The 576,716-nt window shown below is 38.6% G+C and overlaps 22 protein-coding genes and 4 long non-coding RNA genes across 49 annotated transcripts; 14 read left to right on the top strand and 12 right to left on the bottom strand.

Annotated features, from left to right (window-relative positions):
• Positions 1-53,730: 53,730 nt before the first annotated feature.
• LOC122965393 lies at positions 53,731-57,412 on the bottom strand. The gene is made up of 2 exons (XR_006398219.1): positions 57,323-57,412; positions 53,731-54,400 (listed from the first exon to the last, which is right to left on the bottom strand). It is a non-coding gene; the product is annotated as an uncharacterized LOC122965393 (long non-coding RNA).
• A 66,234-nt stretch (positions 57,413-123,646) lies between these two features.
• On the top strand, positions 123,647-129,577 carry katnbl1 (katanin p80 subunit B-like 1). The gene is made up of 10 exons (XM_044329895.1): positions 123,647-123,826; positions 124,428-124,543; positions 124,689-124,726; positions 124,934-125,204; positions 125,373-125,488; positions 125,580-125,630; positions 126,168-126,257; positions 126,518-126,622; positions 127,970-128,063; positions 128,960-129,577. The coding sequence occupies exons 2-10, from the start codon at positions 124,439-124,441 to the stop codon at positions 128,990-128,992; spliced, it is 903 nt and encodes a 300-aa protein (XP_044185830.1). The 5' UTR covers positions 123,647-123,826; positions 124,428-124,438; the 3' UTR covers positions 128,993-129,577.
• A 724-nt stretch (positions 129,578-130,301) lies between these two features.
• emc7b (ER membrane protein complex subunit 7b) lies at positions 130,302-134,468 on the top strand. Its single transcript, XM_044329831.1, has 5 exons — positions 130,302-130,711; positions 132,710-132,829; positions 132,942-133,080; positions 133,194-133,274; positions 133,573-134,468. Exons 1-5 carry the CDS (start codon positions 130,479-130,481, stop codon positions 133,720-133,722), a joined length of 723 nt encoding a protein of 240 aa, XP_044185766.1. The 5' UTR covers positions 130,302-130,478; the 3' UTR covers positions 133,723-134,468.
• Positions 134,469-137,451: 2,983 nt separating this feature from the next.
• Positions 137,452-155,598, bottom strand: chrm5b (cholinergic receptor, muscarinic 5b). Its single transcript, XM_044377113.1, has 2 exons — positions 154,709-155,598; positions 137,452-139,383 (listed from the first exon to the last, which is right to left on the bottom strand). The coding sequence occupies exon 2, from the start codon at positions 139,316-139,318 to the stop codon at positions 137,783-137,785; it is 1,536 nt and encodes a 511-aa protein (XP_044233048.1). The 5' UTR covers positions 139,319-139,383; positions 154,709-155,598; the 3' UTR covers positions 137,452-137,782.
• aven (apoptosis, caspase activation inhibitor) lies at positions 140,239-177,323 on the top strand. The gene is made up of 6 exons (XM_044377114.1): positions 140,239-140,477; positions 143,302-143,473; positions 172,852-172,922; positions 173,861-173,956; positions 175,010-175,304; positions 175,488-177,323. The coding sequence occupies exons 1-6, from the start codon at positions 140,283-140,285 to the stop codon at positions 175,631-175,633; spliced, it is 975 nt and encodes a 324-aa protein (XP_044233049.1). The 5' UTR covers positions 140,239-140,282; the 3' UTR covers positions 175,634-177,323.
• ryr3 (ryanodine receptor 3) lies at positions 177,230-297,996 on the bottom strand. Of its 7 annotated transcripts, XM_044377105.1 has the most exons (108): positions 297,774-297,996; positions 280,319-280,438; positions 272,536-272,640; positions 269,919-269,939; positions 266,197-266,211; positions 265,695-265,769; positions 265,207-265,285; positions 264,645-264,757; positions 262,564-262,663; positions 262,125-262,218; positions 261,361-261,435; positions 259,275-259,431; positions 257,221-257,385; positions 255,718-255,839; positions 255,376-255,556; positions 254,753-254,888; positions 252,195-252,290; positions 251,974-252,092; positions 250,527-250,660; positions 249,505-249,746; positions 248,261-248,453; positions 247,479-247,695; positions 246,521-246,625; positions 244,579-244,682; positions 243,991-244,074; positions 243,652-243,811; positions 243,095-243,239; positions 242,259-242,464; positions 241,615-241,789; positions 240,772-240,980; positions 240,150-240,313; positions 239,947-239,995; positions 239,673-239,833; positions 238,445-238,607; positions 237,289-237,375; positions 236,444-236,670; positions 235,438-235,650; positions 233,933-234,542; positions 233,191-233,391; positions 230,428-230,530; positions 230,025-230,159; positions 222,984-223,257; positions 222,636-222,750; positions 220,617-220,749; positions 218,204-218,307; positions 217,068-217,203; positions 216,198-216,381; positions 214,879-214,981; positions 214,253-214,373; positions 213,646-213,815; positions 212,001-212,221; positions 211,047-211,137; positions 210,641-210,781; positions 209,837-210,000; positions 209,532-209,610; positions 209,316-209,405; positions 208,898-209,041; positions 208,065-208,127; positions 207,414-207,489; positions 207,121-207,244; positions 206,691-206,806; positions 206,505-206,572; positions 206,273-206,394; positions 205,994-206,043; positions 205,849-205,909; positions 205,492-205,730; positions 205,270-205,351; positions 204,414-204,544; positions 204,182-204,300; positions 203,272-203,470; positions 202,572-202,666; positions 202,102-202,247; positions 201,766-201,853; positions 201,543-201,635; positions 199,520-199,687; positions 198,899-198,958; positions 198,569-198,703; positions 197,945-198,057; positions 196,684-196,780; positions 195,490-195,602; positions 195,091-195,142; positions 194,928-194,987; positions 194,733-194,832; positions 193,966-194,045; positions 192,560-192,636; positions 192,407-192,480; positions 191,372-191,386; positions 190,426-190,506; positions 190,221-190,309; positions 189,960-190,088; positions 189,742-189,846; positions 189,147-189,228; positions 187,644-188,929; positions 187,454-187,506; positions 187,204-187,366; positions 186,962-187,048; positions 185,895-186,095; positions 185,640-185,770; positions 185,085-185,127; positions 184,723-184,850; positions 184,171-184,231; positions 183,765-183,911; positions 181,805-181,939; positions 180,336-180,492; positions 180,049-180,113; positions 179,367-179,467; positions 179,207-179,258; positions 177,230-178,290 (listed from the first exon to the last, which is right to left on the bottom strand). In XM_044377105.1, exons 1-108 carry the CDS (start codon positions 297,819-297,821, stop codon positions 178,195-178,197), a joined length of 14,586 nt encoding a protein of 4,861 aa, XP_044233040.1. In that variant the 5' UTR covers positions 297,822-297,996; the 3' UTR covers positions 177,230-178,194. The 7 variants fall into 7 exon arrangements, with proteins under 7 accessions (XP_044233040.1, XP_044233043.1, XP_044233042.1 ...); XM_044377108.1 differs by lacking the exon at positions 191,372-191,386; XM_044377107.1 differs by lacking the exon at positions 266,197-266,211.
• A 2,612-nt stretch (positions 297,997-300,608) lies between these two features.
• On the top strand, positions 300,609-334,248 carry fmn1 (formin 1). Its single transcript, XM_044329524.1, has 19 exons — positions 300,609-300,795; positions 301,490-303,458; positions 307,250-307,428; positions 313,983-314,091; positions 316,501-316,562; positions 316,882-317,723; positions 319,540-319,681; positions 320,492-320,579; positions 322,459-322,520; positions 322,622-322,710; positions 322,836-322,965; positions 323,277-323,423; positions 324,609-324,668; positions 324,972-325,092; positions 330,204-330,296; positions 331,740-331,791; positions 332,101-332,250; positions 332,908-332,989; positions 333,864-334,248. The coding sequence occupies exons 2-19, from the start codon at positions 301,607-301,609 to the stop codon at positions 333,906-333,908; spliced, it is 4,305 nt and encodes a 1,434-aa protein (XP_044185459.1). The 5' UTR covers positions 300,609-300,795; positions 301,490-301,606; the 3' UTR covers positions 333,909-334,248.
• Positions 334,249-334,348: 100 nt separating this feature from the next.
• Positions 334,349-335,808, bottom strand: grem1a (gremlin 1a, DAN family BMP antagonist). Its single transcript, XM_044329530.1, has 2 exons — positions 335,677-335,808; positions 334,349-335,541 (listed from the first exon to the last, which is right to left on the bottom strand). The coding sequence occupies exon 2, from the start codon at positions 335,531-335,533 to the stop codon at positions 334,994-334,996; it is 540 nt and encodes a 179-aa protein (XP_044185465.1). The 5' UTR covers positions 335,534-335,541; positions 335,677-335,808; the 3' UTR covers positions 334,349-334,993.
• A 104-nt stretch (positions 335,809-335,912) lies between these two features.
• Positions 335,913-342,344, bottom strand: LOC122965434 (neuroendocrine protein 7B2). The gene is made up of 6 exons (XM_044329529.1): positions 341,373-342,344; positions 340,765-340,990; positions 339,918-340,067; positions 339,622-339,734; positions 337,847-337,900; positions 335,913-337,588 (listed from the first exon to the last, which is right to left on the bottom strand). The coding sequence occupies exons 2-6, from the start codon at positions 340,988-340,990 to the stop codon at positions 337,460-337,462; spliced, it is 672 nt and encodes a 223-aa protein (XP_044185464.1). The 5' UTR covers positions 341,373-342,344; the 3' UTR covers positions 335,913-337,459.
• An 87-nt stretch (positions 342,345-342,431) lies between these two features.
• LOC122965433 (rho GTPase-activating protein 11A-like) lies at positions 342,432-346,190 on the bottom strand. Of its 3 annotated transcripts, none has more exons than XM_044329526.1 (8): positions 345,925-346,190; positions 345,752-345,848; positions 345,302-345,558; positions 343,983-344,161; positions 343,782-343,883; positions 343,512-343,685; positions 343,331-343,421; positions 342,432-342,695 (listed from the first exon to the last, which is right to left on the bottom strand). In XM_044329526.1, the coding sequence occupies exons 1-8, from the start codon at positions 346,098-346,100 to the stop codon at positions 342,575-342,577; spliced, it is 1,197 nt and encodes a 398-aa protein (XP_044185461.1). In that variant the 5' UTR covers positions 346,101-346,190; the 3' UTR covers positions 342,432-342,574. The 3 variants fall into 3 exon arrangements, with proteins under 3 accessions (XP_044185461.1, XP_044185462.1, XP_044185463.1); XM_044329527.1 differs by having other exon boundaries at positions 343,331-343,418; XM_044329528.1 differs by having other exon boundaries at positions 343,983-344,134.
• Positions 346,191-347,496: 1,306 nt separating this feature from the next.
• actc1a (actin alpha cardiac muscle 1a) lies at positions 347,497-352,423 on the bottom strand. The gene is made up of 8 exons (XM_044376967.1): positions 352,321-352,423; positions 350,153-350,306; positions 349,904-350,032; positions 349,589-349,784; positions 349,340-349,501; positions 348,828-349,019; positions 347,902-348,083; positions 347,497-347,785 (listed from the first exon to the last, which is right to left on the bottom strand). The coding sequence occupies exons 2-8, from the start codon at positions 350,279-350,281 to the stop codon at positions 347,642-347,644; spliced, it is 1,134 nt and encodes a 377-aa protein (XP_044232902.1). The 5' UTR covers positions 350,282-350,306; positions 352,321-352,423; the 3' UTR covers positions 347,497-347,641.
• LOC122999757 lies at positions 350,280-351,864 on the top strand. Its single transcript, XR_006407818.1, has 2 exons — positions 350,280-350,389; positions 350,632-351,864. It is a non-coding gene; the product is annotated as an uncharacterized LOC122999757 (long non-coding RNA).
• A 6,632-nt stretch (positions 352,424-359,055) lies between the features above and the next one.
• LOC122965809 (adenylate kinase 7-like) lies at positions 359,056-366,573 on the top strand. 2 transcript variants are annotated; one of them, XM_044330032.1, is made up of 18 exons: positions 359,056-359,328; positions 359,413-359,562; positions 359,908-360,022; positions 360,766-360,860; positions 360,937-361,047; positions 361,209-361,292; positions 361,373-361,461; positions 361,550-361,640; positions 361,828-361,905; positions 362,288-362,437; positions 362,652-362,780; positions 362,983-363,088; positions 363,407-363,535; positions 363,622-363,687; positions 363,819-364,016; positions 364,584-364,801; positions 365,731-365,886; positions 365,995-366,573. In XM_044330032.1, exons 1-18 carry the CDS (start codon positions 359,245-359,247, stop codon positions 366,028-366,030), a joined length of 2,085 nt encoding a protein of 694 aa, XP_044185967.1. In that variant the 5' UTR covers positions 359,056-359,244; the 3' UTR covers positions 366,031-366,573. The 2 variants fall into 2 exon arrangements, with proteins under 2 accessions (XP_044185967.1, XP_044185966.1); XM_044330031.1 differs by having other exon boundaries at positions 365,728-365,886.
• A 3,627-nt stretch (positions 366,574-370,200) lies between these two features.
• LOC122965366 lies at positions 370,201-377,539 on the bottom strand. The gene is made up of 5 exons (XR_006398211.1): positions 376,781-377,539; positions 375,223-375,291; positions 375,070-375,105; positions 374,789-374,890; positions 370,201-371,543 (listed from the first exon to the last, which is right to left on the bottom strand). It is a non-coding gene; the product is annotated as an uncharacterized LOC122965366 (long non-coding RNA).
• A 12,938-nt stretch (positions 377,540-390,477) lies between these two features.
• On the bottom strand, positions 390,478-415,535 carry scara3 (scavenger receptor class A, member 3). Its single transcript, XM_044329405.1, has 12 exons — positions 415,066-415,535; positions 401,091-401,126; positions 400,537-400,581; positions 399,448-399,567; positions 396,536-396,616; positions 395,491-395,609; positions 394,931-395,175; positions 393,958-394,177; positions 393,528-393,616; positions 392,673-392,865; positions 391,975-392,152; positions 390,478-391,885 (listed from the first exon to the last, which is right to left on the bottom strand). Exons 1-12 carry the CDS (start codon positions 415,070-415,072, stop codon positions 391,398-391,400), a joined length of 1,821 nt encoding a protein of 606 aa, XP_044185340.1. The 5' UTR covers positions 415,073-415,535; the 3' UTR covers positions 390,478-391,397.
• A 9,560-nt stretch (positions 415,536-425,095) lies between these two features.
• On the top strand, positions 425,096-438,508 carry clu (clusterin). The gene is made up of 10 exons (XM_044329623.1): positions 425,096-425,224; positions 429,902-430,060; positions 430,491-430,639; positions 431,914-432,084; positions 432,276-432,446; positions 432,820-433,033; positions 433,424-433,564; positions 435,799-436,025; positions 436,898-437,085; positions 437,818-438,508. Exons 2-10 carry the CDS (start codon positions 429,946-429,948, stop codon positions 437,828-437,830), a joined length of 1,389 nt encoding a protein of 462 aa, XP_044185558.1. The 5' UTR covers positions 425,096-425,224; positions 429,902-429,945; the 3' UTR covers positions 437,831-438,508.
• Positions 438,509-451,707: 13,199 nt separating this feature from the next.
• Positions 451,708-472,904, bottom strand: reps1 (RALBP1 associated Eps domain containing 1). Of its 5 annotated transcripts, none has more exons than XM_044329677.1 (19): positions 472,157-472,903; positions 468,359-468,482; positions 463,276-463,505; positions 462,392-462,557; positions 461,692-461,822; positions 460,513-460,675; positions 460,351-460,414; positions 459,375-459,529; positions 457,874-457,995; positions 457,318-457,398; positions 455,873-455,960; positions 455,137-455,238; positions 454,539-454,599; positions 453,692-453,890; positions 453,304-453,498; positions 452,664-452,753; positions 452,346-452,500; positions 452,147-452,252; positions 451,708-452,054 (listed from the first exon to the last, which is right to left on the bottom strand). In XM_044329677.1, exons 1-19 carry the CDS (start codon positions 472,307-472,309, stop codon positions 451,986-451,988), a joined length of 2,454 nt encoding a protein of 817 aa, XP_044185612.1. In that variant the 5' UTR covers positions 472,310-472,903; the 3' UTR covers positions 451,708-451,985. The 5 variants fall into 5 exon arrangements, with proteins under 5 accessions (XP_044185612.1, XP_044185613.1, XP_044185615.1 ...); XM_044329678.1 differs by having other exon boundaries at positions 462,392-462,554; XM_044329680.1 differs by lacking the exon at positions 457,318-457,398.
• Positions 472,905-477,077: 4,173 nt separating this feature from the next.
• Positions 477,078-483,518, top strand: abracl (ABRA C-terminal like). The gene is made up of 3 exons (XM_044329559.1): positions 477,078-477,186; positions 478,757-478,819; positions 480,304-483,518. Exons 2-3 carry the CDS (start codon positions 478,759-478,761, stop codon positions 480,486-480,488), a joined length of 246 nt encoding a protein of 81 aa, XP_044185494.1. The 5' UTR covers positions 477,078-477,186; positions 478,757-478,758; the 3' UTR covers positions 480,489-483,518.
• A 3,420-nt stretch (positions 483,519-486,938) lies between these two features.
• Positions 486,939-498,627, top strand: heca (hdc homolog, cell cycle regulator). The gene is made up of 5 exons (XM_044377400.1): positions 486,939-487,331; positions 490,340-491,387; positions 493,351-493,517; positions 497,273-497,427; positions 497,605-498,627. The coding sequence occupies exons 1-5, from the start codon at positions 487,193-487,195 to the stop codon at positions 497,767-497,769; spliced, it is 1,674 nt and encodes a 557-aa protein (XP_044233335.1). The 5' UTR covers positions 486,939-487,192; the 3' UTR covers positions 497,770-498,627.
• A 209-nt stretch (positions 498,628-498,836) lies between these two features.
• mtif3 (mitochondrial translational initiation factor 3) lies at positions 498,837-503,736 on the bottom strand. Of its 2 annotated transcripts, none has more exons than XM_044377402.1 (4): positions 503,649-503,736; positions 501,429-501,891; positions 500,901-501,052; positions 498,837-499,717 (listed from the first exon to the last, which is right to left on the bottom strand). In XM_044377402.1, exons 2-4 carry the CDS (start codon positions 501,886-501,888, stop codon positions 499,466-499,468), a joined length of 864 nt encoding a protein of 287 aa, XP_044233337.1. In that variant the 5' UTR covers positions 501,889-501,891; positions 503,649-503,736; the 3' UTR covers positions 498,837-499,465. The 2 variants fall into 2 exon arrangements, with proteins under 2 accessions (XP_044233337.1, XP_044233336.1); XM_044377401.1 differs by lacking the exon at positions 503,649-503,736 and adding an exon at positions 503,130-503,267.
• A 9,714-nt stretch (positions 503,737-513,450) lies between these two features.
• Positions 513,451-521,902, top strand: LOC122965623 (adhesion G-protein coupled receptor G2-like). Its single transcript, XM_044329779.1, has 10 exons — positions 513,451-514,052; positions 514,533-514,667; positions 514,750-514,860; positions 514,962-514,998; positions 516,387-516,487; positions 516,684-516,805; positions 520,106-520,374; positions 520,488-520,581; positions 520,696-520,979; positions 521,295-521,902. Exons 1-10 carry the CDS (start codon positions 514,047-514,049, stop codon positions 521,450-521,452), a joined length of 1,317 nt encoding a protein of 438 aa, XP_044185714.1. The 5' UTR covers positions 513,451-514,046; the 3' UTR covers positions 521,453-521,902.
• A 2,820-nt stretch (positions 521,903-524,722) lies between these two features.
• LOC122999763 lies at positions 524,723-526,312 on the top strand. The gene is made up of 4 exons (XR_006407820.1): positions 524,723-524,798; positions 525,898-525,939; positions 526,027-526,176; positions 526,281-526,312. It is a non-coding gene; the product is annotated as an uncharacterized LOC122999763 (long non-coding RNA).
• A 1,763-nt stretch (positions 526,313-528,075) lies between these two features.
• On the top strand, positions 528,076-533,793 carry LOC122999761 (adhesion G-protein coupled receptor G2-like). The gene is made up of 10 exons (XM_044376979.1): positions 528,076-528,254; positions 528,644-528,778; positions 528,861-528,971; positions 529,072-529,108; positions 530,496-530,596; positions 530,793-530,914; positions 532,300-532,568; positions 532,682-532,775; positions 532,890-533,173; positions 533,489-533,793. Exons 1-10 carry the CDS (start codon positions 528,099-528,101, stop codon positions 533,644-533,646), a joined length of 1,467 nt encoding a protein of 488 aa, XP_044232914.1. The 5' UTR covers positions 528,076-528,098; the 3' UTR covers positions 533,647-533,793.
• A 5,421-nt stretch (positions 533,794-539,214) lies between these two features.
• LOC122965622 (adhesion G-protein coupled receptor G2-like) lies at positions 539,215-547,998 on the top strand. The gene is made up of 12 exons (XM_044329778.1): positions 539,215-539,218; positions 539,311-539,476; positions 541,110-541,272; positions 541,748-541,882; positions 541,965-542,075; positions 542,177-542,213; positions 543,268-543,368; positions 543,565-543,686; positions 546,153-546,421; positions 546,535-546,628; positions 546,743-547,026; positions 547,342-547,998. Exons 1-12 carry the CDS (start codon positions 539,215-539,217, stop codon positions 547,497-547,499), a joined length of 1,644 nt encoding a protein of 547 aa, XP_044185713.1. The 3' UTR covers positions 547,500-547,998.
• knstrn (kinetochore localized astrin (SPAG5) binding protein) lies at positions 547,999-550,638 on the bottom strand. Of its 4 annotated transcripts, none has more exons than XM_044376980.1 (9): positions 550,455-550,638; positions 550,041-550,106; positions 549,849-549,945; positions 549,393-549,422; positions 549,208-549,307; positions 548,944-549,058; positions 548,786-548,847; positions 548,384-548,458; positions 547,999-548,250 (listed from the first exon to the last, which is right to left on the bottom strand). In XM_044376980.1, exons 2-9 carry the CDS (start codon positions 550,069-550,071, stop codon positions 548,122-548,124), a joined length of 639 nt encoding a protein of 212 aa, XP_044232915.1. In that variant the 5' UTR covers positions 550,072-550,106; positions 550,455-550,638; the 3' UTR covers positions 547,999-548,121. The 4 variants fall into 4 exon arrangements, with proteins under 4 accessions (XP_044232915.1, XP_044232916.1, XP_044232918.1 ...); XM_044376981.1 differs by having other exon boundaries at positions 550,526-550,638; XM_044376983.1 differs by having other exon boundaries at positions 550,050-550,106; positions 550,526-550,635.
• A 118-nt stretch (positions 550,639-550,756) lies between these two features.
• Positions 550,757-568,677, top strand: knl1 (kinetochore scaffold 1). 7 transcript variants are annotated; one of them, XM_044376976.1, is made up of 37 exons: positions 550,757-550,920; positions 552,103-552,137; positions 552,330-552,366; positions 552,471-552,530; positions 552,706-552,788; positions 552,879-552,934; positions 553,023-553,044; positions 553,154-553,197; positions 553,302-553,354; positions 553,531-554,437; positions 554,654-554,672; positions 554,813-554,856; positions 554,965-555,020; positions 555,318-555,996; positions 556,213-556,231; positions 556,372-556,415; positions 556,522-556,577; positions 557,098-557,596; positions 558,172-558,224; positions 559,126-559,333; positions 559,460-561,321; positions 562,376-562,505; positions 562,612-562,670; positions 562,767-562,865; positions 562,958-563,067; positions 563,300-563,390; positions 563,964-564,080; positions 564,183-564,270; positions 564,478-564,540; positions 564,626-564,665; positions 564,831-564,935; positions 565,309-565,409; positions 565,649-565,714; positions 566,785-566,894; positions 567,092-567,213; positions 567,678-567,803; positions 568,030-568,677. In XM_044376976.1, exons 2-37 carry the CDS (start codon positions 552,109-552,111, stop codon positions 568,124-568,126), a joined length of 6,354 nt encoding a protein of 2,117 aa, XP_044232911.1. In that variant the 5' UTR covers positions 550,757-550,920; positions 552,103-552,108; the 3' UTR covers positions 568,127-568,677. The 7 variants fall into 7 exon arrangements, with proteins under 7 accessions (XP_044232911.1, XP_044232908.1, XP_044232909.1 ...); XM_044376973.1 differs by having other exon boundaries at positions 553,026-553,044; positions 559,126-561,321; XM_044376974.1 differs by having other exon boundaries at positions 554,657-554,672; positions 559,126-561,321.
• The last annotated feature ends 8,039 nt before the right edge of the window (positions 568,678-576,716 follow it).

Here is a 576,716-nt window from a genome sequence, read left to right as displayed (position 1 = left end):
ACTGAAGGCTGAAACGTTCCCTACTTCAAGTACTATCTGAGTTCCTGTAATCTGTGTCATTTTTATGTTTCTCCATGGCAATATCAAAATAAACAGACCATAATCTAGCCGCAAGGAGAAACAATAGAGCTGGAATAGCTTGACCTTGCAGTGATACAAAGTAAGACTGAGTTGAAATAGAGGCTGTACTGCAAGCAGTGTGTCGGTCACACATTTCTCACAAGGCGCTCTAAAGGACATGAAAACATTTAAAGTTTTGATAAGCTTGTAAATTATAGACCAGAAATTCACCCAAAATCAGAGAGTTATTAACATAAACCTTCTCAGAAATGAGTAGTGGCTCCAAAGAAAATGAAACAGGCGTTTTCCCTGAAATACATTTTATGATGGAATTTCTTGATTGAATTCCACTTTCTTTTCTATGTAGTTGCAAGTTATTTTAAGAGGTTTCAGACCAATTACTCTTAAATTTAGGGGAAATTTCTATCTTGTAAGTTTTAAGTTTTCAATCAATGAAGTCACGCAATTCTTGTTTTCAGGCTATGTCACATAAAGCTACAAATAGCATTTGATTTACACTTTACGAGAAGTTTCTTGGTGGAGCACTGGATTTACAAGCATTACATGCGGTGTGTTTTCTGTAGCAACTCCCTTTCTCAGCAACTGTGCTCCTTCAGATGAAGTAACACTGAACTTTGACAAGGATGATCCTGTTAGAAACTCACATCTTTTATCATGTACTTTTGATAACATGTTTTAGGATGTACCAACACGTGATAAAAGTAACAAGATGACCTCAAGATGAGGTTGGTAGTGTCCTAATTCAGATTTCAGACAGTCTTTTGATCAATGTAAACAGACATTTTTAAACAGACATGGTTCTAATTTTGATCCAGTCAGTTATTAAGGATACATGGTCCAAAATATTAGGCATCAAGTGTCAAGTGGTTTAAATGCATCACCACAGAATCCCTCGTCTGATTGTTTGCATGTCATTTCCTTGTCTCTTCACATTTCTTGTCTCTCTACTGGGCTGTCTAATAAAGCCCAAAATGCCAAAATTATAACTTAATTGATCAGTGATGCTATGGTGATAAATAAATCTCACCAAAGACTGAGGCAGAAGTAGGATGGAGAAAGCAGCATAAAACACAGATTTGTTGTATCAAAACCACAATGCAACTGTGTTGTGTGAGAAAAATATGTTTAAACGGATGCGATGCCTGTCGTCATCTATGTGTCTTTCTGTTTGTCAAAGACTCGCAACACTGTAAAATGCTTCCTTAAAAGTATCCTTCTTTATCACATTCAGAAGGAGTACAGTGTCTCAAGCCCAGATTTACCTGACAAAGAGCCAATCTGGGCTCGAAATCTGTTCCTTCTGAATGTAATAAAGATGACTATTTTTAAGGGAGCATTTTACAGTGTTGTGAATCTGCACACTGATTTGTGTCTTGTCAACATGTTTGTCAGTTTTTATTGGTGATGTGGAATATGGGCTTTTTCAGACAAGCTAGTTTTTTATTTTCTAATAATTCTTTTTATAAACGCATTATTTATAGACTCCCTTTTACTCATAATTTTACACTCCTGGCACATTTTTATCTTTTTTTAAAGAACACTTTGGTTTATTTTTGAAAAGTGTTTTATAAATAAAGTTGTCATTCTTGTTTTATTTTGTATCCCTATTGAATAGATATGTGCGAGCCTCATCAAAAAGACACATTTCTATCGCATGACAATAAAGTTTAAAATAGACAGTTGGGAAATGGGAAACATGATCAAGTCTGTTTTGCCTTAGTCAGTGCAGTGATTTACACAAAATACTATACCACACATAAATCTCTAAATATACACTTGACCTCTATAAATAATACCCCAAGTCAATCTGAGGGCCAACTGTTATTTTCATGTCTAAATTGCAGTGTTCTGAGGTGTGGGTTCATTTCTGTTGTCAGTAACAGTGTTTTGCTTGTAAAGCAGAGAGAGCAAACATCAGGGATCATGACCTTTGCTTACACCTAAATTAAACCTAAATTAACCTTCTTCCACTCCAATCCTACTTTAAGCCAGAAAAATGTCATTTGATTTGTTTATGCAGGCCCTGATCGAGAAGATAGCAAATATTAATACTTCGTGGTTAACAGTGTCTTGTTTTTCATCAGCACCTATGGAGGGTTTTGGCTCATAGTGAGCGATGATTGGATTTCCACCTTGAAGACCTCTTTACACAATGAATTCTTATTTGGCATTCACATTGGTGTATTATTGGTACAAGTGTTCCCTCAGGAAAACACTTTCATTACAAGGGCCATGCTCTGCTTATTAAAAGTCCACACCAGTGAAAGATTTTCCAGCTTTCTGTTTGGTTTTGAGGCATCTATGAAGTTCTGTGAATGAACAGAAAGAAAGAAAAGGTGAATGAACAAAATGAACAAATGTTGTCCTCATTGTATAAGCGTAGTTACTTTTAAGAGGCAAATGTCTTTTGTAATGCTAAACCCAAAATCTAGAAGACACTTGGCACTGTATGCAACACAAAGTCCAAGAGGAAAATTTAACCAGCTCACCTAATCATCAAAAAGCCAAAAGTTGTTCAGCTTCATATGCTAATATTTGGTTGATCTGCATTGCGTGTAGGCCCTAAATTATGTTGCTGTTATTGTTGATTTTTAATGATGATCCAGGCAAAGTTATTTTGAATTTGTTACACTTTTAAAGTCCTTGAGATTGTCATTATTTCAGACCCTATTTTACCACTATTTTAGTTTATTTTCAGTAATTATATTATAGTTTTCATTCTTCCTGGTGGATTCCGCCATTCCCATGCAAGAGAATAAAAGTTATTGTTGGTAATTTTATCTAACTGATTGAACATTCCCTGTTTACTAATACCTCTCTACAGCCTCATCAGAGCTGGGTGAAGCTCCAGATGAAGCAAACCAGACATTTCCTGCTGGTGATTCAAATTAAAATCGATCAAATGGTGAACCACAGGGTGGCCTTTATTGTGAAGCAACCACAGGAAGTGCATTACATTTGTCACCAAGTGTAGCACTGATGGTCACAGCCTATTAAAAATGCGTTTTTGGCGTTTCAAGTATTACAAGGGAATAATGGAAGCGTGCACCACATGAGCACAGCCCCAAAGAAAACAACTCCTTATTTTTACTTACTTTCAAGCAGATGTATTATGTATGTGCATATGTATGTAATTTTACTTTTGATTTACATAATCACAAATACAAATAAACAAATGAGCTCCTTTAACTCTACTATGCTGCTGAAACAATGGATTGTTTGGCTGCTCTGTAAACAGATACAGGAGTTCCATTTCTTCTGTTACATGTTGACAGTAGACTCAATGCATGTTTTCTATCCTTAGTGGTCGACACATGCATGATTACAAGTATAACCCTATAACCTGCACTAGTCATTGGTGTCACCAAACCAGAACTGAAATCTTAAAAACTCCCTCTGGACATGTTTTTAGTGTATAAAATACTCTACTTTGATTAAGAATGTGTGTCTGATATGGTTTTTCCACAAAAAAGTTCAATTATCTTGTTAAAATCCTTAAAGTTTTCCTGCTTGACACGAGATGTCTCTTACTTCACTGTAAAGTAGTCTACCTTCCCCAGTGTTTGTGCACTGGAGGCTTCAAGTTTTCACATCACACTTGTGTAAGTTGCATACTGGGCTGTGATCGGCTCCAAATTAGCTGTGATGGCACAAATCATGCTTGTAGGCCCACCTCTTAAAATCAGATTTCCAGTGAGCACAGACAAACTTTGCACTTTCAGCAGATGATTGTGAAAACAGCCTTCTAGAGTCAAACTCTGCACATACATCATTCTGCACAGTGAAGCTCAAACATCCAACTGAACATTGAACAAGAAGAAAAACATATTTTTGGGTGGAGGGGGATTTTAAGAATTGAAACTTTAAGGTAATTTGCCATTTAAAAGGATTTTGAATTCAACCTCATTCAGGCTTTGTTTTTCCAATTTTCTCTTCCTTACAATTTTTTCCTTCTCATCAATGGACTGCTCACCCAGCAGGAGCTGGTCAGGGCCACGAGACAACAACACAATATGGGTTCAATTTCTCTGTGTCTCTTCCTTTATTGGACCATCTAAAGAAAAACTAAAACATTGTCCTCTGCCCAAGTCCAACATCTTGAATCAGCATCTCTATTGCACTACTGTAGTTGGCTTAGAAGAGCACACATGAGCAATACCTTTACTGATAGATACCTTGTTGCATAACCAACACACATGTGCCCCAGCTGTTCAGCTTGTTTTTAAGGGTGATATGGAGTCTTCCTCTGGCATCTCTAGTTTGTACCTCTTTACCATTCAGTACATGATGTTTTTATTGAGACACCTGGGTATACCAAAAGGCTCTTGTTCATGTGAACCATATATATCCAATACATTCTATTAGTTACGGCAAGATGATTCTAAGCAATTTATTGGTAATATGTTGCAGATTGTGCTGCATTTCTGGCAGAAAACTTTCCAAATATGCAAACGAGCATGAACTTGCTCATAAAATCTGACCTTAGCATTAGCCCACTCTGCCATAAAATTTGTTTTCACATGGATATGATTCCAAAAGTCAAGCCGTTGTGCAATAAACTCAGTTCAAATTAATTGAGTGAGGATGCCATCAGCAAAGTCCAAAGAGTCATAATGCCTTTGAATCTCTTCAGCATCAAATAGCATCAAAGAAAGAATCTGCCTAAAGAAGTGAAAAATTCCCAAAGCAATCCTGAGGTTTTGCACATGCTGTTTTACCAGGATCCTTTGGATTGCGAGGAGCTCTCAGACTTTGAACAAGTTTCATAGCTGATGGCTGCACTGATATCAAGCAGGAAACTGAAACAGAGGGTCAGTAAATCTCTGATTATGACTGTAGGCATGGCAACAATCAAAGGAGAATTTTGTTGTCTATGACTTTTATCAGCCTCTAGTGGTGAACAGTGGGAATTCTATGATTTCTCTTAAAAGGAAAAGCACAAGTGTTACTAATAACAAGAACAATAGTTCTACTCTGTTCAAGTGTCACATTAAGCCATGACAGTGTGACTGTGAGCCAGCATGCACAATACCAGGACCCTGAAATTGAAACAGCTAAATGGAATTCAGTCATTCATTCGTTTTATTATTTCCACGTGTGATTTTCCTGAGATATGCAAAAATGTCTTCAGTGAAAAAGGCCTTTTAGAACTTCTCTTTCCTTCAGTCAGTGGCTCTTTTCAGCAAGTGACCTCATAACACAAAGCAATGTCTACAGTACATGTGACCTATCATCACTATGAGTTGTGATCAGGTCAACCAAAGAGTGAATTTAGCAACAATGGTTCTGTGTTTTGTTCACAACTGCAGCCATGAAATGTTTGAATTCACTAACACTCAGCAGCTGAGGCTCATGGGTATTGTCCATGACTACTAAGAAACCAAGTTGAAATTATTGAAACTGGTGGCTGTAACATAAACCTGTAGGGTCATTACATTATTCAGGAACTTCCGTGTTTCAATGTTGAGTAACATTGAGGATAACATTAAAAGTTAGGTTTTAAATAAGAATTCATAACTCTCTTCCTCTCAACACTGTTTATTAATTATTATGGCAAGATAGTTTGCCATAATAATTGTGTCAAGCTATCTTTGCCAAGTTTTTTTTTCAAATAAAGAGATGAAGCAGTGGAGGTTTGGGATTGAAGAATGCCTTGTAATCCCAAATTTTAAAGGTTTTTGATTTAAAAAAAAAAAGCTGGGAATTTTGTCAGAAATGTGTTTTAGTCATCAACAACACAACAATATGAATCTCTATCACAACTTTATTGTGGCCAGTTTCTGCTATTGAACAGAAAAATCTTACTATATCAACACTTGTTATATGTCTTTTTCACATCGTGTCAAAATACCTTGATACAAATGAACTGAAATATATCTTTGAGAGGCATTTTCTAAACTGTGAGTAGTTTTGTGCCAGTGGGGTTTGTACATTACTGTAACCAGAGAAGTCATGCTAAGACACTGAACCCTTATGATTCACTTTAATGCCTGCAGTCCTGTTATTGTACGTGCAGGTAAGCCTGTTTCTCTCCACTCTGCCATTTACACCCCAGGTGAATAAGCCCCACAGGTATGCAGTGTTTGTCACAGTGATGGAGCATGTAAAGACTCAATTTTGAGAAATATGCCTACGTTGAATGATTTGCACATAACTGGACTTCTGAAGCATGCTGGGTATAATTTACTGTGTGTTTAGGTGTGTGTATGGACCATGCAATAGACACTTCTCTGCACAGTGCAAAGAAAATATTTGGGAAACTCCAGTGGTATTTTCACTGGCAAAGGGATTACATAAAATGAAAAGCCATTTGTGTTACTGTGGTCAGAAAACAGGCAGAAAAAAATGCAGGAAAATAGAGAGAAAGAATGAAATTCAGAGAGCATGTGGCTCACATGTGTCTCCCAGCTTCAGCCTCTATGGATTTGCATACAGAGCGGCACATGAAAGACGCAGCAGCGCAGACAAACAATGGACAGATGACTCATTAGATGCGTAAGGTTGCTGTCAGAAAAAGTCAGAGCAGAAATCAAATGCCAAATTGAACACCCCATTGGTGTTTACTGGAAGGGAGCAGGAATGCAAAGAATGTCTGCTGTCTGAGTTTGTCCCTGAATGAAAAGTGCTCATAAAATGCATCCCAGGCAACCTTTGAAGCAGTTCTTATTTCAGGGGACGGATGCTGGGAATCCCCATCTTTCTGTATACATTTACAGATTAAATGAGAAAAAATATCCATTGCATGTATGAAGTGCAACACACACTTAGAGTATGTTCAGACATTTGCAGCTGAAATGCATAGCAGACCGCATGTCAAAGCACCATTTAAAATTTCGGAAATTAACACACTGCTGTCCCTTACGAAGCGAAGCTGCTTCCACGAACTTTATCAGACCACCACTTTTGTTCTAGACTAAAATTTCTCAACAACTATTGAATAGATTGTTGTGAAATTTGTGAAAAACATTTTTGGTCCCAAACAATTTTTTGGTAATCCCCTGAATTTTCATTTGGCACCACCAGGTCAAAGTATTTTCTTATCCAGTGAAATATTCATCATCATTTACTGGATGGATTGGCAAAAAAATTTTGTGCAAACATTCATGGTTCCCAGGCAAAGTATCCTAATCTGGCATTTTATCTAGAACCACCATGAAGTTGACATTTGTGTTTTTGAATAAACTAGAGTAACATATTGCAAAAGGATAAAGTAATAGGAGGGTTCGTATTGAGAAGCCACTCAATGTCAAAAGTAATCAGTCAAAATTGTGGAAAGAGCGTATTGCAACTTGCAGAATAAGCATGCAGCAATCCTCCCTGTAATATTGGTCAGGATGCTTTGTCTGCAGGGGATGGGATGTCTCTCAAGCCGTTAAATTGAGCTCATATGAAGCTGAACTCAATGAACCTCCGTAAAATACCTGTTGCTAAGAGCATATAATGGTGACACATCATCTTTACTTAAAGACTCTGTGCTGTCCTTCCTTCCAACATGAGTTGGCCTCATTCACCTCCTTTCTTTTGGAGTTTAGAAAGTTTAGAGTTTAGAAATGGGCATGCCTGGTTTCAATAAAAAGATGCCCTGAAAACCGTCACAGTTATGGTTGGAAGAAGGAAACAGCCAAGAGATGCTGATGTGAGCAGAGCCTCAAACTTAAACCAGTGTCTAAATGTTTTAAGTCTGTCTGGCTTGGCTTTATTTCCCCCCATAGTTTCTCTCGTCCAATAAACTCTTAAAGGGTAGATTTTTACCTCCTCTGCCACACAGGAAGTGATGTACTTTATGTTTCCCGCAGCAGTAGCAGTGGTTTGAAATAAACAGGACAAGTAGTGCAATTAACATAAGCGTTGGCAGCCACAATTGCTGAACAAAGAAATGAGCTCCAGCTACAGAAAGTCACACTTCATCAACAAAAACAATCCAAGGAAGAAGACGTCGCAGCGCTGGACTGTTTGACCAAAAGAATGTGTAGCTTTGTTTTGGGGTAGAGGAACTAATTGTGTCCAAGCAGAATGTGTTTCAGAGCATTTGTCTCTGGCTTTGACTTCCAGCACAGATGGAGTGAGAGTAAATTGACATTGAATTTAACTTTAAAACAGAGTGCACTTGTCATTTAGTACCGTGCTGATTAAAAGTGACTAATAGAGTACACAGGTGTCATTTAAATATGTTCCTTGTTTTAATTGGGTGTGATCCCTATAACATTCCTTTTTTTAAGGCATGTTCCATGCAGCCTGCCCATACAAGTGGTCACGTTGCAAGCCTTGTGACTAAACATTTTGCTTGCACATTGAAGCATATTTTGCCCAGTTAATTTAGCAGGAGTTGAAAAACAAATAGCTTTGCACCCACTTTATTTAAATGACTCATGTTGGTTTTCAGGCTCCTCATATATTGGGAATCGCATTAAATCCAGAGAAGGTTAACTAAAGATGCCCTCACAGTTGCTAAACTAATTTCCATGCTAACGGCTAATCATTAATTAAAATGGAAACGATAGAAATAAAGTGGAATAGTAAGGAAAAGAGAAGAAGTGAGAGACAGAGAGAAATAAAATTGTGAATGGAGGAGTGAGTTTATTGTTGATGACTCCTGTTTGTGGTATGCGTGACTACTGTGAGCAGAGCCTGGCAGACAGGATCAGAGATCAGTGGCCATCCTAAGACCAGAGCTTCAGTTCTGATATTACCTGCTGGGAATGACTCTCTTGCTCGTTTCCGGGGGAATTCAGAAGATTCCCAAACTGATAAAGAAGAGAGGAGGAATTTAAATGATATGTTGTTACTGTATGCATTAGTGAATCCATCAATCCAATTTGGTGGTTTTCATGAAGTATTATCAGCAACTGCTCATTCATTCATAGCTCTATACCATTTGTAGCTGTAGCTGATATTTCTATCAAATTTGTTGCATAAGATATTTGCATATTTTTTCCATCCTAAAATTCTGAATACATTCCTGAATACATCCTAATTTGAGATAAATTAATCGCACCTACTATTTAAGACATCAGAACGCTGTAATAAATGTAAAAATGTAATCCACCTTTCATTTTCACTTCCACAACAAACCAGATGAAAAGCAACATGTCCACACAATGCAGCAACCTCCACTAGCTCTTTAATGTTTTCTTTTTTTTTTTTTTTTTTACTTATTACATTTTGTACTCCAATATATCTGCAGCCTCCATTACATAGTAAAAGTAATGACAGTCTGACAGAAAAGACTTCACATCAAAACCTGATCATTTTTAGGACCCAATCATTCACTAGAGAGTCAGGATTTCTACATTTGAGGGTGAAAACGCATGACGAGACTGATGTTTGTTAGAATAATAATAGGCCATCTCTCCAGCTGAATGGAGAGATGGCCAGCTATAGATATGAAAGAGAAGGTGAAAATCTATGTTTACAATTTTAACTTTAAACTTTAAAGACAACTCTGTCTGGTTAGTTATTGAAAGGGAACCAGCCAATGCTGAAGGGTCAGAAATAAACAGAAGTGACCTGATGGACAAAGAAATGTGAAGGTCCACTTGATACCTTTGCATGCTTGCAACTACAGATGGCACTGGAAAAATATCATATTTTAAGAGAAATCCTGTAAATTTGAAAACTGAGCATGTGTAATGACAAATCCGACTCAGTGATGTCTGTACCTGCCCTTAAACCTGCAGCCTCTAATAAGATCTGGATTATCCTTGTTTGAGGTCTTCTGTTACCAAAACATAAAAATAAAAACAATGTCTGTTATGCATGAAGATCAGCAGAAATAAAGACTTGATACACCAGACCGCCACCAACTGAACAAATCTATTAGCATCAGATTCTAGAGGCTGAACTGCACCTCTCCACCATGTTTTCTTAAACTCAGTTTGGTACTGAGGCCTTATTTAATTTGGCTAGTTTAGGGTTTCAAATTTGTCTTGCATTTTTCTTTAATTTTTCTTGCTCATTCTTTCGTTGACTTCCAATATGTTGGGGATGATTGGCTTACTGAAACCATATCTGCTCCAAACTGTCTCCAAGTCTCAGATCAGACAAGTCTACAACTACAACTCACACTGGAGCAACATAATGTCAACTACATTCAGTGCTGTGGCCGTTGCTGTCTTTCAGACTCTCACCACTAATGATAGTGGAGGATCCCACTTTTATAATTGTGTTTGCATTAAAATTACGGCTTGCGTGCCGCTACAGCATTGGATCATCTGTTCTAACTCGCTCCAGGGAGCAGTGGGAAACCACAAGCTCTGGGGGAAATGTTATACGCAAACATATCAATTTGGGATTAAATATAAATATTTGGATACGCCTTTTCCTTTTATTTTTTACTTAATTTTTGTGTGGGATATATCATTTTCCATTTAGGTCGTCACTCACAGATTACCAGCTGCAGTGTATGTTTAAACTCATTTTGGTTGCATTGTTTGGAGTGTTGTACCACAGCATGGCACAGTTGTTTCCATGAACAAGAGTTGAACATATTTCTTTGTATAGTACTGCCTATAGACTCTGTGACCAGCCATATCACAAAAACATCACATCAAAACTCAGTGTGTCTGCGAATAGCATCTCACTGTACAGACAGTTTAATACTTAAGATATAGAGAATTTAAAGCCCATATGGTACATGTACTGTATGTATAGTAGTATCATTTTTTGCTGTATTAATTAACTTTGCATGATACTGTAAATGAGAGCACAGGCTCAAAACCCACAAATCCAACAGTTTATATCAAAAGATAACTCTAATCTGTGTTTTCTATGTCTGTGAGGATAGCAATGATGGCTGGTTACTATTTTTGTCCAGACTAAGGTATATCAACAAATTTTGGATGCATTGCCATGAAATTTAGTGCAGATATTCATGGTTCCCAGATGATGAATACTAATGACTTTACTGACCCTTTAACCTTTCCTCAAGTGCCACTAGCAGGTTGACAGTTTTGGTTTAGATTGAAATGTCTCAACAACTACAAGACAGATTGCCATGAAATTCGGCACAGACATGCATGCCGATCTACTGATGTTTCATCTCGTGCTCCCATCATGGAAAAATACAAATTTGTCTGATAATTCATCTGGTCTCGATAAAATACCTGCAAAAATAATGACATTCCCACCTCTCTCTGCCATACTTTGTGTTTAGTGCTAATTAGCAAATGTTAGCATGCTACCATGCTAAAATGATGAACATGGTAAATATAGCACCTGCTAAACATCAGCATATTAACATCGTCATTGTGAGATGTTACCATGCTAATGTTAGCATCTAGCTCAAAGCACTGATGTGCTAGCATAGCTGTAAAGTTTTAGTCTTGTTTACTTATTTTATTAGAATAAATATAAGCATATATAACTTATTTATTATTAGTCTTGTCTACTAACTGTCTCACAGCCACGCTCCCCCTCCCCTCTCTCCCTCCTTCCCCTCAGCCCCTCCCCGTCCCCCTCTCAGCCCCTTGCCCACTTATTTTTTAGCATTTTTCAAACTTATGCACTGGGTGGAGTTTGACTGAGACCTGGGGCTGCAGTTACACTTTAAAAGCATGTAAAACACAAATTTGCTTAGCGGTGTACAATGAAGGGACATTATTTTTGCTTAACGACTTACCTCCAATGACCAAAATGTAGGTAGACATATCAAATGTATAGTGAACTATCAATCAAATACGCTTTTCTTTTGTAGCCCGACATGGTTTGCATTTTACATCAAATTATCACTTAGTGCAGCTTTAACTCCACAGGCCACACACAGTCAACAGCAGAGTTTCAGTTTAAACATCTTTCCTTCTCTCTGCATCTCCTTCTCCTCTGTTCTGTTTCATGTAATTTTACTCTTTCTCACTCGCTCACTCTCTACCCATCCCTCTCTCTGTCATTAGTTCTTGCAGAACTGGCAGTGTGTGAGACTGTTTCTCAGTAGATCAAAGAGGTAGTCACCCAGTCAGAGGAAACATTGTTAATGTGCCTGATACCGTGCCGTGAGCCTATTTGCAGCATGTTCTCAATAACAGGAAGTCAGGAGAAATGAGTTCTCCCATAATTACATCGGGCTTGTTTTTCCCTTCCTCCCTATATAGTATTCTGGGGGTAAACTAGCACTGACATCAAAGGCTGGAATGTTGAATCTTGATCTTATATCAGAGGGGGCTTCCAGAGCACAGCAGCACTAGTTTAATAAACCCTAATACCACTTCATATCCACTCAATATGGAGTCTGCTTATGGACAAGAGGACGGGGTTGGACTGCACAACTGGGTTGGACTGATGGTTAGCTGTGGGAATGCTAAGAAAATGTGGGACAAAAAATAACCTACAAATTTGTATTAACAAGGGTGCCACTGATATGGGCCTTTGAAGTTGATACCAATAGTTTAGTCTGAAGTCAGTCTAGCGTTTTGCAGGTTTCCCATCGGCAGTGTAGTTTGTAATAAACACCCTTCACTATTGTTGTATATACGCCCACACACTGATGATGTTTTGATACAGATTACGAGTTGACCTGCATTGACATGTCTGGATACTCCACTTTATTGTTATTGCGAGTTACTCTTTCAAAGTGATATTTCGGTTTAGTCTGTGATATTTCTTTTTAAATTTGATACACTGATGTGTATGCTTTGGTGTGTCTGTTTTTACCATGCTGCAAGCCAAATATGCCATAGGGCAACAACAAAGGTTAGGTTTCCATCCAAAGTCAGTGGAAATTTTGACCACATTTCCAGAATACCAGCATAAGAAACTTCCAATGAATGCGCATTCCCATCCACTGCAGTTTTGTGACTATTTGGAGTTGCTTCATCAAGATAAACAGGTGGTGATGCTATTTTTCCAGTCAGTCCAGTCATTTCAGAAGAAGTGGGAACAATAAGATAATGTAATTAATTTAATACCATTAGTACCAGATGAGTAGAAAGCAACACACACACACCACTTGTCTCTCTTGTGGTGCAGGGAATCAATTCCCCTTAAGATCCAGTTCCAAAGAAAAAAATCAATTCGTGCACACACTTATAACCTCTGTATTGTTTTATTAAAAAAAGTCAACCTTTCGGTCACAAGGACTTTTCTCAAGACATATCAATCACAAAGTAACACAGTGCTTAAATACAGCCCATAATTGCATAGCAGTCCACAGTGGTGTTGCAGGTGTGTCCATGATGAAATATAACTGCTTATTCATTCAAGATTCCCTCAACTGTCAAAACATACAATATCTAGTCCTACACATTCAAAATCCTTTTGATATTACTAAAAAGCAAAACATTTTTTTCAAGTTAGTGGTATATATAAGACACAGCCCAGGTCTACAGTTCTTTGTACAGTTCATCAACTTGTGGGTCACAAGTTAGGATATGTTTGATTTGCTGTGCCCTGTTTGAGTATCCAAGGACACATGCTATGGAAGACTTAGAGAGACTTTTTCCACTCTTGAGTCTCCAAATACTTTATTCAGTGCTGTGTTTAGCTGTTCATCAACATATCCTGTATCTTTAAATCTCATCTTCATAATATCCACTTGTTGTTCTAAAGACTCTGGTGTGCTACAGATCCTTTGCAGTTTGTGACTAATGGGGATGGCATCCTTAATATATTGTGAATGGTAACTGTGTTCTCAGAAGATTATTACAATCTGTAGGTTTTTGAGATCTGTAATGAGCTTGTCTTGTTTGAATTGACTTGTTTCTTTGGAAAAGTACCAGTCAAACCTTACATTGAAACATTGGAAAATAACATTGAAAGCATGATGGAAACATGACATGTATTAATATGAGGACCGTTACATCATCATCACTCCACACAGATCTGATGTTTTCATCTGCCATTGTTTTTCACCTCTTTAGTAGAGCGGAAATATAAGTGGAAGTTTAAGTCACATGCTCCATGTACATCAAGATTTAATCACTAAATCTGTTCCAATTGCTCTAAGTATCATTTGACTTGTGTCAAAAATGACATTTTTTACGCTACACAACTTTCCTAGGGTATGTTGTAAACTTCACTGCCAACAAGACCAGCTTTAGCAGCTAAGAGCACAAACTTCATTAATATTTCAGTTCCCTACAATACAGTCTTATTGGTGTAGTTTTGGCCATTGGCATAACAATGTACACACAGACAACATGCAGAGAGAGTAAACATCATTGCTCCACTGAAAACATCTTTACCATGGAAACCAACAGGGCCAAGGATTACACTTGCTGAACCTTTGCTTCAGCTGTGAATTGTGTATATGGCATCAAGGAATGTTGGGATAAAAGTTAATGTTCTGGACAAACAAATGAAAAGAGCTGTTGTCGAGTGATCACCATCTGATGGTGAGTTAGATCAGACTTAATAAGAGGCTGCCAGACCCAAATGTGTTAATCTCTCTTTCTTAAGCTTCTGTTTTCACCTCTGAGCGAACCTGTGTTCAGAGGGACGTTGGGGACATTACATCTGAATGGACCGTGTTCAAAACTTCCATCATGGAAAAGCTGCAAGGATCTGTGGCCAGAGGGTGGTCATGGCTTGTCATGGCAGAAACCCAAGAACCTGGTGGTTGGACCATGCTGGAGAAAGAGTCTTCCAAAATCTAGTTGGAAGAGTGAGTCCAGGCTGAGCACAGAGGCACTGGCGGGCCAGAGAGTCTACACCTGTGGCACTTGCTGAGGTAAAAGCCTTGTGCTGGAGAAATTTAAAGAGACTGTGAAGGATGACATGAGGAATGTTGTCCAGGTGATTCTCAGCAGGGGCAGGCAAACACTGACCTCATCTGCAGATGTTGTTGGACTGTGGAAAGAGAATTTTGATGAGCTCCTAAATTTGACATACAGGAAACACAACTGAAATATCTTAGATATGAGATATGAGCACATGTCCAGGGCAGAGCTCACTGTGATTGTTAGAAACTTCCTACTATGTGGCAAGGCACTGAAGGAGGATGACATTCATCTTGATATAACAAAGGCTTTTGATCAAGGTTGGGCTCCAATAGCCGGTTCCAATTTGGATCTGGTTCATGATTTGTCTAGCTTAGCCAATAACAAACATCTTACTAAACCTTTTTATTGAATCTATTAGAAAAGAAAAATATACAAAACACTCAGGGAACAGTCTTTTCATTTTTAACCAGCCCTCACAATCACTTCATCAGTTACAGTTTCAAATGTGGCAGATTACATCAGCTGAAGCTAATTAACGATGATTATGCAGTGGCTAAGATTACACTTTTGGATGTCGTTTTGGATTCAGATTTGGTAAGCGGATTTAATGCCAGTATTGAATAAAATACTGTTGAATCCCAACCCTATTTGGGATGTTGTCAATCACATGTTTCTGCAGTGTTGAATGTTTTTTGGGGAGAATGGCCTTGGATTTGCAGACATAGGAAATTATTTAATGAAAAAAACAACATGAGACTGTAGTTGTTGAAAGATCCGCCTTCCTGTGAATGTACTAAAAAGATTTCATCAGGAGGAGTGTTGCAGATTTAGTCATAGAAAAAAAGACCCAGCTTGTCACCCTCTTGCACATAATGAGTTCCTGACATGCCGCCTACATTTCTCGAGAAGCGAGTTCTTTGATTGAATCTTGACTATTTTCTCTCAGTAGCAAAGAAAGAATAGCTTGTTGTTGTTAGAGGGAGATCATGGTAGATGGTTGGGTGTACAAAGGGGGTGACTTCAACAAGGGCAATTTGCATCAGCACTCTTCTCTTTTATCCATGACAGTGATGTTTTCCTAGCTTTAGGCATAACCACGATCTTTCCATAACTGTAATCATGTAGTTTTATCAGTTAACTAAATCTTTCTTTTTTTGGACCGGTAATGTGTATCATATTGAAAAGTACAGACAAATAACTCCCTCTTGACACATACACTCATACAGACATCTTCCATAAGGTCCCAGCAAGAATTTAACAGATAATGACATGCAGGGAGAGATAATGTTCAAAGTCATAAAAGTTTACTGATTACAGCACAGAAATAATTCATATTAAAACGGCTTTGGAGACAGTCTTGAACTCAATGACCGTATGAACTTTTTGCCGCTTTTCATCTTGCAGACCATTGTTTCTACACTCATTTAGTGTCAGCATGTTTGTTGAAGTACTGGACACCTGGACAATGTGAATTGTGAAATACTGAATACCAGTGACTAGCTGGAAGCATGGTTTTCACTCTTGGAATACAAAAGATTCAGTGGAAAATAGAGACATTGAATATGAGCAGCAGAGGATCACAGATGTTGTACTAGCTGTGAGCTGTTTTTCCCATCGGTTTCCAAACAAAGTTAAATGCAGCATTAACATACAGAAACATACTCAGACAGTCAGAAGGGCCTTTCAGACTATTGTTGTTCCAAATTTGCAGAATACACAAACACACACATGTCAACATCAGCTTAATATCAGAGGTGAAATCCCCTGTGATTGTGGCTGTTGACTGTCTATGCTGCATCTGCTCTCCATTATGCATGTGTTTCCCCTCTCTAATACTTTGATTACATAATGCAGGATAAGCGGCTCATTAGGACTGTGATTACCAGTCTTTGAGTGGGCATCTTGTGCTGCCCTGCCGAATCGGGTAGACAATTCAGACAGATCACTAATACCCTTTTTACACAAAAATTAGCGTGGATATGAAGGTTTTTTAAATGCAGGTAAACCCGCTAAAAATAGGTGATTGCCTTTGTTTTTTTCTGATCTTGACATTACGGCTAGCAGCTAGTTATCATGGCTAGCATCGTTAGCATAGCCGTGCTGTGCTGTGTGTGGCCCATGGACTATATAAAAATAAGGTGTAGCCGTGGTGTTTCCGGTTTAACAGCATCCTGCTGGGCAGATGACAGGTGTGTTTACGGTTTGTGGGCTCTGAAAGACATCACAGCGTGGATATAAAGTCAATCAATGGATGAGACCATATGTTTATGCATGGTCTCTCTGTAATGACAAAGTAATTCGTACTTTGTTCTTACAAAATAAAATCAGCATGAAAATTGGTTTAAACTGATCTGCTCCTTTTAGTATTTCTTCATAAAAATCAGTTAAAAAAAACACATACACATAATAATGGTGTGTGAATGTGCATCTGTGTATTTATTGTATGTAAACAACCTGTCCATTTGCCTGCCTGTGTATGCCATATATGTGCCTGTGCATGTACATGTGTGTTTGCATGTTTGTGTGTGTGTGTGTGTGTGTGTGTGTGTGTGTGTGTGTGTGTGTGTTTGCAGCTTACTGTAGTAGAGGGTTATTGGGAGCTACTGGAGGAAACTATTTACAGCTGCCACAGGCCTGACAAGTGCTACAGGGTACAGTACTCAACACTACAGCATCTGTGTGTGGAGACAGATCAGTCTCGTCTGTCTTAGGCTGTGAGGAGTTTGTCTCAAGGGTGCACTTGGTGTGTCGGTTCTTGTAGAGAAGAGGGGAGATGACAGACTAATCACTGCCTCTTCACCTCCTGACCTTCTAAAGGTCTTAGAAGCTCTGCTGATAGCTCTGTGTGTCAAGATGCTTGTACTTGTGCTGAAGAGTGTGAAGATAAGGTAAATCCCAAAAATCCAAATGCCAACTATAAGATAGTAGAGGTGCAACACTGACCTAAAATCAAGTGTCTGTGTAGTGCAGGTGTGTGTGGGAGGGAATCCAGCTGAGTTTAGTTTTTGGTTTCATATTAAGGCCTAATCCTACCTAAAAGGTAAAAAACACAAACCAGTGTTTTAGTTATATTTAGCCAAGACAAAACATCTTGTAGTCATACTTCAGTGCCTTTTGAAAGTATTTAATAACTTGACTTCTCCATATTTTTTGGTGTTACAGCCTGAATCCAAGATAGGTCAAACTGAACCTTCCTGTCAACAGATTATAGTATCTGCAGGCTTCCTCACATGTAGCATATAGCCCCAACAACTTCCACAAAGAAGACAGGGCAGCATGTGTCTTGTCTGGGAGGCAAAACTCAGGGCAAAATGCAGCAGGAATGACAAAAATCTCATCTTGAGGCAACCCTGTCATCTATGAATTATGGTTATATACTGTACAACTAATCTGCAATAGCCACCCTCAGCCATCCTTCCATAAATGACTCTGAATATTTACATTTCCTCATTAAGTTGTCAGCCCTGACAGCAGCAGATCACACTGGACACCCACAGTAGGTCCAGTGTAAGATGTATTTCCTCTGGACATGACATAACAAACTCCATCCACTTATCCTTACCTTGCTCAGGTTTCATGGACGGCCCAATTAAAGCAAAAACAGCAACAATGGCAACTCATCTTACTGACTGCATACTAATGGACTGCATCATAGTAAGAGGTGTTTTCTAACAGTCTATCTGCCCTTATGTAAGTAGGGGCAGCCAAACATTAGCATATGCAGTCCAACACAACACCACCACTAACTATGACAGCTGTTTTTAACTCATTTTAATCAAGTCCATGTTAAGTCTTCAAGGTCTATTTTATATTCTGGGGCTCTACTGGAATATCTTTGCATGATTTACAGTACAAAAAGCTCCTTATTTAACTCTGCAGCCCCTCAGTTCTGCAGCCCCTCAGTTCAGCCTCTGACTGAAACAGGATGTTTTAGCTCCTGTCTCTTTAAGGCCCCCCTCCTGAAGAGCCCACTCTGTTCTGATTGGTTAGCTTCTGGAGGCTGCGTAAACAAACAGTAGTAGTTGGATTATGGCTCTTTTTCTCGTTCTTTCACTTGAAAAATAAACTTCTCAAATACATCCGAACATGTTCACGCTCGAATCTGATCCTAGATAAAAGTCGAAGTTAATGAATAAACCTGTTAATTTCATAATATCATAATATTCAAGATGTGTTGCTATGCAAGGCCTGCCAGGTGCTGTCTTAATTGTTTTTGCATGATTCTGAGATTTTACCAGGTCAAAACTTGAGGCTTGTGGACTTGAATGTTTTTGCTTTCAAGTCTTAAGTAACTGTCAAGTCAAGTATAACTCGCAAATTTTGATGTGTCATACTACATTAGATTGCATTTTTTAATGTAAATTGTACATACAGTGCTCCTGAACCACTCTGGTTTCCATGTGTTAGTCATAATATAACTCATGTTCTCTAGTTGCTGATAATACATTGGAAAAATCCTTAATATGTTTGTTTTCAGTGTCTTATGGAGTTAAAGTCACAGTAACAGAAGCCCTGGAATAAGATCAGAGCTTTGATAATACATTTATTTTTACTCCCACGCTTTTGATCCTGCTAAGAGTTTTATGTAAGAACACAGTTTACCTTTGATTCAACTTTAATATTGTCATCAGAGGGATTCTAATACTTTAAACCTGTGATTAAACACATTCACAAGTCGCAAAGGTGACATTGCTTCTCTTTGAAATCATTCACGCCTCTGTGCTTCATTAAAGCACTTAATGGCCTGTCCAAGCATTGAACTGGGAGAGGGACAGGGTGGAGAATGGACCTGTTGTGCCGCTGACCTGCATGGGAGAGAGAACAGACAGAAATAAAAGAAGGCAAAAAGAAGCGAGAAGAGTGATGGCTGGTGAGAAGATCCACGGAGCTCTCTTTCTCTCAAATATGAGAATAGGGATTAGAAAGTGAATAGCGATTACCTCCATGTTGACCTGCCAGCCACTGTAATCAAGGACAGTGTGAGTGATGCCATGATTAGCCAAAAGGAAGAGGCCAGTGACAGTAATCCTTGGGAAAATGTGGATCACAATGACAGGTTGTGCTTAGAGACGACAGCAGAGGCTCCATTGCTTTTCAGAGGAGAGGAAAAAACAGAGGAGATGTTTGAGAGGAGAGGAGATAGAGAGAACTTCCTTTTTCTTTCAACACCCTAAAACTTTTTTTGGGATCTTCAAAAGAAATCATGAGGTCCTGTCAGCCAATTGAGAGTAAAAAGAGAGAGAGAAGGAAAAAAAACTCAAGTAACAAAACTCACAAAGGTCACTTCGTTAGAAATTGCATAATGAAATACCTCCGTATAATATTATCTAAATGGGATCAGGCAATGCAGCTGCTAATTCCTCTGACCACCCACATAATACAATAAATTACTATTGTCGTAATGCCAAGCCAACCACCTGCCCCTACTGCTCTGCTCTGTCTCCATCACAGCCTTTCTGTACACAAGATGGAGATGAATACTTCCAAAACATAATCTGTTACACATCTGAACTGCTCATATTATACAGTATAATGTCAAAATCATTCACTTTCGGACTCAAGCACAACATATTCCTGTCAGCACCATGATTTTAAAGCTGCAATAATCAACACGTTTATACTAACAATGGGTCTAATGACTATTTGTAATATGAAAGGGCTCACTTATAGTGAGAATTATCTCAAAAGTGTAATACCCGTCAGCATTACAGCCCATTGTTTTGGTTTTACAGCCTGAGCTTTACTGTTTTGGTTCACTGATTACCACTCAAATCAACTTTGTTTCCAGCAAGTAGCTCTTTATCAGAAGTTAGCAAATAGCTGGTGAACATAGTGGAGCATTTAGCAGCTAAACAGTTAGATACTTGCCTCAGGAGCTGGTGGAGACAAAACAGAGCTAAAAGGAGAGTCAATATTGGATTTATATCTGCAGGATCGCCAGAAACATGACTCCAAATGAACGCTAATGATGATCTGTGTCTGCTCAGTGAGTAAATAGGTGATAATATGTCAACTGTTTTGCTCACTTTCAGGAAGAACCATAAAACTAGCTGAAAAATGCACCTTACCTTTCAAAGCCAGGTCCTCTGAGTGGTAAGCATAAATGTGCACCACTGTATCCCTGCTGGTACAACTGTATTTTCTTTTATAGGCTATAGCAACATATTAAAATATGTCTTTTAGAAATATTGAAAGAAAGATTCTTTAACTAAATAACATAACCACTAACTTTCAAATTAGTTCAGTTAGTAAATTTACTAGTGAGTTGAGAGTTTAGCTTAATTAGTTGAGTTGAATACGCTAGCTAGTTCTCTGTGAGTAGACCTAGTGTTTAGTTTAGCCATGGACTGGCATCGATGAGTGCTGCTCCAGCTGTGTCAAGTCATTAGATTATTTTTAATAAACAACAAAAAGCAGCAGAGATCATCGTCTGTACATCCTATCCTGACTATGTCCTGATAACTGTTTAGAAAACAGTTATATATCTCTGGAAACTCACAAATGGCAAGGATCAGTCTCTCGTCCATTGATTTGCACTGCAATTAAACTCTGGCAGCAAGCGGGTGTGTGTGTGAGATGAGCCCGCGCCTCCCTACTTGCCTGCTTGCTTCTCGCTGAAAATTAATCACTTAAGCACGTCAATCACTCCCTGTCTGAAAAGACCATTACTCTTCCATAAAGGTGGAAAGTAGCGAGTGTTCGGTTGAGAGAGAAGGAGAGAGAGTGTGTGTGTACAGTTTTGACTATTTGTCAGTGAATAAATGCTACAACTCCTCAAGACCAAGCCAAGTTCCCATGTCTTGCTTGCCACCTGCTGACTAAAGGAGGTGAGCCCCAAAATTAGCAACAATGGTTTAGCCTAACCTGACCATGCTCATTTAGGGTGGACTGATCTTTAAGCTGGACCAGCTATTCTCAACGGAGAACTATCTGGCTGCTGAGTCTCTGGCTGCTGAGTTTTACAACCCCCCCCCACCCCCCAGCAGATGTCTAGCTATTGATAGTCTTATGATTTACCGAACAACCTACCCAACTGGATTCACTGTAGTGGCTCCAACAAAGCTGATTCGTCAAAAGCTGAAGACCCCGCCCCTCCTTCTTACAAAGCAATTTACAAAATACAAAGAATTGTAACATGTGCAATACACAGTAAATATGTCAAAAGTATGCATGCGTGCGCACTCACTCCCACGCGAGTGTTTTTGCTTTACAGGACATGAATACAGGCTTGCAGGTCTGTAATTGTTGCACAAACTTGCAAAGCAGATTTTGCAGGCAGACACTGAAATGTTCAGCCTGCAAGTATGCAAGCTTGCAGCACAGAATTCACAGTTTCAAACATAAATGTACAAGTTTACAAAACTAAGGTTACAGAAACAAAACCCTGTTTTCAAGTACACCTTTTTGAGTGATATAATATTCCATACTTTTAGTAGTAAACAGGGTCAAACAGAGTGGAATTTGCAGGCCATATACCCAAAACAAAGAGCTAAATCAGGCTAAAACCTTGACAGAGCTTAAGAGGTGGGTGATAATTCCCTGTGGAGTTTTCATGTCAAATACTGAGCAGAAAAACAGTCCATAGGCAGGGATCCTTGGCTTGAAAAGAAACCTTGACAGGCAGTGAACTTTGTCACAAAATGCTGTGGCAGCAGGGGCACTGTTGCATAACCGTTAGTGTTTAAAGAATTAGAGTCTTTGTGGGGGGTCAAGTTATCAATTAACAAACCCACATTGATACCCACCCACACACTCATTCAAAATCCCTCTACACCTCTCACTCTGGTGGCAGTACAGGTCTGCTGGCTCCCCTGTTGTTCAGGGACTTTGACAGGAAGATTATAAGGGACCAGCTTTTATGCTTGATGTCCACTGGGTTACACAAAGAACACGGCTTTATCCATTTAAACTGACTAAAGAGGGTCATTGTTCTCCTGTAATCCACCTTCAAGATAAAATCATAAGCAAGTAGAGAGAAAGAGATATTTTGTGTTTTCTCAAAATCCCCAGACATGTAATAATTCTGCAAATTTACTGTCTCAGATCCATCATATTATTTTTTATTTTTCAGACGTTATGCAGCTGGAAAGACATTTCAAACCAAACTAAATGTCTTCAGCATCCTGGAAGTCTGTGGCAATACAGCTATAATCATATATCATGAAGCTGGAAGGGATGAGATTGGACCAGACGTCCAGATTCCTGCGATGAATGAAGAAGAAAGAAAAAGAGTAACAGAGCTACAGAGAGATGGAGTGATGTGTTTTATGTGTGTGCGTGTGTCCATGTTTTCTGTGGTTGCTCAGCCATTTCCTTCTCTGTTATTACGGCCATTAGCCCACCACAGAAGCCACATATTGAAAGGAAGACCCCTCAGTTTACAGAAGAGTTTGACAGAATACAAACATTTGTTGTTTAATTGTTGTTTTGTGACATCATGGTGTGTGGTGGTGAGATTTAGTCTGGAGAGGCCATTAAATTTTGAGCCAAAGAAAGAATGTAACCATTTAGACATTTGTCAACAATGGGATTCTTGTATGTGCTTACAAAGAACTTGAATTCTCTACATTTTCCCAGATGGCTAAGTTATCTGTGAGCTTCATCACCACCTCAAAGGCAAAAAAAACAAGAAACAGCTTCACTCTCATACATGATTGTGTGGCCCTGGATAACTGAAAGAGAAATAGCAATGATACTGTATAAAAAGGCCAAAAAGGATCCTGAGCAGATCAGTTTGGGTCTTTTTTTAGGTGCAGTAAAGCAATGTCTAGATTGCATGAATTTTTCAAAGTAGAAAACACTAAATTTCTGATAATAAGATGAAACAATATCTGCACACACAGCTCCCAGTAATTAATACACAGATCATTTCAGATAGACCTCATCAACTCCTTTAAGCCTTTACTTAGTAACACTGCCTCTGGTTTTCCTCTCTATATTTAGAAACTAATATAATCTCATGCTTTTTCTAATATTTATTAAATTACTAATACTAGTTTGTTCATCTTAAGATATAAGAGCATCAATGCCTGTAAAGCATTTATTTCCTGTATCAACTCTACACTACTTTAGATGTTGAAAATACAATTTCCTAAGGCCCACTCTTATTAATAGCCTTTTTTATAGTTATTGTTTTATTTCCACTATTTTTATTGATTCTTATTCTTTTGAGTTCGGTGATTAGATTTACTGCACTGTTACGCCGCCCTGAGTTTCATTTTATTGGGTATAAAACACTGGAGCTCCGCATGTGTTGATGTATTACGTGATTGGCTTGTGAACCTCTTTTATATAAATGCACTCTAGATTTAGTTAGAGTAGATAACCCAGAGAGAGCCTGACTAAGTTCAACTTTGTCATACAGGCCCCAGTGTTTTAACAACTCGGATGAGGCGGTGCCCTCGCAGCACCTGATCGTGTACCACATTGCTTGCATGCTTCAAGGATCCCAGGTGCTAGCTTACATAAGACAAAGCCACTGACACAACCCTCTCACCAAACCCAGTTATGCCTGGAATGGACTTTTAATTAACTTGTACTCTGTTTTTATCTCAGTTCCTCTGCCTCTCCGTATCTGTCACTGTCTCAAATGTATGACACATGGAGGGTCGTCAGGTGAAGAACTTTTTTTTCCTTTGAGGTTTTCCTCGTCAGCCTAATGCACTGAATGAGTTAATGGACCGCACAGACGTTTTTAGAGTTCACTGGTTACTCAGCACACTGAACGCTAAAATATGCACTGGATGCAGTTATCTGCTGGATATGGACAAATGGTCTAAAAGTTGCAAGGACTTTAAAGGCCTTGATTTTCATACTAGGAGTGATGGGATCCTACATGAAGACACAATTTTCTGCCAAAGTTAGAACAGTTTTGGTAATTTGATGTTGAGGTTTCTGTTTATGTTTTTGTCTGTGCTATACTCATTGGGATGAAGTGGGTGGAGCTCAGTCATAAGGTGTTAAGGTGCACCAATCAAGATTTAGTGTTTGGTCACTGTCAATCAAATGTGATCAAACTAACTTTTGGGGGTGTTACATTCTTAAAAAATAATACTAAGGATTGTATTAACTTTAATTCTTGCTTATTTAGTCATGACTATTTAATGTTACAGAGAAATACTTAATTTACTGGAGATTTCAAGACAGGTTTTCAGGAGCTTTAAACATCCATAAAGCTACATTTTGATACAGTGAAGCACACGTGTATGTATTGAATGGTGTAAGGGTTGATAAAATTGCTGAGAAGTAACCATTAATTCAGCTTTTAGCTACTTGAGTCTAATGGTTTCGTGTGGATGTTCATGTTGCTCTGTGTTGGTGTTGTTGGTGTTATCAGTGCTGTTTCTGTGAGTTTGTTTTGTAGTCTTGGTGTGTAGTTTTAATGTGTGCAGTTACTAGCTACTCAATCCTGCTGTTTTACTGCAAAACATTATGAAGGTCATCTTCTAGTCCACATATGAAAGCTGAGAAATGCTTCACCTGCACTCATGAAAACAAACTGAGCGCACTGAAGTAACCATAAACTTTAACATCTTCTCATTCCAAAGCAACATAAATAGCCTAAGTAGGTAAGAGTAGTTAAGTATAACAGTTTTTCTCCTTCTCCTTCTCTCTGTCAGGCTACAGGCTGTGTTTTGAAGACACAGGTCATGCAAATCAGTGTTTTTGTGAGACAGTTTTATCTCTGAGAGTGTCCTCTGGGCATCTTTACCTCTACCTCCTGCCTGAGTGCGCCTCTCTCCACAGTTTCTTTGTTTTCAAGCACACATAACATTAACTTTGTTCACTGTGGTGGGTCCCAAAGCAGAGGAAAGCTTTCTTTACTCTCAAATGTATACATTCACAGTCGCTGGGGAATGGTGCTGATTAAATGCAACTTCAAAGCCATGTTTGGCTAGGCTAGCTAGCAGTGGCTAGTTTAGCAAGTCGTTTGCTTGCTGTTTTGAATATAACTGATGTTGTGAAACTCAGAACAGAAGCCCATACTGGCCAGCTGTGTGTTTATTTTTCTAGTTCCACTTAGAGGAAGTGTCAGTGGTGGGTTACAGTGCTGGATTTAAACACATGTTATCTCACTTTTGTCTGATTTATTACATTTGAAGATATTCCTCCCATCTATTTTCCCCCACCTGACAGGCCAAATTACATAATATACAAAACAGCAGAAGAACTGTGACCCCTTGCATGAAGAGTTGTTTCGTTTCCCTGAATCGCGTCAATTCCAGTGGAAATATCCACACATCAGAAGAATTTCTTAGCAAAAAAATGTGGATTGACTCTTCCAGAAAGGGACTGCGGTGGACAAAGGTGGGTTTTGTGTGATGAAAATGGTCCATAAAGGCCCATTGAGGAGCAGAGGAGGGAAATAAATGTGAGCTGATTGAAGAAGGCATGTTGTGACGGGACGGAGGATGTGTTTGGAACAGGCGCTCAGCTGTGAGATGGCCGTATGAACGTGTTTGCCATCCCAAGAGACCTGTGACAGGAGACGTAGTTATGCGAAAAATCTGTGGATAAATATGTGAGGGTGTGTCTGTGTCTGCACCATGGGTGTTCGTGTGTATCGCTCCAACAAAACAACTCATTAAATAGACTGATCAATAATGTGACGTGTCTAGAGGGAGTTTTATCTGAGTCAGAAATAAAATTACTGGTTTGAACGCAAGCTGACTTCTTGCCTCTGAGCGAGCCACTCAACAGTTCACAGTTAAGTATTTTTAAATGAATGAAGTTCAGTTTCTTCAAAACCTGCCACAGAAAGATCTTAACGACGCAATCCATATTTTTATGTAAGCACAGAAATGTAAAGAATGTTAATACACATAACTGAAGAGTTAATTTACAGATCAAAAAATCAATATTTTGTCATTTCTCAGTTGATTAAATATTGCTCAAAGCCTGTTTTTCTGATATTTTTTATAAATATTACAGATGTAGTCAAGTGGTTAACCATCAGCATCTTTTATAATTGTCTTAAGACCTGTCAATCAATTTGAGAACGACACCAAGTTTGGTAGTGATGGTGAAGAGTTTTTTTCCCATGATTTTGAATACTTAAGTAAATATAACTACTACAAATAGTGTATATAGTATGTAGTAGTATATAACTACCAATATCTAATGGTGATAATACTACAATATTATTTTTGTCTTAATCGCTCACCCAGATTTCTACTATAACATTATTATCTAGATTGCTATCAGCTCTTATCTTTGTCCTTATCCTTCAAAAATGTGTGAGTGAGAAGGAGTAAAATCCTCTCTGCCGCAGGAAGTGGTTATGAGATCTAGTTTAAAGAAGCAGTGTTGCATGTTTTCCATCAGAAAGTGTCTACATATACTATTAACTACATACACACACACACACTGCAGACACTCAAACAGACATAAAAATATGTTCTCTGATTGCAGACTGATAGAAGTATATATCCTGTCAGCCTGAGGCACGGTTCACCACAGACCAAACAGTTCAACGCCTCAGCAGGATCCCTCCATTCAGAAGAATCAGTAGCAGGAAATCAAGCGCTTTCCAGCTGTTTTATTAGCCATGTGAGAGTATCTGTCATCCCCCTGCTCCTGCTCTCTGATGAGAAATAAGAGACGTTGAGGCGAGCGGCTGCCCTCCATCATCTCAGAGGGCTTCAGCCAAACTATACACTCCAGAACAGAAATCTGACCGAGTCCAACAACACTGGCAGGAAATTAATGACATTCCCAAGAGTAAGTGGCTGCCTTTTACTCAGATTGAAATGTATTCAGTTAGCCTCCTCCCTCGTTCAGTCCTTGAATGAGAAATATTGTTTTACATTTATTTCACAATTTAATTCAACGTTCTATGATGTCTCCTGATAAAGACGAATGGCTGCAAAAATCGTTTTTGAATGTGTGCTCATATGTCAGTATTAATGATATGGCAAGAGGTGATAATGCATCCACCAACCAGCTAACCAGCACTCTACAATGCACTAATGATGAATGGTGGTTATAATGTTCTAAATCTGATGCAGCTCAGCCGTCAGAGGAGAGGAGAAAACCATGACCACGGTTGAGGTCAAGGGGGCCGAGGCATGCAGAGAGCCAGCAGACAGAGCATGACCTTCTTGGCGGGAAGGGAAAACTTTTGACAAGAGACACAACTTGAAGATGAAGATGGATCGCACCAGGAATAGCACAGACATTGTTCCAAAAGGTCAATACATGATATGCGTTCAAAAGGCTATTTGTCTTCATCTGCAAAACAGTTTAGTGTTACATTTTTGTAGTTGCTCAAGTTTCCCAGTGTGAACCTATAAGCAGCTAGATGCATGTCTTCTAATCACAACTTACTTAAAGGGGACATGTCATGCTTTTTGTGATTTTCTGTTATTCTTATACTGTTGTGATGTCGGATGTCAATGTTAAACACGGTCAAAGTTCCAAAACCCTGGTGTGAACGTATGTACATATGCACCCTGCAGGTCAAATGCCAGGGCTTCAGCTTTGTTTGATACCTCTACTTTCAAATGACGTCAGATTGTTTGCACATGCCCACAAAGGCCGTCCATTCCCTAGCCTTTGTCGCTAAGGTTGTTCCATGGGTTGTTCATGTTTTCCACTCATGTCTTGGCTAAAATAAAAATTTGTGGCTCTATTACTACACCACACTGTTTCCTCCTTTCCCAACAGACAGTGTAATTTCAACTGTTACTATAAGACTTTTTCATGAAAACTGATGACTGAAACAACTGATGCTAATTCTGCAGATTTTCTGACAACTCTAAAGCACTGGCTATATATATCTATTTATATTTTGTCATTATATTTTATATGTCTTTTTATATATATTTATTTACTCTTTTTCTGTAATGGAGCCTCCCAGCCAAACGATTTCACATGACTGAAGTTGTATAACCGTGGTGACAATAACATCTTGAAACTTGAATCTTGAATCTTAATTCATTTAATGGGTGGTTCTCCTTGTACTTATTCCATTTGTCCCAAAGGAGTAATGTGGCAGAAAACATGCTAGACTGACTGGCAATACAAAGAACCTCAACCAAACCAGAAGTACTTAATTTGAAAATCTCTGCTTAGTTTTATTGAAACAAACATAGACAAGTACAGATTCTGTAAAGTCCTGCAAGGTGTGCAGTTACAGTCCTATTATAAGTATGACCACGTTATTCAAAACACATTGTCAAGTAGAACATAGATCATTTATCGCTATGCTACAGTAGGTTTGCTGTCTTTCAGTATCATATCGAGGCTGCCCGTTAGCCAAAATGTTTCGCTATCATTGCCCAAACTTAATAAACTCCACAACTGCTAAGCAAAGGCTCTTTTGTTTTCAGCATTGTTCTAACTAAAATATTCACCGTTCAAATCGTTTCTGTCTTGCATAGATTAGACAGTGCAGTATATGACTCATGATCTTTGCAGCAGTAATGAAAAACATTCTATTCCACTCAGCAAAGTCGTTAGATATGAAGTTTTCCCTGTGGCTGCCTTAATGTGGTAATAATCTGTTGAATTTAATGTTACGTGTTTCATCTGTGCAGATTACTGTAAGAAAACCTACCTGGACTGTTCAGGTGCATACTGGAAATTTAATTTCATGCAAACTAAACACCCCTAAACACCATGAAAGACCGCACAGACTTTCTTGCTCACGCTATCTGCTTTGCCTCACATTTACTGTAATTGAAAGCACTTAGCTGTTATAACCTCCTGTGATTCTCCGGCGGGTTGCACCAACACAGAGTGCAAATATTTCTAGCCACATTAGAATTCTTTCCCCCACCATACTTGTAACTCTTTCATCCTCCTTTTAACAATGGCTTTTTTAAACACAGCAAGAGAACATACTGTTTGGCTGAGGTTTTGAGGTTTTGCATGCAACACACATCGTGATTCATGGTGTCAAAAACAAAAAGATGATTAAAACATTTTCCCCAAAATAAACATCTGTTGACCAGACAAGTGTTGCAAGTTTCACTTATCACTTATCTGGATTGTGAGGTTAAAGTGCTGCAGCTTCAGGAAAGGTAGAGGTATATTGTGCAACAGTGTCTTTGGCCTAAATGGCAGTTCTGGTGGCTTAATAAAGTTTAAGGCCTCTAGGGTTGGTGTTTGTGTGTGTCGGAGTAAATAGACCAGAGAGGAAAGCAGTCCAGCAAGCTATCCAGCTGTTGGAGCATTTAAATAAACCACCTGTAACTTTACTGCACTATAAATGTATTCATAGTCCTTCATTTCACACCATAATGCACTTTACTGAAGCACTCACCTCTGCTGCTACTGTAGAAGAAATCCATGGCATCTTATAAAAGCCTTTATTACAGCCAGTTTGCTCTTACGTAATAGTCCAGCAGTGAAAATGACCCTGTTCACAGCTAGCCACGCATTAGCCTCAGATGCCCTGGCTTATTGGTACGATGTTCAGGCCATAGGAGCAGGGTTAAGTTAGTCTAGATCATATCTGTGAATGAGGTCTCGGAAGCACTGAGGAGCAGCATATTTCAGTGGCAGGCCCAGTGTAGATAAAGATAATAACACCAGGCGAAGAACAAATCACAGCAGCCCCCAGTTAGGCTGCAGACGAGGAAATGTGATGGAATGTGTGCTTTTCAACACTCCCAGTGTGATTCCATCAAAACCATAACAGCTACCAGTGTTAGAGCCGTTATGAGCAGTGTTTGCTCTCTCTTTCCAAGTACAGGGCATCATTTAAAAAAAAAAATCTGATGGTTAATTTAGGTTAGAGGATAATGGACACTGTAAAAGAAAGACGAAGGAATGAAAAGACTTTCAAGAATCCTCATGAACACTATGAGATAGGTGCTGGAGTGAATACTGGCAGCTGCTAAAACACATTTTTAATCAAATGTGCAGTTAAAAATAGAAGAAATCTGTTAAGCTTCAAATCTGTCAGCTTTCACTTTTCTATCTGCTGTACTGCAGCTGGTCTTGCTTTCACTTCTGAGGGATTTACACTCAGTAGCAGAAGAATTTTTACAATCGTGCCAAGTTGAAGTTAGTGATTTTATTATATGTTTGAGCAAAATGGAATGCAACAGAAAACTACAGAATGACAGAAATGACAAAATTTATGAAGTATTTGGTGAAATCATAAAACATGTAATGGCAGTCACTGAGCAGCTCCAATTTCAGGTGTGTGAAAGTATTCAGACAGTTCAATAGCTTTCCTGTGAATCCATCTTTTAGCACTAAATTTGGTTTAGTTGTGGATCTAGAGAGAGAGCGAGAGAGAGAATGAAGTATCACACATTTGATAATCCACTTTAATCCTTAAATTTCAATAAAACAATAATCAGGTGAACATGTGAACATTGAAACAGGTTTTGCTCACTGTAATCGTTCCTACTGTTATACATGACTGACCATTAGAAGATCTCCTCCAAATGTGCTTACAATGTAACTGATGGGGACAAAATCTATAATCCTCGTTTTGAGCAAAAATGTGTTTAAAAAGTTTATCTGAAGATAATATGAGGTTGTCTGAGTCAGTCAAATAAACATTATATCTTCCACAGTTACTGTCTGGTAAAAAAAAATTGTGTTTCGATGGACAGTGTTTTCCTGTTCAGCTGCAGTGGAAGTGTAGTAACCAAAAGAGGGAATAAGGCACTAAAAAGACTAATTTGGATTGCTTAAGCTTGGCTTCAAATAAACTTTTAAAATATATTTTCGCATAGAAGGAGGGCTGCAGATTTCGACCCCCATCACTTACATTGAAAGTTCACCATGAAGGGTTCTCTTAATGGCCAGTATGAACAGGAGGAATGATTACTGCAAGAGAAACTTGTGTCAATGTTTGTTTGGGCACCTGACTGTTGTTTTGAGACAGACTTGAAAAATTGTGAACCTCTTTTTTAACATTAATGTTCCATTGCCACGCCACATTTGTACCAAAGCAGTGTTGGATCAGGGTGTCTCGCAAGACATCATTATTTAAATGCAAAACAAAGAAAGTTTAATCTGGTCAGAACTTGGTGTATTTACAGCAGGTTGTAATTTAGATGTGTGACCAAAATGAAGAATGACTGACAAAAATGAAATGTCAGCATCAATAGTATGGTATGATCATTTGTCTTTTACAAATAAAGCAAAAACATCATAAGTGTCCAGTGTAGCAAGGTATGAGCCAGTACTGCTTGTACAGACTGAGTCTCCAAAAGGTTAGCTTTAACTTTCAGTGACCTGATGAGTTTTCCAACGCTCTACTTTCATGGGCATTAAAGTTAGAGTGGCCTCTTGTGTTTTCCAAGTATGTTTGGGTTGTACCGTGTGTACCCACTTAAACTTTGTTACGTAAACTCTGTTTCATAAACTGGCAGAAGGTTCCTTGTAGGAAGCCTTTTTTCTGTAAATTAATCATCACATTTATTTTTCACTCTCAGAGTTTCCATAGGAGTTGCAGCTATATATTAGTCATATAATAATTGTTATCATTACACCATGAAGCAACACAATTAGTAGGGAGGTGCTGTTTGCCCTTCATACTATTCTGTAGATAACTGTCACAAATCAAACGATAACTTTCTATAGCTGCAGAATGCCAGCTTTTGTGAGAATAGATTAAAAACAACTTAAAACAACTTAAAAAACAACTTGTGTAACTGTTTATATTATATCATCCTCCTGATGTAACCATGATCCCTGAGTTGCTGTGTTTCAACTTGTGTAAATTCTGGCTTGTTTTGATCCTACAGTGGTTGATGTGCCATCTTATAACATCATTAAATCCCTTCTTTCATATCTGTTGACATGCTACAAGTTATTTCTAAACTGAGCTGCTAACTGCCTGAATCCTGATGTTGAAGAATCGACTTATGTTTTCGTTCATAACGTAAACAGGGCCCCATTGTCTAAAACCCTCTCCAGAAGAAAGATTGATTTGTCCAACATCTATAAGGAATGATCCAATGCCAGGTGAAACAACTCAGCCAACTCATCCATTAAATGCAGTGTATTTCATTTAATCCTCTGCCAGTAATTCAAAGGGTTTGCAGTGTTGCATAAATCAAATGATTTAAACAAAGGTATAAAGTGTCCACACGCTACCGTATGCACATATATGCACATTGGTGATAATCTCACACAAAAAACAAACTGTTTAGCTAAAAACATCTTCATTCATTTGTGGTAAGGAGGTGATTGTTATGGAATCTGTTGCAGTGTGCAGATATTACATAACGAGGAACGGGTTGAGGTTTGGTGGACACACTTCTGAAATGAACCAGATGCCGGCTCATTTAGTTCAGGAACACACTGGATTCATTTAGTACCAAGGAGGTTCCACATATCCTGTCTACAGGCACTGTATTTGTGTGGTTTACATCTCTGCAGAGCGCCAAAGAGATTTTGCAAATCTACCAACTGAGTGCACTTTGTAGTGTGGCTTTCTGTGATTATCTAGCTATGAAGTGTTTTGGAATCAATAAAAATGTTTCCAGCCTTGATGATAATTTCCCTCTCCTGCAATAAATCAAGCACAAACAACATACAGTATGTATAGATAAATAGTGTAAAGACTCTCCTTCTGTTGTATCATAAACCCCAAATAATAATTAATAGATAAAAGCATCACATTTTCTGGTGTGATGGTGTAAAAGGCTACAATGTGGTAGGTTGTGTCTTGTTTATCTGAAAAGGAAAGGTAGAAAATCACTGCAGGTTGTTTCCTAGCAGCCTGTGGTGCACATGCAGGACAGGCAGCCCATGAGGAGAGTTTAATTGCAGGTATAAACAGAAGTCAGCTGATGGTGATGGCTAACACATGGAGAAACTCTCTGAGTAATGTGGATGAAGGCCTCTGTAATGGCCTCTGGTGTATTTTTAAATGATATACTGTTTGACAAATGGTGTCTAACTTTACTGTCACAATATTAGCTCCCAGATCCGATTGTCAGGTTGAACTTTAAATGCAGTACATACAGTAGATACAGTTAGTGCATCACAGTATTATAATGAGACATACCAAAGCTAACCGCAAGGGTAATACTACAATCTAATTCTCTGTAAATCCCGCTCCTCCTTCACGATCCATGCCTAGTCTGGCAAAAATCCAGTTTCAGACTCAAAGCTTTCAAATCTTTTCCCTTTGGGCAGAATGTCATCTGTTTCAATCTGCTGCAGGACCAACATCAATGATGACCATAAATCTACCAAGCTTCCCTTAGTTCTGTTCTCTTCCCTTTTTTAAAGTCATATCTCTGTAAAGCTTCTTGCTCCGAGACAGGCTCACATATAATGTGACTTTCCCTCCCACTGAGAGGCCCTGTGCTTTGGGCTCTTGGGAATGGGGAGCAGATGCTGGAGGGAACATCAGGTACTGGACAACCTGAGGGCGGGGGGAGAGGATGTCTCTCCACAGCCCTCAGACAGACAACACTTCCTCAAGTCCGCAGCCTGTCTACTTCCTTCTGTTGAGTGACATACATTTGTGTCCGTCATTATTGTGTAAACAGCATATTAACAACAATGGAAATGACTGTGAAATTTAAAGTGGTCATTACAGTGACGATCCCACAGAGAGTTATAATCCAACTATGGGACATTTTTTGTTACATCTTCTCCTGCTGTTTCCTCTAACACTCCCTCCACATCCAATTCTGTATCTTAATTGTTGTTACTCCCTCAGTGGCTCAGTCCCTCTTCTCCCTGTGTGTTTGAGTGTGTATCTGTGATTGTCTGAGTGGAGACAGGTGCGCCGGAGTCAGAGCAGAGCCTCACCAGCTGCACCTAATCCTGCAATCAACCCCGCCTATATATTTTCAGCTCTGCTACATCAGCTCTGCCAGATTGTAGCCTCTGTTCAGTCAGTACTATGCTTTTTGAGCATTGTGCTAGTTGACTGTTGCCTTGCACCCAGTCTGAACCTGTTTCTATCCCTGAAGTTCCGTCTGCTCTGCCCTCCGGCCTCTGTCTCCTGGACCTCGTCTTGTCTGCTCTGTTCTCCTAACCTGGACCCACCTAGCTCCACGCTTCATATTCTGGATCTCCACCTGGCTCCGCTGTGATACTCCCTGGACCTCACTTGGCAAACTTACAGTCCTGAAAATAAAACTGTTTTACCTCAGTCCTGTCTCCAGCCCATCTGTGTTCACACTTGGATTCACCTGTTTAGTTTCCACATGACAATTTTAGCTACTTTTAGCTCACTTTTTGGTTTTACCGGCCACAGATTTACTATAGGTGGTAAAAACTCATTGGTCTCATCAGCCCCGTTTCACGCCACAGCAGGCTGACAGGAAATGTGGGGAGAGGAACACGCAACAAGGTTATGTAACCTGAGACATTGCAGTCACACGGTATGACCACCTGGACACCCAGCTCAGTCACTAATAAAGCCGCCAAGATGCTACATTGCATTGCACAAATTTTCCAAAAAGAGTTTCTGTATCGCTGTAGGTAGAATATCCTCTCTTGTTAAGTAGGCTAAAAGAAGAATGCTTATGTTATTTGAAGTTGCTGAACTTTGACGAGTCATGGTTATCATTTTTTAAAATAATTTTCACCGCCTAGTCTTCAAAAATGATACTCTACAAACAACATGTAGCAGTGGGAGAGTCCTCGTAAGTTACTTCAGGTAACATCATCCATGTTTGTACTGTACACGAACCCAGTCTGATATGAGGCAGCTCACCTCCTGTGCATGAGTTGTATTTGGATGCAGCACAGGTGGATGAAGAGTTTGCGTTTTAGGTGTTGGAGCTTTCTGTAATTAAGTGAGCTGGTCAGACCTTTTTTTGTGTTGTTGCCAGACGGAGTTTGCAGAGTTTCTTCTGCTCAAAGCAGCTATCCAAATATTTGTATGGCAAAGTGTTTTTCAAACATTTGAGATTAGATACACTTAAATCTGTTGCTCGTCTGCAGTTTTTCCTGCCTTGAACGCCAAGATGTTACACAATTGCTTTCCCGCTGAAACTGACACACTTGAAAGGTTCACTAAAATATTCCATTAAAACAGCAAGGTATCTGCATCACCACACACACACACGGTATGACTACATGCAGTGCAATGAGTCCATTTAAACACTGATTGGAAGAAAAACAGATAAATCTTGTTTTATTTTTCAGTGTTTTCCATGGCTTGCTGTTTGCTGAGGCACTATGATAAGCCACTGGGGTTTCAGTGACTGTGTGATCTGAACCCAGAGAAAAGAGAGAAGCGAGGTCATTATCAAACCCGCCAAACTGCCAAAAGGCAAATTCATTCACCATCCAGCCTCTGTGGCTTAGTCAAACCAAAAAAACATGTCTAAAGCAAACCAAAGGACAGTGTGAGGTCTCATCCTTTATATATTTAAAGTAGGTAATCTTATCTTTCAGTATGTGTTATACAAGGATGTGATCTGGTATTACACTTCCTCAAAGGGCAGCTGTTTTACTAGCAGGGAGATGAGAGGTGAATTACATCACTCTGATTCTTATACAATTTAAGAGTTGGCACCAATTTACAAGCTAGTAAATTAGCAGATTAGATAAACTGAAGGAACATGTGCAATATCACTCAAGATAAACCTGGACAAGAGCAAATTGACCTTTTGTTAATCAGAATAGAAGAGTAAGAATAGAAGAAAAATAGTTGCGTATTATATAATCAATTCCAAGAACTATTGAAGAGAAGAGAAGATAGGCTTTATTGATCCCATGTGGAAAAAAATAAGTGTAACAGCAGGAGGAAGTACAAGTTCAGATGCATAGTGTAGATAAGTAACTTTAAACAAGATTAAAAGTCAGCAGCCATACTAGCAGCTGTTTAAGACTGTACTAAACACTCTAAAAGCTAACATGCTGATGTTCAGCCAGTATAATAATTGCCATGTTCACCATCTTACTTTAGGGCGTTAGTATGCTAACATTTGTTAATAAGCACCAAACAGAAATTACAGCTGAGACTGGTGGTATTATTGATTTTGCAGGTATTTGATCCTAAACCAAAGTGCTGGACAAAGTGAAATTTTGACCTTATGGTGTCACCAGATGAGAAGTCAGGGGATCACCATCCTCTTGGTATCATGAAAATCGAAATTCCAGCATGGATAAAAACTAAAATACAAATTATGAGCATCTACTATTCAGAAAATGAAACATAAAACACTCTGCACTCTGGGTAAAGTGTCTTGTGTCTGCAATAGCACTAGTGTTAGCAGCATAAAATATAGTTATTAGACTTTTTCCTATTTCAAGCTCTGTTTTGTCATGATATTCTTAGCAAATGGGGAATTGTGACAACTTGGATTATCCCAATATGTCCCACATTCAAAGTACAGCTGAGGTAACCAGTTTGAAGGAGCCAATAGGAGCCATTGAAAATAATTGATTAAACAGCTGCAGCCGTGTTTAAAAAACATCTTGTCATTGCCTAAGTGTGATATTCTTTGGAAATGTTGTGAAGATGTACAAACTTGGAAATGTTCAAATTTTTTACTCATTTACTTCAGCACTTGAGCCCCATCCTGTTTTTCTAATCTGGTTAGACAGCTGAATGGAGACATTCAAGCCCAAACTGTTTGAGAGTATGTGACTGACTGCTCAGACCTTCCCCTTCATAGCTTGAACTTTAAGAGGCCAAGGGTCAGTATTCGTTGGGTTGAAGCTGAAATCCAATTATCATAAATTCTACAATAATACCTCATTTTTGTGTGTTTTCTGACATAAATCATAAGACTTCCTCCAGGCAGGCACAGAAGCTAAAACTAAATCATGCATTATAATAGGGTGTCATTTTCTTAGTTACTTTTGTATTTCAGTAGTATAAAGCAGTTTTTGACAGCATGATGATGGCTGTAGTGTGCCAAGGTAATATGATGCTGGGTGGCCCACACCCTCTGCTGTCCCATGGTAGCTCATTAGTGATCATTTTCCAATGACTGTCTGCACATTTGATAATGTCACTACACTGGCTGTTTTAATGAAACAAAGCAGTGAGCCAAAGAGTGACATGATACAAGGAAAAGCCAGAGTGACTTTCTCCTTAGGGGGCTGTAAAACCTGGCAGTTTGCCCTCTGTGCACACACATACACACAGAAAACATGCATATTTTTTAATGTGAGGAAATTTTGACAATTTTCTCTTCTAACTAGACTTGAAAGACTATAACTATAACTCCTATTCCATCTTCTCTTTCAGTCCTAACTATTTTTCTCTGGGAAAATACTGAAGCTCAGCTAAGGCGGTCAAGGCAGATGGCCGCCCACCTAGAGCCCGGTTCTGCTCGAGGCTTCTTCCCATTAAAGGGGAGTTTTTCCTTGTTGCTGTCGCCAAGTGCTTGCTCGTGTGGGAATGTTGGGTCTCTGTAAATTAAAGAGTACAATCTAGACCTGCTCTATGTGAAAAGTGCCCTGAGATAACTTCTGCGTTATATAAATAAAATTTATGTGACTAGTTTTAGTTTACATTGGGAAGTGAGGGTGTCCAATGACTCACAAGTTTCGTAATAAAATGTGTGTTTTTGTGTCTGTATGCAAGTATAGTGTGTTTATGTGTGTGATAGGATCTCCTCAAACTGAGCACTGTAGGGGCAGCCAGACATGGCCATTGACAGAAGAAGAGTTTGCCTCCAAATATTAATGAAGTGTTACGTCAGAATTCCCATGCAGGTTGAGACCTCACAAAACCCTGGTGCTCCTTTAGAAACTCAAAATAACCATTGACTGCATTCCTGTCTCCCTCCTGAGACCCACAAGCTAGACATAACAGCGTTGTGACTGTGTATTGAAAGTAAAACACCTTATCAGCACTGTGTGTGTGTGTGTGTGTGTGTGTGTGTGTGTGTGTGTGTGTGTGTGTGTGTGTGTGTGTGTTTGTGTGTGTGACCTTGGACATGCATGCTTTGTATGCCTGTGGCATAAATATTAACATTGCTGAGTACTCATTTTGAAAGAAAAGTTCTTAGGCCTAATTATTACTCAGTCAATGTTTGGTTGAAATAAACATACAGAAAAGATTGTGCATCTGATGACATTTAAGCTTCATTTTTTGTGTTTAGATGTGATTGAATTTTTGCTGCAACACCGGACATTTTATGTAACAAGAAGACCACTAAAGCATATTTTTGCTGTCATCTCAAGTTATGTAAGTATAATATCCCAAAGGGGAAATCCCATTCTGATTATGTGGGAATTTTTATAGGCTTTAAAATCTCCTGCCTAGTTTCACAACTTGCAGAACTCTGTCAACAAAATGTGTAAACACAGCAGCAAATCCACCAGTGTCAGCAGTCCAAGGTATCAAAGATACACTCCCTGGTTTTGTTTTAGGGCTACAGTAATTGCACTCCAAAATCCCCAAATTCTTTGGAAGGCATCAAAGTTCAGGCAGTGAGTTTATTCACACTCTGACCAAATGCACCTATAAAATGAGAAATAACAACTATAGTTCTTGTAAATTCATAAACTACTAAAGATCTTGGATGTGGTTCTAATGTGCATTGAATATTGAGCATTGCCTGTATGAGCAGCGCTAATTCAAAATTGGCTAATAAGTAGTTATAATAAATAAAATGTGCTAATTGATTAGAGCTGTTTAAGGTGAAAGCAGCATTCCAGGAAGAGTTGCAAAACAGTAAAGTAAGTGGCAAAGTGAATACAATTTATCTTTTCTTTCTTTTTTTTCTTTTTTTTTTTACCCTCATTTGGGTTATGTATCACAAGGAAAACAGACATTTCAAGTCAAATTGCCAGGACTGAGTACAGTAAATGAAATACAGATTTTCTAACATCAACATAAACTGTATTGCTCAAATATTTTCAAAACACTGTAAAAATATCAGCACTTCAATTGCCGATGTTTTTACTGCAAGCAGACATGTTAATATGAGATCATTATAATTACTGTACGGTTGAGTGTGGACATCAAGTCACATGACTGCAATACTTGAGACAATCTTTCAATCAGTTTTTTCTACTGACACTCAAATGCCTATTTAGATGTTTAGTTTAGGTACTGTAAGCAGTTATTTTGGTGTCCACCCAAATTTAGTGCAATTTTTATCTGAATTTCCAGAATATTCACTAAATCTGTGTTCGTTGTACTTTGTCACATTTTGCTTTTATCGATACACCACCAGTTTTCCACCTCAGCTAGGCGTAAAAACTTTTTCTGATATTTCCAAATTTTTTCAAATTTTTGCCGTTTCCTCTCAGGATTTTTTTTATGCTTAAATTGAAAATGCAAAGAAAAACAAGTGGGTGGAAACAAACCTTGTAACTGGGTGGTGTGACCTTAAACTGACACAATACAAAAATGCTTGGAAAAAAGTCGGACCAAAATCAAAACAACTGTAGGTGGGATGCATGTTTAAATTCCTCAAGACCTTGTCACTGTGGTAGGTTGGTATCCAAAATACAGCAAAACAGATCTTTTTATTTCATACTTTATAGAGTCATCTTGGCTGTCAGCATATCATTATGTGTTACTGCTCTGAACTAATCAAAACATTGCATTGACAAAATGAGCAAAAAAATATATCATTAGTCAGGAAGATAAAACAGCTACAAAGCGTCTGAAATTCCATGTGTGTGCTCAGTTAGTCACAGAGTAGAAATTACGGCTTGTCTGATCATGTCCATTCACAGCTTTGCTGTCTCTAAGATGATGTACAACATAACAAACATGTCCTTAGAATCGTTTTCCCAAAAATCATTAGCAGACTTTCTCTGTCTTTGCTTGTCTCGGGTTTCCTCCTGATTTAGGCATTTCTGAAGCGTGTCAAACTATGATGTTCGCTTTTGGAGACTAGAGAAGCATCTGCGCCTCCGGGGTTAGCATATTTCTCACGTTTAATATCTTCCCCAGCATCTGCAAGATAAAAGGCCATAATGAGGGGTGAAGCAGCTGGGAGATAATCTCTTACACCATCTCTTCGCACGCTGTTTATCGCTCAAGGCATCAAAACTTGCCTGTCAAAGAACATACTGTACAAATTAGCATGCAAACACTCACCTAGTCAGGCATTTTGTGTAATTACTACCGTTACTTAGCAACTTTGTTCATTACATTAGTGCCTCCGAAGGGCATCAAAAGACTTTTATTCCCTCTGTATTAAGCCTAGGGATGTTTTATCAGGTTTTCTCACATGAAATTGCTTATGGTGTCAGGTCTGCTTCTATGTCTGTGCTTTTCCCAATGTGTAAAAAATGAAAAGCTTTTCTTTTCTCTTGGCATAATGATTGCTACTTTGATTATAGTAGTAGTAGTATCATTTTCACAATTTCTTGGCCACTTGGGGGCAGTGGACAAAGCTGTAAACACAATATTAACATTGTTGATGGCAAACACGTTGCCTATTTATACATGCAGCAGACACGGAACAACATTAGCATTCATTTGGAGTCTTGTGTCTGCCCACCTAGTGCATGTAAGTCCAATATTCACTCTCCTTTTAGCTCTGTTTCCCAGGAAAAATATCTGGCTCTTTAGCTGCTAAATGCTAACTTTGTTTGTGCTGGGCACGTAGCATACAGAGGGTTTATTAGAGCTTTTTTACTGAAAAAACTACCTGCCCATGCAGTGGTAAAAGTAAAGTTGCTGGCCATAAAACCAAAAACAGTGAGCTTTAAATGTCAAAAAACTTATTTATCCTATACTGGCCCTTTTTGCAGACCCTCAGTTCAACCTCTGTCTGAAACAGGCCATTTTAGCTCCTGTCTCCTTAAGGCCCCCCTCCCAAGGAGCCCACTCAGTTATGATTGGTTAGCTTCCAGACGCTATGCAAACAAACAGTAGTAGCAGGATTTCACTTTTCTTCTCTTTTCTGTTTTCTTTACTGAAAATGGAAATTTCTCAAATACATCCGTACATGTTCAACCCAAAATCTGATCTGAAATATGCAAGTGGACAACGTGAACAACCCATGGAACAACCTTAGCAACAAAGATTAAGGAACAGATGGCCATTTGTGGGCATGCGCAAACAGTGTGATGTCATCCCAAGGCACTGGTCGGCTTCTAAGTCAAGTCACCATTTACCGCTCTGTGTGACAGTTGAGTCAGACTGCATTATGGTTACAGGCCACCTTTGCTCAAGCAGTCAGCTAATCACATAGAAGGTGCTGTTCCATCTTGTGCTTACATCCTGAACAAGCTTGTGCTCAGGTGGGCCCATTTGTTGCTGTTTTTGTCTCAGCTTGTTTCAGGCTATCTCATTTTTTTTTAAATGTTCCACAAGACATCTTGCAGCCCCAACAGCTTTTTCAGTACTTGAGCGCTTCAATGCAGAATTGATCGCCAGTTGCGAGGTGTGGCCAGTGCAACTACCCATGCTTTTTCTTCAGAGTTTTTGCCCCGGCCACAATATTGGCACCATTGTCATGCACAATGGCGATAATTTTGCTAGGAGGAATTTCAACCTGGCTGCTACCTCCTCCAACCTCTCTGCAATGTTGGATGCCGTAGTCTGTTCTCCAGTGGCATGGTGGTAAGGCAGATTGACTTCATCTTCCAATCGTCTCCAATATAATTAGAGTAATTTTGCTGTTAGTGGCTTTTATGGCACTCCTCCCTCCGTGGAATGTCTCCTTGTACTTCCCCTCCATCACTTTGGTGAAATGGTTCTAGGATGTGAATCATTTTTCTGAATCCTTCATCTTCCACTATTTATAGTGGCCTAATGTTGGTTACCAGCATATTCAGGATACCATCAGTCACAACAGCTGCTTGCTGTGGTGCATGGGGCATTTTTCCTCAGAACATAGTGGCTCATGTTGAGTTATTTCTTTCTGAAGTGAGAGAAACAGTATAATGGGTATGCATAGTAGCACAATTTTGCATGTAATTTAATACATGTTTTGTTGTATTAGTTAATAATTGCTGATGTAAAAGGCAAGTACAGACAAGGCTACTACAATAAAAAAAATGAAAATAAATGGACATCGGGGATGCAGCCATGCACTGAGAATAAAAGGGAAATGTAACTAATACATAGTTGATCAGATAGTGATCTATCTGATCAACAATGTTTCTGTCGTGAAGAAATAAAGGTACACTTTAGACTGTTTCTGACTAACTGCATGAAATATTCCAAAAACTCCATAAACTCCAGTGTCTCTCTGACCTAATTCCAGCTAATTAGCTAACACTTTAAAATAGCTTCATCAGGGGCCAGCCCCCAGTAGCCAGTGCGAGCTGACCCAGCCTAGATCTGTTAGTTACTTAGCTTAGCAGTTAGTGATGACTTCTCTCTCTCTCCCTCTCAGTTTAATTATATTGAACATTTGTTACATTTTGAAGAAAATTATATGGAGATAATTATTGTTATTATTACTGTAACATTTTACATCCCAGCCCTAAAATCCAGTAAATATTTCCAGTAAATTCAACCTGCAAACACCTACGCCATGGGTGTCCAGTTATACTATCCAGTTAAAAAAACAATCCACACCTTCCAGCTAATTAGATTTGAGTATTTTCAGTAGCTATGGTATAGTCTAGAATTCTTGGGAAGAAAATGTAAACAACTTGAAGAACATTTTCCTCACCTGCTGTTACTAAAATAATCAAAAAAATAAAAAAAATCAACCCTATCTCTGCTGTGATACTAAGTTGTAAAAACTAAAATCTGTCTGCATCTGTCTAAAGTCTGTCTGGCTACAATAGTTGCACTTCACAGATGATAAAAAGTCTAAGACAAGTTTTTCCCATAAGTCATGCTGATGGTTATAGTTGTGTCATCTGAAGATTGATTGATTCTACGTCAAGAGTACGATTCTTAGAAGTTAAAGAAGCTGTTCTGCCTTGGATCACTTTTATCATTAGAATGTCCTTGGCATTCTTCAGACGTTTCCAGCATCTCATGGCGAGGTCCGTGAATGAGCAGTTTTGAAAGCATGCCAACCGAAGATGGAAAATACTCTTGCACAATGTCTTGTTTTTACTTGACCCTTAAAAAAATTTTAAAAAAAGAATGTTCTGGTAACAAACAAATGAGCCAAAACACAGATGTCATGATCCTCCTCCGTGTTTTGAGTTATTGTTTTGAGCCTAAACTACACGTGCACACATCATGTAGCTTTATTTTATGATTAGCAGTAAAAAAAGACAACAGCGGAGACAGAACAGCTGTTCCTCTCAGCAGACTTTTTTTGCTGCCCACTGTCTAGAAAGCCTGATATAATGCCTGATACAATGTGGTTCACGTGTGGATCTTTTACATTACATTTGGATTTTTTAGAGTTCTCATATTCTGATCTGTTTCACAGTTTGAATAGTTTCAGGGATTATCCGCCTTTGTGACTGTTTCTCTGAGAATGCTTGAGTTTATGCCTCAACGCCTGTGAGACTGATACTCATGGGAATAGCAGAGGATCTTCAGCAGATGAAAAGCGTCATGCCCCTGAGGCGATGCTCAGACTGTCTGGCTCTGTCTTTGTCCCTCTGACTCACTGTCAACACTGTCATCACTGTCATCAAGCCTTTCCTGATCTACTGTACCACTCCAACCTTCTGTCTGGTGCCGTGCACAGCTAAGCCTTACTTGGGTCCAACTACATCAGGGTTGTCACCACTGACCAAAGTGAAATACATTGGAATCTAGCCGATGTCTTCCAGTTAACAGTCCTCCAGTCTTCCAGTTAACAGTCCTTGAACCAATAAACAAACAATATGATTGAGAGTTTTGCAGATGTAGCCAGAACTTTACTCTTAAACTGAAACATGATACAGAATATTCTGAAGTTTATATTCTTTGATGCATCAGTTTTCAAACCCGTGCCTGGATAATCCACAGGAAACATGAAGTTTAGACAGTGTAAAATCTTGGATGTCACAGTTCATGGAAACCTAAGTGAAATCTTGACTTTTCCCTAAAGTTTTCCATGAAGATGCAGTCCTTATCCATCATCTCATTGTAATGTTCTGAAGTGGAACTAACTGCTGACGGCTGAAGCAGCAGTGGAAAAGCAGTGATGCTGCTGCAGAAGTACTGTCTCATTTCTGGTTACAATTAAGTGATTTATAATCTGGCTGCTGCTTTGCTGGGTGTCTGGGTTTCTTCTTCCTTTCCTCTCACTCTGTCCTTTGCCGACCACTATGAAGTGGATGAGAGTAGATCTGTGTTGCCAGTTCACACGGACTTGTTTGTCAAGTGTTTATTAAAGTGTGTCTTCCAAATGGATACGCTGGTGCACTGTACTCTGAAAAATGCATATCCTGGTCGGCACAAGAAATGAAGTCAGTCTGGGCATGGAAGAGAAGAGCGTGTGACAACAGAAGAAGATGGAGGATGAAGAAAACACAGTCTCTTTCCTCCTCCAGTTGAAGAGGATCAATTTCAAGTGTACCGTTTCCTCTGACTTTTAATGTCAGAACTTTTTTCAGTTCAGTTATTTGCAAATGCAAATCTAATAACAGTGAAGAAAAAATCCACTCGCCACTTTTTGTTTTCCCATTCCTGCATTTGAATTATTCTAAAGTCTTGGTGGTATTTGTTGATTAGACAGATCAAATGTGAAAGACTTTGTGTTTCAGATGCTCAGTCACAAACTTCCAACATTCATCTACTGTTTGGAAGAGAGACAAGAGAGAGACCTCTTCATAAAAATGCAGGAATGTTGGTTGGATGTAGACAAGCCAAGATGGATTCATGGTAGAGGCAAGCAGTGCTGCTCGCAACAGTGTCTTTTTGATAGTGCCACACGGTTGGCACCAAAATTGGAAATTTTCTAATTCTACACATAGTGGCTTTAAGAAGATCTAAATTTGGATTTCTGGGTATTTTTTGTTATAAGTGAATTGAAGACCATTTACAGTGTAGGACACACAAGTTTAGTTTTACCTAATTTTGATAATGACAAATAAACATCCACAAGTTTGTTGGGTAAAAAAGCTTTTGGAAAACAAGGCTGATTTTTACCAGCAAATACATGACACAGTTGTTTCATTTCTGCACAAGGTACAACCTGTCAATCACCGTCTTACACCAAAAGTGTTTGAGGTCAGCACAAGAAAAGGGGGGCACATAGGTGATCTGTTATCTCAGATGCACATGGCTTCCATGCATTTTTATCCATAGGCCACAGTTCAGCTGTTTAGTTGAGACGGAAGCACTCTTCCTTGATCATGGCCAGAGTTCAAAGTACTTAGAGAGTGATAAGATGTACTTGTTCACTATCAGATGCAGCCTAATTGCTCTGAGGTTATTATTGTGTCTGAAGGGTAACAGCTTGGTCAAGGCATACCAATGCTGATTTACCCAAGCAGCTTTGCCCCTGATATTTGGTCAGTAGATTTTGTCCCAGGACTGTGATGACGTTAAACAGCATGATGATGGGATATAAATTTAGCCTAAGGTCCTCAAAGTACAATTTTAATAACTGTGTGTCATAAAAAAATGGCTAAATCTCACGCTCTTTTACCATATTTTTGTTTCTATCAGTGCTCAAACTTATGGATGTTCTGTCATCCCTGGGAAAGTAAAAATAGCTCCCAGGACAAAACGATACGGTCTGGGACAATTCTGGGACAGTAGAGAAAATGTCGTAGCAAATTTCAAAATAAGTGTTATTTGGATAAACTGACCACATATGGGAATCTTAATGGTTAATTTCTCACCTGAAAAAATGTCAAAACTTAATAAAGTGACATATTAACAGCAAAAATACAACAGCTTTTAGCATGGCGCAATTTAATCTCCACAATTGATGTCATCACTGCAGGTGTTACATCATATTTGGTGACCCATCACATTCTGTGACCTGCCCTGATATTCATCTCAGTCTTCATGCCTAAACCAACCTAACCAACACCGTAGGTCACACAATCTAATGGGTCACCAAATATAGTGTATCATGTGTTGGTGCAAATGCATTCTGGGATATGCAGTTAGCTCCCGATGTAGTAAAAAGCCTGGAATTAAAAAAATGCTGAAATGGCTGAAAAACACTGGCGGTAAAGCAAGAAAGCCCCCCCCAAAGAAAGCCACAGAGACAGTCCAAACCGTGAAGACGTGATGGTATCATCCTCCCACATCTCCCAGTCGCATCTGCATTGTCTATCCAACTCTCCAGCTTAGCTAGAGTGCTGGCATTAAATGCTAGCTAGCTATTGAAATGTGGTTTTGATGCCTTCCTTAGCTATATAAAATGCAGCCCACCCAAAGTGTCATATTGTTATAATAATTCTTATTATTATGTTTAATAATGACATACAATATAGGGAACAGGAGAATGTCAAAGAAGAAGTGCAATTGATTTCAGCGATTCTCTCCAACAGCTTTAGAACAGCTGTTACGCGTGACCATTACGCACAGCTGCACATTTAAAAAAGTGCAATAACCTAATTTAAAGATTAAGTAAACTGTCATTGGGGTGACAAAGTTAGAACTTCAAATTTGGGACAATGGTTTTTAAGTCTGGGACAGTTGAAAGTAGAATTCAGGACAGTTGCAGGACACTGGGGAAAAAAAGCTCATTTTGAGCCCTGGTTTCCATGATTGTAATATTTTTCTTTCGGATGTCTAAATCCACGTTGGCCTGGTTCTGTCAATTGAGATTAAAATCTGATGGAAAACGATTCCCAAGGAAGTGAAGATGCTGTTCCTCAAAACTGGGTGAAATTCCCTTTAGCAGTCTAAAGTGTTGTTACATAATGGGTCTAATGTATCACAGGAGCTGGAGAAAATCACTGTATTACTGCCCAGATTGGACAAGTATGCCTTTGATCCAGGGAGGCTGCCTCTGAGAAAAATAGAGGCTTCAGGCATAGTCAGCACTTTAACCGATCCGCCTACTATTATAAAACACTTGAGACTTCCTCAGCAGAGATATCTACTTACCTTTTCATTATTGTCTCTAAGTTATTCATTTTATAATACGGTATTTGACGGTAGTTTCAAAATCAAAATACTATTGAATATTTTATTACATAACAAGATTAAAACTGTGAGGTGACTCAGCAAGAGCTGTGTAATATTAATCCAAAGCAGTCTACTTTTGTTCTAAAGGGATTTAGCCTTTGTGATGTATGGAACCATAAATTATTTCTTGACCTGAAAATCTACAGGATGTGGACCATATGAGACCCTTTTTATACCTTGATTGAGGCTGTTGTTTGTGGTGTGACAGTTTGTGCTGGTGGTCTGTTTGATCCTTAAAGATCATTAAAACCACTTTGGCATCATTCAAACAGACATTATGCTTTATTTTCAATCATATATGTAACATTACAATCTCAGATGGGTCAAATAATGAGGTTAACGTATGTATTTTTTCTGTTTTCAGCCCAATCTGATATTGGCTCTTGATGGATTTCTTTATATGGTCATCTGCTCCACACACAGCATGCAAGTCCACTGCTCTGTTCCGTTAACCTTATGGCATTTTTTCATTGTTTTGGGGGTAGTCATGCCAAGCCATGACTTGAGTCAGGCTGGCACACTGTGAGTGTTTTTCCATTACACAGCAGGGCAAAGTAACATAAGTTCACCTGTTGGAGGTGTGCTGGTCGTCTTTAGCTCTTCATCACACATCATCATCACTGTGGCTGTTTCTGTTTGTACTATTCCTTCCTGCATTATTTCTAACTGATCCGCTGAAGGAAGAGCTCCAAATATCCTCATGTTGATGTGTCGACCAGTTTTTAGCAACACTAGTGAAGCTCTGCTAATTCAGTGAGGAACACGTTTCATTTCCTCTAAATTCTTCACAATAAATGTCTCCCATTATATACACTATAATTTAAAAGCTTTTGATATGATGCTTTAAAGCAGGAAATTTCATGTTTTCATCAGCAGTAACTTAACATGACTGATACAGCTGCCCCTCACTAGGCTTTCTGAAGCTGGCTGATCAGAACAGAATGGGCTCATCGGGAGGGGGGTCTTAAAGAGACAGGAGCTAAAACTGCCTGTTAGAGACAGAGGTCAAACTGAGGGGCTGCATAAAGAGCCAGTATAAGACAAATAAGGAGTTTTTTAAACTGTGAATCATGCAAAGCTACTCCAGTGGAGTCCCAGAATAAAAATATAAAGCTGGAAATGAGCATAATAGGTCCCCTTTAAAATCTTAGCATTAACTTGCTCAGAGAGCCTGTACCACAACTGCACACAAGATTATCAACAGTGAATCTTCACACCATCCCAGTTTGAGAATGGGGCATATTTAACAAGCATTTCTACATTTCTGCCCAAGAAATATGCATGACAAACATAGGAATAAAGCCTACATGCACTTATTGTGCACTTGGTTTAGTTTCATCCACCTGAATTTGCATCCATCCGCATGTGGTGGCATTGGCTCCAGAGCTGAATCACATAACAGCATGAAGGCTCAGTGTTGTTTATCTGACCCTATCACCAGACAAGAACATTGATTTTGGACAATTCTGCAAAACCCTGGATTGCGTTGTTTCACAATATTTTCTTCAATGCCAATGTTTTTCATATTCTTTCTACTATATCTGTGAATGGCAACTACAGCAAGGTTAACGTTAGAGAAATATTGTAGTCATGGCGAATAAACTAGGGTTAGGGTTAAACAACTAAAACACAGATTTTTCAGCCACTTGAGGGCAGCAGAAACAAGTTGTGAACGCAACACTGACAAAACCTCACCATTTAAGTTTATTATGGCGACCATGTTAGCAAACAGTTACTTATTTACACATCCTGCAGGTATGAAACAACATTATCATTAATTTGGAGTCATGTTTCTGTCCACCTGAAGAATGTTAGTCCAATATTCACTCTCCTTTAGCTCTTTAGCTGCTAAATGCTACACTATATTCACCAGCTAGTCCCTAACTGTGTCTGTTTGCCATTTGATTCTCGGCAGGTGGTGTACAGTGGGTTTTTTAGAGCTTTTTCACTGAAACAGTTGCCTGCTATGGCCGAAAGCAACACTATGAGAGCACTGATAGTGAACCAAAACAGTAAAGGTGAAGAAGCCAGACAACTAAACAATTAGCTGAAACTCACTATAAAGCTCTGTAAAGCCAAGGGTAGCTGCAGACTCAGGTAATAACTAATTTGATGCATCATTATTATAAAAACATTGATTGTAGTTGCTTTATAGAAACATCATTACAAACTCTTGTCTCCTGCATGAAAGTAAAATATGCTACACACCCATCCACAACCCTTATTTTCCACCTCACTACAGGAAAGGTATAGTACTTTGTACATTGGCACTGAATGTTGGCATTGGACGTAGCTTGTGAGGGGATGTTTGTCACTGGTGGGCGACTGGAACACAAAAATACCAGTTGGTTCCCAGTCGCTTAGTTTCCCAGCAAACTCACCTGCGTACTAAACTTCTGCCTCTTTAGTTTTGGATTTCCCCACCAGCTGACTCAAACATGGCTCATGTTATAAAAGGGAAGTAATCCATAGATCTCTCTGCTTATACATGCTGGGAAGTCAGTTTTAATGATGAAAAGCCAGTCTCTACTTTAATAACAGGCTGAGCTGTTGTGGTACTCCTTAGCCTTCCCTAACCGAAGGAAGGAAGAAGTAAACTTGATGCAGCTGTTCTGGACAGGTCTCCCTCGTAAATGAGATTTGGAATCTCAATGAAATCTTACTGGGTTATGTAAAGATAATTTAAACAAGAATGATATATCTGGGTATAGATATACAAAGAAATTTATGCATCAATTAAAAAAAAAATCCATCTTGGTTGTGTTTCATACTATTTATATTCCATTTTTCTATTTTAATTTTGTCTTTGCATTTAGATAACCTATGCTTTGTTTAATCTTTGTTTTGATAATCTTTATTTTTTGTAATGTGTAATATGTTTTTGCAAGCTGCATGTTATGTTGCCTGTTATTGTTTAATGATAGTATGAAACCAAACCAAACAATAGTCACTACATATGTTTTCTTACTGCCCCGTGGCATAAACTGATCATAGCCCTGGATGGTCTGTGTGTGTGAACTTCAAATTGGCTCAAATTGCCATCATTCTTTCCACAACCACATGACTCCAAAATGTCAGGGTCACCACACTCTAAGATGGGAGCCAGGGCAAACCAAAGCGTCCATCTCCCAAAGCGTGCTATGCAAGTGGAAACATGACCATCATTTTGTGTTCAGTTATTGTCAGGACAGCCAGAGCCAACAGCTAACATCTGTGAAAACCATGACACAGAGGGTCAGGACTGCCAGCCAGTAGATAGTGGGCTTCTTTTATACATTATTAATCCCCCTTTGGCAGGAAGGTCAGAGGTCACAATCTGATACTGTAGAGGGAGCCAGCAACCCTGGAGCTGCTGTTTTGCTTAAGGTTGCTTAATCAGAACAGATACAATTGCTTGAATGTAATTTATTTTTACACAGACCAGGAAAGCTATTCTTTTACAGAGGTGACTCCTAATTATATCTCTTAATCAGATGGATTAAAAAATGGTCTGTTCTGATTATATTTACAGCTGTGTTTATTAATTTCTCAAAATGTCAAGAATATTGCAGAAACTGTTTTTAGACAGTTTCATAAGCAATAGTTTATATATATATATGTATAATAAGCTGGGTCTTATTTTGTATTTTGGTAGTTTTAGCCATCAATCCTATCAGTAAAAATATTGCCGTGTTTCCAGATCTCAGCCATTAACTTGGTGAGTGCAATCGTATCAAAACAAAGGCCATACCTACCAAGAGCAAGACCCAAATTTTAACTGTACTATTTTTTAATAATGCTTGTAAGAGCGCCCTGGTAGCCGAATGGTCGCATAATAATAATGCTGGTATCACTTTTTGTGTTCAGTCAAATAGTTTTTAAGTACTGTACTTGTAGCGCTGAATTTATGATTATAATGCATACATACTTTGTACAATTTGATCACCTGTATGATTGTATTCTCCTGCTAGACTCAGGTATAGACAGGCATATTTAGCACTGGAGCATATTCACTTGGGGAAGGTTATTAAATCTTTTGTTAATTTTCACCCTGAACAGTCACAATTAGTCATAATTCTATTTGTCTCAAGAAAGAGTTTCTCCTTAGTTCTGTCCAGTTTTAATCATGTTGTCTAAAGCTAATATTTGAGGCTGAAGAAGTAACCAATGTCTTTCTCTAAAGAGGAAACCAAAGGGACAGATTTGCAACTTTTTGATGGATTTGTCCTTCTTGGAAGCCTTTTTTTCAGCACTCGCACTCCAAATCACCCACTTATATTACTCACTCCTGTCTCTGACCAGACAAGGGCATATGTAGCAATGCAGGGCAGCACACTGGCCCCCTCTTATTTTCATTTTGCTTTACAGAAAAAGCATATGGTGGACATGTTACATAATTTTTTCCATACGGAAACTTATTTCTGGCAAATTTGCAGATCATCAGGTTTTCAAAGAAAATCCACTTCCCACTGTGTTGAAAGGTTGAACAGCTTTAATGTGATTTTCCTCTCTAAAGTTCTGGTCCATTTGCTCCTAATTCAATGGTTTCTAGCACCTCCTGTTCCCACTCTATGCACTGCTCATACTGTTTATGATATATGATAAAAGTCACTTTTCTCTGGACTCTGGATAAACCCCAGCAGAACAGAGCCTGGAATTATTGTTTAAAGAATAAAATTGCTTGTTTAACTCTTAGAATGCGAAAACAAATTGCCAAAGTTGTACCTGGGTTGAATTTTTAAGATGTTTTGTCAAATGGAATTAAGCTGTACTAAAATAGATTTATATGTTTATTGTTACAATGCCAATGCTGTAAATACCCCAAGGATGACATGACTGTCTGTTGAAAGTACTTCATTGCGTCCATTATTAGGTACCAAGAAGTTAGTTGTATTCATTGGGGATTTATTTACATTTTATTGAACAAAAGTACAGCTGTTGTGTACAGATGTTCTTTCACGGATGTCATAAACGTTCTTAGGAAAAAGGAACAATCTTATTTTAGTTTGAGACTCACATACCATGTGTTATTTAGCCTTTGTTTTCCAAAAGTGTTTGTTGTTTGAGCAGATCCCACGCAATGTGCTTGCACATCTGGCTCTTGTGTGTGCCACTGTTCTGCTGCCTGTTGGCGATGGTTGCATGACTGGAGCTTTTGCTCTTTGGGTTTGTGCTTTATGACCAAACCAGTATGCTTTGTAGCTCTGCCATTATAGTGTTATGACGTGATAATGACATGGTTAAATATTTTGAGTTTGGGGTTAATGACTGTAATTATGTCCTGATTTCATAAATCTGACACGCAACTTGATGCTAAGCTTGTTGAGTAATCAGTTTACTGTACATTATATTATACACAAATATTATATAAGTTGGGGATGATGACAAAAAATACCTTAAAAGCAAAGATATAAATATATGCTGCTCCAGGGTGTCATCCCAACATGAATTACCAATTTAAGACAACAACCAATTAAACAAAGGAACATTCAAATTACCATTTCACTTCATGAAATATTGATGGATGACTGGGCCCTTGGTACCACTGCAGGGCTCGAGACTTACGGTGTCCCATCGTCCCTGGGACAGTAGAAAATGTATTCGGGACGAACAGAGATCCTCCCCAGGATGCCTCTGGGACGAAAGGCATTTTATATATTTATTTATTTATTTATTTTAAACTATCCCTTTAGCAAATAACAAACTGAACCAAGTGCTGACTACAACGGAGCACATCCTCTCATGATGTCACTCTAGCTACTATCACTGGTTGGCTACTCAGAGCGAGACCTGAAATGTTCCCACAGTACTGGTCCATCTACTGTTTCCCCTCAGTCACAAACGGCTTGCTGGCAGGACCTCACAAATATATTGCCCTGGATAAACAAAACACAGTGCTTTCCTGGCTGTGTGTGAGTATATTGGCTAAAGCATAGACGATTTCAATATATTATTGTGATATTTTTTTGTTATAATCTAAGCCTTAAACACTTATCAAACATAGCTTGTACATGGACAGTAGTGATGCGTGCTGTTGGGCAGATTGCAGTTAATCCGCGGATCAGTCAGGTCATAAAAATTAACATTCTGTTTAATAGGGGATGGGTCAGTGGTGAAATAATACATCATTAATAAGGAAAATATTAATTACATTCTCTAAAATTTGAACATAGTAGAGCTTTATTTTTCGTAAGGCACGAATTACTGACACAACTAAGCAAACTAACAGCAGGGAATACCAAGAAATATACAGACACTAATAACAATTTTATCTGTAATCATACAAGAGAGATTGCTGGAAAAATCGGTGCACTCAACATGCTACAATCTTTCCAGACTGCATGGGTAAGCGGGAGCAGAAATGGGACCAAAGCAGGCAGCATACATTGTAGGCTACATAAATACAAAACTCTATTGCAAAGGCAGTTAGTTCACCATGGAAACATTTACAATTACTGAAAGCAGCATCTATAATCTTTAAAGTAAATCGTTAAAGAAAACACTTATACATCAACAGGGGTGGATTTAGTGATTTGGAGCCTCAGACAAACTCTGTCTTGCTTTACAAAGTAAAGAAACAAGAAATGGTTTACATTCACTTTGGGATGGTCAAAATTGTTTTTCAGGACGGTTCCGGGACAGTGGTGAAAAAAGTTCGTCTGGAGCCCTGCGTAACAGTGCTTCCTCTCTTCCGCAGCCATTTCTTTGTGTCATCATTCTCCATCTGGTAGATTCCCTCTTCCGAAAAACAGCCTCAGGTAAAATGGCTCCCAGCTTATGTGCCAGACAAGGATGCCTTGGATTACAGACAGCTGCTGCGTGAATGTCTGATCTGGACCGAGCAGAGGTAGGAGGAGGAGGAACACAAAGGACATATAAAGTAACAGCATAAATCCCCTTTTGTAAGAGACATATTTGGCTCAAGATCAAATGTGAATGAAACGCTTTTTTAAAAGCTTTCAGATTTATAGCATAGAAATTTTGCAGCGGTCAAATGTTAATGTTAGGCATAATCTGATCATTTATCTTATTATGTGAACATACTGTACAGTATGTTTTTAACTGTTATAAACAATGGATCAAATGATAAAAGGGGTCTTTTGTAACAATACGTGAGAGAATTACCACCTGGAGTCCTGCACAGCTCTTTGGAGCTTTTGAGCCTCTTTTAGCTCATTGTTTTGGTTTTACAGACAGCAAATTCTGCATTCATTGACCTTGATTCCAACAGCAGCAAGCAATTTTTTGTAGCAAAAAAAGATCTAATAAACTCACTGTACACTAGCTGCCCAGCCCAAACAGCAAAGTTAGTGACTAGCTAGCACAGATAGCAAGCTAAAGAGTCATATTGTCCTCAGCTACTGGTGGAGACCAGTGGAGTTAAAAGAAAGAGAGAATAATGGACCTAGAATTATCAAGTGGACAAATACAACTCAAGATGGAGGCTAATGACAATGCTTGTTAATAACACTTTCGCCATATTAATGTTATAAATCTGTTACTAACTGTATTTTTTAGGTTGTTGCTGCATTTTTCTGCTCCAAAGTGGCCAAAAAATATCAATAATGCACCTTAATGCACTGTACTTCATTATATGGCCAATTTGACACAACTTTAAGATGACTTTTGTACAAATGCTCCAGTCACATTTGATCAAACTTCCAAAATTTCATTGCAGTTCTTCAGTTGGCTTCCCTTCCTTTTCTACCAAGAATAAACTAATACATTTTTCTTTACCTCAGTGAGAACACAGTCTTCATTACTGTTTTTATAAACCAGGCGAACACATTTATTTCCCCATGCTGAGATAATTGGCTGTGGGTTTGCTGTACAGAGCTCAAAGCAGGAAACAGCCACTCTGCTGCCTACAGCTGACAGAGTTGGGTTTGTTTGGCGGTGAAGTGGGTGGCCTGAGCAGGTCGCCATGGAGCTGTGCGGATGAGAGCACAGCCAAGCAATACGGGCAGGAGATAAGAGTGTATGTCCAGACAAACAGTGTGCATGAGGTCACACAGAGTTGTTAAATGTGCTATGCACAACATTTTTGAGCACATTATAGGTTATCAATGTGTGGCTGTGTATGTCAACCAGGTGAGCAGAGCAGGAAGAGTAGAGTACTTTAAACTACACTTCCTCATGCAACATTGGCTTGAAAGGACTGCAAGTTACAGCAGTTACAATGGATTCCAATGGCAACTCAAGATAATAAAAACTATACATAGATAAATAAATCAAATCCATAGAAACCCCTCAAACCACTGCTGCCTCATAGTCCACTTCTCTGCTGTTTATCCAGTGGAGGTGTGGAAATTCCTCAATTCTAAGATGTATCGTGATGCAGACATGGATAACTCTGAATCAATTCACAAATGTCAAAAACCAATTTTCTAAATGTTAGTTAATAACGTGGTGTTGACAGAAGGACAAAAGCAGAACTGAACTGCGGGGGCAGTGCAGCACCTGGACAGTTTACAGCACGCACATGTTACACACTAGAGTTATCTTGCAGTTCATCTTCAAAAAAGGCAGTGGTTGCAAGCATTATTTGATTTAATGACTAAATAATTACCTTTGTGAGATGAACCTGAAGTATATTGTGAACTTTCTACGCAGAGACTAATGTTAGTGGAGTGGAGAAGCAAACTCCAGCAGTAACAAACAAGACCAGCTGACCAACACACACCGCAGCACTTTAACAACTAAAATCAACTCCGGGGCGAAGAAAACAACTTGGTGTGCACTCTACAGTAAAACCAAAGCCCAAGTAATGGAGTCACTAGTCACTAGTTAGTTGAGTAGCCATTACATGTGTGTTTTTGTAATGTTTATGTACTGAGGTGGGTCACACAGATATTGGTATTGAAAAGATTGAGAGATTTCAGAACGAGCATGTTTGAAAGAGAGACAATTTAGACTGAGCTGAACAGCTACTTACGTGTCCACCAGCAGACAGTGGGAGTGATCCCGTCAACTTTCCTCAGGTCCGCTGTTTAGCAAAAAAATACATTTGCATCCCAGCCACCAGTGCAGCCTCTGAAAGGCTGTTTAGCATAGAAGACAATATTGTGACCTGCCAACCTGCCAAAGGTCAGCACTGAAGCCTGCTTCAGTGAATATGCTTGTGTTCCTGACAAACAAACTGAGACTGTGATGTTTGTATGTGCAAAGCCAGCTGGATAGCTACTTTCTGCCTCTAAATGGCAGCATTTTCAGGCAACATTAGGTTTTGCATATTCTACCTCATTTGAAGTCAATCTGTTTTGTATCACTGTTGATATTTACAATTTACATGTTTTTTTGTACCCACTTACTTATATTTATGCACTGAAGATTAAAGGGGGATTTTTTTGTATTTGGCAACTGTTAAGATGTTTACCTCAGATTTGTGGTTGATTTTATTTTATTGTACTATTTATATTTTATACAGAATCTCAATCTCAGTCTGATTGTTGTTTACAAACTAAAGAACTGAGAGATCATTTTTGTTTAGTTTTTACTGAATATTTGAAGGCAAACTGTTATGTTTATGCTGACATATAAAGTTACAACACTTCTTTTGTTGCAAATTTATGTTCTTGAAATTAATAATAAAATATTTTTCAGTATTTTGTCATATCTTCATAATATCATTATCACAGAAATACCCTGAAATTTTGTGGTATTATTTATCACCTACCCCTATCAGCAACTGTCGAAAAGAAATGAAACAAGTGCTGTTTCATGCGTCTCCGGCCCAAAACGTGGCTCCACTTACTGTCAGAAGAATTTCCTCTCTTCACAAGGGGGACCGGTCGTTTCACTCACAGGGGATGGAGGAGGCCGCCTGACTGCTGCTACCAAAACAGTTTTCCTCAGCCAGAGAAGAGACAGATCAAAGACACAAGAGCAGACTTCCCTCCTGCTTTCTGAGTAAATGCAGGGAGCTCTATCTTTATGAAGGGATGATTAGATTGTGCAGGACTCTGTCATCTGAGTAAACACAAGTTACTATAGTGACCTATAGGGAATCTTCACCACCACAGACCAAGTATTTTTGTAAGACTGGAGCTGTTTTTCAGATGGTTTGAGAATAGGAGTCAAGCAGGTGTTTATACTCAACAGTTAACCTTTTGTTGATGACAAGACAATCTTACTGGTGAGCAGGGCTTTAGCTATCTCTGCTTGAAGAAAAGCAGGATCGAGCTTTGGCAAGTTTCAACCACCTTGACATTGTCTGGCCACAACATCAAGCACATTCACTGCATTAACTTCACACTCTGGGGATGTTTCCTTTATTTGTGTGTGTGTTTATGTGAATCAGAAGTCTATCTCAGTCAGTTTCCTTCATGGTTGAATTGTTTGGTCCGGTTTCTATGACTTAGTTTAATGTGTGTGAATCATTTGTATGTGTATGTTTTTGTGTGGGTGTGTGAATTTCTCATGAGATCTGAGAACATGATTCATTCATTAATAGGAAAAGCCGTTAACCAGATAGAATCTTATCATTTTTGTCAAGGTCGCTTTTGTTTTTCTTCCTGACACTTTATTACAACAATCAATATTTCACTGCTGCCACAATGTAATTAACACAAAATACAGTTGCACTTAAAAGTCAAAACCATCAAAGGCAGGCAAAACATTCAGACCCATGTGTGGAATCCTCAGTCATTGTCCACCCTTTATCTTCTGACAGTATGAGTAGACACTTGACATGTGTGCATGTGCTTGTGCATGTTTCAGTGTAACACAACATAAACAGGAAATGTTGGTTTCCTGCCATATGGAGATGATTGGTTATCCCTCACAAGCTGACAAGGACGGGCGCTGATCTCATTACAACTTGGGAGGGGCGAGGCGGGGCGAGGGGGGCAAAACTAGGAGGAGCGGCTGAGATTGTCACTAACATGAGAATAGTTGGTGAATCTTAAACATCAGTCCACCTTAAGTGAGCCTGGTCAGGTTGTCACTATCTTCAAGGCTACATAATGTGTTGCTGTCTTTTTTGTCATTAATAGTAGCTTAAAATATATGTTAATTAATCACTTTTAGGCCATCACTTTACATATTTACCTATTTTACAGAGCCGTTGGTGCAGTATTTGCTGTTTACTCTCCAGCAGCAGCTCAGTCCATTTGTGTTAGGGTTTAGCAGTCACCAGCCACTAGACTCACTCACTGAAAGACACAACTCACATGCTACAGAGATGGAATCTGGGAAATATAGTCCATTAGCAAGCAAAGGTATCAGGATGAAGTAAACCCAATTTCTCAAATTCCCACTTAGTTTAGTTTATGCAACAGTTCAGACTACTGAGCAGGATACATAGAGGGGACATAAGCAAAACCTTCAAAAACTGTTGTGTTCATGTGTGAATTATTCAAAAAGTGGAGTCGGCTTCTATTAAATATATATTTTCAATCACATAATTTATTTGGAAATAATTTATTGGGGGGACGACTTAATGTTTTTCAGAGGTTAAAGGGGACTCGCCCCATTAAACACGGATAGCTCCCATGGCTGAACAAAGAAAAAAGTTTAAATCTAGAAAAAGTCAAACATCATCAACAGAAACTCCAAGGAAAGAAGCAACAGTTCCAAACACACTGTTTGGTTGAAGCGATGCAGCTGAAGTACAGAAACACAACAGCAGTGAACACTTGAGATTTCTATCTAACTTGAAACCGCAGCGCTGAAGATTACCACTTTAAAGTTGCTGTAATCAGTGTTTCTATATTACCAGTGCGTCAAAATACTACAAGTAATGTGAAAGCAGTTGTAGAGTAAAGAATAAAAACACAACTCAGCAGTTCCCCTCAGCTCTACTGAGTGTTTCAATATCTTTTAGCTCTTTGGTTTGGTATATGACTGCAACTTTACTGTTCTGGTTCACTGACAGCTCTCATCAACCTTGTTCCCAGTCACAGCTGGGAGCTGTTTTCAGCAAAAAAAACAACGAAAAAAAACAAGCTCTAATAAATTGTCGGTACGCCACCTGTCCAACACCAAACAACAAATTTAGTGAATAGCTGGTGAACATAGTGGAACATTTAGCAGCTAATGGGACAAAAACAAAACTAAAAGGAGAGTGACGATTGGAATTGAGTGAATGCTAATGTTGCTCTTTATCTGCTGGATGAGTAAATAAACAATGGTTTGCGAACACTCACCATAACAACTTATAAGGTGATAATATGTCAGTGTTGTGTTTAAAGCATGTTACGTTGTCGAGTTTGAACAGCATGCTCCTAAAACTTTCCTACAGCATCATCAATTAAGTAGTAGTGATTGTGCATGTATACAAAAGACTATTTGGGCAATAGTAATCCAAAGTATTAAGGTATCAATAGTCTAATACTATGTGTGAGTAATAATAAACTTTATTTATTCATATATAGCACATTTCATACAAAAATGCAGCTCAAAGTGCAGTCTTTATTAAAAAGAGTAGTTTGTAATTAGGATGAATTTAGAAAGACTCATGTTTTGTTGAAGGTTTTTCCTCCTTAAACTGTAAAAACACACCAATTGACGTCACTTCTTTCTCTGAACTTGTTGGTGTTGGAGCTTTCCAGTTATTGTAATCATTTCATTAATTTGATAACCATTAACACCTCTGCCAACTGTAAAATTAGTTTTCCCTGCTTTTATCAGAACAAGCTCATCTGTAGCTTCCTTGTAGGATGACATTGGCATTTATTTCAGCTGTATGTGCAGATTTTGTGTGGAAATGGGCTGTAATAGCTCTGTAGTAGTAATTATAGGATCTGGAGAAAACATGGCATTTTTTAATTTTCTATGTGGTTCTGAATACTAATACAATTGTGTTTTTTAAACTGTGGCTAAGTAATTTAAATTGTAGTTATTCAAAAGTATAAGCCAATAAGATCTTTTTCCAATAATTCTCATCTTATTGCATGACATTTAAATGTCATTTTATTTGAGTCGTGCTGAAATGGAAATTAATTCCTCTTTCATTATGTGTGTTTTCCTTCCATTTGCTTTATCCAAAAGATATTAGGAGACGCAGTCTGTGAAGCCAAGATTTTTCATTAGGTCTCCAACTTTGTGGACGCCATTATCACGCACGGATGCTGTGAAATTCCACTTGAAGATTGTTATTAACCCAGATGTGATACATGTGAGGTCAATCAGGTATAAGACAGAGACAGAGATTGAATGAGGTTCGCCTTTTGGCCCTCATCTTACTTTCTGAACACAATTTGTGTTTGTGTATCTGTGTGTCGGAACGAGCACAGTAGCTCCAAACACAGAAGTTGTTTCTTCTACTGAGTCCTCTGTGTATTTCCTGGAATGTTTGGCTGGCTCAGCTCAAGACAGACAACATCCCCTGGACAGAATGATGTCACTGATTAGTCTGTTAATCAGTGTTCAGCCTATCTGATCCTCCTGTGTGGTTTTCTAAGGCCAAAGCGTTCATATCCACTGGTGGAAGAAGTATTCAGATCCTTTACTTAAGTAAAAGTACCAATACAGATATGTAAAAATACGCCATTAGAAGTAAAAGTCCTGCATGAAAAATCCTACTTAATTAAAAGTACAGATATGTAAAAATACGCCATTAGAAGTAAAAGTCCTGCATGAAAAATCCTACTTAATTAAAAGTACATAAGTATTAGCAGCAAAATGTATTTAAAGTTTTAATGTAAAAGTAGTGGTTTGTAGCTGTTGCAGCTGCTGGAGTTGGAACTAGTTTGAACTACTTTATATACATTTAGTTAATTTAGTCCAGTGGTTCCCAACCTAGGGGTCAGGCCCCTCCAAAGGGTCACCAGATAAATCATGAGATGATTAATGGGAGAGAAAAGAAGAAAAAACATAGTTCTGATACACAAATCTATTTTCAGTTTTTGGACTTTTGCTCTAATCTTTGATTTTTGGTGAAATATTGGATCATTTGAACATTTATTGAAATGAAACTTGTTCATATCACAGATTGGAGAGTTTTTGTTATTGAGACTTTTATTGGAGTCGGAGCTGTTCTGATGTGGAAGCCCACAGCTAAAACAGAAGTGCTGAAAGAAGTTTAGGTTTGAGTGTAAATATCAGTTGGAGAATAAAAACCTGTTCAAGTGTCAATTGAGATTTAATAGGTGAAAGCAGTTAAAGACTTCTGAATTTTCATTTTAACAGTATGTAAGTTAATGGGACACAACTATGTTAAAATCAGAGAAGGCCTTAGAAGAGCATAAAACTGAAACTGCAATTACAGGAAAAACTCTGGAAGGTATGAAAAAGATGAAGTAATGCGATAATGAACAAAGGGCTGATTAGAATTCAAATAGTTTTCATTGAAATTAAATAACAAAAAACAAATCACGTGTGAAGTCACCCACAGGAAAGTGTCATTAATATGTTAAATTACTGTATTTTTGACCTCTTGTTAATGGCCATTGTCAAGTGCAGGGAAGAGGACTCAACACAGGGAGACATCTGGGTGTGTGCAGAAAACATTAACGGGAACATCGTCAAAGGATGAAGAGAATATGAGGCCCAAGGAACCGTAGAGTCTAAATGAGGGTTTTTTGGACCAACCTGTAAAATGTGCCTAGTGTGTTGAATGCATTGGAGCAGACTGTAAGTCAATTGCATTTATTATATGCTCATTTGCAGAATCAGCAAATCTGAGCTCCTCTATTACACTAAAGCGTACTGACATTGTTCCACTTACATTACATATAAAATGTTGTGATGTATATAACAGCCAGACATCTGGTTTACATAGACCCACATCTTTTCGTGAACGGACAATTCAACTGCAGGTAGAGGGATCATTATGCAGACATTAAACTTTATGATTTTATATATGAAATACTTTGAATAGTGGTTCATTGTATGGATGACCTATACCCTACTAATAGTGTAAGTGAAAGGATTTAGGTTAAGTATTACAGTGGTTCCCAACCTTTTTGGCTTGTGACCCCTGAAAATAAAGCTGCGTCTACTTGCATCCCCTCCTCACAAGTTGCACATGTCATGGTTGTGACATGTGTATTTCTTTAGTGGACTTAATGGGTACAGCTAAAAAAAAAAAAAAAACATTAGAAGTCAGAAGAACGAAAGGAATTTATGTAACAGATACGATTAAGAATCCCACAGCCCCTCAAATTTATCTTGTGACCCCCTCAGGGTGTCTCAACCCCCAGTTTGACAACTGCATTTTTCGACTTGTCAGGAAGCTCTCTATCTTGTGGGAATCCCCCCCCGATAGTCTACACTTGTTGACACAAGCACTGGCAAAAAGAAAAACTTCCAAGACTTTACTTCATTCTGTTTACCAGAAAAAGCAACAAAACTACAGTTAGTTTAAAATCCAGGGGAAGAAAATGTTCTTGCCACTTCTTGGCCTTTGGAACATGAATCACTATGTCATACTAAAACCACATGCAGACTACGTGACTTTTGCCCGTCCCAAACACATTTATGAGATCAAATCAGCACAAGATCCTGTCTAGACCTTGCTGTTCCAAGACACGTGTCGACCTTGTCCCGAGCTGTTGCTACAACACTTTTCAAACATGTTTGACTTAATCATAGCCCAAAACAAGATGGAGGATGGTTGGATGGTTGGAGAACCCATTCCTGGCATACTGCAAGTCTGCGGTTGGCATGACAGAAGATTGGAATTACACAAAAGTTTAGATGATACATTTTTTTTGTAATTAACATTGAATCAAATGTCCTCCTGTAATGTGAAAGTATTGCTAGCACCGCTGATCCAACTGAGAATCAACACCGCACTCTGGTGTATAACCATGGGCAACGGCTGATGTCCAGATTAAAATGGCATCGTAATGAGTCTGAGATGAGAGGTAACCAAAGATATCCAATGAAAATGCAACAGGAATCTTCGGGGAAGGAGGCAGCCACATGAACTCAGTGACTTTTCACGTTAAATTCACAATTATTTGCACCAAGGGCCGGTTTGCAAAAACTCCTTTCATGTAGTTTGCAAATAGTGGCAGCCATGACTGTCACTCACAAATTGTAGATACATTTGCATGTCCAGCTGCTCTGGCATGTTCACGCATGGATCCCAAGTATGGTGTTTGGTGTGATTACTGAAACATATCAAAAAGGGGAATGATCTCTCTTGCAAATCTCAGCTTGCATGTTGCAAAGTTGGTGAAATGGGCCTTTGGATCTTTCCAACAGGAATATTGATGATCTTGTTATTATTACACTTCATCTGAGATTAAAAAAAAACACGCTTGGGGAAAGTCTAATTCTTTGTAGTAGTAAACAAAATTTAGGACCATACTTTACCTTGGCAGTCAGAGTCCAGTCTCACTGACCTGTGAGTACCCACAGCCAGCCGCTAATCAGCCGCTGCCAACCCAGCTCTCAGCAGCTACCACTGCCAGTACATCAGCAGCGATGGGAAGCGAGCTTTCCACCACGTTCTGTCTAAACACTTTCAGATGAGAAAGTCCCTGATGTAGGCAAGCTCTAGTAAACACCAATTAGGCTGCATTCATGAGCGTTTTCCGTCTGCCCGAGCACACCACTCTGATGAGTTTAATTCCTTTATTTTTTTGGCTTTTTTATGTTTTATTTTTTCCCACCAACAGTGAGTTTACTGAGTTTCTCTGTTGACCCCATGTGAAATAAAGCTTTTTTTTTTTGGCATGAATTTGTACTCTGTCAGGATAGGAATGATAAAAGAATAAATATTCTTTTTGAGTCTTGAGAAAGTACATCTTGTGTCTCTTGAGTTTTTTTTTTAACAAAGTCAATAAATATAAACTGTGATAGATTATAAGGGAGGAAGCATGGTAAGACGCTTTGACAGATGATTTGTGTGTGTTGTGACTCAGCATGACACTCAGAGCCTAACAATGTATACAAATTGTTGGTTTTGTAAGATAATTTTGTATGTCAGACATTAGTGCCGACATAATAATTAATAATTATACCAATCATCACTGAGGGGAGATTGGGGTAGTCTCACGTCAAAACAAAAACAGTTTGTTCCAAAACAACATGGGGAGTGTGGAAAGCAGCAGCTAGGATTGCTGCCAGAGGGAACAATGGTCCCATTGTGTTTCTGGTTTAGCTTGCTATCCTCAATGTTCCTTTGGTCACCTCCTGTAGCTCCTGTTTGTGAGCATTCCTGACATACTGCTAGTCTGCACTTGTCATGACAGAAGATTGGGATTACACAAGATTTTTTTGCAGGTCTCAATTGCTTTAATTCACTTTTATGGCATGGTTTTGATCCACGTGGTTGACTGCTGTCGGCTCTAACCAAGCCCACCATATCTAACCATAGCACAGCAATAGTGAAGTTAAGAAGTGGCTTGGTGAAGAAGTCAAAGATCTTGAAAGCTGAAACTGTGATACTGAGTTTGAGGATCAGTCAGGACTTGAGGCTGGAAAGTACTGGAAAAGGTGACTGACTGAGATTCTCATGTTGCTCTGTTTGTGCTGAATGTGTAAGTGGTTTTAGTTGACAGGCCATAACCATACCATATATATTTTTTTAAGTGTATCCATATGCCATATGTGTGTTGGATGAGTTAAAGGTAATCAGAAGGTATCAGTGAGGTGATGCCTTCATAGAGCAAGTACACTGTAAGAGACTTGGACTCATTGGATGTGAGTCTGAAGAAAACAGCCTGTGCCTTCTGCATCTGACGGCTCTGCAAAAAAAAAAGTAGTGCCCCATGCCTTTAAATATTTGTGGTCAGGAAGGAAGCTCATCATATCTGAAGGGGACAATATTAAAAGACTGATATCCATATGTAATTCATAGAAAAATATCAGCCTGAAAGCATATCCGTCTAGAAGCAGACACGCTCGTAGCGCAGCATCTGTCTCAGTCAGCTGTGACATAAATGATGACTTCCTTTCAGAGCATCGCCTGCCTGTTTGTTTGATGACACTGACACCGCTCTCATTCCTCAGCACAGCTAACTGCATGTTTGGAAATCCCTACTGCCCATATAAGGGCAGAGCCAGTTGACAAAAAGGAGCTGTCCATTTTCCCAGGAAGGTCACTCAGCCAAGACAACATTTACCCTAGAGGACCTTGATTAAACTCGCTGTTGTGGTCGAAAGAATGACTGTGCTGTTTTGTTAACACTCTTGTATTGCAGATTCATACAGTCTTACAGTGCTTGTATTGTATTTAGAAGGAGTTTGGAGAGAAATGAAGAGACAGCAAAGCAAGTTACAGTATATAGTCTCTTTTTACATCATCTTTACTCTCTTTCTCTTTATTTCTTTCCATCAGTCATTCATCATGTCATACAGCATGAGGTTGATTGAACGGTATAGTTAGTAGATTCATTTTCATAAGTTCATTTTTAAGTCAGGCATAAAGAACACACCTGTTAATGACGTTTATAGTTAATGAATTCTGTTATATTTGACAATTAAAGCAAATATACAGTTAAATGTTCATAATCATGTATCAGGTATTTTTTCTCACTTCCATCCATTCAGCAAGGAGGATACCTCTTTAGTGCTGGCCAAAAATGCCTATTCTTTTCTGAGTTCAATAGATACCTGTGCTGTGCTGGTATGTGCTGTATCTGTGTACTTTAAATCCGACACTAACCAAAGCCCTCACCTTCTCCAGCCTATTCTGCTTATTTTATGTTACCAAACTAACTGCCATTGATCAAAATGGAAGCATTACAATGTTAAATAGTGCACTTGAGTACTGTGTGAAACCATTTAGTTGTGAGGCAATGCAGGTTACTTGTGAATGACTGATATATTTTCCCTTCAGGGCTTATCGTAGCTCTATGCACTTGCTGAGACCATTCAGTACTAAAAACCTGTATAATAGACAGATGTGTGAATCAGTGTGTGTGTGTGAATATGATGCAAATTGTAAAGAATTTTCTCCATTAAAGTAGAAAAGTACAGTTCATTATAGACAACTTTGGCGCTCACAATTTACACTTGGTGTTGAAGGTCAGTGCACATGCAGGAAGAAGTGACCATGTAACAAAGTGGAAAGTAAGGGTGCAGATATCAGGGTGGTGGATGGATATGTAGAGCTTCTGACTTTCATTACCAGAGACCAGAGTTTGTGCCCCATCACACATCTGCCATTAATGTTCCCTTTTTTTTAACCATAACCATGATCTTTACCAAACCTTAATCAAGTGCTTTAGTTGTGTAACCTTAACCCCAAAGTTTCACTAACCTTAGCCATAATGTAGTTGCCATGCACAGATGTTGTAGAAAGCAATACATTTTAAATCATTGTCATTGAATGTAATCTGGGGTTTTTCAAAATCGTCCAATATTAGCGTTCTTTCTGGCAATTGGGTTGTCTTTTCTTTGTGTGTTGTGAAAGGTGAAAACTCAATAAATTTAGACTGTCTCAAACTATTCTACTCGGAGTAGAACTGACTTAAGCAGTGACTGCCTCTGCCCTTGTTTTTCTCACCACCCTGTGATGATTGTCTGCTTCAGACCTTTTACCTTCAACTTTCAGTCAATAGTCTAGTCCAAACTTTCAGCCAGGCAGCCCCTCTACAGTTTAACTGTCAGTCCATAAACCATTCACAGCCAATTTCTGTGTAACACAAACCCCAATGTATTTACAGTTTGTGTTTTGCATGCCAAATTGGACGCATACTGTACATACAGTATGAACAGTAAGTCCAAACTCAGTAGGAATCAAACTGAAACTACCAGTAATGTAAACATTCTGTACAGCTGAATTTAATGACAATTTGTAAATGTGTTTATTCACATCAATCACAGAAAGGCTTCTTCCCTGGAAAGCCATAAAATGTTTGAGTGACTTAATACACAAGCACTCTCTCAGGTCAGTGGGTTTCTATTGACAACATGTGCCAAAGCACAATCAAGGTAAAGTTTAACAAAAATGAGAAACCCATGGTCACAGGTAAACCCCACACAGCGTTTATTTCACTGTTTCAGCAGGGGTTCACATTCCCGACAGCTGACTCAGACACAAAAACTGATGGCATACAGCATGTCATATTTGCAACACATCCTCATTATTAAACAGTAGTATAGGTCTAAAATTCAGCTGGCAAAAAATGGCCGATAGTTATGTTTACACCACCTAGTGGCTGTAGTTATGCACTCCAGAACCACCCATAGGACTGTAATATGTCGCTTTCCAAAACTGTTAAAAATCATTATTAAAAAATAATTGTTTTATGGTGTGACAATGGTGTGGTTAAGGTCTGGTTAGGTTTAGGCACAAAAAACACTTGGTAAGGGTAGGGAAAGATAATGGATTGGGTTAAAATGATCCCTTGAAACATGGCTTATACTCCATTAAAGTCACGCAACCTTTGTCCTCATGGCAACAGTAAACATCACAACATCTAGCCATCCACCAAACCCACCTCCTCCTAATAAGGCAAAATCATCTTTTCAAGTCACCTTACATCAACATCATTTTGAATTTTGACTGAATTTTAGACCTATACTGTCATTTTTCTTGTGAGGACAGGCTGCATATTTGGCATGAGCAGTATTTTCCCTGAGAGGCAGCAGTCAAACAATACTACCTCAAGCATGTAACCAGCCTAATTCCTGGGAAATGATTACACTGATGGCTGTCTGGAACTGTCCTCATATCATTTTACACTGATTAATTGTTGTTTGTGTCCTTGGATGTCTGTAAGCCAAAATATTCATACAACAGATATCATCAAAATATGCCCACTTACATGCTTGGTTGAGGGCACGAATGCAGCCAAATGCAAAATGAATCTACGCAAATGAAAGTCAGTTTCATAAGTCCAGATAATTGCTTTACTGATTCTATTTTCTTGTAATATTCAGATGGTTGGACTGAGATCAAGGACCAAATACAAACAAATTCACTGTTTCCCTTCCTGGAAAAGCTAATCCATATTTTTCTGGGAGGAAGCACTCCATCCTTTTGTTGTCACATCAAATCCAGAGGAATCAATGAACCTTGAACCTTTCACTAAAAATATACAAATGTATCAATAAGGAGAGATCAATTGGAAGTGTCTAAAGGCATTTATTGAGGTTATAGTTCCTGAAAAATAATGTTGCTGATTTAGAAATATCTGAACATGACAACACATTGTTATCCATCAGAGAAAGAATAATACACCAAAAAGCAATAATAGTACAGGACTGCAGGTCTCTTTTCTTTTTTGTAGTTTGAATTAAAGTTTTTTGTTTTAGAGCATGAACAACATGTATGGTCTCTGCCTGAGCTCCTTAACAAAGCCATATGATACGCTTTACTCTCCAGGTTGCTCCCAAACCGTACATGTACTGTTGGTAAAATGTGCATGATTTACAGTCTCCCTGTGGCTATCAGTAGCCTCGTCTCTGGCTGCCCGGAGGTCCATCTACTGCAGGTACATTCCAGGAATCGGGAGTCTATATGAGCTCCATGTTGGTTTTTATTAGCAGTAAAGCCTTTAACAGTCCTCTCCGACAGAACTCTGCTTTAGCAGATCCCCAACTCTATTTAAACCAGGAAATATAATGGTGGACTGACTGACAGTGGGGATATGCTGTATGATTTTGATGATGCTGTTATGGATATCGTTGAGGTTAAAGAGTAAATGTGTCTGGTTGGGTATAATGGGACATGTGGTAGCACATGTCCCATTATACGGACTGCCAGGAAAACATATAATACATGCCCTTTGAGATTGAATGATGCTCAGGAGCTAATGTCATCTTCAGTTAGTGGCCTACTTTTGTGCGATGCCAGTGAGTTTACAAGAAATGCTCATATAAAACTTATTAAAAAAGCGGTTTTTAGGTGCCATGGGCATCAGTTACACCATGTGAGAAACTGCCAGGCCATTTTATTTGATGAATACCACAAAGAACCACCAAACTTGCCGAGTTTGATGCCAACCTAATGACTTAGTGGCAACTTTTTAGAGCATTTTATTGGTATGATTTCTCTGGCCAAGCTGGATTTCGCTCCATACCTCACATCACTAGTTTCTGGCGTTCCATAGAGAAGTGCACCTCACCCCTGCTTCTTCTCATTTATAAATCAAGGTCAGTATTTTTGGTCATAAAGGGACACATTATGATGTTTGAACTTGCCTATTTGGCCCCACCCGGCCCCGCACTGACAGTCTTTTTCCTCTACCAGGGCAGGGTCACCTACAGTGCCTCCCGTGTTCTCACCACTTTGAAGCACTACTTTGATGAGGAATGGTGTTTTCCGTGTGTTAAACATTTCAAAGCCAGGGTGGTGAGGGCGATCAAAGCGAGTGTGGGCACATGACTCCCACTCCCTCCTATCTCTCAGCATCGTAAACCTGAGAGGAAGATGTTTTGGTCAGACACTTAAGACCTTTCTTCCTCCTTGTTTTCCAGTGGCTGTGGCCTGATCCAATGTTGATGAGACAGTGATGATGACACCTACTCGCCCTGCTGCTGTCTTTTGATAGTAAAGTCAAGGGCTTTCCTGAGGAATCTGCCAAGGCAAGGCTCTCTATCCTCGTCTTTGAACAAACACCAGGTTCCCATTAGGAAGACTTGGGGGGAAACGACTTGGGGGGGATGAGCCCTTAACTTTATGAGGCCCACTTCTCATCCTATTGTTTTAAGATGAAGACAAAGAGTAGCGGGGTATAATTTAGGAGATGCAGAGACAGAACAGATGCATGGAAATCCTCAAGCCTAAAGATGTTTGAACCCTGACATGTGGGGGAAAGGAAGAATTTATTACTCAGAGAGATATACAGGGAAGATCTCAGCCGAGTGGCTATTACAGTTGAGTGCACACTTAATAAATTCTTCATGGAGATAAAGTATTTGTGTCACCAAAGTTCCTGCATTTATCTCAATCTACACATCTAAAAAGATTATCTAGAAATGTGTGAAAGCTATACTTGGAGCAAAGGATTGTATGACTCATTTTGATCTGCCATTTACCAACACAGGCCCCTGCATGTTTTACTATGAAAGTTTCTTCCATAACCTTAAGGTATTATTAATTGTTCTTTTTTTTTGGCCACTTGGTGGCAGCAGACAAAGCTATAAACACAACATATTATCACTATAAAGTCAGTATGGCAAACCTGTTAGCAAATAGTTGCCGATTTAGGCTGCATTCAGACCGAAAACAGTGTTAAAACAATGTAAGGGATTGCATTTTTTTTAAGGTACCTGTGAGACAGTTAAATATAATGCAGGAAGTCCAGCTGGAGCTACAGATGAATGCATTTAAAGGCTTAACAGATGCCAAAACAACACACAGTGGTCTGTAATACTCACAGACAGGATTTTACAACTCTGTTGCTAATGCTGATCTGAATTCTGCCTTGCACATCTAGCAGACACAGATCATCATTAGCAGTCATTTGGAGTCATGTTTGCGGCCACCCGATGAATGTAAGTCAAATTATTCACTCTTCCTGAGCACAGTTTTGGTCTCTCTGCAAACACCTGAGTTAAATAATTGTTCTTGTGTTTCAAATACATGGACCAGATGTGACCATCAAACAGCCCAGGGGGGGTCTGACACTGTGTAGTTCCTAGAGCACCTCCTCTTTTTACATTCTTCATATGGGATGGAAATAAAGTAACATTGGTTCAGCACATTGATCAGAGGTCCGTAGATGTAAAACAGGAAGTCCTCCACAACAAGTCTCCTCCTGCTTATGGTTTGACTTTGAAAGGATGTCAGTATCCAGGGTTTAATTAACATCATCGGCGTTGGCCACAACATGTGTCCTGTCCAGAGCAGTAATGACATCATACTGCTTAAAGCCATCTTCAACTTCAATCTGATCTTGGGGCTTGAAATGCTCCACTATGTTCACCAGCTAGTCACAAACTTTGTCTCTCTGCTGTTTGATGCTGAGCAAGTAGTGTACAGTTTTAAAGTTTTTTCACTGAAAACACCGCCTGCTGTGGATGGAAACAAAACAGTTAGGTTGGCGGCAGTAAAACCAAAACAATGAGCTGAAAGACGTTAAAATACTCCATAGAGCTGGAACTGCAGAGATGAGTGATGATTCTCTGTGGGTTTGTCATCATGAGTGACCCCCTTTCACATAATTATTTAATCCACCGCTAAAACGCATTGATTAGCACAGCTTTAAGTCTTTTAATGGCTTAGCTGTGTTGTCATTTTAATTATGAAATCACACTGGATTACATGTTAGACTTATAGGCACCAATGAGCTTTTGTGTACAGCTGTATGCCAAATCAGATTATCTCATAAATAAGTTGCAATTTCCAATCATGAATCCATTTGCAGCTTTTAAGTAAGCTACACATTCACAGTTGTGTGCCTTTTCCCAAATGCATTCATCCTTAGAAGCCCTATAAACTTCACAACTGTGTTCAGCTTTCACGTGTCACCTTTGACCCTGCAGGCGAGATGAAAATGAGAGAAAGTCTGACGAACTCTGTATCTTCCATCCACAAATCCCTCAAGGACGGGCAGAAAATGTTCCCCAAGAAAAAAAAAGCCTTTAGGACAACCAAACTCTCCTCACACAAAAACACTTTTGAGTGTGAGAGTGAAAACAACTGGTGAAGAAGGCTTAGGATTGTCAGCCTGGCTGCATATGATAGAGGTTATCCACTGTTCCTCCCACAGCAATAATTACCATCAATAAGAAATTGATGAATAGACTCCAGATGTTGAATTAAACATTCCCAGCCTTCCCTTTGTATTTGATTCTCATGCAACAACCTCTTGTTGTCATCCCCATTCACCGTCTCCTCCCCACAGAGACTGTGGTGCTCCTGGTTAGTCATAACAGAAGATCAGATGATGCTGTGTTACTGAATAACACGTGAAATCTCAAATTTAATTTAAAATTAGATGCTGTGAAATTGAAATTAGATGCTATGGCGAAATCAACACATCAACCTTTTGCTACCCTGCTATTCGTGTAGAGCAGTATTTACTGTCATGATGTGTCATTTCCTGTGTCTTTGTCCATGACAGCTGACCCTCATCTGTGACTGTAATGAGAAAAAGCACATTTAGATGTGAACTGTCTGATCCCAACTGAACTAAATAGCTCAAAACTTGAACTTGAGGTGTTGTTTTGACTTTTAGCTAAACATCACGAAGTCAAAGTCACTTAAATCAGTGGCTCTCAACATGAGGGGCTGGACCCTGGATCACAAGATAAATCTGAGAGATAGTAATAACAAGATAGGAAAGGGGGATGGGGGGGGGGGATTTCTTCTACCCCTTTTATTCTGAATATGCTTTCATTACATTGTGAAATACTGAAATATTTTACCCCTCCAGGCCTCCAAAAACTATTCAAGTGAAACAATCGGAGAAGGAAACAACATTTTTTTTCGGTTGAACTGCTCTTAACTAAAATATGCAACCCGTGATGAGGGGTTGCATATTTATTAGTCTAGAGCTGCAACTAACAAATATTTTCACCATAGTTAATCTGCCAGTTATTTTCTAAATTAATCATTTGGTCTCAACAATCAGGACACTTTGAAAATGTACATCACAAAAGCTTTAAAAGGTAACACACTATTTTTTTTTCTTTCCCAATACTGATTACAATACCTCAACAACTGGTATCTGCACACAAATTTTTTATGGAAAGTAACACAAAGCCAGGGATTGCTGTCACACAAAAATTTGAGCCCTCTGAGACTGAATGAATTCAACTAGCAGGAAAAATACAGAATTTTATAATGATATTGATGTAAGAGCTATATTTAATCTGGTTCTGATAACGTCATGGCTGGTACCCAATTCACTTCATCAAGTCAGTATCGGTTGGTATCCAGTGGATCGGTTCAGTGCATCCCTACCTAAAGCACAAGGTGGTTTCTTATGTCTTCATCTTGTCCAACCAACAGACCAAAACCCAAGATTTTCAGTTTATTATCACACAAGACAATGGAACAGGAAAGTGTTCTGAATATTTTGCCCCCCTCATGTATGTAAATGGATTGGACAAAGTATTAGGAACACCATTCAATGTAATGCACTCCAGTAAACCACCACCACGCACTAGGACTTCAATAATAAACATAAAGTCGAATTATCACCTTTCTGACAATGTCAACAAAAACTTAAAATGTATAAGTTTTGTAAATGTAGAATTAAAGCCTAAAAAAAGTTGGGTACCACTGACTGACAGTCATAGATTTATATTTACAGGAGACCATAAATGAAATATGATGCTTTACAGTGAGCTTGATACTTGATGTATCTTCTTTGCTGACTCATTCACCTACAGTACACCAATCCAGACAGTATATGTACACTTCTATTACGCTGAATCACCTGAATAAAAGTCTAAAATGTGGCTTGTTTTTATTTAGCATCCTGCCGATAAGGACAGAACTATCATTGTAAAAGGTTAAAACCTGCTTTGCAATCTTGCCTGGAAATAGATGTTTACTTAAAACAGTTGCAGAAGGTTAGCAAAATACCTTCCATGAGCTGCAAATAGAGGGGCATCTGACTGGGGACTCTACTGAGTCTGTGAGAGTGAATTTAACTTCCCAACTTTAGGTCTGTGTAGGACAGAAATGATATAGTGTGTGATTGAGGTTACTGCTGAATAACATCTTACAGACTTCTCACTTGAGTCTTACAGTAGATCCTATTGAATAATGAGGCATACAGACACATACCTGTGTACACTGATTAACTCGACAAGCAAAATTTGTTTTTTAATTTTAGATGACTTCAGTGAAATGAAATCCTCCAGAAATGAATAAATCAACCCCTTTATCTGGCCCTGAAGGGATACAGAGATTGTCCTGTTGTATGTATACACGGGGTAATCCACAAGGAGCCATGTGGTTATTGAAAAGTAATGCATGACATGGACGCCAAGAGCAGGTTTACCTCTTATGAGTTAATTATGTTATATAATCACAAAGGAACTGAGTGGATTACCAGGCATATACAAGGGCCACTTGCAAGAAATCAAACCATACTGCACATTTTATTCATATTTTGAAGCAATTTGTTCTTTATAGCTGTATAGTTTCATTACAAAAGTGTCAGTCTTCATTTGCTTAATCCCAGTCATCTGCTATCTTTCAACATACTGTAGTGTAGGGAGCTACCTATGACACATAGATAATTTTGGCATCTTTTCACGTCATTCACCAGATAAGTAGACCAGTGGACTTTGTTCAAGTGCTTGTTCAGGAAACCTAAGCAGAAAGGCATGGGGGGCAAGGTGGGGTTTTGGGTTTGTTCTTTTAGTAAATTATTGCCATTTTTGGGAAAAGGGCAAAAAGAGAGAACAAAATGAGGAAAGAAATTTAACAGGACCAGAAACAGAGAAAATAGAAAGAGTTTAGACAGATTTTCAAGGGGTAAGTTACGCTTGAATGTGTGAAGAAAGTTGTACACACATTGAAGCAGCCACTCGGCTTGTGTTGGACTAATCAGTGATGTTCAGACCTACAAACTCTGGCTCAATGGTTCCTGAGCTGTCAGAATGCAGGAACTTTTATTGCACCAAGAACTATTGCCGATGAACCAAATTTAGACGCTGACTCCCCTAGTCAAAATGCAGTTGAAGTTCATGAAATGGTTCCTGGACCCCTAGAAAAGTTCCTCCCCTCACATGGATAAATGGAGGAGCTTTGAGTTTGTTCTTCCCCTCATATTACAGCCTATACTGTCACTTTATGGAAAAAAGGAAGGAAACAGTGAGTGAGAAGGGGGAGCTAGAAGTCAGAATGAGATGAAGAAAGACAACGAAACAATGGCTCCAAAAAGAGAGCGATGAAGGCTAAGAGAGAGTAGAAGCCACTGTATTTCCTATTTTATAAGAGAGCTGTCAGTTTGGCCTTTAGTTGGGTTGTCTTAGCCAGAAAAGCATGTTTGACTTTACACTGAGTATCTCTAGAGCTAATAAATCAATCATACTCTTTCAGCTCTTGTTATGATACATCACCGCTGTTTCCTTCTCCAGGTACAGGGAGTGTGCAGCTTTTCTGTTACAGCAAACCAAACTAAACACAACCTCCCTGTATTCAGGTTTCTTTGGCATCGACAGCTTCGACTCGGCGCCCACATCCAGCAGCAGTTCCTGTATGCTCTGCCAGCAGCAAGAGACATGTATTCGTAGGTACTGTAGGTCTGGACCTCCGACTCAGGCCTGAAAACCCCTCTGTGTCAGACTCACCTTACCTCCCCCCTCCAGAACTGGATCAGAACCGCTCTGTGGAGCCCTCAGGGCACAGTCTGCGACATACCTGTGGGAGGTCTTCCTGGGTGTTGGATCGGTGCTGCAAAAGTAATGGACAAATTGAATTTCCATATGGATATGTGAGGTTTGACTTGCTTCCTGCGAATGGCCTCCCTGAAGTTCTCTTTCACTGTGGTAAACAAGTCTCCCGGTACAAACAGATCCATTCAACAAGACATATTAGTCCTCCTGTCTCCTCCCGTTATCATCCCCTGATACTCCAAACACGTTGGCTCGCTCTCATCTGAAAGCAGTTCTCTTTTTGCCGTTTTCTTTGGCTGAGATGTAGTTAACTGTTTCTCTCGTCCTGTCGTTCTCTGTTCATTTCCTGCCTCCCACAGAGGTCCTTTTTTCCAGGAATAGCAGTCATTTTTTTGGCTACTGTTTTATATTTATGTCTTGCCACTGTAAAGGCAGTGGCCAGCTTTGCAGATAACTGATGTGGTCTGTATTCACTGCTGGGGCATGCTGAAGCTATTGACTTGAGTATTTTTCCTGTCGGGAAAATCGATAAAAGATGAGAGGCAACCATTTGATCCGGTGGCCTGAAAAAGAGCAAGTCACATGTTGTGACACGTTTATTGTAATGTGTGTGTGTTTTTGATTATAAGCAATTCAATTCAGTGTGGGTGATTTGCAAAATTAAAAGAAAAACACACAACTGTATGCATGACCGTATGGTTTAATGTCAGAGAATGAGTTTAATCATTGAAAAGTTTCTCTCATCAATATAAATTATGTTATTATATTATAGACATTTATGAACCGCATCACATGGGTTATAGATGAGTCTTTGTAACTGTCAAAGGCCTGGTTATGGCATTAGCTTTGACATCCTTTGACATTTGACTTTGCTCCTACTATGTTCAGGGAAATCTTGTAGTCTAAAACCAAGCATGTAGACAAGATAAGAGGTAGGATCAGAATTGAATCTAATTAACTATGTATTAGTGTTAATTAGATTCAATGGTGTTTACTGTGCATGAGCCATCTGGTTAGTGATGTTTAAGGATAAGGCTGGCAATATTCTATATTTTTCTTTCTGTTACAAATCCCAAGAATGAAAAGACCAAAACCATCAATGTGTTAGTCTGTCTTTCACCTTTTTCTAACTCCCTGGCCATGGCATTCAGCCCCCAGCCATGAGCTGCTATGAAAGACATAAAAACTGTTCAGAAATGTATGATTTCATTTTAAAGAAAGGTTAAGGATGGTTTTATAAAACAGCTGGGCACTGTTGTTTTTAGAGAATATGACTCAAACAAGGTTAAGTAGTACATTTGTTTTAGATTTTATTTAAAACTATTTTAAACCGCAGATTAATAAACATTTTATGCTCTAGTGCAGAGGTTTTCAAACTGAAAGGCATGCCTTCTTGGGGAGGTGCACGGGGTTTGAAGGGGAGGGGGGCAGGGGGGGGGGGACATGAGACTTCTTCAAGTCATAACTCAGTCAAACACACATACACTCACTGTGCACTTTATTAGGAACACCTGTGCAATTTTCAGTTTTTGTTGACATTGTCAGAAAGGTGATAATTCTACTTTATGTTTACTACAGCCCAGTATCACAGCAGTTCATGAAACAGTAACAAAATTTAATCTATAGATTTGTGTACATGGACACAAATTTTCCATTTTTTTCATGACACTCAGAATGACTTTCAACGGTGACAAATTTCCATATTCAGAAGTGGCGGGTTGGGTGGATAGATAGATCCTAACTTGCAAAAAGTGGACTTAGTGGACTTTGCTGCAGAAGACCACTGTTCGCTTCCTGTTTCCAATCACATTTCAAGTGATCATTTAAACCCAAACCATGATTTTTCCCTAACCCTAACGAAGTGGTATTTGTGCCTAAACCTAACCAGACCTTAACCACACCATTGTCACACCATAAAACATAATTATTTCTTAACAGTGATTTAAATGTGATGGAGACACCAAAGATACTTCTAATTGAAAAACAGTCTGAAAGTTGTGCTGAGTGTCACTTTTCAGTATAATTTCTGACTAAGTCAACAAAAACTAAAAATGTATAAGCCTCATAAAAGTTTATGTGATGATTTACTCAGGGGATATTATGATACACATATTTTTAGATTCAGCGTGACTCACACTGCACAGCGATAAATCCACATAGAAATTACAGAAAAAAGACACTAACTCCCAAACTCCTGAGAATATTCCTCAGTATCAAGTAATCCAGTGATATTTGCCTGTACATCCACTGGTACATTGCAAACAGGAACACATGATGGCTAATTCGCCATACTTTTAATGGTGCCAATTTGTCAAAATGTAAACAAATATAGGCTAAAAATTATTTGTTGTTTGTGTTTGGCTTTTCATGGGATTTGTTGACAACATGAAAAATATGGAAATGTGTCAGTCTTATCCTTTAAATGTGCAGGGCTTCAGATTTTCAGTCACTTTCTTGTTACCTCAGTGCAACGTTTTACCTTGTGAAGCAGCTCGATTCGCCAGATCATGACATCACCAGATGATACGAGAATCCATCTTGTCAGGCTTCAAGTTATGCACTTGTGTCAATTAGCGTTGCGAATCCTGCTGACTGGTAAGGTAAGACAGTGATAGACAGTGATAGACAGATGGTTCATCCAATCACCTGCCAAGTATTTTTTGAAAGTGCCTGCCCTTTCCCAAACAGTTTCCATGGGCAACTTCTCAGATGGTTCTGTGTAACAAACCATCTGGCGCATCAGGTTATACAATTTTAGCCATCAAGGAAAATTATTTCAGTGTTCGAATTTCAAAAGACTAAACTTAGAATTTCTACATGGAGAAAAGGAGGATATTGTCAATTTCCTTCATTATTTACTCTACATCGTAGTTGTGAATATATCATTCTAATTTCTTTCCGCACCATTTGTCCTGGAATTTCCCCATCTCTGCTAAAAATGGAGCACCAAAACTGTAGATCCAAAATGTTGGACAGAGCTTTCAGTCACGAGCGTCAACCTCCGGTGGGAGTTATTGTTCCAAAACAGAAGAAAGCCTGGAAAGTCCATTTCGAAAACCAGAAATCTCTTGACCTGGTAAAGTACTTGTTGAGTCATTGATATTGATCAACAATCCTATTAACCATCCACGGAAATAATATGGTCGTTTTGAGTTACAGTGCAGTGAAACTTATTTTCCCTTCAAATAAAGTATGATTGTGGGTGGTATGACTATCATCATATTCAAGTTAAGTCTTTAGAAGATCTGTGTGTATAAATAGCTATTAAAACAGCAGTAATTAGTAGTATCTTAATTTCCAAACATTTAGGAAATGTATGTGTTTTAGACCTTTTATTCTAGCATGTTTTCTATTAATCTACAAAGTGAGGAGGATTTACAACTAAGACAATGCGGACCGAACAACTGAAAAATGACTCATGCAAGTGCGACTTTGCCAGATCAATTAAATAAAAATCATTTCATACTTGGCTTTTGAAGCTGCTTTGACGAAGATGCATTCATCTCCTGAGGTTGATTCTGGGAGGAGAGGGAGATTAGTCTTCTGTGATAAATGACCTTCTGGCAGACAAGAGTCTTCACTCGGCCAGCAGACTGTTATCCTCTTTTTTAGTCTAAGAGACAGACTTGACGTTACATCAGCATGAATACAAGCCTTGAGACACTAGCAGTTAACAGTTGATGCAGAAATATAAAATTGTCAGCAACTCTGAGAGACTGATGATATTCCAAAAAACAAGTTGGTGTATTTACATGGTAACAACTCCAGTAACATCTTGTATTGATGCTTTACAGGACAGCAGGTGTGCATCTGTACAGCATTTGTTCTTTGAGCTAAATGTTAATATTCTGATGTTTAGCAAGTAATGTTTGCCATCTTAGTTTCGCTTTTTAGCATGCAAACGTGTTTCTTATCACAAAACATGAAGTACAGCTGAGGCTGCATTAGTTTTGCAGGTATATGGTTATAAACCAAACTATTATGCAATCACCAAAGTTATTACAATTCAAGCTGTGAGGAACATAAATGTTTGCCAAATTTCATGGCAATACATTCAATAGTTACTGACACATTTCACTCAAAATCACAAATGTCAACCTCATAGTAATGTGAGAAGAAAAGCTTAAAAAGGAGGTTTGCACACCCAAATCAGTGAGATTGTTCTTTTTATGTTGCTTTATCCATCAAACTTGAGCAACTTGTTTATTTATTTTTGCTTTTTTGCTTGAACCTTGACTTTGGTTTCCCATACCCCAGTCTCCCTTTCTATTTTGGTTGAGCACAACTTTTTTACTTCTACAGTGCAAGAAAAAAAGTCAGGAGTCACCAAAGTGATTAGGTTTCATCCTTTGGGCAACACAAATGTCTGTGCAAAATGTTGTTCCAATCCCAGGATATTTCCCAGGATAAGTTAAAACTTTGACCCACTGTTGGCATTAGAGGAAAAGTCAGAGGATCAGCAAAGTCAGACTAGACTAGACTTCATCCTCTGGAGACCATGAATGTCTGGACAATATTTCATGGGAATCCATCCAACAGTTGTTGAGATATTTCAGAGTAGTGGACTGACAGACCGACTGACAAATCCACATTGCCAACCCTGGAGCCCAGCTGTTAATGAAGCTAAAAATGTGGTCATTTACTTATTAAACAAATTCACCTCTTGAACTGACTGTTGTCCATCAGTGAGCAGCACCTGGGCCTGTACATACAGTAGACGCCCCTGTGCCCTGCAGCGAGGGGAATACAGGTCCACTGTGGTGGGATGTTGACCCCAGTCTCCTCCACCTACTTCCCCTGATGGACAGTATGTCTCCTCTGCAGGTGTGCATCAGCCTCATAAAGAGATGTCTGTGCGTCATGTTTGCCCTCTGCCCGTTTCATCATTAAGGTATCGGGATGAGAAAATAAGCGCTGTGGGGGAAAAGCGGCCGGTCTTCTAGGTTTACCAATTTATGAAGCAGCTTTCATGAGCGAGGGGGCCCCCGCTGCAGTTCCTGCCGAACACACGGCTGTCTGTTTGCAAAGGGAGCGCTCGCGGTCTGCCTATCCTGGCTTGTTGCCCCATGTCTGTGTACTCCCCCCTTGCAACCCCTTATACATACCACTAACTGCACATTCGCTCTTTTTTTGTCTCTCACGCCTCCCCACAGCTCTACAATCCCTTTAATTCTCTCTCATTTCCAATCTCTCATCTGCCTTAACCCTCAGCTGGAATGTTTTCACAAAGAGGGAAAATAAACCACCATATACCAACGCCCGGCACTCAAATCTACTCTACTACATGTCTTCTATTTAGAGGGTGATCCTGTGCATTAGGGATGAAGAGCAGAGGTGAGGAAGAGCCCACAGCAGCCCACATGCAATTGTAAACTTAGCCGCCTTGTAAATGTTTACCTGGACTTCCAGTGTCATACTTTCCTTGGGTGTTACTGTTCCTCTCTCTGCGCCCGCAGAATGGTGCCTTTGTGAGTGAGAGTTGAGCGCTCTGTCCACCTTCCTGGCCCCTCAGCTAGTCTTTCAAGCAAATGCTTCATCATATCCAAGCACGAGAGGAATGGTTCTTACCTAGGCCCCCAAAAATCCACGTGACTATCATCACCCCGTTCTTATTTTGTCTGAACCCTTAGGAAACGGCTTTTTAAATCATACTAATCCACCCCTTCCTTGCACGATGTTTTCATGTGTTAAATTAGGTGGAAGTGCATTTCAATTGCATTTACCTGCTGGGGCCACTCAGTGTAGATTTGCTTTGGCACCCACTGAGCTGGGTGTTTCTTTTTACAGCACCAGCTTTCATATGTTACATAATGAAATGACAGATGAAGTGAGTGAAAGTATACTCAGAAATGGAAAAAGGATTTGTCATTGCCAAAATAATTTCCACATCGTATCCATTGAGTTGAAGTCACAAATGGTTCCACAAGGTTTTTAGTATTTTTGTCACAAGTCTTTGGCTGCACGACTCTCTGTGGTTCACTTTGGATCCATTCTCATCTCTGTTCTTCTTCCAGGTTCTTGGAATGGCCTATGAAAATGTAAAAGGTCAACGTAAATTTAGCAATATTTTCGTTTTACATCTAGGTTCACCATCTAATCAAAACTTAAACGATTCTGTAAACGTAGACGTATCTGTAAAGATGCTCTGTGGGGAGAGAGCTTTAGTGGTTTACCGTTTGTGTTATGTGGATATATTACTAATCTGCACAGAAAACAGGGAAGATTCAGTGCAAACATTGCACAGCCATCAAAAGGCAAGATTTTCACATGAAATAACAACAAGAATATGCAGCCCTGTCTCCTATAATTTAAGTTCATATACTACTAATTTGTTTTGCCTGTTATGTTTTATGGGAAATGTTATTGCTACCAGGATTATATTTGGTGGGAAAGTTTTTTCTAGGAAACAAAGTGCTTCATTCTTGTACCACATAGAAGTCAGAGGGAGGTGGTCGTTCAAAGCATATGACTTTGAAAATGGAGAATAGGGTTTGTATCATATGTGGTGTGTGGTTAGGTTTAGGCTACAAAAGCACTTTGGTCAAACTTTGTGGTTGTGATTGTGGTTTTGGTTAAACCTTAATAAATGTGTTAAGTCACTGTTGACTTTTTCAACATCAAATTAAGACAATAATCTTTTCCTAACCTTAACCAATTTCTGTGAGTGCCTAAACATAACCATGAAAAAACATTAGTCATGCTCCAGTTGCTGTTAATATTATATTGTAAGAGTGGTTGTTGTAGGTAAAACAAATTAAATATGTCAAAAAAAACATTTTGCAGATACATTCTGTAAGAACAATGTGCAACTTGGCTGACATTCATTAAAAACATTTCCTCATTATGTTCATAAAAATGAGCCTAAACTTAACATAAAATTTCTCAGGGAAAAGTGTAAACTGTGCACCCAAACCTGAGTTGTTTGGGTCTATACTGCAGAAGTCTGCATTTACAGTATTCCTTCTCATACTGACAACTGTTTTGATGTACCAGACTGTGCAAAAGTTTTAGGCACTTTAGATGTTTAGATTCTTATCCATACTGCAATACCATCAGGATGACATGACAACAACCCCAAACATACAACCAGAGTCATAAAGGACTATCATCATCTATGAGAAGAACAAAGAGTCTTGCAACATATGGCATGGCCCCCACAGAGACCTGATCATGGAGTCAGTCTGGTATTACACATGAAGAGACAGAAGCAAATGAGATGCTTAAATCCATAGAGGAATTGTTGCAAGTTCTCCAAGATGCTTGTAAGTGCTTTGAAAACCTGTGTGCAGGTGTACCGACTAGAACTGGTGCTGTTTTAAAGGTAAAGCATGCTCACACTAAATATTGATTTCATTTGGGTCTCTTCTCTTTACCGAACTTTGAAGTTAACCTATAATAAAAACTATTCATGGCGCTATTTTTTAAAGCATCTCCACTTTACTTTAAGTGCCTAAACCTTAAAGTTTTTGCTTGTAAAAAAAAAAAAAGACAATTCTAATCATTCATCTCAGTATCCTTGTGTCAAATCCCTCATAGGCATCAAAAAGTATACTGCCCATGACCAATAAGGGTTGGTGGGAGGGTGCATGGTATTCTTTCTTTGTTTTCTCTACCACAGACACCTCTCCATGTCCTGCAATTGCTGTTCTGACTTTGTCATGTTGTTTGCAGAAAATTCAATAAAAAGATTTGGAAAAAAAGCACAGTGCTACAGGTTGGTTTTTTTTATCGGTAGTTTGATTAATATTGAAAATATTTATTTGTTGGTTTATGGCAATTGTGATATCCTGAAACTCAGCATTACATAACAAGGAGAACCAATATACAGGAGCCACCTCTGCAGGTGGGAGTGTGTGATTTGTTAAAGTTGCAGAGACCCTCTGATAGTCATCAGACTCTGATGCTCTGCCCGGAAGCCTCAGCTCTATCTTCAGGGGCACAAAATGTCCCCCAGGCCAGGGCCAACCTGGGTGAGTTTACCTTGCAGTAGTCCTACAGACCCAGGGCCCATCAGATAAGGTGTCCCAGGACATTCCTGAGTGTTGGGCCCCCTCCTCCAGGGCCCATACAGGGATTCCTCCGGAGCGCTGGGGAAACAGCTCCCACTGGAATGCTGGGATTTGATTGATCCATCAGAGGATCAGGCTAAACCTACAGAGGGTGATCTGGACTCTAGTCCAGCTAGTCCTCCTCTGCACACTGGAAGAATGTAAGCTAATATTGTGAGAGATTAATTGTTCTGTGTTGTCAGCACTATCACACTTAAGAGTGCTTTGTATTCTTTCCAGTGAGGGAAATTTGTTGGACATGATCTGATTCTTTTGAACTTTGACAAACTTAGAGCAGCATTTGTTGAGAGCTCTTGTTGGAAAATTTCCTGTAACTGGTGGAAATCTTAAAGTTTCATCCATTATTGAAAGGACACACACACCAGTGGTGCATGACCCATGACATAACACCCATGCCTGTTGTTTTTTTATGTAAGCCCTCTCATCAGTGTGTCAAGATGTGCATTAAAGATCTGTCTATTTATACATATCTGTGACATTTTATTCACCAAAAGTTGTTTGGATTTCTCTATTTAAGTCTTTCCTTACAGCCCAGATTCCCCTCTGTCCTCCAACAGGCTTATTTGGAAGCTATTTACATAACCTCGGCATTATTAATGACCACCTATTCAATCAGAATACGACTAATGAATAATGCAAGTTCCCTTAAATTGCATCTTTACCTGGAGTAATGGCTGCATCTGACTTAAGTTAGTATGTAGCAGCCTATGAACCAGAGTCTGATCCAGAATGGGAAGGAGAAGAACCTGCTGTTGCAGAGTTCATGTCTAAGTTTCCTAATAAAGTAAAAAGTAATTTTTTCAAACATAGCTGAAGGTCACTAGCTTAGCTTTAGCACAGATATATTCCTTTAGCTGAGTAACAGAAAGAAATTATGTTTATGAATGCGCTTATTTTAAAACTTCTTAAATCCAAAGATTTAAGATGAAAAAGTTGAAAATCCGACAACAAAAGTTACTTACACACACACAGCGCAGCGCTGGGCAGTGGTGGGCTCATGCTAAAGCTTCCTAGCATATTTGATTTGACTTTTTGTGTGATGTACTAACGGTATCTGCCTCAACACTGCTAGCTCTTGAGCCATGAATTTCAAAACATCAAATAACCTTAAAAGACGGAGGAGATAGAATCAAGTAATTTTACAGCACAGGGGGGCCCACCATCACCTTAATCCATTCCAAAGATACTTTTCCTTGTTTTCCACAATACCACCTCTTTGTCATATGGCTCCAAAAAACATTACATTCCATTACTTAACGTTAACCATTAACAATTACTTAAATCATATTGTTGAATTATCAAGGAAACTTTTGTTTTTGCGTTGAGAAATATTGAGGACATTACATCATTAAACGTGGATTGACAGTGGGGAAAATCCTTCCAGGCAGCGGGTCCTCCCAACCTGGGTTCTCCAACGGGACTGATGCTCAAAGGATCTCCCAGCACCGCAGGAGGGTAAACAGTGGAGTCAATGGACAGGCGGAGCAGTTGCTCTGGGCGTCTAAAATTGCCGCAAGTGGGTTTACACTGGAGTTAGCTGAAAGCCTGGTGCATCTCTATACAGACGCTAAAGGGTACCTTGTGCATCTGTATGAGACGCCGAAGGGCTTGACAAAGTGTCAGTATTTGACGACCTGGGAATGAGAACAGGTTGTCTTTAAAGTGGGTCTGATGTGTGCTACACGTGGTGTATATTACCCGTAAGAGCTGTCTCCATTTGCCAGAAATCACCCGTCAATCATTTTCTGTGCCCAGTACTTGATGTCATCTCTGTAGCACATAGCATTTGTTCTTTGTTCATGGTTCATGGCATTTGTTCTTTCGCTCATGGTAATTACTCAGTTCTTCTTCTCCTTATTTCCCTTATGGTTAATCCAAATAATCCATTCTTGCTGCTGCTGGATATGAAAACACAGCATCTTCAGCCCACCAGTTTTGGGCTACAGCCTAGAGAAGTTCTGTCTTATGTGAGAGTCTGTGTCTCTGTGGTGGTGGTGGAAGCCAAATCAATAACTTAACTCACTGTCAAACTTGAACAAGTATAATTTTCCTCAAGATAATATAAATATCTCTACATGCAAAACATCTAGAGGACATATTTTTTTGCTTTGTGCATAGCTTCTCCTTTGAAACTTTCTTTCTACCATTGTCTTCATTGTATGCACTTTTTCACCTTGCCTTCTCTAGCAATGTTGTTTACAATCTGACCAATAGTAAACTTTACTTTTGGCGGACCAGTCACATTGTAAAATAAACCTGAGCTTGACCAGAGAGTGATGTTGTGCAGCGTGTGTGTGTGCTCAACTCTGTCTCCTAAAAATTCCCTTTATATATACTTTTTTTTTCCTTTCAGGAGGAAAATCTAACGTTTCCTGACAGGTTTTTTTTGTTTTTGTTTTTTCATTAAAGAAAATGTTATTGTACAGCAGAGAAATCAAAGTCATGCCACAAATCAACTGAAATACCTTTATGCAGATATGTTCAGTAAGAACATTTTGCACTTGTCCTGATATGATTAAACATTTCTTATTATATTGATAAAAAAGGATTCCAGGTGGCATTTTCTGTTGCAAATAGTTGGTATATAAAAATCAATTTTAGGAGAAAGGATTGGTGTGCTATTAAAGCTCTGATTCACCTAAAAGCCCACAGAGTGGGCCAGTGAAAACTGGCTGCCACTAGTCAGTAAATACATCAAGCAAACAAGACAAGATTTATATAATTTATAAAGTAATAAAACCTCTCCATTCTGACATGTTTGCTGGATTCTTCTGTGTTTTTTGATTAACTGCCACTTATATGTACATCTCTGCTACGCCAGGACATTTGACCACCAGACAGTTTGAAAGTTTAAAACAACAAATATTAAAGTGTCCATGTCCGCCATGACCTTATAGTACAGTATATCAATTTCTGGTTCAAAAAATATTATGTTAGTTATCAGATGCAACACATTCCATTATAAAAACACCATTCGGACCTTTTCACTGATCGTCCTGTTACAGGGGCACACTCGGATGTCTGTATAGTGGCAGGACTCTTCCTCTGTCTGGATCAACGGGTTCACACCATGTCTGCTGTCTGGCCTCTCCCTCTCCCATGAGCCCAAGAGTTTACAGTCTGCATAAGAGTATCTTTGTGATAGCTGGATTCGTGGAACAGACTGATACTGTACTCCACTGGAGCTCCTGCAGCCCCAGTTCTGTCTACCACCAACTCTCTATCTGTTTCTTCCTTTTCTCTTCTTCTTTTTTGCATTCTCTCTGTTTCTATCTTTATTTTCTCCTCTTGTTTTCCCTTCTGTCTTTTCTTTCCTGTTTTGCGCTGCAGAAAGAAGAGAGAGGGCCTTTAGAGCTCAAACTCTCCAGTCAGATTATTTGAAAAGGTGAGGGTACTGAAAAAAATATTTCATCTCAGCACCAATGTGTCCGTCAACGGTTACAAATCCAAAGTAAGATGATGGGAATGCAAATGGGTGTTTTTTTTCCATCACATTTACTGGAAAATCCATAATTACTGTATCAAAGTGGGTGAATGTAAATATTAGTGCTACCAAAAGCGGTAACATCCACCTCCCATCCCCTCCACAAATTGTCCCCTGCATGTCAGCGACGCCACAAATGCCGGGAGGCTCTTTCTCTTTCTTTGTCCAGCACATGCCATGGGTAAAACAAGTGGGCACACATGTCCAAATAGATTCCAGGCTGTTACTTCACCCAGCATTGAAAATTAGCTTCAGCTGTGCTGTTTTTAGAGATGTGTCATTTGTGAACTTCTTTTCTTTTGCAAATGATAGAAATATGAGGGTAACTGATTGTGATGAGCGCTGAAAGTAGCTTAATGGTTATTTTCAATATCAACTAAGTCTATCAATAATAGTTAAAAATAGTAAAAAAAAAATGCCAATCGCATGTTCAAACTGTTTTTTTTCTGTTTGGTCTAATACCCCAAAATATTCAGTTTACAATAATATAAAAGAGAGAATATCAGCAAATATTTAAAAGGCTTGAACCAGCAAATATTTTGTATTTAATTTGGTTTTTAATTGCTCGACAATAACTTTAAATTGCTTGATGATTAATTTTCTGATCAATTAATTGTTCCAACAGTAATTATTGTGATGCTGGATAATATCTGGCAAAGTGGATGAGATCTGAAGGGCACACGCAGTATTTGCGGATGTGTGACCATAAAAAAACAAATTAATAAATAAATCAGGGCAGTCAGAGCTGCTGGGAACAATTCCAGAAAGGACTAATGCGTCATGAAACAGCATGAAACAGATTCAAGGTAAAAATGAGTCAGTTGTGAAAAAACTCTAAATACCAGCATGCTCTTACACCCAGGTTTTGAAACATATCAAACCAAAGTCACCAAACATGAGTACATATGTGGTTTGAGTTGTTGGAATAACCTCAAAAATTCAGTGCGCAAATAAACATGCTTTACTTGTTACTTCAGAATTAATGCATCTCTATGTGGGGCTTTCAATCGAATTGCTCAACAGATGTTAATCCCAAATTCCAGTTTATGCCTGCGTCAACAATAATAGTACTGCCTTCCAGCAAATCAGCCAAGAGTCAAAAACAGACTGCTTTGTTACCCAGTGAACAACATTCAGGAACTTCCAGCTGTTGAAGTTCTTAGGAGTCTTATTTTTGGGCTCCAGCTGGTAGAAATCCTGTAACCTGTCTGAGGTGGTTTTCTGTAGACATGAATGTCATTCTTTGTATGTGATGATTAGCATACTTGCATTAGACTGCATTTTGTTCAGTGGGAGGCTATTTAAAGTCAAAGGAAGTGGCATTGTTTCTTTTTTTAAAAAAGCAGTAAACACAGATGCTTGTGATATTTCTAATAAGCCTCGCACTAACGTGAAACAGCCCAGTTCTGTGTGGTGAAACCACATGGTATGAGATGTAAAATTCAGATCGGCAACGTCTCACCACAAATGAACTTCACCTTGGAATTTATACCATGCTGCAAGCACTTTGTCTGTTTGTCTGTATGCCCACATTTACAGCAAAATATTTGTAGCTTATTTTAAACTGAGTCATGCTCCAAATGGGCAGCAACATATGTGTGTTTGACTTTTGCAAAATAATGAAACCAATAATGTAAGAACTAAATGTCTTTTTGTTTTTGTCTGGAAGAGTAAAGAATTTAACACACTTTACTCACAACTGTTTCAAATAACTGTTCGCTGAGTCCCCTTTAGTTATTCTTGCAATGCCTGTCATGCCTTTTCTGTTCTCGCACGACATACTGTATATGCAGTTTCCAGTAACAGTGACAGAGTCACGCTAGATTGTCACAAGCAGATTTTATCAGCTGTCGCTAGCTAGTTAACATTAGCCCTATGAATTGTGGAAAATGCTAAATGACTCATCAACCATAACAACCTCCCAGTCAGGGTTGGTAGAGTAAATAGCAGGAGCTAATAATGTTACCCTACAGTCTGATATAGTAGTAGCATCAGGACTGGCTTCCACACAAATGGGGAAATACCACACAAGAAGATTTTTTATTGTGAAGTTTTTCTTTAATGTAACATGTAATGTGTAACATGATATGCTAACTGGAAGTAACGCTGGTTTAGCCAGACATGCTAACATCTGCAGTTTACCTTTGAGCAGTAAAACACAGTTTAATCCATTCCTTACACTTTTGAGCATGTATATTTATTCTGACGTCATTCAATATGGCAGCATCCACAGAAGTTTAGAATGGTGTCAAGATTGTTAACACAGGCTATATTAGTGAATAACATACACTATCAGGAATGTGACGATTATGGTACTTGATAGGATAATTGTGTGAAATATTTTGACTAAATTGATGTAAGATATTGTGTGACAACCTTATCTGTTGTTTATCCTCCTCTGTTTCTTTTATCTATCCAGTTAATCTATGCTGATATTTGCAGATGCTCATATACTGCCTGCCAGAGTTTCCTGCAGTCAGCCATGTTCATTGTTAGCATTTAACGTTGTGAGATGTGGAATGCTCCGAGTTCAAAGGTTGGAAATATCCCAGTTGAAAATTCCTTGCATGGAAGATGTCACTTTCTGTGAATAATTCAAGTCAGAAACAACACCTGACATCGTTTGTGAAAATTCATTGATTTAGATTTTACATAAAAATGCCTTTATTCCCCTATTATTGTGTTTGAACATGCAGCTGTTCTCCAGCAGTGACACCATTGCCTCTCGCACACAAGATGCCAATTATAGCGCAAGAATTGTGTGTCTTTAGGTACCAGTCATATCATGTCTGAAAAAAAACATAATGTACATTTATGTATGGAAGACCAATGTCTTAATGACAAAAAGCAATTGCTTTAACAATGTTGCGTATTCCATCACTTAAAAGGGCTTATTTAACTGCAGCAGGTCTCCATCTGACAAATTTCAATTTCCCAACATAACTGTAGCTGTCATGGCTGATAAATCAACCCCTAATCTAAATGAGACAATAATATGGCAGCACCTACTCTAGTGTCCTGTTGTAAAGGACAAATTGATCTGGTTCTTGTTTAGAGCCGCAGTTAAAATCTCTCACGTTTACTTCACACATAAAACAAGGCAGAGGACGGAGGGAGCGTGATCTACTGTGTCTCCAAGTTCAGAGACTGAGAAAGTGCCAAAAACACACAAGTTGCCAAAATACTTGTACTATGTCATCATAATCGCCAATGTCCATTCATTTGTTGGAGGCTTGAATATTACTTTTAACAGACGTTGATATAATTATATAAAGAGCAAATCCCTTCACAGTATCCAACAGGGAAATGTGAAGTTAGTCATGCATTGCAAGCAATTACTTTGATGGAAGAGTTTCCACATTAATGCAAATGATACAGAATAGGACTGGATAGTGTAAAATGAATACAGAGACCCTTTTATGTAGAACTGCAGGATGTCTCTGTGGATGGCTGCAAAAGGAGAATACATATATTTAACTCACCACCTGGAATCGGGAACAGTAAAAATTCAATCTAGAAATCAACTGGTTTATAAGAGAAGACAGAGCTCAGCTTTCTCCTTGTGCCAAACATCCGTCTTTGCCAGTGACGTCTGGCCCTCGTGCATCAACAGCAGCTTTGTAAGGAAGCCGTGCAGTAGAATCGGCCCTTTGATTTGGACTATTTGCTGTGCAGTGGCCTGTACGTTGCAGGTAGGTGTTCCAGAATACATCAGCGCTCAGCGGTGTGACGTGGGATACTGTAGGACCTCACGAGCTGCCTGTGAAAGGTCAAAGTGCTTGCGAACAAACTAAGTAATTGTCAAACAGCAGCAGCTGCTCGCAGTGCGACACGCCAGCATCAGCTGAGGCCAAGTCTCAGAGGGGGTCAGATAACTTAAGTTCCTTCTGGTATGTGTGTGAAAGCCAAGTGAGCCTCCCTTTTATTGAGAAGTTTGGGTTTGACGTGTCGCAGGCCGCTGTCCTGGCCACCGAGCTGCTACAACTGAAACCTTGCAGTTGACATTAACCTTCACTTAAAGATTTTGACCTGCTGAGCCTCTTTCCCTGTGAAATCATCAGCCAAGTGCTGTCAGACGGCTAATGAGTGTTAGATAATACAGGTTATGGCCTCTTACATGATGTAATCTCTCACACCGTATTAATCAATTAATACGGGGGTATGATTGAGCATTTATCATTTTAGCTGGTGTTAACAGGAACCACAACATTACCCACAGAAGCAAAATCACATGAAGGCCAATTATCTAATGGGATAATTGTGTTTATATGCTTGTGCTCCAGTTTGTGAAGCTTGTTAATTACTTTGGGCGTCTTTACTGCGTGCTACTGCGTAATTGTTTTAACGTTAAAAGGTGTTTCATGTCTACAAGATCCAAATTGAGACTGGTAGTGTTTTCAAAGTAATGGGTGAAAGGCTTGTTATTGTGTGTGTGTTTGTGTGTGTGTGTGTGTGTGTGTGTGACGTAAAGAGTGAGACTGACAGAAAACGAGCGAGGCTGACAGCCACTAATAAAATGTGAAGTGTTTACCAGATTTGGTCAGTGTTTTTGAGGGCCAAGGTGTTTATAGGCTGGTAACCAGTCATCACAGGTTACCTTTATGTACTCAACTGTTGACATTTTTACATTTCAACACATAAAGACGGAAGCAACTAATGTTTAAGAGACACCCTACTGTATGTATCATATATGTGACTGCATTGTTTTTTGGTGTTGCCTCACATAACTGTGTGCTGGTATGAAATTGCATTTTATAGTATGATCTAAAACCTATCATTATGCTTCTGAGGACTTTTTGTTTATACTAAGGCCATGTTCAAAGAGACAACAGCATTGCGTGGAAAAATGCAACCCCTCATTCATTTCAATAAAACTGTTGGCACGGTGGATGTACCGAAACAGATGGCTCATGGCAAAAAAATGCAAGGTCATTCAATAAAAGAGTCAAAGCTGGTTCAACTTTCACCAGAATGCAGTGCTAAGTTGTCAGGCAATGCACTACATCGGCCAATAAAACACTTTAAATTGCACAATTTTGTTAGATTACTTTGTTACGTAAACAGGATATTTCTACTGTTTACGTGACGATCGTTGTGAAAGAAATGAAAGAAAGAAAAGAAATCATTTGCAGTTCCATCTGCTTGTTTTTATTGTTTATTGTTTGCATTTTCAAATTTGTGCATGAAAAAAACCTCGGTGGAAACGCAGAAAATCAAAAAAAATCCTGAAATATCACAAAAAAGATTTTACACTTGGATAAGGTGGAATGAGGTGTGCCCTCGGCACCTGGCCCCCGCCTTCCGACTGGAAAATTAGTGCCGCCAGCTGTTTATCTTGACAACCCAACTCCAAATATTTGTATAATGTTGGTGGATGGAAATACCCATTAATTTAAATTTTCTTTCACCGACTGTTTGGAAATTGGGTTAAAATTTGTGCTACATCTGGATGGAAACCTAGATATTTTCTTACCATATTATAAACTGCTGTACAGTGTTTGGACTGCTGCTAAGCCTTCAAAATGATGAATTTATTACTCCAAACAACCATCCTGGATCATATTTAATTGTCTCACTGGTATTTAAGGCACTTGAGGCACTAATCCTACATGATTAATGGACAATCGAATGAATAAAATGTGCAACAGAAGTATAATTTCACTTCACAGAATATTTTAGGACTCTGTGACCAAAGATGAATCTCCATCATACCCAAGGTGGGTCGTGCTGATTGGCCAAAATCCACAAAGGTCAAAATCAGCCAAGTTTATTGGCAAACTGCTATATCAGTCTAACCCAAAGATGTTCCTAGGACAAAATGAATTTATTTTTGTTGCAATCAGTGAAATTCAATCAGTCTTTTACCTCTTCAGCCACAATGAAGAGAGCCATTTCACTTGATTTGAGTTAGGTCAGTAAACAAGCAATGTGCTCGTTCACTTGTGGTGTGGCACCAGTTCCTCACATCCACTTCCTGCAGACGGCGTGAACAGCATATAAATTCGATTCTGTACTTGTGAGGCCTTCTGTCTTCAGATCTGGGTCAGCAACACAGTTACTGAGGTTCATATCACTTGTATTTACTAAATGGTACAGTGCCAGGGCACATACAGACATACACACACACACATTAAAACACTAACCCACAGTCCCCCCCTCCATCCTCTGCTCGGGCCAGTGTGAAGTCTGGATTACCAGGTCTGTAAGTCTGGTTCTGGAGCCCAGAAACAGAGAAAGACATGGGGTCAAAGCTTTACCTGCCAAACGTTAGCTGCCAGTATTTGTGCATCTTATTATCACAGCAAAGACGAAGCATATAGTGAATGATGGCAGCATTTATGCCCTCTCTGCTTCATGCAGACACACTCAGTGACTCGTTCATTCACTCGCTTGCACCCTGCAACTGTTTGGCAAGCGTCCCTCTGCCCACTGACAACCACAGGCCTGTCTCGCAGCTCACCCCAGCAGCCCTCTCCTCCTCCTCCCTCCAAATGTGTTGACTTTACCCACTTCGATTGGAAAGGAGGAAAAGAGAGCAGTGGGCCAGGGAGCCTCCAGAGAGACGGACACAACCCAGCTAAAGGCCTCAGTGAGGCAGCCTGAAGGCTGGCCTCTGTTCCCTGAACCTTCACCTGGACAGAAGAGGCACTGAGGGGACGGTGGACAAAACAGAAGAGATTCGATTTAATGGAAAATTTTTCATTTACATGCTATACATGCTATAAACACTGTTGCTGCTACAATTGAGCAGTTTTTTATGTACTTTTTTGAGTATATTCTATGTGATTCAGAAGTGTAACCCTGAATTTTTGATGGATCAGTCTGAGCTGTGGATAATAAGCATGTTACAGTTTATCTTGTCATAAATCTTCTTTAATAAAACACAGCCAACTTCTCTCTCTCAGGGTTCACCATGGATGTATTAGAGGAACTGGATACCGGACTCAAAGATGGCATCTATTCAATCGAAGGAAAATTGCTCACCTGACATATAAGCCAAAAGAGTTTTCTAGCTTCCAGGTTTGCTTCTGCATTGTGTAGCCCACTGAATATGCACAGTTCTCGCTCGTCCCATTGACTTTACATTGACAATCCATGGGATTCACACATCAGATCTGTTAGACTGTCCCCCTGTAAAACTGTCCCCAGTAAAAACAGCAGCTAGGAACAAAAATTATACCAGGCAAGTGGGAGAAGCTACTTAAATGTTACATGTAAACAATAATAACAGTTAAAATGCTGTAAGTGATAATCAAAGGAAAACTACTGGATTCCTAATAATAATAAAGCATGATTGCACTGACTCAACCAGCTCTGTGGAAACGTGGGTCTTTTTGTCAAGTAAGACAAGCGCATAGACTATTTTTCCTTTAGGGATCAAAAATATATATAAATAAAGAGTATATGAAGATTATAAACAGTAAACAAACTTTCCTACAAACTTCACAGTATTTTGAAAGATGGTATAATGAGTAACTAATGTAACTTTAAACAATAGTTTGTTCAGATTTATTCAACTGTGTTTTTAAAAATTCCCTGCATCCAGTGTTTGAGTCTTCATGTTTGTTTTTCTACTTCTTCTCAGAGGCCTCCAAGCTGACCACCTCCAAAGTCTGTTTTCAGAGCTCAGGGGGGGTTGAGCGCACATGTGACATATACACACTAACACACAGTGGAGGGGTCTGTTTTTTGGAGGTGTAAATTAGATGAGTGAAGCGAGGGGGTCTTTGGTGCGTCTGTATGTTTGGGAACAGCTGGGTTTTCTTTTTGTTATTCCACATTATTCAGCAGCTTACTGCACCCGGGTGTAAGGCTGTGTCCTCCGAGGTTTTATCATGAACATAAACAGTGTGAATGCGTGTGAATACGGCCCGCACACCCACTTAACACAGCTCATACACACACACAACACTGTGCTGAGTGTGGTACTCTGTCAGCCAAGGCTGTTTACAACAAATCTGCACAGTTGTATGTTACATTTTATACAGTCGTGAGAACTGTGGCACCTTTCTATACTGAGGTATTTTTCTGTAAGTCATCTGTATATTTTGCTTTCAAATTTGGCAAACGGAGGCAAAAAAAAACATTCTCTGGTGGTCAATTAATGCGTCTAAGATCAAGTTCAAATGAAACACAAAAAAATCAAGAATTATTTAGCATATTCTCATCAACTTTCCCACCTCAGACAAAATTGTGATATCAACTTTTCTTTTTACCAGTTGTGCATTCAGAGTTTTGTATGTGCGCAGGACAAAAACTTACATGCCAGCAACAAAAATGCAACAATACTAAAAACTGACCATGTAATGTCCTTTGTGGAGCTCCTATTACTCTTGCAAAATACAAAACAGAGTCCCCAAGAATTTACAGCAGTGGCCCTTGATAACTATGTTATGTTAAGTGTCTTTTGACTGCTCATTGTCTCACACAGTGTTTAAGCAAAGGGAGGACTTTTCAGTGGCCAGGGAGAATGTCTGCTGATGACAGCGCCCCAGGGAACAGGGACCTGGGATGGCCAGACATACTGTTATCAGTCAGTCTCCGCTGCACGGACGAGGCCGTCTTCAACCACACAGGAAATCTGTCAACACTCAGAGAGGAGACGAAAGCTGAAGCAGGGGGAGGGGAAGATAAAACAGTAATAAAACAGTGAAAGGAGCTGAGAGAAGAATCAAGAATTAATGTGTTGTAAAAAGTCATTTTATATACATTAAAATGAAAACTCTGCACGTGTTCACTCATGCTTCTGTATTTTGTATATACATTAAAATAATGTGCATACTGTCCACAGGGAGGAAGGTATGACAGGCCAGTATTCCTCCTTCTCCCTGAGCACAGCGCTGCTCTGTCCGAAGCCAAACCCTAAAACCGCAGCCTCATTAAAAGTTACATAACAGCTCAACAGATGCTCACTGTGACAGTCCTTTTACCTTGTTCTGCTTCTCTAATAGATACTGATGGATGTCTCTGGATCGGTTGGATCATATAATTCCCTCATGATCAAGCACGTGGGGAATTCGCCTAAACTCAGTGCGTCACCTAAATCTTCACATTTTTGAACACTCTTGAGCTCTGCAGCTCTGAATTCCTATGGGCTACAATATCATTATATGCCACAGAATAATTATCAGATGGCATGCCAAAAGATATTTAATACTGAGCAGCTGAGGTGTGTCCTGTCCTACCTGCCACATTGAGGAAAGTGAGCATTTTAAGCATCAAGCAGTAGCTGCAGATTAAATCCCACTTTGCCACTAAAACAACATACGGTGGCAGGTGAGATGAGATGGTGCGAGTTCACTTGGTTTCAGGTTTGCACACCTGCAGAAGTGGCCTAGTAAGCATATGCTGATGCACCATCAGTTAAAGCCTGTGTAAATATAAAGCAAAAGTTAAAGTTGGAGGTTGTTCATAGATACAACCTTTAATTATTTTGTCAGATCAAAGCCAAAATATATTTAAAACTTTCTGCAGCAGTTTTATAAAACAGCGACCACCATAAAAGTGTAGTTAATTGTGTAGTGTAAATGTAGTGAAAATCAGTAGGGGAAGCTGCTGTTCCTCTAAAGGCCACTAAATGGCTCTGAGAAAAATCATATGGCTCTGAAGTCAAGAGAAAAACGTCCACTTTGGAATAATTAAGTTCTTTCTGCAAGGAGATATTAAGACATTAAGGGGTGTACAGTTTGAGGTTTATTTGCCTGATTGACAGATGCCTTGTTTAAAAGGTGTTTAAAGTGAAAAAAAAAAACACAACACAATTCGGTGGCCCAAATCTGAGAAAATAAACACAGAAATGTATTTATGACAATAGCACTACTGCTCTCAATAGCAGGTGAAGTTTGTAGATTACATCTACTCCTCATACTTTTTAAACCTTTAAAAGGGTAAAACCCTGACAATCAACAGTTCAGTGCTGCCACAGTTTGCAACAATCTACTGTGTGCTCCAGTCAGTGTTGTAATATACCCTGTAACTACCAGTGGCAGCACTGAGAAGAAATTCTGCAGCATCATTGATTTCACACAAAACGTTTTTTCATCTGATAAGTGGCTAAGAAGATTCCCCCCAGTGAGTGAGTTCATATTAAATATTTTCCTGTAATGGAGTGTCCTGGTAGCTGGATGGTGACTGCACATGCCACATAACCACAATGTCCCTGGTCCGAATCCAGCCAGGAAAGCCTTGTTGCATCTCATGTCCATATCTCTATCCCTGTTTCCTGTCTGCCGCTTCACCCATGACTCACAAAGAAAAAAAAATCCTGTAAATGAGTTTTATGAAGGACGGAGTCACTGAAATGTTCAGCTCCCCTCTGATAGCAAGGACAGTGATTCACTTTATGATAGTCAACTCAAGTTTATTTATACAGCCCAAAATCACAAATCATTAATTTTCCTCAAAGGACTTTGCAATCAGTTCAACAAACAACACTGAAACCCTAACCCTGAAATCCTAGGTTCAGACTCCACAATAACAGTCTTGTATTAGGGATGTCTATTGCTCAAATTTAGACACTCTGGCTCCACAATTGTGGTGTACAATAAAATAGAAAGCTAGAATAAAAATCTGATAGAAGAATCTCCAGAAACACCCATTTTTATAAAGTCTCTGGATTTAATATCTGTCATAAAAACATGGATCAATACTTTCATGTTGTTTGGGAGGACACTGAACTTGCACATTGTCAACCCAGTGAGTTAGACCTCTTCTTTAAGGCGTCTATCAGTTGCTCACTGTGGTAGCCTGAAAGCCAGCATGAGCATCCGTTGTAACATGTGTGTCCATGTGAGCATGCATGTGCTTCTCTGCACTAAGCACAGGTGAATAATGTTCATTCTTGGAGGGATATAAGTGTGTTTGCCAGAGTAAGAAAGGTAGATTTGACCACAAGGTCACCAGACGGCCCTTTTCTCTGAGGAGACCAAGTTCAGCCTGAAAAAAGAAATATGCAGAGGCCCAAGCCCCCCTGTTTCTGTAGCCCCAGAGCATATCTGGTGGTAAGGGGGATGGTGAGGGGTATGTGAGGGAGTATCGGACCATAGCTGGCTGAGCAGTCTAGACAGAGAGGGGCATTGTATGAGGTCCTCTGAGTGGACTCACACAAACCATCCGACACCTTCCTGCTCCCCCTCATACTGTACCTCAATGTCTGGCTTCTCGTCATTACACAAGATAACATTAATTCAATATTAAATAAACGTGGAAATGAAGCCTCGTTTGAAGTATTTCACCGTCTTCCGTCTCCGTTTTCCTTCAAATTCAAGAACCATCTCTTTGACAAACCTTCCTCATATCCTGTCTTTAACTTTACCCCTCAGTTCTCCTTATATCCACTTCACTGTGAGTCTGTCTGTATCCCTTAACTCACTGTTCTCCTCCATTTAAATAAACAGCAACTTCCCCAGACTGCTGACCTGACTGGGCGACACTTGCACCCATTTGTTCATTTCCATCAGGGAGCCATCATTGAATTTGGACAGTTAAACTTTGATCCTTGGAAATTCAATATTGAGAATTTGTGCAGCCCTTTACAGCACTTGGGCTTGGACAGAGAGTCTTGCCTGCAGATTTTATATACAGAAGCTCCACTGCCAGATGATGCAAGATGGCGACCACAGGCCGGTGACAAAACCGTCTGGCTGATCCCATCAGAGTTGCATCACGTTGCCTGGCAATCTGCGGACCAGCTCCTGATGCTCAGGGAATCAAAGAGGCGCTATTTAAAATCACATTGCAAAGCTCTGAGCTGTGAGTTTGGCTTTCCTGGTATTAGTCATTTAATTCGACCAATATTGAAATTATCACATGGACTTGGCCATCACTGTTTGTTTTCCACAAAACAGCTGTTAGTTGAAAACCCACCATCACTTGTGTCTGGACGTCTGGGTATAAAAATCCAAAACAAAAATTCAATAGAAAATAGCTTCCGCAGAAATCATACACATCTGCCCAGAGTTATTTTAAAACATTTTTCCTTTCATTTTGATGCTAATAACAAATATTTTCCAACCTGCCAACTGTGCTTCTGGCAGACATGATTGACATGTTGTTTATCATTGTGTAATTGATGTTGGTACGAGGAACTGTGAGTGACCTTCTCAAAGACTTTTTTCATCTAATCAATTTGCTTTTCACTTTCTCACACATATTGCTCTTATTTTGCTCAATTTTATTACCTAGTTTGCCAAAAAGAGCTTTTTGTAATAGAAGAAAAAAAAGCAAAAATGATCAAAACCACATTCGATCTTCAAGGCGGCAGTCTTGGAGACAGATGAGGTTTAGACGGGTCTCAGTTGGATGTCTTTAGTTCGGCCCGGGGTAACTTAGAGTATGAATGATAATTATTGCAGTGAGGTTGCAAAATCAATAAGTGAGAAATTCCATCAAGAATCCAAGAACAATTTTCAACCCAACATCTGAAATCACTGTGCAAATAAGAGGAGTTATAAAAGCAAAATGGCATAGTTTTAATAATCAACAAAAATACACCAATTTAACATCTAATTGAGCTTATATAACACACCATGAAAGCAGTGAGTATTCATAGAGCTACTGATCTGCAGTATATTTGTCCTTTTTGGGCGTTTCTGTCAAGTCCAAACTGTAAACATTGTGGCCTGACCACCGTGACTCAGGCTGGACAGTCACTGCTCACATTTCCTCATGAGCTGTGAACATCTTCTGTAAACACTGGATGGAAATATTTTTCCACAATATTCTCTATCTCAGTTTGTTCTGCCTGTTTCAGGGCGGGGAGCTGATGGACTGAAACAAGCTGTAGGATTCAGGAAGGAGGAATGCTGAGGCCTTCCCACTGCTCTCTCTGATGCCTTCTCATTTGCATAAGACAATATTTAAATTATAAATATCAAATGAAGCATATGAATGATGCATGCTTATTCAGCATAAATGGCCTTTTTTAAGTGGCAGTTACTTTATTGAGTACTTGGCTTTAGGAAGTCCCTTTAATTAATTCAGTTTAGTAAGAGGGTTATGTAATGTGTGGTCACAAGAGGTGGCAAAGAAAAATAACTGCAAGTGTGCGTCATATTTGAATAAGAACATTACTGCTGTCAAATAACAAGAAAAATATGGATCCCGAATGCTGCTTCTCATGAAAATGGTACAAAAATAACATCACAGCCTTTACGGAACAAGGAAACTAACTGGAATTAAAGTTGAGACATTCATTCTGGATGGATGAGGAAGTTTGAGATTTTTTTTTCGAGTGGGATCCTGGAAGCCTGAGCAGATGATATGACAGAATTTGTCATCTTCTGAGTGTTTCTGTAGATGAATGCTTACCTTCAACCAAAGTCTTTTTTCCCAATTTAATCCTTGTGTTACAAAGATGTGTTAAAGACAGTCAACACTGACTTCAATTCATGTCACAGTCACTGGCCTCCAAAGATGTTTGTTGTTGAGAGGTTTTGGTCTGTTAGTATTATGTTTTATCAAAATAATACCTTGATATTAATGTCTCTTTATACATTCATTTATGGTGTCCATTGCACCATGAAAACAGGCTGATATTATGCAACAAGAAGTACATTCTTTGAGGCTATTTGACTCTTCAGTGGTAAACTTGTGGCACTTTAAGGTACATATTTGTTTTTAGCTTATGGTTTTCTTCATAATTATTTTTGGTATTTTGCATATGTTAATATGTTTATCTTATCTGACTCCTGAATTGGCACTTGAAGGTATATTACTCTCTTGTTCTTTACTTACATTTTTTTGGTTTTGGAAATTTGCGTATTTATATAATGTATGTTTTATTTATGTAATGGTTTTATTATTAGGTGAATGTTGTCCTGTTTGTCTTGTACTATGAGCTCACCACAGCAAGTTCCTGACCTTTGTTTTAAAGGACCAGTGTGTAGGATTTAGTGGCATCTAGCAGTGAGGTTGCAGATTGCAACCAAATGAATACACCTCCCCTTCCAAGCATGTAGGAAAACCTATGGTGGTCGCTAAACTTGCAAAAATGTGAAAGGCTAGAGTCAGTGTTTGGTTTGTCCATTCTTGGCTACTATAGAAAGATAGCAGCGCAAAATGGCGGCCTCCGTGGAAGAGGACCCACTCCCTATGTAGATATAATGGGCTCATTCTAAGGTAACAAAAACACAGTGAATCTTATTTTCAGGTAATTATACACTAATTAAAACATATTTATGAATATTAATCCGTTCCACTAGATGCCACTAAATTCTACACACTGCACCTTTAATGGCAAAAAGGTCAACTGTACTCAACTCAAAAAGCAACATGTGACTGCGCAATTACCTGTAGACAGGGCTTTTCACGCTGAAACTTTTCTGAGAAATAAATAAATAATGATACTGTAATTATAATGATTTGAGCCCAGCTAAAACTGGATTTTTGAGGCAGATAACAATATCGACATTTGAGAATTTAGAAATCTCATGACAATATATGTCACCCCTTTATTCCTTTTTGAACACAAACTCATACAACAGTTTCATAAGGATCTTGTTAAGTGTGTCATTAAAAAAAAATGTGACAAAGTTATATACTTGTCAGTGCACACTGGTGGACAAACAAAGTAATGGCAACACAAGTTACCTCAAACATATCTTTGTCATTTCTGTGCTGTAATTTCTTGCTAGTTATCAGCCAACATATACACTGATAGTGCCACTGTGTATCCATGATAAGCTAATAGTGACTAATAATACATCTGTCAACTTGGCAGCAATAAAAAAATACATCTACTGATAGCAACACTCAAGTCTTGTTTGTCTCTTCCTAAACTTGCATGGTCAACACCAACAAAACAACTTAATTTCAGTACATGCTTTTTCAACTTTATGAATGAATGCAATCACTGGAGAGTCACGCAAATCACCAAACAAGATTGTTTACATAGGAAAACCCCCCTAAAAAACATCATGCCTGTGTGATCACCCAGGAGCTTTAAGTGACTCTTTGATGAGCCAGTTGTGCAACCTTTGCCGACGCAGGTTGAATCGCTGATGGAAGGTAAACAGTGAAAGCTGGCAAATAAGCGCGGCTTTGAGTTGATTCAGGCACAGACAGAAAAGATTAGACCTGCAGACATAAAGAGATGAGAGAAGATGTCTTCTCAAAAGGCCTCTTCAGTAGCACAGGGGCCCGCACTCCTTCATGTGCACCATATGAGGATCAGTCAATGTTTGGCTGAGAGGGGACCATGCTACTTTTAAACAAAGTCACCCGCAATGTTGCATCGGTGGGTTTTTAGTACAGATGGTAATTCTGTATGAAGGGGAAACCCTTATAAAAACAATCTTAGTCTTCAGAACAACTTCAGGTTCTTCTTTGTCAGCAACACAATTTAAAGATGTTTTTTGGTTTGGAGAAACACAGTAAGCCTCTGACAGATGGTGAAGTGAAAGAGGGTGTGTGCAGGTTTAAAAGAAACATCGCAAAAGTATAAATATATAATGAAATAGGTTTGGAGAGTTTGAAGTGATGCATGTTTTAAACATCAAAATATTGGCAGAGAAGAATTTTGTCTATTTTCCTGTCTCTGCTGGATTTCATCTTGTAATTGTGATACATTATCATGACAAAACCATCCATGTCTGTAGTTTCCAATAAGCCTGATAATCAGACCGATATATCATTTCTTCTCACTTCATCCATTTTAACTGATATTGTGTTCATGTCAGCTGCTTTCTTGTTGTTAGGGGGGGGCGGGTGGAGGGAGCTGTTTTGTTTTGCTTTTTCCAAATCAGTAGCAAGTGAGTTATCTGTCCAGCTTCATTTTCAGTCGACACAGAAGTAGCAGTAGCAGCTAGGAGCAGTTAACCTAACTTTTGTCACATTAATCTAATAAATATGTCAATCTGTAAATCAACTTATAACAACTTGTGCAGCTGCACTGATCTCATACATACTTGTCGACATTTTTCTGGCGCTATTTTTCATGATTGTGGCTGCGTAGCTAGGAAGCTATGTAGGAGTATGACGTTCCTATTCGCGCGTTGTAACCTCTGATCGGTCGACTGTTTCTCCAACGGGCAGAAATGACAATCAACGGGCACAACACCAGATCTATTTCAAGTTTTAGATGTGGGCAGCAATTCACATCACTAGTTTTTGTGAGAAGCAACACTTTCTCGTCTCTTTAAGCTGCAAACCTTGTGGCTCCATCCACCACCCTCACATACCCAGCATCACGTGGCCCCCGGACTGTCACCGTCGTCAGTTACATCATGTTTAATCATCAAAAAGGTCGACCTTTCATCGACTCCTGGTCATGAGTTGATAACATGTACAGTATAGGCCACATTCCTTTGGGCCTTACCTGGGTAATGTGATCCCCCTGGCTCCTCAGATCCCAGCTCCATGAATGTCACTGATTAAGTCATGTGTGTTTTCGACCCGTACACCAGGGAGTAACATGAGATCTGCCTCGCTGATTAGCGCCACGATAACTAACTCCCAGTATTTTAAGAGCTTATCAGCAGAACACTGGTCTTTATCACTGGGAAAGTAATTATTAGGCTGCTGTTATTATGCAGTTTGTCAGACTTAGCATCTATGAGTGACAACTGTGGTCTTGTATGTGCATGTACATGTGTTTGTCTTTGCACATGTGCAAGGATGTGGCATTTGGCAGCTGCAACAATAAGGAACTGTCGCTATGCACAATCATACTGTCAGTCAATCTTTTGCTAGTTAAAGAAAATTTTTGATTGTTGTAGTTAAGGAATGGGCTCACAAGGATACATGATTACACAAGGAGGAATTTGGAGGCCAGTAAACAAGTTCAAGAGCTTGTTTACTGCTGACTGGGGGATACAGGTGTAACATTGCTGGAATGGATCCATCTGTGGTCTAACATTTTCCCCCTAATTAAAATGTCATAGATGGCATATTTTCACATCCATCACAAGTTCCAGGAAAACTCAAGATTTAATGAAACAACAAATTACTGATCAAGTAAGATTAGATTTCCCAATGAAATGAATTCCAAAATTCTTCCCACAAACCACAAAGCATTCCACCAGGCGGCAAAACATTTGCAACCACTCACATTTAACGTGTGCATCATTTAATTGCAGGCTGTAAACCACAGAGCGGGAACTGTAACCTTTCAACAAGCCCACGTCCGGACGTCCATTCCACTCATGCTTGGGATTGCTCTGTAATTCACAGCATAAATGGACAGAACCTAACAGGGAGAACGGGGGGTCCAGAGGGCAGGAATTTGCTGGTGTTTAAGTCTCATGACCTGAGATACTCTTGCAATAATAACAGAGAGAAAGGCTTAGTGACTAATCAGGGCCAGCAGGAATGTAGGACAGCAAGAGTGTCAGGAGAGGGTGAAAGTGTGAGCGGGCTGCTCCGATATTAGAAGTGAGATGGAGGCAGCGATAGATAATAAAGATAATAGTGGAGATAATGTATCGTTCTTTCAGAAAATGTCTTCATCATCTAAAGCTCTAAAGTGGTGCTGTGTGTTTTGACTGTTAAATCAATTTCAGGTATTACAACCATATTTTTATTAATAAATTAAGGATTTTTAATGGGTTTTTTGATGGTGGGGCATATCTTAATTTTATTATGCTCCACTATATTTTTTCTGGCTGTAGTCCATGTTTTGTTGTGCCATTTTTTTTGCGATAACCCTCTACACACACACACACACACACACACACACATGCGGGTCTGTTTTCCTCCTCGGGTTTCTGGTGCTGTGAGATTAACTTCTGCTACAGTTCAAAGAGTCGGATGTTTGTTATTCTATACTTGATCACCAACAGCGTGAAAACATGTCCCAGTAACTGAAACATGACAGAGTCTTTAGCCATCAGGACTGTGTGCGGGTCTTTCTATTGGGAAATTAACTTTTTGAAGCAATAGAGGCTTTGATTTTTGTGATTTTTTTGCCGTACAACTTCCCATTATCCACAGTCATTTCCTGTAGTTCCTGTAATTTTGCCAAAGCATCAACTTTGTATCAATGCACATTTGCATTTTGGAACATAAAACAACAAACTTAACAGACTACCCAGTCCAGTACTAGGCATGATGGGAAATGAGGGCCATCGCTACATTATGAATAGGTGAAAACAGAAAAGAAACAATGTGAATGCATCAGGAATTGGCCCTCATTTCCCATCATGATTTACGAGTGACCACAGCTGTATTTTCCTACTGTGTTTTTTAGTCCCTGTCCCCTGTGTTGTATATCAGTAAAGGTTTGACATCGCTGAGAGCTGCTTCCTGTCTCTCATTCTGTGCTGCTCACCACAATAATCTAATGTAAGTAACAAATGCTTATTTGAAAATGTAACTAGGTAATTGATTGCTTGCAAAACTAACGTTACATTACCCGTTACAACAAAAAAATAATCTAGCCCCAACACTGGTTACCAGTGTGAATTTTTTTTACATTATCTGTTGACGTTGGGGCTGTCTGTTGTTTTATTTTCTATTTTAACATGAAAAAATTTGTGAACAAAGCAAAAAATGTCATAAGCATGCACATATATTAATCTCTAAAATAACTTTTCCCCCAAATAGCCGCATTTATAAGCCCCACAGCTGCAAACGCACCTGCCTGTGTAAAAGCTTCTCTTTGTTTTGGGTCTTTGCAGGACCAAAAGCATGACAGCACATAATGGATGCCAAACATAATACCAACTAATGGACAAAATATGCCACGTAGCCTGTTTTCACTGACTTAAAAGTACGTCTGCTGAATCAGGAATAGTCTTTACATTGCTAACAATGACTTACAGCAGTGGTTACACATTTTTTCCTTGTGGACCCTTGATATGAGGCAAAGAAGAGCTAAAATTAAACATTACATCGCAAGATTGGAGATTAGAGATTAGAGACAAAATTTGAGAGGAAAGTCCGAAAATAAACATAATTTTATGTAGCATAATTGTACTTTTTCTTATTTCCTATCCGAGTAATTGTCTTGTGACCGCAAGATTCATCTTACGACCTCTTCTGGGATCCAGACCTCCAGGTTGGAAACCACTAGCTTCGAATAAAAGAGAGATTTCTAGTTTTGTTTTACTCATTGTATCAACTTGAAATTCTGCATATCCATTTAGCATACATTGAATGACTGTTTTTATTGATTCATTTTTGCTGTTTCTATATTGAAATTTGGCACTATTAAAAACCTCCAGTATTTTCCACCAAACACAGTTTAGGTGAAATAGAAAGGGGCTTTTTCTATTTTTTTTTTTAACTAAGTCTATGTGAAAGTGTAAGCATCAATCATACAGTTGTGCTTACTATGACACACAAGTGCACTAGAGTTGTCTATCTGCCAACATCACATAATTGTGCTGTCTGTGTCCTCATCAGGTCAATCCAGCAGAAACTTAACAATCTGCTTGAAAAGGATCAACACTTGTAGGAACAGCCAGGTGCTTTCACTTCTTTAGCCTCTTTGTCTCTCAGCTGACCTTTCCACTCCGTAGGATGGGACTTCGGCATGCTGCGGAGAACGTGATCGCCGAGTGTTTTTTTTCTTCTCCACATGGCCATGTGTTGATGTGCAGAGTGTTATTCCAGCAGCACAGAGAGCCTGCGGGCGGCTTTCTCACATCTGCTCAGCATGTTGCTGTGTGTTTGGTGCCAGTAAGAGGCTGGGCTGTCCTCTGACAGAGTGAGGCACAGAGTGGTGACAGTGCACAGAGACGCATCGGTATAATGTGCTGGCGACCTGGTCAGCTGGAGAGGACACAGTCTCAGCCCACACATGCTTAAATGCTTTTCATCTACACACTCACACGGCTGGACACGCCATCCAACAGAAGTAAAGATACAGTCTGTTCCTGATATTTCTGTGTGGTTCATTGGCAGAGCTATTTAGTTCTGCATGGGAAGTTGTAGCATGCTCGGATAGTTTGCAAACACAAATGTATTCGCTGAGTGTGCCTCCTCTGCCCTCAGCTGTATACTCCCTATCTCTGCCTTTTAGTTCAAATTGTACTCAGATATTTTTTGGTTAAGTGGTCCGTGATTCATGCTCACTCCAGGTTTGTCCAATTATTCCTCATTGAGAATGGAAGGGTGAGTGAGAGAGCAGTGGAAATCTTGTTATAGTCCAGCTGTGGCGTGTGGTGCAGCGGATAGAGAGCACAGCAGTGAGGAGGAGGAAGCACGATGGAGGAAACGTTTGTGGGTCGTCAACCATCAAACCACTTTGGAGCCTTATGCCACACAGACAACATGCAGGTTTGATTTTGGTGCAAGGGGCTGAATTTTGTGAAAATGTGTTATTTTCAGGTATTAGAGTATATAAAGGGACAGGTCCCCAGAAACACCAAAAAAACTGCCTGGACTTTTGTCTTTTCATTGAGTTTGTTGCTTCTCAAAATGTTTTCTGTTTGATATCTTTGTAAATGGAATATATTTGGGTTTTAGACTGTTGATTGGAGAAAAAAAAGACATTTTAAGCCATCACCTTGGACTCCAGGAAGTTGTGATAGGCATTTTCAGTATCTTTTAAATCAAATGATTAACTGATCACTCAAGATTCACCTCAAGATTACCTGTTACTAAATTTGCTTGAGGAGTTGTACAAATCTACTTCTTTCCTAGCCTTACAGGGCCCTTACTCATCATTCACTCTACCATACTCTACTTTTAAACGAAGTATGGTGCAGAGGGAAAATTGCGAGCTCCAAAACAAGCTGAGGGACATACAGCGCTATCTTCTTAGTAAGTTTTTATGGCTGACATGTTAGCAAACACATCCAGCAGACATGGAGTAATGTTTTTTTCTTTTTGTTTTGTTTGTAAAGCATTCAACTCAGACAGATAGGTGAACTGTGAGGGTTCTATGAGTTTTACTCAATATCAGGAGATACTGTTGGGTGTGAGGAGTGAGGTTTGTGATGTCAGGCTGCTAATTTACTTATACATTTTTAATGCTTTGGGGACATGAGAAGTAAAGCAACTGTTGTTGAGAGAAGTAATTTCTCTTGATTTGGATGCATTTATCTCTAGTTTTATAGATTAAACAAAGACATAACACAAGGTATTGAAGGTAGGAGACATTTCTTAGGATATTCCCCAGATCCCCAAACATCTTCTGGCTCCTTTGCAGTAGGGTAATCTGATTAGGAATTCTAGAATAGTATACGTATGATACACACATGTGTTTTTCTTGTGTTGTGAAGTGATCCATCAAGTTGAAGAGTTGACAGACTGGTTGCTGACTCGGAGGGCAGTATATCAACCCTCCCTGGCTCTAGTTTGGACATCAGTGTTTTAAATATCAATGTAGTTTGAGACTAAACTCAGCCAAAGAGATTAGCACCTGAACATGCAGATGGTAGCTCCCTTCAGAGACCTGATGGAGCTGTCAGGCAAGGCACGTACCACTCATGGGGAGGTATCCAGAAAATAGCCCAAATGGAAACTTTCTCCAACTGACTTCTGGTGTTTTGTAAGGGAAACACGCACACACACACACACTCAGACCACATGGGGAGGAGTGTAGTGTTTCATGGAGGTGATACCTCTGACGGTACCAGGCTCTGCTTAAAATGTCTCAAGTTATTCAAACATGAATCTTCTTTATTGCTTTTACATTCTGCCCCTCACAGAAAATCAATCAGCTGTAAATGAGAATCATGTAGAACATAAGCAGTTCATATAGTTTTCTGTTTAGTTATAATGTTTAAACACACATATGAGCACACATAGATAGAAAATACAGGCTTTTTCTTTCTTTTTTTGTCATTGGATTTCCATTTTTAGATGCTTGTGGGTTTGGTTTTTTGTGCAGACATTGTGGTCAAATGGCTGTGACTTTACAGTACGTTAATGTCTTTACTTCCTTACGGGGACAGAAACATGTTTTTTTGGGGGGGGGCGGGGGGGGGTGTTTGTATTTCTTTTTAAACGACTCCATGAAAGAGCAATTGGATTTTGTTCAAGTTTACAGATTAAAGCTTTGTTTTGTATAGTTGTAAACTGTTGGATCGTTGGTTAGACGAAACGAGAAATTTGAAGTTGTCACCTTGGGTTCTGAAAAATTTGGCAATATCCACAATATATGTAACCATTTGTCACTGCTAAAGTTTTATTGACTAAACAATTAATTGATGAATTAAAAAAATAATGAATATATTGAATGAATAGATAATGAAAATAATTGTTAGTTGCATTGTCAGTTTGCTTTGCAAATGCGAAGAATCATGTATTGTTTAAATATTTAAATGATCACTTGAGGAACTACTTGGAAAATTAAATCTTACATTTTGAGAGTAAGAACTAGTCTATAGGTTATTAGAGGATAACATAAATGTTGTGAAATATAACTGCAAAATGGCACAAAAACAGGCAAACTGCAGGAATCTGACACTGCACCCTCCTCTTGTGCACAGGACCACCTTATTATTGTATTTTTTAATTCTGACTATGTGTAATTTAGTGTAATTTTTCCATTTTCCAAGACTCTTCCCACCCATTTGCATCTTCATACAGTTGTGTGTGCAGGGTTGTATGCATGCATGCAGTCATTTTAAAATTAAAGACTGTTTAGTGTAGTCAGTGGTGCAAATCACTCTTTCTGGAATATTGACTTGACAACTAACCTCCTGTATGGGGCCACTCTCCTTTTGGCCCGTAGGTTAGGGTGTTGGGATCCTGGGGTTACCAAAACAGGCAGCTGACAGGGAGCAATGAGGGAGGGGGTTAAGATGGAAATTGCACTGGTCTTGTCAGTCGCTACAGAGCCTAAGGCAGCAAGTTCATCCTTGATGAAAACAAGTTGCTTCTCCAAACAACCTCCTTGTGTGGGTAGAGGTGTATAGTTGAATGCCTTTAGAGACCACCATATCCCCTCGCCCAGCTCAAGCCATGCCACTGTTCAAAACAAGTGTCCGAACTGTAGGGTCAACCTGCATTCCAAATAGACCTGCCCTTTCCAGATATTTCTGTCTGAGAGGTATGGCACATAGATGCATTTAATTCCAGTCAATTTCGTGCTCTGTGCTATTAAAAACCACAGTAGAGAACATTTCCGAAGACCTCAAGCCAAAACATACATCCAACAGATTCAATCTATAAATCTTTGGCTGGAAAATATAAATAAAAGGAGATCCTCAGTGCAGCCATATAATCCATACATGCAAAGAAATGTGGTTTGCAGCTTTCAGTGTAAGAGCACTTTATCATCATTTGGTTTGTGCACATGCCGTGAAGGTACACAAGCGTATTATTACTGGCCAAGCCTGTGTTTTATATCCTGAATTCAAATGGTTAGGCAAGTGCTCAAAATGAGATGTGTTATCATAGAATAATAAGCACATACTGTGAAAGAGTGGAAGGGGGCTCCTTAAAATACGGAAGTAAGATGCTTGAATGACAGTCCAGGGTCAAAGGTCAAATGTGAACAGAGCAGCTGAGATTTAGGGTTACTATGTGAACATGCTTGTGATGGTCTGAGGAGGTTTGGCTTTGAGTTATCACTTGTGTCGTGTTTTGATGTTGTGCTGTGGTGTAATTGAATTACTGAAAACTTTGCCCTTCGTCCTGGTAGTAAATGATAATGAAAGACATCCTACAGAATATGTCACACATTTCTGGTTAACGACTTCTCATGCTTTAGAATTCTTAGAAGTACAAATGCAGCCATCATAAAAGTCACACATTTTAAATGCATTCTGCACTATTGTTCTGCCCCCAAATCATGTGTCTAACTTTGATTCTTCATTTGACTATAAGTCAAGATGTCCTACCTTCACTAGGACAACTAAAATCAAACAGCCTTTTATGAGTTGAGCACATGTTCTCAATCCCCAGTTTATGACATGATGTCAAAGCAACAATAAACAAAATAAAACAACATAATTTTTACACAATTGTACACATTCAAAGCCCCTTCACTATTGTCCACCCACACAGGTGTTTTCACTTATTTTGCCCAATTACATCTCTTCTCAAGACTGTGAGGACATGTACAGACAATGCTTGATTGACATCTGTAACACTCTCATGTTTGTTTTGCCACACCTGTTAGGACAGGACAACAACTTAGCCTTTATCATTGAGTGATAAATGGGGATAGCTTCGCTCCATTTCACTTTGGCACAAGAAACGGCACATGCCCCTTATGGCTCAAATTAACGGTTATGTAAGCAAAATATCCCATGAATGTCAACAACATGGCAAGCAAGGAAGACTAGTAAACAGTTACATGGTTTAACACTGAATTCAAATAGAAAAGGTATTGTACTGTCTTTGGCAACACTTGCAATTTGCCAAAGGAATATACAGTATTTAAACCTGCATTCATTGATTTTTTGAGCCACTTGGGGGCAATTCATCTGGTAAACACAACTTATTTCGGTTGTTACCCTCATTCACTCTTATTTTAGCTCTGTGTTGGTCTCATTCAACTCCTTAGAGGAACATCTGCTTCTTTAGCTGCTAAATGCGTCACCATGTGTCACCAGCTAATTATTAACTTTGTCAGCTGTTTGGTGCTGAACACATAGTGTACAATGGATTTATCAGAGTGTATTCACTGAAAACAGCCAGCTGCTGGAAATTACACTGATGAAAGCAGTGAAACTGGTAAAAAAACACTAAAGTTGTGGGCCACGAAACCAAAACAATGAGCTGAAAGACACTATAAAGCTCCTACATTTGTAGTTCACTTTTATGCTATGTTAACACCTCTTGTTGGTGTTAGCTTGAGCCACAATACCTGCTGATGTTTGATATCAGCAAATAAAGATTCAACGTGATACTTGCCACCATATGTGCCACCTGTTCTCCATTTAAGCAGGTTTCCATGCCTTTATCTATTCTTATTAGTAGAGCGTTGAACCTGGCCTTTAAAAACACTTCATTTTCAGCATGACATTCTTTCAAATTACACCTCCACTGTACATAGTAGTCACTCTATAATTTACAATAGTTTGTGTCTGATGCCAAATGACAAAAAAAACAAAACGCTTCTCTGTGTCCATGTTTCTCCTACTCAGGTACATCAAAAAGTCTGATAGAGATGCATTCCCACAAAGAGCACACTATAAGACCAAGTAGATGTTAGGTGCTCCTCTTCCATATTCAAACAGGTAGGTTTATAGATCTTAGAAAAGACATGTTGAAACCTCATAAAGAAATTAAGGGCCTACAGGAGAGAAAAACCACATCACCTCTTCCCTGCCATGTCTTGTGAAGCAGTGAGCTTCTTCTTTCACTCTGTGCACTGTGTGACTTTCTTTGCGTAAGCTTTGAGGCTTCTTGGGGATAGAGACTTTGGCAGCCCTGTGACTGTGTAAAAATCTTTGTGAGACCATCCAAGGTGGACTGAACGGCTGGATCCCACAAGTGCTGGCAGCAAGACTCTCTGTCTAGACACCCAGCCAGATGTCCAGCAGCTACAGACAAACATTGCCATCTAGTGTAGAAATGAGGTCACAGGAGTTCATACATTCAGCATCTGTTTGCTGTAAAGGACCAAGGAGATGTGTATGTCCCAACTCAGTACAACAAAAGGGATCTGCCACTCATCCAAACATACCTCCCCAGTGATGTAGAGCTCAAATAAATCAGCACCTTGGCCTGCAACTGCAAACAAACTTGGCAGAAAACAGAACCAGACAGGCTGGATGGCATGTCATTCTTACAGCATGACATAAACATTCGACCTGTGCTTTGTGGCCTCCTGTCAATGTTTTGAAGCTCAGACACTTGATGCATGTGTTTGGTTTCTGTAGAATGACTGTGGTTGGTAGAAACCTACAGCACACCAATAATATAAATCTGTCAGATTGCTTTCAACAAACAAGTGCAAAATCGGTTGGTTGACCAACAAATAAATTGGTGACAATCCCTAATTTTATGAAGATTTGAGGCCATTAAAGTGTGCCAACTTTTTCTTTCACTAGCAATATCTCTTCTTTGCCGCAAGGGAGCAAAACTGTGCACAGAGAATGGAATAATACTCAAAAGAAAATAGTTGCTGCTCAAAATGTGTGATAAATATCTGAACATGGTGAAGTCTAAACAACTTCAACCAAGTGATTTCCTGAAGTCCTTGAATTTTTGACATCGTATGGAAACATTCCCACAGTCAGCCATACAGCTGATGTGTGTTAGACATCATTACCTCGATAAAATTACATCAGCATGTCTTCTGCTGCCTCATGAGAGGAGGTACAATATAGATCAAAAGGATCTGTAGAAGATAATGTAAATTGAGAAATTCAGCAACTCGGTCCTGTCCTGGGTATCTGTTCCTGAATCATATGACAGGAATGCTGAAATCGCTGCCACCTTTTCCTTCCTGAGATCTTTGCCATCCCTTTGATTTATTTGGTTTGCGTTCTTTGGACAAGGACTGCAATTCCTTCATCGTGGCAGAGAGCCGCCCTGAGAACAGAGATGCTGTGTGTGAAGCACCTCTCAAAACAGTCTTACATAATGTCAACACAATTACGGACATTAAGCTTTGATGGTTCCGAGTAAATTCAAGGGCAGCAGGCCAAAGCTTTTTTTTTTTTGCTGCTTGGTCTGGAGGCTTTTATGGAGGGCTGGAGGGACACAGGAAAAGGCAAATTAGGGAGTAAGGTTGATTGGTTTTAGCAAGTTCAGTAGCGTGTCCTCTCAATCTCTTGATAAGAGAAAGTAGCAGATTAGTTAGCTTGTTTGTTGTCGGCCCAAGGGAAGGAGCTCTGTGCTTCAACTTGTTAATGGCTTCTACTGTTTCACACTTTGTAAAGTGCTTTATCTTGATGTTAGATTGTCAGAGATCTGGCTGTTTAGGCAAAACTTTACCCAACAGGAAACTGAAAGTAGTGAATCAACAGCCCTAATGACTGATGAGTTATGATAATTTGTCATTTTGATAAGAGTGTTGAATAAATTTATGAGACTAGATTCTACAGTCACACAAGTAACTCTGTTAGATTATACTTACAGACAGCAGTCCTTTGAGTTAAATGCTATAGTCAGCTAACTTGCTGCATGTTGTCTGCTTAAGAGTTAGCAAGAGCTCTTGAAAGAGCAACTTACTGAATTGATTATCATGCCAAACCCCCTGAAAGTTGGAGTGTCCAATAAACTGGATAGGCTCCATTTTGTTCTTTAGCTTGTAGAAAAACTGGGCAGAGGTTATGATGTAGATGCATCTCCCGCGAGCTCCTACAAGGTTAACTTTACAACTTAATATAAATCTGTCAAAACAACAGTGAGAGTTTAATTCTGATGCTATCAAGTCTCGTAAACATCATATAGCAAGGTGGGACTGCTTCAAGACTGTAAAGGCGGCTTCAAGTACTAGACACCAATCGGTGAAATGACATGCTGCCTCCTCAGGCACAGCATCAGCAGCAGTGACCAAGAGCCCAGACGAGCCCGAGGCCTCAGATAGTGACAAGATGCTAACTTAGAAGATGCTTTCCCAGCCTCTTGACTCATTCCAGGACAATATTTATGCAAAAATTGGGGCAGCAATTTGGGACCTACAGGCTGATATTAAACTGGACATCGACTCTGTGAGAAGTGAGTTAACAACATCGGTCACAAGCCTGCAGGCCTTGCTAACTTCACATGATACCCGACTGAAGGAGCAAGAGAAAGCTGCTGATTTCACTGGCGACTGTGTCAACCAGCTCCTCACCACCATAGGCCAACTTCAAGGTGGGGTGAGGGACCTGCAGGCCAAACGTGAGGACCTTGAGGGTTGCTCCAGGGGGGATAATTTGCGACTGACTGGGGTTGAGGAAGGGACAGAGAGCGGACAGCCCATACAGTTTGTCTTTCAACCTCTGAAAGAGGTCCCAAACCTAAATGAAGCCCCCCTCCTGGACAGAGCCCATAGATCTCCACGAGCAAATCCGAAACCTGAAGAGCCCCCACGTGTGTTCATTATGCAGGTGCACTATACTCATAAGAGGGATGAGATACTACACAAGTCCAATCAGAGCTCCCTAATATATAGAGGGAAGAACCTCCACATCTGCCCTGATTATACTGTTGCTGTGATAAGGAAGAGGCCAGTGTTTGGGGACATGAAGAAGTGACTGAAATCCATTGATGGGGCCAAATTTGGCCTGCAGTTCCCAGCTACACTACATGGGAGGGAGGAACATTCTTTCAAGGACACAGCACTGGCACTGGACTTCATCAACCATGAAATGCGTAGTACCAGCTCTAGCAACTGACACTATTTTTTTTCTCTAATTGGTGTGATTGGTTAGGTAGCCCTTTTGCTACCGAGATAAGTTAAACATGTACGGTGGGATACGCCAGCTGCTGGATATATGAGAATAAGCTTGTAGCAAAACTGACTGAATAACACAGGTTCATTGATGTGTCACCGAAAACAACCGAAAAAACTTAGCTTTGAAAATTGTCAATTCATGCTTACAAGTCATGCTGCATTGTAGCAATGAGCACGTCATACTATGAAAGTCTTAGCGTTTAGTTATTATGAAGGGAATTTTCCTGCACCTCATAGAAATTAGGGCTTAAATTTTTAACACTCACAACACTCACAGATGCTAACAAGCACTCTGTTTTTTATCTGGATGAAACCTTGTCGTATACTGTAAATCCTTCCCTGCTAATGTAAATCTCATAATACTCTTACTGACTTTGTGGGTGGCTGCTTTTGTCCGGGAGAGTCAGAGTTAGCGGACTATGTTTTAGAAAAATGGATGTTTACGAAAAGGCCAAGGTGAGATTGTGTCTGCTCAGATTCCTTTTGTGAGCTTATATAGTAAATTTCAACTTATCAAACACACAATATGCTGTAAAATTGAAATCAAAAACAAACAAACAAAAAAAACCCACTGTATGCTGAGTCACTTAAAAGTCTCATATCAGCTTTGTCCTTCTGACACTATGGATTGTGGCTGCAGTTCAATATTTATTGTCATATCATTATTTAGAACATGGGAAGATATAAAGTATAGACATTCCATTTTAAGTGGGTTATGAAGTATGACCAATGCTGTGAATGTGCATTTGAGAATTTACATGTGGTTTATGGATGTAGGACCCTTTATTTTTATTCTCAGAAATACAGAAGGAATGCTTAATTTAACTTGCTGAGGGTTAAATTGAAATTGCATTACTTAGTTACAATGACTTAATCTGCCTCAATGTTAAGATAAAACATCTGTATGCTCATTTGTATCAAAGCAAAATGATGGACTCTGTGACAGCTAACATGTGTTTAAGCAGACCTTGCTGCTATATGTTACAAAACCACCACTGTGAGGTAAACAAGGGGTGGAAACAATATTATGAACACCTGTACATGTAATATAATTCAAGAAAGTAGCCCTTGTTTCTAACTATAACTATAACATTTTCTCACATTTCTCAACCCCATCTCTACACCCAGCACCCAGGGCTTTTAAAAGTGAACATTTACTAACACTTTTAACTGCTCAGTCAATTGTTTTTAAGTAAAGTTTGGGTCACTTTACTAACTTATTCGCTATAATGGTTAGGTACTGTACATGCTCACAGAAAATGTCAAGACAAGCACAATAAAGCTCAATACAAATAAGAAACACTGTGACATTCTCTGTTTTTTAAGCAAATACATTGCTTAAAGTCCCCCTCCACTCAAAAATGTGTTTTTCTTCTTGTTCTTACAGTTTGATGTTTGAGCTGCATTGTACAGAATGATGTATCTGCAGAGTTTGACATCAGAAGGCTGTTTTCACATTCTTCTCTCTCTGTGCTCATTGATAATCTGATTTGAAGAGGTGGGCCTGTAAGCATGTGACATCACAACTAGTTTGGAAGCCAATCGTGATCCAATATTCTATTTACATAAGTGTGATGGGGAAATTGAAACCTCCAGTGCACAAACACTGAGAATGGACTTTACAGTGAAGTTGGAGACATCTTGTGTCCAGCAGTTAAACTTCTGACATGAAATAGTTACATATTCATAGATTGTGGAATTTTAATGAGGGAGAAGGAGTAGATGCCATCTTAAGGATTTTAACATGGTAATTATACTTTTTTCTGGAAAACCATATCAGACATGCATTATTGTTAACAGTATTTTTGTATGTTTTAATATTCTGGAGGGGATCTTTAAACTTTGTCGAAACAACACATTTTGTTTTGTTCTGCATATCTTAAGGGTGTCAAATTTCTATTTTTTTTTGTTATGCTATATCGTCCACCACTTTGGTCCAGACTGAAATATCTCAACAACTATCAGATGGATTGCCTTGAAATCTGGTTCAGACATTCATGTCCACCTCAGAATAAAATCTACTTTTATGATCCCCTGACTTTTTTTGTAGTGCCACCATCAGGCCAAAAATGTAATTTGACCAACAATTTAGGTTATAATCAAATGTACGTCTGACTAGTAAATGTTAGCATGCTAGCAGACCAAACTAAGGTGAACATGGTAAATATTATACCTGTTAAAGGGCTGGTATTGTGGAAAACAAAAAAAATATCATTGGGATGGATTAGGGTGATGGTGGGTCCTCCTGTGCTGTAAAATTACTCAGTTCTATCTCCTCTGTCTTTTTAAGTTATTTGAAATTTTGAAATTCATGGCTCAAGAGCAAGCAGTGTTGAGGTGGAGCCTGTTACTACCTCACACCAGAAAGTCAAATCAAATATGCAGGAAGCTTCAGCATGAGCTGTGAAAAGTGCCCTGAGATCATTTCTCTTGTGATTTGGTGCTATATAAATAAAATTGAATTGAATTGAATTAAATACCGCAAATGGACAATAATGAGCCATACTTATAATAAACAACCACCACACTTATGGGTGATTTAATGTTGCAGCAAAATCAACATGACAAAGTCAAGCACACAATTTCACCTAATCAATTATTAATTTAGTCATTTCAACAATGTGTGAATAAGAGAACATCACCAAGAAACTTGAGGTAACCATTAAAGCTTTTTAAATTTATAACATCATAGCACAAATATACAGTATATTTCTTTTAGGTGTTCCATTCATGAAAACAGAGTAAGGCAACGGGCAAATTAGGTCAAATAGCCTTTAAACAATAAACGGTCACATGGCAAAACAAAAATAAAGAAAAATCAATTTACAACTAAAAATGAGTTTTACACACAATGAACATTTGAGAGTAGGCTAAATCATCTTTCTTTGAACATGTGATTATATGTGTCCCTAAAATACACTCTGAGCAGACATCCAGCACCTTACCTGTGCATTTTCCACAGACAGTTTCCCTGCATTTCAGGCACTTGGCGAAGGTTTTCTCGCAGGTCATTCTCCTCTGCTCTTTTTATAATTTAATTATGACTTGACATAGTTGTAAGATCACACACTCCAACAAATGCTGCTGCCTAGCAACTTTGAATGTGTGAACATAAATCGCACGGAAATAAATGCATTTCATCTACAGGTAAATTTTACCTGGTGACAGTTATAGGTATAAATGCCTGTGATTCATCTTCACTATTTTTAACAATAGGGGACACTGCACAACATTAATTTTGGAAAAGTCAAAGACTGGGGGACATGCATATTTTTTAAAACATAGTAACATACAATTGAAAAACCGTCATGGGTAAATTTTACCCCATGGCAGTTCTAGTGTTAATATTGCTGATTTTATGTAAATAGCTTCCAAAGCAGCCTGTTAGAGGACAGAGGGGGATCTGGGCTGTAAGGAAATCTGGATTTAGAGAAATCTAAACAACTTTTGGTGAATAAAATGTCACAGATATGTTTAAAGTAGACTCAGTATTTATAAAAATTGGTCAAAAAAGGCATAATACCAGATCTTTAAACATTGACATGTTAGCATGCTAAAGTTAGTGTTTAACGTAAAATACAAGCTTCACAGAGCTGCTAGCATGGCTCTCATTCTTATTCATCTGTATTTTACCTTGACTGCTGTGGAGTAAACCTGGTCTGTATAACAACATCAAAACTATTTTTGCTACGACAGTTTGAATTCTGAAATATACGCACAGCCACATCAAATGTTAGCCTCTGGTGAAAGAGGTATTCAGATCCTTTACATAAGTAAAAGTAGAAATACTGTAGACTAAAAATACTCCATTACAAGTAAAAGTGCTGAATTCCAAATATTTAAGTAAAAGTATGGAAGTATTACCAGAAAAATGTATTTAAAATATCAAAAGTACTCATTCTGCAGACTGGCTTCTTTAAGGGTGTTATATTATTATAGTATATTGTATTGTTTGTTTTTATTACCAACAAACACATGAAAGATCATTTTTCTGTTGTAGTTCATCAACATGGAGCCAATTTTAGACACTTTGGGTAGATTACTAGAAATACTGTACTGCATCATATTAATTACAAGTGTATCTTATGTTTTATAATGATAATAGTCATCATAATAATATATTTATCTATATAGCACCAGTCACACACTAATGTAGCTCAAAGTGCATAACACATTTTAAAAAGAGAAGAGCAGACAGTTGAAACAACAGTTAGATTATTTAAATATATTATCTTATGTAAAATCTTGATCTGAAAAGTAACTAATAACCATAAGTGACAAATAAATGTAGTGGAGTAAAAAGTAGCCTGCAATATTTCCCTCTGAAAAAAGTGGAGTAGAAGTACTTCAAATGTACTTACTCACTTAATAAACTTAGTAGTATTCCACCACTGCCTCTGATTCCAGACTTATTCTTTAAGAATTCTTCTTTCTGGATTTTGTTGAATGTTACAGCAGTGTTGTTTTGTCAAGCCACATCATATGATGGTGGCTAAAATGTGATTTAAATTCTTTAGACTACTGCTGCACAACAACATTTACCAAGATTTACCAAAATCTAATTATACTTCCATCAAACTGACTGGAAGAATTTTGTTTGGATGTTGTTCATACATACCGACAGCACAGTTTGAATTTCTCATACTTTGGTTTATTTTCATTTGTATCTCCAAGAATTGGTATGTTTGGGTTGGTACGTACAGCTGCACTCTGATTCTTGGATTTGCTAAAACAGAAACAGCCACCGGGCATTTTCATTTCTGTGGCTGTCTGGGGAAAGAGTCAGCCATGATTTTGTACAAGGTAATTACAGTTAACTTCCAAAATAAAGGAAACAGCAACATTAAGGGTGTTGGACCACTATGATCTACCTCAATGTGACTTGGCATGGAGTGTTTTGCTTGTAATTGTGGAACATGGTGTTTCCATGGCCACTGTTTACATTTTCATCCCTATCAATGACCATACTGAGAAGATTCCACCTCCGACAGGATAGAAATGCTTCAGGTGATGAAGGCAATCACTCAGAATTGCTTTGTATTTTTTGGCATTTACATTGCCCGCTAAGGGTATCTAAAATGTGCCAGGAAATTTTCCTCCTTCATAACATAACAGAGCAGCCAGAATCACTCACTTACACTTGTGAAATGAATGATGTTGTGAAAAGGAAGTGCAGGATCAAGAGTGCACAACTGCCTTCTGTGGTGACAGACAACATTCACTCAATAAAGACCTTCATATAATATATCATATAAGATAAAATGGCTTGTAGTAAAGGTAGTTTTTTGATGATGGTCATGCAAAGAAAGAAAGAGCTTTCACAGTAGACTTCCACCATTTTAATGTAATATTCAAATACTACGGATCTTCATCAAGTCTTTGTTTTTTTGTTTTTTTTTTTCCATTTTTTCCATTTATCACCTTACACAAAATGTGTGACCATGAGGACTGGTTCCAAAACCTTCATCAGATTAAGAAAAATCTTTCCTGCTGTGGTATTTATGTGCTGTATGTACCACATGCTCATGCTTCAGTGTACAAATTGTAGCAGATTTACATTTGCAGAAATCCATTTTCTCACTCTGTTTGTGGTTGAGTGAGATTGTCTTTGAGCAGGTGTGTCACATATATTTCCAAAGCAAAATACTGCTGACAGAAAACTATTTTTTTGTTTGTGCTCAAACAAATTCATAAGGCCTAAACTGCCAATATCCGTCCATAATTTATACACTGCTCAAGGCCCTGCGGTGAAGAGAATTTGATGACTGTAAAACTCAGTGACTTAGAGGTCAATTCATGAATTATTCAGTTCCAAGCGAAACAAAAATAAATTCACATTCAAAAAGCAAACTCAATTGAAAGCAAAATGGATTTTATTCATTTGGTTATTTCCTTTTTCAATAACATGTACTGTACATGTCAGCTTTTTGTTGCATGCTGTCATGCACAATTATTCTGTAGCGAAACCATACCTGACTCATAGGGAAAGTATTGTCATACCCTGTTAAAACAGGTTTAACCTAATAAGCAATCCTGACACTCTTCAGGTGTTTAAATACTGAACTCTACCACAATTAACTGCAAAATATGCCAAAGATCCCTACTTTTTTTTAGATGATAAAATGACCAGTGGACTCGAGAGGTGAACTGCATGTCTCTTCTGTGACTTTGTTTCTGTTGCAAGGAAAGCAAGAACTGAAGAAAAGGTTTTTTAAAAAACAGACCACATCGGAGATGCAAGGGGCTAAAACAAGAAAACATTCTGTTTTTTCGGCTGCATGTTAATTCAGTTGTGTAACTTGTTTGCTCCTGTTTCCTATTCTAGGGAACATTGCTTCGGGATCGGATTATTTGACTGTGAAACACAAAAAAGTAGATGATCTGTATGGAAAAGTCCTGTCAAAGGCAGAAATTCACGTTGTCTCACTTACTGGTGTTTTATTTCATATTCATTTCATGCAACATTTTGGTTTTAACAACCTTCATCAGGTGTCATCAGAAAACGAGACAGCGTGCAGGAGTTTTTCACTTTCTCACATTCAGGTGTACAAAAGTATAGTTTTTAATTGTTTTGACAGCAGCCGCCTCTTCTCAAAGGTTTTCAGAGAGGAAAAGCAAGATGGCTGGTTGCATCATTTTGATTGATTTACAAACTTGACAACTTTTGTCCAATGGGTCACTGTGGATTCAGATCAAACAAAAAATATTGCTCTGAATTATATGTTACATCTTGCTTATTTAGAAACCAAAAATCTTTAATTTCCCAGTTAAGAACTGGTATTCTTCCTCTGGCTAATAAGGCTGGCAGATTCAAAACAATTCAGAAGGAAAATTATTTGTGTGATTGGGAGAAGTGAAAAGTAAGTCCTATTTTCTTCTGTATTGTACGTACTATGATGACTTAAGAGTGTCAGTTTTTCATGAAATGGCTCAGTTCAGATCAGTAGTTTATCGATTGTTGATGTACAGATGATCAAAAGTGGGACTATTTGGGGGTTTTTTGGTTTGTCTTTAGGTCTGCTGACTTTGAATATTTTTTAACTTTAAACATGTGAAAAATAAAGCAGATAGTCTATTTAATTCATCTTAATTTTGATTTCTTCAATAGCGAAACTTGGGTCTTTAGTTTTGGACTCTTTGTGGTGTCATTTGAAAACATATGCACTGATTCTGCACCTGGTTTGTATTCATTTATGATATTACGTAAGGCCATGGAAGCTGGACTTAGTTGTGCATGACACAATGAAAAAATCACATCATTCATTTATCATGTCAAACCAAACAAACAGCAATTGCAGATATCCACTGTTACACAAGGCCATTTGAAAGGAATGAATAATTGCTTTGGACACTGACAGCAGGATCCAGCGTATATAAACATCTCAGTGTCACTCTTTGTCACACTGTCTTCTCTTCTTCTCTTTCACATGGTGTCTTTGTTTCTTGTTAAGGCTGGCAGCTTTCACACATTAAAATACTAATGAATACACACAGCACAGGGTGGGCGACTGGGTTGTTACTGTAACTCAATAGTTAAAGGATGGGTTCACAATTTTTAAAGTCTGTCTTAACACAACAGTCAGGTGCCCATATGAACATTGAAACAGGTTTTTCTTGTCATAATTATCCCTCCTATTCATACTCGCCATTAGATGAACTGGCTCTGAGAGCATTTCTGATAAATACAGCAGTGTGTTGGTCCTTCAGCAGCAAATGTTAGGCGAGCCTCAAAGTCTTCTTTGACAAACACATGGACTTTGAGCTGCATGTAAAGAAAGTGGTCCAATCCTGTTTCTTTCAACTAAGAAACATTTTCAAAATCAAGATCTGGCAAAAATCATCAATGTTTTTGTGTCCTCCTGTCTTGATTATTGCCTTGCACTGTTCACCACCCTGGGTTGCTCTTCTGTGTCTCAGCTCCATTTGGTCAAAAATGCAGCCTCTAGACTTTTAACCAAGACACGACATAGGTCATATGGGCACCTGACTGTTGTTTTAAGACACACTTGAAAAATTGTGAACCTTTCCTTTAACTCAATAGCTAAAGTCGCAGCACACCTGCGTTACACACTACAGCACACTGGGTGGCGCCACAGTGCACTAATGTGTGTCTTATGTGACTTAATGTCCAGCAGTCGTCGCCAAAACTCCGGTTTTCTTTGCCAAAATCAATCCCACAATCCCCACACACCGGCGGTGTATTCATTTGAATGGTCAAAACTCAGAGACGCTAGCAAACCTGCAGACAGTAGTTGTTATTGAGTTCAACCAGTTTTTCACATTTGGGATTTTACACACCCGGGGAGACTTCAAGACGTCTGACAGAATGGATCGGTTAGTATTTAACTTATTGCTTAAATCGTTAAAATGATTTCTGAAGCACCATTTATCAAGCCATATGTTCCTTGAGTTATAAGGCTAGCTAGCCTGTTAGCTCGCACTAGCGGCCCAGCTGGTCAATGTCTACGTCTCCGTGTATACGTGATAGTCGAGCTGTAAGCTAACAGCTACAGATGGCTAACCGTGGCTTTTAAGTTAGCTCGCAAAATGAGCTAGCTCACTTAGCTGAAGGACGTAACAAAATGCAGTGTTGTACTCCAACCATCTGTTGCCTTATTGGTAGCATGTTAGAAAACATGCTAACGCAACTTAAATCAGCAGATAGTGACAGTTATGGCATTATGTTGCAGCTCAGCTAGCTAACGTTAATGCTTGTATCGCAGCAGCCAACGCCTTTGACACTAAGAAAAACAACATATTTATCTCATTTGATTGTTCAGTCTTTGAGAATCACACTGCAGGTTGTGCTCTGTAGCTACATAGCAAGACGTTATTAGGCCACGAAAAGTAATTCTGACTAATTGTCCTTGCTGAAAGCTGAGCTATGAGATTACTAACTTACCAACTTTTCCCCCCACAATTGTTTGTCCAACAGTGTCCTTTATTATGGCAGCTGGTAAGCAATGGGAAGCCTGTAAGGTCAACCAGAATAAAACCAATGGCCTTCTGCGATCTTGCCTGCATCTTTCTGCTGAAAAGAACATGAAGCAGGTACGGAGAACAAATATCATGGCTTATTGTGTAAACAGTTGTCCAGTTTGTCTCTTAAATCCTGATGACTGTGAAGTGACAGTGCAGTGCTGTTGTAGTAGTAGAGCATGTAGTGGTGGCCTCATCCCCTATCCTTTTGTTTTAGGTGGATATTATAAATAAGGAAGAATTAGATAAAGAAAGGTGAGTGTCTGATCCACATCTGTGGGATTCATCTAATCATGATCACTCACTCACTGTCTGTGTCCCACAGATAATCTCTTTCAGTCACTGGACCATTTAAGGCACCTTTCCATAACCATTATCACCATGTCAGCGGCTTTGAATTTAATGGTTTGCCAAGCTAACTCAGCTTTGCGTTTGGACTATGTCGACTTTTCCTCCTCACAGATTTCAAGTGCACAGTCCAGGCAAAGCGAAGCGATTGTCATCTTGCAAGAGGAAGGGTTTCCCATTGGTGGAGGTGGGCTTGAAGCTGCACCGCAAAACATCAGATGTAGGCCGTGCCCGTGACCCCGGCATGGCCAACAAAGAAAATGAGCTGACGTGCTCCGATGATGTGCGGGGCATTCACTACAATGACAACTGCGGGCTCCCTGTGAACTCTGCAGAGGCCTCCAAGATGGCAGGGGCCAGCTCCAAGTACAGCGACTTTACTGAAGTAAGAGACAGAGCAGAGCTGTAGGGTATATTTAAAAAAAAAAAAAAAAAAAGTGCACCTTAATTCTCCTTCTCTGTGTAATGTCAAAGCTTTTGATTCTTTCATGGTTTTGATAAAATTTGCCGCACTGTTGCTGACACTGAATTCCCTCTTTGTCTTTTTGTGTAGCTATCAAAGGACCATGAAGCTATGACTCACGTCCTTTTTGGAAGGAATCTTCGACTAAAAGTAGCCCAAACACTATGGCGAAGAAATGCCAGTGAATTAGTGGCCTATCTAATAAGGTAAAACACCGACCACTTACACTTCCTTATGGTGAATTTTGTCCACTCTTTGAGCACAGGATAATACCTCATCATGTTTTTGGTTTCCCAGAATTCAAGACACAGGGGTGCTGCTTGACTGCTTACCTGTCTTAACAAACAAGTAAGTCTCACCTGGGCGTTACATGATTTCTCCCTTTTGAATGGTTTAGCTTCAACCGTAATGGTTTGACTGCACAATACTGCAGATCTATATTCAATTAAATAATGTAGTGTAATCTAAATTATGTTTTGTGGCACTGCTTTCATGTAAATGTAGGCCATATGAAATGCAACACAATTTACCAAAGAGGAAAATCCCAGTGTCCTTTATTGCCTCTTTCTTCTTTTTTATGTCCACCTTAAAGTATTTAGACATTATGTGATATATAAAAAGCAAAAAAAAGACTTTGAATTTGAGGAACAGACTAAATTGTTATACATACACAGGTGTTAGTCAGGGTATGATTTACAGGAAGCATTACATTTCTGTAACTCTTAAACAGCTTGTTTTAATGTTTTTGAAGGTCGGTATCTAACAACAATCACAGCAAGTGTGAGGCTGTACTCAACTATTTGAACTCACTTTGCTATCTGCATTTCTCTGTCAGCCCATATTACTAATAACAAGCTTTCTTTCTTTTTTCTTTGTCTGTCTCAGTCTCCAAACTGAAGCACCATGTTTATCACTTGGATGCTGCGTTGACCTCATGCCCCAAGTGAAAGTGATTCTTGCCAGTAAATATGAAGAGTAAGTGTCACTGAGTATCTGCCAAATACTGACAAATCAAAGGCAAGTAGATTTGCTGTTTTTTAGTCTCAAAGTTGAATCTTCACTCAACCAAGAGACTTCAGCCAGTCTGATCAACTAATGAACTGAACTGAAACCTCACTGAAAGACTAAAACAGCAAAGTCATTTGCCTTTATGAGTTGTAGATAGAGAGAATCTTCATAGACATCTTTGACATAATAGTTTTACTAACTGGTCTGATTAATCTGTCTTTTTCTAGACACATAATGGTGGGTTTACACTGGGTTCAATCCATCATCAGGAAATGGTGGCCAGAACTTTCAAAGAATGAGAAAAGACTGCGGGACAGTTGTTCAGAAGACAGGTGGGCACTGCATTTAAATACATTTGTAAACAAAATTCTGACAATGACTTAAAGGGGACATATCATGCTTTTTGTGATTTTTTGTTATTTAAATACTGTTACGATGTGAGATATCTATGTTAAACATAGTCAAAGTCCCAGTGAAAATATGTAAAATGCGCCCTGCAAATGAAAAGCTCGGACCTCGGCCTGCTCTGAACGTTTAGTTTGCAAAGTCACCTTTACTTCCTCCTCATGATGACATCAGATCATTTGTGCACGGCCACAAATGGCCATCTGTTGGTAGCCTTTGTTGTCCACTCACATATTTCAGATCAGATTCAGGCTCAAACATGCACAGATGTATTTGAGAAGTTTCCATTTCGAGTAAAAAGAGAAAAAAAGAAATGATTACTACTACTATTGTTTGGTTCTTTTTTAAACTGTAATTATGCAAAGATATTCCAGTAGAGCCCCAGAGTGTAAATATAAACTTGGAAATATGCATGATACTTCCCTTTTAACTGTAACATCTACTTGACTGGAAATGCTGCTGGTCAGTACAATTGAAAACTAAAAACTGTCCTTTTTTAAAGCCTCATTCTGTGATGCACTCTGTCCTTCTGTTTGTGTTTCTTATGGATGGGAAATGACCTACTGATACAACTATAGTGTTTTTATGGTGTAAAACATATTTTGAGAAATATTATGACATTTTTTTGGTTATTTATGCTTCCTGTACTTTCTACTAATACTGAACTACACCATAAAAACATACCTGACTGGTATGTTTAAAGAGTCAGTATTCATGGGGTCAAGCCAGATACATTTACATGTTGATTTCACTACTGCAACCTGACTTTTCTCATGACATGTAGTGTACTAACAGCTGTAGTAAGAATCTTTTTTTAAATAGTAAATTACAAAATGGCACAAAAGCTTTGTTTCTCCTGGTTTGCAGTGGCTGGTAATTGTACCCACTTGTGCTTGCTTGTAAACAAAGGAGATGAATGTTGTTGTTTTTTTAGCATAATTGTACCCACTTTAAAACCTTTGTCTGCCATAAATGTGGACTAGAATATTAAATCTCATAATGTGTATAAAAAGATGTTGCATAAAGAATTGTGATAAGTAAAGAAGGAGAGATCATTCCTAACTCAAAGATGTGTGTCAGGTGTAGTAATTTAATGTAAAGGTTTTGAGTTTATGAGTCCAGCTTTAGAAGATATTTGTTAAAAGATCATCATATACATTCCTGAAGGCAGTTGTGATTCATTTGTATCAGGAGAGTAGGGGTGGAAGAGAGAGTGGGTTGGGGGTTCCATGTGCACACATGCTGTTATGGTAATGCTTGTATGTGCATTGCAGGAATATTGAAGTCATGAAGCAGCGGCTGAAGGACTTGTGGAAGGATGGAGCCAGGTTGTGTTTGGTTCCAGGATCTACGGGAGAACTGGCAAAGGTGAGAAGATGCCATTATTGCAGTAGTTATTAGGAATTTTATAATGATAGTAAAGCTGAAAAGATGTTGGTGTAGATTGTTATAGAAGTCTAGAAGAGTTGCAAATGATTGATGACAAAATGTAATTTTAATTGCCATGTATCAAAATTTAAATATAGAGGAAACATGATAATCTCTTTGTTCAGATGCTCAGTGTCAACTTTAGATGCAAGTCTAAGTTACTTGTTTGATGGTCTTGTGAAATGAAAAATGCATGTTATGTATAATTTCTCTTATCCAAAAGAAACAGAATTAAAACAACTGCAATAATTCAGTTAATTCATAAATAAAAAAGTTAATTCATTACCTCCATGAAAAAGTTTCTAAAAGAACACTTTGTCTAGTAGCGTTAACAGACTGCACACGCTTTCTGCTGTCTTTTCCGACCTCTTGTTGATTTTGGGAGGACACAGCCAACCACTCCCATCCTAAAAAAAAAAAACCTCCGCAAGCTAAATGGCATTAGCAGTTGTAACATGGGTTGCAAGTCTGTATTGTGGTTGTGGTTCATTTGTTTTCCGTCTTCACATCCTGTTTCATGCATCAAACCATGAGACAAAAATTATGATCTCAGGGCCATTCATGAGACCTGTTAAAGGAAACAATTTTACTAATTTAACGTTTCAAATAATAGTTGCAGAAAGCAAAATTTACACTTTTTTATAGTTGGTATGTACAGAGTAATCCTGTGTCTTGTGCTGTGTGTAATGGAAAAAAACATTGAATTTAAGTGCAGAAACATCTCGGGACTGTGATTTATTCATTGTGTTTATGTAAAACTGAATTTATTTTAATGCATGCAGGATGTTTCACTAGCTGGTGAAGAAAACTAACGCGATGTTCCCTTCATGTTGCAGGCCATCGAGGCTTATCTCTCACAGCTGCCCTGACAGTTGTCAATGTAGCACTCTGAGGATGTGACCACTACTGCCGGATCATGGCTGTGTTGTGAACTGATAATGATGCCAGAGAAATGGACTGGTTCATTCTGCCCCTCAAACTCAAACCTCTTAACTGGGACTGAATGTGACACTTCAGACTCCTTAGTTAAAGCTGGAGACACTTAAGAAGGGGCCAGGAGAGCTTTTCTGCAAAAAAAAAAAACAAAAACAAAAAAACACAGCAAATGACTGCTTCACATTGAAGTGGACCGTCTTGTGAAGGGGCACATAGCTGACCTCCATGAGACTGGATGTACGTCGCTCTATGAAGTGCCAAGCTCTTTGTCTCTCACTACACCACTCTTTGCCATGGAATGCAAATGCACTTGTGGATGTAATGAATGCTCCGCTGTTTTGATGTTTTATCCTGGGTTCTTTGGAATCAGGAACTTGAATCTGCAGCAGTCTTAAGTTATTAGAGCTCCTCTTGTTTTCATTTTTGCCTCCTTATATGACATTTGACTGTATAATGTAAAATGTAAAAACAAGTGATTCTTTTAATCTTCTTTTAAATAAATTTGATAAAAATCTAAATTCTTTTATGTTCTTATTGTGTTGTTCATACATAGAAAGAAACATGTAAACAGTAAACATGATTTATTGTCACAGTGTTGGCTAGTATATTGTAGCAAAGAAAAGCCTAATTAATTTATTAAGGGGAGATTAAAATGGTTTAAATAAATTAGATTATGGCACTTATTACTTAAAATGTTTTGTCAATGATACATACATAACATAACTGTATTTAGGTAATGGCTATTCCCCAGTGAACTTGTTCACTAAGTCTTCCAAGGCGGTCAAACAGGTTTTTTGGGTTAACTTGTTTGTAGTCTGTATTTTTTTTTTTTTTTTTTTTGTCAAAACTTTATTAATTAATTAATTTTAATACAAGTACTAAATAGTGTAAATGGAGGGCGCACACACAAGTCTTAGGAAATGACGAGAACAGGAAAGCAGTAGAAAAATAATAATAAAAGCCGCATTTAATTATATTGTACATTGTTTTTATGTAATCTTAGTTGATCAAACACGTGAAATTTTGAAGGAAACAAGCAAACAATCCCAAAACGGCGATTTCGTAATAGAAAACATGTCCAACTGGTTCATTTAGAATAATATTAATGTTGGGTCTTTACATTCAAATTATAGTATGGCATCTTTAACAGACAGCTTCAAAATGTATTTATAATGCTGTAAACAACGCCAAAGTTTTTGTTTTGTTTTGAAAGAGAAAAGACAAATTCATTTAAAGAGGAAGTAAAACAACCGAAGTGTCATTGTCGGTTTGTACAATAAAGTTTCGGTCTTTTGGCGTGACGTCATTTCTCCGCTGAGACAGCTGAGTCTTCCGCTGCTTCTCCAAACTGCTCTTGGATACATGTCGACGCACATATAGTTAGACTAGATTTTAAGTTAAATAACAAAGGCAGGCGACATGTTGCACAGGGAAAAGCTGCCGCTGTTGTGGGTTTTCATGCAGGCTGTGCTCGTCGTGGTGCGGTGTTTCACCGACATGGACACGGGGCCTGGCGCAGGAGTATCCACACAGACCAACGGAGATCGCTTCAAAATCGAGGGGAGAGCGATAGTCCCGGGTGTGAAAACACAAGACTGGGTTTCCTCAGCTCGGGTCTTAGTGGAAGGAGAAGAATATGTGGGCTTTTTGAGGTGAGAAACATCCACAGTTATACTGTTTACCCGGGCTAACTAGCATTAGCATAGCCAGCTAAGCTAAACGTTTGCCTGAGCTGCTATTGCTAGCAGCTGGCAGGTCCTGACTCTTTTTAGTAATTAACAGCTTAACAATCGTGGATGTAACTAACTTCTGCCAACTGAGATAACAACACCGCTATTTCATTATTACTGACCTGTCACTTAATTTAACCGTTAATTTCCTTTAAGGCTCGTTAGGTAACGTCAGCTGAGCCGGTTATCATAACAAACCTTAGCCATAACAAGCCAATCTGTTGTTGCTGTCATAACAACAGATAAGTCACAGATTTCCTACAAAACAAATAAACAAGAATTTACATTTTATCAGTTTCATACTACTCTTACTGCAATGGGAAGAAGTAAAAATACCAATATATCAATGTAGCTAATAATACTCCATTACAGATAAAAGTCCTGCATGAAAAATCCTACATAGGTAAAAGAACATAAGTATTATCAGCTTGATGTAGTTCAAGTATTGCAGTAAAAGTAGTGGTTTGGTCCCTCTGACTGATATATTATTATATATGACATGGTAGATTATTAATATTGAAGCATCAGTGTTAGAGCAGCATGTTACTGTTGTAGCTGCTGGAGGTGGAGCTAGTTTGAGCTATTTTATATACAGTTAGCTAGTTTAGTCCAGTGGTTCCCAACCTAGGGGTTGGGCCCCTCTAAAGGGTCACCATATAAATCTGAGGGGTCATGAGATGATTAATGGGAGAGGAAAGAAGAAAAGACAATGTTCCGATACACAAATCTGTTTTTCAGTTTTTGGACTTTTTCTCTAATCTTTGATTTTTGGTGAAATATTGGATCATTTGAACATTTATTGAAATGAAACCATGTGAGAAGTTTAGAGGGAAAAATCACTATTTGGTGGAGCTGTTAACAACTCATAGACATCTGAAATGTGACCCGACTACACACTGCTTTTTGTAAGACGTCAAAAGCCAAAAAGGTTGGAAACCACTGGTTTCATCTTTAACAATGTGTTGTATTTTAAAAGCTTGTTATATTATCAATTGTGTCAAATCTTCATCTGAAAAGTAACTAAAGCTGTCAAATAAATGTGGTGGAGTAGAAAGTACAATATTTCCCTCTGAAATGTATAAAGTAGCGTTAAATAGAAATTCTCAAGTGGAGTACAAGTACCTCAAAATTTTATTTAAGTACAGTACATGAGTAAATGTACTTAGATGCTTTCCACCACTGCCCTTATGATATGTGGGATGATGTATTTATTCAGATCAAATTTAACATTATTATGAACTGTTCTCCTCACTAAATACCCCTTCAGTCCACACAGTCACTCATGCACACATCCGTAGCACACATAATTTACATAATGCACAGTAGTGAACCTAGTCTGACTCACCAGATGTAGACTGTGGGTATAAGCCTGTCACTGGCCAACAATTTCAGTCGCCATTCTCCTCCCCTTCCGCTATCTCCATGTTACTGTTTTCAAAATCCTCATCCCCATCCCAACCAACAGTCCACAACCCAAAGATATTCTGTTTACTATCATAGAAGACTAAAGAAACTAGAAAATATTCACATTTAAGAAGCTGGAATCAGAGAATTTGGACTTTTTTCCTTTAAAAAAAAAAAAAAAAAAATTGTTGGCAGTGAATCCATTAATCGACTAATCCTTGCAGCTCTACATGTTTCATATGGTAAGCTGTTAAAAGCATTATAGATTTCTGGGAAAACAATGAGGTCTTTATTTCATTGTAGCAGTTTGACAGAAGTTGATGGAGATTGCCTTTTTAAGAAAAAATCTGTATGAAAATAACCTAACCTCTTTTCTCAGCCAAGACCTTATCTCAGCCCTAACAAAGGTCAATAAGTTGATTTGTTAAGCCTCTATAAGTACAGACAGGTGTGGCAGTAAAATATATATTTTTTTAACCTTCACTAATTTTATTGTGTTACAATCTCTTGTTCCAGAACTGATGGCAGTTTTGCTGTAAATGACGTCCCTTCAGGATCTTACGTTGTGGAAATCGTTACCCCGACTTTTAGATTCGAACCAGTGCGTGTTGATATCACATCCAAGGGGAAAATGAGGTAAGATCTTACTGTTGGCAACCATATGTAAATAATGTGGCATGTCACATGAATCATCCTGCTACGTTCATCAATGTAAGTTAAGCTTAAGTAACCATGTGTCATTTTATAGAGCGCGTCTTGTGAACTACATCAAGACTTCAGAAGTAATCCGCCAGCCGTATCCTCTCCAAATCAGAGCTAGCGGCCCTCACAGCTACTTCATGAAGAGGGAAACCTGGGGCTGGACAGACTTCCTTATGAATCCAATGGTAAAAAAAAAATAAATAAGTAGCTGAGTGCACACCACACAGATGCTTTTGTTAAGATTAGTCTTGTGCTTCTGGCTCTGTTGTTTAATTTATTGTCTTTGTTGCTCCTGCAGGTTATGATGATGGTTCTGCCCCTGCTGATCATTGTTCTGCTGCCCAAGGTGGTCAACACCAATGACCCAGAGATGAGAAAGGTAAAAAAAAAAAAAATCCATAAGAGCGTGGGGTATAAATGAAGTGTCATGTGATGTCTCTGAATTGTAGATGATTCATTCTGATCAGTTTAATACAGGATTTAACATTTGGCACTTAATATATATCAGTAGTCAAAGGAATACTTGTATTAAATCCATGATATGTGAGCATATCATAACTGTGAGAGATGTGTGTGAAATCCATTTTGTGATGGATTTTTAAAAACGGTGAGGATGATCGGTCTGTCCTTAGCCTTCAGTTCATGACAGCTTTTTGTATTTACTGCCATCTTCACAGGAAATGGAGCAGTCCATGAACATGCTGAACCCCAACCCTGAACTTCCAGACGTCTCCGAGCTCATGACCAAACTCTTCTCTGGCTCTAAGGGCTCCAGCAAGGCAGGCAGCAGCAGCAAGGGCACCAGGCCAGCTGCCAAGCGGAGGTAGTACTGTAAACACCTCCTTAATCTGCATAAAGAAGCACCAGTTATGCCATGGAAGCAAGATTTTTAAGTGTCATTTTTTTTTTTTTCTTCTGGGTCTATTGTACAGTTTTCTTTATTAACAGATGTTCTGAGTGCATCTTGATTCCTTATATACTATTGGAAACCAAGCAAAAATAATTTTTTTTTTTTTTTTTCATACTGCACTGATAGAAAACTTAAAAACTCTGCAAACGCTGTTTTTCTTCATTTGCTCTTCTACTTCACTCTTTTCTGTGCTAACCCTCCGGTGTGCATTTCCACTGCTGCTAATTCCACTACCTGAAAGATAACATATATACATATTCAGAGTTTTTGTTTTTGCGATTTCAGTAATACGACTGTGAATGAAGATAAATTGAATTTTAAGACTTATAAATTCTTATTTAAAAATCATAGATAAATAAATTGCAATGGTATATAACAACTGTGTTTTTATTTCAAACTGTCTTATTTGTTTGAAAGTGAGCACATGGCCTTCTCGTTTTTTTGAATTACTGTGTGGTGTACTGCATGGCCAGAATTCACATACTGTACATATGTGCCTAAGGTGTATATATTGATATGGTAATGTCTGGCGGTTCAAAGAATGAAAGAGCTGTGTGGTTACTTTCAGGATCTCTAGAAAGTGTAACTGGCTTTACTTTAAATAAAGCGGGCAGTAAAGTCCTTATTAAAGTCAATAATAAAATGTGTTTGTGGTAAATGTCATCAGTTGATCATAAATCATCTCATCATCTCATAGTTGCTGACAGGACTGATTGAATGAATAATTGTTCAGTAATTTTGTGTTTGACAAAACAATTCTAACCCATGGTCCACATACTGGCTTTTTAAGAGCTTTCAGCAAAAGTCATCGGCTGATGAAGACTGTGTGATATGATTGAAGCTCTAGGAAAAGCTAGTAAGTGCACCTTGAGTTTGGATTGTTTTGTCAAACAATTGTTTCTAACATAAGGAATGAAATTTGATGCTTTAAAGGGGACATATGATGCATATTCTCAGGTCTGTATTTATATTCTGGGCCTCTATTGGAATATTATTGCATGATTTATAGTTTACAAAGCTCCTTATTTATCTTATACTGACCCTTAATGCAGCCCCTCAGTTCAGCCTCTGGCTGAAACAAAAATCACAAAAGTCACGATATGTCCCCTTTAAGGCAGTGGTAAATAAATCAGAGAGTTCACAAGACATTTAAAGAGACAAGATAGATAAAGTGTCTCTTTTTATCATTTTCTTTTGAGATAATGGATATTTTCACCTCTCTAAAAAAGATCTTTGCCAGGCACACTGTGATGAGGTATCACAAGTTTACATACTGTAGCTTTTAAGGGGTCACAAGCAAAAAGGTTGAGAGCTGCTGCTCCAAGGGAACAAGGCTGGCAGTACTCTATAGTTTTGGTCAAGAAATCCACTTAAAAGACCAAAATCATCAATTCATTAGTTGGTCTCTCAATACTTTACAAACTACCCCAGCTTGTCGGTGGCTCTGTCTGTTTTAGAGATTCAAAGATTAGTCAATTTGTCCATTGACAGAACATTAATCAGCAACTATTTTGTTAATCAATTAATTGTTTTGATTAGCTTTTAAAGGAAAAATATCCAAATTCTCTGATTCCAGCTTTTCAAAAATGAATATTTTCAGATGTCTTTAGTCCTCCATGATAGTAATGGGTTGTGGACTGTTGATCATGACAAAAGAAGACATTTGAGGATGTTACTTTGAGCTTTGGGGAACCATGATTGACATTTTTCACCATTTTCGGACATTTCATAGACCAAATGATTAATTGAGAAAATAATTGACAGATTAATTGACAATGAAAATTGTCGTTAGTTTATCTGATACCCACTAAAGACATAAATCTAAAAAAAAAAACAGGTCATCAATATATACTTTAATTTTTTTTTAAATGGCAAACATTTTTACTAAAAATGCTGGGTACTGTAGTTTTTACTGAATGTTGCATTGGTTGGGGACTATTTTCAGCTGTGTATTTGGTGAACCTGAGAGTGTTTAAGGCAGCAGGATGGTGTCTGTGGGAATGACTCAAAAACTATAGTTCCCATGTTACTTGCAATAAGAGAACATGTCTCTCAGTGTAACTGTGTTTTATTAACGTGTTTTTATTGTTTTTTGGACAACAATGGAGCTCTATGGCACAGAAGAAGAAGATATACAGTATCAGACTTTGGCTCAGTTAGTTTTGGTCTTTTCATGGGTTATAAAGTGTAGAACATCACCCACCTTTTCCTCTAATAATAGAGTGCATCAGACTGAAGAGACCTGTCATGCAGAACAACTGCACTAACATCTTGAGTCTTGGGACCAATGAGAGCTCTGTTCACCTCTGGGAGGAGGTCCCTGCACACATTCTCCATGACATGTTTGTTTTATTGGTCAACTACTGCAGCAGATCAATGATTTGCATCATTTCTCAAAAAGGAATTATACAAGTACAAATCAGATCAAATTAAACTCATTTCATGTTGAAGAGGTTCATGCCAACGATGAAATTCTGCATTTGAGTTTGTATTTCACTGTTCATATTAGTACACACAGACTCACTTTTCACAAAACTGCACAGACAGACAATGAGCACAGGTTCATTCACAAAGCACTTTTGCCTCTGAGCAGAACAAAAGGCACAGAGTTTAGGGCGATACATTTGACATTACATCTTAAAAGACATAAAAGTGCAATAATTTACAACAGCATCACTCATCCATCAGAGAGACATGGTGGTAGTTCATTATGTAAAGTTTAACTTTAAATACCACGTGTCTTGAACTTAACACCTGACATTTAATTCAGTTTTTTTTTTTTACAGTTATATGAATATTGACAAGAGCAGAGGTGTGATCCATAAACAATCTCATATGTCATATTATCACTGTGAAACTAATGCAGCTGTAAATGCACAGAAATGTACAGATTAGCCCTTGAACACAAGATCAATTGCAACTGGCAAGATAGAAAAACAAAAGATAAAACATTAAGTAAACACTGATACACACTAAGCAATTTACATATTTTTAAAGTGTAAAATGCAATAGAATCAACAAAATGTGTCCTTCGTACAATAAATAACTGTCAAATGTGTAAGTCTACAGTATGTCCTTTATATACAGTGCAAGTGAGCAATAGAATAAAAGGATTATGTGAGGTTTAACCTAAAATCATGTATAAATATGTTGCCACCTTCATGTATGGAGGTTGAAGTATGCCACTAGAATAATTAGAGACTTTTAAAGTGTTTAATTATAATACATTATCGATGTTGATTGTTGATCAACACTATTGTAAATTGGTTAATTAGATGTTCATTTGAATGATGCATTAATAAACTAATATAAAAAACAATAATGAAAAGATCATTAAATTTGCCAGTTAATAATTCCTTAATAATCATGTTATTTTATCTCGTAATGATGGATTAACAGAATTCTAAAATGTAACCCAAAAATGAATCTTAAAGAGGCTTTAAAATTTTACTTTTTTCATTTACACATGTGTCTGCCTGGTATATGACAGACACATAATAATAAAAGCCTTTTCATAATGACTTTTGTGATTCCATTTTATTTTAATCAATTCAAATATTAATCATAAAAATAATAAATCATAATCATAAAAAAGACAGAACAAAGAAATTGAATTATTAACTGCCTATTTTAATTATCTTTTATGTTTTTTTGCAACATTTCAATAAAAAATGTAATTCATTAGTTCATAATATCTTTTTTTAAAATTAATCTATGTATTAATGTACTGTGATTAAACTGTTTTCTGGTGGCACACTCTGAGCTCCATATCACGAGATTCAGACAAGGTTTTCTTTTCTGTAATAATCTGGAACAGCAGTTTAAGTGCTGTGTCAGGCTCAGCTCATTTTCCACTAACATGTACTTTAACACAAAAATCACATGCAGCACTTCATGCTGAAGATGACCACTAACTATACAGTAGATCAAGAAAATTCACAAGTGGGCAAAAGCTGCAATAATATTGCAGTGCCACATCAAGTCATTTTATTGTTGACATTTGGGTTCTGTCCACACCAGTACAGCTTGTCCTCGCCTCTCCTCCTCCTCCTCCACTGGCAGAGCAGAAGCATGCGGAAGGTCTTCTGGAAGGTCTTGTTGCAGAGGGCGTAGCACATGGGGTTGATGGTGCTGTTGACATAGCACAGCCAGTAGCCCAGGTGCCAGAGGGTTGGAGGGATGCACTTGGCGCAGAAGGTCGAGATGAGCACCATGATGTTGTACGGCGTCCATGTGAGGATGAAGGCCAGGAGGATGGCACTGAGGGTCTGGGCTGCCTTCTTCTCCTTCACCAGCACCATTCTCTTCCTCTTGGTGATCTGGCTCTTAATGGCGGGGTCCATAGGTTTGGAGGTGGTGGAGGAGGAAGGGGAGGCATTTTTGGCGGGCTGCTCTGCTTCAGGTGGGCAGGGGGACGCAGTTGTAGGATTGGCGTTTTTACCCTTTGAGCCTGGTTTGAACTTATATGAGATGCACTTTTTGCTGTTCTTCTTTGGAGGAGTGGAAAAAAACTGATCTTCTGTATAATCAGTTACCTGCCCGTTTTTATTACTCTGTCCACTATCTTGATCTTTGAAAGAGCCCTGTGGGGTTTCTATTGAAACATGATGCTCCTCCTCTTCTGAGGAGGTGTCGCTGTTAAAAGAGGTGATCTGGTCTGCTTTTGCCCATGCGTCATCTGACCTAGTGGTAGTTTTGGTGGCGTTACTTTGGTTTGATGAGGACCAGGAGGCCTGACTCCGGTCTCTTCTCTCTCTGGTGAAATGAAAGCATGAGTGAATTATCGTTTTCTGTGGTTTCGTCCCCTCTGGAACATTATCTGTTGTGAGCCCTTGCAGCTCTGCCAGATCCTTTGTCCGTTTCTGAGTCTCCTTGTAGATCCTGCAGTAAAGGATGGTCATGACAGAGACTGGGATATAGAAGGCAGCAATGGCTGTCCCAAATGTGATCACCGGCTCCGTTAAAAACTGGATTTGGCACTCGTCCGGAGAGTCTTTTCTTTCTCCTACAAAGTACTGCCAGCAGAGAATGGGTGGCGCCCAGAGGATAAAAGACACCAGCCATGCAAGACCTATCATTATAGCAGCTCTCTTTGGAGTTCTCTTTGCCCTGTAAGTCAGTGGTCTTGTAATGGAGAAGTATCTGTCAAAGCTGATGACAAGTAAGTTCATAACTGAAGCATTGCTGGCTACATAATCCACTGCTAGCCAGAGATCACATGCAAGGTTCCCCAAGGACCAGTAACCCATCAGTATGTATGTGGTGTACAAGTTCATGGACAGCACACCTATGATGAGGTCAGCAAACGCCAAACTCAGTAGGTAGTAGTTGTTGACAGTCTTCAGTTGGCTGTTGACTTTGAAAGACAGCAGGACCAGCACGTTACCAACAATAGTTATCAAGCTGACAATGGCAGACACTGTAGCTATGGTGATAGCCTCCCAAAGGCTGTGGGGAGCAACATGGACATGTGACGTGTTACCAAAAGTGCTGTTTGGAGGATCTACATCCATGGTGCTGTGTTATCTGTCTGTGTTGAAGTGGTGCTCTGTGACTCCACGTAGAGTTAAGAGTTTTTCTGAAATGAAAAGAAAAACAGTTATATAACACAATTATTATTATTTTATTGGCCATGTTTTGGAAGCCAAAACATCACATGTCAAGTAGAACTCTTTAGTATAATGTTGTTTTGTAATAATTAAGCCACTTCATTTTTGATTAAATTGTATTAGCATTTTTAACTTTGGCCTTTTATCAGATTAATCTACTGAATTGTGATTTTGCTGATCCATAAGAAAAAAGTTGCGACCTCAAATTTCAAGTTCAATCAATGGGATGTATTGGGGAAAAAAATATGGCTTTTTATGTTTATTATTTTTTATTATTCATTCCTTTTTATGATACACAAAAACACCAGACAAGAAAAACCTGCCCCCCCAAAACAAACAAACAAAATTTTAAAAAAAATGTTTTTGTAGGTTTAATTTATTTTCATTATTATTATATATTTATTTATTTTAATGTTAACTGTATCCACTTATTTTTTATTCCTATTAAGATAAATCCATGATGTAATGGATCATAGAATGATAGTATGATGTTTTTATAGCCTGAAATGTTGTATTGTTGATGTAATTAGTAAAGGTTAATAAGGTATAATGCTGAAATACAAACTTGAAAAGTATAATTGTAATATTTTCTGTTTTGTTTTGTTTTGTTTTTTACACTTTTATACTCAATATTTTGGTCAAAATGAGACCTGGAAGAGAGTTTTCGTTTCCTTGAATGGTGACGGAAGTTCAGAGCCAGGGCAGGGAAGGTCTTGGCAGAACAATCCGTCTCCATCCTAGGAAACGAAAATCTGCGACCCGGAACCGTCAAATGCCAACTTTATTGGACGACAACGTTCACTGTAACACTCATTCCCTTCAACTATGGGGTGCAACATGCTAAACTGTCCGGGCTCAGTTGACAGTAATGGAGGTTAGACCTAGCAGAGGCAGAGGAGGCAGCTGGAGAAGAGGTGGCCGGGGTGGACACGACGGCGACAGTTTCGGCGGCGAACACCGGGGCAGAGGGAGAGGAGGCCACCACCGCGGCCGGGGCAAGAGAGACCACTACCGCGGCCGTGGACGCGGAGGAGGAGGCCGAGGAGCGGACTTCCATCACCGGGTGAGGGAGCGTGGAAGTTGCGTCCCACAGACAGCCCCGCTATCCCGCTCTGCCAGACTGCATTGAAAATCTAGTAAATTTAGTTGTTTTCGTCACCAAAAACAAGCACAAAATTATTTCAAGATAATATAAAAGTTAATATGACTTCATCTTCAATTCGGCCTAATTAGCTTCAGTTTTAGTGTAATGTCAGCCGGTGCCACGTCTCTGTGGCACCAAACTACATTGTAGATGTTGATAGCGAGGCTTAAAACCATCCCAATATTATATATTTTAGAGAAACCGAGTTTTACATTGTAGATAACATGAATGCCAAGTTTAGGCAATGTTATGACGTCAAGACGTTTGCTGATAGATGACTTTTCCTACATGTTTACAATCAAGGCACAGCCTCAGTCTGCAGTAAAATTCAAGTTGTATAGATAGATAGATAGATAGATAGATAGAGCACTTTATTAATCCTTAAGACAAATTCAAGTGTTACAACAGACACTTTACATAAATGAAAATACAAAAAAAAACCCAAAGAGGTAGGCAAAAGAAACAAATGCTAAATGCTAAATATTGATATTCGAATAATTTACACAATGTATATACATATGATAACAGTATATACAGACAGCACTATACAATGTCTCAAGCATCTTTTTCTCACAATTGTACCATTGCTGTGCATCAAAGGAGTAGGTTGATGTCAGCTTGATCACAACCAAACCTCTCTACTGTATGTGTGTATCTGTCTTTTATGTATATAATAAGATCCAGATAGCATGTTTAGATTTAGATGGAGAAGAGTTAAGCATTTTTGGTGTGCATCATCAGATCAAGAACTTGAAATATTCTCCACAGCCACTTTAATGTTATCATAGCACAATCTGGGCCTTGGATATAACACTAGAGGGTTCAGCTTAATTTCCAATGGGATGCTCTGTCAGTCGATGCCTCTGCCATGGTAACTACAGCGTTAGAAGGGAGACAATAGAGGCTCTGTGATTGCAATCACAGAAATCTCCTTTGGTACATACAGGCTCCTTGATTGCAATCATAAAAATCTCTTTTGATGCATCCGTAGCTACCATGTGGTCTTTGGTGATATTGTCGAGAAAAATAATTAGCACTGTTATGGTTTTTTTGTGTGTTTGTTTTCTGACTAAGAAAAAAAAAAAAAAACGCTGAGCAAAACCACACTTCAGCAGTCTGACACATCTCATGTCACACATTTCCATGACAGCATTATTAAAGGTTTGAGCAGCTGTGTGACAAAACAGGAAAAAAAAATCTATGACTCAGACAAATTTAATGAGTTGTGTGTTGTTTGTCATACAGTTGGACATGCCATTTAGCTTGACCCTTTTGTTACGCTTAGCAACCAATCATGAATAAGAGCTATGTGGTAATGACCACTTTACAAAATGCTTTTTGAATTATACTTTGTTGAGCAGCGTCAGTAGAAGTATTATTTTTTTGTTACAGTTACCAGGACATGCTGGCTAACAATTTAGACCTTTTTAGGTGAGTAAAAAGGACTCAAACAAGTCTGAATGACTTTTTCAGACGATCTATTCTGTCATAATCTACACTAAACAGAAACACCAAAGAAGTCAGTATCAAAATGCTGTTTCCTTTGTCCCTGGAAAGATGGTATATTTCAGAGAGTATGGTGTTCCAGTTGATATGTATGAAATTTCCAACCAACTTTTTAAGTGTCCCTCTTCACCTCATCCATCTGCTGTTTCACCACTTTATAGATGCATCCAGGGGAGGACAGTACAGTTGGATAACACACAAAAATTCCCCAATATGTGGTCAAAATAGGGTCATGTTCATGTAAAATGAAAGAAGGATTGGGAACGAGCTAGCATTATGTGGGTATTGTTTTGTCATTTTGTGCAGATAATTGTTACCCAACCCCTTCAAACTTGTTATAGACGTGCATGTGCCTCCTGATTGTTGCAAGTTGGTAGGTTTTTGTGCATTGTGCATCTTTACATTTTTAACAGTTTGATTGTGTGCACAGGATTTTTGAACCCACCCAACATCTTGTTTCAAACAGAAAATTGTAGAAAGCTTTTTGTGGCTTTAAGTATACAAATTTAATACCCTGCTCTTGGCTCATAGATGCTCCTTATGAATTATTGGAATTAGACCTGCCCAAATAGAGTAAAGCTAAAAGCCTCAGTATGCTTTAAACAAACTGCTTGTTGGACTGTTTTACAATGTTTACGCGTGTTTCCAAACCTGTGTTATTCAGCCTGGCTCAACTGGACTCATTCTCCCCCTTGGCATGATTCATTTGGAAAAAAAGGTTTCCAACTTATCCACTGAATTGGACCAGAACAAATGAACTATAGGTTTGAAAACACCCAAAAACTCTCTCTCTGATGTCAGACTGTATTTGACAATTTTTCTAACTTTCTGAATCTGACACTCCCATGTCACACAGGCAATTGGCCAGATGTTAAGAGGTGTAAAGGTAGGCAGGGTTTGGACATATTTTTCTTTCTTGATTCTTCACACAACTACGCCCGTCACTTTTTATGTTTACAATTGAGTGCAGCACTAAAAGAGCCTTATAGGACAGACAGTCTGAAAATGTGCACCATTATTCCCATTTGTGAGTGTCATCATGTCTCGTCTCGCTTTTTGCCCAGTTTAGCCATTTTAAATAGATGTAAAGACTTAAGACATCGTCTGACGAAGACATGTGTGTCCTAGTTTATTTGAAGTATAGCGGGCAATATGAAAAGCACTCCTGGTACAGGTATGACTTTAAAGTCACTTAAATTGCACATTTCTCACTGTGAATTCTCCCGTGTTCTTTCAGGATCAAGATGAAGGGGATAACTTTCATGAGGAAGACGACAGGATGGAGGTTTTCTCCAGGAGGAAACTGGAGTCAAACTGGGATCGTTATGAGGAGTCAGAGAAGGAGCAGCCCGCTGATGACACGCCCACTCAGAGAGGAACCAACTACCATGTCCTACTGGAGTCTGCAGGTAAGATCTGGCCACAAAAGACGGGAAGAGTCTCAGTCTGCCCTCAGCTGGAGAACATACTCACACATGAGAGCTCCGCAAAAATGGAAATACTGCTTTAATCCAAAGTGTTTTGTTACTAGATTTGTGCACATTACGTTTCTCTCAAAGGTTGAAACAAAGAAGTGAAGTTGTTAATTTGTGATCTTGGTCCTGACAATAGAGCTTTTCCGTTTCCAATTAGTAGGATGAATCGTTTTTGGACTTGTACATTAATTTTCTGGGATAGCGGTACAAAGCATCACAAGCAATGAAGACAAAGGCTCAGGCGATAATCTTATTTTCTTGTGTTTTTACTTGTTGGTATACAATTTGCCCCAGTCTGCACAGATTAATGTTTGCTCATTTTTACCAACCATGATGAGACCATTACTGCATTAAAGGAGTGGTGCAAGAGTTTAATGCTTTTGTGTTGACTTTTTTCCATTAAATAAACATCAATTAATTTGTGCATTAGCCTTTTTTGTGTAATAATGACATGGAAATTGACTTGGTGTCAAATACTCCACTGAGTGTAACTGTTCTTTTCTGAAGTTGTCTCTGTATCCTAATTAGTTAAAAGGAAATGTTTGTTGTCTTAAGGGACTTTAATTGCTCTGTATGGACACTGCTGTCAGATAGCTGCAAAAAGAACATCCTTGTTTGTCTTTGTTTGCCAATTTCAGCCTCGTTGGCCAGTGTTTGGCCCTCTGGGCTCTCCACAGTCTCTTCCCTGTTTCTGTTAATATTTCTTCCCCCAAAGGAAAACAAGTAAGAGAGCTCAGTGCCATCTTGTTAGACAAGAGCTCAAGATGTTTACATATATGGGGCTGATCAATCTTTCCAAATGAAAGCCCCAATATGAGACTGTCACATTTAACTCATATCTCAAGTTGGGATAAATAAAGAGAGACATCCCCAAAGTTGTCAATTTTTGTTTTTAAATATGACAGACAGAGATGAAGTCTAATTTTAGCAGCTACCAAGCATGCAGTAATTTAGCCAAAGTAGCTCATGTGTGCCCACACTTGCAATGGCTGTTGGCTTTCTAGCAATTATTAATCATTACTGATTTTGCTGCTGATTATATTAGAAACCATCTAAAATTTAAACCTGCAATGCGTAATTTTTACATATAAACAAATGTCCATTACATTCAAGCCTTTACCATACGAATTCACACAATGCTGATTAAGCCTATCACCACCAGATAAATCTCTCTGTATTTCACAGTATACCGAGTTTTTAATCTGGTGTCAGGTTTGACATTCCTGTGCTGGCTGGATGAATGCATACTGTGCATGTCTGTATGGGCAAAGCATGCGCACTAGAGAGTTCTTCTGGCTGGGCCGTCTAACTTCCTGTTAGCTCTCTGCTAACTTGAATGGGGATAAAATAATTTAATCGTGCAGCTCTTCTACACTTTCCAAATGTTATCAGACCGAATGTATCAAATTCTAATAGTGAAACAAGTCATTGCGTGGGGGTTGTGACTCTAAAAACAATTTATCCACTGTTTTACAGCCACAACAGTAGTGACAGAGCAGGCTACAGTGGAGCCTATGACGTAAGCACAAATTGACAGTGTTTTTGTAATGACTCTCACTGCCAGAAGAGGGAGACTAAAGTCCTGCACTCCAGCTTTAATTCAGTTTCAGTGAGCAGCTTGTCTTGTCTGATTTTTAGCAACATCCCAAGTTTCCAAAATGCTGTGTATAATGTGAAATATGAAACATGTTTTTTCTGGTGGCAGTGAATGTAGTTTTCATGACCTGAAACTTCCCTCTACTTTCAGATGTTCATGATACATTTGCCTCTCATTTACATGAATGATATTTGTGTCATCTTTCTTCAAACACAGTAGCAACATGCACCCCTGGTTGTTTGTTAGTTAGAAGTTTAAGACTGATGTGCATCTCTTTAAAAATACGGGGGATGTGGTGATACCATGTGGAGACTGAAATAACCGTCATTGGTTAGCTGGAGCTGCTTTTGTTTTATCCTACATGTTGCTGATACCTGTAGGGATTGTTGATGGTGAAGACAACAAGAAATGAGTTGAAGAAAGGCTCAGTCATCTTCTACTTGTCAGACAAATTTACAGTATACAGTATATATTTGTGATTTAGCAAGGCCATTTCCAGTCAATCCTTTTCCTCACTGTGATCATTGCTCTTGATGTCAAAGCAAATGGAATAATATAAACACTCATGTTATAAACTAAAATGCAGTTATTCCAAAATAGGAGTAAGGGGTACTTAAGCAGTTGCCATGAGAAATGGAGAGACTGTGGGGTAGCTCAGCTAATTTGAAAAAAAAAAATCATAATTTGATTAAAAAATACTTTACATATTTGTGTTCAGGAGGAAAATAAACACACAAATGGGAATAAAAATTAGCATGTTGATCTCTGGCATGTTTATCATCACAATAACCAATAAAATGTCAGGTACAATTAGCATAGCAAAAAATCAAATAGCTTTCCCACTAACCTAAATCAGTTGTAACACCATGTGCTGCCATTGAGAATTGAAACTAGTGAAAACTAGTTGGCGTGCCAATAGAGTTAAAATACAAAGATTCAAGTAATGGATAAATGATTGAAATAATCAGCTTCTCCAAGTCATAGTAGCACGAATACAAACTTGACCAAACCTACCCTTGATAAAAGAAACCAATATGGAAGCAAATTATTGCCACAATTATTTAAATTTGAATTATATCAGCAACTGAATATTTAATGTTGAAATTTAAATACAGCTAAATTTATTGCACTGAAATATTTGACTTTGAAAACCATCTTTATGAATTTATATTGTCTCAAAAGTCACTTTGTGCAATTTCAAAAACTTTATTTACCCCGTGGGCTATATCTATTTTAGATAGAATTCAGATAGAAAATTAATGTTCCTAATATTCAAAAGCTTTATTAAAGTTGCTTTATTTCAATAAGCTCAATTCAGATCTAAAAATTCAAGTCAAGTTAAAAACTGGCAGCTCAGACACACTTAAAATCTGGTCTAAAGTGTGCATCGACCCAAGTAAAGTCCAAAGTACCAGAAATGTTCTTGTGTTTTCTCTGCAGTGAAATACTATTGAACAATTTCATGAAGCCATCCTATCTATTGAAGGGGTACTTGAGCCCACCTGATGGGGCTGTTGGGGTATGTCAGACAAAAATAGCTGTAAACCACTGCTGTTGTGAATGCACAACTCATCTCCTTCTCAGTAGCTAGACAAATTTGTATTTATGATCTGGCTGCATTTTCAGTGCAAACCCTCTCCTAGTTGAAAGACTGTAAACTTGATCACTTCCTGCATATAAGGAATGCACAAGCAAAGTATTTAATAGTACTTTATTGTACTACTAACAGGTGTTGTGGTTAAGAAGTCTGAAATGTTTGGCTTCATATTATCTAGTGTTAGATCATTTGAATTTCACAAACCAACACGATGTGATATGAAAAGTGATATGAAAAGTAGGGTTACGTAACGTAACCATGATGTAACCCCAGATTCACAGAGTATAGGCGTAGCTGTTGGTGTTCCACAGTGTGTTTCAGTTTCAGTTCATGAAAGTTAATTGGAACATTTTGGTCGCCTAAAAAAGTCTTGTTCAGGGTTTGGTTTTACTAAAAGACCCTCTAAAGAGTCAGCTGTTCAGTTTTTCCGCTAAGTACATTTTGTTTTATTGGTTTAGGCCTGTTTTTTTGCTAGCAACCATGGACTGTAAATGCACCGTGCTAACCAAGCTAGCAGCTAGCGCCAGGGTCAGCTCCACCCTCTCGTCCAAATATGGTCACTTCTGGCTCCAAATCAAAGATGGCGACGGTTAAATCATTTAACTCAAGGCTTTTAAAAGGCAGTCCACAAATCAATGGGGGACGTCATGGTGACTATGTCCATATTTTTTTTTACAGTCTATGCGTTGCCCCCAAGTGGCAGAAGAAAATCAATTAATGCAGCAATACGTGTTGCTTCAGAGGCTTGGGGTTATACAAGCATAATATCATTACGGGAAGAACACTAATTATCACAGTCAAGTTAAATAGGCCATATTTGGATGAAAACTCTAATCTGTTGAATCCTACATGCTACTAATTAACTGCTTGATAAGTACAGCATATTACTCAGCATAAAGTCTGATCAGATTTCTTTGATCAGCCCCAGTTTGACAGGGTTTTAGCCTAATATCCAGGAGTTCACACTGACAAGCTGTGGAGGACTTACACTTGCATTTGTTTTTGGAGAAAGTTATGAGGCCATTTTTAACTCAGGATAAGTGTTTAAACTGTTTTTATAGGACTGTTTTTTTTTCTCACGTCATTAGAGAGTTGGAGAGTGTTGCAGCGCCGTGTCGTTCTCTCCCTTCTCTTGTAGCGTAAATGCCAAAGGTGCTCTTGTGAGTTGTTTGACTCCTATCTCTCGTCTCTGTGTTTTGCCCACATTGTCAGATTAGTCATGCCGTACAGCAAGAGGCTGCCGCTCTCTAGAGGATACTTAATTGTACGTGGGAGGCGATGCTTTCAAGAGTCGTTTTTCTGGCCAATTAAGGTAGCCATGAAATCAGGAATTCGCCATAGAAACCTCCCTTTACCTCTTGGCCAAAGTTATTACAGAAGACTTCTTATTGTGAGGCTTATACTGCCATCACTTTTGTATCCAAGGTGTTGAAGTGTTGAGAGTATTCAGTTTCTTTTATTGGCAAGACTGGGCAGAATGTACAAGTCAGAAGGTGCTTCTGTTTCCTGTAACTTTTTCATATGTGCAGATGTTATGTATTTCAGGATAGAAATGCCCTGGAGCAGTGTTTCACAACCTTTTGTAATGTATCTTGCAATTCTTTCGAGATACAAAATCCCAGGGCAGAGAGGTCGAGAGCGCAGCTTTACCTACAGTGTGGTGGAGGCGTTAAGCACAAGTGAGATTAAAGGCTGATTTTACAGCATTTCAATCAAATAGATGCATTGTGTTTCCTTTGCCACAAGCAGTATGTGATACTCTATGGATGCATTGTCAGAACAGGACATTTTATATGGTTGTGCTGCCATACAGGGCTGTTAGACCACTAAAATGAGACTGTATATGTACTTCATATTTAGGGGGAGAAATGATTGAAGCTTTGTTAAAGTGAGACTATATAACTTTTCAAAGATCTACCTTTTACACATGACAGGTTAGTCGGGGAAACCAAGTACATTTACTCAAGTACTGTACTTAAGTACAATTATGAGGTACTTGTACTTGAGTATTACCATTTTTATGCTACTTTATACTTCCACTCTACTACATTTCAGGGGGAAATATTGTACTTTCTACTCCACTACATTTATTTGACAGCTTTAGTACTTTTCCGATGAAGTTTTGACACAATGGATAATAAAACAAGCTTTTTAAATACAACACATTGTTAAAGATGAAACCAGTGGTTTCCAACATTTTTGGCTTTTGACATCTTACAAAAAGCAGTGTGTAGTCGGGGTCACATTTCACATGTCTGAGTTGTTAACAGCTCCACCAAATAGTGATTTTTCCCTTTTAAACTTCTCACCTGGTTTCATTTCAATAAATGTTCAAATGATCCAATATTTCACCAAAAATCAAAGATTAGAGAAAAAGTCCAAAAACTGAAAATAGATTTGTGTATCAGAACTTTGTTTTTTCTTCTTTCCTCTCCCATTAATCATCTCACGACCCCTCAGATTTATTTGGTGTCCCTGTGGGGGGGCCCGACCCCTAGGTTGGGAACGACTGGACTAAACTAGCTAACTGTATATAAAGTAGTTGAAACTAGCTCCACCTCCAGCAGCTACAACAGGAACATGCTGCTCTAACACTGATACTTCAGTATTAATAATCTAATGATGTCATATACAATAATATATCAGTCAGAGGGACCAAACCACTACTTTTACTGCAATACTTTAACTACATTTGCTGCTTTTATATACTTTTATAAGTATACTTATAATACTTTTGTACTTTTACTTAAGTATGATTTTTCTTGCAGGTTTTTTTAAACTTGTAATAGAGTATTTTTACATTGCTATACATTGGCACTTTGGACTCCATTGGATCTTTAAAGTAAAAGATCTGAATACTTCTTCCACCACTGTGAAAGGTTAAATTCAGAATTAAACGCACTCTTGCTCAGTTCAGTACACACTGGGGTTTTGCTGTTACATCCTTACTTGGTCTGGTATGACCGGTAGTGTATGGTGACTAATGTTAGATGTTGCTGTGTAACTAATGCAGCGTTCATGTCCTATCAGAGTCACTGTAATCACAAGTTTCCGACTTGTAAATGTGTTCACATTAACCTCCAATTCATAATTATGACTAGGATACTGGGATTTTTGTGAAAGCTCCAATAGGCTATATCCAGCTTGGCACTTAATAATATGGAATTGCCTGAAAACGAGCACACATGGATGCTTTACGTCAGCCAAAGTCCGTTATTGAACGTAATTAAACCTAACTTTAATTAAACCTAACTTTTAATATAATGTAATTTTGCCAGTGCACAGTATTTTAAACTCTCATACGACCACCTTGGTTCCCATACAACCTTCCATGATGTGAACGCTCGCAAGTCCTTAACATGGCCATCTTTCCAATCCTTTCCATTCATCCGACATAGCGTGAACGCGGCAAAACATTACTGAGTCAATTTGTTGATTTAACAACTCTGTTGTACTTGTGCTACTGTTACATTATAACTTAGTATTTAACATGACCCTAGTGCAGGACACCCTGAGAGCCTGCTGGTTACTATGTATACTTTTTTTTAAAATTCATTTTGTTTAACCTCTATTTTATCAGGCAAGACATTAAGAACAGTTTCTTATTTACAATGATGACCTGGCAAGTAGGCTATACCACATAACCATAACCACAACACCCATGATTCAATTCTGGCTACAGACCTTTGTTGCATGTCATACCCCTCTCTCCACCTCAGTTTCCTGTCTGTCTGCACATAACAAAACTCTCAGATAAAGGCTTAAATGGGGGGGGGGGGGGAAATCATCTTTAAAAAACATTACCCCATTGTCATTTGTGGCCAGTGTGGCTGCTGTTTAACATAAATTACATACACGCTGTAGGCTCACTTAAACCAAAATGGTAAAAGTGATTACTATACATATCTTTACACTGTAGTAAAGAGCTGTAAATAAATGAGACTAATAAAGAAATAAGGTGGCGTCAGTCTTTATACTGTATTTTAGATGGTGAGTTATTAGGATCAGATTGGGCTCAAAATGAGTTTGTTTACTTTACATTTAAATGTAAAGTAATTAGAAATTGCTTTACTGTACAAAACAAAGGGAGGTGACGTTCATCCAGCAAAACTGAGTTTTTGGCAATGGCAGAGGGTGGAAGGAAGGCTGAAAAAATATCACTTTCATAAGCAGCCTAGGAGAGTGGAAATGCACCTTTAACACTAACTTGGTTCAAGACCTACCAAATTGCTGCACACATCACATCTACTCACCTTTTTAACTATTCAAATGTGAAAATGAAAATGTCTGATTATCACTCTACTCTAAAAACAAAACACTTGTGAAAAAGTTCCATTTTAACTAGTGAGAGCTGCTTTTGCTTCACAGCTCCACGTAGCAGATGGAGAGATGCAGTGATTGTCTTAGTAAAAGTGCTCAATAGTAGGCCAGGTTACTGAGGCTTTAGATGCCAGTTTTAAAGCTTTTAAAGCTCCCACTGAGGCACAGCCCACAGCTGTCATGCAGGAAACATGGTGTTACAACATGTCATGTTAGAATATGACAAGGTCAGAAAATCAGTTTCACACAGTGAGGGGAAGTCCTTGTATGGTCGCAAAACCAAAAGCTTCCTACAGCTCAACAGGAGAATGTGAGAGTGCATGACAAAAAATTGGATGAAAGGACACCTGTTTTCATTTAAAATTATGATTTCATGTTCACCTTTTTTTGTTTAGATAACTCAGTAAAAAATTTGGATTCTAATCTGAATATCTGGGCCATTATTTTATAGTCTACATCTTTAAAGTTAGGGCTGCAACAATTAATGAGTTGATCGATAGAAAATATTTTAATGATCAAATAATCATTGCAGCATCTTTTTAGAGCAAAAAGTATAAAAATGAATTGGTTACAGCTTCCCAAATGTGAATATCATCTGGTGTTCATACTCCTGCAATTATCTTATTATCTTTTGGACTGTTAGTCAGACTAAACATGACATTTTTGAAAAGTAACCATGGGCTCTGGGAAGTTGTGATGGACATTTTTCACAATTGGCTGACATTTTACAGAACACATGAATAATTAAATAAATGAGGAAAATAACCTGTAGATTATATTATAATGAAAATGATCATTAGTTGCAGCCATGTTTAGTCAGTTGCAGATCATGTGACTATAATTGAAGGCTACAGAACAAAATGGCCCTTGAGATGCGATTGTTTTATCGTTTCAACTACAATCCTAAAATTTGAAAAGTACTATAGATAAAGAGGATAAAACAAGTTCAAGATTTTAACTAATTTGTTTGAGAAATGACCCCAAAATGATTTTTCCAAATGTGGTAGAATTCAAGCTTGAGAAAATGTTGTGAGTTCATATATTTAGTGTATTCTCCATCACACAACCTTCTCTTTGTCCTTGTACTTTCTGCTGCAGTTAGTTTGCACTGTAATAATGCTGCAGTCCATACATCTCACACTCATTCATTCTATCTAAGACGTTCTGGTGGAGAACCTGTCACTGCTGTTTATATAATCTCCATTTATATAACCTCAATTTGTTTATATATCAACTTTTCCTTCTGTTTAATGTATCCAAATGCATGTGCTTCTGCAGTGACTCACAGAGAGCATTAAAGTTTCAACTCGTCTCTGCATGTATTTATTCATGCAATAGAAATAAACACACATAAAGACAGTGGCTGACTCTCTGTTTGCAAACCCCGTATTGAAAGCTGAAAGCTCTGCTGTACTGTGTGTGATTTGGGGAAAAAAAAAAAAATGGACCCTGACAGGGAAATTGTGTAAACAGACTGTTTGATTTGAATTGAAGGTCATGTTGATTTCTGTTGTTTCATGGCCTTGTGGATGGCTATTATGTAGCCTCGCTCCTTGTCCAAACATCCCAAGTGCTTTAAGCATTCATGTGTTTTGATTGACTGTGATTACATGTACTATTACATTCAGTGTTAAGAATCTCGGTGTCAGGAGGCGAAAATTCACTGACTCCAGACTGAGGTTTTTTTTTTCAAGAATGAAACCTTGATGCTTTTATGATTCTTGAAATATTTCACAACCAGCGCATTTTGCTTTTGCAGGAAGGTTGTCATTGCCATGAAAACTTAAGTGGTCATGAACCAGAGTGGGATGTTTTTGAACTGCAGGTGAATAAAAACACATCGTTCTGCACCGAGCCTCAAGGAATTAATTGTTTCGTAAGCCTAAGGCAATTTTTTATTTTGTCAGGGTCTCGTCTCGGTCCTTGCATTGTTGGGGGTTGATTGTGCTGTTGCTACGGGTAATGGCACACATGGTGCAATTCCCTTGTTCTGTGTGTGTGTGTGTGTGTGTCCATGCGCCTGTATGACTAGGGGGAATAGCTGGGCAGTTATTTACATCCTAACACGGTCATCTATCTGTACACATTAACACAAGGATCAATCCTCCTCCCCCGCAGCCGTAGTTTACCAAGGTCACTAATGGGCACCTATCAAGGTTCAATCATAATGAGACAAAAGGAAATCGCATTAGAGCTTCAGTGATTCAGCTAACTAGATTGACAAACACAAGGACGTTTTCCTAACTGAGATGAATAGTCTCAATCATGCCATTAATTTATATGTTCCGGTGTCGTTATGGATACTTGATTAGCCATCTAGGCTGGAGGAGACTGGCGTCAAAGCAGAGGAATGAGGCTGGTGATGTACTGTCTGGTTGGCAAGTATAGGAAACAAAACATTACAGGTGCTTGGTTTGTTTCCCTGCATTCGCTGATTATGATTAAGCTAGTGGAGGATGGAGTGAAGCAGAAGGTAGATCATAGGCACTTCACGAGGCAAAACAGTCTGCCCACTTTCATCCTTAAATTCCTGTCACTGAGTCCCTGTAACTGGGAGATCAGTTTGGAGCTGCAACAGCCAGCAACAACTGACTGTTTTCGTCATTTTTTTTACAATGAATCATTTAAAAAATATCAGCAAATAATTGAAAAAAAAAATGCCCATCACAATTTCCCAGAGCCCTACGTGATGTGTTCAGTGCTCATTTTGACCGACCAACAGTCCAAACGCACATTTAAAATGATATAAAATAGATTGGAGCCATTTAAGAAGCTGAAATTAATGAATGTTTGACATCCTTGTTGATCAAAATTAGGGCTGCAACTATTGATTATTATTACTGACCAATAATCTGCCAATTATTAATCTATATAATTTCAGAAAATTGTCAAAGATGCCCATTACAATTACCCAGATCTTCAAAATTGCTTGTCTTTTCTGATCACCAGTCCAATTTCTCAAATATATCCAGCATACTACTATCCAGTATCACTGCAGACACAGGAAAGCAGCATATATTAAAATTTAAGAAGCTAGAAGCATTGAATTTTTGGCATTTTTTAAAAAGGAATTTTATCAAAATAGTTTCCAATGAATGTTCTCTTCATCCATTAATTGTTTCCAGCTCTAGTTCAGTTTTAATACTTATTTGCACAAAGCTCACAGTGTTTACACCTCCAAGAATAGAGTGGAACAAGTGTTGGGATGCCAGTCATGTGACTTGTCTTCCCATTAGTTTTTAATGATGCCTTAAATCAAATCATCTCCCTCCTCACACCTCCCACTATTTCCTGAGTAAAAAATAAACACACACAGCACCCCCACACCTCTACACAGAAACTTATTTAAACATATTCAAGATTTAGGATCAGTTTAATAATCTTTGAGGTGCAAAACGCTTCTGTTTTAAATCCACAGTGTACAAAATGTACAGTGCATCTCTGAACTATGAAAGCTCTGGTGACAACTGATGAAGCCCAGCACTTGTTCCATGATTCATTTATATAGTAGTAAGTCAGGCTACATTTGCTATTCAGTAATAAATATTTTATAATGTTAGAATTTGCAGTCTGATTTTACTGAACAAGAGGGTTGCTGCTCTGAACTGTTTAATTTCCTGCCATAATAGCCACTTCAAACAGAATATATACTCACCTCTTGTGGCTCTTTCAACAAAACACGATCCTCCAGCTTTAAACGGGCATTTAGCCAGTTCTTTGATGCGCTGTTTTTTCTTTTACTCCTTCAGTCCAGCAGAGTTCTCTCAGTTCCCCACTCCTTGTATTTTTCTCAGCTCTTTACGCCTTTCTCTTCCTGTAGCTCTGTTTCCCTCTCACAGCGTTTTTGCTTCACACCTTCCCTTGCTGGCTCTCTCTTCCCCTCCCCTGTTCCCTCTCGCTGACTTTTTTCCTCTGTGCTCCTCTCTCCAACGAGGTGAAAAACACACTTGTCAAATACAGGTAGGTCATCACACCGTCTCTCATCCTCATCAGTTGCTAAGTACGAGGCGCTTTGATGCAAACAAGTTTTTCAGCATCATCGTGTAGGTATAGCTCCTAAACAGCGCGGTCTCTTCCTGAGGCGAGATGGTAAATGCAACAGCTGTTTAGTGTCAATGTCCATGTGACAAAGCAGCTCAGAAGCCTCGTTGGTACTGTTCAGACCCTTTTAACAGGAGGGTGAATTACTGGAAGCGGCTGCTCGTCCTCAGCTCTGATAATCAAGTGAAGATGTCGTCAAAGCTGTTTCTTTTTTTTTTTACCGAAGACAAACATGTGAGCTCAACATCCTCTCAGAAGAAGACAGAGTTTGTCACTCACGCTGCAAAGTTTGAGCTACTCCACCGGCTGTGCAAGGATCCTGAAGGCTGCGTAGGTTGAGTTTTCGTCTCCTATGAGGCTTCTTCTCCTGCTTGCTTGGGATGCTGCTCAAACATCCTTGCCAATGTGCAGATTCAACCGTGAGCCACTATTAGGAGAAATTCCCACATGGCCGGAAGCCTCATCCTGTATCAGGGCAACGAGCAACATGGAAGAGGAGGTTGGAAGAGGTGAGGAGGTGGAGGAGTAGGATGAAGCAGAGGGGTTGGGGGAGGAGGAGCCAGAAGGAGGAGTCGATGTGGGTGTCTGCAGCAGTTCAGAGAGGGCCGACTGTTTGTCTTTGCATCAGCAGTGCTTACAGCTGTACGTCTTCAGCAGAGAGTAGATACATTCGTACAACTGCTGGCTCTTCAAACAGCCACACACACGTCCCATTTCATGGTGATTCAGTTAATCCCCAATGCGTATGCCCTCTTTAAAAGCAGGGAGAGCGACAGTGGAAGCAGACACTGGTGATTGGCAGAGTTTTTAAACTGTTCGCCTGGCAATCCTAACTGCCCCTATCGACCTCCATAGTAAGTGCTTTCTGTTAACGCTGCAATAGTTAGTCGATGAATCCATTAGTCGATTAACAGAAATTAATCGCCAACTATTTTGGTTAATGATTTTGAGTCATTTTTTAATAAAAAGATGCAGAAATTTTCTTGTTCCAGCTTCTTAAATGTAAATATTTTAGGTTGCTTTGGGAAATTGTGATTGACTGATTGATTGTGATTTTTATAGTTTTTTGACATTTGACAGACTGATTAATTGAGAAAATAATCAACAGATTAATTGATAATGAAAATAATTGTTAGTTGCAGCCCTGCTTTCTGTTCCTTTTGTATGTAACCCTCCCTGTCCAGATAAGCAAGATAAGGCTGAAATGTAAATTAATTCAGTGGATAGAAGAGAAGAAGGGCCTATGTTGAGAGGGTATGAATAGTTTGGTAACAGCTTTTATGGACCTGGCAGTACAGCATTATTAGTGGTAGTAATTGACATAAAAACTATCTATCTTTTTGGGAGGCAGAATTACTTCTGTGATTTCATCTCCCCAGAGCCATGAAGCATTAGTAATGAGTTGGGAGTATATAGTGTATATCATTATTAGAATGAGAGGAAACATGGGAAAGATCAATAACGAGAGATTGATCTACTATTGACATGAGGTTAGCCAAGGATAATAGCCTTTTAACAACCCAAGCAAATACTCAGCATCCTTTCAGTCCTACCAGTTGCATTTGAATATGTGCTGTGCCTGGTGTATTGTTTTATTGTTTAAAATCACCTTTGAGCCCCTTGTTGATAAAGCCGAACAAATATATGCATGCCAAAGATTCTTTGATATGATTGGGTATGATATGATTTAACAGGCTCATGATTTAAAAAGCTCATTTGTTTCCTGCTTGTTGCTGGATTCATGAGCAGCTATTTGTATCAGTAAGCAGTGTCCACTCCAGTGGAGGACAGCTTGGAGACTGCTGTTGACTCAATGAGACTAACACATTGTCACGTGTCATGGAACATGTCATCAGCACACACCACACTTGTAATGACTTGAAGCCTCATCCAGGTGAGCAGCAAGGATGAAGATGTTTGTGTTACTAGGTGTCATTTTTGCTTAATTTTAGCTTCAAAGTTATTTATAAATCTTATCACCAGTTGTCCTCAGAGCAATATTTCGACAAGGTTTCTCAGCATTTTCTAGCCCATTTTAAATGTTTTAATTTAAAAAAAGATCTAGTTTATAAAACCAGTTGTGTGTATTTGAGTATGCAGTATTTTTTAGGGAACTCTAAATGGAAAATATAAAAACAAAATCCTTTGTTACCATTTACAGTTACAAGACTTTTTTTTAATGGAAGCCTATTTTTTTTCTCTTTAATCAGCCACTGTGTAATGTGGAAAATGCTCCAGCTAGTAAAGCGTGATGGTACTAGGATATATGATGTTGATTTTAACACATGAAATGATCAACAATGTGTGAAATAGGTCATATATACATATATATCTCAAACAAATATGAATATTCCCCAATACCATGGTGGAAATGGCCCTCTTGAAATTGATTGTTTTTTTTATTGTCTTGTTCTTACAAGAAAAGTGACAGTTTGGTGCATTTTTAAACGGCATGCATGCATTAAATCAGCCTTTTTACCACAACAAAGGTATTAGCATTGAAAATAGTCGCTGTATTATGCCACTATTATAATGGAGGGTTTGGTGACCACTGCTCATCGTCTCCCCACCCATCAGCTTAAAGGAGGACCCATTGAAGCGCCACTATTTGTCTGGCTGCTTCAGAAATCACATCTAGCCTCAGCATCCTGAAAGGACCACAGCTGTTTCATCCTCACTGTGTGTGATTGAACCTGTCAAGTAGAGTGGGTAATCTGCATTTCTTTGAAATAGTTTTTCTTTCATGTGAATATATCATGCATGTTCCCATCATATTCACCATAGTTCCCTCCAGGCTCGTCACAAAGCTTAAGGACCTGGGATTAAGCACCTCACTGTGCATGTGGATCCTTGACTTCCTGATGGGCAGACCCCAGGTGGTGAAGGTAGGCAGACACACCTCTTCTACCCTCATCCTTAACACCGAAGCACCCCAGCGCTGTGTTTGAGCCCCCTGCTGTACTCCTGTACACACACGACTGTGTAGCCTCTTTCGACTCCAACACCATCATCAAGTTGGCTGACGACACAGCTGTGGCGGACCTGATCACAGATAACATGGCAAAGGCCTACCTAAAGGAAGTAGAGGACTGGACCCGCTGGTGTCATGACAGTAACCTACTTCTGAATGTCAGCAAGACCAAGGCGCTGATAGTGGACTTTGGGAAGAAGCAGGGAAGAAACTATGCCCCCCTTAATATCAATGGGTCCTCGGTGGAGAGGGTGGACAGCTTCAAGTACCTTGGTGTCCACATAACTGAGGGCACGACCTGGGCACGGCATACTGACTCAGTGGTGAGAAAGGCAAGGCAGAGAGTGTTTCACCTCAGGCGCTTGAGGAAATTCTGGGTTTCCCCTCAAATGCTGAAGAATTTCTACTCCTGCACCATCGAGAGCATCCTGACAGGGAACATCACTGCCTGGCACAGAAACAGCACCAAATAGGACCGCAAGGCCCTGCAAAGAGTGGTTCCTTTGGCTGAACATACAATAGGTGGTGCTCAAACCTGCCTAAAGAATATTTACACAAGGCGCTGCAAGAATAAGGCTAGGAGAATCATTAAGGATCCCAACCACCTGGATAATGGCCTTTTCTCCCCGCTGCAGTCAGGAAGAAGGTGTTTTAGGTATTGGATATTTATATTTAAACTATTTTTAATGCACAAATTTAAGGAACTGGTGGGATTACATTTCAATGTGATTGTACCTCATATAATTAAATGTGATAAATAAACTTGATTCGTTGACCGCCAAGCCTCAGGCTCGCTATTGATTATCAGGAGAATGCAATACAAAGGATATGAGGTATTTGTAATGTATCCCTGAGGGATTTCATATAATGAGGCATACAGATACAGATATGACAGCTCGATTTCTTTAGTTTGGGCACATCACAGGCTTCCACCTACACAGTTGGCCCCTGTGACATCAGCACTTTAAGGTGCTGTTAACCACCACTGTTATTGTGAATAGAGATTACCATTGGCTTAAGTGATTGATGGGAGAACATCACAGTAACCATCAATTATTAGCTTCTCATTATTAGTTTCTTACAAGACAGTGGATTTATTTTGCAACTGAAATGTCATGTATTTTATCAGTTGCATCAGTTCAGTTTTTCAAAAGCGAGAGGAAGGAAAAAACAGGAAAAAGAGATAGAAAGTAGTGTTTCATTCCATCTATGTGCTATTGGGGAGCGAAATAGTCCTTGCCGTTGGATAAATGTGTCCTCATGCTGAAGTGATGGTAATTTGATGCCCTCACAGTTTTGGAGGAAATGTTGGTGATGGGGCCTTTGTCTCAATGCCATCCTCTGTCTTGTTTGGATCTTTGGTGTCTGGTTTGGGATTTTAGTGTGAGAATCTCTTGAGGCTTACGGTGTCCCCCAGCTGATTGCCTTTTTGTTTGGGTATTTCTACAAAAAATGAGAGTCACTTCAGTATGACCAAAAGTTGCAGAGAGTAGTTGTATCTTGGAGTTTGTAGGTGGGGTCTTGGCATAGGGCGATTGGGAGGAATGGCCGGCCTCATTGAACCCAATGCTAGTAATTAGCTGCCTATAACATACACCATGTTTGAACTTCAGGAATTTCATAAATATACCTGGTACCAAACCACTGTATGTCAAAGTTGGATGATTGAATTTGAAGTTGTATCATCTTATTTGCAATTGTATGTTTTGGACACTCGAGTGAAGACCGGAGAAGAGCTGTCTAACTGGTCACCTACCTGGGTAAAGTGACAGGGACGCCTGTTGGACAAAACCCAGTAAACCTAAACATACATTGAAGGTGTACTTGGAATATGTGGCTAAGTGCCTTGTCCATGAAGTCCTGCATCCAAGCAGTGGCTAGATGGTAATCTTTACCTTGTTTCCAGTTATAGAAGAAATACAAACAGGACAGCAATGTGCAGGTATTTTATGTTCTTTTTTTTTTTTTTTTTTGCAGATTTTTGTTACCCAGCACCTGCAAAAGTTAGTGGATGTGCGTGTGGCTCTTGATGATATGATGGTCATCTGTGCCTGTTGTGGAAGCACAAACAGTGAAGAAGGCCATCGAGCTCAAACACAAGGCCTTTCTTTCCCCATTTCTCTGAACAAACTAAATGAAGTAGTCAAAATTGTCAACAAAATACAGAGAGTGGAAAAGATTCACCCTGAGATACTGATACCTAGCAATGTGACATTGAAAAGGGAACCAACTGTGTGCTCCAATTATTGGACTATCTCACTGTACAGCCTCCCAAGGAAAGCTTACAGCAGGAAACTGGAAAGGAGGCACTGGCCAGTTGTTCAACTTTACAATGTGGCTTCTGTTCTGGTTGTGGAACAATCAGCAGTATATGGATTTTGGCTTTTCTCAGTTGGGTGAAACAAGTGGAAAATTACCTTTTAAACCCTTTAATCCAATGTATAAGTGAAATCTAGTCTTCTCTTATTATCTGTGTGCAGCCGTCAAAGCTGTCAAAATATTGATATTGAGGTTGACTATTGATTTTTGTCCACAGATGATATATTATTGTGTCAGAGCTGTATGTTCAAATAACCTTTAATTCCCAAAAGCTCAGCCAATTATTTCAGAAGAGTGCGGTTTAGAAAGAAAAACTAAATTAGTCATTTAATGGTGTGATTCTCTGCCTCAATTAAAGATAATTGCTTTGTGTGCTTCACACCTCCCACACTGTGTTGCTTGTCCTGTGGTAAATAACAATAGCCATGCTGATAATAATGGCACACAAAGCTTTCCACCAGATGCATGGCTTCCAAAAGCATTTGGTTGTCATCGTCCTCCTGCCTCAACAGTTTCACATTTAATGTCACGTCAAGCTGCTCATTAACTGCAACCAACCAAACGTAACATGTCATCAGTCAAACGGCCTCTATTCAACAAGTATTTGAACAAACACCAAAGAGTGTGCACCCAGTTCTCTGTAAGCAGGCATTACATACATGAGCAAAACAAGATGACCCTCGTTTAAAAGTAGCATCTGAATGAACTATTACCACTTAGACCACTGATGTAATATTCTCTTCAAATTAGATAGTGTATCCTACAGGTTCATGAGGGATCAGTGACATTTGATAGACAGATTCTAACTGCCCCTCCTTGAACTGGCCCCATTATTCAGGTTTGAGAGTGTCTCTCGTTCCTCCAAAGTCCCTAAGAGCCTGCCTTTTGAATATGAATGTGACTTCAGTTTGCAAATGGTGGGACTAAGATGAATGAATGTCATTAAAAAGCTCCAGCTGGAACACAAGCACTGTGGTGCATTTGTGCTTCAGCATCTCAGCAAGACAGTCTTGAAGAAGAAGGCTAATGGGCTCTTTAATTTATGAAACAGCTCTTGTTTTTATCCGGTCCAGTTTGTCATTTTGCAATATGGCAATCCTACATTCCAGAGTAAAAATATGAGCAAGGAAGTCATAGAGAATAAGAAGTCTGAGAAAGAGATAGACACCTGGGATCATTTAGTTGGACATTTATTCACTGACCCATACTTTTTGACCTTTCTCTGGCTGTCCGCTGTCTATTTGTGCTATGTGGGCATGTAGATAAAGTTGTCAATAGCCCATGAATGCAACAATGCATCTAATGCCTTTATGAATCAAAATGAAATGGTTCTTCACATTAGTGCTGAATAGATTTTAAACTCGCAATTGACATCTTCTTGTAATGGTCCTCAGTTGGCATCTGTAAGACTACTGAGTGATGTCGATATCACACGGGTCCAGCAAATGTGTCTCTGGGTCATGTTAATTTGAGGATGTGTTAGTAAAATGTTACCTCCCTGTGGGCTTATTGACTCAAGTTGTTGATTTCCATGATGCAACCTCTCTGCATGTGTAATTTAAGGATCAGAAAAGCTTTGTTAAAATGTTTGAAAGTAAGTGTTATTTCAAGTGTAAATCTGTGCCGTTATCCCAAGGTGGTGAATGCAACTTTGTTTGTTTTCACATATGTTGTCCACTATGGTTCAGTGGTTGCTGTTCAAGTACAGATATATTGGTATTTATCTGATTATCTGCTTGTAAGGAACAAGAAATTGCAGCACAGAAATGCCAAACATATGTTTGGGGTGACGTAGAAACCATGTTCCCATACATAGTTAAGTTCATTTAAGAGCAATGACAGGTATGTTTGGTTTTGTTTTTTTAATTTGTAAAATGTCCCGCTCTGTATATGCCTTGGTCACAACTCTTTGATGACCAAATTTAAGGAATCCTTATCAAAAAATTGGATGTTTTAAACTCTCAAATATTGACATCAGCCTCAAAAATCCAGTATCAGTTGAAACATTTAGTTGACAACAATTTTGATAATCAATTAATAGTTTATTATTTATATTTATTTATAATATTCATAATTGTAAATGCATTTTTAATATTTATAGTTTTGTCATTTATTAAGATAAAGAAAAACAAAAAAAATGTGAGGATTTGCTGCTTTTCTCAGTTTATAAATGTAAATTGAAATAGAAATAATATCATATTTTTGGGTTTTGGACCCTGAGTCCATTTGAAGATGTAATTTCGGGCTCTGGGAAATTGTGATGGGGATTTTTCACTATTTCACAATTTTTTGACTTTACATGAACTAAACGATTTATCAACTAATAGAAGAAAATAATTGTCAAATTATTTGAAAATTAAAATGACAATATTTGTAGCCTTAATAGAAGCTTGAACTCATCATTATCATCATGAAACCTACCACCACACCACCCGAGACTGAGGGCTTGGACACATTTGTTCATTCACATTGTCTTTGTTTAGCTACGAGCACAATGAATGATTCCACAAACTGTATTTGTCTTGAAGTGTGTCTTTACAGAGTGCAGGTGGCGGTGGGTGTTTTGTGTCAGACTGCAGCATTATGATTCAGGCAGACTCCAACAGTTTTGAGTGTCTTTTGATGAATTTTACTACAAGAACGGGGAAACTTGGTATTTCTGGAGTGAGTGAATCACCGGGGTGGCTGGTCTGGATATCTTGTTTGGATTTAAGCACTGTGGTGGCTGTCACATCTCATCCGCTCGAGTCTTCAAAGGATTGAAACATTCATGCTTTCTGGCAGTTTTGTGCTTATTTAAGGCAATCCACAGGTCTTTATTTAGCTGCCAGTGGGTGCATTGTTCTTATCTTCCTGCGGCCTTTGAGTGCCTTTTTGTAAAGAGAGAAGAAATGCTTGCAAGGCTTTTTGCCATCCCTTTCCCATTGATTTAATGAATTTAACAAAGGCTTGATTCTTGGTTCTGTTTTCAAATTTCTGTTTTCAATTGTGTCTGATTCTCATTTATACGAAGGTGAATAACAGCATCATCTAAATAACAAAAAGGTTGAGTTGTATGCTCTTGATGCATCTGTGTTTTTGCATCAAACAATTCAGGAGTAGGCTGCTTTTTTCACACACATGGACCCCTTTTTAGCACAGTGTTGTTTTTTATTAGTGGTTTACAAGGGGTTATGTGATATGGTTTTTCAGGGCTGATATCAGCACCAATTATAAGTAAGGAGACCGATAACCGATATTTGGAACCAATATACATTTGCAGTAAAAATGAAAGTCTTGGTGTCAAAATTTAGAATAACACAAACTCCAACACAAAACTTTATTGAAATGCCTTTAAGCATGTAACATGTAACTCATCCTCAAGACAGACTTTGGCCAATGGCTCACCTGTGTGGGGCCCTAGCAGAGACCTCTATACGGCTACGACAAGTTGCCTTTCTCTCGGTTGCCTTTTGGGGGTTCTGTTTTCCTCATGGGTCCCTTCTGCAGCAGCCTGCTCTTCCTCACTGGCTCCTTCTTTTTGACTAGTCTCTTGTGTAGCACCTTCCACATCCTCTTTCAGCCATTCTTTGGCATTGGTCAGTATAACGCCAGAGGAGAATCTTATAATTCGGATCTAAGAGACATGCCAGCACCACAGTTTTTGTTCCTTCTAGTTTTGAGAAATGTTTGAGCAGGCTTTCCCACATGACTGGCCTGAGTGTTCTGATGCCTTGTGTCGAGAGCCCTTCATCATCTTGAAATAGCATCTTCAGCACGGTCAGACAGGGAATGATGCGGGACGCTGATGAATAGTTATGGCTCACCTCTAGTGTCACTTCCTCCATTGGGATGAGAGTTTGGACCAAATTGGACACGATGTCCCACTGGTGAGCAGCAGGACATGCAAATCCTCCATGTTCGCTGGAGTAGATGTTAAGCTTTTGCTTGAGCACTCTTTGCAGCATGTGCTACCTGTTGAAACAGCCTGGATTAGTTTGTGCTCTGGCAGGCCAAGGTCCCTCTGAATGTCCCTGGAATGCTGCTTGGCAAGAATTGAAATGAAATGACCTATATCAGGATATGAGATTTTGGTCATATCGCCCAGCCCTACCATTGGCTACCTATAACGTAAAAACACCAACTCATAAGGAACAGTAATGTCACATTTGCGATATGGTAGCTAAAATAAGTTCCACTAACGTTACTCAAAGATATAGCTATTGCTACATCAAGAAACTCTATAATCTTGTTAGAGTTAACTGTATATCACTGCAACAAAATGCATTATTTGGACATTTTTCAGTGATGTAACTAGGAAACTGGGCATACTTGTCATCATAGAAATAGATCATAAAATTGTGGTATTTTTGGAATTTCAGCTAAGAGGCTTGCAATGTTTATTGCAACTTCACTACAACTCCACTCGCTCACCAGAGCTGCTCCAGTCTGCAAATACGTTCCTCTGTCTAAAAAGGTCAAAACTCCAGCAACACTTGTAGTATATAGAACAACTTTATTACTTGACCAACACATTGAGAATGTTCCGTTGTGCCTGTCTGTAGCACAGTAGCCTTCAGTGTTGATAGGTCATTACTCATGACGTGTAACCAATCAGATTGTGCTGTCAGTGGGACATTGCTCAAGACCACAGAGCGATGACTACAGACAGACAGAGGCTGCATCAGTGCCAAATAGCGTATTTTTAAATTAATTTATTTTATAGGCAATCAGATTTTTAAAAAAAAATAAAAAATTCCGATAATTGTAAAAATGCTGAATTTCGGATCCGATAACCAGCCGACCACTATTGTTTACTCATCTATTCAGCCAATCTTATAGCTGAGGCTGCTTGCGTCTGTGTAATGAGAGACCCAGATGTGGCGGCACTCTCAGTCTGATGGTTATTTCAGCCGCAGGGACCAGTACTGGGAGGTTACATGTGAGCTTAAAGCACACATTCATTCTCACCTGATTAGCCTGCTGTTCCTCATCAGCTCTTTGTTGGTCCAGAGCATGGCTGTGTTACTGTAGACAGCATGAAGAGAACAGCTATCGTTCAACATTATTTGTTTGATACAGAGGAGTGATAATAGATTCTTATCTCTGAAACCGATGAAATTGATGAATTGTAGTAGAATATTCATGTGCCTCCGCTAGTAGAGGGAGGATTTAGTACGCCACATATTTCTTTTGATCAAAGCAATCCCTCATTTCATGTGTACCTTGAAAAACAACACACACTGCTACCTAAGGACGTCTAGGAAACAACCTAATGTGCAAATTAAACTGGACGTCCACATCAGATGTTGGAATATGATCGATTAGATCCCAGGTAAGTGGTGCCTGAGCCACAGCCTCTTACCTCGGAACAAGCTGCAGGCCAGTAAAACACATGCCTAATGAGAACAAGGCCTCGGGTGGATTGGAGCTGTTCTGATATGACTTTGACATAAACACAGCCCCACACAATCACCATTAAAAGTTAAGAGTAAATAGCTTCAGCGGTCTTTATTGTCTCGCCTGGTTTGCTCAGGATTTTAATTGCAATTAGCGCAGACAGTGATTTATCGATGCACAGTGGATTTCAGCAACGTGTCGTGTTGGGCTAATTGGTTTGGTTAAAAAGGCGTGACAGGGAGCATGCTGGAGGTAGTGTAGCTCTCGGAAAGAGGATCAGCTCCACAGATCGCAACAAGTTTCTCTGAAACAGTCTTCCCTGTATTTTGTCTCAGCTCTGTGTATCTTTTTTCCCCATTTTATCCTTCATCCCTTCAGTCTTTTCCTCTTTTTTCCTTTTCTTTCGTATATGTTCCATCCTGTCCCTCTTCTTAAGGTTGCACAGTATAGTAATAGCACTCAATTGCTCTTCAGTTTTCAATGAGCCGTCTTGCTCCATCTCCTCTCTTATTGAGGATCTGCCACGACAGCCAGTTTAAAAGAGAAGTAATCATTCACTGATCACACACCATTACTCTACTAGCAAATGGAAGAGGAAGGGGGAGTGGGGAATGTGTGTGTTCCTCTTCCAGTCAGATAAAATATCAACATTTCAGTGCAGCTGTTACTGGAGACTGAGCAGCGATACTGTTGCTCCTTATATGTCCCTCCTGTTTCTGTTCAATCAATCACCGCTCCAGGAAAGAAGACTAACCAAGGTTACGACCAGACCGCAGCCGTATACAGCGAGTGGACTGCCTCTGTGCAGCAAACTGTATACCAAAGGTGTGGCCCAGTCAGCAAGGGTACACCCTTGTTGACTGGGCCACGCCATCACAGATGCACATGGTGGCGTGTGCAGCTCTGTGAGCTCAGCAACCGACAGGGCAACGGCAGCATGCTCTGGCAAACAGGATGAGAGGGGTTTGGCAGAAACACAACCCAGGATACTTTTTATGATCGTATTTGTATATACACATGATATTCACTGTAATTGTAAACTAAACTAAATATTAATACCAACTTCCAGATGTTGAGTTGCCCATATTAAGTAGCACAGTCCTCATGTTAACAGTTTCAAAGCTTCAAATTCCTTCTCTAACTGAGGCTCTTTAGTTTGAAATGGAAATCAGTGAGGGATAATCGCTGTTAGGGCTGCAACCAACTATTATTTTCATTATTGATTCATCTGTGGGTTATTTTCTCAATCCATTAGTTGTTTGGTCTATAAAATGTCAGATAATGATGATAAATGTCGATCACCTTTTCCCAAAGCCCAAGATGTAACCTCAGTTGTCTTATTTTTGTGCCAACTAAGAAGTCCACAACCTAAAGATATTTAGTTTACTGTCATAGGAGACTAAAGAAACCAGGAAATTTTTTGAGTCATTTCTTCTTAAAAATATGATTCAAAGTGATGAATGGTGATTCATTTTCTGTCCATCGAATAATCAATTAATTGACTAATTGTTGCAGATCTAATGGCTATAAACGAGAGCTTATGTAATAGATTTTGGTTAGAATTGCTAATATGTTGTGCGAGCATTGTGAGATTCCCTCCAAGATTTTTTTTTAATTAAAATTTCTGCAAAAAGAGATTTTTCATTTTCCGTTTCCTGAGGTTTGGTAACTGGTTTCTTGGGAAACCAACAGGTAAATTACGGCTGATTACGGGCTATTAGAATAAAGAAAATCTTCCCTAATTATTTTCCCTAATTTAGGGACAAAAATCTTCATTGACAGTATCACATTTATAATCTGTATCTGCTGGTTCCAACACTTTATTGAAGCTATGTCATACCTACATTGAGTGATGTAGTGGGTGAAGAGTAGAACCCAAGATGCAAGTTTTTCAGTGTGTCTGTTTGATATGTTTGTGTATGGTGAGACTTCAGGTGTAAAACAAGACTAGGTCAAAACCTATTGTATGGCTGGACTGTGTACGGTCAGTGTATGAAATTGTAACCAATGTGCTACAGGGATAGTCAGTGTTAGTGTCTATAATGTGAAATCCTGGATATTAAATGTTCATTGGAAATTTTTTGTAGTGGTCCCAGTAATATTTGTTTTTAAAGTGTACTGAAGTAGCATATCACATGACATGGTTAAGCTACGTTTGAGTTAACAACAAAAAAAAAAAAAAGAAGACCCCCCCAGGACATAATAAAAACTGATTGCGCCAATTTATTTTGAAAGAGCAACAGCCAATGGGGAAACTCCAACACTGGGCCAACTGACCAAGGGTGTAACTTCATCACTCCGTTCCAGCCAATAATAAAACCCTTTAGAAATTATTGTTTTCATTATCGACCAACAGTCTAAAACCCCAAAATATTTAATTTAAAATGATGATAAACAGAGAAAAGACTGAAATTAAAACAGTTTCACATTAATTTTCTATTGATGGACTAATTATTTCAGCTTTAATGATTGGACTCATAATGAGGAGATAACAAAGATATAAACTCCTTTACTGCTAAAAAAAACCCCAGTTGTTCTGACTCGTCATAAACTTGCAGTAAGCTTACAGTTTGTATGCATTTCCTCGATCCCTCACCCTGTTCATCGTGACGTGATGCAGATCCAGCGTGTCTTATCTTCATCCTGACTCCGCGCCAGTTCTAGACAGTCTCGTAGAGCAGAACGGAGGAGAGGGGTGAAGATGAACAGCGCCGGGGTGAGAGCAGAGTGGAGTTGAGTGGAGCAGGAAAAGAGCAGAGCGGAACAGAAAGGCAGGAGCGAGGCCAGCGAGAGCGCACAACACATCCCGATATAAAAGATGAGAGCGGGACTCGGCATTAGCGAGCCATAGATAGCTCAGCGAAGCCGGGGTTGCAAGCAAAAAGCCACATTTGTTAATATGGGGTTCAGCCAGCAAGATGTCAAGAGACAGGATACCACATTATACAGGAGTTACACAATGCCAGCCGAGCCACTTAGCCCACAGCATGAGTAATGCAGTGTTTATTCACTGTGGAATAACTCACTGAGGTTTACCGGCCCAACTGCCACTGACGCACTTAGACAATCATTTTAACTATGAATTGATCTATAATCAGTTCCGTATAGTGAGGTCAGGAGCTTTACTGGCATGCAGTATTATCATTGTATATTTACCAGCATTCCCACACCTGACAGGATGAGACTCGAGAGTTTCTTGGATATGTGAATTGTTTGGGAATGACAGGAAATGTCTGGAAAACTGTGGAAGAATTTGCTGATAAACACATAATGACATAAATGGAAATGGTGGATAACTGCATTTATTTGCAACTTTTTCATTAATTATTCATTCATTCATTTAATAGTCTGCAATTAGTTGATACTCTGTGTTATGGATACATTTCAGTCATTACCAAGGAAGAATTTGGGTTTGATATCCAGCTCTGACTACAATCTTTAAATCTAGCTGTATGAACAGTGTAAGTGTTACTTCTTAGTGGAGTGTCTATACACAGTTTTTACATATAGGAAACCACATGGCCTGTTTTTCACACAGATTTATGATTTGAAGTGACAGATCCTCTGTAGATGTCAAACTCTGCTCTTAAAACAGTGTCAGCCAAGACCGCGGAGAGGATTTAAGTCTCAGATCTGTTTGGACGAGCAAGTATGAAGAGCTTGCTTCGCTCTCTCTCTCTCTCATTCTTTCATTTTTCTTCATCGCCTTCTCACTTGCTCACTCCTTTTTTTTCTTTTTTTTTTTCTTTACTCCTCCTCCCAACCCGTCGTCTTGTCTCTGTCTTCTGGAGGTTTGACAGAAGTGTCTCTCATCCTTGCTGGCAGCTGTTGCCATGGTTGTGTCAGCGCCTCCGAACTACCTGGGATGGTATTTCCATGGACACAGATCAGGATGACACTGGGCTCCGGGGTGTAGGAGGGAGGCGGTTCACCGGTGTCAGCAATTCTGTGTGTTGGAGACCGAATGAAGGAGACAGAGCAGGAAGAGGAGGAGGAGGAGGAGGAAGAAGAGGATTAGGATCTGAGAAGATATTAAACAGAGAGTATCAGGAGCCGGAAAAAGAGTGAATGTGAGAGTGAGAGGCCGGGGTGATTTCCTGTAGCCACTGCTGAAGGGTAATTTCACCTCGATGCAGGTTTCCCATTTACCTTTTAACACAGAATCATTCCATTTAGTTTCATGAACAAACAACAAAGCAAGAGAAATGAACAGAGGCAACCTGAGGACGTCATGCACTAAATCCTGGAACTGCTCCGTTAACACTGGAGTGGAGATGATAACATTTCAATGACATGATTATACAGGTTTTCTCTCACTTCATGATAAATCACAAACTATGGCCTAATTGAGAAATGGAGTTTTTAATGCACTGTTCTCTGATTCCATTACAAGCCAAGAATCACTGGACTTTTTAGACTGATACTGACATTGATATTTTAGAAAAATACAAATCCTAAAAAGAACAGTCAATCACAGCTTTTAATCAACACCCACATGGCAGACATCAAAGCCCATTATACGTCTTCAAATCTTATTAACAGAGCGATAATTTCCAAAATTACCATCAGCACACTTAGAGGGCCCAAGTTTAGCGATTGAGACCATAGTCACTCATGGAAAAAACTTATTAACTTAGTATTTCTTGAGAGAAGTTGGTGCGTTTTGAATGGGAGTCAATGGGAGTCTGGGATTTTTTGGAGCCAGCATCTAGTGACTGTCGGTGGTTTTGCACTTTAACGAACTTCTGCATTGGCTTCAGTCTCAAGCTGTGTTGGTTGCCAGTTGATTAGAACATCATGGGCAATGTTTTCAAATGACCCCCCCCCCCCCCCCCCCCCCTCCTAAAAATACTATATTAGAACAACAAAAAAGAAGAAAGTGGAGGTCAAATATTCATAATTAACTGTATTTATTTCTTCAGTTTCCTGCAATGTAGAGTTTCAGCGATTATTCAGTTCATCAATTAGTTAGTCGATTGTTGTTGAACTATTTTAATAATCGATCAATCGTTTCGGATGACAGATATTTTTCAAGCAAAAATGCTAAACCTTCTTTGGTTCCAGCTTCTCAAATGTGATTTGCTGTTTCTGTCAGTCATATGTGTCCGTGAATTGAATATCTTAAGGCTTTTGACTGTTAGGTCATAGACATATGCAACCTGTGAAGGTTCATATTATTACATGCATGTGAAAACGAGTATGTTGACAAAGAAATTAAGGCTAATGAATAATTCAACTGGGTTTATTAGTGACCTAACAGGTGTAGGAGGTAATGTTGAATAAATTATTGTAAGTGTAGGACAAGATGCATCTCATTTGCGTTTCATTTTAGTGTGACTGGCCTCATGTTCGCCTATGGATTATGTTGACCTGTTTGAAGCTTTGTCGATGTTATCACTCAGTAATGCTGCCATGTTTTCTTAGTTTGAAGGTAAGCTGCTCAGAATATTGTTAGTAAATGATCTGTTTAAGATACTAGCAGCTCTGAATCAGGTGTGAGATCTGGTTTTCGATTTCCTGTCCACTAAAGTCAGGTTTTATATGTCCAGATTACCTGGGAAGGTGGAAGTGAGTCGATCTTACCGATATCAGACACCCAAGGCCGTTCAGCATAAAGGCATCCACCCCCTCACCCGTCACATAAAGCTGACATTTCCATTCCCTTCTCTTATCTGTCTGCCTCGCAGTCATTGTAACCTCGATAATGCTCCTATTCATAAATCATCTTTTCTCTGCCTGTTTGACAGCAGGCCTGCAGACAAAAAGCCCTCCCGCATTCTCTCCTTTTTGACCCCCGTCACTTCCCGTACAGCAAAACAATCAAGGACAACTGCAGATGGTAGCGAGCATCCCGCCTGAAAGACGGCGTGTCTTTAATATAACCCACACAGGGCAGAGGAACAAAGTGAGAGGCTGTGACTGACTGTGGCTCCTCTGTCAGGTCTCCCACTGACTGTCCATCTGTGTGTGGCAGACTGACCTGTGTCTGCTGTTTGTGACTTCACCCTGTAAAAAAAATCTCTGATGCTGAGCAGGTGAAGCAGCACTGGAGGATATCAGAGTGCTTTGATTCAAACCAGTGAGATGAAGCCTGTCGTGGGTTTATTTTTCTGCTGCTGGCTGAGTGGCGACAACCACTTAAACTGCTTCAGGAAGCAAACTCTGCTGTTTTCTGAAAACCAGAAAATTGTTTTTCACCCAGAGTGCACTAAAAATAATTTATAGGGCATGAGTTGGTGGCCTGCATTCATGTATGCATTTTTTGATAAGTAGTAAAAACGTGTAACAGGTTAAATTCTTTAAACAAAACAAGAAGAAGTTCTATTTATTGGGGAATATTCACCCTAATTTTCAAAATTTGCTTGATTGATTATTCCTTTAAAAACAATAAAGCAATTCCCCACCTTTGTTACTTCAGAAAAGAAAGATCAACTACCTGTTGCGTCAGCGTCATGTAGCATTCGAGAATTTTTACATCCATGTTTGAACAAAGTTAACCTTTCATTACATTCACATCTGACTATGTGTGTCCTTGTCGAGCAGATGTGTTGGATGTTGTGTTGTGACTCAGCACTCTTCATACTCAGTTTCCCTCTGTGCCTCTCTTATAACACAAGTTTTCTCTCGTGTTCGTCTGCAAACTGCCGATAGCTCTGAAAAAAATGCTAACATGTCGAGTCTGTCTGCTGAACGCGTGTCACCGCTGCTGTTTGTGCTTATTAATCATGCAGCTTCAGTGGAGAGCCCTCAGGCGGTTGGTGTTTTGGCAGCAAAGTGGCGCCACATGTTAGCACTGCTTTAGCTCTCATACTGATCAACTGTTTACACAAAGTTATTGCCTGCTTTCCAGAGAAACACTGGTTTACCATTTCGGACATCAGAGGTGTGAAAGCCGTTCACTCAGCTTACATGAACAAGAGAATCAATCACACAAAGCCTAGAGATGTCTTTGTATTTAAAATAAATGAACAAACTGGGGATAAGTTTGGATTCAAAGTGGTATACCAAGGCTCTAGTTACTAATAATACTGTAGGGAGTTGACCATAGCACTGATATGTCAAACTCTGTTTCTGTGTGTTTTTCTCAGGGGATTCGTTCACTCAATTCCGGTTTTCAGATGAAAAAGACTGGGAGATGGATTCATTTGCAGCCAATCAGGTAAATCTATATTCTGCCCTGTCTCCACCACTCTGTATTGCTTCTTTTTCATTCATGGATTTAACCCACTTTGTGAAGTATGGATCCCTCAAGCAGGCATTACATCCGGGTTGCACAACAGTTACAGTAGGAAGCAGCATGGCTCTATGGAAGGTAATGTCTGATGGGCAATTTGTTGGTCAGTTAACCACTTAAGTCCAGATAAACTGTAAGAGGGATTGGTATGAAATTTGGAGCAGATATCCACAGTGCCCAGAGGACTTTCCATTTATAATATATTTATAATTTTGTACAGATATTTATGGTTCCCAAACAGTGAATCCCTCTGACTTTTCCTGATTTGTTTAATCTAATGCCATCATCAGGTCAAAATTTTAACTTGTCCAATGCTTTGATTTATAACCAAATACCTGCAAAACAAATTACCTTCCCATCAGCTTCAAAATGAATGGCCACCACACAAAGCAGTGAAACAAACAGATTATGTAATGGTTCCTGAACTCTTTCTTCTTCTTGTGTAGTCAGAACCACATTGTTTTCTTTCACTTGTGTACTAACGCAAAGGAATCCTGACCTATTCATGTTTGAATAATGATCCCAATATTTTACTGATATTATGACCTCATGTCAGTGTTTTTATATGCCCTATAAACGTGAATGGCTATCACTGACTGACTGACTGACTGAGGAGTCAGACTGGGGAGTGTCGCCACTTCCTGTAGCCGCTGTTTCATATTGAAATCCTTCTAGTGTTTGATACACAGTCCAGCTATATACTAGCTATATCCTGAAGAAGATCCAGTGGAATTAAAATGTGTCTGTAAATTTTAAAATAAAAGCTACTGTTACAGCTTTATACACATTCAATCTGCCCACACAAACACATGTGGAGCCTGTTTGCAAACCGCTGCGGTTAGACTTTTTTGTTTTCTCTCTAGATGTCTGCAGTGTTTGTGGACCTCCCTGCGCTGGCCCAGAGCCTTCAAGAAGTGCCTCTCCATCAGAGACTGAACCTGGAGGCTGAGCTGGTTCAGGTAGGCAGTTTGACTACTGCACATATGCCCTCATCATTAGACTTCCAGCAGGCTGTGGTCACTTGAAGCTCAAGAGAAAATTCTCAAGAATCTTAATTGTTAAGAGTTCAGCTGTCTTGTCAGGGATTGAACTGAGAAAATCAATTACTGCAAAATTAATTTCTATACATTTCTTATAGAAATAATTGGATATTTGCTTTTTCCTGGTAGTGTGTGAAACATTAAAGAGACTACAGACTGGATTCCCTAATGGAGATTAAGCCTAGTCTGAGACAAAAAACAAATCAATAGCAACAAATCCTTAGACAAGGATTAGGCTAAATCTTTATCCAGGAAACCAGCTCTTAGGATTTTAAATTTAAAACCTTTGTCATCATTTTGCTGTCCTGTACAAAACCAAACACACTTTTGTACAGACCAAATTTTACTGGCATTTGCTGCTTGGAAAATTCTAATTTCAGTAATTGGCTGCAGGATTGTACCTCACAGTATGTCCTGTCAAGAGTGGATTACAAATCAGGCAAAGTCAGCAAATGCCCCAGGGCCCAAAACCCCAAGGCGCCCTAAAAGCCAGCCAGTGTCATTTGATTTGCTGTAATTTAATTAGTTGTGCATTTGTTTTCCAAATTCTGCAACATGCTTCACTGAAAGACAATGTCAGTTGCTAAAGGCAGAGATTAATTCTGCATCATAACCTATACCTTACCTAACTGAATTCTAGTCTTTTTTTTACCTTTTGGTACCATGTGTAAGTGGGGCAGATTTCTAAATAAAATTGTAATAAATCAAACGACTAACTAAGAACTAACTGACATTCAACAAACACAAGTAGAGCAAGTAGTACTGGTAGTTTGGATTTCCATGTGAAATATGTTTTGTCTTTGTTTTTGTATAGTGTCACTTTATTGGTGTTTGGAGGTAACAAGGTGCATAGTGTACAGAACACAGTAGGGAATGGGGTCGTTAGGGGCCCAACAGCTCCTTTTGCCCCATACTGGGTTAATCCAGCCATGTTTCTTGTTACAGCCATTTACACTTACCCTGCTGTTTCAGGTCTCAACACCAGTAGAGTTGCCCACTATGACCCTCGCACCTAAACAGGAGATACCCAAAACTGCCACATTCACTCCACCGTCCGCAACTTTAAAAGTCCTCAGCACCAACCAGAAAGTCCCCGTTGCTTCAATCCCAGTGTCAGGATCAGACTCTCGGGTTTCCGTAAGTGCCGCTGAGCCACAGGTGGATGATGTTGATGAAGAGCTGGACCAGCTGCTCGGTTTAGAGAAACCAGTTTCAGGAGACCAGTCTGTCAGTGTTGCAGACGAGAAGAGTGATGGTCCAGAGAAATGTGAGTACATTCAGCATGCTTTGAAAATGTGATTATATTCACTATATTTCTCCCAGACTTAAATACACCAAAGTCGTCAGAACTTAAATTAAAAAGTTAGTCTTCAAATTGCTGTCCATTTTCAAACCTTATTATAACAGTAAGAGTCACAATCTTCCCTTCATGTGTTCTTTTAATCTGCAGCATGTGAGGAAGTGGTACCGGAGGTGATAAAAGAGAAGATGGAGGAGGTGAAAGACAAAGATGTCACGCCTCCCAAGTCTGCTTCAATCAAACAGGAAATGACAGAGGAGGACCTGGAGGACTGGCTAGATAGCATGATCTCCTGACCATCACCCATCAAGGACACAGAGTTGATTAAAAAACAAAAAAGAAGAGGTATACAAAGGAACCTGAACATTAAAATTTAAAGTTGTAATCCTTAAGATTTCAGTCCTGCTTGATTTGGCAACACCTTTGGTCACCCTGGTAACAGCGAGTGCAGTTTAATAGTACAGCAAACACTCCTTGAGCAGCTTCAGAAATACAACACCAGAGCAACTGGTGCATCAGTTTGCAGTGCAGCTTAACAAACTTGCATAAAAAAGATGCCAAAATTGCCTGTTGTTTTGATGAAGGAGTGTGATCAGTGATGTTTATGGAACTTGGCGCAAGCGCGTCATGCCAACAATGACGGTAAAGCACACCCTCTCGTGTAATATTGCTTAATTGTGTCCTTGGTAAGCTATGTTTAGGCAGGTCAAAGACAAACAGGCATAAATGCCCGACTAAGTACTGACATCTGCAGATATTTTTGTAAACAATCTGATATTGGTATCAGTAATTTTTGTCTGTTTGACTGCTGTATGTATGCAAATTATGTACAATAATTCATTGTGCAAACAGTGACTTGCATCTGACACATCTAGGTTGCCGAAGTGGTACTCGAAAAATTCGTCCAGGGTTGGCAGGTGTGGAGAAGACACACTGTGTTTTGCCAGTCGAGTGCTCTTACTGTGAAGCAGCAGCAGTACCAAATGTTCAGTTTGCATTAGCAGCAACTTAATACAGCTCTGATACAGTGTGTACAGGAGAGTCAACAGTAAACAGTAAGGCTGGTGTCTAGGAGATAAAATTAGAAACGTATGGCTTGATAACATACATGCATTGTTTCCTGTGAATAGCTTGTGCGTAGTAAGGCATTTTGAAACCGGCGTGGGAATGGTGGACTCTGCCACCAACAATAAAAACTACTACACAGAGAGGTAATTACAGAATGGAAATACATTGAGTCGCTTTTGTCACTGAAAAAAATGCCGTCCATAAATAGTATCCACTACGGGGACTATAAGGATTATAACTTTAATGTCTTCATTGGGTTTAATCTGATTTAAATCCTCTGCGCTTCAACTTTTGTCCTCCAAACAGAACTTGAGTTGAAATGTCTCATAAAGACATTAAGCTTGAAAACCAATTTTTCAAGTTTAAATACTTGGCGGACACTCAAAGGACTTTAGATTGATGGACTTTCTTTCACTTTGGCCCGCTATTCTTTGCTTATTAAAAAGTGGTGGTCAAGCTATGTTTTTTGTCTAGTTTCTTCAGCTGAATGAGGGACAGTATGTTCGAAGGTGTAGAGATGGGACAGAATGTCTCGGACATCTGTGAGAATATGTCAAAATGTTCCCGCTGTACATGTTTCAGAGAAAGAATGCTCTGTTCCTTGTGAGATGGTGAAGGTTACACACCGCGGGAGTGTCGCCGTTAGACGGATCCCAGCTGCTAAAGGGACGGACAAAAAGTGAAACAGCGCTCGGGTGACACGTTTGGTTTATTGCGTCAATTACTTTATTCATTTCCTCCCCCTCATCAAAAGAAATGCGGTTTACCAAAGCTACTACATACATACAAATGGCCATACAATAGCTGTTATCCATTTTGTTGTCAATAAATCCTTGAACCAAGCTGTGTTTTTTTTTTTCTTTTCCTCTGCTTTGTGGGGTTCTTCTACTGTGGAAAGAAGTGCAGGCGGGCAGGACACCACAGCTTGGGAATAAAACCAAACTAAGCAACATTTACACAAGGATCATCTAGATTTTATACAACAAATGTTTTCTCTTTTTCACTTAAAAGCCACAAAACTAGCTCGAGCTAAATCTGCTTGTAACTAATCCAGAACTAGAGCACTGCTTGTGTCAGGAGGGACAAAAAATTAGTTATCTTGCATAGTTTCTTATAAGGCACGTTGGCACTTGATAAACACTTAAAGCGAGTCATCTCTGGTCCTGGAAGAACCATCTTCTGTTAACAACTCATGTCATCTGACAGATTTCAACCAGCTTTGAAAGGCAGATCAGGTCTCACTCATTATATTCGAGTTAACTGGATTGGTAGTGATCAATACTAGCAGCACACATCCATTCAGTTGGTTTGGTAATAAGTGACGCTAACATCCTGGCGTTCATCTAGAAATTGTGCATATTCAGACATTAAGCTGTCACGCTGTAACCCTTCACACATATCAAATGTCTACACACAACAAATTGTGCAACAGGTTGGGGTTAAGCAAGTGAAAAGGCAATGTGAATCAGAATCAAAAGAAGAATTTTCACAAAAGAGGCGTCGTGGCAAGTGACTATTTTCAGTAAGAGGGAAGAGGACTTGGACGCACAAACCTGAAATGTCCAATCATCTGTTGTTAGTCTTAAAATCATTTTCTTCAGATTACGTTTTGTGTGTATTTGAATTCAAAATGAATGATTTTTTTTTTCTTTACATTTTTTTTTCAACACCATGGCAGCAGAGAAAGTCCAGCGAGTGTTCAGGTTCTGTTATCAGGGTGAAGTCAAGTTCAGAGTCTCTTTCATAATAGAAGGAGAGTAGAGAGAGGAGCTAAGCAGGGCTGCCTTCTCTAGCCCAACTGGTCCTCATACTGTTTACGGAAGCAGTCTCCAGTAGGGAAGAAGTCCCAGCATCTCTCCTGGTACATCTTCCACACAAATGACTCCTGGAGAGGTAGGGGAAAAAAATGGCAGTTGTAGATCAGTTGATGAAGCTTTAGCAGTGTTACACATATGTTTTTATTATGACTACTAAAAATTTTGACAATGACATTAAAGGAATTCTATTCTATTGAAACGGTGACGGGGCTGTGAGTGAATTGTGGCGCAGACGGATGCTGTGGACATAAATGGTTACACTGAATGACACTTAGGGGTTCAGAAACCGGAGACCAGGGTCCTATTACATTAAACTGATTTGTGAGGACTGTTTCCATGCAGATCACAAATGGTGACAGCATTATCACTTCATTTGATTAGTCAAATGTGTTTAAATGAGCAAGAAGAAATTATCTTATATTGCAAATTGCAGCTTGCATGTTGCCAATTTGGTGAAATGGGCCACAGGATTTAAAAAAGGCTAAAGGACATAGAATACTGTGTAATACTGTAAGAACCCGAGATGCTGCTGTAAATTAAGACATCATAAGTACATTTTATTGATTATTTAGATCAAGACCCAAAATGATTGTATTTCTGCAAAAACTAAGATCTGTTTTAAGATCAAAGAAGTGGAGCTGTGAAGCTACAAAAAGCTTTTCTTGCATTTCCTGTGTCTGCTATTTGTGTCATAAGGACCAGTGCCTGAACATCAAATAAACTTGAATCTCAGGTGCAGGACAATAACAAGTTAATATCAAAAAAGTGAAAGTAAACCCACGCATTGTTTCTTCCTCTTGCAAAGCTGTACTTATGCAACATGAAGTGGGTTGAAATGTTGCACAAGTAAAACCTACTGAACCAAGAGTCAGAAACATCACTTCCTTTGCTGTCTTGAGAATGTCACATTTTGTACTGTAAGATACTGCAGAGCATTTATCATCTCATGTCAGAGAAAAGAGCTCTGAAATTCTTGTCACATACCTGACCCGTGTGTTCAGTCTCATCTTTGTTAATCAGGTACATCAGGAAGAACCTGTACAGTGAAGGACATTAATATTGTTCACAAACATAAATGCTGGAAATTAGAAATACCTCAACTAACTGAGTTTGATCATTTTCTGTGTCTTGTTGCTGCACTCACAGGTAGTTAGCTAGGTTGTGCTCTTGTAAGGTGTGGGTTTCAAACCCGTGAGGTGTCCGGTCAAAATAGTCGTTCCCAATGCCACAGATGAAGCATTTGGTCTGAAAAAGGAATGAGAAGGGATTAGGACTGCAACTCATAATGATTTTCATTATTGATTAATTGATTTATTTATTTATTGAATGGGACAGTGTGCAGTTTGAAACATTAAAGATGCACTGCACTAGAGTTAGCTTGAAGCTAATTTGCATCTGTAGTCCCTGACAAAAAACATACAACAGCACAACAACAAACAGTAAAAAGCAAAAAACAAACAAAAAAAAAAAACACACCATATAAACCCACAATGTCAATTAGAAATAATGTAAACTAAACTCAGCTGTGTGACTCAATGGTCAAATGCCTTGTTCAAACGTCTAAAACTCAAAGATATTCAATTTATTATCATAGAGGACCAAGAAAACTAGCAAATATTTACATTTGATATGCTGCAACTTAACTAGTTTTGGCAAATTGCTGCATGTTAACATTTTTTGATCCACTAATAGTTTAACATCTAGAAGGGATATCGAAATTTTGAAACAGAGCTTTACTGAACTATGTCAACTGACACAACAATCATTTATTTTGTATTTGCATTTTTTTGTGGCTGTAATATTTCTCCTTATACAGAAAGTCTTACCTCCATGTCCTCCTTCACCTGCTCCTGCTGGTCTCTCAGCTCACCAAAGGCATCAATAATCAAACCTGAATGAGGGTGCAAAAGTCTGTCAGAGTAGCACTAAACAAAACACATCTTATAACACAACTATCAAGCTGTTATCGAATACAGAAGGAATGAAAAAAGGAAACAGTTGTGCACCTGGCAATCAATAGAGATCAAATTTTTCTGTTGTGTTTTTGTTTTTTTAAGGTAGCACATTGACAAATATGATCTGTGTTATAGACCACACAAGTAAGATTGTGTACCCTGAATGATGGCCAGCAAGATGACAATGACAAAGAAGAAGAAGGTAATGTCAAAGAGGATGCGGTAGAGTTCATAGGGGTCTCCAGCTGGGTCCTCCAACTCGTCTCCAATACCACCTCCAGCTCTCACACCCACATACATGTGAAACAAATAGCACTGTCAAGAGAAAAAAGGGAAGAATAAGTTAAAAGATTCAGTCATTCCACATGTATTTAAGGTGAACTGATGAGTAGAGCAGCTGTATTTTATTCTGTGGTAGATAGAAACGAAAAATGTTGTGGTCTAAATTCAGTCCATGATGCTGCTGAGAGTTCAGTGTCATTTATTGTTAGCAAAGGATTTGAAGCATAAAGCCTTGAAGGTATACTATGCAGGATTTGTCAGTTGGCCCCTCCTTCCGGATCAACTAGTGAGAGAGAGCAGCAGTGGTTGAGCAAGCTAGATAGTGAATGAAGACAGGGAGTGGCGCTGGCGAGAACAAAGCCGTGAATCAGATAAATAAAACATTATTTTCTGATTGTTTCATGGCAGTTACATTCTAAAGCACAAATAAACACGCCCACACCTCTGCACAACCCTGCGGGAAGCTGCCTCATTGCTTCATCCTGTCTGCATGGCCTCTCTGCTCTGTGTGTGTGTAGTTCAGCCCCACCCTCAGTCAAGCAGACACATAGACCTGCAGCTCTTTATACATCCATGACAGAGAGCAGAGCGGAGCAGAGGAGAGAGATGGAGACAGCGATGTAACCTGGTCCCTACACTACGAGTCCCGACCTCACACCCTGTGCACTGTTATTAGCTAGGCGCTACACACCCACAGTCCATGGGTTGACACCCAGAAGTGTCCTGAACAAAGCAAAATAATAAGAAAATACAGGCAGAGGGCAAAGTGTCTGCAAATAAATACACCACCACACACTAGTGGGTCCTAAGTGATTATTGAGAGGGATTATTTTTGTCTGAGTCTATACATTGTTTTTTAGAAAAATCCTGCATAGTATACCTTTTAAGAGGTGTAGGATGTCTCATAAAAAATGACTATACTCTGACAAGTGTATGAACTCCCGGGACTCGGTAAGCAGTCATTCTGAAGGAGGGCAAAGTAAAGTTAATAAACTATTTATGCAGTGTCTCCTCTTCAGAGGCAGAAAATATTTTGAAAAGGAATAACTTTCAAAACCTTAACCAAGGCACAACTTTAACAAATGAAAAATATCAAAGGTTACTAATGAAAAATACTTTCTAATCAGCCCATTAGTCACCTCCTGCATTTATAGTCTGATGAAGGCCAGAAGGCTAAAATGTTCAAGTAAACCATAAAGGAGGAAGCCAAAGTAATCCTTTTCATCTCCAAACATTTGCCCTTGGAGAGGGCTGCAGCCTCTTTTTTACTTCCACAAAAGGAAGACATTTTCAATTTCTACTCATTTTTCATGAATGAAAAGATATCAGGGGTGGCCAGACGTACTGTCATCATATCGTCACACTTCATGTCGGGCTCATCTTCATCCTCGCTCTTATTGTAGAACCTCCTGAAGAAGTTGAAGGCCACCACGGTGTACAAGTAGACGACTACCGCCAGCAGACCCACAGTCAGTACAAGCTACAAGGACAGAAAAAATTCATTAAGATGTGGTATGTGCTCTGAAACCTTTTGTTTGACCTTTATTCATTCCCAATGACAATTTGCGCTGAGAATATCTGGTTCAACAGCCTCCTTGGTAGCACAAATGGTAAATGGACTGCACTTAGATGGCACCTTTCTCCTCTTCCGACCACTCAAAGCGCTTTACGCTGCATGCCAACATTCACCCATTCACACACACATTCATACGCTGATGGCAGGGGTGCCAACCTGCTCATCAGGAGGAGAGTTTAATGCATTCTCTCTCACACACACACACAGGGAAGGTGGAGCACAAAGGAACTGCAATATTTTCAAGGCTTCCATGTTGTAGCTGTATTGAGGATTTTAGGAGCAGCTTTCATCAGTATTCAATGACTTTTGAGACCTTCAGGAAATCAAATTCAAGCGGTTTTTATGCTCCGTCAAAATATGCATACTCCCTATTACATGTACTGTCAGACATCTAATAGAAAGATAATAGTCTTAACCTGTGGTTCCCAACCTGTTTTGTCTGATGTGCCCCTGCAGGCCTGTCAGAAGAACTAAAGTACCACTTCTTATAGCACTGGTCATGTTCCATATGTGTTCATTTGAATCCATTTAAAATGGATGTAATTTAACACTTGATTAATAAAAGCAGATATTCATTCAATGTTTTTTTCAGATAATTGAACTGTCAGTGTTTAGGTCCAGTTGATCAAGCCTGCATTCGTACTACTCACTACCTTAAAGTAGCAGAAGCCGAATGTTTCAACCATTTATCATTCACTTTTAGCAAAATATTTCAATAATTTATCCATCAGATTTATCATCATTTATCTGATACTTGTAGCCATTTCAATCATTTATCCATTACTCTAGCCTTTTCACCTGTTATCCAACCCTGTTAGCTAACAATTTCAACCATTTCTTCATTACTTTTAGCTACATATTTCAAATGTTATGTTACTTTAAACTATCTATTTAACTGTTGATCCATTTCTTTTATCTGTTTCATTGATTACAATTTACCTTCGTTCATTACTTTTCTCTATCTATTTCAGGCATTTATACAAAACTCATCGCTAACTATTGAGAGAAAAAATCCAAATCATTTCTTATGCTTCTCTATAACTGAAAGTTATTGCACTCAATTATATTGCACTTTTTTTTTAAACATAGAATAAGTTTTCTTCACAGTTTCACACAACAGCCCATTAAAGTAAGAAAAGTGTGCACAAGCCTGACTCCCAAAAGGTCAGGAGAAATGATTGGTGAAACAAGAATAAAACTGAAAATCCAGCCACCTTAAGTTTTTATGTCTATTTATTTATCCATTAATTTGTTTCTCATGACTGCTTATAGTTATCCTGTGACCTGGATGACTGATAATCTTCGTATCCATCCTTTCTTCCACAAATTAATTCCTTGATTTGATTATGTTGGTGTTCAGAATGAATCACAATGCTTGTTGTTTTGTCCCTATTATCTTTCACTGACCACGTGTAGATTCAGATTATTTGCAGAAACAAGTATCTCAATGTTAGATGAGAGTTAAAAAAAAAAAAAAAAAAAAAAATCAGTCTATCCAGACAGTTGCACATTTCCCCCACACTTCAACCAAGTGTTCTTCAACTACTTCAACCCAATTCAAAACTCGTCATCATATTCTTTGACTTAAGCGTTTTCTAGGTCATTGCAGAAACCGTGACAGAAAAAATGAAATTAGAAAGCTGCTTTGACAGTTGACAGCCATAAAATGTGGAGTGTGGAGTAACTGTTGCTCTGTACTCTGGCTCTCTCTAGTGGTAAAAGTGCTTGCCTGCTTTCCGTTGTGAGTGACAGAAGACAAGATGGTGCGAAGGGTCTTGAAGCCCATGGCGATGTCCAGCAGATGGGCAGCAAAGAAGAAGTTGTTGAAATGTCCAAAAATGGACATAACAGTGTACCAGATCAGATACAGGAAGTACTGCAAGAAAAGAAAGACCATTCAATATTGACAAATAATGGTTTTAATATAAAAACCCATCAGTTTGGATATTTCTAGTATCAGAGCAGTGTTCATAGGAATAAACTTAAGAGTAAACATAAATACTTCACTCCACATGCAGAAAGAGCAACCACAAATCAAACCTCTTTATAGCTTCTTTTGTTTTTTCACTTTATCTAAGAACACTGATTGTTCCACTGCCCTCAAACTGCTTTTATTCCACATGAACTAAACTTACATTGTCAGTCAAAACAACTCCCATTTTCCAGATGTGGTACTTTGTATCAATGGAGCTCAGCCTGTCAATGAGAAAACAAAAGTGTTATTTCAATCATTCTATCCATGTCATAATAATTACATGTAAAATGTGGAAATATTGGATTGTGTGTGTTTAAACTCATGGATTGACTTGAATCCATTCAATAACACCGGTTTTTAACCTGCTTAGGACAGGTAATGCTCACACTTTCAGGCCTGAGTCAAGCCCTAAATTAAAAGGCCTTCAAGAACAATTTTGACACTTGATGGTGGCTATTATATATATTCAGTGGTTGTAAACAGGAGTGTTAAGCAATTACTTAGCTTGATGCTGAAATGTGTTGCCTTGAACATTAATTTTCCAGCCACTAGAGTCTAAAATCCCTTCCCGACTGCAAATGTGTGAACAGGTCCGCCTGCAGTATGCAGACACCTGATGTAACAGAATCACGTCCACATCCACTGTCCGTGTCTATATTGGAGTATATCCAGCTCACGAAGAGGAGCAAGAAAACAAGGGTTGAGTTCTCACCAGGAGAGCAGAGAGGCTTCCCTCTCTTCAGTCTCCACTGTGGGGTCAAAGTCCAGAGCGTTCTTATCCAGGCCTAAGAGCTCAGCGATGCGTTCAGCTCCGTACAGGTCACCGTATTTGTTGATCACCTACATGTACAGACATCAGCTCTGTCACTTAATATCAAACTGTGAGAAAGAAGTCTGCAGTATGTTGTGGAGAAACTGTAGCGACAGAGAATATATTTATATTTAAATAATTTAAAAGTGGATTCGATGAGGGGGATTCACAGGCATATTACACGATCAACGTAAATAACTAAACAATGGAAAACTAAATTATAAATGACAGCAATGTTCTCAAATGGTTTCCCTAACTCTCACCTTGCGCTTGATGAACTTGTCCCAATAGTTGCTGGGGAAAGATCTGCAATGGAAAGTGAAGAATAGAGACTAAGTTCAGTTGTTGTGATAAATTTAGATTGATAAAATGCATCTAATGAAGAAACTGTAATAATGTTTCCATAAAATCTGATATCATCTGTTGCAAAACCAGAAATGCTTTTGATCTCATTAAAATCCAAGTGTAAGTGTAATATGTCTCCCATTCAACATACATCAATAGTAGCTACTAGGGCTCAAGATATGGCCTTTCAACTCTTGTTTTAAAAATATTTGTAAATATATTTAAAAAACAATTAAAATTATCAACTGAATATTACAATTGCTGATTAAGTCTCCTAATAGATAAACTGGCTCATTTCAGTCAAAGGAAATAAATATTACTAGAAAAAGTGATATGTGTGATAATCTGTGCAAAGAGAAGTTTGATGCATAATAAAGACAGGTTGTAAAATCCAGATAAATCAGATTTAGACAAGTTTGAGATCCATGTTAATGCCATGATGATGCCAGGTGTGAACAAGGTCAGTGACTCACGGGGTGTTGATGACGAGTCGATCCCACTGGCCTTTGATGTCATCATCAGACGGCTGCTCAGTGATGTAAAGACCATCAAATTCAAGCTTCCTGGCAATCTCTTTCTCCCTCTTGAACACCACCAAAGGAACCTAAAGGCAAAACATTCAGATGAGTGAAACTGCAACTCCAAAACAACACATAGCAGTGTTATAATCTGCAAAGACATGATTCTCAGCTCTGTTGAAGCAGTACTAGTGTGGTGAATATCCCTACCTTCAGACAGTAGTACCCAACCAAACAGACGAGGGAGATGACGGTGTGGAATATAGCCAGGAAGCGCAGGGTTGGTAACATGTAGCCGGTGCTTTCTTGGAGCACAAACTCATCCATGTCAAAGAGTGTGTTCTCCTCACTCTCTTCCTCGCCACCCCAGCCGTTTTCATCATCTGTTTCATCATCACTTTCACCAGTAACCTAAAGAGCAAAGAGTATGTACCATGTAAACAATAAATTATCTGAGCTAACTGGAGTATATTTTTTCACATTACACTTCTTACAATTGTTTTTAGTTCTAATCTTTGTCTTTCAGTTTACATAAAATGCTTACTTTGGATTGTTAGTGGTCATGACCTTTAAATCAAGGTGTTCAGTGATTTTTATGATATTTCTGGATAACATGAGATTTAGTATTCTCCTCTGTCACAGCACAGCAATAAACAGAAAATACCCATTTCATGAAGCTAAATCAGATATCTGATAAGCTTTAGCTGAACTTTTGCATGCATTTTTGCATGGAATGAAGGTTGTTGGCATTGAATGTCTGGTCACATTAGTAGTATTGTTTGAGTTGTGACATATAATTTGATCAGATGGTACCTGATTTAAATCAAAACTTTGTTCTTGTAGGGCTTTTTGTGTTAAGACACATTTAATAGTAACACATGAAGTTTGGCTTCTTTAGTTAAATGAAAAAATGGTTTTGTACAAACACAATTATATTCCTGAAATTGTACCTCTGCTGACACCTAGCCCTAGTTCATATAGTGGGCTGTTGGTTAGCTAATACTACATAGCATCTATTGAAAGGAAGAAGAAGAACCAAGAACCCTACCATGTACTTTTTAGCAGAAAATCCAGATATAAAAAAAATATATAATTCAAAAAATACTAAACCATCCATTAAATGGTGCTACTGATGTCTGAAGAAGGACCAGAGGCTAAATGCCAAACTGTCTAAAGTACCTCTGAATCCTTTGTAATGCTAGTATGATGATACAAGCTGATCAGACAATCATGTTATGAAAAGAAGGACTGAGTTTTAGCTTTGGTTACTGTGTTACCTTGTAGAAAAGTAGAATGAAGTTGATGGCAAAACACACAAACAGAGCCAGGAAACGCAGATTGTAGAAGTTACGAGCCAGATAGTTCTGTAAGGAAAAAGGTTTTATTAAGAGTGAGATCAACTGCTGACTGCTTTAAAAAATATATCTCTGTGTTTGAACGAGAAATGAGTGCCAAAACAAATACTGAAAAATTTTAATGAAACTTTTTATAAGACGGAATATGTTGTGCCAGGACTCACCAGCATCTTGTTCATCCACACATCCAGAGCAGCAAAGATATTTGACATGAGGGCAGGCGCCTCCTCTTTAGGCTGATTCGATCTTGCTTTGGGCTTCTCCTCAGCCACTGGCTCCTTAGCATTCTCCTCTTTTGGTTTGTCCTCCTTCTCCTGGTTCTCTGTGCTGTATTAGTCATATTTGTTATTACTTTACAGTTCTTTTTGTCTTATATTATGATAATTACTTTTCCTATCTCTCAATATTACTCACTCTGCTTTCTCTGGTTCACTTTCAGGGGTTTCGACAGGCTTGGCAGCAGCACTCTGCATCAATGTGAAAAGAATACTAATGAGCTGAGGAGGACTGAATGGAGGTGATAATAAAAAGCAGATATCTACAGGATTTCAATACAATTCATTAGAGAGATGTAAACAGTTTTTTGAAACCTGTGACCACAAACCTTTTTCTGATCCGTAGTGGAGGTCTCTGCACTCAGCTCAGACACATCACCCAGGCCTGGCTCCACATGTTTTCCAGTTTCCTTCTTAGGCACCGTCAGCATCTCCATCATTATGTCAACCTCTCCTATGTCCCCTGGTGGTGCCATGGCTATGTCTAAGCTTCCTGATGACTCTATGGCCTCCACTTTCTCTCCTTCAATCACATCTCCGTGGATGCCAAACTGGGTTGGGTCAGGCATGTTTCCAAGGATATCTGTCACTTTTATGTTCTTGGCTCCCTCAACAAGGCCACCGCCAAACATGGACGACCAAATGACATGGAAGAAACCAAAGATGAGGCCATAGATTCCCTTAAAGAAGCCGGTGAAGAGCATCCAGAAGAAGGAGAAGAAGCCTGTAAAAATCTCCTTGATGCTCAGGTTCTTGATTTTCTTGAGCTGCTTGCGAACGTTCTTAAGAGAAACAATATGGCGGACATGTCTGAGTTTCTTCTTGACAGAGCGGCATGCAGTGGTGAAGGCTGAGGCAGACTCCAAGGCAGCTTCTTCCTCTGCAGCAAGTTCTTCCAGGATATTGTATCCATCCTCCTCTTCTTCCTCCTCAGGTTGTTCAACTATGTCTGGCTCAGAGATCTGTGAAGCCAGCTGCATCTCAAAGATAGTGTCCTCACAGAAATTAACAAACATTTCCATCTTCTCACTCTCGCCACCCTCGTTGACCACATCAAAGATGAACTGACGCTTTGACTCTTTGACTTGCGGCTTCTCCCACTGCTCCCGGCTGGACTCACTGATTTCAAAGTAAACCCTCTCGATGCGCTTTGCGCTGCCCATGATTTCAATACGCCCCAGATATGGCTCGAAGTAGCAAAGCAAGCTTTCTGCCAGATCTAAGAAGGTGGTAAGTCGGGAGTCGCGCGGCATGTGTTCAGAAAGGTTGGTCAGCAGCACTGCCACATTGAAGCCAATATCTTTGGCCGGCTCGTGGAATCGCTCTACAAACTCCTTGTAATTGAACATGTCATTCTCATCGGTCTCCGCACAGGAGAGCAGGAACTCGATCTCTGACTGGCTGTACTGCTTCTGGCTCTCCATGGACTTCTGGAACTCCTTCTTTGAAATAATTCCCTTACAGTCGGGGTCATACTCCCTGAAGTTGTCAGAGGTCGTCAGGTCCTTCAGCTTGAGGAACATATCGAAGAACTTGAGTATCATCTCAACATTGCTAGAAGACTCCACTAGAGTGTCAACCATCTGCTTTCCAATTGTCCCATTCACCACATTACCTGGGCAGGGAACACATTCATTTGAGTGATTATACACAAACACTATGCATTATGTACTTCACAACTTGTACTTAAAATAATCCAGACATTTACTAGAACTGTCTCAACATTTGTGTTTTAGTCTGAACTTTTAGAGCAACAAATATACTAAAACCTTCAGCCATCAATGATCATTATTGTCTTTCGTCTTTTTTTAAATTCAGCTTCAGGCTCTTACCCTCTAGCAGAGACAGCAACATGACAACCATGTCCTTCTGTAAATCCATCAACTCCTTCAACAGCTCAATCTGACTGGCGTCCTACAAGGAGATCAGAGCCTTTTTCTTAAAAGCTTTGCTCTGGAGGAGTTTTCCCAAAGCAAGAACAGTTGTTAACATTCCAAACATCCTCCCCAAAGTACAACACTACAAGATTACACCATAGAAGAGTGAAACAAAAAAAAAAAAAAAAGTATATCCATGGTCAAACTTGTTAACATCTTTTTTTTTTTTTTACAATCTAACTAGTCACACATAAACAACATAGGCTCTTTACAAGACTGCAACTCCACACATGTAACCTGAAACAATCAGCTCAATATTAGTTTTTGTTTTAATGTGTTTCCTAATGTTCTATGCTTTCTTTAATGTGTACAACTGCACAGCTGCATATTTCCTGTTACAACATACTATGTTAAAGCCACAGTGGGTTACTTATTAATGTACTTCATGACATGAGATGGTGGTGTGTTAAGTTATTTGACTGACCCTTTCATTTTTTATTTGTTACAAGACAAGGCCTTATACGCAGAAGAGATGAACGGTTTATTGTACCTGAGATAGCTTCATCTGCATGTTGGCAAATACATGCAAGAAGCCAACAACTGCATCCCATAGTCTGCTGTGAGCCAGACTCTGCTGGTTTCCAATACATGGGCCCTGGAGGAGATGATGCGAGAGGGTAAAAAACACATCATAAATTATTCGATTAAAGTAATCAGTGTCTCTTTACTGTGGATTTAATATTGTTGACTGAGGGCTCAGTGTCTTACCTGAATATACTCAGTCAGTGAGTTGAATATCTGCTTGGCTACAGATAAAGCTTTGGAGAAGTTAACCCTTCCGGTCTCATCAATGATTTCTTTGCCAGAGTAGTACCAGTAGAAGTCACTGATAGATTCCTGAAGAGGAGGATGACATTAGTAAACTGTTGAAAATAACAATGACCACAAACAACGTCAATAATGACGGTGATGATAAAGATGGTGGTGGTGGCGGCAGTTTATGTGGCTTTACATTTGTGTTTCACACACCTGAAGACGGAGCAGATAGTCGACAGTGCTGATAATGATGTTGACTGTGGTTGTGTTTCCAGTTTGGGTTCTCAGGAAATTCTGGAAATCTGACAGAAAGAAATGTTTTGTCATCCTCGTTGTCAGTATTTTTGAATTCTTCTTTGGTTGTCTCTTAGAGCAGTGCACAAACAATGTAAAGACTTTGAAACACAGAATGACTCACCTCCATTGTGCCCCTCGCACAGTAGTTGCAAAAACCTGAACAGATCTTTAGTAAACTCATCATTCTGTAGCACCTTAGAACCTTGTGAGAGAAGAGACTTTGGTGAATTCAGCTGCGACATCACACAGATGTAAATTAAACATCTTTATTTATTCCACATGTGGAAGTCTAATAATATGAGAAACTCCCCTCAGAAGCAATTCATGAGGCAAGCAGGAAAGGTTTCATGTTCAAAACATTCTTGAAGTCCAGGGCCTTTAGATGTCAGGTTCAAAACTGAATCCAAAGCGTGTTTTGTAAAAATGCTTTTATATTAACAACAGTGAAACACTAGGACATTTCCATAAGCTGGAGGAAGCCTGATAACTTTCACATGCAGGCCAGGATTGGGCCTGATGAAGGGTATCATTTCCGAAAAGAGTAGGGGGACATACAAGGTTACAATAATTCAGTTTAAAATCAACCAGATAATCCAGTCAACAGAGCTATACAAAATGAGTAAAATACATTTCTGTGAGCAGATAAAAACATGTGAAAGTTAGACATCTATAAAGAAAACCAGCTTTGTGAAATAGGCCCCAAATCCAAAGCAAGACAAAGCTTTGATTAGGCTGTGAAAGAGTCCACAAACCTTTAGTCAAACCCTTGGGAGGTGGCACTGATAGTCTTAGAATGAGAGATTAGAGTAATAGGATTTGCATTAGTAAATGTTAACGTGAAGGGAATGGGAAGAATAATAACACAAAGAACAGGCAATGGATTCTGAACATCTGCTTTCTGTGTACACTCTATCAGTCGGCATGCACAGTGAGTCCCAGCAGACATCTGGGTATGGGGGAGGGTGGGGCTGGGTACAAAATAAAACAGGAGTATGGACCACAGATATGGAGAAGACATTCAAGGTGGAAGCATAGCCATATCAGGATGATCTTAATTTGCTATTTACCCCGCTGAGTGTGGACTGCCATCGATGGGTTTTTTAAATGAGAGGAAGGAGACAAACAATACACGAAGACATAAGCAAAAAGAGAGGACATTGAGTTACAATACAAAGAGATATGAACATATTGGCTACGAGTGAAAAACAAAGTCATGCAGTTAAAAAGATTGCTTTGTAGACAAGAAAATCATAGGCCTGGGCTGTGTCTATGCCGCATCTAACGAGATGAGTACCAAATTCATAACAATAACAGAGACACGAGTAGTAACAGTGAATTGTTAAACACAGAGCTCGGTGGAGATGTTTCGCAGAGGACTGAATGATGAAAGACGGACATAGTTTGATGTAAAAAGCGTCAGGTGAAGAGTGTTTGTGTTGCAAATTGGAGAGAAATGGGAGGTCTTTCATTAATGCTGGACCATGTCCTCTATGACTGCATGTTTTGTATTGTTGAAGGCCAATGACAGATCATCACTTTTACATAGATGATGGGATAAATCTTACACCACACGTCTAAATACCAGCACACAAGTTGACAAAAAAGTGGGTTTATACTTGATTTTAAATCCCATGCTGTATAGTACACAGTTCGCTATAATTTTTACAACTCACTCTTGATTTTTAATACCGCAAAAAAGACATTAACAGACAGAACGTTGGCATTTCAGTGACCAATAGGCTGCAGCACAAGGAGCAAACTATTTGTTCTCCCAAAATTCACATTGCTAACAGTGAATTTTGATTATTTTATCTACCAGGGCCATTCAGAAACGAATAATTAGGAACTAGCCTTTATTATACATACAGCTTTGTGGACAATGGACACAGGTTATGCAGTTATCATGGTTCAGCATTAGCTACTGGAAGTGGAGAGAGGAAGGTAAGTTCTTATTCAATTTGGAGTAAAATCAGGTGTCTCAACGGTGGCCATCTACTGAACTTCAAAGTAATACTGTGTCAAAATGTGGATCTTAGAAGGCTAAGAAGAAAAGACTGGTGGAATTTCACATAGCGCATCTAATGAGACATCTTTTCACTTACTTGAACCTTCCTCTGTCACCATGCCGAGTCCTTCTGCTTTGTTCTGCCTCTCAAATGCATTCAAGTCCAGGACACTAGGGGAGGAAATACAAATGTCAAATATAAGCACCTGATATCTATTTTTTGTAGCATGGATAATATCACAGAACCTACCTGCATGACTGCATCAGTCCTGAGAGACTCTTGAAAAAGCCTCCATCTCTTTTCTCTTTCAGGTAATCAAGCATTTTCTGGGAAAACGAGAAAAGAAAAGCATTAAAAATCTTCCTTTCCAGTCTGTTTTAACATGGATGAATCCATTATCACATACTTCTTGGCGAGGGATCGAAGAGGGGCTTACAGCTCCGTTGCAGTTGCAAGATACTTTATTTTCCAATTTCTATATTATTATTCTAATTATAAATGTAGGCTTAAGTTTGGTCCAATTATCTCTTATACACTAGCCAATTTTAGGGTAATTGAGAAAAATGTTGAATACAAACAGTCAGGGTCACGCACCACTGTGGCATAATACATCAATTCATTCAGGCAATAAACCCTCTAAATCCTGGTCCTCTAAAGGCATCTTTACGCTGCGTGATATTTGGGGTACTAATGGTATTTCTAGTTTCCAGGAACTTTGTCAGCGGTTTGATATCCCAGGTCATCTTTTTTTTTTGTACTCACAATTGACATCTGCAATTCGTGCTTATGGAGTCCCATGGGGACAGGGGATAGGGAAACATACAGTCATAGAACGTATTTTAAAATCACCTTTTAGAGTATTTGTGTCAGCTATACATTTGTGGCTTAATACAATTCATCAGACAGTGCTCAATTTTACAAGGTCATGGGAGAGGGACTTAATATCAGGTGAAGAAGGTCTGGTCAAATATGACTCCTTTTCTAAGGCATAGAATGGGTTTAACCTCAAGCGCAAACTATGATTTACGTTGTATGTACATTCTGGAGAACAGTAGTGTGAACCCTTTCTGAGCTGACAGAGAAAAGGATTCCTTTGTATCCTAAGTTGTTGTTGTTGATTGATGACTCAGATGTGGACTTGGAATAGAGCACAGCGCCGGTCGCTGTTGGCAGGCCTAACAGCAGCAAAGAAACTACTTGTTTAAAGATGGATTCCTCCACACAACCTCTCCAAAACAAAGTGGTTACGATACTTTCAAGATGTGGTCATGATGGAACTGTCCACAGCCAGACTACACAAGGCAACGACTTCAACTTTGGGAAGGTGCTGCACTCATCACATAAACATTGTTAATAATACTCCTTATCGCGCTCTAGATTAATTAGTCCCTCTCTATGTTTTTTGATATATATTTATTTATGCTCTTATTTTATTTCAAATGAGATGATTTGAGGTGCAGAAATTCCATAGCCGCCAGGGGTGGGTCGGGGAGTGGAGGTTTTGTTGTCTTTTGGGACCTGTTTTTTTTTTTAAAAACAGAAATTTTCAATAATAAGTTGTAAAAAAATATCCTCTTTTCAAAACCATGTTACCCATAACAGCATACTGCAGCTGATGCAGATTCATGTTGAATGACAGAGCAATATGACTTCACCTGCTGAACTTGCACATTGCCTCCATTTAGGATGGAGATGCCCAGTTTGAGGGTGCAGGTGACCATGGGGCCCAGACGACCTGATGACAGAGGAAGGTAAATAGTAAAAGTTGCATGTCAGCCAGTCAAAACCTGGAGGGGTTTCACTGGATTTTGCAAAAAGAAAAAAAAAAACAAAACACGTGCATATGCATGTACAGTACTATATGTATGTAGGTAGTCCACAGTGCTAATAATAGACTACAAGTGATCAAGAACTTCATGAAGAATTTGATTAATCTGGATTAATTTCAATATATTTTGTGAGAAAACTCACAAGTATTCAATGTTTTCCTGTAAATTTTTCTTGTCAAAACTTCTTTAATGCATTCAGACCATAATGTGGTGCTAAAACTCCCCATTGAACACAGAATAATTAAAGTAATTTGGGGTGGCAGTTTTTCCAATGCAGGGCCATCCACCATATATATTCAGAAGAAAGAATTTCTGATACATTTAGAATGTTAAACAACAAATAGAATAATACAATTAAGTAAATGTCTGACATAAGGAACCTTCATGTCTGTGGATAACATTGGTGGATTTTAATATTTCATAAAATCCACTATCAGTTTGTCAGCTTCAAATGCTTGCAGGAGAATGTAGATAAAGGTTATGGCCATGAAAATATTCAGTGCCTACCTGTTCACTGGTGTAACATCGCTTTGCATAAGACAGTAAATTAGCTGCGTAGTTGACTGGGGCAGAAACAATCAGACCACCATTACCTTTAGTGGCGCTAATCATCTGTAGTACCATCTCAGCAGCCCCACGGGCGTGCAGCCTCGCCTGCTGATACAGGATCTTCTGCTTTTCCATCTCCTTTTCCTGAAGGCCAACACGCGGGCACCATACAAGCACACATGTAGTAATTGGCAAAAAGGGACATTTTTTAGAGTCTGACATTGTTAAGGGGAGCGTACCTCAAATGTCTTCTCTTTCCCGTCCTCTTCTTCTTCTTCTTCCTCATCCTCAGCACAGCTCTGAGAACACAAAGCTCAACATCCAAAACCTCATATTTTATGCTACTTAACACATGCTTTAGCAGAAGTATTTATGGATAAACAGAGAATAAAAGGCCACTACCTTTGCCATCATGTCTGCATACGCAATATACAAAGGGTCTTCTTCCAAGTGACTGAAAAGGAGTAGAGGAGTAAAATCAAGTCAAATTTAATCAATGTGTTTTAATGCAAGAGCAAAGAGATTTTATGCTACATGCAACAAAAGCTGAAATGTTTCTCTTTGTGGTTAGATACATCCTCATTGATGATTTCATATCAACTCCTTGTTGAAAACTTACTTAATTTTCTCTGTCAAGCATTTTTTTTTAATTTCAAAAAGCTAAATAAAGCACAATAATAGTACATCACTTCTTAACTGTGTCTTCATCAAACAAATATGGGACAGGGTATGAGAAAAATCCTCAAACATGGTCATTGTAACACAAACTTTCTGTCATCCTGACTTATTTCACTCTCTCACCTTCTCTCTGTCAGAGCATTGTGGCTGAAGTGGAGGATGAGTTGGTGAAGAGGGTCTGGCTGAATCTCAGCCACCTCCTCTTCCTCTTCCTCCACAATCTTCATGGGGGTTTTCTGCAGGAGTTCACAGGTGCAAACAGTTAGCTCTGCCCAAGTTTTATCTGATCACTATTCATTCCCCTCATGAGAAATCATCCCATCACAGCTTCAGTTCATCAACATTTTCAATATCTGAAAATTGTGCCCATTCACACATTTGTTGAAAACACTGAAATGAATCATTAACATTCAACTAGCATCGGCATGCAGATGAGATTTTGTCATGTCCCAGTGATCCGTGGAGAGGACAGGACGAGGAAGTTAAGATGAGAGTGGATAATGAACAGTGTTGGAACCAGTTTTCAAATACATGCAGGTTACAGCAAACAGATGCAAGCAGTAAGCCATTTGGTGATATGACTTTGAACATGAAAAATGAACCTGACAGTACAGGAGCCTGACAAAGAGCTATCAGAGGGCTATCACAACTACTCCAAGAGTCCAAACTACTCTGACAGTTTTCTAGAATTGAACTAATAATAAAAATCTTCCCGAATAAGGACAGTGAATAATCAGATTATTTGAGCAACTATATCTAAGGCTTTGCTTTAATCTTATTCGATGGCAAAGTTGTAGTGTCTTGATGAATTTGCTGCACATCTGCATACAAAGATCTAATATGAAATGTGATCTTCACATGACTACGCAAGCATGCCACTGACGCCACGGCCACAGGACGTACTGTAACGTCACCTTCACACTCACACTACAGACTTACAGAGTACAGCGAAAAGACAACTGATGGGTTGGATCCAGATCTGACAGCCAAACAGCTAGTGACAGTCTCCTAGTGAAAGGCCCTCCTTACCACTGCTGTCAGAAAGGCATAGCCTGCTTTTCTAGAGCTGCGAGCGCCGGAGCTGGCCCTGTGTCTCCTGAGTTGGTCATGCAGCCTCTGACCCTTGACGGATCTCTGTTTGAGGGGTTTTGTACGCCTAGAGCGGGGGCCCCTGGGTGCTTTGGGCGAGGTCCCCACCCGGGCGCGCTCCCAAGGCTCGACAGGCGCGGGGCTAAAGAAGCATTCGGCAGACAGGACTGGCAGAGGGGTGCCAACGCAGGGCACAAGGGGCGAGGGCAAGGCGAGCCCAGTACTTACTGCCAGATCCTGAACTAGCTTCTCCTCAAAGGAGTAATCCTCTGCCTCTATCCATAGTCTCTGATAGGCCGGGATGTAGAAGTTGATAGCGCGATGCCTGGGGAGGGGGGAGGTGAGGGGAAGTGGGGAGGAATGGAGGGGGGTGGGGAGGGAGGTACAGTGGCATTAGGGTGGGTTCTGGTGAGTTTTTGGAGGAGACAGGAAGGAGAGATGTAGGGGGGAGGAAGGGGTTACAGGAAGTGCAGTTCAGGCAGGGTGGTGATTGGTCAATGTGGGACCCACTGGCTCTTCTGACTGGTCACGTATAGTCTCTAAAATAACTGCGGTTATTTCCATCCAGATGTAAAATTCATCAGAGGAACATGCACACTTTAGGTGGGATATGCAGTTTTCTAACACATCTGTGCATCTGCGACAACTTTTTTTTTCTTGCTCTTATCAGATTTAAAGATATTTTTCTGAACAGACACACAGATGTGTTGTAAAACTGCACAACCTTTGAGAAAATGTCAGATGAAAAACAAATCTTAAAATCATCATATAGCAGGAAGTAAGATAACATAAAACAACTTTTTATATAGCGTGTTACTGTTACTAAGCATTATATTGTAAATCTACTGATCAAAGTCAAGATTGTATGCAATATATTTCTTTCTTTCTTCTTCTTTCCTTTCTTCATTCCTTCCTTCAGGGTACACCTGAAATGAAACAGAGGCCTGCAGCTTGCAGTGTGTTTCCACTTTCCAAATAAGTTTGTTTCAGTCAATTCTCGGCTCATTCTAGCTGACCAATCAGAATCAACAGTGCAGAAACAATTGGTTGCTAGGCAGAGATCAGTCCACAGCCTGGTGGATGAAGGGGGGGTTGAACAGATGAAGCATTCGCCCCGTAGTTTCACATTACCGTCAGCAGGGAGAACAGGCGGTCAAAGCTGGAGGCTTTGAACGCCCTTTCCAGCCAAACCTCCCGATAGCCATTCAGGAAGTAATTATTATTTTTGTATCTGAGGGAGGATGAGGTAGTGTTATGCAAGAAAACAACACAGAGGAGAGAATGTCATTAGGGAGGTGATGAGGGGTTTACATGGGTACACAATCAAGAAAGAAAATGCCCCGCCCCCACACAACTACTTGGTGATTGCTTGTTATGTACTGTTAGATTGAAACAAAGCAATGTCTTACTGGGTTTCTTAAATAGTTCATGTCAATATAATTATTGACATTGTGCATCAGTGTGTGAGACAGGTGCAACAGAGACTAACCTGGGTAGATTGTAGAGGGGAGCCATGCGGAAGCAAGCCACCACAGCACGTTTACGCTGTTTGGACAGCAGCTTCTGCCACACACACTTCTTATTCCTCAGAGGTTGCTCCACCTGAGACACAAGGAAATAACAATGGTGAAACACAAAGTTGTGCAGTTAACATTTAAGATATTTTGTGTAGCATTTTATCTAGATTATCACAATGTTTTATCTTGGTATAATGTAAAAGGCATTAACTACCGTACTGACTATTTTCATCATCTCATAATCTGTAGGTTACTTTTTTGATGAATAAATTAGCCTAAAACCCAAAGATGTTCAATTTATAATGATACAAAATAGAGAAAACAGCTAATCCTCACAGTTGAGAGGAAATGTTTGACATTTTTCCATTATAAATTACTATAACAATTAATCCATTATCAAAATTGTTGTTGATCGCTTTTTGTGTGACTAACTGATTCATTCACAAATCACAACACTGCTACCCAGTATTACTTTGTGTCACCTATTACAGGCAGCTGCTAGATAAGTCTCATCTAATTTTATATCTAATTTAATTTTTCATGCCCTGCGATGTTGATATGTGAGCTGAAATATAAGTGCAAGTTGTGTTTTTAACCTGATCCAGGTGGAAAACTGCAGCAGAGATGCTCTGAACTCGTTCCACTGTGTGTTCTGGGTTTTCTGGTTCCTCGCTCTTCACCACCACGTCTTTGTACAGGTTCAACTGCCACTGGACGGCTGGGTCATCAGACTACAACACGATAACAATCGCATCAATAAATAAACCACAAAAAATTATACTCACCACAAGTAAAATCTATGATTACATCTACTGCTGTTGCTGCTTATTCCCATACAGAAAGCCTGTATGATTAAATATGTAAATAAATATATAGATTTTGTAATAATGATTCTTATTGAGTGCATTTCTCCATATTTAACTTACCTTTTCCTGAAGATGGAGATTCTGACGCAGGTGCTCCTTCACCTCATCATCTGTGTCTTTCTAAGATGAAAAACACAGAAAAACACAGAAAAAAAATCAAGGTAATCCACTATTGCTATACATTAAAAGGTTATATTTGTAAAATATTTGTAATTCTATAAATATCTACTGCACAACAGAAGGAGTTTAAAGCTTTTAAAAGACATTTAATTAGCTGTATCCTAACTTAAAATTGATAAGTTACATACAGTAACCATCTGAAGGAAGTATGGCCACAGGTTTTATCACCCTATCATGTTAGGGTGATAAAAGCTGTGGTGAAGCAGATCATATTGACTGGAAGAAGTACTGTGAGTGAAAGTACATAGGTCTAGTAAAACGGCACCACCCTGACATACAATAAAAAATGTATTTTTGATATTTAAGAGATGTGCGCTTCAGGAACACTTGCAAACATTCTCTACTTATTCTACATTAACTTTGTCACACGCCCAACCTCATTAACATTATCTCATTATCAGTGAATTACATTATAGGTCCTAAAATAAGTTGATATGGCAGAATATAAGGACTGCCTACTAACAACACATCAGTATTTAGTTAAATGCTGAGGGAGCTCACCAGACTATAGCGTATCTTGGCCAGGGAGATGAGCTCCTGGTCCCCTGGGGTGCACATATTGAGGCCAATGGGCAGCATCTTCTTCAGGGCAGCCACGATCAGAGAGGTCTGAATGGAGTAGTATTCTCCACGGCGAAGCTTGTGTTTCCTCTCCTGGTCCCCACCTGACTGCAGAGAGACACCAGAGCAGCTTAATTTACTCTGTCATGAGTTTAGAGAGCAAAAAGAAGCCAACTCACTCAAATTGTGGACTATAACATGTGTTTCTGTTGTTTGTTTTTCATTTATTTAGTTTCTTTAAGAAACTCAGATTTGGTCTTCCCCTCAAATCAGGGTTGTAACACTTCCTAAGAAAATCAAAAACAGTCCAACAAATGTTGAAACAAACAGGACAGTTAGGTTTGTGCCATTTATTTTATTTATATTATCTTTTGATAGGGGTTTATTGTGTTTTGTATTGCACTGTATATACAATTTTTATATGTTGTGTCCCATCACACAATAATAATAGTTTGATGCTTTTATGTACTGTACTAATTAACCTTTTCTTAACTAACTTAATATTTCAAATGTAGCACTTAAACCAAATTTGGCTGCCAAATCCGACATCCAATTTACAATGACTTTGCTTTCAGGGCACAAAAAGTGTATTTCACCTTCCAGCCACTGATTAAGATGAATCACGTACTAGGGACTGAAGGTGCTTCAACATAAATCACTTAACAAGTAGAATCCTGCAAGATCAAGAGCTGAGGAGCTTTTTCTTCACTGTGAGCGATTATGTCAAAACCCCCCAAGACTGCAAATAAATTAACTGTCCAGCTCTGCCAAAACAAATAAACAACAATCTCTCCCAGTGACAGTTAGCTGAGTGCCTGCTGGACCAAACACTGTCAAAATCCAAATATATGACCTGACTTTACTACAACAAATATCCACATGAAATGCCATATGTCGTAAACCCTCGGTGTAGAGGTGAATTTAAGAGTTGTGAACTTATACAGATGATTTGTAGAACATCTCACATCTACATATTCTGCTTGTTCAGCATGTCAGGGCATCTATTAAGAACACAAGAAAACTGCTTAGAAGGATTTTTTTTCTTTTCATTAGCAAAGTCTTTGAAATACAGTGGCAAGAATTGGAGCGCCCGGCGATCCTGTCAGGCAAACTATTCAGGTTGTGCTTTTCCAAAGTGCTGACATAGTGAAGGAGAGAGCAAGAGAGGAGAGATAAGTCCATTTGAAACCTAAAGAGAAGTGAGATGTACTTTGCTCATTCTCCAGGGGTCATTAAACAGGACAGACGTCTCTCAGAATGAAGAGGTCTATTTTCAAAGAGTTATTCCTGGAAGGCCTTCTCATCAAAGCTGAGTTCCCTCAGCTTTGATGAGAATATCTAAAATACAAATTCAATTCAAATTTGTGATTAATAGAGCTCATTTCCTGGTTAACATGAAGGTCAAGATGACAGGAGACTTGTCTGATTTCTAACATTTACTGAAAAAACTCAAGGAAATAGTGACTCAATGCCTGCTTCACTGGGGTGATTTCTCTGATATTTTATAAAGGATAAGGCTGGTATTTTTTATTTCTCTTATTCTCAACAAATTGCTCAAAACATCAGAAACCATCAATGTGTTTGTCTGTCTCTCAGTACTTTTTACTTCTCTGCTCTGTCTGTGGCCCCAAGTTCATTGATTCCTACTGAAGATGTATATCTTTAAAAACAGGACACAAAAATATAATTTAGCCTTTTATAAAGCCTCAGTAATTTCCTAAAACAGCAGTTTTGTTTTTTGGGTTTTTTTTGACAGCTGTAGTTTCTGGGAAAGGTTACTCAAACAGGAGTAAATAGTCTCTTTGTTGAGGACTATTTTCAGCCATCAATGAATATTCATTTGGTGCTCTAGTGAGTATGTGGCAATGAATCAAAATAAACTATCATTAGCATATCATTAGAAATGTCTCGAATTTTATAGTTTTGTATTCACCCATATCCTATGTATTATCCTATGGTTTACCTTGGACATCTTTGTCTTGCCTTCTCCAGTTAGGAAGCCCAAATTGTTGATCTCATTCTGAACCACAAAGTTTTGCTCCTCACGCTTAAAGTTCTGGGTTCAGAGGACAGATTAAAGAGGTTAATCAGGGAAGAAAATGAAAACTGATATTAAAACTTACATTGTCATATGAAAATTCAACTGAACAAACAGTTTGGTGTACAGTAATAGTAGTGAGACTTACATGTGACTTGCACCAGAGGATGAAGATGTCAGCTACCATTCTGAAGAGCTCAGTGGAGTCTGCATCAGGCCCTTTCAGCCACCTAGACCTGAAGATACAAGACATTTTTGACTAAGTTACAATATGAGCATGTTCCATCTGTGCAGGACAGGGCATAAATATCCAGTTTCAGAAATGATCAATTAATAGATTAAACAGTAATACATGAAAAATGTAAAAAGGAAAAAGGAAAATATTCACTGGAAACTGAACAGAAATATGGAGTAAAAATCTAAATTCTCCACAAAAATCCTTAAATAAAAGCTCATGCTAGCTAAGTGTGTATGTATGTTGTACCTGTTGTTATCCACGTAACGGATGAGCATGGGGTAGAAAGAGTACAGGTCTCTGCAGAGCACAGCAAACTCATCCAGAATGAGCAGTTCCGCCTCCTGGTTGTCGACTTTACTGTCAGCCTTTAGCAACTCCTCTTCAGACACAACCTATGTTTGCAGCACATGAACACCTTGTCTCCTTTAATCTGTTATTATTTTGTTAGTATAAATGTCTTCACACATGAGCCCTTCCAACCCCGTGGTGATAATCCCTTCCCCCTCTCAGGATGTGACACACAGGTATTTTTACTCTCAGTAGATGAGGTGTATGAGCATAATGTTGTCAAGTTAGCTCCTCAGACCACTGACAGCTCATATATACGCCACAAGTTCAGCAGCTAATGATGGAGTCAGCAAAACTAACTACTGGTATCAATGAGCAGTGGATGCAATGTCCAACTGTATTACCATATATACATATTTTAAGCTCACCTTCACGGTCTTTTTCTTTAGTTTGTCCAGTGTGGGCAGGAAGTGGGTTCTCAGCAGATCTCCTCCTGCCTTGCAGATGATTGGCTGAGAGTAAACTGGAGACAGAGACAATGGAAAATACATTCTTGCCTGAGAGACCGATGCTTTCAAGAAGAAGATTTGCATGCCAAGTTTGAGAACATAAGCAAAATTCACCCTGTGTCCCTGGATATCTTTGGCTCTGTTACTCTGTTACAACTGCCAAACTACATCATTCAGGGTCATTTTAGTACTTTTTGAGATCAGCATATTTGTTTTCATATGCCGATCTCTCAAAATATAGTATCATATCTAAATTTCCTTGTAGGTAAATGTTTAAGAAGAACAATTACCTACCTCTCAAATAAGGATTTAAAAACTGAAGTGAGAAAGTGCTTCAGGCTACGTGTCCTCATAGCAGCCAATTATATTATCTGGCCTTTCCTGAACTCCCACTAAGGAATGTGCACTAAAATGCAAATGTTCTACCAAAACTCTGCACCTCCTGCAGTGTATTCCTACAAAGTGATCATTTGTAAAAGTCTGTGATATTACCTGACATACCCAGAGAATTCTTTACAATCAGAGATTCTTAGTTGGGCTAAAAACACAATCTGACTACCAGGGACCCTGTCAGATCACATTTATCAGTTTCTCTAACAGTCTTGGACCTGGCACTTACCTGCAATTCTCTTCATCCAGGGGGCTTGATCAATGCCCAAGTTGCTGTTGAGGATCTTGAGTATGTTCCCCAGGATGACACCGAGGTGTTCAGAGGTCACCATGGTGCAGCACTTAGCATCTGGGGGTGAGTTCTCCGGACCTTTCTCCCACCAGTGGGACAGATAGTTACACAGCATGGGAAGGATCACCTCAATCACCTGCAGGAAACAGACTGAAGGTATGATGATGGAAGAGGCAATCAGGAACTAATTGCTATATGATGTTGGGGACCCAAAGTTCTAAAGGGGATTATAAATCCAACGATATATGTCATATCCTCCAGTAATTATTGATTTTAAGATTATAAAACACTAGATTTGTACCTTTGTTTTGCAAAAATATGTAAATACAGTAAAGATGACAGTCTTGGAACATTATGTATATCTGAAGTGGTGCAAAATCCACTTGCTAAATCTACAAATAAATGTATAATGGAGGCTTGTATTCCTACAGTGATACATTTAAACTTCATGTGCACAATTCAAGGGGTCTCTAAAAGATGGTATAAATACAATTTTTAAATAAAGGATGTAATTTCAAAATGTTCTACATCATTTTGATTAGATTGTAACATTATATTCAGCACTCACTGCAAACATTAACATTTCTTAAATTATTTAGCATTTTTTGAAGGTCAGTCTAGTAGTAAGTAAATAAATAAAGCCTTACTAGTGGTAAATGAAGTAAGGAAAACTAAAACATTAAAGGGGTGCTCTGGCAATTTAGCATTGCACTTCCATTAAGTTGGGCAATTTGCCAAGAGACATTTAAAAAAAAGAAAAAGAAAAACAAGGTTAAAATTGATAGAACAAACCCCTCAAAATAGAGCTGTTTGCATACATTCAAATATCCAATCAGCAAATTCAGACCTGTGGCATGTCGCTGTAGCGTGCTCCAGACTCTGAGACATCATTGACATCTTTCAGCAGCCTGTCGAGGCGAGGCATCTCTGGACACATCTCCTCCACTGTGTCAGGCATACTGAGGACTACAAGACAAACACCATCAGTATTTGCAACAAAACAGATATTATTTTCAATATTTCAAAAATCAGATATAATTATAATAATGGAATAATGATCATCAAAGATAGACACTCACTGGCCTTCTCACGGGGGGTCTTGGTGTTGAAGACCGAACGCGGGTTGTAGGCGTTTAGGTGAGGCTCCAGGAACGCTACAGGCATGGCTGCTACCAGGGTGGACAGGCTCTCCCCCAGTGCTGGCAGATGCCTGCATATCAACATGTAAATATATACTGTGTGATATAAAGGTGACAAGCACTATGAATAAATTAACACATCATAAACAGCTTGTTGCAACATACAAGATAGGAAGTCTTCATATGCTTTTTTTTTCTTGGAAAGATCACTGCAATTCCTGGTGCCTACTGGAATTACATCTATCTTTAATACACTAATGTTTTTTTGACATTGGACTTGCGGTCCATAGAGCAGTCATAGAGCTCCACATGGTATGAGGATTGATTTAGACCACACAGCTAAGGTAAGGTTGTGGTCAAACTTTTTCATTGGTTATTTTACAGCTTGACTTGGCTCAAGGTGAGAAAATTTCAATCCATAACAGTTTTGAGAGGTTTTATGGCCGTGTAACAGCCACTCAGGGAATAATCTCACAGAATCATGGTTTTAATGAAAGACATTTCAGAGCTCTCAGTGTTTCTGTTGTGTCCTCTCCCCTGCACAACAAAATCCTTTTTTTCTTTTAATGGATTTTCATAAAATATGATCGTTATCTCGACAGCAAACTGCTGTTTCACATAGTCCATTGGTCACAAACAGTGATGCTAATTCTCATGGATTATACAAATTACTGCACACATTACTCTTTAAAAGGATTCTTAAAATTAATGATCAACTATACAACCTTGCTCATGAATACAACTAAAAGCCATTTTTTATCCTGCTGCATGATTTCAAAACAGGTTGGCCTCTTACCTCTCAACAAAGATATTCTTTCCTGTTCCCAGAGTGTATAAACAGGTCAGAATTCGGTAGCAGGACAGCTGCACATCATCCACTGAAACACACATACTTCATTAAGCACACATCTATTTCTAACAATAAAAAAACTTCTAACAACAAAAAAAGCTTAAAGATGATAAGGGGGAAAAGGCAAACTGCAATCGACAGCATTTACTATTGAAATTACAAACTCACACAGCAGGTCAACTGCAAACTCATATGTTGCGATGTGTTCAAACAGGGCAGTGAGGATGGGCAGCAGCGCCACAGTCACGTAGTTGATGCTCTGACTGACGCTCTTCATCTGCGCACGCGACTGCATGAACTTCCCCAGTTTTAGCATCTCCAGCAGCTTCTCCAGGTCCTCTGCCGCATTCTCAAAGAAAGTGCGAACCCCGGCTTTGACCAGCTCTGCACCAGACTTCATCACTGTTCTGAGAGAGGGGAGGGAACACAAGGGCTAATGTGCACGCAGAAGACTGATTTTAATGATCTCTACTTGATGGAATACTGTAACGTCTACAGCTACAATACAAAATCATATGTGCTTACCTTGTGTCAAGTGAGTGAGTGAGGATGTGCAGACAGCTCACCATCATCGCTGAGTCACCTCCTGTGAGAGAAACATTTGCTGTAGATATGGGAAGAGATTTAAAGCAAAGAGGCACACAGGCACACAAACAGAGGTCAACCTTACCAAAGAGAGAAATCCTGTGTCTGACAAGAGCTGCCAGCTTACAGAACAGGCTGGAAAAGAGGGAAGGTAAGAACAGAACTGAATAAAAAGTCAAGACAGAGCAAAGAAAGGCTGAAGAAAAGGAAAGTAAAAGGAAAGAAATAAAGTGGAGGTTTATTATTCACTGAGAGAAAACTTTCTTTGAGGGAGGACATCCTATTTGTCAAAAAACAAACTCTGACCTGCAAAAACCTGACTATTAAAAGAGTGAGGTAAACATGTATTTCTACTGCAGAGTACCTGGTGACCATCTCCTTCTCTTTGTTGGAGGCACATCCACAGCTGCTCAGGTTCTTGCTGGGTGTGGACAGGAAGTAGAGAAAGTGGTTCTTAAAGGTTTGATCTGTCAGTGGGAGCAACACCTGGAGAGAGGAAATACAGCTGTGAGACCAAAACTTCAACAAAAGCTACGTATATTAAATGTAAATTTGACAGGATTTCAGTGGCTCATTTCAATTTCAGACTTCCGGACCTTTGCAAAGAACTTGATTTCCTGGTCATGAGGTGATTTGTCTGTCTTCCCACTGGTGGCCATAGCCTCTGGATTAACAAGTTGAGTAGCAAGGTCAGAGTCATAATTTTTTTTCCCCATTTTTCCAATGTACAGCATGTCTTACTACTCAGTGTATCTGTGTTTTAAAAAATGCCAGAAACTCACCAAGATGTGCAATAAACTCCTGGGCAGAGTCGACATATTTCAGCAGCCTCTTGAGAAACTTGTAGGCAAAACGCTTCTCCATGGATGATGAGTCCTGCTCCATGTCCTTCTGACCTCTGTGACATGAAAGAATCCCAAATGACTACAGTTCATTAACAAAGGTTAAGCACATGTAAAAAAAAATACAGGTTGCATGCACAGTAGTGCTACAGCAAGGAGATCAACTAGAATATAATTTTCAACCCAGGTTAAATCAGTACCAGCTAAGGAAAATATTGTGAATAAAAGTATATAATAATCACTTGGTTTTGCCTTAAGTATACAACACAGTAAACATTTAGACATAACTTTGTGCTGTGGTGACATTCTGATTATTATTTTTTTACTTATTTCTACAATAAATAACACATGGGAGTGAGAGGAGGTTAACCTTGTGATGGCATAGCCACTGATTTGCAGGAACTTGATGAGATCCTGGGCCTTCTCTCTGTCTCTGTATTTCTCTTTAGCGGTCAGGGTGTCATAGGGAACCAGCAGTGGGTGGGTCCCTCCTCCTGGTAGGTCAAATCGAATTAAAAAATCATTTAAAGTGCATTTTACACAAATATTTGGCCAGAATTACTGCAGGACTTTCTAAAAAATTATGTATGTAATTCACACCTCCAGAGTAAATGATTATTAGACAAGTGTAATGGTGTATTTTTAACCTGTACATTTGCATACCTTTGCTAATGAGTTCAGTTTTTTTCTTCTTGGACCAGATGTTGTGGTAATTTTCTGCAACCACCTCCACCATGCCCTGTGGACACAGCAAAAATGTATTTTTCATCCATTTTGAATGCTTTCATCCTGGTTTTGTGTTTCAAACACATTTCTCTCACTCCACCTTCTACACTATGGTTCTATTTTTAGCCATGCTAGGGGCAGTCCACCACTTTGGTCCAGACTGAAACAGCTATCATATGAGTTGCCATGAAATTTTGAACAGACATGCATGGTCCCCAGAGGATTAATCCTACAGACTTTAGTGGCATGACCTTTCATCTAGCAGCATGATCAGATCATAATTTCAGTTTCTACAATACTTCGGTTTATTCCTGCAAAATTAATGGCATTCCAATCAGCCCAAACTTTGTGTTCAGGGCTGATTAGCAAATGTTAGCATACTAACATCCTGAACTTAAGATGGTGAACATTGTAAACATAATACCTGCTTAGCATCAGCATTTTAGCATGGTGATGTTAGCATTTAGCTCAAAGCTGTGCAGAGGTACAGTTTCACAGAGCTGCTTGCCTGGCTGCAGACTCTCAATCCCATTTTTTCTGAGGGTAATGTAAATGTGACAACACTAAAAGAGTCAGATGAAAACCAACCTGTAACTCTCTAGACAAAGTGACATTGTGCAGGTCCATTGGAGCAGGACTGAATCCGTTAACCTACAAAGTCAGAAGCAGACAATACAAGCACAGAACAATATTTTAATATTAAATCCATCAAAGCTAATCCACAATATTTCCCTTTAAATCAATGTATTTTTATGAACTTTTCCCCCACTGACACTGAATGATATTCAGCTAATTAAACATTTTCTTTGTTCGTCTTTGTTTAGGAAAAATTCTCTGATGCACAGGAAGACATGTGTTTAATGTCTCTGGATTGACCGACATTTCATGTCTTAACAGAGAGAAAATTAGTGCCACCTGCAGAAAATCAACAACACAATTTAGTTAAGCAATACAGTATATCTTTCTATACAATGTGCCATGTGTACTTTTTTTGGGTGGGCAACATATCTGCATGTAGCACATTTTTTGTATCTTTTTTTGTCAGAAATGACCAATTGTCAGATTGTAAAGGCATCTACAACTTTACCACTGACAACCTGACTCCTGAGCTGTCCATGGTGCTGAAAAACCACTGAAAGCAAAAGTTTGTATTTTAATGGTATATAAAAGTGACACTAATGTTCTTAATTGATTTGTGTTTATGGTAATTGTGTAATGGGGCCCCATTATAAAATTATATTTTGCTACTAAGAGATGGAGAAAAAAATTAAAAAGAGAGAATCTTGTGGATTCTGTCAATTACAAATCAGTGAATAAGGTAGTAATACTGTATGTCACATCCGTGAAACAAAATATTTGTTTTTTTTTGTGTTATCATAAAAAATAAAAAAAAATTCGGGAATTATATATCAGGATGTTACCTGAGACTCTGAGATCTTTCGTTGTTTTTCACTCTCTCGTTGTTGGAAGATGGCTTCTCCCTCCTTGGTCCTCTCAATGTTCCAGCCCATAGCCAGCATGCTCTTCAGTGACTCCTTCACTGGCCACCGGTATGTTTCTCTCTCCTACCGCAACCAAACAAATTACTTTTTGGCTTAAAATCTCTTTCTGTTTATCCCCTCATCTTCACAGCATCTCTGCCTCTGAGAGAAGTTGTTTTTATAACTAAAACTTTCATCTATCAGTAAAAACTGGTGAAGCAAATGTGTCTTAAATTATATATACAGTATATAATATTAATTATTTCCTAAATATTTAAAGATGTATTCTCTTTCAGGTATCAGAGGTTGTTTAAACACTCCCCTAGCAGCAGCTGTCTGTGTACCGGTGTGCATGTACCTTCTCACTCAGAGCTTTATAAGGCTTCAGCAGTGGATGGGTTTTGGCGTGCTCGTCCATATTGTCTCCATGTTTCCAGCCTGCTGACACCTGCAACAACCAAACAATGTAGACCACATTTAGAAGTCCTCAATTCCCATAATTTTGTTCTGCTTCTTCCACATCTCTACTGTATATGTAGAAATAAATCAAATGTCAGACCACACAGGGACTGACCTTCTCTGAGGACCACTTATCATGGGAATGCTCTGCATATTTGTTGGCAATGTACTCGAGTTTTTCAGGAAGGGAGATGCTGAAAAATACAGATAATGTTTGTCATTATATCATGTAAATTGCACTTGTATATTTAGCAGGTAAAAGCTTTGTTTTCGGCTTTGGTTTGTAGCTTTTAACAAAAATCTTATATTTGGCAAAACACAATCAGTTTAAGACTTAAGATTAATTTCCACATTGTGACTTTTATCTCCTTGACTATAAATAAGTGAGTGAGTAGGTAGGTATATTTTCAAACCACTCACTTGGCAGTGTTTATAGGTTTGGGATCAAAGTTGCCCTGTGCATCCACTGATGTCTGTTTCTCCAGTGTTGCCCCTAAACTGGCATCCACAAAGTCAGGAGGCAGGGCTCCAGCGATGGCACACAGGCATAAGTTGGCCGTTTTGAAAAGTTCAGAATCATACTTCTACAGAACAGAAGACAAACAGACAAGGGAGAAGGGTTACACACTGATTATCCAACCATTTTCTCTGCAGTTGTTGAGGCCATGTCTCTTTAGCTATTAGATGGACAGACGGAGCAGAGCAGAGCCAGAGAAAGAAGAGGAATAGGAAAGAAAATGAAAGCCAGAGAGCAGGAAAAGTCTGCACCAAGTGGCAGCCTGTCACAGACTGATAAATGATTCATCTGTTTCGGTTTCGCCTCAGCTGCAGTGCTCACAAGCACTTCATTGAGCTTTCACTTCACTACCTCTGACTACCAAGAACTTTTCTCCTCTCAGGAGAGCCGTACTTGAGCGGTGAAAATCCAAGATTTTCAGAGAAAAAGAATATTAAAAAAACAGCAGAAAATAGTGTAAAGCTTTATGAGAGCAAGCACCACTACTAGGCCACTAAAACATTATGCAACAGAGAGTGATTTAAGGTAAACACTTCCTCATCTCCTTATTTATTCTCAGAGATGGAAAATGGGCAAGAAGAAGAACAGATACAGAAAATACAGAGAAGTATTATAGCTTTCTAAAATCATGAATTATTTCCTGGTCCATGCACATTCTGTCATCTTATCTTAATAAATAATCTATAAAACATGGTTTCCGGCTGTACCTTCTGAGACAGGGAGTCAAAGATTCCCCAGAAGAGTTTCTTGGTGAGGAGGATCTCCTCGTCTGAGGCTATGCCAAAGCTGCTCATACCAGACGGCAGACAGTAGTACTTCCAGTTCTGCTCGTAGTGGTGGGTCAGCAGCTGGAGATCACAGATACAAGAGAGCATAAAAAGTCAGGTTCAAATGTATTAAATATTGTTATGTCAATGACTGGACAGTGCTTATTCACTGAGAAAACAAGTGAGATATAAAATGCTTTGACAAGGAGACATTTATATTTATTATGAGTGTTGAGTGTGCTGGAAATGAGGATGATAGATGGGTTGTGAAATACGAGATGCCTCTGATTGCTTGTATTCATAAATCAAACACAATATGGTCAACAGACAGTGTCCAGTGTCTCACCCGGAGAGGTATTTTGCAGTATTCGGTAAGCATGGGAACATCAAACACCAGCCGTCTGAGCAGCTGCTGCATCATGGAGGGACGCAGATGCCTGTAAAATAAATATAGATTGTTTAAACATAAAAATAAAGAAGGAGAAAGTAAAGACTAGATATCAAATAAATAACTAACTGCAGATTCAAGCAACGTTCATTTCAGCAATATGCAGAACTGATCTGATATAATTCTCACTTGTGCAATTAATCCAGTTGGAGCACCTGAGTAGAAATAGATTATCCAAGACTTGGTGTAAACTGGTTTAACTGTATGAAGGACAACTCTCAGTAAAGCCCAGAATGTCAGCTGTAATGTAACCATAAATACCTGGCAGACATACTATATGCACAGAGCTGCATGACTCAGAGTCAACGGAGGTCAAACTTTGTCACAGAAATCCAAAATGACTGCCAAATGTTATGTGGTAAAACTCCTTAATTATCAGTGTGATCACTCTGTAATACTAAGTAGGTTCTTAATTAATGATAATGTTGCTGATGCTAACTTTGGCATCAATAGAGCTGAATTTATAACATGTCAATCCTTCCAATAGCACAGCATGGCAGTTATTCTTTGTTGAATATGTATGAGGTCCTCAAAAACGACTGGGTTTACCAATAATTAAAGTACAAAATATGTCATATTATTTGTTTCTAAAAGTGATTAAAAGCCAGGGTGCTGGTTAAATTAACCCAAATATCAAATTTGCCTTAACTTAATGTGATTAAATCAATGTTTCCTGGTTGTTCAAGTGAGGTGGAAGAGAGGGCTTTTCAATATGTGTTGTACTAAAGCTTGAGGCAAGCTATTTGACAGTAGAACTGTTTTGAATACAACAGTGTGCAGCCTCTGTCAATCTCCAGCTCTTCTTTAATATTTTCACTCAGCAGAGTCTGAGCAAAGCTTGGCAAGCCTTACTTGCAGATAGCCAGCAGACAGTCTTCAATGGCATCCCTTTGGGCTTTAGTGAGTGAGCGGGCTTTGGACAGCCGGTAGATGGTGTGTAGCGTGGAGTCGATCAGCTGTGCGTAGTGCTCTGTGTTTTCAAAGAGAGCGGCACAGCGGGTCAGCAGAGGCAGCAGAGCTGATCCGATGTATCTGTTCATGGCCAACGCCGTCTCACTGGTACTTAACACCTCCTGTTGGACAGAGAACAATAGTTATACAATAGCTGAAGGACGGAGAGGCACGCTACAGTCTTGTCAAGATTAGTGGAAGGTTGGAGTGATTATAGGCTCCTGGCAGGAGCAAAAAGAAATAATATGTGGTTCACTGGCAGATAAAAACAGTAAAGCCCTGTTAAAGTGGAGTTGAAAAACATCCATTTCCCCCTGATGTCACAGTTAGTGAATGATTGAAATGATGCCCAAGATTTGAAAATTGACTGAATATGAATGGTTTTATGAAAGATTTCTGTATGTTCTTACTTTTAAATTTGACTTTTATGGGGGACAGGAGATGGTGGTGGTAGTGCAAAGTGCAGTTTACCTTACTATATGTATGCAAATTGAAAAAGCAAACAAATCTTACTGGTGAAAAACTAACTCCAGACTTAATGCCAAACAACGACTTGTAGAGGAACTGAAGAAGTTGAGTCATTACTATCTTACATAAACATTGTAAACTTAAAATGTTTGTCTTGGAGTAATAAAGCCTGCTGAAGACTTGAGATGACTTTATGGGGACAAATATGACTTTTCTTGATACAAGAACACAGATTCTTTTTCAATAATTCAGTTTTTTATTAATCTAAAAAGCTGACAAGGCAACATGAGCCTCAAACATGTTGAGGAAAACTTCCCTGTTAAATCAGATCAGGTAATTGTGGAGTAACACAAGACTGCTCAAAAAATAAAAATCGAACCTGACACCCCTCATTGAAAATTTCTCATTGACAAACACAGTAGATTCACTGCATGTTCGATGTAAGAAACAGTGAACCTGTGGTAAATGATGGCAATAGTAATCATTTTTACACTAATTCAGCTGATAAGTTATATGGAGAGCAATTATATTTCCTCTAGAGAAATTTCTGAAATATTCACAGTGGTTTACTGGTGATTCTCACATTGCCCCAGCAGGGAGTGTTATGTCTCTAAGTATTAGACCAACATGATAAGTCGAACTACTGATCAGACACATAAACTTACAAAAACATATTGAATAAGCTCATTTCTCATTTTCTGTGGATGAGAAGATGTTTACCGTTTCTAATGGGATGATTTTACCAGTGATTATGATAATGCGTCTAACAACTTGGAGGCAGTCATGATGAGGCTTTGTCCTGATTGTATTACTGAACAATCAGTGTTCATTGTTTGCTGAGATTATCTGACTCTACACACACACACAACTTTAATGAGCAAACTGGGAACGCAAGCATAACTCCATGCACTAAATTAAAGAACACCATTTGAGTCAGAAATGTAATAGCCATGGAGATGAGAAAGATGATAAAATAAATAGACACAAATGTTTTGGTAGCTATTGAGTCTAAAATGGGTATTTGAAGGCGTAAGGGTTGCTAGGGATTAAAGTTATTTAGTTTTTTTTTCACACTCACTGTGTCCAGAGACGCCGAGGCTCGGAGGTCAGGCAGGAAGCCGACCTCCAATAGGTGGAGCAGGAAGCTCTGGTCCTCGATCCCATACACTCTGTCCAGGAAGAGCACCATGGGGGCCTTGTGGTCCGGACAGAAACAGGCTGACATGTCGGGTTCTGTCACTGAGCCATCTGAAGGTTTTTTAGAAAAGAAAGTTTTTTGTTTTGTTTTTTTTAAATCAAGATATACACTTTGTTAATGTTGTATTTGTTATTTCTATCTCTTATCTATAATCTGATCTGATCTTTCTAGTATTTCAGACTATTTAAGTAAAGAAAAAACAGGCTTAAACATCGGGGATTGGTAGATGGGGATGAGTTCAGTCATTTAAGATGCAGCTTGCGTTCTTAAAACATGGCACATAGAAAATTGGATATGTAGTTAATTTTCTGGTGTGATTGCTGCTGATGATAGCTTTTTTTTTTCAGGTAAGCTGATAACTACACATAAAATTATAAGCAAAGCACAAACAGGAGTGTACAGATATTAACTCCTGAATGATTCCTGGCTGCTACAGTAGAACACAGTTATTTACAATAATATACCTCCAGCAGGCAGACCACCATACCTTTATTAACCACAGGCGTTCTGAGGGGGATGCTGATGATGCCAACCAGGTCTTTAGTGGGAACCAGAGAGCGCAGGATAGCTCGGATACGCAGCGCCTCACCTTTACCCGCATTGATAAGCTTTTAGAGATACAAACAGAGACATAGTCGGCATAAACCTTGCTATTTAATTCAGGTCACTGCAGCAATACCACTGTATATAATGGGTTCTGGATAGCTGAGAGTCTGTGCATGATGAAAAGGCATCTAGTAGGCCTATGGCAGGGTGAAAGTGATGAATGTGTAGCAGAATATGTTACCAAATTTAAATCTAGTAGCACAGCACAGTATTGTAGCTGTAATTGAAAAGTTAAAAATTGGTTTATTCTGTGTTTTCATGTTGTGAATCCTCATAAAAGAGGTGCCTTCAACAAAACACAAAAGGAGGGTCTTCCTGTCTCTTTTTATACAGTATGTTTACCAATTTTAGAAGGCAAACAAATACTGTAATTACAGTTATATTTATGACAGATGATGTTAAACAAGCACTATGAAGATACTCTCGGAGGAACCAGACTTATGATGATCCAAATTCTACTCCTTTTGATTTATTTTTACAAATGCAGGATGCTGTCGAGAGCCTCACATGCATCTCTGGAGCACAGCGTCCCAGCAGGTCAATAAGAGCTGAGTAGAACGACATGATGGCATTGCCCATGTGGATAATTTCTTCCTCTTCCTCACCAGACCTGAAACATACAGACACACAAAACACAACTTTGTCACTTGGACAATATCTTTCTTAAATATATGAAGAAATATATAACTATCCATGGTAGTCAGAGACTCAGGAACCATAAACTTATAGGTTTAATAAGGTAGTTTGAGAAGAAAAAAGAGGAGAAACAGAGGAGCAGTAGATGGGTAATTTTGTGAGCATTTGTAACAGTGTTTTTGCACAATACATGATCTCCTTACAGGCCACTATGTTATACATATTGATTTTGACCTGCTTCCCAATTCCTCTCCTCACGTCAGGCAATAATAACCTTACCCATTAAAATGCATCCAGTGTATTACAGGCTTTGCATACTGATGTGAGCAGGCAGGCACCAACACTTTCCACAAACTCGCTTCGATCAATATCAACGCTGCATTAATTTTTTTCTTGAGTCTCTAACCTCTAGTATATCTGCATGATGTCTTTATGTTTAACCTGTGTCCTAAAATTTCTCTGATTTAGCCATTCAAGACTCTACTTCTATTCAAGTAAAGTGTGATGTTCACACACACTGACAATAAGCTTTTCAGAAAAGTAGGAGGCATCTTGCATCCAGCAATTAAAGCTGTGAGAGGAAACACATTTGCATATTCATAGATTCTGGATTTTTCCATGAGGGAGACTGTTTTTGTCAAAACTATGTCAGATAAATTATTATTCAAAGCAGAGCATCTCTACAGTATTTGTCTTAAAATTTGTCTGGAGGGGAACATTAATCTAAACTGACCTGGTTTAATAAAACATTATGTTGTACAGTGGTTAAATAAAATAAATAATTTCCTCTTTAAAGACTTTCCTATTTTAGCAGGAGACATTTTAGTAAATAATTTCAATAAAATGAAACCCCTCATATTCAAACAGAGCAATAACCTCCTTCTCTTTCCTTTGTGCAGGCTTCCACAAAGAAGTAACCTTCAATATCTTCCCAGTAATGTGAATGAACAATATATCAAATTCATACTGACATGGCACCATTAAAGTGTGTACTAACTAAAGATAATGCAGCATTCAGAAAGACACTGAAATTCCCCACAAAGACACAGATAATGTGAGACTTAATCACTACTGATTGCTTTCGATCCACTGAATGGGTTTTTGTCATGATGATCTAAATGCTGATTGAGAGGCTTTTCCACCCTCACAAGAACAGAAAATGTGTAAGAGAAACTGGTGTGGATTCTTACGCAGTATTGACTACAGCAGGGGTTTTAGGCAGGTCCAGAGCTGGATCCTCAGAGATCTTGATGGCCTCCTTCATGGCGGCCAGCAGACCCTGGCCTCCCTCTCCCCTCAGGGCGGGGCCGAAACACTCTGGACGCCTGATCAACAGCTTCACCACCACATTGGCATTTTCCTCCACGCTCTCACCTGATATGCAAATACAAGAAGGCCAATAGACGGGTATTTAGATGAAACTTTCTCACACATTAGGTGATGATTTAAATAATCCCCGAAAGGAAAGGTCAGTGTCAGCGAGAGGGCAGAAATCCTGGAAGTGGTATTCAGTGCTCTGCTAAAGGACTATTTAATTTTTTATCCAGGGAAAGCTCACTGACACTTCCACTTGGGTTTCCCAGTCATGGCAACTGAGCAGCACCACAGTTGTTGGTAAAATGTCTTGCACAAGGTCACTTTAGTTAAGTATTTATAGTTATGGAGGATTAGGGTTAATGAAGGGAAGGTGATTCTGTGATTTCTGCCTGTTTTTAATTTCTCTACCTATTACTGTAATAACAGTGTCACAAAAACATAACCGTGCAAACACCACATCTACACACCACTAACAAAGACAGATTCACAGGGGTAATGAATCCTCTCAGTTGTATTTGTCTCCACATGCAGGATTTCATAAAGCTGAAATGACTTTTTCCAGTTTTGCAAAAACAAATTCTTAAGGCCTAACAAACATGTTGAATATATTTTCTGCATCATAAAACATTTGCAAGACCTCATTTTGAAACAGCTCCACAAGTGGACAAAAACTCCGAAGTGTATTTTTAAAACGCTACATTAACTGTATTTTCTTGTTGAACTCAGTATGGAAGTCAACATACCGTTGCAGAAGACAGCAAACCTCAAGAAGGACAGATAACGCTCTCCCTCTATGGGGTTCCAGCCCAGGTCTGGGTAACCCTTGGCAACCAATATGGCACAACTCTGAAGACCACAGCCTGCCAAGTATGTCACCACCTACACACACACACACACAAAATTCTGTTTCACTCCTGGGTGTATTATGATGGCACACAGTCTTTTTGACAGTCAGTTTCAGTAACAGTGATGGTTTAAAAGCATTTGCTCAGTTAGCTTACTAAACTGGCAGAACGTCATACTTAATTTTTCACTGGGAAAATGTATGTGGTATGAAGTTTCTATTTCTATCTGACCTTGTTTCACCATAAGTCAGCTGTGAGAAGTTTTAATAAGAAGTCATCTCAGTAGTTGATAATGAAAATTAATGTGCTGATCATTTTGCAATTCAGACCGTTTCCGTACTTCATTCTAATATGACATAAAAAATACTGATATCACTTGAGTATTATAAAATCTCAAGGACAAGCAAGACTAATTTCATCTCACCATCTGAGTACTAAGAGTCTTTTTGACTAAAAGGTTGTTTCAGAGCACTTAATCTACATAAAACTAAATTTACTCTTAAAACGAGAATATCTGGTTCTCTAATTTCAGCATGTTTCATGTAATTTGATTCAAATTCTCTTTAATTCCACAGTGCCTGGAATAATATTTAACACTAAAGTAAATCTATCATAGTCAGATCTATCTGCTACAACAACAAATACCTCAGGGTCAGTTTTAATGAACAGAATAAAAAACTGCATGGTAATCTAAATCAGCCTGAAACCACAAAGTGCAGTGCTTTGTGGCTGAGTTGTGGCATGACAGCATTTAAATAAGCTTTCTGTACAAATTGCACATTTCTGCCAACAAAAGAAATGAGTGACACAGCTCAACAAATACAAGCTGATATTTTTGTACTTTCTATTACACTGAGCTGAAGCAATTTTGCTGGGTTGCTACATTTTAATAGTGGTTTGAGGATCAATTATGGTAAAATTATAACAAATTCTATTACGTCTCAGATTCTTACGCAGCCTCAGTCCTTTAGTTGCAGTCAAGCGTGAAATGAATACTGCACTGAGCTTCAGATTTGAGTCCTGAAGCAACAAACCTTCTCCAGATCAGGCTCCTCCAGGGCCAGAGCCAGGCCGTTGTTGTCCATCACTGAAGATGCAGCCACATCCAGTGGAGTGGAGCCTCGCATAGCTTCAGAGGCTAAACACACAAACACAAAAACATACAGGCAAGTGTCACCAGCAAAGCCAAAAGGCACTTTATATTTGTTCCATACTAAACAACAGGGGGCAGTCTGTCTACATTTGCTATCCTATTATTCTCTGTTTTACCCAGAATAGCAGGTGGTGTTCAAGTGTTCAGGTTTACAGTTGATCTTTGTACAGAGGCAGACTTCATATTACAAATGACATACTAATTAAAAAAATGTTTTTGGAATATTATTCAAACATTTTACATATTTATTGCTAAAGCAGAACAAAATATTATTTCCAATAGATTTCTTGCAAACCCAGCAGATTCTCACATATTTAATAAAAGCACTTAAACTCTGAACTGAGCGTCAAAATATTATTGAGGTGATATAGCAATGCAGTGATTGAGAATTTTCTCAGTTTGAATTCCAGACATAATGAAAATTTTGAGAAGCCATTATGAAAAAAATACATAATGATACATTAACACATATGATGCATCGAATGTGAGTTACATCACTTTCACTAGACATCTGCGACTCCTAGCATTAATATTGTAATCAATGCACATTTTAATAGGCAAATCAAAACATTTGAGCACCACAGACACAGAAAGTTTCTTAAATTTTAATTAATGAATCCTTTGTGTTTCTATATGCACAAAACACTCCCTGACTATGTCAATGGCTCAAAATAACTGTGCACAATTGCATGGCAATTATTAATTATACAATTAATAATAAATATATATTATTTAATAACAATTAATACATACAATAATTGGCTTATACTTAGAACCAGAAAATTTAGGTGTGCTGGCAACCTGGCATGGCTGCCCCCCAAAGCATGCGCCACCACAGGTGACTCGCAGGTCAAAAGGCAAAGAGAAAAGTCAAAGTGCACCAGAAATGGCCAAAAGGCGGTGTAATAAGGCTGATCGTGTTAATATGTTGAGCAGATGGACAGGGGGTGCATGCGTACCAAGTATTGGCCCCATAATGGTAATAGAAAAGCAGGTATTTAAAAATGTAGCTGTAGACACCCAATCTGATCCAAGGAATCCACAATGTTTTCTTCTAGGCCTCAGGATTAATGAGTTATTTGCCAAAAAACAAAAAAAAAAAAACATAACTGTCTGACCACATGGTTGCACTGTTGGTGCCATTTTTTATAGGCTGAAGGTATCCACGCAGGGACCAAATGTACCAAGTTTAATGACTGTAAGTGACACAGCTCTAGAGAAAAGGTCAAAGTAGCCAATTGCATCCACATATTGCATTGGGACAGATACAAAAAAAGGCTACTTAACTAATTATGTGAAAACTGTGCATCAGACTGCTACCAAAACTCATAGTATACTTATCAGCTGGGCATGCCATCAGTGTACATGTAACTCCAAAATTGCAGGAGGAATAGCTCACTGAACTTCTGGTGGAAGTATAAAAATAAAATGAAAGAGAATAATAAGTATGTAGAATAACAACAGTTGTGCACACTTAACTATGTCTGTCATGCAGGCAAACTTATCATTTGGGACAATCAGCTTTGAAATGATCATTTACCCAAAGAAAACATAAAGCCCATGTCCTGTTCACGCTGTGGTTTACAGAAGTGAGCAAATAAATGTTTCACGTTAGGCATCACAATCTGGTGTTTTTGCATTAATTTATTCTCTCCAGACCATGTGACCCTCCCCTCTTTCACATGCAGGTGCCTTAGTTTACAGCAGCAGCAGCCGGAGCCCAGTGACTCATCAGTTCTGCCCTGCATGCCTAACTAACCGCCGTCCCTCATTTCTCTCCCTCTCTCTCTGCCGTTCTTCTTTCTCTATCAGTGACCCCTTTTTCACTCTCACACTGATACCCTGGCATTTTGAATCAGAGGCTGTTATTTTTCTTAACCCACCGCTTGTCATAATATGGTTGATAAGTTTGTGCCGACACTTCAATTAGCTGAAAAACTCATCCAGCAAGTAGCACCTATTAGTTTCAGTGAATTTGTCATTATTTTGGGAACAGAACAATGACATTTTTTCAGTTTCTACTGTGTGGCAGATTGTGGTGAAGAAATTCAAAAAATGTCAAGGAGCCCCTTTAACTTATCCTCAATATTTTTGTTTTTCACTGCTTCCTTCTCCAACTTTTACTAGTCATCTCTTCTTTTACTTTTAAAAAGCTAGTTTCAGTTGCTTATCCTTTATATTAACATTCTTCCATACATTTTTAAACCTCGTCTTCCTCTCTCAGATTGACAACAGCAAAAAAAAAAAAAAACTGTAAAATGAACGTCTCATTTAGCAAATTTGTTGCTGCTTACCCAGCCCGACGCTGCTGTTTTCCAGCAGGTAGCTCAGGTGGTCAAACATGGCTTTCTGGTTCTGGCGGCTAATACGACAGAAGTAGCACAAGAAACGACAGCAGCTCGCCACCATTTTGGGGAAGGCGATCTCCTGTGGATGAAGAAATGAAAACAGGTTTAGAAAGATGTGCTGGAGTCAAAGCCTTTAGTTTTATATGAACTTTTCTGAAGTTGCTCTAGAGACAAGAGTATATTTTTAAAGATGAAATCTAGTGTTTTTCCACAGAAGTGACTGCAGGAGCGCAGGCGGATTGTGATCTATTTTGATATGTCTAGAGGCTGCTGAGTCTTATGTGTTTGGCTCTGATAATGGTCTGCGACTATCAATAAACTCATGGTGCAGTCAATAAATAAAATGCTGTTTCTGTTCACAACACAACAACTGGAAAATCATTTCACTTTCAAGCATTTTTGCATTCTATGCCTTTTTCTCTGTGTCATCCTAATTTTTGTAGGTTTTAGTATGGGTTGAGTCCAAGCTTCAGTCAGAGCATAAATCTAACAGTGGAGTAATTTTTGTCCACACCAGAGATGAAAGTAAATTGCAAGAGGAATAGATAGATACTAGAGGGAGGGAAATCTTCTTCTTGCCTCCGGCAAATTACACTCTGCAAATATACACAGCGCAAGTTGCCCTAACTGCTCAACTTTCAATCACACCGAATGCTTCCACCTCTATAACCAGCCAAAGCACTTTAACCTTTAGACTGTGTTTAAGGGCAGTGAGAAGTTTCTCAGTATTAATGCTACCTGTAAGGTAATCCTGTGCAGGACTGGGAATCAACATTTTATTAAAGTCTGGGTTGAAAAATAGCAAACCTTGATTATAGCCTTGATTATATTTTTAGATGATTCTGTGAACAAAGCCATAACTAGAAAATTCATTACCCAACTAAATCATGGCTTGACATTATTCTGTACAGTGCCATGACTAAGACAACATTATAGATAATAAAAGAGTAAATACTGCAAACCTGATCTACAAGCTATGCTTACTGCCACTTTATATGGCTACTGTAAGTGAACTACACATATCAAGTGGCAGTAAACCGGTCTGGAATTTATGTCTGAGACTGTGTGATCAGACTGCCAGCGTCAGATGTGAAGGCCTTAATGTCTCCCTGAGGTCTGTCTGCCTGTCTGAGGTTCACTTCATGCTTGGCACTAGCTGTGGCATTAAATCACAACCATCTCCTTCCAGCTTCTGTCAGCGCTGCCCAAAAAGGACACACTTGAGAAGCCTCCCTCTCACGCCTTTCATGCCCACTCCTTTACCTAGTTTACTCCTCTGACCTCTCCATTACCCTTGTGGTTTTTCTGGGTATTGGGTTGTTGCTCTTGGCTTACTTCACCCTCTTAGGATAAAATGTATTTTCCTGAGATCAGTATACTACAGAAGCACATTGCATAACTATCAGAATAAAGCATGCAATAAAGTACAATAAACATTTGCAATGACAATATAGCTGATGCCTAATCAGGTCACAGAATACCGTGTAACACCAGACCTCGTAATTATAAGATAGTAAGTCATAATTACAAGATAAGTTCTCTAATGTTTTTTTTTTCCCTTTGGTAAAAACAGATTGAATTCAGGAACAAAAAAGCCAATCTATATATTTGTGTTTGCATTTACCTCCACATCGAAAGAATGCTTAAGAGTAGGCAAATTAGACTTGTAATGGATTTAAAAGTGACTGCTGTGTTTGACATAGAAAATTTCTCCCAATTAGTGACATTTAGTACTGCACACTAAACCCTAATACTTCAGGGTCATCAGATTTTATTACTTTGGGATTAAGGATGTTTTGAGGTGGCAGGAATAAAAGGTTTCCTTGTTCCTGTGCAAATTCCTGTGGGTCATGTAAGCATCCATCAACACTAGAAAGTATATTTTTCCAGTATATTTTTTGGGTCATAGAGAAAGCCAAAAAGCTGCCACTTACAAGGGTTAAATTAAGTTAAAACTACACCTACCTGTGACTTGTCTCCTCCCAGCACGTTGACCATGACCTCCATTACAGTCTCGTGCATTCCCAGCACTCTCATCAGGTTGGGATGCTGGTAGAAAACCTTGTTGTTCATGATGTCACTGGAAACACAAGAAAGTTATTTGTGAAGGTCACAGTATATTGTACATCCCAACATTTTGAGGCAATATACTTCCTTCTTTGTACATGTATCTATGTGGATAGGAATGTTTAATGAGGAACAAATGCCATAATTTGGCCAAAAATCATAATAATTTCACGTTGCCACATACATTGCCTTAAAAGAAATACTTCAGAGAGATTTCACTGCATATATTGCATCATATTTTCTTACCCAAGTCCGTCGATCATGAGTTTCTCCTCCTCTTTGCCCATACGCACTGACAGCAGAGACCTGATCTGACCAAGAGATGCCAGTAGGTTAATAGCATCCATCACAGACGCAGCACTGATGGTGTAGGACTTCTTCATAGCCCGAAGCAGCTCCCCGATGCCGTCATACTGCCTCCTCAGCAGGCTGAACATCACTCTGACCAGCTCTGGGTCCTGGATGTGAGACTCCTGGGCCCAGCTCGTTATAGTCTGGGAGATCAGCTCCTTCAGGTTGGCTGGAGAAGTGAAAATTCAACATCCACACGGTGAATAATGGTACAAAGGGTCGTTAAGATAATGGAGCAACCACACTTCACCACCACTGAACAGAAAGTGTGTTCCTGTATGTCTTGCATTGTTTTTGAATTCCTTTAATACTATTTGGAAATAAAGAGTGCAGCTGCACAGGTAGCAAAAAAAAAAAATGTTGCTACTGCATCTATACAGATGATGATAACACAAACATATATATCAGAATAGATCTGACATAGATAGACATAATCAGTGACAAACTGGAAGGAAAATCCTCTCATCTAATAATAACTTGAAGAAAAATATTCTCATCTAGATGAAGACAAAGTAAAACATAACACTGAAATAAAAACTGTCTCCTAATCAGCATCTGGTGCACTGTGTGGATCAAACAGGACTCCCCAGTGAGATGTGTTACATTTTTTAAATTTTCTCATCCCTTTTGGTATGCTGTGGTATAAAATGTAAAGCTACAACAATTAGTCAATTAGTTGATCAATTAATTGGCAACTATTTTGATAATTGTTTGTCATTTTTCATGCAAAAAGGCTGAATGTTCACCTTCTCATATGTGAAGATTTGCTGCTTTTCTTTGTCGTATTTTAGGTATATAGGTTATAGGATATAGATTTTGGACTGTTACTTGGACAAAACAAGCAAATTGAAGACATCATTGTGAGCTCTGAGAAATTGTGAATGCCAATTATTCAAAATTTTTAAGAATTTTATAGACAAAGACATTTAATTGCACTTTCCTCATCCATGAATTTGAAATTAACTCTTTCTCTGTTCCAACAATGCTATTTGTATATACTTTAATTAAAATATTAGTCAAAATGTTTGCTGATTAAGCAGCATCAAACGGCATCATTCTGTTATTTTTAACAAACTGGAACTCACTGAAGCTTTGTAGGGAATAACAAAAATGCCAGACACAGGCAGCAGACTGCATCTCTAGTCAGTTTTTCTCTGTGCCACTGCACCAACAATACCTTATAATATTGTGCTGTGCAAAAATATCCCAGATTTACAACAGGTGTCCAAGGGTGGAACCAGAATAAGTAATGTTTCTGAGTCTGCAGTCCTATTGTGTTTATTTTTACTGGAGGTAAATCAGGCCTCTGTAGCTGTATTTTATCCTATGTATGAATCAAGGCAACACAAACACACATATTAGAAAAAGCATGTTAGAAAAGGTTCAAATCTGTGGTAATGAAATGTGGAATTACTGTGTGAAAACAACAGCATTTCTCTTCAACATAGACGAGCCTGTCAAGACTCATTAGAATGCAAAACAAAACAAAACATTATTTTCTGTGTATAAGAACAAAGTGCTGAGACTGGCTCATACTACAAGATCTGCTCCAGGTCCAGGAATGCCAGTTTACGTCTTCAAACAATGACTCACAGTCTATTAACTCAGACTAAATACGTTGAAAATGTACATACACCACAGTAAAGTGATGATACGAACACGAGTCGAAATAAGTATGTTTTACCCTTCTTTTAATCTGTATTTGCACAGGGAATCCTGGTTAAGTTAAAAATTCTCTCAGTATTACAGGAGTATTTTACAGCCATGAGGTACAACTTCTGTATTCTTACTGAAGCAGCTGGGTTCATGTTCTACAGGGCATTTCATTGGTAGTCTCATATATCTATATATTTTTATTACTGATTATTTTCTCCATTAATCATTTAATTATTAGGTCCAGAACATGTCATCACTACTTCCTAAAGCCCAAGATAATGTCTTCAAACACCAAAAATCCAGAGATATTCGATTTACTATCACAGAATAAACAGAAAAAAACAGCAAATCCTCACAATGGAGAAGCTGAAACTAGATAATGTTTGAAATTTCTGCTTGAAAAGTTACTTTGATTTATTGCTTACAAAAGTAGCTGGTGAATACTTTTCTGTTGATAGACTGATCACTCCATCTCTAAACAGAAATAATTCATGGCCGACTTATAATAACAGAGCTGTTCACATTGCAGGAAAACTCAAGCCATAATGCATAAGGCACTCTCAACCCTGACTCAACACCATCTTACATTAAAACATCATACATTTTACATTTGATCAGAAACCTTGGAGCAGCTCCATGGCTGTCTGTGGTTATTACATTTACATTTCAGAAATTTAATCAGACCACACGGTCAGAAATGACTTACAAAATCTTAAAAAGTAAAGAAGCTTAAACTTATATATCACCCACATGACAATCATCCAAAAAGGAGCTCAAGAGGAACCACAACAGTACCAAAGCAGAAGAATAAGTAAAACATTTTGTGCTATCCATGAAAATTTTCTATCACCAGGAAGGTAAATGTATAACTAAGCAAAAAGAGCTTGGATCAAAAATAGAGCCAAGCACAAGTTTAGTATACTGTAAGTATCATTATTCATGTCAGGAGACATGTAATTTGACTTGATGACCCAACCATATGCATGTTCTGGTCATCATGTACACAGATGACACTGTCATTTATACATCAGGAAACGCTTCAATGCTGTTGCAGATCCATTAAAAGTGTACATTGAAGAAGTATCTGGTAGGTTTGACACCTTGAGTCTGGAAATGCAGTTTGATCTATCACTATAAAAAAAGTATGAATAAATAAAGAGATTAAATAAATGTACTGCTTAAGCCGTCTCAGCTGAGCACTAGAAAGAGAAAAGGTAATTGAAGCATATTTATAGAATGGCTTTTACACATAGTGTCCACTTATCAAACTGGGAGTTTTGGGAGTTGCATGTACAGTATGAGGCTGTAAAGCTCTAACAGTCCTGGATCACTGCTCTGCTCCCCCCTGAAGTCCAGTTCAGGGTTAGAAGACAGTGATTGAATTTTTAAGCAAAATGCAGCTACCACTACTTTTTAAAAAATGTTTTCCTTTGTGCATTACGTTGTCTATGACTTATTAATGGTAAGAGTAAAATTGACTTTTGTCCGTCCTTCAAAACATTTAGACTCCAGCAGGAGTACCTTGGACGGAAAGGTCTGCAGAGACACAACTATGGGGTCTGTCAATTTAAAAAGAGTTTTTCATAAAAAAGAATAAAGTTTGTACTCTACCTCCGTGATTCATTTCACCCACATTTACAGCAGTGAAAATGCTCAAATCTGGACACAGTGGACAAACTGACATGAGATGAAAAATAAAAATGTAGCCCACACTGGGAGAATTTCTTCTTACAAAGTTGTTAAGTCTGGGTGAGGCTTTGAACTGCGTCTTAAGGTCTCATGAGACTTCAATCTCAGAGATGACAAGCAACAATAAAAGAAGGCACAACTACAGAGGAACTCAGTGACCTGGACTGATAAATGTAGTGGCTACAGCTAAATGCTGCACCACTACTTCCAAATGATAACATTGTTATTCCAAAGCTATCACTGAACTGTGAGTGTTTAAGTCAAACACTCCAACATCTGTAGCAAACAGAGGGTCGGATTCGTGCAGACTTCTAATGAGAGGCGAGACAGATCCAAACAGAGGGAGCCAGATGCCCTGAAGATGAATGTCCCGCAGCTTTACATCTGCTCTGCATCGTCTCGAACAGTAGCTCACATGGGAGTCATCACAAACACAAAACTACCCTGTCTGCAAGCTAATCTCCAAATGACCACACACAATATGGCGTCATTAATAAACACTTTTAGGTTTACAATTAAAATCTTTTGGATTTTGATTCAATAAACCCCCATCTTTTCAGCAATAGCTGTTAAATTTACATTCTGTAATCACCTCTTTATATATTATTTATTATTGTTAGTGGTGGAGTCTGCCATTCCCGTACTGGATTAAAATTGCCAACCCACGCACAAGGGATTCACAGGAAACAATGCATGCATGTCATCCAGTGTTACTGTTTTTAATTTTATATCAGACTAAAAGGTTAACTGTGAGCTGCCAGAGTGATTAGATAAAGAGCTGCAGACGAAAGGCTGTACACCTCCTCAGCAAGGTAAACAAATTCCTGTTGCCAGTACTGGGCTCTGCTGTGAGAGGAAGACTACTCTCACCGTGTGCAGCATGAAATCAGATCACAGTTATTGACTGACTTCTTTATTAAAACAACTTGAGTTTATTTGGTGTGCTATAAACAGATACATCAGTTGCTCCTCTGTTGTGGTTCTGACAAAGCAGCTGCTCAAAGAGTGTTTGCTGTAGTATTACTTATATTGTTATTATAACTGTACTTACAATCCGTGTACCTTCGTCTTAATCAATTTCCTATTCTGAAACGAAAATCGGAAAATGAAAAACAGGGTTTTTATAAAAATGGTTTTATCACTCAATTTGAAAAAAATGATATCAAAGCATTTTCTGACAAAAAACAGAATTTGTAGAAAAAGGCTTGAAATTCTGTTTTTTCATTTCTCAAGTTTCATTTTTTCTTGATAAGGAGCCCTCTATCTAGGGTTAATATTAATCCTAACAGTTCAACAGTATTAACAATAGCTACAACATTGACAGTTCAGGGTGTCATCAACAACAGGTGTCACCAAGTCAACCAGGATTGAAATCTTAAGGATTATAACTTTAATAGCTGAAGTGCTTGTGAATTAATTTTCAGCAGAGACGGGAACACTGAGTTGGCCATATTGATAATTGTACTATTACAAAATATCAAATCTTTTTTTTGCTCCTGTTAACTTTTTTTTGTAATATTTGTGGTGCCACAGCAAAAGCTGCAGTGTCTTAAATTCATCACTGATAAGTTAATACTGTTTTATAACTGAAAGACTTTTTAAAAAATCTCTCAAGATGCAGATGGTAGATATGAAGAGCACTGCAAGCTGGTGTATGGATACATAAAATGAAGGATAATTTACAAGTACTGCATAGTAATCACATTAAAGCAACCAACCTCCATTACACACCAAATTCAATCATGTGTTCTAAAACCAATTTAAATAGTTACAACATCTGATATTTATAATTCTACATATAACCCACTCACTCCCTGAGAGAGTTTAAGAACAAAACAACTGAGATGAGGCTGTCAACAGCAGACAAAACATGGAGCTGCTCCACTGACAATGAACCGCAGACTGATTTTGAAGATGACTTAACATTTCTGTTCTGTTCTGTTCTGTGATGGTGCTAATAGCTCTGAAGCTGTAAGACACTATTCTTTATAAAACCACCCTGCCACAGTGCTCCTCCACAGCCAAAAAGCTCTATGCTGGCAACTGTACTGAGAATGTGTTGAATCTTATTCTCGTAGATTTAGGAACAAACCCTGTTCATATGAACCATTTTCTTTGTTATAAAAATTAGTCGGAACTAGGGATGCAGCTAACAAGTAACTGTCATTATTGATTAATCTGCTATTATTTTCTCTATTCATCATTTGGTCTGTAAAATGTCAAGAAATAGTGAAAAATGACAATTTCCTAAAGCTCAAGGTGATGTCATCAAGTTGTTTGTTTTGTCAGTCAAAATTACAAAAATATTCAGTTTACTATCTCAAAAGACAAAGTAAGCAGTAAATCCTCATTAAGAAGCTTTAACAATTAAATATTTGGCATTTTTGCTTGGAAAATAACATAAATGAATAATCAAAAATATCAAAATAGTTGCCAATTAATTTTCTGTCCAATCGACTTATTGTTGCAGCCCTACTCATAAAAGTCAGTTATGTTTGTATATTTTTTGTAATAGTGAATGATGAACTTACCAGAACTAATAAAATGTTTTGATTGATTTGGTGTTATTCAGATTATACATTAGGGTACATAATCTTAAATATACAGACATTCAGATAACATTTACATGTTTCAAAAATGACAGAATAATAGACTGTAAGAGCAGCTTGTTTCCTCCACTAATCATTTAGCTTGACTACTTCAATATGATGTAGAGAATGTAATGCATTGGTCTCTCAGAATCATCTTGAATCACATCATCTGTCCACTTATAGAGCTGTTCAATAATGCAGGGTAGGTGTGGGAGGCCAGAGTAAGGCATTAAAATTTATAGCAAAGAGTCTTGCAAAGGCTGTCCATTAGTCTTCTATTATTTGAAACAGAACATACCGTGCCTTCAGCAAAACGCATTAGAAAAGAATATTGAAACCACTGACTCAAGGGGAAAGCAAAGACCTTGTCAAACCAGTCGAATGGCAGTGTCTTTTGCTCTGTATCATTTATGATGAATAAATCCATATGACAGATGTGGCATATCAAAGCTAATGTTTTGTAACATGTACAGTATAGAGATTTGGATTAAAAGATTTCAGATGGCTTATGGCTTATTGCCTTTCCAGCAAACCTTTTGATATTAAATAGATGCTGATAATGATGGTACGCAACATCACTGAAATCCTGTGTAACTGTTGCACAGCACCAAGATGAAAGTTGAGGTGATGAGAGTTAGTCTGCCTCCACTGCATCTGCATCATTTTATGAAACCAGGGTCTTCAGACATCAGTTCAAAAGTCACAAATCTGGGTTCATTGTCCCTTAAGAACATGTTATAATATGTTGTTAATACTCTCATGTGGTTTGACAGTTTACTTGTGTGTTGTCTTTTTGCCAGCATTTCCCACTTTAAAATGAGATACATACTTCATATATATATATAGTGTGAATTCCTTCATCTCTTAGATGTGATCTAGTGCATCTGAATAAGTTAAAGTTTAATTGAAACGCTGTGCTGTGAGATCTTCAGAAACTCTGGTAAAACCTAAGTGTTTAGGTTAGCAAGAATTATTCCTCTTTTTTCTTAAAGTGACTTACTGGGAGCTGCCTGTTCCATCTCTGTGGGTTCCACCTCCGCCTTCTGAGGTGGGCCCTTGATCTTGTAGAGCAAAGCGAGGAGACGGCCTTTTATTGAAGTGTCTTGCTCTTCCTCATCCTCCTCCACTGGAATTCCTGCAAGGGGAAAGACATTTCTGTCAGACAGCCTGAATTTCCACCTGTTATTATCTGCCTTCAAGTTCAACCAGTTAAAAAGGAGCCAAGTTTTTTTTTTCTTAGTCAAAGGTCAAGAACAAACATGTTGGAACTGAATCAGTTTGCGTGACAAAATACTTCACCTTAACTGAAACATAAGCAGCAAGTATGGACATCTGTGAGCAGTCATGAGCAATATTTATATAAGAAATGTACATTATGTATTGAGGAAGCAGTTGGACTCTACCACAGTGCAGTCGCAGTTCTTCATGGAAGCCAACGAGTTCATCCTGGATGTCTTCGGGACAGGGGCAGTCATCCCCTGCATTGAAATTCAACAGGATGTTGATCTGCAGGAAACAGACAAACAGAACAATACAGTTAGAAGGGGAAGGGAACACAAAAATATGTTTTGGGGAGCAGTGGAAGTAGAAGAATTGATAAATAAGCGCACAAGCATGTGAGAGAATGAATAAAAGAAGAATGGCATAGCAGAGAGCAGTGGAAAGACAGAGGATAGCACAATCATTATTCAGAGTCACGCTCAATAGCAGAATTACTCATGTAGTCTCCTGCAATGAGCTCTCACACGGGCTTTTCAGATTGTATCCGTCTGATCAATGCAGAAAGATAGTCTGAAGCATTTTACATCAAGTCTAGGGACAAGAGAAAGTGAAAACCTTTAAAGTAATTCTTCATCATGTGACATTATTTAGTTTTAATGATGAGGTTTCCTTAATGGTTACAAATCTACTGTGTCTGCTGTATGTCACAAGCTAACTATAAAACAGACTAAATATAAATGAGATGCTTACTCAGGCTAAGCAAATGCAGAGTCCAGTTTAGGCTATTCTGAAGTCTATTTCTAGCAGGACTTTTTAATAAACCATAGGAGGAACATACAGCGATACAGCATACACCTGCTGCTGACCACTACTACTTATTTTTCAATGTAGCTGTAGGCTTGTGCTTATCTGCAAGGTTTTATAAGCTCAGAGGGAGTGCAATTAAATACTTTGAACATGAAAGCTTTCCAGTCCTGCAGAGCTTAACTTTGGCTCACTCTTTGCGATGCAGCTTTGTTGTATGCAGAAGTGCTACTCGGCACAAAAACAAGTGATCTGAAACAGAGACAAAACAGAAAAGAAACAACTGGAACCTTTTGGCTACTGGGCAGGAAGAATAATATTATACCTCTATCTCCCTCCCTTCTTTGGCCCCGGGACACAGAAAGAGAGAAATGGGTGTTGAATGAGGCCTAGTCATTAAGTACAACGATCTGAGCCTCTGGCACGCCGGTGTGCTGACGCAGTTATTACACACTGAGCTGAAAAACACTGAAAGCATGCGGTGTACGGGAGGGAACAACTTACCAATACTTAACCAAAGGGTTATGACCACTCTGTCTATTTAGGTCATTTAGATAATAAATAAAGCAAAAAATGATTTTTACGGGAGCACAGAGGAATTTTTTATTCATTAATTTGAAACCAACAGATATATATTCTCTATAGTCCGTTCACATAAGGGCTGAAACTTAGTTACGTTCTTGATTAATAGTTGCTCTATAAAATGTCAGAAAATAGTATCAAATGTTGATTAGAATTTGCGGGAGCCCAAGTTGACAATTTCAAATTGATTTGGCTGATTAACACCCAAAATGTTATGTTTAATATCATAGAAGATGAAGAAAAGAAATATTCACATTTGAGAAGTAGAAACCAGTGAATTTTTGCCATTTTTGCTTCAAAATCAATTATCAAAACCGTTTTTTGTGGATCAACAGATCGATTAATCAGCTAATCGTCTCAGCCCGAATACACATAATGCTGAATTTACTAAAGCATGAGTTCAACTTAATATTATTGCCATAAATGTTAGTCACCTTCATTCATTCCCATTTATGGACCCAAAGGGAGAGTATCGTGGATCCAAATAAACAATAAGGGTAACACAGTCTAGTCTGCCCCCTGGCTGACCATCGCCTGACATGGTGCAACGAAACCTGAGTCTGACCTCTCTGAGTAGCTGATTGCTTCAACATCTGCTGTGAAAGTGAGTCAACCCTGAGAGGAATAATTTGGTCTTAAAGGTTCAGATACCACAGACTGCTCCAGTTTGATTTAGGTTTCCTAGCAGCATCTGCTGTACTGTATGTTCTGGTCAAACTACTAGTTTTGAACATCTAGCTGAGATGACTTTGCATTTTTGTACTTCCTTGTGCTTTTATAGTCAGTTTTCTCTAGCAACCTGCTCTGAACTCTGCAAAGCATTTTAAGGTTATGGATATATTTTCAGTGCTGGTGTGATTGAATATGTTCACATACTCACAGAGCTGCTTGTGTGTGTGTCACACACTGTTGTCAGCTTCAATCCTGTCCAATTACATTGTTACCATGATGACGAGTTGTTACTGTCGGTGCCATGTACATGTTAATGCAATGTTCAAGGTTCGCAAACAAATGAAAAAATGATCAAGACAACAGAGAACAGGTGAGTTTTGAGAAATCTTTTCAGAACAGTTTTGGTTAATAAATATTTATGTGGGTACATCTGAGAGGATATGATGATATGATATGAGGGCATTGTTATGGACCTCTGGTCTTGTAAAAAATCCTATATGGTCACTTAATAAAACATTCAGTAACTCTGGTCTATGCTGTAAATTTCACCTCTGGGACTAATAACGATTTTCTAATCTAAATACGAGTAGTTTGACTTTCACTGCACAGTCAAATCACTGTGCCTTACACATGGCACAATTTACCCTTTGGGAATATCAGCTGAAAATAAAGTTAAGGACCAACCAAAAACCAAAAAGGCACGTAAACTGCAAACCTCTGTTCCAGTCAAGGTCATTCATTTTTTTTTCATCCCAAGGCTCAAGTGATCATTCTGGGCTTTTGTGCCAATATAATACTTCAAACAACCTTGAACATACATTACATTTCAAACAGGATATAAACAATTCTTCATACGCCGCTTGTCTCACTGCAGTATTGTACATTACCTGCTCTTGTGGAGGTGAACGAAACTCTTTGGTCTTCTTGGCAGTGACGGCGGCAGACATGTTGAGCGCCTGCATGAGCTCATTGTAGCGGAACTTCTGGTTGAACTGCAGCTTGGCCACAAAGTTGTCAGAGAACGCGACGATGGCCTCGATGCGGTGCTTCAGCTCGCAGTCGCAGAAGTAGTGCAGCAGCTCACACATCTGAAAAACCCATTCAAAGAGGTTAATTCAGCAGGGATAAAGAAGTAAATTTTGAATTAAAAGTTTCATTTCTCTTTCTGTGTCTGTATTGTTTGATATGGTTTTTGAATAACTGGTCATTTTTTTTTAATCATCAAATGATTAAGAGTTTTTTGAGTTGAAACAAAGAGAGATCTCAGATATATCACAGAGATTATCTGTCCCCATCATTCATGGATTAAAGCTGTGTTTATTAAGTTTGAATGTTTATTGCATTGGGAAGTTTTTGTCATTGAAGGAAACATTAGTATTCAAACACCGCACTTTCCTTTGCACTCATGCGGTTACTTCTCAGTGAGAAATAAATCATAAAAGCTTTGAAATACTGACAAATGAGGAATGACTGTACCAAACCGGATGATGGCAAATAAGATGGCTAAAATTAAAATTTAATTAAAACCTTGAAAGATAAATTAATGGACTTAGTCTTGTGCAACTATTTTCAGTCTCACATTTAAATCACTAAAATGCGCATGCATGCTTTCATGATCATTTTCATCACCTGGCGTTTGACAGACTCGGGCAGTGATTTCTCCAGCAGACCTTTAATGGCTTGTTTACTCTCCTTTGTTTCCTCTTCTCCTGCCTCCACGGCCTTCTCCTCATTCTTGCTCACCTCCTCCTTCTCCCCAGACACAGACACTTCATCTCCCTTTGCTTCCTCGCCCTCCTTGTTGTCACCGAACACGTTAGGGTCAATCAGGAGGAGAATCAGTCTCACCTCCTCGCTGGTTAGGACCCCCATGATTAACAGCGTTCCAATCAGCTTGAGAATGGGTACAAATTGGTACTCTACGCTTCCGCCCACCGGGTCTCGGATGTGGACACCTCCGCCCTGCACGGCTTCGGTGAGCATGCTGATGGCTTTCTCTTTCAGGATGCCCAGGGGGATCTGGGGGCTGTAGAGATACTGTGGGCGCTTGGTGTTGATGATGCTGACGGGGGAGAAGTTGACCCGAGGTTTCAGGGAGGTGCTCAGGCCGACACCGGGCAGAGAATGCTGCTTGGACTCATCAGAGAACATCTTGATGGAGCGTGTCTCTTCTGTCACGGGGATGATGAACTCATTGTTCATCATTAGGCGAGCCTCCTTAGCTGTCTCAAGATGGATGCTGGAAATGAGAGTGAGAATCAGGTAAATTATTGCATAAGTCTGCTAGTGTTGGCCATTATCAGGAAATACATTTTTCAGGTCTGGGTTTAAAATTTGCCTTCTGTAAGTGGTATAAATGTGCAATTAGTGAGATTTCTACAGTCCCACAGTACAAAACCATCACATTATATCTCTGGAAGGTGGCAGGTTGTTTATCAATACCAATGACTCAGCGATTACCTGACTAGCTGCTGAGATGCCAACTTCTGAAAACTCTTTGTGGCTTAAAGTTAGTATTTTGAAACAAAACTCCCAAACCACAAGAATGCAAACATGATATTGATTATGCACTATATATGATTTATCCAAAGAGTGTCTGTCTGCGTTTCAGGTTGGGAATTTACTCCATATGTGAAAAAACAGACAGTCAACCACACTCAATGTCTGCGGGCAATACAAATACATCACAGAGGCATTATTAAGATTTATATGGCAAATTTACTTGGTGGTTTTGTGTTCCGCTCCATCACTTTACCAGTTAATGCTGTTAGAGTTGAAGTTGCAATAAGTTATAATTCTATCATGGATCAACATTAGATTATCTGATGAATTAAAAAAATATATATTGTAAACTTTTTCCTTTCAATGCAAGAAAGTTGAGGTTGTTAAATTTTAACACTTCAAACATTGTAGACTTTCATTTGTATCACTGACAGCAGCCTTCATTATTTTTCCCTACTACACATTCTAGTCCTTCATATCTCAAACACCAACAAATTTACCAATTTATCAAATTACCCAAAAAGGCATGATGGGTAAATTTGCAAGATATAACAGTTACAACACTTAAGTTATGAATGACTATGTGATTATGTTATATTTCAACCAAGTAACTAACAGTGCAGCTAACGGACCTGATAAGGACATTGTAGAAGCCCTCCCTCAACATGCCAGAAAGGTACTGGTTGTCGATGGTGTAGAGCAGCTGTGATTGGTCCAAATGGCTGCAGAGGGCGTGAGCTACGCGGGTGTTCCCCAGAGCACAAAGGGCGCAGTACAGCTTCAGTGTGTGGTAGTGGAACTTCCTCAGGTCTTCATCCTCAGATAACTCCAGGATATCCAAACACCTGGAACAAGACAGAGAAAGAGGCGAGTAATGCAGAAGGGAGGAGTTAAAGCAGGCAGATGCAGGATTATAAAGGTGTCTGTATTTACATTAAAGCAGTATGTACAAGCTGGCAAACTAGATATGCTTTGTTTTTATCAAAAGGAACTACTGTATGTGATTAGACAACATCAATCTGTCTACTGTAAGATTTACCACACTCACTTACACTGTGGTCACTATCCCTTTAAATGCTTCTTCTTGTATTAGACTATTGTGGGAAATGTAGATCATTGCGGACAGTGCAATTTTCTCAACCTTTTGCATCACAACAAATAGTAATTACCAAATCACCAGCACATTAGTTTTGAGACAATGGGGTAAAATAACATATTTAAAAAACATCAGACATAAAACCTTGTTTTTTATATATATTATGTGCCACTGGGTTCGATTTCACATTTGCAACTGAGAGAGTTCATGGGAAATTTGGTCTTAATATTGACAACAGTTGCACTAACAACACCATTAGTGAGAGGTATAGACTACTAACCATCTCAACTATGCTGTTGCTCAGTGTAATTAGTTATCAGGGTATTTAATAGATTGCTTTTTCATGTAGTAATGCGCATGGGATGTCCAAACCACTTATTAATCATAACTGTAATGGCAACAAGGCAGCACTAATGTATTAGACAATGCTGACCTGTAAGTTTTTTTCTAAACATTATAAATATAACAGTTCAGGGCAGAACTAATCACGTTATATACATCATGTGAATCTACAAGTCTGTGTTTTTATCCTTGTTGCAGACCTGTTCTCCTCAGGTATATGTACGGCCATCATCTGCAGCGGTTCCAGACACTGGACCACCCAGCCGTGCCTCTCGCTGACTCGAGCCGTCTCCACGTTTAGGAAGGTGTTCGGCATCCGGCTCCACAGCACAGCCACGATGGTCTGCACATCCATTCGCAGCGGGCACTGCGGCACCGGGTTCCTGTGCTCGCTCTTAAATATGGCAGAAGAGAGCGGCATGGCATCCTGGAAACAGAGCAAGGAGAAGGGAAATAATATGATAAAAAAAGATAGACAAAAACAATGTTAACCATAAGATTTCCTGTTTTAATATTCTGCTTGCTGCAATAAACAATTTGATTCTAAAATCTCTTCTAAGTGATTTAAATATGTAGTGCTTTCAGTGTAGTTTGAAGACCCTGAGGAATCCTTGAGCAACATAGTGAAGAGTTTTACTTGATTAATATTTCATTTACAGTAATTATTCTTACATTATCCCAAGTTGTGTACTGTATATATAAACATATGTATATTGGTCATAGTTTAATTCTAACTACCACTACTCACAATGCAGACAGAGCTTAATATTAAATTGATGATATTAAAAACCTTCGTCCAAATCGGAGTCTGCTGACCAGTGTGTGACTCTTTCAGGATGAATAAAATGAAAAATATGAGAAGCTCTCTTCAAAAGTGTTCTGTATCATTGTAATAATCTATGAAATGCCATGAGTGAGCTCTGGCACCAGTTGAGCAAGTTGAAAAACATTTTTTGAAAATTTGTTGTGGTAATACCAAAATCAACTACCACGCATCATATAATGTTCAAGCATTGCTGCATGTTAGATTCGGAAAGAGACGAACCTTGGTCTTGACAAATTCAAACTGGAACAGGTTTGCACTGGTGGGGCGTACAAACACAGCAGGGAACAGCTTAGTATTCGGTTCCACCTGAAAATAAACAAAGTTAAGTCATAGACATCACGTACTAACTTAATCCTACCTGCTGCATGTTCATGGTAGATGTAACAATACACCAACATGTTGAAACATTGCTTGGGAGGAGATTAATAGTCAGATCTGTCTTAAACTAAACCCTTAGAGGAATCTTAAGTCTGTGATAATTGTTGTTATTTTCTTTAATGCGGTCCTGATACTCAGTGTTGTGAGCTTCTTGTTATCTAAGACAGCGTTTGCTCTTTGATTCAAGAAGGTTGTTTAATCTTTAAACCCATGACTTACTGTAGCTTATGTTTTAAATTCAATGGGTATTAGTTGGTGTATCGATGACAGGCATCAGACACAAATGGTAAATACAAAGAGAAAAAAAAAAACAACCAGAGCTCTGATGCAGGAACAGGACAAGAAGCTTTTCATCAAGGTAAAAAGCTTCTTGATTCCGTAAGAGGGCTTCCCCTTTCAAAAATGCCAATTCACGACTAAAATAAGGAGTGAAAAAAAGGGAGAAAAGGGAGGGATGGTAATGAAGAGATAAAGTAGGAGAAAGATTTAGGTGATGGAAGCTTCTCAAGGCACCGATTTTGATGTCTAGTCAGGTATTCAATATGATGCGTTAAAAAGCTGAGACCAGTGAGGCAAGACGAGGATTACTGAGCAAATGTCTGTCTTTGTTATGAAACTGGCATTGAAAACAGATGAGAATTCAGCTGTATAATTTCCTAACTTCCATTCTGCAGGTCTAATTTGCTGCAGTGCAAATTTGTTTACATTACCTGAAGGGAAGATGGATCTTTTGAGCACGTGCAGGAAATACAAATGAATCTCAACGCTGTCAATGCCAAAAATTTATTACGACAGAAAAACTCAAAAGTTCTCAGTTTCTAAATGTAATAGTTATGGAGCCAAGTGTTGTGGAGTAGTAACCCAAATTTCAACCACACTCAGCTTCTTTTTGCATACAATAGAGAAATAATGACATGCGCACACTGCTGTTTATGAACAAGCCTGTCCTTGTGTCTCAGTCCTCTGCTCCTCACTTCTGTGTTCTGTTCTTATTTACCTGATAAGTTGTGGGCAGCTCCTTGCCGTTGGCAGTGAAGGAGACGAGGCCAGTGGCCAGGTCAATCAGACAGCCGATCTCCAGGTCGGTGTTGGAGCGGCCGGTGGAAGACGGGCTGACTGCGTCTGCTCCACACACCATGTAGCAGTTACTCCTCTGGACACTGCGGCAAGATAAAAGCAGAAAATGAGCTCAGCATGCAGAAATCCATGTGAATGTGAATATCAACAGGACAACAAAGATGATTCAAAATCAAAAGATCTTGTGCTCAGTATTTTTTTCCATTATGTGCCACATTCATTGATCTGTGTTGACTTGTGACTCTTGTCTCATTCATATTCATTCGGTTACACACAGACACACTCTCCCTCCTTTACTCCCCTGAATAATGTAGGAGGATGAAAAGGGATGATAAAAGATAAGTTAACATGTCCATGGTTGTTCAGCTGAATAAGTGGTGTCATTTCAACACTGTAAATAAATTCTGCCACAAGCAGGTCACCATATGTGTAATTCAGAGGTATGTTCAGAAGATGACTGTTATGACTAACAGTCATTGAGGAACACAAGAAAGACATTACTTTATTAAACTAAAGTAATTTGTGAATAACTGTATTTGTTTTTTTTTCATGTGTGATGCATGAAGTATCATAGAAATGTACATGGGAGTATCCGTCTGTATGTGAAAGTCTATGGTTAAATTATTTTCAGAAATACCACTGCCTTTCCTTGCAATAGTTTCTGGGTTTCCAAAAAATAAAGTTTCACAATATTATCACATTCCCATTGATAAATGTTTCAGTATATTACAATGTCTTGCAACACCCAGCAAAACCATGCTATAATGGATTTACTTTAAACTTTGCCTTAAGCATACCAGCACAATGAGGAAAGTGTTATAAAGGGAAAGCAAAAAGTAATGCAAGTGGAACAGAAAAGGTATTGTGAGAAAAGACAAAGTATCTCAAGGAAATGCACTGCTGAAAACACATTCACCAAAGTGTCCTTAGGGGCTCTGTTCATAATAGGATTCACACTGTGGCTGTTAAATACTGTTGTGTGGCGTTCCCTAAATCACAGTAAGGTGGCACATTTTTTTAAATTCCCTGGTATACCCTGATTTCCTCAGAGAACTTGGCAAATCTGCTGACTCTCTTTTACTGCAAAACACTTCTCTAAATTTAATATATCCAATAAACTCCACATATTAATAAAGCAGGTGGCTTGCCTCTCATGGACCCGGCCCCTCTCATCTCCCAGGGTGACGGTGACCGTCCGCATCTTGCTGAGGCTGAAGCTCTTGCAATAGTAATGATAGTCGGGCGTGACCCAGCCAACCCACACAGACGCAGGGTCCTGTCCAGCGAACACTCTCACTGAGTGGTAGTACTGCCAGGAAAACATACAGCACAACAGGTAACTCTTACTAAATGAAGAGAAGCCATTCATGGAAAAAAAATTTCAGATGTCATGGATATCTTTGAAAATTTGGGTTGATTTACAGTTGTGATGCTTCCATAGTCAATAGTCCCATCTTCTCTCGGAGGATGGCTGCAAAAAACAAATTATTTCAGTTGCCCGACAGAGCAAATAAGCACAAATTAAGACAAAATTATCCCACTGATGAATCTGACATTGCCACTACAACAGTCATTGTTCAGGAAAACATATCCACTGCTGTTCCAATGCAGCAATGATGTCTGACCTGAGTTTCATTGATTCGTCCAATAGCATGTCTGCAGAGTAGAACTCCACAGGCATGCTCAGTCTACAGTAGACCATGTCGTTGTTGCTGTTCTGGGTGCCAAATGTCTTGTGGGTGACTTTGAGGCAGGGAGGACTATCAACCGTTCCATCGATCCTCGTCACCTGAGGAGATTAGGAGTGAAAAGAAGGGGATCAAAATCAAAAGAGAATCAATACCAATGTGTCCATCAACACCAGCTACACTGTTCATAATGACTATGTTTACATGCATAGAATAAGCTGACAACTTTTATGTTAGGTTTTTGGTTTTTTTCTGTTTGGTTTCAAACCTGCTTCCCAACAGGAGTTGGATCAATCTAGGGATTAGGGTAACACCCTTCTCTGTGTAGATTTTGCCATTATTGGAAAGATTACAGTGTAGATATAGATAAATAAATATGAGGAGAGAAAGACAAGTATGACATGCAGCACAGGTCCCCAGCTGGAATCAAACCAGGGATGTTGCAGTTATATGGTATGCATGATTTTGACATGCAGCCTTTTATCAGTGACTGAGAATCTGAGAACAAAAATAAAAAATTACAACAACAATAATAATAATAATGAAAATACTTCTTTACCTCAATAAACATGTGGTCCTGGGGTACAAGTACAAAGGTGGGCAGGCGCTTGCTGAACCACATGGTGATCTCTCGGTTCATGTTTACACCGAAGGGCTCGAAGCCCTCCTGGAGACCACACATGGTGTAGTACTTAAAAGTGCTGGCGTCCTTGCCCAGGTTCATTAGTCCAATCTGAGACATGCCCAGGCTACACACGGGGATGAAACCTGGAGGAGGGAAAGGTGGGTTTGCCAGTTAGCAGGAAATGAACAGCTTGTATATGTGTGCCTGATACTTGAGGTTCCTCTCTTTCTTTGCACATGTAATCACACAGTCACTTGGGTGTTTTCCTACCACTAACAATGTGGTCTGTCTCTCTGCACTCAAGTGCTACATTTATTTAGTCTGGTGGCTCTACCACCCTGGCAAATTCATCTAGGGATATACTAAAAAGGAATATATTATATCTATTAAATGTAACAATATCAGTACACAATGTTTTACTAAAATATGCATTTCTATTAGCCTTGAAAAACCCACATCAGCGTATAACCATGCGTGTAAGCACATAGTTTGAAAACTGTCTACAAAGCAGAATCCATCACACATGAACAATTAACTTAATTCCTATGTGACTTTCTCTCCTGTTTTGTCCTGAAGAATGGTTCATTTACAGTGTAATGAGCCAGTGCCACAATGGACATTAAATTGCAACATCATTAGCATTTTGTTCTGTATTGCTTTGTTTTGTGCTAACTGCCAAACAAACAAAGTCAAAACTCCAGAGACACTGTGGAGGAAACACATACACAATAAATTAACCAATTAGCACTAAGGTTCAGTGGAATATGGAGCCCTCACCGTCCTCTGTCTCAAAGTCGGCAAAGCAAAGCTCTGAGCCCTTGTTGGTGATCAGGAGCTCTCCGTTTAGAGTGAAAATCATTGATTTGTCCTCCATATTGATCATGCAACCGACCACATCGCCCTTTTTCCATGGATGTCCAAAGTAGCGGGTCCCTGCATGCATACGTCGACCCTAATGAAAAAAGACAAAGATCTATGTTTTTGCAGCAAACTCTATATTATCATGATGATATAGCTAGCATGAGCAAAATTATATTGTACGCGCTGACAAAAATATGGTACAAATCAGTGGTTAAGCTCTAAAATTTTGTTTAAGCAAGAAAAAAATGGAACAATGTTGGTATTTATACATGAATCATTTTCTCCACCAACATCTAAGATTTACCTAATCTTGTACTGATTTCTAATTAGCACCACAACATCCATAAAATTTTAGTTTCAGGTATATTGAAATTATAATTGCATCCCTTCAAACTCAAAATCTTTCAAGTAACTTGTTTTTAGGCCAGTCATCTTCCCCTCTATCACTGGTACAGCCATCATTTAGCAAGGATGGGGAAAAGAAACAAACTAAATGTGTTTTACTGTAATGGCTGCTGCTGAAGTGGAGCAGTACAATAAGCCTGACAAAGCTGGTTTACCCTGTATCCATCAAAGACGAAGGCCTGGTTGTCTGTTCCCAGTTCCACATCGGGCCTGCAGCCAGGTCTGGCCCAGCCAACCCTCATATCGCCTCCACTCAAGGCCTCAAACTCAAAGTACCACTTTCCCGTCTTCACAGCATAAGTCTGCTCAACACGGAAGAAGCGGATGGTCTCGATGCTCTGATCATCCACCACATGGACAGCTGGGGTCAGGGAGAGACATGAAAAAAATGATGCTTTTGCTCAACAGATACACTAAATAACAGCTGTCAAGAGATAACAATAGGATATGTATGTAGTATTTTCAATATTGGTGTCAAATTATACAATAACCACCCAATGATGACAGCTGACAAGAGTTAAGACTGTGTGGGCAACTGCTGTGGAAAATATGCAGTGAACTATAATAAGGAGTTCATACAATATTCCAGCAAACATTTTGATGTAGAATAGATTTTAACATATTGGCACCCAACAATGTTTAAAATGCTATCTGGTGTCAAAATGCCAAAGGAATATAGAGAATATGGTCAAAACAGTTTCCAATAACTGTTTTATTATGATGTTACTAGCCATAACAGCTTATTATGATTACTTGTGGGTGACACTGAAATACGGTAGCATGTCATATACTGTAGGGGTTTGATTTATTCTAACACATCACCATTTGTACATTTTTTTTACACTGTATCTTTGAAATAACTGGATATGTTTCACTGAGTTGCAACATCTACTCAGCATACTGTACACAGCACATACATTTTAAATTATGCCAAGAAACTAGGGGTTATAAGGACTTGAAACAGCAGTATCAGTAACACAGCCTTTCTTACTCTCCTGGTCTGGGGGGTCGATGTCATATCCATATCCAACCATTGTTCTGATGGCCTCTCTCAGACTGTCTCTGTTAGATTTCTTTGTGCGCTCATCCAGCAAAGCATATGGCACTAGGCGAGGATTACGCCTGTTCTTCAAATCCTGACACAAACAAAGAAATTACATCCATACGGTTGAGGATTTCTGCCAAGTACAATACAGACTAACATTTATTATTAACCATTAATTCAAATCTTAAAGGGGGATGTATCATGCACATTTCCAGGTCTATATCTATACTGGTGAATCTTTGCATGATTTACAGTTCAAAAAACGTATTTATCTTATACTGGCTCTTTATGCAGTCCCTTCAGTTCAGCCTCTGTCTGAAACAATCTAATGTCATCATGAGGAGGAAGTAGAGGTAACTTTGACCATATTTCATAGCAGTATAAATATCAAAAAATACATGATAGCATGTAATATAGGGGCAGACCATTATACTACCAACTCCACTCTTCCTCTCTCTCTCTCTCTCTATATATATATATAATAATAGAAAAATCATTCTTACCTGTTGGATGCCATAGGTCCATCCTTGTTTAATTCTGTCTTTGGCCCACACATTGTGTGCGTTCTCGGCCAGTTTATCAACTAGAACCTCCTGACCTGCAGTCAGTTTCACGTCAGAAAGGTCCAGTGGCGCAGGCTTATATCCATTAGACATCACGTAGCTGCAGACAAAACATGATAAAATAAAAGACACAGCATGAGCATCGTGTTTCAATTTCAATAGTAAACACCAAATCAAATAAGCTGGTATTATGTAACACATAAAATGCATTATATTTTTGTTTCATGACATTCAACAAATATGAAAGGGCTATAACAGGGGAAAAAACTGCTAACTTACTCTTTGGGAAGTTTGATTTTCTTCAGATCGTCCTCAGCATGAACATTAACCTGGGCAACATGGCATCCAAGTGCCAGCAGGGTTCTGAGGATAAAAGAGAAACAGAAGGAGAGATAGAGACCATAACTGATGTCAATACTCAAGCCCCATTACACTTTGTTAGATGAATATGTTTCTGCAGAATCCACTGAGAGACTGCAAAATGTTTAACACAGCTCATTAGACATTGATAAATCTTAGTCGATCAATGCTGTTAGACTGCGAATAATATTCAGTTCTGTCCGTGTGGATCCATGGCAGCTGGGGCCCCAACAGCATGTAATTGACAAATTGCATACCTGATTTAGGCTCACTGTAACAGCAGGAGGCTTTATTGAGCCAAGCCAAATGTTTTTACAGTGAGATGACTCAGTAGTTGTTTCAAATAACCTTTGGACCAAAGATTTCTTAAAAATCGATACTGGAATTCACTCAGGAGATGCAAGTCATTACAAGCACTGCTTTATGCTCTCACACAGCATTCAGCAGAGAGCAGCTGCAACCCCATGAATAGGTAATTGGATTATTTTGCAAACTGCCCGGCCTTACTTAAGCGTTTCACTAGACATCTGTAGGTTGTAGTTCCTTTCAGTTTCAGGCAGCTTGGCGAAATCCACAAGGCAAGGGTGCTGCCTCTTGTTGTCATCACGAACCTGAGGAGAAAGCAGCTTGGTGGTATTATATTTCATCTTACAGCAACAAATCTGGATTCTACCTTCCTTTCTTTTGCTTAATGAGGCTGTCTTTCCATAACAGCAACAGATGTAAAAAGGCACAACACCTCAAAGGAAAATATGACAGTGTGTCTCAGCATTCAGAAAATAAAACTGGAACGCATCCAAATTTATCTGCAGCAGACGTTGGCAAATGCATTTTTATTTGTTTTCCTCTCCGACTAATTAAAGCCTCAGATGTAGGTATTTTAACAGTAATTAAGCCAGAATCAGTTCAGAGGAGAGTTACAGCAGCAAGAGGCTCAGCTGTCTGTGAGCAGAGAAATTTACTCCTGCGCCCAGACACAAAAGGTATGAGCAGTATACAGTTAGGCAAAGCACTCACATACGAAATAATTATGCCATATCCAACTTTACTATCATCCCGCCTGCCAAGAAACTGCTTCTTGTCCAAAGAGGCTTCAATCATGGATACAGGGCAATGTCACTTTGAGCTCAATGAGGCTTGTTAGAGCAAAATTAAATACGAAGCAGCTGTTTGAACCTAAATGTTGTTCTTAATAAACTATAAAAACTGGGTTCCCCTCTGAGTGGAGCTTTCTCCCAGTCTTAATTAATGTGGATGTCATACTCTTGGAAGGTGAGACACTCATTAAGTTTGTTAAACAGCCGCTGTAGCGACGGCCTCAGAGGAAAATGATTCTGTGATAACCACTACAGTTCAAAAGAGGCAGTGTGTGTGATCAGACTTCTAACTGTCTACCTGTTTTGCAGTGAACAGGAAGCCTTATGGACAGTAAAAACAATGGGATGTAGATAGAGAGACACAGTGGAGGCAGGAAGGAACAAAATACCTTTAGATGTACTGGATGTTAACTACAGTTTACCACTTTACCTTTATTTACATGTCTGAGTGTCAACCTGCTAAATAAGCAGTTTCTTATCTGACATTATAGCTTAAAAGCACTGAAGCTGGATATATTTGCTCCTTTGCAGTGTTTTTAAATTTACAATTGCAGGTTTAGGTAGGTAGGTTTTGTAAGGTTTATTACAGTAATAGGGATCCTTATCTTTGTTTTTTTATTCTTTGTTTTTTTTTTTTCCAGACATACTCTAGTTAGAACAAATACTGTCTACTATTTCCTCCAGCTTTCTCTCCCCTTTGTATTACCTGGAGCATTTTCTTATCTGCTGCAAGAGTACCTTGTTCACTGTAAACTGCAAAATAGTGTATTCTTACAGCAGAAAAGATGGCACCTTATGGATATATGGAGACATAAATTTCAAGTGAAAAGTGACTTTCTTTGTGAAAGAAACCAGGTATTTAGTTACAAAATTGCTAAGCTTGACACACTTATTTTCCTGCTTCTGTCCTTCTTTTCATTTCTTTCCTTTCCTTCTTCACCTGACCTGAAAGCATTATGAATTGTCCAAACTGGAAACTTAATTTCACCTGTCAGCAAAATTAAACTGGATTTTACTTCTCAACAAATAGTTTCATTAGGATACTTTAGTTTTTCTGCTAATTGTTTGTTTCTAATATTTTTGTTATTTATAAAGGGATGGCAGTAGAGAGATGACAGGAAATGAGCGGACAGAGAAATGACTCGCAACAAAGGTCCCAGATCAGTTCACTATATCAGTCCTCTGAAGAAAGAGCCAAACCCAAGCTGCTGTCATGTAGTTCAAGAGGACTATGATATTGGTGTTAATGGGCCATTAACAAACATTTTACCGGAGAGCTACAGTTGACCTTTGTGACAAATATACCCAGGGTGTGTTTGTGTGCTGAATGTGATGATGAATAGCAGGTTTACCTTGCCATAGGTCCAGCCCAGTTCGATCTTGTTCATCCCCCACAGTTCATGGATGTTTTCTGCCAGCTTGTCCCGGACGTTGTCCAGGTGAGGGGGAAGAACAATCTGCAGCGAGAAGGAGAACAGATGGTAAAGTTGGATGATAAAAAGATGCCAATGGGCCAACAGAATTAAAACTGTGCTCAGCTTTTCTCCTGACTGTGCAATTGTTAGATTCCTGGAGATTGTAGAAAGTTGCACATTATTTTGGCTTTGTTACATGGATGAAGCAAGTCTGCACTCATTTTGCATTGGTGCTTCAGGGCCACTGCAGTACTGAATATTATGTAAAAGGTCTGTAACATAAATGGAATTTGTCTCAAATGAGAGATGTTCCCTGAAACCTCTTGATGGCTTAAAAAATAAAAAAGATTTATTTTAATTTAAGACATTCCTTAGAGGAGGAGCAGAGCAGCAATATTATGGAAACACTGAATAACATCAGTGTTTGCAGCAGGTAGTACATGTTTCAACATTTTTTAATTTAATGTCAGAAGAAAAAATATTCTACACCTTGTATTGTATAACTCTTTTTTAAAATTTCTCCAGGTTGTGAATTTTATTTAAATTTTGTCTAGAGTCTAAATTTAGGAAGTGGCTTTTCTTAAAAATTGAAATGGTGAAAATAATGTTCTTAATCTAAATAAACATTTGATACAAAAGTGAAACACTTTTAGTGAAAGCCTTTACAACTAAAATATTGTTAAGTCTTATTGTATTAATGTATCTGTGTTTGCCTTATTTATTACAAGTGTTTCATTTTGTTTTATTTTTATGACATCATTTTCATTCATACCTCCATTTGCTCTTCTGTTAACTGTATCCAGTTTCCTTAGTTGTATCCTGAACTTAATGCTTAAATCTCACTGACTGACTGAGTTTATCCAGCTCTGCATTAAACTGATAACAGTCTCTTCACCTGGCTGGTGTCAACAGGAGTGGGGATGAAGGAGGCCTGAGAGAGGAACTGGGTGGTTCCCAGCAGGTCGCGGACCCCATCATGGTCCCTCTTGTAATCCTTCACAGGCTCCACATGCATCTTCTCTTTAGGTAACAGTGCCTCATAGCATGGAGAGTAACCAGCGGGTGGCAGGAATTTGAAATCTCCGTGGCGTCCACCCAACAGGTAACGCACCCTGAGATGAGAAGTCACATAAACATTGCATGACGTTAAGCAATAATACTATGACTCTTTACTTCACTATGGGTATTTTAAGAGTTTATTTTTACTTACTTTTTTCAACACATTTTGAAACCTGAAATTGTCTATCCAAACACAATGTCAGCAAACAGCACTCAACACCTCTGTGGTTACATAATACCAGGGCTGCAGAGGACAGTAAAGCCACCCAGCAGAGTTTATCCACCCTCTTACAGTATGCTGACATTATTCTTTCTGCCACAAAATCATTTTCTACTTTCTAACTAATTTAAATAATTTAAGTTTTAAGAGGATTTTAAGGAAAAATATTAGTTTTCCTCTTAAAATATTGAGTTTTTTTGTTCCATGATGATCACTAACTTGAGGTCAGCTCAGTAACCTTTAATTAAACACTCTATCACTGCTTTATATCTAACGCTATGGGGGCTGACAAGATGTAATTGCATCTCAAGTATAAAAACAACCCAGCCAGAAAAACAAGCAATTCCACCGAGAATGCCTCTTCATCTAATTTTTCAATTAAAAATGCAGAGCCTTACTTGACACCTGCAGAGAAGCTGACAACAGGGAAGAAGAACCCGTCGGTGTTGAAGTCCTCGAACATGCCCTGGACAGGCTGGCCGTTGATCCTGAAGGACATACTAGGAGCGCCCAAATCCAGACAGCAGCTGACCACATCCTCTGAGTTCAGCAGGTGCTGGTTAATAGAGGCCACGGCCCTGGGGATTCGGCCTAGACAACATTGGGCAGAGACAGAGAGGGAGAATGGATGGATGTTACAGTTGCAAAGTCATTGCGAATATAGGGCACGATGATGGGTGAGGAGAAGAGAGGGGAGCAGAGAGGTGGAGAGATGGGTGATGAGTGCTTTAAAAGGGATGACATGGAATTGATGAAAGGAGGTGATGGGCCTTTTAGTAGATTTGGAAAGGAAGAGAGGTGAAACAGGTGCTATGCTTTTAGGGCGAGAGCAGACAACAGGGGGCATTTGAAGGACTTAAAGGCCCAACACACAAAGCCAACTTTTTGCTACATGAATACAAAACTACTGACTAGGTATTTCTTGTTATGCAGGCGTAGAGCATACCTTGCATATCAAAACAATCAGTTGGCCATCAGCTACAGGTTTTACTATGTGCTGCTAAGTTGTGAGACAACATGCCTCAAGTGGTGCATCAAAGCCCATAAAGGAGGTGAGAAGCTTTCCATAGTGGAATTAACAGAGGGGAGGGTGGAAAAAACTTGAGAGGTGTATCAAGTGGAAGTTGGAGGGTGAATTTTGATATCACTGAGTTCTGTGACCTTGCCCTTCACTACTTGGAAAAGCAGCAGGTTCTTTCCTCATTTACACTTACTTCTATCAGTGCAAAGTCTTTCCAAGTCAATAAATAGTGTACGTAAGAACTGACTTCACTGCAATGATCCTTATTTTGCACCTACTTATTAGTATTCTAAGATTTTTTCCAATAGATCTGACTCAAAGGAACGGAACATACTTTTACTTAATATTTACTTTACTGTTTAGTTGTTAATTTGACACACAGGAAACTTCAAAAAAGTTACAAAGTTGAGTATTTTACAAATAGCTGCTTTACTAGCTCATGGTTTTAAATGATTAATGCCGTAATGATAAAGATTCACTCATTCCTTGCATACCTTGCTCAAGTACAAAACAAACAGAGGGACCCCTCTGTATTTTCTTACCTCTGTACTATAAGTGCACAGTCATGGTAAGCCCAATATTTGAGCAGCCAGTAGTGAAAACTTTAGCTAGGTTGCCTACCTGACCAGAGGTGAAGTCCATCAAAGCTGTAGGAGTACAAGTCATCCCCGACACCGTTGCCTCCCCATCCCTCTCCTCCACCGGGGTACGGAGCATAGCCTTTAGTGTTGGCCCAGCCTACCCTCAAGTGGGTCGGCTCCCCATTTACAAAGTGGTCCACTTGGTCTATCACCAGCTCAAAATACCACTTCTTGTACTGAGCTGATCCTTCAGCCACACCCAGGAAGATGTTCGGCCTCATGCTAAATGTGAAAACATAGGAAGAAGAAGCTTGTTTGGTCTGAGGTATATTATTATAGTTTACGGTAATTTATTCAAATACATTTGTATATTTACAAATAGTGACACCAAAGCCCAAAATGTACTCCTAACTCATTCTGAGCTCAGTGTTTCAAAACTTGACACAGGAAATGAAACAATAAATCAATTAGTCGATCAACAGAAAATTCACCTGCAAATAATTTGTTAGATTGATGGTTTTGGTCATTTCTGAAGTAAAAATGCTGAACATTCTCAAGTTCTAGCTTGTCAAATGTGACACAATTTGCTGCTTTTTTTGTTATATATATTAGCAAACTGAATGTCTTTGGTTTTGGTTTGATGGTTTGATAAAAATAAGTAATTTCAAGAGGCAACTTTGTGCTCTGGGAAATCATTATGGGTAATTATAATAACCCATCATTATCAATATTATTATTAATTATAATTTTTACAATTTCCTGACATATTATAGATAAGAAATATTAATTAATCAATAAAATAATCAGCAAATTAATCAACAACGAAAATAATTGTTAGTTGCAGAGCTACTTAGGACAGCTGCAAGCTTTGAGTCAAAACATCAACAAGGTGCTGTGGGAATATTTTGGGATCAGGAGGTGATGTTTGTACTAGTGCACATCTTGATATCTTGATCATGTTGTATAAAATACATCCAACATGATGGACTCAAATAAGTTTAAGTTTGAAGAAACAAATGTTTCAGAGTTGATGTGTAATGTGAATGCATTTTACTTCTTTACCTCTGAACATCATTGACCAGTCGAGTCTGAAGCAGCAGGTCCCTTCTGGGAAGCAGATTGTCACAGATCAGATTCTGATTGGCTCTCACTGCCACCCCATTACAAACACAGAGGGAACACAGGACATCCAGAATCTGATAGAGAAAAAAAAAGACTATGTTACACTTTTGTTTGATTAATGTGTTGCACAGATACAAGTGTATTCATACACATTAATGTGAAATTCCACACTGTATTTCTCAGTTAAATTAACCGCTGCTCAGTCGGGTTCTCTGCAAGTTACAACGCATGTACCATCCATAGATATAAAAGACCCCCCCCCCCCCCAAGTCAACAGGGCCACAGACTTCCACCTGTCACTCATGATCAACAGCTATTGTTTACAAGGATGCCCTTTCATGGTACAATTTACAGAGTGAATAATACTGTAACATTTTAACACTGCATGTAAAACACATAGCTGGGAAGAAAGTCATTTGATATGAGTCCTTGATTACAGCCATGACTAAATTTACATATATTGTTTCTTCAGTTCTGACTCGTTGGTTTGACTTTTGTTCGACATTGATTGAGGTTTCATGACCTGACAAATAAATCGTTTCTCAGGCCAAAAGTCCTTGTACTGGGTTTAGTTTGGTTGTTGTCACCCAGCAGAGCGGGAGGAGAAAGGATTTGGCAGCTCAGATAAAGGATAAAGCCTGCTACTGTGGGCTTTTCTGTTTTGTCCACTGAGAATGCACTTGAATTTATAATAAACTAAAAAGAGAATAAAAAAAAAAAAAAAACTCCACTCAAATTAGGTTAGAATTCAGCAGAAACCTGAAGTAATTGGCTGCATTTCTTGGAACATATTTGCATGTAAAGAGTATTGCTGAAATCACCATTGCCACAGGAAGCTTTGTACATGATATTTGTATTTTACAGCTTTGTGCTACTTCTCTTGATTTAAGGCAAAACTTGAAGTTCAACAAGTTAAAGTTGACCTCTTTCTTCGCCAAGTAATCAGTGTTGTCGCTAGCAGTGTGACTCTTCAGAGGAAACTTTGTTCCAGAGTGAAAATGGCACAAACATTACTCCTAATGACTTTGGTGTTTAACACCCTGAGGTTTCATCGAATGCTACCAACATGTACAAATTTAAACTTGTCCAACACTTCACTTCACTTTCTAACAGAAGAACTATTCCTGTCATTTTACATTGCACTACTCAGATTCATGCCAACACATCATGCTAACATATTAAATTTCAGCCTGCTATAACCTACTTGGCATGTTAGCATACTAAATGTAAACAATACATGGTTACAAGCAAACACATGTAAACATCCTACAGTTGTTAACATGCATGTTAAAATGGTAAAAAAAATAAAAATAAAAATGGAGTCAAAGTCACGACCATTCAGCCCAAAACACACTAACATTACGTCCTACTGTATTTCTGCACACACCTTGTGGTTGCGTCCATGCTTGTAGAGCAGAGAGATGATGGACTTAATGTGCCCTTTCTGGATGATGTTCAGAGCCTCTGGGCTTTCAACCAATATACAGTGGAGAACTTCCAGGATTCCTACAACAACATATTTGTCATTATCAGAACAAATGTATATCAAATAGACCACATTTTTGCACCACTGTAGCACTTCTTCTTTTTCCAAGTTTTCTATTATACCTGATGACGATTCCAGTCTTTCGAGTTTGCTGACCAACCAATCCAGGTTTCGAGAAAACTGGGTGCAGTTGTTCCTGTTCCCACGAATCAGTGAGGCTGAACAAAGGGCAAAAATATACACAGCGATTAGGAAGAACATGGATGATATGGTTGAGGATGTAAAATTTGATCCAAGCAGCTGACTGGTAGATACATGGATGTTTCAGACAGTTTGAGTTTCAACAAAAAAAAAAACAAACAAAAAAAAAACAACAACTTGTACACCATTTTAGAATGAACATTAAATCATTGTTTGACACCCTTGGTCCACAGGTAGTTATTTAAATGCATTAAATCTGTGGAACCACCTGTCACCTACTATCATTAAGCCTTTCTGATAGGGATAAGATTGCAAAGCCACTGTGAAGTCAGGAGCTCTGTGCTTTATAAAAAGTTCAGGTGCCTTCCCTTGTGCCCTTTCTCGGTCACAGTGGTGACATTACGAAGTCTCATTATTTTACTGTCTCATTTTTCACCATTAGGGTTCAGGGACATTAGATTGATAATGCCTGTGAAACTACTTAACAGCACTTTGTACTAAAGGAATACGGCTGGGTGTCTAATCTCCTTTAATTCTGACTTTCCAGGAAAGCTATCGTTCAATACAAACACATGGATAGAGCCACACCACGAGGCAAAGGCAGGGATGTTTACCAATAAATGAGGTGAATGTGAAATTCAAAGTCAGATAGAGAGAGGAGAATCTGAAGCTGCACAGACAGTCAATGATATCTGAATGATACTTGGTATACACTATAGAGGGTAACTACTATTATTTGTAGTAGGAAAGACTTTTTAGTTAGCTTTAGTTAGCTTTTAGTAATAATAATACTGGCAACATTTTCATGAGGTTTAGTGATGTCTGAAATGCATTACAGATACCTACACAATACATAAAAACATAATACACCATCAAGAGTTCCTATAAACCTTCACAATGCACTATGGCATCTCCCAAAAGGTAGGTATAGGTACCACAGTACTTTACAGGGTCAAATATTTGAATTGCTCAAAAACTTGATAAGACTTGACTTACTTGAAGCCTTTTGCGCAAAATGGATAAATCATTTTAATCAATTGCAAATTATATTATGTGTATTATTAAAGTATTATCTTCACAGTTGTAATGCCGTATGATTTTTGTTAAAAGGTATCCTGTGGAGTTTTTGACTGTATAGTAAAACTGTGGAGCAATGTTTTTACAAGTGGGTGCTTGTTTTCTTGCTATTCTCCTGATTGACAAATGTAGCAATTGAAACCTTGAACTTTAACTCTTGCTATGGATTATGCTTGTGTTCCAATGCATTATATGTATATCTACATAATAATATACTGTAGTTATAGGCTTGTGGAAAATGCTCCTAAATTATTTAATGGCATGCAAATTCAAAATTTAAAAGCACAACAAAATCCCAACATTTTAAATAGCTGAAGTAACCAGGTTTATTTTCTAACTAGTTCAATTGAACACTCATTTATTTATTTATTTACAGTGGTTTGGAAACGGGTACATTTGGCCCTGAAGAACCAAAATGAATGATTTATCACAAAGGATGAATTTGATGTCCATGTCCTCATAATTTATCAGGTAAGTTTGACCACCCGGACAATTAACTTACACCAATAACTATGTGTTTTTCTTTATAATAGACCAGCAGAGTTACAACAGAAAGGAGAGGAGAGAAGGTCAGGACTAACAAGACCGCTGCACAATGCATCAAACAAAATCCACTTCACCAGACCGCCTTTGCATCCTTGGGGGTGACCCCTTGCTGGGAAGACTGGAGTATACTCAGAGGAGTGTGTTTGTGGGTTTTAGGCGTGTGTGTGTGTGTGTGTGTGTAATGTGTGTGCATGTGCAAGTACATGCTGGGTAGCTGATGATGAATATAAGGGCAGTCAAGGTGAGACGAAGGGGAAGCTGTTGATGGGAAAGCTCCAATGACAGCAAAACAAACTACCCAAGAAAAAGCTGTCCAAAATAAAACTTTTCAGGGTTACAGCTTTAGAATTCATGATTCAATAAAGGCCCTGGGAGAACGCTATAATGGCAGCACCTGTGATGGCTGGCATTTAGTTAATGATGCTGTCATTTCTACAAATATGCAGCTGAATGCTTTGTAATGTGTCCACACTGCTCTCAGAGAAGAATGTGACCTAAATGGAAGGCAGAACAGATTGCGAAAGAAGCATACAAGAGGAATTTTGTCTTTGTTTCTCTCTCCTCTCTCTCGTTACAGATAATTACAAATGAATGTCATGTAAAGGCTGTTACCAGCTGTGATCTCCAGATGTGGCACAGAGGCAAGAAGAGTAGAGCGGAGGGAGGTTATGGAGGAGATAAGAAGGAAGGAGGAGAGGAAAACAAGCGAGATAAAAAGTGTGAAAAATAATGGGAGGGGAGGAGGATGAAGACACAAGGGGAAGATTAATATTGCATGTCTACCCAGGGTCAGCAGCTGACAGCGCTGACAGAAGATATGGATATTTCATGTGATCCATCGCTCAGGCCCACTTACCCAAGAGTTCATAGAGGAGGTTAAGAATGTCCTTCCACGCCGCGCCCGCCTCCTCTCCAGCCATCTCTGCAAAGTGGGCAGCGCTGTTGTACAGGTTCATCCGGTCAATGCATTTGGACAGAAGGGTAAGCATGCCCTGAGAAAAAGACAAAATTATTACCATGAATAATTTATGACTCATCTCATTAGAATAGAAGTTTCTTCCCTTTTGCAACAACATGTAAAAAATAGTTGGGTTTTTCAGTTGAGTCTGCTGAAAGTGGTAAAGTTTAAAAACTTTTTCTCCCCACATTGTTCTCAGTTTATTTTTGATGGAATTTACATTACTTACAGTATATTAACTTTGGACTGACCATGATCCTAAGACTGACAGATAAAGGGACAAATTCTTTTGCACATGCAGGGAGCCAAGACCTTTATCATGTGAATTATGTCAGTTCATTTATATAATTAAAGAAGCATAGTGACATATCAAAATAATTCCAAATAAAAGTTATAGAGGCTTCTGTTTACTATGAATCATCCTGACTGTTATCTTAAATTGTTATATAAATAAATAAAATACAGAGTTATATCCACACGTATCCCAACTTCAAAATCGACATCACTTTGTCCATTCTTACCTCATCTTTGAAGAGGTCCTGACGTTTGATGAGAGAGCGGAGGAGACACTGTTTCTCCTCATGCTCCAGCTCTGAGTCGGGCTGCTTGAAGTATTCAATCAGGTCGTTTAGCGTCTGCAGCACCTCTTCAACATACCCACCAACCGCCATGGAATCCCCCTCTGCTGTGCTGTCCAAAGCCCTGGAGGGAAAGAAAGGGGAGGCCAAGAAAGACAAGAGAAAGAAAAAAGAAGATAATCAAGCTATAAAACTTGAAATAGACCCAGTGAGAATTCCCCATTGTGCAGTTGTTTTGTCATGTTGTAGGAGTGTGACAGACAAGACACTTGTCCCTGTCATTACTTGATGAAGTTGGTGAACAGAAACGTGGTGTTGCGGATGATGCGGGCGGCCCGAGACTCCTCATGCTGACAGCGCTGGAGGATCAGCCCGTCATCCATGTGGCCCTCAGAATGCAGGCAAGCCTAGGGTAGGAAACAGAAACGCACATTTTACTATACAATCAAATGTATATAGCAACAATAGGCATCAATACACGCCCTTTGATCCAGTCTGACTCATGAAATTTGATCTATATAATATCTGAGATATTTATGTTACAAATAGGTGGATGATAAAGTGTGTTTTTATGTTGTTTCTATGTTACATTTAATAAAAAGATGCAGAAAAACATAGAAACAACAGCCTGGTTTCAACAATGCTCTCTGATTATAAAGTCTAATGTTTTAGCAGATATTATACAAGAAACAAGCTATAAGAAAAGCCATTTAAGTATGGAACTTCTGAGTGTGAGGAGTCTCCAGTTGCTAGTGGGTCTCCACCACCAAGGCTCAGTGAAACCTGATTCACTGTAATCAAACAGGATAATCAGGAAGAGGGGGGTGGGTTTAAGTGTAAACTGACCATCACCCCCTATATGTCATGTGCATTGGCAAGTTGACAAGGCTGCAGAGACTGCCTGGCGCCGGCATAAAATGAGGTTTGATGTCCCTGGAGGCATGCCCAGTGATGAGGAGCGCTCCTCATGTCACAATAATCCCACCTGTCTCACCCAAAACTAACTGTCACCTTCCACATGGCCCATTATCGCATTTAAATGAGTTGTTGCCTCATGGGTGCCTGTCAGGTGAGCATCTGAGAGGGGTGAATGGGGTTGTGTCAGTATCCAGAGTACATGAAGATTTAGAGTAGAGTGAAAATAAACATTTGCATGGGTGAGATAGGTTTTTAAATAGCCATATAACCCAGTTGTTTGACTGGGTGTGATTTGCTACTGTACACATGGGCTACAAGGTGTTAGAGACAAGCTATGGCAGGCATTCAGGATCTTACAGTAAGACAGTAGGATGCTGGATAGTATATAGTTACTGTATTTGTAACACTATGCAGCAGTGCAATGATTGAGTCATAATTATACAAAAGGCAGTTCCACCTATTATGTCTAATTAATCTATTTTTTCAATATCAATATATTTTATTACATGCAATAAAAAAAAAATCTTTTGTCAATTTTTAATTGCAATTTGCAGAATGAATCCATAGAATATGAATTCTGGAATTAAATAGTAATCGTAAGAAAGTATGTTGCGGAATGATAAACTAATCTTAAATTCCGCAATGTTAAAGTAATGGCAAGTTCCGGAATTATCCAGTAAAATGTATGCTCCAGAATGATTCCGTAACATGTAGGTTTCGGATTGATAATGTAAAATGTACGTTCCAAAATAAAGTAATCTTTAAATTCCGGAATGATAAAGTAAATGCAAATCCTGGAATGATTTCAGTAAAATGTAAGTTCTGGAATAACTCAGTAAAATTCTTGAAGAAAAGTTTTATTCCATTTACCCGTCTTTTCAGGGGTCCTAGGCGAGACGATTTGGCATCAGGTGCTTGGTAAGACAGCCACAGTCCTGTCGCCACATGCATGATGAAGCAGACAGAGTCTCCATACTTGATCTCTGGCGTCCCCATGCCTTCGATGTCCCTTTTTGGGCCCATGTCGCCCTTTTCCTGTTGTTTTCCCATTGAGAAGGACATACACACACACACACACACACACACACAGGCATGGAAATATGACAAATGAAGATGCATTGTGATTAGATGGTAATCAGAGAGGCAGGTTGAGGAGAGTACAGTCATTGGCCTGCTGGGAGGTTGCTGCTAGCCTCATTAGCTCTGCTACATTTCTGGCTCAGGAGAGATGGAGTGATGCAGCTTATTGCAGTTGACAGCAAGTAGCGGGGAACATATTAATGCCAATGTTCAAAATGGCAAGACATTGACCTTTCTAGAAACAGGAACCAACTGGTACTGGGTGGTGTGGACAAGTGGTGGAAGGGAGCGGTTAAGAAATACAGACAAAATGAAGAATATTTATTTTTCCAAAGAAGTGTGTGTCCTCAGTAATCCTATGCAGTCTGTGGATCCTGCAGGGTAGTGATTACTGGGAGGGCAATCACATTTGTCAGGAGTGGGATTGGATGTGAAAATAAACCCTCAGAAGTGAACAGGACTCAGGAGGATTTCTTACTGTACCTATTGTAGATAAAATAATATCTGCAGAGACACAATAGTACTCTGTGGAGGTGTCTCAAGGTATTGTGCTGTTTATGTGGCTGTAGCTGGTTCAGCACAGGATAATAATGTAGGATTACTTACTCAACAGACAGTGAATTCAGGAAATCTGCTATAAATATTGATGTCTGAAGAATCTCAGTCATACTATAAATACTTCCACAAAAAAAACTAGAGCCCTACAGATGAATAGTTATCACTATTATGCATAAAAGCTTTAGCTTAGTGGTTCCCAAAGTGGGGCCTGGGGACCCCCACCTTGAGGGGGTTCCAGGGGGTCCCCAGCATAAAGGGGAATTAATTTATTTCACTATAATTCCATCCATAAGTAACACAATGGCAGAATGTATGACTATTTTGGTCATGGGTTTCAAACGCAAAAATCTTATCAGATGGGGGTCCGTGATCTAATTTGTGACAGTTTAGGAGTCCTTGATGTGAAAAAGTTTTAGAGCCACTGCTTTAGCTTATTGTATTAGGACCTACCCTAGTCTAATTTTGATAGAAGATAGATTCAAGAAAACAGTAACTTTAACAGCTAAAATGGGAAATAACAGTAGTATTTTGCATTCAAACAGGGTTGGGAATCAAAAAGACATGAAACACGATCAAAAACAATCTGACCACCTTCTGTATCTAAACTGCACAAATTAAAAGTAACCACAACATATCTGAGCTTCATCAAAATACCTATTTTCAATTTGAATTTCAAGTACGCCATGTGGTCCTTTCTCAAGGTTATTTTTAGCAGCAAGACTTTATTTTTAGAATACATGCTATTAAAACAGAAGAGCTACACAGCCCTCAGAGAGTTCAAAACAGAGAGTGTGTGGGATAAAAAGGATGGGTAATTGAGGAAAGGTGAGTAAAAGAATATGAAGTAGATATCCTATAAATCTGATTAACTTACTTATACAGTATATCCACCAATGCATCATGAAGAATCCTAAAAAACTGTAGTGATGATAGTAAATCTCTCTTGACCTCCTAATTGTAAATGACTTCGATTAGGCCAGTGGACAACATGAATGTTTACTCCATCATTTACAGTGCTGTGCTGTCTACTCAGCAGCCATGAAAAGGTCAATTTATTGTGGCGAGGCATGAGCTCATTAAGAGCTTACAGATCCGTCTCAAGAGTCTCTGATGAAATCGTCAAGGGAAGATATTTTGACTCCTCTTTTCATGAGATAAGTTGACTTAGAACATTTATTTACATTGGCACCCAGGGCAGGTTTAAAATGGTCTAATTGCCTTGCTCAAAGGGTTTATCACACCTAGTTGTAAAAGTAGGGATTATAGGAGAACTAAGGAGCACTGACCTTGGAAGGCCTGAAGCAGAAGGAAGTGGCCGTGGTGTCGGACTTCTCCCTGTCCTGCAGGACCAGTCCACGGTCCTCAGTCAGGGCCAGGTAATGGCCAGTAGAGAGGTGTCGTAGTCGGAAGGCCTGGCCCCAACGAATGTGGCTACCGCTCCAGCTAAACACAGAGAACTGGTGTCACAAACTTTGCAACACTGATAATTCTTAAACACTTAAAACTTTACTTGGCTGCTTATATCCTTATTTTTATTAATTGACAGTAATATCAGAGTTTTCCAGACTTTTCTAATACAGCTGTCTGGAAATTTTTGACAATATACAGTTATTTTCTGGGAAACAGTCAGCAGTTTTAGTTCTAGGGGCATGGCTCCAGGGATGGCAATGTCGGTCTGTTGATCGGTCAGTCCAACTCAACAACTGCTGGATGAACTGGTGCCCAAAGCAAGAATCCTAATGACTTTGATGATTCTCTGATGTTTCCTTTACTGCCACCATGAGATTGACATTTGCAGCTTTGAGTGAAATGTCTCAACAACCATCCGATGGCTTGCCATGAAATTTGGTAAAGACATTTACGTCCCCCTCGGGATGAAATGTAGTTAACTTTGGTGACCCTTCTTCAGGTCAAAATTTCAATTTGTCCAGTTAATTACAATACCTGCAACATTGATGACATTCTCATCAGCCTCAGCTGCACTTTGTGATTAGTGCTAATTAGCAAATGTCAGCATGTTCAAACACTAAACTAAAACGGTGAACTTGGAGCACATTAGGCCTGCAAAACTTAACCATGTTAGCATTGTCATTGTAGGCAGGCAGCATGCTCATGTTAGCATTTAGCTCAAAGTAGTTCTGTACCCAAGTACAGCTCACAGAGCCATTAGTGTGGCTGTAGACTTGTGTTTGTTATTGACTGAGATGTGTTCATAGCACTGAGCATTAAAACTGTCAAAAATGAAAAGCTGGCATTGAATGGCTGGTTAGATTTTTAGCCTTGTTTACTTATTCTTTGCTCCAGTAGTTCCTGATTGAAATAAACACTTTGACAGTTTTAACTATTGTATTAAGGCAATGTTCTAATAAGTAAAATGAGTTTGGTTCCCCATAGTGAGGCACCTCACTCATATTCTCAGAGTACAGGGGTAACAGGGTAAGTTATCTCAAGTTTATAATTCTCAAAGTAATGTATCAAAACAGTATTGTTTCAGCAGTGGTATCAAAGCATAGCTATCATATTTATTGAGAAATTTGTTTGATATTACCCAGCCCTATTCTGGAGGCTATTCTGGATCCAAATAATCTAGGTATTTGTTTATTATTACATGTTAGCTAGTTCACCAAACTGCTCTCCATGCTATCTAGACTGTTGACCTTCCCCAATCATGATTGCTGAGTTCATGAATTAATGAAACAAGATGCAACTGATTTATATTTCTCTTTTTTACTTGAGGTTACATAGACCATACTCTATCACTCTGTACTGCAGGTTAATTCACCTAAAAAATATACCTATGGAGAATGTCAACTGAGAAATCAATGAAGTTTTAACTTTTTTAACTGTCGATGAAGCTTAACTTTTTCAGTATGGATGACGCAGTTCAACTCCTGTTCAAAATGCCTTCTAAGCCGAAAAGGATACCATGTGCCTTAATAGATGCACCTGCACCATTTCAAAGTGTACAGACTCTGACAGGCAGTCCCAGTGAGAGCTGCCAGACGACGTGACTGAGGGGAAATTGCGTGGGTAGCCAGTTAAAGAAAGAAAGGAGGAAGAAGAGGAAGCGTGATAGAGAAAGAGAAGTAGAGAAATTGAAAGGGATGGTAAACAGAACCTCACCTTCTGGAGGATTCTGCCTACTAATTAGTAGCGACAGCTCGGTGTAGAGAGAGGTGAAGTGTACAGTAACCTACAGTACAGTAGCTGTGATATAAAGCACCAATTCTTTTTATTCTTTATGAAGAAATCCCACTCAAATAAGACAACTCATCTGTGTATTTCTGAAAGACAACTAGGGTTTTTGATTATTTACTTTACAAAACTTATTTTTATCACTATGAATGTGTATGTATTCATGTCTGATCTCACCTGATCCTGAGAGGCTCCAGTCTCCACAGTGAGCGGGCCTTTGACGATCCCTTACACGCCTCATAGTTGACTATCCTGAGAGCACAAAGACAGAAGTGGGGGGCACCTTTAATTTCTGAGACTTTCAAGTCACAGTGTGAATAAAATAACTTGAAGAGTTTCTGCTGCAGTAGTGGCACAGGGAATACCAATGATCATGATAAAATCTCACTGCTCAAGTACCGTATTCGCTCAAATATAAGATTAGACTGATTATAAGACGATCTCCACTTTTTCAAATGTAATTTCCAGAATAAAATATCATCTTATATTCGGGCCAGTACTGTATTTTGATAACAAATTATTCCATGAGACGATGTTTCTTACAAAAGCACCTTTTTTGAATTCAAGAACAGTTATACTGAAGTTATTTACATGTATTGATCATGGAAAATTGACTAATGATTGAAAGGTCAGCTGTCTCATTACTACATGAAATTCTTGCCTAAAATTCACACAAAAAATGACACATATTTTTAAATGGATATTAAAGGATCTGAAATGAATTCGCCAATAACGCCAATACTTCACTTTACAGAGTTGTAGTGAACTTTACATATATAGGAGCTGCAAGTCCTGTTTGATAGGCCACAAAGCAGATTTACTTTTTATCCTCATCTTACACAAAACTACTTAAATATTTCAGCCATTTGAAGAAGTGACTCTTTGATCACAGGAAAACTTGGAACTGAACTAAAAATGAGCTGAAATTCCACAGTACTAACCTCTGCTCCTCCTCGCTCTTGTCTGCCCCAGGGATGGTCAAGTTCTCATCATGCCCATGACAAAGACGCATCACATGACCACCAGTCAAATACCCTAATAAGACAAAATCAAGAGTAAGACTGGAGTTTTCATCATTCAATATTCATCTTCAATCTTGAAGCTATGATTTAATATTTGTTTAAAAAAAAGCTAATATGAAACCATGAATTCAAAGATCACAACATCAAAAATGTTTGGCAGGAGCTGTTCTGTGGCTTCTATAAGAGTTTTTTGATCTTTAGTTTTTTTTTTTTTGCAAATGCCCCACTTTGAGTTATCAGCCTTAATTAAGGGAGGTAATTTGTTATTATGTACAGGTATAGCCATACATCCAGAAAACCATTAGATACAACTGTATTTAAAAAGTCATTGAAAAAAAGAGTATGGAGGAGAACTTGCCTACAGCCTTGTTGCCTGAAGAGCAGGTTGGCTGGACGTTCCACAGGGTCTGCATGAAGGACGCATCCACTTGGATGTTGCCATTGGAGATAGAGAGGTGCTGCAAGAGAGAGGCAGGTTACACAGGGCTTTAGACAGAGGGGTGGAGACTGCCAGTGAAGTAGTTGTGTTAGCAAGAGGGAAACGCATACAGACACCGAGATTCAACAATACTGCACAGATGAGGGAGATGTCCCAGAGTTGGGATTTGAAAAAAAGATTAAAACAACTTTGTGTCTCTCCTCTGGAGCTGCCAAACAGTGTTATAATGCTGTGGGCTAAAAAACACTGCTGCATCAGTGTTTCTCTGTGCGGCAAAATCCAGATAATACTCTACAATAATTCCTTCCAGCAGAAACACTTGGAGCGGCTCCCATTTCCCTACAGGCAGGATTCAGAAATTATCCCAGCCCTCAGCAACATCCTCGCAAGAGCTGATGTGTTGATTGGCGAAGGCATGCAAATGTGGAACATCTTGTACTATCTAACTGAATTCCCCTGAAAACAATGTACTTTTACATGATTGTTGAGCCAAATATAACCATCCATTTAGTATTTTTATTAGTCTGGCTTAGTGTTAGATTTATAGGATGTGTGACTTTTACTGTGACTTTAGATAATGTACAGTATACCATATATTTTACTGCAATCTTGCCTGTGTGTTGACATATAATATGAACTGATGGAGTGCTGAGCATGATATGTATTGCAAACTAGTTTGCAAATTGTATGAAACAAACTTCTTGCTCTCTAATATTCTGACATTCAGGCACTAGGCTGGACAACTAGATGCAGACCAAAAGGGAAACTGCTGACAAAGTTCTGTCTATCTGGACACAAAGCAACAAATGCCAACTTCCTGAAAAGAGTGCATCACGACCTCTGTGATTGTTCACAGTAATGGAGCACTGATTGCTTTTTCCTGAATTTCTGATACGTCCCATTCTTCAAAAGCTGAGCTTCCATCGGGCCGAATCAGGTGAAGATTTCCCATCGGAGGAGATGAAAGTCTGGCCATTTGACGGTTTTGCTTTAATTGCACAATTACTTCCCTGAAAGGCTATAGCAGCCACTAGAAGCATGCACTGCACACTGCTCACTATCCTATGCTTGGCACGTTGCCGTCCCTCCCTTTTGCCATTTCTGTCTCTACCTCTTCTTCTCCCTCTCACTCTCCCTCTTGAAATCCCCCTCTCCTCTCTCTTTACCAAGTAAGTTAATTGAGGTCGGGAGTACAGCGCTGCATAAGGGAGGCGGTGTAAGCTCATCAGTCAGATGGATGCCTTCCATAAAAAATATTTTTTAAAAAGAAGGCTGCACAGGAGGGATTTACAGGTAATCAGATTTCCATTACAGATAGCAGTGTTAAGTTTTAAAGATTTCCCCCTGAACTGCCTTGTCACTCTGAAGTTGGATAAGTGAGACGGGTATCCAAGCTATCCTACGGCTATAAAACTTTTCAAAGTGCCTTTTGAGACAGACAATGAACCAAAGCAGATAACTCTGGCTATGCGGGGTGCCGAACCTCCAAAAAACAACCATCCCTTTTTGCATCAGGCAGACTCTCTTGGATGTTTTGAGGCAGACACCTCTGTTCTGACACGAAAACATTTGGCAGAGCAAAAACAAAAGCCCCCCAAAAAAAGAAACAGCAGAGAAAATCTGAATTAAGGGAGATCTGACAGGAAAACCAGACAAAAGGAAAATGAGAGATGATACAATGTGCTTCAAAAACAAGAGACTGTGTCTGGAGCACCCAGAGTGTCTGAAAAACAGTAAATATTCATGAGAAGAGAGAAAATGAGCAGAGGCCTGCTGATTTAATGAGACTCGATTCAGCTGCAGTTAACCAGTCATCTACTTATAGTGAGTAATTTTGAGTTTAGGTCAGATGATTCTCTTTTGTATCACATGTTATCAGCCCAAGCTCAACTACCTTTAAAAAAATTAAACTTTAAAACTTTGACCTTCACATTTTCTTCACAGTTACATGTCAGTTTGATAGAAGCTAATTTATTGACGAGTTACTGGACATGACATACCAGGTATCTCTCCGTTGATACGCTGACAAGAATCAGGTCGTCTCCGATGCGGACTTTCTCTCCCTCTGATCTCTGCTTGGACGCAGGGTGGATGGTCCACCAACAGGCCTCGCCTATTGACACAAAAACATACACAAAACACACAAAAACATTATTCAGTAATTGGTGATAAAGTGTAATACAGCAATTGAGCAGGTCTCTTGTCAAAAACAGTCACTGACGTTGCCATTTAAAAAATAGTCCTGACTGCTATCTGCTGTTTAAGTGACTGTCTATTCCAAGAGGCAAAAAGCATAAAAATAGCAATCATCTGAGGAAGACTGAAGAAGCACTTGAAATATTGCTTTCACTTGATAAATGGCTTTGAGCATTGTTGTAGTTCAAATGTCAAGTGTAGCACTACTGTACACCCACATGCACACAGACAGTTATGTCTCCTATGGCTACTGATACAATCTCAAGGTTAGGCCGACCTGAAACAGCCATTCAAGAGGACTGGATTCAATTAAAAGCAGTAAAAAGCCATGTGAACTTTGAAAGGTACCCATTAGTCATACTGTACCTATTGAGTCTTCTTGTAGTCCAACATCAAATGACAGCTTGTCTGTCAGAGACCTTGATGTCTTCAAACAGGTCAAGTACTGAATGAAAAATTAATTAGTGTTAGGTCAGAGGGAACAGTTCAGCTGCTGTTCAAATATCTCTTATCTGACTAAAACAGTCAATTTCAAGGACAAAAAAAGTATAATATATATATATATTTAGTGACAAACAACAATATTTACAACACACAATAATTAGTTCCTGCTTCTCAAATGTGGAAGAATTGCAGCCTTTCCTGTTTTTGTATCACTGTAAATGAAATCATTTTGAATTTTGTAACTGTGTGTCAAAGTCAGACTCTTCAGACACAAAACTAACGTAGTCATTTGGCTCTGTGAACTTTAAAATGTCATTATTTTCTGACATTTTCATAAATTGATTGCACCCTTATATACAGTACATGTTTATGTTTTTATCACCTTATCAAATTGCATTCTTAACACTCACCATGCGACTGAAAGAGTGGCGTAGGAGGATGGCATGACCGTAGAGCAGGGTCCGGTGTCCGCCCCCCTGACCCGCCTGCCAGAAAATAAACAGGTGACAGATTATTATCATACCCTAACATCCTTCAACCTCTGGACCCTGTCAGGTTTGACACATCACATCTATACTGCTTTTGGCTATGTGTGTGAACTGCATGTGACCGAAGGGGTAACAAAGTGTCTTCCACCACGGACCTCCATTCCAAGTGCAAGCAGGCAGACAAAGAAAGAGGGAGGAAAACACACAAAAACTACAGTCTAAACAGTCAAAGAACCCAACAAACACAAACATGTATAGTACCACACTTATTAGACAGCTTGCCCATTCTTGCGACAAACAAGAATAATTGTGACATACAGTAATACAACGTCAGAGGAAATGTGAAAGAAATAGTTGAGCAAAAAAAGATTGAAGATGAGATTTGTTCTTCATTACTCAGGTGAACAAAGAAAATTCTACTTACCCTTTTAATCAACCTCTAGCGGCAGCAGGAAAAAAAGAGAAGATACCATAAGTAGAGACATCTAAACTATGATCAAGGTAATGGTGCAAAGTACTCTACAGTATGATCTATCTAAAGCTGGCATGCTGGAGCTGGTGCTGAAATGACACCTCCGAGCTCCTTCAGTCAGGGATAAAAAACAGCAAAAAATAGTTTTAGAGCTGGACACCAGGCCTACAGCATTAATGGACTGGACACTTGAGTGTCTGTCAAAACAGCAAATATACAAATACACAACATTTTACATTAAAAAAGGTCCTAATAATGTTTAATAATGTTTTGTTTTTATTCACTGGACACTTTGGCCATTGGGTTAAATTGTCTTTAATTTTTACCATTAATCCACACACCTGATACTGCTGTTCATACACGGTTAAATATTTCTCAGTGTCATAGCGGAAACTTATTTTTATTAAGGCTATAAACACACACTATTCTTAACTATAGTTGATTTACAGTGTCCAGTCTACATAATTTGAGTGTCATTTGATGTGGCAAACAACATTTAAACTCCTCACACAAACTGTTGAGGACGATCGAGCCCAGGACTGGGGCAGTGCTAACCACTACACCGCTCCCTGCAGTGTTTACCTAATAGGCAATACCATGGAGGCTATCCTGTTTCTTGTCCAGTTGTCACGGTTAATTTGTGTGTTTGCTCGCAGGGTCACATTTAAACTGACCTAAAGGGAACTCCCAACTGGCCCCAGAATATGACCTCAAGCTAATTCTTTCTTGGCTACCAAGTCTCTCCCAAATGGCCTGTATAAGTCAGACAAATAAGGAAACGGAGGGTTTGATCAAAAGAAAAATGGGAAGAGTATCCAGCAACAGCTGGGAGTGAAGGAGGGGGTACGGAGAGAGAGCCAGCCTGTATTTCAGGCCTGCTGTTGTGCTGACACATCACTGCCAGGAATTGTGACCTTTGGTTTGCTGCCCCTCCCGCTGTATAACTGTATCCTAAACAGCTTGGTACTGGCCTGGGAGTGTAGTGTGTGTTAGCTACTGTGACAGAGAAGTTTGTGTGCATATGTTGTCGGAAACGAGGTGTGGTGTAAGTTACGCCTTCGATGATACGAGCCAGAGTTTTTGGAAATTTAATTGTCTTGCTAGTCAGTGTTTCCTGCCAAGTCCCGAGGACATAGCTACTAGGAACCAAAATCATCCTGTGTCATGGTAGACTGCCGGCTTTAATATTGCACATCGTGCTGACTAATATTAAAAGACAATGCAAGAAAATGTACCGTTTAGTTTTAGAATAGCCCCTATGCAGGACAGTCATTGTCCTTGATGGATTTGCCATCCGAGTAAAGCACCAATGACATGTATTTGTTGCCAATAAGTTGCTTTTAGGAAATATATTTAACACTCAAAACTACCAGGGAGCAGGTGAACTTAACAATTCAACAATTTTCAATAGTGGCCGGCTGCCACTCCATTGTCCACCTGTTTATATCAGTAAGGGTAGAGCATATATTAGAAACACCTCTCAGTATAGCACTCACATTTCTTCACTTATTTTTCTGACATTATATTTACAGTTTCAAAAGTAAACATTATGCAGAATGGCTAATGTCAATATTATATTATTAGATCACTATTATTGCTGCAACATGTAAGCAGTATTTTCATAGTGTAGTTGTTCAAGGTGGTGTGTGGTATGTATACTGTGGGGTAGTTTCATTTCATTTATTTTTATGTGTAGCAGAAAAAAAAAAACAGGGGAGCAAAACTGTTGAAAGCTGTGGATCTGACTCATTTTAGAAACGGTTTTCTATCAGGTTTCCTGCAGTTTAACATATAACTATGCATTGCATTTTTATAAACGAATATGTTTTGTTTGTAAAACTTGATTCTGAAATGTACAGTAACTTCAGCTGTCAAATAAATGTAGTGGAGTAGGAAGTACAATAATTCCCTCTGAAATGTGGTCATATAAGTATAAAGCAGCATAAAATGTGAATATTCAAGTACAAATACCTCAAAATGATAGAAGAAATTTAGTAAATGTACTTTGTTTCATATCATGGTGGAATGTAACTGAGGAGCCAGTGATTGGCAGTTTTACATGAGAAATTACTTATATGTACAGATCAAATATAACAAATGTCATTCATTTATTTTCTCTAAATTGTTTTGGCAGCAGTGGTAGAATGGTCTAATGGAAAATACAAACTACTTGAAACACATGGATGACTTGGTGTCAATGTTTTAATCACTTACAAGAACCAATCTCCTAAACACTCATTGCTCTTTAATTTTCCTGCCTGCTGGCCTTTACATGAATGAAACAATGTCTGCTTTCTCTTTGCCAGAGCCTGACAGAGCTATTATGCCAAACTATGACTAAGTAATTTACCTAAATGTTGACTTCATATCAATAGCTTATTCTTATGTGGAACAGCCTGAGCGTGGGAAATAGCATACTATTTTTCAAGGCCACAGAGAAGAGATTCATGCTAGACTCATTTACTAAGTACCATCTGATGTATTGATTGATCCTTGTCTCTAGATAATGAGACAGGGATTATGCTCTATTTGCTTTGCATTTACTTCATAACAGTCTATCAAAATACAGTATGATCTGCACTGTGATGAGTAAATAAGTGCCAGTTCGGAGAAAGGAAAAAGCTTAAGCACCACCAATCCAGTCATGACACTAAAAAAGGAAACTCGCAGATTGGGGATATAAAAAAAAAATACAAACAAGTGTAGTTTGTTGGCAGTATAGTGTGTTGCATGAATACTTACATACTGCATGAATTGCAGAGAGGCAATCCTATAGTATCAAATACAACAGCTTTGCTCAACAACAGTGCGTGTGCACATTCTGAAATCAAAAGGATTTCAGGACATTTCCTCATGTAAATACCCTTGAAATTAATTGATGTTAGAGACCAAACCCAAAGAAAACAGAGCAACACACCCAAACCACAAAGTGAGTTTTCTGCCAATGTGTGGGTTTTCAGATCCTTTTGTTTAGATTAAATAAATGTGAAGAATTATGTGAGCTCATTACTACCTTTGGTAAGCAAAATTTAATGACTATATATGCATTTATTTATTTTTTAACAGCACAGACATATTTTAAAGCTATATACTAAGACTTGAATCTTAATTCATAAAAATCAAAGAAAAATGGGATAATGAATGCTTTAAGCAAATGAGAAGCAGACACTATCACTTGAAAGTGTTTGCACACTTGCACACAAAGTAGTCTTCAAAGAGGCCAGGCAAAACATTTGACTCATGTGCACAAGAGGACAGTCCCAGTGAATGTCTATTTCAAGATTGCCGTAAGTTAAAGTTCGGAAAAATTTGTGACAAGCTAATTGCTTGTCCACAGACTGGCTGAGGGAAAGAGAATATTCAAAGCTATAGTGAGGGGAAAGCTTAATTTATTACCCATGGGGAGTCTACACATAAATAAATGTCTTTTAATATCCTTTTGCACATGTGGTGAAGTGGAGAAATTGAAATGTATTACCATTAACTTAATATCTCCCTATAATGCAGTACCTGTCATACACTAAGTGCTTTACATGCTATAAATGCAACTTTTATGACAATCAAGAAATAGGCATCCCTTCAAGTGAAAGTGCTGAAAGTTCAACCCTTTCATTTGGCAGTCAGTACGTCATGCACACTGATAACATGATGGATGAACGAACTGATGGACCTACCCATTTTTCATGGTCAGCACTCTAGTAACACACAAATACAAATGGAAAGAATGTGTTATTTGGATGTATAGCGGTCAATTCCACAACCTGAGAGCAACAATAGAGAGAAATGGGCCCTTACTATGGAAAGGAAGAGGAGGGAAATTTATTAGCCTTGCTACCAGAGAGTTTGTATTCTAGCCAACATTATGTTGTCTTGCCAAACAAGGCCAGCCAACAATGTTGCACTGTTGAGCACAAAACAAATCTGCTATCCAGGCTAATAACAATGCAGGCCTGATCCTCCAGTGGAGAGGACCCAAGCGGTATACAAAATTGGACACTTAAAGACCCATCTATGCCAGAAGGCTATGTTGTGCATGAAAATGCAGTGGTAGCCAGAGTCATCCAGTACAGCACACATCTAGGTCTATCTTGCTTTAGTATTGTGGGATTTTGTACTTGGTTCATCTTGCAAATAGTACTGTAATGCTCTGTAGTGCTACAACTGTGCTGCACAATGATTCGTGCTACCATAGCCTTCTCATCTCTGTTCCTACAATAGCTAATGATCAATTGAGGACTGTTATTAAAATCAACACAGACCAGGTTTATTCATTAGGAACAGTGCTTTAAAAAAAAGAAGAAAAAAATAACACCACTACAAACAAGCAACGTCTTGTATGCAGTGGTTGATTATGTATTTGACAACTAAACAGTGTTTTCTCTTTGTTTTCCCCAAAAATATATTCAGGGGAATGGGTTTAGCAATTCTTATAAACAAGGGTGATGTCATCCCTTAAAATCTGTTGACCTCCTCCTCTGGGTCTGTAGCTAGAAGTGCTGGGTGATGGGATTAAATGACACATGAAATGACTCTGTTAGAGCATAGCAGCATGAGCGGATATGAGCATCTGACAGGGGTTTACAGACCATACGTAGCCCACCGGAATGCTTCACTGCAGTAGATGAGAACCCCGTGGCAATACAGTGTATCTGACCAATCAAAGATTACTTACCTGCTCTAACAAACATGCCAAACGAGCTGGAGCAGAGCCGTGAGAAAAGGGCTCGCACTGTTTAGTATAAATCAAGAGAGTGGAGGGCGAGGAAAGAGGAGGCTATGGATGCAGCAGAGCACTCACAGATAATTTCCCTTCTTTCTTTGACCCTTGACGGTATTTCATTATCAGAGCCTTCTGATCTCTTTTTGCAAAACATGGAACGTGTTACAGAGAATGAAAAGAGACAGCTTCTATTTAGAATTCAATTACAGTTCTTGGTGTTAAAGCAGCTCCGAGTATTGCTAGGTGTGGTCTCTCTACTTGCTCTGAATGCCTTTGGGGATTTGATCCATCCCACTTAATGATTTTCAACATATTAACTTATCCAAGTCAAAACTTTGTCTAGAAATAGTTTGAAGCATGTGCTAAAATTATTAATTCAGCATTTGTCAGTTTAGACTGACATCTTAAACCTGGCAACCTTACTCAGTGCAATGCTTAAAGAGAGCCTGGTTTCAGAGGTTTAAGTCTTCCATTTATACACAATTTTATGGTTAATTCAGTAGAGTCCTCAGCCATGACAGTTATTATAGTAATACAATGCAGTGCAGTTATTAGTTACTGCCTCAGACTTGCATTTTGTTCATTTTGTTGGACTTCCAAAAAACCTTTGACTCTTCATAATTTAATTTAAGATTACACTATTTAATACTAAAAAGCCCATTAACTGGAGGAAAACCTAAAATCTTGCATCCATCAGTCTGTCATCAGACACTGCAGAGGACTATGCCTCCAAAAGAAAAGCACCTTTATATTGTGGATTCAGCTAATACTTCCCCTCTGAACTGTAAAAAAGTCAAACTTTAGAATTTACCAGTATTTCTTTTTTGTATTGATATTTTAGACTCTGTTTCAGTAGTTTAGTTGATCTGGTTATAACTTGAAAGATCTCAACTGTTACTTTTAGTAGAGTGACTTTGTAACATGACTGATTGTTGTTTAAGTGACACAGTGAAGTTAAATAACTAATAAGATCCTTGTTTCTTGAAGACAATGCTAAAAGCAGACTTTTTGAGTGTTTTGAGTGAAGTGTGCATCCACATGGGCTAAGGCCACTCAAACAAAGTTGTGCTACATCAATATTTGACGTCCACATCTGACATAAAAGCAGTTTGAAACGCCATTTCCCTCTGAAAAGGTTGTAAACCTGACAGCATTTAAATGCATCATTCTCGCTGGACTTGGGCTTGATTGGTTGGCCTCAAAAAAAAAAAATCCCTGAAATATTTCCAAGCAGGACAGTTGAATTTGATTTAAGAAGCCTTCTCTAAGCAGATTTAGTGTGTTTGTATTTCCAGTACTGTGACTGCTGTGCCTGTGAGGGATTTATTTTAGAGTTCATTCAATAAATATCCCTTTAGATAATTTTAACAGGAAAATAGAAGAATATTATTCCATTATACTCATCCTCGGCCAAAGCACATTTCAAAATTTAAAAATATTCAAGGGCATTTTGTGTTACTGGTAGACTACAGATTGATTTGTGTATGTGTTTGTGTATGAAAGAGTTTTAGTGCGTTTGTGGTATGAGACAGAGAGGTAGGGCGGCTCAGTGGGGAGGAGGAAGTACTCACCCCTTCGCTGTTCTGCCCAGTGTTAGCCAACATCTCCTGCAGGGCCCGCACTGACAGGGACTGCTCCAACACAAACTTACAAACACATAGGTCTGGAGGAACAGACTGCAGGATGGAGGGGAAGAAAGACAAGGAGGGAGGGAGAGAGAGAGAGAGGGTCAGGAGGAGAGGACAACAAAAGGATGGTAGGAAAGAAACATTAGTTGAATGAAGAGGCAATGACAAGGTGGCATTGACATTGTAAAAGTTTATGAGATTAGTCGTATCCAAGCAATTTGATTGACATACGGGAAGTGGCCTGAATTCATATTGCAATGTCAATCTATAGTAGGTTCAAACTGATTATGGTACTTATAGGAAAAAAAAAATATTTTAACATATACATAAACAACTTAAACTGATATCATAATGGCTGACATCAGATATTTACATTCTGATTGCACAAATCTGTCAACATACCAGTTGGGAGTGTGAACAAGTAGACATCTAATTCATTATTTTCTATTTATCTTCATCAAGCTTTAAGAAATTAAACTGAATTGACTTAACACACACGCACACATATGTATATACGCATGTAACATTTTGTCTACATTCCCATATATATTCCCTTAACATTTCCACAGCAGTAATTGGTTACTAAATTAATTACAGGCCCTGCTCTGAGACAAGAGACCAACTGAAATGATTAAACTGCTCAGTGAGGAATGGCACCCATAAATAATTCTGATGACTTGCAACTTCTTTGCCAGACTGGTGTGTTGCTAACGAGTGGCTTGGGATTGGGGGGGGGTGGCTGTCAAAAGCTGTGCAGCCCGCAGCTGCGATGACCAATAACTGGTTTGGCTCGACCATATCCCTCAGCACTCTGTGCTGCTTGGTTCTCTACTATAATAAACTTCAGATTCTTCAAATTTCAGCAACTATTTATGTTTGTAAATCTTCATTGCATGGTTTTTATGTTTCAATAAATTCATTAATAATTGATGATCATAAATAATTCAAATATTAAATATATAAACAGACTTTCCACAACACTGAAGTGAAAGTTAGCGGGGATGATTAAAATAAGTAACAATAAAAACAGCTGATACTCACCCAAACAACAAAGAGATAATAAAGAAGGGAAGGTATATTGCTCATTTAAAATAACAATGTCTGTAAATTACTGGCTGCTTAATTGCCATTCAGAGGCAGACCTGTTTATTAATTACATCTGCTTGTCAAACTATGAAAAATTAATTTACTTTGTGATATGCTAGATGGCACTGTTGATTAACACCACACTGCTGATATAACTTGTAAAAAAAATGTAAACAAACAAATTAGCTGTAAGCCGCTGTAACGCCTACATTGTCAGTGTTCATATTCCTGGCTTAATATCTTTGGCTGATTCTAATATGATTTAGTACATATTTAACGCTGTTTATCTCCATTTCATAACAATACCGTCACATAATATTCACAGCTATCCATCACTACCAAACACAGAAGAGGATGAGGAATGATTTAAGGTGTTGGGTGCCTGCCCCAACTCAGTAACACGACCGGCTGACCCCTGACCTCTGCAGTAAGGTGAGAAATGTGAGCAGAAGGGAGGGCTGCTGGGTGATAATGAGGACGGTGCTGCCCTGTAACTCAACACAAACATGCATGGGAACCTCCGACACTGCTGTGTGTGTCTAGTTCTGTGTGCTGCAACCAATATTCTGCACACAAATGTTACACTCAGATATTCATCATTTAATTTCCTTTACACCCAGATAAGATTTTTGCCAGTGACACTAAATCCATTAAATGTCACGGACTAGTAACCTCCCAAATCTAGTTTTCTCACCACAAAACTTCAGCAGGGTCAGTTGAATATTTACTTTTGCCCTCAAGAGGACCATGACATGATGCAGCTCCACCTGTAATGTCATATGACCTTCTACAGAGATAATTCGCAACCTGCTGCAGACCTTACACCTCTTATGAATTATTCACAGACAATTTTCCAATTATCATACTTCTTCCAGGGTTGGGCAGACATACTGAACATTCTCCCTTGTCTGGGAATAGAAAAGACTGTCTCTGTGGTCACAGTGACCTTTTAGAGAGTCAAATTTTTTCATGCTCTGCAGGGAGCTTGATACAACACAATATTATGAGCTGTAGAAAGGAGTGAAATGATTAATCCAAAGATCAAAAAGTATTACTTGACAGTCTAGAGGCTTTCATCATATGCACTCTATTAAAAAGGGATCAAATAAAGTGAAATATAATGAATTCCTCCATCTTCTCAAGGTTAACCTTCTGTTGTAAATCCCAATAACTCCCTCTTATTCACTAACAAAAGGCATGTAAGCGGAAATGAATATTCTCTTATTGTCCACAAATCCCAGAAAAAGACTAAAAACAACAATGAACTGATCCGACTAGCAAGTATTGTCTGCGTAGCCAAAGCCTGATATAGCCTGATCATCTGTGCCATGGACTACCATTGTTGTCCAAAAACTATGAAAAACACATGATTGAGTCACACTGCTGTACTGGATGCCATGCTCCTTCGTTAGCATGAACATGGGTGCTGTTGTTTATTTTTAGCCAATCCTACTGTGACGGCCACAGCCACACATGGTAATATTCACCTGATTCACTCTCCCACCTCATTAGTTTGCTACCTACACAGGTTCATTTCGTCTGCAGTCAACCACACCCAAACCATTGACATCACAGTCTGATTTTAAATCAGTTTTTCTGCTTTTAACCTTATGTTATTTTATATGAAGTGCACACATTTGTTGTAAGTTGTAGCTGGTGTCCATCTTGTTTTCCCCTTGTGTTTTATTTGGTTTGGCCAAGCCACTAAATATGTTCCCTCATGTGTCATTGTGTTAGATCAACTTGTTCAATGTGTAGGATTTAGTGGCATCTAGTGGTGAGGTTGCAGATTGCACCCCTCTTCCAAGCGTATAGAAGAACCTACGAAACTCGCAAGAATCGCAAAAGGCCCTCTCTAGAGCCAGCATTGGGTTTGTCCGTTCTAGGCTACTGTTGAAACATGGTGGTGCAACATGGCAGGCTCCATGGAAGATGACCCGCTCCCTCTGAAGACATAAAGGGCTCATTCTAAGGTAACAAAAACACAATGATTCTTAGTTTCAGGTGATTATACACTAATTGAAATATTATGAATATTATATTCCATTTCTGCCAATCGATCCCTCTAAATCTTACACACTGGTCCTTTAACATCTTGTTAGTTGTTGTTATACTGAGCAAAGTACTATTTTGTTGACCTCTTTTATAGGCCTAGTTATTCAATTCTTAGTTTATAATGTTTTTTGCATTTTTGGGGTTAATAAAACCCCAGTTTTTCCATTTACAACCTGACACCATCCTGCTGCCATTGATTTTCACTACAACACCAAATCTGTGGCTGACAAAAAGTCCCCAACAAATGCACTCTAAATCTACTCCTGCTTGGATAGACTTTTTTCACAGCAGACATCTTATGCAAAAGGACAGTGGGAAAAGCATTGGTGCAGTTAATAAAATTAACAATGGCTGAATACCATTGAGTTTTTCCAAATTCATGACCCTGGCATAGTGCATGATGGTTCACCAGTATGGCTTCCTTCGACAATTTAATGGAACGAAGCCATTAGTTCCATCTGTGCTTTTTCTGCTGAGTCAAGTCAAAATGCCTGCTGTGAAAAAAATCTATTAAAGCTGAAAAGCACTACAGTAAAATGTCCAGCTGATTTAGGTAATTAAGCCTTTACACGAAATGAAAATATCTAATCATGACACATTTTTATATATTTATGTCTTCAGTAATAATGAATGGGCTTAGGGCCGAGAGCCATGGTAGTATCGAGAGGTGGACCAATACATTGTTTGGTTTTTTTAATTGTTTTTTTTTTTTAGGGCATTTCTTGTGCCTTTATTATAGTGATACTGGAGAAAGTTGACAAGAAACAAAGGAGAGAGAGAAAGATGGGGGTGACATGCAACTAATGTCCACTGCCAAAATCGAACCGCGGACGTTGTGGTTATGTGGCATACGTAACCAGTAGGCTACTGGGACGTGCTATACGTTGTTGATTTTGATGTTTTCATGGGATTTGTGAACAAATACAAAATATATATAGAATATTGCCACACTTATCTTTTGAGGAAAAGGAGTTAAAGCAGGTAACACAGTATTTTTTCTCTGTGGATATTCACATTTATGCAGAAAGTTGTTCCACAAGCTTATCTGATCCTCTACATCATCTTGTATGGAGTTACTGTGTTCACAAGAAAGAATGATAGAATAACAGTTTTGAAAGCTTATAATGTGCCATGAGAGTGCATTATGCTGAACAAAAAAAGTATCCAATTTAAAACACTTTTTTTAATCTGACCCAGTGACTCCCCGTTTCACCTGAGCCTTATTTCTCTCTACCAGCAGCGGCATACAGCTTGGCTTCGTTAGAGTCTAAGAAATGAGGTGTCAACACCTGAGATCAGCCAGCAGATGACAGCCCCTCGCTTTGTGCCAAACCACAGCCGTCACCCTCGACACTCAGCCACATGTCACACCCAAGGAGGCCTGAGGCATTGTCATCGGTACCAAGGTGAGGAGAGGAGAGAGGTGTTTGTGATGGTCCGCCTAGAGCTCTGCCAGCATTGCCCCTTCAACTCAACAACAGTTCCAGGTGGGTGAGTAGAAACATGCCCTCATGTCCTCAAACTTTATTTAAAGCCTTAATGTGAACGGTCTAATTCAATTAGGCTTTACTTGATATGCACAACTCGTGAAAGCATGCCATATGTAAAGTAAGTGTGAGGACAAAAATAAAACAGTATACAGATGCTGTATTGTGTAACCCAAGTACATCTGCATGTATGATTGACAGCAAACTTCCTCTCTCCACTTAAATGTCTCAGAAATATCACTGAAAGTGTTGTGACTAATGATGCGCATAATGACATACAACAATTATGTTGCTATTCAGAAGCATATTCTCCAGGGCCAAAATGATCTGCTTCATTTCATCGTCTTTTTTTGAGGACCATACAGTACGTCTTGTCAAAAAGAAGATTAATGAGACATATAACAGTAGTGACAGCTCTGTTGTGTTGCAACAACAGCACAGGCAGCAAGAAGCAAACTGACATAATTCAGTCACAATAAAAAAATGTCATCCCTTAATTTCAAGACATTAGTTGTTCAAGACAAAAGTTATTCTCTGCAAATCATATTTTTGTTTGTTGTTGGTTGGGCTGGCTCTGCCCAGGTACCTTAACCAACCAGTAAGAATCACCAGTGCGGCATGATCCCTGACTGACCCCATAAACACTGTCAGTTGTGTTGTTAAGAGTCCAAGCCAAGTTGGAAGCACCGCACCCAGAAACTGAACCTGAATCGCTGCAGTGGTGCGTGTTTGTTTTTCCTCTGCGCCAACCAGGCAACCATTTTGAGACCTATTTCATCTAATTAGCTGTAGTTTGCACTATAGGGGTCCATTGAGAATCTGCACTTTCTAAATCATGCCCATTATTTGACAGGAAAGCTCATCTCAATATGCTGGAAGGAAGGGAAACAGAGGACAAAAAGATGGGGTTCAGAGAAAGAATTCACAAGTGTCTGTATGATTTATACCGTTGTGAAGAGACATTTTTTCTTTTCTTTTTTGGATGTAACATTATTTGGTGTGTCTATTTAACTACACAGAAGAATTTCAAATGAGGATATCCTAATTTAATTGCTAAAGGATTCACTTCTTGGAAAATGTAATGAACTTTTGGAGAGGGGACACAAACATGACAGGAAAACAGATAGCAGATCAATCTTAGCTTGTAATACAGCTCCAATTTTTTGTGTTGTCACACTACATCAGAATAAGCATACTTTTTCAGATAACAAATGACAACTGTATTTACTATTCATTTGAATTGAACAATGAATGAGACAGCATGTCTAGTTTTCACAAAATTGTCTGAATATTCATATCTGGGCCGGTTTCATGACGCTGAGTAAGCTGCACTCAGTTAATTACATTTCAGGAATATGTCTGCTGGATATGATATCAGCTGTTGTGATTCCTCATGCTGTCATCTCATTAAGAAAGCAGTTCATACATCAACCTGGTGGGTTTTCATTAGCACAGTAACACCCATCCAGGGACCCCATAGTGTACTTGCCAGGGGGTACATGGAAAGATTGTGGAGTAGTTCAACTAATTTGAAAAATTAAACCCACATATTGAGTTAGCTGTAACACCTGAACACCATGTGTTATGACAGAGTGTGTGAAAACCACATATAAGCAGAAAAGTTAGTGAGTTAGCCAAAGGTAATGGATAGGCCTAAATGGTTGAAATAGATAACTGAAAGTAATGGATAATTGAAATGGTTTGCTAAGTGATGGATAAACAGTTCAAATACTTTGCTAAAATTTGGATAAGTAAATAGAAAGCTAAAAGGGATGGATAAAAAAGTCTGAATAGTTATCTAAAGTAATGGTAACAGTTGAAATAACTAAAAATAATGGATAAATGGTTCAAGTAGCCTAGTTAGCTAAAAGTAATGGGTAGCTTGAAATAGATAATTGTAGCTAATGTATAGGCTAGACAGTTCACATATTTAACATTAGCTAAAAATAAAGGGCAACTAAAAGAAAGGGATAAATAGCATCAGTTCAGATAAAAGTTAACAGTTAAACGGTTGAAACACAACTAAAAGTAATGGATAGACAGCTCAAATAATTAGCTAAAAGTAAATAAATGGATTAAACAGTTAACTAAAAGTAAACATTTCAGATGGTCAGCTAAAAGTAAAGTAGCAATCTTTACTCCATTGAAATGATAAATGTAATTCATGTATGGGCTAAACAGTTCACACATTTAGCTAAAAAATAATGGGTAACTAAAAGAAATGGATACATACCCTAGTTCAGATAGTTAGCCAAAAGTAACAGTTAAACGGTTGAAACACAACTAAAAGTAATGGATAGACAGCTCAAATAATTAGCTAAAAGTAAATAAATGGATTAAATAGTTAACTAAAAGTAAACATTTCAGATGGTCAGCTAAAAGTAAAGTAGCAATCTTTACTCCATTGAAATGATAAAAGTAATTCATGTATAGGCTAAACAGTTCACATATTAAGCTAAAAAATAATGGGCAACTAAAAGAAATGGATACATACCCTAGTTCAGATAGTTAGCCAAAAGTAATGGCTAATGGTTGGAATAGATATTATTAGCTAAAAGTAATGGTTAAATTGTTGAAATAGTTAACTAATAGTAAACATTTTAAATGGTAAGCTAAAATTAATGAATAAGCCATGCAAATAGTTAGCTACAAGTAATTTAACTATAGTGTTAAGTGGTTGAAATGTCCAGCTTCTGCCTCTCTAAGTTATATTAGTACAAATGATTAAACTGACATAAGTGGTGTTAAATAGCATCTAGTTTAAAACTGTACACTTTTGAACACTTTTGGGTGGTGTCCAGTAAGGGGTATCTCACCTGACAAGGCTGTGTGAGGGCACAACAGATAAAACAGGTTGGGAAACACTCCACTAACAAAAAAAATAATTTTCAGCTGAAGTATTTTGTTAAGTATTATTTAAATATTATATTAAGTATTATAGCAAACTTTCCAGTATACTGCTTCAGCTTAAAGGTCATTAGGGTGCTTTGTAGCTGCTTTGGATGCTTGTCTCTGCCACTGAATTGCAATTGCTCCATTATAATTTCAGGTTGCAGCCTTAAAAATATCAAACTCAAAAAAATCTGTGCCGTCCTCACCTTAGCTTCAGATGTGGGTTCCAGATAACACACACGGTTTCCAAGTCCCTCAGCACCTAGACAGAACTTGCGATGCTCCTTCTGGATGGTGGCCACACTCTGAAGCACCACTTGATCATCCTGCCAGGAGGAGAGAGGAGCATTAAAGCCAAAGATGTTCGACAGTGACCTATCCAAAATAAACGAGACCAGACAAGAAGAAAGTAACCTATGTTGGCTAAGAATTGTAGCCTCTTTTGCCCCCATCACTTGGAATCAAAATACTATGGTTCAGGTTTTTAAACTGACACCCAGTATACACCACAAGCTTTTGTATTATGGGGTTTGGCAGCCTGGGTTGTTTCAAAATCAATAATCACATTTTCCTGGATATGCAACCAGAGGAGAAAGATCAATCACAGGCATAAAATTGACAAGAATATGGGAAGCGAGATACTGTACACAAAAGGAAGTATTTTCCAAATATATTTGTCAGGTTTTGATAAAGTGGCACAAAACATTCAGAGTCGAAAGGTAACAACATGGAAACAGCTTTTATAATTTCTCGAGACTTGTGAAAATCAAATAAAAAGAATGCAGCCAAAAAGTGTTCTAGCAGTTAAACTAAAGATTAAAAAGGAAACACAAGAAAACATTTTGTAAAAAAAAAAAACAAAAAAAAAAAAACATAATTCCAGCGGCAGAAAAGAAAAGAAAAAAACTGTATTAATCAATAGCAGTAACAACAAACCAGCTTGAGTAATATCATTGCTAAACCCGTTACGCAGCCTCTGGTATCACTGCAGGAGAGAGGAAGACCTCGATTCAATCAGTTCAACCAACAAATGAACGTTTGTATCCATCAGGGGGGAGAGGGTAGGGCTCTATTTGGCAACACACACACACACACACACACACACACACACACACACACACACACACACACACACAAACACACAGATATTGATTTGTTTGTGTACTGCATGTGTATGTATGTATGTATGTGTGTGAGAATGTGTGCACGTCTCCTGCCAGCTCACGTCACGTCCCACACTAATCTGAGCTGATGGTTGCCATGGTTCTGGCTCCCACCTCCTTCACAGCAGTACTAATTCAATAGATTTAGACACAGGCTGCACAGCACCCACAGACTCAGGAGGCGAGATAACAGACCCTGACAATATTTCAAAACAATGGCACCCTGGACCCAAAACTAAATAATTTGGCGTGATCGTATAGCAGAAGTTTCTGCATGATTGTACTCTGTGTGAAGAAAATAACTTAAAAAGGGTTTTACGGTTTTCAAATCTGCCCCATTGTGCTGTCAGACAAAGAATTCACCACCACCTCCTGTATGCAACAGTCAAGTAGAAAATTGAGTGTCTAATTTGTAATTTCATACCGCTGTACAGTTTTAAATGAATTGGAAACAAGTGAAAGGGTCTTTTTAGTAGAATTCAGCATCGTTTTCTGGGAATTAGGACAGATTTTCTGTTCTTTCAGCAGATGTGAAAGTTCAAATAGATATAGGAGGACTAAAGTCAGTCTCTTCCATCATGTGTTGGCGTTGCACCACAAATTAGATCCTCAGTCTTTCTGGTTTCTACATGTGGGAGGTGCTCCGAATCAAAGGTACTGACTCCACTTTCTTCTCCCTCAACACTAACAGAATTCATTAGACATGTGAATTTGTTGCTTACACTAAAATTAGTTGAAGGCTAGAATTAATTGACACCTGTGGTGCTGCGCAAGTTATAAAGTTGACCCCTGCAAAACATGCAACAGCACTGAGCATTTTATCTCAGTAAAATAAAATTTAAAAAAAAAACAAAAAGTCAACCTGTAACAGATGAAGCAATCATCTAACTTCCAGCATCAACATATTTCTACTTCAAAGATATGATCAATATTATCCCACTGAAACACTGCCTAAAGAGAGAAATGTGACTGAAATTGATTAATAAATGAATTGTGGTTAAAGGGGCATTTACTACTTTATTTATATTGCAGCTAGATAATGCAGAAGCTAATTATCCAATAAAAATACAAAGTACTTTGGACCTCATCAAAGCTATATTTTGGTCAATCAATCTGTGTTGCACTGCAATAAAAATATATCTTGAAGCACTTTTAATGGGTAAAGTGAAGCACAGTAGAGTTAAATGTCACAGTGATTTAAAAGAGGGGCCAAGCTGGCACGACAGTCCATACCAGCAGCGTCTTAAGCACCCCACAACCCGACTTTAGGCTTCAGGGAGGTGGCTACTGATGGCAGAAATGATCACTGTTGGCTCTGAATAGCAGCTGCAGCTTTCCTGGTAGTTCTGTGATGGAGGAAACACTGTTTGTTGTTCCAGGCTACAGATAGGGTAACTCAATATGGCCACAGGAAGACCGAAGACTTGTCACCTCTTTAAAATTGAGTAAATACATCTGTTTCTTCTCAGCTGTTTGGAATACTGGTGGCCTTATGAAACCAGTAGGGTCTGGCACCATTACTGGCATACCAACATGTTTATACATGTGTATGTATGCATGCCTTTTTTAAGTTAATGAAATTGCTAAAAGTCAATAATTAGTGCTAAATTATTCTATAAATGGGACCACTTTCATGAAATGTTCCATTTGTCTGTGTATAAAATCCTGTAAAGCAATAATTAGAACAAAAAGAGATACTAAAAGTCTTCACTGAAAGCCAGGCAACAATAAATATTCATGCTGTCTTCAAAACCACTTGTGGTCACACTGAAAGGCTCAGAAAAAATTGATTTTTGCTCACATTGATACTGCAGCTTCAGAACCAGAAGTGGTCAGAGCTGCAGTGGGACAGAAAGCTACATACTCTACTGTAGACTGGATGACAGACGGATCCATTTTACAAAATGGATGATAATGCCAACATATTTCTAAATAAATACAGCCCGAGGAGATCCTGAGTTTCATATCGCGTGTGGATATATAGTGGTGTTACCCCATAAAAATCCAATTGCCACTATCAGATCTCAAAAACTAATAAAAAGACCATGTGTACCAACAGCCAAGATACTTTCTTAAGACACTTTATGTCTCTCTCTGCACCCCTGACTTGATCCCAAGCCAGAGAATCTGGTGAATCTGAGGCAAAGTGATCCTTGCAGCAGCAGTGTGACCATCTGCTAGACAGCTAAAGAGCAGCATCAGTACTATGTATAGGGCCCTGGCCTGCGGCAGGAGGAGGTAAGTAAGGGGTTCCAAGTGTAGAGCGGGAACTTGACCCTGCCCTCTCCCAACTCGACCCCACCCGTCCTTGATACCCCTCTATATCCCTCTGGAACCTGCACTTCTCCACTCTAGTAAACCAAACCAGAGTGTTTGTCACTCTGGTTAGGACTTTCCTTGAATGACATCTGGCACTGCTGGATGTGTGTCACTGCTCTTCAACAGACCCTCAACATTTCCCACCTCCTGCTTTCTTCTTTCTCCTTCTATTTTCTTCACTGAGCAGCCAGCCTCTGTGCGCCTTAACAGACAGCAACAGGTGTGTGTGTGTGGCCCGATGCATCCACCAGTGGAAACCCGAGAACTCCCGATGCTCCGGCGTGCCAAATAAACGCTGCCACCAATGTGAACTTGAGAAAAGGTGAATCTGTTCAATCCCTCAGCACTGCTATTTTGACCCGCATGCTTTGCACATGCTCAGTGGAGATCAACAGGCAGACTTTAGGAAGGGAAAAAAAGCATAGACAAGTTAAAAAACCTAAGGGAATCAAGCAAATTCCAGCATGTTTGTTTCCTTGTTCACACTGTCACGGTGTGTAGTCTGCGTAAATTGCTCTGATTGCTCAGGAGTCATGTTTCTCATAAATGTCATGCTGGGTGCTAAGTACAGGTTGAGCTACGTGTTTTTAGTGAAGCTTAGCTAACAACATGGAGAGCAAAGGAGATACAGTGTAGATGTGTGAGAACTACAACCTGATAAACCTGATAAGGGCTGATGTTGGTGCCTATCAGAGCACTTTTTGCGATCCCACGTCACAAAACCATCACAGCTAACACAGATCTAAAGAATCTCCGCACTCATGAGTGATCTGTCAACCATGAGCACCTGACTATAAATAATGAGGTTATTATTCACAGTGTTCCAACCTTATGTTAAATTTTTAAAACCTTATAGCCTTAGGAAATGGAAGAAAGGGAGTGTGGAGAAAAAAATGATAAAGGAGAACCTGACAAAGTGCGGTGACAGTGAAAAATAGAACTTGAAGTCCCAACAGAAACAAATGAGGATGTAAACAAGTAACAGAGAGTGAGACAAAGAGGAAGACTGAGAAATGTACTTTTTTTTTTAAAGCAATTTGACATTTTAGTTTTACAAAAGATATTTCAGAGGTTTCAGAGGAAAATATAATCTCAATGGCTGAATAAGAGCTGATGAGCAGACTTTCTGGTTAATGGCCAGGCTATATGAGGTCTGGCCCCAGTCTGTCGCTGCTCTGTCTATTAATCAGATCTAATACATACTAAACTAATCAATACAGTCAGCTCATTGGCGGCTCTTAAATAAGCTGTGCTTCTTTGGGGGAATGAGATAGAGAGGGAAAGAAAGAGCCAGAGTAAGAAATAAAGCAGCTTCAAATCCAACAGAAGCTCGCACAATAACAATTCATCATAGAGTCATTTCCTACAAAAGCCAGACTTCCATCATAACTGATTAAGGAGATGTTTAAATGAATGAGATTTAGATCCATGTCTCACCAACAAGCAGCCATTCAGCTTCAGAGAACAAAACCAAAATTAAGTCAATATGGAGTTATGTGCTGCTTTAGCAGGAAATGTCATACCATTCTTTGTAAATTATTCATTTGGTAATATTTTATATTAACAAACAGCTTTTTAGAGCACTCATGCATCCTATTGCAGCCAATGACAATGTGTTTTTCAAGTATACCTAGGACAGAAGCAGCCTTTTTTTTGTTCATCCTTAAGTTTCACAGGTGCAGTATAGTTCCTCTAGTTTGACTTCCTGCAGCAAGGTGTTTCAATTCCTGACCTTCACCTAGTGGGATTTAGGTCTATCGTTTTGTTTTGTGACAGTACTTAGTATTTACTTTAGATTTAGTAGAAGTTGGCAGGTAACATTTAACTAGAAAATATTTTATTCAATGGCTATCCTAGGAGGTGGTCTGGGATGGTCAAGGCCACGTCTGAAATCTCATTAGCCACCCCAGATCTGATAGGTTGTTGGTCAAGTTCATTAACACAATAAGGCGGGACAAATGCTGGTCAATCAATGAAGACAGCAGCCAGCTGATATAGGGCCAGTTTGCCATTTCCAACTACTATAGTGATGGTAGGACTGAGGCCATGAGAGCTGATCTCTAGTCAGCAGGTCTTGAAATCAAAAGTACGTGCTGGCCATCAGTACTCCCACAGTAGTTTGTTGTCAGTTTTGTTTAATAGCATTTTACTGTGTCATGTAGGTAATTATTTGTATTTAGTGTGTATAAGAGTGAGATTGTTGCTAGAATACAGGCAGTTAACCAGCCAAGTTAAACCTGTGAGCCAGGCTGGAAAGTGAGGTTTATTGTATTTCCCAGCCATTGTTAGACTGTCTAGGTCATTCAATAGACACAGTTAAAGGTGTCATGTGATGTTTTCCATTAGTTAAACTGAGTAAGAGACATCTATGGAACATAAGAGAGTTTTACTCATGCAGATGAGAAAATATGTTTATATGATTATGTATACACCATATTGTTTCTGTATTGTGTGGAAAATGTTCAGGTGCATCTTATACATGTAGATGTTTGTAGCATTGTGTACGGGATATTTAAAGTAAGTGAGGTCCATTGAGAAGTTTAAAGCAAGGCTGTAAGCTGAAGCTATTAAAGTGAAGTTCACAGTTCAGAGATAGTAGAGCTGATGCAAGCTGAGTTAATGCCACCATGATATGAATAACATTGCTGGCAACTGTTTTAAATATGTGAATAAATGTGTTGCACCAGTTTGGACCAAGAGCTTCATTCTGAACCTGTAACAGATAACAATTCACTCCACTGCAGGGAAAACAGCTCTTAGAAAATGTGTAGCCTATCCTGACCAACTCAACTCAAGTTTTATTGAACACATACACATTATCAGGACAATGGCAGTGAAATGTTTTCCCACTGTGCCCTCACCTCATCCCACCCCCCCACCCCCCAAAATTAGTGATTGAAAATAGACATATTTAAATAACCACTGCTTCCAAAAGACTGTGAAAGGTAGAACAGAAAATGTAACGTACACAAAATAGAAAACAATAGAATAGTAGCTGCATGTTAGTGCTGTCCTAGGTTGTAATATTAATTTTAATTGTTGTTGTTAGTTTAATGCTGTATTATAAAATGTTAAAACAACAACCTGGCCTTGAGTACCAACATTACAATGGATGCTAACATGAGTTTTGGAATTCAATTGATTTACCTGTGCATATGTTGAAACAATGCGATGCATTGAACATCTGTATTTACACATTTTGTTTGTCTGCCATTCATTAAAGTTTGCTATGTCATGGCCACCCCACACTAGCTCTGTGTCCCATCTTGGCCACCCCAGTCCTAGATATGCCACTGTTGGGGATACACTCCGGACATGTTGTCTTGCACTGTTTTGATGGCATGTTTGAGGACAGAATTTCCAATTATAACACTTGATGGTGAGACATCAGTAAACTGGAAGAAAACTGGAGCAAAAATATTAGAATATTTACTATTAAAACATGGTTAATCTGTTGGCTTTTGTAGAAAACAAATATGGACATCCCATTTAATCCCAATATGTTCTCTGATATATTTAAATCCATGAATATTTCATTAGAAATATTTCAGAGTAGGGATTTCTGGCACAACTGCACCTACTTCCTAGGTGCATGGAGAACAGAGGTCAAAACACCTGCAACATTTAGCAGTATAAAGAACAGATTTATAACAATTTATAAAGTTGTTATGCAATTTTCAAGTGTTGCTGGAGTTTTGAACTCTCCATAGAAGTATTTCAAACATACAGACAGGTGACAATTAAAGAAAACCAACATAAAGTGTCTTAATAAGGTGTTGGGCCACCAAGTGCCACCAGAACAGCTTCAATGTGCCTTGGCATTGATTCGACAAGTCTCTGAACTCTACTGGAGGGATGAACACCATTCTTCCAAAAGATATTCCCTCATTTGCTGTTTTGATGATGGTGGTGGAGAGCGCTGTCTCACACGTCGGTCCACAATTTTTCCTTAGATGTTCCACTGGGTTGAGATCTGGTGACTGCGAATGCCGTAGCATATGATTCACATCATTTTCATACTCATCAAACCATTCAGTGACCCCTCGTTCCCTATGGTTAAGGACATTGTCATTCTGGAAGAGACCACTCCCATCAGGATAGAAATATATCATGATAGGATAAAAGTGATCACTCAGAACAACTTGATTTGCAGTGACCCTTCCCTCTAAGGGGACAAGTGGAACCAAACCATGCCAGCAAAATGCCATTACCGAGCCACCAGATCCCCTCACTGCAGGGGTCAAGCATTCAGACCTGTACCGTTCTCTTGGTGTACGCCACACTTGCACTCACCCACTTGTCGACAATATGGTGAAGGATGACTCATCTGACCATATCACTTTTTTCCACATCTCTGTAGACCAGTGCCTATGGTTTTTGCACCACTTGACTCTCTCATGTCCTCTTCTGCTTTTCCTTTCATATCGCACTAATGCATGAGCATCACAGTCATCAAATGTGTGCTGTCAAACACAACTTCCGACCCTATGTTCTGATGTCTTTCCCATAGATCTAAATGCAGATGTCACTTTAGTCACTGTTCCTATTGAAACACCAGCCAGTTGAGTAGTCTTCGTGACTGAAGCTCCTGCCATCCGTGCCCCAACAATGAACCCTCTTTCAAAGTCACTTAGATCATTTCCTCTTGCCACCTTGAATCAAAATCAGAATCAACTGGGCCTGCTCAGCATTCTTATCCCTGCCACAGAGTATAATTGGATGTGAATTGCTTAATTGTACCATGCAGTGCACCTGTGTGGAAAGATCTGCATTCACTGTTTCTCCACTCATTTATTCAGGTTTTTCCTTTAATTTGTCACCCGTCCATAGCTTGAATCTTGACTGTTGCATCACAAAAGTAGTTGAGAACTTTCTGTAGGTGGTCATAACTGTCACACAGCTTCAAAGACAATATGCTTGATCATATTTGAGGATATTTTCACTTAGATCATTATATTAAAAGAAAACATCTTCAATATAAAAAGACAAGAAAAGATGCATTTACCATTATACTATCCCAGTTACACACACATCATGTGCCTACATATGAGCGTCCATTATGTGTGTAGGTGTGCGTATGAAAGTGTGTGTGGGTATGCATATCGGAGATGCTGACATCATGGGTCAAAATGAATAATGCACCGCACATCTGAGCTCTATACTAAAAAAAAAAAAAAAAAAGAAATAATATTCCACAGTCAAGCAAGTTTTGCCCTGCAGTACACTGCCATGGATCACAGACTCCCAAGATTTATACGGTGTTCCTATAACAAATTGGATTTTCTTGGCTTGGTTTGTATGCATATTGTTTTAGAGCGGCTTCAAATAATAGAGGCACCCATGCGTGCAAGGCCGAGACGTCCACCTCAGCAGAAGCGCTGAGAAATGGGGGACTTTTGGTCAGGGACAGAAGTAGAGCCTCTCTGATGTCCATTATCCTGTCTGATGAGACAGAGCGTACACAGGCAAGATGTAGTAGGGTGTGAAGAGGTAGAGAGGATTGTGTATGTGTGTGTTTGTGGCTGTGAGGTGAAAAATAGACAGACAGACAGACTGACAAGTGCAGATTAGGTGAAGTGAAGACATTCACCTGAAGCTAACTTAAGCCTTCTTTGTATTCCTCTAAGCTTTTAGCTCCTGACCCAGACAAACTGTTGTTTTAACCTCTGTGCTATCAATGCTGTGTCTTGTCTGATTAGATGCAAACTTATGATTTTAACTCTCATGCTACAGAAGCCCCTGAAGACAGCTACGTGATAAGGCAAGCATTTTTCTTCTGAATAGATTTCTCAGAGGTCATATTTTCATTTTTCAGATAGACTGATTTAGCCACGGGTCAATAGAGGACATGCCACAAGATAAATTCAATGAGCATTTAAGTGTTTCACAATACATCAGTAGCAGTCTGTGACAAGGTAAACCTCCCTCCCTACAACGGCTGGGAATGCCTTCCAGATCCATCAAGCTACAAGATGTCATCTCTAGACTGCAGCTGCCATGGCTGGCTGCACACAGCAAATAGAAAATCTTGTCTCTAGGACGTCTGTGGGCTCACTGAAAAACTAAAGTTCATTGAATTATTAGCAAAATGACAAATAGAATCATGTTTTTCCTAAAGTGAAAAATAGTTAAATCCTATCTTGTCAGAAAATAAGTTAGATGGGATCATTATTGAAACAATGGAGCGGTAATCATTAAAGAATTGGCGTAAAAGTGATTGATAGCATGAGCTTCACTCATATCAATATAAAATGCCCTTGATCAAGAAATTTAGCATCCAACTTCAGTGGCCTTCATGTGGGCAGCTTGCTGGTGTGACTGCATGTAACTTTGTCACTTCCTGCAAAATAGCATTCATGCTCAGCTAACTTCAACCTACATTAACTGATTTTTTTTTACCCACTTGGGGCAAACACTGATGTATTATCACCTTTTAAGCTAATATGGCATAAATAGTTTAGCAAACAGTTGCTTATGTACACATCCAACAGATATGGGGCAGCATTAGCATTTGTTTTGGGTTTGTGTCCACCTGATGAAAGAAAGTCCAATAATCTCTCTCCTTTCAGCTCTCTTTTGCTCTGCATCGACTTTCTGAGAAAAATATCTGGCTTTAGCTGCTAAATGCTCCTTCACCTGCTAGTAGTGGCCAACTTTGTCTGTCTGCTGTTTGGTATCGGGCAGGTAGTGCAGAGTGGGTTTATCAGAACTTTTTATGGTTAAAATGGCTGCTTGCTGGAAATGACACTGATGAGAGCGGTGAGAGTGAACCAAAATATGTGGACTGTATAAATAAAACAATGAGCTGAAAGACACCAAAGCTACACAGAGCTGAGAGGAACTGCAGAGTCAGGTGATAACTCTCTGTGGTTTGTAACTGCACCTGACACTGTTGTTAACATAAAAAATATTGATTATAGCTGCTTGATTAATAAATAAGACAGGATTAATCATGTTTGCAAACAATGCTAACTGGTTTCAAGAAGAAAACCATTATGGCCACAGAGCTGACAACAAAGAGAACCATTTTGCCATTAAATGAAAATGAACTCACTGACCAGAGGGACACTCAAAATGCTAAGAGTCTCACAGTCTGCACCTTTTTCAGTCCTCAGTTGATTAATGAAGGTAATTATTTGGGTTGAGAGTCCACTCACGCCGACACTGCTGCTCCTTCTGGGATTCTACTGCTAAGTCTGTCTGGACCTTCACAGCAACACACTGCACAATACAATTCTGAAAGTGAAATCAATTCATTTACAACACAAGTTAGACATCTTTATATTATTGTTTGTGACAAGAAACTTGATGCATACAGTATGAAACGATGTTGAGCAAGTGCATTTAGAGGCAATAATTCAAACGAGGCATTGATTTTGATTGTATAATGCTTGCATAATTGAAACAGTATACAGTATATCATTTTGATTTGTACTGTAAGACACAGAAAGCCACTGCCTAACTCACAGCAAAATAATTCATAGTCCGAGTGGAAAAAAATACAATACCAGGTAACTTATAGCTTTTACATAGGCGGGGTAACTGGGTAGTTTTTCCACAGTGATATGGAGTATTTTAGGAATGAACAGGTTAAATATAAAAGACAATCCTATGGCCACAAACTAGCTGCAATGGCAAAAAGCCTTTTCCCATCACTTTCATAATTTATGGGTATTTCAAAACCTTTTCAACACCAGTTCAAGGCAGAAGACACAGAATAATGCAAAGATACTGTAAGACAACCCTCTTTCTAGGAAATAAAGGAGCTCTGAATGCCAAAGACCTTTTCTCCAGGCAGGAGTCACTTCACTGATTGCCTTAATAAAATACTTATCACTATTTTTTTATTATAATGTAATCCATTTCAATCATTTTTCTGCTATATATTATCACAAATTTAGTATTTACTAACGAGTTCTTTTTTTCTTCAAAACCAACATCATAAAATTTTGTTTATTTCTAAATCTTCATACATTTGAATTGAACTCCAGCAAGAGCTCATCCTGCATTAAATATTTAAACAAAATGTCAAAAACGTCAACTGTGATTATCAGTTAGTGTACTGCTTAACAGGGCCAACTTCAGTCAAAACTCTCACGTCATCTACAAATGAAAAGCATTGAAGCACAGTTAATGACCTGGGGTCCTGCCACCGTTACGTCAAGGTTGTGTAAATGACGGGGATGGCAGCCGGCTCACTGTCCTTCAGTAGTGATGACTGGAGAGAGCTGGATCTGCCAGAGAACACACTGTTGCTTTACTATCACAGTCTGCTCAATCAATGCAGAGGAAATCCTTCCCATTAAATTTAGCTCAAGCTGAGGGAGGTTCACCTGAGGCCGCAGGACAACGCTGCCTTTCTCTTTCCAACTCTCACTGAAGAGGCGAACTTTGCAAGGGCATCAACTACTGCAATATCGTAAATGCAGCATACCGGAATAATGTCTCGGTGACTCAGAGATGATATAGATTTCCTTTTCACGAAGAAAGAATCCACAGCACTTCTCACTTTCTATTATTACAGGTTGGGTCTTGCTCTGAGTGAGCATAGTTGAGATATCTGGGCTCATTTTCCAACAATCATGAGAAGCAATTTGCTTATATTCAAGTATAACTTCTCAGCATAATCTACCCAGCAACTTCTCCACCTGAGACTTGTATGCAACTATTTTTAGTAGATTATGGGCATGCAGCACCACTAGGATGATGGTTTTTATGTCAAGATATCAGACAAAACTGAACATTATCACCAAAATGTTTACTTTTTTCCCTACAGTACAGAACTGTTGCGGCTAACATTAAGTTTGGGCAACTAAAAACACATGTATGGTGAAGAAAATATCTTAAAAATGTTTGGTACCTTTGATATGAGGGGGAACATCCACCACCTACCCAATCTTGGCATCCTTACTTGTTCCTGCACTATATAAAGTCACACTCCTTTCTGCATTGACACTAAATTGGCAGTAAATGCTAATGCAGCTTTGTTGCATGCAGAATGAACATCATTTATAGGAGACAAATGAAGCCCTTGTGGTTTTGTTTCCTCATCATTTCAGTGTATCTGAATTGAGCATTTTCCAATTAATGTCACATTTCAAAACAGTCTGCTAACTGCCAATTACCTGACACCTGCAGAAAGAAATAATCTCCCAAAAACATGCCATAGAAACTATATTGAATTTGCTTTGTTAGTATCAAGTTAGATCAGACACTGTCAAGTTTTTATTTAACCCCTCTTCATCTACACTGACATTTGACTCCACTCGTCACACCTTCAACCAACTACATCCCAGAAGTTCAAGCAATCCTACCATCATCACAACAATCATCAAACCATAAGTTTTATAAGCATATACTCTTCATCCCTTTACACTGGTAAACTATTTGAATAACCATTGAACTTCAGATAACCACTGTTCACTACCTCAAAAATATCTAACTACAGTAGCATTGAATGTGATCTTCTCTGGCTGCACCACATTTATTTGTTTAGTATTTTTGTCCATTTAGTGTAACACTTCCTGTCTTCCACTTTAAAGCTTTATGACACTGTCCATTACTTTGACATATTAAGCTTTAGAAAATGCTGTATATTGCAATGCGGTCTCTAGTTTATCCCTATAAAAATGGTGTTAAAGTGTCACAGGTCTTATGCGGCCCCAGCTGAAGCACTGCCTTTGGTGTGGTTTAGTGCCAGGGGAGCAGAGCTGTATGTGCTGTGGAAGCATCATCTTTAAAAAGGCTAAATTTATACCCCCAGAGTCCTCGCCTTGGTATGCAGAAGGCTTCCAGAACAACATAAGACTCCAAATAAGCCCAGAGGAGCCACTGGTTGACTGCGAGCCCTGATCACCAGGTTTTAAAAAGGTGAAACAGTAGCTTACCTGGACAAACAACCCGGTTTAAAATAATCCTCTGCTCTTGTCAAGTATAGACTTAGTATCTCCAAAATGTTCAGAAACTTGGAGAATGTGACTCAATTATTATTTTCTTGCCTCAAGAACCTACTGTTAATGTTAAAACATTACAGTCACCTGAAGTTAGTTGCACCAACTGTTTTAAGTTCAAATGTTACCAAGTTATAACTTCAGTGCTTACTAAAAAGAGATTTACTATGACTAAATTAAAACAGGTTGCACTGTACAACAAGTTCTTATGTAGAATTGAGTTATTACTAAAATATTCACACCAAGTAACTGCCATGTGTAACTGTTGCATTGCTGACCGATCCAACTGACAAAACTATCGTTATCTTGCTAACGATAACAATATGCTAACAATATGACCCATTTAGATTAAAGAGCATCACAAGCAATGTGGAATATGGTCGACATATCTTACACTGTTTAATAATGATGTGAACAGTAAAGATTTAATTTTTTTATTTAACAAAAATAACAATATACCTCAAATTACAAAATGTCAATGTTAAACTTAGCATAAAAATATATTTCAGACTCATTCTAGCTTAACTGTACTAACTCTGACACACATATTTCTCCATGTATGCATGCTGTATACAAAAAAGCATTGCCAGTTCAGTTTAATACATTGTTTAGCCCCCTAAAACCGTTACTTTTGGAAGTTGTGTTACAGCTTGTGATGCTAGGGTGACTTCATGTTTACATAGCTGATTAGCTTTTGATTGTACAGTGCTACCAGTGTTTTTTTAAGAAACCAATTCACTCATTACCTAAGTCTTTACTAGCTAAGACATGGTTACAAGGTGTTCACCTGACAATGACAATGCACTCCTGTGTCATAAAGCTACAATATTTCTTCATTGTTTTAGTTATAAGATTCAACAAATAAGTGACTGCACATCATTATTGGATCCCACAGCAATTACCGCTAAGTGTTCTTATAGTTAGCACACTGAGCTTGTGCAGATTTTATGATTCCTGCATATATTAAAGCCAAAACAATGTTGCTTGAATCTCCAGCGTCCTGTGCAGTACAGGCCAAAGCTGTACACTGATTCTTTTTGAAGGTAAGCCCAGCAGCATTTGTTTGGAAACTAAATACTACCAAAAAAAACAAGCCTAATCTGAGCTTAATCTTGAGCTGACAAAGCCACAACATTCCTGTCAGGTTTAATCAAAATCTAAGGAGAGTTAGAGAGCTGACCAAGAAAAGTCATTTCTCAGTGATCACAATTTTTTTGCCATTTGCCACGTGTTAAGTATTAAATGTAAACATCTACACCTACAAACAGAAAGGTAGCCGACACTATAAAGTTATGGGAGGGGACACCGTCTCCACCTTGCAGCAGAGGTGTAACATTTTCCTCCTCTCACTTGCTTTTCATTGCCGTTTCCTTTGACAGAGAAGCTCTCATCGCTGCCAGCTTTCCCAACGTTACACATCAACAGCAAGGAGAAACCGTGTCCGTGCTGAAATTGAATCACAATGCCAGGACCTCTGTCACCACCTGACAGTAGTATCATGTACAAGCATGGTTTGGGTTACAGATACAATATTAACCATTTGAAATCCATTTTCACTGAATATTTCTTATGAATATAAAGTTATTAAGGTCTTAACAGCTGGAAAATACCACCACAAGTTATCCAGTAACTAATTTCCTTTAAAACTGAAGCTAAAAGTCCAAAAACAAGGTTATAAATGTAGCTGGTAGCTACTGTTGTACTCAGGCTTATTCCATAATGTTCAACAGATTCTAATGTAATGAATTTCAATTAGCACTCTTATTTTAGGGCTTCCTGTGAGGGCACGTTTCTCTCACCACTGAAGACTGATAACAAGGCTCTGTGGCCCTCAGGGGAAGACCCCCTTCTCAAATCGCTGTTGTCATCAGATAACCAGGATGCCATTTTGACAGTTGAATCTCAGATGGGTGGCATGGGTCAGCATATCACTAGCATCACAAATAGTAAGAGCTGTTAAGTGCAGAGTCCCCGCCTGCCACTAACAACCAGCCAAGCCTTCAGGGGCTCATGTATAGATTAACAATACTGTATATATATCAACATCTCAAAGCCATGAGAGAGTAATACACTGATGTAAGAGTTCAGCTGAGACACTTGAGATGTGAAAATGGATGTCAGAAAAGGTGATACTGTAGCAGCAGGAAAACATTTTTACCTTCCCTGATACAAAATGATAATTAGTCAAGAATGTATCAGTATGTTTTTGTCTTCGAATCATGTGCACAGCTAGTTTTTCTAACAAATTTTGAATGCAGGCTTTTCCAACAGTCACAAGCTACCATTGCTTTCCATTAATTTCTCTACTGTAAGAAAACCTGTGAGCACACATTGGCAGCACAGTAGCTCAGTGGTCAGCACTGTTGCCTCACAGTAAGAAGGTCTTAGGCCATCTGAACCCTGGTCCTCCCCATGTTTTCATGGGTTTCCACCGGGTGATCCAGTTTCCTTCCACCATCAAAAGATATGTAATTAATACTCCTCTAAGTGTCCCTGACCAAGACACTGTCAAAAAGAGCTGGAGTTGGTCCCTGGGCGCTGCACTGCGGCTGCCCACTGGAGTGTGTAGGATGGGTCAAATGCAGAGGACAAAATTTTGTTTCAATGTATGCGAGCGCTGAGAAATGACAATTAAAAAAAATGGTAAAGTTAATATTCTGTGATGGAATGTACTGGTAGATTTTCAACTTGTATGGAAAGGAATGGACATCAGTGCTTGCCTAAGCAAAATATAGCAAATTTTCTAAAACAAAGCATGTTTTGCAAAATAGTTGGATATTTTAAATGGGGCTGCAACTATGACTATTTTCTCGATTAATCGATTAGTTGTTGGGTCTGTAAAATGTCAGAAAATTATGAAAAATGTCAATCACAGTTTCCCAAAATGATATCCCCAAAATGTATTGCTTTGTCCAGTCCAGCAGTCCACAACTCAAAAGGTGTTCAGTTTACTGTCATAGAAGACTAAAGAAACCAGAAAATATTCATATTTAAGAAGCTGGAATTGGAGAATTTTTACCTTTTTTCTTAAAAAAATGACTCAAAACATTAATCAATTATCAAAATAGTTGGCGGTTAATTTAATAGTTGGCAACCAATCGATTAACCGACTAATGAGGGATTTGTAGTGAAAAGGCTAAAACCACTGGCATTGTTGCACATCAACACATTTAAACCAACAGAAGAAAGTCAAAAACAAACTGCTATGACATGATTAAACTTCTTTTTTATAAATCCATGCTGAATGAGACCCATTGGGGTCCTAGAGAGAGTTTCATATTTTAAATAGGACTAGAAATAAAAATCATTTGACAATTCAAACCAAAATGCACCCACAACCTTTGAGTTATTTGCAGTTAAAATCAACAAAAAAAATCTTCTCAAATGTGTCTCGGGGAAAAAATGAAGGTCTTATTCTTAACTATGTGTCATTTTACCAGGTTATCACCCCTGCTGTGCACGTTCCCTGAGTCATAACTGAGTCTTATTGCTCTCCATGCAACACCTGGGTCACAAAGCTTCACGAGGCAAGAGAGAAGAATACGTGCGCGGTCAAACCACCGCGATAGTTATTCCCACCACACCAACATACAAGCTGTCATATCATTTACAGGAGAGCTGCTGTGCATATCCACAGAGCAGGGACACCGTAAGCAATCTGCGTCAAACAACTAAAATAGTAACCGCAGAGGCTGGCTTGCGTGTGAACACAACTTACTGAAACTCTTCTCCTCAAGCAGGAGAGAATATATCCATAAAAGTAAAAAAAAAAAAGAAAATAGTAGAGGTTAATTATGTAAAAGAGGCGAGAAAATATATGCTTTTGCACAAACTGTTCCCGAGGCAAAACTGATCGATGAAGGGTAGAAATGTGTTATGAAATAGCAACAGAGTGTTTAGTCATTTTTGTCCTTGCACCTGCAGATGAGTCTCATTGAGATTCTCCACATCAAGAGTCCTGTCGACAGGTGCGCCGTGGCCGCGGGGTGCAGCATGCAACCTGCGGCAACTTCCAAAAAAATCATAATTCATGCAGGAGAGAAACCAACATTAACGCCAGAAAATGCCATTTTGAAAGAAAAACTTCCAGCATATTCTCATTCGGATCGGTGATTTGCTTAATTGACGTGCTGTCTGCCGCCTGTGAAAGCGTTAATTGGCGATTGGAAACTGAAGTGCACGGTAAGAAAACAGCTCAGCCCGCACCCGACGAATTTATCTTTACTTACAGTTCTCAAGAACTGGATCTCATCTTCCCCTTCTCCGCCCTCAGCCATGGCTGTGAAGGAGCCTGCTCAGACTCTGGAAGCCACCACTGACTGCCGGCAGAAACGCGATGCTGTGCCTCAAGCCGATATTAGCATAGAGCTCATCCACAGCCATATAGGGCAGCCCGGCCGAGCCCCCCTCCTCCTCCTCCTCCTCCTCCCTCCTCCTCCCCTGTCCTCTCCTCTCCCACCTACCTACCCCCACATCCACCCTTCCTCCTCCCTCCTCCTCATCTTCCTCCCCCTCCTCCCTGTGCCCAGACGCCAGCAGCAGCAGCAGCAGCAGCAGTGCGGACCAGCGGACGGACAGAGACGGGGCATCAGAGGACGTGCTCCCGGTATTGGTGGTGGTGGAGGTGGTGGTGATGCTGTTGGCAGCTGCTGCTCCTGCTGATCATGGAAATGATGCTCCACGGCTTAAATACTTCTACTTTTAAAATGTTTGCTCTGAAACCTTCTTTGCCAATTGAGTCAGCAGTTTTAACGACTCTCTGTCTGGCAGTGACGCATGGGTAGACTTGAATGGCAGCAATGGAGCTGAATGTTAAGTTATGAATGGCTCTATCAGTCTGTTTGCATCCACAGCACACCGTACACACCTCCCCTTCCTTCCATTCACACACACACACACACCTGACACTACACATTACTGCAAACTCTATGGACAGATAAACTTTACAGATATGTATTTCCATCTGGTTTGGGAGGGAAAACCACTTTCACTTTTATCAAATCAGGACTTGCAAGAAATAGGCTTTTTTTTGGCTTTGTATTGCTTATAAAGCATATTTAATGGCTTGCTTAATTGATTTTTTGCTTACATTAGGCTATATTTATACACGCTCTTATGTTATTTTGCCCACTTCCATATTTACTTACTTGAGTGTGTACTTGCTTGCTTTTTCCCTGACTTGCTAATTTAATAGAAATGTGATCAAACAGACCTTGAAACTTGCAAGCTCAGGTTGTTTTTAGAAAATCTTCAAGTAAAGTTTGTTGTTGATCCACAATCAAGCCATGAATGTATTTTTCTCATTGCAATAATAGAAAGTCTAATTTGGCCATCAATTAGGCTGGAGCCCTAATTGACTCCAGCCTAAGATGTGAGTGTAAGTGTCAGCTGCAATGAATAATAAAAGGAACTGTGTTTTTATTATTCTATTCTATTATTAGTCTATAAAGCAGCATGTTGCTGTTCATGTATTCACCTGTTACTAGCCATAAATGACTTCAGGCAGGGTGCTGATTTAATTTGAGGAATGTTAAACTATAAAATATACTTTTTCTCAATTACAAAGAATTAAGAAAGATGCTGCAGGTCATTTATATAAATAGGCTTCAATGTAGAATTTTCATGCAAAACACCAATAAATACCGTTAGTCAGGTGTCAATACTACATTTTTCCTTATCCACTCATCTGGAAATACAGGAGATAAGACATCTGCAAAATTATAATCAGGGTTACTGCCAAAGACCTTGCTGACATCTAGTGGTCATCTAGTAAAGTCCCATTGTAACTGAGTATACTGCAGAAATATTGTATGTACTGTAGACTAGGTATGTTTTGGTGTAGCTATATGTCTGTGCACTTGTGTTCATTGTGCCTTTTATTAAACTGAAACACCGTAATAACATAATGAGACATTATGTGCATCTCACTGATACATCAGATCTGTTGCTCAGTCAAAGTATCATTTTCATTGCCTTTGAACTAGAGCTGCAGTAATTAGTCCACTGATAGAAAATTAATCAGCAACTATTTTGATAAATAATAATTTTAGTAATTTTTCAAGCAAGAATGCCAAACAAAATGTGCTGGTTTCAACTTCTTTAATGTGATGATTTATTCCTTTTCTTTGTCATACATGATAGTAAACTGATTACATTTGTGTTTTGGACAGAAAAATCAAGAAATGTGAAGATGTAACCTTTGACTCTGGAAAAACGTTAGTGTTTGCTATCATTTTGTTCTGTCATTAATCGAAAGACTAATCCTCAGAGTGATCGATATATAATGAATGATAATAAAATTATAACAATGATACAAATAAATAATATAAACATTAATATAAAATCATTAGTTACAGCCCAACTTTGAACTCTGTGTATGAGAATCAAACTACACTTTTCTTTAAGCTTCAGATGTAAACATTTACTCTGTTACTGTCTCCATCTCTTGTCGAGTATTTAAGTGATAACCTGCGTTGTAATCTGTAACAGAATTAACATTACTGAGGGTTAACAGCAGTTAATCCCAAATATTCATTCCCAGTTGCTTTTGGATAACTTAACTTCCTGTATCAATAGAGTTAATAATGTTTATGAAATGATGGGAACATTAGATTTACATTTGTCTACATTGTAGTCTTTTGTGTATAACCTTAATGCATCTTTTAAATTAAAAAAAAAAACAAACAATATACTTATTGTTGTGGTTTCAATGACATTAACAGCTGTTTATTCTGTAATCCATCAGAGACAGCTGGGCAGTGGGTCAGATTAGCCTGCATGCACTGACCAGTGTGCAGCTCAGCGTGGTGCACAGCTGACCTACATAGAGTCCACAGTCAGTAGATTGCTGGAAGGTAGATTTGACTTACATATCTCATGATAGCCCTTCATGAAACCTAACAGGCTAACAGAAACTCCTGCAGAACTAAATTAATACTGCTTTGCCATGGTATTACACCTACAGTATGTGTAAGGAGGTAAGGAGGATTAGATTTATTAGTGCCAAATCCTCATTGAGCCTACCGTCTGTCTCTTTATTTGCTCCCCTTTCCGTACCTGTCAGTCCTCAGGGGGGGACTAGTGGTAGATATTTTTATCTGCTGAGCCAATGGGAGTCCTCCAAATCCCAGCTGACAGCACTGATTGGGTGAAGCTCCTGTCTGTCATTGCAGTGTGCAGGCGGTTGTCATCTGTCACCTGAGTGTCACTCCAAGTGCAACAGAGGAGAAACCTGCTGCTGCACGAAGTACAGTAAGTGAATGCTACTTTTGTTTTTCTTTTTTCACTATTATATGATGGAATTTCAAAAAACCAATGTGAACATTAGTTAAGTATTTGAAAAGCTATGTCGGTGAGAAATTTTCAACATGCTGTGATGACTTTTTCCACGTGTCTTTTTGAAGTTTAAATGTGTGGACAAATTGTATAGTTTATGATATCAGCGAAATGATAATTAAAGTTATAAACTGTATTAATACAAGTTGGTTTATTCTTTGATCCAGGAGTTGCAAAACAATGTTTCATGTTTTTCTCAGTTGATTATTCCTTGTCCTACATAATAGAAGAACATTGTGAAGAGGATCAAGACATCAAGACATTTGTTTCACATCATGCATTTTATCTTTGCACAATCTGTACTGTTTGTCTGTTAGTGATGCAATAGTGTTTGTGTGTTTCAGCTCCAGTCTTTTATTGCACTCAGCAGTAGTTTTCACTCTTATGCACACATACACTGTTTAAGATTTTTATGATTTTTATGTTTTGTCTAGTTATCTTAAACCCAGAGAGAAAAAAACATCTCATTCTGCTGTATATACTGTTTTGGTTTTTTTTTATTTATATGGATTTAGTTATTAAACGTGAAATTTCATTATCTGCAAGTTGCCACATGCATATACGCTTGTTTAAAACAAGTCTGAATTTTTTCCCTCTCTTTTTGTGTCAGGATTCACAAGCTGTACAGTGATGACTGAGATGTCAGTTATCTAAACTCAAAGAAGCAGCTGGTGTTGTGCAGTAAAGGAACCATCACCTGCTTTATCCGTTATAATCACATAACATCATGAAGGGCACTCACACCACCTTGCCCCTCTACATCCCCATCAGCGAGAGGACCTGTGTGAGTCCATCCCTCTCCCTCTGCAGGGGCCCAGCTTCCCCCTCTAATGCCCCTCTCAGCTACCACCCAGGACTAAGTGCAAAATGCAAGGAGGAGGGTCCAGCTGAGACAGTAAAGCTGGGTCAAGCAGACAAATACGGCCTTACAGACTTTAAAGAAACCCTTAAAGCATTGGATGACTCCTCCAAGATCCACTGGCTGACAGAGTTGTTACTGCTGTATTCAGAGTGCCAGGCTTTCATGAACATGGGCAACCAACAGGGAATGAGGATTAAACCGAACTTTCATAGACATGCAGAGAGCTGGAACACATTACCAAAATCTCCCAGATTCCAGATCCCTCGGAAGAGAAGGAGAAGAACGGAGGGGCTAGTTTATGCTGGAACCCTCCAGCATAACCTCAAGATGACACCCGGGACTCCACGGGTGCCTACAAAAGCTAGAAGGCTAACAAAGCTCCGGATAACGAGCTCTCCTATGTTTGGGGACTCAGAGGAAGAGAGGGCCTTCATTTGTACTCCTGCTGCAAGGAGAAAGAGAGTTTTGGGGAAAGAAAGAGAAGAGAGAAGTGCTTCAAAGTTTGAAGAGAGGAAGAGGAGTCCACAGGGCTCATGGAGAGGGAAGCTGTCTGTGCCCTCTTCTGCAGATTTTCCCAAATGTTTCAGCAAAAAAGGCCCTTTCTGTCACAGAGAGGATTTATCTGTAAAGGGAGAATGTGCTCCTGCTGACTCAGATACTGACCTTTCTGAATATGACAACGACGTGTACTCAATGTATATGTCCCCCACTAGTTTTGAGCCACAAAGGAGGACAGAGGACAGTGATGTGAAAACTCCAAAAGCCCAGATCACCCAGGCAGCAAGAGAAAAACATGAGGAAGAAAAAGCAGAAGGTATAGCGGAAACAGCCTCTCAGCAGAGTTTCGATGAGATGGGGAAGAGGGCTGCAGAACGACGAGTCATGGGCAAGATTGAGGAGGTGGAAGGGATCATACAACGGGTGAGTCTCTCCAGTTCTGACTGGATCAAAGGAGGCAGCAAAGGGGGAGATGAAACTCAGTCCATCTCAGATGGATGTCTGGGTGACGGGGTCACATTAGAAGGTTTGCAGCAGCTCCAAATCCTGCAGCAGAGATGCGAGGCTGAATTCAGTGCTGATCCCCAGTTGGAGACCCAGGACAAGGGGTGCAATGAAGACAAGCCTCCACTGGTCGAGGAGCTTCGTGCCCTGGGCGAAGCCCTGAGCCAGAGTCTACACCAGGCCCTGAGGATGGAGCGAGAGAGAAAAGACTGGAGGCCGGCAAAAGCACAGAGTGAACTTTTCACAGAAGCCAAGAAGAGCCTCTTGGGATCATCAAGAAGGCCTCTGAATCTACCACCATACCCTCACCGCTGTTCAACAGTGCCAAACAATTCCTCATCACCCTCTCTTTCAACTAGTGCTGCAATCACCCCTATGCCATCACCATCTCTGTCCGCAATCCTGGATGTTTCCTCGAAAAAATCTTACAGTTTTGAAGGCATATCCCCAAACCATTCACCTCTGTTTACGTCCAGGCTGAGTCTGACTGATCAGCAAGAAGAAGAAATCTCTGATCATCATATAGAGTGGACAAGATCAGTAGGAGACAGTTTGTTCCCTTGGGGGTCTGGAAGTGCCACCACATTCATGGGTGGGACAGAAAATGATCAGAGTAAGAGGGGGGAAAACTTGGCCCAGGAGAACCTGAATCAGATGCAGACAGACAGATGTATCCGTGAGACAGAGGCCAGTGAGGATTATCTGCTTTCTTCAGGTAAAAATGCTAACAATGCTAATTTGACAACAACAGACAACAACTTTCACTTCTATGTGTTGTTGTTTTACAAAACCCTGCAAATGAATTGAATCCAAGCTAAAACACAATGAGTTATTGAAGGTTTTGTTTCACACGTTGAAGAGTTGGCCAATGCACAATATTTTAAACCCTCATATGACCAACTCAGCTATCTTACAGCCTTCCTGAGTTGTCAGATCACGTGAACACTTGCAAGTCCTTAACATGGGAAACTTTCTGAATCTTCCCTTCCATCCAACATAGTGTGAATGCGACATAATCTCCTAGGTTGGTGCTAATTATAGGGAAATATTCCATGGCAGTTATTTGAATTAAGTTTTGTCTCACATTAATATTGTGATATTACTTTCAACCATATACCCCAGTCACTTGAAACCTGGTGTTTTCTAACACACGGTGTAGTCTATAAGTATATAGTCCATTTTTACTGTTACACTTTTCCCTGTAATTGATCAAGAAAAGCTACATTTGATCAAATTTTGTTACTCAATTTTGAGCCAACAGGTTGTTTAACAGCAGCCAGTTTTCTCCAGAAGTCACCGTATTGGTTAATTTCAAATTCAGTTCACTATTATGGAAGATTTTATGAAGTATTTTAAAGGATTTCATAGCATAGCTGTCACACTGGGTTCAGCCTCCACCATACGTGTTTCATTAAGTGCTCCATGGTCGTTCAGGGTATGGTGGATTAAGGAGGACAAAATATGTTTTCAGCGGTGTTACAGGGTGAAAAAGGATGTGTGTTTGCATAACAGCGGAACATCGACTTTCACTGGTTGGTTAGTGAAGTGAACAGAAGACGAAGAGCGGATGACTTTAAAGGTGGTGCATGCTGACTCCTGACTGTCAGATTTACACATTGATTTTAGCTGCTCTGATTTTAGTACCTTGACCTCAGCCTGGTGGTGTCTGGTCTCGTCCGCTCCTGTAGTCTCCTCTGGGGTCGATGAACACACACACACACACTTTTTCTTTTGCTTCCTGTCTCTCATCACAGCTGGTGAAGCAGGCCTGAAGGATGTGTGGTAGTCTGTAAATAATGACCCCTCGCTGGTTTGACATACCACTACATCTGTGTGTGTGTGTGTGTGTGTGTGTGTGGGATGCGTTTATGTGTGTGTATTCACTCAGGCATGAAGAACTAGGTGAGCACCTGACGTGGATAGTCCCGGTTGCACTGGTTTGGCACTGATCCGAGACAGCTAGAGTTTCATTTTAAAGAACAAAAAATGTATATGTATATGTGTGTGTGTGTGTGTGTGTGTGTGTGTGTGTGTGTGTGTGTGTGTGTGTGTGTGTGTGTGTGTGTGCTCACATGACTCAGAGGAGACTATGGGACACGTGCCTGTGATGAGAATTAAGCATGTTGGATTCCTTTGTGCATCGATGCAGCCTTTTACCGGAAACAATACATTCAGCTGTGTTTAAAATGAAAATGCAGTGTTGCAAGCAGCTCTCACCTCTTGCATGTTGGGGTATGTTGTTCCACTATGGTACATATGGCAGCACAACATACATGATGCAGCAATTGTGTTTTCATGTTGGCATCTGTGTCTCTATTTGTGTGTTAAAACATTATAAAAACGCAATAACTGAAGAGCAACACAGAAGAGAAACTGAATTAATAACACACACTGTAGGGCTGGGCAGTATCCCACAGATCAATACATATTTAGTGCTCTGTTGAGTATTTATGGCAGCAGGATGGTGTATGTGAGAATAATATAGAATATTGCCACCCTTATCCTTATCCTTTGACAATATATATATATTAAAATATGGTAAAGATTACATATAAAAATAATCAAGTCTTTACATGTGTAAAACTTAAACAACTCAGAACAATTTGCTCAGAATCATTTTAGACAACAGAATTTTGTGAAACGATGGCGCAATTTAGTCATTTTATCACAATACGAATCCAGTGAAAGTTAACATACTCACACTGCAGGTTTCCGTCACAAAGTGGATGATATTGTACAAATTGTGGAGCATTATGATATAGAAATATTTGCAAATGAATGCACTTGCAGTAAGCAGAATCTGGCATTCAGTGAGATCAGGAAAGTCTGATGGCCCTTCCTCACTTTCAAGAAATTAAAGCCGCCCCAGCCTGGGCAGCGGGACGCCGGTCTGTCCAAATAGGATTAATGCTCTGAGCCTTGAGAAATCTTTAGAGGATGGTGATTAGGGTGAGAAGAAGAAAGACATGCAGCGTCCTCTGAGGGCCGCTTTCAAACTACAGTGTTCTGTTCAGTTTGGTCAAATTGAGGACAGATAGCACATTTCCATGAACTGTTTAATCTGGCTTTGAGAATGGTTACGTGTCCACTGGAAGTTACACAACTGAAATCTCTGTTGGCGCTCTTATCTGAAATGATACTGACATACAGTATTTACTGTAGAATAGCATACACTCTGTATCCTGGAGGTGAAAGGAGACACACTTCTCTCCTCAAGGTTGGGCTGCCTTTGACTACATCTGGTAGTAGCTCTTTTTTTTTTTTTTAATCTAAAGTGCTCTACAGGAGCATTTGTGCATACAGTGCATTTTTAGCTTGACCACTGTGAGAATTGAGCTCCAGTAGTGTTAGAGCTACTCTTAAATGTCTCATCCCACTGTGGCAACTCAGGCCATTGCTTGATAAAAATGAACAAATGAATAGTTTACTTGCTTAAATAATGAATCCCAAATGAAATTTAAAACATGTTTTGTGTGATAATTGTAGTGATTATTGACATTAATGAACCCTCAACTTACCACACAACACATCATCTGTCATACTGTATAACCACATATGTGATCGATAGGCATTGTATCGCTTATCATTCATGAAAAAAAAATCTGTAGAAAGCTAAATCTGCACCCTGACATCTGCTCCCATGCATGTGTATGTTGCTGTATGTGCATGGTGTATATATTTATCAGTGGATAATCAGTGTCTTTTAGCTTTTAGTATTCAGATTCTGCTTTTGTGCCTGTTTTTTATTCTGCACTTTACAGGATTTGGATTTATGCGTTTTCACTCAAAAAAATGGAGGCATATATATTAAAAATATAATCAGATTACTGCAACAGCAAAGGCTACATCTTAATCTGGTGTATTTTCTTCAACATAATGGTTTCATAAATCAGAATCAGTTAGAAATTAATGAGAATTTTGGTGTGCATACCACATACATGTGACCACAACGTCTGTGCTTCACTTCTGGCTGTACACCTTTGTTGCATGTCATACCCCTCTCTCTACCCCTGTTTCCTGTCTATCAGCTGTCAAATGCAGGCAGAAATATTTTTTTTAAAGGAATGAATCCCCAGTATCACTGTATGTCAGGTTTAAACTAAACTTTGACAACCAGGATGCTAAAGTTGCTTTGTGTCTTGAAGTGGCAGGTTTTTCTATTTTCTATTCTTAGCTGAAGTTCCTTCTTATATCCTCATGGTGACACTATAGTTTAACACGCAAAATTTACACTACATGACTATAAGGATCAGTTTGTCTTTTAAAGGATTTCTGTGTTGTTTACTTTAGTGTTCAGTTTTATTTAAAGGCAGGTTTCCAGTCTTAACTGTGAACAATGATACTATATGTAGCAGATGTATGATTTAAAAGTTGCCCAAATCAGAACTAAAAATGTCATGTTCATGCTGTCATTAAAACACTGTGGCGCAATTGGGTCACTTTCATGTGCATGCTGAGATGTCCCAGTGATATTAATTCTGCTCTAATTGTTATTTGTCTCTCCAGATGAGGCTCTGCAGAGACAGGAGGAGATCTGGCAGCAGGAAGTGGAGGAGTCTCTCTCCTTCTGCAGGTCACTTTCTCATCCATCCAGACCGAAACACGTTGACTTCTTGCGCATCACTGCCCCCGAGGATGACATCACTGACACACCCACAACCACGCCCGTCCCCCCAGAGTTTAGGGTGAGTAGCATGAAAAATTTAGATAAGTGGTTTTAAAACGATATGAGCTAAATGAGCTGCTGTAGTGTTTGACTAAAATGACATTAGCTTATCTTTACCTGCTGGAATGACATACGCAAGCACTTTTTCCCCAAAGTGGCATGATGGTTAACAATGTCAACTCACAACAATAAGTTCCTGAGTTCAATAATCACTGTTTTGTTTTTATTTTGGGATGAGTCCAAAAACCTGAGGTCACATGACTTTAAGTGTAAATTTGAGGGCAGAGTATGTTGGATAAAGTGCAGTATATTGTATGTTTCTGATTCAGAGAATTCAGAGAATTTATCTGTGCTTGTTTTGAAATTAAATAGCAGATTATAGAAATAAGTAGCACAAAAATCTTTGTAGTTTAAAGATTTAAGGATTTCTAAAAAATTACTTTGCGATGATCAGCAACTTATTTGAATTTCCTGCACATTTTTCTGTCATCTTCCATTAATTTTCTGAGCTGTGTGCTCATCATAAGAGGACCTTGTTGGCTGTAAACTGCAGTGACCAGTGTTTTCTTGCAGCAGGAGACACAACATTCACTGAATCCGCTCTTTTTTTAAAAAGTGGGTCATTTATTTTTGTGAAACCAAGAGGAAATAAAAGACGTGTATCACCATTAAAAGTTTTAGAAAGTGTAATTTTCCCTTTTACTTGCAACGCTTCCTCAGCTGCACTTACTATACATTCTGCATGTGCTGTTATCGAAAAATTAGAAAGTGGGGATGTAAATATAAATATAAAATGTCAAATAAAAACTATAATAAGTTAAAAGACAAGATTCATACAATCACAAGAGAACTAGAAAGTCCTGTTCCAGTGTTTTGCAGTTTACAGTTGAGAGTTTGAACTTGATTCAGATGCACTTTTGTCAGGAGAGAAGCTGCTCTCTATATATTATTTTAACAAAAATATCCTCATAATATCTCTGTGTCTGCAGTCAATATCTGAACCTAGTCCTCATCTGAATGATACTGCAGCATCATGACACTGACTTACATTTTCACACTACAGTCAAGACCGCTCTCTTACTTCATGACTTCTGAGCTCTGTGCTGTAGGTCAAGGTTCAAGAAATGACCTCATGCACTGATACTGTACGACAAAGAGTGCCGTGTTCATTGTTCTTACATAACAGAAGGGATTTAATGCAGCTTTGTAGATGCATTGTATAATGTATCTGTATTAGTATGAAATGCTTTCCCTCTGTATGCACGCATGTGTGGAGCTGTTGTCCTGCGCTAAAACTTGAGACAAATGACAAGGAGACACATTATATGAGCAAAATATCTTGAGAGTATTAATGTAATTATTATAATAATATGATTTGTATATCACCTTTCATGCAGCCCAAAGTGCTTCATAAGACAGGACTAAAAAGGGGAAACTAAATTAAGCAGAAACAATGATCAAGAATAACAAATAAAATGTTTGAGAAGAGTTTAAAATAACTTTAGAGGGTAAAATATTTCTAAAGATTAACGAAATACCTCTCAACAACAGGACAATTCAAAGCGCTTTGCAAAAAACATAAAAGGCGTTAAGACGAAATGTAAAAGAAACACAAGATATTATAAAAAGACAAATTTAAATAGAGTTAAATATAAACTAAAAATAAGATAAAATAGAATAAGACAGATAACAGATAAAACAGGAGAATTTACACAGGTTTCTCTCTCTATAATCAGTCCTCCTGCTTATACTGGCCATTAGAAGATCTTCTTCAAATACCCTTACAATGTAAATGATGGGAGACAAAATCCACAGTCGTTGTTTTGAGCAAAAATGTAGTTAAAAGTTTATCTGAAAATAATATGAAGCTTCGTAACAAAAAGATCGACTTTGGCACTAAAAAGACTGTAACTTTGAAGGATGTTGACTTGATTCCATTAATCTGGATGACTGAAGCTTCATATTATCTATCAGATAAACTTTTAAATATATTCTTGCACAGAAGGAGGATTTTGTGGATTTTGGCAGGAGGAATGATTACAGCAAAAAAAAAAAAAAACATTTGTCAGTGTTCAATTGGGCACCTGCTTGTTGTTTTAGGACAAACGTGAAAAACTGTGAACCTGTCTTTTAAATATTGATTTAAAAGAGCTGAGAGTAGGAGCAGACCTCAAGTTTTCTGGGAGTTTGTTCCAGATCTTTGGTGCATAAAAGCTGAATGCTGTTTCTCTATGTTTAGTTTTGACTGGCAGATGAGAGGTCTGGACAGTTCACAAACCACAATGGCCCTAAACCATTCAGTGCTTCGTAAACCAACAGTAGTAACTTACTATTCAGCTTAAAAGAATTGAGAATCAGTTCCAAAACTGGAAAATATTTCCATCCTACACAGTTAATTTCTTACGTAGCTGTAGACACTTACCATGTCTGGTTTAGGAGACAGAGTTGAATGTTCTCTAATGTGGAACTAATTTTTTAGAAAATCAGAAGGATGGCAGTGTGTTCGATGGATTAGTTATTGTATGATTCTATGACTGATGGAGTCAGTCATGGCATGGTGTAGTTTAATGCTTGATACAGTCCAGCCTGTTTGTTCAGCAGTGCTGTGTGTGTTCTGATGCTAATGCTATTTCATAGGATTATCTGGATTCATTCCCATTACATAAACACAGCTTGCATAAAGGCCACAGTGTCCCACCTGCGGAATGCAAAAGCACTTTATTAGTATTCATAAGATTAAGTGTAGCCACAGGGTACAGCCAATATCTCCAGACACGGAGCGTACTATCACTCTCCCAGAGAAAGTTACACAGTGTAATGACAGGAGGTAAAAATGTTATCAGTAATGTGATCCGTCTCTCACCTGCTGGCTGTGATAATTAGCAAACAAGGGTGGAACTGAGCAGTGAGAATAACCCAAACATGAACCGGTGAAGTTGTTGGTTTAGAGTCTGAACAAATGTATCCGGTTAAGTCCCACCGACGTGACTGGCTGTGTGTTCTCACAAGCTACATTTTTAATCTCACGTTTGTTTTTAAAAATTATATTCAGTGTATGTTTTTGAATTTTTTCCACAACAATTTTTTATATATTAATTTATATTTTTCTCCCCTTTACCTAACTTTACCATCTTCTGTATTTGTTTACACTTGACTTTGTTTTTTACTTTTGAGATTTGTTTTATTATTATTTGTATAATTAATAAATATAGTATTATATATAATTTCTTATAAATTGTTCCTTTTTCATTGTTCTGTATCACCAGCTTGCTCTTGATTGTTGGCTGTTTTGAAAATTTACTATTTTTATATTTTTCTGGTTTTGTATTGATCTGTGGCACCATCTTATGTTTACTGATAAACAGTTTGTACCTTTGTTTTTTTTTATTTAAATATTTTTATTTAGATATTTATACATTTTTGTGTCATTTTATCAGTCAGTTTTCCTTTGTTGTGTCACTTGATAACTCTTGATTGGGACATTATTTCTCTGTTTGTTTTGAGAACCTATTTATTTATTTATTGATCAATCTCTTGTGGTTTAAATCACTTTTCAGTACCTAATTTATTTGTTTTGATTTGTGACATTATCTTACTTTTAGTTGGGAAACAATTTGTCTCTTTATTTCATTTATTTACTTATATATTTATTCATGCATCCATGCGCAAATCCAAAGGCTCATGACAGCACAACATAGTTACAAATTTGTGTTGACAAAACTTTTCTCTCTGTCAGGAGTGTATGTTAGATGTAATGTGAGCAGATTAACAGCACAGTGTAGGTGGGGTTAGACCACTAAGACGCCCAGATTAGCCACGTGTTGCTCAGAACCTGCAGCGGAGCTGAGAGACCTCCCTGTCACGATGGATTTACAGGCCAAATGTTTAGCAAGTGATCCCTTGCAGGCCTATTTACCCTCCTTCAGCTCTGGGTGTGGTGTCCCTCCATCTGTTCTGGGTGGCTTCCTTCTCCTTACAGCTCACGGATCTGTCAGGGTGTTGTCAGAAACAGTGGCAGCCACTGGAGAAATGGCTCAAGACACCATCTGCTTCCAATTATATTGTGACAACCTGTAGGATGACGTCCAAAAAGCTGCTGGAAGCTGTCGGTACAGCAGGTATAGAGGAAACTAGAGGGAACGTGAGACAGAACTTGGAAGCTAAAGCTGGGACTTGGATCTGACTGTATCTGTGGTTGAGCTCATGCTGAGTCACTTCAGCTAACAAGGCCATGGAGCCGCACTCAGAAACCTCCACTTTTCCATTACTCTGTGAATTTCTCTCCTGCCATTGGTTACTCTGAGAGACTAAATGCTGCTTCCACTTTTAGGTTTGGAAAATCAGCTCTCTGGTAAGACATGACGGAACTGGTGTAACAGAGAAAGGATAAATCTGTTTCTTTTCAACAAACTGGAGCGAAAAAAGGTTGGGTTTTCAGAAGTGATGATATGACTTTAATGAGTAAACCTTTTCTTGCATTCATTGACTGATAGTAAAAAGAAAGTTGCATGATCCTGGAACCAGTTAGACATATTAGTGCATGCCATACAGACGCCTAAGCTCTAGTTACACCATATTAGACTGCATTTTTTCTGATGTAAGATAACACAATGCTGCCTTCAAGCTTGACGTCTCAGATATGAGCAGTTTTATGGTAACCACAACGTTGACATTGTGGGAAAAGGTTTTCAAGAACTTCCTGCTCACTCCACTTTGGATAACTTCACCGCTTTCTTTATGAGTAACTCTGAGTCCCGGAAAATGGAGCCACAAACAGCTGTCCTAACATTTTTCAGGAGCTTACCAGAGGAACAAAATGTGGACATAATACTGGAAGATGCTGAGCTGAGTTTCAATCAAAAGAAAAACAGGGATATGACTTTTGAGGATACTCTGGAACAGAAAAGAGACTCCTTATCATATGTTATATTGCCTGTTAAAGGAAAGAAGACAACCTCTAACCAAGAGGGACATATAGTTATGACGGAAAAAGAAAATGACTCAGACACAACAGAGGAGGAGAGGAATCATTTTAACCTAACAGAGCAAGGTAGTGATAGAATAAATACTGGGCAAGGCAAGGCTGTAAACACTGAAAACGGCTCCTCAGAAGAACACAATGTTGGAAAACAGACTTTTGCACTGAATCAGCACAGCGAACATGGTAACAATGTTCACAGTTTCACCAAAGACTCACATGGAGGTTGCAACATGGCAGAGATGTCACCGGATGAATGTGTCTTGAATGAATCTCTGCAACCAAATTGTCAACACATTTCAACTGAGTGCACAAATACAGATTGTGATTGTGTTGCACAAATCGACCACAAGCAGGGTGACACTGAAGGACCCAATCAGGAGGTGACAAAAGATTATGAAAATGTTCAAACTGCAGATTTAATCAGAAGTACTGCAAATTTTGATGGTGTCGATTTCGACGCTGAGGAATCTGCAACTGAAACCGAACATGCAGCAATAACTGTGACTCGGACAGGACCTGCTGTTGAAGAAGAGGTTGAATCAACATCGGAGCAAGATGTGGAGCAAACAGATGAGCCTTCCTGCTTAAAAAAGGAGGATGAAGAGGAGCAGACAGGTGCAGAGGGCGACAGCAAAGAAGAAGAGAAAACAGATGTATTTCCAGACTCCTCCACCCAGCCCCACCATCCTCTAAACCCACAAGACAATTCACCAAATTTTGACAATGACCCTCCACCTGGATCCACCTACACCAGAGCCACCTTCTCCCCAGGCTCCCCCACGGACAAGCAGATCCAGCTCCCCGCCCTCTTCAGCGGCCTGAGGGTCCTGAGGAAGGGTGTGACCGGGCCTGAGCATGACACCGTGTCCCAGATCAAACCTTCATCTCAAGGAGCAAGGAGGGCCATTTTCCCAGAGAAACAGGGGGATACAAAGGTTCAGGGAGGATTCCTGGACCAAATCTCCCAGTTCCTGAACCGCGACAAGAGAGGGGAAGAGAAAGAGGAGAAGCTGGATGAGAGCTTAGAGGGAGTCAGCGGGGAGGCTGAGGAAGACCAGGATGACACCAGAGAGAATGAGAATGAGGAAAGTCAAGAGCAGGAGAAGGAAGAGGAAGACATTGAAACAGAATCATTTGAATCTACAAAACCTCCCGTGTCCAGTGCGGAGGCGGCCTTTGATGCCTTCAAGGCCTTCTTCACCCCAAAGCCTTTGAAGAAGGACCCAGCAGAGAAGGTGGACCTGGACGCAATGAGGAAGAAGATAAGAGGTGATAAAGATGTGCTGAAAGCTCTTTTTGAGAGAACGTCCAATAAGACGCCAGTGAAGAAAGACCCATCTGATGGCAAAGTATGAATCATGTTATCAAAAGAGAGCATAAACATATATTTCCTGTGTGATTAACTGAAATTTTTCAGTCATTAGTTCTTTTTATTGGCCGTGTGGAAAACAGACTTCTGCTGTTTTACTGCTTATTGTCATTTGTCAAGCCACTATAGAAGAATCATTATTGTAATACTGCAGGTATCAAGATATGTACAAGCTCTATTTTTGGAGTTAAAAATGTCTGCTATGAATCTGTTTTCCCTCCAGTCAGAAGCGTCCACCCCAGGAGAGGGAGAAGAACGAACTCCTGGTCGTCTGCAAGCCGTCTGGCCACCGCTCAAGGAGGAAAAAGTTGGGCTGAAGTATACAGAAGCAGGTAATGACAAATTAATAAAGATTAATATGTTATCATAAAAATATCCTCACCAAAACTGACCCCACTGCTTTGTGTGAAAAAATAATAACAATAATTTATGAATCAACAGTTTTCCATATGTCAAATATGTTTTCTCTCTTCTTTTGACCCAATTAAAATCCAACATTGTAGAAAAGTATTGAAATGGTGACCCTGTAATGAAGGTGACAAAATACAGAAATGAGCATAAAGCACTGTTGTTACACCAAATAGGAAGGCATTATTTAATGTTTTATATATGCTATGGGTTCTTCATGAACCAATATATACAGTAGTACTTTTGTTTGCAAAAATCATTCACAGATAAAGAAATGTACAGTATGTCATCCTAGATAGGGACATGTTTGCAGTCAATTAGACCCCAGAGAGGTCTAACTCTCAGTTAAACCTATTCTGAAAACTGTTACAAAACTCCAAGAACAGAAATAGAACTTAACTACTCACATTATTTGGGGTTTTGGAGAGCTGTTTGGCAGTGCTGTGTAAAAAAGCATAGTTAAAACCAATCGCAGATATAGAGCTTCTGACAGTTCACTGTATTTGACCATGTCAACAGCTGGAGTCTGTGAGAGCCCAAACAAAAGTAATATATAATTTTCTATAGCAGATTTCTGAAACCTATTATCACAATCTCAAAAATTAAGAAAAGTCATGACATATAAAGCTGGAGGAAATAAGTGGAAATTGTGCTAAAATTAATGCACTAAATGAATTAAAAGACAGACACAGAAATACTATTGTTATATTTAACACTGTCCTGTCAATGTCCTGATTGTTCATGACAAATGTTAATTTTAGACAAAGCAGTAAAGAGAATAGTAGTGTTTGCTCTGTGATATCATGTGACAGATATAATATTAAACTCTACTGCTAAAGTAAACACAACTCCACCCTCTGAGGACAGCAAACCAGTCTATAAGACTCCACCTGCCATATGTGGAGGGATTTAGATTGCAGACTGAAGTTACATAAAACACTGACAATTGTGCTTTTTAACAAATCATTTTATCTTGTTTTGGTGTATAATTTTCAATTTTTCAACACTGGTGCTCCCCAATGGTAGTATTGTGGCAGACAGCAATGCTTGCTGCTACAAAAACAAAAACTGAATAAGCTATTATCAATATTTTTGATATTATTATGACCCAACTCCGCAGTTCAGCTCTACAGAGCATTATTTTGGTTTTTACAGCCTACAACGTGTTGTTTTGATTCATTCTCACCATTCACATAATTGTTCTGATGAACACAGTGTTCACTACCTGCTCAGCACCAAACAGACAAACTTAGTGACTAGGCGATGACCATAGTGGAGCATTTAGCTGCTAAAGAGACAGATATTTCCCTCTGGAGGTGTTGAAGAGCAAACCAGAGGTAAAAGGAGAGAGTGAACATTAGACATCTATCAGGTGGCCTCTGAATCCATATGTACAGTATGTTGCTCTGTATCTGTCAGTATTATGTTTGTAGCTTGATTCTGCTGCCCCCAAGTGGCTGGAAAAGTTGCAGGTCTAAATAAAAACACTCATATCCTGTATTATCACCACTTATGCTTTTTATCTTGAACTAGGTGCATCTGGGAGTAGGCAAAAAGCTTTCAGGTCAGAGAGAGAAGATTCACATTTTGAATATCTGTAATAAGTACTAGATATCTCTAAACAGTTTGTTTTAACTTCCATGAAGACTACGCGGCAAGTTTAAAAGTTTAAAACATTTTTAAATGGCCATTTTTAAAAGAAAAATAAGGTCAAACACTATTTGACATCACACTTTGCTCACAACTTTTTAAAAGCATTGGGGCGGTCATGATTCCTAAGGCGTTTCAAGACATGAGTAATCTGTAGGATTATCAAATGTTTGGGCAGCAAGAAAAACCATGTGCTCTATGTGTACACACCCACTTTCCTAAAAATACTCTTACTGTAAATACTGTCAGGCAGGTGACAGTAAATATACTTTATAACCAACCATTCAACAGGTGTAGTCATCCATTAGCAGATAAGTGTTTGATTAAATAGTTTGCTCAAGATGCCAGTCAGCTGTGTGTTTTTGTGACCTTTTAGGCTCTGCTGTCATCATCTGGTACATTTTGGTATTGTTTTTGAGCAAGTTTGTCCTCAGTATATCCTCAAACACCCCTCAAACTCTTGCAGTGGTTAAAACATGAATTTGATTTGTTGTGCAAAATTAGCCACAGTTCTCTCGTGTCTCGCAGTTGTTGTAATTTGTTTGTCTGGGGTTTGTTAACCAGCCATACTAATAAAGTATCCATCATGGTAAAGAAAATGCCCTCGGGCACCTCTGCTGTAATAATAGACATCTGTTGTGGTTCAAGAAAGAACACAAAGCTTCTCCTCTGTTTCCTTTCAGAGCACCAGGCTGCTCTGCTGCAGCTGAAGAGAGAATGCAAAGAGGAGCTGGAGAAGTTACAGGTTAGTGTGAAGGATGTGTTCAACTGTGGTATGATGTTACATTACACATAACATGTTGTCTGTGTAATTTTGCACTATTTAGGAAAAATACAGACCGTGTTCAACTTGCACACTTTCAAATAATACATCCAAAATAATCTTCAGCAGACAGAATTGTTTTTTTTATCCTAATTCTGGAAATATCTTTAAAATGAATTATGATTGCCAGGGATCGACATTATATTCCAGATAAAATGATGCGTGGCTCTGTGTCTTTGAATGTCATGATAATACACACACAGCACAAAGTGTGGCTGAAGTCTGATGAACATTATTTCAGGAGGATTATGGCCAGGAACTCTCCAGACTAAGGGTGGAAAACGAGGACAATGTCGCCCGCCTGAACTTCACCCTGACAGAGTTGCAGGCCAAGCTCTCCCTGGTTGGGAGCCTTCATCGTGGAGAACCTAAAGACGTTGCTGTATCCACAGGAGACGACTTTTTACACAAATCATTCCGCACTGTCTGCATCCAGACGGACAGAGAGACCTTTGTCAAGACTCCTGAGGATGGAGAGGGGACGGGGAGAGTATGCATGAGCCCTCAGCAGCAGAAGGTGACCCCCAAAAAGCTAGACCTGGCTTCCATCAGCTTGAGTCTGGCCGGCCAGCGCGAGGACACAGTGTCCTCCTTTTCATCATCACACCCTCCTTCCCAAACTCCTGCTCCTCCTGGACTGCCGCTACCTCTGTCGGAACAACAACCAACACCAGCTGCCCCTCCTCAGACCACACTACCAACCAAAACAGACAATCTGCTCCCTCCTCCACCCCCTCTGCCATCATCAACCTTGAACCACATGCAGCCATCAAATAACCCTCCACCACCACCTCCACCACCACCACCTCCTCCACCACCTGTGCCATGTTTGTCATCAACCCTGAACCACATGCAGCCTTCAAGTAACCCTCCACCACCACCTCCACCACCACCTCCATCCATGCCAGGTTTAGCTCCCCCACCACCTCCACCACCACCACCATCCATGCCAGGTTTAGCTCCCCCACCCCCTCCTCTAGCTGGGGGTTTCTTCATGGATAAACCTCCCAGGAAACCTGCAGTGGAGCCTTCACGACCCATGAAGCCTCTATACTGGACCAGAATCCAGATCCAGGGCAACAAGTACGTTCACAGCCGCAACAATCACTTATTAAATAAAAACATACACAACCAGATATGTTGAACCCATGATCAAATGCTTTGATCTTATTTTCTCTTAAGTTTAATATATAAAAAAAATGTGTATGACAATTAAAAGAGCCTCTGGGAAGGATTAACTTAGAGCCAAAATGGCAAAAGAATTTGCAAAGGTCCAATCTCCAAATGGCCATTAAATAAATATATGAATAAGACTAAATGACACAAATGATCATATGAATAAAGACAGAAAAATACGTAGATGAACAGATAAATTGTGAAATAATTGAATAGTTTATTAAGACTCAACTTAGATAAAAAAACAAAACAAAACAAATCTCACTATAATCTGACAGACAGATAAAAAATTAAAATATGAGTTATGACATAACATTTGATGATAGGTGGAATTTTAACAATTTATTAAATCATTTTACAATTTATTGGTATAGTTTGTGTGGATTCATTCATTATTTATCTCATGATGACTTATTTATTTCTTTAATATCGGCCATTTTGGAGTTCTGTACAGATCAAACCCAGGTTTTATTGTGGTGATTATATTATATATTTAAGTAAAAGCCTCATTATTAACAATGATTTATTTTAGATGGTGGAGTTACAGTGGATCTCCCTCCAACTCAATCACTCAATCACAACACAGTTTAGACTAGAAACTGGGCTAACTGTCAGGAACAATAAATGTCTTGGTGAAGTTGGCGTAGAGCTGGCTGAAATTAGTTTTAATAATTTTATATACTGATACATGAGATAACACAAGTAAAGACTTACTGCTTTAGGAGACATTTGTTTGTTAGCTGTCTTCCATGGCTGTCCTGCTGAAAAACTGTCCTCTCCTTCAGAACACAAACTCAGACGTTCATTTCAGTTCAGTTGTAGCAGCCAAGCACGCACGCACGTTAACCACAGTCTCTGATAGTTGGTATGTGGCTCTGTCCGCTTCAAATATCATCCAAAAAGACTGTTTCTAATCCTTTCAGTTTTGGACAGAGAGATAAATGTTGGCAGAGATATGAGCGGTTTTCTGCCGGTGTTATCAGATATTCTCAAAATGGGCCCACACACATTTTACCGAGAAGTTCCCACAGCTGCAGAAATTCTGTTAGCTATCATCATTTTTAAGTTTTAACAGTGAAAAACTGCTTGTTTTCACCTTTATTCATGTATAATTATCTCTGAATGACAGTGATGTACATATATTATTTAATCATTACTCAGAATCATTCAGGGAGAACAAGTTTGACAGATTATACATTTACAGATTGCACCTACCACATGAACTTTATGGATTTAGGGTTTGATTAATTTGTGTTTATAAAGGTTGATACAACTATTTTTGAACAGTATGATGTATTTTTTGCTAATATTACATATGTTAAATGTATTCAGTGTTTAGATTACATGTATCTAATTCTAGCCAGGATAAAGAGGCCTCTGTGACACCATTAAAACACTAAAACTCTTTATTTAACTCCAAAATATGGTACAAAGTTTTGAATAATTGAGAATAATTCAATAAAAATTTCACATCACAATCAGTTCTAGTTGAGGCCATGCAATAGATGGTGTTGATCAGCAATAAATACAGAGTTAAACATAGAAATTATTCTGATTTGTCCAGTTTTTTTTGTTAAATTGCCATTGCTGATTTCAAGTATAAAAATAACCAATACTTTTGTGTTTCCATTCTTTCGAATCATATGCAGCACAGCTGCTACACAGCAATAGTATCATTTACTAATCAAAGGATAATTAAGAATTATGTGTCTCTCTCTCCCAGTAACAAGACACTGTGGAACATTCTGGAGGAACCGCATATAATTAATGCCGTTGAGTTTGAGGATCTCTTCGCCAAAACCACCACAAAGACTAAGAGGAAGCCGCTGTCAGAGGCGTATGAGAAGAAAGCCAAAGCCAAGAAGGTAACACACAAAGTACTGATAATATCATGCAAGACGCTATGCAGCTTTTGGGAATATTTTCTACTGCAGCTGAATATTATTAAATAAAACTACAGTACATATCAACAGTACAGTATGTAGTGCAGGGAATAGATTGCAATCTGTACCTTGATCAGCAGAGGGGGTTAAAGTCATTGAATTTACAGATGCAACATCATTATGAATGTGTCAAAAGAGCATTATAAATCCAGATTTACTCTCTCCACACTAGCAGGACATTTCCTCACAGTTCTGTTCATTTCCTCCAAAATCCTGAAACTCTGAAACACTTTAATTTTTCACCTGAGTTTAAATTTGGTTTGCTGTATTTGCATTCAGAGAGGATAAACTTAATGTATCACACCTTTCAAACACACATGCAGTTCAAAGAACATCTCGTAAGGCACATTATCACATTAAAACATTTAGAAGATTGATTAAAGATTTAAAATAAATAGAATACAATAAAATAGAGAATAAGAGCACATTTGTATGCGTGCAGATACTTAATTTATTTAACCAGAGTTGACTCTGAGCAGCTGTTCAGATAAATCAATCCTTCATTCCTGACAACTCTGGTTACAGAAGCCAAATGTGCTGATGCATTATGGTGAAGCAGACTGTGACCTGCGTTTGTTTTGCTCCATCTTTTCACAATAGACTGTCCATTAATGACTCACTAATGGTTTCAAGTTATAAGGTGGTCATGGTAACTGTGTGTGTGTGTGTGTGTGTGTGTGTGTGTGTGTGTGTGTGTGTGTGTGTGTGCGTGCATGTATATGTGTGTGTTAGCTCATTAAGCTGCTGGAGGGTAAGCGTTCTCAGGCTGTGGGAATCCTCATATCAAGCCTCCACCTGGAGATGAAAGATATACAGCAAGGTGAGTCATAGAGCATTTCACTCATTCACATGTGTTGCTAGGAAACCATCTCAGGTCACAGCTCATTTCCTGTTAGCTGCTGATATGGACAGGACATAAAGTTGCAGTCATTTAGAAAGTTTATGTCTGAAAATGATAAATGGACAGTATACAACATGCTAAGATAAGGTACCACATGTTGGTACAACATGGTAATATTGAATAAACATTCAAGTTTATTCAAGTTTAGGTTTATTTGTGTTTTAACCATGAAAAATACAGCTGAGTAAAATATATTAATTCAGGAGTACAAAACAAACACATATCATAACATCTAAAGCGTATGAGCGCATCAGAAATCTGAGTACAAGTTTGAATTTACACTTTAAATGTCAAACTTTTTGCTGTTTTTGCTGTTTCCTTCATCATAATTTGTAAAAACAAAAGCCTTTTGTAGTCCATTCTTTTAAAGCAGTTTAACCCACAAATATAAGTAACCCTGTTCCAGCCTAACAGCATGTAGAACAGGGCTGCAGCCATTAGTCGATTAATTGATTAGTAGATCAAAAGAAAAGGAATCTGTTCAGTCTTTTTTCCAGCAAAACTGCCACAAATTCTCTGATTCTAGTCTTTCAAATGTGGGGATTTGTTGGTTTTCTTTATCATATATGACACTAAATTTCATATCTATTTGTTTTGGACTATTAGTCAGAAAAAACAAGTAAATTGAAGACATCACCATGGCCTCTGAGAAATTTTGAATGCCATTGTTTCACTATTTTTTTAATATTTCACTGACTAAATGATTAAGTGACTCACAGGTCAGGTTTCTAAATGTCGATTTTTCTAGATTAAACATTCAAACCTACATATCTTATACTATTGACAAAGCAACTGGTATTTTAAAAATATAGATATCTTTAGATGTTTTCATTTTATGCGCTAGTGTTTTTCCAAATTTTGCATAAAGATGTATACTCTGATTATGATGGAAAAGCCTCTGTAATAACATTTAGACCATCATGAAAATCACTACTGCAACCTCAGAGAGTCTATGTAATCTAACACACATCATCTCATCTATCATATAAGAGCTGGATTACAGTATATATCTTTCATCTGTAAACATTCAGGTAACCACAGCTCCCTGAACATCACCTTGTTTAACTTGAACCCCGGCATCACACTGAATCTACTCTGTATTTCACTCTGAATATGAGCCGTCGATATATTTCGAGTGGGATTAAAGGCTAAAACACACACCACAATGTCAGCAAGATAGTGACAGAGAAGCAATCTGCAGTACTAATCCCTAACTCACAAACCTTTGTAGCAAATAGTACATTGTGTTTGCCAGTGAGAGGAATGTGTTTCTTCTGGGATCTGCAGTTCTCTGTTTGGCATCATCGCTTGACCTTATTTGTTCTTTCCAATAAATCAAACCCAACATCATCAGGGACCCTTTAAAGGACTTTATCTGACTTTATCTGAAGCTGATATGAGACTTCAGAAGTCCGAGTTAGTCAAATCATCTGGTAGACCAGCTATTTAATTGGAGATACTGTTCCTTAAATTACTGCATATCTGCATAACACATCTGTGACATTTCTGCACTGCAAACTCTTGTTAATTACCAGCTGATGTACAGTATGTGAAAAATGAACAGTTGCAGGTGGTACTTGTGGGTGGTCGTCTTTTTTTTGTTTTTTCGTCTGTTGATCTATGGCAGCTCTTTCTGCTCATGCTATTTACCCTGCTCTTTTATTCAAATTGATCATTGATCTTTGGAACCGATAGAAAAGTTCTGATGAACATACAGTACAGGCTAAATCACTTGTGTTTAGTTGTTTTTATATTATTATTTCATTTTTTTTTTATGTTTTTCTGAATCCACTTGTAGCTGTACTGACTGTGGATCACTCTGTGGTGGACCTGGAGACCATTGAAGCGTTATATGAAAATGTATGTATGATGGCACACGTTTGTTATATACTGTGAGTTTAATACATGTGTAGTTATACAATTATTAACCACTTATTATTGTCTTATTGTCAATGTGTCAGAGGGCTCAGCCAGACGAGCTGGAGAAGATCAAGAAACACTACGAGACCTCAGAGGAAGAGGAAGTTAAACTGCTGGACAAACCGGAACAGTCAGTATCTCACCTGCTAACGGAAATGTTTAGAGACTCTACCAGTCATTTATAGTGTTTGCACAGACTGGACAGACAACATCATGACATTTTACAGGTTAACTGTTTATGTGATTGCACTCCAGGTTCCTGTATGAGCTCTCTCAGATCCCAGACTTCGCAGGCAGAGCTCACTGCATCATCTTCCAGGCAACATTCATCGACGGGATCGCGTCCATCCAACGCAAGCTCAACACAGTCTCCTCTGTCTGTAAAGTAAGAGGCAACACCTGACGGCAAACACACTCACCTTGAGAATGTTCATCTTGTTCTTATTTAGCTAGATTTGATTTAATGTGTTTTTGCTCTGTGTGATTGCAATCAGATCATCTTCTGCATTTTAATTAAAAGGTTAAAATGAATAAAAAAAAAAAATAATAATAAAAAATATGTATCACAAGGTATATACAGTGATAATACTTAAACCTCTCATTTGATATTATCGTCACATCTGTTAGTGACCACCAGCTGTGCGTACACCCTGTTAAAAAAAACCTGTTAACCTTGTGTTTGTGTTCTGTCTTGAGGCTCTGCTGGAGCGCGACGATGTGAGGGAGGTAATGGGACTGGTGTTGGCTCTGGGGAATCACATGAACGGTGGCAGCAGGACCAGAGGGCAGGCTGATGGCTTTGGCCTGGACATCCTCCCGAAACTCAAGGATGTCAAGAGCAGGGTAAGACCTTGAACACTGTAGGATTCTTTTCCTTGTCTTTTATCATGCTTTAGTACTTTGGAATTTACTTTAAGGGGTCATAATGTGCTTTTTGTGATTTTCTGTTATTTTGGTACTGTTATAATGTTGGATATCTATATTAAACATGGTCAAAGTACCAAAAATTGAGGTGAATGTTTGTAAAAATGCCACCTTCAAGTCAACAGCCCAACCTGCTCTGAACTCTCTGTTTGTAAAGTTACCTCTACTTCCTCCTTGTGATGACATCAGATCTTTCGCATGCCCACAAATCATCATCTGTTCTGTAACCTTTGTTGCTATGGTTGTTGCTGGGGTTTTTTTTTCCGGGTTGTTCATGTTGTTCAGTCTCATATTTGGGATCAGATTCATGTACAGATGTGTTTTAGAACTTTCCATTTTGAGTAAAGAATGAGAAAAAGAAGTAAAATCCTACTACTATTGTTTGTTTATGAAGTCTGCCGAAAAGCAGCTTCCTGAAGTTAGCCAATGAGAACAGAGTAGGCTCATCAGGAGGGGGGCCTTAAAGAGACAGGAGCTAAAACGGCCTGTTTCATACAGAGGCTGAACTGAGGGACTGCATAAACTGCCAGTATAAGATAAATAAGGAGTTTTTTAAACTGTAAATCATGCAAAGATATTCCAGTAGAGCCCCATAATGTAAATATAGACTTGGAAATGAGCATAATATTTCCTCTTTAAGATAATTTCCTCTGGAACAGAGCAGAAGGGCAGCATACACGCTTACAGGAAAGGATACTTGTTGCTCATTGGACATTAGAATTGGCAATACAACCTTTGTTTTTCCACTTAATCACATGCTGAGTCAGCCTACTGGTTAAGACGCATGCCATATAACCGCAACATCCGGGGTTCAAATCCGGCTGTGGACCTTTATTGCATGTAACCCTCCCATCACTCTCTCCTTTCAATTGCCACCATCTCTCCACTCTCCCTATAATAAAGGTATAAAATGCCTACATGCCAAGTCATCTGTCTTATGGCTGATACCATTTTCTCTGTGCATGCAATCCTATAGTCATATCTATCTCATCTATCTGGAAAAGGGAAAATACATGTTAATGCATGGTTAGCAGAGGCAGTGAACTCTAATGTTTTACTTTAAACTGCCGCACTTTTGAACTGCTTACTGCATTTTTTCTTTAGGACAATCGCATCAGCCTGGTGGACTACGTGGTGTCGTACTACCTGCACAATGTGGACAAGGTATTGAAAAAGAAAAAAAAGCACAGTTATTGACATGTTGTTTTGTATAACTCTACATGAATTTGATGCATTTATATTGTTTTATTTGAATATTTGTTATTCATCAAATTCACAGAAGAACAATGGTTGGGTGTGCTTATAAAAACAAACTGTCACACAAAATGAATTTCAAGCCTATTATTGGTGTTCACCAACATGAAAGAAGTTCTAGCTTGTTTCCTGTGTCCTGAGATAACAATGAATTTTTTCGTCCCTGATTTAAGAGTGATGTTTTGTTGCTTTGTTATGATTGGATTCCACCAGAATGCCGGCACAGACAAGAGCATGTTCCCCCTTCCTGAACCTCAGGACGTCTTCCTGGCAGCGCAGGTCGAGTTTGATGACCTCAGCAGAGACCTGAGACTGCTTGGACGAGATCTGACAAGTATGTGATGTCACTACCGCAACATTTACAGCTCCTATCTACTCCAGCTCCTTTTTTTGTGAAGACTTGCAGAGTAATGAATACCTATACTTTTCTCCCCCTTTCGGTTTATTATATTAGTCGGTTACACACATTCCCCAAAACATGAAATCCACATTGTGCAGACAGACGGTGAGCTTCAGCATCCATGTGACTTTGTGACCTGTAATAGTCTCGCCTTGTGGTCATTTTGTTGTGTGTTTTTGTTTGAAAACCTCAGCCAGCCTGTGAAACTCTATCACTGTGATTTTTGTGTTGCTCTTGAGAGGTTCCCACAGACCAAACCTCGGCCTAGTCTGGCATCGTTTTTCCTCAGACAACCCCCCATCCCTCCCCACATCTCACCACCCTGGTTTCCCATCACGGGCCCCAGCCATTGAGTAACTGTTTATACTTTGTGCTAAAGGCCTGCTTCTTTGACCAAACTCGCGTTAGCTAAAGCCCCAGAACAAAAGATTTCCTCTCGTCTTTCTTATCCTTCTCGCCTGTTCTCTTCTCTTCCTTAAGTGTGCCCATATGACGCCATTCAGCATGCCAGCCAGTTAAACCAGACAAGTCATGCTGAGGACAATGCTTACATGTACAGTATACGATTGTGAGTGAGTGCATTGTTGTATCTTTATGTATACATGTGTTTTTGCATGCATTTCATTGCATGTGTGTTTATTTGTGCACTGCATGCGCGTGTATTCAGAGACTAGTAGGAGTCTTGCTGCTGATACTGGCCTGGCGCCTTTCAGATCCAGCTCCTAATCCTCCTGCCCATCAGATCTCCCATCGTTGTGCCTTTGTGCCCCTGTCGCCAGAGCAGGGAGACCATGGCTTCCCACTTATGTAATCTCCAGACCTCTCATATCTGTAGTATCTCTGCACGGGCCTCTGCAGAGATGCACGGATCCTTAACCTGCTCGGCTGTATCACCTGGGCTCCAGTGTGGCCCCCAGATGTGTGCCACAGATAGGATTCTTTACCTCTCAACACAGATTTGTCTTATCAGCCCGTCTACCCAAACCACCGTGTAATCTGGATCGCCCCATCGCAGGTTCCTTTTGTTCTGCCCGTTTGAACCGCCCTCATGCCTGCTTTTGTCGTTCTTCACTCTCCCTGTGTTCTCTCTTCGGTTGGTATGAAATGTTTCCCAACATTCATCTTGAATGAAGACTTTTAAGGAAATGAGACCTTAAGACTCCAAAATGTATGACTTTAAAAAGGTGTCAGAAGAAGAGAAAATATTTAAAGTTTAAAGGGTCAGTTCACCCAAATCACTACTAAAAAAAAGTGGTAAATTGAATTAGATTTGGTTTTATTTTATTTCTGCCTCCACCCTTAGACAACAGAAATGAATAGAATTTCACTCTTTTTATTGGAACTAGTTATAACTGAATAATACTTGATTTTTGAGGTTGATTGCAAAACTGATATGTGAGAGTTTACAGCAGTATTACTTTATTTTTTTGGCCACCGGAGGGCAGTGGAACACACTCTAAACACAATATTGACATATTATCACCTCATATATACCGATATGTTAGTAGACACATCCAGCAGACACAGAGGAATATTATCATTCATTTGGAGTCGTGTTTCTGTCCAGCTGATGTATGTAAGTCTCCTCTCAGCTTTGTTTTGGTCTTCATCAACTCCTGAGAAAAATATGTGGCTCCACTGTGGTCACTAGCTAGTTGTCTGCCTGCCCTTTAGTGCTGGGCAGGTGGGCTTAATAAAGCTTTTTGTGAAAACTGTAGCAATATGTCTATGACAGGCTTTAGAACAAATTTTTCTACCAAAAACATAGTCCCAACTGCAATGAATGACGTCAAGCTGTGTGGCGTAAACACAGGTACTGTTTCTGAAAAGAGATCTTGATGTTTTAGTTGGTTTTTTGTTTGTTTGTTGTTTTTTTCATTTTCATTTGGGTGAAATGACTATCACTGTTGTTGGTGAGATTCTGTTTTATTCCCATTAACTTTGCTTTTGATATATTGCTTTCATTTATTTCTATGATCATACAGTATTTAGACTACATATACTCTAAGTTTTAGTCAAGTTAAGCCACTTTTATTTATACAGTATAGTTTAAAATCATAATCAGTAAATCATCTGACACCCTCAGTCCTTAGATCTTTTGTTCAGATTAGTAAAATTCAACTAGTTTTCTAGTTTGTTGTTGTATTTTTTATGTCATGCTCACTTTCTATGAATTAATAACTTTTAAAAGATTTATGTATCTGTGGAATCTTGTTATGCTATTGTGATTTATGAGGTGACTGATTATCAAAACCTTGAAACCTCACTTCAGTATGCATCCATCCCTCACTATGAAACCAAATCACCACTTCAGGGCAGTTTGTGTAATTTCAGTCTCACATCTGAAAGCACCCGGCTCTGTTTATGAGAAGGTCTGTAACCCTCTTCAGTCAGAAATAAGCAAACATTTTTCAGGCACAAAAGGCAGACAAAAGAAAAGAACGGCTCGCCACACAATATAGAGAGAGATACCCGCCTCCAAAGTTTACACAAATCCTGAATGAAAACAGTATTCTTTTGTAATCTTATCTGGGAGATGTTGATCGAGCGTCGGGGCGGGGTGGTGGAGTGGGGGGCCAGGGGCTCGGCTCCCTCTCCAGCCTCTATTATGACTGGCTCAGCAGACTGGCTCCTCTGATCCACTGATTGGACACAGAGCAACACGGAGCCACAGACTGGCAGGGGAAGAGAGAGAGAGGGAGTAGAGTTTGCAGTCGCCATCTCAAGGTGAATCTCAATAAGTGATATCTAAAGAGGAAGCTGTGCTGATAACCTCCTGCTCAGGCACAGGTGGAGTTACTTTAACCCAGCACTCTCTCTTCTTACTCCGTCTGTCTCTCTTTCTGTCCTTCATGGGGAGGGGTTGATGCTGCTCATTCAAGTTTAAAAAAAAAAAAGCAAGTGACTTATCAGTTTAAATCTCAAACACTGGAGAGACTGGTGGGAAAATGATTCAGTTCACAGGAGGCGACATCTCAAAACTTAGGAATGAAATCCAAAAGAGAGAAAGTTTTCTGTCCACTGAAGGCAGGACTGAATTTCTCCAACAACACTAAGAACAAAACGTGATAGTTCAAGCAGTGTGCAGTTTAAAGGCACTTCATTTTATTCACCATGAGGAGTAATACTCAGCCTGTGAAAACAGTTTTCAGTGGCTCTGGAGGGAACTCTCTAAAGTCTGAGGAAAAACCCTTGATGTTGTCATAGCGATGTCATTGGTATAGGCTTGGTGACTACAAATTTATACTGTAAATCCCTCCAGACATGTTTTAAGACATATGAAATACTCTGCTTTGAATAATAATGTGTTTTCCACCGAAAAGTTCAGTTAAGTAGATAAAAATTCTTAAAATGTTATCTGCTCCTTCTCCCTCATTGAAAAATCCAGAATCTATGAATATGCAGACATCTTTAGTTTTTAAAAGTTGAATAGCTGGATATGAGATGTTTCCTACTTCACAATTCTCAGTGTATGTGCGCTGGAGGTTTCAAGTTTCCACATCACACTTGTGTAAGGGGAATCAGACTCTGGTTTGTTTTCCCCCTTGGTGCGATTCATTTGGGCAGATCTGAACACAGCAATCATACTTTTGTGCGGCTCAAAGCAACTGTACAGAGACCCTTTGAGGAATTGCCTCGGTTTGATCCCACACGCACTCTGGAGCGGTTCGTTTGAGGTGGGTACGTGATCTGACCCAAGTACAAGGCGTAGTCTACAAGTTTGAGCTCAGTGGTTGTCATAGCGAAGTGTTATTTGCCTGCTGGGATGAGGATGAGCAAAATCAACAGCTGCTAGCTGGAGAATTAATGAAAGTCCAATCTGGACCAGTGCAACAATACAGTTCATTTTTGACATTTGGCAGATAGGACCTTCTTCAGGACCTTCTTCCTGTGTTTGTGTTCTTGCCACCATCCCAGACATATCTGATCCATATGTGGAGTGAACATTCTCACGTGGCTTGTTGTAATGAATTTTGGTTCACTTGGATTTTTCTGTGTTAAACGAAACAAACCAAGGAAAATACACCAAGTTTACCAACTCATCCACTGATATAGACCAGAGCAAAGAAACTACAAGTTTGAAAATACCCCAAGTTGCATATTGGACCATGACTGGCTCCAAATGAGTTGTGATGTCACAAATATGCTTGTAGGTACACGCCTTAAACTTTCCCCCTTTGGCAAATGAATTTGAAAACAGCCTTCTAGTGTAAAACTTGTGTCTTTTTAGTGTAAGTGGACTTTAGGAGAAGTGGGTGTTTACCAGGCAGGGAGATTCTAACAAAAGATGATACGTTATGGGAAATATCATGGACTATAAATCTGCTTTACCAATTTTGACAATTAATCCAGGTCACCCAATTTAATGAACGTGCAATACTAAGTCATATGAGTGACCTTTAAGGATCCACTTCTGGGTATCAAAGTCCCACAAGTAAATAATGTCTCTCTGTCTAAAGCAGCAAAACAGCAAAAATGCCTCATTCTGGTTTAACCACTTGTTTACCTCTGTGTGAGATCCTTTTTTCATGAGGAGCACACATTGCTGTGATGCTTCTGCTCCACACTTCACCTGTTCAGCACTGTAATGTCTTCCTTCTTAGATTTTCTGTTTGTTAAGTTTGGGTTTCTGTAAGTGGCTGAAACTTCACCGATGCAGAAGTGTTTAGTCTCTCGTTCCTGGTTCATCAAAGTCCTCTAATTGCTGCAAACACACAATAAACTTACTGCTTACATCCTGGGCCTACAGGAAATCTGCAACAGATTACATTTTAGCAGCAAATGTAAAAGACGTTCAAGATTTAGTGTGTAAACATAAGTTGAAATCACTACTGTGTGTTGTTTCATCACTACTGTGTGTTGTTTCATCACTACTGTTTGTTGTTTCATTGCTACCATTTCCTCCATTTCTTTAAGAAAAGATAAAATTTAGTTGTGGAGGAAAAACTCCACAACTAAATTTTATCTTTTCTTAAACTCAATGACTGAAATTGAAATACGGTTTTCAATTTTCTAAATCCTTGTTTGTTTGTTTTTTCTTTTAGGATGTGAAAAGGATGTACAGAAGGTTTGCTCTGACTCTCCTGAAGAACACCTGCAGCCGTTTAAGGATAAGATGGAGGCTTTTGTTCTCAGTGGTGAGTAGTTGCAGTCATGTTCTCTGCATCCAAAAACTTTTAGCAGGTCTGTAGTTTGGGTCAATATCTGACTAATACAAACTAGACCAAAAGCATGAGATGTGTTGAAAGTAACACACCAAACTTATGTACCATTCAGAGTGACTACAGGTTTTTGCAAGTTAGGTTTATGACTTTTAAGTTACTTTTTGGTGTAACATTAAAGATTAGTTTCATCTTTGATATAAAACTGAATAGAGAGAATAGAGAAGGCAGAACCTGCATCATACTTTACTTCTATTGTGTTGAAACACTTGGGGGGGAAACTGTTTGTAAGGCAGCACTGAAGATATTTTACTCTGTGGATTCAGATATTTAGATTTAAATGCTATTGAGTCTTTTTAAGAATCTGTTAATCCTAATTTTATTCAGTTATAAATAAATGTTAATGCAAATTTCCCAACAATGACTTTGAAATAGTCTTCTTCCAGAAACCTGCAGCCCCCATCAGTCAATATATGGCTCCTCTAAATGATTCTGTTGTCTCTACTAGTTGTCAGAAAAACATAGGCTTCATCCTGTTACTTGCCTGATTATCTACATTATGCCCCTTTTGCTTTTTCATGGAGTGTTTTTGGTATCTGTGTGTCTGTGTGTGTGGGAGATAGGATGGATTCAGAGTAATGGCTAGACGCTCAGATAGGGATCAGACAGATTTGGCAATGATTGAGACACTCAGGCACTGGGAGTCTGTTCGCCCACTGCAAAAAACACCTTAGTCATCCAGCTAAACTTATCTAAATCAATGGCAATAGAGAAGAGTCTCCCATCCCCTGTTACTCAAATCATGTAGATTTATGATAATTGATTATGTTAATTCATTTTTGTGACACATTTAAAGCTCTGAAGCTCCTAAAGTGCAATGTGAGTGCTCCGTTCAGACAAAGATGGACTCATTAATAGTTGAGCTTTTGGCATAAAACATAATTTTACTGACATATTTCTCACAACCACAGTTAACTAAATCACTCTATTTTATCAGAGAATAAGTTTTAATTGAAAAAGATTCAGGAAATTCCATTTAAATTGTACTGGAATAAAGTGAAAAGATCTCAGTAAAGTGGACATTTTTAAAGATTTGCTTCAACAGAAATCAGAATTTGAGTTAACTAACTTTGAGTAAATGATTTGTTGATGTTGAACAGAATCCGACAACATTACAGGCAGACAGACATAGTCAGTGATTTACCTGTTATGCTGTGATAATGACATTGCAATTTGAAAGTGGCAGTAAGAATGGCTCCATAGCTGTTTTGAAGAAGCCAGATGGTTGTCTGGCTCCATTTGACAAGGTGATCATCATCATACAAGAGGTTCTTATTGTGGTCCTGTGAGTATTTATATCATGGGGATTATAGCTGTTTAAAATATAATCTGTCTTCTTTGTCTCTTTTTTTCTTCCAGCACGAAAAGAACATGCTGATGCTTCCTATGAGTTGATGACTGCACAAAAAAGGTTGGAGAAATAAATTATTCTGTCCTTTGTATGCTTCACACTCACACAAATTGTTTCTGACATCAAAATCTCCTCAAGCAAACACATGATGGTTGGAAAAAGTTTGGAAACCTTTAAACAAACTTTGAAGTGACATGAAGATTTTTAGGTCCTGATTTGATGAAGCGAAGCAGGCAGCTGCTATGAACGAATATGGACATCAATGTCAACTTTTTTTTTTTTCTGACCATATTTCACCATAACAACTTTTTCTAAACTAAACTAAAAGCAAAGTATTTCTCTCTTCCCTGACCCCTTCTTGCTGCTCAGTTTTCAGGACTTGGTTCTGTACTTTGGACTGAGGCCTAAGACGGGAGACAAGGAGGTGACAGCTGGTCATTTCTTCATGCTCTGGTTCGAGTTTTGCGCTGACTTCAAGACCAGGTGGAAGAGGGAGAACAAGAACATCTCTAATGAGAGGTATCTGTCTGTATATGTGTCTAGAACCACCATGTTTTTGAAATGATCACTTCAACTTATTCAATTCAGGAAATAGGTGCTCTCTCTTCATCCTATCAATTTATCTGGAAAAAGTGGGAATGTATAATCTCACAGAGATTAAGCAATTATCATTATTATTATTATTATTATTATTATTATTATTATTATTATTATTATTATTATTATTATTATGTAATAATTATTATTATTTTATATTATTATTACTATTACTATTATTGTTGTTGTTGTTGTTGTTGATATTATTAATAATTCTATCTGTTTGTATTACTGTTTATTGCTTGTTGCCAATGTGAGCCAGGTAACGCAGTTTCTGTTTAGAATATAAGGTTAACCTTAACCTTGGACCTCTATGCAATTTTGTTGTGGCTGATGCATGAACTACAATCAATATTGTGTCTTTGGAAATTATTATTTTTGATTGATCAAAACAAACTTGTATTGGTGCCAGCTTTATTGATATGTTTCTGTTTGCATAGGAGTGATGAGAGAAAGATGCTCGTCTTACACAAATTAATAATTTACACACTGGGAGGGATTGATTCATTAACGCTCTGAAGTAATAAAGAGATATTTTTAAATGCTGTGCTGTTAATAATCTGACACATATAATTTCAGGTTAAAAGAGGCTCAGCTATCCGTGAAGAGGATCACAGGAGAGAAGAAAGTTGAGACCAGAAAGATTAACCCCAACAGTCTGGTAAGATAGAGTTCATAAAGGAACAGAAATGTGTCTAAATTGACAATACAATTCATGTGAAAGGACACGTTCACAATTTTTAGTCTGTTTTAAAACAACAGTCAGGAGCCCAAATGAACACTGTCACATGTTTGTCTTGTTGTAATCATTCCTCCTGTTCATACTGAACATTAGAAGATCTCTTCATAATTCACTTACAATGTTAGTGATGGGGAACAAAATCCACAGTCCTCCTTCTGTGCAAAAATGTTTATCTGAAGCTAATATGAAGCTTCAGTCGTCCAAATGAGTCAAATCAAGTAGATATATTTCAACATCACAGTGTTTTTAGTGCCAAAGTTCCTCTATTTGTTACTATACTTCCACCACAACTCAACAGGGAAACACTGTCTGAGGAAACACAAAGAGGGAATTTGATGCTAAAAAGACTGTAAATGTGGCAAATGTCCACTTTATTTTACTAAATAAAGTGGCTGAAGCTTAATATTATCTTCAGATAAACTTTTAAAAATATTTTTGTTCAAAACAAGATTTGTAGATTTTGGCCCCATCACTTAACGTTGTAAGTGCACTATGAAGGGGTCCTCTAATGGTCAGTATGAACAGGAGGAATGATTACAGAGAACAAAACTTGTTTCATTGTTCATTTGGGCTCCTGACTGTTGCTTTAACTGTTGTTTTAAGAAAGACTTGAAAAATGTAAACCTGTCCTTTAACACCAGGTGCACTGTTTTAAGTAGAAAATATGACTTTATTTAGACAGCACATATTACAAAATCCTAGTCCGTCATGCTGCATTTAATAAATTAGTACAAAATTCTGTGTAGTGTTTTTGTCCGTGTTGATAAGTCCTTTCATGTTTTTCTACCAACAGAAAGAGCGACTGCGCCAGAAAGAAGCCAGCATGTCCTCAACTTAAACTCAGGAGGTATAAATCTGTAACATTAGGAGGATCATACAGTAACAATAATACAACAATCCTCGCCAACATTTCCTCGGTGGACACAACATAAACCTTTTATATTTTTAATATGTTCATGGAATAATGCCATCTATTAACTGGCAGCTTTATGTTATATAATTTACCACACAAAAATGTATTTAAATTATAAAGACTGAAAAGAAATCTTTTGTGCAATATGTAGACATTAGTGATAGTTTCAACTGTGTGTAGATTCTTACATTTTGCATTGATTCTGACATGTGTAGTCTAAGATTTTGCAATATTTTTCCACAAATAAAATCACCGATCAGAAAAATTGTGATGTACAGTAATAGCTTGAAAACGCTTTTATTCACAAGCAACTTTACAATACATGATACACACATTATACAAAGTTGTAAAATGAAGTGGCATTTAGCAGTGCAGGTTGTAAAAAAAAAAAAAAAAAAAAAAAAAAAAAAAAAAAAAAAAGAAAAATCTTTATATCATCAAAGCCCTCAGCTCACATCCCACACAGTGGAAACAATACAACCATTCAAAGTCCTTTGAAGATCCTCACACATTATCTGATGAGGTTGACATTTCTGTACACGTCTTGCACCCCCACACCATCTTTTCTGTTGCCAGATGTCTGCAACAAATATTATGAATTGTTACAGCCTCAACCTAAAACTTGCTTTCACTGACACTCAAAGAGTTCACTAAACTAAAACTTTGTCAAAGTCCAACAAATCTGTTAACACAAATAAAATGACTTTCTGGTTACGGTATATTTGGTATTTGGTTGGTGTGATAAGTTATTAGTTGCAGGTGAAACCATCATCTCAGAGGAAACATGACACCTGAATCAATAACTTTGTTTATCAGCAGAATTAGTGGTAAATTCAGTATCTTCTCTCCTTTATAATGGTAAAAAGGACAAGATGTTTGATCTCATTTAAGTTCCTCACTTTCTCATTCCCACTTCTTTCTCATGTGTCCCTTTTTTATTTTTGCAAAGCTGCACTTTCCTTCACACAGAAGGGAATATATATTATCGGCCAGCATGTGTTAGTTTGCGTCTAGTCCGTATCTATTGTTGTGCAGCGGCACTGCTTTACGCGCTGGACCCGTTTCTTCCTGGTACTGGGCGTCTGTCCCGGGCAGAAGAGGGTGTAAGTGACGGTACTGAAGGTTTTGGGTTTGCAGGCGGAGCAGGACTGAAAAGCGTTTCCGTCCTGGTAGATATGCCGCGGGATGTAGAAGGAGTTGCACTGGCCGTAGCAAAACCGGTTGATGATGGTGCGGCTCAGGCATCCTTCCTCGTGGATGGTTTGCTTGAGCGGCTGTGTCTTGCACCAGTCCAGCCGCAGGTACCGACGCTCCGTGACGTGCAGCGCCTCCTGACTGGACTCCAGCACCTCATCGGTTGTGGTCGCGGGCCCATTCCCGCGAGAAATGAATCCACTGATAGGAGGTTGTTGACACCTGTCCGATTCATTCGGGCTGTATTTGTTTGGGTGTGGGAAAGCGCCTTGAAAGGTCGCGGCATCTGTACTCCTCGGCGGGCTGAGCAGCAGCGCCAAAACTATGGCAGAGGTCATTAGACACGACGTTCTCATCGCTGAAGCTGAAAGAAAAACAACATACAAGTTAGTCACTGATGGGGAGCATTTTACGCACGATTTTTACGCGCGCATTACGCATTTTCCAAACGCGCTGTACATGATAATTTACGAATTAGGTTTAACAAACTAATAGTCACCTGTTGTTTATCCAAACTCCTTACAAGAAAACGTGATCCACACAGACAGTTTACAGCATGTGTTTCTTCCACAGGTCCTGCGTCCTCTGTAGTGGCTTAACGACTGACACTGTGAGCGGTTTTCTAAACTGTCTTCAGTTTCAGAGCTTCTGAAGAACACGCCCCCAAACCCTCATCCTCACTTTATCTGTCTGAAAGGGGAAAAAATCTGAAAGGGGGGGGAAAAAACTCCAAACTTTTTCTCAATGCAGATAAATCGTTTATTTGACTTTACAGAACAAAAACACAAACATTTTGGCAAGATCAAGTGACTCAAAACAGATTCAGTGCTGCCTGTAGAGATTCATATTACTGCGGTATGGTGACGTATATAAATACTAGTCAGAATAAGCTCCAAGTGTCATGTGAAGTAGTTCTGGTAACTTTTTTTTCATAGAAGTCATTTCTTCTACATAACAAAGCAAACCTACAACTGTTTAACTACTAAGGATATGATTTGTATTGAATTCTTGCTTCAAGACACAGAGGTGATTAACTGGTCATATCAAGACATACAAAAATTAAACCTCATACTGTGAGAACCTCAATTTCTGTACAGCGATTAATAAGTAAATTTTTAGATTCAACATTCCCTCAAAATCAATAAAGCTCTATAAAACGTCTTATGATACAGTCGATAATACTGTACACTGCCAGGCAAATTTTTAACACCTCATATTTTAGCTTTTTGGATTCAATGGTGGAATCTCAGGGTTTCTGGTCATTCATGCCTTAAAATTAAGACTAAAAGAGAAAAGATAAGTGAACTAAGAATGTTTGTGACTTTTTATTTGACTGGAAATGGATCTTTATCTCCCTACTCAGACACCTGTAGCAGATATTTGTCTTAGAATTGAAGCTATTCTACAGTATGTTTTTCACCTACAGTAGGATCACTTTTTACATGACTTTTGACTTTTTTAGGGTATTTTTTCCTCTTATTTCTACTCTGACATTTGCCTCCCACTATGGAAGCTGAGTGGCAAACACCAAAGATCCCTTTCTTTAACATAATGATCCAAACTCAAGGTCCACTTATAACACAAACTGAACACCACACCAAAACCAGGAGTCAGTAGACAGCCGGAGAAAGATTAAGGATCTGACAACAAAGGCCATCCTTGAATGGAAACAGGGACCTGAGCCCATCTCCATGACAACTAACCAGATAGCATTCACTGATGAGATGCAATTAAAAGCTCTGGAGAAACCAACCAACCAACCAGACCTTGGTTTAAGATTTTGTCAAACTATTTAAAAGGTCAATGATTGACCAACATTTTCATATTTATTTACCTGTTATGATAATTTGCAAACTCTCAGATCATATTGTTGCTGTCCTGTCAGAACCACTTATCTCCAAAACATTAACTTCCTGTTTTCAGCTTTGTGGTGATGCATATTTCAGATAATCCACTGAGTTTTTTAACTGTTTGTTTAGTTTAAGATGTAGGAAAATTTTATATTAGGGGTCTATCTGAAAAAATTAAAATCACCAAAGTTGGAGATACATGGTTTTCACTGAATGGTATACTATGAAGGTATATGACTATATGTTGCAAATATAATAATATTAATATGTTTCAGATTCAATAAAACCTTTCTCTATTGTCTTCTTACATTTTCTTATTCATCAGTGAGATTCCATCGCTTGAGATGTAAACAAAAATGATGAAATATAGGGTGTTAAAAACTTTTTCCAGTGTACTTTAATATTACAGTGAGCAGTTTCAGGTGCAGGAGTTTAGGTTGTGGATTTGGTGGCAGCAGAGATGGTTGGCGCCTCTTCTTCCTCTTCCTCAGAGAAGTGAGGGACAGATTTCTTGGCAACCACATTGTCCAGCTTCTGGCCCATTAAGTATGGGTTGATGCTCTGCAGACAGACAAAAAAATATTAGAATATTAGTAATGTACCTCAAAACTAAACATCTGACCAAATCTCAAAATGACAATATCAGAACAAACAAGTAAAGTTTCATTAAAACTTGTTCAGAATATGAATTTATATCCAAAGCAGTGAGTTTAAGAGTAAATCGGTTCCTTCAGGGGTGAATCTCAGTGCTGGCGATGTGGTTTCTCAGAAATAATCCTACAAAAGAAAAAACAAGAACACAACCAAGAAACACTATACCCTTTTTCTCCTTTTTGGTCCTCCCTTCAGTTTTTGGTACAAAAGCTCCTTGTTCTGAAAGAAAAATTAGAAGGAAAAAAAAACAGTTTTCAGACATAAAATCATGTATCTGTTGTTTTACAGCCTCTTTGTTCATAAATTACTGTCAAAAAATTGTCTGAATGCATTTTCAGGGAATAAAAACATTCGCAAACGAAGACTGGTGGATGAATCCTTACAAATTACAAACAAGTTTGATCTTTCAAATGGCAAAAATCTTGTCTTCATTTAAGTTTTAAACAGTCGCCAGCATGAGTAGACGACGAGAAACCACAGCTATGACTACTGCTGCTGAGTTTCCTGTCTCCAACAACCAGAGAGGGCGAGAGATTTGCTCTTTTTCAGATGTCAGGCGATAAAATTAAAATAAATTATTGCCATATCATAATAGTACTACTAATATTAATGCAACCTTTTTTGTCTGACACCCTGCAGCCCTGTCAGATGAGCGCAAAATCTTTATCAACACCACCCTGTCATATGCCTACTGTGTTTATTTAAAACAAATAATGATATAAAAGTGGAAATTGTCACAGTATCTTGCTCTAATAAGACGTCATGATCATGCAGTTGATTATGTTTAGGCTTGGTCTTTTTTTCCCCAGTAGATTTGGTTTAATATTTGTACTACTACAGACATTTTCAGCCATTTATTCAGCACTATTAGATCTCTATTGTGACTTACTAACTAGTTTTTAAGCAATCTCAATCACAGGATGTGGTGTTCGGGTGTTACAGCTGATTCAGGTTGATAAGAGGTGCAATAGCACCGGTAGTTTACTGGAAGATCAGCATCACACAAATTTGTCATCTTATTAATGAGTTTATTTTCCTCCTACACACAAATATATATTTTCAACCAGATAATAATTTCCATTTAAAAGACAGTGATCCACAATCTTTGCACATACCCGCTGGTAACTGCAGAAGTTGGGAATCAAATGTTGAAACGATTGACTTGATAATAAATTGATTGTTTAAAACAATAGTTTGACATTCTGGTGGTTAATATTCTCATTTGCCTTGTTGCTGAGCGTTAGATGAGAAGGTCGATACCACTCTCATGTCTGTACGGTAAATATGAAGCTACATCCAGGAGCTGATTAGTTTAGCACAAAGACTGGAAACAGGGGGAAGCAGCTAGCCTGTCTCTGTGGTAACAAAATCCACCTTCCAAACCTCTAAAGTTCACTAATGAACTTGTTATATCTCATTTGTTTAATCTGTAAAAATAATACCAAGTACAAAAACCACATGTTGTTTGACAGGGGATTATATGCCGGACTATTTCTTGGCCAGAAGGAGCAACCTCCTGGAGTAATGTTGTCACCCTGAGGTTGCCAGGCAACCAGCGGAGACCTCTAGACAGGAACAGGCTTATTGTTTCCCTTGTTCATATAACTCTCATTAAGAAAATGAATAAGCGTATTTCCCAATATTGAATTATTCCTTTAAATTGTCTATCAGACAAACATTTGTAGGTTCCAGCCGCTCAAATGTGAGGATTTGCTGCTTTTCTGTGTTTTATATGATTGTAAATTGAATGTCTTTAGGTTTTAGAGTTTTGGGCGGACAAAAAAAAGACAATCTGAAGATGTGACCTTGGGCTCTGGGAATTTGCACTTGCTTTTAAACATTTTCTGACATTTTACAATCTAAATAAGGATCACTTGAACATTCAAGTGGTTAATCTGTAATAATACTAATCATTTGTTGCAGTCCTACTCTGTACTCACCCACTTCGCCAGCGCAGGGTAATCATGCTCCGGGTCAAACAGGTGCTGGTGTTTTTGGAACTCTCTGCTGAACTCGGCTGTGTCCGGAGCGTTTTCCAAACACCGGTCTGCTGCTGCAAATGTGACAAGGAACAGACAGAGAAGACTGAGGATGCAATTTATCAGATTTATCTAAATTCTGGTTAATCAAAAAGTGGTTAATGTATTCATTTGTGTTACTATGTTTTGTCTCTCACTAATTCTGTGACAGCATTAAAAGCAACATTTTCCGTGATTCTAGTGAATTTTAAAAGTACCTGTTTTTCCTTGTGGACAGGGGTTTGGAGGGTCTGGGTAGCCGTGGTCATCACTGAAGTCTTTGGGAACGTTATCACCAGTCAGCTCAGCCACAATGTTTGGGATGTTTCCATAAGGACCGAGGTGCTGCAGCCCCTCATGAGCACCACCTTGTGGGAAAAAATAAGCACTTCAGTTATCATGAAAACAACAGAAACAGCAACACCAGCTTGACAAATACTACATGTCACAAAAGCCTTATATTTTTCAAATTTAAAGTTTTTTCAGCTGTAAATGAAACCTCAACTAAAGCAAACTTACAGTGTTCTTCATATTGAGATAACCCTTAATTATTCTGATGATATTACTTGAAATAAACACTTGAATGGGTCTGAATAAATTAATTTAATACAACTGAGGTAATCTACAGTATGGAGGGCTAGAAAATATTGGGAGCAATGTCCTGAAATGTAACTGAACAAGGGCCACATTATGAAGTTTAACACAGCATTATGGTAATATATTGTGAAAATGAAAATAAACAAATGGAACACAACTCTGTGCCCAGAAGCATCGCATCTGAGCATTATAGAATTAAAATTAGAAGAAAAAAGGGGAAACTAGAACAAAAAAGAAAGAAAATAAATAATGATTTAAGACTGAGTAGAATTTTGAGTATGAGGGTCAAGTGTAGAGAATATTGTAACAAATAGATATAGATTTGATTCCTCACGTACTTCACAAACGCTGCCATCCTCCACATCTTTCACCTTAACTCACCTGATTCCTCAATGCTCCTAATCCTCCTCCTCACAATAACATTACAGACCCTCTACAGCCCACCTTGTATAAAATCACCCAACATACCCTGTATGCTCTGAGGCCCGACAATGTTTGTGGCCTGGTGTGCGGGGTACTCCACCCTGGGCCGAGCGATGCCCAGCTGCTCCATGACACCGTGCAGGAGCCTCTGGATGTCGGCCTCAGACACCTGGTCTGCCGTGCGGGGGCTGCGGGCTGAAGCCCTGCTGAGCTGCAGGCACAGCAGGAGGCCGAGCAACGATAACCGCACCGCCGCGCACATTTCTGTCATCTAAACACACAACAGACTTCACTGTAGAAAATGTACAAACACAGCTGTTTTTTTTCTATCTAATGGGCTAATTAGATGATGACGGATGGAGTGAGTAACAACATTACGTCACCTAGAATTATAGTTAATTGAAACCTAAAGAAAGTGTATCCAAAGAAATATGAAAGATGTGTAAATTGGATAAAACCTTGGTGCGCCATCTGTAAACAGAGGGTCGATGTGAGGAGCCTGTAAATAGCCTACATGATGTCTATGAAACAGAAAAAGACCTTAATGTATGTTATAAACTGTATTTTATTACATTGATACGATAATAAGTGTATTTTATTACCTGAAAATATCACAAATTGTCAGAATAAGGGTTGTGATGTGTTTTTCTTACCGTGTCTCTGATGGAGGGACCTGCCTACTAAGCGATACCTGCCAAGATAGCCACAATTACAATATCCATTTCCTGTCTCCAAAATAAAAATCTTGCTTTACCAACACGACGATAATAAAGAATAAAAAACGCAATGTTTCCACCAAATACAAATCCTGATATAAGTGAATTTAGCATTTATTCAGATATTCATGTTTTTATGGCGTTGTGGATTAACTGGCCTTAAAGATTATCTTCAGGACTTTTTCTACGACTTTATTCTGAAGGAAAACACCCGATTTCCGGTATCATCATCGCAACCTTTATTCAACCATTATGCAACTTCGCAGAAAGATGCAGTCCGCCTCCCTTCACGGTTCAGACGCAGTTGCTAGGAAACCAAAAATCCTCTCGTCTCATTGGCTGTTGCATTGTGCCAATTATGAGCTCACCACGCGAAGCGTGGAGAGAAATGAGAAGAACCATCATCATCACTAACAGACATATTTAGTCTTTCTTCAAAAACGCCCATTTTCTCTGTAAGCCACATCATACATCTTATATCATTATATATATTATTCTGCTGTTGGTAGCAATATTAAATAAGTACAAATCAGAATACAAACTAGATATTTTGTCCTTTCTATCCAACTTCAGTTTTATCATCATATTCCTATATTTAGGCTCTTAATTTATATATTTTTCCCCCTTTAATATTGCCTCTATAAAGCTCAGAGGTTTCAATGATGTAGGCCAGAAAATAGGACCACAGAGAGTTCTTACCTCTCTAATGATGATATATGTATATGCTGGCCTTTATTTAATGTCTATCATTATTAATTCTCCATTATTGGCGTTGTGCTTATTTCTGAGTCTGTACTCTTAGTTTATTGTTGCTGACTTGTTAAATGTCTCTTGTGGATTGATTATTATTATTATTATTATTATCATCATCATTATTATTATCATCATTATTATCATCATCATCATTATTATCGTCATTATTATCTATTTCTGGCATTTTGACTTTGGATCCTTGCTTTGCATTAAAGATGTGAGTGAGAAAAAAAACTTTAAACATTTTGATAAAAACAATGAAATACATAAATTTATTAAAATGTAGACTGTTAAAATATTACTAAGTGCTTTGATCTAGGACAGTATGCCAAAACTGATCTATCAGCACTGATCACGTCGGGCAATCAACATGACTACTTAATACTTTAGAGAGAAGAGCGTCTCCTCCAAGGTGTGAGCTGCAGTTTCCCCACAGCGGTGAGTACAGGAGAGCAATCTGCATCGTGTCCTCTGGTGAACCTAGAGAAATTAGCCAAACGCAGATCTCTGCCAACAAAACAGACAGAAAACTATAAACATCAGATGATGTGAATTAGACTAGTGACGTTGTGATGTTTTTAATATGAAGCCACTGAGATAGTCAACACAAAGGCACAATTTCAGAATTCCTTAATGCTTAAAGACCAATATTTGTTGATTACTTCAAAAAAAAAAAAAAACAGAACATGTTCTGCATAATATGATGCTACCTGGGTTATCACTCACAGTTGTGGTATTTAATATTGATATTGATGATATTTAGCGTGATACCTTTGACTAAAAAAAAGTGACAATATTTAAAAATTCCATGAAGCATTGGCAAATTTTACATTTTGTAATTTACATTCTCAAGTTTTAACTCTGATTCCTTGTGAATCTTGTGAAATTGCCTTTTTTCACAGCAGATATTTTGACTTGTCATAGTACGAAAAGCACAGGAATAACATTAACAATGGCTCTGCTCTATTCAAGTGTCTCATTAGCTCATGACAGACAGTCAGCATGCAACACACCAGGATCCTGGACTGAAGCAGCAAAATGGAATTGAGGCATCATTACTTGTATTATTTACACATTTGCTTTTCCCACTGTGACATAATATGTCTTCTGTGTAAAAAGGACTTCTAATTAACATAATTTACCTTTTTAATCTCTCATGTGGTGTCTTGCATCCCTCTTTGCCAGGAGGACTGGAGCCATCCAAGGCAGCTGCTGCAGGTCTGAAACCGTCTTCTATAAACAATTTATTATAAAATCACATTTCATACAAAAATAAACATTTCCTCCCACTGCTGTGTGTTTCTATCTTCATCTTGTATATACCTGCACAAGGCATGCAGGTCCTAAATAGCAGTAGATTGGGGAAGGTCTCCAGACCAACACTTCTCCTGAGGGTTGGTTTTTCTGTTGATGTGGACCCCTGGCTCTGCTCAGAGACTGGTGGTCTGACCTTTGACCTCCCTTGAATCCATGGTACGGTCTTCACAGATCGCATCACTACATGTATTTGAGAAAATACAGAGCTCACAGGAGGCTTTCAGGGGAGAAACAAAGATGATAATACAGTTTGTGTTGTTTATCTACATGTTTTACCTCTAAAACTGTGTCTCTTTCTCTGTCCTTTCTTTGTGTCTTTCGGAAGATGGAAGTTCGTCAGAAATTCCATACTATCCATGACAGCCTTAGGAATCACACCTAATAAATATAGTTAAGATCATAACATTGCAGATGTCCAAAACATAAAAATACTATTAATTACAGAACAGTGTCAACACCGACTGATTGGTTTGTTACCAAATAAATGTGGATTCTCAATGAAGCTGCGCAGGACGAGAACTCTGAGTTCGAGGCGCCTTTCAGACATCTCTGCCTTGTTGGGAGGCGGTAAAAGACATGGAACAAAGACTGTAGCAAGGTTGGAGCTGGTCATCAAGTTTTCAGTGCATCTGAGCAACACATGAAATGGTAAAAGTCTGTAGAACATCCAGTAATTTTTAGTAATAAAAAAGGGAAAAGGAAATAATTTTAAGCCAAACATGCTAGCTGCTAATTAGAAATAAATAGCATCACGGGCCTGCAAAGCTTAAAAATCCCATCCAAGTCAATTGTTGACATCAGTATCAAAGCCATGATCATGAAAAGATTTTAAAAGTCACTGCCGAATGCCTTTCTTCTTTATCAATCAAGGACCAATGAATCATTATTTGTCAATACCTCTCAGACAGAGATAAAGAGGCCACGTTTTGAAATGTGCTCCAATGATCCAACAGGCAAAAAATGTTTATCATTCATATGATGATGTTATATGATATTCATATCATTCATATAACATATCAATGACATCTTTTTTACTAGTTAGATAACCTAAAAGTACAATTTGGATGAGTGCTGATTGTACTCATGAATCACCTTTTTGTCTCAAAAATAGCAATAATGTGATAATTTCTGAAACAGTTCAGTGAAGCACTATCACTACATACAAAAATAATGATAGATCCAGACTTTTTGTGGAGTTTTTCTTTCTAATTGAAAGGTCTAAGGACAGACAGTGTTGTGCTATGTTGTACAGATTATAGAACCATCTCAATTAAACATGTGGATATGAATAATACTACTACTACTGAATAAAACTGATTTTACAGTACTTTTAAACTGGGTTACTAAAAGATCATTAGACACTGCGAGGAAAGCGATACAGAACTGTCAGTCTGAATTATGGGTGATATGAAGTAGTTCAGCTACTTAAAATCCAGTTTTTTCTGACATTAAGTAGTTAAAGTTTTCACTTTGCTGGTAATATATAACAACAGGGCAAAGCTACTGTACATCACTGACAGGTTTGGTCACATGTTGGCACAGCAGAGATAGCAGTTAGTGATAAAACAATAATTATTTCTTAAAATTCAAAACTTCAGCTTCTGTTTCAGGCATTAAGCTGCAAATTTAGCTTTGTTCCATTTGTGGTGAAGTTGACTTCCTGTTTGCCTGGTTGTGATTTGCTCTCATCTATTCCAGTACACTGATAAAAGTAGACTACACATACCCAGTCTGAAATTTGTATGGACTGGAGTACTTTCTCTTAATATTCCCATATCATTAGTACTGTCTCAAACCTCTTGGAAACTTTGGAGAGGAAGTCAAACAGGTAATGCAGACAGGAGGAGTTTCTGGCAGGTAGCAAACAGGACAGCAGCTGGAGGGCAGAGGTCCTGTCCTGCAGGGCGGGCAATGCCTGGGCCTTGAGAAGAGCTGCGTGGAGCTCAGAGGGGAACAAAGGCTCGGGCAGCTCCCTGCAAAACTGTTTGATGAGAGTGGCCACATCATTAGGGAGGGCTGTGGGTAGACAGCCTTCCCCGCAATTCAGCTTGGCCTGAAACCAGATACAAGAAGGATGATTTATGTCTGGCAAGAATAAACTGTCACATCAGTAATAACATGTTGCATCACAGAAATTGTCTTTTCATATTATCTCATTGAGGTAAAGTTTGAGCGCAAACCACTAGATGGTGCTGTTGCTCAAGTAGAGATTTTATTTATACAATTTAAAAAGGTCAAAATCCTACCCTGAGGGTCTTAATGCGAGGAAGAGAGCCTGGTTTCCTGAACAGGCCCACAGTCCCAGCACGCTCCAGAAGAAATGAGCAAGCATCCACCAAAAAGCTGAGACACAAAACATGTTCAAAACTGTTGTCTGAGGCAATCTCATAAACATCCTAATCCTGCTGTTCACACTCACCAGGGTACCAGACCAAACTCAGGAATGTAGCGTCTTGCTAAATTTTCCAGAGGAACACCAAAGATCTTTGTGCCACTGATGAACAGTCTCTCCTTTTTCTTCTCAAATGTCTTCACAGTTATCCCATGAATGTTTTGAAGGTGAAACCGAATCACATTCCTATCTGTAATCGTCATGATTTAAATATTACTAAAACTATGACTGTGACACCATAATCTCTGCTGCTCGCTCGGTAAACTAGTGAATCAAGGAGGCGGGCTTTATTATGCTCATCTATATCACCTGTGGCACAGGTGGCAAAGTGCTGCATTCAGGTCACGCAGAGAAGGTGGTGGAAATGAGATTTTAACTAGGAAATAACTTTCACCACAGATTTCATTTCTCAGATTTGCTGAGTGTACTGGGAATGATATGGTAAAGGACAAAATATGTAACTCCACCATAGTAAACTGTGAGACTTTTGTGAAAAGATGATTGTGTCCACACTAATCTGGCTGAATCTGAAAACGCATCATTTTCTCTCTGTTGTGTATGTATGATTTAATTAGAGTGGGAGGGTTCCTGGTTCATTTCCACCTACTTGCAAGGTGCATGGAGAAGGAAACACAGTTTTAAAGGGTCAAAACTCCAGCAACACTTGTAGTTGTCATTAGGAACAACTTGATTATGTGTGACATCAACTTGTTCTTAATACTCTAAGAGTTTTTATCCTTTAATTATAATCTAATCTCCGCACCTGATTTTATGATAGTTTCATCTAAACAGGTTAATAAATAAAGGATTTTTTTCACACATGGTATTAAGAAAAAAAACAACTTCATATAAGGAATAGCTTGACACTTTTGGAAGCACAGTTGCAAAGAGTTCGAAGAGAGGAGAAAAGATCAATATCACTGTCATATTGTTCTATTAATATGAGGCTGGATGTTAGCTCAGCTTAGTATAAAGACTGGAAACAAGGGGAAACAGCTAGCTTTGCTCTGTCCAAGGTGTTAAAAAAATCTGCCTTCCAGTGCCACTAAAGATCACAAATTAACATGCTATATCTTGTTTTTTTAATCTGTGCTAAAATTGAAGTGTAAAAGTGACAAGTTGGACTTTGTCTTGGAGCAGTGACATCCTTGAGCCTCTGCTGGCTGCCTGACAGCCTTCAATGACGACAAGACTCCAGTAGCTGCTTCCTTGAGTTAAAAAACTTCAGTTTTTGTATGAATTAAACAAACAAGACAAAATGTGTTTATTTGTCAGCTTTAGATGTGCTATTAGATGGATTTTTGACCTATGGACTGCATGTGTAGTGCACAATTATCAATCTTTTCATCTAACCCTGCAAAAAATTGAATGAACGTACTACTCAAGTGTCAAACTATTACTTTAAAGTAACTTGTGTTCTGCTGACAACTCCATTTGTGTTGAAATTGTATTCTTAATTATTAACAGTTTGGGTCAGAATTCAAATTGGATGTTGAAACAATGTAAAGAATCAGGAGTCAACAGGCCTGTAGACATCTTAAAGTATGTTCATGGAAAAGCTTGTTACCTGTATATTGAGTCAGACTCCAACACTTAAGATTACTGTTAAAAGCAACTATTTTTATTACAACAGTACATGTATATACAGCAAAGGGCACAGTAGAAATACAGATGGAAGGAAAGCTGGTGCAGTTGGTATGGGGTTGGGCTGTTTCGTTTTGTCTTTTTGGTGCTGCTTGGAGATTTAGAAGCACTTCCTGTGGACGATGGAGGGGCCTGCCTCATCGTACTCCTGCTTGCTGATCCACATCTGCTGGAAGGTGGACAGAGAGGCCAGGATGGAGCCGCCGATCCAGACGGAGTATTTCCTCTCAGGGGGAGCGATGATCTAGATAGGAGAAAAGAGCAGAGGTACAGGTTGGTAAGAGAACCAGGAGCAACATATTGAGATTTTGGGCACTTCTTGCCAATTTAACCAGTCAGTGCTGCACTACAGGGGCTCACCTTGATCTTCATGGTGCTGGGGGCCAGGGCGGTGATCTCCTTCTGCATACGGTCAGCAATACCAGGGTACATGGTGGTACCACCGGACAGCACATTGTTGGCGTACAGGTCCTTACGGATGTCAATGTCGCACTTCATGATGCTGTTGTATGCGGTCTCATGGATGCCGGCAGACTCCATACCTGAGCAGGTGAGATGAGAAAAGGTGAATGTGGGCTACAGAAGAGGTCAAAACTCCGGCAACACTTGCAGTATAACGAACGCCTTTTTGGGTTTTCTGTCATCATCAGGGTCACAATACAACATATTAAAAAAACATTGAGTGTGTATATGGCTGGTAAATGTGTGCGAACAGGATGGTAAAAATTTACAAGAATGGATGGGCTTTCTTGGAAAAATAGAATCAAATAAAAACAAAAAATATAAAATAAGTAGAGTATGTGATTTTTTTAGCCACTTATACTTTTCATCAAGTCAACTTTTATTTCTACAACCCAAAATATCACAAATCACAAATTAATCTCAGGGGGCTTTACAGTCTGTACAGCAATACATCTTCTATCTTTCAATTCTAACTAGTAGTGGAAAAAATCTAATAGGGAAAAAAACATTTAACTGGGAAAAAATGGAAGAAAGCTCAGGAAGAGCCACAGAGGAGGGATCCCTCTCCCAGTTGTGTGTAAACAATAGACCAACAAGCAAAATTAATTAACATTTTTCAGTCGAATTGTTTTTATTGTCTCATAAAATGTTTTGTGTACTAACAAGGCTGTTACCTCCTTTTGGCCACTAGGTGGAGTAAACTCATGAGTTGCAACAAATCTATTCAGTTGTATACATGTAACATAATCACTCATGAATATGACTTGCATAATGTGAGGCGCTCAGGGGGAGTCAGTAACTAGATGCTGGGTGTCATGACTCACCGATGAAGGAAGGCTGGAACAGGGTCTCGGGGCAGCGGAAACGCTCGTTGCCGATGGTGATGACCTGACCGTCGGGCAGCTCGTAGCTCTTCTCCAGGGAGGATGAGGAGGCGGCGGTGGCCATCTCGTTCTCAAAGTCCAGGGCGACGTAGCACAGCTTCTCCTTGATGTCACGCACGATCTCACGCTCAGCTGGAAGAAGGAAGGTTTCAGTGAATAAATGAGTCTGCAAATATGCACTGTGTGGCAGTGGTGGAAGAAGTACATAGATCCTTAAGTAAAAGTAGCAATACCTCAATGAGAAAATACTCCATTACAAATAAAAGTCCTGCATTTAAATTATACTTAGGCTAAGTAAAAGTGTATAAATATTATGTTACTTTTACCAGCTAAGTATTTAAAGTAGAAAATCCTTAATTAAACAAGTGTAATAAGGTACATTATTAGTTCGGAAAGTAATTAAATTTTTGCTTCCAGTTAATTGTCGACGTGTCCTGTTGGGGCCCTCTTACCAGTTGTGACGAAGGAATAGCCACGCTCAGTCAGGATCTTCATCAGATAGTCAGTCAGGTCGCGACCAGCCAGATCCAGACGCATGATGGCGTGGGGCAGAGCATAACCCTCATAGATGGGCACATTGTGGGTCACACCGTCACCAGAGTCCAACACAATACCTGTCAAGAAAAAAAGAACAATTGTCAGATGATGGAACAAAATGAAAATGTTTATTGGACGAGTTTAAGTTCTTGGCGGAAACTCACCGGTGGTACGACCAGAGGCGTACAGGGACAGCACAGCCTGGATGGCCACGTACATGGCAGGGACGTTGAAGGTCTCAAACATGATCTGGGTCATCTTTTCCCTGTTGGCCTTGGGGTTGAGGGGGGCCTCAGTCAGCAGGGTGGGGTGCTCCTCAGGGGCCACACGGAGCTCATTGTAGAAGGTGTGGTGCCAGATCTGTAACAGCAAGACAGGGGATCAGGAACTTGTCAGTGGATGTAAAATAACTCAGAATCCAATCACAAACTAAAAGAAAAACCTATTGAGGTGTTTTTCTACATATCCCCACTTCTCACCTTCTCCATGTCGTCCCAGTTGGTGATGATGCCGTGCTCGATGGGGTACTTCAGAGTCAGGATACCCCTCTTGCTCTGAGCCTCATCTCCCACATAGCTGTCCTTCTGACCCATACCCACCATCACACCCTGAGAACAAAGCAAACACATCTCAGAATCTCAGGAACCAGACAGACACACAGACAGCCTGTGATATAACTACAAAGAAATGTATCTTTCAGAAATCTCTTGTCTTTTCAGTATTCTAACCTGGTGACGGGGGCGTCCAACAATGGATGGGAAGACAGCGCGGGGAGCGTCATCACCGGCAAACCCAGCCTTGACCAGGCCAGAGCCGTTGTCGCACACCAGGGCGGTGGTCTCGTCGTCGTCACACATGTTTGGTCTTTTCTGGGGTGGCCTTCTATATGAACAACGAGATGGAAACACAGGCAAAATCTTAGTTTGTGATAATTTGATATGCTGGACATCACCACACTCAGCATTGTAAGCTACTTTTAAGCTTTTAACAAGATTTCACTTTTATTGACCATGGTGATTTGCAAAACACACAATCAGGAAATAAGACCTCTATCAAGTTTAAATGCCTAATACTTCCATCTAAAGTCTACGTGGAAGATCATTTCACATCATAAAACAAAGTAATGCAATGCTGAGAAGCAATGTAGCACTATGTTTAGTATGAAGACACTTCTGAGTGCTCTAATCTCCTCTCACTTGTCTCACAGCTGCCTGAAAAGCCAAAATGGGACATGGCTCAACCCCCCGCACACACTCACTGTTCTATTTTCAGCCTCGGGACCCTTGTCACCCCCTTCTGCCCCAACAACCCCTCCTCTGTATCTCATCGTTAAGCCCGAGCCAGTTAACAGCTGAGGCGGTGTGTCTTTTGACAAGTGGCAGTGGTTGGCCTGGGACTCTCCTCAGCTGTCGCCACATAGATGACTCCTCTGTTTGGAGCCAGACCATGTGCTGAGATCTTTCCAGGCTTTCTGGCCACAGCCTGCATCCCAAGTGCCAGCATCAGGCTTCCCCATGAAAATCAACATCTGTAAATTCATTTATTGCAATGTTCTTAGCCTCAGTGCTCTGCATGAAACTTTTAAAGCAATAGGACAGCATCAATGTGTCTCAACGAGTTGACAATGGTTTTACTATAGAAGATACCATTAAAATCAAAATGTTCACCTTCCTTTCACTCTATAATCGCATCTCTGAAGTTGTCCTACAAGGCTTATTCACATATATTGGGCCAATATAGTTAAATATTTATCAACTATGAAAAATATGCCAATAAATGGCATCCATTGCACAAGAAACTCATAATCAAGTTTGACTTGTGATACATTTTCTCCAGTTTTCACACTTATGTTGCTGGAAACTCACCTATGTATGAAGTGTTCTATCCATTTGTCAATATTTTGTCCCGTCAGGACTACGGATGCAAATTAGCTATTGAGTTAACCCTGGCACATTTACACTGATGTTGTTAAAACGTCAGTGTCAATTAATGCACATTGTCCCCTATGAATAAATACAGATAAATAAATAAACTTCACTTTGTAGGCATATTTCATTCATTAATTTAATTCAACTCAACAAGTTCAGTTCAACTTTATTGACAATATACTTGCATACAACTAAACATAGTCTTTTCATTCAAAAAGTTGTGCAAGTTATTTAAGAAGCCATTTGTGTCCTAAGTTTCCACCCTGCCATTAAATAACTTATTTAACCAAGAAAGCCCCAATGAGATTAAAAATCTCTTTGTCAACAGTGTCCTGGCCAAGATAGGCAGACTAGATCTAAATTAGTGTGGGTTTCAGTGCGAGTTTTCAGCCTCCAACAGTACAACAATGCTATTTCAGAGAGTTTTCATCTTTGCTATGGAAAATATTGTGTCACACATTGCTTTTGGTATAAAAGTGGTCAAATTTAATATGAACTAATCTAAAACTCAATCAGAATTCAAAAGCTCTTCTTCAGGCTGTATCTAAGCTGAGTTAGAGCTGTATGCCTGCAACTCCACAGCATCCTAAACCTCAGATCCTCTCCCAGTCTGCTTAGTGAAGGTCACTGTCTTGAATCTGGATGACTTGTCAATCAATTGCAACAATCTAAATTATTTCACACCACCAATTTTCCTGTGCTCTCTCTTTCTCTCTTCTCTTCCTCCTCTCTTATGCTCAGCCCTCATCCTTCTCCCACCAACAAATCATCTACTCTGGTCACAGAAACACAGAACTTTCCCCTGTCTAGTGACCACACTGTAAAATAACTCCATGTTGCAGCAGTTATATGTCCTACAGCAGCAGCAGCAGCAGCAGCAGCAGCAGTATCTACCCATCCTCCCCGTTCCCTTCAGTCCAAAAAGCAAAACAGCTGAAACACAGCAATGAGATTGCAAAGGGACTCACCAAGTTGTAACCACAAGACTGGAGTTTCCACTGGGACAAAGGGCGAGGGTGCAAGGGGGTCCTTAAATATGTCTCGGCGTCCTGAGGTTGAGGGCCAGTGGGCGGGCTCAGGAGTTCACACAAGCCCAAATAAGTGCTGCTGAGTAAAATGGTTCAGTAAAGTGGATCCTGTGTCAGGGACGCCACCAAACTGGAGAGGTGTTGCCTTGGAGATGGATGGCCAAGGAGAGAGTGGTGGGAAGTTTCATGAAGACTGTTGCCATTACAGATGGCTCAATGATAAAACACTGAAAAGTTGGGTTATATTTTACAAATATTCCCACTTTGATATTGATTTCAGTGTGACTGAGCTCTGTGATATCTTTAAATCACAATATTGACATTTGAGACGATATATCAATGGTTTGGATATATTTTTTGTGGATTTTGAGTTTTATCAACCAGTTTTTTAATATTACTTTAATGCATTTTAAATTTAATGCAACAGAAAGTTCAGGACACTTAGAGAACTTTTTAGCTGCAATACCATCAACTACAGTAGTTTGAAATCCTGTGTCATACATAGCAGCATCTTTCTGCCACTTGCACTTTCTGGTGCTGCCCTTCAGGATCCCTAAGGATGTGCTAATATGACTAAGCTCAAACTGGGCACTGGGGATATGGGTGATAGGAGGGGTGTGATTGTAATGTGAGATCTTGTCTGAGCAATCTGATTAAGGAGCCGTCTAGGGGGACCTGCCTGTCACAGTTTGCCGGTGTCATGGCATGTGGAGGGGGGCCAAAAACATGCCAGACAGCTGAGAGGCGATATTGTAAGAGGAGGGATGGGGGGGGGTGGGTAGATGGGAGGGAGCTAAGGCCAGGGACCAGACCTCCACCAGACGACAGATCCCTGGGATGGCCTGTGCAGGCTGCGATGAGGCTGGTTCTCAGCTCTGATTGGCTCCAGTCTCTCCTTTTAGGGAAATGGAGTCTAACAGGTGCCAGTGGCTGCCTGTAGCTACAGACTGCCGTTAGATCAGCCAGAGCTCAGGCTCCATATTCGTCATCTTGTCGGACCTGTGTCTCCATGCTGGGGCAGTATCAGGCCAGTGGGCTGGTCTGGGAGCGTAATAAGAATGTAAATACCCCCCACACCTCAACATTTTGAAATATTCCATTTGTAGCCATGTGTGAGGTACATTACAGCACACGCTACTAACCTACTTGTCTATTTCTATTCCTAGCTTTTATGTAACAGCATTTCCTTTATATCTTATAACTTGACTGTTTGATCATTTTGTTTAAGAAAGTTTCAGGTGACTTTCCTGGTGAGTTGCTAGAGTCTGTAAAGGATTTTGTGTCTTGTAAAGAGGGGCATGTAAAAATCAATTGACCCTATGATCTTAGTCACCCAGAAAAAGACAGACAACATATGAAACATTATACGATACAACAATATTGCAAAAAAGAGAGAACAATATACACACTAAAAATCAGTGGGTTCAAATTTTACCCAGTCTGGGTCAATATAGCACCTAGACAACATAAAGTTAACTTTATCCAGCAGTAATCTGTTATTTTGATCCAATCTTCAGCTAAAAACTGTCACAAATGTAATATTTCTTGTACAAAACGATGTGCACATGACATACAAACGATACACAAGTTATTAACAATCAATAACAAACTGCGACGTAAGTTTAAAAAGAGTAGAGCAGATTATAACAAGCTTTAGTTTGGGTAAATTACCCAACAGTAAAATAAAAAATAATACTAAAGCTGGGTTAAAAGAATCCCTTGTCTTGAGTGGCTTTCTGGGTAATATTAACCCCATACAGTGTTGGTGCTGTATTGACCCAAACTGGATAAAATTTTAACCCAGTAAGTGTGCATAGCTTCATAAACTGTAGTTTTAGGTAATTTAAGCTGAAGTCAACACAGGAATGGTGTATTAATTGCATACCGGACATGAAGCTTTGTGTATTTTCTGCAGTGATGAAGTCACCCAGATATCAGCCATACCAAAGAGAAAGATGAGGAAACCAGAGATGGATGTACTTCACATGGATTATGTCTGATCATATCACTCAATGTTGTTCTTCTGGCCACACAGAGGATTCTATATATACCTTTTTACAGCAGCAGCAGCAGCAGCGGCGGCAGGAAAGAGTCAGTCAACACAGTCCTGCAGGATTCCTTCTACCCTCTGATGGTCTGAAAAAACTGTTTCTACAGGTCATGAATTTCCAGTTGATCGCAAAAGAGCAATCTCATAAAATACATCATCATAAAACACATGTATGTTCAAACAAAAATAGAACATCTTGGTATCATTTACAGCTTGCTTGACTGATTTTTATACTGCTTGGTGACGCCTTGACTGCTGTTTCACATTTGATTTTCACATCAGTCACAGTCCAATGTTGATTTGAATTTACACCAAACCAAACAAATGCAAGATTGAAGTAATTGCTATAAGTGTTATAATAGTTTGCTTGGCACAGCTTCTCTCCTCAGTAAAGGGACAATTGCTTCACATTAGTGAGGAAAAAGCAGTGTCGCTCTGGCTGAAAATGGTTCTGTGTTTTGTCAACAGCTCCCTTCAAGTCAATGAAGCACCTTTTGGCAGAGCCCTCTCTTTATCACCAGGTCTTTATCAGGATAAAGCAGATTGCTCTTAAATGGGTCATGATTTTGAGGGATATTTGTCCTTATATGGGAATGTAGGAAGCACACGGTTTGTCTGTCTGGACAGCTGCCCCCCCCCCATAACTCTCCTCCTCCTCCTCCTCCTCCTCCTCCTCCCACACATACACACACATGTACACACTTCAGCTGTTAGCAACAATTGCTCTTTAACAGTCAATCCTCCTTAGGCAGTGGTTTGTTTACCATTTACACCATGTGTTTTTACAGAAGCTGGTGTATTTTGTACCACGTTTTCTGCACATTTGGCACATCAAATCTATTGCTTATTGAATCTTTTGGTTAAAACTTAAGACATTTTTCTATTTTTTCTTTTTAATCCACCTCATTACCTTCTATCACATCATTACACTACCACAAAGATAAATGTCCAAATGACGCAACCTTCAGACTATGAGATACTACAGATTGAAGTGTGTTTGCTTTTTAACAAGTTCCAATTTCTTTCTCTAGTTCTTTGAAAACCTTTGACACCTGTTGTCTGACTGCTCTATATCATAACAGCAGATGATTAATTATAAACTGTCACTGCAGAGGAGTGAATTTCACAAACAGTCAGTGACAGTGAACAATCTTGTTGAGCAGCGTTGTCCTTGGCACTAACAGGCGTCATCGTAATTTGCCACATGCCTGCTGTGAACAGCTGATGGATCAGCAGCATTTGACAAACTGCATGCTGGTTGACATGTTAATCAGAACAATCACATCAGAAGCCATTTTGCATTTGTAAATCATTACACAACGAGGATGAGAGGAGATATGAGAAATGTGACAGCAGTTATGACTCTATAATGTATTTTAAGTCAAAATGCTGTCATCACCCCATAATTTTCGTCTTCTCTGGTTTGTTTGGATGAACTACTGTATCTGCTTTCTATAGAACCATCACATATAAAATGAATGTGTGAATACATTTTGTGAACAACCTGTATGTTGTAAAATACATTTAAATTAGTTGATTAATCAATTGATTAATGGGCAGAAGATTAATCAATGATCCACACATTTTACAAGTTATTTATTAAAGCAAAATTGGCAAATATAAATAAACATTTCATAGACTAAATGATACATTGAAAGAATAATTGAGAACTTAATCCATGATGAAAATAATCATGATTTGCAGCCTTTTCCCAAAAAGTGACCCATTTTTAAAATGTCCTGTTGAAACTGATGAAATTCCTTTATATGCCCTGTTTTGAAACCACCTCTCAGAATTCCATGATATTCCAGGAATTCCAGGAATATCATTGCCTTGATGAAACAAATCCTATAATAGTCAGCTAAATGGTCAACACTGATCAAAAAACAACTAGTTACCAAACATTCAGAGGTTTACTATACATGGCAAGAACCAACCAAACATCCTCTGAGCAGCTTTCCTCGGTATCTCTGTGCTTTGAATATATGACAGGGTGTGTTTTACTGAGTGCTGAGACCTGTGTAGAGCAGACACCATCAAGCACTGCCAGCAGTTTCTCAGATAATGTCAGCTCTATAAATATATGGGGTGCTTTGAAAGTTTCCATGTCAGTGCTCCATTGTCTTGCACCATGAGGGGTCTGTGGTTTTAAATTTGCAGTTCATACAGGAGAATTACAGCAGCATTACAGGAATACCATAGTGACACTGTATAAAATAAGCACAATAAGGGATATACAGATATTACACAGAGTACACAAATTTCATATTTTAACTCCTTATATCATCCTTAATTTAGTAGGTATATCAAGACTGTAAATTGACAATATAACTGTCACCCTTGGAACAATCTTCAATTAATGCCAGCATGGCAAGATGATAAAACAAGATGGTAAGCCCAACTTTTCAATCTTGGAGTTCACATTAGACTCAGTATAAAGAGAGTGGAGCAGGTGGACCCAAACGCAGGAGACTAGGCAGAGCAAAGCTGAAAAATAACTTCTTTATTCTACGTTTGTGCAGGCAAAGCAAAGTTGACAGAACAAACCAGAAACAGAAGTATACAGAACAAAACTGAACAAAGAGAACAGAGGATCCAACAAAACCTAACTGAAAACCAGGATTTAAATATAAACTAAACTGATGAGGGGATGAGATGCAGGTGAAACAGGAGAAAAAGAAAGGAGCTGATTGGCTGGGAAGACACAGGGAGCAGGCCAAGGCGAACGAGGCTTGATGCAGAGCAGGTGTGGAGCACAGGAACACAAAAGGGAAATTCAGAGCAAACAAAAAATAAAAAAAGACCCAGAAAACACAATATAACCATGCACAAACCGTCCCAGAACTCACATGAACACAACTTAAATAAGTGCACAAGTCACATCGAGCACACGCAGCAAAATAAACTCCAGCATACATTGCTGTTGACAAAAACATGAATAAATCAGTCTGTCAAGCAGAGTGGTTTGCATATTAAGGCTGTTATAACAACGTAAATTGGACTAAAAGACAACTGCAGCTCTGAATAACATAACTAGTGTTTCAATTCACTTTAGCACTTAGTTCCTACAAGTCAATATAGCGAGCAACAGTATCTCAAGTGGTCCTTAAATATAAACTGCAACCTCTTATCTGTCCTTCTTCCCGCTCAGTCCAGTATTAAACAGGCAGAAAAGTCTGAGGGCATCTGGTGGACTGGTGGAGGGACACAGAACCAGACTTGGACAGAACCATGACATCAGAACATGATGTGCCACAGTGAATGAATGGTATTTACCATTTCTTAATAGAAGCAATAAAGCACTCTATCTACTGATAAATGAATTAATGAAACCTAAGTCGATTATTGCATAATAGGTACAGTAAGTTATATAACTATCATCATAATCAGAACCAACAGGCTGGTTGTCCTTCCTTGACCTTTGTGCTTATTATGGTGGTGGAATGTAACTAGGTACATTTACTCAAGAACTGTACTCAAGTACAATTTTGAGATTCTGCTTTACTTGAGTATTTCCATTTTATACTTTATACCTCTACTCCACTAGATTTCAGCGGGAAACATTGTTGCCTACTTTTCATGGAGTTACTGGTTACTTTACAGATTAAGATGATTTTACATACAAAACATCAGTGGTGGAAGAAGTATTCAGATCCCTTACTTAAGTAATAATAGAAATAGTCTAAAAATACTCCATTACAAGTCAAAGTCATTAAAAAAGTATGGCAGTATTATCAGCAAAATGTACTTACAGTACCAAAAGTAAAAATACCCATTCTGCAGACTGGTTTCTTTAAGAGTGTTATAATATTATAGTATATTATGTTGTTTGTTTGTTTTTATCACTAAAAAATATACATAAGAGCATTTTAAGGTTGTAGTTCATCAATTTGGAGCCAATTTTAGATACTTTGGATAGATTACTAATAAAGTTACTGCATCATATTATATAGGTTTATCATATGTTTTTTCAACAACAACAACAACAACAACAATAATAATAATAATAACAATAATAATACATGTGTTTATATAACACCATTCACACACTAATGCAGCTCAAAGTGCACAACAAAATTTAAAAGAAAAGAGCAGACAATTTAAACAAAAGTGAGAATACTTAAATATATAATTTTATGTAAAATCTTTATCTGAAAAACAACTAGTGGCAAATACAAGTAGTGGATTAGGAAGTAGAATATTTCCCTCTGAAAAGTGGAGACGTACAAAGCAGCATAAAATGGAAATACTCAAGTAAAGTACAAGTACCTAAAAGACCAGTACTTGAATACATTTACTTAGTTGCATTTCACCACTGCAAAAGTGGTTTATAAAATCAGTTTATAAAATATGACCCATTTGATAGAACACTATCAAACAGTAGGCCTATATAAGCTAGTTCATTTAAATCCAGGACATATTTGTAATATGGTATTTTTAATGATCTGAATATTACCACTGGCCTTTACAAAAAAAAGTTGGTTCAGTCTGGACCAGGTCTGGACGAGAAAATATTAGTTCATATCAGTGGGACCATAAAGTGGGACTGATGATGTCTTTAACACGTTACGTGATGTGACGTGATGATTACGTTCCAACCGAATGGAGCATTTCATTGGCTGCGACCTTAGCAACCACAGGAGTCCATAGTAACGGAGAAGAACACAGCAAGGAATAAGTTCTGATGTTTTTTAGCCACAAATCTGTCATTTCTACTAATGTACTTAGACTATTAGTATTACATTCACAGTTATTATAGATTTAATCATTGCTACAAAAGCTCAAAGCATCACTGCAACCGTCATCTTTTTAAAATGGGAGACAAAAACCAACAAACCCGTCCCAAACGTATTTTTGTCAACGACGTCGACAGGTATTCCTCCAAGCACATCGCTAGGGTAAGGTAAAAATATGTATATTGTTCGTTTAAACTGAGCGGTCTTTCGCCAGTTAACGCTAAAACTGCAGTTTGTCTTCCACAGTTTTTATCAACATGCGGAGAGACATCTGAAGATGCCGAAGCAGAGGAGCCGTTAGCCTCCCCTGGAGGTCAACCAGCTTTCCAAATAGTCGCGACTGTGTCCTCTTCCTCCACAGACGAGAGAGCAAGCTCTCTGCTAGAGCAATACACGGTGAGTCTAAGAGTAAAAAACTAGTATAAAACTATTAACAGTTAAGCTGTTTCTCTGCTGAACTGTAACAAACTCTGACAAACTGAACTATTAACCCACCACAGCGCCATAATATAACAATATAAGATTTAAGAAGAGGCTAGTCTGCAGAATAAGAACTTTTACGTCTGAATTCTTGAGTACTTTTACTTAAGTAAATATGTAATGTAATGTGTAATGTAAATATGTTTTACTTGTATTTAAGTATTTATAGTGTGGCATTGCTACATTTACTTAAGTAAAGGCTCTGAATACTTTATATAAATAAAAGACAATGTTTAACAGGGTGTACAATGTTCTCTGCAGTCACCAACCCGAGATGAGCTTCTTCAGCACCTGCTGGAGTGTGATGTGGTGGTGTACAACATCTCAGAAAATGCAACACAACAGCAGATTGAAGAGGCAACATGGGCACTCACAGGTAAGGGAATGAGGTGAACTTATAACTTTGAGGCCTGGCATACTTATAATAATGATAATAATAATAATAATAATAATACATTTTATTTATAGAGCACACAAACACTTTACTTAAGCTAAAATGATCATAAAAACAACACACTAAAAACATATAGGCTAACACAATGTTAATCACAGCAGTTGTGAAAAGGTGAGTTTTGATAAGTGATTTGAACATGGACAGATCGGTGCAGTTTCGGATGTGTTAGGGAAGAGAGTTCCAGAGTGAGGGGGCAGCTATGGAGAAGGCTCTGTTGCCCCAGGTCTGGTGCTTGGTCCTGAGTGGTGGAGACAGGAGGTTGGCATCAGAGGAGCGAAGGCTGTGGGAGGGAGTGTGGTGGTGGAGTAGGTCGGTAAGGTAGGAGGGGGCCTGGTTATGGAGGCTTTGTGAGCGAGGAGAAGGACTTTGAATTGGATCCGTTGTGGGACAGGGAGGCAGTGGAGGTTCTGGAGGACAGGGGCGATGTGGTCACAAGAGCGGGGGTGGGTGAGCAGTCGAGCAGCAGCGCTCTGGATGTACTGGAGTTTATTAAGTATGCCATAAAGAATGCAGTAGTCAATTCTGGATGTTATGAAAGCATGGATCAAAGTTTTGGGCACAGAGAAGGAGAGTGATGGGTGGAGCTCTGTTTTTTAGGTGGAAAAAAACAGTATTGCTGTTTCATGTATCCTCCCTGTACTTTTTTTCTTTTTTTTAATAAACAGCTCTTCAGGCTGAGATGGAGAACTTCAAGAGTCGGAAAATGTTCATCTTAGTCTCGACAGTGATGACGTGGGCCATGACCAAGCCACAAAATCCGGTAAGCCTGGAGAAAATTTTCGCTAATTGCCCAATGCATAAAGTTTCACTAGCATCATTACAGTTTCTCTCCTCAGGATGAAACAGATGTTCTGTTAACAGAAGAAGAGTACAGAAGAAGAAGGCCGCATCCCAGTTTCAGAAACCACAACAACCTGGAGAAACTTGTGCTCAAACTGGGCAGAGGTGTAAGTAGGTTATTGTGATAAAAAAATTCAATATACTCAAAAAATACTCCAACACTCCCAATTTCATCATTAGCAATATTAAAATGTTCAGAGAATACCGGCACCACAAAATGAGTTAAGCTGAATTTAGCTTCTGTTCTTTGATTTTTACAATCTTACAGAAAAAGGCCAAGCTTACTGGCTATGTTTTAGCTGCTGGTCTTCAGTATGGAAAGGGAGAGAACCTCTTCCACTTCTTTTTCAAGGTAGATATTAACCTAATCAATGTGACACAGTATTTCTTTCTGTACTGTCTGTATAATTAGCATTTTGTATTTTCTAACAGGTGTCTTGGTTGATGCTGTATCCAAAAGTTCCTGTATTTGGAGAAGGCACAAATTTCATCCCCACGATTCACGTATATGACCTTGCAGGGTGATCTTGATTTACTGTACTTCGGCGTATATAATTTGTTTGTTGAGACAATTAGTGCAGTGCTGGACTGACTGTGATCCGTTTTCAGGGTGATACAAAACATCATTCAACTCAAGCCAAAGTCAAAGTACATTCTTGCCGTCAACGATTCCAAGAACACTTTGGAGGAGATTGTAAAGGTAACCTCGTCATAAATAAGAATGTACATTAAAGTAGTAGTGTAGTAAAAATATTACTGTAGGGTACACTGGTGACTCTTTCTCTCCACATGTTTCTTATCACTCTACTGTGAACTAACAAGCAAAATGACAAAAAATAGAAAAAAAAAAACTAATAAATAACTCTCTCTGACACTTGACCCTTTAGATGATAAGCGATGTACTTGGGCCAGGGGAAATTAACAAAGTACCAGAACAGGAAGCCATCACCATGATGGCCTTTAAGGTGCAGTATGTGATTATTTTTGCTTATTTCATGTAACTTGGAATCTAGTCTGGGTTATCATTCATGAGTTTTTCCATGCCCAGTTAATATTTATCACTATGATCAAGCATCTCCAGGCTTCTTTTACAGACTCTTTTTTTTTTTTAGTTAGAATACCCAACTGAGCTTTAGAGTACAGTCTAAACTATTCTGTTCAATCCATTTGCTAGATTTTATATCCAGGATGACAATGCTGGCTCTAGGCTAAGAGTTTTTCTCTGGCTTTGACTGAGAGTTGGTCAGGGCCACAAACATAAAATTGACTGGGTTGTCTGTGCTAGTCATGAAACTCTGCATGCTCTTGGCTCACTAAAACAGACAAAGTTTGTGTTTCTCATCTCAGCCAGAGGAACTGGAATACCTAAGTATCAACCTCCGCCTGGATGCTTTTATTATAAAAGACTCCTTCAACCTCCGCTGGACGTCTGAAACTGGGATGGTTGAGAACATGGAGAGTATTGTGGAAGAATACAAAGACACCAGGCAGCTACTTGTAAGTGTTCAAGTCCATGAAATGAAGAACTGAATTGCTATTAGATACATATAAGCCTTAATAGCAGCCACTGTTACACTGGAAAACCTGTTCAGCAAGTCTGAAGGGCCAGAGTGTTCAAGAGATGTCCCAACACTGGTACACAATAAAAAAGGTCCCATGACTCATGAATTAAACCAGATATCCCCTTTATTCATCTACTGTATGTCTGTAGCCAATTAGGATCTGCCTTGTTGGACCTCCAGCTGTGGGTAAAACCACTGTTGCAGAGAAGCTCTGTAAGCATTACCAAATACACCACATCATGATCAAAGAGGTCATTGAAGAAAAGACTACAGGACTGGTAAGTGAATGCAGAGATCTTCATTTGTCTCTAACTGCTGTAACATTACAAAAGGAAACATGCTGCCCTCTTGTGGAAATTAATTATCTTTTAAAACTAGATGCATTTCATATTTGGCTGTATTTTGAAATTTGCACAACATCAGTAATGTCATTTTTTCACATTTATTGTTCTTTTTTATGTTTCTCTCTATATGCTAAAGAAGGAAATAGTGAATGGAGCTGACCCTGAATATGTCAGTGAAGAGGTGATGGATGCTGCACAGAGACAACTGGAAAATATCAACAAAAGCATGGAAATGAATGCAGGTTAGATATAAAAGCACAGAGTGGTGTTACCAGTCTCTCCTCATCTCGTCTGTTGTCTCCTCATACAAAAAAAATATATATGTATGTACATATATGTTCTGTTGGTATTGTGCCAGACTCAAAAAACAACAAAGTAGAAATTTTATTTTGGTTCATTAACAGCATTTAAAAACTTAAGTTATTACTCCATAAAATGTGTGAAGGAGACATGACCAGAAAAACTTAGCCCATTTCTATAAGGTCATTTTACTAAGTTGAATTATTGATGGGTTGTTATTCCACAGAGTCTTTTAGTGTCTCACTATTTTGGTCCTTTAGGTCGACTCGCTGACCATCTAGTTTTTGACATTTTGCAAGAAAAGCTGAATTCAAAGCCATGTAGGAACCATGGATTTGTTCTCGATGGCTTCCCTAAGACTTATGAGCAAGCAAAGTTGATTTTCTCTGGTGAGTTTAATCCATTAATCTAATTGCAATATAATATTTAATAATATTTACTGCCCTAAAGTGTATGAACCGTTTTTATTATTCAGATGAAGAAACGGAGAACCGAGATTTGATGTCCAGAACCCCTGTGTACAACAAGAAGATCACTCCAGGTTATTAATTTACTCATAATATTAATTCACCACAACAGTCTAACTAACTTACCAATACTCTCCTCATAATTAATAATACAAAACATTTTGGTTGAAGCATCATCTGATCACACTTGTTTTATGTTTTACAGAGAATGTATTTGCATTAAATGCCTCTGATGATTTCCTGACAAAAAGAGTACAAGGACTTCCACAGAGTGTGGCAGAGAAAATGCGCTACACCCAGGACGAGTTTATCTCTCGTCTGATGAGATACAAACAACTGAGTGACGCTGAGGAAACCCTGCTGGACTACTTTGATGAGCTTGAGATTCACCCAGAACATATTGGTAATGTCCTTAAAGCCATGATGTATATATCAGAGCAAAATGGGATTCAGACTGCAATAAAGAAACAATTTTATTATTACAAAATGCATAAATAGCAATGCACAAACACGATATTTAAAAGTATCTCAGATCTAGAAAATGAAATGAAAGGTAACAGTGTGATCGCTGAGAGTATTTGTGTGTTTAACAGTGCTTTGTTGTACATTTTACTGTGTGACTATGACAAATGTGAGGTTATTATTGCACTGGTGGTGTTGTTGGTCTTGAAATGACTTGACAAGATTTTCCATAAACCCCACTGCTTCATTTTTCAAAGACATTTTCTGTTGAAGATGATAAACTTGTTGTAAGTGATGTTTCTGACAGTATCTGGCGTATTAAGATTAAAGATTGGTGAAGATTCAGCACTGGTGGCCCTGGAAACACAGCCATCTTCCTTTTCTGTGTCATTAATCAATCTGAGTTTGTACCATAAGGCAATATGCAATTGCAAACGACATAAGATGCAGTTGAGAGATTTGTAGAAGCTGCCACAGTTTACAGTGAGTGTGTCTTGTTCCTCTCCAGAAGTCAACACAGATGATCCAGAGTACATAGACATTATGAACAAGATCACTGAGATGGTGGGGATTCCCAAGAACTACGGCCTCAGTCCAGAGGAGCAGGAGGAGGAGGACAGACGACAAGAGGAAGAGAGGAAGCAGAAACTGGCCACTGAAGCTGCTGAGAAGAAACGCAGGAATGAGGCTACACTAGCTGAAATGGCTGCTCAGTATGAGGAGTGGGTAAGAGAGATACATGTTGCATGATACAATCACAGATGGAAGTGATAAACTGATTGCCATGCGTCATTGGGATAGGTTACACAATACAGTACAAGAGAGAGGATGTGTAATCTAAGAAGAAGAAGAGATAGAATAGATCCATTCTTTACTGGAGTGGCTACTAACTGTGGTAGAAGTAGATTTCTAGAATGAATTTATGCAAAAAAAACAAAAACAAACAAACATACAAAAAAATGTACTCCACTGTGATGCAGTAAACTTTTGGGGCAAATCAATATTCAATTACATTCAGTTATATAAATGTGAAATGATGCAGGGTTTCAGGACCATATAAGTCACAAACAACAAAATCTAAAACACAGAGAAAAATGCATATATAATATATAATATTAAAATATAACCCATATAGTAGGAACAAAACACATGAGAAAAAGATAAAAGAAAACTGTACAGTATGTATGTGTGTGCTTATACATCAATAATTATGTATCAGTGTCCTGTGGAGGGAAGAAAAACTTTACTTTAAATTAATACATTCATTTCTACTCAATTATTCAGTTATTCTTATATTCATATGATCCCATAAGTTTATATAATGTTGATGTAAAGACGTTTCTCTTGTGATCAGGCTGTGATCAATGACTTATGACTTATGTGTGTACACATAAGCCATTGATGAAATTGAAAATAAAAAAAAAACTTGCTTTGGCCGTTTGATAAGTCAGTTTAATAAAAGCAAAGTAGGTGTTACTAATAACATTAACAATGGCTCTGTTATGTAACAGTGATCCAGCATGCAGAACACCAGGGCCCTGGAACTGAAACAGTTAGATTGAAGGCAACCATTATTTGTTATTGATTACACCTGTGCTTCTCCAACTGTGACATATCAACGTGTTGTCAGTTCTTTTATTATTCTTCATTAGCAGAAGAATTTGTCGGAGGTGAAGAGGCAGGAATACGAGCTGCTGGAAGCTCGCTGTCTTCCTCTGAGGAACTACCTGATGAAGTATGTGATGCCCTCGCTCACTGAGGCCATGTTAGAGTGCTGCAAGATCAAACCAGAGGACCCTGTCGACTTTTTGGTATCAATACACCTTCTTATATATTGTAGATCCTCAGCTGATGTTTAACCAAACTGGCTCTTTTAAACATCAGGGAATTGACGCAGCTGTTGTATTTTGTTTTCGCAGGCTGAACATCTTCTTCGAAACAACCAACAAGATTAAAAATCAATCTCACAAAGACATGATCCAACACAAATATTGATTTCCAGCATTTGAGGCTGTTTTTATTCCACAGTAATTAACATATATCAAGAGATAATTGTACCAAACATTGTTATGTAAAATGAAAAGAGTGATGCATCAGTGTTACAGGCTTATAGTAAATATGAAGAAATGTAATCAGTAAAATTGATGCATTGTAGGTATACTGTGATTTAACAGAAACACATTTAACAAACTTCCTATACTAAAAACTACACTTTCAGTGTGAGAAACATATTTTTTAAATGTCACTTTGTGTGGGACTTGGCTGAGGATGCATGTCAGAGCTCTATAGTTAAGCCAGGTTTCCTCTCATTAGAGAATTTGACCTCTTAGGGCATCCATCTGGGTTATGACTCAGCACCCTGCTGTAGAGTCAGCGCTTCCTGGAAGAACCACACTCATACTGGTCTTATTCCAGCAAAGATGTAAACACAATGTGCACAAGCTCTTCTGTTGCAGGAGAGATTAACGAATAATAAATAAATATATTAAAATATGTAATGATGAATATGTTCCTTTCATGGATTAAATAAGAAAATCACTGTGGTTCCATATTTTATTCAAACTTAAAAGAAAATCTCATGTCTTATGATCCATATATTTATGAGATTAATAAAAATAAAAAAGGTCAACAATTGTTTTACTTATGAAAGAGTCTAAGTCAGTCTAAGTACAAAACTTAAAAGCCTGCGTACATACATAACAATTATGTAAGGTAATGGGCTTTAATTGTGCATTCACTTACAGTAGTTATACAGTTTGAAATCTTTGTTTCAATCCAGTCATCTTTTTTTTTATTAAAGTCTGCTCTCTCAACACTAGGTGGTGCACAAATTCCTTCTATAAACTACACAGGAAAAAGAGAGACCAGCAGATGTTTTTTTAAACTGAGTACATTTTTCTCATCTTCAGTCAAAGGCATGACAGTGTTCTCTAAATAAAATGCATTGAGTTCCGAGTGCTTTGCACTGCTGTGCTAAGTAATTAGTCTGCTTGTGGAAAGGGCCTTTGTTCTGATATCGTTGTAAAGTTTTCATAAAATAGGAATGTGTCGCTCCAGTTGGTGAGGATATTAAAGTCAAACGGGTGTCTGGAATTTGCTTTGTAGCTTGTTCGTGACTGAGGAACTGAGCTTCTCCAGCTAATTAGATGCTGTCTGCAGGCTGCGTCGTATGGAAAATAAATCACAACATAATAGGAATACTTTCACAGTCATAGTTTGCACTAGACTTTTATTTTAGTTGATGGCATAGTTATTCGTAGCTGTCACAAAACATACTGCAAAACTGTATAATGGTTCTTTTGATAGCTTTGTACATTTTAATAACTCAAATAGTTATTCATACACATCTACACAAGACTCAAATTCTGAGCTTCATTTCAGTTTTTCACAGAGAAAAAGGCGACACTAGACTGTAAAAGCAAACTGCTTTTATCTGGCTTTTACTGTACTCTTTACTATGTTGAATTATTTCTTGTTTCATTCGTTCGAGGCCAGAATAGCTGTGACCTAAAGCAGCAAAAGACACTGCACACCTGCGGCTCACCCACACAGGTGTTTTCACTTATTTTTCCTGATTAGACTTCTTCCCAGGACAGGGATAGGGTTGCATCTTTTAAGGCAGAATCATCTTACACTTTTATCATTTTTATTGATATATTGAGTTTAGTGACATCAAAAAGCTTGGCTCTGCTCACCTTGAACCTGATGCCACCCATGGCCGCTAGATGCTCCAACTGACTCTCATTCAAAAGGTGTCAACTTCTCTTTACAAATACTAAGTCAATCAGTTTTTTCAATGAGTCATTGTGGTCTCAGTTGCTAAATGTGGGCCCTCTAATTAGTGTGCTGGTGGTAATTTTAGAAATTATTGAGCCTTTAATAAGATTTGCTCTTCCCGGCTCCGGGACTCACTGAGTCGGGCTATTGTCACAATATTTCACTAAGTTTAATGTCACTTGATTAACATATCTGCTGTGTAACATTAAACTAAGTGTGCACTGGTCGGAGGTTTTCCCAGTAAGCTAGCGTTAACTTCTGTCCGAGGCATAAAATGTATATATAGATGGACGTAGTGAGATGTGACATCACTCATTGGTTTGCATTGCAGTCATTGTGAAGCCCAGAGTCGCAGTTTATGGTCGGCACCATCTTTTCTATTTGGAGCCAGGACCTTCCAAATAAGGAGTGTGGCGTGTTGCCTTTCCCACTCTGGAAACACGCCCTGCTACCTCAGACCCAAGCTAATGCTAGCTTACTGGGAACACCAAGCAGTACACACTTGGCTAACTAGGCTAACATTAGCTACTTCAGCTAAATTGTGCTATCAAATATTACGACAACAGTCTGACTCAGTGCGAGTCCCGGGGCCGGGGAGAGCAGCAGGTGAACCAGCTGCCAATCACAGCTGTCAATCAACACCCACACAGCAGACATCAAAGCTACTATAAGTCTTCAAATCTTATTAACGGAGCAATAATTTACAAAATGACCACCAGCACACTTATTAGAGGGCCTGAATTTAGAGATTGAGACCATAATGACTTGTTAAAAAACATACTGATTTATTATTTCTGGAAAGAAGTTGATGCATTTTGAACAGGAGTCAGTTGGAGTATCTGGCAGCCGTCAGTGACATTGCACTTACTTCCGCACTGGCTTCGACCTCAAACCATGGTAATTGCCACTTCGTTTTCAAGTAGTGGGGCATGTTTCCAGAGCATGAAAGGCAACACCCCACACTCCTTATTTGGAGGGCCATTTTCTAAACAGAAAAGATGGCACCAGCCATAAGCTGCAACTCTGGGCTTCAAACCAGCTCCAACGCAAACCAACAGGTGACATCACACCTCACTACACCCATCTTTGTATAGAGTCTATGCTTTGAACAAATGACAAATTACTTAAAGAGACCAGTAATAGCAGTAATTCTTATAGTAATACCTGCTGTTTACCACCTGGTCAATAAGGTGAAGAGCTTGTTCACAATAGATTTTATGCAGTGTATGTGTGATAGAGGATAAAACATTGGCAAATGACGCTGTAATGTGCAGGAGGGCAAAAGGCAGACCCATTCAGCCAAAATAACAATGTTAGCAGTGACACTGAGAGCGCCAGAGCGGTCTGGCAGAACAAATCAGGACAGACTTCCCCTGCAGGGAGCAGTTCCAGCTCTGTCACTGACATTCAATTTCATATTTATGGGGAGAAATGACAGGATGTCCTGCCAAACACCCACGATTCCCATAACTCATGTATTCAATGTGTGGTTGGTTCAGCTTTTACTGGACCCCAAACTCAGACAGCCCCCTCCTCACTTCAAGTATTTTACTGCTTGAATAGTGAAACTGCATATTTAAGGTTATTTTTCTTGCTATGTGCTGGAGCAGGTTAGTGGTAGAAAACAGTAATGGTAGCAGTACATAGACTAAAAGTAACAGTTGTGGTGGAAGATGTTTGTTAACCTTATTGCAAACTGATCCTCACAGTACTAGCACATGCATTTTATTGCTTGCGATGCCTGCCAGGTGCAGATTGAAACTTCTGTATCTGAAATATCTTAAAGCACTAAACTCCACCTGTCTGTCCAAAAAGTTTCGAAGAAATGTTGAGAATTCACTGTAAATCACCAAAGCTGTATTTGCTCTCAAGTCTGTTTGGAAAACATGAGTCATCTTTCCAGATGGTCAGGCTTCCTCTGTTGTGTTGAAACTTCTCACCTGCTCCAAAGCATGCTGGGAAAAAGACAAATGAATAGGCCCAATATTGTAACCTTCCTAGAGTCTCCTGGTCCTGCTATATAATATCACTGCTATTATCATACCATTAACATTTCTCCTGCTACTATTACTGCTGCTACTTTAGCATTAAAGCAAGTATGACAATCACTGCTACAATTTTATTACTATCACTATTTCTACTTATTACTAGCTACTGTTCAAAAGTATAGTGATAACAAATACTGCTGTAACATGTAATTATTGGGTTTTACCCTTTACCAAATAATTGGGCAAGGTGAACAAAATATGAATTGATCATTTTGGTGAGGTCACTTTAAAGTCAAATACATTTTTATTTGTATAGTCCAATATCATAAATCACCAATTTGCCTCAAGGCACTTTACAATTGTTAGAGCCTCAATTCAGATAAGGAAAACCTCCTCCAAAAAACCCTTTAATGGGGAGAAAAGTTGTAAAAAGTTATGTTTTTGAAAACATTCTAACATCTGATAAAGGTCAGCAACAGTAGTTGCAAGTGAAGTGTTTTAGCCTAATGACAGTGCTAAAGAATATCCAAATATGGTCAAATGTCTAATTAACGCTTGAACAACAACATGCATCATGGGATGTTTTTCATTGCCTGTGCACCTTATATACCATCACGTACAGTACTGTATATCTGAGGCTGCATGATTGCATGCATTTAGCAGTCCAGAGGGACCAAATTATTACAGGAGACCCATATATAGATCATATTTTATTTTTTTTAACTTTTATTTATTCAGGGATTTTTCAGTGAGAGGAAATCTCTCTTTTGCAGGAACACCCTGATCACATTCACACAATTAAACATATTCACACCTGGAAGCTGCCCAGTACAACCACAGTCTGACCTGCTGGCCACTGAGACTCCACTGCAGCAGTTGGGGTTAAGGGCCTTGCCCTTGGTGGTAATAAAGGAGGGGCAAGCACTGCTTTTTCACTTTCCCCACCCAGATTTATCCAATTATTTGCTTAAGTGATCCTTTAAATTGTGTTAACCACATTCATGAGGCTGCTCAGATACCATCATTCCTGAATAATTTCCCAGCTTTTTCCAAAACATTTCCGAGAAAAGAATATATGAATTGATGTTTATTATACAGAAAAAAGACAGTGTCCAATTAGTGCACTTCTAATTGATTAATTCCAATTAATTTCTAGCTTTACCACTGAATCACTGAAATCTTAGCAAGTGTACAGCAGGTCTGAACATGAAAAATGTGAATTTTTTCAACAGCTAAGCACACAATTCAATATATATGAAGAATACATTTTTAATAATAAATGAATAATTATTGATTATTTAGTTAATATATACTTAATATATTACTTATATACCACATACCTACATCACATATAAGCAACTGATCAATTAATGAATATCATCCACCTCATAAAATGTGTTTAATTACACTGTGACTCACTGACAACATTATGAGTCATCTGGTGAATGCCCTCAGTACCCCTCCCCCCAAATATACAGCATAAATACACAACGAAATAAAAACCCTTCAGTATTGGACTTTAAACTCCCACATTGGTCACAGCCAGAGGTCACAGTCTGGTCTACCATAATGGCCGCTCTCCAACTGAGAACCTTTAATTCAGGATGCCAGAAATAATGTAACAGTGAAGACTTTCACCTGAACAAGCGAGGAACAAGGAAGAAAAGGTCTCATTCTGTGGTTCAGGGCGGCGGCTCCAACAGCTGAAATACAGAACAGTTATAGTGAAAATGCAGTCTTGTCTTCCTGTTTTATTGAATTCATCTTTCATTTGAGCAGTTTCCCTTTGGGTGTTATCGCCTTCTCATGTTGTCTCTGCTTTGCCTTTGTAAACTCTGCATTTGGATACATGCTGTAGCAATAAACTGTCTTCTTTTAACTTTGTTTCTGGAGGTATTATCCATGACAGCAAGTAGGACTTTCTTACTAGTAGCAGACTGTCAGTCTGTGCTGCTGTTTTTTTCATTTTCATTGATATGTGTGTTCCTGTGTGAAGAAAATATGATGTCATCCTCTCCATAGTCCATCCTCCGTCTACAACACAGTGTGTGTATAGGTGCACGCGCATATGTGTGAGAGAGAGGGAAAGAGGACTTGTGTAAAAGGGAAAGGGAAACACATTTTTCTTCTCTTGGTTAAACAGTAAAGTTTAAGTTTAGTTTACTGTTAAACAGTAAAGTTAACAATGGTGGCAAATGGTCTGCACTCAGCGAGTGTGTGTTTGTGTGTGTGTGTGTACTAGGTATTCCTCATGTTGTGGGGACTTAAATCTGTTTACACAGTCATATGTGGGGACTTGCCTCCCTTTTTAGGAAAAAAACAAGTCCCCATCATGTAAATAATTAAATTTTAGGGTGAAGACTCGGTTTAAGGTTAAGGTGAGGGTTAGGCAAGTATGGTTAGTGTAAATCTCCAGGAAATTAATTTACGTCAGTGTAATGTCCTCTGAGGTCATGTGATGGAAACACGAGTGTGTGTGTGTGTGTGTGTGTGTGTGTGCGTGCGTATAAGACATAGAGTGAGGTCTGTGGTGGTCCCGGTTGGCCATGTTGTTTTATCTGCTGGGCTTCCAGTCACAATAACCTCTACCACCCTTGTAGTGGTCACACACAGACACACGCACGCACATACACAAAGACACACAAGATGGAAATAGCATCCACTGTCTCCTGTGGTGGTCACCCTAACATCTGCTGGTGGTTGAAAATGCTAGAAAAGGACCACACACACACAAACATCTACACACACACACACACACACACACACACACCATGCTATGGCCGTACGAAGACTGTTTCTCATTGTTATAACACACACACACACACACACACATACACACATACCATGGATACCACAAGTAGTACTGCATATCATGTTGTCAAACTCCAAGTAAGAAATCATTCATTCCAACCCCATGTGTCTGCCATATTGACCTACCTCACACCAGAACATGGTGTCACATGTTAATGTGCGCGCTAACACACACATGCACTTTACCAAGTTGTGTTTAACAGCAGTGTTTGCTTTTGTTGGATAATGAACCTGACATGTCAGTCTAAAGTGTGTGTGTGTGTGTGTGTGTGTGTGTCCTTGCATACAGACATGCTTCATCATGCGTGCAAACCAGTCACCCACAAGGAGTCCAAAAGGTTAACCCTCATTTGTTTCAAACACTTTGTAGACCAACTTGTGGTATCTGTGAGCTGCTGCTGGTGAGGACAGTTTTCCACATGACATTGTCCACATCAAGACAGATTAGAGGTCTGTAACCTGGCAACAACAATTACTGTGCTACCTTGTAAACAGCCCAGGAGAGGATACAATGTAAAATAACATCATGTGACATGATAAATGTCTAAAACTTCTCACAATTTGCTTTGAAATTTGTCTTCTCCAAGTGTTCTGAGAGGCTTAAGAGCTTTACAGAAGTTGCAAACTATAAGCTGGGAACCAACCATAAGGCTTTCAAGACATACAGTACTACTATTTCCACCATGATACACATATGTTTTTGAATCTTGACAGCCAAAAAGAGGCATATATTGTATGAATGGGTATAATACAGAGGTAACTCACTACATGACAGGTAGACTACAATTAGAGTCATGTTGTTGGGCTACCCTCGAAATAGAGAGAGATCACACACCCTTGCATATTCCTGAACTAAAAAACAGTTTGGTTTGTTCATTTATACTGCAAGTTGTGTTGAAGAAGCAAAAAAATGGGGGAAAAAGTGCTCAGTTTGGATGAAATGGTGGATAGAGACACTATGGCAACCGTGGAGACTGTCCTCCTAAGAGAAACGAGACAATAGATCAGTAGGTAATGTCAGTCAGTCGTAATGAGTGACAGATGCTATCTAGTCACCATAATATTTATGACTTGGAGCAGTGACACAGTTTAGATGACGACAAATTTCCTCATTTGGAGGGGGAGGGGTGGATAGAGGATGAAACCCAACTTTACAACAGGAGGCCGATGTTCATTTCCTGTTTCTAAGTAACTACAATCGCTCTCCAACCTTATCCCTGTAATTATTGTTGAAGCCATGAGGATGGAGGTCACCCAACTTTTGTGCCTAAACCTAACCAGACCTTAACCACAGCATTGTCAGATTATAAAACATCATTATTTTTTAACGAAAGTACAGACAAATTATGTTGTCCTGCTGATTACTGCTGATAGTTGAGTCAGATTAGAAAATACTTCTATGTGTTGTTCTGGAGAGTACATGGTCAAACGACGCATTTGGTCGTTTAATTTGAAGGACTTGTTGCAACCAGGACTGTAACTTGCAGAGAGAGCTGGAGGAGAGTGAACATAAAAGAGAGGTCAACCAGTTGAGCTGTGGACTCTGTATTAAAACCTGATGTAGTGGATTATGAATTTTCACTCCCGGCACACATCGCCATTTTATTGTTTTTAAAATTATAATCTCTCCTGCTCACACACATGATGACGATGGTCCTGATTCCAGTAAAAGTATGATTTTATTTCCAGGCTCAGACTGCAGACACACAGGTCTATTTTTCTGAGCCATTTGATTCCTTTTTACTTGGCAGAAAGGGAAAAAATATGATCAATGACATCTTTACTGCTCTGGACACAAATTCAGCCACATTCCCCTCCCATCACCTGTTGATAAATACTGTTTTAATACAATTTATGTAATGAAATATCCCAAAATAAGACTACTTTAGAGACCCCACGAGCTTGATATTTAATTAAAGGAGCACTTCATAGTTTTAACTGTACCATCCACTAAATATCCATTACAATAACATGAACAAAACACTTGAAAAGCAACATCACCCTCTTAAAAACGCCCCTGCAGTGCCTCTACCAGGTCAGTGGCATTCTCCTCATTTATTCACTTTAGTTCCAATTATTTTCCTTTCCACATTTATGATCAGTTGACAGTTATTAATATCTTGCAGCTAACACATACCAGGTGATGTTCTGCACTGAACTCCTGTGAGATCATTCGTCTTTCCAGCATGTGGACTCCTGCTGATCAATCTGGCAGGCGTTTGTGTTTGTGTGCGTTCGCCTGCGTGAGTGAGTTTTGCATGTTTATGATCATGCGCATATTTACGGTAAGAGATGCAGAGGAGTTTGTGTATAAAACAGCTCTGCCAAATTAAATGCGGTACTTTGATGTTAATGTGCTGAGCAAATGAGACCATGGAGTTCATGTTAGAAAAACAAATACATGAAAACAGCATTTACCGTAAATCCTGTTGCTTCCTGTTGCAACATGGATTACTAGAAGGACAAAAAAATAACACAATTCAATGTAATGAGTGGTTTTATGTTTCAGAATAGGTCAAAAATCTCAAAACAGTGCACGAAAACTACTGTTCTGATATCCAAATACTGTACCTGATGCTGCCTGCGTGCCTGTGTTTCCATCCAAAAATTTTCCCTCTCTCTGCTTCCATATCTCTCTCTCTGTGGATATATGATCTTGTGAGTGTATCAGCCAGTTAGTGATGTGCACTTCTAACATGACGGCTAAAATGATACACTCATTTACTTCTTGACAGTCTAATAAACCCTCTCCGGGTCAGGCAGGGGCTAAAAAACTTTGGCCGACATTTACTTTAATCCTCTTGGAGCATTAATTCGAGTAGAGGAAGTGTCAGCAGTTTTACTCGTGACTTCTCAGCAGGCTCCAGGGTAAACAGGCCATCTCAATCAATCACAAAAATATCTCATGGGTTTCCAAATGCTAATGGGAGCCAGGTCTACTCAAACCCCGCCTGACGGAGGAGAGATTCCTGCGAGTCTGAAAAAGGAATGTTTGGACAGCGAGACGATGCCGTTTGAATATAAAGGAGAGCAATGTGATGCAACGCAGAAATAATTACCTGTAGAAAAAAAAAGTCAAAGTTTGGCTTTCCATTGGCCATTCCATTCTGCACAGTGGATTTTCAGTGGAAATCCATCATCCTGAAGAATGAAAGGCTCTTCTGGATATGAATACTTTGAGCTCTTAAGAATCTTGAGGACTTAGGCCTTAAAATCCCTAAAAACCATTTGAGATTTTCCTAAAAGGGAGGCTCTGACTCCAATCTTGTGTATTTTTTCTGTGTTTACATGAGTGTGTGTGCAAGAATGTGTTGTGTAGGTGGGTGGTTGCGTGTGCGTGTGTGTTTGTGTGTTTCAGGCAATGACATTATAAACATCCCATAATTATCTCTGATTGCCTCTGGGACCCCTGTCCTCCTACAAACCCACAGTTGTACGTCTATTATGGTGACATTTGAGTCGCTGTCATGTTTACAGCTTCACCATAATCTGCTCCCCATGGAAACGATTATCTGTATCGAAATCTATTTGTTTAAACAAGAAGACTCTTTGTTTGTCACATTTCACTGTGTCTATTTTGCAACCAAACTTTTCTTAATTTGGAAGTGTTGCATTTGAAATACTACTACGCGTCGCCATCATGCTGTGCAGTGCATATACTGTCCTGACACCAACACACATCTGGTTCCACTGTAAATTATATGCCATATACTACTACTCACAAATAAACACACATATACACGTGAAAGTACAGCATCCTCTACAAGAAAGACTTCAAGCTGAAACCCTGAAGCAAACAGTGTCAGTTGCAAATTTTTTTTTTTATCATATTGCAGCCCTATCGCCTAGTGTTAGGCAATTTACTTGAAAATTGTAATTGATTACTGATTACACATCACTGATTGTAAAAGTCATGACATTACTCATTACTCAGCAGCAAAAGTAACGCATTACTTTACTTGTCACTTTACTTTGTTACTCAGTCATCAGCTCCGTCTAAGTTGCCTTTAAACAACTCAAAATCCTCCACATCCACATGTTGCATCTTCTGTATTTAATACATGTAGTTACAGAAAATGAGATGTAGTTTAACAAGCAGGCAGGATACAGTTTGTAAGGATTTACTGACCATCCAACAGCTAGCGTTAGCGTAGCCTCAGCGACTGCACTCAGCACTCTAGAAGTCCCGACCTCAGCTGCACGATTCACACACCCTCCAATTCTATACAGGGTGACTCCTGAATGTAGGCGTACCCGTGGCTAATGTTAGCAAGCCAGCTAAGAACACACAACATGTGAATCATACATCTACTCCGAAGTACTCTGACAGCTGAACACAGAGACCACACTGATATTGACCCTCCATTAATCCCAGTGAGACAGCCAACATTACTGAATTTCAAATTGTAATTCCACTACACGTTACTGAAAAAAGTAATTATATTACTTCTCAACTCTGGTTGCTTAGAAATTAGATTTATATCCAAATAATTTGCAACAGCAAATATGTTTTGAGATGTACATAATGCTGCCAAATTATGTTTTATATCAAAATAGTGTGGAATCCTTAAATGAATTCATCTCCCAAGCCGCGAAATGTTCATAGCCCACAGAACATATCCTCAAAATGCTTAGAGTTTGGGCTTGCAAGACAATATCACTTGTAGTGACTAAAACATGATTAATGGTTTGCATGGTTATGTTTAAGCACTCAAAGCATTTGGTTAAGGTAAGGGAAAGATACTGAGGAAGTCAAAGGGTTGCATGTCCTCAATTCATATTCCAACCATATAAAAAAATTGTGTAAGTAGATTCACAGTGGTGTAAAATACCGAGGTCATTTTTTATGTTTTTCTGCAAGTTTTTTTCATTTGGCATATCGACTGCTGTTGTTTCCTGCAAAATGTTTGATCATTCAGCTGTTGTCTACTATGTTTTTGAGGTTGGCAAGGTGTGAGAGAAGTGTCTTTAGCTCCTTTTCAACCAAAAGGTTCCAGGAACTAAAATAAAAGCCTAAAAGTCTCTGTTGTTTGTGCAAGATGCTGAATCATTACCTGCTCCAGAGCTGCTGCTTATTAGCTGACTTTGACTCATTACATTAATATGGTGATATTATTAAGCACACATGATTTCAGTTTTCCTGTATTTTTAAATTCCCTACATGCAAGTAAACTCCAGATAATGAAGCAATTTTATGCACAGTGGTGTTTCTGCTTGTTTGTATGTTCAGTGTGTAGTAATAAGGGCAGTATTACACTATTGCATGGTTGAAAAACAGACATAATCTCAGTGTATGGCAGAACCTGGTTGCTTAACACAGATGGGAGGTTATTTAAATTTATAATGACCAACATCCCCTTTCTGGCAGAGCTGCTGCACTGAATCAACGAGGCTTTGCTTCACTTGAAATAAAACAGAAAGGAAGAGAGCAAAGTGTCTGAAAGCAGCAGTTTCCATTCGGTGCAGCTGGACTTCTGTTATTCTAAACACAGGGAGGGAAATGAAGAGAGGATTTTTTTACTGCAGCTCCTCCCAGAACCACTGGGTGAGGGTTAACCAAGGGTCTAACTGTCCAGGGTCATGTGCTGGGTGCAGATTTTAAAGAAACACACCATGTTTTAGGCACTGTAGAATAAACTATCAATTAACCCATTAGGTGATAACATAAATGTATTGTCCATTTGGTAGACTGCTGAATTTTGAAGTCAGTAAGTTAGTAGAGTTCTTCTAGAGTTCTTTTATTGACAATACTTTTTGTTTTTGTCTCATAAATTTTTGAACAACATTTATTCGATGTAGATTGTAGACTGATGTTTTGCACAATCTCTACTTCTTCACCAAATTCACTGTGGAAACAATGAAAAGGTTTTTTTTATAATTCAAAACACTGCATGGTTTCATTATTTTCTTTGCAAGAAATCTGGTATGGCTTCAAGTTCTAATTTTCCTTAGTTTTATTTAATCCTGTTGATAATCGTCTGTCATCAGTCAAGGTAGTGTTTGTTAAAACAATAAACAGGGGAGCTAGATGATCTGTGGGGATTACAAGAGTATTCTTGCTGTGAATTAGGGATGTGCAGAGAGCCGAATAAACGTGGAAAAAGGCATAACAATCCTGTTTTTGTTTTTATTACACTTCTAATTTTAGGATATTAAAGTATTAAAATAAGTGTTCTTCAAACTATTATAATAATTATGAACACTTAAATATAATATTAGTTTATGGCTTTCATAAACCCAGCGATAAACACGTATAAACATAAACACCATTGAAAAGACACTTATTTTAAAACTAACATTCAGATCCTTATCCACATTCAAACCAATAAACTAAACTCAAAACTAATATGTAATATATAATAATGTGAACATTGTGAATATATGCATTGCATGGCTAACGTTTAAATTTACTGCACGCAGTGCTGCACGTACACAGGACAGCTATAAGGACACACTGTGCAAGCTGATCCATATTGCCATGAGCTATAATTAGTGAAATAGCAGAACAAAACATAATTTTCTCTGCACTCCTGTTTTCACAACAGAAGAAAATAGTGTTAGCCGAACCGGGAATTGTGTCACACTGAGCTTATCACTGTAAGTAACTGTAATTCATCTTCAAAAACATGAAAAACATGAACATGAAATTTACTGTGAACTTTCTACACCGTCACTCAGAGACTAACGTTAGCAGATCAGAGCAGCAATCGGCAGTAACACACAAGACCAGCTGATGAACACATACTGCAGCATTAAACAACTTAAACCAACTCTGAGGTGAGAAAAAGAAAAGAGAATAGAAAATAAGAAGAAAATAACTCAGTGCTCAGTCTGTTTCACTTCAAAAACCCTGCGCCCGCTCAGTATCTTGGACAGCAAGCTTAAAGACAAACACAATGGACCAGAATGGACCACAATGGTGCAGCAATGAGGCTGCTCTCCACTGCTGGAGACATGAGGTTAATAACACAGCAGAGCACTCCACCCCCCCTTCATTTTGTTATTCTCATACAGACGGAAGACTATACAATGCTTTCAAATTAACTAATTCATTTATTAATGCAGTTAACTTTTGGTTGTGGACCATTTGTCTTATCTTCTAGTTATGTTTCATATATTCATCAGCATGCAAGCTCATTGACAGACAGTGGAGATAATAAAGTGACACTGAATGCACTGACAGGATTAGGAGAGAAAAGCTTAAAGACAAACATAATGGAACATTTTTATTGCTAAAGCGTATTGTAATTTATTTGCATAATCGGGGAGGATGGAAATCCCCGAAGTGTGGTAAATTTTTGCAGTTTATTGATGAGTTTTTAAACTGTCAAAAGTGTTGGAAAGAAATATGTTTTTACTAACAAAATTACTGGTTTTTAATGATGAGAAACTGTCATGGCTTGTGTTCTTGGGTCACACAGCTGTCTGCCATGTGGTTCCTGCATAACACGTACAGAATCTGGCCTAAATGCCTGCTTTACCAAACAAGAAAAAAACGAGAGAAAACCCACCAACCCACGACAAGACCACCATCATGTTACTGCTAAATTGCAATGACGATATCCCAGACAAAGAGCTTCAGCTGTTCCATTCAAAGTGGTTGTTTGGCAAAGCTGGGGAACAAAGAAGAATGTAAAGATGTGAAATGTAAAGATTGCAAAAGTTGGGATCAGATGACCAATTTCTACTTTAAGGGCCAAATCTAAGAGTTTATAGAAAAGCAGCCTTTCCACTGACAAACTGAACACTATTCCGGCATTTGATCCATCCCTGAACCTATTTGTGGTGATGTTGTATTGGACATGATTTCGCAGGGTAAAGGTTTGGATTATTGCACTGTTGTTTTCACAGTTTGTAGACAAATGGCAATACCAAAAAAATGACGCCACATGCGTGTTATTGCAATAGTCTCTCTAAAATTGCTGTCATTTTTCTGTTGTTCATAAAAAAACATTTCATTGGAATTGGAATTATTGCAATAAAATAGGCATTTTTAAACTGAACCATTTCATACAACTTTTTCTTGCTGGATCAATGTGCCAAAAATAAAACGAAGGAAAACAAAATAGGCCAATGTTCTACAGCTGGTAACTGCAAACTAATCTTCCTCACTGGGCTGCAGTCTCACTCCAAACTCCAAACATATGGTTATAATAATACAAGACCTCATTTTTTCCCCTGCTGCCATGCAAAGCAAACAAACATATACTTTAATTTAGTTTTTGTATTAAACGCTAGGTTACTTATTGAAACAACTTGACTTCAGAGTGTCTGAGGGAAGTTGTTTTCCAGGAGAGCCATTTTTCCTCTGGTGGAGGAAAACAGTCTTAGAAGGCGGATTAGGAGCTGGGCGAGTGCTCAAGGTAAACAGGTGTGTGACATGAAAACTGCAAGTCTGTATTTTTATGTGTATTATTAGTGTTTTTGTGCATTGATGTTGGTTTTTCTTTGGCCAGCTCTCCACCATAGTGAAACTATCTTTCCACCCAGGTACATATTCCATATGTATGGAGAACTTTATCCAGTGAAATCTGGCAAGAGCAGGTGCTGCTAAGTAGATCTCAAGAGTGTCAACATTCTGTGGATCGTGGTAGCAGGCCAGGCAACATTGGTGCTTCTTTCTGCTGCTTGGTCTTTGAAAATGTCTTTTTTAAACAGTTCAACATTTGGGTAAATACACTTATTCACTCTTTTTCAGTGCTAAGTGAGAAGGTTGATACCACCCTTGTTTGTGTGAAGACTTTTGTGAAGACTTGAAACAGGGAGAATCAGCTAGCTTGGCTCAATACATGTACAAATGAGTTTTAGAGGTTTACACATGTAAACCTCTAAAAATCACTAACAAATTATATGCTAATCTCTATAAACAGATATCTGCATAGGAACACAGAATCTGAAGGCGACAGGACAAGATTTTGGTACGGGAAGCGTTCTGGTTTCCATTTGTAGTCTGTTTGTAGTCCGAGTAGTATTGACCAAGCACATTTGAGCAGGCTTTGGTTGCATGCAGGTAAACAGTCCGTGTGGAGAACAAAAGAGGCGGAACACATTGGCCGAAATGCAATCTCAGAACCCACTGGCTATCACTTAGCTTTTTATTAGCTTTTTTTAAAAAATTTATTTATCTGCATTCATATGCATATATCTGTTTATAGAAATTAGCCAAAATGTCATCTGGACCATCTCAAGTTGCTAATCAGACTGTAAACAAAGACCAGAACACAGAAGTCCTGGCCTGGATATCTGTTATCTAGACATCCACTGGCTACACCTGAAGCCCCGTAATATTGGCCATTGCCCCCAGAGGTTAAATCGTCATCACACAAATAGCCAGTGAGTTCCAAGATTGATTATATGCTGATTATTAAATCTTTACATAATCAGAAATGAAAAAATTATAATTTGTGGTTTTTGGCAAGAGTTATATGGTGTAACTATTTATTGGCGAACAACAGTTTATCCATTCCTCCAGTACTTCTGTGAAATGTCTCGGTTGATGGCAACCTCACTGACTACAAGACTCAAACAGTTACATCACGTAACTCCCTGTAAAACCACAAAATATACATTTTACATTTGTGTTTTTGTATGAATTAAACAACCTTGATGTAACATGTTAATTAGTGGGCTTTAGAAATGTTGGTAGGCATATTTTTTAACTTTGGAAAGAGTCAGGCTACCTGTATCCCCCTGCTTCCAGTCTTTATGCTAAGCCAAGCTAATCACTAAGGTAGGCTAATCGCTAATCTAGCTTCATAGCCTATTCAATGCACAGACATGAGAGTGTTATAAATCTTCTCATCTAACTCATGGAAAGAACGCAATAAGGTCCAATTTAAAACAAATAAGCTGTTTTACTGTGAGTTCATGTATAGCTAATACGTCTGAAATGCTCTAGCTGCATTAACAATGACCACACCCTGTTTAAGGGTGTCAAACTTGTAGGGTACCTCAGTATAGGGACAAAGGCAGGGCTCACAGGCACAACTCCTCCATCATCTGACAAAAATCTGCAGACACTCTCCTGCAGCTCTCCCACCCTCATCGCTGCAGTCACTGCCAACAGAAACAGTGCCGCAAGCTGGATTACTGAAGGGGTTCAAAAGGTCTGTGCAGGAACTTTCTTAAAGTCCAAGGCAGAACGTCTTGTAGCCCACGCACAATCTAAACACTACAGTCAGGAAATATCAATATCAGTGTGCTAGACTTTGATTACAGCCACCAGGTATTTCAGAACCAATAGAGACTTCCTTCCAGAGCAGTACTCATACTTAAACAATAAATAAAGTTTGTCTTTCAACCATGATGACATTTTTTTTCAGTTGCTTAAAATATACTTCTGGTAGTAACAATGATTTGATCCTACTAACAAGTATTAGTTGTATAGTCCAGACCTGATGTTGCATATTCCTCTGTGCCATAGAGCTCTATTGTTGTCCAAAACCTATTAAAAACTCATCAGAGTCATACCGTTGCATTACGATGAATAAGGGCACTGTAGTTTACTCTGAGTCAATCCTGCATACATCATGCTGGTGCTCTACATTCTCACAAGAGCACTGAATGTGTGGTAGTATGCAGCTGAAAATAGTCCCCACAATTTCACTATTTATTCCCATAGTGCTCAGCTACTGTTTTAGGAAATTATTAAAAAAACAAACTTTGTTCTTTTACAATTACGAGTATACATTTGTGACCAGTTTTTAAAGATTGATGTCTTCAGTAGGAACAAAAGAGGCTTGGGGCTGAGAGCCACAGACCGACTGGGGAAGTCAGAAAGTGTTAAGAGACGAACAAACGAATTTTAGATTTTTGTCTTTTCATCGTGTTTGTTAACAATAAAATCTGCCTAAATCTTATGATTTAGAGTTGTTTATTTAGAATGGTCTGCAAAAAAGAGGCTGTTAAATGATCTTATTTTGTTGCTTAATAGCAAGAAACCTGTAGGCTAAAAGCTTGTCCAAGCGTCAAGTGCAGTATTCTGGAAACCAGATGTATTTGTGGGCAATCTGTGGCACTATAGGGACCTTTATACTGGGTGCATGTGAAGGAGGACAGGTGGATCTATCCTAACTGGTGCTTCGACCAGTCTCAAGTTTATTTGCTCTGTGATATTAGAAATCTATTATTCTTCTATCAAAGTGCTTGGTTAATTAATGGTTACAGGGAGATCCAGTTGCAGGCTATGAAAGCCATAATTATTCAGATAAGAGTGAAAATCTCAGCCCAAAGTGTGGTTCAGAGCTTTCAGAGACTCATGACGCCATCATGCCAACCTATTTTGTACTTTTCAATCCTAGACCAATCTAATGTATTTATTTTTGGAGTCACTTGCTGACTCACTACACACATTGCAGCAGGTGTGATCCCTGTCCTCACACACACACACACACACACACACACACTGAATAATAGTTACCTGCAGGGAAGTGAAAGGCCAAGTGTGTTTTTACAGCTGTCTATATAATGAGTTCTTTGGGGGCCTGTCAAGTCAACGGTTAGCTAACGTCTCAAATTGTGTATGTGTGTGTGTTGCTCTGGGTTAGGTAATGTCTCTCTGTGCCACCCCCCTCTCCAGGCAGATCTAATGTCATTATGCTGAAATTACACATCCTGACCAGGGAATCAAAGTGACAGAGGTCTGAGAGAAAGCATGAAATTTATAAAGGGAATATAAGTCCATTGCAAATCAAGTCAGTTTTATAAGACTTGACTTTGTGATTTCTGCCCAATATTACAAGTCACAAATTTGTCTCAAGGGGCTTTACAATCTGTACAGTATCCTTAGACCCTCGATGAGGAAAAAAACCTCAAAACTAACTACAGTAACTACTCTCTGTCTCTGTTCAAGGATGGTCTTTTTCCTTAAATGTAAGTACAGTTTATACATTCTGTATATGTACATGTGAATATTATTTTCATTCTGACAAGAATAATATTCTGCATGAGAAAGTAATTAGTTGTTCTTGGAATTAAATGTGTCATTTTAAATAAAATACTGGTCATGAGCAACATCAGTTAGACTCCATCCAGGTTCACAATTTTTAAGTCTGTCTTAAAACAGCCAGGTGTCCATATGAACAATTTTAGTAGGTTTTGCTTTCTGTAATTATTCTATTCATACTGACCATTAAAAGATCACCTCCGCGTGCGCTTACAATGTCAGTGCTGGGGGACAAAATCCACAGTCCTCGTTTTGAATAAAAATGCATTTAAAATTTGAGGACTTATATGAGGCTTCAGCAATCTGAGTTAGTCATATCAAGTGGATATCTGACACATTTACAGTCTTTTCACATTCTCTCCCTTTGTGTTTCCCTGTTGAGCTGTGGTATAGTTTAGTATAGTAAATATAGTAACAAAAAGAGGGACTTTGGCACTAAAAAGGCTGTAACTTTGAATGATATTGACTTGATTTGATTAATTTGGACAGCTGAAGCTCTATATGAGATTCAAATAAAGTTTTAAATATGTTTTTTCTGCACAGAAGGAGGACTGTGGATTTCATCCCCCATCATTTACATTGAAAGTGCATTATGAAGGGATCTTCTGAAGGTCAGTATGAACAGAAGAAATGATTACAGCAAGAAAAACGTGTCTGTGTTGATTTGGGAACATGACTATTGTTTTATGACTGAAAAATTGTGAATTTATCCTTTAATGCCAGCACGCTAACATGCTGGATAAGGTTAACCATGTTCACCATCTTAGTGTGTTAGCATGGTAAAATTTGAGAGCTAAACATGAGGTACAGATGGGAATGTCATTAATTTTGCAGGTATTTGGTCATAAACTGAAGTATTGCGCAAATTAAATGAATGTCTGTATCAAATTTAATGGCAATTCATCCAATAGTTGTCAAGACATTTCCCTTAACATCATAAAATGTCAACCTCATGGTGGCAGTAGAGCAAAAGTCAGAGGATCACCAAAGTCAGTATGATTCATCCTCTGGGGACCATCAATGTCTGTAAAACATTTAATAGCAATCCATTCAATAGTTGTTAAGATATTTCAGTCAAGGTGCTGGACCAACAGACTGACATTGCCATACCTATAGCCATGGTGCTAACATAGCCAGTAAAAATATTAAAGCCGTAACAGATCAACAGAAAAGTAATTGGCAACTATTTTGATAATCTATTAATTGTTGCAGTCATTTTTCTAGCAAAAATGCCAAATATTTGATGGTTCCAGCTTTTCAAATGTGATGATTTTAGACTGCCAGTCAGACAAAATAAACAAAATTGACTTTACAGTGGCCTTCACTGTCTTTTATCTTGTTTATTTCACAGACTAAACAATTAGCTAACCAAGACAATAATCGGCAAACTAATCTATTATGAAAAAAATTATCATTAGTTGCAGCTCTAAAAACTATTGGTACAGTTCAAAATTCAACATCCATCAGTACAGCTTCATTGCTCAGAGTGTGTGGCATTTAATACATTTTTCAAAACCATTCAAGTGTGCTCAGTTTTGAATTATAGTTGAAGTAGGATCATTTGTGAATTGCAGACACCCAGCGCTCCCTCACTTCTCAGTTCAGTCATGTGCAGGCATGACATCACATCACTGAATCATCAGAAAGGTCCTGTGGGGCAAGTTAGGCAACAAACCATAACTCCATTACCGCACATCACAGCTACTCAATCCACTTCACAGTCAATCAGCCCTTAAGTGTTCATGTGGAGAGAGGGAGAGAGGTGTTACATCCTGGTAATTAATAGCTTTAAAAAAAACACATAACAGGTAAATTATGATGTTAGAGCTTTCAGCTTGTTGCTTAGCCAGTGGAGTGAAAGAATTATACATATATGAAATGGTGAAAAATATTCCACCTGGGAAAGTCAGACCTGGCAGAGGTTCCAGAAAGCACATCTGGCCCCAGGGTTTATGCTGGCCAAGCCTGGTGTTTTTCAGCACAGCTAAAACACACCATGCCCTCCTCTCATACTTTCTCACTTCATTTGACAAAGAGCTGCTCTCTTTCACTCTGTTCACGTTGAAGATTTTTATGTTCTAACTTCATTCACTGCTGTATTTTTTGACAAAATTATACAACCTTCAGGTTAACGAAACCCTTTCAAAAACCCACTCGATAAACTCAAAGCTGCAAGATAAAAACACTGCTGCTTTTCTGAGTCACCAAAGATGACACTTTGGAGGTTTCCACCTGACAGTAACTCTTGATGAACATTTGTGTAGATTTTTTTTGTTTTCTGTGGGAGTAGGTTTACAGGAGTCCAGGATTAGATGTGCTGACCCACTATAATAAGGAGAAAAAACAATAATTAAGCTCCTCCAAAAATCCCCCTCCATTGACCTCTGGCAACTTTTACTTCTCAAATATACCTTGTATGATGCACACAGAGGATGTGGTGATATTTTTGTTAATGTCCTACCTACTTCAAGGGATGATAATTGTATGTATTCCAGCTCTTGCTGATGATTTATTACAAGAGGCTCTCTTGTCATTCTGCTACAAGGTGTCAATGCAGCGACCGCGACGTTTCCTTGTCTGCTAATTTAAACTTTGTATTAGAATAACTGTTTGCATGGTCTCATGCCTGGGACCTGCAACACTCGCAAGTAAGTGTGCGGTGTACAGAGCAAACCAAAATTCACAAGTGATTCCTGCCAATTTAAACAGGCCTAGGTTCCCCAGCCCTGTTTCCCATATTATTCAAGTGAACCTCAAGTTTGATTGTGGCTGCCTGACAGTCTGAAACAGAATCGCAGCATATTGCTGTAAGTGATATGAAGGTCTGGATGGTTCTGAGACTGGTAAGATGAAAAAACAATGCATTTATCTCCACAGTGACAACCTAATAAACATAAGTTGTAGTTGTGTCTGGGCCATTTCTGTTTAGCAGTTATAGGATGGTATTAACTAAAATATAAATATATATATATATATATATATATATATATATATATAATGATAATGCTTTGCAGAGTTGTGCAAATAGTATTATAGTTGTGGTGTTGTAGCTTTGTGAATTGTCACTTTCCACATTCCCATTCTCAAAACTGCTTAATTTACCTTTTTTGAAAACTTGGGCACAGAAATAAGTTGATAGCCCTGACATATTATTGTTTAAAAAAGTCTTTAGTGTTAGCTAAAGTGGTGAATGTACAATACCAATCAAAAATTTGGACACACCTTCCCATTCCCCTGAATGAGAAAGTGTGTCCAAACTTTTGACTGGTACTGTACATTAATCCAACACACATTATAGTCACTTGGAAAGGTAGCAAGTCACCACCTAGACCAATGAGACTGAATAGCAGTGTAGTTGAGAAGTTGGAGGAGCCATGGGGTTGAATTAGCCCCCTTTTTTTAAAGGGGACATATATGCTCTTTTTGATTTTCTGTCATTTCTATGCTGTTATGATTTCGGATGTTAAATATGGTCAAAGTTCCAAAACCTGAGGTGATCGTAGGTAAAAATGCTCCCAGTAAGAAGAAAGCCCAGGTTTCAGCCTGCTGCAAGCACTTTGGTTTTTTTTTTAAACTTTAACGTCGGGATGATGTCAGCACATGTCCGTAAATAGCCATCCACTATCATTGTAATCACTATCATTGAATACGCTGTGTTTTCTCCAACACTGCTGATAGAGGTTCATTGTTTCCACTTAAAACATCCAAGGCCAACTCCTGTCTTGAAACCTTGTTGGAACTGTGTTTAGCTCACTGTAGAGCCATACACCATGATGCATAATGAGTGAGGGAAGAAGTATCATAATAAATAATATTTAAATAATAGTAAATAATATTTTGTCAGTCTTCTATCCCTTCCTTCTCTTTTTTACTATTTCTGTCATGTTTCTTTCTTTCTCCCATTGTCTCTTTGCTTTCTCTGTGTCTGTTTGTGGCTGGATGTGGTGACATCTATAATACTCTGCCCTGCAAATTAGCCCTCCAACAGTTTAGCCACAGTGTCGGTGATTCATGGCTCCGCATGTGGGAATAGTTAAGATTGATCTGTTGGAGGTCTACTCACCACAAAAGAGCAGAGAAATGGCGCAAGTCAGATAGATGGATATAGTATAAGCATTCAGCTTAGCGTTAGCCTGGATTTTATATCAGCCATATTTCCCTGGCTCACAGATCAGAAACGGCACTGATTTTACGCTTTTGCTTCAGGTTTTTGAGGTGAAAATAGCTAGTGATTTAGAGCTAATGTTCCATGCTCATAACTAACAGTCATGGGACCGCAGAAATAAGGGATTTGGGTGGATTCTTGAAGGAAGTTTTTGTTGGAGATCAGGTTCCTCACATCCCACAAGGCCTGTCATGTTTCAGCACGGAAAAAGAGGGAAATGCTGTAAAAATATCATTGCAGCAGGACATCAGGGCTGTCGCCACAGCTTGCTGCAAGAAGGCTATCATCTGTTTTCTTCCACAACACACCTGCATAACCCTTTGTGAGATATTAAAATCTGGAGATCAGTAACAAGTATTTTAAAAAGTATTAAGTATTTTAAAACTGATTTCTAATTTTAACAGATAGTAGTAGTACAAAACAGGTAACTTGGGGCATGTCAGGGGTATTATTCCTGTCCTTACACCTTTTTTTGACATCTGTACCCTATATTAAATATATTCTACAGTAAAGTTTAGGCCACATTTTTTGGCAGATTACCTATGCTAAAACAACAGGGTAAATCTAGACAATCAAATATCTTTGAGTCAGTGGCAGCAAACCTCAAGAATCTAATGGGAGGAGTTGACATGTGTTTTGAATTAAATGATAAAACCACTCCCTTTTCTTCACAGGGCAACAATAGCACTGCATTGCTTTAAAAGTACAGTAGGATACTCACAAGACTGTTAAAAAAAAGCTTTTATTGAAGTTCAATGCAAGCCAGTCGCATTTCATAACAACACACAATTTTACAAAAAAATAGTATGTTTCCCTTTTTGTAAAGCTACTTTTCTGTGATATAAACGATTATTTGTGTATGTATTATAAGATGTAAACCCTCTTAAAAGTGATTACTCCGTTATCAAAATTGATTAGACACTGTAGCAAATGTAACACTTGTGTTGCACAAAAACAAACTAACTCAGCGCTACCTTTGTGTTGATCGTTTTATCACTTTTTTACACAATTACCAACATTTTATGTGTTGAATGAATTTCATTAATCTCCTGTCTGTCGTACCTCTTAAAGAAACAGTATATTTTTATTCAATTTCTTTCTGAGAGTTAGATGAGAAGATCAATACCACTTTTGTTTAGCATAAAGACTGAAAGCATTAGGAAACAGCTAGCCTGGCTCTTTCTAAAGCTCAAAAATACACCTACTAGCAGAAACACAGAAATGTCAAAATGACAACTTAGGATTTTAGAGGCAGTTGCATGCACAGTAACACCACAACAGCTTCCTGAAGATGCTCTGCACAAAAAACAACAACCTTATAACCATAAATTTCCATTTTTACATTTATGTTTGGGTATGGACTAATCAAACAAGATACATTGTGTTAATCAGTGAACTTTGGACAGAGCTAGGCTAGCTGTTTCCCCCTTGCCTCCGGTCTTTATGCTAAGCTAGGCTAATCACTTCCTGGCTTTAGCTCCGTTCTTACCACACAGACATAAGAGTGGTATCAATCTTCTGTCTTATTTTCACAATGAAAGAAAATGTATTTCCCAAAATGTTTTCCCAAGAATGTCAAGAGGAGTCAAGAAGTTATTTTCTTCATTCTTACTTATTCAACAGCAACAATAGAAGTAAACATATCGTACAATGTAAAATAGGTTAATTGTCACCAGAGCATTCAAATGGAATAGACTGGAAGGGCCTAAACTCTGTATCCTCAAATCTTCAATTCTTCAGACTTCATAAAATTACTGTTTTACCAGCAGATGAAAAAGGCTTCAGAGTACCTGCTCTGAAATAAAATGGACAAAAATGCTTAAATTTTACTCTTAAAGAACCAATAAAGTGCCATCCAACAGAAAAGGATGTGTCAACATGAATATAATGTAAAAAGAAGCAGATTTTTGTGTCCTTATACTAGTGCATGGGAATGTAAACCCTTGAGTAGTCTGGTGGCCTGGATGGGAAACCACCACTACTTTAGTCTAATTCTCCTCCTATTTATTATGTCCCATGTGGGTTTGGTGGCTCCACAACAACCTCTCACCCCTTCTTCCCTTCCAGTACATTCAAATTCAGTAACGGGCATGATTTCTCACCATCTATTTGAAGTTTTTCACCCTGGTAAAAGCTCATCGTTTGTTATTTGTATATGGACTGCCAGTTGGATGAGGGAAGACCCATCACAAGTAGTGATGAAATCCAAGTGTTGGATGAAGGCAGTTTCTCCTCATACCAACATACAAAGTCTAACCAAACAATCCATTTTTGTCCTGGGTATTCAAGACAAAAAATGGTCAATGAAAGTCAATGAAAAAACAAAGGAAACAACAGTTCAGTCTGTGGCAGCAGTTCTGTTTTCTATTTTTTAGACCTTCCTCTTGATTTACCTTAGCTTGCTAAGTCATTTCATCGGGGGAATGCCCGTCTTTTCATGCCCCGTCTTCGTCCCAAATTTGATCTGCTGCATTTGGTTTGGTTATTAAGTTCTTCATTGTCTTGCACAATCCCATAGAAATGGAATAAGAGTTTTTTCTCCTCATCAGCTGCTGCATCACCAGTCACGATGGATAATACTCCTTCAGTTTATATCTGATAATCATTCTTTTGTGCCTTATAAATCACCTCTGAGTCCTACTGTCTCTTGGATCCAGCAGCAGGCTCGGTTCGCTGCTGGATGTTGAGTTGGTCATGGGGATACGGCAATCCTGGAGGTCCAGGGGTTCCTGGTGGTCCAGGTGGCCCAACTGGCCCTGGTTTTCCTCTTGGCCCTGTTGGCCCAATGATGCCTGGTAGTCCTGCCTGGCCCTGGATCCCTTGAGGTCCTGTTGGTCCTGGGAGCCCATCTTTACCAGAGGGGCCCATGTCACCTTTCTGGCCCCTCTCACCACGCAGTCCTGGCTGACCAAGAGATCCCTTGGCTCCTTTGACGCCTACTGCCCCTCTATTGCCACTGGGGCCTGTTTCACCTGGTACACCTTTAGGCCCAATAGGCCCCTTCTCTCCGGGGGATCCGCGACTTCCTACAGGACCTCGGTCACCTTTGCTCCCAGTCAGTCCCATAGGTCCTTTTGTGCCAGTCTCACCACGGTTCCCCTTGGGCCCTGGTGGTCCTGGAGCACCTGTTGAGAGAAGATGGTGAGGTCAAGTTGAAAAGGAAAGTGTAAACAGGCATTCAACTTATATTTATAAACCACAACATCTAGTGTACCTTTTAGTATAGTGAGGTTCTTTATGATATGTGTATGGTGTGTATCCACCAGCTTCATCTCCTCCATCACCATGGACAGATTCCTGACATCCATATCCAGCCGGACATTCAACAACATGTTCTGCTGCCTCAGTGTGTCGGCCAAGTGGAGGAGTAACAAGACAGTATTGTTCATATTCTGCAGAAAGTAAATGGTTGTGAGAATAAAGATATGATACAAAAGAAGAAAATGTGCAAGAATACAAATACAAATAACAAGGAGGAGAAAGAAAGAGAAATTCAATTACAAGGAGAAGTCAGGTAATATTATGTGCAAACAAATTACATCCACTGTATGGACTGTGTGTCAAAAAAATGCACAAGTCAGCTTAACTAACCTTTACGCTAACAACTTTTAAATAAATGAACACTTTGTCACAAACATATCAAAGCATGACAGAAAAAAATCATATATAGACAATGGCATAGTCCCACATATGTGGCCAAGAAATCAATTGTATTATGAGATTTTTAGACCAATCAAATTCCTGAGCTGCCAGTCAAGTAAGGAGTGTGTCTAATGTTGTATGCAGATGACACCGTATTTGGTAAAGTAAAAGGATTTCAATTCTAACCTGAATATATTTTGTGTGTGTATTTGTATTTGTCTTTATATACGTTATCACCAAGTAATGAAAAAGTTCTTGTGTGGTTCCAACCTGTAGATCTTCTGTTTGTCTGTTCAGGCGGCCCTGGCAGGATGAGCTCTCGATGTTGATATACTTGTACATGCTCTGGACATGGCTGACGGTGGCATTGATGCTGGAGGATAATGTCTCGATCTCCATCTCGATGGAGTTCAGACGACCATCCAAGGCAGAGAAACGTTCACCTGTCCGGTTTTCATAGTACCTAAAAGGGATGGTTGAGTGAGGGTTTCTTCCTGTACAGACATTGTTACTTCTAGAATGATAATACTCTTTCTTGCTTGTTGGTATACTATATATTAATCATGTTGTAGGGATTTACCTCCCATTTGGGCACAAAAATTGGTCCTCATGAGGTAAGTTTTTGTTGTATGGTAGGGTTAATTTTAGAGTTAATGTTAGAATTAGACTTAAGTCAAGGATAGGGTAAATATACTATAAGCCTTTAAGGAATTAATGCAAGTCAGTACAATTTTATCACAAGTATAGTGGTAGAGCTGCAACAATTAGCCAATTAATTGATCAATAGAAAATTAATGGGCACCTATTTTGATAATATATTATTCTTTTTGGTAATTTTTCAAGCAAAAATGCCAAATATTCTCTGGTTCCAGCTTCTCAGATTTGAGGATTTTGTGCTTTTATATGTATAACAATCATTTCAAAATCTATAGGTATTGGACTATTGGTTGAACAAAACAAGCAAATTGAAGGTATCACAGAGAGCTCTATGAAATTGTGAATGAGGTTTTTTCACAATTTTTAACCTTTCATAAACCAAACAACTAATCAAGAAAATAATCAGCAAATTGATTGATCATGAAAAATCTATATATATTAATACAAATTTCTGTGCATGTGTATCACCTGGAATGGTAGTGAAGGTCATGCATGTTCTCCTCATGTTCATCCATGAAAGAGGTCACATTATCGAGCTGCATCTGCAGGTTCATCACCTGAAAACACACACACATATGTAGTACTTCTATACTTATGAGGACCCACTGACATATGCTAGTCCCTAACAATCACAACTAATCCCGACCCATTCCCAAATTGGTGTACAAGTGACAACTAGTGTTTAAGCTGCAAATAGATGTTTTAATTCTCAACCTGTTTGTGCAGTTCACAAGGTTCTGTTTTTTTATCAGAAGTGTTTCCCTTCACAAGCTATAAAACCTATCTGTAATACTGATCTAGACAGAAAAATAATGAACTTGCATCCAGATCCTGAACCTCATATGTTCATGAATACATAAGACTAAACAAACTCACACACACACACACACACACATACCTGCTGATTGAGGTCGTTGAGCATCTCACTGGACATGGCTATTCTCTGGTGATCTGCTACGATGTTGTTTTGGAGGAAGCGCATGTTTTGCACGGTGCTGCTAGCGTTGGATTTCATTGCGCTCAGAACTCGGCTGTAGTTCTGCCAGTCGCTGGTCAACTTCTGGAGGACCAGAGTCTCCTCTTCTGCTTTCCTCTGCAGGGCGTGTATCCACATTGAGCTGGAGAGCAGAAGGAAGCACAAAGGACATGTGAGGTGCAGTGGATAAAATGTCAAGCTATGTTCACATTATTGCCTTTATCAGACAGTGCTATATTTGCTATATTTTTCTTTTTACTAATGAATTTTTACTATTTTAGAAGCAGTCAAAAAGTGGATTATGACTTGATATTTTGAGAAACTCTTACACTGACTATCTGTTTGATTAATTTACCTACATGCCTGCTTGGCTGTAACCAGGAAATAAGATTTCCCTGTTCGTAAATATGCTACACATTGCAAAAATAAAAAGGCATCTGGTGATATTATCATCCCATTCAAATTTCTAATAGTATTTCATAACAGCATGGATGATAAAATCCTAAGTCATATACTGGTTTAAAGTCACAGCTGTGCCTTTGTCAAATGGGAAAACCCAGTTGTTATTCTTACTGTGGTTTGGCTCCATAAATAAAGATTTGCTTATGAGGCTTGTCAAAAAATGGCAATTATGACTAAGACCCTGGCTTCTTGCCTACTGTCAGCAATTGAAGTTCCCACTTTGCTCAGTTCAGTAAAAGGTCATGAACACATGCTGTAAATATAGCTGAAGAGAAATTATACTTATCTAGCAGTTGTGCTGTTTCTGATAATACCTTATGCACACTGTTCTGATTCAGGATTGTGGAAATTACTATCAAGTTTTAAGTTAAAAATACTAATTTCCGAGTTACAGTATCTGTCCAAATGTCTCTGCCCTCAGCTTTTCACTCACCTTAGCGCCACAGTGGTGTTAACTTGCTGTGCGGTAGCTTTGATGTCATAGTGATCCTCTGTCAGAGTTTTCATCTTCTCGTCAGTTTCCTCAATCACGTCCTTCCAGCCCTCCACCCGATCCAGGTATCTTTCCAGAGACTGATTGAGAAGTTTGATTGACATGAGGTGGTTTTGCATGTCGCGAGTCAGCCGGGTGCTGGTGGTTTTTAGGGTGGTCTGGGTTTGAGAGGCATGGTCCAGGACCTGAGGGAGGATCAGAGAGGAGCGACAGATTGTACTTGTATTTTTTTTGGTTGCTGGGATGATAATAAAAAATTAATTCGATAAAAACTATGAGTCACTATTTTACGGTTAGTGCTGAAATGATTCAGTAATTTGCAGATTGACAGAAGATTTAAAAAACAATTATTCTGACAATAATTTAAGCTTCTCAAATGTGAGGATCTGCTGCTTCTCATAGTTTTAAATAATTGTAAATTGAGTATCTTTGGATTTTGGACTGTTGATTGAATCAAAGAACAAAACAAAACAAAACAACTTAATTGTGATCCAATGTACCTGCTCCTGTCCCAGTATCATTTTCTGGATTTCTTCAAACTCTTTCTTCAGCCTGCTGATCTCCTCACTGTACAGAGTCACATCCAGACAGCCTGAGCAGTTAGAGGCTGAGCTCAGATCTGAGAGACAGACAAAGAAAAGAAAGAGAGTGAACATATGGCAGTGAGGCACTATGGGAAAAAAATTCTAGATGACTGTACATGTTATATAGCAAAATGTCTGGTAACCATATGTTTGCGAGAGAGAAAGATATCTTCTGAATTCCCCTGACATCACACTCAATCATCCTTACTGCTTCACAAATCACAAATGACCTTTAAAACCTGGTACATACTGTATGCAGTATGTTTGCAGTTGACAGAACAATTTCACCACAAAGTCCATTTACAGTAGAAGCTGCTCTGGAGGTTTAATTCCTATCACACAATCTGAGGAAGACATTAAATGTTACTAAATTTAACTAAGTAAGTAAATAACTGGACCTTGCAGTGAGATTGTTTTTAATCAACTGCTCTTTCCTAGGTCAAGGATAAACTTTTAATCTCAATTTTTAAACCACCATGGATGAGAATCCTTTTGGTACTCAGATAAATGGATTTTTAAACATCTTTCATTCCAATTGCAACTGGCAAAAACACTCAAAAGCTCCAAATTAGCATCATTTTGTCAAATTAACTTCTGAACAATAAACAATCTCAAGGGTCTTTGTATTTTGCTTTTTTTGTTCTTGATGATTCTTTACAGTACCAGAAAACAGCTGTTTTAAGCTCTTTGGTGCTATAAATGAATCAATTTAGAATGCTTCTGTACAGTAACATACCACAGTTTTTCTACATACATTACATTCTTAAAATATATGAAAATATATTTTAAGAATGTATGATGAAATTCTTCAAATCAGTAGGACAGTAAATTAACTCTTCTTTTGATTGATTACTTCAATCTTCAAAAATCCATTTTTTTCTGTGTTATATCTGTAATCGCTGTATAAAGCCTTGTTGAGTCAGTATAAAAAAATGACCATTTGTGAGTCAAGCTATTTTACCCTCTATTCCTTGCTGAGCCGTGGTGATCTTCTTGTGGTAGACAGACTCCTTCTCAGCCAGGTTGTCAACCTTCCTGAACACTGCAGACACAAGAAAGTTAATATATTTAAGGAAGCATGTCCTGGAATTTTAGAAATATTAAATATTAACATAATATTAAATTAACTTTTAACATGAAGAACAAATGCTAACGTAATTCAGAAACAGCACTGAACAGTATCACTAATCGTGGCACTCAGTGAGCCAAAATGACAAGAAAGGATGGTTGAATGTCGAGGAATAGATAATTTTACCTAATATCCTAATTTTTCCTTTTTTTCATATTTGTAAAACTTTCCTCGAGCTGAGAAAAGTAATTTAAAAATCTGTGACATTATCACAATGTAAAGTCTATGGGCCAACAGCAGAAACATTACTGTGCATATTCAGTGGGCCGCACAACACAGGAGCAAACCTAGAAGCTAGAGACTTTTTTGGCGCATGCGCAAGGCAAGCAATTCCTATTGGACTAGTGCCATTTTCAGTCTAGTATCCAGCTCTTATAATACATCTGTGATTACCATCACCAGTTCCTTGCTGTTAACAGGAAATAGGAAGTATTTTAAGGAGTAAAAACAAAAAGTTGTAATTTAAGCCCTGACAAGAAAACATGTCAAGTTTTCATTAGTTAATAAATGCAACTAAAACACTGATGAATGATGGTTTAGCCAGCTGGCCAGGTCCTGCCCCCCTCCCTACATATTTCCCAAAAGAGCAACAACAATTTTGTGAGTGTGAGTTTTTGTGTGTTTGAGCATACATTTGTGAGTGTAAGTTTGTAACGCTGTGTATTTACACATTTTTTTCTGCATCCTAACCACTGACTCAGGGGAATAATGTAGGTCTGCTTGCATTTATAAATGTTTCCATATGCGTTCTGCACATACCACCTATTAGCTCCTGTGACAGTGATGCTGAACATGACTCATGGCTTTTGATAGATTCTGTGCAATGATGCTAAAAGCAACAAACAAGATTGAATGAATTAATTCCATAAAACGCGATGTGTAAGATTGAGATTGAGAGATTGTGTGTAAATCTAGCACTACAGTTTTCTATACACACATTACTTGAAAAAATGTTTTTCCCCCAATAAAATGTTTCATCTTGTAAAGCAGAGTGCTGAATACATGTGCTACAATACAATTCATCCATGTTTGTTACTAAACAGATTAATTCTGAATTATTTATTATTAAACAGATGTTCAGCTGGGAATGGAAAATCAAAGGTTACTGGTGTCTGTTTTTCCTTGTGCACATGCACAGTTAGTTCCAGCCAAGTGCAATATGTTTTCTGTTGATACTGAAGAGTTTTAGTGCTTTGGTGTTGAACAGCTGGTAAGTTGACATAAACATAAACTAGGTTCTGTTTCTGCTTGTATTGTAATGTTTGTGTCAGCACACATCTGTAAGATGTTTGTAAAATGCCGATATACCGTAGTTATTTTTGGATGCTCAGTTGTCTTTGATGGTGCTCAATATACTGTATAAAAATGATGACCCCCAGAATATATTTGTGTAATGTCTTTTGTCACAGATTGTTAAAATTCTCAGTGAAATTCAGAATAATAGCCCATTTTTGTGAAGTTAGGAAGTAACATTAGCAAGCTTAAGTGTTACCCAAATTGCAATAAGATTGATATAAAACAACAGTTAACTAGACTTAAGGTACATTATTGTAAAATAAATAGTAAAATAACAAATAAATTGGATTTAACTGCTAGCATAATGTTAGACAAGCTGTCAAATTAGTTAATGCTAGCTAGCAAACATTGTATCTCATGCCAGGAAAACGCATTAGCTAAGTCCCTATTCAGGGTCCACATCAATAAAAGTAAAAAGAGTAAAATATCAGTGACAGCTAGCCCAATTTTAATTTATAAAATATTTCTTACACATTAGCCTCAGACAGCTAGCTTAGTGCAATAGCTAACCTAGTTAGCAGTCAACAGATTGTAGAAAAATAAATTTAATATTTCAAATTACAATCAGACACAAAATAGCTACCCACAGATAAGGGAGCATAGGATAAGGCATTTTAAGGAAGGATGTCTTTGTTTAATGGTCACGAATCTGACAAAATGGTGGATGTAGCTAACAATGTCAGTTAAACTGCAACTGCTACAGAACTATGCCTTTAGCGGTTGTTACTAGCAACAGCATGTACAACTACTGGTGGTGAACACAAACCTTAGTGAATTCACATGTACAGTATTTCTACATGTTTCCAGCACATTTGTTAAGAAAAAGTCAATGTATTCCCTGCACATAGTTTGCAGCAGAGCTTTAACAAGACAGGACTTCATTACCTTTCTGTACATGTATGTGAATTCAACCTTGTGTGTGTTGTGGGATTTTGCGTCACTCTACCAACTCTCACTGTCTCCTGAGATGCCTGAACAGTAGTAAAAGATTAAGATTTACAGCTTTCAAACCCAATAAAGAGTGATGTTAATGTAAAAAGCATCTGTTGGCACTGAGCAGCAATCAGGTAAAACAGGGCACACAGGACCTGTGTCCATATTTTGACCTACGGAAGTTAAATGTGCTGTGTTTTATTAAGACATACATACAAAGTGGAGTCTGTCATTTTCCCATGACAAGCCCACTTCATATCAGCCTTAATCAGTGGGAATATCTGACAAATCACAGGGTCCCTGTAGGGAATGACTGATTTTAAGGGCTGGTTGCAGTCAGAGGTGGAGATAATATCTGGAGATTTTTTCATTTTAGACTGGTACTAATGTGGTATGCTCACTTTGTGGTAACTTTTGACTTTACTGCAAGCTAAATAACAGAGCTAAACTAGCCTTGGGTGCCGGTAAGTACTAAGGTTGCAGGGTGAAAATCAAAAATTAAAAACAGAGCTCACCGAGTGATGCCAGCACTGCAATGGTAATGATGAGAAATGCAACAAATCCATAGAGGACTTTGACAGCCAGTTGGAGTGAGTGGCTCTGCTGGCACCTCACACAGCCACCTCTGGTACGACCTGGACACACATTAAATAGATGGACGCATGCAATAATGAAAGTTTGAATGAATTACTCAATACAAACAATAATGCACAATTTAAAAAAAAAACCTATAAAACTTGGATAACTTTAGCAAGATCAGTTTAGCAATTTGCAGATAATTGTAACCAGTGGTGGAAGAAGTATTCAAATCATTTACTTACTGGAAAAGTTGCAATACCGCAAGACAAAAATACTCCATTTTATACTGCATTCAATGGACAATTCTGGTTTATAACATGGATCTTATTTTCATAGTTTTGAGCTTCATTTCTGTTAGTAATAAATGCACTCAATAAGATAATAGCTGAGAGTTGGGAATGCAACAAAATTCCTTAAAATGGGGCAACAAACATGAGCATTAAGATGATCACTTATTTGGACTTATTTGGAAGAGAAAACGAAGGTGAATGGCAAAACTATTACCAAAACTGTCTGTTGTAAACATCCATCACAGTTTATATACTGATTCTTTGTTAGACTATGACATAATGTGTGCAATGAGGGATTATTATTTAGCTTTTGAGTCCTATATTGCTGGTTTGTTTACAACCTGTGTCGATCATATGACCTCTCCTGTTTTTTACCCCATAAGACTTAGTTGTAGTGACTTTGGCGAGTATGATATTATCATAAGTGATATAAATGATGGCTAAAACTACAAAAGTAAGACAAGTTGTATTAAACTGGAATTATAATTTAAGTACTATACTTAAAGTTAATAATAGGGATAAAACTGAGAGGCTGAATGTGGTGAGATGTGGAGCAGATGTGGATCTGATACATAATGTTGTCATTGGCAGATGTACAAACACACACACACAAAAAGTCATACTCAGGCATTCATACACAAGCCATGCGTGCACACAATCTCACTGGTTTAAAAAAAACATAATACAGATGACCATGTTTGTTGTTGTTAAGACTTGTGTGCATGAGGCCTTCACCTCTAAATGAAGGTATTTCCTCCTCCTCGCCAGTGAGATCCTCCTCTGAAAAACAAGACAAGGAAAAAATGCAAACATGAGCTATTGAAAACATGGTATTCTACTACTGACCAAATAACATAGTAGTTTTTAGTGTCATGTGATTCTTTTAAAATCATGAAAATTACTGAGAACCACTTATATTTCACTTTTCTTAACAAAGACATCATGGACAATTTTGCTTGAATCACAGTCCTAGAAATTGCAGGTTGTAAATGCAAAAGATGAACTCCCTTGAAAGCATGTACAAGCTCATTAACCTTTCTCGGAAACCAATTAAGGTGAATCTTATGAGAAAAATTAATATCAAGCCTGTACATGGTTATGGTTTGTGTGCAGAGACAAGGGCAGCAAAGAGCTAACGCAATATTGTAGAAATTGCATCACACATCTTTCCCAAATTCACCTGCAGACTTTGCATTTAATAGACAGTACCATGTTTAACATGTGACATACAATACATCATGTGTAATGAACTGTCTCAGCTCAAGGCAATAGAATAGTTTGACTTTTACCTTTGAAAAGCTGGTTCTCGTATCCTCCATAGTTATCTGACAAAGAAAAAGAAAGTGAGACATAAAACAGACGTTTTCAAAAAACAAAGCTGACTGAAACCAATTCTTCTGGAGCCACCAACAAGTTGTATTACTGCTGTCATAAATCATACAAACCAGCTGCCTCACAATCCCCCACAGTCTCCCCCTATTGTACTCAGTGTGTTCAGTATGAGACTTAGCATAGCACAACTCCATGTTTTTGTTCTGCTCAAATATTTTCTCTGAGCTGTTGCACACTCAGGAGAAACAGCTCCATAGTGGTGCAAAGCATGAGAACAGTTGTTGGTTTTGTGTGCTTATTCTGTGGGGGAGTATTGTGTGTCCATGGAGGCTGTCATCGCATACTCTGGCTGAAGTAAGAAGCATAACTTCCAACCAGAGAGTCTAATAAACCGCACAAGGTCAGTTTACTTTAAAATCCCAGACTTACATTCAACTTCATGTTTTAATAACTGTATGTAACAGCAACGACATGTGGACCATATACCGCACGTCGCCACCCAAAGTGCTACCCAACCCCACACCAGAGGCAATGTGGGTGTGGCGCTTCATGTGAGGAAACTAAAACACTCAGTGGAGCTGCATGGGAGGCTGTTTCTGAGGGAAAAGAGCTGGAAAGGACACACAACTCACACAGGAAAAAGAGAGTTTGGCAAGTTGCTGACTAGCTGAAGAGAGACAGTTGGACACCCTACCATGCTCCGGTGTTGACGCTGCCAAAAGGAGCTGGCCTTTAAGCAAAGAGTGTCAGACTGCTGAAACATTGCTACATAATGTAATGTATGTCGTCACATTACAGACATGTTTGACTTTGTGATGATGTTTTTGATTGTGGAAATGTAGAAAATGCGTTGAGTGACACTAGACAGATGTGGAGTGTTTTAAAGGAATATTACACCAAAGACTTATGTACTAATATTCAGCACCTGTAGGCTTAAAATGTGGCTCTGAAAGGTATCGAGAGTTCTCCTTGTTGCATGCAAATGTGGCATCGCGTTAGTTTAGGCATCAGCTGATTGGCATCAACTATTACATTCATGCATCATCATATGTGGCCTATGACTGGCCACATATGGTGACATATGACTACCTCCAACCTCCTCCTTATTAAATTAGTTTTTAATTGATGTTCATGTATGTGTTTGTTAAGGAGGGATTAGCACCCTTTTTCCTGCTCATACTCTTTCAGAGCTCCCTCAAAAAGCAGAGCCTTTTCCCACCAAGTTTAACTCTACAACCATTTGCGGTAGACTGATTGATTTTATTTGACAGTTCACTTTAAAAACATGCCATGGCATTGAATGCGTACATGAAAGGAAAAGCCAGGATAACACAATAAAGCCCAGAGGCTTATTTCCATTGTGGTCCCTTTGGGGATGGGGGCTGCGCAGGGGAGGAGTCAAGACAGCAGATCTGACATGGCAAGAATGACTCAAAAACATTAATCAAAACAAGAATATAATACACTCAGCAAGTTATTCATTTTATTAACAACATCAGTCACTACCTGTGCTTCACTGGACAGTGCATGGCCCTACTCGCCACTCAGTTAATAAAACTAATTAATCACTCTGTACATCACAGATCAATAAATTAACATTACCTCACAGCCCCCTCTGCTGAATATCCTTCACCTGGATGAAATATTTTTTTTGGTATTGAGGACAGCACCATGCACAACTCAATCTGAGAGACTCTTGCCTGTACTTTCAACCGCCCAAGGCTCTAAAAGTGAGAAGGGTCAAGTTGAGTTCTGATGGGGAGTTTCAGAACAACCCTAACTACCTTGTTTTGCAAAGTCTGAAGTCTATTTTTAAGGGTAGAAGTTTGGCCATTGAACCATGAACAGCAGGTGTAGTCAAAATAAGGTTGGACAAGAGCTCCTGCCAGGGTCACCACTACTTTCCTGTCAAGAAATTCAGAAATTCTGGCTAAGAAGCATGTTCTCTGATTGACCCTGGTGAGGACCTTTTCCGCCTGGCCCACTCCTGACATATGACTAACCACAGCTAAGGTAATTGTGAATGGTTGATTCCTTAACTTAAGTCTCTGACTAAACTGTGGTGCCTTGCGTTGGTTGCAGGAAGTGAAAGCTGTGAATTTAGCAATATTTTTTAAAAATACCAAATTAGTGTTTGGAACATAGTGCGCATGTGGATGGACAGCGATGAAATGGAATATGCTGCACTTGTGGTTTGAGAGGAAACTGAGTCACTGCTTAAATCCTTTACAATTCTTGTGAATCCAAGTGGACAAAATCTGTCGTCCTGCACAAAAGAGACAAGCAACAAACTTTTCAGAACCACCTTTCAAGTTTATGAATGTTCAGTGTGCTTGGTACTCAAAGCACAGGTTTTCCTTGAAGCAGTTAACATGTGGACATTGCTGTAGGTCAGAAGTTGCAATACTTACCAGAAGGGATGCTATAGCCTGAATTAGCAGATGTATAAAGTGTGACTTGTTTTGTCTGACACTTCCACTGTGTTTACTCAGCAGACTCAGAGATGAACTCTTTTTGGTCTCTTTAGTGTGTTGTTATGAAACTATAAAGATCCCTTCACTGGTTTACACTTAATTCTAAGTTGCAAGAAGATCTTTTATTTTTCTGTTTTATTCCATTACTTAAGCCAAAACAAAATATTGCAAAATTTCTTAAACCAAGATGTCTGCAGTGGATCAATCTCTGTGGTTAACCACGTAATCAGTTCAACACGAAGAGAAGTCTGGCCTCTGATAAGGAGACGACAAGAGAAAAATGGCTGGTAAGGGAAACTGCATGCAATCCATGATGATGTTTTGAAGGTCAGAAACATAATTTGTCATGATAGAAGTATATTTTTGAAGACAGAAATGTATTCAGCACTTCTCCAAAACTATGTGAGTTCAAGTACTTTATGTAAAACTAATTAGCAAATGCACATGTGGCATTCATTTACACAGTGAACACTTTACCTTCATTCACTGTCTAAGAGAAGCAATTGACAGTGCAAGTACCATAATGGGATAGGTGGTAACACAAACAAGATCAGCACTGGAATGAAAGCTGAAGATTTTAATATTATGTTTTCCACAAGTGAATCTAAAGTTTTGAGAGAGCAAATCAACACACTTGGTCTGCAAAAGCCTTGATGAGGTGAATGTTTATGTGAGGCAGCGGTGGAACAGCTGAGGTCAGTTATGGGTGGACAAGTCACAAAACACTGAGGCTGACATAATGATGGAGGGAGGAGAGAGGAGGGAGAGGAAAAACTGAAGGAGAGGTGGAGGCGACCACATCCAAAGAACTAAAAGACAGAAATGTGGAACGGACATCAAAGATAGAGAGAGACAGAACTGCACAATAAATAATATTCAAAACACTCAGAAGTGGCTCACCAGTTTCCATCTCATGGTACTGGACCTCACCTGCACAAACTGTAATGTTGGTTTGCTGACATATCAAGCCAGAACTGGCCTTTTATTAGAAACATTAACTAACACGCTCCTACACTACAGGGAGCACAATATTTCATTTGACTGTGATGGGAGGTTTTGATTCATTTCCACACAAGAACACTTGAATATGTCTCACTGATATTGGGCTTGAAATGAGGCCATCCTTATAGTACAGTATTCTAAATGACAAAACAGATTGTTTTTAATTTTGTGTCAAAATGCCTTCAATCTGCCACCTCTAAAATTTGGTTAAGTTTAGGTACAAAAACTGCTTGGTTAGGAAAAAACTGTAGTCATGGAAAAGAAACCAATGTTTATTGTTGGTAGGAGAAGGGATGCCTACAGTGGCCTCCTGTGTCAACGTATCAAAAAAGGAGGGGTCCGCAGATGTTGCTCTTGGCCTTAAAACTGCACTAATCTATTTTAGATTAACCAACAGATGAAATGACTATGTGTAATGTGAATTGGGTCGCTCACAGTGGTGCACACAGAGAATTATCACTCAACTTTGTGGTTCCCCAGCATTTAACTCATTGTTTTGGTTATACGGCCTACAATTTTACTGTTGTGGTCCAGTCTCAGTACTCTCATCAACCCTATTTCCAGCAGAGCTGTTTTCAGCAAAAAAAAAAAAAAGCTGACAAACCCACTGTATGCTATGTGTCCAGCACAAAGGGGCCGACAGACAAAATTAGTGGTGGAGCACTAAGCAGCTAAAACGCCAGATATTTCCCTCTGGAACTGGAGTTGATGAAGACCAAAACATGCTAAAAGGAGACAGAATATTGGTCTTATATTCATCAGTTAGACACAAACACAACTACAAATAAATGCAACTGTTTGCTGACATGTTCGCCACAACAACTTAATAAGGTGATTCTAATCTGTTCCACTGCTACCAAAGGCCTATAAAATCAATTGGAACAGACAAAATTGTTTTTTAAAAGAGAACAACGGAGAGTCTTACAGTATCCATTTTGTTAGTATTATTATCTTGTAAATGAAAACTCATGACTTCAGTTTGAAAGCTGTAGCAATAGTAGCAAGAGCCTAACAAGAGTATAGTAAGGGATCTAACATCATGTACTGTCATTATTCTGGGTTTCAGTGGAGAGTTTCACAGACTTTCCCACCCTTGACTAAGATAGATTTTTGGTAGAAAAACTAAATTCTTATCATTTTTTGGACTCCTGCAACATGAAAATGGTCAGATTCAGGGTTTGAGTGTCAGCGCATTATTTACTATTGGAAGCTGAAATCCAAAATATTACAATCAGTATCAACCCTCAAGTATCTGTCTACTCCCCAGTCCTACCCACTGACTTATTGGCCTGATCATCTATCTCCTCCTTGTCTAGCCTGTTTCACCTCCCTCCCTCTTTCTCTCTCCTCCTGCCTGTTGCTTTTTTCTCTCCTCATGGTTTCCTTGCTCTCTGTGGAAAAACCCTCATGTCTGTCTCGTTAGTGAGGAAGTCAACCTGTCCAACACACACAGAGCAGAACTAAGCTGACAGCAGCACAACATAACCCCACCAGGTCACACCTACAGTACGTATGTAGGCAGGCCATGGCAAAACACTGTGGAATTACTAAAAAGTGTCAATCAGTGGACAAACGGTTTCTTTGTCAAATTTTTGGTTTAAGTGCTTGAAAATCAAGTGAATCTTTTTCCCAAGATTAAACAAACAACCGCGTTAATCCTGAATGACCTGTTTAAGAGATAACAAACACTGTTTTCTGTAAAAGGGTTGGATGAGATAACTCCAAACCTCCCTCACAATGAGAACTCAGGCCAAAAGTATTGGATTTCTGTGTTCTACTTTCTATAAACAAACAGTCAGAAAATCACTTAAGTGTTTGAAATAACTGCTGCTAGATGTTACATCTCGCAGGCTTATTAATATAAACTGAAGTTTATGGTTCCCAACCTAGGGAACCAACAAGGTGTGGTAAGATCAATTTGAGGGCTTGCAATATAGAAAACAGAAAAAATACATTTCTGCGTAACTAAATTATTTTCTTTAATCTTTTCTTTTATTTTTGTAAAATATTGGATAATTGCCCTAAAAAAAATTTGAAATAAAGAAGGAAAAAAAATGTCTTTTGAACATATGCAACCAATAAGGCATGAGCCAAACTGCTTGGGAAGCAATGGGATACACTTCATAGAAACAGTGCTACTTTTCTCTATTACAATTGCAAATATTTAACATGTTGCAATCACAGCAGAGACAGCTATGTGTAAGACGTAACTCTAAAGCTAAAAACAAGAACATTGAGGTTGGATGATTTTGCAATACCCTGGATTAAGTTCAGTGGCAGCATTTACTTTTTTATATCCAATGCCAATGTTTTTGAAGTTCTTGCTCTCTAATATATCTATGCATGGCAACTATGGTGTGGGTAATGTAAGGGAAAGATCATGGTTAGGGTTAATAAAAAGGCCAACCTTAATTGCAGGTCTGATCTCCTGTATGAAAGTCAGATTTGCTACACGCCTATCCACTGCCCTGACCTTCACACCCTTACTTTCAGCCTTGCTATTTCCTACATAGCCATAATTCCTGGTTATACTGGGCTGGTAAGGTAATATAGCCACCATGCCTTAGTATAAAAATCATAAAGTAAACGCTTAGATTGGATGAATAATAAGTATGACCGATCCTAATTTAGCTTGTTAGTGATATCAGCAATGTCCATTTACAATGTCCAACATTTAAAAGCTCTCTTCAGTTTGCTTAGGACCTAAACCTGCAGCATAAAGAAACTTTAAATAACAGAATAGATCATAAAAACACATACGTCGAGGTCAGCTGAGTAATTGGAAGATTGAGAAATATATACAAAGTCTTGATGCAACTGCAAATTAAATATGGATTTTTTTGCAGTACAGTGCTGTGCAAAATAGACCAAACGAGACATGGTTTTTTGGGTTGTTTATCCAGACTGTGAGCAGACTGAGGATGGAAAAGTTTGATTGCACTTTGAGTACACAGAGAGCCCAAAAATTGTACACTTAACTGTGAGAAGAAGTAAATATACTGTAAGGATGTGTATTTGCAGCAGATGCTTGGAAAATGCATTGAAACAAAATCTAATAAAACTAAACATTTCCAAAAGCTACTTTCAGCGAGAAAACTACGACACTGCAAACTCAGGATGTAGCTTTGACCAGTGGATAATTCAATAAAAGTACGACAAGGACAGTGACAAATCATATTACAAAGCAACTGTGAGTCCTGTTTTGACAACTGGAGGCAGTTGCAACAGCGTACCGTAAGTTTGAACTTAGCCTCGCTATAACGTGAGTGTGTACTGAGTGGAAATTTACGCATCACTAAATTAAAATCAGTTGCACAACACAAACTAGTTCTTGTAGGTCTTTATAGAGATTAGTTGTTACTAAATATTTACAACTGCTAACTATCAGGTGGAACTGTTGCGTAAACTAGCTGAATGAACTAACTAACAAAGGTAACATTAGCTCACTAATATGAAATTACAAAACTTTAATTCAATAGCATCAGACTGTATGACCAAATAATGTGGGTTTGCGTTGCATTGTCAGATATTTCCCTCTCATGGTAAACTGCATGAATACAACTAATTTAAAAACACGTTTCTCCAGGTCTGAAGGAATAAATAAAACAAAATTAATCATTCACAAAGAATTGGCAGTTAAGTTTATTTTATCTTTTGGCCCCCTTAAACTGTTACTTTTGGAAGTTACAATACAGCTTGTGACAGATGTTTCCTAGCAACCAATTTACACATTACTAAAGTAATTACATGTTGTAAATTTTTTACCTAAGAAAGACTTTCACACTCCATCACAAACTTAGTGATGGATGGATTTATGAACAGCTGATGCAACCCAGTCCTGGTCTCTTGGTTTTGTCATTCTTTAACTTGGAAAGCAGCTCATGACTTTGCCCTGGTCAAGTTTTCCTGGGCTAAAAGTGATACTGCTACTAGCCACAGAAATACAAACATTTGTCAAATGTTGCTTTGAGTACATTTTGTGTGTTTAAAAAGTTCTTGGCCACTGCCCTTGTTAAGAGTATGGATGGTGCAAGATGAATAATAAATAATAAGAAGAAGAAGAATATGAACTTTGGTGAGATAAATTCTTAAATGCAGATTTACGAGAAGATAACAATACCAAAATTTTCATCATTTGAACAACTATGAAGTCTTTTTTTGTTGATATCTTAATACATATTGCTGTACACTTCCAGCTGATGTCTTTCTACTGAAGTGTTTACATGCTCATCTGTTAATGTGTCAGCTTACCAACACATCAGTCTCTCCAGGCTGATGTGTGCACAACATACTGTGCACCTTAGAAAATCTTTAAAAGTTACTGTATGAAATGGTTTAAACAGCAGGCTACAATGCTCCTACACAAGACAATCAGCTAACCCTTAAAAGACCTTCTTAAACATTCACAAAGGAGCTTGTTGAGTTTTCTGTGAATGTCAGTGTGAATTCCCAGTCACTATCCTCTGTGCTCAGGTCCAGATGGTCCACCTACGAAATAGTCAAGGCTAGCAGAAAGTTAAAACAGCACACCCACAAGTCATGAGAGAGATGTGTTACAGGCCACTTTACTTTACATTTCTAACCAGTTCAATAAGAATGCACATGCAGGTGAATTTGAGTATCAGTTACAAAGTTTTCCACAGGGTGATGAGCAAGTGAAAGCACGGCTAGAAGATAAACTATAAAATGCAAACTAATACTGTCAGGATGTTGGTCTTCACCCACATGGAGATAATCATCCTCCCTCCCTCCATCCTGTTTCACCATTGGACCTTTGGTGTTTGTGAACATGGCGCCAGGCCTGTACTTGTGTCAGCAAACCATCTGCGCCACTCCATGTTTGTGGTTCCTCTGTGGTGGTTCCTCTCAGGGGGGTTTGGACTTTCCAAACCCAATGCCCACCCTTGTCCACCCTTCATTCCCCTTCTGGACTTTGCTTTTGCCAGAGGATTGTGCAAAATGTTATCCTTGGTGAGTAACATACGCTGAGTGTCTCCTAACTTCACCACATGACTCCATGATGTGACTTAACATACAAATAGAGATCCACTCCACATGAAGCTGCATAGATACATGTCCTTTTCAATGTTCCTTTCCTTAACTTAGCTCGAGTTAAATTACTTTGACCAGAAAATCCCCTTCAAGAACCTCAGCAAATCCCAGTATTAAATGAAACCAGGAGTCATGAGATGGGCTCTGCTCCAGGTCAGAGTGGAGGTCTTGACCACGACTCGTAAAGCCAAATGAGTCCTTTTCCAAACCTCTGCTGACATCCAAGTCATTTAGGTGCCCTCTGACTGGAATGTGTGGTCTCCTCACAAAACTATAAACGCCTGGTATGTGTTGCTGCAGACTGCGAAGCTGAAGTTATAGTTAAGCCATTACAAGAGAATGTTCTTTTATTGTGGTTTGGCAGTGAAACTGGAGATTTTTACAGTCACAATACCGTAAACGCATCATGTTTTCTCAGGACTAAATCGCTTTGGACGGCAAGGCTGGGACAGAGAGACAAGCCTGGTTAGGTTTACGGGGCTGTGAGGCCAAAGGGCGTGTACAATATTCTTTAATGCTTTATTTGAGGGTCTCTCAGCTTGTGTTTTTCACTTTCCACAGTGAGATGACATAAAGGTAAGAATGGAAAAAGCTTTCTAAAAGGAAGTTAAAACATATGGTTAAAAGTATATGTACACCCGAATTAAGAATATGGACACCCAGTTAAGTTCTTCCACATGAAACTGGGAAAAGTATTTCTGCTTTATGGACCTGGACTGGGTTGCACCAGCTATTCGTAAATCCATCACTAAGTTTGTGCATAAAATCCTTCCTAAGTATCCGATTTACTAACATTGCACCATTAAAATTTAAGACTAATCCTTCGTGAATGTAGGTTTGCCTTTGTTTATATCAAGAAATAATATACCTGGAGAAATATGTGTGTTTTAGAATTAATAGTATTAATGCAGTTCACAGTGAGGATGAAATATCAAGCTAAATGTCATTGGTCATTAATGTTAGCGGCAAAAACTTTTGTAATTTGATGTTTAGTGTGTTTTTTTCTGTGAAATTTAAAGTTTCAGGTCAGATATGTTGACCATATTCCATATTACCTTGTTTACTCTTCAGTCTTAATGGGTCAGATATTAGTAAGCTAATGTTAGCTTTTTCAGTTTGTTCATCAGCTAGCTTACACGACAGTTCCATTACAGGTAATAGCTGTAGCCTAAATATTTAATAACTACCATTGATCGCTATGTAAGAATTAGTTTGTGTGGTGCAACCAGTTTTAATTAGTGATGTGTAAATCTCACAGCTAGCTGTGCAGTTCAAACATAGCTTAGTTAAACCATTAGTGTATACACATCACAGAATTATAGTTGGTTGCTCCACATACATACGTTTTTACATAGTTAGTTATGTCACTAAAAAAAATACAATTAGTAAGTGCCAAGTGTAGTCACATAGCTAACGGAAACAACTGCCAAAGCTAAAGTTAGCTTTCTAATATACTGTTCAGATTGAAAAAAAGTGAGTGATAGGTGATGGTCGTCAAAATGCTGCTTAATAAGCATGTGAACTGGGAAGATTTACATTACATTTCACAAAAATAACACTCAAATGACCATTATGCCAATACGGTTAGACCACATGACCAAATAACATCAGCCAGTTAGCTTACTTGGATATTTCTTTCTTAATATATACTGCATGAGCACCAGTAAGTCCCCATGTGTGCAGATTAAAAAGTCATACCTTAATTGTCAGTTAAGTTTAATATACCTCTTGACCCTTTACACTGTTATTATTGGATGTTACAGTTTGTAATACTACAGTGACTTCTTGTTTATATAGTTGATTGTTTTTAAAGGACAGAGTCCTATTCCTGTATAGGAATGCCCACATACCTTTAGCCAGCATAATTCAACTCATCTATAAAGATTAGATGATCTACCACCACATTGGAATTAAATTGAAGAAAAAGCACATTCAGCATTTTTGTGTATAGTGCTAGAGTGTAACAACAAAAAAACGTCCAGCAGCAATATTTAGATAATGAATTAAATTGAGCAAAAATAAATAAGGGCACACTGGATACCAAATCAATATGACATTCAGATATTATGTCTCCTTGTTCTCCTTTCAATTCAAATTCAAAATGCTTTGACTGTAAATATATAACACTGCCACAGCAGAAATGGTTTTGAAAAAAGAAAATCTGCCTCCCCTTCTCTTCTTTGCTCACTCTTTCCTTCTGCTTTGCCAACTATACACCTGTCTCTCCTCCTCCCCCTTCCCCTTCTGAGCGCCCTCCTCCCCGGACCTAGTAGGAATGTATGAGGCAGCATGTTTTGTTCTGGTTGAGCTGAGCTGGACTCATTCTCAGCAAGACTGGAAACCACATTAACAGACCTCCTGTACTGTTTGGCTGAGAAGTACACTGTATATGTTCTTGGAGTTAATTTGCTGTATCGTCTTGTGGCTCAAGTCAGCTTCACTCCCCCAGACTTTTCAGGAGCAAAGACACAACTGGAGTTGGGCGGGAGTTTCATATGATTTCCTTTTATTGCTAGTAATAAGCTCACCATGATTTGCCTTCATTTGTAATGTCACTGGTAAAATCCAAAACACACATTCATTGATGTGAAACATGGTACACATCCAGATTTTCCATGAGTTAGTGATTAGAAACCATATTCGGTAACTGAAATACTAAACAATTACAACATAATATAAACGTTTTACTACTTTCTGTCACTAATTGTAATAATGCACTCGATGAACCTATATTTATTGCACAGAGTAGCCACCTTTGATATGTGTATTTTTGTGGTTTTTGTGATTTGTTACACGCTTTCCTGTTATTCGCCTTATTGCCAAGAGTAGGATGAGAAGATTGATATCATTCTGTACACCAAGAATGAAGGTACTATAAGAAGATGGTTAGCTTAGCTTAGCATAAAGTTTGGATGCAGGGAGAAACAGCTAGCCTGGCTTTGTCCAAAAGGAAATCTGTACAAAAATCAAATTGTAACCCCCTTCAGTTTGTGAGTGGATTAAATAAAAATTGGGTCAAATATATTCATATTTTAGAACTTTGGAGAGAGCCAAGTTTCCCTTTGCTCAGTCTATATATTAAGCTAAACTAAGCTAGTCATGTGCTTTTGATTTTTAATATCTCCACTTCCTACTGCTATGCAAAAGTGAAGCCAAAATATCTCCTTTCCAGGAGCTGCCATCTTGCTTGTGCGACGTCATTTGGAGGCAGAGTCTTTGCAGTGGAGTCAGTTGGCGGGATGATGGCCTGCGCAACATGCCCCCTCAGCCATTCTGCCGCCTGATGCAGGTTTGAGAGCGCCTGTCACAACTGTCAATCATGACATCAGACCCCCTTTCTGTATCATCAAATAACTAATTAAAAACAAACTTATGAGAAAAATTAGTACTTGGAAAAACATCAGCATGTTAAGCACTACCTGAAATGACAGAACCCATCTTTGGGAAAAATTTATTTGACGTGTACTTTGATTTTTTAGTTTGGCTTATGTCCCATCCACTAACATGGAGGGGGCAGGACTAATGACCTATACTGCAGCCAGCCACCAGGGGGCGATGGAGATGTTTTGGCTTCACTTTTTGGGCACTGTCAGGGTGTCCATCTTTATATACAGTCAATGTGCCATTACTATATTTAGTGTACTAACATGACAATGGTATTGGTGTGGTATTAAACCTGTAAACCTCAGCAAGAGGGCAAATAAGTGTATTACACAAAATGCTGAATTATTAGGCTACTGTACACTCACTGCAACATCCAAATTATTTATTTAGACTAAAATGAAGTAAACTGCAGCACTTCGCAAGTAAGTCAGACAAGTTTGTTGTAAATAAAATGATAACTTAGACCTTTTTTGGACACAGCTTGTGTTGACATTCATGGTCCACAGCCAGCCTGGGTTAAAGGGCCAGTATACTCCGTCAGAAGTGCTTATTGGGCAGTCGCATAGCTTCGGAAACCCCCTCTCCCTGACATCTTTTTGACACTGGATTAGGAGAGGCTGCGTAGGACCAAAACAGACAATTCTACATTCACCCTCCACTTACTTTAGTGGTTGCCACACTTCTCTCTCTAGCTCTCTTTTCTTTTTTATTGATGCAACTATTTCTGTCACTTTTCATCTGTACCATTGAACAACACTATGAATACGTTCCTAAAGAGAACTGTTAACACTTTTGATTTCTGACGTGGTTAGACAACACGTCATATGAACTACTTCTGATCAACCATTAACGGTTAGGATTTGTTGTCGGTATCACTAGATGGTAGACATGAGAATTATCCCCACTCATCAGCACTATTTTTTGGTCAATTTAGTACTATTATGTGATTATGAACAAAAATCTTTTCTCAGAAAACTCCTCTAGTTCCCCAACATGGCAAATTTGGAAGAAACAGTAGATAAACTAAGTCATAACATTAGCAGTGATAGTCATCATGACATTACAGTGGCCATACTAATAAGCGCTACCTCAAAGCTAGAACGTCATCAAAACAAAACCAAAGATAACAATCATCATGAAAGCACAGAGATGCCACAGTGCGATCTGCAGGAAAAGCAGTGGTTTAACACCACACCAATCAATGCAGGGAAGAAAAAAAGCTGATAAAAAAGCAAATTAAGAACTTGCAGGTCAACACCTCAAAGTTTGAGAGAGGAGTGCTACAGATTTCAGTTTACAATAAACACAAATAAATAAATAAATCTATCATATTCCAGTTACTCTTGGTAATAAATACAGTATGTCATTTCTTAACATCTTTTCAAGCTGTTAACCCATGTGGGATTTCTTCCCACTTCTTCTCATTCCCTCTCTGTTATCCCCTCTTTCCCACTGTACCCTCCCATCTCTGTCAGCCTTTGACTCCTCATACCTCTGCAGCTCTGCACACTCTACAGTAAGCCTAGAAACCATGTAAGAGTCCCTGCCCCTCTTCAAAGCCACTGGCAGCTCTCGTTTCATGCCATGTTATGAGAACGCTCAAATTCAAATGTTATGTTTTCACTCGCGCTCTTTTAAAGGGGTTATTAAGTCAAACTGTGGCAGATTGGCAGGGCTAGAGAACATTTTATGTTTTATTAAAGGGGTTGTGGTGTGCACACACACACTAACACACACACACACACACACACACACACATATAGAGAGATTTAAAGCTGACTGATCAAAGTCTCACATCCAAGAACAACAAACCACCACTTTCTCAGGATCCACACTGCCAAAGTTTTGGAGCAGAGCACAGATGAGAAGCATATGTGGTCGCTGATACCCTGTGCAGGTGCCTGACTGCATGCCACCATGGCAGGTACTGTTTAGGTTTTGGTGAGAAGAAAGATGTAGTAGGAAATGTGTAGGTGCTAAGAATGAAATAACTGAAAAAAGTCAGAGAAATCCACTTTACCTTTCATGATTCCTTGCTCAAGTTTTCTGTATAAACAGCTTGTCCAGTTTACTGATGCTCAGCTTGATTGTTGTGGTAATGGTGGTGGTGATGTTGCAGTCGTCTTCACCTTTTTTTCCCCTCACAAAACAAGTGTCCAAGAACAGCTAAAGTAGTCAGCAATTTACCATTTAGGTGTCAGCATTCATTTTCCAGTTGTCGGCAAATTTCCAAAATGAGAAGAAAGCCAAAAAGTCCCAAAATGTCCTACTTCCACAGATGTGAAAAGCAAAAGAGGTGCTGCACCTCAGCTCAGCTCATGAATGCAGGATTCAGCTGCATTTATTACCAGCCTATATGAGCAAAAGATGCACGTCTGCAACTTAAAAAACAGGCTGAATTCTAGATTAATTAAAGTCTTCTTGAAGGTCTATCAGTGCTGAAAACTACACAAAGTTTTTAACGTGTGTGTGTCTGCCTGCAGCTCTCTGGCATCATCCCTCTCCTTTCCATAGCCTGAGGAAACTAAACCTCCTCAGACGGAAACCATGTGCAACTTTAGAGAAGGAGGGAGGGAGAGAGAAATTGAGCAAGGAGGGATGAAGAAAAGGAAGAAGGGTGGTAAGAAAGAAGGAGAGAGAGAGAGAAAGATGGGAGGGGAACAAAGAAACTGGAAAATGAGGGAGGGACTGGAAAAGGGACAGGATGAGAAGAAAAAAAAAAAGGAAAGGGAGGGGTAGAGAGAGGGAGGGAGGGTTCATGTGTTTTGTTGAGAGTCAGTTTTGTGGCCGAGGCTAATTGCTAACAAATGTTCTAACATCGTGGAGTGAGCACCTTGAATATCTGTGGCCTTGGCCTGCGAGACAGGAAATAGTTTCTGCGAACACACACCTACACACAAACACACACAGACACATGTCAAAGCTATAATCCCTACCTGGCACCAGTTTGCACTCTTCTCAGTTTGCTCCCAATAACCTCGACTACCAGTGTCTAAAACTTACAGCAGGTGTAACTCTCGCACCAACATACACATCTGGCCATCCAGCTGACGAGGCAACTCCATCGGCTGTCTGGCATTGTAGATTTTCAGTTCCTATATTTCATCTTCTGCACTGAGTCACTGTGACACTTGGATATGGTTATGAAGTACTAAACAAGATGTATATTTCACCCTCCAGTTGGTAATATAAATAAAACATTAAAGAGGAAGGGGGGACGGGGGCAGGAGTTTTAAATAAAACTGTATGTTGAGATCTATGCTGTCTCTGTACACATGACCATATGTGTCTGCAAGTAGATGTAAGAGTATACGTAAGATATGCATGTACATGTGCAACGTGACCACATACTGTACATGTTGTATGCATCTGTTCGTGTGTAGGCTGTGAAAACAGACTACTTCCCCATTTTGTTTTCAGAGGAATATAAAGTGTTGCTCTCTTTCTCTAAGCTCATTCTTGTAAAATAATGACATTCCAGTATTTATTGTTTCAACGCATCAATAAAGTATGCTAGTGCTTAAAATTTGTTTTGCTTGTTGTTAGGAACCAACATGACTTTATAGTTTCTTTTGTGTCATTTGTTTGAAAAATTCTCATTTATGACTCATTAACTTTAATGAAAACACATCATTCAGTTGAGAAAACAGTCCCACCACAAGATCAACAAATCCTTTTTCACAGCTGGCATTTTGACTTGACTAAGCAGGGAAAGCACAGGTGTAAATAATAACATTAACGATGGCTCCATTCCATTAATTGTCCCAGTTAGCTATGTCAGTGAGTGAGCATGCACAATACCAGAGCCCTGGAACTGGCTCAAAATGTCAAAAAGTTAGCCGAGTACAGGGTCTATTGAGTAACTGATCTGGATCTTTTGATGTGGAGTTTGTTGAGTTGTCATGGAATTGTAGATGTTCACATTTTTATTTTTCTGAGCACTTTAAAAACTTCTCTTCCATGTTGGCTTAAAACTGGAGTTCAGAGGTCATTCTTGACATTGGAAACAGCAGTAGAGAAAACAAGGTCCATTATGTCACAATGGCACTCTGTCCCAGTGTCCAGCCACTGCTATTTTGGCTCATTCATTTGTGAGGAATTTTCCAGACCTGCCCACCAGACGCCTCCAGACTTTCCACCTATCCCAGTCATCTGAGTCCCACACCCGCCTGCTCACCTGTTCCTCCTTCCCAAATCATCCCAATCTGCTGCTCATTATCTCATCAGCCCCACTAGCATATATACCTGCCCAGATTTATTCACTCCTTGCCAGATTGTCAGTGTTGCAGTGTATATGTTTTATCTACAGTAAACAGCCACAACACCACAAGGATACTTTACAAAGCTTTATAAGTTGTAACAAATGGCTTTACAAATGGTTAATATGGTCACTCACTCTTACATTCATCGGGAAAATCTCTCCAATGGACTGTGTGACCACTTATCTCCTAGATCTGCAGAGTCCAGCCATAATCTTTTATTAACAACACATTAACATTTACAACTGCAAATATAATGGATTATCATTAAGATTTTGAATTAATGACTGACAAATATTTACAACTTATTAGAACGTAAAAAGGTATTAATAAAGTTTCTACCCCTGAGCATAAAGCCAGAAGACTGTATACACGAGCCAAAGTGATTTTTCACAAACGTTATTCTCATAAATGGCTTATTACAGATCTTGAAAACATTAACATATGTTTTATTAACAACCGATGAGTCTCCTCATACAGTAAAGCCCATATAGAGTATAATTTAATGTGGTAGTCCTTCTTCCTCAGGCAAATGGCTAACATGACAAAGAGCAAAGTAAAACAGCAGCACATAGGCACACATTTTAAATACATCATGCTGACATCATGGTCAACCAATCAAGAAAAACTATTTAAATAAACACTTTCAAGTACCAACAGCTCTAATATCCCGTAGGACATTATTTGAAGTGATTATTTGTATCAGGACATTTCAGTGCTGCCAAATTGTTTTGCACCGCATCACCATAGCAACCGTAACCAAGAGTGAATAATGTCCTTTTGAGAATTAGGCCACATCTTTCTCTCCTCTCTTTTCCTTCACTAGAAGAGTACAGCAGAGTTTTTACAGCTCTGAAAGCTACAGTACATAGAAACAAGGAGTCTATTAGGTATTTTAATGACCAGCGTTGCTCAGCTGGTCTTTGATCATCAAACCACCAGCCTTTGATTACATTGTGGAGTTTCTCAGTCAGCGTAGTTCATGCACATTTCAGTGTATACTCATGCTTCTATCCACACACTCATAGAAACACAATTCCCCTAAATTGATGCCAGAATCATACAAATGTTTGAAGTCCATCTGTAGCCTGTCAGCCGCCGGTCATTCAGTACCACCAATGGGACCAATTAAAGTTAGTTAGTTTAGATTGTTTGAAGTGGGGTTGTATGAGGTACTTATCCATAGATAGTGTATTACCAACAGTAGATGGCGATTGGCACACTACCAGTTTGGAGAAGCAGACAGAAGCTAAACAATGTAGTGCTGTGGCCCGGGACAGCAGCAAAACGTATTTGGGCCACCAAAAAAAAGGCCCACCTAAAAGAATCAATATCAGTTTAAGTGTACGCTATATTTAGAATATTTTCACCGCTTTACCTTGCCGTCAGACAGCCCTTTCCTTTGGCACTACATTTTCTCAACCCTAGGACTTCCGTGTTCCTACGCATGCTGCACACTGTATCACACCGCAGATCAGCTGTTTGGGTCAGAGAGCGGATCTTTGGCGTATCCTGACTCTGGCTAAATACCTCATACCACCCCACTTCAAAAAATCCAGGCTAACCCTTTAAACCTGGTGATAATTATGTTTTGAGTCAGAAGCCAGCAGAGCATTTCTCTTTGCATGTGAGTGTGTGTGTTGAAATTCATGCCACCGGTTGGGGACTGGCAGCAGAGCTACATGGTTTTACTTCACCAGTTGGCCGAATGAATGCTGGAGCAGCTTGGCACAGGATGCACACACACACACACACACACACACACACACAGACACACACACACACACTACAGTACAGCCGTCTCTGTCAACCATCTGGATACCTCCACTCACACACCCACACACACACACACACACACATACACCCACCCACACACACAGAAAGTGGAGAAAAACAAAAGTTTGCAGCGGGTCACGCAACAGATAATTAGATTAGTCACACTGGATCTGCTGCTGGTAAACTGTCAACACTGAGCAACACAAACTGAGCATACCTTCAGGCCAGCGAGGTTTAGATCCAGATGTGCATTTTTGGCCTGTGTGATGTTGAAATCCAACTTACGTAAGTTGCTGCCATGTAGCATTTGGTAAACACACATACGTCATTGTCAGACTGATAACTACTGAAACAAAGGCAGTAGCAGTCGATGTGACTGGTTGTCTCTAGCTCATGTTTGAGAGCCAGATGTAGACTTGGGATTCAAGACTTGGACTCAAGTCAGACTTAAACCTGCAATAATTTTTGGTCATGTGTGCAGTACAAACAAACTGTGAACACAACAGTGACATATTATAACATTTTAAGTTGATATGGCAAACATTTTAGTACACAGCTGCCTATTTACACACCCAGCAGACATCAATCAACATTAGCATTAATTTGGAGTCGTGGCCACCTGACAAATATAAGTCCAAAATTCACTGTGCTTCTGGCTCTGTTTTGGTCTCCACCAACTCCTGAGAAAATATCTGTATCTTTTGCTGCTAAATGCTCCACTATGTTCACCAGCTAACTAGTAACTAATTTTGTCATTTGCTGTTGGGCAAGTAGTGCACAGTTGTCTGCTGTGGCCAAAAAACACTTTTTAATTTTGAGATTGAATCAAAACAGTGAAGTTACCAAAACAATGAGCTGAAAGACAATAAAATGATCTGTAAGGCTGAAAGGAACTGCAAAGTCGGGTGGTAACTCTCTGTAAGTTTGTAACGATAAGCATCCATTTTCACATTACACATAGCCAGCAGTGGAAGAAGTACTGAGATCTTATACTACAGTATAATAATACTCCGTTATTGGTATATTTACAGATAGACAGTGCCTGTAAAAAGCATTCACCTCCCTTGGTATGTTTCATCTTTTATTGTTTTACAACATTGGCTCAAAGTAGATTTAATGTCTTTTTTTAATACTGATCATCAGAAAAAGACCCTTAAATGTCAAAGAGAAAACCAATCTCTACATAGTAAGTTAAGTATTAAGTTAAGTAGAAGTATAAAGTAGCGTAAAATGGAAATACTCAAGTAAAGCACGCTAAAATTGTACATAAGTACAGTACTTGAGTCGATGTATTTTGTTACATTCCATCACGTCACATACTCATTTGATCAATTGTTATTATAAATATATTGATTAGGTGCTTTAAGTTACAAAAGTGAGGACTTGAGAGTTGACTGGTGGAGGGACTTGACTTATTTGAGACTTGAATTTGTGATAATTCGGTTTGACTTCAGACTTGAAAGCAAAAACATTCAAGTCTCTAGTTTTAATTCTTTAGCATAGCCCAAAAGACTTGATTTCACTTCTGTTAAAAAATAATACTGTGAAAAAAATGACCTTAAGTTGTCCTTAAGTATGTTGAGGCTCTGGTGCAATCTTCATCTAAATTTGTTGGATGAAACAGTGGTGTTCCTGCAGCTTCATTCTCATACTGGTATTGATATCAGTAGCTTTCTTCTGTCTTTTATGTATATTATAGTTGTTTTTGTATTGCATGTACTGTATGTGGTGAATAATTCTCATGTTGTATGTTGTGAGTGAACCAGTGATCGAGTGACCTCTGCTCAGAGTGCAGTGAGGCTGTAAATCTGCGTAAAGGATAAACATCGCAAGATGCTCCAAGAATCCTGTCTTCTGGACTGCCTTCTGACAGCAACTTGCTCTTTTGCAACAACATCCATCTTGGTTTGATGAAGTGAAGCGGACGTGAAGTGAACAAGACTCCAGAAACAGAGACGGCCAGGGAGGAAGAGAGGAACAAATGACAGACACAAAGTTCTAGAAACAATATAAAAACTGAACATCTGGCTCTGAATGCTATTAAATATCTGCCCAGTATCACTCTTCACCACACGATCACCGTGACTTAAATACTGTCACATTTCCATGCTGTGTTTTGAATGGATAGAAACTTTGTTTAATAGATTAAATCAGCTAAAAATCCCGTCATGCAAACAGCCAGACTGGTGTTTAATGAGGGATGCTGTGCTGGCTGAAATTTCACACATAGGGGCCATATTGGAAGGAGTGAAAGGGACATGTCTCACTCACATTTTTAAGTCTGGTATTCCCTACATTATCTCTACACAGATGTTCTGGCCACTAAAGTTTATTTATTTAGATTCATTGTGCTGTAAACAGACCATGCAGTCTCCAATATGTGAACATATTTGCATGAATATATATATATATGATATGAAAAATACTCATCCTATAACTGATGAAGCTTATTTCCACTGCATTACATCGAAAAGCATTACTAATAAAGTGCTCTGTGAGTGTACAGTACACAGTGAAGTAAGAAGCCAGTGTTAAGACCTCAAGGGAGAGGAGTTTATAAGAAAGGAGTTCCTGCCACCTAGTGTCACATTTGGCTTTTACACTGATGGGTGATCAACTAGCAGATTCAGTAGAGCAGACAAACACTCTAGCTTGAAAATAATCTTTAAATGTAAGCCTTAGTTTGTTTGTTTTTTACTAAGGAAACAACATTTTTCATGGTTATCTCTTTTTGTGGAACATGCATGTGCTTGATAGTTTTATAAGTGTAGAGTTTAAAAGTCTCTACGTCATTTAGGTGGATGCATTAATGAAGTAAAGACATGTATATGCTATACTAACATATAATGCAGATATTATCTGCTGGTGAACCTTTAGGCAGAGAGATGATTGCTGCTGACACAGAACTAAGGAATCTGTGCGTGAGTGTATGAACGTGTGTGATTTACTGGAACATCCGCCCTCTATGATGACACAGCCTCTCGTGTTGTTTTTTAGTATTACTGTTTTGTTTAAAGATACTTCAGTATTAATAACATTTGATTTGACGGCAGCTTGACTCAGTTCTCATCACCTAGTCCTATGATTTGTGTGTTTGTTTCCATGTTTTAAGCCTGCAGGATCCGTCGTCTTAACATTTTGTTCTCCTCCCGCTGCTGTTTTTTTTTTTTTTTTAAATTCCCAAAAGCCTCCTGACATTTATGGAAAGCTACATGTTAGCACAGGCGGATTTTCAGTCAGAACAGGCTGAAACTCAGGGACCTCTGAGCTGTTTAGACCTAACGAGGAGTCAGCTGTGCATTACAATGCTGAAAACCATGTATCACACATTCAGCTTTGCAACAGTGTTTTTAAATAGCTTATTTTGCTTAAGAAGTAGGCGATTTTTCTCAACTTAATTCTACAGTTTATCAGATACATTTAAAATCACCAGATTTGGAGATACATGGTTTTCTATGGACAGCTATGCCTCCTTAACAAGGACTGGACTCTTACAAACAATAGATAGATTCCTGCAAACAATAGACATTTTTCACTGCAGGTGTAATTCTTAACATTAACACTCTCTGGCTTGGTGCACTTGGACATATAAGTGTTGAAGAGAGAGAAGATCATTAATATCTTTAATGGCACCTGTGCTTGTTCTACTCTATGAGATCAAATGTCTGCAGTGAAATACTGTACCTCAGTAGAAATCCTGTTAAAACTTTTACAGAAATTGCAGCAAAGCTAATAACTATGTCTATTTTTATTATTGTGACTTTATCTGAGATTTTCAAAAAGGAAAAACATTCACAGTGCAAAGCTCAGGCAGTCAACTCGAGCTGCACTGCTAGACGTGACATGCCTCACTCTCCTTATCACCTACCAAACACACCCTCCATATTTAGCAGTCTACCTCATGATTCCCAGAAAAGGGCCCCAGGTTTTCAGCCAGGTCTTTTAAGTTACAAAATTTCCCATCTCTCCCTCTGCTAATGCTGCTGCTGCTGTGCACCACAGTATTACTGCCTGCTCATTCAGCCCCAGCAGCCACCTGCAGGTTCTCGCTAGAGGGGAAGATATTTACTCATCACTCACCAATATCTCTGTGCTGCAGGGAGTGATGATGCCAAACTCTAATGTTCTGCTTGCTGTAAATAAACATTTTACACAAGTTGTCTGACTGAACTGAAAATATCATTAAGTCATAAAACTTGTTGTTCAAGTTTTGTATTTCATTGTATACATTTGACTTGTGGTTTTTTGTTCAGAATCCCATTTAAATTACATTAAATGACTAAAAGAAAAAAGTATATTTCAGCAGACAGGGCTCTGACGCACAACACTCACACACTTCCATAACAGTGAACTAATGAATTTATTATTAAATACCTGAATGCTTTACTTAGATTTGCTCAATTTAGGAACTGTGTTACTGTTTTACAAATTTTGCTTGTTGGGTTCATGTTTTTATTGTTAAATTGTACATTTCTGACCTGGTTTGATAACCTGCAGATACAGAAACGTGACAGTGAAGTTAGTAAGTGTTGAGTCACAGTTAGGATGAATCAAGTGTTTGTCTTCCTGCTCAGCAGCTCTGAGCACAGCTGCCAATAAATTACAAAACTTCTGGAAAAGTCCTTAGGCTCAAAGTGTCAACGTCAGGTAGGGTTTAGCAAAGGACAGGAAACTGGACTCTGATTTCAAAATAAAGCACACAGTTCTTTTTACTTGAGTGGAGTAATGGCAGTGACTCCTCAGGAGAGTGAAACACAAACATCAGTGTGATATATTGTAAAATAAGATCAGTTATATATCATAAATAATATATGATACACGCTGTTGTGTGGATCTTAGATTGACAATATTCCCTTATATATCGTTTTAATTTTACTTATTTTAATATTATATATTTACTTATATAAATACAAAGGATGCTTACACACTTTGTAGGGCCCCTTGTTTTGTCATCTGAGCACAATGTGTCACTATTTGTGAAGAAAATATGATTTATTATTCAGGAAATTAATTGCATATTGACAAAATTTTGTAATGTTGTATAGAACTTCAGAAAAAAAACATCATGTGAAGGTTCATTACCTGCGATAGGCACTTACAGACAGATATTTGGGTGTTGTATAAATATACATAACATTTTAGATGCTGTATATCAATATTTTGAGTATTTGTTAGTGGCAACAAATTCTGTTTTTCAAATATAATGTGGGGACTTGTTTCAAGTATCAATGTTTCACACAATAGAATGATTTAACATACATTTTGATACAAGATCCTGTTTGACAAGCTAATTATTATTATTATTATTATTATTATTATTATTATTATTATTATTATTATTATTATTATTATTATTATAATAAAGACATATGATACACTTTTATAACATGATGAAGTACTATTACTCATAATCTACCTAAAGTAATATGGTACCAAAGTACTCAATTAATTATTTCTCACTACTAAGAGACAATCTTAGCTAATTTACCGGAGGCAGCTCCACAGACGTCATACATTTGTGATTCAGTAGCCTGATGGGCAAAAACACATCTGTCTACAGTGCAGCAGTACAGTGGAATAATCTGCCCTCAAATCTGACACTGAGTGTTTCACAGAACCTGTTTAAAGTGTAACATTAAAATGATCTAACATGTGTTTGTTAGTAATAAAAACAAACAATATAATATACTATAATAATATAACACTAAAGGAAGCCAGTCTACAAAATGAGTACTTTTACTTTTGATACTTTAAGTACATTTTGCTGATAATACTTATGTACTTTTACTTATGTAACATTTTAAATTCAGACTTTTACTTGTAACGTAGTATTTTTAGAGTACAGTATTTCAACTTTTACTTAAGTAAAGGATCTGAACATACTGTACAAAACACAACTACACTTCCACCTTCAGGGCAGTTTTCGTCTTGAAAAAAAAAAAACCAGAACAGCTCCTGATACTGGTTTTACTTTGCAGGGACCTACAGGAAGTGCACTGCAGCAGCTTGACAGTGGCTGCAGCGCGCGGCATGCTTGGTCAGTGAATCACATGCACCGTCCCCGTTATCCGCTGGTATAAATACGAGCTGCAGAGCGAGCAGAGGCAGCCTCAGACGGTTTGGAGCCTCCGGAAACACAAAGAGGTGAGTCACAGCCAGGGGCTTAATTTCTAGTGTCTGCAGCTGGGTTGATGCTCAAAAAGAAAACGGTCTCTTTATTTTCAGGCTGCCATGAAAACAGTCTTATTATAGCCTAATAAATAGAATACAGAGGCATCATATTGGCTGCTTTTTTCAGGTTCAGATCATGTAATGTCATATATATAATTAAGCTATAATTAGGCTGTGAAATGAGTTTAAATGATCTCTGCAGTTGTTGTTTTTTTGTCAAGGTTCAGGATTTCTCTAGTAGCACCCAAATTTGTTGTGCAGATGGGAGATTCAGCATTCAGGAGTTAAAAACAAGACAGATTCAAAAGACATCAAGACAAAATACATTAAAACAGGTATCATCATAGTATCAAAAATAGAATCAGAGTATAAGAACTCTTAAGAAGGTCATGGCAAAGCGCTTCTACACACACACACACACACAAAGACACACACACACTCACTCAAAAGCTTAAAGTGCCATACATGGGTGAAGTGCATCATGCAGAAATGCTGACTTCATTGTTGACTGCTGCTTGTGCTCACTCATGGGTGTGACCTCCATCTTTGGATGAAAACAACAGGATTATGGTAGATGACATCATATTGTGGTTGGGCACACTGAGCAGCAATACTTACTGCAAAATAAGAATATAAACATGCAGTTTGATAATTTAGAAAGTGAGAGTGTTGAATGGAGGAACAGAGGATACATGCAGGATGGATTTTAAATTAAATTCATGTGTAATAATAATTCTGATTCAACTGACTTTTTGGTGATATTAGCTGTACCCAAACTGGATTTTAGTTAACTTTGATACATTTTCTGTTGTAGAACTGGCTCTAATTTCAGCATGACTGCATGACAAGTGAATCCTTTGGGTACAAAAATCCCCCAAACACTTGAAAAGAGGACAAAATGAGGCCACACGCGCTACTGTCCCATTTGTTGTAATTGGAACCCAGATGATCCAGATTACTTAATTGTTCTTTCTAGCACTGGGAAAGTCGTTTTGTGCAAGTTTTTAGCTTCTAACGGAGAGAATGAGACAGAAACAGATGGGGAATTCATCAAAAGTGGAAACAAGCAGGTTTTTCAGACACAAAAAGATCAGATTTTACTGATTCACAGTGGGAAGTTCACACATTACAGCAGCACAGAGACAGGCTAAGAGGTAAGAAAACGGTTTCAATGAAATAAAATTAACATAGATAAGATAAGATATTAAAGAAATTAGAGACATTACATTTAAAAAAGCAATACTTGTGCAAAATATTTGTGTATAGAGATCCAGTAGAGCAAATCCAGCAGCCATGATGTGTGAAGTATATAAAGGTATAGTTATAGAGGTATAAGTATGAATAGATAATAATAATAATAATAATAATAAAATAATTAAAATAATATGATAAAATAAATGAATACAATATACATAATAGTATATTAAAATACAGTGCAATATATGTAATATACACTCACTATACAGTAATGATACACATGCAGCTAATTATTTTTTTCTTTATCGATTAGCTCAAAAACAATTAATTCAAAGTGGTTGCCAATAATTTTTCTGTCAACCAACAGATCAATTAATCAACTGCAGCTCTATTATGGACTCAAAATACTCTGCAGATGAAAAAAAATGTATGAAAAATGCTCCTTTATGTGTAGCAAGTGGACAGATGTCCAGAGGATAAAGTTTTATTTTACTTCATGAAGCGAACTGAACTTTCTGGAAGGCCTTACAAGCAACATCTGGACTATTGTTCGGTTGTGTAACCAGGATCCCTGTGGCTGTTATTCTGCAAGTAATGGAGCTCAGCCTCTGCATAGTAAATTATTTTACCTTTTTTTCTTCTCTTCTTTTTGTTTGTTTAACTGTCTCTTGTTTAACTGTGTTTAACTCTCCAGGGATCTGTCTGTTGGTACTTCTCATTCTTTGCACTCTCTGAACACCAAACTGATTCTGGTTTTTTTCTCATTAAAAAGGCCTATCCGGAAACAGTCATTTCCTGTTGACAAACCTTCCATTAACCAGCATGCTGTAATTAAGGTTTACTTTCACTTGAATAACGACCCCATGGTGTTTGCGGCTGCAGTTTCCTGTACTGGAAGTGTGAAACTCGTGAACATGAGCTCAGATGCTGTAGAGAGGAAAGTGGGACACTTTCTTTGCTCCCAGGTGGACGCCAAGTCCTGCTGGGTTTGGAATAGTTGGTCACATATTTTTGTTTGTTCCTTTGTTTTTCACATCAGATTAAAGGAATGCACTAAGATTTAGAGAGGTTGTAACATCAGTACACTGAATGTATCTGCTGTGTGATGACTGTTGACTGTTTCCCTGGTTCTGTATAACACTTAAGCATGCAGTGTGCTGAATGATACATGATTCTAGTTTTATGTCAAAGGTCATCGGACATTTTATATTCTAGTGGAGAAGGGAGATCCCAAAATTTCTATTACCAAATACCAAATCTGTGAATTTCTGTTTGATTGCAGCAATAAAGACTAAATATGTCACATCATAAACATCATATAGCTTCAATCAAAAGCTGCAGCAAGCTGAATGAGCATGTTTATGTGTGAACTGAATTGAATTGAATTGAATTGCATGTGTGGGGGTTGAATAAGAAATTAATGTAAAACTTATTGGTTAAATTTATACAAGATATGATGCAAAAACACTTTGCTTGTTTCCATAGGAACAAGAGATGGTGGGCGAGCAGGCAACTGTGCTCAAAATTGACTGCATGACATGAAGAAGATTTCTCTCATCTAAACTTACATAAGATATATTTTATTTGAAAAAGAAAACTAAGTTTTAATGATCAGCAAATAACTCTTTATTGCATACAGGTCAGTGTCACTCTTACCTTGGATAATATGGTGACTTGCTGTAACTCAACTTACACTATATGGCCAAAGGTATGTGGACACACCTGTCCACAACTTTTGGTCTTTGGGCTGGGCCCCTTAGTCCCAACTAAAGGAAACGTTAAAGGATTTGACTAGCAATTTTCTATATTTTTCTTATTGTCAACAAATCTCATGTAGAGCCAAACCATGAATTGATCCTACTTACAAGTATTGCGTGTGTATCCAAAGCCTGATATAGCCTTATCTTATTCCTCTGTGCCATAGACCTCCATTGTTGTCCAAAAACCATGAATCATGTCAGTGAGACACACGGGCAACATATGGGCAACATATTCCTTCAACACAAAGATTACGGTCATGCTGGTTTGTTTAGAACGGCTCCAAAAACTAAACAATGATCATGTTTTCAGTCTCTGAAGAGCAGTTCAGTGTACGGCAGACGCCACTGCACATGCACATGCACAGGAATTTTGCTAGCTTGTTGTGCTACATATGACAACCTCTTGACTTTATACTAAAGTTATTAACAATGTAGTACAAGGTCAAAAGGTTGTGATATGCTGCACAACAAGCTAGTGAAGCTCTATAAACAGAACTCTGCAGTGGCGTCTGCCGTACACGGAACAACTCTCCTGAGATTGAAAACATGATCAATGTCTGAGGAGCTGTTTCAAAACAAACTACTGCGATCGTAATCTTCGTGGTGAAGGAACATGTCACCCAGTGCAAGACAGTAGTGTGGTTACAAGTTTGTGGCAACACTTTGGGAAAAAAACTCTTTCCTCTTTTTACATGACAGTGCTCCCATGCACAAAGCAAGGTCCATGAAGAGATGATTTCTTGGGAAAAACTTGACCGGCCTGCACAGAGCCCTGACCTCATCTCACATGTTTGGAATGAACTGTGAGCCAGACATTATCACCCAACATCTGTGGTCAACTTCACTAATGCTCTTGAGGCTGAAGCAGATTAATGTCAATGATTTTGGGATGAGATGTTCGACAAACACTTGAAGCCTAATACTTTCAGATTTTAGTATAATATAAATTCACTAACTTTCTTATGCATGTTAAAATGTCATTACCCTGCTTGAAAATGGCAGGTTGGTACATTTGAAACCCTCTGCTGAGTTAGAAGAAAACAGAGGATTAAAGGTGGCTGTAGAATTAATCAACAGATTAAACTCAGAGAAGGAGATTTATACTGCACAAGAAAAGCTGCAAACAAAGAAGCGAAGGCCAGTCCTTCTGTCTAATGACTTTCTCTCTGTATCATTCATCACTCTATCAGTCTCTATCTTGTGTGTGTGAAGAAGAGGGAAAAAAAAAAAAATCAGCATCCACAGTCGGTCTTTGTTTAATCTGACATTGATGAAAACATGGGCAGCTGACCAAGCACACGTCAGAGAAATGTTTAAACAGAGAAAGGGCTCGCTGTTCTCTTTATGTAATGCTTTTCAAAGGCACCGTCGGTCAAAGTCACCCAAAAATAAACTGATCTGAGGTCAACTTGGTGATGATTTCCCCACTTTGTGTTTTAAAGATTGAAACCGGAGATGAGGAATATGATGCATTCAGGAGGCTCTGAATTATTTACATGTATTGATTAGTGCGGTTATTTTTATGTTATGCTGTGTGAGGATGAAAACCTGCTGAGTAAGTGTGCTCATTTTTTACTGCGTAGCTCTCTGTCTGTCTTCTGTACAGTTTATGTCACCCTCTAGTGGAGATGCAGGTACATTACAACAACATTACAACAGGAGGCAGAGATTTAACTGTGACTCTTTTTTCCAGGTTTTTCTCATCATTGCCTGCTGGCCCCGTGAGAGTCAGAGAGGATGTTAATGATGATGATGATGATGAAGAAGAAGGGGTCAAAGACTCTGGCTGTGTTGGCTCTTCTTCTGGCCTCAGCCAACTGTATCGTTCCCCCATCTAAAGAGGATCTTACCCGTAAGTTTCACTGCATCTCTTGGGGTATATAAGGCATCAGAAAACACCCTTTAAATGTTAAAATGGAGTCACCTTACCCTGTTGGAAATTAGCAAAGCTTTAGGAAAAAGAAAAAAATCCCCTCAACATATGAGCAGGTATGAAGATTGCTATTCCAGCAGTGTTTAAATATGTAAAAAATGACATGTTTAAAATGGAAACTTGAGGATGTAGCAGTAACAGACAGCAGAGGAGAGTTAAAGGGTGTTTTTTGTAAATTTCTTCTTCTGTTTGCAAACACGTGCACATAAATGAAGATAAAAACATATAATTATCATTTACTTTGAACAGAAATGTGTCAGCTTGGGAAGAGACGCAGGAGCAATACATGATATTGTATTTTGCGTTCACAGTTGAAGTGAAAATGCATGTTATATGTTTTTCTTCACAGGGCTTTCACTCCAGGGAGAGAAATATCTGGATGAACAGATTGAAAACGCCATTAATGGGGTGAAGGAGATGAAGAGTGTGATGCAGAAATCCTCAGAGGACCACAAGATGTTTCTGGATGCTCTGGAGAAAACCAAGCAGCAGAAAGAGGTAGAGACATGAGACATATATTATATAATTTCTTCTTTTTTATATAAATAATGAAGGTAAAGTATAATTAAAATATAATCCATAATAAAACACACTGACATGTTTTGTCCCAATAGAGTTGTCTAGTGATTACAGAACAGTTAATGTGCTTTTTTTTGAGCCACATCACAAAGCAGAGTAAACTTTTAAGTCACTATAAAGCACTTCATCCTGTGGTTTATAACTTTTATAAAGCAGCAACAGCAAGAACCCAAATATTTAACAAATGACGAAAGAAAGATGAAGAAAATAGACCCGTTCTCACTACAAGTAAGCAAATACTTAATGATATCACCTCAGTATGCTGACAGGATACAGAATGACAAAATGAGAAACAGTTTTCTTGCAGAGTGGATCTTCTTTATTGCCATTTTCCTCAGTCCTTTCCTGAAAAAATAATGAATTCCTGCAAAAAAAAGTTATTTCAGCTCAGCTCTAGCAATGGCATTGTGACATAGACCAAGAACTAAAGGAAAACGATTTTTAAAACTCTTTTTTATAACAACAGGAATTACAAAAATATCATTTCTTTATTCCCTCTTTGATATGTCTCTAGAACAAATTTTGATTTGTTTCTTCTGTGCATATTCTGCACATGCTTTTCTCCTGTCTGTTTAAAAATAATAATAATAAATATATTCCATAAAATGTTTAGAGCCACAATGATTAGTCAACTCATCAATTAGTCGATTGACAGAAAATTAATCAGAAAATATTTTAAATAATCATATAATCGTTTTGGTCATTTTTAAAGCAAAAATAGTAAACAGCTGGTTTCAGCTTCTCAAATGTGATGATCTATTACTTTACTTTGTTATATATACTATTAAACTGAATAACCTCAGGGTTTGTACTGTTAGTCAGACAAAATAGGACATTTGAAGATGTCTCCTTTGACTCTGGGAAATTATAATGGTATTTTTCACTTCATGGATCATTTTATGGATAAAACGATTAATCAATCATAAAAATAATCATTAGTTGCATCCCTTTATTTTTTTAAAAAGTGTATAACATGTCCTTCATGGGCTACATTATGTGTTTTCTCTGTACATAGCAAATTGATAGAGGTGTTATTTTGTATCACGTGATCTCCTAACTGTAGGTGGAGCTGTCATTTTTTTGCTGCAACAATGAATACCGTAACAATAAGCAACTTATATTAACGATGGTACCACAATAAAAAAAGAAGAAAAAAGATTTCCTCTTTAATCTCTGTCTCTGTTTTGCTGCAGGAATCGATGCGTGCGGCTCAGGAGATGGAGGCTAAGCTGGAGCAGGAGGAGGAGGTTTGTAACGAGACCATGAAGGCTCTATGGGAGGAGTGTAAGCCCTGTCTGAAGAACACCTGCATCAAGTACTACTCCCGCACATGCAGCAGTGGATCTGGACTGGTGGGACGCCAGGTCAGATACTCGTAATAACTCGTAATAGCTAGTAATACTATATGATGGCAAGTAGTATAGTATTTTCATTTTTACTGCAAATAGCACTTACTTCCTTTACTGCCTTACTTACTGTCTAGCATCTTTTTAGTATTGGTATTATAAATATGGATTTAAAAAAATGAAAATACTAATTCTCCCTTTCTCTGTAGTTGGAGGACGTGCTGAACCGATCCTCTCCCTTCTCCATCTGGATCAACGGGGAGAAGATAGACGACCTGGAGCAGGAGGGACAACGACAAAACACAGAGTTCAGGAACCTGGAGGAGAAATACTCAGAGATGGCCGACGGAGTGGACAGCATATTTTCAGACAGTATGAAGGTACTGTTCACCTGTAGACCATAGGAATAAACACTGGACATACAGATACATATTTACTGTGATAGTTGTATTGACTACAGTCAGTAACACTTAATTCTGCCCACCAACATTCAGGGACAACATAGTAACAAGATAGACAAGATAGTTGCTAATTAACTTTTTGTCAATTGATGAATCATTGCAGCTATAGTTTTCATTCACTCTCACTGCTGTCAATAACTTTGTTTCCAGCTACAGCAGGCAAACACAGTTAGTGACTAGCTGGTGAACATAGTGGAGCATTTAGCAGCTGAAGAGCCAGATATTTTTCTCAGGAGGTGGTTAACAGGTATAACAGCATCAGCTCTGTTTCTGTGTGCTTCACGCTCCTCAGGTGGCTGATCATGTGCATTACAACCCTCCAAGTTTCCTTTTGCCCAGTTTCTGGGGACCCTACGCTCGCCGGAGCAGAGTCATTCGCACAGTCTTCCACGAGCCTTTCCACGGCTTCCAGAGTTTGTTCTCCCCCATGATGGGCATGGGCAGGAACTTCTTCGGCTCCATGGGCTCCATGATGGACCTTGACTCTGACACACTTCCTAATGAGGGTATGTTCTCTAACATCCTCTACCTGAATCACAACCAGCAGTGGAAGAAGTATTCAGATCCTTTACTTAAGTAAAAGTACCAATACAGAAATGTAAAAATACTCCATTACAAGTTAAAGATCTGTATGAAAAATTCTACTGAAGGATGTTAAAAGATCATTAACATCAGTTTTAATATTGTTGCCCTGTCAATTCTACTCATCTAAACCTTTGTAGTTGTTTGAAGAGCAATAAAATTCTGATTAAAAAAAGTGAGTTTAGGATTTATCGATTTGTGAGTGGACTTTACAGGGTTTTTAAGCTAGTTTCAAACCATGAATAAAAAATTAACACAAAGTTGTGATTTGGAAACAGACATGTTGTAAACTGTGTGTTTGTGTCTGGTCGCAGATGGCATTGTGAATGAGGACGTGGTTATCACCAAACCTTTTGGCAACGGCAAGATGACCTGCAGAGAGATTCGTCGCAACTCAGCTGGCTGCCTCAAGTTCCGCGACGAGTGTCAGAAGTGCAAAGACATCCAACATATTGGTAAGATAAGTCTCTGGTGAAGTGTTTGTGACCAAAACTCAGTTAAAAATCAGTTAAAAATATAAACATGGATACAATAAAGGTATAATGATAGCAATGATGATGATGATGATGTAGACAAAGTACAAAAGTTTGCAAATGTGTAACATACATAGGCAGCAAAAATAAACAGAGCAAACCAACACAGTAAATGACATAATATGAAAATATAATAATATAAAATTATGTCAGATGTCATAACACATAACACAACATCTAATAATAACTGCTCAAAAGGTACAGGGTACAGGGCACTAAGGTCTGGCTGTGTCCTTTCATCCAGCTTCCTCTGGCAGGAAACTAGAGATGGAGACCTGAATGATGGTCCAGAGATGTTTTTATTAACACAATTAGGATTTATGATAATGTTGAAAACAGGAAGGGCTTCGAATTAATGGCCAGGGGATGCAGAGAGGGAGAATGCAATTTAATAATGTAATCTCCTACTTTATGTTGATGATGTTTTTGTTCCCTAGCCATGAACAGACAGGACAGGCTCTGAAAGCAAAGATGTACTGTCTACATTTTAGACAGAGAGACATTTGGAAATAGAGGTTCATATTGATTTCACATTCAGAATGATGTCTCAGCTTATTGGAGTTACAAGCATCTACATTTAAATCCTAAGATATGTATGTAAGCAAATTCAAGCAATCTCCACAATATTTGCTAGAGCTTTCAATTTTGCTAAATTACTGTAATTTTTCTGCATGAAATGGCCAAATCAACAGACTGCTTGTGATTTGGGCCAATTGTCGCATTTTGTGTCATGGTAATTTATGTCATCACATCGCATTCAGCAAGGATTCAAGTGCACGTTCAGGTGGAAAATGGACAAATCTCACCTGCCAACAAAAAGTACTGCCATAGACCAAGAAAAACTATTCCCAAATGTTCCTAAATGAAGTTTGCATTCAGTTAGTCAAAAGAATACCAGTTGGAAATGAAACTATATTCTTTCTGTTAATGGATTTATTTTAATGGCATTATTGACTGATTTTTTTAATGTTGAGATGAACGTTTATTTAATAAAGGCTTATAAAGTGAACTCAAGTACAGTATTTTTCTTTTTCTATAACTTTGAGCTCATGGTTCTCATGTTCAGGAAGTAAATTTAAAAAATTAGCACTGAAATATAGTTGTCTCTGTGATATACAGTAACCTTTTTATCAAAGTAAGTGATTACATATGACTCTTCATTGGTAGTAATTTTTAAATAATAGCATTATTTTCCTTTTCTTGCAATTTTTCCCAATTCCTTCAATTTTACTGCAATTGGAACGCACAAAACATACAATTGTATCACAACTTTTGAAAAAAGCTGCTGCAAAATCAAGCATTTTTGGCTGCAATAATCACAAAAAAACCTGGAGGAACGTATTTATGTAAGAGTGACAACACACTTTTAAATGGTTGGTTTGGCCTACCGTCATGCTAACATGCTCACAACAATGCTAGCACACTAATGTGATGCATGTATAATGTTTACCATGTTCATGTTAGTTTAGCACATAAGCATGCTAGAATTTGCTAATTAACACTAAACACAAAGTTATGGAAATTGCATTCATTTCGTAGGTATTTGATCATAAGCGCAAGTATTGGACAACTAAAAATTTTGACCTGGTGATGGCGCTAGAGGAAAAGTCAGGGGACGTCATAAATATTTTACAGCAATCCATTAGTGGTTGAGCTATTTCTGACTGGACCAACTGACAGACCAACATTGCCATACATTGAGCCACGCTGCTAGCATGGCTAAAAATCAACTAACTTCATTATGTTTTTCTCATTAAATAAATAGTTTGATGTTTTGGAAAATCTGCTAATGCACTTTCTTTGAGAGCTGAGAACATCAATACTTATATTATACTTGAAAGAGGTATTGATCTTCTCATCTAACTTTGGGGTAAGAAAGCAATTAAGCATATTTCCCAAAATATCAAATCGTGTTCCTAGAATTTTATTGTTAGCAGCTGTTATCAGATTTTACAAATGGTTCCTCCCACACGACAGTGAGAAGATTTCCTTGTTCAAAAATCCTACAATAAAACAAACTGCAACTTCTATCATGTTTAGGAATTGTTATCATGACCTTCAGTCATTTAAGCCCATTTTTGCACCAAACAGATTTTCCTAACCGTACTTGAGCTCCAGGATGACATATGCTCGTCTTCTGCCTGTTTTCTTTGCAGATTGCTCTGGGAAGAAACCTCTGGAGGGCCCCCTGAAGGAGGAGCTGGAGGAGGCGCTGGCCATGGCAGAGCGTTTCACCCAGCAGTACAACACCCTCCTGAAGAGGTTTGAGGAGCAGATGTTTAACACCTCCTCCATCCTGGACCTGTTCAACAAGCAGTTCGGCTGGGTGTCATCTCTGGTCAATAACACCAACTCAAAGGACAACATCTTCCAAGTTCAGACGGTACGTACTGTAGGCCGTCTGAACTTGTTGCTCACATTCAGTTTAGCTCCAAAGCAGTCTTTTATTCTTTATCCTTCTCAGTTCCTCTGTGTAAGTTTTGGTTTGGAGAACCTCTACTTGTTGAGGGTGCAATTTGCAGCCAAAATCAATATTCCATTATATATCTTGGTTTGCTTGCTTTAAATTCTCATTAGGACATTTGTGTCTTATCCAAAAGTTCATGAACAAAATATGAATTTCTAAAAAGGTGGTACAGAAAGGATAGAGATTTTTTCTGATTTTATGCAGGGTCATGATACAGAGAAATCTGAAAGATATGACAATGTAATGCATTAAATCTAAAGGCCCAAAAGCGATAATTGACGCATGTCATCTGACGCTTGTCAATTATCAATTGATGCTCCTATGGCGCACTGCAAGCATCAGATTTGAAATGCCAACACCACAGAACCTTTGTATTAACTGCTGCATTAGTTGGACGTAATGAATGAATGAAAATGAGAAATGCAGAGAGGAAGGTGTAGTTCAAACGCGCCCGTCAGACGCTACCAGTGCGTTTAGGCCTTAAGACAATTTTCTCTTTTTAGAGACAATAAAAGCAACCTTGAACCTTACTTTTAGCTTGACTACCACCTTGCAAATTGGATTTTATGGTATTAAAAAGTACAGAAGGTACAAGCGTTTTGAGAGTTTTTCTTTTTAAGGTGTTACAGCAATAATTCAACTGAAAATTACTGAATTTGGAGTTGTACAAGCCAGTATCTGCCCACTATATCTGCATGCATGCAGAATATATCAATGAAAATGCATGTATGTTGACTGTAGGCAGAAAAACTGGATGTGCAGCTAAACCCTTCTTTTCTGTATTGTAGGTGATCTGCAGGGACGGCGAGGAGAAGCCTGATGAGGATACGGAGCCAGAAGAAACCAAAGTGTCTGTGCAGCTCTTCGACTCACCACCCATGAACTTCAGCGTCCCGGGTGACATCCCCTGGACTGACCCCAAGTTCTCCGAGGTGGTGGCCCAGAAGGCTCTGGACAACTACAAGGAAACCAGTGTGTGAGTGTCCAGCAGCCAGTTCAAGCACTTGTAAAGAGTTAACCAACAAATATTTGATATATTTTCTTGTTGTTAGTTAATGTGTCTGGACCGGCACATATTCTAAAGGTTACGACCATTTACTGTCATTTCAATGCTTCTTTAAGTTATTAATTTTCTCCTTTTTAAGATAATAGTAGTGGCAAAAGACCAAAGTACCTATGTTCAACTACTTTACTGTGTGTAGTTCAAAGTACAAACATTAGGTTAGCTGGTACTTTACTTGGGGGATTCTGTCTGAGAGACTTTCAACTTTCACTTCACTGCATTTCTGAGAGAAACTGACCTTTTCTACTGTCAGTTATAGTTACTAATTACTAATTACATTTAAAATATGAACATTATTACCAAAACAATATTTTTTTCCTTTCTTCTAACCCTTCTTTTCCTTCCCTCCTTCTTTTCACGTCTTTTCTTATTTCCGTTCTTTTCAACTGATCGGAAAAGAGTATTTTTCCATATAAACTAGTAATTTGATAATCTGATATTGCCAATTTTACTTCGGAAAATGATTTGAGTACTTTTTGCGATATGAAATATAGATATTATGCTCAATCCTGTCTATTTAGTGGGCTCTTGTGTTCAATTTAACACTATGACAATGAGAATTCATGTCAGCTTACTTTATGATTTAGCTGGGATGAAAAGAATCCCTTTCAAATCCTGATCTCCATCTGTTTGTTTTTTTCCCAGTGTGGTCAAATAAAGTTGGATTTGCAGCCCAACCTGCACTGTCTGCTGACAAAGAGAATGTTCTGGATTCATCAACATCAAAACAAACTTGGAAATCCTGAAGCCAACCCACTGATTCTGTTGTAAACTCTCTCCAAGTCCTGCTTTTACAGTTTAACCTCAGAGATTTATATTGTTACATTAGAGCTCTTTGTCCTGCTGTAAGAGAAGATATTTAGTAGATAGATACATGTCTGTAGTACCTCATACCATATGTAGGCCTCATATCATATGCAAGCTGGGCAAAAAAGGGCCACAGCTCTAAAAATGCTTGAGTTTTAGTTAAAAAACAACATTGATGTAACTTTAACACATGCAGATTAAACTAATATCTCATTCACCACAATTCCGTAAAGTAAAGATTTGATTTGTTGCAGGAAAACTGACATTAGAGTGAGTTAATTTGGTTGTTTCAGTGACTTTAATCCCTTGATTGGCCCATCTACAGATCTCTGATTGTTATTATCTGAGTTGGTTGAAGTGGTTAATTAACAGGGTTAAAAATCACTGATTAAAGCTGGGATAAGTGAAAATGTAATAAGGTTTCTCTGTCCAACAGAGTTGATCATTTTCAGGATTACTTTGAGCCCCTCTGTACAACAGTCTAGCAATGAAGCAATACATAGAGATCAATAAAACCTACTCAAACCCATTCTGTCTGTCTTTTCTGTTGCATCTTACTCTGAATTTGAGCATTTAAAAGTGATTAACACTTGGCGAATAAAGAATTTCTCATTTATGGATTCAATATACGTCTCTGTGGACATGGTCTATATTTATCAAACTGCTGAAAGTTAAATTTTAGACTTTACTTAAATATAAAAGTAAAAATCTACTTGCAAACTTGAGACGAACAGCTATTTATCGAGTTTCTTTCGACCTAAAAATGCTCTTTAATTTAAGAGATCTCCAGAAGTCTCCTAAATTGGTTAAGAGTAGATTCTAGATGATCTTCTGAGACATGATTTGGAATGATTGTCGCTTCAAAAAGAAGTCAGACCCCTTCACTTTTGCACATTTTGTGTTATAAATACAATTTCAAATGGATTAATTTGGCTTTTATGGCCATCAGACTACAACAGAGCATCATGTTTTTGGAAAGTTTTGCTAATTTCTTAAAAATCAAAAACTGTCTCATTTATGTGAGCATTCAGACTCTTTGCTAGCCTACCATCCTTAAGATGTATCTAGAACTTGAACAATCTTGCAACTATCAAAAGAAATAATATAAACAGATTTGAATAACACTTTTATGACTTCTGTTGCCTCAGTATCTCATCAGCTGGATCTTTTACAATATAATGTGACATTATTTTAACAAAAGCTTGTGTAACAGACTGCTGCATCTGCAACTGCTGCTCCAGCCTCCAGACTGAGGGCAGGAAGCACAGGGGAGACTGCTTTATGGATCCAGGGCTAAGGTGAAGCTAACTCTGGGCATATCCCTGTCAATATAATCAGCTGCTGGTAGGACACTAGGAAACTTGGCTTGGTTGTTGAAGAGGTAAAGCATTTATTTTCATAGTGAACATTCTGTTACATTCACTGCAGTGCTAACTCTTAGAGCATGATATCACGTAGGACGCCCTCAGATGCATATTTAAAACGTTTTTACAGGATTCTTGTTTTGAAATAAATCACCTCAATTACCTGAGTCAGCTACAGCTGATAAAATCTGCTAGCAACATTTATTAATTCAGTGGACAAAAATCCATGGTCATCAGCTAAATGAAAAGCTGCTTTTGTCCACTTCTGTGTGAAATTGAAGACTCATTGTTTCAAAACTAACTAAGAATCCAGATTGATAAATCTGCCACTGTTATTGTAAACTGCATGTGCTGTGCTAGAAGGAAGTTTTGACAGACATAGCAACAGTAACTAGGGGGGAAAGACAACAGGCAGCAATAGTTCCATCATACATGTATGATGTCATAACATCAAAGGAACAGATTCATTACACGTGTATGATGTCATCACCAGGTTACTTGCAAATATCAAGGGGATAGCAGCTCCATTTCACGTGTATGATCTTGTCAGTACATCCGTGTATACGGCAGCTGTGATTAGAGTTCTGTCAATTGAGACATTTCATTTCAGTAGGAAATCCACAACTGTGAAACAGACTGCAATGGCTTCAAGACTACATTCAGCAGTCCTGGGATCCTCCAACATTTACAGCAGTACAGAAAGGGTGAACCTGGTGGAACAGGTTGAAGAGCTAAAGACTCAGCTCCAAATGGCAAATGAACACAATATCTCTCAGGAGAAGAAGGTTACTGACCTCTGCACCAGCCTGGCCTCAGAAGTGGAAGAAAACAAGACTCTCTGGGACCAGATTGAGTACTTAACCAATGAACTCCATAAAGAGAGAGGCTGGAGACAGCAGCAAACTAGACTATGCCAGACAGAGAGGGCCAAAGCTGGCCAGGAGTACACCCAGAAGATCCAGCTCACCAAAAAGCTGGAGGAATCCGAAAAAGAGTTGGCCCAGCAGAAGAGCAAGGAAGCACTGTTGGTGCTTAAAGAGAAGCAGCTGAGGGCAGAGTTTGACACGCTCACTGCTTCCTACAATGAGCTCTATCAGGAGTATTCTAATGTCTACCATGCATACAGCTACCTCACAGCAGAAAAAGAAAAAAGTCACTCGCTTCAACAGCAACTTGAGACACAGATTGCTGACAATTCAAACAAAACATCAGAATACAAGAAGCAGTTTCAGAGGATGAAGGTAGAGCAGGAAGCTCTGTGTCTTAAAATGGAGAACGTGACAACAGTTGCTGCTGAGAAGGAGAGGAGTCTTTGTGAGGAGTTGGACGACTTGAAAATTCATCTCCACCAAGAGACCGCAACAATCCTTGAGCTTGTTGCCAAGCTCAAGGCTGAGGAAGAGGAAAAACAGGCCCTCCAAAAACAGATCATCCCAATCATTGAAGACTTCAAGGACAGGACAAGTGAGCAGAGGGAGAAATCCCCTGCTGTTTCACAGGACACAGTGGAAGAGGAGTCCACCACTGTGGTACGGGACTCCAAACTCGTGGAAGAGGAGTCCACCGCTGTGGTAGGGGACTCCAAACTCGTGGAAGAGGAGTCCACCGCTGTGGTACTGGATTCCGAACTTGTGGAAAAGGAGTACACCGCTGTGCTTCTGAACTCAGAACTTGTGGAGGAGGAGTCCACCGTTGTGGTTCTAGACTCCGAACTTGTGGAAAACGAGTACACCGCTGTGCCTCTGAACTCAGAACTTGTGGAGGAGGAGTCCACCACTGCGGTACGGGACTCCGAACTCGTGGAAGAGGAGTCCACCGCTGCGGTACTGGACTCCGAACTCGTGGAAGAGGAGTGCACCGCTGCAGTACTGGACTCTGAACTTGTGGAAGAGGAGTACACCGCTGTGGTTCTGGATTCAGAACTCCAGGGACAAGCTGGCATCAGTCAGAGAGCTGCCGAGAACATCAAAAGGCCTTTCTGGAAAAGATTCCGTCACTTCCTTGGTTTAAGGAAGAGAAAGAAGAAGATGCCGAAGGAAGATTCCACATCCATCACTGAGTTCAACACCTGAGTGCTGGTGCTCAGGTGTTGGAGCTCATTATCAGTGGAATGCTGAACTTAAAATTTAACTTACAACCTTTAAAAAAAACCTGAAAAAAAAAACCTGAAAAAAAAAAAAAAAAAAAAAAAAAAAAAAAAAAACCCTAAAAAGGCTTTTAAAAAAAGCTTTTAAAAAAATAATAAATAAAATAAAACATTTCAAAACATATGTTCTGCCTTTTATGGTTGTATCTCATATTTGTTACAGGTTATTGTTTCGTTTTACTGCAGCTGTTATGGTCACAAGCTGTCATTAGTTCTATCAATTGGTTGCCCACTGTCAGGAAGGCGGATCTTGTACGAGCCTGATCCTAACAAAGCAGGGTATCATTTTTTCATGTTTGCATAAAGTTTTCATCTGGCATTTTAACTCTTTTGAGCACAACACAAAACTACAATTTTAGTCCCACTATTGACAAGGCTCTTAGAAACTCAATTGTCAGGATGTAAATCAGTTCAATTCAACACTTGGATATTGTGAGGTTTAATGAACATTGCTGGGTATAAGGGCCACTAACAGAGTTTTAGTCTTTTAATCTTAGATTAAGTCTGAAATTATTTTTGTTTATGGTCAGAGTAAGATTTGGCTTGGTTTAACCTTTGTTACTCTGAAACACTGCTCTGGTTGAGTCCACATATTACATTCTAGGAGCCCGTTTCACCAAAGTGAGCTGCGAGTGCAGCTTACACAAATGTAAATCACAAATGGTGGCAGCATCCCCTTTCACAAATGATTTTCATTTACAAACTGATGATAAATTTGCAAATTATACAAGACTCTCATATACTCATGGGTCACAAGTGTGGTGTTTGATTTCATTAATGAAGCGTCTCAAAATTAACATAAAATTTGGAGAAACAGGCCTGCGGATGTTTATGAATCTACTAATACTAATACTATACTAAGTAAGGTCAAGACAAATGAGTTCAGAATCAAGACCAACAGGTACTCTAAGTACAAAGTCAATCCTAAATCAAGATCAAAAATCTCAAATCCTTGACTTTGTCCAGTCCTAAACAAGTCATTATGCATCCTTCACAAAACATATTGTCATTTTAAACATTCAAATAGTTACTTAAGTATAGTAAATTTACAGAAATAATAAATGCTTTTTAAAATGCAAATGTATTACTTTCAGATACATTTCATTACATTTAAAGAAAACTGATCAGGGGTGGCTCCTTGTGGTATTCCTGTGACACAATTACAGTCCTTTGTAATCTCTGAGCTGAACGTTCAGTAGTTCTTGACATGTTTTTCTAAAATGGGCAGCGGCAGCACTAGATCTGCTATTAAAAGGTGTCACTCATGTCCATCTCCAAGCACATTAAAGCAGGTTGTACAATGTCTGGTTCTGACACATCAGAACTATTGCCCTGCAACATGTTCTGCAGAAGCTAGAACGGAGCAGCACGTCTGGTCCTGATCTGATCAGTCAGACAGAAGGTTGAGGGAACGCCTGCTGGTCTCTCCTGGCTGACAGTGGAGGAAAGGCTGGTGTGACGTCTTTTAATCTTTTTCTGGTAACCTTCTACATGTTTTTTAAAACAGCAAAATTGTCTTTTCTCAAGAACAATCTTTAATAGAAAAAAGAACTATTATAAAACTAGTCAATTGATGATAGATAACCTGGTAATAATTTATCAGAAAAACCCCTGAATACGATTACCTTTAAAAAGAGTTTTCTTATGAGTCATCAATAAAATGAAGGCTATTCTGACTGATACAGGGTCTTTTTAGTTCATAGTGAAGCTTATTGTTCTATATTGTATTTGTAGACACCCATGTATGGTCATTCAATTGCTGTATGTACGCTGCAGTACTGCCAAGTATATTACAAACTAGTACAATCTTTTACTTTAGTTTATTTGATTCACATTTGATTTACATTATCACATGAAATTATTGTAGTTTTTTGTTTCATTATTTCTTCCTTATTCCAATGAAGGACCCAGGAAGAGTAGCTGTTGCGCTGATAACAGCCAACAGGAATCCACATAAAAACATAACTAAATGACAACCCATCATGAAGTCAGTCAAGAATTGTCATCTGTAATATCGCCATCATATTTAACATACTAGACTTGGACATCAGCAAGCTTTTAAGTGTGTCTTTAGAACATCCTTAAATGGAATTCTTAGACATTTGAACACAAACACGAGCCCAGTTCTCAAACAGGAAAGAAGTCAGTGTTTAAAATATTGTGCCGTTTTTATTTTTGTGTAAAAATCACATAGCTGCTAGTTGACTCTGCAGAGATACAGTACATCCATGCAGTTAAACATCTAGGATCCCACAGCCAAGAGAGAAAGAATTAAATAGAATATTATTTCGCTGTTAGTCAGCAATTAATGCAAATTTACATATGAGTCCAAAAGTCCAAAACCTTCAAGTGAACGTCTTGTTTTGCTCTTCCGCACGGGTGAAGTTAATAACCACTGCAATCAAGATCTTCTGAGACGTGATTTGGAATGATTGTCGCTTCAAAAAAAAAGTCAGACCCCTTCACTTTTGCACAATTTTTTGTGTTATAAATACAATTTCAAATGGATTAATTTGGCTTTTATGGCCATCAGACTACAACAGAGCATCATGTTTTTGGAAAGTTTTGCTAATTTCTTAAAAATCAAAAACTGTCTCATTTATGTGAGCATTCAGACTCTTTGCTAGCCTACCATCCTTAAGATGTATCTAGAACTTGAACAATCTTGCAACTATCAAAAGAAATAATATAAACAGATTTGAATAACACTTTTATGACTTCTGTTGCCTCAGTATCTCATCAGCTGGATCTTTTACAATATAATGTGACATTATTTTAACAAAAGCTTGTGTAACAGACTGCTGCATCTGCAACTGCTGCTCCAGCCTCCAGACTGAGGGCAGGAAGCACAGGGGAGACTGCTTTATAGATCCAGGGCTAAGGTGAAGCTAACTCTGGGCATATCCCTGTCAATATAATCAGCTGCTGGTAGGACACTAGGAAACTTGGCTTGGTTGTTGAAGAGGTAAAGCATTTATTTTCATAGTGAACATTCTGTTACATTCACTGCAGTGCTAACTCTTAGAGCATGATATCACGTAGGACGCCCTCAGATGCATATTTAAAACGTTTTTACAGGATTCTTGTTTTGAAATAAATCACCTCAATTACCTGAGTCAGCTACAGCTGATAAAATCTGCTAGCAACATTTATTAATTCAGTGGACAAAAATCCATGGTCATCAGCTAAATGAAAAGCTGCTTTTGTCCACTTCTGTGTGAAATTGAAGACTCATTGTTTCAAAACTAACTAAGAATCCAGATTGATAAATCTGCCACTGTTATTGTAAACTGCATGTGCTGTGCTAGAAGGAAGTTTTGACAGACATAGCAACAGTAACTAGGGGGGAAAGACAACAGGCAGCAATAGTTCCATCATACATGTATGATGTCATAACATCAAAGGAACAGATTCATTACACGTGTATGATGTCATCACCAGGTTACTTGCAAATATCAAGGGGATAGCAGCTCCATTTCACGTGTATGATCTTGTCAGTACATCCGTGTATACGGCAGCTGTGATTAGAGTTCTGTCAATTGAGACATTTCATTTCAGTAGGAAATCCACAACTGTGAAACAGACTGCAATGGCTTCAAGACTACATTCAGCAGTCCTGGGATCCTCCAACATTTACAGCAGTACAGAAAGGGTGAACCTGGTGGAACAGGTTGAAGAGCTAAAGACTCAGCTCCAAATGGCAAATGAACACAATATCTCTCAGGAGAAGAAGGTTACTGACCTCTGCACCAGCCTGGCCTCAGAAGTGGAAGAAAACAAGACTCTCTGGGACCAGATTGAGTACTTAACCAACGAACTCCATAAAGAGAGAGGCTGGAGACAGCAGCAAACTAGACTATGCCAGACAGAGAGGGCCAAAGCTGGCCAGGAGTACACCCAGAAGATCCAGCTCACCAAAAAGCTGGAGGAATCCGAAAAAGAGTTGGCCCAGCAGAAGAGCAAGGAAGCACTGCTGGTGCTTAAAGAGAAGCAGCTGAGGGCAGAGTTTGACACGCTCACTGCTTCCTACAATGAGCTCTATCAGGAGTATTCTAATGTCTACCATGCATACAGCTACCTCACAGCAGAAAAAGAAAAAAGTCACTCGCTTCAACAGCAACTTGAGACACAGATTGCTGACAATTCAAACAAAACATCAGAATACAAGAAGCAGTTTCAGAGGATGAAGGTAGAGCAGGAAGCTCTGTGTCTTAAAATGGAGAACGTGACAACAGTTGCTGCTGAGAAGGAGAGGAGTCTTTGTGAGGAGTTGGACGACTTGAAAATTCATCTCCTCCAAGAGACCTCAACAATCCTTGAGCTTGTTGCCAAGCTCAAGGCTGAGGAAGAGGAAAAACAGGCCCTCCAAAAACAGATCATCCCAATCATTGAAGACTTCAAGGACAGGACAAGTGAGCAGAGGGAGAAATCCCCTGCTGTTTCACAGGACACAGTGGAAGAGGAGTCCACCACTGTGGTACGGGACTCCAAACTCGTGGAAGAGGAGTCCACCGCTGTGGTACTGGATTCCGAACTTGTGGAAAAGGAGTACACCGCTGTGCTTCTGAACTCAGAACTTGTGGAGGAGGAGTCCACCGCTGCGGTTCTAGACTCCGAACTTGTGGAAAACGAGTACACCGCTGTGCCTCTGAACTCAGAACTTGTGGAGGAGGAGTCCACCACTGCGGTACGGGACTCCGAACTCGTGGAAGAGGAGTCCACCGCTGCGGTACTGGACTCCGAACTCGTGGAAGAGGAGTGCACCGCTGCAGTACTGGACTCTGAACTTGTGGAAAAGGAGTACACCGCTGTGGTTCTGGATTCAGAACTCCAGGGACAAGCTGGCATCAGTCAGAGAGCTGCCGAGAACATCAAAAGGCCTTTCTGGAAAAGATTCCGTCACTTCCTTGGTTTAAGGAAGAGAAAGAAGAAGATGCCGAAGGAAGATTCCACATCCGTCACTGAGTTCAACACCTGAGTGCTGGTGCTCAGGTGTTAGAGCTCATTATCAGTGGAATGCTGAACTTAAAATTTAACTTACAACCTTTAAAAAAAACCTGAAAAAAAAACCTGAAAAAAAAAAAAAAAAAAACTAAAAAAAACCCTAAAAAGGCTTTTAAAAAAAGCTTTAAAAAAAAAAATAAATAAAATAAAACATTTCAAAACATATGTTCTGCCTTTTATGGTTGTATCTTATATTTGTTACAGGTTATTGTTTAGTTTTACGGCAGCTGTTATGGTCACAAGCTGTCATTAGTTCTATCAATTGGTTGCCCACTGTCAGGAAGGCGGATCTTGTACGAGCCTGATACTAACAAAGCAGGGTATCATTTTTTCATGTTTGCATAAAGTTTTCATCTGGCATTTTAACTCTTTTGAGCACAACACAAAACTACAATTTTAGTCCCACTATTGACAAGGCTCTTAGAAACTCAATTGTCAGGATGTAAATCAGTTCAATTCAACACTTGGATATTGTGAGGTTTAATGAACATTGCTGGGTATAAGGGCCACTAACAGAGTTTTAGTCTTTTAATCTTAGATTAAGTCTGAAATTATTTTTGTTTATGGTCAGAGTAAGATTTGGCTTGGTTTAACCTTTGTTACTCTGAAACACTGCTCTGGTTGAGTCCACATATTACATTCTAGGAGCCCGTTTCACCAAAGTGAGCTGTGAGTGCAGCTTACACAAATGTAAATCACAAATGGTGGCAGCATCCCCTTTCACAAATGATTTTCATTTACAAACTGATGATAAATTTGCAAATTATACAAGACTCTCATATACTCATGGGTCATAAGTGTGGTGTTTGATTTCATTAATGAAGCGTCTCAAAATTAACACAAAATTTGGAGAAACAGGCCTGCGGATGTTTATGAATCTACTAGTACTAATACTATACTAAGTAAGGTCAAGACAAATAAGTTCAGAATCAAGACCAACAGGTACTCTAAGTACAAAGTCAATCCTAAATCAAGATCAAAAATCTCAAGCTCTTGACTTTGTCCAGTCCTAAACAAGTCATTATGCATCCTTCACAAAACATATTGTCATTTTAAACATTCAAATAGTTACTTAAGTATAGTAAATTTACAGAAATAATAAACGCTTTTTAAAATGCAAATGTATTACTTTCAGATACATTTCATTACATTTAAAGGAAACTGATCAGGGGTGGCTCCTTGTGGTATTCCTGTGACACAATTACAGTCCTTTGTAATCTCTGAGCTGAACGTTCAGTAGTTCTTGACATGTTTTTCTAAAATGGGCAGCGGCAGCACTAGATCTGCTATTAAAAGGTGTCACTCATGTCCATCTCCAAGCACATTAAAGCAGGTTGTACAATGTCTGGTACTGACACATCAGAACTATTGCCCTGCAACATGTTCTGCAGAAGCTAGAACGGAGCAGCACGTCTGGTCCTGATCTGATCAGTCAGACAGAAGGTTGAGGGAACGCCTGCTGGTCTCTCCTGGCTGACAGTGGTGGAAAGGCTGGTGTGACGTCTTTTAATCTTTTTCTGGTAACCTTCTACGTGTTTTTTAAAACAGCAAAATTGTCTTTTCTCAAGAACAATCTTTAATAGAAAAAAGAACTATTATAAAACTAGTCAATTGATGATAGATAACCTGGTAATAATTTACCAGAAAATCCCTGAATACGATTACCTTTAAAAAGAGTTTTCTTATGAGTCATCAATAAAATGAAGGCTATTCTGACTGATACAGGGTCTTTTTAGTTCATAGTGAAGCTTATTGTTCTATATTGTATTTGTAGACACCCATGTATGGTCATTCAATTGCTGTATGTACGCTGCAGTACTGCCAAGTATATTACAAACTAGTACAATCTTTTACTTTAGTGTATTTGATTCACATTTGATTTACATTATCACATGAAATTATTGTAGTTTTTTGTTTCATTATTTCTTCCTTATTCCAATGAAGGACCCAGGAAGAGTAGCTGTTGCGCTGATAACAGCCAACAGGAATCCACATAAAAACATAAATAAATGACAACCCATCATGAAGTCAGTCAAGAATTGTCATCTGTAATATCGCCATCATATTTAACATACTAGACTTGGACATCAGCAAGCTTTTAAGTGTGTCTTTAGAACATCCTTAAATGGAATTCTTAGACATTTGAACACAAACACGAGCCCAGTTCTCAAACAGGAAAGAAGTCAGTGTTTAAAATATTGTGCCGTTTTTATTTTTGTGTAAAAATCACACAGCTGCTAGTTGACTCTGCAGAGATACAGTACATCCATGCAGTTAAACATCTAGGATCCCACAGCCAAGAGAGAAGGAATTAAATAGAATATTATTTCGCTGTTAGTCAGCAATTAATGCAAATTTACATATGAGTCCAAAAGTGTGTATCATATACAATATACAACACAGATCTGGGAGCAAATAGCATTCAAAATCCCATCAAAGACTTTGTTACGACTGATTGCTTCTGCCTGCCTGGATTGCCATTTGGGTTTAAGGATGAGGGGGGAGCTGTTGTGCTAGCAAACATAAATCAATCCCACATGATGGTATTTAACAGGGTTTTAAATGGTATTAGATCCAGGTCTGGAAACAATATAACACACACACACACACACACACACACACACACACACGCGCACACACGCACACACACACGCACACACACAGCAAATACATCATCGTTCTTAACAGCAGAAAAAAGAAGGCGAGCCTTGATACAACAAGGAAGAGAGGTCAGTCAGCCACCGTGGAAACCTGAACGCCAGTCGGGGGGGTGGGGGGGAGTAAGGCTTTAGAAGACGGATTCTTCACAAACACACAGGAAGCTCCGGGGGACAAAACATCAAATAAAAATGAACTAAACAGGACAGGATCTTTTAGGGCACTGGCACAAACACCTTACAGTTTCCAGGTTGTACTGAAGAAATAAAACTCGAGTGGTTCCTTATTTTTTTTTTTTTTCTTCTTAAAGCATCTACTTTTTTTTTTTTTTTTTAAATATATGCGAAAGACATTAACAAACATGCAGGTTAAAAAGAAAGCGAGGAGGAGGGACGTAACACATAAAAATACAAAAAGAAATGAGAGGTGGGTTAAAGTTCAAAGTGCAGTTGGGCCATTCAGGTCTCCCATTCTGTTGACTGGTCTCCGACTGTAATCCTGTTAAGCTTCGTCTACACCCAGAAAGGGTCATATCTTGGAGATTTCGGATGCCCTGATACAACACTGATCTGGAGTTAACTTCCCTCTGGAGCCGGGACCGGGGAGGGGAGGGGGGGATGGCGGAGAGGGGGAGCGGACTGTTTGTCAGTACCAACAACAACAACAACAACAAAAAAAAAAAAACACAAAGGCAAAATGAATCACAAACATACAGTAGATGGTGTTCTGGAAGATCTAAGATACAAAAAAAAACAAAAAAACAGAGTATACTGTTCACACAGTTGCTACTATCATAGTACAAACAGCTAAGTACAGTTGGTCTGTGGAGATGTATCGCCCCGTACTTGCATAGTGCTGACTGTCCGACTGGAAATTGGAAACTCTATCCGCACCATCAGTTTGGATCTGTGCACGTGTTTGCCGACCGAAAAGGGAAAAAAAAAAAAAAAAAAAAAAAAATCACAGGAAAACTTCTCCCCGATCAGCAACACAATTCTTCATAAATGCCGCCTCCTGCAGTCGAGCAGCTGAAATACCTTTAAAACCTTCAAGTGAACGTCTTGTTTTGCTCTTCCGTACAGGTGAAGTTAATAACCACTGCAATCAAGAATGAGAGGTTTTAAAAAAAAAAAGAAAGAAAGCTGAAATGTTGATCCACAGCTATGTTTGGGAGGAAAAAAAAAAAAGAAAAACCTGTAGGAAAGGAGAAGAGGTTGCATTTTCTTTCTTTTTTTTTTTTTTTTTTTTTTTTTTTTAAAACACATCCCAAGTAGAGGCGAGAGAGCAGAGTTATAGTTCAGTCATTTGGCATAAGGTTAAACCATTCAGTCACATTAATCCCCAAACACTGTAACATGAAGAAAAAAAAAACAAAACACACACACACACACACTCAAAGACGACAAAGCGCTTTCGTTCGTTGCATGATGCCGTCAACCACACACACACACACACACACACACACACACACACACGTAGACTTCAAGGGGGCAGTAATAAGAGGGAGGTGGGCTGAATTCATGTCACAGGATGAGTCGAAAGCCTTCACCATGATGATTGGGCCAATAAAGGCCTCACACAAACACACACACGCACACACAAAGTCCTGTCCAGAAGCAGCTTGGTATATTTGCTATAGTCTCTTATAGAGAGACCGGCCACACCAAACTCCAGTCAAAAAAAATGTTGTTTTTAGTGTTCCTTGCTTGGTAGCGAAAGCGGATTCCTGGTTCTGTTTTCAAAGCGTTTAATATGTATTGTAGCGTGTCTCTGTGATCTGTTTTTATTTATATATATTTTCAGAATAGTGGAGCATCAATGACATCGGAGAGGCAAATGTCAGAGTCCTGTTGTCCCACCATTGTTGTCCAGTTTTAAAACAGCCATTTATAAGACAATTAAAGGAATAGTTTGACAATTTTGAAAATACTTCTTCGCTTTCTTTCCGAGAGTTAAATGAAAAGATCAATACCGCTTGCCAAGGGATATTTCCAGCGTGTAACTCCCAGTAAAGCCACAAATGATCGTTTTCATGTTTCTTCTGTGCGGATTAAACAAACAAAATACGACTAAGGCTAATCTCATTCAAACTACAATTAAAGCACATGAAAGTGGTATCGAGCTTCTCATCTTTAACTCTCAGAGAAGAAAGCAAATAAGCATATTTCCCAAAACTGTTCCTTTAAATTTACCCAACAAGCCCCCCCTTTTTTTTTTTTTTAATAGGAGTTTGGTGTAGCATTGTCTTTGCCCCACCCAAGAGAGAACAACCATACTGCCTCAAGTAAATCGCTGAACAGGAACACAAACACAGAAACGGTCACACACACACACACACACACACACTCTGCCTCTCTTCTTCAGTCACTCAGAGAGTAAAGTAATCAGACACCAGCGGTTTGTCTTCACACCCAACTCACAGTTGGAGTGTCTTGTCCGCCACTCCTAACCGTTTCTCAGCCAGCCGTCGTCCTCGCCTTCACCTCTCTTTAGAGAAAATCGAAAAAGTGCCAGTTTGTAAAAGTCCCCGCCCACCCGCCCACCCGCCCGCCCATGCTCCTCTCGCTCCCTCCCCCTTGTGGTAAGACTGTGCTCTCGGTCCTTCCGCTTTGACGATTGATAAGTGTGTGATTGAGCGAGAGAGTTTTAACGGAACGCCCTGCGGCAGGTCGGAGCCTTCAGGGAAAGCCAGGATGATGGAAGGAGGTAGGGAGGGAGGGATGGATGGATGGGGGGAGGAGGGGGGGAGGGCAGGGGGCAGGAGGGGGGGAGTCACACGGAGGGCCCAGCTTTGCTTCGGATGAACTACAGCCGAGTTTTCCTCCTCATGTTGGTTAAAGATGAGAGAAAGGTCTGAGCTGCTCCAGCTGGACTTCCAGAGATATCCTCTCTTCAAGCAGGTCCTGAGAAATGAAAAATTATGAGCGACTTTTTTATTTTTTTGCCAAAGAGGGAAAAGACAGACAGAAAACATTTTTGGGCATAACCCTCATACCTTCAGCTGCTGCTGCAGTTCACTATTAAGTCGTGCCAACACTGTATTTGTCTCCTTGTTTCTTCTGATTGAAGCTTGAATTGCCTTTTTGTCCTTTCCTACCGACCTGAGGACACGCAAACACATTTTTACTGAAGTGTTGACACACAAAATCAACTAACAATTAACAAACTCTCATTAACCGACACAAGTTTCCTACCTGGGGATGGAAGGCTGAGTGGCCAGGACGGCGGCTATGACGTTTGATTTCTGAGGACCGTGCTGCTCGTCTTCTGGTCGTAGCTCGTCTTCAGACTTCAACCTCCGACGCACCGGTTTGGGAGGAGGAGCTAGCGGGCCAGACGAGCCCTTCACCTGACGGGAACACGAGACAAAACATTTCCTTTTATTTTCCATTTCAAGTTCTCGTCTGTGTCTTTTAACTGTTAATAAGGAAGCAGCTTTAAGTTGTTCAGCTGTGCACTTTAAAGTGATTCAGGTGTTTTTTTAAAGTAATGTTCAGAGGACGGTGACATACAGAGTTAACAGTGGTTGAAGTTCTTTCATCTGCTTGGCTATCGCTCTTCACTGTTCTCAAAGGGCCGGCGCCCTCTGATGATTTTTCCACCTGTGGACACAACAAGCATAAACATGACATGTCAAACTCTCAACTCTGCACTTCAATAGCCCTCCAGACTACAACTTTTGAATAAATACTTCTGAGAATCAGCTTTAGATTTGTGGCTTTTGTGTGAAGAACTGGTAAGATTCATATTTGAGCTTAAAGGATAAGAGGCTGGCAATTTTCTTCTCATCTCATTTGCTGAATGATTAATGGCAGAACACGCAGTAAACTATAATTTTATCTAAGTAAAGAACATCTGAAATAAATCGCTGTGGGCCTGTGTGACTTATCTAATCAAAATAGTAAATAAAACTCAAGTGCTAATGTAGAAGATTAGGATACACAGCCTTGTTTCACAGTTAACAGAGCACTGATTGCATCATATGAATCCTCATTCTGAATGTTTTGTATTTTTATTTGTTACTAATGAAACTACTCTCAGAGGGAGGAAAGTTGGACTTTTCTAGCTTGCAAAGTTATCAATAAATTAACTGCTGTTTGCCATCAACAGACTGCCTAGAGGTAGAGGCACACACTCCAGGTAACCACCTACCTGTCCAGACTCGCTGTGTTTGTCAACCTCCGGCAGGCTGGAAGGCTGTTCAGATGCAGCGAAGGCCTGAAACTGACTAAAGTCTGCAAAATTGGGCTGCTGGGGAATCTGCTGGGGGGAGGTGGTGGTGAGGGCGGCCCCGCCTCCCGGTGCACCCTCAGCCTCTACACGATGGCCGGTGTGTGGTGCTGATGTCTAGAGAGAGGAGAGAGGAGAGTGAAGGCCTTTATATTGTGGAGATAACTCGCTCCTTATGATTTGTTGCATAGGAGTGACGGAACTTTCTGTACCTGAACGCATCATAGCTGCAGGAGTTGAGTATGAATTCAAGATGAGGTAAAAAAAAACAACAAAAAAAAAAAACAAAACAAACTGTTTTCTGTCTCACCTGCGTAGGTAGAGGTCGAGGAGGCACAGCAGGCGGGTAAGCTATCGTAGAGGGTTGTGGTTGTCCCGTGGCAGATGCAGCGGCGAAGGTGCGGTTCATGTCCAGAGATGAGGAGCGGGAGTGAGAGGGGTGAGGCCGGGGTGGAGGGGGAGGCGGGGCCGTCACTTTCAGAGCTTCTGGAGACGTACCCGACTGAGACCTGAACACAAACATTTATGTTTCTCGGATAGAACGCAAATATTTACACTGCCTGTTTACACTGTCTGTGTGATTTCTCAGAACATGTGTTAATCCAAGTGGAAAGATGCTCAAAGATAATAAAAAATATTCATATCTATAAATGTCTGGACTAACTGTCAAATGGAGATATGCTAATTGGGTGTAAAGATGTGTTACATTCGCCATCTGTCAAACACAACCTATCAATTTCATATTTACTGTATATATTTTACAGGATTGGGAGGGAAAGTGGTTGGATGTTCAGGTTACTTCCTGTGTTGCTTTTTCTGTTTGTTAGTTTTGTTGTTGTTGGGTTTTTGTGCCTCTTTCTCGCTCTGTTTTGCTTTGTTGTCATCATGCTCAGATGGCAGAGTACATAAATTCCATAGTATCATTTTGAGCACAATAAAAGATTACATTAAAAAAGAAAAAAAACAAAAACAAACTTAAAACCTGCTGATAACAGTGACAAGGATATTACATTACATGAGCTGTAAATGACAAGTGTGTGAAATATAATATATTAGTTGCCTGATGTATACAAAACACAAGGTTTGGTCCTCAGTGCTTGTCCTACAAAAATATGAAAAAAAAAACAGATAAATGACATCAAACTATAGCCACTAACCTTTGTCTTGTGATTGGCTCCTGGTCTGAGGTGAAGGAGTCAGAGCTGCTGTAACCATCACCTTAATGAAGACAAAAAACAAACCCCTATGAAAACATGCTCAACCTACAGATCTGTAACACAGTGTCAACACAGAACATGATGAAAACACTGAGTAGTTATTATAGTTGTTGCAAATATTTTATGCGATTGATGATGCACCTGAAAAGATCAGCAAAGAGTTTCTTTAAAAAAAGAAATATGCTAGATTAACAGAAGCCCGAAATTTCTTGTGACTTAGCTCTCATACACCAAATCCTTCTCTCTGTGCTCTTTCTTACATGTTTCTCCTGGTAAAAGGTTTTTTTTTTTGCCTTATTTAAATCGAGGGTTTAAGGACAGAGGATGTTGTATTGCTGTACAGATTGTAAATCCCCCCCGAGGCAAATGTGTGATTTGTGACACTGAGCTATTCAAATAAAAGTGACTTGATAACAGTAATGGAGCCAATTTATTCACTTCAGCCATGCTGATGAAAAGGTACCCATTTTACATCTTGTACGCATAGAAGTAAATCTTTACTTCAGCATGAGATCTCATGAGCCCATCGTTTACTCACCTACAGTGTTTGCAGGTACAAACTTCATGGCTGCAGGTATTTTAGCTTCTTCAGACAGTTCTGGAGGTTTAGCCAGCAGCGGACTGGTTGGGTGGTTGTGGTCTGAGGATTTGAGAATTAACAGGGAAGTGGAAATGATTAAACATACTGCAGTCAATTATGCAAATGAACAATTTTATTATCAGTTTGAGCCCAAAAGTATCTTCAGTAGGAGCTATAATAAACCTGACCGCAAAATACAACATGTTAAGGATAAAAATAATCCTGCTTGATTATGTTTATGTTTACTGACAACAAACTTCATTACGTGTCCCACATCGCAATACAAACTCAGCAAGGCACCCGGTGTTGTGAACGTCAACATGCACTCCTGTACTGACTGTACTGTCAGGATTAGTTTAAGACCAAACAGTGTCACACTACGACGTTTTCACATCTGTCCTCTGTTGCACGAGCGGCTCAGATTTGATTTTCTTTCAGTGTGGCTTCTAATGAAAGTTTTAAAAATGTTTTTCCTTCAGTTTAGCTTTAAATCACAGACACATTTCAAGCATCTTTCTAAGCTATCCATAAAAAAACCAAAGGAATGATCAATGGAAAATCTTGTCTCACAAGCTCATAGCTGCACACAAGTATAATATAAACAGTAACTGTTTGTCTAAACACATGAGTCTGATTCATCTAGTTGTGAATTATGATGTGGACAGTCAGCCGTGAGGCACAGAGGCTGTCTCACCGCTGCCAGTCCTCTTCAGCTCCATTTCCTGCATGTGGATTTTACTGGGCGTCATCCGGATGGGAACTGGGTGGACGATGGCGGTGTCCTGGAGGACAGACAGACAGAGAGAGAGAGAGAGAGAGAGAGAGAGAGAAAGAGAAAGGGAGGTGAGACAGACAGATTTATGAGGGGAGACAGACATGTTTCACAAAAGGATGAGTGATTTGTGGTCCACAACAGGGCTGTTACTATCAATCTGTCATTTATTTCCTCAGTTAATCGCTCAGTTTTTTGGTCTTTTAAATAACAGAAAATGGTGAAAATTTCCCAAAGTCCCAGCTGCAACCTTTAGATGTCTTGTTTTGTCCCAACCAACAGTCCAACCAAAAGATATTCAGTTTACGGTCATAAAAGAGTGAAAGAAACCACAAATATTCACATTTGAGAAGCTGGAGTGAGAGAATTTGGCATTTTTTATTGAAAATGACTCAAAACAATAAATTGATTAGCAAAATAGTTTGCCATTATTTTTCTACCAATTGAATAATTGATGATCGACTAATCATAGCAGCCCTAGCTTATCAGTTTACTTTATATTCCAATTGTAGTATGATTGTGATATAAGTGGGCAGTGTTACTTTTAACAAGACTACAAGGCTGTAAGGATGGCAGTGTTGGTCAGACTGGGTGAGCTGGTTGGTTGCAGCACATGTATGTAGAGGGAAGGTATCATCAACATCACTATGTGTTATTCTGTCTAAGTAAAACATCTCGCTGATAGGTGGAAAGACGCTCCTCGTCTTTATAAGCTGAGCGACAAAACAAAAGAATAAAAATACTTAAGGAGTTAATTATTGTTTAAGTTCTGCCCACTCAGACTCAATTTGATTTTTTTTTTTTTTTTTTTTTAACGCTGGGATTTCTGCCCAGAATTACAAAGCAGTGAGAGCCAATTTCTCACAGTGGTAGTCAATACTGCGCTTTCTGCCAGATTAATTGTGCAGCGCTATTTACTGCTGAGAGGAAAACAAAAGTCTGCCTGAGGGACAAAAAAAAAAAAAATCAAGAAAAGACTTGAACAGTCCAACAGCATCACTTTTTTTTTTTTTTTTTTTTTTTTTTTTTTTACACAAAGTACTTACACCGTTGCCACTATATGGAAAGATTTATCTGTCACATTCTGCTTATGTACTATTGAATGGTGGATGTCACTGTAGAAAAAAAGGTGATGTCCAATAGAAGCTAAGCCAGCCAAATCACAACATACACTTGCCACTGCTGATGCAGCGGACTGCACTTTGAAAGATCATCATGCACAGACAGAGTGACACAGAGAGAGACAGAAGAGAGAGAAAAAGAGAGAGAGAGAGAGAGAGAGAGAGAGAGAGAATGCATAGAGATCCAGAGAGGGTTAATGTCTGTCCATTAATGGTGAAACCATGCATACTAAGTGATTGACTTACAGGGTCAGCTGGTGCAATGTTAGAGTCAAATTGGGTCAGAGTTTGTGAGCTGGAGGAGCGCTCGCTAAACGTCTCCCACTGCTGCAGGAGACAGACAGACAGTGAGAAAAAACATGTCAGTCAGCCAGTGCAGTGACATCACACATTTACATCATCAGTCTGAGCCACTACCGTGATGTGACGTCATCAGTCATCGGGGGGGAGATGACATGGTGACCTGACATCAGCATCAGCAGGCATGGAAACAAAAAAAAAACCATCCAGCAACATCGCTGACTTTCATACAGAAACAGCAAGCTGCTGCCACCACAGTCCAAGAAGTGAGAGAAGAGGCGCTGAATTATCAGTAATTATGTTTGATAATGAAGAAGATGAAGTGGTGATCAAATCATGATGGATGGATGGATGGATAAAGAAAAAAAAGCAGCTTAACCTTATTTAACCCTGAGCAATTAATTAAAGATGAATCAAATGCAAACACAGCAAAAAGGAATCATACACGGAGCTGAAAATATAAGTAATGGTGTGTGTGTGTGTCTCGTGTGCATGTGGGAACCTCGCTGCTCTGGTTCATCTCTGGCCAGGCCTGGTTGAGTGAGGGCATGGAGGGAGACTTGTTGGGGGTGACCTCCACCGGGGAGGCCGAGTAACCAACGTCAGCAGTCGCCTCCGGGACCTCTGTGTACAAAAAAAAAAAAATTAAACACAGGTTAGAGGATTCCTTCACAATAACCAAAGACACAAATAATACGGTTTAAATGGTGACAAAAAGTGTTTCAGCTTTTTTTTAGGCTTGTTTTTTTTTTTGTTTTCACCCCAAAAAGTTGCATAAAACATCCCAGTCCATTCAAGTACAGTTATGCTTTTACCTATAGGGGAACATTTTTTACATGTCTACAATGTTTAAAGATATGACTGCTCAAAAATCTGGTATGGTTCTTTAAAATCTTCTGAAACAATAAGTCAATTAGTCAATAGTCATTATCAGTCATTATCAAGCAAAAATGCCCCAAAATTTGATGGTTCCAGCTTCTCAAATGTTAAGATTTGCAGTTTTTCCTTGTCATATATGTCAGTTAATTGTGTATCTTAACATTTTGGACTGTTAGTCAGATAAAACAAGCAACTTCAAGACATCACTGTGTCCTTTAAGAAACTGTGAAGGCCATTTTTTCACCATTTTCAAACATTTAATAGATTAAAGGATTAATCAACTGATTGGGAAAATAATCTGCAGATTAATCAATAATGAAAATCATCGTTAGTTGTCGTCCTACTTTAAAAGAATCTTATTAGGGTTTAGTGCCGCTGGATATAACTTCCTCCTGCGAGTGATTTACTGATCAAACGACAGATTTAAAAGTATGTCACTGCTGTTAAATACGAGGGTCTGGTTTGTCACTGAATCAGCAAAGGAAAAAAAAAAAAAAAAGCGTTTTAAATGTTTGAAATATATTTCCAATGAAAGATTATAAAATGAGGTGGGATAGGACAGAGCTCTGTAGGGAGGGAGCTGAGACAGTTATGGACTATTTTCTTATTCATAAACATGAAATCCTAGAGCTGCTTTGCCGGTGAGATCACCATCCATTTAGCTTATTTACCATTTCTGTGTTCAAGGTTCAAGGAGTAATGTTGTAGTGCCAAAAATACCACTTGTTCTTCAGAGGATAAAATACTCAAGTCAACACTTGCAGTTATAAAACAGAACATTTTTGGCATGCACACTAAATTTCAACAATAAACAAACAAAGAATTATGTTTTATTTGACAATCTGTGTCTAGGAACACTGAGCTCCACGCCAAAAAATGCTGTTATGACATATCTAGAGTAAACAAACTGGATGTCAAGTCATATTTAATAATCGTGCTTATTGTGACTGTCAGCTGATGAGTGGATGTCATTATAAAAACGGCAGCAGAAATGTATTGCTCACTTGAACCATCACATAAGTAAGATGCAGGTTTTCTACACAATGACAACTTTGTTACCTTACAGGTTTTATGAGGCCGGGAAATAAAAGGGAAGAAATAACAGAGCGGGTGCAGCAGCGTACCTGCTGAGTCATCCAGGTCAATCAGCTTTGGCATCAGGCTCTCGGGCAGCTTTTCAGGGAGGTCGTAACCATTCTTCCTGGCTACGACCAGGTGGAAGGCGGCGCAGAACTCGTCCAAGGTCAGCGCTCCGTCTTTATCGAAGTCTGAAAGCTCCCTTGAAAACACACATTAGGCAGTGAGTCTGCAGTCTGGACAAAGCACAATGTAAACAACCAGCTAGCTGCAGCAGAAAAAGGGGAATCATGTTCATAAAGACCTTCACTCGGGCTTTATTTTCACTGCATTGTTACAAAACTTGACACCTGCTCGGGGAGCATCGGTATGCATTGACAGACAAACTCCATGTTCACACTACAGCTGAATACAACGTGTAGCGTTTCACACAGTCGACTTCACACTTAGCGCCGTTGTGAGCCGGTGATACTAGTAGCGACGAGTCCTGCTCAAAACAAGTTGTGACAACCAAAGTTGAGGCTTCCTCCTACGCAAATAAGCCAGAGAATGCTAACAAGAGCTGACAGCTTGTTTTTGATATGCAGTAATTAACGGTACAATGATCCAGGAACCGTTTATTCCCCTTCAAAGCAACGGCAGCTTGGTAGATTAGGGTTTGACTTGGTCAGACGCTGAGGCTTATTTTCTTCAATAAATAATTTAAACAAACTTATCGAGTAGAATCCTAAATATTTGCTGGCAATAACTTCTCAAATGTAAGGAATGTGAGTCTTTCTCCATTTCATTTCACGTATTAATACATCAGTAGCTTCCTTTTGTGAGACTACACAGTAAAAACATGCTTCCAGTTTCTGAGTTTGTTTTTATTTTTACTTAAAGAAAAGAATAAAGATGATCCTAAAGGGTTCTTGCATAATGTCCAATACTGGCTCTCCATATCTATATCTATTTTACATGTAAGCAAAAATGACTTGAACTTTCAAAATGACAAAAGTGAACATCAGAGTAGCCGAGACTCACCAAATATGTGACAGCTCTAAAATTGGTAGTTTTGATTTGGTGAAGAACTCTTTTGCTGCTGAACCTGCAACACATGGACAGGAAGGAGATTAAATGACTTTGTTTTTACAGAAAGCTGCTTCTTTTTGTGTGTGTGTGTGTGTTTTTTTTGTATTTTCCTACCAGGTATGAAGCCGGTAAGGTCTGGCTGAATGGTTTTGAACTGGTTAATATAATACTGTCTCTGCTCGTCCGTTATCTTCCATGGATCATCGTATCCGCTGGACTGTCGCTGGATCTCATTGGTCGTCGCTGCCGAGGCCACCGTTCGTATCGTTGTGCTTTCCTGAGAGAGGCAACGCGGGACAATTACAGCACTGATTAGAAGCAATACACTAAAGTAAATAAAGCATAATAAAATCCTGATTTGCTTGCAGTAGTTTCAGTTTGGACTGTAAACACTTTAAACTGTAAAGAATGCTCATAAATGTGGTACAAATGCACAGCAAAAGGTTTTATTTTTATTGGATCAAAAACTTTCTAGCTCAGTAACAGTATTTAAGAATAAAAAAATAATAATAATAATGTAAGAAACAAACAAGTTACTTCAGTTTGAGTCTAGCAGATAAAGCACAGATATAAAACGTTGGCTGACGTTTGAGGTACAACTGCGGTTTGTACAACATATCATGCTTAATGTGTGCAATATGAGACGGCACTTTTTATCTGACCAAAGAGGTTGATGAGCCATAATAGAGTCATAATACTGTGCACAGTCATTCTCGTAACTTGTTCATCTGTATTCACTACTAATTGTTATTATCTCCTCTTGATCAGCGGGTGTTAATGACTCAGCAACATGTAATCATATTTGTCACCACAGACCCTGTTTCTGCCATGCCATGAGCTGTTGACACCGTTTGGCGGCCGTTTGAACTACTTTGTTGCACGACTAGTAGTGTGAGTTTCTAAGCGGGTTGAGCAAAGACAGATTCTACTTTTTTTGTTTTATTGTGGTAACGATAAAACAACTTCTCACTCGCTAGTGTATGTTGGTGAGAAGAAAAAGACGTGAGTTGGTTTGATTTGAGGCTAACGACGTTTTCAGACCTATAGATTGTTTTCTCTGGTTCAAATCAGTGGATGAGTTGGTAAACCCCCCCCCCACCCCCCCCACAAATCGCTCCAGAGTTTGTTTTTGGTGCAGTTGTTTTGGTCCGCACCAGAGTATGATCGCTGTGTTCAGACCTGCCCAAACAAGATGCATCAAGGGGAAAACAAACCAGTGTCTCATTCGACCGGATGCAGGTCTGACAGTGGCCCTAGAACCGAGATCGTAAAGCAAGCGTAAGGCTTCCCTACCTGTACTGACGAGGGGTGCATTGCTGGGAGCGTGCTGGATGGCGGGGTGTCTGCTGTGAAACTGACCCAACTTTCCTGTCCTGGAAGAGGGGGCGAGTGCGACGACCACATCCCGTCACCGGACACTGGAGCTGGAAGGAGGACAGTAAATGTACGGTGATGTGCCATGACATATGCAAAACAAATACATGTGTTGTAAGTGTTATTAGGAGGAGATTACAGAGATTTTTTTTGCAGGTCATGTGATGTCCACTTTGTTCCTCTAGTGACTAACTAGAATTGCAACAGTCGATCTAAGCAAACATGATTTACAGTATGTACAAGCTGCAAAGAACAGGAAGCATCATAAACTGCTTCATATTCTGACTCTTTCTCACTAAAGTCACAACTAGTAGCAACTTTCATTCCACATCATGTTTTCTTTCCATTATGCCAGTCATTGTTGTTGTCATTAGTGGTTTGCTTAAGTGAAACCTTGCCTCTTCCTTGCGCTAATCCTCAAAATGTTGTAGATGGTATGCATTATCCTATATTTTTTCAACTTCAAAAAAAAAACAAACACACTCCTCTCTCCCAAAAAGAGGCCAAACATCATTCGCCTTGAGGCCTCTTCCGATTGGCTTTAATTCATAAAAGATGCTCATGTAATTAATATTAAGGGATAGTTATTACCCCCCCCCAGCAGGTCAGAGGATGTTACCTGTTTGTGGTTCTCTGAACTGCGTCCAGACAGCTCCGGTTGCAGCCACCACCGCCTGTCTGTCTGGATTTCCTCCGCTGTGCTGCCGTTTGTGTTTCCTCCAGGAGGGAGGGGAGGTGGGGGGCGACTGGTGAGGGGAGACCACCGGGGACGTCGGTTCAGGCTGCTAACAGATGTACAACAAATCAAAACACACATAATATGTATGGATTTTCTTTTTTTTTTTTTTTTTTTTTTTTTAGAAGGAATGTAAACAACTGGACATTTAAAAAGAACGGATATCTTAACACTTTCAAATCTTCATCTGACACACAACGAAGAAACAGAAAATTCAGTGTGCAGCAGAGTAGCCACGACGGTCTGATTATGGCTTCCTGTTATGGGTGTTAACTTTCAGATCGCTCCTCAAATACTATAAGATTTCAATCATCCGAGCCAAGATGAGGCCAGTAAATGCAATAAGTTTTTTATCTGTTTTCACGCAGCCCGTTGAATGGAAAAACAGCATTTCACAATAGATGCAAATAGACTCGAGGAAGAAGACTACATACATAAATGACCGGCAAACACACTGCTGATGAAGAAAACTTTAGAGAGTCATTTGAGCAATAAGCAATCAAACAGGAAACACAGCAGTATTCCAACAGCATTATCTCTAATAACTGCTGGATCCAGTCGTCTGAGGAAATAAAAAAGGGAGTGAAAAATGCTTTCCAAAAGATAGATAATAATAAACACATATTTAATGTTCTTAGCAGTACCAATTGTGGGGGAAAAAAAGCAATTTTGTCTTTATAAATCTCCCCTAAGCCCAACTCTATATCCTTATTTACACTATAAGTACTATAAGTAGAAGCCTGCACACAGATACAAGGATTACACACCTGTGTTTCTATGCTGGGTGCCAGAGGCTGGATGACCTCGTGGACAGGAAGCGTGGTGGATGAGGCGGGACCTTTCTTGTTCTGGTGACCCCTGCCTGGTGGTCTGGGTATTACTGCAGTGGCAGAGGCTGGGTACATCCCCTGACTGTCTGAGTCCTGGTAGAGAGCAGCGTGCCTCGCCTCTGCCTCGTTCTTCCCCACCACGAACCTGGGCAGCGGCAGGTCCTTAACTGGAGAAAGAGGAATTCATTCAGGAGGATTAGAGGAAAGATTTCTTTGTTATTTGCTGATGAGTTTTATTTCTTTTGCTCCTTATTGTGTTTATCCGTTTTGAGGATGGAGGTCTGGTTAGTTCAGTTTTCACGGCTTTGTTTGTCAGTTTGATTTACACACTGTTTGGATAGTTTAATAGTTTGAGGGGGGTTGGCTCATTGTGTGGTTGGCCCAGACTTCCTCCATCTTTTTGTTCTGTTTTGGTTAACTTGTGGCAATTCTTTTCAAATAAAAAAAAAAAATCACTCTGCTTTAAAACTAATCTTCTAGTGTGGCTTCCTCTTTATACTTTACTGGTCACAAGGTTGAGTCAAATGTTTCTTTTGTTGTGGCTTTAACTCAGCGTTTTTGTCATGTGTGGGTTTGGTGATGTAGTTTTACTACTTTTTGTGTGCTGTGCCTTTAGGCTTTTGTTAATGGAGTTTAGTGTGGCTGCCTGTTTATGGTGTGGTGCTTTGGGATCCTCTTTGGTTTACTGTGCGTGTTTGTTCTTGTGTATCACTTTGTATGCGGAGTCGTTTTTTTGTGTTCTTGATTAGTCTGTGCGTGTTATTTTGTTATTTTGGTTTTGCCATACCACTTTGGTTGCACAATGGATTTCTCTTGGTGTGTACAATAAAATGCCAGCATGTTATTTTTGGAATATTATAACACTTAGATGGCAGCGGGGTAGTGGGTTTCCTGCTTTTGAGTTGCTTTGTTAGTAACTGGTCCTGCGTTGTCGTTCCAAATTGGTGCTACAATGGAGTTTAATCTAGAGGATTGTGTTAGTGTGGAAAGGTTTGACATTCCTATCAGCAGGCGAGGCAAGACACAGGTAATAAAGGATCAGCTGGTGTCTACTTCAGTGGGGGAAGGATTGTTGTCAGCTGGTGTGGGCGTGCAGGGTGTGGTTACTTCTCCTTAAATCTGAGGAGTCTTGCTAAATCTTGCTGAACAGGCGAGATTAAAAGAGCTTGGATCAAGAGTTGCGTTGTCTAGATCTAAAGGAGTAGGATATTGATTGTAATCTTGAGGTAAGAAGACTTGAAGAAGAGACTAAGCGTTTAAAGGAATTAGAACTTAATGCAACCGTGTCTCCACAGGCTCAGCAGCCTTCATCTGAGAGATCACCTGCTTTTGATGAGAATATTCTACTTTTTCAAGAGGATGATGATGTTTTGTCCAAAGCAGCGGTACAGGGGAGGATTCTCACTCAGCTCACTTTCCTGAAGCTCAGCGTGCCGACATCATGTAGTTGATTTTGTCACACAAGCCGCTGCTTTCTGATGTACCTTCGTGCACGACAGTCTTGCAACATGATATTAATGTAGGTGACTCACCACCGATTAAACAGCACGCATATCGTGTTAATCCTGATGAGCGTTTTTTCGTTTTAGAGGAGAGGTTGAGTACATGCGCGGGATTGCTGAGCCCGGTTCCAGCTTGTGGATGGATGTGTTGACTGTGTTGGCAGTGCCTCGTATGTAACCAAACTTGATTTGCTTAAAAGGGTACTGGCAAGTCCTGTTAACTGACCGTGCTAAGGAGATTTCTTATCTTTCTTGGGTATGAAGCCTATATAGATGACTTGGTAACATACTCTGATTCCTGGCAAAGTCACATCCAGCAGATAAGGGAGGTGTTTGAGCAACCTGACGCTTAACTTAGCAAAATGTGATTTTGGTCAAGCAACTGTGGTCTATCTGAGAAAAGTAGTGGGCTGAGGTGAAGTGCGTCCGGTCCAAGGAGGACGCAATCCTGGCGTTCCTTGATCCTGCTTCCAGACGAGACCTGCGCCGCTTCCTTGGGATGTCTGGCTGTTACAGAGGGGTTTTTGCAAAAACTGTTCTGTCATCGCAGCGTCGTTAACTGACCTGTTAAGCCCAAAAGTTCAGTTTTTTTTGTGGTCTGACAGTTGTTAACATGCTTTTCAGCGGATTAACACCCTGCTGACTAATGCTTGTGCTTGCGGCGCCTAACTTTGATCAGCCATTTAAACTGACAATTGAGTGAGTTGGTGCAGGAGCTGTTCTGCTTCAGGATGGTGCTGATGGAGTAGAACACCCAGTGTCCTACTTCTCCAAAAAACTTCAAGCGTCATCAGCGTGCTTACTCTACAGTTGAAAAAGAGGCCCTTGCTATGGTTCCCTCATCATTTTGTTAGGGTTAGGTTTGTTTGACCAGACCTCCAGACTCCCATAGTTTTGGTTAATTTATGGCAATTTTTTTGTAAATAAAATCATTTTTCTTTTAAACTAGTCCTTGGGTATGGCTTCCTCTTTGTATGTTGCTGGTCACAAGGTTGAGCCAAATCTTTTGTTGTGGCCGTAACACTGATGTGCTAATCAATATATAAAAATGTGTATTATGAAGACATTTAAAAAAGGAAGATAACTGATTTCGCAGTTAACCACAGGTACAATAAAAAAAAAAAAAAGCACCAAACAACAAAATGGACTCAAAAATGCCGGGTGCATCATCAAAAGTTGTAGTTAAAAATTTGCAGTGTTATACTGAACAGTGCTGGACATAAATGAGTCGTATTGGCTTCTCATTATTGGCCATAATTGAATGGGAATACAGTGGTCAACTTATATTGAAGTATGTGAGGCAATGCTACTCTTATTACACAAGACTGAGACCAATTACAACCGAAAGAGAAAAGCTACTGAGCTCATCAAATGAATAATGTACTAAAATGCATATAACACCCACTAATTTGTCAGCCTGATCCTAATAACATTTGAACAAATGATCTGCAGTCAAGCTGCGGACGCCTTCAGAGTAAAAAGATCTGATGCGTGGCGACCCAACAGACCTAAATGCACGCAGCAGAAACACGGGACCGACATGTGCTATGAACGGTCTTCAAGAGAGCACTGAATCAACATTATACTCATATTCCACATTCTAAATTGTTTTTCTGGATGCTGACCATTCACCTTTGAAAGCTTTAACTCCTGAAATGGCTTTTGACAGAAAAACAACTCAGTATCACTGCATGACCAAGGTGACCTGAAGCTCTCAAACAGCACAAAATGTAAACCAAACTGCATCTCAGCTGCAGCCTGAAGTATAAAACTAATTTATTATATCTACTTCTGAGACAGCATTAATCCTCTCCTTCATGTTAAGAGAAATACTTTTTTTAAAGTTCAATCTAATGACCTTGACATTGTACATCATGTCCATGCTGCTAAGAGGAAGTGGCCTTGGTGCTTCCTTATATTGTTTATCAAATTATGAAATCATTTCAGCAACTTATGTTGCAATACTTCAGGCCAAACAAGTAACTGCTTTTAGTAGTAAAGGGCTTATTTGAGAGAAGAGAGAAACACAACTTTGCAGTCAGACCCTTCAGGGCTTAGACTACACACTGTATTTAGCTTGGTTAAATAAAAACCAGTTGAAACAAACTCTTACTGTTAGTCACCTAGTCATACAAATGTTGGACTACTGCAACCACAAGTTTGCTGTCAAATAATATATGCTAGGGCTGGGCGATCAAACAATCTTTATATGGGATCACAAGAAACATTTATGTCGATAATGATGATAAACTTTGGACAGTTTTTACTCGATATGGATAGATCTAACAGCCAATCACACAGCAGATATAAACATGACGACAGCCAGTCAGACTGCAGTTTTTGGCCTACACATCAAAGTACACGCCCATTTCCTACCGCAGCCAACAAGGCTACGCTAGTGCTATCATTAGCAGGACTACAACGATCTGGAGTGTCCATCTCGACTAAAGTAACGTTAGCCGAAAAAAAAAGTCACATCATCACACACTACCGTTTTAACGAGGCTGCTTTGACTGCAAATGCAAAAAGCTAAGCTAGGCTAAGCTCAAAGCTAGTAAACAGCGTAGCAACAAAAGGCTAGTCCACTGGTGTTGTTTCATAAAGATGTAGCATAATGACTGGATTACTATTTTGCAATTTAACTCAAATTTCTACCTCTAAAACATTTGAGAGATTTAAACCAGAACATAATATCTTGATCCATTTGTTTACTTTTTTTGTCTTGGTTGAACCTCTATAAATATTTGACATGTTTGCTGTTCTGCCAAAGACATTTGATGTGATAGTAATCACAGTTAGTTTTATTTTCTTTGTTTTAATAAGTTACAAGGTGAGCTAACTTGTATTGTTTTGTTAAGGCAGATAAAGCATGTTTGCAAAGTTAAATGTTAAGATGTTATTAAATATAGGCTATTCTTTTATCCCATAATATATTCTAAACCAAACCATGTTTGCACAGACAAATGTTTACATTATGTTATTCTATTTTTGATGTTAATAAACAATATTCTAAAGTTGAACTAACAAACTCTCTGGTTTCTTCAGGCTTCAGTCGTTATCAGGATACTCTTCAAACTGGCAGCATTATAAAATGACATATCGTGATAAATACCAATATTGATCAATATAGAAAAAATTATTGTGATCATATCTTTTGCCATATTGTCCAGCTCTAATGTACGCTTTATGCTATGTTTACTTCTATCACTTTCCCAGATCTCATTAGGTAACACAGACTGCATGCTTCTGAGCTTGACACTAAAAAACTTCTCAACTACTCATTGCTTCCTGTCCCATGAGCACCTCAAAATATTAAGCTATAATTCTAAAATATTAAATATTTTTGCCAAGCTGGATACGCAACAAGATTAAAGCTAAACAGAAAAATCTAGTGGCGTTTGTCAGAGAACCTGGTGTATTGTCATATGATGGTACTGAATTTGTTCCTGCTGGTGTGAGAGGTGACTCTGCAGTAAGAAAAAGCTAAAAAAAAAAAAGTTCAACTGTCATCGACTCACCCGAGTTGAGGCTTTCCACCCTCAGGGGCAGCCCGGACTGGGCGATGGCAATGAGCTTCAGAGCGATGTAGAACTGGCTCCGCCCGAAGTGACCCAGCCGAGTGGCTCCACATAGCTCTGTGATCTAAACCACAACCGCAAACGAAGACAAGGAAGAAACAGTTAACAACCTCGGATTAATCTGATATTAAAAAAGTAAAGTCAGCGATTCTACTCCAACACAGTTTTTTTGTCAAATTCAGCGAATATCTCCTCACAGTCCCGCTAGCTGTCCGTTCTTTGTGTTCATACACAGCACTGGCTCTGTAAATGGGCATGCAAACACAGTGGCTCAGAGAAAGCCATGCAACACTACTCGGGCCAATCAGCAACAGGGGGCATTGGTGCTCGTGCACAGGACAGGGGGAAGTCACCAGAGCAGCTGTCTGTACGGGGACATGACAGTCTCCCGTCTCCAGCCCTCGTTGAATGGTGGGAGAGGGCTGGAGAACCGGAGAGAGAGAGAGAGACCTCGGCCAATTCACATAAAGAAATGTTTTCTCACGGAACAGATACACTTCCATTTTATTAAATGTATCAATTCACACTGAATCCGAGAGTCTCACAGAGACCCCCCCCACATCTGTTTCCGTCACATTTAGTGAAACATGATTTGAGCAGGCAGCTGTTTCAATCACACAAATATCTCGCTGTGTATGTGTTTTCAACTTATTAACCGTATCAATGAATCAATAAATACAAACACAGTTGATTTCTTCCCGTGGAGCTGACATGAAAATGATTTTGGTTCAGTATATTTCTGCTGTCAGTCATCCTAGTGAAGGCGGTTCGTCCGGCCGCTGTCCTCTCAGCACAACCAGGAGCTGCAGCTGACAGACGGCTGCTTCTGCGGACGGAGACGCTGAACGCAGGTGGAGTGAGATGTGAGGAGGCCGCAGAGAGGCGGAGAGTGTGGATGGACTATTGTGCTCACATGAGAGACACATTTTTTTTCCTCCACTCGTGATAAAGTGAGAAGTACAGAAGTGACTCTACAGCTGAAGCATCGCTCTGGAGTCCGCCATATTTCTCTTTCGGTCGTCGCCGTGGCAATGCGCGTCAATGGATTTTTGGGGGGGGGGGGGGGGGCGGAGCTTCTGAAGGAGCACGAAGGAGGGGTGTATGTGTGTATGTGACAATTCATACCTTAGAAAGACGTGGACGTAATGAAACATTTAGGGTTTCCTTTAACAGTAAGCTAAACCATCGATCCATAATAACGTTCTTCACTGCTCTATTTCACAGCACAGAGACTGCATGAATACAAACCTGAGTTATCAAATATGTGTTTTAGATGTGGTATAGCGGTGGGCACGTTCTTGAATTGTACCTGGTCATATACAAAACTTAGCACCGTCTGGTTTGACTTCTGTGACATTATGACAAAACTTACAGGATTTACCTTCCCATTGGATCTGCAAATTTACCTACTGGGGAATCTTACAACCATTAGTGCTCATTCAAGAAACTTTCACAAAAAAAAAGTTGTTAGAAATAGCTTTATGCATTGCCAGGAGGTGTATCGCAATGACATGGAAGTCTGATTCACATCTCCTCATAGCTAGATGGGTTTTGGAGATGAATAGTTGCATTCTACTTGTAAAGATGACATATTCTCTCAGAAATGAATACAACATCTTTCTAAAGATTTGGCAACCCTTCTATGGACACCTTGTCAACGCCTGTATCAGATTTGATATAAAAATGTTGTCAGAACTGATACATCATTAGTCATCTGAATAAGCCAGGATTGTTTACATTGTCTCTTGTTATTTTATGTTGTATTTATTTATATGTTAATTAAATTTTTGTCATTTTCTTTCTTTCTCTGTTACTTGACTACTTCCTACTCCTTTCAAGTAAGGTCCTGTGGGTGGGACACGGAGGGGATTTGGAGCCATGTTTGTGACTTTGTGTGTATTTTTTATGTCTTATTAAATCTAACACACACACACACACACACACACAAAACCAATAGACTAAACTGTTTTCTTATCAGTGGACACAAGCAATACTGTAAACTCTTGATATTTTGCACTGAAGTTGTCCAAATACTTACTGTGATACAGTTTGACACATAACAGGCACAAGCAACAGTCTCATTTCTTCTGTTGGTTGGCAGATGATCAGCGGGTCTCACCAGTATATAAGCCTGATTATCAGATATTTTGTTGTACTTGACATCATGCTGAGCAGGCTTAGTCTAACATGGTAGATGGGACGGTCCCAACAGAAAATATAAATTGTATGGAAAGGTGCACATAAGTTCACATAAGTGTGGCTGCATGAAAAAGAGCAGTATATAGACACCAATTAATACCCAGGGAGTTGAACTTCATAACATTAGGGTGACTCCTCAAGTGACACAACACCAACAGCCCGCCACAGCTGACTGATCCCTTTCCTGCTGACAAAGGACTTATTCTGTGTATGTGTGGATACAAAGCACCCGTCGCTTTACTCAGCCTGTTACAACACGACACTAGCTGTGTGTGTGTGTGTGTGTGTGTGTATGTGTGTGTCTCTCACAGACCACCACAGTGTTCGGTGTACATTTTGAAAGTGGAGGATTACAACACTGCTTAATTCTTCCACCACACAGCTCCCCTTGTTGACCTTGAAAAGGATGCTGACTCACAAACTGCAAATATTGGCCTGCTGAGAGACCAGGAGTCACAAGAATGGGTTGCTGCCGTTTAGCAGGCGACTGACAACTCAACAGTTTGAAGACAGAGCAGGGAAGGGACCGGATGGCATCATGTGTGGTGTGACCGTAATAACCAACATAGTAATCTAGGGCGGCAACTAACGGTTGTTTTCGAATAATCTGTTGATTATTTTCTCAATTAATTGGTTAGTGGTTTGGTCTATAAAGTGTCAGAGAGTGGTGGAAAATGTCAATCACCGTTTTCCATAAGCCCACGGTGACGTCAAATGTCTTATGTCCCGATTAACAGTCCACCACCCACAGATATTCAGTTTGCTGTCACAGAAGACCACAGACACAAGGAAATATTCACATTTGAGAAGCTTGAACCAAAGAATTTGGAAATTTTCTTCTTCAAAAAAATGACCTCAAACCATTATTGATTATCAAAATAGTTGGCAACTAATCAATTAATCGTTGCAGCTCCACTGCAATCTGACAGGAAGCAAAATACATCTGTGGTTAAACACATAGCTACAGGGATTGTGACAGGAATAAGTCTCCTCAGACATGGATTTATAAAAAGGCATTTCAGATATGGTGGTAACTTCTAAATAGCAGATTGACAAGTGGACACTGCAACACTGGGTCTGCAGTTCAACCCGGTGGCGAACTAAATAGCAGATGTTGATTGAATCGGAAGACAGGAAAGAGTGGGCAGGGAGCTGAAGCAAAGGGCAAGATTTGCGAGGTTGTGTAACTTGTGCACATTAGGCGCTGTTCAACACATGCCAACAAGATGATATCTGCAGAGAAAACATGCCAGCTTCTGTTTATGTGTATAAGATGTCAAACAGAGACTAAATGTACAGCTAAGGTTAACTAAGTGGCTGTCTCTGGCTGAGGAAGCTAACACTAGCCAGAAGAAGGTGTGTCTCTTGCTGCGCAGCATTGCTAACCACCACAGCTAACCGTAGCTTAACTGACTGACAGGTCAAGCTCTGACAGCCAGGCAAGTCTGTAAAACACACATGAACACGGCTACGTTTGGGTGCAGTCTTGGGCTCCCAACCATAACAGTTTAAAGCTGGCAGTTCATGTCGCTAGCTTACCTGCAGGACAACTTCGCTGGGTAGCTGGGCCGCCCGGAAAAGGTCAAGAACTCTCCCGTTGGACGCCACTTTCTTGGTGTTGTCCGTGTCGCAGTAAACGAACAAATCCGAGTAATATTTCTGCTCGATATCACTCAACGTTAGACTTTCCATTGTGGCACCAGTCGAACCTTAAAAGCAGACTAGTTGGCTGTTGATTAGCCCGTAAGCCAATGGCTGGGGCAGGATCCAAAAAATGGGCGAGACTTCAGGATCCCAACTTAGCACTAGCTAACGTTAGCAGCAACAATGTTCGCCGTGTCGAACTGGCGTCGTCTGATCCCCACTCTCTGTAACAGTCCCGAATACTAAAGAGAGCTGATCACCATGTAACGAGTCAAATAAGGAATGCTTTCACACACTTATTCACTTAAGTGAACTTGTTGGGCCAGCCAAGCCAAGTAAGTTAGCCAACAGCTGGCTAGTAGTGCAGCGAGCTAACAGCTACCTTGAATCAAAGTCAGCGGCACTAACGTTCAGCTAACTAGTGCGTCCGCCTCCTCCGTCTGGATCTACCGCGAGAATCTCACGTTACGACACGTCTTCTCCCGTTAATCCGTGATGGGGACGGTGCCTCTGCGTTTCGCTGCAGACGAATTCCTCTGCGGGGCCGCTAGAAGTAAAGTTTCAGGGTCTTTGGGTTCCTTCCTCTAGTAATCATAGCCGCCATTCCTACCGCCACTGTCAAGCCACTCAGTTGACAGAAGACTTCCGGTGGGATTCTTCAAATTTGACTGTTTTGGCAAAATTAAATGAAAAAGACTCTTTAAGAACAAATGTATTGACATTTCCACAGGCTGTCTTCCTGTATGGCTCATGGCTGGCAATCAGGTTAAACGGGCAACTTCCATGCTGTTTTTTCCACTCCTGTCTTATTTAAAGATGCAAGGAGTTTGACTCCACTTTAGTGGCTTGGAACAATAATGTGTGTCTGATGTGGTTTTTCCACAAAAAAGTACAATTACCACATTGCTGGACACAAGACATCTCCTACTTCACTTTAAAGTCCATTCTCAGTGTTTGTGCAATGGAGGCTTCAAGTTTTCACAACACACTTCTGTAAGGTGCATACTGGACCAGGATTGGCTCTAAAGTAGTTGTGATGTGACAAATCATGCTCATAATCCCACCCCTGAAAGATTTAAGGTGAGCACAAAGAAACTTTCCACTTTCCGCAGAGGAATTTGAAGAACGTCTTCTAGTGTCAAACTCTGCACATACATCATTCTGCACAGTGAAGCTCAAACAATCAACTGAAGGAACAAGAAGAAAAACACATTTTTGGGTGGAGGGGACTCTAAATTTTCTTTGTAGTGTGTTGTATACTCTCCGTGATGAGCCTCACAAGCCAAAATGCATTGGTCTCATAATAAAGTTGTTCTTCATACTACAAGTGTTGATGGAGTTTTGGCCTCTTCAGCCACCCTGGTGCCCCCAGACTTTCAGGCCCCCTGTATTCTTTATCCAAATAGTTTGTGATAAATTGATTAAACGTAAATTTCTCTTTAACCAAATTACCACCTGCATGGGATCATTGGGGCCTATTGGGAAGAGAGGATAAGTAGTTTATTGTTTATTTGGATCCCCATTAGTTGTTGTCTGGGCAATAACTACTCTTCCTGGTGTCCATTTTCAGTAGTAGTAGTGATTTTTTGGATTTTTTTGAATGGAGACTAATCTTTTTGCTTTTTGTTCTAGGGCCCTCTAGCAGGTTACAGTGATCTGGTGTTTACATGTCATGTCTTTATTTACAAAGAATCCACTTTAGAAAAGAAATATTCTGATAATGAGCCAAAGTCAAAGTTCACAGTAGTTCTTCTGTTTTCTCTTGCAACATAAGGTCATGTGTGCACATGTGTTTTCATGAAAGTAAAGACCACAAGCAACATTCCCCTCTAAAATCCAACTCATCAAATCATTAATCATCATCCAGGTCCCTCTAAATGTTCAATGTTTAATGCAAATTGCTTACAAGATTAATTCTTACAGAACACTGTACTTAATTAGTAAATAATCAGAAAAATAAATTAGCGAAGAAAAACATAATTAAACAGCAACATTTATTTTCTATCCTGTATCCAGTGATAATTAAATTCATTTAAAACACACACTTATGCTTTTGTTCTGAAGAAAAACACGGAAGACTTCCGGTTTTGTCTTCGTTGACTTGTAGCTAGCTTGATGCCTCATGACGTCACTAGGCTACGGTCCGAGTCAGCGCGAGCTTGCATGGCCTGCAGGGACCCGGATGAGTGATATCAAAATAAAAGCTGCGCGGATACCATGAGGGTTAATTGATAGAAAAAGAATACAGACAATGAAGTATTTACAAATATTAATCAGGACTGGTTCACTTCACTCACTATTGTTCCTCTATTGTGTCTGATTATTATAATATACAATTGATTATAAATTGTATTCAAATAAATGGTAAATGGCTGCATTTATATAATGCTTTTATCCACAGCACTTTACAATGTTTCTGCTTCAAATGCCAATAAATTACTGAGCCATAATCTATTGGTAGTATGTTTGAGACTGACACTGATATGGAAAATTGATAGTAAAAATAAATAAATAAAAATCAAGTAACCATGTTTTAGTTGATATTTGTTTTTATTTTATTTAAAGAAACATAACATAAACAAACATTTTTTATATAAGGATCTTTTTGATTTTCTTAGAGACCAAGATATGTAGCTATGGAGGGACATTTTACTGTTGAAAAAAACAAACTTGTCTGTGCCCTCTAGTGGACAAACTATGTAACAACAGCACAGTTTCTACATTACCTCAAACTGTATCTTTGGCATTTCTGTACTGCAATTTCTTGTTACTTTTCACTGATATTATACATCTTTGATAAAGTAAAATCGGCTTATAATATTCAACAACAACGACAATCAAGCCAATGTATCGTTCTGGCTCTAAAATATTATTTCATATTTTTCAATCAAATTACAAACAGCATAACTTTCAAATTACATTCAAACAATCAAGTTACCTTTATTTTACCTGTTTTTTTAAACTAAAATGAAAGTACACGTGTTTCATATTTTATGTATCACGTATGAAAAACATCATATTGGATTAAAAAGCACACTTTGCAGGAAGACATGGCTTTCTAAACAGTATGATGAAGTCAATGACAGCATTATTATGTGTAAAAGTCAGTGAGTCAGAGGAACACTGAAGTCAACAATGCAGAGCACGCTGGTGAGACAATTACAATGTCTCAGGGACATTGTAATAAGGAATGGCATGCAGGTGGAGAAAGGGCGAAGGGTGAGGAAGACAAGGAGGAAAGCATAAGAGAGCAAGAAAGGAAGGAGAGGGAAGGAAGATGAAATATGAGAGGAGGAAGGTAATGAGGGAGATGATGGACAAAAGGAGGATCTGAGTCATGTTGATGAGCTGCTGTGGTGTGAGAGCAAAAATGTGGAAAAGTAGGCTTCCTAAACAGGTCAGTAGTGACAACACAAAAAAGAAGCTGGGAGCCATTCAATTCAGAAAAGTGAAAAATGTGTTCAAAATGTACACAAATGGGACATTTGAACATCCACACTTGTGAGTTGTTTGTGCTTTTAAGTGCCTACATGCTCATATAATCGGGTAATACGGTGCACTAGGTGGGCCTTTAAGTGTTAATAATGATAGTGACTGTATTCTAGGTGTTGGTTCATCAGCACATACATTTTTTTCTGGTGGCCTGGTATCAAAAGCTCTTGGCATTTTGAAGTGGGATTTGGCTTCTGTACTCATTGAACATCTGTTTAACTGGCTGTGTCAGCCATTCTTGGAGCACTAGAAAAGGTAATTTGTTTGCAGAAGCAGACCATAAGCACAAGATCTCTCCTACCTCTAAAATGCCATATATGGGGCAGTGCATTTGAAAGCATCGTATTGTGTCACGATGAAGTCAGATGAGCATTCGTGTGGCATTCAAGTACAATAGGAAATTTGGGACCAATGACAGACCCAAATGCGGTAAAACAAAAAAGCCAACATTTAGGAAACCTGCTGCCATATCCCTTAATTATAGGAATGTTTAATAAGTCTGGTGTGTTGGAAACATCTGTTATGTACAGTCACTGAGGTGTATGCATTCTCAGAGTAGCAAGGGTGATAACTTAAGTGTCTGTGAGCTTGAGGGTTCAGTATTGAGCTTGAAAACAGCAATTTGACAAAAAGAAAGAAAACCTTTTGCTTCATATTTTTTGGGTCAAACGTTGGTAATGTTATCTTGATTTTAAGTTTCAGCATGTGAGCACTTTCATTTGTTTACATGACAGTGTGTTAATGTTTATGTAAAGATTCCATTCAGACATATATTAAAACATATAAACACACTGGTTGGAACAATAATGTGTGTCAGATGTTTTTTTCCACAAAAAAAGTATAATTACTATGTTAAAATCATTAAAATGACATCTCTTCCTTCTCCTTCATTGAAAATCCAGAATATATGAATTTGTAAATATTGTTGATTTCTTAAGTTTTCCTGTTGAACACCAGATGTCTCCTACGTCACTGTAAAGTCTATTCTCAGTGTTTGTGCACTGGAGACTTCAAGTTTCCACATCACACTTGTGTAAATTGAATATTGGACCACGATTGGCTTTCAAACTAGTTGTGATATCACAAATCATGCTTGTTGGCCCGCCCTTTAAAATCAGATTTTCAATGAGCTCAGAGAAACTTTCCACTTTCAGCAGATGAATGTGAAAACAGCCTTTTAGTGACAAACTCTGAACATACATCATTCTGCACAGTGAAGCTCAAACATTCGGCTGAAGCAACAAGAAGAAAAAAATATTTTTGAGTGGAGGAGGACTTTAAGCAAAAACCAGGCTTACGTCATTTCTATAAAGACTTGAGTTGGAAGATTCTGAGCAAACCCTGAACGCAGCAACTTTATCCACCACCGGCGCCGAATCATCAGGAAGTCGTCCATCATCTTATTAAAACCGAGAAGAACCACAGACAGTCAGGTAAATATAACATGTAAACGTTACATCTAAACTGGATTTGTGTTAAAATCGTTTTTTTCTGTTTGTCTGTCTGAACTCGTCAGTCCTCTGCCAGCGGATCATTTGTCTGACGTTAAAGCTAACGTTACCGGCCAGCTCCTGTCTGCTGCTTAGTGGAATATTTTCCATTTCAAAGTCATCTAAAATGTCGTTGAATTGTGACTTATTAACCCGCCAGTAAGAATGACCATAGATCATTTTAATGCATGGATTACAGCAAGCATTTGTGTCCTGTGATGGTTAGCTGGGAGCTGCTAATCAAGCGTTTCCGCATGAATGATAGTCCGCCCTGTTCATGCTGTAGCTTGTTACGTTGCACATTGCTTCTTGGCTTCACAGTCAGTCCTATTAAATACTGTTATAATACAAGCCCCAAACTCCGTCCACTAATCAGGTTAAATAGGGATTGCCTTGCTGACAATCAAATGTAATCATGGTTAGAATAAAAGTTAAGACTTTATTTTAATTACTACCCTCTTTTGGAAAATTCGGCAAAGAGTTGATCACCAAGCAGCACTTAACTTCATTTAAATCAACATTATTATAATAATTGTTTATCCTAGGTGCACATGACGTCGGTTAGGTTGAAATTTTTGCTGCTGATGGTGGGTTAAACACAGTGGTGGAAAGTAACTAAGTACATTTACTCAAGTACTGTACTTTATTGTAGTTTCTACTCCACTACATTTATCTGACAGCTTTAGTTACTTTTCAGATGAATAACATAACAATGGATAATATAACAAGCTTTTAAAAGCTGTAGTCGGGGTCACATTTCAGATGTCTATGAGTTGTTAACAGCTCCACCAAATAGTGATTTTTCCCTCTAAACTTCAGATTAGAGATAACGTACAAAAACTGAAAACAGATTTGTGTATCAGAACTTTGTTTTTTCTTCTTTTCTCTCCCATTAATCATCTCATGACCCCTCAGATTTATTTGGTGACCCTTTGGAGGGGCCCGACCCCTAGGTTGGGAACCACTGGACTAAACTAGCTAACTGTATATAAAGTAGTTGAAACTAGCTTCACCTCCAGCAGCTACAACAGTAACATGCTGCTCTAACACTGATGCTTCAGTATTAATAATCTAATGATGTCATATATAATAATATATCAGTCAGAGGCACCAAACCACTACTTTTACTGCAATACTTTAACTACATCAAGCTGATAATACTTATGTACTTTTACTGTAGTAGGATTTTTCATGCAGGACTTTTATCTGTAATGGAGTATTGTTACATTGATGTATTGGTACTTTTACTTAAGTAAAGGTTAAACATATGCTGAACTGAGAAGTATACCTTAATGAAAGAAATGTGATGTTTAGCATTAAAATAGCAGATTTTTGAATAGAGTTTGGCCTGGTGGTGCTACGTACTAGAGAATTGCTGCAATCCTACAATGTATTGTTGCTTTTAAGAATTGTTGCTTTTAAGAAATCAGCAGACTTCCTTCAAACTAACAAAGAATCTGTTTTCTTCAAAATGTTTGTCTCATTCACTTGGTTTTGTTCCCTTCTCTTGCAGCCATGGATGTCCCTCATGAAATAAATTTGCTGGTGCAGGAGATTCAGCGACTTGGCAGTAAAAGTGAGTCCAGGCTATGATTCCGTATACTGGAGGATGACATGATTAATCCTCTGTGTTCCTGGAGTACTTTGGCATAGCTGAACAGTTTTGAAGCCAGTTCATGCCGTGAATTCTAATAAACCATAAACATGCAATCGTCTGATGTTGATCAGTATTTCTAGCTCACCACTCCTAATGCTGGAAACATAAATAAACTGGAGTCAATGCAGTTATTTATACAGACTATACAGAAATTGAGTATCTGAATGCTTGAATAGTCCAATTTTATTGAATTATCACAGTATAAATATGACATTCAAGCTCTAAAAATAAATGTGAAAATCAGCTTCTTAATCTTTTATAATCAGGTCTCTTTCACGCTTTGTACTCGTACTTACCATTAAAATAACTCTTATAAATGTTTAAGTGTCCCTTGGCCTGCCTGTGTCTCTTTTCAGCCTCTCAGTAGAAAATTGTTAAAAATTGATGAGCCTTTTATGTCTCTTTCTTTGGTGCCAATGCTGTGTTCACATCATATCAGAGGTTTCTGACCGCTACAATATCTCCTGCTGTGTGAGAAAAACAGTACGCCAAAAAAAAACTGGTTGTGAAATGACTGCAAAGCGACGATCACTGGCACTTACATCTAAATCAAATCCAATATAAACATCAACACAGTCGATTTAGCCAATTTAAAAAGAGAGCTAAACACTCTATGTTTGGTTTCACTTGTTAACATACCACTTCAAATATGTGACGTGACAATAATAGCTGCGGTGTAATTCGCATTTATCTGGTGTGACAACAAGGCTAGGCATGCATGAATGTTTCTTAATCTGCCGACTTGTCTTGAATGCAGCGCGAGCGCTCACTGCTGTGCTGTTTCCTCTTGGATTTTCTGTTTTTGTGGATGCTGCTTTTTTTTCCGGTGGCTTTCACTGCTGATGTTCACTACATAGTCCTTCAGTTGATTCTAAAGATGCTACTTCTAGGTTGAATTACTATTGTTTTACATTAAAGGATAGGTTCACAAATTTTCAAGTGTGTCTTAAAACAACAGTCAGGTGTTCATATGAAGAGTGAAAGAGGTTTTTCTTGCTGTAATCATTCTTCCTGTTCATATCGGCTGTTAAAAGATCCCCTTCAAATGTGCTTTCTATGTAAATGATGGGGAGCCATGATGGTGTGTCATTTTGTGCAAAAATACATTTAAAAGTCATATCAAGTGGACATCTGCCACATTTACAGTCTTTTTAGCATCAAATTCCCTCTTTGTGTTTCCTCGGACAGTGTTTCCCTGTTGAGCTGCGGAGGAAGTATAGTAACAAAAAGAGGAACTTTAGCACTAAGCTAGGCTACTTAGCACTAGCACGTGTACTTAACAGTTGATAGAGCATCAGTGTTGTGTTCACAGCTTGTTTGGTGGTCCAAAAAAAATCAGTTACTGCAGCTTTAAGATTATAATCCATCTATTAGGAAATAACTTTATCAACTTCTTATTTCAGATGCTGATGGGCAAACCAGCGTGAAGTTCGGGGTGCTGTTTAATGACGACCGCTGTGCCAATATCTTCGAGGCGCTGGTGGGCACCTTGAAGGCAGCCAAGAAAAGGAAGGTGATCAGCTTTCAAGGCGAGTTGCTTCTCCAGGGCGTCCACGACAACGTCGATATCATCCTGCTCCAAGAATGAGGCTGCTGTTGGAACCAGACAGCCTCTAGCAGCTGTGGGTCTGACTGAATCTTTCCAGATACTGAGCTTCTGCAGTGTACCGGCTTGTCACCAAGCTTCTGTTTCCAATTATCTTTCTACGTGTATAAGGCTCAGTATTTGAACTCAAACACAGTGACCAAACAGATTAGACCTAACAGTATACTTCTGGACCCAGCTGGCATGTCAGTTTCATTTGATTTCACCGTGCCAAACAAAATCAGTCACAAAAAAAGGTATTTGAGTATATTTTCGGTTCTTCGGGGGCTGAAAAACAGCCATATTCACAGTTTCAGATGACAAGGAAAAGTGGTGTTTCTCCCTTTCTCAGGCGCTGCCGTTTTATCAACCAGGGCTTGAAACTGTTGTTTTGATACACTTTTAAGACTATAAACGCACAAATCAGGAATGTAATATTTTGTGTGACGCTTTCATCTGTTAATTTCTGTACATTTTCAGTGTAGGCTAACTAATACAACCAAACGCCTCTCTTTAAGCCCGGTCACACCAGCATTTGAAAGAACAAAATTTCACAGCGAAATCAAAACATTTAGCAACAACAGAGAGCCATAGAATCTAAAAAGGGGGGAAGCTATTGTAGTTTCTTAGCTGTATTATTTAACCTCCTATAAACTGTGAATTTATTGTCCCATCAGCAACCAACTCAATCTTTATTATTTTTTAATGAAATGATGTACAATCCTGGGAGTAAACAGCATAAAACAGAGAAAATAGGAATAAGATGAGGGAGCTATTGTGACTGACTAGCGTTAGCATGTTTACCAACTAGTCCTGCACTGCAAGTAGTCACTGCTGTATGTCACCGAGCCTCTAGAAACACATATTTCATGTATATGAGCTGATGAATTTGCCACTTCCTGGTGTGACCGGACTTTAAATGGGTTCAGTGGAACACAGAGGACATGATGCTGGTTAGATTTAGCGACTTGTAATCTGTGTCATACAAACTACTTCTTCACTGGTTTAATTTAAGCATTGTGATATTTACGAATTGTTTCTACTGGTTTTTAAAGCTGCACTATATTAGTATTCTTCTTCTCAGTATCACGACATCATGAACTAAAAATCATTTCATACGATGAGTGTGTTCACATGTAAATCTAGTGCAGTTTTAAAACAACAGGTAGTGTGTGTCCACCAACAGTGTCACCAGATGGCAGTTCCATTTATTGTTTACATGAGCCATTTTTACTACCTCTGGACTTTGTAATAAGACCTTATTAGACGAGCTCCTTTGGAAATCTAAGAACAATTCCTTCATAGAAACTACAAAGACAAGTGCATTTCAAGAGACACTTTTGCACCTTTTTGTATTCATTACAATGTGCTAGAGTAGTTTTTATTCCATCTTTTTATATATGATCAGTGATGAATTTTCTTTTCTAAACAAATTCTAAAACCTCTTGTCATCTTTGTAATATCTAAGGAGAATTAGTCGATAAGCAAATGGCGAATGTATTTACTGTGCAATTTCTATTAGTGTATAATTACAGAGTGATTGGTGCCAAATGAAAATGATGAATTTGTAATGTTTCTCAGGACCAAAATCAACACAACCAAAATATGTTTAATTAATGTCCTGTGGCTTAAATTAGATGTCTTACTAGTGACAAGAGATGTGCATTTATAGTTTTCTTCCCTTTTTTTTGTTTTTACCACTTTATATTCTGTACTGTAGGTCAACTGAAACTTGCAGATCAGGCACAATCACTTTGATTAGTTTCCCTCTAAACTAATCATTTGTGGGTCTTTTACTGGTTGTTTCGTAAGAAAAAACTCCTTTTCTTTATTTGCCAAAATATCATTCACAAGCACAACCAGCTCGGTACGGAAACTCAAAGTGGTGCAAATGAAATAAATAAATGAGACGTTATGAAACAAATAAACACAGACAAAATTTGTAATAAAACATCAAATTGTGAAATAACAACATATTTTTTTCATTTCATTAACAGAAAAAGTGGCATTCATAGGTAATTGGACAAAATTGAAGCAGACTGCGGAAAAGGGACAAAATTGAAATGAAAAATGATGAAATGTATTATAAAATTAATCAGATTTAACATTTTATAATCATTAATGATTATATTTCATATTTGGTATGTTTACTTTTTAACGTCTTATGTAATTATGTAGTTTTGAACACTTTGGGACTCCATAGCTTTAAGAGGCTGCCGCAATTTGGATGTGAGAGAAAAGGATTATTTTTAATATCTACCAGAAGCACCAACAAGCTCAGCTGTTGTCCTCATCTGCATAATATCAAGCCTTGTCTACTTTTTAATTACATATCAGGCTTTGTTGGTGTTACAGTTAAGAGAAGCACATTATCAACTCTGTGACTCTCCTGGTCTGCAAGTTTTATAAGACCCATTTCACGTCCACTGCTGTCACATCAACTTAGGAATATCTTTTAGGTGTCTGTTATTTTTTTCTGACAGATCATTTGTTGAAATCTAGAAAAACTGAAATTATTAATGAGCTAAACTGTATGAATGTCTCTTAAAAGTAGCCTGGAAAAGATCAGTCATGTGAAATATAATCATCAGAATACAAGTAACGAGTTAAGTGCTGTAGTAGCCTGTTTTTCAGAGGAGACAATAGTCAGAAAAGTTGTGGAAATGATGGAATAAATCATGAGTGAGGAAGAAACACGCTGCTTGCATCACTGTCATTTTGGAAATGTAAGATTATCCTGCTGTTGCACTCACTATGTGCTGCTCTATGAATGAGTTTCAGATGACTTCTTGAACACAAATGCAGATTACAAGGCAACATTTAACAAGAGGAGAAAGTTATTATCAGCTGTGCCAATACTTGGAGCCATTTCCACTTTGTTCCATATCTGTGATCTAGTGGGATGCCTGCATGATGTGTTGAAGTGCGTCGTTACTGACTTTTGTATTGGCAATAACACATTCCTAAAAGAACAGGTTTCTGTTTACTGTGGAATACACTCAGAAATAAAATCTTTACACTTGAAGCCTTCAAGCTGCTTTTCTGTGTGTTTTCTTTAGTGACTTAACTCGCTTAATTGGATAGACTATTTGTTTTGAGTGTGCAGCTGAGATGGGACGTGCGCCATCATTTGCATCATCAGAATGTGTTAATTTTTTAATCTTGAGAGGTGCAAAGAGCTTATTTTTGTCATATCTTATTTTTCATTCATTCTAGTCTAGAAAAACCTTTTGGTCAAATTTAAATACCTTTGGTTTCTTTGCTGGTTATTCTGATTTATGTATGTTTTTTTCCTGTGGGGCTTGTTTCAATGTTCCAGTTACCTCATATAATTTAAAGAGTAAATATACTTTCATTGCAATGCTAGAAAGATTTCTCAAGGAATTCAGCCTGGAAATATCATGACTCAGGCTGATGAAATATCTGCTGTCATAAGAGCAGAATAAGGCAGTGAAAGCCTCCCCACAGGTATGTGACACTGGTCACCTCTTCTCATCCACTTCCCCAGTTTCCATTCTCTTAGCTGAGTCTGCTGCTGCATTCAGGTACTGTGGGAATATGTGACACAGCTGCTTTACATCTGGAAGCAGCACCCTCAAAGTGTTTACATGACTGAAATTACTTGAAACAAAAGAAAAAAAGTAAATGAACTGTGTAGCTCCTGATCTCAGGTCTTGCCTAGTAGTTGGATAATTTTATTGCAGTTCACATGTGGTAAGAAAAGGAGCTTTCAAACAAACTTTACACTGTAGCTAAATTAAAAATAATTAACCTAATTGTTGATACAGCCACCAAAAACTTGATTTAGGAGATGTTGATTAAGAGGTTAAAGACCCACTGAAGTAAGAGATAATAATCTTATTTGAATTAATATTGGGTACTTTTTGTCCATTTGCTTGTCTAATTATTGAAACTGTTCTCTGTAAACTTTCCCATGAGCGCCATGCGTGTGTTTTAAAACCGAGAAAGGCAATTTAGCATGCTGTAGTTTCAGCTTTATTCAGTAAATAGTTTCGAAAGAGCTGCTCATCATTATAACTCAGCCATCACTCGGCTCTTTGCTGTAATGTCATGGTTTAATGTAAAGACACTGTTATGAGCAAGACTAGTCTGGATTGAAATGTGACTTTTTGTTATAGAAAACCAAAAACTGTGTCACTGACTTGTCACTGTAACCGACAGCAGTCAATGACACTCATGAATGCTTATTATGGCTGTTTGTTTTTTCTGTGTAGTTTCATTTTGTAGTCCATCTGTGTATTTTTAGCTCCTGCAACCCATGAATTTCCATTTTAGATGTTACAGTTAAATGTGAAAGCATTTGAATGTGAATGTGAATTCATCACCTTGGAAACAGTAGTTTGAAAAAAGAATCATAACTCAAAGTCTACTAGCTCTTTCCAGAGCTTTCTATCACATCTTGTGGTCAATAACTGAGCAAGTGTACACAACAATAGCTCATTTGCATTATCCTATGATATACAAACAAACACAATAAGGCTGCAATTAACCGTTATTTTCATTATTGATTGATCTGATGGTTATTGTTGTGATTGTCTATTTATCATTTAGTCTATTAGCTGTCAAAATATAATGTTACTAAACAAACTTCCCAATAGGCCAAGGTGATGTTTTCAAGTGTTTGTTTGTTTGTTTGTAACATCCCAAAGCCCAAAGATATTCAGTTTGTTATGTAAGAGCAAAAAAATCCTCTCATCTGAGAGGCTGGAACTCATAAATGTTTTACATGTGTGCTTAGAAGGATTAATTGGTTTTACGAACGTCAGTGGTGGAAGAAACATTCAGATCCTTTACTTAAGTAAAAGTACCAATAGCAATGTAAAAATACGCCATTACAAGTAAAATTCTGCATTGAAAATTCTACTTATGCAAAAAGTACAGAAGTATTATCAGCCAAGTATACTTAAAGTGTTAAAGGAGAAATACTAATTTCATCCCTTTGACTGATATATTATTATATATTAATACTGAAGCAGCATGTTACTGTTGTAGCTATTCATACACAGTTAGCTAGTTTAGTCCAGTGGTTCCCCACCTAGGGGTCATGCCCCTCCAAAGGGTCACCAGATAAATGTGAGGGGTCATGAGATGATTAATGAGAGAGGAAAATCAAGTTGCTGAATCTCCTGCACCAGCAAATTTATTTCATGAGGGACATCCATTGTTGCGAGAGAAGGGAACAAAAGCAATTGAACGAGACAAACATTTTAAAGAAAAAAGATTTGTTAGCTTGAAGTAAGTCTGCTGATTTCTTAAAAGCAACAATACATTGTAGGATTGCAGCAATTAACCCTGGTACATAGCACCACCAGGCCAAACTCTATTCAAAAATCTGCTATTTTAATGCTCAGTTGCTTTAAGGAAAAAGTAAATGCCTTCTTAAACATAACATTTCTTTCATTAAGGTGTACCTCAGATCGTACAGTGCCAATACAGAGATGTAAAAATACTCCATTACAAGTAAAAGTCCTGCATGAAAAATCCTAATTAAGTAAAAGTACATAAGTATTATCAGCTTGATGTAGTTCAAGTATTGCAGTAAAAGTAGTGGTTTGGTCCCTCTGACTGATATATTATTATATATGACATCATTAGATTATTAATAGTGAAGCATCAGAGCGGCATGTTACTGTTGTAGCTGCTGGAGGTGGAGCTGATTTCAACTACTTTATATACAGTTAGCTAGTTTAATTCAGTCTTTCCCAACCTAGGGGTCGGGCCCCTCCAAAGGGTCACCAGATAAATCTGAGGGGTCTTGAGATGATTAATGGGAGAGAAAAGAAGAAAAAACAAAGTTCTGATACACAAATCTGTTTTCAGTTTTTGGACTTTTTCTCTAATCTTTGGTTTTTGGTGAAATATTGGATCATTTGAACATTTATTGAAATGAAACCATGTGAGAAATTTAGAGGGAAAAATCACTATTTGGTGGAGCTGTTAACAACTCATAGACATCTGAAATGTGACCCCGACTACACACTGCTTTTTGTAAGATGTCAGAAGACAAAAATGTTGGAAACCACTGGTTTAATCTGTAACAATGTGTTGTATTTTAAAAGCTTGTTATATTATCCATTGTGTCAAATCTTCATCTGAAAAGTAACTAAAGCTGTCAAATAAATGCAGTGGAGTAGAAAGTACAATATTTCCCTCTGAAATGTAGTAGAGTAGAAGTATAAAGTAGCATCAAATGGAAATACTCAAGTAAAGTACCTAAAAATTGTACTTAAGTACAGTACTCGACCAAATATACTTTCCGCCACTGCCAAATGGTTATTGATTAATTTTTGTAATCGTCGTTTCAGTTTCAAAATAAAATAAATAAACGGAAGCATTTAAAGCTGTAAATTACGGGGTTTCCCACAGGACGAGAACGCATCATAAAACGTTGACAACCAATGCCGGGGGTCCTGTGACGTCAGGGGGTGGAAGAAAGCAGCAGAGCAGGAATCAAAACAAGAGACGGACACGCCTTCGTCCTGAAAGGTTATAGCAGCTTTATTCCTCATGACTGTTGCTGTCAGAGCTGCACAGAAGCAGGCCTGTCGTCCACGAGGAGGCGAAAAACAACAGCAGCACACTGCAAAAACACCTCTGCACAAATGGAGTCCACAGAAATGTCAGACAGCGTTGACAGCAGTCGTTGATACGGGTCGAAAATAACACTGACACCCGAATCCTGTAAAATGCCCAACCAGAAGAGCAACAAGGGAAAGAAAAGCAAACGCACTAACAGTAGCGGAGATGAGCAGGAAAATGGAGCCTGTGCGGCCGCAACAGGAGGCGCAGCCGCGGCGGCTGCACCCAGAAACGAGCGCTCGAGCGGTAAGAGAGGAAGCGGACAGATGGAGAAGTTTGCTGATGCTGCCTGTCTTCCTGCGAGGGGAAGCTCTGTGACAGACATGCACTGCGACGTTGCAAATGTTTCTGTCCCCCACTCCACACTTCTTTCTTATCTGGAGAGCAGCCGTGCCAAACTTGGGTTAAAAAATACAGCAGTTTAATGGTTGTCAGATTATCGGCATACACAGGCTACACTGGTCGATCACGACTTCAGGCCTTCTATGAAACGATGTGGGTTTTTTGATCGTCTGTGTTTACATGAAGCAGCAAGTAGCTGGCGCTCAGCTGCCCTGAGATCTCTGTGCTGTGTAGCTGGTTTACAGTCTGTTTTTAAGCGCCACTGTGGTGTGTTTTGGTGCAAGTATATTTGTGGGAACAGCGAGCAAACACGATGGAAATGTACTCAAGCAGGTGTTGCTTGCTGTGTCGGATGTGAGCAGAAGTGGAGAGCTGCTGTTGCTGTTTTGTAAATCCGGTTCAGTCATGATTTAACAGGTTCGATTAGTGCCTGAGGAGCAATACATCTTTAAATTGTCAGATTTATTAAGGGAGTTTGGCACGTCCTCTTGTTACTCTTGGAGAAAAAAAAGAATATCACCTATGAACATAATATGGCTTGTTGTGAGATGTAGTCTTAAGTTTTAATGGCACAGTGCGGTTATTCTGTGAATATTATTACATGCACATTACTGACCGATGGCTGCCAACCTTACACTTAATGTGTGTGTGTGTGTGTGTGTGCTGCCGTGCAGGCCTCAGCTGTGTTTTCCTGACGCGCACCTTGTCCACACAGTGTTTGGTTGTGGCCTTCCTCAGGGGTAATACTGACACCTCACCGCTTGTCTGCGCACTCAAGTTCAACTTCATCCCATACAGACTTGAAATAGCTTGAAAAAGTCACCCTTGCAAGCTTCTTGCACTCACACTTCATGTGGTACAAATGTAGTTTCTGACTATGACTTTGGAAAACCGTCTCACCTCATATGTGAACTAATCCGCTGCTCATCTTTATGTCTATTACTACTTTGTAATGAGATTTTTTTTATGTAGATCTGTTATAACTGTATTGTGTTATGAGGGTAAAACACTGATTAGTGCACTTCTATAATATTACTGTGGAATTATATTAGGGAATATAACATAAGTTATGGACTTTATAATTACAATGATGAACAAATACTCCTAAAGCAATGTATTTATATTTACTTTTCAGAACTGTAAAAAGTATTTTTTTTAGTCATCATATGCAATATCCTTTTGAAATGTAGCTGAAACTATTAATCAATCAACTATTTTGATCAGTGATTTTCATTTTACAAGCAAAAATGCAAAAACATTTGATGGTTCCAGCTTCTCAATTGTGAGATTCGCTGCTTTTTTGTCTTAAATTAAAGTGAACTGAATTATCATTGGGTGTTGGGCAGTCGGCCATACAAAACAAGCTATAATATGTCACCATGGGCCTTTTTAATATTTTCTAATATCTTAGTAATTAACAATTAACCATTTAATGAGTTAACAGAGGAAACAGGTGGCTTCTCCTGCAATGAAATTCAGTCGCGTGTTCTGCCTTTAGAAAAAAAAACAGAACAAAGTCAGGGAAAAAAGCAGCAAAAAGAATCACCTCACATATTGATCTTTTGATGAATTTATTCACAATCAATAGGCTGGCAATTTATCAATGATTAATCAGTTACTCAAGAACATAGTGAGCAGATACTTACAGTGTAATTGATGGGGGACAAAATCCAAAGTCCTCCTTCTGCACAAAAACAGATTTAAAAGTTTATCTGAAGCTAATATGAAGCTTCAGCATCCAAATGAGTCAAATCAAGTAGATATCTTTCAACGTTTCAGTCTTTTTAGTGCCAAAGTCCCTCTTTTTGTTACTAAACTTCCACTGCAGCTCAACAGGGAAGCACAAAGAGGGAATTTGATGGTAAAAAGACATGTAAATGTGTCAGATATCCACTTGATATGACTAACTCAGACTGCTGAAGCCTCATATAAGCTTCACATCAACTTTTAAATGCATTTTTGCACAAAATCGTGAACCTATCCTTTAAGTCAAATGTATACATTTACTTTTCAGAACATTCAAATAAATGTATTGTTAAGTCAACTTAGAAAATATCTTACTATAACTGTTGTTTACTCCTGCGTCTCTGTGTCGAAGCAAGACTCATCTCAAGATTCATTCGTGCTGAACTCTTAACTAAATGTAGACGTTTATCAGTTTTTCCAGTAAAATGATGCTAAAAATGTTATGTGGTGACTTAGAAAAGACACAAAAACGCTGACAGTGTACCGGAAAAGGAAGGAGGAAACTATCCCCCTACACACACACACACACACACACACACACACACACACCCACAGTGTGTTATCATGAGCTGCTCCTTGTAGAGAGACTGAGTGCCCACATTCGCTTGATTCACATCCAGACTTGACAATAATTGGCAGAGCTTGAATAGAGCTGCTCTCAGGCTTCCGGGTGGGCGGCCTAGTTGAATTTCATAAATTGATGCAAGAGCACAGAAATCCCCCTTTTCTTAAAAAAACATTTGCATTTATTGTTGTGTGATGCTGGTGATGTTGCGAATGTAATATCTGATGGAGAGACAGCTTCAATTGTGTTGTTGTCCATTTAAATCAGTGCTTTGTGGAGATATAATGTCAAAATGAACAACAAAATGAATTTACTCGATTAATCGATTCATTGTTTGGTCTACAGCTTCTCAAATATGAGAATTATTTCAGTGTAAATTGAATATATTTGGACTTTAGGATGTCACTGTGAGCTTTATAAACTTTATAAACCATTTAAAGACTAAACAATGAATCAGTTAATTCAAAAATAATCTTCCAGTTAATCTATATGAAAATAATTGTTAGTTGCAGCTGTATAATTTGTAAAATAAATGTGAAATTTTGATGAGAACACATCAAATGATGCTCTCCGGTCTCCCCTCCTGTCTTTACTCATCCAGAGGTCCAGTGTGCGACCCCTCTCGGCTGCAGCCTGGCCCGGTCCATTGACCTTGAGAAGGACGACTACCAGCGGGTGCTGTGCAACAACGAGCTCTGCCCTTACGGGAACTGGATGCATCTGCAGTGTTTCTACGAGTGGGAGAGCTCCATTCTTGTCCAGTTTAACTGCATCGGCCGGGCGCGCTCCTGGAACGAGAAGCAGTGCCGCCAGAACATGTGGACCAAGAAAGGCTACGACCTGGCCTTCAGGTTCTGCTCCTGCCGCTGCGGCCAGGGTCATCTGAAGAAAGACACCGACTGGTATCAGGTGAAGCGCATGCAGGATGAGCGTAAGAAGAAGCCATCTGAGAGGAGCACGGGTAGGACGGGGGCCAGTGGGGGTGCTTCGGGACCTGGGGACGGGCTTTTTGAGGAGCCCAAGAAAAGCAAGCCACTGGCAGGAGGAGGAGGAGGTAAAGTAGCTCACAGAGCGTCTAGTCAGGAGCTACCTCGCAGACAATCAGTGGACCGTCAGAACTCTATAGAGAGAGGAGCAGCAGCAGCAGCAGCAGCAGGAGGAGCTTTTCCTCTGGGGCCTCCTCAGAAGTCTCCATGTGACTCCCCGGGACAGTCTCCTCCGACCGGCTTCTCCTCTCCTACTGCTGTCCTCGCAGCAGGAGGGGGAGCAGCAGGTTTTCGGGGTTCCCGTCAGCTGGGAGAGTTCCTCAAATCAGCTGTCCACATGGACACGCAGAGGAAACACCTTTTAGTCGGGGGAGCCCTCAGCCGGAGCGGCGGTTGCTCCATGGGAGTCTCCGGCGGTGGGCCCGATGGTCCCCATCTTTCCCCCGGGTCTGTTCTCCCCCTGCCGCTGTCCTTCGCCCTCCCACTTCACCACCGGCTCACCTCCGGCAGCGTGGGTGACGGCGCCCACCCTCACCCGGTGCAGTTCTTGAGGAGGCTGGACCTCTCGGAGCTCCTCACCCACATCCCTCGCCATAAACTCAACACCTACCACGTCCGCATGGAGGACGATGCCCAGGCAGGCCAGGGGGAAGAGCTGCGCAGGTAGGCCTTTTTTCATTATTTGTCATAAAATTTGTTCTTCTGCTTCTTAGTCCTGATTGTCAATTATCTGATAAACACGTATCTGCACATAGATATATAAAGACAACTATTTTATTGAGATTTAGAAAAACATTTTTTTACTCTTTTTCTGCTGTTAAAATGACAAAATTGCCTTGTTTTTATAAGTTTCTTTCATTCAGTACACCTCTGAGCAGCTCTAGCATCACCGTAAAACATAATCTCTGGAGGTTAATTGCTAATTTAGAGTGTTATTGCTCCAAATTCCAGAAAGATCACAGTGACAATTTGCAGAATTTAACAGCCTTGCTTGTGATACAGTTTATTTGGTTTGGAATCCGTCTTAAATAGCAGAGGTTTATCCTCAGTGCCAGCAGCTTTAACCATAACACAGTGAACGCTCATAATGGCTTTGATGTTGCAAAAGGCCAACCAGTATAATGTGATTAACTTTGACACTGTGCGTCCATGACAGTAATGTTCCTTTATGTTTATGTTATAAACAGTGTAAAAAAAAAATAAAAGAGAAACACTGCTGCAAAGATTTGATTGAATTTGGGTCTGTGTTATAAATAAAATCATTACTTGGCTAAATTAACCTGAATGCTTAGTCATGATTTATGTTTAAGCCTCTGAAACAGCATTTAAAATACTATGAGACAAAAGAAAATACATTATTAGAAGGTGTAGGGTGCTTTCCATCCAGCTAATTATTCTTCCTCCTGTCCTCCTTTCTCTGTGCTGCAGAACAGCAAATGATCATTTTTAGTCCCATAATATCAGCCTGAGACTAAAACAGGACATCAGACTAGAGCTGCAACTAACCATTATTTTCATTACCGATTAGACAGCCGATTGTTTTCTCAATAGATCAATAATCATGTTGTCTATAAAATGTCAGAAAATAGTGAGAAATGCCTGTTATAATCTCTTAGAGCTCAGTGTGACAGCTTTAAATATTTTTGTTTTGTCCAATCAACAGCCCAAAATCTAAAGATATTCAGTTTACTATCATGTATGACACAGAAGAGCTTCAAATTCTCACAAGTTAGAAGCTGCAAATGTTCAGCCTTTGTCCTTAAAAGAGTGACTGAAATGATTGTTCGATTATCAGAATAGTTGCCAATTAATTTCCGTAGCAGCTCGTTAGTTGTTATTTATGCAACTTATAGCTGTTTTTATTGATCCCTCAGTAAGAAACCAGCCAGACACTGCAGGACATCTATAATCAGTAAATGAGCAGCTGTCATCAGGCACCAGTTATTTCTCTTTTAAACTGTTTGACAGTTGAGATGCGTCCTGAGTAACTGCCATCCCATCAAAAGGACACTGGAATGTCCCTACATGCTTGTGTCTTTACCTTTGTGTTTCACATCCCTGTTTGGAGGAGCTAAGATGCGAGGAGGAGAGGGAGACAATGAGCCATGTCAACCAAACGGAAAGCACCCCTAGTCATCGGATTGACTTTTTAGGTTTAGTATTACTCAGCTTTAGGGCTGCAACTAAAAATTTCAATTGATTGATCTGTTGATTATTTTCTCGATTAATCAATTCATTTTTTTGGTCTATAAAACATCAGAAAATAGTGAAAAATATTGATCTTCATTTCCCAAAGCCCAAGAGTTGTCCTCAAATGTCTTGTTCTGTCCTGACCAACAGTCCACAACCTAAAGATATGAAGTTTACTATCATAGAAGACTAAAGAAACCGGAAAATATGCACATTTAAGAAGCTGGAACCAGAGAATTTTGGCATTTTTCTTAAAAATTACTCAAAACGATCAATTGATTATCAAAACATCTGCTTTTCTATTGATTGACTAACTGATTAATCGACTAATCGTTGCCTCTCTACTCAGCTTGTTTTGAAAGATTCACTAAAACCATCGAGAAAAGTTCTGAACCGTTCACTTGTTTCATATTGTGTCCATACTCTCGTCCTGTAGGTTTATCCTGTCAGCCCTCAGTGCGAGCCAGAGAAACGTGGTCAACTGTGCGTTGTGTCACCGGGCGCTGCCTGTGTTTGAACAGTTTCCTCTGGTGGACGGGACACTGTTTCTCAGCCCCTCACGCCATGACGAGATTGAGTACGACGTCCCCTGCCACCTGCAAGGTCAGACCCGCTTTCAAGATCATGTCATCACCCGAGGTTATTTCACACCAGTACACGGTGGATGAAGTTGACATAGTTCAAATATTTTGTACATGACAGTTCACATACAGTAAGATTCACAAATATGAAAAAGTAAAGACCCACAATTAAAGATTTTTATTTGTCTCATCCTGTGCAAACAAACTGATGCTGAGAAACACATGTTATTTAAAAATATATGAGCATGGGAAATGAGGAAAATAATCTACCACACACCCATCAAATCTGAGACTAAAAGTTTATTCTTGACTTGGAACAGCGCAGGTCACAAAACGATCTCATTACTGATTTAATAGCTGTACCGGTGGTTTCGATCATAACACATGTTCTTCCTCATTAAATGGATTTGTCCAGTTGTTATAATACTGGGTTCAGTTACATTTATTCAAATTTAAACATTTCAACGTTCAAATTTCCATTTTTCTGAGCACTTTAAGAAATGGAAATTTGAACATCTGCAATTCATTGACAAGAGGGCAACTCTGTCTGCTGAGGAAGACCGTGTGATAACGATCAAAAGCTCCAGAAGAGCTACTAAATGGACCTTGTGGTGAGATTGTTTTTTTTTTCAACTATCAAGTTGAATTTGTAATAACCTTAGAAGATAAGAATTCACACATTTTAATTCTGTTTATTCTATATTACTATAAAAAAACATGTAAATGTATCGGGTCATTATACACTTTAATACTTATATTACATATATTTATAGTTTATATTTATATTTCTAATTCTTACTTTTATTCTAATTATTATTGGTTATTGCACAGTAGCCTTTTCAGCAGAGCCTCAAGAGTATGCCTCCCTGCATTTCACTGCACATATTATATAAGTATATGATAAATAAAAGCTTTGAATCTTTTGAATCCTTACTAATTAAACTATATTCAGTTTGTATAAAGCAGTGCATACAAACCCTTTTGCCTTATGAGCCCTTAAATTAAGCAGTTTCTACAAGCTGTGAACTGTTCCATCAGTCATTTTCAGATTGTGACATTTAAATCATTTTTCAGTGGGTCCTGAATGCAACAAGGTGCAGTATTTAATTATCTGAGAAGCAACATTATTGCATAGTGCAACAAAAACACATGAAGCAGTCAAGGTTGCTGCTAATTAGAGAAAACTATACATATTTAGTGGTTACAAATAAATCTTCATATGTTACGTTCCTCAATTTGATATTCGTTTTCTACCCAACATGTTCAAACTTAGCTTTCCATTGCATAAAGGCAACTGGTTAAACAATCAATGAGCCCATCTGTACTGTGTATATAGACATAGAAAGACTCTCCTCTGGCTTCTGCACAGTCTAGCATGAATGTGAATCAGCACAGCGGCCGCATGAAGCTTCTTTGATGTGCTGGCCCACCAGCTTTGATATGTATGATGCTTGATATGCATCAATATGAAAGGATGATTTATTCAGTTTTTCATGCTTTTTTGTCAGGCTGAATAGAAATGTAGGTACAGTTAAACAATGGAGTTTGATTAAGATTTGTTAGTGTGGCTGTTGCTTTCTTTATTCAAAGTTTTTCCCTTTAAGATAGAAAAGTGTGGAGTAGCGCTGCAGCGATTAATCGATTAGTCGATTGACAGAAAATTAATCGGTAACTGTTTTTATAATCAGTTAATCATTTCAGTCATTTTATGGTTCCATCTTTTAAAAATGTTGATGTTTTTCTTTGTCATATATGGCAATAAATTGAATGTCTTTTAAGTTTTTGGACTCTGAAAAAAACATCACCATGACCTCTGAGAAATTGTGAATGCCATTTTTTTAACAATTCATTGACTAAACGAATAACTGATTAATTGAAAAACAATCTGCAGATTAATCGCTAATGAAAATAATTGAAAACACATCAGGGGCCTTGTTCACTTAGTATTTTATCTTACCACTAGGAGTCCTCCTAAGTCCTCGTTAGCGTTCCTAATTAAGAGTTTCATCAATGAACCTGCTCACTATCTCCACAGTGATTGGTTGACAGGTGACTGGACTGTGTCAGTGAATGTTAAACAGCAGCATGATTAAATAGATAGAATAGGATTAATAGATTCTGTATATGTGTAGTATAGAAAGATTTCATAAATGAAATTAGGTAAAATATTTACTTGTACTGTAGATTGTATTTAACAAACACCATCTACATGTTGATACTGATACTATTGTTTGGATAACTCTACATATAGAGTCCATTTTACCGGAGAATCCAGCAATGACCATGAAATCAGCTTTATTCATTTATTTGTTGCAGTTGGTGATTATTTAATTTACATTTCAACTGGCAAACAAAAGCATTAAGAGGGTATCTTGGCATTACGTTCCTCAGTGTTGAATTGCATTTTCCAGTGGAGAATTGTGTCAACCCTTATTTCTGGTGTTATTCTATTGTTTTAATGTTTCGGTACACAGATTGAATTGAATCCTGATGTCAAAAAATGCTTTCCAAAGTTCATTATTGTTGAATTTTTCCAAAATCTGGATGCAAGGGGGCACATTACCTGCATCTTGTGAGCAGGCGTCAGCAACTTAGGAGTCCTCTGGACTACTTCTAACTTCTCTCAGACTTAGGAGCTACTTTTAGCCCTAAAATGCTTTGTGAATTAGTCTGAAGACCAAAAATGTAGGAATCCTAAAGTTAGGACTGACATACTCCTTATTTTTAGAGTTTTTCCTAAGTCAGCCAGTTACAAGCTACTTTTAGCTTCGGGATGTTTTGTGAAAATGACCCCAGAACACCAAAATCATGGCTCTATTGTGACTGATTTATGTTAGAGTGGCTCTGACTACATTTATGTATACAGTGATTTATACAGTAAGCTGCTTTGTGTTTCCTCTGTAACTTTGGTTTGATGGACTTTAAAGGATGGGTTCTCAAGTCTTTCTTAAAACAACAGTCAGGAGCCCAAATGAACATTGAAATAGGTTTTTCTTGCCATAATCATTCCTCCTGTTTATTACAATGTAAGTGATGGGTGACAAAATTCACAGTCTTCCTTCTGTGCAAATATTTTTGAAGTTTATATAAAGCTAATGTGAAGCTTCAGCTGTTCAAATGAGTCAAATCAAGTAGATTTTCAATATTGCAGTCTTTTCAGTGCCAAAGTTCCTCTTTTTGTTACTATACTTCCACCACAGCTCAACAGGGAAACACTGTCTGAGGAAACACAAAGAGGGAATTTGATGCTAAAAAGACTGTAAATGTGTCAGATATCCACTTGATATGACTAACTCAGACTGCTGAAGCCTCATATAAGCTTCAGATAAACTTTTAAATACATTTTTGCACAAAATGACTGTGTGGACACACTGAATTTTGGCCTCCATCACTTACATTGAAAGCACATTTGAAGGAAATCGTTTAATAGCCAGTATGAACAGGAGAGAAAATGCATTTTTATACTTGCTAATCTTTTATTTCTTTAGGAAATTAAATCACATCTATGCGGAAATTCAGCAGCAATATCATCAGTAATGATCAACTTCTCTGACTGTCTAGTCACTCAGGCTGCTCAGATCCATACATGAAGAGACTCAGAAGCACTGATCTGATTTTGCTTGCAGCGTAGAAGCAAATCAAGCCACAAATATAATCAAAAGTTTATTTTATCGATTTTCTTAGCTTATAAATAAGCCACTCCTGCGGAAAGACAAACCAACTGTTCTTGCTATTTAGTCAATGTAACAACTAACTATATTTCTTCATTTCTAACAGGCAGGTTAATGCACCTCTATGCCATCTGTGTGGACTGTCTAGAAGGCGTCCACAAGATCGTCTGCATCAAGTGCAAGTCACGCTGGGATGGGAGCTGGCACCAACTGGGCACCATGTACACCTACGACATACTGGCTGCTTCACCGTGTTGTCAGGTACAAACACTGACCTCTGTTGAGTGGAGTCAGTTCATTTAAAAGTGGGTAAAAAAAAAAAGCTGTGAATCTACAAAATGTCAGAGGTGATGGGACGCTATTTCCTGTAGTGATCGACACTAATACTGGAGTTTGTTTAATGGACCTGCCTCCCCTCTCCTCTCCATGTGTCCTCAGGCTCGTCTCAACTGTAAGCACTGCGGGAAGCCGGTGGTGGACGTTCGGGTCGGGATGCAGTATTTCTCAGAGTACAGCAACGTCCAGCAGTGCCCTCACTGCGGCAACCTGGACTATCACTTTGTTAAACCTTTCTCCTCCTACAAAGTACTCGAGGCTTATTGACAAATGTTGTCCATGCATGCTAGTTGAGCTGCTTTTGTTCTTATTTTTTTCTAACACAATCTAGGAAAGATTTTATTTTTTTGGGCCTTAAGGTGGTTTTTAAGTTCTCTCTTCTTCGGTTTCTTTTGTATGTATAGAAAAAGTATGACTCTAGTTTAAAAAAAAAAAGAAAAAAAAGTTCCAAGACAGTATCTCTGCTGTTCCAGGAAGGTGTTGATAAAGTGTGGAACTGACGCTGCAGTCAAGCAAACACATTTATCTGTGACAAGTGAATGTATCTGTACGCCAAATTTGTTTTATTTTTTACCAAAAAAACCCATAAAGATGGATCTCGAATAAAGCAGAGAAAGAGACACGTTGGTGTTTGTTTGATGTCTTTATCACATCTCAGACATTTTCTTAATCAAGGAAAGCAGGGCGTTGTTATAAAAACCCTTGTTGAGAATGAACATAATGGGTGAATGGACTGCCTCATCCACGATATTTTCACATTATTGTGTTAATAAGTCATCATGGGACTAATCAATGATGATCTTCACCTGCTTCACATAGATCAAATTTAACTCCCTGATAATCAGCATCATGATTCCATCAAATCGCCATTTTTTGTTTCTTCACATTAGGGGTTTCTGTGTGTGTGTACTCCAACACATTTTGGGTTCAAAAGTCTGTTATGTGAGGACACACCTCCCATCTTGGGACAAACATCTGCTCACCACCATTATCCCATTTAAAGACAACTGACAAATTAAAGGAACATGTTTACAGCTATGGTAGCAGCTCGTTGATGCTACTTGTACTTAGGCACAGTTGTACTTTGAGCGAAATGCTAATGTCAGCAGGCTAACATGCTCACAATGACAATATTGACATACTGATGTTGAGCAGGTATAATGTTTACCATGTTCAGCGTCTTATGTGAGTGTGTTAGCATGCTAACATTTGCTTATTAGCATTAAACACAAAGTACAGTTGAGGCTGATGGGAGTGTCATTACTGTGGTTCTATGAGTACCAAATTTTTATGACAATCCATCCAAGAAATTTCACTAAAAAACACAAAAGTCAACCCACTAGTGTCATTAGAGGAAAGTCATAAGGCTTCCTCCTCTGGGGAACATGAATGTTTGTACAAAAATTCATTTTTGATGCTTCCATACAGGTGTACAGCATGACAGAATTGAATAATCAACATCCTAACATGTATAACACTGATAAGATGATCAATTCTGGATCAAGATGGCAAGAAGAAAAGGTCTGAGCGACTTTATCCTACAATTCGAGTAAAAACGTCTTCTGACAGGAGTGGTTTCTTACAGGATGACGATGTCTCTGTCGAGAGGGCATGAAGGGTCACTGGAATGGTTTCCTCTGAATCATGGCCTGCACAAATCAAATTTTGGTCTGTTGTTACCTAAAATCCTACGGCAACTAGCCAGCCAGTTATTTAGCCTTAATGTTGGCTAGTATGCTGTAATATGAGAACTAACTCATACCAAAGAAAGTTCCTCCGCCTCCTTTGAAGAACATGGCCTATGGTGACTGTTTCAGAGGAGTGAAGCTTAGTCTTCAAGTCACACCAAACTTTATATGTCAAACATGCCCTTAAATATTTTCACACTACGAGAAAATCCTGATTAAGGATTTTACACCAAAACGTGACATTTAGGAACAGATGTCAGCTTGTTTTTGTGGTTTCACTGCTGCGTAGACCCTTCTGTTGTGTCCGTGTTGCTAACAGGCGATGGTGTTTTGGGCTGAGCGGCCTGTGAACTGGAGTTGGCAGACTGCGACGGTGAAGTCTTATTTTTCTTCATTTGCGACAGTTCCTTGGCTGAAGGTGGTCGGATGACACACATGGCTGCTTGACCATCACGTATGACTTTTGGCTTGGAAACAAATCCCACCATTACCTCCATTTGTTGCACTATCTGCTCCAGATTTGTGTCCTGCGGGAAATAAAAGCACATATGTTTAAGATTTGCTATTGAAGAAAACTTTTGAGGGAATTCATTGTCCAATATGTGACCATAAAACATAAAAGTATAATGGTCCTGCATCTTCTTAGCTGTTAAGGCAAAATTCAACATCGCAGTTTGGCAAACGGCATGAAGAGAAGATGAGAGGACAGCAGAAGCTGCAGTTTGACTGACAATCAGTGACATGCAACTTTTACTTAAGTTAGGCTTACTGGCAACAACAAACTTCACCTACTGAAATGTAACATAAACATGTACAGTATATAAAGTAACACAGCATGAAAAGTAACTGCAACTTCCAATTACTGTCTATTATTTTCTCGATTAATTGATGAATAGTTACTTCCAGAAAATAGAGCCCAACGTTACAATAGCTTCTTTTGTTTGACCCAAAATCTAAAGATATTTAGTTTACAGCAGCAAATCCTCAATTTGAGAGGCTGGAGGCAGAGAATTTGTTGCATTTTTGCTGAAAACCCCAACAAATACAACTGTGTGAATGATAGCTCAGTACATACTAGAGCCTGACCAATAGTGACATTGATAATTGAAAGTTGTTTTTTAAAAATCTGATATATATTTTTAACATAAACAGTTAATTTTTGATTAAAATCTCTTAAATTTGGTTATTAAAGAATTTTGACTAAGATGTCCTGAGTGGGACATTTTTCAACTGAAAAGTAAACTCGTCAGTGGTGACACTGTTTCTTAAGTACCTCAAATATCTTTGACATTTCTGTAGTATGGGATGCAGATATATCTTACAGAGTATTTGAGTGTCTTGAAAGGACATTATCTGACCACATTATTTGTCATGTATATAATTCTGAACCACTAACCACAAAAGAAAATATTCAAAAAACAATCACAGGCACAATCGTAAAAAGGTTTTAAACAAGATTTCATTTTCCATGCCTAAAATTACAGTACTTTCCTTTAGCTTGAGCTGTTTTGTATGTAGTTCATTCTGTCAGCTTTGTTCATGAAAGTCAGGAAATCATGTGTTTAATCTTTGTATCTGTGTGTCCACAATATCCAAATGTTTGTAACTGTAATTGTTCTCTAATCTCATTTCATCTCTCAACTGTAGCTATCAAATAAAAAAAGGCAAAAATATGTGAAAAACTTCTAAAACGTGAGTGTTCTTCCTCACCAGGTTGTCTGCGGGATGCATACGTCCCGACCGCAGAGTGATCCGAACGTGGTGCTTCTTCTCCAGCCAGCTCTCCACTTGTTTCAGTTTGGTTGTGAGGTCGTGAGTGCCGATGCCAGATGTAAGGGTGACTTCTTTCACCTGCACGGGGGCTGTAGAGAGAATACAGTCAAGCCCTGTTTTACAGCCCTGTTGTGTTACATTCTGTTTCACATATGGTTGGCTGGAGGATCTGCTGAATACTGTTGTGCTGAGATGGATCTGCCATGTTGAAAGTTAATGACTTACTTCAGAGTAATCGGGCCTCATTTTAAGAAACTTAAATCCTAAACAGTGATCAGTTAGTTAATAATTCCAATATCTTTTTTTTGGGATTCATTTTGGTTAAAATCTGGTTCTCTGAAAAAATGTATGGTCTGCAAATTGTAAGCAGCTCCCCGTCATTATACATACAGTGTATTAACTGGGGGAAAAAAGGTAGTGATGTATTTCTATTAGACTAAAGTCTCGTGCCAGGACACCACATACCTGCTTTAGCTTTCTGTTTCTCTCTCAGCCTCAGCTGTTCCTCGTGGATCTGTTTGCCGCTCATCAGACGGTACACGGGAGGGTCTTTATGTTCACTGAGCACCACCAATTTCAGACCTTTCTCATCCATGATTTTGAGCACATGTGCACGGTGCATGGTGCCCATGTTCTCGCCTGTCTCACTGATCACCTGTATCTCACGCTGCGGGATCTTGCGGCCGACGCTGGTGATCGTGGCATGTGCCCGGGGATCCTGCTTTTTTTTCTTCGGTGCAGGAGTCTGTTCTGCGTCGTCTACCGCTGTGGAGAACGGAGACCATCTCCAAGTGGTGGCGGCGGCAGCATTAGATCTTTCAGTGCATATGAGGAACCTTGATGCTGGTATCCTGTAGCCAGGACTGCCTCCACACGCAGCTCTCACCGTGTGGCTTAGCATCCACCTCACGCAACCTGCATACATAGTCTAAAATAGAGAGAAGACAATTGAGCTGCCAGATATGATAATGTGAAGCAGTGCACTTCAGGTAAAGATCACAATCAATCAGAGCTGCAACTAACGACTATCTTCATTATCATTTCATCTGCTGATTATGTTCTGGTTTAATTGATTAGTTGTTTGATCCATGAAATGTCAGAGAATGGTGAAAAAAATGTGAATCACTGTTTCCCAAAGCCCAAGATGACGTCAAATGTCTTGTTTTGTGCACAACTCAAAGATATTCAGTTTACTGTCATAGAGAACTAAAGAAACCAGAAAATATTCTCATTTACGAAGCTGGAATCAGAGAATTTGGACTTTTTCTTCTTAAAAATGACACAAAACGATTAACTGATTATCAAAATAGTTAGCGATTAATTTAATAGTTGAAAACTAAGGTCGTCACGATACCAGAATTTTAAGTATAAAAAAGTGTAAAAAAAAAAAGTATTAAAAAAATGATACTCGATACCTCTTTTGATACCACGGCAACAAGAGTGAAAAGCCCTAGGCACACAAAATAGGATATGTTTTTTCTTTTTTGTTTTATTAAGTTTGCCATGGTTAGTGGGTTTGTTGCTAGAGAGAGTGCTGTAACAGCCACAGGTTCAGGACCAGTTGATTTTCTTCCCTGTTGTTTCATCTGTGCAGACTTGGGTTGAAAATCTGAATACAAATCTGTTTTGTTTTTTTATAGTTTCTGTACTTTCAAGACTATCGAATGTATAATTAATGGAGATTGTATCGTTTTAAACATGTGGTATCAAAAAAGTATCGAAGTGTCAATACCTTACCGTTTTGACAACCTTACTGTGAACTAATCGCTTAATCGACTAATCATCACAGCTCTACAATCAATAATTTATTTCTAACCTGACTCTACAGGTTAGGCAGACTTGACATCACAAAAATACTGAGTGGATGTAAAGTCTAACTTAATCTGTGTACCATTAATGACCTCTCATTTGAAATTGATAAACATAATAAATCAACAGCCTGTTTTACAATTATGTTTTAATTTTAATATTTCTGTTTCCTTCCAGCAACACAACTTAAACATCTGCTTCTCCACAGCCAGCCTCCATTCAAATATCTGCCAATTAAAGGTTACCTTACTTATCTGTCACTGCACACACCACAAACACCCTAACTTCAGACGATTTTCCAAATCGTCAGGCTCCACTGTGTTATTCGGGATACATCAAACTTACTTCATTACTTACTTTGGGAAATTTTACACCTATTTGGATTTCAGCTGAGTTGGTTGACCTGTCGTTCTGACAAATGTCTGCAGTTAAAATAACCAATGTTAGGACGGTTGTGTCCACATTTAACCGATGGTTCATCAGTAATGTTATGCCGAACTGATCAGAAATGAACTGATGAACTAATGATTCATAAAACGTCTCACAGCAAATACAGTATATCTCACTGGAAGTGCAGTAACCTGTAAACATTAAATTGTCAGGTTTTACATGGGAGCACTGCTTAAAGCTGACAGGGCCATTTACAGTCATCTAGGCTGTGATAGGAAGATATGACATCTGAATTAATGAACTGTAGGTTTCATTGACACTTTGAACAAGTTGTCCTAAACGTACTAACGTGGTCTCCAATTACATACAAACAGAGTTTGTGTGTTACACATCACATCAATGCAGGAACTTGTGCTCAAATAACACACAAATGTGAATTTCGCTCACAGTAAATTATTCTGTCATCTGTTGTTGTTTTTTACTCACTTTAGATCAATGTCATACATTCATGCTCTCTGCAGGCTGACTGTTCTCGTCTTCCGCAATGTTCTTCTTCATTTATTTTTGTTTTCTTCTTCCTTTAGTTTTATTGGCGGTTGGCAAACAGCTTTCAGGCGCTTTAGCGCCACCCACTGATGTGGAGTGTGCACTACAGATCTGCCCTATCTAATATTTCTACCAGACAAAGAATTACAATCTAAACAATAGACACAATAATCATCATTAAATTTTAAAAAGGGAAACATAATACATAAATAAATAATACTAATATTTCTCAGATTCTATTCATTAATCTTGTTAATCTTAAATACTCTAGGAGGAGTTTCCAACACTTTAGAATACAGAGTAACACAGAATATTACTAATATTTTGTTCTCCAATATTTCTTAGTGCATTCTTTAAAACGTCTTTCTCCATACTGAAACATACTTCTGATAATGCAATCAAACATGGTCCACTGTTTCTTCCTCTCCAAAATATTCACACTTTCCATTATTATGCTTTCCAATCACATAAAGAGAACTGTTTAGACCAGTATGACCATTCCTCAATCTTGTTATAAGTCTCTCCTCAGACCCTGCAATCCCAACTAATGGTTTATTTTTTAAAAAGATATCTTCCTTTACTTTCTTTGTTCCATTCATTCTGCCACCTCTTGATTTGTTCCTTAATCACCACATTAGTATTTAATTTGTGTCAGAATAGATGCAATAAAACCACAATGTTGTCCCCTTCAGGACAAGGCAGGATCCACTGTTAGTTCATTAAAGGGTCAGTTCACAAATGTTCTTGCTTGCCCTCAGGTTTGCTTGACCAGGTTATGAGATTTCGACATCCACTCGCAGCATTGGAAAAAAAAAAAAAAAAAAAAAAATAGTAACATGACTTTTTGGAAAAAGATCAGTTTTGGAAGTATTTCACACTGTGCTATAAGTAAAAGTCCTGCATTCAAAATTGTACTTAATTAAGCTGAGTGGAACTGCAGAACAGGGTTAGGGTATATAACTATTTTAATGCAGCTTTATTGTCTCAGTTAAAGGAATAGTTTGACATTTTGGGAAATAAAATTATTTGCTTTATTGTCGAGAGGGGGGAAACAACAGTGAAGACAAGAAGTAGCCTAGTCTGGCACATAACCCCCCCATTAAACCACAAATTGGCAGTTCGGTTTTTATACAAATTTTGTGGACACAGTCAGCTGTTTCCCAGTTTTCCCAGTCTTTATTTCCAAGCTAAGCTAACTAGTTGCTGGTTGTAGCTTCATACTGAACAGACAGTTATGAGAGTGGGGAAAAAAAAGATGTATAAGATGAATGTAGCCTTCAAATAACAAACAGTGAGTCATGCAAAAACTAATCCCACAAGACATAGGAAATTTCATTGATAGTTTCATTTCCTGTTTCTGTTTTTTATGTGATGCTATAAATACTTAAACAGCTAGATTTTTATCAGTGTAAAGGACTAGACTCACTGGCTCTGTTTTTCAGTTTCAACAGTTCCAGCATGAAAAGATAGAAAGATAAAAAAAAAAAAGATATATCAATGTGGAGTGTATCAGGTCAAACTGGATGTTCTGTTCGGGATTTTCCTAATTTCATGGCAACCATTTGATTAGTTCCCAGACTTATATAGGAGTATTGGTGATTCATAGATACAAATAGGGAGAATCTTTCATTTTCTTTTTGGTCCTGTTGATGTCACTGTCACACCGTGTTAGTGTAGGTGCTGGTGTGTGATATGGGTGCCTCTCAAAAAAAATGTAATCTGAATTTATTTTGAATGATCATGAAGCCCGTTCTTTACAATGTCATGATTTTTTTTTATTGCTTTTTTAATTATGAGATTATTTGCAAGACATTAAAGGTGCAGTGTGTGTTATTTGGTGGCATTTGGTGGAACAGACTTGGCAGAAATGTAATATAATATTCATAAGTATGTTTTCATTAGTGTATAATCACCTGAAAATAAGAATCGTTGTCAGAATGAGCCATTTATATCTACATAGGGAGCAGGTCCTCTTCCACCGAGGCCGCAATGTAACACTGCCATGTTTCTATAGTAGCCCAGAAAAGACAAACCAAACAATGACTCTTAAGAGGGCCTTTCCTGTTTTGTTGCGAGTTCGTGGCCACCTTAGGTTCTCCTACATGCTTGGAGGGGGAGATGTACTCATTTAGTTGCAATCTGCAACCTCACCGCTAAATGCCACTAAATCCTACACATTGATCCTTTAACTATTTTTTTGTCATGAAGTAAGACTTTAAGTTTATTTTACAGCATACAACAAGCTCTGTACTTAAACCCTTAATTTAGAGAAACAAAAACTCAGCAAGAAAAAAAAAGTTTAATATAGAAGAGCAGCAGAGGAAGGATCTGTCTTTTTGGAAAGACACACATGCAAAAGGTTTCACTGGTACAAAAGACAGAGGAGGCAGAAGTAGAAATACAATACTGAGAAACAGAAACACAGTCTACTACCAAGAACTACAAAGCCACAAAATACTAGTAATATTCACAGAATTAAAGTATACAAGCTAATAGCAGAATTACAATATAGTATAGTATAGTATAGTATAGTATAGTATAGTATAGTATAGCATAGTATAGTATAGTATAGTATAGTATAGTATAGTATAGTATACCACAGAAGCCTTCAACTTTTGAGTTTATTGATTTGCACTGGTTTGGGCACTGGGCTTTGCACTGATTACTTTTACCTAAATAATATGTTGTGACCTGCCTCAAGAGAGACACACCAGTGTTAAGTTTTAACAAAAGATAAGTTTATTAAACTAAATTAAACCAAATTAAAGCGTTAACTAAATATTTCAAGCATGAGGTGTGGAAATCAGTGGTAGCAGTAGTTTATGGTGTGCATGGGTGTAAGATGTGTGTGTGTGTGTGTGTGTGTGTGTGTGTGTGTGTGTGTGTGTGTGTGTGTGTGTGTGTGTGTGTGTGTGTGTTGTAAGGTGCAAGAAAGTAAAACAAAGAACTAAATCAACAACCAAATCAAAAGGGCTGCCTGTGGGAGAGAGCAGGTATGCAGCAGCGCAGCATCCGAGTGTCAGAGAGTCAGTGAGAGAGTGAGCTGTGCTGCAGCCAGGACTTAAATAACCTGGGAGCACTGTGGGCGCTCAGGTGCTCCAGGTTACACTAGCAGTCACCTGCAGAACAAGGAGAGATACAGGTTAGTACCAGATCAAACCCCAAGATGGCACTAGAGCACATCACGCACAGTGGCGGACTCAGGCTGTCTCAGGGGCAGGGGCAAAAAAATATAAAGGGCACCTGATACCCCCACTTCACAATGTTTTTCTCCCATACAGTGCACCGTGTAGGGCACCTTTTTTCACTGAAAGGGTGAAAGGGCAGCCTATTCTGCACTTCAGTGTGTTAGCCTTAGGGGAACCCTAAATTGCACTTTTTCTTTTTTTTTTCTTTTATATTTTTTGTTCACTAGAAGGGCACCCATAGAGAACCTCCAGGTCACCTCATTACAACGGCATCACAGGGCACTGCATTACATCCTCCTCATTTAAAGGGCACATCATATTTTCTCATTTTTGGGGGTTCTTTACATGGCACCATCACATTTTCTTCCACTTCATTCCAGATTGTCACATATAGAGGCACTCTACAGGGCATTTCATCCTGATTTACCCATAACTGGACAGTGGTCATTACAGAACTTTTGTATTTTTCCTCCTTTGTGCGGGCACCTTAGAGGGCACTTTATCATAATGTGGGGAACTCTTAGAAGGCTTTTTATCATACTGTGGGGAAGACTTAGAGGGTATTTTATCATAATGTGGGGGTACTGCCCTGAGACAGCGACCGTTAATTAAGCATTAAATCATATTTTAAAGGTAGTAGTTTGCAGATATGATCCTTCATAGGTTCATGAGGTTCCTAAGGACATTTTTGTATATGTAAACCATCTCTTGGATTTGTAGGCTATTTAATGTTGTGAATACATTACAAAATATTGTATTCTAAGCAGACAATAATATTTTTTTTTACAGAAGTTACTGTACATTAACATGTTGCATTACATTACAACCACCATCCATTCCTTGCATTCTGTTACATCATCACTGTACGTTGATCCAAGTGTAACATTATCTTGGATTTTTTTTTTTTTTTGCATTGGAGAGTGGAACCATAATTTGCAAGACAAAAGTTTTGCAGAGGGCAATTATGCAAAGTCAGTTTGGCATATATTCATCTGACCAAAAGGTTCATTACCACTGTAGTGCTACTGTTCAGTGGTTTGACGTTACTTCAACCAGAGACAGGTAAGAATGAAAAGACTTGGGTCATAGTAGGTATAGGTCATATCTTTTTTGGTTGATAGAAAAAAGTATTTTGGAAAAATACTTATTATTGTTTTTCATGTACTGTAGAAGTGAACGGATCACACATCTCGATCGAGACTTAATGCCATCAAATAAACATGACACAAAAGAGTTGGATGACTTGGGTTTTGTTGATGTGTCTTCTGTGGATTTGTTCCATTTTTAAAGGTAAGTAGACAAAATCTCCAAGTAATGAAGCCTGATTGCAACCATAGTATCTCATTGTGTTATTCTCCTGAGAAATTTTGAACAAAAATTCTGAATATCTATTATGGTTATTTCAATATGTAAAGATATTGTGTTAAGAATGTGTGTTTTGTGTTTCACTTTTTATCTGATTTTATTATGATCCTCCAGCCAAAGGAGGGAGAAATTCTCTGGAAATCAATGATTGTCACCCTGAACAGAAGATAATCTTCATTGTTGCTGATAACTTCAATGGTCTCATTGGCAGGAAACAAAATAATTTGCAGAGTAAGTCAAAATCACTATAAATATTTTAATTAGTCATTTATTTTCACAAGTTGTATGTATGTCAGGCTTTAGTTTATTTATTACTCATTGTTTTCAAATTACTCCTGTGTTTGCGGTAAAATGTTAACAAATGTGTGTTGCAACATATTTTAACTTGTAGGAGAAACCACAAGCAGCCCAATCTGACCAGTACAACTATGTTGATGAAATTGAATTAGCTTAAACAGACAACTTTGGCTAACATGAGAGAATCCATGTGTGTTTGCCTCTCAGGCACTTCCATATTATACCACATTCAGTTCATGTTGTTCAGACTGTAATTACAAGCAGCATATTCACAAAAACACGTTGACACCAGCCAGGAATTTCTGACAGCGACAACGAAAAGACCATCGCTGGCAATTACATAAATCAGATCCAAACACTAATAGTAGTAATCCAACTAATTCAAAAGAAGCTATACAGAATTTGTTTGTATCTGGTTTCACTTAAACTGCTACAAATATGTAACACAACAGAAGAAGCAAATTTAGGATATTGATCTTAATGTCTTCATTCTGTCACCTCTGTTTAGTTTGGACAAATTGTGATTGGAACAATGCACATATTTATAAATGTTTAAATGAAAAGAAACAAAATAAACACTTGACTCAGCTAACTTCCCTCCAAAATATGACGCATTCATTATCAATATTCATGGACAAATGACGTATTTTTATCAGATTTTGAACAACAAACATCATTTTTAACAATAAATTCCTACTAAAATGTGTCTGTTGTAACATTTTTAAGTAACAAATCATGAATGAACAATGGCAAACCCATAGACACAACGACACACACAATAATGACACTTTGTCCAAACTAGTTCGTTTAAAACATAGTCTGACCTTTAGCCCTGCAGTAGACTGGTGACATGATGGGTGTGCCTGTTTCTCTGTCAGCGATTTTATTATTCGTGGATGTTACATTTTGTGTGTAATTAGTTCTGCTTTTGTGTAACTGCTCTAAATATTGTGTAAAAGTATGTAAGAGATATAAGATTATTATGAGATTATTATGTGACAGTAAAAAAAACTGCCTTCTTTACCACTCAACAGTTGACAATTGCATAATATTTCTGCAGAAAAATGCATCTAAACGTGAGTACAGCCTACTAGAGTAAAGAAATTTTTAAAAAACTTACATCAGCAACAAAATAAAAGTCTAACTGTATTTCTGTTCTTAAGTAACACGTCAGTGGGGTAAAAGGTGGCCTCAAATGGATGATGAGAATGATTCTCTTGTACTGCGCATTTCAAAGTGGCATATCAAGAAAAAACTGCATCTATGTGTCCTGAATGGGACACATTGCAACACCACAGTATCTCAGCTCACAGGTGATATTACATAACTGTATTTTATATTTCCCAGTGTCATTTTTCAATTCTGAGAGCACCACACAATGACATTTTAATCATCTTCACTGTATATTGCTTGGCAGCAAAGGAATGCAGTGCACAGAAGGAACCAAACTGTGTCTCCAGTCAAGGTAAGCTCATATCTTCTACACTTTTCTACAAGAGTACCTGGCTGCAGCAACATGGCAGACGACAAGCACAATGGTCATCCGTAGACAGGAAGTCATGTGACATTTCGCCCTTTCAAAACAAGAGTAGAATTTATCTCCACAAACTTCTAAACAAAGTCAGGAGAACTTTTTCTGCATCCCTGTCATTTCTCATTTTAAATCTTAAAAATAAATTTAGAATTTACTTAAAAAAACTAAAAAAAACATTTAAAAAATTGAAATTCATTTTTTTAAACAACATTTGTCTTTGTTGAATTTGCAATTTTTCCAGTGACTATACAGAACATATACTGAAGGCCTATTGTACAGCTCCTAAAAAATAAATGGCTATTACTCCATTTTAAGTAACAGCATTCCTCTTAATCAGGCTGAAGTTCTAAATACCCAGCCTCGCCAAAAGTATGTGGACAACTGAACATTTTCACCACATGTGATAAGTGATTGTGATACCATGGACATTCATCTGCTACTACAGCCTCCACTGACTCTGGTTTCAGTCTTTTATTTCTCACCATTTAATATACAGTAACAAAGTGTCAGACACAGCACGGGGACACCTCAGGGGACGGTCCTATCTCCCTTTCTGTTCACACTCTACACCTCAGACTTCAGACACTGTTTACAGTCCTGCCACCTGCAGAAGTTGGCAGAAAGGTCAGAGCTGTCTTTATTTCCTCAGGAGACTCAGCTCTTTCATCATCTGCAGAACAAACCATGTTGCAAATGTTTTATCACTCGGTGGTGGCCAGCCATCTTCTACACTGTAGTGTGCTGGGGCAGCAGGGTGAAGGCAGCTGATGCTGATAGACTCAATAAGCTCATCAGGAAAGCGGGTTCTTTCCTAGGAGTGGAACTGGAGTCTTTGGTGGAGGTGTCGGAGAGGTGGATGCTGAGGAAACTATTCAGTATTATGGACAAAAAGCCTCTCATCCCCTGCATGCCAAATCATAACAGAAGTTATCTCAGAGCACTTTTCACATAGAGCAGGTCTAGACTCTACTCTTTATTTAACAGATTCCCAACATTCCCACATGAGCAAGCGCTTGGCGACAGCAGCAAGGAAAAACTCCCCTTTAACAGGAAGAAACCTCAAGCAGAACTGGGCTCTAGGTGGGTGCCATCTGCCTGGACCGTTTGGGTTGAGAGAGAAAGAAGGAGGGAGGGGGAAAGAGACACAGAGTAACATAATAACAACAATAATAACAATAACAACGGTAATAATAATAGAAATATGACTAATAATAATGATGATAGCAGGCGTGGTCATCAAGCAGGTCCTTGTATGGTCCTCGCCATATTAGGCACTGGTGTTAGCATTTACTCCTTATACTCCTTATACTTTACATTTATTGCTCTATTGTTTTTATTCTCATGTTGTTGTCATTTCTGAGCAATCTCCGGCACAAGACTTTCCTTCAGGATTAATTATCTGATCTAAATACCATGAAGAATAACTTCTGCTGCATATCATCACAGGGCCTCTGGTGTACGGATGACCATGAAGTCTGCCATGTTGCTGCAGCCATGGCGTTTCATTCAGTATGGAGTGGAAAAATCAATTAATAAAATGGAGCTGATAAAAAAAAACAATTGAATTTGCACTTAATTTAAAAATTGAAAATGTGGAATTATGAATGAACTTTCTTACAATCACATTTTTAAATCTGAATCAAACAATTTTGGTTTCATGAATTTTACAATTCAGTTTTTTTCTTAACCTCCCCTCATTTAGTTAATTTCAAAGAAATATGTAAATATTATAAATAATATTAGATCTTATAGCTTTGTCCCACCAGGTCTATGTTGGTCTATATTTCTTCTTTACTGGGTGTTACATACTGACTTTGTTTCCATTAATAGGATCTTGCCATGCTAGATGTTTGGATACAGAAACTGTGTGTGAAAATTCTACTTATGATGAAGACCACTGCAAAAAAATGGGTGAGCTCCCTTTAGATAAGCAAAAAAAAAAGAATTTGTGAAGGTTTCTGCTTCTTATTTACAGTATATTCCTTTAAATGTTTTATTGTCAGGTACGCAAAATCAATGGATCAAGGACAAGTACATCATCAACTTCACAAGAACAGGGAGCCATTGCCTCAACTGTAATAATCCAGTGAAAAAGCCTGAGAGGACAATTAATTTGAAACAAAATGTAACAGTTGATAAAAAAGGAAAACTTGACCCTGCTCAAGCTGTGTAAGACATACTCCATTAATTTATTAAAGGTGCAATGTGTAGAATTTAGTGGCATCTAGTGGAACAGACTTGGCAGAAATGAAATGTATAATTAATAAGAATGTTTTAATTAGTGCATAATCACCTGAAAATAAGAATTGTAGTTTTCGTTACCTTAGAATGAACCCTTTATATCTACATAGAGAGCAGGTCCTCTTCCACGGAGGCCGCCATGTTGCACCGCCATATTTCTACAGCAGCCCAGAACGAACAAACCAAACACTGGCTCTAGAGAGGGCCTTTTTATATTTTTTGCAAGTTTCGCGGCAACCACAGATTGTTATACACGCTTGGAAGTGGAGGGTGAGGGGAGGGATATTCATTTGGTTGCAATCTGCAATCTCACCGCTAGATGCCACTAAATCCTACAAACTGGTCTCTAAAGGAAGGAATTTTGGGAAATATGCTAGTTCACTTTTTGCCGAGAGTTAGATGAGAAGAACCTGGTGGAAACAGCAAGCACGGCTCTGTCCAAAGTTAATAAACTTGTGCTACCAACACATCTAAGGCTCTCTTACATGTTAAATCTTGTTTGTTTGATCCATACACAAACAAATAAGTAAAAATGATCATTTTCCCAGCAACCTCATGGTGACAACAAGGCTCTGGGAAATCACTGTTGTTTGCCCAGAAATAGTTACAGCATGTAACTTGCCGTAAAACCACAACATTTTACCAAGCGGCAACCTCTGGGGCTGAAAAATTAAGCCAATGCAGAAGTGCCAAAAACTGCAGTTCCTTGAATGACCACTTGAGGCTGGCTCCAAAAGCAAGTCAATCTCCATAGACCTCCATGTTAAAATGCCCAACTTTACAGCAGAAATGAACATGTCTACAGCCTGGTACAAAAAACGGTTTCGATCTCTATAGCTAATTTCCCCATTCATGACAACTGCACGGGGGGTGAATTATTTTTATAACTCACCCATTTAAATTTTATTAAGCCGTAAAATTACGCATAATGAAGGACATGGCTGCTTTGAGTCTGCCAGCTGCTAGGTGGCTTGTTTCAGCCATTCGGCCCTGCTCTTTACCCATTTTGGATTGGCCAGGAGTTAGACAGAGTCACACACTGCCAAAGTGGCGACGGCTGGAGCGGCTGACTTTGAGCTTCAAAACCACTCACCAGAAACCAATGGGTGATGTCACGGTGAATACGTCCATATTTTTATACAGTCTATGCATTTTACATTTCCAATATTTCCGTTTATGTATGGATTAAGCGTACAAGATAAAATGTGTTAATTAGGGAACTTTAGAGGTGTTTTTAGGTGTATTTTTTAAACTTTAGTCAGAGCCAACTAGCTGTTTCGACCGGCTTTCTGTCTTTATGCAATGCTAAGCTAATCGCCTCCCTGCTCCAGCTCCATATTTAACGCACAGATGTGAGAGTGGTATCAATCTTCTCATCTAACTTTCGCCATTAAAAAGCAAATACCAAAATGTCAAACTAATCCTTTAAACAATGAAATTAAAACAGAGAAAATGTATTAGTATTGTGTATATTTAGGTTTTGACACTAAGTACTGATTACAGAGTTGCACATGATATCTCACATATATAAGCCATGCTTTTCCATCTGTCAACAGTAAAATCGTGAACGATATTGCTAGCATCGTTGCTTCTTTCAATGAGTCTTCAGCTGAATTGAATGCAGGAGGGGGAGTCACGGGTGCCGTAGTGAAGAAAACGGAGCCCGAGGATGTAGACGAAGTGTCCCTCGCTTATTTATCTCCGAATGACTCCATGAATGTGGGTGCATTACTTTTATTTGACCTTCATACCATGTCAGCAAAAATTCAAGGTATAATAGATTTCAGAATAACAATATGTTTTCTGGATGTGATAAGATGTGTTTACCATCTTAGTTTAGCACGTTAGCATGCTAACATTGACTAATTAGCAGAAAAAGTAGAGCTGAGGCTGATGGGAACGTCATCAGTTTTTCTGGTAATTTGACCTAATGAATGTGTGTAGCCAATTTCAGTGGAGTCCATCCAATACTTGTCATGACATTTCACTTCCCTACACTGTCTCTGGTCCTGGGCCCCGAGCCCATTTACTGAAGGCTTAAACCTTTAAAAACAAACAGTTCAATGTTTTAAAGAGGCTAAATAATTTCCAATATTTTAACTGGACTAAATTGAAGTTGATAGTTTCATAATTTTTTCAACTTTAAAACTGATACACTATATAGTTTTGACAACAAACTTGTTACGCTCTTTCCTGCAGATTATAGACAGCAGAGATTTTCTGCCTTCGTTTTCAAGATCTGTTACAGTGTCAAAACAAGCTTTTGAAAAAGCTTTCGATTCGAATGTGAGTGAAGCATTTGCAGCTGTTTTGCGATTCAACAATATGGCTCAGGTAAGAAAAATACCTGTAATTTCACCGTCATTGATACAGCTTACATATATGATCATGTTACTACTTTGTTGCATTTTTCCAGGATGAGTTGAACAGCACTGTTTTAGATGATGAAGTTGTAGCAATTGAAATGGGAGTTGCTATCACCAATCTCACAGACAAAATATCCATCAATTTTCGGAACTTGAAATACGTAAGTTAAAAAAAAAAAGTGCTGTATTAAATATGTATCATCTGTACTTCATTATTGTCCAAGAGCACATTGTCAGTGCAGCTCTGTTACTTTGTTTGCAGGAAGGAATTCCAAGTTGCCGATCATGGAATGGTGAAGGTATTTTTCCCCACTAATTTGCATATTGATGTTGATGCTAAAGCACAACCAGTGTTGGAAAAAGTAGACAGATCCTTTACTTAAGTAAAAGTACCAATACAGCACTGTAAAAATACTCCATTACAAGTAAAAAACCTGCATGAAAAATCCTACTTAAGTAAAAGTACATAAGTATTATCAGTTTGATGTAGTTAAAATATTGCAGTAAAAGTAGAGGTTTGGTCCTTCTGACTGATGTATTATTATTATAAATGACATCATTAGATTATTAATACTGAAGCATCAGTGTTAGAGCAGCATGTTACTGTTGTAGCTGCTGGAGGTGGAGCTAGTTTCAACTACTTTATATACAGTTAGTTTAGTCTAATGGTTCCCAACCTAGGGGTTGGGCCCCTCCAAAGGGTCACCAGATAAATCTGAGGGGTCCTGAGATGATTAATGGGAGAGAAAAGAAGAAAAAACAAAGATCTCATACTGATGTTGCATAATCTGTCTGCTCTCTCATCTGGCTGACCATGTTTTGGGTTATTTTAGAATCTGCATGTGTTAGTCTCACCGATCGTCATTTAATTTGACTTATATTAGGATTTAGACAGCTATTTACAGCTTATAACAGCTTATAACAGCAGTTGTCTTTATGATGTAATATTTTATATGATTGTATTAGAAATGTTATTGTATGTTGGAACATATTTTTGTTATTTGCTTTAGGTTGTTTGTTGTTGCTGCTTGGAGTTACAGGAGGTTGCAGTGAAATTTTTCCCTACACTGCTTGTAAATACACTCTGACAGATATGAAGTGAACGTAGCATTAGCTCCACCTATGCTTCAAATTCTATGACAAGTAACAATGTCTGCTATGAAAAAGGTCCAAATGAAAATGAAAGATTGTCGCTATCGCACAGTGTAGATACGCAATTACTGGGACACCTAAATGGGGAAGAGCCATTATTGATATCATTAGTTTGTAATTTTGCTGCGAAAAAGGTCAATTATGTCTGTTTCTAATAGTAAACTTTATCCAGTGAAGAACTCTTGTGGGATGTAATGCACTACACATACACAATAGATTGCACAAGGCTGTGTAAATGTTATAAAGTATTTCTAGATAGTCTGCACACAACTGTGGTACTTTGGTTTGACTGGAACATGCCCCACATGTGCAGGGATTGGCTCATGTGCAGGCGTCTTTAATAGTGTGAGTGTGTCCTCACAGCAAAATTTGTTTGAATGTTTTGATTTGTATTTACCTTAATCTACATCCTGAGTTTATCATAATAGTATTTTTACTTTAAAAGTTTTAAACTATTTTAAAGAGGGTTGTTGAAACTGATGGATTTATAAACCCTCTGGTTTCACTGTTTACATGCTCTGCTCCTGTCTTGCAGGAAACCAGCCAAACTGGACAGATGATGGATGTGAGACAATACAAGATGGAGACAACATTACATGCCGGTGTTCGCATTTGACATTTTTTGCTATCTTATTGGTGCGTTTTACTTCTATTGTAATATTTGCATGATATACTAAGCTGCATTCTCTTCATTTTCATTCCCGTTAGGGTGCAAATATTTGCATATTTGTATGCCCATGTTAGCCGATTGCACTTCCTAGCTAAACCATTACCAGTGCCAATGCCTGTAACTAAATGCCTAAAAGTGTTTATTTTTCTTGTCCCTTTGCAGGCTCCCCTCAATGAAACCATCTCTAGTTCTGATTTGAACGCCCTCACCATCATCACTCAAGTTGGCTGTGGCTTGTCCATGTTCTTCCTCGGCATAGTCCTCTTCATGCACTTCCTTATGAGGTAACAGTAATAAAACCTTATTTATGTATCACCCTTCAGAGATGCAAAACAGTCAGCTTCACAGAGATGAAAAAAGAAAAATACATGCAAGAAGTGGACATTAAAAACAAATACAGGAAAATATAAGGTAACATACAAAGAAAGGTGACATTTAAAAGAAAATAAAAATAACTTAAAATGAAAAAATACATACCTGTGACTAGACTAGACACTTGACACTTGATTTTACATTTGTTTTTGTGAGTTTATACATTCAGTTGCAATGCTGCCACAGCAGGGTGTGTCTTTGGACAGGTTTACTACATGCGTAAAAGAAAACCATACATACTTTAGATGAGGAAAGATGTAGTCAAAGATTCTAGGTGAAAGCAAGTTGTAAAAGATGTTTCTTAAACTAATAGATGTTGGTGCACATTATAAAATCTACTGCGTTACAGAGTTTGGGGGCATATATGAACTACATCACAGTAAGCTTTAGTCCCCGAGTGAGGAACCGTTAACGTGTGAGTGGAATGGGAACGTAAACTGTGAGAGGTCATCAATTATGTTACACAATGCATCCACCCAGCACTCATACACATCTCATCTAAATACAGATATGTACACAGGTAAATGGGATTGTTGAAATAGTAGTCTCATTGTTGGAGTGCGATGAAAACAGCAGTGTGTACCAAATGAATGCCGTACGCAAATAAAACATCCGTCATCTTCATCATGTATGGTCACAGAAATATTTTCAGGTCACTACTGCACTGTAAACACTGTTTAGTGAACAAGGAAGTTAAAATAATGTACTGTTTATACATGTACATAAGATTATGTAATATTATATGACTGTGGTTTTAAATAGACTTTTTGCCAGAGTTTGCATTTGATACGTGCATGACTGTTTGTGTGTTTGTTTCCAGTCCCGCAGATAATCTTGAGGATTTCAAGCATAATTTTCATGATGTTTAAATTAGTGACTACATCACTGTCTGTTGTGACGGGATACATTTTGTGTGAAATCTTTTAAGTAAAGGTGAAGATGTAAAGGTGATTTAGGTAATTAACTAACTCGTGATCATAAAATGAAATGAATGAAACAATGTTCAGTGTGCAAAGTGTCCTCTCCTGCCTTTGCTCTCTCCCTTTATAAACTAGTCAATAAATATCATTGTATTGTAGAACAGGAAATTCACTGACATTCAGAGTGAAGCTATTAGCATTTTTATTGTAGATTGATTTGAATTCAGCTTTGCCGAAAAGTCAGTTTGGTTTGTTATTGACAGATGACCACAGTCACATTTTACAGTGACGGTAATGTTTCTTTTCTAATTTTACTTAAAATGTTTAGTTTAATATTTTTAGTGATGTAATACTATTATTATGTTTTGGTTCATTCAAGTGAAAAGCCTGAGGGGTGTTCCATCAAGCTGGCAAACAGGATAGCCTGGCTTATTTTGATAAGCCTCGCTAATTTAAGTGAGAGAGTTCTGTTCCATCACTGTGGCTTATATGAGTCCCAGCTCAGTAACCATGGTAACTTAGTCAGCAGAACTAGCCTGCTTCGTGACAGGCTAACGATCAAGCTTAATTCAGCTGCATGTCAAAGAATGTCTGATGGACGGAAACAGACTCTCAAAAGATGGTTCCATCAAGTGTCTTTTTGCACTTGCATCACTTGTCCGTGTTCAGAAAGATAAAATAGAAGAGCTGTGGGGGACTTTTACAAAAACACTTAAGTAAGTTAGTCTCCCTAAAACTTACGACAATAAAAGGGGGGGAAGAAATTTAAGTAAATTTCACCGCTATCTCCGCCTGTTCTGCCACTGAGGAAAATAAGGAACTTGTCATTGGCAAAAGTCAGAACCCGCTGCTTCAAAAATGCGCACACTGTACATTTGAAGCAGCTGTACTATATTTTGAAACAGTCAATAAAATTCAGTAACTTTATATTCATGTAGGCTAATAAATATACAAATATCAATTAGATGGTATACTGCATGAGAAATAAAGAAAAAGAGATGGTTATGATAATCATCTGCTTATAGTGATATTTGACCCAGACCAATGTGATCACTCTAAGCAGTTTCAACTGTACTTATATCCTTCTCCAGTTTCTTTATCTCCAACTGAAACTTAATTTTTATCTTTCACTGATGCTTGTAAACGGATGTCCTGTGAAAGAGAAGATGTGTCAAAGAGAATGTTAATGTTGGTAAGTTGGTTCTCTTAAGTTGCCTACATCGTAATTTTAAACATACTGCTGATGTTATCTAGCCTAGTGATAATATAACCACAGTCACTGATCTGAATGCTCATTTATTAACAAATAAAGATAAAACCATGAACAGGGACAAGTGGTGCTCTTCCCTTTCACAATGCAGACTCATCAAGCCAGATGGCAGGATCAAACCATCAACCTTATAGCAATAAGTTTGCTCCTCTAACCTTTAAGCTATCACTGCCCACCTACAGGTATACATTTAATCTGTCATCAATTTTGTGCCAAGCCAACTCCTTCACCTTCTTAATTGTGGATGTTTTGCCCTTTTAGGTGAAAACTCGTTTATATACTTCATATAGTTTCATCAGCTGGTTTGTTCCACTGCTGAGAAGAACACCGCTCTAGTTTTCTCTTCTTTTTGCGACATAGTATTGTCTTTTCGACAACTGACTGTTTTGGGCTGCTTATGTACTCCGTGCACACGCACACTTCAAGCTTATTCCAGTCTGGCTAGACTTAGCGTTGATTAGACGTGGCTAAGCTGCGTTAGTGGAACGGCTTGAGCCTCAAGTGAAAGTTGACGTTAATTCTAGCCAGGCTTTTTCAAGTAAGCGCAGCTTTCTTTAGCTGCGTTGATGGAACACCCCTCAGGTCTCTAGGCTGTTTTTATTTATGATTTATCTGTCCAAAAGTTTTTCAGTTAAATGATTAATTGTTTAGTCTATAAAATGTCAGAGAATGCCCATCACAACTTTCCAGAGCCCAAGGTGATGACTTCAGATATCTTGCTTTGTCCGACCAACAATCCAAGACTGAAGGGCTTTCAATTTACAATGATGTAAAACAGCGAAAAGCAGCAAATCCTCTCACAAGCTCAGACTAGTGATTGACATTTTTGTGCGATAAATGAACGAAACGATTAATCAATTATCAAAATTGTGAAGATAATATCATCATTTGTTCATTAATTCCTCCAGTCAACAGTGTAATCATAACACAGTATTTGTCCATCAGCAATCAAAAACATCATGGACACTTTCAAATAAATTCTGACATACATGACCTCTTTGTTAATTCATCTCTTCTCACAGGAAGACCAAGGCCAGTAAGACCACCTGGCTCCTCATCCACCTCGTGTTGGCCATGTTCCTGCTTAACCTCACCTTCCTGATCAACAGCTTTGTGGCAAAAATGAAGAACTCAGTGGGTTGTAAGATCATGGCGGCGTTCATGCACTACTTCATGTTGGCCACTTTCACTTGGTTTGCTGTGCAGGCCTTCCACCTCTGCCTGCAGCTGTACACAAGGGGCAACATTTCAATCCATCGCTACATACTCAAAGTCTCCGTCACCAGCTGGGGTACATTTAGATTAATATTTTCTCTTTTTTTGGTTTAAGGAATGATTGAAAAAGGTTGTAACTCTTTCAGACTTGATAACTCATTGCTGTTTATTTCCTTTTTCCATTTCCAGTTCTTCCGAGTGTAGTGGTGATTGTCCTGTTCATATTAGGAAAATATGGTGAACAAGTTATCCACACGGATAACACTGAAAATAATGAAGCCATGTGAGTTATGACTGCATTTTCACAAACACTTTTGCACTTTGTGGATTATATATTTAATATAAATCATCATACCATAGAACCATGTTTACTTTCCTTCTCTCTTTCTGTTCCAAGGTGCTGGATAACAGACAGTGACGTCCACTACATTGTCAACATAGGCTACTATGTTATGGTCTTCCTCTTCACCTTCACTACCTTCATCATCATGCTGTCCTGGCTCTTTTGCCTCAAGAGAGCCAAAGCAGGCAACGCACAAATGAACAGAAATGGCAAAAATATTGTAACCATACTGGGACTGTGCTGCATGCTGGGCATCACATGGGGTTTTGCCTTCTTCGCCTATGGTGCCCTCCGGATCCCCTCCTACTACATTTTCACGGCCCTGAACTCTTTCCAAGGTATCCACATGGATATAATCCTACAGCTCTATAATAATCTTTCAAATAATGTCTTTATTACATTTTAAATGTTTTGATTTACTCTTAGTTTTGGCTGAAGTAAAGTAATATTTTGCACTGAATGACAATATTCAATGGAAAGTAGAGGATGGATGACTGTGAAAATAAAATCTATAGTATAGTAGAGTAATAAGTGTAAAATAGGGATGAGTTTTAAGTTTTGTAGCAATTCCTTTAAAAATTATCACTCAACACACTTAAATGTGCAGTATATTTCAGAGTCTGAACTTACGGGTGACCATCTTTCTCTGTCAGGTTTCTTCCTGTTCATCTACTACTACAACACCAGACAGTGGGGAGAGATAAATGGTGGCGTGAACAAAAACTCAGACAGCAACAGCAGCGTTGCCACTCTTAACACCAGTCTAGACAACCACAAGAACCCCTACACCAACCAGCCAGGCAAAAAATAAAGTCTTTGATGGGGACCAAGGAGTGATGGAGAGCTTGACCTACAGACTACAAGCAAGTACAAGGAATTCAGTATAAAGTGTATCGATTTACTGTATATCAATGTGGAGTATATCAGATGACACTGCATGTTCTGTTCAGGTTTTTCCTAATTTCATGGCAACCATTTGATTGTAGTTCTCAGACTTATATATGAGTAGTGGTGATTCACTGATACAAATAGATTGAATATTTCATTTTCTTTTTGGTAGAATAGGATCTACATATAGCTGCTATTGTAAACTGTTCTGCTGATGTGTGGTATTGGTACCTCTCAAAAGATGTAATGAATGATCACTTGATGATTGAATGATCATCATGATCATCAGCCCTTTCTTTACAACATGTCATGATTTTTTATTGCTTTTTTATTTATGAGATTACTTGGAAGAAATTCAAGGTGCAGTGTGTAGATTTTAGTGGCATCTAGTGGGACAGACTTGGCAGAAATGTGATATATTATTTATAAGTATGTTATAATTAGTGTGTAATCACCTGAAAATGAAAATCGTGTTTTTGTTACCTTGGAATGAACCCTTTAGTATAGTATAGTATAGTATAGTATAGTATAGTGTAGTGTGGTGTAGTATAGCATAGTGTAGCATAGTATAGTATAGTATAGTATAGTATAGTATAGTATAGTATAGTATAGTATAGTATAGTATGGTATAGTATAGTATCGTATCGTATCGTATAGTATAGTACAGTATAGTATAGCATAGCATAGTATACTATAGTGTAGTATGGTATAGTATAGTTTAATATAGTGTAGTATAGTATAGTGTAGTGTAATGTAGTGTAGTATAATATAGCATAGCATAGTATACTATAGTGTAGTATGGTATAGTATAGTTTAGTATAGTGTAGTATAGTGTAGTGTAGTGTAATGTAGTGTAGTATAATATAGCATAGCATAGTATAGTATAGTTTAGTATAGTGTAGTGTAATGTAGTGTAGTGTAGTGTAGTGTAGTATAGCATAGCATAGTGTAGTATAGCATAGCATAGCATAGCATAGTATAGTATAGTATGGTATAGTGTAGTGTAGTATAATATAGTGTAGTGTAGTGTAGTATAGCATAGCATAGCATAGCATAGTATAGTATAGTATAGTATAGTATAGCATGGCATAGTATACTATAGTGTAGTGTAGTGTAGTATAGCATAGCATAGCATAGCATAGCATAGCATAGCATAGCATAGCATAGTATAGTATAGCATAGTATAGTATAGTATAGTATAGCATGGCATAGTATACTATAGTGTAGTATATTATAGTATAATTTAGTATAGTGTAGTGTAGTGTAGTATAGCATAGCATAGCATAGTCTACTATAGTGTAGTATAGTATAGCATACTATAGTATAGCATAGCATAGTATAGTACAGTATAGTGTAATGTAGTGTAGTATAGTATAGTATAGTATAGCATAGTATAGTATACCACAGAGGCCTTCAAGTTTTGAGTTTATTTATTTGCACTGGTTAAAATCAAACAAAAACACATTAACAACAAGAAAGAAAATCAGTACGAATAGAGTGGAAAAAAGCCTAGTAGGCTTATTGATTACTTTTACCAAATAATATGTTGTGACCTGCCTCAAGAGAGACACACCAGTGTCAAGTTTTAACAAAAAATAAGTTTATTAAACTAAATTAAACAAAATTAAAGAGTTAACTAAATATTTTAAGCATGGGGTGTGGAAATCAGTGGTATCAGTAGTTTATGGTGTGCATGGGTGTAAGATGTGTGTGTGTGTTTGTGTGTGTGTGTGTGTGTGTGTGTGTGTGTGTGTGTGTGTGTGTTGTAAGGTGCAAGAAAGTAAAACAAAGAACTAAATCAACAACCAAATCAAAAGGGGTGCCTGTGGGAGAGAGCAGGTATGCAGCAGCGCAGCATCCGAGTGTCAAAGAGTCAGTGAGAGAGTGAGCTGTGCTGCAGCCAGGACTTAAATAACCTGGGAGCACTGTGGGCGCTCAGGTGCTCCAGGTTACACTAGCAGTCAGCTGCAGAACAAGGAGAGATACAGGTTAGTACCAGATCAAACCCCAAGATGGCACCAGGGGTCATCACACAATATAAGATATATAGACATAAGTGGTAAGAAATATAAACGTTCATATATGAACAAAATGTAGCACAATATTTCACTTTTTTTCAAAAAATGTTTAAATGTTCTTGTTCACATTGCTATTGCACATTTTCACTGCTCAATGAAAAGCATGTATCTCCAAATTTGATGACCTTGAATAAAAACCCTATGCAACATTTGAAAACAGGTTTGTTTTTCAAGACAGTGAGGGGTTTTTTTTAGTATAAAATAATATTGTAAAGGTAGTGGTTTGCAGATATGATCCCTCTCTGAACAATGTTTAGGTAATGGTTTATGTAAACCATTTCCTGGATTTGTAGGTTATTTAGTGTTGTTATACATTACAAAATATTGTATTTTAAGCAGACAATGATGTTTTTTAAATAAGTTACATTATATTACAACCATCATTCGTTCCTTGCGTTCTGTTACATCATCACTGTACATTCATACAAGTGTAACATTATTTTGGATATTTATTTATTTTTGCATTGAAGAGTGGAACCAGAAGTCATGTGATGACATTTTCAGGAACCATACATTTGCAAGACAAAAGTTTTGCAGCGAGCAGCTATGCAAAGTCAGTTTGGCATATATTTATCTGAACAAAAGGTTCATTACCACTGTACCACTGTAGTGCTACTGTTCAGTGGTTTGACGTTACTTCAACCAGAGACAGGTAAGAGTGAAAAGACTTGGGTCATAGTAGGTATAGGTCATATCTTTTTTGGTTGATAGAAAAAAGTATTTTGGAAAAATACTTATTATTGTTTTTCATGTACTGTAGAAGTGAACGGATCACACATCTCGATCGAGACTTAATGCCATCAAATAAACATGACACAAAAGAGTTGGATGACTTGGGTTTTGTTGATGTGTCTTCTGTGGATTTGTTCCATTTTTAAAGGTAAGTAGACAAAATCTCCAAGTAATGAAGCCTGATTGCAACCATAGTATCTCATTGTGTTATTCTCCTGAGAAATTACATTTTGAACAAAAATTCTGAATATCTATTATGGTTATTTCAATATGTAAAGATATTGTGTTAAGAATGTGTATTTTGTGTTTCACTTTTTATCTGATTTTATTATGATCCTCCAGCCAAAGGAGGAAATTTTGTTCTGGATTACAAAAATTGTCCCCCTGAACAGAAGATAATCTTCATTGTTGCTGATAACTTCAATGGTCTCATTGGCAGGAAACAAAGTTATTCGCAGAGTAAGTCAAAATCACTACAAATATTTTAATTAGTCATTTATTTTCACAAGTTGTATGTATGTCAGACTTTAGTTTATTTATTACTCATTGTTTTCAAATTACTCCTGTGTTTGCGGTAAAATGTTAACAAATGTGTGTTGCAACATATTTTAACTTGTAGGAGAAACCACAAGCAGCCCAATCTGACCAGTACAACTATGTTGATGAAATTGAATTAGCTTAAACAGATGACTTTGGCTAACATGAGAGAATCCATGTGTGTTTGCCTCTCAGGCACTTCCATATTATACCACATTCAGTTCATGTTGTTTAGACCGTAATTACAAGCAGCATAGTCACAAAAACACGTTGACACCAGCCAGGAATTTCTGACAGCGACAACGAAAAGACCATCGCTGGCAATTACATAAATCAGATCCAAACACTAATAGTAGTAATCCAACTAATTCAAAAGAAGCTATACAGAATTTGTTTGTATTTGGTTTCACTTAAACTGCTACAAATATGTAACACAACAGAAGAAGCAAATTTAGGATATTGATCTTAATGTCTTTATTCTGTCACCTCTGTTTAGTTTGGACAAATTGTGATTGGAACAATGCACATATTTATAAATGTTTAAATGAAAAGAAACAAAATAAACACTTGAATCAGCTAACTTCCCTCCAAAATATGACGCATTCATTATCAATATTCATGGACAAATGACGTATTTTATCAGATTTTGAACAACAAACATCATTTTTAACAATAAATTCCTACTAAAATGTGTCTGTTGTAACATTTTTAAGTAACAAATCATGAATGAACAATGGCAAACCCATAGACACAACGACACACACAATAACGACACTTTGTCCAAACTAGTTCGTTTAAAACATAGTCTGACCTTTAGCCCTGCAGTAGACTGGTGACATGCTAGGTGTGCCTGTTTCTCTGTCAGCGATTTTATTATTCGTGGATGTTACATTTTGTGTGTAATTAGTTCTGCTTTTGTGTAACTGCTCTAAATATTGTGTAAAAGTATGTAAGAGATATAAGATTATTATGAGATTATTATGTGACAGTAAAAAAAACTGCCTTCTTTACCACTCAACAGTTGACAATTGCATAATATTTCTGCAGAAAAATGCATCTAAACGTGAGTACAGCCTACTAGAGTAAAGAAATTTTTAAAAAACTTACATCAGCAACAAAATAAAAGTCTAACTGTATTTCTGTTCTTAAGTAACACGTCGGTGGGGTAGAAGGTGGCCTCAAATGGATGATAAGAATGATTCTCTTGTACTGCGCATTTCAAAGTGGCATATCAAGAAAAAACTGCATCTATGTGTCCTGAATGGGACACATTGCAATGCCACAGTATCTCAGCTCAAAGGTGATATTACATAACTGTATTTTATATTTCCCAGTGTCATTTTTCAATTCTGAGAGCACCACACAATGACATTTTAATCATCTTCACTGTATATTGCTTGGCAGCAAAGGAATGCAGTGCACAGAAGGAACCAAACTGTGTCTCCAGTCAAGGTAAGCTCATATCTTCTACACTTTTCTACAAGAGTACCTGACTGCAGCAACATGGCAGACGACAAGCACAATGGTCATCCGTAGACAGGAAGTCATGTGACATTTCGCCCTTTCAAAACAAGAGTAGAATTTATCTCCACAAACTTCTAAACAAAGTCAGGAGAACTTTTTCTGCGTCCCTGTCATTTCTCATTTTAAATCTTAAAAATAAATTTAGAATTTACTTAAAAAAAACATTTAAAAAAATTGAAATTCATTTTTTTAAACAACATTCTTCTTTGCTGAATTTGCAATTTTTCCAGTGACTATACAGAACATATAATGAAGGCCTATTGTATAACTCCTAAAAAATAAATGGCTATTACTCCATTGTAAGTAACAGTATTCCTCTTTATCAGCCTGAAGTTCTAAATACCCAGCCTGGCCAAAAGTATGTGGAATTTTGGTTTCATGAATTTTACAATGCAGTTTTTTTCTAACCTCCCCTCATTTAGTTAATTTCAAAGAAATATGTAAATATTATAAATAATATTAGATCTTATAGCTTTGTCCCACCAGGTCTATATTGGTCTATATTTCTTCTTTACTGGGTGTTACATACTGACTTTGTTTCCATTAATAGGATCTTGCCATGCTAGATGTTTGGATACAGAAACTGTGTGTGAAAATTCTACTTATGATGAAGACCACTGCAAAAAAATGGGTGAGCTCCCTTTAGATAAGCAAAAAAAAAAAGAATTTGTGAAGGTTTCTGCTTCTTATTTACAGTATATTCCATTAAATGTTTTATTGTCAGATACGCAAAATCCATGGATCAAGGACAAGTACATCATCAACTTCACAAGAACAGGGAGCCATTGCCTCAACTGTAATAATCCAGTGAAAAAGCCTGAGAGGACAATTAATTTGCCAGTACCACCAATTAATGGAACAATTTACTTTGCTCAAGCTGTGTAAGACATACTCCATTAATTTATTAAAGGTGCAATGTGTAGAATTTAGTGGCATCTAGTGGAACAGACTTGGCAGAAATGAAATGTATAATTAATAAGTATGTTTTAATTAGTGTATAATCACTGAAAATAAGAATTGTAGTTTTCGTTACCTTAGAATGAGCCCTTTATATCTACATAGAGAGCAGGTCCCCTTACACAGAGGCCGCCATGTTGCACCGCCATGTTTCTACAGCAGCCCAGTACGGACAAACCAAGCACTGGCTCTAGAGGGGGCCTTTTTATATTTTTTGCAAGTTTCGCGGCTGCAGGTTCTCCTCCTCACTTGGAAGTGGAGGGTGAGGGGAGGGGTATTCATTTGGTTGCAATCTGCAATCTCACCACTAGATGCCACTAAATCCTACAAACTGGTCTCTAAAGGAGAACATTTTGGGAAATATGCTTGTCCGCTTTTTGCTGAGAGTTAGATGAGAAGATGGAGCTAAAGCAAGGATGTTATTGTTCACTTTAGCATGAAGACTGGAACCAGGTGGAAACAGCGAGCACAGCTCTGTCTTAAGTTAAAAAGTTGTCTCCCTGCTCCAGCTCCATATTTAACACACAGATGTGAGAGTGGTATCAATCTTCTCATCTAACTTTCGCCATTAAAAAGCAAATACCAAAATGTCAAACTAATCCTTTAAACAATTAAATTAAAACAGAGAAAATGTATTAGTATTGTGTATATTTAGGTTTTGACACTAAGTACTGATTACAGAGTTGCACATGATATCTCACATATATAAGCCATGCTTTTCCATCTGTCAACAGTAAAATCATGAGGGATATTGCCAGCATCGTTGCCTCTTTCAGTGAGTCTTCAGCTGAATTGAATGCAGGAGGGGGCCTCATGGGTGCCATAGTGAAGAAAACGGAGCTCGAGGATGTAGACGAAGTGTCCTTTGCTTATTTATCTCCGAATGACTCCATAAATGTGGGTGCATTACTTTTATTTGACCTTCATACTATGTCAGCAAAATTTCAAGGTATAATAGATTTCAGAATAACAGTATGTTTTCTGGATGTGATAAGATGTGTTTACCATCTTAGTTTAGCACGTTAGCATGCTAACATTGACTAATTAGCAGAAAAAGTAGAGCTGAGGCTGATGGGAACGTCATCAGTTTTTCTGGTAATTTGACCTAATGAATGTGTGTAGCCAATTTCAGTGGAGTCCATCCAATACTTGTCATGACATTTTACTTCCCTACACTGTCTCTGGTCCTGGGCCCCGAGCCCATTTACTGAAGGCTTAAACCTTTAACTTTAAAACTGGTACACTATATAATTTTAACAACAAACTTGTTACGCTCTTTGCTGCAGATTATAGACAGCAGAGATTTTCTGCCTTCGTTTTCAAGATCTGTTACAGTGTCAAAAGAAGCTTTTGAAAAAGCTATCGATTCGAATGTGAGTGAGGCATTTGCAGCTGTTTTGCGATTCACCAATATGGCTCAGGTAAGAAAAATACCTGTAATTTCACCTTCATTGATACAGTTTACATATGTGATCATGTTACTACTTTGTTGCATTTTTCCAGGATGAGTTGAACAGCACGGTTTTAGGTGATGAAGTTATAGCAATTGAAATGGGAGTTGCTATCACCAATCTCACAGACAAAATATCCATCAGTTTTCGGAAAATGAAATACGTAAGTTAAAAAATAAAATGCTGTATTAAATATGTATCATCTGTACTTCATTATCATCCAAGAGCACATTTTCAGTGCAGCTCTGTTACTTTGTTTGCAGGAAGGAATTCCAAGTTGCCGATCATGGAATGGTGAAGGTATTTTTCCTCACTAATTTGCATGTTGACGTTGATGCTAAAGCACAACCAGTGTTGGAAAAAGTAGACAGATCCTTTACTTAAGTAAAAGTACCAATACAGCACTGTAAAAATACTCCATTACAAGTAAAAAACCTGCATGAAAAATCCTACTTAAGTAAAAGTACATGAGTATTATCAGTTTGATGTAGTTAAATACTTAAAATATTGCAGTAAAAGTAGTGGTTTGGTCCTTCTGACTGATGTATTATTATATATGACATCATTAGATTATTAATACTGAAGCATCAGTGTTAGAGCAGCATGTTACTGTTGTAGCTGCTGGAGGTGGAGCTAGTTTCAACTACTTTATATACATTTAGCTAGTTTAGTCTAATGGTTCCCAACCTAGGGGTTGGGCTCTTCCAAAGGGTCACCAGATAAATCTGAGGTGATTAATGGGAGAAGAAAGAAGAAAAAACAAAGATCTCATACTGATGTTGCATAATCTGTCTGCTCTCTCATCTGGCTGACCATGTTTTGGGTTATTTTAGAATCTGCATGTGTTAGTCTCACCGATCGTCATTTAATTTCACTTATATTAGGATTTAGACAGCTATTTACAGCTTATAACAGCTTATAACAGCAGTTGTCTTTATGATGTAATATTTTATATGATTGTATTAGAAATGTTATTGTATGTTGGAACATATTTTTGTTATTTGCTTTAGGTTGTTTGTTGTTGCTGCTTGGAGTTACAGGAGGTTGCAGTGAAATTTTTCCCTACACTGCTTGTAAATACACTCTGACAGATATGAAGTGAACGTAGCATTAGCTCCACCTATGCTTCAAATTCTATGACAAGTAACAATGTCTGCTATGAAAAAGGTCTAAATGAAAATGAAAGATTGTCGCTATCGCACAGTGTAGATACGCAATTACTGGGACACCTAAATGGGGAAGAGCCATTATTGATATCATTAGTTTGTAATTTTGCTGCGAAAAAGGTCAATTATGTCTGTTTCTAACAGTAAACTTTATCCAGTGAAGAACTCTTGTGGGATGTAATGCACTACACATACACAATAGATTGCACAAGGCTGTGTAAATGTTATAAAGTATTTCTAGATAGTCTGCACACAACTGTGGTACTTTGGTTTGACTGGAACATGCCCCACATGTGCAGGGATTGGCTCATGTGCAGGCGTCTTTAATAGTGTGAGTGTGTCCTCACAGCGAAATTTGTTTGAATGTTTTGATTTGTATTTACCTTAATCTACATCCTGAGTTTATCATAATAGTATTTTTACTTTAAAAGTTTTAAACTATTTTAAAGAGGGTCGTTGAAACTGATGGATTTATGAACCCTCTGGTTTCACTGTTTACATGCTCTGCTCCTGTCTTGCAGGAAACCTGCCAAACTGGACAGATGATGGATGTGAGACAATACAAGATGGAGACAACATTACATGCCGGTGTTCGCATTTGACATTTTTTGCTATCTTATTGGTGCGTTTTACTTCTATTGTAATATTTGCATGATATACTAAGCTGCATTCTCTTCATTTTCATTCCTGTTAGGGTGCAAATATTTGCATATTTGTTTGCCCATGTTAGCTGATTGCACTTCCTAGCTAAACCATTACCAGTGCCAATGCCTGTAACTAAATGCCTAAAAGTGTTTATTTTTCTTGTCCCTTTGCAGGCTCCCCTTAATGAAACCATCTCTAGTTCTGATTTGAACGCCCTCACCATCATCACTCAAGTTGGCTGTGGCTTGTCCATGTTCTTCCTCGGCATAGTCCTCTTCATGCACTTCCTTATGAGGTAACAGTAATAAAACCTTATTTATGTATCACCCCTCAGAGATGCAAAACAGTCAGCTTCACAGAGATGAAAAAAGAAAAATGCATGCAAGAAGTGGACGTTAAAAACAAATACAGGAAAATATAAGGTAACATACAAAGAAAGTGACATTTAAAAGGAAATAAAAATAACTGAAAATGGAAAAATACATACTTGTGACTAGACTGCACATTATAAAATCTACTGCGTTACAGAGTTTGGGGGCATATATGAACTACATCACAGTAAGCTTTAGTCCCCAAGTGAGGAACCGTTAACGTGTGAGTGGGATGGGAACGTAAACTGTGGGAGGTCATCAATTATGTTACACAATGCATCCACCCAGCACTCATACACATCTCATCTAAATACAGATATGTACACAGGTAAATGAGATTGCTGAAATAGTAGTCTCATTGTTGGAGTGCGATGAAAACAGCAGTGTGTACCAAATGAATGCCGTACGCAAATAAAACATCTGTCATCGTCATCACCCATTTCCATGATGTTGAGATAAGTGACTACAACACCGTCTATTGTGAAGAGGTGAATTTTGAGAGAAATATTTTAAGTAAAGGTGAAGAAGTAAAGGTGATTTAGGTAATTAACTAACTCGTGATCATAAAATGAAATGAATGAAACAATGTTCAGTATGCAAAGTGTCCTCTCCTGCCTTTGCTCTCTCCCTTTATAAACTAGTCAATAAATATCATTGTATTGTAGAACAGGAAATTCACTGACATTCAGAGTGAAGCTATTAGCATTTTTATTGTAGATTGATTTGAATTCAGCTTTGCCGAAAAGTCAGTTTGGTTTGTTATTGACAGATGACCACAGTCACATTTTACAGTGACGGTAATGATTCTTTTCTAATTTTACTTAAAATGTTTAGTTTAATATTTTTAGTGATGTAATACTATTATTATATTTTGGTTCATTCAAGTGAAAAGCCAGATCTCTAGGCTGTTTTTCAGTTAAATAATTAATTGTTTAGTTTATAAAATGTCAGAGAATGCCCATCACAACTTTCCAGAGCCCAAGGTGATGACTTCAGATATCTTGCTTTGTCCGACCAACAGTCCAAAACCAAACCAAACTTTCAATTTACAATGATGTAAAACAGCGAAAAGCAGCAAATCCTCTCACAAGCTCAGACTAGTGATTGACATTTTTGTGCAATAAATGAACGAAACGATTAATCAATTATCAAAATTGTGAAGATAATATCATCATTTGTTCATTCATTCCTCCAGTCGACAGCATAATCATAAAACGGTATTTGTACATCAGGAATCAGAAACTTTACAAACACTTTCAAATAAATTCTGACATACATGACCTCTTTGTTAATTCATCTCTTCTCACAGGAAGACCAAGGCCAGTAAGACCACCTGGCTCCTCATCCACCTCGTGTTGGCCATGTTCCTGCTTAACCTCACCTTCCTGATCAACAGCTTTGTGGCAAAAATGAAGAACTCAGTGGGTTGTAAGATCATGGCGGCTTTCATGCATTACTCCTTGTTGGCCACTTTCACTTGGTTTGCTGTGCAGGCCTTCCACCTCTGCCTGCAGCTGTACACAAGGGGCAACATTTCAATCCATCGCTACATACTCAAAGTCTCCGTCACCAGCTGGGGTACATTTAGATTAATATTTTCTCTTTTTTTGGTTTAAGGAATGATTGAAAAAGGTTGTAACTCTTTCAGACTTGATAACTTATTGCTGTTTATTTCCTTTTTCCATTTCCAGTTCTTCCGAGTGTAGTGGTGATTGTCCTGTTCATTTTAGGAAAATATGGTGAACAAGTTATCCACACGGATAACACTGAAAATAATGAAGCCATGTGAGTTATGACTGCATTTTCACAAACACTTTTGCACTTTGTGGATTATATATTTAATATAAATCATCATACCATAGAACCATGTTTACTTTCCTTCTCTCTTTCTGTTCCAAGGTGCTGGATAACAGACAGTGACGTCCACTACATTGTCAACATAGGCTACTATGTTTTGGTCTTCCTCTTCACCTTCACTACCTTCATCATCATGCTGTCCTGGCTCTTTTGCCTCAAGAGAACCAAAGAAGGCAACGTACAAATGAGCAGAAATGGCAAAAATATTGTAACCATACTGGGACTGTGCTGCATGCTGGGCATCACATGGGGTTTTGCCTTCTTCGCCTATGGTGCCCTCCGGATCCCCTCCTACTACATTTTCACGGCCCTGAACTCTTTCCAAGGTATCCACATGGATATAATCCTACAGCTCTATAATAATCTTTCAAATGATGTGTTTATTACGTTTTAAATGTTTTGATTTACTCTTAGTTTTGGCTGAAGTAAAGTAATATTTTGCACTGAATGACAATATTCAATGGAAAGTAGAGGATGGATGACTGTGAAAATAAAATCTATAGTATAGTAGAGTAATAAGTGTAAAATAGGGATGAGTTTTAAGTTTTCTAGCAATTCCTTTAAAAATCATCACTCAACACTCTTAAATGAGCAGTATATTTCACAGTCTGACCTTATGGGTGACCATCTTTCTCTGTCAGGTTTCTTCCTGTTCATCTACTACTACAACACCAGCAAGTGGGGAGAGATAAATGGTGGCGTGAACAAAAACTCAGACAGCAACAGCAGCATTGCCACTCTTAACACCAGTCTAGGCAACCACAAGAACCCCTACACCAACCAGCCAGGCAAAAAATAAAGTCTTTGATGGGGACCAAGGAGTGATGGAGAGCTTGACCTCCAGACTACAAGCAAGTGCAAGGAATTCAGTATGAAGTGTATCAATTTACTGTATATCAATGTGGAGTATATCAGGTGATAATTTCATGGCAACCATTTGATTGTAGTTCTCAGACTTATATATGAGTAGTGGTGATTCACTGATACAAATAGATTGAATATTTCATTTTCTTTTTGGTAGAATAGGATCTACATATATCTGCTGTTACTATATACTATAGTATAGTATAGTATAGTATAGTATAGTATAGTATAGTATAGTATAGTGTAGTGTAGTGTAGTGTGGTGAAGTATAGCATAGTGTAGCATAGCATAGCATACTATAGTGTAGTGTAGTGTGGTGTAGTATAGTATAGTATAGCTTAGCATAGCATACCATAGTGTAGTGTAGTGTAGTGTAGTACAGTATGGTATGGTATACTGTAGTGTAGTGTAGTATAGTATAGTATAGCATACTATAGTGTAGTGTGGTGTAGTGTAGTATAGTGTAGCTTAGCATAGCATACTGTAGTGTAGTGTAGTGTAGTGTTGTATAGCATGCTATAGTGTAGTGTAGTATAGTATAGTATAGTATAGCATGGGTGTAAGATGTGTGTGTGTGTGTGTGTGTGTGTGTGTGTTGTAAGGTGCAAGAAAGTAAAACAAAGAACTAAATCAACAACCAAATCAAAAGGGCTGCCTGTGGGAGAGAGCAGGTATGCAGCAGCGCAGCAGCTGAGTGTCAGAGAGTCAGTGAGAGAGTGAGCTGTGCTGCAGCCAGGACTTAAATAACCTGGGAGCACTGTGGGCGCTCAGATGTTCCAGGTTACACTAGCAGTCACCTGCAGAACAAGGAGAGATACAGGTTAGTACCAGATCAAACCCCAAGATGGCACCAGGGGTCATCACACAATATAAGATATATAGACATAAGTGGTAAGAAATATAAACGTTCATATATGAACAAATGTAGCACAATATTTCACTTTTTTTCAAAAAATGTTTAAATATTCTTGTTCACATTGCTATTGCACATTTTCACTGCTCAATGAAAAGCATGTATCTCCAAATTTGGTGACCTTGAATAAAAACCCTATGCAACATTTGAAAACAGGTTTGTTTTTCAAGACAGTGAGTTTGTTTGTTCTTTTAGCATTAAATAATATTGTAAAGGTAGTAGTTTGCAGATATGATCCTGGACATTTTTGTATATGTAAACCATCTCTTGGATTGGTGGGCTATTTAGTGTTGTTATACATTACAAAATATTGTATTCTAAGCAGAAACTAATGGGTTTTTTTTACACAAGTTACATTAACAAGATACATTAGATTACAACCACCATTCGTTCCTTGCATACTGTTAGATCATCACTGTACGTTGATCCAAGTGTAACGTTATTTTGGGTATTTTTTTGCATTGGAGAGTGGAACCAGAGTTCATGTGACTACATTTTCAGGAAATGTAAATTTACAAGACAAAAGTTTGGGCAGCTATGCAAAATCAGGTTGGCATATATTCATCAGACCAAAAGGTTCATTTCCTCTTGTTTAGTGCTACTGTTCAGTGGTTTGACGTTACTTCAACCAGAGACAGGTAAGAATGAAAAGACTTGGGTCATAGTAGGTATAGGTCATATCTTTTTTGGCTGATAGAAAAAAGCACTTTGGAAAAATACTTATTATTGTTTTTCATGTACTGTAGAAGTGAGCGGATCACACATCTCGATCGAGACTTAATGCCATCAAATAAACATGACACAAAAGAGTTGGATGACTTGGGTTTTGTTGATGTGTCTTCTGTGGATTTGTCCCATTTTTAAAGGTAAGTAGACAAAATCTCCAAGTAATGAAGCCTGATTGCAACCATAGTATCTCATTGTGTTATTCTTCTGAGAAATTTTGAACAAAAATTCTGAATATCTATTATGGTTATTTCAATATGTAAAGATATTGTGTTAAGAATGTGTATTTTGTGTTTCACTTTTTATCTGATTTTATTATGATCCTCCAGCCAAAGGAGGAAATTTTGTTCTGGATTACAAAAATTGTCCCCCTAAACAGAAGATAATCTTCATTGTTGCTGATAACTTCAATGGTCTCATTGGCAGGAAACAAAATAATTTGCAGAGTAAGTCAAAATCACTATAAATATTTTAATTAGTCATTTATTTTCACAAGTTGTATGTATGTCAGGCTTTAGATTATTTGTTACTCATTGTTTTCAAATTACTCCTGTGTTTGCGGTAAAATGTTAACAAATGTGTGTTGCAACATATTTTAACTTGTAGGAGAAACCACAAGCAGCCCAATCTGACCAGTACAACTATGTTGATGAAATTGAATTAGCTTAAACAGACGACTTTGGCTAACATGAGGGAATCCATGTGTGTTTGCCTCTCAGGCACTTCCATATTATACCACATTCAGTTCATGTTGTTCAGACCGTAATTACAAGCAGCATAGTCACAAAAACACGTTGACACCAGTCAGGAATTTCTGACAGCGACAACGAAAAGACCATCGCTGGCAATTACATAAATCAGATCCAAACACTAATAGTAGTAATCCAACTAATTCAAAAGAAGCTATACAGAATTTGTTTGTATCTGGTTTCACTTAAACTGCTACAAATATGTAACACAACAGAAGAAGCAAATTTAGGATATTGATCTTAATGTCTTCATTCTGTCACCTCTGTTTAGTTTGGACAAATTGTGATTGGAACAATGCACATATTTATAAATGTTTAATGAAAAGAAACAAAATAAACACTTGACTCAGCTAACTTCCCTCCAAAATATGACGCATTCATTATCAATATTCATGGACAAATGACGTATTTTTATCAGATTTTGAACAACAAACATCATTTTTAACAATAAATTCCTACTAAAATGTGTCTGTTGTAACATTTTTAAGTAACAAATCATGAATGAACAATGGCAAACCCATAGACACAACGACACACACAATAACGACACTTTGTCCAAACATAGTCTGACCTTTAGCCCTGCAGTAGACTGGTGACATGCTAGGTGTGCCTGTTTCTCTGTCAGCGATTTTATTATTCGTGGATTTTACATTTTGTGTGTAATTAGTTCTGCTTTTGTGTAACTACTCTAAATATTGTATAAAAGTATATAAGAGATATAAGATTATTATGAGATTATTATGTGACAGTAAAAAAAACTGCCTTCTTTACCACTCAACAGTTGACAATTGCATAATATTTCTGCAGAAAAATGCATCTAAACGTGAGTACAGCCTACTAGAGTAAAGAAATTTTAAAAAACTTACATCAACAACAAAATAAAAGTCTAACTGTATTTCTGTTCTTAAGTAACACGTCAGTGGGGTAAAAGGTGGCCTCAAATGGATGATAAGAATGATTCTCTTGTACTGCGCATTTCAAAGTGGCATATCAAGAAAAAACTGCATCTATGTGTCCTGAATGGGACACATTGCAATGCCACAGTATCTCAGCTCAAAGGTGATATTACATAACTGTATTTTATATTTCCCAGTGTCATTTTTCAATTCTGAGAGCACCACACAATGACATTTTAATCATCTTCACTGTATATTGCTTGGCAGCAAAGGAATGCAGTGCACAGAAGGAACCAAACTGTGTCTTCAGTCAAGGTAAGCTCATATCTTCTACACTTTTCTACAAGAGTACCTGGCTGCAGCAACATGGCAGACGACAAGCACAATGGTCATCCGTAGACAGGAAGTCATGTGACATTTTGCTATTTCAAAACAAGAGTAGAATTTATCTCCACAAACTTCTAAACAAAGTCAGGAGAACTTTTTCTGCATCCCTGTCATTTCTCATTTTAAATCTTAAAAATGAATTTAGAATTTAATTAAAAAAAACATTAAAAAAAATTTTAATTCATTTTTTTAAACAACATTCTTCTTTGTTGAATTTGCAATTTTTCCAGTGACTATACAGAACATATACTGAAGGCCTATTGTACAGCTCCTAAAAAATAAATGGCTATTACTCCATTTTAATCAGGCTTTATCAGGCTGAAGTTCTAAATACCCAGCCTGGCCAAAAGTATGTGGACAACTGAACATTTTCACCACATGTGATAAGTGATTGTGATACCATGGACATTCATCTGCTACTACAGCCTCCACTGACTCTGGTTTCAGTCTTTTATTTCTCACCATTTAATATACAGTAACAAAGTGTCAGACACAGCACGAGGACACCTCAGGGGACGGTCCTATCTCCCTTTCTGTTCACACTCTACACCTCAGACTTCAGATACTGTTTACAATCCTGCCACCTGCAGAAGTTGGCAGAAAGGTCAGAGCTGTCTGTATTTTCAGGAGACTCAGCTCTTTCATCATCTGCAGAACAAACCATGTTGCAAATGTTTTATCACTCGGTGGTGGCCAGCCATCTTCTACACTGTAGTGTGCTGGGGCAGCAGGGTGAAGGCAGCTGATGCTGATAGACTCAATAAGCTCATCAGGAAAGCGGGTTCTTTCCTGGGAGTGGAACTGGAGTCTTTGGTGGAGGTGTCGGAGAGGTGGATGCTGAGGAAACTATTCAGTATTATGGACAAAAAGCCTCTCATCCCCTGCATGCCAAATCATAACAGAAGTTATCTCAGAGCACTTTTCACATAGAGCAGGTCTAGACTCTACTCTTTATTTAACAGATTCCCAACATTCCCACATGAGCAAGCGCTTGGCGACAGCAGCAAGGAAAAACTCCCCTTTAACAGGAAGAAACCTCAAGCAGAACTGGGCTCTAGGTGGGTGCCATCTGCCTGGACCGTTTGGGTTGAGAGAGAAAGAAGGAGGGAGGGGGAAAGAGACACAGAGTAGCATAATAACAACAATAATAACAATAACAACGGTAATAATAATAGAAATATGACTAATAATAATGATGATAGCAGGCGTGGTCATCAAGCAGGTCCTTGTATGGTCCTCGCCATATTGGGCACTAGTGTTAGCATTTACTCCTTATACTCCTTATACTTTACATTTATTACTCTATTGTTTTTATTCTCATGTTGTTGTCATTTTTGAGCAATCTCCGGCACAAGACTTTCCTTCAGGATTAATTATCTGATCTAAATACCATGAAGAATAACTTCTGCCGCATGTCATCACAGGGCCTCTGGTGTACGGATGACCATGAAGTCTGCCATGTTGCTGCAGCCATGGCGTTTCATTCAGTATGGAGTGGAAAAATCAATTAATAAAATGGAGCTGATAAAAAAAACAATTGAATTTGCATTTAACTTAAAAATTGGAAATGTGGAATTATGAATGAACTTTCTTACAATCACATTTTTAAATCTGAATTAAACAATTTTGGTTTCATGAATTTTACAGTTCAGTTATAAATAATATTAGATCTTATAGCTTTGTCCCACCAGGTCTATGTTGGTCTATATTTCTTCTTTACTGGGTGTTACATACTGACTTTGTTTCCATTAATAGGATCTTGCCATGCTAGATGTTTGGATACAGAAACTGTGTGTGAAAAATCTACTTATAATGAAGACCACTGCAAAAAAATGGGTGAGCTCCCTTTAGATAAGCAAAAAAAAAAGAATTTGTGAAGGTTTCTGCTTCTTATTTACAGTATATTCCATTAAATGTTTTGTTGTCAGGTACGCAAAAACAACGGATCAAGGACAAGTACATCATCAACTTCACAAGTACAGGGAGCCATTGCCTCAACTGTAATAATCCAGTGAAAAAGCCTGAGAGGACAATTAATTTGAAACAAAATGTAACAGTTGATAAAAAAGGAAAACTTGACCCTGCTCAAGCTGTGTAAGACATACTCCATTAATTTATTAAAGGTGCAATGTGTACAATTTAGTGGCATCTAGTGGAACAGACTTGGCAGAAATGAAATGTATAATTAATAAGAATGTTTTAATTAGTGCATAATCACCTGAAAATAAGAATTGTAGTTTTCGTTACCTTAGAATGAGCCCTTTATATCTACATAGAGAGCAGGTCCTCTTTCACGGAGGCCGCCATGTTGCACCGCCATATTTCTACAGCAGCCCAGAACGAACAAACCAAACACTGGCTCTAGAGAGGGCCTTTTTATATTTTTTGCAAGTTTCGCGGCAACCATAGATTGTTCTACACGCTTGGAAGTGGAGGGTGAGGGGAGGGATATTCATTTGGTTGCAATCTGCAATCTCACCGCTAGATGCCACTAAATCCTACAAACTGGTCTCTAAAGGAAGGAATTTTGGGAAATATGCTAGTTCACTTTTTGCTGAGTTAGATGAGAAGAACCCGGTGGAAACAGCAAGCACGGCTCTGTCCAAAGTTAATAAACTTGTGCTACCAACACATCTAAGGCTCTCTTACATGTTAAATCTTGTTTGTTTGATCCATACACAAACAGAGTAGTTGTAAAGTAAAAATGATCATTTTCCCGGCAACCTCATGGTGACAACAAGGCTCTGGGAAATCACTGTTGTTTGCCCAGAAATAGTTACAGCATGTAACTTGCCGTAAAACCACAACATTTTACCAAGCGGCAACCTCTGGGGCTGAAAAATTAAGCCAATGCAGAAGTGCCAAAAACTGCAGTTCCTTGAATGACCACTTGAGGCTGGCTCCAAAAGCAAGTCAATCTCCATAGACCTCCATGTTAAAATGCCCAACTTTACAGCAGAAATGAACATGTCTACAGCCTGGTACAAAAAACGGTTTCGATCTCTATAGCTAATTTCCCCATTCATGACAACTGCACGGGGGGTGAATTATTTCTATAACTCACCCGTTTAAATTTTATTAACCGTAAAATTACGCATAATGAAGGACATGGCTGCTTTGAGTCTGCCAGCTGCTAGGTGGCTTGTTTCAGCCATTCGGCCCTGCTCTTTACCCATTTTGGATTGGCCGGGAGTTAGACAGAGTCACACACTGCCAAAGTGGCGACGGCTGGAGCGGCTGACTTTGAGCTTCAAAACCACTCACCAGAAACCAATGGGTGACGTCACGGTGAATACGTCCATATTTTTATACAGTCTATGCATTTTACATTTCCAATATTTCCGTTTATGTATGGATTAAGCGTACAAGATAAAATGTGTTAATTAGGGAACTTTAGAGGTGTTTTTAGGTGTATTTTTTAAACTTTAGTCAGAGCCAACTAGCTGTTTCGACCGGCTTTCTGTCTTTATGCAATGCTAAGCTAATCGCCTCCCTGCTCCAGCTCCATATTTAACGCACAGATGTGAGAGTGGTATCAATCTTCTCATCTAACTTTCGCCATTAAAAAGCAAATACCAAAATGTCAAACTAATCCTTTAAACAATGAAATTAAAACAGAGAAAATGTATTAGTATTGTGCATATTTAGGTTTTGACACTAAGTACTGATTACAGAGTTGCACATGATATCTCACATATATAAGCCATGCTTTTTCATCTGTCAACAGTAAAATCGTGAACGATATTCCCAGCATCGTTGCCTCTTTCCGTGAGTCTTCAGCTGAATTGAATGCAGGAGGGGGAGTCACGGGTGCCGTAGTGAAGAAAACGGAGCCCGAGGATGTAGACGAAGTGTCCTTTGCTTATTTATCTCCGAATGACTCCATGAATGTGGGTGCATTACTTTTATTTGACCTTCATACCATGTCAGCAAAATAATATAATAGATTTCAGAATAACAGTTTGTTTTCTGGATGTGATAAGATGTGTTTACCATCTTAGTTTAGCACGTTAGCATGCTAACATTGACTAATTAGCAGAAAAAGTAGAGCTGAGGCTGATGGGAACGTCATCAGTTTTTCTGGTAATTTGACCTAATGAATGTGTGTAGCCAATTTCAGTGGAGTCCATCCAATACTTGTCATGACATTTCACTTCCCTACACTGTCTCTGGTCCTGGGCCCCGAGCCCATTTACTGAAGGCTTAAACCTTTAAAAACAAACAGTTCAATGTTTTAAAGAGGCTAAATAATTTCCAATATTTTAACTGGACTAAATTGAAGTTGATAGTTTCATAATTTTTTCAACTTTAAAACTGGCACACTATATAGTTTTGACAACAAACTTGTTACGCTCTTTGCTGCAGATTATAGACAGCAGAGATTTTCTGTCTCCGTTTTCAAGATCTGTTACAGTGTCAAAACAAGCTTTTGAAAAAGCTTTCGATTCGAAAGTGAGTGAAGCATTTGCAGCTGTTTTGCGATTCAACAATATGGCTCAGGTAAGAAAAATACCTGTAATTTCACCTTCATTGATACAGCTTACATATATGATCATGTTACTACTTTGTTGCATTTTTCCAGGATGAGTTGAACAGCACTGTTTTAAATGATGAAGTTGTAGCAATTGAAATGGGAGTTGCTATCACCAATCTCACAGACAAAATATCCATCAATTTTCGGAACTTGAAATACGTAAGTTAAAAAAAAAAAGTGCTGTATTAAATATGTATCATCTGTACTTCATTATTGTCCAAGAGCACATTGTCAGTGCAGCTCTGTTACTTTGTTTGCAGGAAGGAATTCCAAGTTGCCGATCATGGAATGGTGAAGGTATTTTTCCCCACTAATTTGCATATTGATGTTGATGCTAAAGCACAACCAGTGTTGGAAAAAGTAGACAGATCCTTTACTTAAGTAAAAGTACCAATACAGCACTGTAAAAATACTCCATTACAAGTAAAAAACCTGCATGAAAAATCCTACTTAAGTAAAAGTACATAAGTATTATCAGTTTGATGTAGTTAAAATATTGTAAAAGTAGTGGTTTGGTCCTTCTGACTGATGTATTATTATTATATATGACATCATTATATTATTAATACTGAAGCATCAGTGTTAGAGCAGCATGTTACTGTTGTAGCTGCTGGAGGTGGAGCTAGTTTCAACTACTTTATATACAGTTAGTTTAGTCCAGTGGTTCCCAACCTAGGGGTTGGGCCCCTCCAAGGGGTCACCAGATAAATCTGAGGGGTCATGAGATGATTAATGGGAGAGAAAAGAAGAATCAACATTCTGATTATTCTAGGTTATTTTAGAATCTGCATGTGTTAGTCTCATCGATCGTCATTTTGTGTCACTTATTTGAGGATTCAAACAGGTATTGGGTTATTTTCGGTTGTCTTTACGCAATTACTGGGACACCTAAATGGGGAAGAGCCATTATTGATATCATTAGTTTGTAATTTTGTGCTGTGAAAAAGGTCAATTATGTCTGTTTCTAACAGTAAACTTTATCCAGTGAAGAACTCTTGTGGGATGTAATGCACTACACATACACAATAGATTGCACAAGGCTGCATAAATGTTATAAAGTATTTCTAGATAGTCTGCACACAACTGTGGTACTTTGGTTTGACTGGAACATGCCCCACATGTGCAGGGATTGGCTCATGTGAGGGCATCTTTAATAGTGTGAGTGTGTCCTCACAGCGAGATTTATTGTTTGAATGTTTTGATTTGTATTTACCTTAATCTACATCCTGAGTTTATCATAATAGTATTTTTACTTTAAAAGTTTTAAACTATTTTAAAGAGGGTTGTTGAAACTGATGGATTTATGAACCCTCTGGTTTCACTGTTTACATGCTCTGCTCCTGTCTTGCAGGAAACCAGCCAAACTGGACAGATGATGGATGTGAGACAATACAAGATGGAGACAACATTACATGCCGGTGTTCGCATTTGACATTTTTTGCTATCTTATTGGTGCGTTTTACTTCTTTTGTAATATCTGCATGATATACTAAGCTGCATTCTCTTAATTTTCATTCCCGTTAGGGTGCAAATATTTGCATATTTGTTTGCCCATGTTAGCTGATTGCACTTCCTAGCTAAACCATTACCAGTGCCAATGCCTGTAACTAAATGCCTAAAAGTGTTTATTTTTCTTGTCCCTTTGCAGGCTCCCCTTAATGAAACCATCTCTAGTTCTGATTTGAACACTCTCACCATCATCACTCAAGTTGGCTGTGGCTTGTCCATGTTCTTCCTCGGCATAGTCCTCTTCATGCACTTCTTTATGAGGTAACAGTAATAAAACTTTATTTATGTATCACTCCTCAGAGATGCAAAACAGTCAGCTTCACAAGAGACGAAAAAAGAAAAATGCATGCAAGAAGTAGAAGTATTGTGGGTGCCTTTAAAACAGCAGCAGTTCTCTTCGGTACACTTACACACAGTTTTTCAGGTACTTGGCAGGTCAGTTGTTCCTGCATCTTGGAGAATTTGCAACAGTTCTCCTAGGGATTTAGGTGTCTCAGTTGCCTCTGTCTCTTCATGTAATCCCAGACTGACTCCATGATGTTGAGATCAGGGTTCTGTGGGGGCTATAACATCGGTTGAAGGACTCCTTGTTCTTTTCGTAGCTGAAGATAGTTCTTTATGACTCTGGCTGTGTGTTTGGGGTCATCATGCTGCTGAATACATTTGGGACCAATCAGACACCTCTCTGATGGTGTTGCATAATGGATAAGAGTCTAAACATCTAAATTGCCAAAACGTTTGCACAGTACTGTATATGTTGGCATGTTCAATATGTGTATATGTTTATTTGTGTATGTGTGTACAGTATGTGTGCATTATACATGTATAATGCATTTTTACTCAGCCATTTAAACGTGTTTAAATAACTCAGGTCTCTTTTAATGCAATTATATTTATTTAAGCACTACACACTTTAGATGTTTTATGTTTTTGTGTCATTTTTTACTTTTATTTTATCTTTCATTATTATCACCTGGTCCTATTAGGAACAACATATCATTCTGCCATATGCACATTCTTATGAATATGGTCAGATTGACAGTTAAATAAACTTGAACTTGATGTAATCTGTAGCAAAGTCATGAAGTGATTTGAAAACAAAGAGAAGCACTATAACACCAGTTCTACAGCTTAGGTGATTTACCTGCTTAATTTTCTCATCATATAACCATACACATTGAGACTTTTTTTATACAAAAGAGAATGGGAAACAAATATTTTCTATCACAATTAGGAGAGACAGAGTGAGCAAATAAAGGGAGAGAAGAGCAACTAGTAAAAACTGATGATTCATAGCTAATGAATATCTATATTTTAGATCACTTAAGTCTATTCTAACTCTCTTGTCAAAAGGGTGCAAAACACTTACATACTAACGTGCAAGTAAACCAATACAACATCGCGGGTTGAGAGCTGTGTTGTTCCACAGCGGTTAATGTAGTGAAAGTTCATGTAAATAAGACAGCTTTCCAGAACAGCAGAACACTGTGGTAGGTTATGTCAAAATATTCACAGTAGGAAAATGAGATCGTTGAAATAGCAGCCTCATTGTTGGAGTATGATGCAAACAACCGTGTGTACCAAATGAATGCCGTAAGCAAATAAAACATCTTATCCATCGTCTTCATCACCTTGTATGGTCACAGGAATATTTTCAGGTCACTACTGCACTGTAAACACTGTTTAGTGAACAAGGAAGTTAAAATAATCAAATGTATTGTTTATACATGTACATAAGGGTATGTAATAAAATATGACTGTGGTTCTGAATAGACTTCATGCTAGAGTTTGCATTAGATACGTACATGACTGTTTGTGTGTTTGTTTCCAGTCCCGCAGTTAATCTTGTGGATTTCAAGCATAATTTTCATGATGTTTAGATTAGTGACTACATCACTGTCTGTTGTGACGGGATAAATTTTGTGTGAAATCTTTTAAGTAAAGGTGAAGAAGTAAAGGTGATTTAGGTAATTAACTAACTCGTGATCATAAAATGAAATGAATGAAACAATGTTCAGTGTGCAAAGTGTCCTCTCCTGCCTTTGCTCTCTCCCTTTATAAACTAGTCAATAAATATCATTGTAGAACAGGAAATTCACTGACATTCAGAGTGAAGCTATTAGCATTTTTATTGCAGATTGATTTGAATTCAGCTTTGCCTAAATGTCAGTTTGGTTTGTTATTAACAGATGACCACAGTCACATTTTACAGTGACGGTAATGATTCTTTTCTAATTTTACTTAAAATGTTTAGTTTAATATTTTTAGTGATGTAATACTATTATTATATTTTGGTTCATTCAAGTGAAAAGCCAGATCTCTAGGCTGTTTTTCAGTTAAATGATTAATTGTTTAGTCTATAAAATGTCAGAGAATGCCCATCACAACTTTCCAGAGCCCAAGGTGATGACTTCAGATATCTTGCTTTGTCCGACCAACAATCCAAGACTGAAGGGCATTCTATTTACAATGATGTAAAACAGCGAAAAGCAGCAAATCCTCTCACAAGCTCAGACTAGTGATTGACATTTTTGTGCAATAAATGAACGAAACGATTAATCAATTATCAAAATTGTGAAGATAACATCATCATTTGTTCATTAACTCCTCCAGTTGACAGCATAATCATAACACAGTATTTATCCATCGGCAATCAAAAACTTCTTGGACACTTTCAAATAAATTCTGACATACATGACCTCTTTGTTAATTCATCTCTCCTCACAGGAAGACCAAGACCAGTAAGACCACCTGGCTCCTCATCCACCTCGTGTTGGCCATGTTCCTGCTTAACCTCACCTTCCTGATCAACAGTGTTGTGGCAAAAATGAAGAACTCAGTGGTTTGTAAGATCATGGCGGCGTTCATGCACTACTTCATGTTGGCCACTTTCACTTGGTTTGCTGTGCAGGCCTTCCACCTCTGCCTGCAGCTGTACACAAGGGGCAACATTTCAATTCATCGCTACATACTCAAAGTCTCTGTCACCAGCTGGGGTACGTTTAGATTAATATTTTCTCTTTTTTTGGTTTAAGGAATGATTGAAAAAGGTTGTAACTCTTTCGGACTTGATAACTCATTGCTGTTTATTTCCTTTTTCCATTTCCAGTTCTTCCGAGTGTAGTGGTGATTGTCCTGTTCATATTAGGAAAATATGGTGAACAAGTCATCCACACGTATAACACTGAAAATAATGAAGCCATGTGAGTTATGACTGCATTTTCACAAACACTTTTGCACTTTGTGGATTATATATTTAATATAAATCATCATACCATAGAACCATGTTTACTTTCCTTCTCTCTTTCTGTTCCAAGGTGCTGGATAACAGACAGTGACGTCCACTACATTGTCAACATAGGCTACTATGTTTTGGTCTTCCTCTTCACCTTCACTACCTTCATCATCATGCTGTCCTGGCTCTTTTGCCTCAAGAGAACCAAAGAAGGCAACGTACAAATGAGCAGAAATGGCAAAAATATTGTAACCATACTGGGACTGTGCTGCATGCTGGGCATCACATGGGGTTTTGCCTTCTTCGCCTATGGTGCCCTCCGGATCCCCTCCTACTACATTTTCACGGCCCTAAACTCTTTCCAAGGTATCCACATGGATATAATCCTACAGCTCTATAATAATCTTTCAAATAATGTCTTAAATATTTTGATTTAATCTTAGTTTTGGCTGAAGTGAAGTAATATTTTGCACTGAATGAAATATTCAATGGAAAGTAGAGGATGGATGACTGTGAAAATAAAATCTATAGTATAGTAGAGTAATAAGTGTAAAATAGGGATGAGCTTTAAATTTTCTAGCAATTCTTTTTAAAAAAATTGTCACTCTACACACTTATATGTGGAGTATATTTCAGAGTCTCAACTTGTCCTAATTATGGACAACCATCTTTTTCTGTCAGGTTTCTTCCTGTTCATCTACCACTACAACACCAGACAGTGGGAAGAGGTAAAAATTGGCGTGAACAAAAACCCAGACAACATCAGCAGCATTTCCACTCTCAACACCAGTCTAGACAACCACGAGAACCCCTACACCAACCAGCCAGGCAAAAAATAAAGCCTTGGATGGGGACCAAAGAGTGATGGAGAGCTTGACCTCCAGACTACAAGTACAAGGAATTCAGTATTAAGTGTACTGATGTATAAAACATTGTAATTTATTTAGTACATTGCTTTAAATCCATGTTCTTAAGTTTTTCTGATCATAAATGGGTATATGTTTCATGCAGTTAAATGACTTTGAAGCCTTTTTCAATGCAATAAAATGTAATATTTTGACTGATTTTTCAATAGAAAAACTGCAAAACATTTAAAACTCAGCTATTTTGAAACCCTTGACTGCTGACTAAGCATTTTTAAATTACATTTTTAGGACCCTCTGAGCTTCAGCCTATATATCTCTTTAGTCATGTATATAAAAAGAGAGTTATCTCACCAACAAGACAAGGGTAACTAAATGAGAAGACATACTCAAAATACTGTACATCCACTTGAAGCCATGCAAACATGCTGTGTGTAAAAGCATATTTTGACTGGAAAAGAGTAGAGGTGAGGAATACAATAAGGAAATAAGAATCATTTATTAAGTTTCAATCATACAGACACATTTAACACACATCAATGTACAAAGTTTTTTGTTTTTTTTTAAACTAATTTTAGATTGAGATTACTGTACACTTTTAGAGTAAGAGAGCTTCTGCTTCCTTGAGTGCTTTTTCCATTTCAGCAGCCTCCAGGGAAAAGTTCTCCCTTTCCTGCAGCATAAGTTCTCGTGCTTTAGTACAGTCTGTCATTGTTGTCTGGATTTCCTGAAAGTGTGTAAAATAAGGGGCACTTAAACCAACTACACTACAACAAACAGCTAAATTAAGCTGGTCAATGTAACGGCATAGTTTTAAAAAAATGGGAACAGCTTCAGAAGTTTCAAACAGTTTGACTCACCTCTAGCTGAGAGCGCTGCTGTGATGCAGTGTCACCAAAGGCCTTTAATTCATTCAGCAGGTCTGCAGAGACACTCTGAAATAAAGATGAAGATGTGTTTTTCCAGGTGGCATCTCTGTAATAGCCAAAACCCTGTGACCCTTTATGTCTAGGATACAAGTATAGTGTAAATTTGAATTATTTTTAACAGTTTTTGTTTGGTTTTCTTTAATTGTGGAGTTATGTGACATGAGACAAATAAGTACAGTAGTTAATAAGTAGGTTTCTGATTTCATTTATTTCCAGTTTTGTGTGTGAACTTGATGCAAATGTGCTTTGATTTGTCTGATAAAGCATAATGACAAATAAGATGTGATTCTAAATATATTATCGTGAGTGGGTAAAATTAAATAAAATATGTACCATTACTTCCTTTCTTTGATCTTCATTTTGTTGTGCAGGTTCTCCAACTCTCTCCCCTAAAACTAAATATCAAAGAGATCTTATGTTAATTTCTATCAATTAACAACCAGAATTAAGCACATATATAACACATTTTGAAATTGGGGATGCATATTCACCTGGGTCTATTTTTGCAGCAACTAGGAGCACAAGACAGTCCTTCAGGTTTTTCTGTACCTCTGCATTCTCCTTTTCTAGGTCATTGAACTGCAGCTCCAAATCAGTTACCCTTTGCTGCAAAGCAATAATGACTTGTTTGCTTAAAGTGAGCCCATTGACATGCATTTTACCAGGAGTCTAATGTATTCAATACTTGAGTATGAATGCAAGCACTGAGTTATGTTACAATCCTACAAGTACTTTATCAAATTTGCTTTCTTCACCTGTGTCTCTGTGAGGTTTTTCTGCAGTTCCTCCTTGGCAGCCATCAAATTCTGATTTTGCTCCATGAGCTCTGCCTGCTGCTCATGCCTTGTGGAGACCCTATGGAGAGGTGCAACATAAACTTGTGAAAACATGGTTGAAGCCTGCAGCATGTTCAGGAAATGTAATATTATGTATGACTTACCCTTTGTAACCTTTAGAAGCAGCATTTTTTCTGGAAGACAAAAATGGAAACAAACATTAAATTCAATAGCTTAGATGTGAACATACAGAGCTCGGCAGCAGTTGAGGGTTTGTGATGCTTTACACGAAAGGATGCCAAAGATATGAGAGGAAATAATATGACACTACTCCGTCCAGGTTTCTCTGGATAGAGCACCCACTGAGTTTATGATGTGGACGTTTACACTTTGTATTTCAAACTAAGTTTTCACTCTCATTCCCTCCCTTCATCCCCTTCATCAAGCCTAAAAGGTTTCATTTGTAAAATGGCAGAAAATTCTGTGTTTTGTCAAGAGTTTTGTCTACCTGTGGCAGAGCTGTCCTGTGGAGTGCCACTAAATTCAATAAGAAGTGCCAAAGATTGACAACAAGTCTGTTTTTTTTTTTTTTTTAACATTTATAATTCAACATTTCTTACCTTGGTACGTTTTCTTTTTGAGGTTTAAGGATACCATCTGATCTTTGGACAGCATTTACAGTTGCTGTTTTCTTTGTTTCTGCAGGTAACTGCTTACCTGGAAAAGACAGAAGATTGTCACAGCCTTGTTTGACTTTGTTAAATTAAAACACACGTTCATTTGATGACCTCAAAAGTGCAAAAATAGCAAACCCTGCTCGCCTCTGGGAATTTTCGAAGACATTTTTCTATCCGCAATGCCAGCAATGAGAAAGTAACCTGTACAGAGAAATTAGTTTAGTTGAGTGAGTTGAGTTTAGTCTATCCTGGACATCTATGCTTACCCAACTGTTTCAGTATAACTCAACTAGATACGCTCTTTTTAAACATGGTGTACGTATAAGGTAAATCGTGGATTACAAGGGTACATTTGCTATTACTCAGGACATAAAAACTAACAAATTTAGGATGGAGTTTGGTGCGATTTTTCAGTTTACGTCTTCAAATAAGTAAACCAACTCGCGTGTATTAGGATTAGTTTACGTACATGTTAAGCGTTAAACATAACTGAATTATACTAACATGTGTGACATGGTTCAATAACACAATAATAATAGCTATTCCTACCTTTGTGGATTTGTGAAATATGCGATTTATCAACAGTCAAAATGGAGCAACACGAATTTTTAAAAACGTACCGCCCTCTGTGGTCACCTCCGGCTTGTTTACGTCATTTCCTGTATAAATAGAAGTAGAAGAATAGAAGAATAGAAGGTTTTTATTTTTTTAATTAATCCCAGATCAACGTACGCATTTTATGATACATCATTTGTCGAGTAAACTTTAACGTTACTGTAGTAACCGAAATAAGTAGAGGAATCGATGAAGTATATCAAAGCAACAGGAAGACTGCACTGCGCACGCGCGGAGGCGGCTAAATTCAAAACCCAAGACGTTAGCGTCAAGGCTCGTTGACGTCAGCTCCAATTCATTAAACAGGAGCGACATGAAAACAAATATAAGTTAGAAAATAAGTAATAACATAACCGTGTCCGCTGTAAAATACCAGGATTTAATTCATAACAACTACAAGGTATGCACAATATGTTTCTTTGATGTTCAGTTGATTTTTTTGTTCATATTGTGAATGCCTAGCTAACGCTAGCAGCCGAGTCTACACAAATGTAAGATATGTCTGGAAAAGGTCAATAACGTTGTATTTTCTTTTCTGTCATTATTAGAAATTAATACGAAATGTTTATTTGTTGATTGGAAGAGGTGTATTGGAGCAGAAAACTAGCAGTTGTTAACAAAGGTGAAATTAATTTGACGTTCAGTTTGTCGATACGTTTTCTAACGTCTGCGTAATCTTACGTTAAAATGTCGGCTGCATGTTGATAGTATGAATTGTTGTGAAAGTACGCTATTTTATAGATTATGTTGATGAAGTTAAAGTCACTTAAATCTGGTGCACAGTCATAAAAATAACTATATAGCGTAATTCATGTTTATCCAGTCCTGTATTTCCCACTGATGTCATGAAGAACAATTGTAAAATACAGATTGAATATTAACTTAAGCTGCTGTTGCCTGTGAAGGTCAATGTTTGCAGTATATATTTTTTTTATAATTGTTTCCCATTTCATCATACTATAGATACGATAAGCAATGCAGTCCACACATTTCAACAACCTCCGACCCCCACCCGAGGCCACTAACAAACAAACAACACCAACAAAAAGCCAAAACAGCGATGCGATTATAAAAAATGAGCCAAAATGATGTCTTTACCAACACTCCTCCAAACTTTCTTTTTTAATAACAGAACATCCACTCTTTCTGGCATTTTGCATTTTCCAAATACGAGGTATAAGATGACCAAAAATCATATGATTTGTTTACCGATGACCACTTCTCTAAGGGAATAAAATAAGATATTTGATCAAGAAATAGATTAAAAGTTGGACCAGCCTTGTCTTTCCAACACGACAAAATACATTTTTTGCAAAGTAAATAACGGTGATAACTAATCAATTAATTAACTAATTGTTGCAACTCCGATCTACTGACCAATGGGAAAAGAAAATGTTAGTTGCAGCCCTATTATACTGTTGTACAGCTGATCTAGCTGAAATTCCACCCAAATTTTTAACTTGTGGCTGTCATTTTTCTTATTCATTAATAGCTGAAGGCAATACATGCTGTAGGATAATGGAATTTTGCCTTAATTTTGCCTGTATGTACCAGAACAAACATTGTTTTCATATTTTCACAGTTGAAGATGGAGCCTCTAGATCCTGCCAAGACTGAGTGAGTGAAAATTATGTTGTTGAGAAAAAGCAATCATATACCTTTTGCCTGAACCTCAAAGCTACATTCTACACTTTACCTAAAGGCCCTCTGTACACCTGGCATTGACATGTGTCTTATGATATGACTCTATTTACATTGCACTTAAAATACACCAGTGCTGAATACTGTGTTTCATGTTTTATGTTACAGTGAAACCGGTGGATTCACCAAGAGGCGCATTTCTTCTGTCAGTGCTACAAATAATTTTATGGACTAAGTATACATATTTTTAACTTCGTTGTGAACAAATCAATGACATGAACCATATCATCTGCAATTTATCATTTTCAGATTTTGAAAGCACCACGGAAATCAATCATATTCCCTGACCCAGTGCAACAGGAAAATGCGGTAAATTGATTACTTGACTTGAGATTTTTACCTGACTGTGTTTATGCACTATATAAAATAGTGGAGATTTTTGTTTCTAGTTAAAGTGATACTCCAACCATAATATACTTAAATAATACAATCAATAAAAGAATAAAACTGAGAGGTAATAACATTAATTATCATTTTTATTAAGGTGAAATGTGCCAAACCTGTGGAAAAGAGGAATTCAAGAAGAGTCAGTTTTGCCGCTGCCAACAATGTTCTTCTGTTTTCAGAGTGAGACACTAGAAAAATCAAAGTCATTTAATTCTTCATATTCCACAAAGACACTGATATCTCATCCTGATCAACACTTTATCTTTACAGGGATGTGAACAATGCCTCTCCTGCCCAAAGTCAATTACAAGACTTAATGACAACAAGTATGTAACATAGTATTATGTTTAAGTGCTGTATGCAATTCTAAAATATTAAGCAGCTTTCTAATACTTGTCCTGTGTTATTCCACAGCAGCAGCAACCACACAAAATAGGTAAGATGACTTATATATCAGATGATAATCTTAGACTTACAGCTTCAAACTTTTAAAATGTGTCTGTTTTAACAATGTATATATTTTACGGTGTGTTTTCTTACATAAGGGTCCAGGTGGCAGTCACTGAAGATGGGATTCAACAAATCACAGGTAGGGATATTAATATTTATGCTTCAAAAAAACTATTAGTAAGTGCTCACATTATATATTACAGTGTAAGATGGCTCTTAGTAAATTTGAGTCTCCAAATTTAGGAATGGAGACCCTATTGAATGCTCCTCTACATGCCTCTCAACAAAGGGATAAGGTGAGCTTGGAGTCACATTGGTGTTTCATCACTTTTGTGATTCTTACGATTGTCACAATCACTTAATTGCTCAATTACATTGCTGTAATTATATTTGTTATATTAATGCTTTATTTCATGTAAAACTAAATTTTTTAGTGAGCATTAATTGACATAAAGTTACTTATCTTCATCAGGTCAACTTTGACTCTGGGCATGACTTCGGGGAGAAAACTGTGATGTTTTCTACAGATGATGCATTCATGGACACGACCCACAGTCACACTATAAACATTGCCAACGATGCAGAATTACTTGCAGATTTTCCGCATCAAAACAGAACCGTTTTCTCCTCAAGTGGAGAAAAAACGATGATGTTCACTGCGGATGATGCATCCATGGATATGACCCAAAGCCATACAGTAAACATGATCAGTGGGCCAGAATCGCTATCCACAGGCAGAAACGTGGATATCAGTCTTTCCTCGTCAGTGCCTGGTTTGGATCCAGGATTTAAAAACTTCCTTGCGAATCTCTCAAAGCCCAGTGGATCCGGTGTTAATCCTCTGATTGCTCGAATGGTTCCGACCGCTGCAGCAACCGTTGACACAAACGTATCCTCGTCAACGCATAATTTGGATCCAGAATTTAAAAACTTCCTCTCGAATCTCTCAAAACCAAGTGAACCCAGTGTTAATCCTGTGATCACCAGAATGACACCTACTGCTGGAGCCTCCTTTGACGCCACTGTGGAGACAAACAGCTCCCTGGCCAAGATGAAAACACGGAGGTCTGAAGTGGATAAAGAAAATCAGGCTCCAACTTCTGTTTCATCTATTATGGAGAAGTCATTAAATAAACCCAGGAATATTAGAGAATCATCCTTTGGAGGTGCACTCTGTCCTGAAGATGATATAAGCATGGACATGACTGAAGCTCAGACAGGCCGCATCGTGGGATTCGCTGATGATGATGATCCTTTTCAGTGTCTTTTTCCCACACAAGAAATGTACTCCCGCTCTGACAGAGGGTCAAAGTCAGCAGAGAACCTGAAGACCTCACAACAGCAGAGCAGTAAAACACAAGGATCATCTGACCTGAAGGGTACTGAAACTTCTATCAGTCAACTGATTAATAAACAGGCTAATTATTTCAGCACTTATGTATATCTTGCCTTGACTTGACACATGGCATCAACATACAGTATGTTTCAGAGATGCTAATATTATTTTACTACATGTCTGCTGTTGTGTTTCCAGTTTGTGGAATAATGTCTCTTGTAAGTTGCTTTTTAACATTTGTCCAAACTTTTTTCCACAGCAGTCGTGACTGGAAATAGGTAAGTTTATTTACACCCTCACTTGGTCTGCCCATTCAACTACATTTTAGATGAGAATATTCAGTTGAAAATCTCACCAAACCAGTCAACATTCAAGTGTGAATGAGTGGCTCAAACCTTTTCTGTCTTGTTCTCTAAAGGGTGCAGAAGGTGATCACTGAAGAAGGGCATCGACACACAACTGGTATGTTGGCAAATTGAAACAACTGTGTTTATTTCGCTGCTGCAACAATTTCATTTATGATTGAATAAAGTTTAAATTTCATTAATGCATTTCAATTTCCAAATTTAGATATGACATCATTGAAGAATCCGTCTCTACGTGCTTCTCGTCAAAGCATGTCAAAGGTGAGTTTTATAACTGCTTTTCTTTGCTGTTCAAATGAATTATCTGTTTTGCAAAAGTCTGAAAATATTTTTTCATACTGTTGTAACATTAAGTGAAACTAATAACTGCATGGAAAGTACAACATACAGTATATGTAAAGTCATATGCTAGGTTTTGGAAAGTTCTTGGTTTATGTATAAATTGCTGTTAAAATTCTTCAGTATATTTTCAAAATGTTGTGTTTTAATGCTCATTAAAGATGATTTGAACGTACATATTTAGTGAGTATATGGTAACAATGTTTTTTTCTTGTTCAGGTCAACTTTGGCACAGAAGATGAATGCAGAGAGAAAACAATAAGATTCACAGCAGATGATGCGTTAATGGACGTGACTCAGAGTCACACTGTTAACATTGCCAGTGGTCTATTAGCTCCTTCAAACCAGAGTCTTGATGTATTTCGCAGTTGTGGAAAAATGGACCATGCTTCATCTTTGGAAGAGAGACAAGGTGCAACTGAGAAGGATTTCAATCCAGAATTTAAAGACTTCCTCTCGAATCTCTCAAAACCAAGTGAACCCAGTGTTAATCCTGTGATCACCAGAATGACACCTACTGCCGGAGCCTCCTTTGACGCCACTGTGGAGACAAACAGCTCCCTGGCCAAGATGAAAACATGGAGGTCTGAAGTGGATAAAGAAAATCAGGCTCCAACTTCTGTTTCATCTATTATGGAGAAGTCATTAAATAAACCCAGGAATATTAGAGAATCATCCTTTGGAGGTGCACTCTGTCCTGAAGATGATATAAGCATGGACATGACTGAAGCTCAGACAGGCCGCATCGTGGGATTCGCTGATGATGATGATCCTTTTCAGTGTCTTTTTCCCACACAAGAAATGTACTCCCGCTCTGACAGAGGGTCAAAGTCAGCAGAGAACCTGAAGACCTCACAACAGCAGAGCAGTAAAACACAAGGATCATCTGACCTGAAGGGTACTGAAACTTCTATCAGTCAACTGATTAATAAACAGGCTAATTATTTCAGCACTTATGTATATCTTGCCTTGACTTGACACATGGCATCAACATACAGTATGTTTCAGAGATGCTAATATTATTTTACTACATGTCTGCTGTTGTGTTTCCAGTTTGTGGAATAATGTCTCTTGTAAGTTGCTTTTTAACATTTGTCCAAACTTTTTTCCACAGCAGTCGTGACTGGAAATAGGTAAGTTTATTTACACCCTCACTTGGTCTGCCCATTCAACTACATTTTAGATGAGAATATTCAGTTGAAAATCTCACCAAACCAGTCAACATTCAAGTGTGAATGAGTGGCTCAAACCTTTTCTGTCTTGTTCTCTAAAGGGTGCAGAAGGTGATCACTGAAGAAGGGCGTCGACACACAACTGGTATGTTGGCAAATTGACACAACTGTGTTTATTTCTCTGCTGCAACAGTTTCAGTTTTTTGAATAAAGTTTAAATTTCATTAATGCATTTCAATTTCCAAATTTAGATATGACGTCCTTGAAGAATCCGTCTCTACGTGCTTCTCGTCAAAGCATGTCAAAGGTGAGTTTTATAACTGCTTTTATTTGCTGTTCAAATGAATTATCTGTTTTGCAAAAGTCTGAAAATAATTCTTCATACTGTTGTAACATTAACTGAAACTAAACTATTACTGAAACTAATGACTGCATGGAAAGCAAGTGCTTGGTTTAAGTACATATATATATATATATATATATATATATATATATATATATATATATATATATATATATATATATATATATATATATATATATATATATATATATATATATATATATATAAGATACTGCGTAGAACCCTCAAACTCCCAGGCCTCTGGTAGAGGACCCGAGCTTGAGGAAGACACACCACCACCACCACCACCACCACCCCCCATGGGAGGGGAGTGAGAGGGGGGATTTTTTATATATACATATATAAAAGTTGCTGTTAAAATTCTTCAGTATATTTTCAAAATGTTGTGTTTTAATGCTCATTAAAGATGATTTGAACGTACATATTTAGTGAGTATATGGTAACAATGTTTTTTCTTGTTCAGGTCAACTTTGGCACAGAAGATGAATGCAGAGAGAAAACAATAAGATTCACAGCAGATGATGCGTTAATGGACGTGACTCAGAGTCACACTGTTAACATTGCCAGTGGTCTATTAGCTCCTCCAAGCCAGAGTTTTGACATATACTCCCTTGCAAGCCTTTCCAACCCAATGGCTCCGACTGCTGTAGCATCCTCCAAAGAAACTGTTGACACAAACAGCTCCCTGGCCCAGCTTAAAACACAGAGGGCTGATCTTGGAAAAGAAACCAGGAGCAGTGGGGAATCATTTAATGGAGGTACAATCTGTCCTGAAGATGACATAAGCATGGACATGACAGAAGCTCAGACAGGCCGCATTATAGGAATGATGGGTACAGATGACTCTCTGCAGTGTCTTTTCCCCACACAAGACACGTACCCACCAAGTGGTAATTTGAAGAGGGCAGAGGCGACTTTGCAACAGCAGAGCAGTGAAGGATTGGGATCATCCAACACTAAAGGTATAGCAAACATCCCAGATTCTCTTGACTCAATTGAAAAGCAGTGTATATCTATAAAAAAAAATTTAAAAAAAAAAAAGGTGTGACTAATCAAAATGGGACTTGAGAACAATGATGAAAATGAGAACATTGTCAAAAAACTAATTTGGTTCAGAGGTTAAACCTCTTGTACAACATTTTTCTGGTATCTGCAATATTGCCAAGTAATGGATAGTAATAGTTGGACTAAGAACAACTTCAGGAGTGCCTCAGTTAAGTTTAATGATTTTTAAGTATTGGATTTTTTGTGCTTATTAACAAGAATGATGACATGAACCAAAAATGTAACATTTGAACTAAAGAACAAATTGTTAATTTGATAATGTGAATTCTGATATATGGCTTTAAAAAACTTTATTTTTGTATTGTGGGATGCCCTTTTATATTTCAAAGTTGTTGTTTTTCCTGTTGTGTGGAACAAGGGAACAGAAATCATAATGACTGAATTATGAAAAACTTACAGGGTGCTTCACTTTGGGTTAGATAGTTGTTTTTGTTTTAATTAATTTCTGTTTATTTTGTATCTCCACATTTAGGTCTAGAAACCTCATTGAAGGCTTCTTTACAGACCAAGATGCAAAGACATCCGGTGAGTTCAATTATTTTGTTACTTAGATCTTGTAGACATTTTTTGGCAGGACCCCATCAGCGGGGCCAGCCCTATAACCGCAGTTATCCATGAGTGAGTGAGTGAGTGAGTGAGTGAGTGATTAAGTTTCACCATTGGTCAGCCAGCCGGGTGCTTTCTTCAGTAATACCATATATAAGGTGATAATGATTTTCACTTGCACATTTCGAGCATAGTAACAGCCTATGTTATCATTGAACTGTTTTGAGTCATCAACTAGTGCATCAAATCCCAGAATCTTCCCTTTCCTCATTCTTCAAAGGACAACCACATTAAATGGTACTGTCGTAAGAGTAGCGTAGCTGCTTTAAGGAATAGGGCAGTTCGTAATGTGTGTGCATAGCGAGTGTGTGGTTGAGCAAGTGTGAGAGAGCGAGCGGCGTAAAAGTGACGGTTAATGCGTGTGGAGTAGAGGAAAAGGTTAGCAGTAAGTTGTCAGTCTGGCAGTAAATGTACAGTAGAGGCTACAGTGTGTCAGTTAATAAATGCTGCAGCTCTCGTCTGTTGTTTCCCCAATTTAAGGTGGATGAGATATTCTCATTTTAGTGACAATCTCAGCCGCTCCTAAACTGAGAACGGACAAATGTCTGGCTGCTGAGTCTCTTCCAAGTTTTGCTCAGCGACACCCCCCCAACCCCACACCTGCCACCATCCAAAGCAGTCAACCTAGGGGAAACACTGAAAACGTATGCAGAGTGATTGTATGTTTTCTGTTTTAGAAAGGGTTGTCAGACTATTAAAATCAATGACGACACTGAAATAGTAAAATGTTTTATTAAGAACGAAATGATAATACTAACTATGAATGTTATGTTAGAGTACATTTTCATGAATTTCATTCATTTTTGACTGTCTCCCTCAGGTCAAGTTTGATACTCAAGACAACGGCACAGAGAAAACAGTGAGGTTCACTCTAAATGATGCAGCAATGGATGTGACACAAAGTTACACTGTAAACATTGTCACTGATTTTGAACCACTGTCACACCAAAATGTGGACTTTTTACCTACTGGCGGAGAGAAGACAATGAGGTTCACTGCAAATGATGCCGCGATGGATGTGACACGAAGTCACACTATAAACATTGCCACTGATTTGAAGCCACAATTGGACCAAAATGTGCATCTTATACCTGCTTGTGGAGAGAAGACAGTGAGGTTTACTGCAAATGATGCAGCGATGGATGTGACACAAAGTCACACTGTAAACATTGCCACTGATTTGGAACCGCTGTCACACCAAAATGTGGACTTTTTACCTACTGGCGGAGAGAAGACAATGAGGTTCACTGCAAATGATGCAGCAATGGATGTGACACGAAGTCACACTGTAAATATTGCCACTGATTTGGAGCCACAATTGGACCAAAATGTGCACTTTTTACCTGCTGGCAGAGAGAAGACAATGAGGTTCACTGCAAATGATGCAGCAATGGATGTGACACGAAGTCACACTGTAAACATTGCCACTGATTTGGAACTGCAGTCACACCAAAATGTGGACTTTTTACCTACTGGCGGAGAGAAGACAATGAGGTTCACCACAAATGATGCAGCAATGGATGTGACACGAAGTCACACTGTAAACATTGCCACTGATTTGGTATCAGATTCTGTTCTTTCACAAAAACAAGGTCCTAACATTTTATCCACCTGCGGAAACATGGATTTTCCACCTGTGGAAACAACTGTAAAGAAGAGAGGTGAGACATCAAGTTCACGAAGAAACAGATCCTCATCAGCACTCAGTTTGGATCCAGGATTTAAAAATGTACTGTCCAAGCAGAGTGGATCCTGGGTTAATCCTGTGATCACCAAAGCAGTGGCAACATCCTTTCAAGAAACTGTTGACACAAACGGCTTTCTGGGCCAGCATAAAACACAGAAAGCTGGTGTGAACAATGAAAACGAAGCTCCAGGTGGTGTTTCAGCTATCATGGAGAAGTCTGTAAATAAAACCACAAAGAAAGGAGGATCATCTAATGGGAATTCAGACCATACAGAGGATGATGTAAGCATAGATATCATGGAGGCTCAAACAGGACGCATTTTGGGAGAAACGTGTACAGATGAACCGCCTCAATGTCTTTCTTCCACACAAGACAGGTACGCCAGTTCTGACCATTCGAAGAAAACTGATATAACTTTACAACGAAGCAAAGAAGCACTGGAACCATCTAACCCTGATGGTGGGGAAATCACAAACCTTCCAGATTCTCCTGACTCAAATGAAACTAAGACCAGGAAAAAGCCTGAACTAAGAAATGAAACTAGTCCTTTATCACAGAAGTTGAAAAATTCCCCCAGTGCAGTTGACCATGATGTTGATGCCTTTCCTTCACGCAAGTCTAGACGAATGAGTTTAGCTGATCTCCAGTCAAAAGCAAGGCGTTTGAGCCACATGATAAATACATCTCCTGATACTGTTGCCATGGACAGCTGCACAGCACCTTTGCCTGAGTTGGACCACGACTTGGACAAAACCAAAACCAAATCCCTGCCTGTTGTGGAGCCTGAACTTGAAATGGGTTTGGCAAACACTGAAGAAAATACACAAGCTCAATGTCCTCCACAAGGAGAGCAAACATCAACTACTACAACTCCTTTCAAACTGAATACTAAACATCTTGTGTCAAGACTCTCCATGGGAGGCTTTAAGCCAAAACTCCCCCAAAGAAGCAAAACTGGCCATCCAAAGAAGGTGGACTCAAGTCATGTGAATTCCATGGGAGAACATACAAGGACAAAAACCATCAGTGCTCCCAATCAACTGAGCAACTTGGACAATGATGTGAGTGATATTTATGATGAAGAGCTTGGTAGCTTTGAAGATTTATCAGAAACTCTGGACACAAGGAGTCCTCAGAAAGTCACAGAAAAAGTGAGTCCCTCCCAAGAGAGCAACATGGATGAGGCTTTAGAGGATGACGAATTTGAAGAGGACTTTCTCAGTGCTGTTCAAGGAAAAAAGAGACCTTTGCCAGAAGATGAAAATAATACGAAGGATGAGAAGAGAATAAAAGCATCTGTTGAGACAAGCGTTGACATTGTTGAAATGGTAAGTCAAATCAAAATACTGTAAATTCTCAAATAATGTCTGGGGCCTTTATTTACCTCAATGGCAGAGAAAACCATGTTTATATAATACATACCTTCATTTAAGCTAACTAAATTTCCTCCATGTTTACCTGCTGTCTTGGTAAATTTAGGATAATGTATATTTCCACTGCACTAATTCCATCAGTACAAAAACTGTTATGTCATATTCACCACTCTGCTACTATTCTTCTCAAACAGAAATGCTGTATTTATTCACTAATTACTTCTGATCACTTTCATTTGGACGTTTTTCGATTGCAGTAATGTTTCCTCCAATGAAACTCAACACGTCTTGCAATGATGTTTCACATAAATAGTTTTACAGTTATTTACAACAATTATTTTCATTATCAGTAAATCTGCTTATTATTTTCTCTATTTATACGATTAATCACTTGGTCTATAAAACGTCAAAAAATTGTTAAACATCACAATTTCCTACAGTCCAAAGTAAATCTACAAATTGCTTGTTTTGTCCAAAAAAAGAGTCGACAACCCAAAGATATTCCTTTTTCTCTCACATAAGACAAAGCAGCAAATTCTCACAACCGAGAACATGCTTCAGAAGTGACTGAAAGGATTAATCAATTATCAAAATATTCTGTCAATCGGCTAATCAAGTACTTAAATAATTGTTTCAGCTCTAATCCATTCTGTTGCAGGTAGGCATTTAATTTGAAACATCTTCAGGAAGTGTTGAGTTTAATTGTATTCAGAAAAACAATAGAGTAAAAGTGATTGGAACAAACTGATGAATGAAATCAGTATTGGTGTGAAAAAGTGAAACTCAGAGCGGTAGATTGGTGAGTATGATGACTCTGTTGTTGTACTGAGGGAATTTAAGCTGTGGAAATGCATTATGCTGAATTTAAAGTTAACTCACCTCTCCTCAGTGGCAGGCTGTTATTTGAATACTGTCTTTTATTTGAGATTGGCGGTTCTTTATATTACATTACAATTTCTTGATCACTTGTGTTTTTAAAATTTCCCCCTTTGTTTCATTTTGTTGCCAGGGATTACAGTCTCATGTTACGGAGTGTGACGGTAACATTACTACAGCTCCGAGCATGACCACACAGACTATGGATTTCTCCAACAATACTCACACAACCAACAGCAAATGTGAAGCTACATTTGAGTCCAGTAAGTTTTTCTGGTTTCACATAATGTAGTCTGGTCTCATCAAGATCTTCATTAGTCCATGCTTTGTTTAGATGCTGGTTGTGTTAAATATCTTTCTTTTTTACAGCTTTTAAACACAGCCTCTTTGAATCCCAGCTTGAAGACTATGCCAATGATGTACAGAAGGTATATTGTTTTTACATATATTTAATAAATATATCTTTGAAATACCATATTTTTTCATGTCAGTTATTTAATTGCCTTTTAATGTTTTGATTACAGAAACTGGATGACGGCACCATTACAACGTTAGAGTTCTTTAAACTCTTCAACATAGACTTTGTCATCCATAATCCTCGGCAAAGTGTCCTTCCTGGCAGAGTAGGTTAAACTTCATTTATATTAAAATATATACATTATATGAAAAATAACAGCAAAATACACTGATGTGACCGTTTATTTTGTTTTTGCAGCCCAACACGGATCGTACACCAATGGATTTATTGAAAGACAGACACATTATCCGTCCTAAACAGATGGTCTATGAGACAGACGTCCTGAACCTCACAGAACAGGTGGAAGGGTATGTACCTGTGACTATATAATGCAATCATGACAAATCCATCCCATCTAACTTGACTATTTCCATCAGGAGTCTTGAGTGTTCACATCTCATTATTAGCACCCCACCAGAGGCCTCTGTAGTTTGTTCTTATAGGTAGAAACTGTTGTGAGAAGTAGTGTGTGACTGATGTCTGGAAGATGAGATATTACAACAGAAGCTAAGAGACATGCCTGTTTTGTCCTCTTTCCAGGTTAAAGGTCCGAATGCGGGATCTAGACAAACCTCTGAAGATCATTAATAGACCTTTGTGGGAAGAGATGAGAAATTGTTCAGAGAAGGAGGTATTATTTTTCAAACTGGGATTTGTTTTCTTCTTTGTTAACATGGTTGTGTTGATTTTTTCACTTTGCAAGGGCTCAATACACAAGAGCTAAAGCAAATTTGAACCATTCCAAAGGTTTTACAATTTCACCCACCCAACCCAACATTACAGTTATATACCTTTCCAAACAAATTTCTCTAAGGCCTCAAGCGTTAATTCCTTTCAGTTCATTTTGCTCAAATGTAGATGTACTCCCAGCAAACATACAGTCTGCCTGATAATGTGGGTCTTGGTCCTCTCTCAAGTCTAAGATATGTGATATAAATTTGTTACATTTGTTACATAAAGCTAAATGAAACCCATTTATATGAATTGTTTCCTGATAATTGCAGATATTTTATCCCTCTGTTTCCAAGGAGCATTTCTCTGATATCTATGTCCACCAGAAAAGTGTACAAGCCCTTTAACATTTTTTTTTTAATTGAATTGGTGGAGCTTATTTTGCCTTTTGCAGTGTGTGACTAACAGAAATACTATGAATTTGGTTTACAAACTTATTCCTAACCCTAATTATATTTGTTTGAATCCACAGTTCAAATCGTTTGGTGCAAAACTAAAAGAGAGAAACAACTTCTTCAGAAAGACCAGCAAAGTTCAGTCACATGAAATGAAGGAAATCCTGTACACAAATCTTGTTCAGGCTAATCGGGTAAGAAAGAAATACATTGAAATACTGAGTTGCAATATAGGGAATGTTTTGAGATGTGCAGTGTTTTTAAATGGAAAGTAAGTGATATTTTTCATTTTTCAGGAGGAGCAACAGAAGTTGAGAGGGACGATTGAGGAGGCAGATGAGATGATAAAAAGTCTGGATAACTGCATAAGTCAATTAGAAACAGGTATACCTACTGTGGAAAAATGACACATGACTATTCAGTTTATAAAGCTACTTTCTCTGTTCAGTTAGTATAAATAGACTGAATAAGTCACTACAGCAAACCAATGCAAGAAGCTGTGTCAGTGTGGACATATTTCAGGTTACAAGTAGAGCAGAAAGTGAAAGGGCAGTAACACCTTAACTGTTTTTTGTTTTGTTTTTTTCTCAGAACTTGCAGCAGTTGAAGAGAAAGGCGCTGACGACAAACCAAGTCTGAAATTGCTTCAAGAAGGTAACTTGTGATACCACGTCATTTTTATTTATTTTTGTATTTCATGTCCTTGAATGAAGTAAATAATTGAGTTATTCTTAAACAGGATTGAAGCAAATCACAGAAACAATGGCTGATAATGAGCGGTAAGTTGAGAATATTTAACAAGCAACTTTTCCATGGAAAGTGTGACAGGAAGACAGATTATTACCTTTAGGTACTATGTTTACATACTTACTACAGTATAAATGCATAAAGGTTTCTTTTTGTTTGATATATCTTTTCATTGCATTTTATTTTCATTGCCACAGACAAATAGCTGAACTGGAGATGCAGAAGAAGCAGAATTCAAGTAAACTGAACAGGCTGAAAGCTGAGACGAGGAACTTTGAGAGCCACATCGACATGCTGCATACGTCAGTTTCTGATTTTAATGTGTTTTCACATCTTAAGACAGTTGTCTCACTCTTAATTGTTGATAAATGAGTTTTTATAGCCGGACTGATTCTGGATTTTTGGGGCCAATACTGATATTAGGGAGTAAAAAAAATCCAATATCGATATATTGGCTGATATTCTTTCCATGTATGTATATATGTATGTATTTTTTTTAAAGATAAAATATATATAAAATGCTGCCTATGTAACTTTAAAAAAATAAAAAATATTGGACAACATATATGATGACACTGATTATATAGAGGTATATCGGCTTTGTAGTTTATAGCTCTAGTTTTTCAGCTTTTATATTTAAAGAGTGATTAGCTTTTTGTTAATTCCTTTCCTCAGGGTGAATGAATGGAGGTTTGGAGAGAAGAGAGGAAACTGCACTTTCTACACTCTCCTCCATGAAACCTTGTATCTGCATTTGATGTATGAAAACTCCAATGGTAAGATTTTTTTTTAATTTATTTATTTTTTTTAATAATCGTAAAAAAAGCCACACTTCAATCACTCATGTCAGAGTGATTGACATGAGTGTTTGACTTTTGCTCCCCATCCAAACTTTTTAACAGTATTTAAAACTGTATAAGTGTTTTTGCAAACTTGTGGTTTTGAAAGGACTGATTTGTATTTTCACTCACAGCAGAACTCAAATCATCTTTAACTTTATGTTTGTTTTTTGAAGGAAATGATGCTGATAAAGAGACCGAGCGCAAAATATCAGACATCACTTTCAAATTTCAACTTGATGGTAAGAAAAGTACAAAATACAAAAACTAGTATTTCATGTCATCTCTTCTGAATCTTTGTTGATATGCATGTTGTGTGCCTCTGTTTGTACGGGTTAAAATCTTGACTCATGTCTGTTTCTCGTCCATTCACCTCTCTGCTTTCCGTTGCAGATGAATATTACTGTATTGGCCCGAATATAAGACCATATTTAATTTGAAGATGACATTTTTTTAAAAAGTGCGTGTCGTCTTATTTTGGAGGACTAGACAATAGCGTGTTCACAAGATCAGAGATCCTTATTGAATGGAGAATGTAACACTGGCTCATACAGAGAGTGTTGCATTATGGGTTGTTTGGAGCCTTAGTGTTGCTAGGCTAGTGAGTGTTTCTAAGTCTGTTTATAGTGAGTCTGTTAGTCAGCACTAGGAGCGTTTCATTAGCTCAGTTTAACCTGCAGGAGTTGCTGAAGGCTCCTGTAACACATTTTTCTGCTGCAGAGGAAATGATTTGTCTCCCAGTGTCTTTACTGAAGAAAAGAACCGCCTGTGAAGCAGCCAAAAATGATTTCTCTCACAGGCGACGAAGAGCTCAAAAACCAGTCTGAAAAATTCCAACTGCCAAAGAAAATCATTTCAACACTTCCACGAGCCTGACAGGAGAGTGTGAGACTGATAGCCAGGCTGCACAAATGTGGGATCTACGTTCTACGTTAAAGAAAGTTTTTCACTTTTACAAGAGAAAAGGCTTCAAGAATGAGGACTCGCTTCTCCTTGGATCAATTGTTAAGGAAACTTTCCCAACAGGACGAGTGTGAAAGTGTGCTTTTTCAAAAAACAGGTGTTGGAAAAGTGGGTGTTGTCTTATATTCGGGGCAATATAGTACTGTAATCCTTGGTCATTACTTGTTTGCTATGTTTATGTATAATGAAAACACCACAGGATACATTTAATCTCCAGACGCAGTCCGAATACAAAGCATGTTGATGTATTACAAGTTGTCTGTTTTTACCATTGGTGTTTTGAGCATGGGGGACATTCTTGTTACTGGTCATTTCAAAACAATTAAAGTACATTTTATTTTCTAACTAGATGAGAAGTCGCAGTGCCATGCTCGCCTTGTTCACAAACTGGTCTCTCAGTACATCGAAGGAGAAACTGCCTGGGTGGAGAAGTATCCAACACATGGACATGTCCGAATGGTAGGTGTGGATGGAGTTGAAAGTAAGACTCAGACATGGCTTTTGTTGACTGGATCACGTGCTGTCACATCTTGTTTAGGGTCAGATTTGAAGATGCTAGTAGCCAAACATTCAGTCTTTTTAATGGTGTTCTTGTCATGGTTACAGTTAAGTCGCACTGAATCTTTCCACTGAGGTATTTTATCTTTTGTATCCAGCTGCTCCATGATGTGGGTTTGGTGGTGAGTCACTGTCGTCTGCTGGGAGAGGAGGTGCGTCTGCTGAAAATGTGGGGCGGTCTCAGACTCGATATCCTGGACATCAGCTGTGTGGACACTCAGTAAGAATTCTTAGCTAGAGTTAGCTAGCCTTCTAATATTTAGATAATTTTATGATGATACATCATCAACATTTTAGTTTATTTTGCCTTCATAAAGTACAGGAATTAGAAACTGCAATGAAAATGATGTGCACGTATTGATTTTCAATACGTGCACAAATTCAGCCTTCAATTCCATAATAAAAAGAAAACAACAGAAACTCTTCTATAATGTAATGGTTGTAATAATTTAGTCCTGTGCACCAGCAGCAGTAATTTAACACTATATGAGTTGCTTCCACTAGCAGTCTAATTTGGTGATTCCAAAATGCTCAAAATTACTTTTTCTTATTGACTTTTAAACATTTACTCAAAATCCTGTTAAGAAAGATGAACGGTCTTTCTTAAATTGTTAAAGTAGAACAGAGTTCACATCTTTTCAAAAACAAAGCTACATAGTCTAAAATCCCGTTATCTTATTGCAGAGTACGGATTGTCTTCAGCAGCCTCAAGAAATTCTCCAAGTTTGAGGTTATCTTCTCTGTCAGTTTGACCGGCTACTTCTATGTCCTGCAAGTAGAGAGCTTCAAAAACATCATTGGAAGCACAACGTAAGTATGATTCAAATACAAATGAATACATTTAGTATTAATTAAGATAGACCTCGCTTGGCTTTCCAGTAGAGTGATATGCACCTTTAAACACACTAACAGCAGTGTTGTGGTAGCACAAGAATATTAAAGCTGTGTTAGGTCATTTCTAGACAACCAAAGGCAAGAAAAAACATCAAAGAAATGTGAAAAAAAACCCACTATTTTACATTTCTTGTATGTGCAGGATCCAGCAGATTGAAGAGATTGTGGCATCGTTCAGTCCAGCCCGGAACGTCTTGACGAAGACTGTCAAGAAGATTCATGATAATCTACTTCGTTGAGACCAGTATGGAATTAAGACTGATTGTCCTCCATCTCTCTTGTACAATATGGATGTTTAAAAATGAATGTTGATAGGTTTGTTATGTGCCTCACTTTGTACAGTTTATAATCTTTACTCATGTCTGTTTCTCATCTATTCACCTCTCTGATCGCTTTCCATTGCAAATTAATATTATCATATTTGCCCGAATCTAATCTTTAATTTGAAGATGACATTTTTTAAAAAGAAAGTGCGTGTCGTCTTATTTTGGAGGACTAGACAATAGCGTGTTCACAAGATCAGAGATCCTTATTGAATGGAGAATGTAACAATGGCTTATACAGAGAGTGTTGCATTATGGGTTGTTTGGAGCCTTACTGTTGCTAGGCTACTGAGTGTTTCCAAGTCTGTTTATAGTGAGTCTGTTAGTCAGCGCTAAAAGTGTTTCATTAGTCCAGTTTATCCTGCAGAAGTTTCTGAAGGCTCGTGTTGAAAATTTAAAAACTTAAAATTCTATTAATCAACCTTTTGTTATAAAAAATAAAATGATGTACAGGTTCCAGAGTCTATGTTTTTTGTCCTGGGTGTGCAAGAAGTAGTGACTTTTCACCATATTTTGTGTCTTTGTAATACAACTGCACTTGTTAAGAATTTGCTTTTTGCAGTAACTGTCATTACATTTTGTTTATAATATTGTAATCTTCTAACATGGGTAACAAAGCACAGAGAAGAGCACCATTAATGTTAATCAAACTGCCAGAATACAGGAAATGTGATTAGTGCAGTTTGGAATAATAAAGGTTGCTTTACTTTAGTGATAATTGATGCACATATTACACTCTCAGCCTTCCTTCACCAGCTTGTGTACAACCTGTAGTTTGAAAAATGGGTTTAGCATACAATATAGATCAATAATAGAAATCAATTTGCAGAATGTGAAATAAAGACAGATATGGTGCTTGTGTTGAGATTAAGTGATGAAACCCAGCAGCATTAATGAGCTCTAAGACCTCCACTGACTTATTGACTTTCAGAACATTTTAAATGATTCAGTGAAATATATAGTTGTTTTAATCAACATCTCAAATACATAAAAAACAATTACAAACTCCACAATGAACCTCCTCATTTTTAGCACTCATCTGTGTGTTGTTTCTGTTTGGCCAACATTTGGTGAGAGTAAGAAACATTTAAGATGTCAAATATTGTCTGCTGCATTGCACTCATTCTATACCACAAGATATTTTCCTTTGACAGTAACTATGTCCCCACCATTCTCATTGTTTTATTTATGGTATATATTTACTGCACTCATCAGTCAGTATATTCTTTTCAGAGAAAGATTCTGTTCATTCAAAATCCTGCAGGCTATCTGGGAAACTTTTTCTCTTCTCATGTGATATAATGGCTAAAATAAACAGGGTGTCATCTGTGTGTTTTATGCAGTGTAAGAAATCTTGATGTAGGCTTTAGAAAGATGTACACCCCCCCCCCCCCCCAATTCGCATAAATGAAACCATTTGAAGCATTACCTGCAAATTAAACATCAAAATGCATCTTCACTGTTCTTGCTGTACCTTGCTTAGGCTTGAGAGGGCGCTATGGGCCTATAAAATATATCATTTCTGCATTTGGCTACTGCTTACCCTGAGTGAAAAATGTATCCTTGTTTTAAGTTCTTATCACATTAGTTTATTACTAATGTTTATATTTAAATATAGGAAATAGCTTTTAAAGAATCAGCTGTATTTCAGGGGAAAAAAGAAAAAGTTCTGCAGAGTTAAGTGGTGTGTTAAAGTGGTTGTTCCCAACCTTTTTGACCCCTTAAAACAAAGCAATTCTTGCACCCTCTCATCACAGATTATGGTGTTTATATGTAATTATAGTGTAAATATGTGTTGTGAGCAGTTTTTTGTTTTTAGAGGCCTTTTTTCTTATGAAATAATAGGTACTTAAGGCCTCTATAGATAGATAGATAAAGAATCTAAGTATCCAGTATTTCATAAGGGAAAAAAAACAACAAACATAACTTTGTGAAGCAGAAACAGATTTTTTTTCTTTTCATTTTTGTTTAAATGATCACTCAGATTTATCTTAGGACTCTTTCAATGGGTCCCAACCAGCACAATACTTTTTGCAATGTGTCTGTCAAATCTAAACACCTTTTTGGTTTTGGATTCATCTTCTTCAATGCATTTTCTTTCTTTATCTTTAGGGAGTAAGAACATGATTTATTCCTCTCAATAGTGACTTGAGAACAACTGCATCAAAGCATCAAATAAAGAAAACTAATTCATGTAGGTTGTGTTTCTTTTATTGAACCAAAACAAACCTTGGTTAATTATTATGTACAGTATTACAGAAAAGTAGAAGATGTGAGCATTTGTATGATCTTACTGCTGCCTCCTGCCCGTTGGCAACAGCTAAGACATGACTGACATGGACAGTGTCTAGAGGTCATTTGAAAGGTCAAACAGCCAGAGACGAGCCTCCGAGAGGGTGGGAGGGCAATGACTGTCCACTCCTGAAGCCTCGACGTCAAGGGTCAAAGTGGACTTTCCAAACCGTCACCCTCGAGTGAGCCATCAGGGGAGACGAGTTCCTCCCTCCCTCCCCCACAAACAACAGCTCCTGTCAAAGCAGATAGAAGACATGCAGGGTTTCCAGGCAGGGGTTAAGTTTGGCTGAAGCAGCATTCAGGTCTGCTGACCTCAGCCTTGGGGTCAACTCAATTTCATTTCAATCGATCTACTGAAGGAATTTTCATTATTTACATTTGTGAAATGGATTCATTCATTAGATCATAAAACAACAATATAAATAAGAATTAGATCATTTTCTAAAATGTATTCAAAGTGATGATCTCATTTTCTGTTTGATTCAATTTCTTGCAGATACCTATGTAGTAATGTTGTTTTTTTTTCATATTCATAAATGTGTTTTTTTCACTGTCTGATCTTTCCTCTATCCTAATGTAATTACACATTTAAAAAATGAATATTAACAACTAATTTCATAAGCATTGGTTTTAGACTCTTTAATCTTTTTATCTAGCACACAGTGTGCAGACAATAGGATTTCACATTGAATAAACATGAAAAAGCAGCCTTAATAGTCCCTGTTTGTTTGTGCCTCTCATGCATTATTAATACGTTCGAGTGTGTTAACAGTGCTGAACATCATTTTTTCTGAAAAATAACAAACTTTGAAAACCTAGAAGTTTAATAACAGTCGTCTGAAGGTATTTCCATTATGTTCAAAGACTCTTCTACCCATCTGGATGAAAAAATATTGCATCTGTTGTAAGATAAAAAGGATTTCTCATCTATTTCTAATTCAAACAAAGATGATCAGAAATTATGTTAAGTCTTTGCTTAATTTGTTCAACAAGAAACAAAATTAAAAATTGGATTTCCATTATAATGTATTTATAGATACTAATGTTTCTATTCAGTGTTTTATATTTTAACACAGAATAATGTCTTAATATTTTGCTTGTGTTTTACAAAAAGAGCAAGGATATAAAGTACATTGTTTCTGGCTTGGATTAGAAAATACAGTTACAATCTTTGATTTTTCAAAGATCACTGTGTATTTTTTGGAAAATTGGATGCTTAGCTCTGTGACTTGTATGCAATGTTAACACATGACAGGCACAAGCTAGGGCTACCCAGTTTGATATATTATGTTCACATAATAGGCCCGGGTAAGATTCCAGTTCAAAACACAGACACATAAAATGATTTCTGCTGATAATTGTGGTAACTGTCTCCATCTACTATCTCAGTAATTTCAGTGCCTCAATAGAAAAGAAAATTGGGCATAAAATGTGAGACAGGTATGCTGCCAAATTGGACTGACAATTAACTGAACTTTGATTACAGAGCAGCTGTCTGTTGGGAGCAGCACTATAATTTTGTTGTCTTGAACAATGACAATAAAGCTGATTCTGATACGGTAAACCATTTGCAAGATACATTTTTCAAATCACTCCATGTCATCTTTTTTTACATCAGGAGACAGTCTACAAAAGCATCATCTTTTCACATAAAACTGAAACCTTTGATCTCAACCCTCTTATGATTGCTTGAAATTAAACAATTAGCTGGGAAGTTATACTAACTGTCTGAATCAGTGCTAATCTGTGCTAATCTTGTTTGGACTGGAAAGGAGAAGCCAAACCAGTTAGAACACAAATACACATAAGCAGAAACCTGTACGACCACAACAAGTGACAAATGCAGTTTATTGAATATACATTGGTAACTTTTACATTTATTTGATCATGTATGGTCCAATAATCTGAGACCCATTTTTCACTCGACATAAAGTGCATCATATGTGAGAGGTGCAGTGATGTACTGCTTTCCTTCCTGACTGACACAAGTAACAGTTTTATCGTGATTTAGATTAAATTAGATGTCAAGACACTGCCACTACACCGAAGCTCTAATTCTGTAAAGTGGAACATTTGGCCTCGAGCAACCTGTTCAAATCTGTTTATCCTCAGACCCAAGAGCAGTATTTCACCTTAGTAACCTCATCAGTGTCCTCCACTGACATCATCAACCAGGAGGTTTAAGGTGGTAGAATTGGTTTTGGAAGATGGAAAACAGCTTTAAGGTTTTATTTGTTGTAAAAGTCTAAATACGACCAGGTGCCAGACAAAGTACATGAAAGAAAGAAATTCAAATGAAGCGTGTACACATTTTGTTCCTGTAGGAAGGGCTTTTTTTCATTTCTAATCCTAAAAATGCAATCTACTTGCTATGATTGATGTGCAACATGTCTACATTCACATGGGGTTCATGTAAAATGTAATGTTGTTGACAAAGGAATACTCTGAAATCGAGCTACACCACCTTCACGCTGACTCTATCTCCCCCACATTTTCAATTGCTGAGTTTAAAATGCATTCAATTGTGAAACACTGATATTGCATTTTTTAAATTTGGTCCTTTGTGCAAAAATGTGACCTTTACAGTAAAGGCTGCTTCAACTTTCATCCATGGTGGTTGCTGTTTCGATTAAATGTTAGTGTTAAACTTTTTTGCCACACTGGCCATAATGTCAGTCTGTCGGTCCAACGCTTTGTCCAGACTGAAATATCTCAACAACTATAAGATTAGTTCCGTGAACTTTTCTACTGACGTTCATAGTTCTCAGACGATGAATTCTAACAACTTCGGTGATCGTCTGACTTTTTATTTGGCGCCACCATGAAGTTGAAAATTGTAGTTTTAAGTGAAATGTCTCAACAACTATTGGATGGATTGTCCTAAAACTTAGTACAGATATTCGTGTCCCCTACAGAATTAATTGAAATAATTCTGGTGACCCAAACTATTTGAGCACCATCATCAGGTCAAAATTCAAATTTGTCCAGTGCTTTGGTTTATAACCAAATCTGTAAGACTAAAAGTTGGGTTTTGATCAGAACTGGTTCCAACCATGTTGAAAATCAAAAGTGCATACAGTTGTTCTGAAAGGCTACACTTGAAGGCAGAGTGAAAGAGGGTAGAGAGAGGGTAGATACGATTGTTTAAAAAAGTCTCTCCTGGAAGGTATTCACAATGTTGCACGTGACTATTCACATTAGAAGTGAACAACTGGCCAATCTCTGTGTGAAGTGAGTGTGAACGTCCTATTGTCAGTTTCAGAAAGTTACAGAAATGGCCTCCTGAATCCAACGTCGGATTGTGAGGGAGAGGGTTTCCGAAGCTATTTGGCCGGTATGCTGGCCTCTTAATGATGTTTCCATCAGCCTCAGCATGGTAACACACAAAACTAAGATGATGAACATGGTAAACACTATCCCTGCAGCACGTTAGCATTGTCATTGTGAGCATGTTAGCATACTAACGTCAGCATTTAGCTCAAAGCATCGCTGAGCCAAAGTGCAGTCTCACAGAGATGCAAGCATGGGTGTAGACTCTTAGTCTTGTTAATATTTTCATACCAAAGTACTGATTTTGATGCCCTCCCAAAGTTTCATTCCCAGTCTGGCCTTATCTGCATTGGACTGACTTCTATCAGTGTGTCAGTTTTCCATCAGACCAGTTGAATAAGTTGCCATAGCCTTCAATTGCAGAAAGAAAAACTCCAAGAGAGGTAGGATGCAAAGGCTTATTATAGTTCAGTTAATCTAAAAACTATTGTACTATTGTAGGGTTAATACGGATGGTTTTCAGCTGGGTTAACCCTAATGGATGAATATTTGCACCGAATTTGTCCGAGAAATGAAACATCTAAATGTACAGAAGCTCATCATTACTACACACATCATAGTTCATTTGCAGCAGCTGTTAAGAGAAGAGAGAGTTCAACAGTTCATTTACAGTAAAGCAACAACCATAACTGTAATGACAGACTTACAGCACCGCCATTGTACTTCCCTTCCTTTGGCCTTGGTGACCATGTTTGTTCATAGACCGACTCAGCCATGTCTTATCATGATTATCTAACTGTGCTGCTGGAGTCCAGCTGTGACAGCTTCACTCATACAGTCAGAACAATATAAAGGCAGCATAGTTTAAACATAGCGCTGGACTTTTAGAGGAGGTCCAGAGGAAGGGCTTGTATTGTAGGCAAAACACAATAGATTCATTTTAAAGGCATTACGTTCACAACACATAATACTATCACCAAGAGTAACATGAAGCTGTCAAGTACTTCAATAGTTTCCAACTATATGCAGGATTTTTATAAGTTTATAGCAGCTGTCAGTTTTTTTGATGACATACATTTTTGTTTGTAGAAAAAATGAAACAATCAGGGTAAAAATTGATGTAGTTATGAGTCACTCTTGGTGCTGCCAACACATAGTGGCTTTAGATTGGCTGCTGCAAAACCTATAAATTTTGCCAGTTAATAAAGTGTGACATTACGATAGCATATTACACTGTTGATTTTGATTATAATTAAGAGATAATGCAAATTTTATGTTTAGTTAGCCAGCTCTTTTGAGTCAGACTTTGTGAAGCCCAGGGACGTCTCAAGAAGCGGAAAAGTCAGTTAGTCAGTTGTGGAAAAGTCAGTTTTATCCTTTAAATCAATAAATTTATGCCATGTACAACTTGTTATACCCAATCACGAGCAAAGGTGCTGTTTCAAGAGGTGAGTGGTCAAATGTAGCTTTAATGGCCAGCAGACAACATGTAACCAACCACACAAACAGTAGTAAAAAAAACAACACTCTGTTTGAATGCAATAATCAAGAAATTACCCATTAATGCCAATGAATTTCTCATGCAAGAAATACATTTTTAGATGAGGAAAAACACAGCAAGACAAGAAACACATTCATAACAATTAAAAAAAAAAGCAAAAATATATTTCAATGTTTAGATAACTGTGGATCTCATTTGGGCAACTGACTATTGTTTTAAAGTAGACTTGAAAAATTGTGAACCTGTGCTTTATCTCAGTTTCCTGTCATTAACTGTATTGGAGATTATTTGTTCTTCTTCAATGAAAATTTTCATCAAACTTCGCCAAAACATTCAAAAATAAATCAGTGTGGTGAAGTTAGTGAAGAAGAATGTGGATGTGTATGCATGTACCTGATGTTTGATGAGAGAGAGGAAGAGAGGGGCACTAAAAGGATGGTGTACTGGATATCTTTTAAATGAAGGACATGCATGTTGTGATGTGCTTTGTATTCTTCAGTGACAGTTACTCCCAAATAATCTGTATTTGTGTGTGTTTGTGTATCTCTGCACGATGGCATCCTGAAACAGAAACATAGGGTGCCATGGCTGTGCACAGTTGGCTTCAAATATCACAGTTCATGTCACTGTCACACATCAGTTCCCACCACCTCCTATTCACAGCCATCCTGCACACTACTGTAAGCCGCCTGAGGTTATCTTGTTACGGGGCATTAGAGGGCGTCTTAATTGGTCCTTGCAGGCAGGTAATTAGCTCTGATGGCATGTGCTCCCATAGTGATGCGAATGACAGGAACACAGCCGCATCCCACCCCTCACCCCAGTCACCATACACACACACACACACACACACACACACAAATAAAGACTACGTGACCCATGGAGTTGCCACATTCTCTGGTCATTCTTGGGAAAAGACAATAGGTCTGGCTTGTTAAAATAGGCTCCCTCTCAGCAGGGGAACAGAGGAGCCATAGCAGCTGTCCCATAGTATCAAGGCTCAATGGTCCTAACAGCCTCACAAACCATCAGCCCAGAGGTTTTTTTTTTTTTAACTTTTTTGGCAACATATTGCATCTCATCAGCAGGGAAATACAAAGGAAGTATTCACTTAGAGAAGGAATGTTGTATCATGCACAAAGCCTGTTAAAAATTCAATAAAGAAATGAAGTATGACACTATAAAATACACTTAATTAAACTTAAAGCAACTATAATCAACTATAATAGCAATTGATCACATGATTACTTGTATGTGAAAGAGGTTACTCAATGACAAACTAACAGAGAATTATCACCTGACTCTGCAGTTCCCATCAACTCTACAAATCTTTTTGCTCATTGTTTTGGTTTTTCGACCCACAACTTCACTGTTTTTACTCTCATCAGCATCATCAAGTTTTGCGTTTTATGACAACTTATATTGTGATTGTCAGTTTTT

This window comes from Thunnus albacares, chromosome 16 (genome assembly GCF_914725855.1).
Source record: "Thunnus albacares chromosome 16, fThuAlb1.1, whole genome shotgun sequence".
Lineage (NCBI taxonomy): Eukaryota > Metazoa > Chordata > Actinopteri > Scombriformes > Scombridae > Thunnus > Thunnus albacares.
The sequence above is the reverse complement of the archived record's forward strand: the minus strand, read 5'-3'. Positions and strand labels throughout refer to the sequence as shown.

Bases quoted from the DNA above. Each gene is read 5' to 3' on its own strand.
- katnbl1 (XM_044329895.1), top strand. From the start codon at position 124,439: ATGGCAGCTGGTAAGCAATGGGAAGCCTGTAAGGTCAACCAGAATAAA. The intron at 125,205-125,372 runs GTAAGAGACAGA...CTTTTTGTGTAG, and splicing joins AGTACAGCGACTTTACTGAA to CTATCAAAGGACCATGAAGC. The intron at 128,064-128,959 runs GTGAGAAGATGC...TTCATGTTGCAG, and splicing joins CTACGGGAGAACTGGCAAAG to GCCATCGAGGCTTATCTCTC.
- emc7b (XM_044329831.1), top strand. From the start codon at position 130,479: ATGTTGCACAGGGAAAAGCTGCCGCTGTTGTGGGTTTTCATGCAGGCT. The intron at 132,830-132,941 runs GTAAGATCTTAC...GTCATTTTATAG, and splicing joins ACATCCAAGGGGAAAATGAG to AGCGCGTCTTGTGAACTACA. The intron at 133,275-133,572 runs GTAAAAAAAAAA...CCATCTTCACAG, and splicing joins ATGACCCAGAGATGAGAAAG to GAAATGGAGCAGTCCATGAA.
- chrm5b (XM_044377113.1), bottom strand. From the start codon at position 139,318: ATGGATGTAGATCCTCCAAACAGCACTTTTGGTAACACGTCACATGTC.
- aven (XM_044377114.1), top strand. From the start codon at position 140,283: ATGGAGGTTAGACCTAGCAGAGGCAGAGGAGGCAGCTGGAGAAGAGGT. The intron at 172,923-173,860 runs GTAAATCTATAT...TTTTCTCTCTAG, and splicing joins ATTCATTTGCAGCCAATCAG to ATGTCTGCAGTGTTTGTGGA. The intron at 173,957-175,009 runs GTAGGCAGTTTG...CTGCTGTTTCAG, and splicing joins TGGAGGCTGAGCTGGTTCAG to GTCTCAACACCAGTAGAGTT.
- ryr3 (XM_044377105.1), bottom strand. From the start codon at position 297,821: ATGGCTGAGGGCGGAGAAGGGGAAGATGAGATCCAGTTCTTGAGAACT. The intron at 257,386-259,274 runs GTCAGTGCTCCT...GGAAAACAACAG, and splicing joins TCTGCTTCAGGCCTTCCAAG to GAAAAGGGCGACATGGGCCC. The intron at 183,912-184,170 runs GTAAGTTTAGTT...CTTTTCTTGCAG, and splicing joins GAGTTGTTTTGACTGACAAT to TACTTCCTGTATCTGATCTG.
- fmn1 (XM_044329524.1), top strand. From the start codon at position 301,607: ATGAAGGGCACTCACACCACCTTGCCCCTCTACATCCCCATCAGCGAG. The intron at 322,521-322,621 runs GTATGTATGATG...TCAATGTGTCAG, and splicing joins TTGAAGCGTTATATGAAAAT to AGGGCTCAGCCAGACGAGCT. The intron at 332,990-333,863 runs GTAAGATAGAGT...TTCTACCAACAG, and splicing joins AGATTAACCCCAACAGTCTG to AAAGAGCGACTGCGCCAGAA.
- grem1a (XM_044329530.1), bottom strand. From the start codon at position 335,533: ATGAGAACGTCGTGTCTAATGACCTCTGCCATAGTTTTGGCGCTGCTG.
- LOC122965434 (XM_044329529.1), bottom strand. From the start codon at position 340,990: ATGACAGAAATGTGCGCGGCGGTGCGGTTATCGTTGCTCGGCCTCCTG. The intron at 337,901-339,621 runs GTGAGTACAGAG...TTTTTCTTTCAG, and splicing joins ACCCTGCGCTGGCGAAGTGG to AACAAGGAGCTTTTGTACCA. The intron at 337,589-337,846 runs GTATAGTGTTTC...GTCTGTCTGCAG, and splicing joins GACCAAAAAGGAGAAAAAGG to AGCATCAACCCATACTTAAT.
- LOC122965433 (XM_044329526.1), bottom strand. From the start codon at position 346,100: ATGACGATTACAGATAGGAATGTGATTCGGTTTCACCTTCAAAACATT. The intron at 343,422-343,511 runs GTATATACAAGA...AATTGTTTATAG, and splicing joins GACCTGCATGCCTTGTGCAG to AAGACGGTTTCAGACCTGCA. The intron at 342,696-343,330 runs GTAAATTATGTT...TTTTGTTGGCAG, and splicing joins CCACATGAGAGATTAAAAAG to AGATCTGCGTTTGGCTAATT.
- actc1a (XM_044376967.1), bottom strand. From the start codon at position 350,281: ATGTGTGACGACGACGAGACCACCGCCCTGGTGTGCGACAACGGCTCT. The intron at 348,084-348,827 runs GTGAGTCATGAC...TCACCTGCTCAG, and splicing joins GTTCCAGCCTTCCTTCATCG to GTATGGAGTCTGCCGGCATC. The intron at 347,786-347,901 runs GTGAGCCCCTGT...TCTCCTATCTAG, and splicing joins CCAGCACCATGAAGATCAAG to ATCATCGCTCCCCCTGAGAG.
- LOC122965809 (XM_044330031.1), top strand. From the start codon at position 359,245: ATGGGAGACAAAAACCAACAAACCCGTCCCAAACGTATTTTTGTCAAC. The intron at 359,563-359,907 runs GTGAGTCTAAGA...TGTTCTCTGCAG, and splicing joins CTCTGCTAGAGCAATACACG to TCACCAACCCGAGATGAGCT. The intron at 363,536-363,621 runs GTGAGTTTAATC...TTTATTATTCAG, and splicing joins AGCAAAGTTGATTTTCTCTG to ATGAAGAAACGGAGAACCGA.
- scara3 (XM_044329405.1), bottom strand. The intron at 400,582-401,090 runs GTAAAAGTCAAA...CTTGTTTTTCAG, and splicing joins CGAGAACCAGCTTTTCAAAG to AGGAGGATCTCACTGGCGAG. The intron at 395,610-396,535 runs GTAAAATAGCTT...TCTGTCTCTCAG, and splicing joins GGCTCAGCAAGGAATAGAGG to ATCTGAGCTCAGCCTCTAAC.
- clu (XM_044329623.1), top strand. From the start codon at position 429,946: ATGTTAATGATGATGATGATGATGAAGAAGAAGGGGTCAAAGACTCTG. The intron at 430,640-431,913 runs GTAGAGACATGA...GTTTTGCTGCAG, and splicing joins AAACCAAGCAGCAGAAAGAG to GAATCGATGCGTGCGGCTCA. The intron at 433,565-435,798 runs GTAAGATAAGTC...TTTTCTTTGCAG, and splicing joins CAAAGACATCCAACATATTG to ATTGCTCTGGGAAGAAACCT.
- reps1 (XM_044329677.1), bottom strand. From the start codon at position 472,309: ATGGAAAGTCTAACGTTGAGTGATATCGAGCAGAAATATTACTCGGAT. The intron at 463,506-468,358 runs GTGAGTCGATGA...CTCTTTCTCCAG, and splicing joins GGTGGAAAGCCTCAACTCGG to TTAAGGACCTGCCGCTGCCC. The intron at 452,055-452,146 runs GTATGAGGGTTA...TTCATTTCTCAG, and splicing joins AACTGCAGCAGCAGCTGAAG to GACCTGCTTGAAGAGAGGAT.
- abracl (XM_044329559.1), top strand. From the start codon at position 478,759: ATGGATGTCCCTCATGAAATAAATTTGCTGGTGCAGGAGATTCAGCGA. The intron at 478,820-480,303 runs GTGAGTCCAGGC...TTCTTATTTCAG, and splicing joins TCAGCGACTTGGCAGTAAAA to ATGCTGATGGGCAAACCAGC.
- heca (XM_044377400.1), top strand. From the start codon at position 487,193: ATGCCCAACCAGAAGAGCAACAAGGGAAAGAAAAGCAAACGCACTAAC. The intron at 487,332-490,339 runs GTAAGAGAGGAA...TTACTCATCCAG, and splicing joins CAGAAACGAGCGCTCGAGCG to AGGTCCAGTGTGCGACCCCT. The intron at 497,428-497,604 runs GTACAAACACTG...ATGTGTCCTCAG, and splicing joins CTGCTTCACCGTGTTGTCAG to GCTCGTCTCAACTGTAAGCA.
- mtif3 (XM_044377401.1), bottom strand. From the start codon at position 503,252: ATGAACCATCGGTTAAATGTGGACACAACCGTCCTAACATTGGTTATT. The intron at 501,053-501,428 runs GTATGTGGTGTC...TTCTCTCTACAG, and splicing joins GAAACAGAAAGCTAAAGCAG to CCCCCGTGCAGGTGAAAGAA. The intron at 499,718-500,900 runs GTGAGGAAGAAC...TATTTCCCGCAG, and splicing joins TGCATCCCGCAGACAACCTG to GACACAAATCTGGAGCAGAT.
- LOC122965623 (XM_044329779.1), top strand. The intron at 520,375-520,487 runs GTACATTTAGAT...TTCCATTTCCAG, and splicing joins AGTCTCCGTCACCAGCTGGG to TTCTTCCGAGTGTAGTGGTG. The intron at 520,582-520,695 runs GTGAGTTATGAC...TTCTGTTCCAAG, and splicing joins ACTGAAAATAATGAAGCCAT to GTGCTGGATAACAGACAGTG.
- LOC122999761 (XM_044376979.1), top strand. From the start codon at position 528,099: ATGAGGGATATTGCCAGCATCGTTGCCTCTTTCAGTGAGTCTTCAGCT. The intron at 528,972-529,071 runs GTAAGTTAAAAA...CTTTGTTTGCAG, and splicing joins GTTTTCGGAAAATGAAATAC to GAAGGAATTCCAAGTTGCCG. The intron at 532,776-532,889 runs GTGAGTTATGAC...TTCTGTTCCAAG, and splicing joins ACTGAAAATAATGAAGCCAT to GTGCTGGATAACAGACAGTG.
- LOC122965622 (XM_044329778.1), top strand. The intron at 539,477-541,109 runs GTAAGACATACT...ATCTGTCAACAG, and splicing joins CTTGACCCTGCTCAAGCTGT to TAAAATCGTGAACGATATTC. The intron at 541,273-541,747 runs GTGGGTGCATTA...TCTTTGCTGCAG, and splicing joins CTCCGAATGACTCCATGAAT to ATTATAGACAGCAGAGATTT.
- knstrn (XM_044376980.1), bottom strand. From the start codon at position 550,071: ATGTCTTCGAAAATTCCCAGAGGCGAGCAGG. The intron at 549,423-549,848 runs GTAAGAAATGTT...TTTGTCTTCCAG, and splicing joins CAAAAAGAAAACGTACCAAG to AAAAAATGCTGCTTCTAAAG. The intron at 549,059-549,207 runs GTGAAGAAAGCA...ATTGCTTTGCAG, and splicing joins AAAACCTCACAGAGACACAG to CAAAGGGTAACTGATTTGGA.
- knl1 (XM_044376972.1), top strand. From the start codon at position 552,109: ATGGAGCCTCTAGATCCTGCCAAGACTGA. The intron at 555,021-555,317 runs GTGAGTTTTATA...TTTCTTGTTCAG, and splicing joins CTCGTCAAAGCATGTCAAAG to GTCAACTTTGGCACAGAAGA. The intron at 562,866-562,957 runs GTAGGTTAAACT...TTGTTTTTGCAG, and splicing joins AAAGTGTCCTTCCTGGCAGA to CCCAACACGGATCGTACACC.